Below are 576716 nucleotides of genomic sequence, written 5' to 3' on the forward strand. Positions count from 1 at the left end.
TCTGTCCCCGCTACAGTTTTAACTAAAAGAAAATGTGCTCCAATACAGCAGGTCTCATAATTTTATTTTGAACACTGCCAAAACTCTAACTTAAAACGTAACTAGAACTTAAAATTTGCTTGACACAAATTACACTATTATGGCTGCTGCTACTACTAATAGCCTTGAAGTGCACTTTATATTATATTCCTTGTGGTACAAAAATGTCTTTTTGTTACTTTTGTATCAAATAAATATTTGATTAAGGAATACATTAAAATGTCCTTTGTATTTTATATAAGCAAAAAAAATTATGTTTGTATCTCAGATGGGGGAAAAACGCCACTTATCAACTAATCGATGATCGATCGATAAGGTTATCAACTGTCAATTAATGAAATAATCGATAATTTGCATCCCTAATACAGTCCCCGTCTTACATCTCACCTCAGCATCTCCAGCAGCTGCTCTGGATGGAAGAAGGAGCTGGGGGCTAGACACCTCCTCCCTGGGCGCAGTGGGTGTCCTGGTCAGGTCTCTGGTGCTGGCAGAGACATCCGGCCTCTGCTGAGGTCGCGACCTGGAGCGCGTGGTGGCAGGAGAAGCCTGCAGGCCTGAGGCTGCAAAAGAAATACCAAGTTTGAATCCGCTTTAAACTCAGATGTCTGCAGGTGCTGGAAGTAAAAGCAGGATGCTACTCAGGAGATGATGTTAGCAGAAGGTGATCTGATGACAAATGATTATTCACAATGTGCAGACAGGTGCAGGTGAGGAAGCCTTCAGGTGGTTGACTAGAGGGAAAAAGGCTGGTGTTTGTCTACAAGTGAGAAATGAGGATTTGGCAGGTGAGTAGAAGCGCCCCAGTTAGTGATCAGTGAGTCGGCACAGAGAAACAATAAGATTTTATTTAACACAAACTTAATGTGTCTTCTATTTGTTTCCAAATACTTAAGTTTTTTTTTTTAAGCAAATGGAATAAAAAAAAGAGAGAGAACAATTAACATCAATAACAATGTTTCTTTCAGCAAAAATCTGTTATGAAGGAAAGTTTTATTCCAGTTACTTACACTCCCCCATGTCAACTACCGCCATCTCTGCATCAGAGAGATCTCCAGGTGATCCCAGAGCTGGTCCGGAGGAGGCTGCAAGTGGAATCAAACACTGTACTAACTCAACTTATGAAATGTAGTGAACTAAACATGATTTTCTTCCTACCAACTCACCTGGAAGTGCAGTTTTACCTGAAGACACCAGCTTCAACTGCATTTCCCCCACAGACAGAGAACGCCACCCAGATACAAAGGCTGCAGGTCTGAAACATAAGACACAAACTTCAACAGGCTTTCATGACGGACAACATCCCTGTCTACTATAGTTAGAAGTTTAGTAAATATAAACGTACCGAGCTGCAGCCCTTGAAGTCTTGCTCGAAGCAGAGACAGATGCAGTGCTGCTGCTGCTGGTGGCAGCAGCTGTGGTGGAGGTGGCAGCACTTGCCCTCTTCCTGTCTCTGCTCCGAACATAGTGGACGGCGTTCTCCATCTGCGTGCCTGCAGCTGGCGTCTTCCTCCGCAGGTAGTTGACAAATCTGTGCAGATGAGACCACATGTCAGGAGAATCAGTTGTAACAACACAGTTGTGCTACACAGAACATTATTACACCAAATAGAGCTCTGATACCGGATCTTTTTGGGGTCCTCCGACTCGTAAACGCTCTGCAGACTCTCAAGTTTGAAGTCCCCAAAGCCAACAAGGGCTTGTCCCTCCTGTCCAGGCTGGAGAGACCTCACGTACTCCTCCTCAACCGCACGGTGGAACCTGACTGCCTCCACAAAGTCAGGGTAGGTTGAGGAGTAACGCACGAGAGCATCCTGCAAAGAGACAAGGTTCTGCAGGTTTCTCTCGTTTCTTTACTCACTCTGGGGTAATTTCCACAGCTGTACTCGATGAAAGCTTAAAAGGTATTGTGACATGAAAAACAAATTTTTCTTGATTTTTTGTGTTTTGTTGGGTGTCTTGACATCAATTACACCCAAAAAACAACGAACTTTTAACATTCAGTGTATTGTGTGCTTTCTGGGATTTTCCGCATAACTATGCAAAAACGGCTCATCAGGTTTGGTGGCGGATCGTTACGTAACGATCCGCTAAATCACCGCCCCCTCCACCCAGCTCCCCGTCTCCTCTCCTCTCCAGCGCACCATAAAGGCTGATTTATGGTTCCGCGTTACACCGACGCAGAGCCTACGGCGTAGGGTTACGCGGCGACGCGCACCGTACGCTGAACCCTACGGCGTAGGCTCTGCGTCGATTTAACGCGGAACCATAAATCAGGCTTAACACGGAGCTGTTTAGAGCGTCTTTTGTTCTAATCACCGGAGGAAAACTGCTAAGAAGACCCGCGGCCACCGACTGGACTCAAGATAAGGGGACACTGCTGCTTGCATGCCTTTATTTTTATGATTGTTTGCTGTGGTTCGCCCTGCTGCTTTTCCGTGCATGCTTCGCCTGTCGCTCCTGGCTTAACCCTCCGACGCCGCTGTGAGCGTATGGCTTGGGTTGGAGGAGGTTTGGAGGAGGAGCGGAGCAATGATTGACAGGAAAGGTGGAAAAGGAAGCGTTTTTCACGGCGCAAAAAAACACTGTCATAAAAAGCCAGGAATGGAGTACTAGAGTGAAGTTTTTCTTGTTACACTCTTTTAGACACATTTGAGGGATGTTGGCCAAGACTTTTAATAGTGTTAAAAGCATGTTAAAAATGATGTCACAATACCTTTAACTAATCCATTTACATTTCAGTGAGGAGAAAAAAAGAGTTTTAACTGTTATGAGCATTTGTTGCTTTTATGTTTTTTTTTAATGGTTTCATTAACACGGTATTACAGTTTACTCACTGACAACATGAGAGTCGTCTTGAAAACTAAATGGGGCTGAGAAACGCTACCTTGTTGGCCATTAGCGGGGACTGAGATGCCGTCCTCTCACGCTCCTTCTGGTGGGAAGAGACCAGGTTGACGGCGTATCCCACGTCATTCTCCAAGAGCCAGTGGAATGTCTTGCCCTGGTACCGGCCGAACTGGAGCTCGGATCGGCTCAGTACCAGGCTGACGTTGGTGCCGTCACCACCCTCCCTGCCAACGTGGCTACGGGCATCAGCCTCCACCTCCTCCGGAGCCTTGGCCCTTGTGCCCATTTTGGGCCCCAAGGCTTGAGCCTCATTGGAGGCCTTAAGGCTGAGGGTCCCATCAGGGGCCCTCTGGAAGACCGGGTGTTCAGCCTGGACCAGGAAAGCAGAGTGAGTTGGACAACTTTAAATCACATGAGAATGAAGGAGAGAGAGAATGATAACTGCAATAAAACACAACTTACGATCATTGTTGCTTCCATTGTACAGTTTAGACTGGAAACGAGCAGACGACAGTGATGTCACAGTCAGGTATTGATCAGTGATCAGTACAGTGATCAGACAATAATGGCAGGATGAGCGTGTTATAATCATGTGGTGAAATTACCCAGAGCGCTTTACAGAGATCATTATTCATTCATACACATTCTCATTTATATTCACACATTCACACGGGGCAAGGTGGGTAAGGTGTCTTGCCCAAGGACACTACGACAGCAAACTGGGACGGAGCCGGATGCGAACCGCCGACCTTCTGATCATTGGACGACCCGCTCTATAGGGCTGGGCGATATATCGAGATTTTAATATATATCGATATATTTTCAAACGCGATATGGTACGAGACAATATTGTTTATATCGATTTAAAAAAAAAAAAGGTTTTTTTCTTTTCTGATTTTGATATAGCTTATTTTGTGACAAATTGACTTGAATGTTTTATTTGAGATTTGCACAAATGTTTTGTTATTTGCACAACTGTCAACCTCAGTGGAAAAGTCTGCCTGTTACTGTCTACATTGTATTAATTGCACAGTGTATTTTAATTTAATTGTTATGCAGGAAAGGGATATTTGTTTTATTTTATTCAAGAAGCATTTTTATTCTATATATGCAGGCAGTTTATTTTTATTTAATTTGTTTTATACATTTTGATATTGTGCAGACCTCTGTTAATAAAGGTACCTGTGTGACATTTGGCATGAGGCATTGTATTAAAACTGAGTGTTTTTTTAAGGGTTTGCCTCAGAAAAAATGAAGCTAACAGAGATGCTATGCTATAATGCTTTGGGGGAAACCCCAATTATGTCACAGAAAAAATATCGATATATATCGAGTATCGCCATTTAGCTAGAAAATATCGAGATATGACTTTTGGTTCATATCGCCCAGCCCTACCGCTCTACCACCTGAGCTAGTGCCGCATGTCATTTATACATGTCATTTAATTCTGTAACACATAAACATACAAGCTCCCATATATACTGTACCAGCTCAGTAAATTGTTTTAAAGGCCTGGAAAAGTAAGCATTATAAATCCAGGTCGTACTGCGGCAAAAAATTTTATTTAAAAAAAACTGGAAATCAGAAAAAACCCCGGCACCCAAACATGGGATCAATGAACTTGCATCATATAGCACTCCAGAAAAAATACTGTATTCTGTTAGAAAAAAAACTTTGACCTTATTTGGGGACCCTTTTTTGAATTTTTTGCCTTTATTAGACTAGCTGATGATTTGAATCATCTACTGCATTAATTAATGTGTTTTTTCAGGACTTGATTATTTACTTTATTATGCATTTGCTCCAGTATTGTTATGCATATGTGAAAAGAAGCTAAATTATTTCAATAAATATATCTATTAAAAAAATAAAATAAAACAATTAATCCAGGGTCTTATACTACCCTGTTAGGCTTGCAACTGGGGCTGGGGAGATAAAACCCTTGAAAAAGAACAGTTTTGAAATGTAAAATAAATACTGGAAATCTACTCCATATGCTCTGGAACTGTCCTATTATAGATGCTTTCTGGAAATACGTGATCAAAACAATTTCTGACATTTTAAAATCCCATATTCTTGATCCTAAAGTCTGGATACTGGGAGATATCAGTTCATTAAATATGACTTATCATAAAAAGTATTTCATTCTGCTTGCCGGCACCGCAGGACTTGATTATTTAATTTATTATTCATTTTTGTTCTAGAATTGATAGACATATGTTAAATAATTTTGAATGATGTAATCTATTGACCATATGAGGGAGGGAAGGGGAGAGGGGTGTGTTGTTGTATTTATTTATTTATTCTCTTTCTTTCTTATTAATATTTATTTTTGTTTAATTATTGTTATGAAAAGTTAAAAAAAGGGGGAAATATTGATATTTCTATTGTAAATCCTTTTTTTTTATTTCTTATTGCCCTCAATAAATATATCTATTAAAAAAAATAAAATAAAAAAATGAATCCAGGTCATTCCAGGGTCTTATACTACCCTTGCAACTGGGGCTGGGGAGATAAAACCGTTGAAAAAGAACTGTTTTGAACAGCTTCTTGTGTGTACTGGCACTCTTTCCTTCCTGCAGTGAGGAGACCAATCCTTTCAGACTGACATCACATCACCTCTACTCCATATGTTGTTCCGTACTGGTCTAATATTGTTACCGGACTGAACTGGATCCATATATGGAACCTTCCATACAAATATCCAATTACAAATAAAGTGAGAGAAGTGTCTTACAAACTAATTCATAGATATTACCCTGCCAAACATTATTTGTTAAAATTTAAGAAAGATTTGTGTGTGAATTTTTCAGTGAATCTGAACCTGAAACTGTAATACACTTATTTTGGCTCTGTAACTCTACTGCCATCTTCTGGAGAGAAGTAACCCGTTACATCACCTTGAAGATTGACTCTGATTTTTCTTTAGATTGGAACAATGTACTTTTTGGTGTCCACGATGTCAAAAGTAAGAAACAGAAAGAACTGTATGTCACAAACTTGATAATAATATTAGGGAAGTATCACATACATAAATGTAAATTTACTCACTCGAAACCATGCTTTATTGCATTCCAAAAGGAAACTGAACAGTACATACAAAGTATTTGTGACTCGAATAACAAGAAAGCTATGAAAACTTGTGATTTGTGCACCTTGTTTTCTGTATTTATTTAGCAGCCTACCCCCTGGCTGATGTTCTGATGTTCATATTTCATTGATAAGACTTGCTTTTGTATTGTTTGATTGTTTGTTCTGTTAATAAAGAACTGTTGGGGGGGAAAAAAAAAAAAAAAAGGAGACCAATCCAATATGGCGGCGACGCTGGATTACGTTCCAGCATGTCATGTCAAACGGGAAAGTACGAGCTAAAAGTTTAAATACCCAACTACTCTCTGTACATTGTAAAACAGTATACCGTTCACATCGCGTTAAAAGAGACCCCCACCCAAAAAACGAAACTAGTGTGTCGGGATAATATATCCAAGCGGGAGTATTATGTATGTTCTTTTTTTAAATAAATTGAAGCCGTTTAGCCGGTGTTCTGCCATTTCTTGCTCCCTGCCAGAAAATGCTACTTTGTGGTTCTGCGCATGCGCACAGTCGATTTTCAAAGTTTGATTGCGACGCCAAATTATTTCTTGCACGATTTGATCCTTCAAAATACACTACCCATGACATGAATTGCATTACACTTTGTGAAAATTATACGATAAAGAGAGAGAAAAAACTATTCTGTCGCTTTATTTGATATTCATTCGTCTATTCACCTTTATTTAACCAGGCAGGTCATTAAGAACATTAAGAACAAAAGCCGTTATTTACAATAACGGCTTGGCAAGAGACAAGGACCACTTGGGGGAAAAGGACGTGGTTTAGGGAGTAAAACACAGTAAAATTGTAGCTCTACAAAAGGTAGAAAAACATTTGGTAGCATTTTTTGGCAAAGCAGCAAAAAATGGCAGAACACCGGCCGAACTTGTTGGTAAAAAAACTACAAAAACGGTAATTTTACGATATAAAGTTTGAAAAACACCACGGTTAGTTAGGTAATGTTCCACCTGGTTTAACTAGTTTAAAGTGTAACATATTGGAAAAAGTACGACAATGTGGGGAATTATGTCTTTACTTACCGAAGGACGACGAGCTGTCGAGACTGAAAGCTACAAAAAGTTCAAGCAAACAATTTGGAACGAATTCGGGCTCTGATTGGTCGACAGTTTGATTCTCGAGTTTCTTCTTCTTCTTCTTCTCTAAATTTATTGGCGGATCGCAACCAACGTTACTAGATGCATACCGCCCCCCACTGTACCAGAGTGTGTTATGCTGCGTTCCATTTACCTCGGAAGTCGGAACTCGGAACTGGGAATGACGTCACAGCCGAATTATCAGTGTTCCAGTTACAAAGTAGGTAAACAAGTTTGTAGTTCGCATATACCACATGAAAAAATATAAATTACACTATAGCAGCATATATATGCCGAACAATACTTGTATACGACTGATTTAGTGTGACCAAAACTAGAATGAAGTGCTACGAATTTTTACAGAGCTCTCTTCTACTGTTTACAACCGGGGCAGCCATCTTGGAATGTGAACTCGGGGGTGGTGAAGACTCTCCCACTTTCCCAGTGGGAAATCCCACTTCGAGGGGCGTTCCAGTTGAAAATTCCGATTGGGAACTGGGAAATCCCCACTTCCGAGGACAAATGGAACATCAGGATTGGCAGTACATCACATTCTCGAATTTGAAACAAGCCTGTTGTCTGTTGTCCCGGGCGTGGGGGCAGAACTGAAAAAAAAAAAAAATATATATATATATATATATATATATATATATATATTATATATATATATTATTATATATTATTATTTTATTTTTTTTATTCTCATTAAATAGGCTGACCATATTTTGATTTTCAAAAAAGAGGACACTCAGCCCGGCCACGAGATAGCCTACTTAAATGATACTCGCAGTTTACTCAAAGATTCGTTATCATTTTAATATATTTAAAGTTAATATGTATGGATATAATATTCAGTTATATTACAAAATAATATCTCTCAAAGACGGAAATTCAGATAGGCTTCTCAGAAGTTACTCAACTTTTTTATTATGTCTAAAATAATTACAGTTACAGTCAGTACTCGAATTGTAAAAAAAAATCAGGGGGGATGGTGGATTTTATCATATGGGGACAGATTGTGCTGATTACAAATAATATAATATATTACAAATAATAGCAGTGACCAAAACACCTGCAGAAATACTGCAGGAATAGCAGCAGTTAAATGCAGCCTTCTGTAAGCTTTAAATATCCACTGGGCTTACATCAAATACATCAAAACACAACAATAAAAAACACTTTTCTGAACTTATCAATATGACTCTGTCCTTCACAGGATAAGTAAAATGGATCACTGCAAAAACCCAAAATCTTAACAAGAATATTGGTCTTATTTCTAGTTAAAATGTCTTATTTTAGTTGTGGAGGTATGGACATGTCATAAAAATCTCATTAGACTTTAAACAAGACTCATCACTGGAAAAAACATCAATTTTCACTTGTTTCAAGTAGGTTTTCACTTAAAATAAGTAGAAAAATCTGCCAGTGGAACAAGATTTTTTTGCTTGTAATAAGAAGATAAATCTTGTCCCACTGGCAGATTTTTCTACTTATTTCAAGTGAAAATTTACTTATTTTTCTGCTGTTATTTTTCTGGTGATAACTCTAAATGCTGAAATAGCAGTAAAACCACATTCATTTTTATTTCAAGGGGGATGATTTTGACCGTTTTTATTTCAGGAGGTAATGCTTTCTGGCACACTTTCGACTCCCGGGACCTCCGTAAACTGATTTATGGTTCCGCGTTAAACCAACGCAGAACCTACGCCGTATGGTACGCAGCGACCCGCACGTACGTTGCGCACCGCCGCGTACCTTACGGCGTGGGCTCTGCGTCGATTTAGCGCGCGCACACACATATACACACACACAAAAGGAAAACCGGACATTATCATCAATTTATAAAACCCGCCCGGACGCCCCGGACAGGACGTAAAAAGAGGACATGTCCGGGGAAAAGAGGACGTTTGGTCAGCCTACATTAAATTATGGAATCATTTTTCAAAATGTTTCAAAATATGCCTATTTGTGGAAAAAATATGTAGTATTTGAGTTACATATTGATTGATAGATTGAAGAATTTATTCGAAGAATTGCATAGGATCAGGTACAGTTTCATGACCGTACAGATTCGCTGATACAAAGTCAACTAAAAGGCATTATTCCAAGAAAGCATTACACTTGTTTACATTGGAGACCTTTTTTTTAACTCATATAACATTGAATGACATACAAGAAGCGGTACTTTGTAGGGAAGATTGTAAAAAAAAAAAATGAAAAGGGGGGAATTACCGGTACTCTTATTTTGCACCGAGAGAGACTAAAAAGGTGATGAGACAAATAGAATAAGCTAGGTAATACAAAACAAAAGCAGAAAACAAAACAAAAACAAGAAGCAATAATCAGAAGGAACAGCGGGATGTGCAGTAGAGGCTTTGATTATTCCCAGTTACGAGTAGCAGCCTCCTGTAGGTGGCTTTTTAGGGCAGACTTGAAGGAGATTAGGGATTTGCTCTCTTTTATGGCTGTCGGTAAGGAATTCCACATGTTGGTAGAATAGGATGCAAACGAATTTGAACCTTTCTTGGAGTTAACCCTGGGCTGAAAGTGATATGTGGAGCTGCCTCTAGTGTTATGGTGGTGAACATCTTTTACATTTTGAAATTATTTAGACAAGTACAAGGGTATTTTGGAGGAGTAGTGTATCTTGTACACCAAAATCAATGCAAGAAACTGTACTCTGTCGGCTACCAGGAGCCATCCCACGCTGAGCATATGGTTTGCTGTTAGGTGAGCCCGAGATAGAAGATTGAGCAGAAGCCTTATCAGTTTGTTTTGAGCTGTCTGGAGCTTGGTTTTCAGAGCCTTAGTGGCGTCACGGTACCAGACATGAACTCCACAATCAAAGTGAGGTTGAATGAGTGCTTCTTCTTAAAAAGCTTGTTATTTGTTTTCTTCCTAATTGTCCTTGTGGTCAAGAACCCCCAACACAAAAATGGTTTAGCCGCTGATCAAAATTTGATGTTATCATTTAATTCAACCATTAGAATGGTCAAAATGTCCGGTCAGCACAAGTCCGGTGCTCAGAAAAGAAGAGAAAAGAGAAGTAGAGAAGAAGAAAATAGAGGCCTCATAGATTCTCTACACAAATATTTTAAAAAGGGTGGTGACGGTGAAGCTGGAATTAATAAAGTCAGGGTAGAGGAAGGCAAGAAACAGTTACAACGTTTACCAACCTTGTAACTTAACCTAACTGGCTAGCTCTAATGTTAACGTCCATTAGCTTGTATAAAAACCTGAAGAGCAGAGGGAGAGGAGAGGAAGAGGGAGAAGGAGAGATCCGGGAAACAGAGAAGATGGACCTGCAGCAGCATTGAGGTACCTGGCCATTCCACGTGTTCCCTTGATCCAATCCCAACCTCCCTTTTTAAAACCATTTTTAATTCAGTATCTGAGGACATACTGGCTGTTGCAGCCATTATATACATTTGATCATTGATTGTTTGTTCTTTATTTGTTGTTGTCATTTATTGAACGCTTGTTGGTGTATGGGTGCAAGAGGTAATTTAGGTGAGCTCACGGACAGGTGAGATTGATTGCAGGTGATTGAGACCAGGATGAGCACACAGTTTGTGACCGCGTGTAGCCATGCACATGTTCTTTGGAGTTTACACTGGAATAAACGCTGTTAAAATGTGGGAGAAGTCGTGTATTTGAGTTCACGCGTCCAAACTTTTATGTCCCAGTAAAGCAATACCTGAGGGGACTTTTGAGTAGTAATAGTCATCACACAAAAAGTCACAAACTCGCTAAGAAGAAGCACATGAGATTTGTCAATGGGACAGTTGTAAATGGTGAAGTAGCGCTACTAAGGAGACTGCTGCAAATGGATCGAGTTGGATCTGATGCGTTGCTGCTTGACTGGAACCGAGCTGCACCGGGCGATCAGCTGACAAGTGGAGTTTGAAATGGATTCTTTCGTTACAATCCGTGAGTAAAAAAAAAAAAAGAAAAGGACAAACAGGTCAGTGGGACATCACTACAACAACCAGCGCGACTGTCAAGTTGTGAGTAGCCTACTACTGTTTACAAAGCTACCGACGCACAATGGATGATGAACTGCAAATTGAAAAAGCGCTTTCTAAACCTAATCCGGTGGACAATGAAGTCGATGGTAATAAAGGGCAGAGTGAGAACATCAAAGGGAACAGCTTAAACTTGACACAGAAATCGCAGCTTCCACTGCTAAACTAGCAGTGTTAATGAGCAACCGTGGACAAAGTACAGGAACAGGTGGGATGGAATCATATATGAGGAAAGGTGCAAGACCTAAGAAAAAATATACACCTTTAAATCCTGATGCCAAAGATTTTAATCCCTTACCAGAGGCTGCAAGAAAAAACAGTGACATGTCTTTAAAACAGAAAAATGTGCAAGTCCTTTCACAACCATGTCAACAAGTACCTAAAGCAGTAACCAACTGCTCCAAGTCTTTGAAATTCATCAGAATTTCAAGCACATGGAGCAGCAACACAACCGTTGGATTCAAGTATGTATATACCATCTTCTTATGTCCAGGACAGTAATTTCTATAGTCTATTACATAAACAAAACCAGATAACGGAGCTTCTGGTGCAACAGCAAAGTTCAAATTCAAAAATTTCCTGCCATTAAGAGAAATTCCAGTTTTTGATGGAGATTCTCTTTCCTACAGAGCATTCATCAGAGCTCTTCAGCATTGTGTGGGAGAAAAGACCAACAGCAAGGGAGATTGCCTGTACTTCCTTCAGCAGTACACGAGAGGGCAGCCACAACCTAATGCAGCTTGTCCCAGAAGTCAACTAAAATGCCCATTACCTTTTGTATCAGGCCTTTAGGGGGCTCCATACAGGCCAGTCTATGCCACAGAGCAGAAGCCACCAAATTGTTTACTACCAGTGACCTGCCTCTGTAGGACATGTGTGGTTTCTGCCATTTCCATTTGTTGAGTTTCCCTTCCATTTTCTCTATTACACCCTCCCAATTGTTCTGAACAATTCTTTCATTTCCGACATACACCCCAAGGTACTTAAGATCGTCAGTTCTCCACTCCAACCCCCCTGGTAACCTGGGCAGACCTCCCTCCCATTTCCCAACTGCCAGTGCCTCGCTCTTATCCCAGTTTACTTTTGCTGCTGACAGAACCCCAAAATCCTTAACCTTTTAACAAAAATAACCACATCATTTGCATAAGCCAATAAAATGTGCCTCTTATTAAAATATTTTAAAAGCAGGCCTTCACTGACATTACGGATTTTACACAGCATGGGTTCAATTGCCAGTGAATATAACATTCCTGAGAGCGAACAGCCCTGTCGCACCCCTCTACACACTTTGAAAGGGGCACTCAGACCCCCATTAATCTTCAGCACACTCTCAATGTACTGGTACAAAACTTTGATCATAGCTATAAGACCTGGGCTGAGGCCAAAACCCTCCATTGTTTTCCAAAAGTAAAGGTGCTCAACGCTGTCAAAAGCTTTTTCCTGTTCTAACGAAATTAGACCAGTTTTAAAGCCCAATGAACCAGAGATGTCCAAAATGTCACGAATTAAAGACACATTGTCCAAGATGGACCTACCAGGCACACAGTACGTCTGGTCCTGATGGATAACCAGGTCCATCACCTCCCTCAGTCTGTTGGCCAGCGCTTTGGACAGGATCTTGTAGTCCGTGCAGAGAAGAGACACTGGACGCTAGTTCTTGATCTGTTGAAGATCCCCCTTTTTTGGCAGCAGAGTTATCACTGCTCTCCTGCAGCTCAGCGGTAGGCACAAGTCTTTGAAACTCTCGTTAAAAACCGATAGGAGATCTTCACCTATGTCCTTCCAGAATTCTTTATAAAACTCTGCAGGAATGCCGTCGATGCCAGGAGCCTTTCCTCCCTCCATGCCCTGCAGTGCTGCGAAAAGCTCCTCCAGCACGAGAGGTTCCCCCAGCCCAGCATTCATGTCATCAGGGACTTTAGGCAACTCATTGCAGAAGGATCCAAACAGTTCGTTGTCTTTTCTGTACTCACTGCTATACAGCTCAGAGTAGAACACCACTGCCCGTCTCCTTATGGCATTGGCATCTCTGAGTTCCTCTCCTGCAGCAGAGCGCAGAGCATGATAGACCTGCTCTGTCCATTCTTCTTCTCAAGCCCCAAGAAGAACTTGGATGGTGCGTCCATCAGCTCCACACTCTTGAACCGTGATCTGACCAGCGCCCCCTGAGCCTTAGTGCCCAGTAGGTCCCTAAGAGCAAAAGTTTTAGACTTGAGATCCTCAATATGACCCTGATCTCCAGTGGAGTCTACTACACTCTGTAGCTCCACAACTTCAGTCTCTAGATCTTCCATTGATCTGGTAATGTCCCGTGTGACATTGAGAGTGTACTGCTGACAGAGCTGTTTTATCTCAGTCTTCCCACAATCCCACCACTGTTTCAAAGATTTAAATCTTCCTGCCTGCTCCTAAAAACTCACCCAAAAAACCTAAAAACATCCTTAAAATGTGCATCACATAACAAAGCAGTGTTAAAATGCCAATATGCACTCTTATGCTTTAAGTTAGTGATTCAAATGTCGCAAGTGACTAAAAAGTGATCAGTAAAACCAACAGGAACCATTTTACACTCTTTAAAGATGTTAAAATGGTGCTTTTTTTGATGATCATCAGCTGGTACAGCAGAGATCTCTTCTCCACCTCTCTCGCCCTGTTAATGTTTAACGTGCTGATTCTTAAATGAGTCATCATGAAGGAGATGGAGAATAAACAGAAACACAAAAGCAAACCTAACCTACATTTAGAGTGCAGCATCTTATTCATCATCCTCATCTTCATCGTTGTTTACATCTCTCCTTATCTTCTGAACAATCTTCTTCAGTCTGTACAATTCCTGGACGGTAAAACCTCCCCTCCCTTTACTGCTCATCTGTGACCAGGCAGATTTAAAAAACAATTCTCTGTCAGGGAAGTGATCCTCCACTTTTACCCCCTTCATGTTTTTTGTTTTCTGCAAGAACTGGTTGATCATTACAACACTGTAAGGCTTCTGAACCTGGCTGCCCATCAGCCTGGAGTCAGAACATTCACCTTCATTGACAGAGTCCTCCTCCATATCTGAACCAGACTCCTCAGACTGGACTCAGACTCTGTGGGTCTCTGTCTCGCTACGCCTTTCTTCGCCTGAGAACTTCCCCTGTTACGTCTGGTCTTCCTCTTCAGACGTGAAACTTTACTTCACATTTTAACTGCTCAAATTCAACCTGTTGTTTTCATCTGCTCCCAGTATTTGTGCTGAATATCTGGATTTGAGAGCCGTTTCTAACAGACTCATAATTGGGTTATTTTTGAGCTTGTACATAAACCTTTAACTTAGTTCAAAGAGAGCTTTTTTTTTTTAAATGCGTTGAACCTTTCGCCATATCAAAAATGTTCCTCACGTCTTCTTTTTATTGTACGAAGCAAACAGATGTTCCTGTAGTTCAATAAAAGTGATCCATTATAAACCCACTATCAAACAGAAAATTAGCTTAAGTATTCAACTTTTCCTTTAAAGACAATAAAACATCATAATACGCCTGGAAAATACACAAGAAAGTAAAATAATAGCACTGATGTTCAGTCTTGAAATGATGGTGTCCAATAAAGCAGAAATTATTCTCCCAGAATTACTAAAACAAAAGTAAAACAAGTGAGAAAGTAAAGCTGTGATGTTTAAACTTTGTTTTGAGAAAAGGGTCAGCATAATCAGCACACTTTGACCTTAGAAACGTCGTCATCACTTAACTTTGTACCAAAAGTGCTGCGGGAGTGGATGTGGAGATTTATCATTAACAGAAGGCAGATGTGCAAATAGTTTATTGGCAGATTGACAGAAGTATGTAAAGTATACACTCTGCGTCAGAAGAATAATTTGACAAGCAAAGTAGATATATTCAGAGTTACTCTCTAGAGCATGGTTTCCTTAAAACATGAACAATCGTAAAAGTAAGAAAAACAAGGGTTCCAAAAACCTCAACCACAAACACAAAGGTCTACATCTTAAATCCAGACGCACAGCACGACGCACTCACATGACACGCACGCTTCGGTAAACCAATGATCGTCGCTCCGAAAACGCAATCACACAAAACATACTTGGTTACACGATGGGTTTGATACGGAAGAGTATTAGGGCCATGCAGGAGAAAAAATATTTGAGAGAGGAAGGTTTTTTTTATTGTGTACTTCGAGAAAAAAGTCAAAATGTCGAGATTAATGTTGAAATACAATTTCAAGAATATAGTTGAAATTTCGAGAATAAAGTTGAAATACAATTTCGTGAATAAAGTGGAAATGTCTCCTCTGGCCCATCAAATCCAGTGACTGACAGCTATGCAGGCAGCAGCCTGCATATAACTAACTAAGGTAACTAACTAACTAACTAACTAACTAACTAACTAACTAACTTACTCCCTTGGAGTGTTACGTTAAGGGTACGTTTCTGAAGTTATGCAACTGCATGTGTGATATGTGTTTCAAATCATCAATCAAAACTTTATTCACGAAATTTTGACTTTTATCTCAACATTTTCGACTTTTTCCACGAAATTGTACTTCAACATTAATCTCGACATTTTCGACTTTTTTCTCGAAGTGCATGATGAAAAAAAAAAATCTTCCTCCTCTAAAATATTATTTTTATTTTTCTCCTGCCTGGCCCCAATACTTCCGTAGTTTGAGGAATGTGTGGTTAGAGACATCTCTGCTTTCATTAGAGCTAAATGATGGGTTCCACTTGGGGGCAGGGGGGTGAGAATGCAGGCCGGCGAGGTGGGCCATAACAGATGATGCAAAGCGGACATTTTCCACTGCGACTGTGCTAAGACCACGAGGACACGACTCGTCTGTGAAGCCTCTACCCGTCATGCAGGCGTCTCCTAAAAAGCTGTAGAAAACATCCCAGTCTGAACGGCCATCCGCTCGGACTGTTTGGTTTACATTCCACATGTCAACGTCTAAAATAACAGTACTCTGATACAGAAATAGATTGCATTGTTAGGCAAATTCCACTACAATTATTAATAAAAGTCTTAAATATCTTTCACGTCACTACTCCAAGCCTGTCGACCAGAACATCCGCAGAGCTTCAATCACATCACTACACGAGAGCGCCGGCTTGTCCAGACCTTTTCACCTCTTTAGGATATTCCAGAGCCTTCGGTTTCTCTAATCACGAGCTCACGAGCAGCTCCCTCTCCAGCGCTGAGGAAGCAGCTACGGCAGCCGAACAGAGATGGAGAGCTGAAATGCGGTTTTGTGCTGGCGCTACTACAAACCCAGCTCCTTTTGACAAGCACATTAAGCTCTATGACAGAGGTAAACAAGGCAAGAGGTTAATCGCCACTCGTCATAATTTAGAGGCGCTTATAATTGACAATTTTTATGAAAATAGAGAAGCAAAATTAAAGCCTTTTGTGAATGGTCTTTTATCTCTAATGGTCTAGAAATAAAACAGCCCTATTTAATTTGTTGACGTGATCGTAGTGTTGATCCCATTTCACATTCTAACGTAAATCCTGACACTGTAAAGGGTCACTCTAATTATTCTCTCTAGGTAAAGTTTAGAAGCTGAGTGAATGCTGTGGCGTGGCGCCCCTCAGTCCAGCGCGTCCACGGCCTCGCTCTGGCCGTCCTCGGCCATCTGCACCAGCTCGTTGACGGTGTGCAGCAGGCTGTAGCCATGCTTCCTCAGCAGCTGCTGGTTGAGCCGCTGGTCTCTGAAGCCCATCTCCAGCAGCATGGCCATCATGGAAGGGTCCTGCCTGGTGGCCGGGTCGATGCCTCTCTGGGAACATCAGCAAAACAGGAAAGAGATGACAGTGTGAGGAAGGAGAGCAATGGCGTCTACTTGTCATGTGGCATACCACGCCACGCCACACTGGCTTTTCTGTAGGAAGTGACTCCGATGCATGCGCGTGCATAGGGGCAAGCATTTTTTCCTCACAAAAAAATGCTTGCTCCCTTGGTCACAGTCTGAGACGAGTCTGCCTGTTTGCCTTCGGTCGGCGAGTCAAATCGACGCAGAGCCTACGGCGTAGGTTACGTAGCCTACGGCGTAGCTTACGTAGCCTACGGCGTAACCTTAGAGCCTTTACTCCGGCGCGATTCTTCGCGAACAATGGACAAAAAAGGGATTATGTACATTCACTGAGTGAATATCAATATTATGAAAGTAAAATATACATTTGTCGCTAGAAATGTAATCAAAACGCATTTTATGCAGGAACTAACTCAAAATATTGATTTATTCACTAAGAAATGTCCGCCATGTTTTTTTTTTAGATTCAGTCCGCAAATGACGACGAAAAGCATTCTGGGAAATTTTCGCGCAAAATTTAGGGGTAGTGAAGAAAACGAGGGCGAGGGGGAGAATTGGGACGCAGCTCAAGTGCCCTTCTGTTAAAGGCCTTCTTTTTTTTTTTCAAAGGCCTTTAAAAAAAAAAAGAAAAAGATTTTCATTTAAAGTGCCATTCATTCACCAATATCATCTAACAATTAATAATAATTGAGCTAAATAAAATTATATGATGAACATCCCCCTCCCTGCCCCCCCAGTGGAAATGCAGTGGATCCATCACCAGCTGGATAGCAAAGAGCACAGCAGGTAGCAAATGTACCAGTTATTTATGTTTTTTGATGATATGTAGCCTATGTTATGATTCAGATCTGTAAAGTTTTTCTGTCATTACTTTAGTTTTGATTAGTGGGTATGCCAGAGTTATTATAGTTTTGTATTTTTCCATTAGTTTCAGTATTAGTTTTAGTTTTTTATTAAAATACGAGGTATTTGTCGTGGGTAAGGTTTAAGAAGTTCAGAGCAGGTAATACAATACAACACACAACAGTGTTTTGTATTGTAATGTAACAAAGTAACAAATGTAACCAAGTAATTTTCGGAGAGTCTTAAAGTCATGTTCCATGTGTCCCTGTTTAAATTTCAGCACCTGCCCCTCCAAAAGGTCTCTGCACTCCCCTGCTCCGATGAGTGGAACTGGAGGAGTTACTGCCTTGTATAGCTCATGGAGGGGGGTGCGAGTCCTCCTACAGCTTTGCCACCACAGCCCCTCTGTCAAGTCGTGGACTCTGACCTCCCATGACACCCTACAGACGCGTCCGGCTCCGGGTGCAACAGGCTTGCCTTACGACAATTGACGGCAACAATAACGTTGGCTAGCGTCAGTGACTCGTGAGAGGAGAAAACACTATTTTGGCATGATTTCAAGGGAATGCAGGTATTTGACGGGTGAGTTTTAGTGACATGTTGGAGTATTGCCTTGGAATTTTGAGCTGGGAACTTGGAGTTTGTCACAATAAAATCCTGATTATGCCCTCTTAACTATCACCAACAAGGTGACTTCAGTGTTGGCACCCCCAACACGTGTAACCCTTGCAGGGCACTAATGGATCGGCAAGTCCTCTGAGGGCCTTCGCTCTGGTTCGGGGTCATTCTGACCCGGGTTGAACGCCTTACAAGGGTTAAAAGCATGTGCAGGGATCTACGGTTCGAACAGCGGACTGCTGTGCAGCGTACCTGTATGGAACAGTTTGGTCCAGTGAAAAGAGCCTTATAGGCAGATGCGGCCACAGAAAGGGCCCCCTTGACAAGTCCCTCGGTGATGCCTCCTTGGCCCCTGGCATGAGCACAGTGCTTCGGTTACACAACAACAATGCAAACAACGAGACATTATTTTCAGAAACAATCCATGTTATAGAGTAAAACATTGTCTAGAAGTGAAGCTTCAGCTTCAGCTTGTAAGTGAAACAACGTTTCACTGCTCGCTGTTTTGCACCTTGGTTGCAGCGCGTTGCCTGGTCTGGGATTGTACGTCTCAAAGGCACTGGATGCTGAGCCTGCTGATCTTGACAGACCAGATGAAACTGCAATGTGGATAATAGTAAAAAAAAGAATCACAACAAAACATGTAAGAAAGGAAAACAGCTGCTTGCTGAATTAACAAATCCTGAGAGCTTGCGTGTGTTCTTAGTTCCTCTTTCTGCAATGATAGTCGCCTGTGAGGCAGGGCTGACGGTAAACTGCTAACTTTTACACTGAAACCTGCTGCCTCGGAGCCTTCTGCACCGTACTGTGGTTGTGTGCTGTGCTAAGTAGCATCACTGAGTTAGTCGTGTGATGGTCCAGTAACACCCACCATTTAGGTGCACTCGTGGTTGCTGGGGCTCATACGCCTCACATGCCGGAGGACTGGCATCCTCCGCCAGATACAGTGCCTCAGACCTGAAACAAAGTTACATTTGAATCATTACAGGATGTTACAGTAGAAGAAGAGGCCTCCTGATGTGTGTGTCCTGACCTGGGGGAGTAGAGGGCTGGTGGGGGCTGCCGGGGCTGAGGGGGGGCAGGTGGGGACACCACTTCAGGGGTAAGTGTCACCGCGTCCAGTGTTTGGGAAGCACACAGCATCTGGTTGACACTGCTGTGGATGGGAGGGGCGGTTGGAGGCCCGGCGTCGCCTGACACCTCCTGAGCAGCGACCGGCTCCTCCTGCCTCTCGCTCAGTGTCGCCTCGCTGCACGGCTCGAAGTCGCAGCCGTCCTCCCCCTCATCGGCCGCGGCGGGGTCGGGCTGGGACATGGCAGAGCTGTACATGGACTCCCCCAGAGGCCGGGTGGTGTCAAAGCAGTCTGGGAGGACGATGATGTAATCGTCGCAGGAGGAGACCGAGGATGTCTGGCTGCTGACCTGAAACACGCCACAAGTCGGAGACGTTCACTAACTTCTTTATGCAACTGCATTTACACGTCAAAGCTGACTTTATGTGAATAGCAGAACAATCTCTTGTGATGTTCGGAAATAGTTTTCTCACAAAAAGACATTAAAAGTCTCGCTTTTACCGGCGACCTTGGACTGTGGAGACTCCAGGAGTCAGTGAGCATAATTACATTTCTCAGCTGAGCTGTTGAAGTTCGCCATCAGTTATTTGAGCCACATGAATCTTATTTTCTCTCCTTTCGTTAATGACGAGCTTTTACTCCTCCTGCAGAGGCCGTCCCTGACTTTTAATGGATTTAGATGATCAGTGTTGGCTTTTACGTCCAGAAATGGTCGTCATGTGACAACACTGAAGGTTAATGAGAAACAGCCAAACTCATGGATTCTGAATCCAGAGGTCTGTTGTGTCATGCGTCTAAATTTCTGGACTTTCACTACCCAGTTTTCACTATACATTATACATACATATATATATATATATATATATATATATGAATTGAAATGTAAACTGTCACCTCATCCCAGTCTTCTCTGGCTCCACCTTCCTCTTTCTCTTCATGGTTATCCCCAACAACCTCTTTGTCTTTAGGCTTGAGGTGAGAGCTGACAAGCAGGTTGTCATCGTCTGGTCCCAGCAAAACAACTATCAAGGGAGGAAATAAGAATTTAAAAAAAGGACAAAACGTGATACGGCAGATGAAGTGCTTGTTAAAGTTGAACAGGAAGTTCTCCACTTACTTTGCTCTGTTTCCTCCTCGGGTGGAACTGAACTCTCCGCTCTAACGGCTCTGCTCTCCTCCTTTTCTTCCAGCTCCTTGTGCGCCCTCACAGCCTCGACGGCTCTCTCAAAGCAGACGCTTAAACTCCGGGACACAACTGAAAATGTTTGAAAAATGATTGAAAAACATGCAGCCATCCATCCAGCATGAAGAGTGGTGGCGGCCCTGCGGGGTCTCACCCTGCGGCCGGGGGCTGCTGTAAGGGGCTTTGCTGTGAGGGGCTTTGCTGTGGGGGGCTCTGCGCAGCGGCCTGTGGTCGGGGGCCTCCTCCAAGGTGAGGGAGCGGATGACCGTCTCACAGAGGAACTGAGCCCCGCTGATCTCCTCCTCCCGCTCCTCTTCCTGCGCCGCAGGCTCCCACACCTCCTGCTGCCTCAGCTCCACTCCTGGGGACAACGCAGCACACCAAGTGGACGCTTGAAGGAAAAGCATCTTTCTTTTTCTTTTCTTTTTATCTTTTATTTGGAAAAGCCTTGATTTCACAGATGCAGATTTACATAGCGTCAAAATCACTTCAAGTAAGTTTAACATTGGCATTACATTTTGTGGTACTTCTGATGTCCAATTTGCCTCCTGGCTCTTCCCAGAATTTTCTTTGTAAAATATTTACATGGAACATGGAAAGCTTCTCATCTCAAATATTACATACAGAAAATTACACACAAAGCAGAATCCGTAAAGATGGTGCTGTAAAATATATCAATATATCATATTGCAAAACACATTTTGATCCTACTCCTTATTTTTGTCAAGTTAGCAAAAGTCAGACCTAATAGGTTTTATGTACTCAGTCCACTTAGACCACATCTGGTAAAATTTCTCCTTCTCGATTTTTAGAGAGAAATTTTTTCCATTACATATATTATTACTAACTATTCATCTATAGTGGGGATTCAGGTTTTAACCACCTCCTTGTAACAGCTTTTTTGCTCGCTAAAAGGATAATCTGTAGTAGTTTCTTATCTTTGTTATTCCACCCCTCAAATTGGATGTCACCCATATATAGTATCAAACCAGTAAGGAATTTTGACTCCAAATATATTATTAATGTGTTTGTGAATTTCCCCCCACTAGGGTACAATAACCTTGCAATCCCAAAATACAAGAAAAGCATCTTTCATGTTCCGCTAACTCGCAGCATCGTCATTAACTCCAAAGTCATCATGACATCAGTCAATAGGTTGCATAAAATTACAAGAGCCATCCTTTAAGATTTTGCTCAATCAATGAAAAAGAAAACCTTTTTTTTTTTTAAACCCACATTTGTATATGTCCATGTATCCTCCTGCACTTAATGTTAATGACTTCAGATCAAGAGCGACATTACTTTAACAGTCTCACCAAAAAGCTTTCTGACGCCTGCGGCCTCTGCGTCTTCTCTCATGCTTGCAGTGATGGACTTCTCCAGCGCCGCTGCATCATGGGGAAGGGGGGATATGCAGGGTGTTAAATCTAGAAACAAGAACAAGCAGACACAACGTTGGCTATGTAGTCAGACACATACAATGTACTTCATGCTCGATGCAGTCAAAAATCAAGTTTTTAAAGAAGGAAAACAAGATTTTGGACGCAGCAAAACGTAAATGTTTAACAGTTGAGGTTCGATAGATTTTAACCGTGACTCACCGACTGGAGTGTTGTTAGGAACCTTTTCCAGCTCTTGCACAATATTTATGTCCAACAACTCAAACGACAGAAGATCCTAAAAAACAGCAGATGAAGGAATGTGAAAGCCAATCCCCTGACCCACACCAGTACTTCAATACGCTTCATTCTAGCCCAACTTGTGGGAACTTTTTACATGATTAAATCATTTAAGACAGGCTAGAAAGAGAAATATAGGCCAAACAAGGTGTAGGGAGGATATTTTCCAACCCAACAGGACCACAGTTGAGACTGTTAGATGAAAAGTGTACATCTGACGGGTCAACTGCGACTCACTTCCTGTCTCCGTCATCTCAAGATCAAGTTTACCACACAGCCCAGAAGATTTCCTGGCGTTGAATGGAGGATTATCTTTTTTTTAATTGGGGTTGCGTTACATTCTTCAGTGTAGCCGGTGTCTGTATTTGATAAGTGTTTTCCACTTGTTCAAATTACCAGAAAACATAATTCGAAAATGTCCAACCCATGGATCATTCCAGGTTTCTTTTGAAGAGATCTTCAAAAGAAAAAAATAATTGATATAAAAAATGTGTTGTTAATCCCAGTCCATTTAATATTGCAGTTTATAAAAAATATAAGAACTTTTTCACAAAATTAATACGCACTGAAAAAAAACTAACAATTTCTCTGAAAAATTTGAACAATCCCGAAATTGTATAAAATATAAAAAACCTCATTAATGAACTCTTGAGTAAAAAAAAAAAAATCCTTCAAAACTATCCCATCTCAGTTACCTGATGGTGAGAGAAATTTTACTAAAACATTGGACATAACAAATGGCTTTTATGATTTTTTTGTTAATATTGGTCCTTCTTTAGCAAGAAATATCAAAAACATAGATTAATCTCCCCTTGTGAACATCAAGATCAGTATCCTAGTTTCAGGAGTTTTGACCCTCCCACTTCCAAAGAAGTTTTTGACATTATACAGGGTCTGAGAGATTCTGCCGCTGGACATGATGAAATAAAAGCCAGCCTTGTAAAAAAGGTAGCTTCGTGTATTGTTGAACCTCTCACCCATGTTTTAATCTTGTCCCTTAAAACAGGTGTTGTGCCAAGTGACCTGAAAGTAGCTAAAGTCATTCCATTATATAAATCAGGTGATCCCAACATATTCACAAATTATCGTCCTATATCTGTTTTACCTCTTTTTTCAAAGGTTTTAGAAAAATTTGTTTACTCAAGAATAGAAAAACACTTGGATATGAACAATATACTATATAGTCATCAATATGGCTTTCGAAAAAAAATGTCAACAGAAATGGCTCTCTTGCAGTTTGTTCATAACATTTCTACAGCATTAGACAATAAGAAGATGTCCCTTGGAATTTTTTTTAGACTTGTCGAAAGCTTTTGACACTGTCGATTATAATATTCTTGTCACTAAATTACAGAAATATGGGTTCCATGATATTGCTCTCAAATGGCTAACTGATTATTTGAAGGATAGGGAACAATATGTTTCTATAAAAATGTACAACTCAAGGAGAGCTAAGCTACATTGTGGCGTACTCCAAGGTTCCATTCTTGGGCCGCTCCTGTTTTTAATTTATATGAATGATTTGCCAATGGTCTGTCATAATGTACTGGCTCTTTTATTTGCTGATGACACATGCCTCGTTGCTTCACATGAAAATTTTACCACGCTGATCCTTGAAGTAAATGAAGAGCTATCATCAATTTGTAAATGGTTTCAGATGAATAAACTCTCTCTTAATACATCCAAATCTAATTTAATGATATTTTGTAATAAAAATAAAAGATACACTAAGGAAGAGGCCAAAATATTCATAGACAATGTTGAATTAACTCAAGTTTCTTCTATTAAATTCTTAGGTGTCATAGTTGATGAAAGATTAACACGGAAGTGCCATACTGAACTTGTCTGTAAAAAAACTATGAGATCAATCAATATTTTGAGTAGAATACGATCACTGGTGAATCAATCTTGTATTTTAACTTGTTATTATAGCTTAATTTATCCATATATTGTGTATTGTAATTCTGTATGGGCAGCTACATGTCCTACTTTTCTCGAAAAGATCCTTCTAGCCCAAAAGACATTTTTGAGAAAAAAACTACTCCAAAAAAACAGAATCTTCTATTCTTCTTTTTAGAAAATGTAATTTGTTATCCGTCTTCAATGTGAACATCTATCAAACCTGTGTGTTTATGTATAAGTATGTATATTCATCTCATGACCTGCCACTCAGCTTCCAGAATTTTTTTAAGTTTTCCTCAGACATTCATTCATATCAGACACGACACTCAAAGGACTTTCACCTTCCTTTATGCCGGACTTCACACAATCAACGCACTTTAAAATACAGAGGACCATCCCTATGGTACAATTTACCTACATCACTAAAATCAATATCTTCATTTGCTTTGTTCAAAAAACACCTTGAAAAAATAATTCTTTAGTTAAGTTCAGAAACGCTTCTGGAATTGTTAAATTATCCTACATCTTCATCATTTTTCCTATCTTTCAATAATTCAGTATTGTTTTTCTTTTTCATGCTAAATTGTCTTTCGGTTTTATATTATGCATTTCTATATTGTGTTTTAGCTTTGAAGTCAGCTGCTACTACTGCTGCTGTTGTTATATTTGTTTTATAAAGGGGAGGCATTTTCAAAGCCTTTTTGGCTTCCACCTCTCCTGCACAATGTTTAATTTGACCATTGTTTTTACTGTTTATACAGGTTCTGTTTTATGTGCAAATAAACTAAACTAAACTAAACTATGTGGCCATGTACAGAGAAATCCTGACAGAGTGCTCAGGACCTCAGACTGGGCCGAAGGTTTAGCTTCCAACAAGATAATGACCCTAAAAGCACACAGCTAAAACAACAAAGGTGTGGCTTGGGAACAAGTCTGGGACCATTCTTGACCGGCTCAGCCAGAGCCCTGACCTCAACCCAATTGAGCATCTCTGGAGAGATTTGAAAATGACTGTCCACCAACATTCACCATCCAACCTGACAGAACTGGAGAGGATCTGCAAGGAAGAATGGCAGAGGATCCCCAAATCCAGGAGTGAAACTCATGGCTGTACTCGGTCAGAAGGGTGCTTCTACTCAATACTGAGCAAAGGATCTGAATACTTATGACCATGTGATATTTCAGTTTTTCTTTTTCAATAAATTTGCAAAAAATGCTACATTTCTGTTTTTTCCTGTCAAGATGCGGTGCTGAGTGGACATTAATGAGATGTAATGTGAACTTTTTTGACTTTAGCAAATGGCTGCAATGAAACAAAAAGGGGTCCGAATACTTTCCGTACCCAATGTACTGCAGGTTCAACCTGCTACTCATCCAGGAGAAGCTTTTGTCATGTTCGTGGCCGATTCACCTCGTCTATGCAGGACCTCAGACTACAACTACCGGGTATTTTTGGTTAAAACACTACTTGTTGAATGTCGGGGCTTTGCGAGTGTGCACCTGTGCAGTCAGCAGGTCGACTGAAGGAAAGTAGTAGTCTTCGTGGTGGAGGTCTACAGGCAAGCCAGAACCACTGTTCATGGACCTTACCTGCCTCACGGGCCTCACCTCCTCTTTCTGAAGCACAAACAGGATTGGCAGCATTAGTATCATCACAGCATTTTTTAAAAACATTTATTTTGACATCTCTGACCCTGACATTTACACAAACTGGCATTTTGAGAAACATGAAAATACCAACTATTAAAACACAGCCAGTTCACAAACGTGAACCTTTTCTGATGTTATTCACCGTTAGTCCATATATTTTAGTATGACCTCAAATCTAAAACTCCTGTGTACATAACTGGCAGCCCCAAGTACAGGAAAGATAAGGTCAAAAAGCCATCAGTTTTCATGAGTCTTGAAACTCTTATCACAAACATAACAGTTGTGTTTCTGTTCGTAGAAAAGTAGAATGAAGTAGAAAAATGTGCAAAAATCAGCCCCCCCCCCCCCCCCCTCTCCCCCAGAATTGAGAAAATACAACCTCAGAAATCACCATATAACTTCATTCCACTGTACCATTCCTTATTTAACAACAAGAAGTCCAAAAAGATCAGCAGACCTCTGTAAGAGCAGCTTGTCTGGAGTTGTGTGTTAACACAATGTCAGGAGGGAAAGATATGAGCAACAGCCTTAAGAGGAGCAACTGTTGCTTCACATAAAACTGGAGAGGGTTGTAAATCCTTTCTAAATAATTTGTAGATCAACGTTCAACAAATTAGAAAGATTATTCACAAGTTCAAAGCTTTCAAGGCAGCTGCTAATCTTACCAGGAGTGGATGTCTCAGCAAACGTACCCACAAGGTCAAACCGTGCCATGACTGAGTGACTGAGCTGCATCATTGCTGGGTCCCTACTCGCTGCATGGGGGAGGGGTATCGGGGCTTGTTCTGGACCCAAAAAGAGCCGTGCATAAGTGATGTCCAAATCATCAAGGAACCGAATGAAAGAGATATAGAAGAAAAGGCCACAGTTCCTTCCTCAAGTTCAGGTTATTGCTACTTGATCTACAAGTTATTGAGTCAGGGGGGGGTTACTTAATGTTGGACATATTATACTTCTTTTTGACCTTATTTTTGTTAAATAATGGCACAGCAAAAAAAAAAAAATTTTTATGTCTACCTGAGGTTGTACTTGCAAAGATTCTGATCTTTGTTTGATTTTACACACAGAACCCCCCCCCCCCCCCACGATTCAAAGATAGGGAGCTAACTTTTGCGCATAAGTGTACACTGCAAAAACAGCCCTTCTACAAATAAGCCTTCTATTCATAAATCTAGTCAAAATTTGCTTATATTAAACAAAAATATCTTTCCCCATGGGCTACAAATTCTTAAAACTAGCAAAACAGTCTAAAATAGCCTCCAAATTCTCTTGAAAAAAAGTGTATTGTCTTATTTTTCTTCAGAAATGGGTTTTTGCAGTGTAGTTGTACATGAAAACTACTGTCCCCAGATCACCAGATGGTACACTTGCCAGTGGTTTGCTTTGGTGCCCGAGTGAATCGCGGCTGTCGCCGGGGTCGACCACGATGCTGCACCAGACCCGTGGGCCAAACTGGCACCCACGGTGCGCCAGCCGCCAGTGGGAGGTGTACATCCCTTCCATCACAGGAGCGACAAAGGCCACACTGACTACTCCCACTTGTCCAGGCAGCAGAAGGGGTACGGGCACCTCCCTCCTCTCCTCTGATGCCAAGCCGAGGTTTCCCCACATGAACACTAGCTGGGTGCACGCACACACATACACAAAACACAAAATAGGAATATACATGCGAAAAAAGGCACAAAGACGAGAGCGTGCAACCAGGGCCACACAAATTAAAACTTCCACAAGCGAGGGGCACACTCAGACAAGGACAAAGACTTCAGAAATCAAACCACAACACGGATTCAACTGAATTAAATCATACAACTCTCAGACAACAGAAAGGCTCTTGTAGTGTAAGGCTGGGTAAGAAATTTCTAGCTGGTGTTACTGGATAAGCAGAGGCAATGGGCTGAGTGGGGGCTCAAAGTGGGAAAGAAGCGGGTGGCAGAGAGAAAGTGGAGCCTGGCCTCTCGACGAGTGGGAGGGGTACCTTAGTCTCTGATGTCCAGCTGATAGTGCCCGAGTTCTTCATCTTCCAGTATTTGATGAACTTGGTACCAGGCTCCAGACGAGTGCCGTCAGGCAGATTTTCATCCAGAAACAAGGCAGCCATAGTGGGCACCAAGGACGTGTGCGAGACCCCGGGACCCCTAGTTTTGAGTGTACAGAGCATTGTTGAAAAAAAGCCCTGGTTTCTTATAATATGCATCTCTTTTGTTCTCTATGAATCAAAATAGCAGGACCCCAGATTTTTTCTTTTGCAGCTGAAAAGCATTTTTCTTAGAAAATCTATGAAGCAGCAGCAGCAGTTTTCACACTGAGGTAGTTCCAACACTTGCCACCTTCCCAGAGCAGCCAGCGATATACTCATACAGACTAGATTACAAAGATGGCATATTTTTGATTTCTTTTCTTGGAAAAAAACAAAAAAAAACAACACTTTTTGCATCCATGCTGAGTTAGAGGCACCCAGCACTGACGGACGCCCTTCCAAAGTGCCGCTTACTCTGGACTGGAGGCCTGGGGATCAGGGACCGGGGCTGGGATGGGACCTTGGACTGCAGCTGGACCTGAGGCTGTTTGGGCTGCAGGAGGGGGCAGTGCTGGGACCTGGGTGGATGCCGAGGTCATGCTTGTCAGATTGGCTCTGCCTGAGGTAGAGGGTCCACTCCACTGCAGCCCCCTCTTCTCCAGTCTCAGTTTCTTCTTGATTTCCTTCACTTCTGCTCTAAGCTGCCTTCTTTCAGCTTTGAGGCGCTGTCGCTCGGCCTTGCGCACGGTCCGGTCTCCTCGCCTTGGGAACCTGGTTTGAAATGTCATCAGGAACACCTATTTGTTGACTATCAAAAGTTTATTTTCCAAAATCCAAACACATCCCCACTCACAATTCATATTTACAGACATGTTTGTGTTCATTCATAAACATGTTTTCCTTTATTGATGTAGAAGAAGTGAGAGGAAAAAGGGCTAGCACTGTTCTTAGTTAAAATATTTAAGTATTCCAATAGTAAGTTTGAGTGATCCACGGCTTTGGAGGTTTACCTAAACTCTCCTGACATTCCATGCTCAGGAATGGAGAGGGGTGTCTTGGTTCTCACAAGGCTGTGACTTGGGTCATGGCTATGTCTGCACATCTCACACAGGATACAGGATGGGCAAACACTGGCAGAATTAAAAAAAACAAAACATCAATATAGTTGCTGATTAAGCTGTCGAAAGAGCATAACTCTGTAATAAAAAAGCTAAAGAGAAAAGGCCTTAAGGATAGTGTATGACATGTAGTAAGTTACAATGGTCTCTTATTAGAAAAATGTCATGCTTAATTAAATGTTGTGTATGAAAACAAATCTAGTCTAACATTAAATGCTAATGTTATGATGCAACTTTCAGGTGGATTGCATCGAAATGTATTTCATGCCTACCTGCATTTGTAGGCTCCTTCAGAGGTGAGTTTGTTGCAGCTGCTGCAGTTTGGGGTGTAGCCAAGCGATCCATTAGAGGTGGACGGGCCCGGTCTGGGTGCAATAAGACCTCCACTAGCCCCTCCACTAGCCTCACTGAGCCCATCAGAGCTTTTGTGGGTACAACACTGACCAGAGAAGTCATTGCACATCCTTTCCACCACCTCCTTTACAACTTCATCCTTAAACTATGACAAAAAAAAAAAGAGAAAAAAGTTGTAGTTACCTGGGAAGAGGTAAAGATGAACATTTTATATTTCCTTTTTCTTTTCCCGAGCAAGACCTTACCCTCTCCATGTACGATCTGAACCACATAGGAGGAGGTTCATCCTCAGGTTTGTTCCCCTTGCTGTCCTTTACTGTTACCTGTAAGAAAATGCACTGTGCTTACCGTACATCAACGTCAAGTGTCAGACAGTGAGAAAACTAAGATTGCTTTAAATGTTTTGGCACAGACGGACTTTTCTCCCTTTGTTAGCAGTCAATTTAAGGCCAAAAATGACGTTAAACTAATGTAAAAAAAAAACTTTGCACAAGTTAATACAGTAAAAACACAGAACATGTAAAAATAGAAGATTAAACATGTTTCCTCACGCTTTCTCGCTCTGGAGTGACCTGAGTGCCTTTGTCCACTGATTTGACTCTCGATGGATAAGGAGGAGCAGGTCGAAGGTCTCCTTTCAGCTCCTTCACCTCAGTCTTGAGTGGACCTCCACAGGCCTGCCCTTTCATCTTGTACACATTCATGTGCAACTGATTGCCCTGTTTCTCTGCACTCTGTGGAGAGAATTAACACCGGTACCTATGCAAATCAGCCGTGTATTTCAGTGTACACCTTTACTATTCCCCGAGGTGCAGGTTTAGGAATGTCGTTACACTGGAACAGTTGTTGGATATAACAACACTATGACAAAGAAAATTCCTCTGCCATAACTGTTTATAACTACAAAAGCTTGGGTAGTATATAACTAAAGTATAAATTAGTATTTACTCCCTTCATAAAGAATTACAATCTTGCAGGGCCACTGTACCTTGATGGCTTCTTCATATTCATCTGTAAAAGAAAAAAACAATAATAATAATAATAATAAAACATTACCTTTTTGTCATACATACAAGCGTATTATCTAAATCATATTCTGCTTTAAAAATATAAGAATTAAAAAAAAAAAATTTTCTCACCTTGACTGTTAATGCAAATCTAAAATACAAGATAAACAAAATAAGTAAATGTACTTATATTCAGCCAAACCATAATAGAAAAACATGCTTTAAACATTTAAACCAATTTAAAGAATATTATATATATATATATATATATATATATATATATATATATAAGTGGAGGAGTGATGTAACTTCCACATTTAACTTTAACTATTCAGTAACAGCAACTTAATGACATGAGACAAATATATGTTTTTCTCACTGGGTACTTTTCGTTGAGAGCTTTTTAGTGTGCTATTTGTGTTTTTACTCAGGGAAAAACTGAAACATTAACCAATACACACTTGTAAACATTGCCTTACCTCTTCATTATCCTCATCAAAGTATTTAACTTGAAAGTGATTGATCCCAAATGATGCTTTGATCTGAAATGCACAGAAGAGTTTACATCAAATATCACACCATACATGACATCAATATCTCAAAAGGCTGGACAGTGTGAGTGTGTGCACAAACGCTGCAATGTTGAACCAAATGGGATACATTTCCATTCCCGTGACTATTTTGTGACGCACAGACTGGCTAAACACACACACACACACACACACACACACACACACACACACACACACACACACACACACACACACACACAGATATATATATACAAATTAGGGCTGTACGATTTTAAATCGTAATCGCGATTATGTAATTAGAACGATGTTAAAACGTGAAAATCGTAAAATCGATTTTTCACTTTTTTTAAATTTTATTTTTAATTTATTTTATTATTTTTTTTTACCTTGTCTGCACACATATTAATGATTGATACCATATTACTGATTGATGGAAATACCTCTCAATACCTGCGACAGGTGCCCCATCGGAGAGGCTCTTTAGTGTACGAGGGGGTGTTGTAACATGCCACCGGGCATCCCTCAAGCCAGATGCCGTAGACCGGCTCGTGTTCCTTGCAAAAAACTTGCAAATGTGAATAGCAAATGTAATGAGTGACATTACACACCTCCACCTCCTTCATGGGTTGCATTATTATTTAGCATGCAAAGACCCAGTTTAGTTTAATTAGAAAATGTCTTGTTTTATTTAATTGGAAATATAACTTACTGTATGTTTGCAAGTTCTGATTTGCTGATTTTTTTTTTCAGAGATAAAACTTTATATTTTATTATATTTTTTAAAACTTTTTTTCAACTTATTTTAAAGAGTTTTGCACTTTATTCATTCATTTTTGGTTTAATAAGAGCAAAGTTTGCACTTAGAGCCCAATGGGGCAAATGTTCAATAAAAAAACAGCATATTTGAAATAGGAATGGGCAATATTTTACCGTTCACGATAAACCGTCAAAAAAATTCCCCACGGTAAGAATTTGTCATCTCGCGGTAAAAACGATAAATTCCCGTTGATGACGTTTTTGTGTAAAGCTGATTTATGGTTCTGCGTTAAATCCACGCACAATGTACGTGAAGGAAGGAAGGAAGGAAGAAAACAAGGAAAGAAGGAAGGAAGGGAAAAAAGAAGGAAGGAAGGAAGGAAGGAAGGAAGGAAGGAAGGAAGGAAGGAAGGAAGGAAGGAAGGAAGGAAGGAAAAGGGAGAAGGAAGGGAGAAAAGAGGAAGGGAAGAAGGAAGGAAGGGAAAAAGGAAGGAAATGAGCCTGAAAGAAAGAAAGAAAGAAAGAAAGAAAGAAAGAAAGAAAGAAAGAAAGAAAGAAAGATAAATTCCCGTTGATAACGTTTTTGTGTAACAAACATGGCGGATCTGAGAGCGAGATAGATTTATAGTTAAAAAGATGGAGTTGAATTGGTATTTTTTTTTAATCGTAATTTTTATCATTATCGGGATAAATGCCAGTAATTATCGTGATACATTTTTTAGTCCATACCGCCCATCCCTAATTTGAAATAATTTCTTTGCCTTTTGTCAATTCACAAAATAATCGTAATCGAAAATCGGATTTTGAGAGAAAAAAATCGAGATTTTATTTTTGGGCAAAATCGAACAGCCCTAATACAAATATACACACACATATGTTTATGTGTATATACATACACATACATTGTATATATGTGTATGCACATATAGGCATGGCACTAACAGTATGGGCTGTCCTTCAGGTGATCGCCTGTGTGCGGGTCTGAGCCGTGTCTGGGCCTGCTCCTCACCAAACTGCGCAGCGCTCAGCGCTGCTAGCGCCGCTAATACTTACCCAGGCTTCCACCGACTCCCACTCCAATTTGTCCAGATCCTGGGCCAGAAACCTCTTCACGTTCCCCCGGAAATTGACTTTAATGGTAACAGGGAGCCCCATGGCGGCCGTCTACGGGTGTATCGCAGGTGTCATCAGCTGCACAGAGCGTCGTCCTCAGCTCCGTCCGTCTTGTTTACATCGCCGACACAAACACGGTGACGTCGCGGCGCATGCGCGCTGACGGCGGCTGCCGGTGTTGTGCCGGATTCAGCACCCCTGCCGTGAAATGCACCCCCTCGTCGTACACACAATGACAAAAATTATATTCTCATTCCACACACTCACATGTACGACGGAGTATTAGGGCCAAACTAAGACAAAAAATAAAAAATAAAGTAATAATAATATGAGAATAAAGTCATAATATTACGAGAATAAAGTAGTAATATTACGAGAATAAAGTCGTAATATTAAATATATTATAAATATATAAATAGAACTTCACAAGATGCTCAATATTCCTCATTTTAACACAGGGAGAAGATGCTCTTCCTGTTAGAGTTCTCATAAATTATATTCTCATAATATTACAACTTTATTCTCATAATATTACAACTTTATTCTCATAATATCACGACTTTATTCTCGTAATATTACGACTTTATTCTCATAATATTACGACTTTATTCTCGTAATATTACGACTTTATTCTCGTAATATTATGACTTTATTCTCATAAATTACGACTTTATTCTCATAATATTACGACTTTATTCTCATAAATTACGACTTTATTCTCGTAATATTATGACTTTATTCTCGTAATTTCCCCTTTTTCTTGTCTTAGTTTGGCCCTAATACTCCGTCGTACACATGAACACATACTTAGGAGTTTATATTCAATGATAAGTAGACCAAGAAAAAAAACAACACACTGACACTTCAATATATATATATATATATACACACTCACACAAACACATACTTAGGAGTTTATATTATATATATTTACAAATATTATGGAAGACAACACAGTAAGCAGGCTATTAATTAATGACATCAATAACCATTTACCCGATTTTTCTTATCTGTGACTGTGATTGTGGGAAAGTATGACTATTGTGGAATCAATGAGCACATTTAAACATGAATCATTAACACAAAACTGGACGCTAAACAGTGTGTACGACGAGGGGGTGCTTTTCACGGCAGGGGTGCTGAATCCGGTGTCGTGCCAAAAAGTGATTGCCTGCCAGAATCTGATTTCTCCCCTGAAAATTGGTCTTTTTACCTGCCAAAAATTGATTGAAGGCCAAATACAGTTAATGTAAGGTTGTTTCTTCTACCTAAATATGATTTGATCTCATTCTTGAGCTTCATAATATAAACACTAGAGCTCACATGATTGCTTTTAACTCTTTTAAAGGACCATTACAACACAAAATAGGCATTTTCACTTGCCAAAAATTGATTGAGATAAGATAAGATAAACCATTAATAGTCCCACAGAGGGGAAATTTGCAGTTTACAGCAGCAAAGGGGATAGTGCAAAAACAAGAGGCATCAATAGAAAAGTAATAACACAGTAATAATAATAACACACTATAAACACTATAAACAGTAAACTGGTATACAATAATAATAATAATAATAATAATAATAATAATAATAATAATAATAATAATAATAATAAGAAGAAGAAGAAAGATGAATAATAAGAAATAATAGTATATAAAAAGATAACAAAAAGCTTTTAACTCTTTTAAAGGACCATTACAACACAAAATAGGCATTTTCACCTGCCAAAAATTGATTGAAGGCCAAATACAGTTAATGAAAAGTTGTTTCTGCCTAAATATGACTTGATCTCATTCTTGAGCTTCATAATGTGAAAATCTGGCTGCTGTGCGCGCTCCCGCGGCCAGAAATAAGAAGAAATCTGATTCTGGCAGGCAATCACTTTTTGGCACTACACCGGCGGCGCATGCGCATGCGCCCTGCCGGCGGCGGCGCGGCGCATGCGCCCTGCCGGCCTGCCGGCGCATGTCTCCGTCGTCATCTCCGAGCGGAGCAGAAGTGTGGCTGACAGGTGAGGAGCCGCACGGTCACAGCAACAGTTCATGCCGCTGGGACGATCGCTCTCTGCAAATCTCACCACAGAAGATGTCTTCACTGCTCAAGGTGGACAGAGAAATTAAGTCTAAGGTAAGATACGTCCTCCGGAGTCTCCGGAGGGAGGTTTTTACGTTGATGACGACCACATTAGCCGCATCTCGTAGATCTCGTAGCACGCTGTTAGCAGCTAACGGTGGCACACCGGCTTGTTTCCCGCTCGCTGCAAAAGCAGCTTGTCCGACCTGTCCACAGGTGCTGCAGGACACTGCAGGACACTGGCGTTAGTCGCCAAGGCGAGTGGGCTCCGTGTCCCGGTCCGTGCGCCACGTGGTGGGGTGCAGGTGAGCAGCTGGTGGGGCAGGAGGCCCCGCCGGGATAACTCACTCCTGCTGCCCTGCTGCACATGCTGGAACCCCCTAGTCGCGCTAATATGGACCATGTAGGAGTTTGGGAACAAAAGAGCTGAGAACGCTTTTTGTGGACGAAGGAAAAACTTGTGTTTATTTCACTCTCTCATTTCAACTGCCGTTGACGAACACTAACGGAACACTAACTGAAAAGTCATCACATCATCGTTAATAACCGCTCGATTCTTGTGAATTGTAACCCACTGAAACTACACATAGTCCATGGGCCAGAACAGATATCAGTACCACTCAAAGTGACCAAACTTACTTGTGATTTTTGAAAATATTTTATTTTATTTATTGGTTTAGTTGATAGGGACAATGCAGTTTAAACATAGTTTCAGTACAATGACAGGAACTGATGTTCTGCACATAGAGTTTATAGCTATTGCTAATTTGCAGCTCCTGTCCCTAGTTGGGCTTTTCTAACAATAAAATACAATACAACAATATCTAGGACTTATAATACAAAATATAAAATTACATCTATTTAAAAACAATCACAAAATAAACAGTCACATAATCCCACAATCTCCACACATCATACACATACTCCCTCACTCATTCACTCCCTCTCAACACGCATCACAACACACACAGTAACAACATTTCAAAAGTGGGTACAATCCTGTTGTGTTTACAGCCAGTTCTTAACCATGGATGCAAAGATTCTGCTATCTGATACCAATTTAATTTCATTCGGGAGTCCATTCCAGAGATGACCGCTCTTTACTGAGAAAGCTGATTGTCCGAATGTTGTTCTGCGGTAAGGTATTTGACAGTTACAGTTTGTAGAGCTCCTGGTGACCCTGCTGTTTTGTCTCTGAATAAACACTGAGAGTGGCTCTGGGGCCAAATTTTTAATACATTTGAAAAATAGTTTAAGAAAGCATAACATAATAAAACTGTCAAAGCTCAACAGATTATATTTCTTTAAAATGTTACAATGATGCCAGCGAATTTGCTTTTTATCCATAATCTTTAAGGCTTGATTGTATAAAGTACCAATTTTCTTTATTGCAGAAGGAACTGCTTGAGCCCAGACTGTAACACAATATGAAATGTGAGAAAAGATCATAGCGTGCATATACAGCAGGGCTGCCTGGTTTGGAATGTAGTGCCTAATTAATTTGAAACAATTGAGGTTGCTTTTTATTGTATTTGAAATCTTCATTATGTGTTTATCAAATTTGAGTCGAGGATCTAGTATTAATCCAAGATACTTAACTTCTGTTACTGATTTAATTTCTTCATTGTTTAAGTGGATTTTAAATCTTTCCTGCATGTTAATTTTCTTCAGTGAGAAACACATAGAAACTGTCTTTTGCTGTACATGATATTTTGGTTTGATAACCCTTCTTGAATGGCAGCTGTATCATAGTTATCAGCTCATGAAGTTCAGAAAATTACATTTTAGATGCTGGTGCATATCCTGGTTCAAACTAACGTACAGCATATCTGTCAATGTTTCACAATATTGTCTTTGGTATCATTTTAAGCATTCATTCAAGCTAAGATGTGAATCTTTCTGACCAACATCGAGGTCGCTGCAGCTCCTTAAACTATAAACAAAACACATTTTTACACAATTTTCGCCTAAATGATATAGTATATTTTATCCCAGTGTCATCTAGGAACAACGGAGACACAAAATACAAAAATTGGAATATTGAATGCTTTAAAGGTCCCCTTTAAAATGGTACCAAAGACAATATTGTGAAACATTAACAGATATCCTGTACATGAGTCTAAACCAGGATATGCAGCAGCATCTAAAATGTAATTTTCTGAAGGGGGTGGGTGACTTCATGAGCTGATAACTATGATACAGCTGCCACTCAGGAAGGGTTATCATACCAGAATATCATCTATAGACATGGATCTTTTCAAAAATAGTAAGCAAGTTTGTTCACCTTGAGTGGTACTGACGAGTGAAGTTTTGGGCTCTGGCCCATGGACTAACAGTGTCCTGCTAGTGAGTGGCCACTACAACCACAACAAACTCACACCCGCGACCCCGTCTCTGCTCCGGGACAGGGGGTGATGCTGTTTGCGGGCATCGGCCGATACGGGAAAATCTCCATTATACGGGAGGTTTGGGTCAAATCAGAGCAGGTTTGGGAGTTTTAGAAAGCCTTTAAATACTGCTAATGGAAATGGAGATGTTGGTTTACTGTGGTCAGCCTCCCAGTCCTGCTTGTTAGATGCACATCACTTGTGGACAGATGAGTATATTTGAAGGTACTTTTGTAAAATCCAGTAGATGAAAATATTTGCGTTTTTTTTTCTATGAACACAAAACCTTGTATGCAGGGTCAAAACAATTAGAGCTGAAATATGGCAGTCAGGGTGTACTAGTGTTTATTACTACATTTGCTCTTTAGTCACTTTACTTGCAGTCTGTTTACATTTCCCATGGATATTTCGGATAGTCATAACATTTGTGGCACGGTAACTTTATATATTTTCTATCTTGTTCTTACCTGCATGTTAAGCTGCTCACTTGTGCCTTAAATTGCCCCCCAGAGAGAAATAAAGGTTTTTGAATCCGAATTGCTTATTTTAAGCAAAGGAGATTTCCCTGAAGAGTATTATGGACTAATGAATTTAGGTCTGTAAACGTTTTTTCTAAATAGTGTGATTGTTGAAGGTAATGTTTTTGTTTACACCTCAGCTCGCTCATCTATTTACCGGTAGTCAAAAATCATAAAACAGGCTTTATTTTGATAATTAACTTTTCCATCATTTAATGAAATTTACCAAAACTTGTATTTTAAATGTCTTCATCATAAAAATTCATTTTTACCAAAGAGGAAGGTCAATACTTATTTTATTGTGTAGGAGTTGTTTTAAAAAGTCAGCTTAAACTGGGAATAAATAGTTCTCAAATCATCCAAATCTGATTTTTATATTTGACTCCTGTCTTAAATTTGTGTTTGCAGGTTGATGCTTTTAGGGAACGGATCACAGGAGAAGTAAGTACAGATTTCCTTCTCATTTATTGCAAACCATTTCACAAATGTTTATCAAGATGGCTTGGACTTCAATTAAAGTAAATTGTATTTATATAGCATCTATTACAACACAAGTTGTCTCTAGGTGGTTTGAAGGGACAGTGAAAATGACCCCTGAGCAATTATTACATAAACAATGGCAGGTAGAAACTCCCCTAGTGGGAGAAAAACCTTAAGCCAAACAGTGGCAAGAAAAACTCCCCTTTAGAAGGGGCCAGGATGTCAGCATGCATCTACCAGACAACCATACAGACAGGTGGAAGCAGCAGTAGGATGATGAGAGGGGGGGGACTGCAGGGCAGCATTCTGCTCCTGAAGCTCTGGCCTGCAAACATGTACAGAAGAGAAAATGAGGGGGCAGACCAGCACAACAAACTACAAGAACAATGGAACAATTATGCTGATGAGATACTTCTAATTAATAACTGAGGGTTGATCTGATAAAAGGAAAGAGAAGAAGAAGAGAGAAGGAGGGCGATGGGCACCGCTCAGTGGATCATGTTGGTCCCCCCTGCAGCGTAGCTCTATAGCAGCATATCTAGGATGAAGCTCTGTTTCAGACCAGCTGCTCTAGTCTGGTCCTGTAGCTGCAGCTATGACTACTGACCCTAATGCACTAGAGTTACACTAACTACAGGTTTACTAACACTAACTAGAGGTTTACTAACACTAACTAGAGGTTTACTAACACTAACTAGAGGTTTACTAACACTAACTAGAGGTTTACTGAACAATAAATAGAGACTTTACTAAACGGAAATGTTTTAAGTTTGGTTGTAAAGGTGGAGGTGGTGTCAGCCTCCTTAACCCAAACTGGGAGTTGGTTCCGTGGTAACGGTGCCTGAATTGCCTGTGGTAACTTGACTTCAATGTGCTTCTCTTCTAGGCTGAGGATCTAGTCGCAAATTTTTTCCCAAAGAAGTTACTGGAACTCGACCAGTTTCTCAAGGTCAGTTGCTTTATTGTTTAATTGCCAGTTTACACAATAATAAAGGCTAAAATTAAAAAACAAGACTTAAAAAAAAAAAAAAGCTTGAAGTTGATTGAATCGACTTACATTACATTGTTGTTAAAATGTTATCTGCTGGAAAGGATGAGGAAAATAACTAAATGAGGCTTCAAAACATCAAGAAACATATTTCATGATGAGCCAGTAGTTTCCAGATAGTTCTTTTTTAGTTTAGTTTAGTTTATTTCGGTCGTGACATCACAAAAAAAGAATAAAAATGACAACAAGGAAACAAATACACTGTTCAAAGAAAACATTACAAAAAAAGTTTCCAATATACAAATAACATCTAGACCGAAAAAGGTGTAGGCTGAAGCAAAGCTTATTCATTGCCTACCATCAAAAAGATTATTTAAAGTAATGAAATAAAAGCAAGAAGTAAGAGATAAGACTGCCAGTAGGGATGGGCGGTATGGACTAAAAAATGCATCACGATAATTTCTGGCCTTTATCCCGATAACAATAAAAATGACGATTAAAAAAAATACCAATTCAACTCCACCTTTGTAACTATAAATCTATCACCACATTCAGTCTTTGGAGCCCTCAAAACACTGCTCTAAAAGATACTACTAAACTACACCAATTAAATTGAATCAATAAAAACCAATTAAATGAGTTACACCTGTACTGCAAAACTGTAATGACTCAAGCTCCTCACTCTCAGATCCACCTCTTTCTTTCTTTCTGGCTCATTTCCTTCATTCCTTCCTTCCTTTTACGTTGTGCGTGGATTTAACACAGAACCATAAATCAGCTTTACGTCATCAACGTGAATTTATCGTTTTTACCACAAGATGACAAATTCTTACCGTGGGGAATTTTTTTGACGGTTTATCGTGAACGGTAAAATATCGCCCATTCCTAACTGCCAGTAAAACAAATTGCCTCCATGGGGATAACAAAGATTCCTCAAGAAATGACAAAAAAAACTATCACTATTCTGCAAAAAAAAAAAACACCTCCCTGCTTTCTTGTATAGTGGGGGTCTTCAACTCTGGTCCTCAAGGCCCCCTGTCTGAGACGTTTCCCTGCATCAACACACCTGATTCTAATTAATAGTCCTCATCAACTTGTCTTTACAAGTCTGTTGAGGACGCAGTCATTAGAATCCAGGTTTTCTGAATCAGGGGAACATGTGAAACATGCAGGGCAGTGGGCTCTGAGGACCCGGCTGGAAGACCACTGTCGTACAGTTACAAAAGATGGACCACCGTGTCCCATCTTGTGGTGGTCTCTTCTGGATAATGCACAAAATGACATGGATCTGTGGACTTTCCCTCTATTCTATTGGCTGTGAAGATTTGATAGAGGCGTCAATCATCCCAAATCCATGAAGCAGTTCCTGAGTTATGGCCTTGCAGAAACACCCAGAGCACCCAGAGCGTTCCATACGGGGGCGCGCGGTCGCAGGATGAAAAGATCAGAGCATCCATCCATCCATCCATCCATCCATCCATCCATCCATCCATCCATCCATCCATCCATCCATTTTCCACCGCTTATCCGGAACCGGGTCGCGGGGGCAGCAGTCTCAACAGAGATTCCCAGACTTCCTTCACCCCAGAAACTTCCTCCAGCTCTTCCGAGGGGAGTCAGAGGCGTTCCCAGACCAGCCGAGAGACATAGTCTCTCCAGCGTGTCCTGGGTCTGCCCCGGGGTCTCCTCCCGGAGGGACATGCCTGCCATGTCAGATGATACAAACAAACCCAAAAACAGTTGTGCTTAAAATGAATTACTACATTTAATAACGTATGAAATATAAAACCACCAAATCCACTAAAACTTCCAGTTTAGCAAGTCTGTTAAGAAAGGAATAAGGAACTAAGTCTTGGTGAGATTATTAAATGGTTGATGTTATCTAGGGTGTTTACGTTTTCACGACATCAATTCAAAAACGTCTGTCTCCTAAAAGTTACATATGTTGTCAGGAGATAAAACGCCTTAGTTTACTCTGGCCGGCTGATGCGCTTACTTAATGTACTCTTCTCCTGTAATTTCAAATGCGACCGTTATTTGATACCGTGTTTTGGAGTTTCTGAGTTGAATTTATGTTGGATTATCATTTTTAAGCAAGACATTTTAAAAATGGGTTAAATAAAAAAGTATGGCATTGATGGAGCTTTTATAAGTCTGTGTGGCGTTTACGTTGATCTAATGTATATCTGTGGTTGTATATCAGTCTAGTTGTTTTGCAGTACCTAAGTATAATCATCTTAAGTAAAATAACTGGTCATGTTGGCAGTCTAGTAGGGTTTCATGTTGTTTATTGCAGTATGAAACAAACGTTTGTTTTCCAGGATCCAAGCATAAACATAGTTGAGCTGAAGGAGATTCACTCTGAGATTAATCTGACAGTACCGGACCCCATCTTGCTTCCAAACCTGCACGATGGACTGGAAGCGGTAAGTTTCAGAGCTCAGTATCCATCATAGTTGCCCCGACAACGGGGAGTAGAACTGCATCTAATCATGTTTCCTGTTTCACAGCAAAATGCCAAAAAGAGAAAGCTGGAGGACGACAGCGGGGACGACATGGGTAAGTGCTGCACAACCGCGCGTCAGATTGGGGTGCGAGTCCGAAGCATAACTTTGATTGTTGTCTCTGCTTCCCCGTCTCCCAGTGACCGGCACCAAGGTCTTCGTCATGCCTGGCGGGATGATGAAGAGCAATGGAAACCTTGTTGAGCTTATTGAAAAGGTCAAGCCGGAGATCAGGACACTCATCGAGAAATCCAACACAGTAAGTCGTGTCTTCATGGCTTCACGTCTTCACGTCTTCACGTCTTTTGCTCCTGTTTGGCACCAGAAGTTTCCTTGAAACATCCCAAAAAATAAGGGAGATTATACAATGGGGCAAAAAAGTATTTACCGTATTTTTGCGACCATTAGGCGCATATAAACGTCTTTTTTTTTTTTTGTTTTTTTTTTTTTTTTTTTTAAATGTGCCGCGCGCCCAATGATGCAATGCGGCTATTGTATTATTTAAAGGCTGATTTATGGTTCCGCGTTACACCAACGCAGAGCCTACGGCGTAGGGCTGCGTCGACTTAACGCAGTTCCATAAGGCGGACGTAATTGAGGCCACCATGAGATGTTAAAGGGGGAAGGGGGGCGCGTGAATTGCCCGGCGGCGGCTCCGTGGCGGGGCTCCTTGGGCGGACGGGCAGACTCGGACTCGCTACCGAGAAGAAGACGCTGCTCCCGGGGGTGCTGCGCCGCAGACGCGGGCCCGAAGGATGGAGGAACCGCCGACCGATTAGCAGCCGACAGCCGCTCGGTCGGTCGGCGGGCTCCGTCGTTTACTGTTGAAGGATTGTAGATGCGTGGGCTTACGTGTCTGCTGGGTTGGACTGTTGTTCGGGCTTTTGCAAAAGCCGGCATCATTTCCGAGGGGCCGCACGGCAGGAAAATGACTCGGCTGCTCAGCGCGGCCAGAAAGCTGCGGGCTCGTGCCCGTCGCAGCTGATCAGTTGCTCCCGCTTTATTTAAAAAACATTTTTTTTGCTCTATTTGTGTGTTTTGTGCGTGCGCGCGCGTGTGTGTGTTGTTGTAAGGCGGCGCTCCGTGTGTGTGTGTAGACGGCGCCTTTTTGGTCGGTGCGCCGTGTGTGTGTGTTTTAAATCCAAAAATGACAAAAAACTGAGGTTGCGCCTTTCCACACGGTGCGCCGATGGTGGCGAAAATACGGTAGTCAGTCACCAATTGTGCAAGTTCTCCCACTTAAAAAGTAATTTTCATCATGGGTTACTTCAACTATGAGAGACAAAATGGGGGGAAAGAATCCAGGAAATCACATTGTAGGATTTTTACTGAATTAATTGGTAAATTCCTGGGTAAAATAAGTATTTGGTCACCTACAAACAAGCAAGATTTCTGGCTTTCACAGACCTGTAACTTCTTCTTTAAGAGGCTCCTCTGTCCTCCACTCGTTACCTGTATTAATGGCACCTGTTTTAACTGGTTATCAGTATAAAAGACACCTGTCCACAACCTCAAACAGTCTCACTCCAAACTCCACTATGGCCAAGACCAAAGAGCTGTCAAAGGATGTGAGAAACAAAATCTCAGACCTGCACCAGGCTGGGAAGACTGAATCTGCAATAGGTAAGCAGCTTGGTGTGAAGAAATCAACTGTGGGAGCAATTATTAGGAAATGGAAGACATACAAGACAATAATAATAAATGATAATAATGATAATCCCCCTCGTTCTGGGGCTCCACGCAAGATCTCACCCCGTGGGGTAAAAATGACCAAAAGAACGGTGAGTAAAGATCCCAGAACCACACGGGGGAACTAGTGAATGACCTGCAGAGAGCTGGGACCAAAGTAACAAAGGCTATCATCAGTAAAGGCTGAAATATGGTTCTGCGTCACACCAACGCAGAGCACACGCCGCAGCCGTGACGCCGTGCTGAACCCTTCGGACTTCTCCGTCACTCCATTTGGTCGCGGTGCAGTACCCCCCGCGGCCGCTAGTTAGCGATCTTTTTCTGAATGGTTTATCCTACTTTTTCCGGTCACAGTAAATCAAAGAGATAAGGACAACTATTGTGCAAAAAAACAAAACAAAAAAAATCACATATAAACGAAGAAAAGAGCCCTGGAAGTTCACTACTGCTTCAAACCGGAAACCGGAAATGCTTCGCTTTCAAATGAACCAATCACAGCCCTGCGTGTCTGCGTGTGGTCTGCGTCTCCTCGACGCGTAGTTACAATTTTCGGGAGGTGCGCGTCAGTGACGGCGCAGGTGACGGCGCAGGTGACGGCGCAGGTGACGGCGCAGGTGACGGCGCAGGTGACGGCGCAGGTGACAGCGTGTCGTCTGCATCGACCCAAACCACACGCCGTAGGCACGGCGCCATTTTGACGCAGAAGCATAATTCAGCCTTAACATGCTACGGGGGACTCAGATCCTGCAGTGCCAGACGTGTCCCCCTTGTGAAGACTTACAGAAAATGTTTGACCTCTGTCATTGCCAACAAAGGGTATATAAAAAAGTATTGAGCTGAACTTTTGTTGTTGACCAAATCCTTATTTTCCACTATAATTTGCAAATACATTCTTTTGAAATCAGACAGTGATTTTCTGGATTTTCTTTTTTCATTTTGTCTCTCATATTTGAGATATACCTGTGATGAAAATTACAGGTACTGTATATCTCATCTTTTTAAGTGGGAGAACTTGCACAACTGGTGTCTGACTAAATACTTTTGCCCACAGTATGTGAAGCATTGCTGAAGACCTGTTGATGAATGTAGTAAAACAGACAACGGAGCGCCGCTTCCTGGACGAATGCTGCAGCTTCCCCTGAGGACCCCTGGGTCCCAGCTTTAACTCTGTTGTCTCAGCACCTCCCGTTTGTTCCTGCAGGTTAAGATGTGGGTTCAGCTGCTCATCCCCCGGATAGAGGATGGCAACAACTTCGGAGTGTCAATCCAGGAGGAGACTGTAGCTGAGCTCAGAACAGTTGAAGGAGAGGCCGCTTCTTACCTCGACCAGATATCAAGGTTCGCACGACTTCCAAATCTACTGTTAGTAGTAACGTATTAAAGACGACGGCGCCTGATGCTGGTACGGCTTAACCTTTTTTATTTTCTTTTTTCTTTCTTTTAGATACTACATCACAAGGGCAAAGCTGGTGTCTAAAATAGCAAAGTATCCACACGTGGTAAGTAAAAGTCATAGTAGAAAAGTGAAGGGGGACATTAAACGCAGGACAAAGCACATCAAAGTGCACTCAGGGTTAAAACATATGATGAGATATAACAGCAGATGTCGCATAAGACACTTAATTTCCATATCTTTTTTTATTTAAACACAGCTGAACTGTTAGATTGTATAATGTTCAGTTAGTTGAAATTTGATTGTTTAGAAGAATATTTTATCCCACAAGTCTAACTTTAAGGTCAAGTTTAAAAACAAACTTAAAGCTTCCATTTGCAGGACAAATATAGGTGAGATTTAGGCCTGTAAGTGCTCCCACACACTGCATGTTTTCAATATTTGTTTATGATCATTTTATTATACTGAACGGATTTGTCTAATTTTGTGTGAAACGTAGAGGATGGTTTTTTGAGAAATACAACATAAGATGGAACAAAAAAAAAATAGAATAAAAAGTGTCACCACACTACTGGGTATTAAAAGCCATTCTAAATAAATAGGTTTTAAGCCTTGATTTAAAAAGGCCCAGGTTGTGTTGATAAATTCATTGTTTCATGTTGCATTGGAATTGTTGAGTCTCAGGATTTCTGTAAAATGATCTCAGGCAGTCTTTGATTGCGTAGCTTTGAGACGGCGGGCACACTAAGATGAAGGACGGCTGGTTTGAAGCTTCAGTTCGGATTCAGTTATGACGCCATCGTTCATCTGCAACAGGCCGGGGCTGCGCTGCGAAACTACATTGCTATGGTGGGGTTGTTTTGATCATTTTCAAAATGTGCTTAAACTTGTGCAAATGTGTGTTTTTCATCAATCCAGGAGGACTACCGGCGCACAGTCACAGAGATTGACGAGAAGGAGTACATTAGTCTGAAAATAATCGTTTCAGAGCTCAGAAACCAATACGTATGTCACTGTGTCGGCCTTCTATCAGCTTCCATTTACATTTATGCTCACTGAAAACGGTCTAAACCAATGACGTTCCTTCTTCCCTTCCAGGTAACGTTACATGATATGATCCTGAAGAATATCGAAAAGATCAAGAGGCCTCGGAGCAGTAATTCTGACGCGTTGTACTGATGTTCATCCAGCCATTTCAGCCTCTCCCCTCCCCATCAAGCTGCAGTAGCCTGGCCCTCCTCCGCAGGACTACATTTAGACATTCACCCTCAAAACAATCACCTAATTCCAAACAATCAACCCTGTGCTCGGTATAAATGCAAAGCTTCTTAGACGGACACGTGTTCATGTTTTTTGTTTTTGTTTTTCTTGTTTTAAACCCTCGAAGACCTAAATACTCTCCTGGAAAGTGGGAAGGTAGACCATAGACGTCATAAAGCGCTATGTATTTTATAACTTTAATTAAACCTTTTGTCCTCAGACTTCAGTGATATTTCTTTATTTGTAGTTCATAAGAAATACCCCAGTGCTTTTGTGGCGTTTTTTTAAATTTTTTTTAAAGTATGTTTTAAGCCTCTTCTGCATCTGGAGGATGAAGATTTTTAGGAACTGCAACACATTTTTGCTTTGAATGTTATACATTACAACATGTAGCTGTTACGAATATGAATACAGAACGTGTATGTGGTCCATGGGTTTCATGGCTTTCAGTGGAAGTTCACCAAAGCACCTCCTATGTTAAGGCATTGACTCAAATAAAAAACTTTTTTTGTTAATTTTATTTTTAAAGATGTTTGTTTCTTGAAGGGTTGACATGTTGCTGTTTATTGAACATCAGGTAAAGGCGAGGTCTTCATGCAGAGATGGAGAAGGTATGTTCTTCCTCTCAGGTGTGCAGCTTGCACCTTCCTTTCTGTGAATTTAAACACATTGCAGGTCTTACTTTGTTTTATGGGTTTCTGTCAGAGGCCATGATTTGGACGAGAGAGGCTGCGAGTTGCCAAGGCAACGTGAATGAATGAGATCCATCGGCCTTGTGTCCCAGGCAGCCAAAGGAGCTTAAGTTAGACCCCCGAATCATCAAAACACTGATTGTTAGACACATTATATCTACTATGGATGAGTAGCTGTTCTTAACAGTTAATAGACCTTATTTCCATGTTTTTGTTTCACAATACATCCATTTTTGCCAGTGTCACCAGATGGGCTCTTTCCAGTTGCAGCGTAGCTGAAGTCAGTCCAGATTCACCATCTGCAGGCTCCCTTCATGCATGAACATGCACGTTGAATAAAATGATTAATTCATTAAACATCAGAAACTGCACATCCCCCCCATTGTACTGCAGTTCAGTGTCACCACAAGGAGGCCTGGTAATACATCAGTGTCTGCAGGGATAAAGAACCTGTTTCAAGTACTGTCTTTAACCTGCAGTTTGGGTTTCGCTCACCAGATGAAGCTGTTTCGCCACAAACTCACTCATCGCTGTTTGAAAACATGCAACCTTTTTCTTTTTTGTTTTGTTTGGCAATCTCATAAACATAGACGTTTGGGCAGCGAGCGTGTTTTTCTTTTTTAAACCATCCTATTGTAGGGTTGTTGAGTTGAGGTGTTTGCAATCATTGTCCTGTTGCACGATTCACGTTTGACTCCAGACTAGTACTTTGTTATATAAAGGAGTTAATGGTCAACTCCATGACTCAATCATCAGCCCTCCAGCGCCTTGTTTTCCAGCTGGTTTCAGGCGTATATGTTATCTTGTTTTTGGTTTTCAAACATTGTACTATGCATTATGACAGCAAAGTCAAACTTTGGTCTTTTCTATCAATGGGACGCTGTCCCCAGAAGTGTCCTGATCTGTTTAAATGCAAACTATAACTGTGCTGAGACCTTTTATTTATGGAAAGAAGGGATGGACAACATTTCAAAACCAAGCCCTACTTCTGAATATTTTCCCCAAAACTCAAACTTGTGTATCTTGTGTTGCTGAGCATTGTTTCGGTCGGTCTAAAGTCATCAATATTGCATTTCCAGCTGTTTTTGGCCTCATTAATACGATCCACTAAAACACTACTGAATCATTTAGCATTACTGCCTCTGAATGATCATCTGCTGCCCTTCGTCTTCTGTTGACTTTGTTTGCGATAGTGTTTACAATTATTTGTCCAGCTTCTTCAAAGTCAAGATTTTTAGTTTTCTTTGCCTTGAAGAAAAGTCTCACAGGATGAGATCCGGAGAGAGAACTAGGAGATTTACACTCACGAAAACAAAAACACAGTTCAATGGACGCCCCCGCGGTGGTACCTTTTATCGCAAATTTAGAAATTTGTTTTTGTTTTGCGAAAAAGTGTCATGGAAATCAACCTGTTGCCTTTAGCGAGTTTGGTAATGGTCTTAAAACCAGCCCTGGATTAATGGGAAGAAATTATTACTGCGGGCAAAAGTGGCCCAAATCAGATTTTTTGGGGTCAAGTGACCAGCAAGCAGGAATAAATTCCTTTGTTTGTGGCGTGAGAGCAGGGCAGGGCGCCGCCTGTTGGGCGCTGCTGTGGAAGCTCACACTGGAGGGGTACTTAGGCTGTCCCACATCGCTCTGCTCAGGTTCAGAGGTGAACAGAGGACATCATAGCAGCGCCTGTTCCACCTCATGTGAATCCAGCCGCGAGTATCAAATGACAGTTTAAAAAAAAAAGTATTTACTGCATTTATTACAGTACATTTTGTACAAACAATAAAATGAACAAACTGACTCGTTCTTTCAACACCACATACAAATCAGAGGAATGTTGCAAAGTAGCCTACTCTTTTTGACCCGTGAACACAGTCATATGGGTGAAAAGTACAAGTCTAACCCACCTTTTATAAAAGTGCCATTCATTTCACAAATAATTCATCTGTCATTCCAACATGTTTTATTTTTCTTCTGCATGAATGGATTGAGTTTCCCCCAGGGAGAAATAAAAAAGGGAACCTCAGTAGACTCAACATGTGCTGACTTTTATGTTTTAAGTGCCACTACTTGTTTTTGTAACACTGGGCTGTTGATTGAAGTAATTAGCACAAATATTAATGCACTTTCTTAAAATTTGGAAAAATAGTAAAAGTTGTTTATGACTCCTTCAGTGGTTCAGTAGTGACACACACACACACACACACACACACACACACACACACACTCACACACACTCACACACACCATACAGCTTCCATGAACTGAGTTTCTTCATATGGATATATAGCTTCTTGAGATAAGCACAGGAAACAACTATTACAGATAAAAATGAGATAAGGTGTTCTACAAGAAGCACATGGTTAGTGTGAAGGAAATGTCAAAGGCACGATAGGCCGATCTAAAGCCTGTAGGAGTTCCCTCTGCCTGGATCGTGTCCAATATATGATCTGGAACCTCGCTTTGCTCCATACAATGGAGGTAAAGGAGTTTATATGTGTGTAGTTTCATTAGAAGAAATATTTGATTGTGTGGATATGAAGCGATGTCTGGCTCTCACTGTTTCCCATCCTTACGATCAGCACAAACCACTCAAAGTAACCTTAAAGACTTAAGACATTGTTGTAAAAGACAGTTTACCTCCACACCTTTAGGGGGAGCCTCTGAGCCCAAAATGGCAAAAGTTTTTTTGTTCCATTTTAATCCCAAAATTGGTTATTTATGTTGAAATCAAGACTTTGTTGGTGCCAAACCGGGGTGCAGTGAACTACTTCCTGGTTCACAGTTGCTCCTTCGGCCTTATAGCGATATTACCTGCCAGCAGTTTACATACTTAATACGACGAAAGCATAAAAAAAGACAGTTTAAAAAAAAAAGGATTTATTACAGTACATTTTTTTTCTTTTTTTTCAGCAAAAATAGCAATAAAATGAACAAACTGACCTGTGCCTTCAAGTCCACGTAGAAATCAGAGGAAAGTACAAAGTACAGGAGGGTCCCCCGTTATGATCCAGGTCCTGGTCATGGTTTCTTTCCTCCTAAAGGGGATTTTTTTCTTGCCACTGTTTGGCTTAGGCTTTTCTCCCACTAGGGGAGTTTCTACCTGCCATTTTTTATGTAATAATTGCTCGGGGGTTTATGTTCTGGGTCTCTGGAAAAATCCTAGAGACCACTTCTGTTGTAATAGACGCTATATGAATAAAATTAAATTGAATTGAATACAGTCATTTAGGTGAAAAGTACAACTCGAACCCACCTTTTAGAAAAGTGCCATTAATTTCACAAATAATTCTGCTGTCGTTCCATTTTCTTCTGCATGGATAGATTAAATTTCCTCCAGGGACAAATAAAGAAGGGAACCTCAGTAGACTCAACATGTGATGACTATGATTGCAATAACTTCTACAATTCCCTTTTAGGAGAAGAGATGAAACATTTAAATTTCTATTTTGAACAACTATACAATTTCCTTCTTGTTTAATCATTACTTTACTAGCTTTACCCGACCTACAAATTTATTTATCAGAAGATTATTGAATAATTTTATAATCTAATTATCAGATTTACAGAGCAAAGGTCTTTCTCCTTGTGTGATAATGACCTTTGGCATCCTGGTTGTCCCAGTACCACACTTCCAAAGCTGCTTTGATGTCATCTGCATGCTGTACCGGCTCTCAGGCTGCAGGAGCCCTCGTGCTCTTTGCATCACTTTCTGCCCCTTGAACCTGTCACTCCATTTAAAACCTGTGGCTGTGGTGAAAGACAGGATTACCGCAGTGTGTTGGGAGCGTGCTGTGGTTAATGTTTAAATGTTGTTCTTACGGGAGAATTAATCAGTGCCAGTGTGACAAATTCTCAGAAAACTGTTTCTAAAGCAAGCATAACTTTTTATGGAAGGAAAAGACATATCATCTTACTTGCTAACAAAGCTGAGTTACTGGAAATATATTTAATATACTTCTGATAAAATTAAAGGAAATGTGTACTTTTTAGAGGGAAAATAGGTTAAACTATATAATCAATACTTGAAGTTGAAAAGTAATAAACCACAATGGTTGATAAAGTTATAATCCTTCTAATGGCACAAATTATAACGGCAAACAAGTTTTTTTTCTAAGAATAGTTTGACATTTTCTATTTTAGTTCAACTGAGGTAAACGGAAAGCTTGTCACCACATTCACGTGCACTTGCACGTGCACTTTGTTATGAAGCACAAGCCAGGAAACTGTTAGCTTAGTTTGAACAACAAGGACAACCCTCTGTCTCTGTTTCAGCGTCGGTAAAGCATCTTTGTAGCGTTTGCTCCAAAATAAAATGATAAAATAGATACTTTCGGTTACTTCTGCTAACAGTTAGCTCAGCTTTTAAGAGCACCTGTTGCTCACAAACAAAACTGGATTCAGGCGCATAGAGCATCGATTTACCGTCAAGAGTTTATTTGTTTATACATAAGTGCACATTTTCAGCCTTTCATTTTCTTTACTTGCTTCATTTTTTATTTGGCCGAGCTGTCATGAGGAAAGACGACAGATACAATAGAATAGAATAGAATGCCTTTTATTGTCATTTACACATACAGTGAGCTATACATACATGGACTGAAACTGGAGCATCTCACTCTTTAGTGCAACATGTAATAGTAGAAAAAAAATATGTAACATGTGTGGCAATCTCACCATAGTGGCAATGGCTCCCCTCAACTGTGATAAATAAATCCTACAAAAAAATAGCACCAACAAGTGTGCTGGCTGGAGTGGTGCGGAGTGAAGGTGGCTCACCCTGAGCAGGCAGCCGAAGCCTGGCCCAAACCTGGCCCAAACCTGGCCCAGCCTGGCCCAGCGGTGGCCCCAGTTGCCCCCAGTTGCCCCAGGCCGAGGGCCGATTTGACTGGCCCCTTGGCTCACGGCTAGTTCGGCCGCTCTCTCCCTTTAACCCTTCGAGGCCACCCCAGAGCAGGTAGTGGCATTTTGTCAGTACAACTGACACCACAAGAATATTTAAAATAAGAGTTATTGTACTCTGTTATGTCTCATTTCATAGCTTCTGTGTCTAATTCACCAAAAATGTTAAGTACTAAGTAGATAAACTGATAACTACCAGCCTTTAATGGTATAACCTGCAGCTGTCACTCAAAAACATGTCCCCCATCTGTATAAATATGTGACTTTATATTATTCGACCTAAAGGAGATCCAGTAGCGATGGGTGATAAGAGGATGTTTGGACAGCTTTGGTGAGAATGAATCTGAGCCCCATGGTCTAACTGTGATTGGTATAGGTGACTATAGGGTGGTATGGGTGACTTCACAGAGGATTTGTCCAGTAATTATTCACTCTATGGTTGTCAATGCAATGCAACATTTAACGAGGGACACTTAGTTTTCACTTAAAGATTAAGGGAGGTGCTTGAGCTTAATGATTTCTAAACTTTTGAGTACATTCACAGGTTTTCTTTTTGTATAAAGTTGCTAATTCACTGCTTTTTTTAGACATAATAAAATGATTTATTTACGGTTATGTATTAAAGACGTCTTTGCTAGCGTTGAGTTTAGCCAAATCAATGCCATCCCCTCTGAATCCTGAATGACAGCCAATCAATTTATCTTTTTTTAGCCTTTTTTTAATCCCTCATTTTCAAGGAATCCTGGATGAGCACTGCTTTCTGCCCCTGTGATGTTGTCCTAAATCTTTGTCTTTGTTTATTTCGCTCAGTAAATTACTACTTGTGTTGCTCAAGTCAGCAAAGCTTTCAAGGGAGTGTTGTACAGCATCTTACATCTTAAGAGAAATGAGATAGACAATATTTTCATTGGCAAATGTCACAGGCAGCAGCGGAGTATCAGAGCGAGTTTCCTCCATGATGGTGTAAAGCTAAGGACTAAAAGATAAACAAAACAATGTTCCAAGATCATAATAATGAGAGGAAACAATCCTATGAAATATATACAAATTTAAACTTGTAATTAACTTATAATTTCAAGTGGGACCTAAATCACAAGTGTTTGCCATCTGTCTTTCTCTTGGAAATCCTGCCAAGAGCCCAAGGAACCAGAGCGGTTGGGATGAAGAGTGCAACAGCACTCTTGCTGAATGACAGGATATAAAAGATGATGTGGTTTTCAGAGGAAAATGACCATCCATCCAATAGCTGAAGCAGTAACAAAGAGATTGCAATGCACCCTATCTTGAAGCGGGCGCTGCTCTTCTCCTTGGTACCGTTGTGGACCGGTGAGTGCAGGCCCAGGCCCAGGCCGAACAGGCAGCCCATGTTCCGCAGGAGGCTGGCAAACGGCGTCGTGTCCAAGTGGACCCACTCTGGCCTGATACACCACCTCTGGGCTTTGTCCAGGGTCCACAGCAGGTCCACGCCCAGAGCTCTGAGCAGGACGAAGAAGCCCACAGCAAAGGAGGTCAGGAAGAGAGTGATGAAGAAGTATCTGCTCATGCTGGTAGTGTAAATCCATTTCTGCTTGGAGACGAGCTCAGCCACGAGTACGCCTAACACAAAACAGAGGACGGTTTGTGAGTCAATATGTTTATATGTTTGTATTTTCATTACATCTTCGGGGGGACATGGGGGACATGGACATGGATATGGTGTAATATTGTGAAATATGTTGAAATATGGTGGAATATGGTTGAATATGGTGAAATACGATGAAATATGGTGAGATAGGGTGAAATATGGTGGAATGTGGTGGAATATGATGAAATATGCTGGAATGTGATGAAATATGCTGGAATGTGATGAAATATGGTGGAATATGATTAAATATTATGAAATATGATGAAATGTGGTGGAATATGATGAAATATGGTGCAATATGGTGGAATATGATGAAATATGGTGGAATGTGTTGGAATACGGTGAAATATGGTGGAATGTGGTGGAATATGCTGAAATATGGTGGAATATGGTGGAATACGGTGAAATACGGTGAAATATGGTGAAATATTGTGAAATATTGTGAAATCCAATGAAATATGGTGGAATATGGTGGAATATGTCGGAATATGGTGGAATATGCTGAAATAGGGTGAGTCTGCTACGTCTGCTATGAACAAAGTTGTGGAAGAGGCACACATCCTTCGTTACTGGAGAACCTGTGAAAGTACTCCAACATCTGTGGTGCTGCGTGGCAAGCAGACTGCTTTATACCTGTATTATATATAGATTCAGCGTAAAGTCATACCCTATTTTAGTCCAAATAACACCATAATTCTACAAAAGATTGCATAATCTTCCGTTGAAATATGCTTTAAGCTAGTGATTAAGACTATAAACCTAAGGTCATCAACACCCCTGTTTGTCCTTTTAAAACCTCACCAACCTCCTCCCTCAAAACACACACTCTGGTTGCTGGAGATTTTACACCTCTCAGATGACGAGCACTTGAAGAGACAAGAAGGTTGGTCTGCAGGTCTCTCATCAGGCTGTGCCTCCCAAGATTTAAGGTCCTTATTTGTGAAGAAAGAAGACATTTGACAGAACCGACCTGTGATGACTCCTGCGATCACCTGGTGTGGGAAGTGGGCAGCCATGTAGACCCTGGACGTGCACACCACCAGCTCCACCAGGAGCATTACTGTCCACAGGTTTACCTGCAACACTCTGACAAAGGGAATAAACAATATAAGCTCACAACATTTCAAGAACGAATCAGTATTGAAATAAATCACCTTATTACAGCAGACTCACTTGTGTAGGAAAGGTGGGCATCGTTTTTCTGTCGCTATAGAAAGAAGCGAGGTAACCATCACGTACCAGACACCTGCTGCACCCATGGCATGACCGGAAGGGCTTCCTGGCAGGAATACACTTGGGTTTAATCTTTTCAGAATATAGTTAAAATTATTAACTGGTAATAAGTTAAATCCTGATGATCGCAAACCTCAGTTTTGTTTTTTTAGTGCAACTATTTAATCCATGCAGACGTGTTCTATTTATAGAAAAGAGGCTTACTGCTTTCCAAACAAACCACCCATGACCGGCTACTTACCACTAGCTACGTCAACGTTTAACGTGCACTCTGCGGCCTGAGGTGCAGCTGCCACACTTTCTCTGAGAACTGCATGCTCTGACTTTTGGGTGAACTTTCTGCAACATCCATCCCTGATAAGATTGGGAAATGTCTTGCAAGTTTTCCTCTTGTAAATAATCGTTCTCTCTGTAGAATCGTGGGCTCAGATTATTTGGAAAATGACCTAATGACCCGTCTTTGTTTGTTTGTCTTAGTTTGATTTGCTGCAGGATTCGTTCCTCTAAGATCATGGATGGTTAGGCTCCTGCACACCCCCTAATAACCCAGACCAGCAAACCTCTGCTTCTGTAGAGGTATTCTACTTTCTATTTCTATTATTATTTAAATGTAATCCACGAGCAGCATCTTGCTGCTACTTTTGCACCTACTGTTGAGAGCTGGTGAGGACCAGAGGATTGTTTACTATGTTCTCATAAGTCAAAGTTTCAAAGTGAAGAAGGGCTTTTTTTTCTCTTCATAACTGCAGACTTGATTCTCATGGAAAATGATGTCTACACAAAAAGAACATAAGTAATGTGGGCGTTAAAACACAGACGGGTGAAACCCTGAATAAGTCAACGATGAACGACTGCAGCCTTGTAGTCCCTGTGGACGGCAAGCTTGGTGCCAGTTCACGTTTTCTTGTGAAGGAGCTCGCTGCAGACGGGTAAAGGTAGTCAGTCCACCTGCACGGCTGCGGTTATTTAGCCGACTCCCTGTTAGCATAAGCTTGGCTGAGCGTCATAGATATTAAAATTCATAGATATTGTATATTTAAAAACATTAGAAATTTTGTTTCGAGTTAAGAATAATAGCCTTCCTGCATGTTCAGCATTTCTTTAAATTAAGAGAAACAAATTATAATTTAAGAAGGCTGTGGGTCTTTGAAAGATGTCGTGTGAGGACTAATGTTAAATATAGATGTGTTTCATTTTTGGGAGTCAAATTATGGAATTAACTTAGTGATGAAGTGAAACTGTGTAAATCTCTGTTGAATTTTAAAAAAATATTGAAAAGTAAAATAATTAAGGATTACAATGCTAAATGATTGGATTATAATTTGGTTAAGCAGAACAATTTAAAGGGAAATTTCTCTTTTTTGTTTCTTTTCATATTGCAGATAATCTGGGTTTTCTGTTGGAAAGTACAGGGTAGGCAAATATAAGCTTTGGCTTCAGCCTATTCCTTTTTCGGTTACAGAGTTTATTATTATTTTTTTTTGTGTGAAACTGATGAGTGTAAACTTGTATGAAAGTGTTTTGTCATTTACACACACACACACACACACACACACACACACACACACACACACACACAGTTTGAATTGCAAATAATGTAATGTAACCGAAATAAACAATTCATTCAATTCATTCATTCATCATCAAATCCTTACAGGCCACAGTGATCTGGTAGAACCTCTAGCAGCACAACAAAACACACAAACTTTCAAAATAAGAGTGTCAGGCCCTAGTTCACAACTCAAAAGTCGAGACAGCGGTAAGTAGAAAAAGTGATAATGATAAATGGCAAATATTTGCAACCGCAGCCATGAACGTAACTTTAGACATAAAGAAATACAGTGAGCTTTAAATGCAAACGATAAGCTTAATCTTACAGTTTTTCTATAAATTTTACATTTATTTTTTTAACATTGTAACATATTGTGTATGCACATTGCTGTGCGAGTGAACAACAGGGCCAGTGCAGTCATCTAAAGGCCCCACAAGTAGAACAAAGGTGCTGGAGTTTATACCTCACTCCTATTATTCATTCACAAAGAAGCCAAACATCACTTTTAATGCCTCTCATTGATGTACTTAAGTATTAACCAGACTAGTTCTCTGTGCCAGAAAAAACCCAAATCAATCATAGAATAGTTCTTTAGGAAGAGGCAGAAATCATGTGATCCACAGGTGCTTTCAGGGCCCCTACCTGGTCCGGTCTCACATGTGATGGGAAACTGCTGCAGTGACGGGGCTTTTCCTGCTCCGTAAAACTGGGTCTCATGAACCCACCAGTAGGGTCTCTCTCCAAACAGAACCCTGTCATGGAAAAACAATCAAACAAAAAAGAAAAAAAAGGTACTATTTTTGTGCCGCAAGTTTATAATTTCACAAGTTTTACCATTTGAGCACCAAGTTGAGCCAGTCTCCTATGACAGCCACCCAGATCAGCCTGAGCCCCGTGTCCCTCCGCAGGTGGAACCAGACCGGGAACAGCCAGAAGAAGGTGGTGTGCAGGTCGGCCACTGTGGATGCCACACTGAACAAGCCCTCATAGTTGCTGTATCTGGTCTGCAGGTAAACGGCCAGCTCAACCCCCCAGCTGTGAAGAAGATCCATGATATCCCAACTCAGACCTCAGTCTGAGGAGGACGCTCGAAATTCGGGGTGTTTCGTCTTTTCTTGTTGGATATGTATCTGCAAAACGTTTGCAGGCTGTCTCGTCTCTGTGCGATTCCTGTTGGACTTTACTCAAGGCCAGCTCATTTGTTTGCCTTTGGAACAGTTCAGACAGTTTCCTTAACCTTTACCCCCCCGAGGCCCCGTCTGCCTGAATCCATCAATAGATGCTGCTGCTCCTCAAATCACAAATATGTTGGTCAAATTCTGTTGACTGGGAATGGATGTGAAGTACAACCCCCGTTCAAAAAAAGAAGTTGAGAAACCGTAAACTGTATGGATTGATGATCTGCAAATCTCACCAATCCATACATAACTTTAATATATGAATAGGCTATATGTACTACTTGAAGGAAGTAAAATCAGCGGGGACCCTTGTTCTTTGATGGTGAAGTACTCCTGAGCTCTCAGAGTGATTCCCATCAGAATCGGGCTGATTTTTAATTCAGCCTTTCCCCCGGGTTAAAAGAACGCACATATCCAGTATTCATTTGTGGCTTAGTCCCAAGCCACAAAAAGATTTCTCCAGGTTCTTGGAATCTATCGATCCATTATCTGTATCCAGTTATTCTTATTCCTGGCGTCGGGGATCTGCTGGAGTCTCGGAGCAGAAGGCAGGGCCACATCTGGACAGGTCACCGGTCGTTTTTTATGGTAATATAAGTACCATAAAAAAAGAACTGAGGAACATTCATCAGAAATTGATTCACAATGACAGTTTTTTGCAGATTGATGAACCTCTGTCCAGCTTTCCTTCTGTAAATAATTTCATTCTGTTTTTATTAATACATATAGTACCCCTATTTCTTTTCTTTTTTTTTCTTCTTTTTTTCCCTTGTCTGCATATATATTTATGGTTAATACCAAGTTTGGTAAAACTTAAAGCATATATATGCATTTTAATCTTCTTTTCTTTTTTTTTTAGTACCCTTATTTCTCTTAAATCAAGGTTGCAGTTTTCATTTCCATTCCAAGCCCATGTTCTTAGGTCATAATTTACCCTGTTTATCTCATGCATATGTATATCTAATGTTTTATATCATCATGGATGCACAGGTTCTGCACCGAGGACGGCCGGAGCCAGCCTCCCCTCCATCACGGACGTATACACCTCCAGGTGCAGGAAGAGGAGCCCCTGCATCATGAGGGACCCCACTCACCCAGCACAAGGCAGGAGGTTGATGAGCATCAAGTGTAAAACATCCAGACGGAGAAACAGCTCCATTCGGGAAGCTGTAAGACTCTTGAATACAAATGTAGCTCAGATCACTACTGCCACTTTATTGACACTTTATTGACTTTTTATTGACACTTTATGGAATGCTATAACTTTATCAATGTTGGTCACCAAGCATTCTTTTTGCTGCTATTATAATTTATTATGTCTACACTCCATAACTTCCTGTAGACCTGAGGTCTGCTCAAACTGTCAGCTCCTTTAAATCAGGGCTAAAAACATTACTGTTTACTGACGCGTACTCTTAAATTAAATACCAGCTGTACTTTACTGCCCTTACTTTTTAACAACTTATGCTTTTTATTATTTTACCTCTTTTCTTATCATTTTATTTCATTTTATTTGTTATTTTAAGCGTACTCTTAAATTAAATACTTTTTACTGATTTTTGAAAACCGCGCAAAGTTATGGATAAGCCCTGAATGCAGGCATTGTGACGTAGAATTGTCAAATTGGTTTAATTCACCGTACGAATTGTTACAGATAACTTTTGTAATACTGTATTTGACCCGGTCTTTGTATGTTTTGACCGTATAGAAATGTAATTCTTGCCATTTTAAGAATGAGATGTACCTGCTGTACTCTACTGCCCTTACTTTTTAACAACTTGTGCCTTTTATTATTTTACCTCTTTTCTTATCATTTTATCTGTTTTTTACTGTTTTATTGTGTCTTGCCGCTTTTAATGTTGATGTAAAGCACTTTGAATTACCTTGTGTTGAATTGTGCTATACAAATAAACTTGCCTTGCCATATTGATACTCAGGTTGATGCTCTCTTTTACATTTTATTACTTCTACTTTACGTCTTATTTATACTATTTTATTACTTGTTACAGGTTTCCATGTCAAGGACCGTGTACGCAGTCTTGCTCCACCCCGTGCAAACGTGAGGCGAATGACAATAAAGTTTGCTTGAATCCTTTAGCTGCATCTTAAAAGTGCCGTTCAGAGCAGGTCCCCCGTCCCAACCGTCCCGCCAGACCCACATGTGGAAAAGGGCGGTAACATGTCCACGATCAGCAATCTGACAACCTCAGCTCCTGCTCTGCCCAAAACCAATCATTTAATCATTGATCTTCTTATGTAATCTGAAAATAGTTTACTCCTTCACTCTTGGGTGTTTAGAAAAAAAAATCGTCAAAAGAACAATTACATAACCAAGAGATTATTTGGATGTGGCAGCGTGAACAAGGGTAAATGACTCCTGTAGTTAGTTTTACACAGAAATATTGTGCAGCTCTCTGCAAACTATTTCTCCGAGGTCACAGTCGTGAAAGATAACCGGCAGTCAACTGACATCCGCTCGTCTGACATGTGTACAGTAACTCTGTCGTAGATACCGAGTGACGTTTTGTTTTCCCACTATCTTTGCAGCTTGTTTGTGTGACAAACCTCCCAGACCCCCGGTGTTTTATTACACATGCGTGAGGTCCAAAGATCAGTGTGAGCATGCGTTTGTGTAGTGGGGCCCTGGTATAAAACCAACCAACTCTGTCACTGATAGCAACACTACTTTTTTCTTCAACCTGAAGTCCTAGAGTCGTATACCTCTGCCGGCTGCGAGATGATGAACGCTTTAATGGACAATGTGCAGGGCTTTGGGGTGAGCAGCACCAAGTACCTGCAGACCAACTACAAAGATGCCCAGGGCCTCTTCCTCTGGGTGTCGTGGGCGGCAGACCTCAGGAACACCTTCTTCATCTTCTTCCCACTTTGGTTTCACCTCCGGGCCTCAGTGGGAATCAAGCTCATCTGGGTGGCAGTGATCGGAGACTGGCTGAACCTGGTGTTTAAATGGTGAGCGGAGTAGAGTATGAAAACAAGCAAAAATCACTTCAAATAGTGACAGTTTCAGACCGTAACTAAATGCATGTTTCTCTTGCGTTCTTCAGGATTCTCTTTGGGGAGAGGCCTTACTGGTGGGTCCACGAGACGGCTCACTACGCCGACGCCGTTCGCCCTCACATCGAACAGTATCCCATGACCTGTGAGACCGGACCAGGTGAGAGACGCCGCTGCACATGCACAGATACAGTAACCTGGTTACGGGTACAAATAATGCTGCTTCTGATCAATACACAACTCTTCTCCTAAATCAAATACCCCATGATGTAATTTAACAGAAAGCTTAACCGTAAGTGAAATATGGCCAAACATTAGAGCTTTTGGAGTTTTGTGGGCTCTATACTCGCTCCTGTTCAGGAGTTTCATCATGCAGGGTGCATCGTTCAGTATTTAAGAGTGTAGTAAAAGTACAGCAGAAGGAAGATTGAGGCCCAGAGTTTGGTCACTAATATGTAATCTGGATAATTTATCTTTTTTACAACTTAATTTTGCATCATTTTATTTTGTATATTGGTCATTCTGAGACAATGATCATTTTGATGGATTTATGTCTCAATTACTTTTAAAATCCCTTGAAATTAGAACAATATTAATTTCACATTATTATTCATTCTATATATGTTTGGGGTCATATTGTGACTCTTGTGTACCACAGCTACAGTAAATCCTCTCATATAGATAGTCAGCATCACTTCATTACATTTAACTGTTGTAGCCGGTCCGGATGGAATAAGTTTTAGTTATAATATCAGTTCAGATAATCACATTTCTGTCCGGTTTTAGGTAGGTTTTCTTCACTTTTGGTGAAATATAATTTGCTGCCAAATGAAAATCTTAAGACCCAAAATAGACGTTTGCTCATGAATAGTTTGAAATGTCACATCTAAATTCAAAAACTAAATGCAGCTGGTTAAGACACTGGTGAAGTCCTTAAAGTTTTATGTATTGTTCATTGATTTAACTTTTGATACATTCAGTCACTGAAGAACAACGGTTGATGATGACTGAAGAATGCTGTTGTATCTGGTCAGCAGAATGAGTTCAGATAAGCCTCAACTTGAGTGAATCAGGTTCTGACGTCTCCCCTCTGTCCTCCGCTACAGGCAGCCCTTCTGGCCACGCCATGGGAGCAGCGGGGGTCTACTACACCCTCGTCACGTCCATCCTCGCCATCGCCACCAGCAAGAAATCCTCAGGAAAAGACTGGTGAGTCAACGCCCCAGTTCAACAGTGTTTGAAGCCTTACATATTCGGCATTGCCCTCTTTCCCCTGCCGACGGGAGAGTTGTTTACCGCTTTCCTCCATCCAGAGCTTATCATCCAGGACACATTATCTTTTCTGAACCGTGGTTGATCATTGACTTCTGAGAACTGTTTTTGGTACATGGAGGGTGTTATGCATGGGTTTTGTTGATGTCCAGGCAGATAGAGTACTCAGGATAAGCAAAGGAAGAAGACAAAAAGGTGTATTAATGCTAGAATATGTTGAAAGGTTCAGGTGGATGACTGATATAGATTTGGGGAGCTGCACTGGGAGTTGAATCGTATGAATGTGTGCTTTGGCAGGTATCTGAAGGCTGCCCTGTGGACAGTGTTTTGTGGAGTCCAAGTCTGCGTCTGCCTGTCCAGGGTCTTCATTGCTGCTCACTTCCCACATCAGGTCATCACTGGTGTAATTACCGGTCAGTATGGGACACGTCTCATTTCAAATATCAGCAGGGAATGCAGCTTACAGCTGCCTGCGGTGGCTGGATGAGAAGCACACATGTTCATCTGAACTTTTGCGATTTCTCCAGGCGTCATCGTGGCCGAGGCCTTCAACCGAACCCAGTGGATCTACAACGCCAGCATGAAGAAGTATTTCTACACAACCCTGTTCTTGATCAGCTTTGCTGTGGGCTTGTACGTCCTGCTCAAAGCCCTGGGCGTGGACCTGCTGTGGACTCTGGAGAAGGCCCAGAAGTGGTGCGTCAGGCCCGAGTGGGTCCACTTGGACACCACACCTTTCGCGAGTCTACTGCGCAACATGGGCACCTTGTTCGGCCTGGGCCTGGGCCTGCACTCGCCGCTCTACACTGAGAGCAAAAGGAGCCGCAGCGCGGTGGTCAAGGCGGGCTGCGTCATCAGCTCGCTGGTCCTGCTGCACCTCTTTGACTCTTTCAAGCCTCCCACACACACCGCAGCCCTCTTCTACCTGCTGTCCTTTTGCAAGAGCGCCACCGTGCCTCTGGTCACCGTCAGCATCATCCCGTACTGCGTGAGCAGGGCTTTGAGTGGCCACAACAAAAAGGGACTTTGAGCAGCATCCTCGTGTTATAGAGACTAAACAAATGAAAGTGCAGAGACTCCTCCTCCTGCTACTATTAATAATGAAAACATTTCCTCCGGTGGTTATTGCATTCACATCACCGCATGATATCTTGCCCTAAGATCAACGGGAGTTTGCACATGTGCCGTGCAGACACTGAACTCTGAACACTGTGGGATGTGGGGAAAACACTGAGCGGCACATAGAAAGAACTGCTGTGAACTCAGTAAAGTCGTTTCAGAGAGGAGGGAGAAGAGGAACCGGCCTAATAATGAACGTTTGGGCTGCAGGTTTGATATGCTATTTCAAATGTCCTAATAATGTTTTTATAAGTGTTATAGAATGTATTTTTGAAAATGCTTGTGATATTTTTTAATAAAAATCTGGAAAATATATTAATGTGGTTCCTGTTTGAACAACATGCAATCGCACTTGAATGTACCGTTAATATTCAGCAAATATCTCTTCAGTCAGATCCAGTTAGCGCCTCTTTTTTTTAACTGATGTTTCAATTTAAATTGACAGGATTTTTTATAGTGTCATAATTTTCTTACATGTTAGCACTCAAGATCATTGAATAATCAAATATTTATGGGGTTGTGCTCAGTTATAGTGTAATCTAAACCGATGGATGTTGGGTATTGAGCTTCAAAAAGTAAAGGATTTCCTTAAAGGCACACTATGTAACACTACCACATTAGTTCAAGTGTGGGACAGTGAAGTGCATCGTAAACCCAAGGCACGACATCCAGCATACTTATCTGGCATCAATATATTACTGAAAAAAATGAACTTTTTTATTTTCTTAAGCAGCTGCAGCAGTGACAGTGTTGACCTTTGTTATGATCTGTGGTGGTAACCACGCTAACGGCTAACTGTCAACAGCTCAGCTATTTAGTATTTTCAAATAACTTGACATCCGAGCTCCAAATAAAGAGCTAAAAGAGCATAATTACTTTCATTTTTAAGAAATCAAAATCCAGTTACCGGCTTGATTTGGCCTCGTGTGTATGATGCAGTTGTGCTGCAACACTACTTCAGCAGTTACTGCGTTACATAACGGCTTTGTCCATGAATAATCGTTTGAATGCTCATCCACTGCCTTCGCCTTCTGACTATTCTTGGCTTAGCGGCAGTTGAAATTATTTGTCCACAACTAAAGATGTTTTCACCCATCTTCTTCAAAATCCAGATTAGATTTTTCTTTCATTTGAGGAAAGGTCTCAGGGGGCGAGTTTCGTGGAGCGTTAAAGCACTGATTCGCTTGTATTCAAAACACACAGTTCAGTAATTTAAGCATCTGTGCTGAAGCTTAACCCCAGAAGCTTACCCTCAAGCCTCACATCATCCCGCATCATCCCCAGTCTGCCCACCTCCTCACTGTTAGGTGCCCCAGAAAACACACTAACTCATTATGATTCTGGCGTTTGAGTGCTCGATAGCAGGAATCACCAGGAGGAGTTGGGGTGAAGGCGGGGGCAAACCTTGAGCCTCTTCAGGGAAGAGTCTGACAGTTGAACCTTTGATTCAAGGTTCTGGTCCTGGTTGCTGAATCCCGGACCAGTTCGTAACCCTACTAAAAGTACTTGGGGGTGCGAGTGGTTTCCCAACCAGATGCCACGTGTTCTAGGGACTTGAAGAAGCCTCGCTACCGACCTACCAACCATGCACCCCGTGAACTAGGCCGAGCTTCGCGATGCTGTTGGAACCTCTTGAAATGTCGCATTGCTTTCAGTAAGTCGGCTCCTTGTGTGACGGGTCGTGAACTCTGCTAAGCCTCTCCTTCCTCACTGATGTTGTTCCTAATCTTTATGGACAGAATTGCTAGGTTCAGTTCAATTTAAATGATCCTATCTCTAGCCCTTATCAACAGGCTGAGGAGACCAGTCATGTGGGAGGTGCTAAGACTCAAATCACTGTCCATCATCTCTGATCAGGCTGCAGCTGGATGCCTCCCAGGGGAGGTGTTCAGGACTCATCACATCAGAAGGAGACCGCAGAGGGAACCTTTGAGTTGTATCTGCCGGCTGGCTTGGTGTCTCCCCTGTAGAGCGAGAGGAGGCGGCGAGGGAGAGTATTTCTGGGGATCTCGTAACCTGGACCCAGATAAGTGGGAGACATCGATAGAGCCTTAGAATAATCCTAAAAGCCGTACAAATAAAGTGAATTAAAGAAAGACTGGAGGTCGTTCCATTTATGTTCAATTACTGATTTAATACATTTAAAAGTAAATCCCGTAGTTTTTCATTCTTGTCTCCGCTCTCATCCTGAACGGATTTCCAGCAGCCTTTTATAGCCCCACATATTCTGAATTATATTCAGCTGTGGACTTTGACGAGACAACTCTGGGACTTTTTTTTCACCCTAAACAAATTGAGTGTTATTGTAGCAGAATAATCACAGCATTTTTCAATCTGAGTGTTGTAAACGTCAGCTTTGGTTTCAATTTCAATCAATTTGGACGTCAAATTTATTTAGAATTTATATGCAAGCATTTCATTAAAAAAGGACACTTGTTTTAAATTCACTTCATCAGTTTGGACTATGTTTGTTCATTGCATAAAAGCCTTACAGTAAATGCATCTATTTAAATTACAGGCATTCATGTATGACCACAAAAATGCCACAAGGAGCAGGGGACACTCATGTAAATCACTGCATGCCCTATGATTTTCTTTCTCTTTCTTTTATTCTTATTGATCATTTAGAGATTGGTAATAGAGCTTTTTTCCGACCTGAGTGCTGTTCAGAGACTCATTATGAAGGAATCAACATGTGGAACTCATTGCTGCAAATGTCATCAACATTTCCTTGTATTTACTTTATTCTTGATGAAAGTTAAATTGGTTTTCTGTGTATTTTAAACAACTTTTGGAGACTGGATGTTTCCCTGCTGAGGTGTGCACATCCAATTAAACGAGCTGTGTTAACATTAAATGATTTTAATATCCTTATATATGAAAATCAATATGCATAATCATCATACGTATGCTATTGTGTGTATATCATCATACATGTATCTTTGATGTACCCCTATCATTTTCACGTCCATCTCAGGTTAGAGCCAAATTAAATGTATTTAACGTATTGCCCTAAATGTAGTTATGTCATCCCAACTTTTAGTTTTTTTCTGTGTTTTGAAAAGTAAAACATCTCTGAGAGGATCACATTATTTTATCTACCTTTACCACAAAGAAGATCCAGGTTGCTTATGTATTTGCTGGCTATTCTAAAACCTTAATGGAGCTGTGTCCCAGTGGACAAGGGAATGACATTTATATAACACGAGCAGGCACACACACAGACACACACACAGCCCCCTCCAGAAAACCCCATGTTCTCTTCTGCCTCTTGCATAACCCCCACAGATAAAGACACCTTTCTGGCCTGATGCGAATCATTAACTCAGCAGGGGAGCCATGGCCTTTAGCCCGACTCACGGTGATGACATAGATTCACACGTCATACGTTGGTCTGCCGGGCGTCAGGGCACCAAGCTGAACCCTCGATATTTGTATTTGGTTTTCTAGCAAAAGGCATGATATATACGCTGGTGCCAGGGCTGTTTTTTGACCCAAAAGTCTGACAACCTTTGCAATCCAAGTTTAGGCCTGACAGAGAGTTGGAGAACTGGCCCCGTGTGTTGCAGCTTTTTTCAGCTGTATGCAGCATGTATGTATTTTAAGGGGGATGAATTATGAGAGAAATGTGCTTAACCAAATGTGCTTCAGTGCCTGAAGCTGCAACCCTTTCACTTTTATTGTGGCCATCTCAGTCTGAAAGCTTCACTCACCCTGTGGTTCAAATTTATAGGGAACTGTGATGTCACAGACAAAGATTAGATTGTAATTCTCCGCCGCTCTGGTGTTTATCTCGTCCTTAGTGGGGAGCGCAAAACAGTCAGACCCATTTGAAAACCCAATCGAGGGGTAGGAGGAGTCAAGCTAAGACACTGACTCCGCCCCCCTTTAAATCAGCTAATTTGGTCGAAACTAATATATATATATATATATATATGTATATATATATATATATATATATATGTATATATATATATATATATGTATATATATAGAGTGGGGCAAAAAAAAGTTCTCCTACTCAAAAAGAAAATAGAGGCCTGTAATTTTCATCACAGGTATATCTCAACTATGAGGGACAAAATTAAAAAAAAATCCATAAAAAATTTAAAAAAAAAAATTACATTGTCGGATTTTTAAAGAATGTATTTGCAAATTATAGTGGAAAATAAGTATTTGGTCAATAACAAAAGTTAATCTCAATACTTTGTACACCCTTTGTTGGCAATGACAGAGGTCAAACGTTTTCTGTAAGTCTTCACAAGGTTTTCACATACTGTTGCTGGTATTTTGGTCCGTTCCTCCGTGCAGATCTCCTCTAGAGCAGTGATGTTTTGGGGCTGTCGCTGGGCAACACAGACTTTCAACTCCCTCCAAAGATTTTCTATGGGGTTGAGATCTGGAGACTGGCTAGGCCACGCCAGGACCTTAAAATGTTTCTTATGAAGCCACTCCTTGGTTGCCCGGGCAAGGTTTTTGGATCATTGTCCTGCTGAAAGACCCAGCCACGTTTCATCTTCAATGCCCTGCTGATGAAGGAGGTTTTCACTCATAATCTCACGATACATGGCCCCATTCATTCTTTCCCTTACACGGATCAGTCGTCCTGGTCCCTTTGCAGAAAAACATCCCCAAAGCATGATGTTTCCACCCCCGTGCTTCACAGTAGGGATGGTGTTCCTTGGATGCAACTCAGCTTTCTTTCTCCTCCAAACACGACAAGTTGTGTTTCTACCAAAAGTTATATTTTGGTTTCATCAGACCATATAACATTCTCCCAATCCTGTTCTGCATCATCCAAATGCTCTCCATCAAACTTCAGACGGGAGACCCTGGTGACGTAGTGTGTTACTGATGGAACCTTTGTTACTTTGGTCCCAGCTCTCTGCAGGTCATTCACTAGGTCCGCGTGTGGTTCTGGGATCTTTACTCACCGTTCTTGTGATCATTTTTACCCCACGGGGTGAGATCTTGTGTGGAGCCCCAGAACAAGGGTGATTATCAGTGTCTTGTATGTCTTCCATTTTCTAATAATTGCTCCCACAGTTGATTTCTTCACACCAAGCTGCTGACATATTTCAGATTCAGTCTTCCCAGCCTGGTGCAGGTCTAAGATCTTGTTTCTCACATCCTTTGACAGCTCTTTGGTCTTGGCCATAGTGGAGTTTGGAGTGAGACTGTTTGAGGTTGTGGACAGGTGTCTTTTATACTGATAACCAGTTAAAACAGGTGCCATTAATACAGGTAACGAGTGGAGGACAGAGGAGCCTCCTAAAGAAGTTGTTACAGGTCTGTGAAAGCCAGAAATTTTGCTGATTTGTAGGTGACCAAATACTTATTTTACACAGGAATTTACCAATTAATTCAGTAAAAATGAAGTGTACCTATGATGAAAATTACAGGCCTCTCTCATCTTTTTAAGTGAGAGAACTTGCAGAATTGGTTGCTGACTAAATACTTTTTTGCCCCACTGTATATATATATATATATATACATATATATATATATATATATATATATATATATATATATATATATATATATATATATATATATATATATATATATATATATATATGTATGTATATATATATATATATATATATATATATATATATATATATATATATATATATATATATATATATATATATATATATATGTATATATATATATATATATTACTATCAATTGGCTCATATTACTATTTCAATATATTAAAGTGAAAAAGTTTAAAAGTGTGAATTTGAGAAAATAACTTTCCCTTCTCATTTAAATTCTTGTGATGCACTTTAATGGTCTTTCAAAAAGGAATTTTGCTGTCTTGATTCATTTTTTGAAAAAAACTTTCTTTTTATATTCTTTTATTTGTAGTCAGACAAGCTTCTAGACTTTTTATTGACTTTTGACACAGCTTCTCAATTTATTTCTGTTGTATTTTAGTAATATAATATAATTTTTCTAGGTTTATATTTATTATACCGTATATATATATATATATATATATATGTCTATTATTAAGAAGAAAACATTTAAATGAAATGTTCATTTTTTAATTGGAAAAAAGCACTTCTGGTGGAGAAAACCAGTGTTACCGCGTGCAAACAGCAGGTGGCGGTGTTGCTCCACTTACTGACATTTATCCAAATGGTACTAGAAGAAGACTTAGGTGCGCTGAGTCAAATATCTTTACAGGACTAAGTTAGTTTTTTGTTTGTTTTTTTTGCGTCGGTTTGCTAGCCTGATTATTTGAGACGTTAACCAATTTGTATGTATCGTTAACCTCCTAACTATCGTATTTACGTGTTCTGTTAGAGACCAACTCAGTGTCCTGTTTCCATGGCAACAGATGTTGCACGATCTTAAACTCGTTAGATAAAGTTTGCATATTAAATACTCCTACGCGCAGTTATGATAATTACCCCCTTATTTCATGAAAATGTTGTTAACATTCCTGCGGTATTGGGGATGAGTTGCTCCTGATTTTGCAGACGCAGTCACCTATCTGTGTCTATGTTGTTTGTTTGTTCTCTCTTGGATGGAAAATCAGTTTCCCTTCAGGCATTAATAAAGTATTTTGAATTGAATTGAGTGTGTGTCTTTTTAATATAGTAAAATGTACCAACAGATGAGCCTGCAATGGTCACTGAAATTACTTGAAACTGACCAAAGTTATAATAAAGAATCATTTTCTGAAAATCAGACGTTGCATTTGATTTGTGGTTCAACACAATCATTTTCCACATGTGCAAATCATTTCTCAACTCGTTTACTTGTTTAGATCCATGACCAGAATTTCTTTTGGGGGCAATTTCAGGGACAGTTTTACTTTCAACGTGCATTTAAAAGATGGTTGCAAATATGATGCAAATATTTTGTGCTTATAGTTGCTGCAAAAATTGAAATATCCAAAAATATCACCACTTTTGTTGGTTTAATATTGATTTCATGCTGGATTTTCTTCTTTTCAGACAAATATGAGAAGCAGAAATGTGAGTCTGAACAGCTGTGATCCACCTACAGGAGCAGACGGCAGAGTCTGTGGAATGTCTCTCTCTCTTCTGAGACTGATTCACGAGCAGAGCACAGATCTGTGAGGAGTTTGAGGAAAACATTTGAACTCTGATGAGAGATGGAAGGTGCAGCTACAAAGCCACAACGAGGAAAACAGCTGCAGTGAGCAAACGAAAGACAAACAGACGGAGGCGGAAGGTTCCAGGACTAGAGAGGAAGGTGACGGGAAAATTGAAGGAAGAAAAACAAGCATCTTGTCTGGAAAAGTCAGAGTCAAACACCAAAACTAAAGGGTCGAAGAATAAGGAAAAAGTGTGGTCTGTAAAGTCTTTCTACACGGCCTCATTTTTGAATCATGTAGATGTAGAGGAGAGCGATGTACAGCTTTGTGGTGTGTGAGGGAAACAAGCTTGAGGCCTCGCCTGCAAACTTAGGTAAATTGTGAGGTTGTGAGTTGTGAGGTTCCTGGGAAACATTTCGATGGACGCACACAGCTGGAGATGCACATGAGAACCCACCCGGGATAAAACTGCATGCTTGCAGCGTGTGTGGCCAAGGGTTCAGCTTTACAGAGTAGGTGAGGGCTCATGAGGATCCACACCGGCGAGAAACCGCTGCAGCGGCCGTGGGGAAGGCCTCAGGCAGAGGGGAACCCTGAAAACACATGATGGTCCACACGGGAGCATCTGTGCACCGATGCCACATCTGTGGCAAGAACTTCTGCAAGAGCAGAGCGGTGAACATCCACGAGGTCCCACAGGTGAGAAACTGCACCTGTGCAACGTCTGTGGGAAGAGGCTGACGTGTCTCTGATGCCTGGATGACGTCCCGCCCTCATAAACTACCTGAAACTGTTCTGGTTTGTAATGTCAATGCTCCTGTAAAAAAATAAACACATTTTCCACATCCGAACTCTTTTAGCTCGTTTATGTGCTTTTATAACAGCATGAGGAGATTGATGACCAAGGGTGACTAATATCTGACACCATAAGATCCACAAACCCACCAGTGAAGAGTGCTTTCTGCCTGACAGGGATTTACTCGTTGAAGTGTTGTTTAAGTGCTGGAAGTCTTCACAGGAGTTTAAAATGGTGTATAACTGTTGCTGAAAACATTTAATTTGTGAGAAGTTATTCTGTCATGCAAATCATTTTGGATTGTTTGATGTATTTAAGTTTCATAACTGGAGTTCACTTTAAATCCCTCTAAATGGCAGAACTACTGCTCATGCTACCTGGTACCTGGGTTGGCTCTTTTTTGAATATAAGACTGTCAGACTTTAAATAATTTAAACTTAACCAGAATGACAGGGAGGTACATGGTTCAGGTTGGGTGACAGTCTGTTGGTGGAAGCGTTGTACTTGATCTGTCATAACACGCTGCAGAGCTCCACCTCTGAAGTGTTCATAACTTCAGGGTAAAAGTTTGACTGTAAAGCACTTTGGCCAACTTTCTTGTGTTTCAGTGTGCTATGTAAATACATGTGACCTCGACCGTTGACCGTGTTGTAACGGCCTCCTTCTACGAAACAGTTACACCAAGTTGATTGTTTTGTAGAAAAAACTAATAATAGTAATTTATGTTTTTTTTTAATGACATTATCTCATTTTTAAATAACGGTTTCAATTGCAGTGGTCCGTATTTACTTTGTAAGATGTACTCAGATTACTTGGTATTTGTGAACTAAATAAACTAAATCAAAAGTGTCGTGAAAACCAGGCTTAATTAAGTCAGTTTATTATGTAGACATTCACTGAACCAGATTCAGGAATGTGTTTAATATTAATCTGGAATCTTCTGTCACGTGTTTGAAGCTGATCAGACACTTAGGTAATAAATACATCTATATCCAGCACTTTAACAAACACCCACCTTCTGTTTGTGGCTGAAGAGATAAATCTGGTCAAGTAAAGTCGGCAAAAATAACGAAAATATCAATCATAACCAGCAGTTCATTATATGTTTAAATTGGCCAGTAACATCTTCTATAAAAAAGAAAAAGAAATCATGTACCGTAGGATTTCTTGCATTTATTAAAATAGCTTTGAACAACTAAACGTCTCAAAACATTTATACGTTAAAGTCTGTATACTGATGGCAGATTTAATTTAAAAAAAGAAAAGGAAAAATAAAAGAAAAAGGAAAAAAGCAGAAAAAGCAAAAAATAATAAAAAATATTAAAAAGAAACTGCTCAAAAATCTTTTAGGGGATCTACTCAGCCGCGGGATATCAGAGTACAGCTTATAAAGGGTAACAACCTGTAAAACTGCTACTTGTTAATTCAAAAGTTTTTTTGTGTGGGATGATGTTGCTCAAATAAAACTCACATTGTTCCTAATGATCTGAGTTGTTGAACGTCACCAGATGTGACTCCAAACCTTCCCAGTCTGGCTGTAGTTACTGATGAAGGTGTGTCCATCCCCGTCTGGCCCTCCTCCTCCTCCCAGCAGACGCCGGCGATGACGACGATGACGACGATGACGGCGATGACGGCGATGACGACGTCCAGCAGAGAAATCACAAACCACTCGCTGATGTTCAGTTTTAACACAATTTATTTTTCTGCTTAAATAATTACTCGGATCATCCAGTGTAGGCTATGTTGGTTCGTCATACATGTCGGTACCAGATTTGTCATCATCGGTTGATGTTAAGGGTGGATTTGTATGAAAAAAAAACAACAAAAAGAAGATTTACATCGATGTGTGATCAAGACCATGATTTCAACTGTTGGTACAAACATCTAGGTTTGGGTGATTTGGACTAAAAATTAGATTCTCTGTTCTCAGGTAAATAACAGTTAAACAAGATAAAAGTCATCAAACCATGAAATAAAAACAACCCCCCCGTCCCCGTTTTAAAACCACAGTAAACCTAAAAGCCTGCACTTCTAGTATGCGTGGTGGGCGTACAGAAAGACAAGCGTGTTATATACACACACACACTCACACACTCACACACACACACTCACCGGGCTGCTAGCTGTTTGTAAAATAGTCTGCAGGTTACATTTAGGGGCTGGGGGGAGGACGCCGGGAAAGACGGACCGTCCTCGTCTCGCCACTTGGATGAGGAGTGATTTTTCTTTTCAAAACTTAAAATCCAAGACAGTGATAGATGATGCACGTTTGGGTTATTATGAGCGCGCACGCTGAGAAGTACCGCCGAGCTCCCTCTAACTGTATTACAGTGCTCTGAATTAAGAGAAGGAAAGGAAAAGCCTCGGAAATAAAGTGACATCACATGCAGCAAAATAGCATTTCTCTGGAGTTCTGCAGATGCATCGGAGGAGAAGCTGTGTCTTCAGAGAAATGTTCGGTGCTTCAGAATCCCTTCGTGTCTCACACTCGCACAGCCGTTTGGTTCCTCGTTGCATCCTGTTGGAAGAGCTCGTCGGGGTCGCACGCTCAAAGCTGCTCGGCGTCGACCTCGCAGAACAGATGCACCGACCCAGCGAAGCTTCGGCAACTCAAATCAGTGCATAAACAATCTGTGAAGCGGATCTTTTTTTGTTTGTTTTGTTTTTGTTTTTACACAGTGTCTTTTATGTACAACAAAAATCACCCATTAACTGTTGTATCTGTTTGTTTTGTTTTGTTTTTATAGAAAAGAACCACATGGTGCACCCCAACCCTGCAGGTCCAGGAGGCAGCAGTCGACCGTACTGGTGTCTGAGAGAGTGGAGTCTGTTCTTTCAGCGGGTTTCCGCTTGGTTCTCGGACTCGGACGCGTCTCCATCGCCGGGGGAGAGTAAAAGAAAGCTCCAGCTCCATGCGCGTCCGTCCCTCCGTCCGTCCGCCCGCGTGAGTGAGATTGGTGACATGCTCATGCTGAAAACCATGCGTTGTTAAGTGAAAGATTCAGACACGTGGTGGTTGATTGACACGAGTCCCTCCCGTCCTCCCCGTCCTGTTGCACGGGCTGCGGTCCGTTTGCTTCCCCCCAGCATGTGTGTGTGAGGCTGCAGATGGACGTCCGTGGACCTGGAGAGGGAAGCACAGTGGAAATATCCGAGGGGTCAAAGGTCACACAATTTCCTCAAGCTTTATTGTTGTTATTATTACTGTATTTGTTATTACTATTTCTATTGATGCCTCTTGTTTTTTGCACTATCCCCCTTTGCTGCTGTGAACTGCAAATTTCCCCTCTATTAAAGGATTATCTTATCTTATCTTATCTTATCTTTAACCTTTAAAAAAAAGGACAATCTTTTATTTTAAATGTTTATTATATATTTGTTTGGGTTTTTTATATTTATTATACAGTATAAGACCTGGAAAAAGACATTGTGGCATAGAATTGTCAAATTGGTTTAATTCACCGTACGAATTGTTACAGATTACTTTTGTAATACTGTCTGACCCGGTCTTTGTATGTTTTGACCGTATAGAAACGTAATTCTTGCGGTTTTAAGAATGAGATGTACCTGCTGTACTCTACTGCCCTTACGTTTTAACAACTTTTGCTTTTTATTATTTTACCTCTTTTCTTATCATTTTATTTGTTATTTACTGTTTAATTGTGTCTTGCCGCTTTTAATGCTGATGTAAAGCACTTTGAATTACCTTGTGTTGAACTGTGCTACAAATAAACTTGCCTTGCCTTGCCTATATTTGTCTTTAACAGATTCTTATGAATACGTTGGGTCATTTTATTTTATTGCATAAAGCTATTTCTTTCTCCCCAGAGATGCATCTTCACGTCTCGTGGATTAGTTGGTATTTTTGCCGTCCAAAAGGACCGCCGGGCCGCGGCCGCGCCTCTTACCGGGTTTGATTGGCAGCTCGGCTGTTACGACTGGCTCTTCCCCTGCTTCTTGCTGGCGCCGTCTCCAGGCTGGTCGGGGGGGGGGGCAGTGTTCATGGTGTTCATGGTGGGACACAGAGGAAATGAGACGTTAGTTCAGGGTAAAAACGAGGCTCTGAGAGTTAATGAGGCACCGATGGGCTCGGCCACTGCGGCACGCAGCATGCTGGAAGAGAGGCGAGTTCGAGGAGAGGAAAGAGATGTTCAAATCACACATGCTTAGAAGAGGGGAAAATTACATGTAAAGGTTAATATTTGTTGTTTTCACGCTGAAAAACAAACTCCATAACCACTGCAAACTGAGAAATACATCTCCAGAAAACAGGAGCGTTCCTCACAATCACAGAGCACAACACTCCAAAAACAGCAGCTCGGCTGTTCAGACATAAACGAATGTCATGCTTCACTCGTGTTGCACAAACAAACACAAGTATTTCTTCTGAGATCAGAATAATACTTCTAATAATCTAGGTAATTTTATTCACTCGGTTTCAGGTTTCAATCGATTTTATTTTGATAATAATAATGATAATAATGCTAAAGTTTACAGATACTTTAAAAGTTCATCTGTCCGTCTTTTAACTGTGTATTATGTCCATTTTGGCTGCTGTTATTCTCATTTAAAAAAAAATTTGCAGTCAGAACTATGCGGCACGATTGCGTGCAGCAGCCGTCAGACAGTCGGAGGAAGCTGTTTTCCTGCTTGCTCCACTTCCTCCAGCAGCGTTGATGTTGCTGCACTGGTGTCCGATACTCTGCAGGACTGTCTGTCACTCATGAGAGCTGCACATGCGAGAGTTAAACTCCTGAGTGACCTGATTCTCACACAAGTAGAGCGTCATGCAGCTGGAGAAGACGCAGAGTCACTCAGCCAACCTCGGTTTTCCCTCTCTGGGAATCCTCTTTGTGGCCGTGTCGGGAGCGCTTCCCTCTCCTTTTGCTCTTCCCTCCTTTGGCTCCTGCTGCTGCTCCTGTTGAAGGAACAGAATCCCCTCCACCTGCCGCTGCTACACCACCACCACCACTAGCTCCTTCCTCGGCTACATTTTCGCCTTCACTCCTTTCTTGCGAGTTGAAAACTCGGCGCACCACCTTTCTGATGACCTGCAGGGCGCAGCAGCATGTTAGGAGGAGGAGGAGGTGGGGGGAGGAGGAAGAGGAGGCATTTTGAGAGGAGGATTAATGGAAAAGTGGGTGAATATAAAATGAGAGGTGATGAAGGAGGATGAGGGTGGTTACTTTTCTGGTGACCAGATTCCCGTCTTCGTCTGTAAACTGCTCCTCCGTCACAGACTCTCCAGGAATGTTTCTGGCCTCCTCTCCCTGAGGGAGGGAAAGGGATGGACATGTGGGATGGAGGGAAAAGGGAGGGGACAGAAAGGGATGGGAGATGTGGGATGGAGGGAAAAGGGATGTGGAGAGAAAGGGATGTGAGATTTGGGACGGAGGGAAGAGGGATGGAGATGTGGGATGGAGGGAAGAGGGAGGGGCAGCCGTGAGGTTTGAGTCATCTATACGGCTGATTATTGAGCAGATAAAGCTGATCCTTGCAGCGTCTGTACGATCATGTCATCACTTTTCATTCAAAAACAGGTTCAGGAAGAAGAGCTCAGACATGAGAAACAAACCTGCAGCTGCAGACAATCAAATTCCACCTTAAATGAGGCCTCACTTTTCTTCCTTCATGCACAGGAGGAAGTGATGAGGCGACACTTCAGACCACACGGATGTGTTATCAGCCCAAACATTTACACTCAACACACACAAGCAGATCATCTAGTTCTACGTAATCATTATAAACCCTCGCTGCCTGAGGTGAAGTCGTTTCCAGATACTTGTCTTGTCTTGAGCATCATTCTCTCGGTTTAAAGCATTTCCCTCCGGCTGCTCCGCTCATCCGTTAGTCCAGATATTTGGTCTCGCCTGCCTGACTTCTCTCTGGCTCGCGTCCACCAGGCCTTCTCTGCTTCGCTGGACAAGACGGCCTCGCAATTATGTTCACTGGCTGGACTCAGAGGTCAAACACACAGCAAACCAAACGGCAGAGGAAACCAAGCAGCAGACCACACCAGCAAGCAGCGAGTCCAGCTGGACCATCCCCCATCAGCCCTAGCGTTACGACCAGTGGCGACTGGTGCTAAAAAGCCCCTTTGGGGGGCGTAATGTACCTGGCCATACAACGGGGTGTAACGGTACACAGGAGTCACGGTTAGCTACAAGCTTGGTACAATGGGGAAAAAAGAAAGGTAGAAAATAATATTTGAGTCCTTAAATTTTGATAAATGTAACCATCCAACAATGGCTTATTGCTCATAAGTTTTAGTGAAGCAGTTCAGTTCTGCTGCAGGGGAAAAAAAGAACTGAACATAACGTAGGGGTTTAACATTTCAAGAAGTCCACTGATATTTTGTATTGTTTTTTTCTTCCTGGTTTGGGTTCAGTTTATTTTACACATTAGAGAAAAGAAAAACATTAACATTTCCATTGTTCTGTCTGGAATTTATATTATTTGAAAAGATAACGTTCCTTTCTTTCAGATATTTGATCAACAATTATTATTTCAAAAGCAAGTGTTATTTAACCTATTTAAAACACATAAAAATCTGGTTTGTGTAGTTCAATTGGATTTTCTAAAAAAGACGGGGAATGAATTGTCCAATCACATTAGATCAAAAACAACAACATATGAGTAAGTCACGATATTAATCGCGGATCCGTTGTTGATATCTGTGAGTTTCAGGGACGCACACGACTGCGTCCCTTTACCAATCTAATTCAAACCAATTAACAGAGATCCTCAGGTCACGTGCTTATCACATGTTGGAGAGCTTACATTGGATTCTGTTTGACCGGAAGTAAATAAAATAAAAACATTTTGGAACCATATTAATATTTAAACAACATTTAAATACTATTGACAGTCACCCACAGACGGAAATAACACCTTCTTTTAATAATTACTTGCATCTTACAGCATGTTTTTTATTTTTTATTATTATTTTTTTTAATCTCTTGATTACGCACTGGTTACGACTGCCTGCCTCATATTTAGGACGTCCCTCCTTAAGAGCTGACGAGCCGTAAGACTGTGATAAAAGAAGATCTGAGGATGTGGTGCAGCGTCCGCCTGATGTTAGCAGTAGATCCTCTGCCTTGCTCAGATCCCAGCAAGTTGGTATTTGCAGTTCTGAAGTGTATTTTTGTCACACTGAAAAACACTCTGATGCACACTGTTACTCTTTAACACACCCCAGCGAGCCACAGTCCCGCTGCATCCCCCACACAGCAGGCCTCACACACCTTGAGCACGACCCGTCGGCGGTACACCCTGGTGGTGACGGCGGTCTCCTCGTCGGAGCCGGACCCCTCAGATCCCTGAGTGATGCAGCCGGCAGCAGCGCAACATTAACCATCAGGTGAAGACTTTCTAATATCATCTCAATATTCCACTGTTTGTGAACCGTGCAGCTCCTGCTTCAGTCTGGGAAAGGCTTTACCGAACAAACCATCCTCAGTGTGTGTGCGGGGCAGAACTCTCACCTGGACTTTGTGCTGGGACCTGTCCCCTCCCTTCTCCGCTCGCCTGCCGGGTCCGGATGTGCTGCTGTCCTCCCGAGCTCCCTTCTTCTTGGCCTCTCTCTCCTTCCCTTCCTGGGCGGCCGCTGCGTGATCTCCGTTCTGAGCTGGAGGCTGCTCCAGCGAATCCGCTAGAGCTTCGGGGCTGAGAGGGAGAACCACACGGGTGTGAACTTGTGTCACATCTGGACACATCTGAGCGGGAGCAGAGATGGGAGTGAGTGGACCTCACCTGCCCTCCTCGCCCCCGGGGCCGACGCCAGCAGCCGCTGACTCCGCGGCGGCGCCGGATGTCTCGCTTCTCCAGCCTGCAACTGAAGACATGTGCTTTTCTGCTTGCCGTACTTGCTCAAGGATGTCGTTCACCCTCTCCTCCGTGATCTCCTCGTCCTCCATGCCTCCCTCCAGCTTTATGTCCTCCAGCAGACTCCGCAGCCTCTCTTGGGTCATCTCCTCTTCTTCCTCTCTTCCATTTCCAAGACCGGCGCGTGAGGCGGCGTCCTCTTCCGGGCCTCGTCCTTGACTCTTCGGAACAACGTGCTGCCCTGCGATCGCCTCGTCCTCCGTCCTCGTCTCTGAATGCTCCGCTGCCATTCTGTCATTATCCGGCCCCTCCACGGAAATCCCCCCTTCTCCTTCTGTCAGAGCTGCGTCTTCAGGGCCGGCGATGGGAGGGTGCAGGGCGTTGGGGCCGGGGCCCGGCACGACGGTGGGGGGGTCGCTGCTGGAGGTGCTGGTGGTCTGGGTGAGGGACAGGTCGCTGGGCCGGGTCAGGGTGGTCCTGCTAGGGGACTCTACGCTAGCGTCGCCTTCGCTAAAGAAATCATCGCAGCGCAGGGGGCTGGGGGGCACGTAGTTGAGGTCAGAGGGGGTCTGCAGTTCCAGATCTATATTGTCGTATCCTGGATGGATGGCACGAGGAAAGGATTAGAGGAGCGATGGAGGAGGGAGAGGTGGAAGAGAGAGGATGATGAAAGGTGGTGGAGGTGATGAAATGAGAAACATTTAGGGGGGAGCTTTCGTTCAAAAGTCACAGCTAGAACCCCAAGTCAGAAAAAAAGTGATGTTATGGAAAATTAAACTTATTTAAAAAAGAAAAAATAGATTCTTGCATTTACTTTGACATGTTTTTCTTTGCAGACAATATGAAGTCCAGATATTTCATTTTTTACTTGGTTGATTTTATCTTATTTGTTAAATTATACATCCTGCATTTTAGACCTGCAAAACATTTACAGCAATAGTTGGGATGCAATTTAGGGCCAATAATGATGTAAAATAAAATCAGAATAATATTAATACTAACAAGTGATTATAATTACTTAAATTTGCAATAAATGTGTGAGAAAATATTTCAAAACAATCTGTTTAAAAGCCCCTGGAAGTGTTATTCAGTAATAACTGGTACAACCACATGGACGAGCCCGTAAAATGGGGATTAAGCTCACAAATACAGCGTCAAACTGTGCAAAAGACAATCTTTATGTTGTCATTTACGTCTCTGGACTGACTCCAATATGCACGTTGCTCCGGACCGAAGACAAAAATGGAGCATTCAGAAGCTTAAATGTGGAAACATTTATATTTAACAACAAATGCAGCTTTCAAAAATACATTTTTGGGGTTTTGTAGGCCTTAAATGCAGAAATGCATGTATATTAATAATATTATATATATATGTATACATAAGATGAAGCAGGAAGGATTTGGGGGTTTAAACGGAAATTAAAGCCAAGGTAAATGCAGGAATAACTTTTTTTCCCTCCCCTGTTTACGTTCTACACAACCCCTCGACATCCTCTGATTTAGCGTAAAACCCAGATACTCTTTTCATTATGTTTGGTTTGAATCTTTCAGAGGTCTGGAAGATTGCCATGTTATTAAACTATTCTGCTGAACTGAATAGTTGTTTTTGTTGTTTTCACATCCAACAAAGCAACAGTCATTGAGTTGCTTTTATGGGCGCTTGATGGATTAAAGTGCCACTCTCCTTCCAGCTTTATTTGGTCTCAATTAACTTCTGAGGAACACAGACCTTTAGCTGCTGTGCTGCTGAAATCCCCGTATTTATCCACCAGCACTCTATCTTAGTGCCTCTTTGATAAAACGGATGGAGCGAGACCTAGGGATGGGCGGTATGGACTAAAAAAAGTATCACGATAATTTCTGGCATTTATCCCGATAATGATAAAAATGACGATTAAAAAAATACCAATTCAACTCCATCTTTGTAACTATAAATCTATCTCGCTCTCAGATCCGCCATGTTTATTAAACAAAAACCTCATCAACGGGAATGTACCCTTCTTTCTTTCTTTCTTTCTTTCTTTCTTTCTTTCTTTCTTTCTTTCTTTCTTTCTTTCTTTCTTTCTTTCTTTCTTTCTTTCTTTCTTTCTTTCTTTCTTTCTTTCTTTCTTTCTTTCTTTCTTTCTTTCTTTCTTTCTTTCTTTCTTTCTGGCTCATTTCCTTCCTTCTTTTTTCCCTTCCTTCCTTCCTTCCTTCCTTCCTTCCTTCCTTCCTTCCTTCCTTCCTTCCTTCCTTCCTTCCTTCCTTCCTTCCTTCCTTCGTTCCTCCTGCTCTCTCCTTCCTTCTTCCCTTCCTCTTTTCTCCCTTCCTTCCTTCTTTTCTCCATTCCTTCCTTTTCCCCTTTCTTTCTTTCCTTCCTTCCTTCCTTCCTTCCTTCCTTCCTTCCTTCCTTCCTTCCTTCCTTCCTTCCTTCCTTCCTTCCTTCCTTCCTTCCTTCCTTCCTTCCTTCCTTCCTTCCTTCCTTCCTTCCTTCCTTCCTTCCTTCCTTCCTTCCTTGTGCGTGGATTTAACGCAGAACCATAATTCAGGCTTTACACAAAAACATCATCGACGCAAATTTATCGTTTTTACGCGACATAACAAATTCTTATCGTGAGGAATTTTTTTGACAGTTTATCGTGAACGGTAAAATATCGCCCATTCCTAGCGAGAACACATCTGGAGGATCTCTGGTCTGATGCAGACTATTGAACTGGAGCAGTGCTTCATCTACGCCTGACCATGTTCTGCAGGTAGGAGCTAAGAAATGGCCCTCGTCACTTTCCCCCCGACATACTTTAGTCTTCCTCCTGATTTTATCGGGCCTCTCCTCCACAAAAATGCCCTGCTCTGCTTTGTCTGCTGATGTAAACTGCAAGACAGCTCCACATCTCTGCTGAGGCTGAGAAGTGCTGAACTACCCACTAGTGGGGGAACGTGCAAATGTCTCTCATCATGAAAGAGTGAGGACCGTCTTTGGTGTGGATTTGGGATTTGCAGTCCTGCGGCCCTTTTTTATCTGCACACATGTCACAGAAGGAAAAGGAAAAAGCTAAAAACTGCTAAAACTCTTCATACTGCTTGCTGGTAAGTGTAGCGGAGGATTCAGCAGCCCAAGAGTTTGATCTCCTCCTCAGGAGTTTTTAAAAGATCAAAGCTGAACGGGGAGGACACACTGGACTGGATGTAGCTTTACATGAATGAGTCCTGGGACACGTTAGCCTCGCTCTGTTCGCATGGTTTAAAGGTGGCTTCACATCTTTTTAAGTCTGGGGGTTCTTGTGACCTCTGAACCAGCCCTACAGTAGACACAACAACAGCACAAAGATGGAGACAAAGAAATCAAAGATAAACTCTGAAATATCAGCTAGAAACTGGACATAATCTGGGTTACGCTAAACAACTTGAACCCAAGTCAGCCGGATCAAAGCACTTAACTTCAGGCCCGTAAACATGCAGATCTGAGTAAAACTGAGAAGTAGGAGTTTGGTTTCGGCCGCTTACAACAAGCCAAAGCTTCAGCTTGCTGTGATCCTCGGCCGGATTCAAGCAAATGCCAGAGAGCGGCAGGGACACGGACACCTAAATATGAACCTCGGGGACGGAGCGATCACGCCTGAAGTGTGAGGGGACACCAGGGGGGAGAGGGGAGGAGGGAGGAGAGGGGGGAGCCCAAGGAGGAGGGGAGGAAACGGGAAGAGGTGGCGGAGGATGTGAAGGAGGAGAGGAGGCACATGTTGAAGAAGAGACGCACAAAGGATCAGGAGGAGGAGTGGGAGCGGACCAAGCAGGGGTGGGGGGGGCAGAGCCGGGAGGGAGGGAGGAGGCGCGAGGCGACAGCGGCAGACCGACGGCGGAGGAAGAGAAGCTGGGAGGGAAGAAGAAGGAGGAGCAGCTGAAAGCACTTCTAGGGGAGGGGGGGAGAGGAGGGGAGTACGGCAGGGTGAAGAAGTGAGGGAGGACGGGGGCCACAGGCATGAGGTAGACGGGGGGCGTGGAAGGGGGCGAGGGGAAGGGGAAGGCAGGCGACTGGCGGGAGAGAGGGGTGAGCTGGCTGGAGTAGGAGGGCGAGCAGGAGAGGAAAGCGCTGGATCGGAGGAAAGAAGGCTGAGGCGTTTGAGGATACGCGGGGAGCGTGGGACTGCTAAGCAGCTTAGCTACCATTGCTACCATCATTCGCACAAGAGACAAAACAGCAAACATCAACAGTTAGACAGGATTTAGATGAAAAAACAATGCAGACAATGAAATGAAAGTGTGACTTTTAAAAGCGTAATATTTCCAACGGTGCAGCGATGAAGTCAGTGAACTGCAGAACCAGATGTTTGCTCATCCTGGCTGATGAGCAACATTCCCCGTCAGCAGCTGGAGCATATTTCACACGGCAAACATAATTGCACAATTTGCATGAAGGCTGGGTCAAAGTTCCATGGCAGTACTAAAGACACAGTTCAAATTCTGCATTTGGGAGGTCAAAGGTGAAGGCAGACTAGGGGAACTAGGATTTTCTAAACGCTGCACTCACCTCCTTAGAAAACCTCCCAGCAGTTTGATGCCGACGTGAAATGATTTTTGTCGCCAGACTGATGAGGTTTTTCCTCCTTCAGTCCATGAAAAAGCCATCGGATGTTTCCCAGAGACGAGCTCATGGAAACAATCGCGTGCAGCGCTTGGAGGTGGGAAGGATGTACGGCTACCAAACCAAGCAGCTAGTCCTCAAAAAGGTCTCGTAAGAACGCCACGACATTGCTACATCTTCACTTCCTTGTTTGAGACATGTTTATGCTTCAGTCAAAATGACGATGGATGCAACTCTGGGGGCGTGCCTGTTCTGACGGGATGTGACGTTGGGTGGAGTTAAGGATGGGGAGGTTGAACAAGACTCCTCGAGAGTAGTATATGACCTCTAACAGGGTGGCAGAATTGAGCTGACGTGAAACAGAGAAGTGGGAGGTTTTCCCCAGCCAGGCCGGCGTTAGGGTGAGCACTCAAACAGAAAAAATATACATTATTCATACGTCCCCTTTTCAAAAAGGACCACATTTAGCACAATTTTATGACATCTACAGTAGAATTAAGTGAATTAAAATGAGGGCGCCTCGACTCGGCATCGATTCTCCAGAAGGTGCAGCGAAAAACTACTCCAGAGAGTCTGGTTTGTCTTTTCTAAGCTGATGTAGAAACATGGCAGTACTAAAGACTAGCTCTGAGCAGAGGTGGACAGAGTACTCGACCCCAGTACTTGAGTAAGAGTACAAATACTACTGGTCAAAATTTACTCCGTTACAAGTAAAAGTAGCTCAGTCAAAATATTACTCGAGTAAGAGTAGAAAAGTACTTGCTTTTAAAGGTACTTAAGTATCCAAAAGTAAATGCTTTTAAATGTACTTTAAGTAAGAGTAAGAGTAAGAGTAAATTTCTTATTTTCCACATCAGTAAATTACTATATTTTTTCTAAATTAATTTAAGGATCTTTTAACTCTTGTTTCTGAGAATTAACTCTTTGAAACCAGCTGCACTGATGTGCTGCTTTTAGAACCACAATGTTATATAAAACCTGCAGAAACACCAAAAACAAATCAAATGAATGGGATCATAAGAGGACAGCAGATGATGCAGAGTTTATTAACAATCATGAACTGAAACCAAATGAACCTGCACCATCCAACTAAGTCTGGATCCCCCTCAAAGACCACTGCTTTACAAAAAACTACATCTCTGCTTTCGATAACAATAATGTCTTGACTTGTTGCGGCTCTGTCTTGACAAACGCAGGCTACTTTGGCGGTATCGTATGAGGAGGCTTGACGTATTTCCGCTTTACGTACATCCCAGTGGAGAGCGTGCACTGTGATAGGTCTCCTCCTTTGACAAAAACAGCAATAGGATCCAATAGGATTTTAGGGAAGAAGAAAAAAGAGCAGACCTGAAAGTAACGAGTACTTTTCAGCCTTCCTAGAAATTTACTCGAGTAAAAGTAAAAATATTTGTCTTGGAAATGTATTCAAGTAAGAGTAATAAGTACCAAAGAAATCTAATACTCAAGTAAAGTACAAATCCTCTGGATATGTACTTAAGTACAGTACTCAAGTAAATTTACTCTGTTACTGTCCACCACTGGCTCTGAGGTATCAAAAACCTAAAAAAAACTCATGACTGTTGGGATGAAGGGCATGTTTCCATACAAATGAAAGCATAGTTATCACCATCATGTTGGGTTTTAGTCAGGAGATGTTCCTAAATACGCCACGCTGCACCTCTGAGGACTCACTGCTTGGTTTAGTGTGTAATAGCTCAACTCTCCGTCCTTTTATGCTATCCTGTGCTAGTTCCAGAGGAATTTTACAGGACTATAAGATCGTCCTGTAACAATGGTCGAGTTACATCCCTTAGCCAAGAGAGCTGACTCACGATACGACATATGGACAGCTCAAGGTTTGCCATTAGCGTCAGCATAAGCGTGCGCTTTAAGTCAGATGAAGGCTCATTTTAGCTGGAATGAGGGAAACTGGAGCAGAGTGTTGTTAGCGCCGGCTATGGCGGCTGACGCGACTGCAGATCTCTCCGCAGCCCCCCCCACCCAAGTGGCTTGAGACGGGTCAGGTGAAGCAGGCAAAGCTCTGGAGAGCAGCAAAGCAGTCCCATGCTGTCATTGTGATGATCTGCTACGTTGCATTTTTAGTGTCACTGTAATCAGCTGAGGAGGGAAGAGCAGAAGCTGCGATCTGGATCCAGAAGCCGAGCTGAGGGGTAGTGAAAGGTAGACGTTGACGGGAACTAGCGGGTTAGTGTGGCTCGGTGCTGGCAGGAGAATTTGCGGCAGATGTTAATCACTCTGAAGCAAGAAGAAGAGGAGGAGGAGGAGGAAGAGGAGGAGGAGGAGGGGAGTCTGCCGGTCTCAAAGCAGGAGAGGTTAGCCTGGAGGCTCAGAGGAACCCAGGAGATGACAGCTACATTGCAGCTAAAAGCAGTGACAGAAGCAGAGTTATACACTGTACACTTTGAAAAAAGGTGTCTTCGACTCATCCTTGAGTGTTGGCCGGGCCGAGCGGAGCAACACTCCCGGATGTGCTGAGGAGGCTCCACCCGTTTAAAAGAGTGTATTCAGATGTGTATTCAACAACATCATAGCAGGCAGACCTTCACACGAAGCCGCAGCCATGCACTTCTGTTGGTTCAATACCGGTTTCACTTGAAATCATCTCTGCACAAGGATTCAGCGCCACGCTGCAGAAACTCGCATCGCTGTGCACAGACGACTTCAAGAAAACCTCACGGGCACATTGGCAATGAGCTCCACTTCAGAAGTTTGCTCCACAATGTGCAGAAGCGACACTTTTCTGTCGGTTTCTGGTGGTTAAAACCAAACTGCAGGAACTGAAACGATGCTCCATGTGAGCGATGAGATAAACTAACTGGAGGGAAAGGCACATTGACATCAAAGTTCTGAAATGTTTCTCATTATAACCAGAGATTACAGCCACATTTCATTTTTCATTTAAGAGGAAAGAGAGGAGTATAGAGGGAGAGAGGAAAAAAGACTTGCCATACTGCTTAAAAGCAAACATGCCATTATTACAGACTGGTTATCGTGATGTTTATGGATTCTAATAGCACTTAACACCAATCTGAAGGACTGTTGAAGCAATTTACAAAGCAGTCTCCAGCCCCATCTGAAATATGAGCTTCGTTCATCCATTTCTCAGACGGGACTGGGACAGAAATCACTTCCTTCATCATGCTTTTGTACATTTTACAAAAACACATTCTATAAAAATCATGCGCCCTAAATGTGAAGATGTCCTCAACTTGATTAAAACCAAGGTTCAAAGAGAGATCTCTCTCCTGTGTCTTGGACGCCCCAGCACTTCTAAGCCGAAACAGCCTGACTGGCAGCTTGATGCTACGGCTACCTGACACGAGCTCCTGGGCGTGCTGGGGCGGCGGCTCACCCTGGGTAACCTCTAATCGCTCGCTCAAGCCTCACTGCCTCCGTGTTTGTCTACACAGTCAGGTCTGACTATCTGGCTGAGAGAGGAGGTGAAAAAAAGGGTGAAGGGATAGACTGAGAGATAGTTCAGCTAGGGTGGGCTACACTTTACCATCGGACTGATCCGGGAATACTGCGTTATCATCGGCAAAGCAGCGTGTGCCTGAAATGTTACCGTAGTCAAATATGGGCCCTTCCAGCAAAGTCACAATATCCAACCGATTGATCTTAGTCAGCACCGCCGTTAAAGCGTCCGCTGGGGGGGAGAAAGACAGAGAGGACACTTCACAAGTCATGTTCATTTTCCAGCCTCATCCAAACCTGGATACACACAAGTCTCGGTCGTTCGGACCGCAAGTGGACGGCTGTGGCTGCGAGACGCAGTCTTGCTCACACTTCAAGCGTCTCCGTGTGGGTTCTGAGTAGAGATGGGCGGTATGGACTAAAAAATGTATCACGATAATTTCTGGCATTTATCCCGATAAAAAAAATACCAATACAAAAATGTCATCAACAGGAATTTTTCTCTCTCTCTTTCTTTCTTTCTTTCTTTCTTTCTTTCTTTCTTTCTTTCTTTCTTTCTTTCTTTCTGGATAATTTCTTTGCTTTCTTTCTTTCTTTCTTTCTTTCTTTCTTTCTTTCTTTCTTTCTTTCTTTCTTTCTTTCTTTCTTTCAGGATAATTTCTTTGCTTTCTTTCTTTCTTTCTTTCTTTCTTTCTTTCTTTCTTTCTTTCTTTCTTTCTTTCTTTCTTTCTTTCTTTCTTTCTTTCTTTCTTTCAGGATAATTTCTTTGCTTTCTTTCTTTCTTCCTTTCTTTCAGGATACCTTCCTTCCGTCCGTCCGTCCGTCCGTCCGTCCGTCCGTCCTTCCTTCCTTCCTTCCTTCCTTCCTTCCTTCCTTCCTTCCTTCCTTCCTTCCTTCCTTCCTTCCTTCCTTCCTTCCTTCCTTCCTTCCTTCCTTCCTTCCTTCCTTCCTTCCTTCCTTCCTTCCTTCCTTCCTTCCTTCCTTCCTTCCTTCCTTTTACGTTGTGCGTTTACCGCGAGATGACAAATTCTTACCGTGGGGAATTTTTTTGACAGTTTATCGTGAACGGTAAAATATCACCCATTCCTAGTTCTGAGGGATGACGGGTCATCAGATGTCGATTTTATGCTCCATTTATGAATAAACACATAGCAGGGGAGTAATGGCTTTACATCCACTTCCTCAGGAGGACCACGACACCTTTTGGGTAAAAGCAAACGCTGTAAAACTACTGACAGCAGCACGAAAACTGAGCAGTGTCGTGCCGAAGAGCTATTGCTGAGTGTTCTACTCAATAAATCAAATAATAATACTAAAAAAAAATCAAAAAGGACAGTAAACGATTTGTGGCTTCAGGCAATCTGCAGAGAAATGGAAACAGGAAACAGTGGAACCTGGCCAGCTGTTGTGTTCTCGCACTTCTGTGCTCATTTTATCGCAGGTTGGTCAAAAAAAGGGGAACCAGTTCTGATGTTAACAAACCTAGTAATCAAATGTGGCGCTTCAATCGTAAAAACCGTGTCTGGACATTTGAAGATGACTAAAGAGGATACGTCACCTTTGGACACTTGATGGCCTCGTTCGTCCACTTCGAAGGAGGCGGACTAAGTGGAGGTCACGCTGTCACGCTTTCCTGTACAACACTGGCCATCGTTGCCCCGGCAACAATATTATAAAATTGTTTATCTGACTATTTTTCTGGCACCAAACAGCAATAATCAGTTTGGTACCTAAACATGTTTTTTGCTGCGTCTCAGGAGGATATTTTGAGATCACGTTGAAGCAAGAGGTTTGATCGAAGTAAATCCCAGCCGTTCAGAACAGGATTCAGAGAAGCAGCCGTGCTATTTGTTGCTTCTTGCCACCGACTATTGTCACTTTCCTCCATTGTTGCTGGTTGATTTTGGATTTTTAAGAGTCTTGCAAACGTACGATAACTGCATCCTGTTCTCGCTCACGTCTGCGGCTCTAAGCAGATTGTTGACGCAGGAAAAACAGAACACATCATCTGCAGAACCATTAAAACGTTGGAGCTGGACTAAGGTTAGCTCAGCTAGTGTTTGGCCATCTTAATGCCTCAGAGTGCAAACGACCCCCTATGGATGTCGTGTGAGTGACTCCCGGATTTAGAGCTGTCCACTTGTGATCCGATCACCAAAGACACGTGTTCCCAGGTACCAACACGGCCATGTAAGACACAAAAACACATCTCTCTCTCTCTCATACACACACACACATATATACATGCACACAGTACACAGGACTGGTGCACACCATCCCACAGCGAGTGCTTACTTGTGGCATTTTTACCATCCCTGTGCACCCATTTCTTTAGGAGCATGAAGCTCTGTGCTGTCAGGGAGTTGGGGTTTTCCACTCTGATGAAGTTGATCTCATCCACAGAGAAATCCATCTCCCTGGCCAGCTCTGCAACAGCAGCAAAACCACAAAAAACACGTATCAGAGAAGGATGTGAGACAGGTGACGCGTGCGCACGCTGAACAAATGATCTGCCGATTGCTCATGAATCAAGATGCGACTGACATTTATTTTTAAATCAGCGGATTAACAGCCCAAACAGCATGTAAAACTAATGATGGGTGGCGGTGCTGCTAATGTGCACGAGCCGTAAACTCCGAAACCACGGGAACATTATGTTCGCAGCAGCTCTGCAACAGGAACACGCATTAAATATGGATGACATTCCTACGCTGGACAGACAGACGGGCTCGCCACTACGAGTAAACGAGACACACACACACACACACACACGCACACGCACGTGCAGTGCCACACCCCGCTGCACACGTGCGGCCGGCGTGGAGCAGTGCTGCAGTGCAGGCGGTCAGACTTGAACTGAGCTGCAGAGGCCACGCCCTCGTCGCTGCTCCGTCTAATACATCATCTCACCGTTCCTCTCACATGGAAAGATACACATTTAACGGGCCTTTCATGATTTATATCAATAATCAATCTGTCTTGATGTCTGTTTTTTTCACATCCCAACTTCTGATACCTCTAATTATAAATAGTTTAAAACTTTAAATCAAAACTAAAATCCACAATGCTTTTAAGACTGTAAACCTTATTCTGAGGTGTTTATGGATTATGTATCTATTTATGACTTGAAGGATATGCACCCGTGATGCCACTGCAGTGCCGAGCAGAAATAAAGTACACCACATGGCCATTAGATGGCAACAAACGCACATGCAACAACTACTGAGCTCCTCATAACAGGAGCTGCTGCAGAGAAGCTGTAGACGGTTCTTCTTCTGTCGGATTTACTGGGATATTGGTGCATTTTGTACAAAGTGGGACACGTAGGTGTGTTCAGACTCACCGGTCCAGCTGAGGCCGAGATGGTCAGCTACTATTGCCATCCGAACGTCTGTTCTCTCACAGGGGCTCTGAGGGCCTGAGGAAGGAAGTAGGGAAGGGCAGGATGCAAACAGTTAATGTGAAATCGTGATAGTGATTCCCAGAGTCCATAAATGTGGATCTAACAGAAAGAAAGACATACCAAATGAGCCCCAAAAGGGATAACTAACATTTAATGATAGAAACAAGACTGAGATTATGAACCGAGAGCTTCTCTGTGTCAGACTGTTTGAATTGATGTGGTTTAATCCCAGGACCTCCTGATGAGTTAATTCATGTATGTAGCCTTAAATAAACTAAGCAGCTAAAGCTCACTGTTCCAGGATGCCCAGATTTTCTGGCCAGACTCTCCTCAGTATTAAGATACCAAATGCTTGTTGAACATTAAATGTGAAACAGGAATTAAGAGGTTCCCTGACCGAGGACAAGACGTTGTCACTGCGGAATCTGCAAAGTTTCATTTGTTTAAAAATGTTACACGTCTGATGATTTCTTGATCAGGAACCGGAGGAAGCTTCATTCAAACAATTCTCTTTTTCTTTCTTTTTTTGTAAGATCTCAAATAGTTTATTTTGTGTATCATTTGTCTAGTGAGAGAAGAAAAGATGACATGAGGCTCATGAGGGGTTATTTTGTCGGTTTTCAGGCTGATTCTACGTCTAAATCAGGTCGACCACATGTACAATTTTTGCCTCAATCATTCAGCAAATGTACATGTTCAAAAAAAGGCTATTTAGAAATGTTGAACACATTTCCTCATGGGGAAAAATATGTCCTGGATCTACAGGGCTTTGACTGATTTGTGAAAAGGTACTCTAAAACTTTCTGAATTGTTTTTATTTGCCCTAGTTTTTGAAATAAGAAACTACTAGTTGATGAGATTGAGATATCACTATCAAGGGATGTTTTTCTTTCCTTACCTCAGAGGTAAAAAAAGACACTTTTACAACTCTGTCCAAGATTTACTCTTCCTCAGTTAGCTTCTTTTTTTATTTTTCATTTCGTGAATATACTGTAGTATCAAAATATTCCTTCAAATGAAATCGAAACTGACATTTAGATCTTTGTAACACGGCTTGTTCAGGTGGTGCCTGATGCGCTTTATTGGGGTGTTGATGTCCCGTTGTTGGGTACAACAAGGTGAAATGGGAGTTGGAATTGCCTCCAGCCTCCCGTGTTGAAAATGGATAAATGGATCGCACTGGTCTGCATTTATCACAATGGCTTTCTCTGTAAACTGCGCTGAGATAAGATTTGTGGTAAACTGGAGTTATATAAAGAAATTTAACTCAATTAGGTTGGTGGAAATATGAGTCTAATTTAATCATCATAGGAGCAACTTTTATGGTTCCACCATTAAAATGCTATAATAGATTGTTTTGAGGGTTTGAGAGGCCAGGAAATAATAAAGAAAGAAAAATAATCACAAGTTCACACTGAAATAACTTAGCATCAATATTAGTAATTAAGGTTTTAGAGGGGAAGAGTGTTGCATCACACCACTAACGACAGGCACTCTATCATCAGGCAACATTCCCTCTCACAGAGGAAAACACTCCACAGCTCAGACCACAGCGACGGCAGGTGCAGTTAGCATTCATGTGAGCCTGCCTGTTGTTGTCACAGCAGATTCAAAGAGCAGAAGTATCACCGAATGATGTCTACAGACCAGGCAAGCAAGCCTAAGTAAACAAGGTGGGCGTCCCACCCCCAAACTCACTTCCATCGAGGTTTAAGTCACCGGCAGAGCGCGGGTGGATGCTGTGTCTCACGGTGAGGTGCAAGACGGACTAGACTCTGTGTGAAACGGAACTAAGGGTGTGCGGTAGCCAAGAGCAATGAAAAGGAATCCGTACTTACTTCTAAGTCAGCCTCGCCCAACACTGGCAGATTAACTCAGCTCTTATTAAAACTGCTATTTTTTCTTCCCTACACCTATCCTAATTTCCATTTCCTACCATGGTTTTGATGAGGTAAGTGGATGTAATCCTGTATGGAGCCAAATCAATGCCAAAAGTTTTGCTAATTTGAAAATAAAATTTGAACCTGAAAATTCTTTTTTACAGTTTCAATTTTATTTTTTTCAGTATCAGATCTTTTTTTCAGTTTCAAATCTTTTTATTTCAGTTTCAAATCTTTTTTTTTCAGTTTCACGTCTTTTTTTTCAAGTTTCACTTCTTTTTTTTCAGTTTCAAATTTTTTTTTCAGGTTCAGACTTTTGGCCCGGATCTGGCGTGGGGGGCGTGGCATCAACTGAGAGGGGCGTGGCATCAACTGAGAGGGGCGTGGCATCAACTGAGAGGGGCGTTGCATCATGAGTGACAGCAGAACAGAGAAGGCGGGGGACGTTACTCAGTCATGTTGCCTTCAGGAAACGGAGGTTGCAGAAGTTATCAGTAGAAGTATGATTCAACAATACACCATATTCACGTGATTGGCAGTGGAAAAAACTGATATTAGTGACACAATTCTGTTTAAAAAGCTGTTTTAGACCGTACTTGGCACCAATCGCAGTATAAAAGCAATAAACTATGCCAGACTGTACAGTTCAACAGCCACACTTTAAAGTTTGACATTTCCCACTTCCACATACTACCAAGTACGATCTAAAACAGCTTTTTAAACAGAAATGTGTCACTAATATCAGTTTTTTCCACTGCCAATCACGTGAATATGGTGTATATACAGTGTTGAATCATACTTCTACTGATAACTTCTGAAACCTACGTTTCCTGAAGGCAACATGACTGAGGAACGTCCCCCGCCTTCTCTGTTCTGCTGTCACTCATGATGCCACGCCCCTCTCAGTTGATGCCACGCCCCCCACGCCAGATCCGGGCCAAAAGTCTGAACCTGAAAAAAAAAGAAGTGAAACTTGAAAAAAAAGACGTGAAACTGAAAAAAAAAGATTTGAAACTGAAAAAAAGATTTGAAACTGAAAAAAAGATCTGATACTGAAAAAAATAAAATTGAAACTGTAAAAAAGAATTTTCAGGTTCAAATTTTATTTTCAAATTAGCAAAACTTTTGGCCTTGATTTGGCTCCATAATCCTGCCTCCTGCCTGAAATTACCGGGAACAGGATCTACTTATTCCAGGAGGTCTGTCTCAGATCCTCGTTGGGAGTCTTTACCTCTATCCCTCCACCAGACAGCACAGGACACGGATAACAAGAAAGACAGGAAGAAGAAACGACAGCTACACTCACATCACGTCACAGAGCACCCACAACAGCTGCATGCATCTCTGAGAGAAAGATACAGTACAAGTGTTTAGAAAGGGTTTACAAACTAGTCTGGTTCTCCGTCACAGGAGCCGTGAGCGGTTGATCAACCTGACTCCCTTCCTCCTTCTGCTCTCGCTCCTTCCCTCCAAGTGTCGGCCTACTCTTCCTCCTGCTCCTCCTCATCCTCTCTCTGCTGGCCTGCTCAACCTCAGCTCTCACGGCTCTAGAGGAGGGTGTGGATGTGCCGGTGCTGGTGGAGGTGGAGGTGCAGGTAGACGTGCGGGAAGGACGGGAACTCGTGGAGGCTCTAGACGGCTCTGACAGGGAAGTGTTCCTGGAAGTGCTGAGGCTGCAGCTCTCCTCGTCCTCAGTGGGCCCCGTTCCCCCCCCTAACTTTGCTTCAGCCTCCTTGGGTTTGATTGCGTCCAAAGCGCTGGCTACCTGGGTGCTAACTGACCTTTTAAAGTTCTTTGGGACCACTGGACTCGCCCTGATTTTTCTCCCCGAGTCTTTTTTCGTACGTGTTCTCAGGTCTTTCAGCGGACTGCTCCTACACGGCTGTTTGTCACAACTGGCTGTTTGGATGCGCCTATCACCAGCTGCAGGTTTGGTTCTCACCTGCTTCTGGTTCTGGGAACATGAAGGGTACTGAACGCCTTTGATTACTGGAATTCTAGATTTGGGAAATAAACCTGCAAAAGGGTCCAATCTCTCCCTGATTTTACGCTCTGTCTCCAATTTCCTGACTGGGTCTTTGTTGGTATTTTCTTGTGCCTTGTCTTTGATTATTAATTTCCTTTGACTGCATAGCTTGAGGCAGGGAACCCTCAGTGGTAACCTGGACTTAAATATATGGCCTTTGTCCTCTTTGGCGTCTGTCTTTGTTATTGCTACATCAGAAAAAGCCCTGTCCACTGGGTTGTTTCCCTCTAGCTGGCTGAAACATGCCTCTATCCTGGTGACTTGTGGTTGAGTGGGATGTGAAGTGGAAGATAAGGTGGGCTGAACCCTGCCAGCTTGAAAAATGTCAGAGTGAGAGTCTGTGCTACGGGTATTGCTACTCTGCAAATTGCTAATCTGCTGTGAAGGTGCTGAAGAATAATCTGTGCTTTGGTAATGTGTGCTTGGATCCTCCGAGGACCAACCCAACCGCCCCCCTTCTTTGCTGTAATTTGAATAATAATCCAACACAAATGACGGTTGAGAACTGAAAGGGTTATCTGTCACAACGGATGTACTCAATTTACATTGATCTGCATAGTTTTGGGTGGCACAGTTAAAATGATCTACTTCTGTTCCTGAGTTTTTGTCATTACAACAATCAAAGGTGCTTCTATAATTAGACGTCCTATTTGAAACATCGGAGGTTTTCTCGGATGACAGCTTGAATCCTGTTCTAAAAGTGGAGAATTTGGGCTCAGTGTTGGAGGCTGAGCTCCTGCACGTGCTGTAACTGCCAGCCATAGTTGATATTTCTACGGTGGTAGTCTGAACGGAGACCTGCGTGACTGATGAGGCATCTTGAGCCTTAAACTGATCTCTGTGTTGTGAGGAGGCATCTAATTCTGAGTCCCTGACTCTGTACCTGCCCGCCGAGTAGTTATGCTCACCAATCTGAAAAAACTGCAGCCTCTCCTCCACCATGTCTCTCTTGCTCATGTCAATCGCACCACTGCGTGTCATCTCAAACATCTTCCCTTCATGGAAGGGGAATGGGTTTTGCTCGCTCGTCGGCGTGCTATCGTCCGTCGGAGTTCGGGCCGGGGTGGTGTCTGTTGTTGTGGCCTGAGACTGGTCGTCGACCGCCAGTCCGAAAGGCTTAGGCTCACCATTGCTTTCCCGTGCCCCTCCCATGTCAACGATTTCTCCTTCGCCACCTTTAGAGGGCCAGGGATCAAAGTCCAGCCCTTTGGTGGCAACAGTCTTAAATGGCGAGTTAAACTCTTCATCTAACTTATAACTAAAGTAAGTGTCTGAAAAGCCCTCTTTATCTGATTGATTTTGTTCTTCAGTGTTGGATTTATCTTTACTAATCCCCTCAGGTGTTCCCCCGTTTGAGGGGGTATCACTTTTCAAAGTGTCCTTTTGAAGTTCCTCCGGAGTTTTCTCTTCTTCGATAACTTCCAGTTTTGTCTGGGGAAAGGTGCGGTCAGGTGACCTGAATGTGTCTGTTGACCAGACGTCTTTTCTGCTGTCTGGAAGACCAAACAGCCGCAGATCTGCCTGCTCACAAAGGCCGTCGTCCTCATCCTGAAGCTCATATCCATCCAGAGAGTCAATCTCTGTTGCGTCTGTGTCGTGAGAAAATTCCGCCGTTGTGGCAATCGAACAGTCTGTGATAGACTGGTCATTTCCATTTTGTTCACAATCGTAGTCGTCTCCTTTGTCATTAGAACCATTAGAACCATTGAAACCATTGGTAGAACCATTGGAGCCATTGGTCCCACCATTGAGCTCTTTGTTGTTTCCATTTTTGTCCTGCTTTTTGGATTTAGAAGTCTTTTCCTGGTCGCCCTTCTTCTCCTCCTCCCCAGGAGCTTTGAAAGAGAACTTTTTACAACGAATTGGTTGGAAGATTGACTCATCGTCCTCTTCTTCATCTTCACCATTTGACCGACTGTCATCACTCCCGGGAAGCACTGGGGAAGGGGGCTGTATGCGTATGATCGGCTCTACGAGCAGATGCCTGTCATGCTCCTCCTGCAGGTTCACCTCCATCATTTCAGTCTCGGCCTCTGAAGAGGCACAGGACCCCTTTCTCTCTGGGTCTGACATTTCTGAACCTGAGTCCAGGGGGGGAGGGGGAGGGAACTCGATATATGCTACACCCTTATCCTTTGAGACTTCTTGTTGCTCCAGTCCTGTTATCTCATCATGTATGCTGCTAACTACTGTTTCATGCTGGTGGAAATTAGCAATGAATTCCTGTTGATTATCAAAAATGTTGGTTTCTTCTTGATTTGCATTTACAAAGTCTTCTTGCATAACACTATGGCCAGTTTTGCTCTCCGGTGGGGCTTCTTTAAAGAAGAAAACCTTCCTGCCTTGTTCATCTTCCTCTAATTCCTCAGAGACCTCCATGATGGGGCTCGGTTTCCCTGATATGAACTCCATGAAGCCATCAGGAGTCCTGCATGTGAGGTCGTAGCTGACCTCCTCGGAGCTGGGGGTATCTGGTGTGATGGGGCTTTTAACTGAACTGTCAATGAAGGATACCTGCTCCAGTGTGTCATCGTCTGGGCTTATGGGGCTGAGTGCAGAGTTGGAGTTCTGTTTGACTGTGTAGAGCGCTCCCTTTGCTTCTCTTTCAGCCTGCCTACCCACCTGGACATAAACTGGTAATGTTTTGATACCCTTGAAGTTTTCTTTGGTTGTTACAGCGGCTGGAGGGGCTACGACTTTCTCCAGCACCTCTCTAGGGCTTGGAAGGTTGTTGGAGTTGGAATCTTTGGGCGCATTATCTAGAATTTCAAAGGTTAAATCTGTTTTGGCCGGGGCTATCTCAAGACTTTTCGTTTTGGAAAGTGTGGGTATCTGCGAGGGTTTAATAATTGTTTGTTTCTTTTTGAGATCATTGTCTAAAGAAGGGGACGTTCTAACAGGAATCTGAGATTCCGTCTTTTTTCTGAGGTTTTTGTTTAGCGGTTCTTCTGCATCTTTTTTAGGCAGCTCAGCCTTGATTTCTTTGGAAGGAGTAACACTTTTTGCGGTCTGTTGGTAAATTTTAGTTTCGGCAGCATGGACCGGAGGTGTCTGAACTTTCTGACCTTTATTGCTTTCCTTCATATCCTGAGTAACACTGGCGTGACTATCTTTACCTTTAGTTGCTGCTTTTTCCATCTTAACTTCAGCAAGTTGTTGAGAGGCCTCTATTAAATTTTTATTGGGGAGTTTGTCTACTTTGGGAGTTTTCGATGTAGATGTGACTGCGGACTTACTTGAATCTATGTTCTTTCTAACATCTTTTTTCTGACTTTCCTCTTCTAATGTTTCAGATGCTTTTGATCCATTCCCTCCAGTGAAAAACTGATAAACAGGAAGTTTGCTCTCCTGTAATTTCTTTATAGACGGTTTTGGTTGAACTGGAGGAGGAATTTTGGTTGGACTTGATTGATTCTGGCCTGATTTCTGAGCCGCAGATTCAAATTTCATCCTCACAGCGCTAACTTTCGACGTAGATTTTACGTGAGCAGGAGAAGAGGGTTCAGACTCACTCGTCTTAAGTTGCTGTTTGATTTTATCCTCACTATAAGAGAAAGAGCTTTTCTGAGGACTTCCTGGTAAGCTTGAGCTTCTCTTATCAGCTGCTGTAGAGCTACCAAACATTTTACCGACTGACGGCTCCCTGAGTTTACTTTTACTCAGCCCATCATCTGCAACCTTGGATTTCTGCTGTGTTTTCTCAGGACTGGTGCAGGCTGAGCCCGGCCAGGATCTGGGCTCCTTCAGCTCTCGCCGAACAGGCTTTTTCTCAGGGGACTGCAGCTCATCGTTCAGCTTCTCTGTTTTGTCACGGAAGAACTGCGACACCTCACTGAGTTTTTCTTCGGCTTCCTTCACAGTTTGATCGACCCTGTCCTCATAAAGAAGCTTGTCCCTGCTCCTGTCGTGTTTATCTTCTGTAAATCGCATCCAGACTGCATGTTTGGGGCTGCCCTGCTCTGTGGAGTAATGGAGCACTGTCACCTTGTCGAACTGGGACGGTTCTTCCCTGTATTGGAATTTACCTGATTTGGGAGACCCGTCTTTTGACGACTTTGAGAAAGACTCTCTTTTAGGGCTGCCTTGCTGCTGATGGGGGCTTTCAGTGCTACCAGTGTCCTCAGAAACTAGGTGGCGTTTTTTGCCGGCCATTGCTGCCGGATCCTCTGTGTCTGAATAAGACTGCGCCGACATATCGAGCTTCTCTGAGAGAAGCATTTTCTCCGCAAACCTATAGGACTCTCCCCTAACCTCCGAAAGCTCATCGTCGCAATACTCTATGGAGTGCTGGCTCAGTAGTTTTAGAGCTTTATAGGAATCATCTGCCATTAGTTGGGCAGAACTCGGGCGGCTGTCCTCTTCCTGCGATACCGGGGTGTTAACGCGAGAGGTTTCCAGGAAGGAGGGCAAGGATTCTTCGGCAGTAAGCTCCTCCTCTTCCTGTTGGGCCTCATCAAACTCAGTCAGTTCTTTGATGCCGCGGTCACCTTTGTAGACGTAAAGCTCGGGGTGCTTCTTGGTTTCTCTGAAAATAACCTCAGTGGGTTCGGCTGTGCTGTGGCCCTTTTCGATATGAACCTCGATTATCCTCTCGACTTTGGGTTTGGACTTAACTTCCCTGTCAAAGAATATAGGCGTCAGTTCGTCGCCTTTGACTGAATCCTGGCTAGCTTTGTGTTCAAAAAGGCCTGCCAGCTCTTTAGACGGGTCCCTCCCTGACTGGAAAGCTTTCATGATATCCCTAACTGACATACCCTCCTCAATCATCTCTGCACTGTCAGTCAGTTGGGGTTTGTGGTAAACCATTGTCGTAGTAGTGGTAACATGCGTTTCCTCTGTAAGACACATGCTTTTGTTCATCATGGCGTCATCTTCTGGGATCTTCATCTGCAAGGCTGCTGTCGAAGCCGTGTCCGGCTCTAAAGCAGCGAAGCCACACGAAGCCTCCTCCATGAGTCCAGGCTCGCAGAAATCATCAGGCTGCTCAAAACTCCTGATGTGGATCACCTCGGTCCTGGTTTCAGTGACACAAGGGGGGATGGGGGAATCTGTGAAGAGAGGCTTCGGCCCTGTGCTCTCGGCGCTTTGAGGAGCAGAGGGCGTCTTTTCACTCCGGGTCTCAAAGCCGCTGTCTGACAGGGGACTCTTGTCCTGCTCATGAGACAGGTCCTCGGGGGATTCCAGGATCGTGTCTGACCCCTGGTACGACTCAGCCAGCTTGCTGAGGTCCTTCTCCGAGGGAGACCTGACCATGCCTGACACCGGCGGCGGCATCTTGAGTTTATTCTCCTGGATAGAGATAGACGGTCTGAGGACTCGCTTCTGTTTCTCCTCACCTTCTCTTTTCACCTCATCCTCATACATCCTTTTCAGCTCTGCCATTTTGGAAAGAGAGCTAGCACCCATTTCGTTTGTTAATAAATCAACTACTTTAGCTAAATCTAGTTCTTTGCCTGTCATGGACTGGTGCTTGTGGAAAAGTGTGTTTTCATCAAAAAGAGGATAATAGTCTGGGAGGGTACTTCTTTGTGCCTCCTCAATCTCATCTTTGGAAAATTCCTCCCACTCATCCTCTGATGCTCTGTCCTTACCTTCACCTGCAGCATCTTTCTGTAAAATCTCACTGACTTTGACTAAATCTTCCTTCACCCTCTCCACTAGAGTATATGGCTCCTCATCTTCTAATTTACTCTCTTTTGGAGTACCAGTAAGTGATGTCTGGACAGTTTTAGCTGCTGTCTGAGTGTCCGTCTGTAAGATAGCCGACATCCTGATAAGATCTTCTTTCATTTCTGCTACGTCTTTGAGTATCTCCTGGTTGGACGTCGGAGCTGGGTGGACGATGGGCGGCGTGATAAATGGAGGAGATTTCAACTGAGACTTTAATTTCGTTGCTGTAACACAGTTAGACAAAGAAGAAGATGATGAGGATGAAGTATGACGGGAATCGGGAAGCGCCATTTTCAGAGACCCAGGGCCCGGTTTGACAGGGGTCTCTGGGATGACGTTGACTAGTGAATAAACAGGGACGGTCATTGTGTTAGATGTGACTGTTGAGCTCGGGGGGGCTCCCGCAGATCTCAGAGAGCCATAAGCAGAGCTGGCTGTTGCAGATCTATGGGAGGAAGCCAGCGATTTGAGTGTGCCGTAGCCTGAGACGGAGTACGAGTCCATAACTTCATTTATGGCTTCACTGACGACAGACGTCGCTGCCTGGGTAGTGGCTTGGATCCTCTCCTGAAGGCTGCTGCTCCTCTCTGAGATGAGACGTGAAGAAGGGGAGGATGGAGTGGAGGAAGAGGATGGATATCTAACAGGCGAGGCCGATCCGTTCATCATGGAAAACTCGGAGGGAGCAATAGTCGTCTGGCCGGTGGAGGAGAGAGACGACACTGACGTCCTGCCTCCTCGGGATGACAGCGTTGAGTCAACGGACGTTTTTAAGGAGGACAAACTGGAGATGCTCCTAACAGAAAGGGCAGCAGCAGTTGCATCGGTCACAGGGGCAGTTTTAAAAGGTAGATTGGAACTGTACATGCTGTACTGCGTTTTTGGCAAAGCAGTCGTAGAGGGAGCTGAAGACCTCTCGGATAAAGAACCACTGGTTGCTGAATGAAGAGGAGAAGTTCTCGACGCGTATACTGAAGCCAGGTTTTTGATTGAAGCCGGGTCTGTTGCAGGTTTATTTCCAGAGGACAGAAGGCTAGCAGACCCCTGAAGCGGGTACTGACCCTGCGCGACGACAGTTTTAATGGGTGAAGGCACAGTCCTGTAGGACCTGATGGGGGATGAGGAGGTTATGTCACTGATTGATTTAACTGGGGATGACAGGACGGGTGGAGCTCCCAGGTTGACTTTAATAGATGGGGGGGTTGCAGGTGATGCGGCTGAGAGGGGCCACGTAGACTTCAGTGGAGAAGCAGTGGGTGAGCCTGTCGGTGAATCGGCAGGGATGAGGGGACCCCCCACTCCGGCGGGCCTTGTTTGGCCAGGGACGGTAATAGGAGCAGTCGACCATGGTGGGTAAGGTCTGGTTGGAAAGACAGGTTTGTGAGGGTAACCAGCAGGCAGCGCTCTTGCTGCTGTGCTTCGCTCAACTGCTGCTTCTTCAGGGGAGTTTGAAGAAATAATGAAAGAAGGGATGGTAGAAAATAACCAAAAGAAAAGAATGTGGTATAAATGTAGAAAAGAGGAAAAGACCAGAGGAGGAAGAGTTGTCAGTGATGCAGTTGTAGTATTAAAGAGGGAAAAACAGCAGTTATGTGCTGAGTAATACATTTGAGCACTGACTGAAGATGGACTTGTAAAAAGGAACAGTGGTTTTACTGGGTCATTGAGGACTGGGAGATGACACACACAACTGCCAGCAGCAGAAGGGATGAACTGAACAAAGCACATACAGCAGCAAAGTAAAGTTACGATGACAATGGCGAAGACGGACAGCTGACAACAGAAAAATGGCAGACATATGCACCGGAATTAAGACAAAAGCAACTTCTTTCTTTGGACTTCGGATGTTTCTAAAACCAGCGTATGGATTCTGGCTCAAAAATTCAGTCCGCTTTTATCAGTGCCTTTTATCTGTTTGGTCCAAAAAATGACCGTTTCCTCAAAGACAATTTAGACACTATGATACAATAGAGCCAAGGGCTGCAGAAGTTTCCATTTTCCTTTGATTATAAAATCAAACAAAATATGACAAAATGCGCTTTCCAAGACTCGATTGGCCCATTTTGTCATGCAGCATCGAAGTGGTGACAAGCACAGTCTGTGACAAACTGAAAAGAAAAGCCACACAAGACCCCTGACATGCATTGTTGTCCCATACAACGGCGCTACACCATCACAAAGCCAAAACGAGCTTACATTTCCAAAGAAACAAATGAAATACAAATAAAATTTTACTTTGACTTCCCTCCAAAGTGCTTCACAACCTTATTTTGATCCGTCAAAGTAAAATTTTGCTGCATTTGGACTTGCAACAGTGGAAGTCAACCAAACACGCCCAGAAGAAGTACATCTCACAATGTGGGCAAGCATGGCACACAAACTGAAAAACCCATCGCTGACTCATGCAAAAATATGTACCATGTTCCAAACAAGCACATGGAAGTGTGTGTTTTGTGGAATGAAAAATATGCATTTGTCACATTAAGTAAGTCACATCTATCTATATATATCGATAACGCATCTTACAGGCTGATTAGAACTGTTAGCAAACTAGCTGATCCTCTAAATTTTATAGTCAAAGGGTTTGTTAGTGAAGATGTCAAACTCACTCAGTGCAGGCTCGGCCAGATAGCTGTAGCGCTTACGTAAGGCTAGGGATGCAAAGGTATGACGTCGTTCTGGCTTTTCAGTCTGCAACAATAGTAAACAATGGAGAAACCTATCAGTTCTAGGTCACCCTACATGACAAGGTGCTGCCGAATGAGCACCCCTTGGAGTTAAATTAGAGCAAACCTTCCAGTCTGCGTTAGTTTGTATTTACAGAGATAGCTAACTGCAAAATATGGCAACGTCTGTTAGGGCAGTGACGATGCTTTGACTAATGCAAAGTGTTAGTGTAGTAAACTAGTTAAATTAGCTTGAGTTAGTCATTAAAAAAGCTATAATATCTAAATTACGTGTGTAAATGTTGTCAGAGTGTTAAGAAGTGTTTGAACTCCAGAGCAGAGCTCTTTTTAAACATTGTGTAGTGTGAAGGGGATAAGGACTGGACAAAACACATGTAAATTACATAATTAGGATATATCATGCAAAACTGAGCTGCTAGAGGTGGCTTCGAACAAGGAAGGTTGGTACTGCTCTGAAAGAAGCGCATAAAACATAAGGCTGTAAAGAGCAAAGCAGGGCTGCTATACGTCTTGCGCAGAGGACAGCAAATGATGGGGAGGGTGCGGTTTACCTCGTCCTCGGCATCTGAGTCGGTTTCCTGGTTTCCAAGATGCATTGCAGAAAGGGGGGGGCGGAGTAACATAATGGAAAGCAGGGGGGGAAAAGAAACATCAGGGTGTGAAAAAGGAGTGATTGACAGAAGCTCCAACTCAAAAGCGAAGCCACTTTAGCAAATTAAAATACAAACAAAAAAACAAACAAAAGACAGACCAAACAAAAATGAAAAAGCGCCAACATTCAGAAGCAAAAACAAAAATCAAGTGAAGCCACAAAAAAAGCCAGCCTTGTAACCAAAAAACTCTAAAGCACATGAGCCCTCAGCCAGAAGCAGGTCATCCAAACCAAAAGGCAGTAAGGAGCAAAACGAGTCAGCCAATGACAAGAATCCACTGCAGAGATAACCAATATGTACTGGAAATAGAGAGAGAAGCTTTAAACAGATAAAAGACACAGTGGCGGCAGTTTGGCCAAAGTCTTTCATCGATCAGCGTCACTGGGGGGGCTGAGACTACCCTAACCATGACATGGTTATGAACGTGACAAACAGAGAATGGTGAGTTCACGCCACCTTACCTTTTTCACCGCAGGAAGTGTGATGTTCAGGTTGCACACGGCAGTTTGTGGGAGGCCTTTAATGCTCTTACACTCTTTGAGGAATGTCAGGCGGCCACAGGGCTCCTGACTGGGATCCCTCACCTGGAGAGACACAGATGCCCCTTTACATACTTGTCGTTGCAGAGGTGATGAATATATGGATTTTCCATCTTCAGAGTCCATTTATTTGGATCTTTCATTTTCATTTATTTCTTTTGTTGCATGAAGATAAATGTTTGTCATTAGTGTGTTATTAGTTTTTTCAACTGTAGCAAAAGAAAGTGGAATAAATACAGTTCACCAGGTTTATAACACATAAAAGGGATTTATGGATGCAGAGGCAGTAGTATCAAATCTAAATGAACAATAATATTTGTTTTTATTAAAACTACATTTCAAAGTGGAACTGATCCATAGCATGTCAGACTTTGTCTTGCAGAATACATCAAAGCTGGTATATTTATCTTCTTCCTGAAAAGGGTTTGATTACAGAAGTCATTTAGGAACAGATACTGTACATGATGAAAAAAAGGGCCTTTCCTAAATGTCTAAACAGTTAATCTAGAATCCTGCAGGATTTGGATTAGATTAGCAACATTTGAACATAAATACAGCAGCTAATGACTACTTAATACTGTATGAATATGTAGCAGTATAACAATATTCTTGATGTGCTTAATCCCCGCTGCTGTGTTGTTAGTTGTGGCTGCGGATTAGGCTCTGCATGCATGTAGTGCACGCGTTTCAATCCCATGCAGTATGTTGCTGGACAATTTCTATATTACCCAAATCACGGCTTCAGCTTAGCTCATCTAATCTCAACCTTTTGCTGTACTCAAATATGAAAACCTGATTCTGAATTGAGCGCCACATCCCAGGCCGAGCAGACGTCAGAGTACCTTGACACAGAAGGGCAAACGGTTTTCCTTGAAAGCGTAGAAGTTCAGAACTAACTGCTGACCAGATTTGGTCAGAGGAGTCAGGTTTCCATAGCAGTCCACATGGATGGGCCTGCCCTCCAGGACCTGAAGTAAGATAAAAACATGTTTAAAGCAGAAATATCACCAATGTACACAATTTCCATGTATCATTCATTAAACTGGTTACCCCTCAGCTCAAGAAGACAATACCACTGGCTCCAACTCATGTTCAAATGTATACACTTTAGTTATCCATCTTACTTAAAACAATATCTGATTCCATATACATCCTCATATTCTCTCAGAAACACTCAGCAACCCTTCTTTTTCGTTCCTTTAACCTTTAAAGAAATTGGCAGACATGCTTTTAAGTTCAAAGCCCCATCAGATTGGAACAACTTACCCATTAACATAAGAAAACTTAATTCATTACACCTCTTTAAAAACTCTCTATATTCCAACCTCAATAAACCATGTAGTTGTTTCTAGTGGTATTGCCTTCTCATTTTATTTTTTATTTTTTTATTTCATATATAATGTATATATATCTTCATATATTGTATCATAATGATGATGACAATGACTACCATTAATATTAATATTGTTGTTCTTGTTGCTATTACTGCATTATATGCAGTGTTTACCTGTGTTCTTCAGGTGTGGTAGGTCTTGGGGTCTGGTGTGTGGGCAGGTTTGTGTGTGAGAGCCTTATGTATTATGTATTATGTATGTTGTATGTAACTGTTTTGTATTGTGTTGTATGTTTTTTGTTGGACCCCCTCGAAAACGAGATGATTCATCTCAAGGGGCTATCCATTAATAAATTTACTTCAGTTACAAATATTTCACAATAAACCTGGAAAAACTGCCAAAATCTGTTTGTAACCCTCAAAATCATAAGAATGTGAATGTATCAACATCCTTGAAAGGATTTTCAAAAAAGTAAATAAACATATTAATATATAGTTCGAATATGTACTTTGTTATGTCTCATGTTAAGACGATTGTCTTATTCCTTTCTTTTTATTATATGATTCATATTCGAAATAAACACTAATACTACTACTACTATATAACTAGTAATTTATCAGAAACAGAAGGGTTGATTAATCCCATTAAAACAGATGTATAGAAAAGTAAAAAAGAAAGAGATGCTGTGCTGGATGAACCTCATAGAGTATAACTGCGCACCTCTATGTCTTTGCTCCTGGCCACCTCCTCAAAGTTCTCCTGCTGCTCCAGGGTTTTGTCCACCTTGTCATCCGTCATGCAGAAGCACCTCAGACTGGACTCGACCGGGTCGTTCATCTTGGCAAACACCACAAACTTGGCCATGTAGGGCACGCAGATCAGTTCCCTGTAGAGCTGTGTGGCTAAGCTCACCGTCTCCGGGATCTGGTGACAGTCTGCCAACCAGAATCTGCACAAGGGCCGAGTCAAGGGATCAGGACTTTAATGCACAGACCAGCCATGATTGTAGACACAAGAATAAAGTGTGGCACTGATGGAGTATACGCGTTGCCTCTCACCTGGCGGACACGTTTGTGGTGAAAGAGACGCAGTCATTGATGAATGTGAGTGGAGTTGTGCCGGTGATGTCCTCCCACTGAGCTGGTGATGTACCACCTGATAAGATTTCATGGTTATTGTACTTTATTGTGTAAAAACCTCCTAATGAAGACTGCGGTACAGCATGCCATCACACACCTGTAATGCTACAGAGGAGGCGGAGGCAAGGAGTACTGTCCCCTTTGTAGCCGTTGGTAAGCCCCTCCCCCGAGAGGGGCGGGACTGGGATTGTCATGGTGATGGGCTTGTGGAACTTCCTTCTCCTGGGCTCCACGGTAACGATTGGGCTGAAGGTTGCTCGGTTACCGAGGATTTTCTTTACAGTGTCATCGGGTATGGGTTGGGCCTGGAAGACGGCAGGCGACAGCGAATCGGGAATGATTAGCTTGTGTGCCTCCGACACAAACACGTAAAGCACATTTTTCATTCGTTGATAGTCCAAAGGAAACATACGGAAGAATATTAGGGCCAGGCAGGAGAAAAAATATTTGAGAGGGGAAGATTTTTTATTATTGTGCACTTTCACCTTTATTCACAAAATTTTGACTTTATTCTTGAAATTGTATTCCAACATTAATGTCGACATTTCGACTTTTTTCTCGAAATTGTACTTCAACATTATTCTCGACATTTCGACTTTTTTCTCAACATTTGGACTTTTTTCTCGAAATTGTATTTCAACTTTTTTCTCGACATTTTGACTTTTTTCTCGAAGTGCATAATGAAAAAAAAATCTTGCTCCTCTAAAACATTATTTGTATTTTTCTCCTGCCTGGCCCTAATACTGTTCTGTAGAAACATATGCCTCAAACCAAAGAGATCTATATACTCAACTTACTTGCAACCCAACCTTGATCTTCTTGGTCAACGCCCCCTCGGGGAAGGAAGCCTGGACCAATGGCACGCTGCGGCTGCGCAGAGTCCCACCCTCCGGGCCCATCTGATGGGTCTCCTGCCTGATACGAGACACTACTGCAAAGTACTGTGGGAAATCCTTTGTGATGATGCGGCAGATCCTCTTCCTTTCCAGCTCTGCGGGACTCTCCAACTCTATAGACGGCGAGGAAACATCAATCACATGTTAAATCCTTTCCAATCATCCATCTTCAGTTATCTGGGAGAGGCAACAGTCAGGGGCCTGTACGCTTTAAACGCTCAGCCTGTTAAAAATACAATGCCACAAGACACGCACATGGCGTTGAGTCACACTTTGTTTCCAGGATGGTGGTTTCATGTATGTAAGGACACACGCTCACGGGATTTTTCTCTCTTGCTGGGGCCCTTATGTAAAGGTCAATGGGGGGACAATTGGTGGCCCACTTTTACGTTACAGAACAGTATGTAAGTGTCTCATGTGAGTCTCGGCTGAATCACCTCCCCTCCAAGGCATTTGGCAAGCCAAACCACCTTAAACCACAAAACCACCTCAGCTGGCTCGTTTTTTAGGAAGAGGAGTAGTGACTCTACTATGACCAACTCTGGCATCCTTCAGAGCAAGTCAAGCCATCCTTTTGGAGAAGGCTCACTTCGGTAGCTTGTATTCACAAACTCATTATTTTTGCCTCTAGTTCAAGACTGTAGGGGGGTTCAAACAGGGACTAGTTGCATGCCTTTAGGTCCATCACAACACACTAGTACATTGTCTGCATCCTTGCAGATGTTGCCCCAATCTGCCCATCCTTCCATTTGACTCACACTTGTTATCAAGACTCCAATATACTTAAAGGGCCCGATTTACTAAGATCCTAAATAAAGAGTACTAAATTGCGTGTGCACTGAAAAAGTTTGCGCGTGCGGTTGTTGTGTGTTTTGCGGGTGATCAACTAAGATTGCGTGCGCAATTGATAACAGGTGCAAACAGCAGTATTTAAATGAGGTGTTGCGCGTCTTACGGTTTGCGGCGCAAACTTTGCGCCATGGAGAGTGGATGGAAAGCAGGATATAGTTGCAAGCGCAAAATGAAATTTGACGAGTTGGAGTTAGAGATATTAGTGGAAGAGGCAAATTGTTGTGCCGTATTCAGCACCCCTGCCGTAAAAAGCACCCCCTCGTATATTCAATGATAAGTAGACCAAGAAAAAAAACAACACACTGACACTTCAATATATTTATATATACACACTCACACAAACACATACTTAGGAGTTTATATTATATATATTTACAAATATTATGGAAGACAACACAGTAAGCAGGCTATTAATTAATGACATCAATTACCATTTACCCGATTTTTGTTATCTGTGACTGTGATTGTGGGAAAGTATGACTATTGTGGAATCCATGAGCGCATTTAAACATGAATCATTAACATAAAACTGGACGCTAAACAGAATTAAACATTTTTGTCAGACGAGGGGGTGCTTTTCACGGCAGGGGTGCTGAATACGGCACAACACTGGGGTATGACTGCAGAACAGGCGCACAATAAGAAACACTTTTTTCTCCATGAAAACACGTGATTTATTTATTATCACAAATAAAAAAATGAAGGTGCCTCCTGTGGCAACCTTTTGCTGAATAATACTCGAATTAACATTAAAATAAAATATTTCTCCTTTTGCATGTGGAGATTAGCACCTTCCTTTCGAACGTATTAAATACAGACGCAATCACAATCCCCGCAAAAACTTTCAGGCTTGGTAAATCTCATTGCGTGTGGTAAATGGACCAATTTGCATCTTCCCCTCCCAGTATTTAGCGATTTCTGGTGGGTACGCCCCATATTGATTATTCATCAGGGCAAAAGTACTAAATGAATTGCGTGTGCTATTTTGCGCATTTGAGAGGCGCAGTCCTCTTTGCACGCTGTTAGTAGATCAGCTGGCACTTTGGTTTGCGGGTGCTGTCAAGTTTGCACACGTTTTTACACACGCAAACCTTTAGTAAATCAGGCCCAAAGTGTCCGTCTTGAGGGACCGCCCCACTCCCAATCCGGAGAGGGGTTTTGACCTCCTTTCCTCAAGGCCATCCCAGCTGTTTCACTCTCCACTGTGATCTGCTCCAGTGATGACTATTAAACCAGTCCCGTACACGAGTTTGCATTTCTGTAAGTTAATCAGAATCTGCCAGGACTGCCTTTTTTTTTCTACAAATCTACAAATCTCACTTCCTACAAATCTGCCATCAACACAGCCAGGTCCACCTACTACTCCCATATCATTAACTCTGCTGACAGCAACACCCAGACTTTATTCTCAACTGTCAACAAACTCCTGAAACCAGCTGAAACTCCCTCTCATCTCATCTCCACCTCACAGTATCAAGAGTTTCTGGACTTTTTCAATTCAAAAATTGTCAACATCCACCAGCAACTGACTCTTCCTGCACCAACGCAACCCACCTTCTCCCAGTGGAACACCCTGGATCCTCCACCCTCCAACACCCTGTCCACATTTCAACTCCCATCTGTTGAAAGTATTAATAGATTAATCAAAGCATCCAAGAACTCTACCTGCCCTCTTGATCCTCTCCCCACTGCCTTAATTAAAGCCTGTCTGCCAACAGTCTCACCCATTATAACTGCCATAGTTCACTCCTCCCTTTCCACTGCTACGGTTCCACCATCATTGAAGACTGCTTCCATCACTCCCATTCCCCCCCCCGGTCTTACTGACTGTCTCAATACCATCAATATCTGGATGACAAACAACTTTCTCAAATGAAATGGAAATAAAAGCGTAGTCCTTCTCGTCGGCACAAGGTCCACACTCTCCAAAACTCACCCCTTCAATATCTCCATTGATGGTCACCCGGTCCACATCTCCTCCAAAGTCAAAAGCCTCGGCGTCATACTGGACAGTGTTCTCTCTTTTTCCCCCCACATCAGTAACATTACCCGTACTGCCTTCATGCACCTACGGAACATCGCCAGAATCTGCCCATCTCTCACCCAGCACAACACCCAGGTCTTGGTCCATGCACTTGTCACCTCACGCATCGATTACTGCAACTCCATCCTCACTGGTCTCCCCAACAAACTTCTCCACCGTCTCCAAATCATCCAGAACTCTGCTGCCAGAATCACCACTACAAAATGCACTGACCACATCACCCCCATCCTCATGCAGCTCCACTGGCTACCTGTCCATCACTGCATCCAATATAAAGTTCTTCTCCTCACATTTAAAAGCTCTCCATAACCTGGTCCCTCAATATCTTTATTCGTATTTTCTATGTTTTTTTTTTGTAAGGTGTCCTTGGGTGCTCAGAAAGGCGCCAACAAATAAAATCTATTATTATTATTATTATTATTTTTCACCACTTATGCATAAAACCATTATGGTGAAAACTTAGATCTACTGTCCAGGAGATTCAATCTAGAGCAGGGGTCGGCAACCCAAAATGTTGAAAGAACCAAAAACACCAAAAACAAATATGTCTGGAGCCGCAAAAAATGAAGTCTTTTATCAGCCTTAGAATGAAGGCAAATGGCAAAATGTCGAGAAATAAAGTCAAAATTTCGATAAAAAAGTCGAAATGTTGAAAAAAAGTCGAAATGTCGAGGAAATAGTCAAAATGTCGAGAAAAAAGTCGAAATTTCGATAAAAAAGTCGAAATGTCGAAATTTATGTTGAAGTAAAATTTCGAGAAAAAAGTCAAAATGTTGAGAAAAAGTTGAAATTTCGAGAAAAAAATCGAAATGTCGAGATTAAAAAGGAAAACGGAAAAAAGGAAAAAAAGATGAAAAAGGAAAAAAAAGAAGAAGAAAAAGGAAAAAATGAGGAAAAAAAAGAAAATGAAGAGAAAAAAAAGAAGAAAAAAAAGGAAAAGAAAGGTCAAACTTTTTTGAAAAAGCTCCAGGGAGCCACTAGGGCGGCGCTAAAGAGCCGCATGCGGCTCTAGAGCCGCGGGTTGATGACCCCTGATCTAGAGGAACACTGCAATCAGATCCTACAGAACTGGATCACGTCTCGCTAACCCAACAAGTCACTAGCTGCAGTGATATCGATGGAGTCCAACTACAGGATGAGAAACTCCCTGAAGGGTCAAAGAATTCATGGGACAGCATTCTGCAGCTAGAAGTGCTTGAACTTATCTTTGGTCACACTTGAATATTGCAACACAAAAAGTGGCATGTGCCTCACCTTCATCCATCCCGTTGAGGAGCTGATTGAGGTCTTCAGTCTTGCTGTCGTAAACATGCTCCTTCCAGGTTTCTCCGTTCTCACTGCGCAGCAGGATCAGCTCTCTCTCCTGGCCCCGCATTGAGCCAAAATGTGGGATCTCCACTATCACAGGCCTAGAAATATATATGTAAGGACATACAGTTAATGATTTATTATCTTTCACTGCAAAGGAGTTGTGAATGATTACCCCAAGATGAAAAAAACAACTTCTTTATCATTTTCTTGAGGAGCTGGTCTCAATAGATTAGAATTGTTTTCAAAGTGATTTGTGAATTAACTAATGCAGGATTAAATTTGAAATATAATGATGACAAATTCGTCAAACAACTTTTAAGTTAACCTGATAAATTAACAAGCTAGTGATTCATCTTTTTAGACACATTAATATAGACTGAGCTGAAGTATGATAAAGAAAAGACGCATCTTTCCACGACATACAGATATGACAACAGTGTTGCCAGATTAGATCTGCGGCAGCCGTGCCAAGGGGGAGGGGGGGGTGGGACATCCAGAGTGAATGTAGGGAATGAAATGCGATGAATGTTGGGGGGATAAAGCTGCACAGCCCTCTCTTAAACAAGGTGTGATGGCAACACAAGTAAAGAGTGCCGGAGGAGCACAATGTAGGCTTTACTCAAACTAAGTTCCTCAACTCTTAGATGGTTGGAAGTAAAGACTTTTTAACCTCGAGCCTTCAACCCTGAAGGCAGCTGGATTCATAAAGATCAGGGTCCAGCTTGCCAGTCTTCAACTGCGAGCTTGTGGAAGCATCTACAGCAGCCAATACAATCAGCATTTGGGTAGCTACGGGCAGGTTTTGGATCTGACATCGCCAACGTCTTAAGAAATTCCAGTTGATCCTTGCTTGTATCCCTTTACTGAAAAAAACCCTTAAACGTAACGTGAGGGATCCAGGACAGGTTTTAAGGGGCCCCAACCACTGCCATGTGCCTGCATTACCAGGAACTGGTAAAGCTCTACAAGTGTCAGCTCTCTGCGTTTAAGTCTTCTCTACTCATTCATCGTCATTAGCATCATATATGCAAATAGAGAAAATAGAAATGCAGCAACAATCTTATTGTTCTAGTTTTCTTCTCGTTTTAGTTGGTGCCCATTAGGTGTTTACGGTATGTCTTTGCCAAGACTGCAAGTCGGCCCTGATCCAGGTCCCAGTCCTCCAGGTTTTACCCCTGGAAAACCGCCGGGGGACATGGTTAGGGTGAGGGTTTGACTGAAACTCCTGACTTACAAAACGATGCTAATGGTGGTACATTGTCAATTTAACTGACTGAAACCAGCATGTGACAGAAAGTGATGGACAAATGGTTGTAATTTGGAAAAAGTTGACATTTGATTCAAAGAGCAGTCTCTAAGGATCAGTCAGATGGTTCTTTGCAAGGAAATATAAGGCCTTTCAGGTCGACTAATGTCTGTCCTCGGCCCTGAGCCATCAACCTCCGCTGGTTTGAAACCTGCTGCTACAGGAGCTGCGCAAAACCCTCCAATATCCTGCAAAAACATCTACTTGAACACAAGTAAGTATGCACCGTGGTGGTCTCAAACTATATTCATGATTAAAAAGCCTTTTGTTAAAAGTGTTTTTCCCCCAATTCGTTCCTTAATATGAATCCCTGAGTATTATTATACTATTATTCCTATTATTCTACTTTACAAGCTGTCAATGAAGCGGCAGCATGTCAATCATGTAGGACTACCTCCCACAAGAGAGACTTTATGTTTTTGTTGTGCTCGCTATCAGCCAGAAAGAAGCATCATAACTGGTTAAGACTTATTAAGTTTAAATATATTTTGTCCGGTTCAGACATCTCTTACAATATTCTTTATTCCATATACAGTTGAGTGCTTTCGCTGCTGTCGTCTTCTCCTTCAACAGTTAAGCTGGGGGAGAAAAAAAAGGGACCACTAATGACCAAGCAGGAATAGTCAGACACCATCCCGACATCTCCTGGTTTAAAGTCGTATCTTTAAACTGTACGTTTTGCTATATTTTACTTAAATGGCGACTGCTTTGGAAGGAAACATGACTTTGACCATTTCGCTCCTAAACTAGCAGAAACTTTGACAGCAAGTCAAACATCCTCGTCAGACTTTGGAGGTTCAGTAGATGTGTGTTCTTCTCAAAGTTAACAGAAGCAGCCGGTGTGGTGCAGCGTGCCTCTAATAATTTACATCTTCGCTGTAGAAACAGAGGAAAACACCAAACTACCATTAAGCAATTACGCAGAGTTTGACTTTATCTGAACTTTGTCATTGTTTTTATTAATAATAAGAGTTTGAGGTGGCTCGAGATGAATTTTTCTGTCGGTTTGCATCATCAATCCAAAGATATTAATGTGCATTTATTAACTTCGCAAGAAAAACCATGGGATGACACAGAACTGATCAGGAACATGAAGTGACAGCAGTCATGGGAAGCGGGATGATGCTCGGTTTGAGGAGGAAACGCTCATGCCCAACAAGCGCAGACCAGTCCGAACAGCCAACAAAAACCTCTACATTCAGCGAAGCCCTCTCAGAGGTTCTGAAATCAAAATATACAGTATGATGGAGTGGCTGGAAAGTAACTGCAATGGATATCAAGCTACATTGTGTAGTTTTAGGAAGAATTTGGACATTTTCAAAGCACCCTGTGATGTTATCGAGACTTTAACAAATCCTCTTTGCTGCTGCAGACCATGTTATCACATGATTTCTTCCCAAAACTACGTGACGACCACATTAATGCTGTAACCTGACAAATTAAAGTCAGCGGAGATGGTTAAAGGAATCCATCAGCATGAATCAGCCTCAGTCATGTTTCCTCGGGGGAGGTGGCACGTACAGGAGGAGGAAGTGAAGGGGAGGGGAGCTATGTTTGGTTCCTACCCAACAAATCTAGTTCCTCTGGGTCCCAGCTGTAGCACAGGACTAACCAGGCTCTCGCCTTCATTAAGGGCTGGCGGCATTCTGGGGAGATGTAGTTTACTGCGGCCGCAAGATAATAAAACACACATTTATACAAAACACACACTCTCAATGTTAGTAAAAACACACACCACTAAAGTCTATTTCTGCATCAGCATGAGATGACGTCCTCTTTCAATTACTCTGCCTTCACAGATGACTGCTGGACTTGAGCAGTCATACAACTCTCACACATAGATTTTAGGTCCAACAATGTGTACTGTACTAGATACTTGATTTATTTTGTCTCCCTGGACACAAAAAGTATCTGTCTTTTCCTGCTCTGCCCAGCTGGCCTCCGGCAGGAGGGTCCCCCCTTATGAGCCTGGTCCTGCTCAAGGTTTCTTCCCTCCTTGCCACTTAAGGTTTTTCTCCCACTAGGGGAGATTTTACCTGCCATTGTTTATGTTATGTTTATGTAATAATTGCTTGGGGGTCATGTTCTGGGTCTCTGGAAAGCACCTAGAGACAATTTCTGTCTCTAGGAGAAAAAATCCAACTATTTTTCAACTTTTTTATCCTTTAGTGTCTAGCATGAAGGGTTTCCTAAGTCTGGAGTTAAGAGTGTTTAATAAAAATAAATACATTTACTGTTCAGGATGTTTCGAACAAGCTCCAATAATACAGCTGATCTTTCATGGACGTCTGAATGTGTAAATTTAACTTTAACTGGATTAATTTGGTTTGGGGTGAAGCTGGAACGCAGTCCTGCAGATTTGTGAGGGGCTGCAAACCAGAGGATCGGATCAGATCTGTGCTCGGGGGATTCAAGGGCCAAGGCCCAATCCCAATTCAACTTCACTCGCCCTTCTTTTCTCCACTCGCCCTTCTTTTCTTCCCTAACCCCTAAAAAAGAAGGGGGAGATTTTAGGGCACTTGAAATCTAGGGGCACTTGGCCCAGGTGCCTGTCCCATTTCTCCTACTCCCCCTCGTTTTCATCCCTACCCTGATCCCTACCCTGATCAGGAAGCTGAGAGCCAAAAGCTGTTTTAATTTCAGCTGTAGCGCTGTTAATATGGCACTTTATTAAGTTTTAATATTTTTTCCAGGTATAAAGGTAACCTTTAAGATCCGCAACCGGGGCTCAGTTTATCCAAATAACGGCTGTTAAGAAATTTGACCCGATGTTTTCGGAGATGAGAAGAGCCCCGCCGGGTCAAGCTGCTCTGTCGTCCCGGGAGAGAAACCTGCAGCGCTGTTGAGAATTACGCAGGCTGAAATAAATCATTTAGGAAGATGTTGGTTTAATAGATGAAATCTAACAGTTGTAGCTACGCCTGTTAAGAAATTTGCTCCGAAATTTCGAGATTTCTGTCTGCCGGGTCCGCAGCTTGGGTCCGCGTTAAATCGACGCAGAGCCTACGGCGTACGGCGCGCGTCGCCGCGTACATCGACGCAGACCTTACGGCGTAGGTTACGTAACCTACGCCGAAGGCTCTGCGTTGGTGTAACGCGGAACCATAAATCCCTTTATTCTGGCGTGATCTTCGGCAACTTTATCTGAAAGTGTGTAAATTACCCAGATAACAGCTGGATTACTTGTGGTTTCTGAAAACTATTATATCAGAAACATCCGAAACAAATCTAACGAGTCACAGGATTATTTCTCTCTATTTCTCTGAGACGAGTCTGCCTGTTTGCCTTCGGTCGGCGAGTCAAATCGACGCAGAGCCTACGGCGTAGGTTACGTAGCCTACGGCGTAGCTTACGTAGCCTACGGCGTAACCTAACAGCCTTTACTCCGGCGCGATTCTTCGCGAACAACGGACAAAAAAGGGATTATGTACATTCACTGAGTGAATATTATGAAAGTAAAATATTGGTTTGTAACTAGAAATGTAATCAAAACGCATTTTTATGCAGAAACTAACTCAAAATATTGATTTTATTCACAAAAAAATAAGAAATGTCCGCCATGTTTTTTTTTTGGATTCAGTCCGCAAATGACGACGAAAAGCATTCTGGGAAATCTTCATACCCCCTCGCTCGCGAAGTCAGCATCTGAAATCCCTCGATGCGTAGGGGCTATTCTCAGCCCCTAGCCCTCGTTATGCCCCCTCCCCCTAGGTGAAAAGAGGAATTGGGACACCACTACCCTCACGGGAACGCGCAAAAGTTAGGGTTAGTGAAGAAAACAAGGGCGAGGGGTTCAATTGGGACGCAGCCCAAGTCAACAGTCTTTAACCGGGACTTACTGGAGGAACACTTGGTGGTGATTGGTGCGCTATGGTGACGGGGAGCTGACGTTTGTCACTTGTACCTGCCTTTCACCGGAGACAGGTGGGATTAATGAACACATATCTGCAGTATATCATAGCAGGACTGCGATTACTGAGCAGTTCTGCTATGAAGCTTGCCTGAGATTAGACCAACTCTGAACCCATAGTTATTTTTGCTTTAATCTGACTAAAATAGGGTCAAAATATTTAGGAATCCAATCCAGTCAAATACCCACCAAGAACATATAAAACATTCATAAATGATGCCACAATTAAATGGCTCAAGTGCTTGTTGTTGTGGTCCACAAACCCAGATTGTTATATGGGCCTGACAGAACCAGGGGCAACATCTCTCCGTGGGTGGTGTGCAACATGCCACACACGATGTGAAGGCAGTGTTTGCAGAGCTGTGGCTAGCTGTGCCACAAAGAGAGACCGTAGTATTTACAGGAAAGAGGGCTGTTTTCATGTGTGAACACTAGAAAGGTTCAGGAAAACATGCACAGCTCTTTGTCATATCTAAAGTTTTTGTTGATTTGGCATCAGAGCATATAAGCACATTATAATACCAGCTAAAACACGCACTTTGACATCCTGACGTTAAAGATTTAAATGAGCGAAAGCATTTTCACCCCTACTGACCATTCAGAGCCTTAGAGGTACACAAATAACGGAAAATCTCTAAAAATTAAATGTAAGCATGCATTTGCCTCAAACTACAATTTTCGACTAAAAGGGGAACACGCCATCAGTTAGACATCTACTGCAAATTAAATGTAGCTATTCCACCCCAACATGCACAAACACGCACTCAAACTCTCAAATATCAACGCGGGTGGCTGGAAATGGGGATGGCAGAAGCAGAAGGAAGGGGGTGTCACGTCACAGATATCTAGCGCTCCAAAGTAAACGCTTCAGGGAAAAGCAGAGGAGCGAGGGAAGGCTTACCCGAGGAACTGGGCTCCCGCCGGGCCGACCTCCACCAGTCTGCTGGCCAGGCCTTCGCCCTCCACCATCGGAGGGGGCGACGCCAGCTTGTGCCTTTTCACCAGGCGGCAGGTGATCCTGGTGGGCGCCGTGCACTTCCTGGGCGGGATGATGATGCGCATGCCGTTGTGACGACTTCCTCTCATGGAGCCGCCCCTGGCGTCCACCATGAAGCTGACCAGGAACCTGACGGAGTGGGGGGAAAAGGGAGAAAGAGGAGGAGGAGGAGACGAAGAGTGACAGGAGATACAATGAAGCATCGGTTAGAAAAACAGGCAAAAAAAAGACAGAAGAGAGGGAAGGATATGGAAGAGGAAGTGTTGGTTTAACAGCAGTTCTGATGGAGAGAGGTCTAGTTGAGGTGAGGTCGCGTCCCATGCCGTGATCTTCAAAACACTGACAGGTAAGTGTGAGAGAAGGAGAGGCCAGGTAAAGAAAGAGCAAAAACATGAGAGGCTTCTGTTTTGGCTGTGAGTTCAACCAGAACGCAACGCTGGCTAAAACAACAAATATGTCACTGGGTCATGTTGACTGTTATTTTTGCTCTGATGCCAACACAGGAGCCTCTGATGTATTCAGTGTTTTACCCACAGAGGAAGGGTGGACAGTTGTCTGTGACAGCTGTCAATCACAACTCACACAGTCACACCATGCGTTATGGTACCGGACGTGTTAGTTTGTGGGACAAATACAACCTGAATTGTTCTTGTCACAAAGAAAGAGATTCACTCGCAGACTAAACAAATTAGGTCACACATGTATTCCATCTAAACTAACATTTAACTGGTTGTTTAAAACAACCGCAGCTCTGGAAAAAGTTGGGACACTGTAAAATGTAAATTAAAAAAATAAGGAATATAATAATGATCCGCAAATCTCATAAATTCATATGTTATTCTAGGGCTGGGCGATATGGACCAAAAGTCATATCTCGATATTTTCTAGCTGAATGGCGATACTCGATATATATCTCGATATTTTTTCTGTGCCTTAATTGGGGTTTCCCCCAAAGCATTATAGCATAGCATCTTTGTTAGCTTCATTTTTTTCTGAGGCAAACCCTTAAAAAAACAGTCAGTTTTAATACAAAGCCTCGTGCCAAATGTCACACAGGTACCTTTATTAACAGAGGTCTGCACAATATCAAAATGTATAAAACAAATGAAATAAAAATAAACTGCCTGCATATATAGAATAAAAATGCTTCTTATATAAAATAAAACAAATATCCCTTTCCTGCATAACAATTAAATTAAAATACACTGTGGAATTAATACAATGTAGACAGTAACAGGCAGACTTTTCCACTGAGGTTGACAGTTGTGCAAATAACAAAACATTTGTGCAAATCTCCAATAAAACCTTCAAGTCAATTTGTCACAAAATAAGCTATATCAAAATCGTTAAAAAAAAAAAAATGTAAAAGGAAATTTTTATTTATTTTTTTTATTTTTTTTTAAATCGATATAAACGATATGGTCTCGTACCATATCGTGTTTGAAAATATATCGATATATATTAAAATCTCGATATATCGCCCAGCCCTATGTTATTCACAAGAGAACTGTCACGGTTTGGTTTCAGTTCCTATTTTATTTTGAAACCCCTGTCTTTGTGTTTCAGTTCTGTCTTGACTTCCCTTGTTCCCATCTGCCCGTATTGTCTGCACCTGTGTGTCGTCAAGCCTTCTGTGTATATCTGGTCTCGCTCCCTGCTGGTATGTACTGTTTCCACCCTCCTTGTGTCCTGTCAGGTTTTTTGGTTTTCTCTATTGATTAGCTCTTTTTTTGCTTTGTTTTGGCAAAATATAATCATCTTTTTTTGGAACTCCTGCCTCCTTGGGTCCTACATCCACAAGAACACAGAAACCATATTATATCACTCTTCTGCCGTGTAATTCAGAATGAACCGTTATTTTTCTATAGCCTCTTAACCCTGTTACAGGGTCCCGGGGGTTTGCCGGAGCCCATCCCAGCTCATTACAGGCGAGAGGCGGGGGGTCGCCGGTCTATCACAGGGCCACATTTACACGATTGCACTCACGCCTACGGGTAATTTAGAACCTGACGTGCATGTTTTTGGACTGTGGGAGGAAGCCGAAGTCCCCGGAGAAAACCCACGCTAGCACGGAGAACATGGAAACTCCACACAGAAGGACTTTCAGCGTTTAGTATGTTTTCTATGTTCTATTGTGAATAAGGTTGGGTTTATGAGATTTACAGATCATTACAGTCAACTTCTATTTACATTTTACAGTGTCCCAAATTTTTGAGTAATTGATGTTGAAGTTAATGACTGCTGAAGATGATGATCTTGCAACATGAAGTCATTCAGATCAGTTAGAGACTCGCTGAGATTTTTATGAAACAAAAACCAAAAAAACACAAAAGATGAGAATCCAAACCACGTGATGTTGAGTCTGAAACGACGCGGTTCATGGGTGAGAGGGGGGCAAACACAGATGTTATAAGTGAATTCAGAGAGGAAGGTGCGATGTCACCAGAAGAGAGGTAGTGGTAGGTGTGTAAAGAGGGGCCAATCACAGAGCCAATCACAGTCAATCACCTGCTGTCGTACTGCGGGAGCGGAGAGGAAAAACTGCAGGATGGACGACAAAGCAACGCAGGAAGGACATGTCAAAAACATTTGTCACTGGAGATACTACTCAGAAAACCATGACCAAAGAGTCATTTACAGGGGAGGAATGTAGGAAAATACACTCATTTGTTGACTGGATGAGAGTCAAAGGAGGAGATTCACCTCCTCTGGAGCCTCAAGAGGATGGTGAAAGACTGAGATTACATTACATTGATAAATGAGCCTTTGAGTTGACTTATGGGGGATTTTTCTGTGGACGATGCCAGACAAAAACGCTGTATCTGATAAAACAGATTTCCCATTACTGTATATCAAGCTTTTGTTTTCATTTATAGATTCTTTATTTTTGCAATTACCATATTTTCTGCACTATAAGGCGCTCTTAAAATCCTTAATCTTTCTCAAAAACCCGGCAGTGCGCCCTATAATCCAGGACGCCTCAAAACCTCACATTTTGTTGAGCTTGCTGACCTTGAACCAGTTTTATGTGGTACACTGCGCTGAAAAATCTCTCAAAATGTTTTAGTGCGACTTTGGTGAGGCAAGTTTATTTGTATAGCACAATTCAACAACGAGGTGATTCAAGGCCGAAGCCGAAGCCGCTCCGCTTGATTTATGGTCAGACAGTTCAGCTGACACATTAGAGTCGGTCCTTGGTTGGATACGGGTCGCAACGTCAGACAACGTTAGATAATGAATTATGTAGTGCCGGCAAGCAACCATCATCCAACATCTAGTCCATGTTACCTTACTATAATTAGACGTCAAGCCAACTTTAAGTTTTTAGCGTAAACCTGATTTCAAATCCGTATCATATAATCAAAAGTTGGAATATAACGTTGTTCCAACCTCACACTAACTTCAGGTGTCCGCTAACGATGAACCAATCAGAGAACAGGACGTAGTACGACGCTTACCTCCACTTTTTATTTGTGGAAGACGAATTATTTAAAATGTGAGTGTATTTTTCTGTTTTAGTTACAACTGAACAATACTATTTGTTCATATTGTGAACAAGTTGACTAACATTCGACTTACATGTTTCGCTTTGTGTTTTATCATGCGCCTTATTACCCTGTGCGCCTTATGTATGTTCATCAATATTGTGCCTTTATAATGCGGTGCGTCTAATGGTCCGTAAAATACGGTTGCCATGTCACAAGTGGTTCTGCTCCTGCAAAGTAATGATTCGTAACGGTTATAGATGTATCAATGCCACTTCTGACCACATCCAGGCAGAATACCACAGCAAAGTTCATGTTTTCAAGTCCTGAACAAGCACCAAATATCTAATGTACTGTTCAGGCTCATGCAGAACTAAGATTTGTTGCAGTTCCTCCACTGGCTGCTGAAGCCAACCTTGATTGACATACGGTGGGCGTGTTCTAGTCGTCTCCCTCAGCAACATGGCTGTGCCCCGTAGGCAGAAAAAGGGGCTTTAAAACCGCTCCTCAGACGCCAGTGGGTCACGTGACCTAATGCTTTGTCTATTGTTGTTTCCAATCTGTGGTTGTCTCATTAACACACCGTTGTTTCTGGCTCTTTTGTCAGCAGCAGATCTGTGTGGTCAGAGGTGGGGTTACTACATAAGGTGGCTTTAACTGCAGAAATGAAGAAAGTGTGATGATTGAGAACAATTTAGCTTTTAAATATAAAAGAATAATTAGACATGCAGAAGACTGGAAACAGGAGCCATTTTCTTTAAACAATAGAAAAAAGACAGAACCCCAGGGTAGTGGACAAAGACAGACAGACAGGCAGACAAGACAACAACTGCCACTTCTTCTTTTCTCCTAAAAGCTCAAAATCAGCAGGTTTTCCACCATCTTTTCATTCCATCCTTGTAATAAGGTGAGACAGCGGAGCGGATACTTCCCCCCGAGCCTGTCTCCCTGGCTTTATCATTCCTCCTTTCAGATGCACTTACCCCGAGTGGATGGGTGAGGAGACGAGGTTGACATTATCCAGTGCATCTGACGTCCAGCTGTATCTCCTCAGCGAGTCGTCTGCATCCTTAGCAACCGACAAATGCTGCAGAGGAGACGACAAGCTCACTGCAAGGCATGACTGTGTGTGTGTTACATTTACTGGTGTGCAAAACTGATGCAGAAATATTATCTTCATCATGCAGGGCTAAAAGTAAACTACAGTATAACGAAATATCAAACCAGTTGCTTCTATTACAAGTTCATCATTTCATGTAAACATAAGCTGCAAAAAGCACGAGCGGCTTAACCTGGATCTGGTGAGCTCTAGGATATTATGAAGTCCTTTATGTGAAATATATGAGTCTATATTGGGGCAAGGGGGAGAGAAGGATGATATTCTGAGAAAAAAAGGTCGCAAACAGAGTTAAATGTAAGTTATCGTTACATTTCCACCTTTTGGCGAGGAAGCGCATCACTTGCCTCAAAGTCATTACATTTTACACGCTGGATAAGTTGGATAAGTTGATTAAATTACACTTTGCGGCATTTCCTTTTACACAGATCCACACAATCAGTGGAGTTAACTGGACTTTGGCCCAGAAACATGATATCATTAACAGTGGGACTCTGACGACATGTTGCAGTGATTTGAACCTCTTTCAGTAAGATCTTCTCTAGTAAATTTGTAACCTTCATTTTCCAGATTCTCAATACATTTTGTGCAAATTTATGATTAATTCTGATCAGCGCTGCAGATCATTATCCGGATTAAATTTAGTCTTTAAACTCAGCTTTCTTTTCTCAGAATAGCATACCCTCACGTTTTTTTTTTTACAGTTTCTTTCTCTTCAAATGGACTGGACAGGCAGTCACAGTAAAATAGGGAAATTAGGCATGAATGTCCCAACATGCACTGCTGCAGAAGTGGACGTCTACCTTATTGTGTTGCTCTACAATGAAAGACTTTTCCTTGCAGAGCATCTGGAGCAGCGTGAGGAGAGAAAAGCAGCAGACAGATTCAGATTCACACGTCATACAACCGCGTCACCGTCTGCTGTTACACGACCGCAGGCAGGAAACACTCAACACGCTCGGCAGAGATGGGACAGGTTTAAAGGGACCCTATTGAGTTTTTCATCATGTCGTGCATCTGGCATCAAGTCAAATGCCATGAATTATTAGCCTTTTTAACTATAGACCGCACCATCTGATTAACTTAAGAGTTATTCTTTTTTTTTTTTTTTAAGATTTTTTTGGGCTCTAGTGGCCCTTTATTCAAGCTGCAGAGAGAGAGATCGGGGATGACATGCAGCAAAGGTGCGCAGGCCGGGATTCGAACCTACGATCGCTGCGGGAGGACTGTAGCCTCAGTATATGAGCCGCTGCTTAACCCACTGTGCCACCGAGCAGCCCTTAAAAGTTATTCTTTCAGACAGTTTCCACTTTCATTATCACTGAGTACATTCTTAGAGAAATGGGCCGTTGCAGCAACCTGGTACGGACCTCACCTCCTCTTCCAAGTCAACTGGAACAGGATTTGGAGGTCTTTGTGTCAGCGCCACATCAGGTGTAAGAGGATTGGTTAATAGGCTGCCTTTTGGCTCTGCACCAAGTCGGCTTGGCACGTTTGAAGACGGAATTGCGTGATGTGTGAGGTTAACGATCGGGAGATTAGCAACTCAGAGAAACAGAGTAATAAGCTGACAAAGGAGACACATGGAAAATCAAAAACATGTGCATCTCCACCCAGTGTACATACCATGTCCTTGGTGGGCGCCAGCATCTCCTCTATCATCATGCTGTCCCGCGTGAACGAGCTCCGGTTCAGCGTGTTGGACCTATCAGAACTGAAGGAACGCAGGCTTGGTGTGGTTGCCGTAGCAGTCACGGATTACCAAGACAACAGTGACAACGATGAAGGGGGGAGGTGAGGAGGAGGAGGAGGAGGAGGAGGAGGAGGAGTTGGTAAGGGTTGGAGGTTAAATGGAAAGTAAAGTGAACAGAAAAAAACAAAAAAACAAACAAACAAAAAAAACATTAAATGCATGCAGCTTCCAGGAACCTGACTGACTGTCACCAGTCACACAAAACCATCAAACAAGACAGGACCCTCTAAAGTAGAGAGATATGAGCCTAAAGACAGCAACTTCAGCCTCATCATCATCATCATCATCATCAGTAATACACAGCAATACACTCCACAATAATTCAAATAATACTACAGTGTTTGTACAGCAACTTCAGCCTCATCATCATCATCATCAGTACCTTCACGTCCGGGACGGACCATGGAAGCAGTTTAACGACCAGGATTTGGTATTCATAAGCTTTTTATCCTTGTAGGTCGTTCAATTCTTAAACTACAGATTCTTCAGCAGTTTCTGATAGAGGTTGCAAGTTGTGACTTTGTTTGTGTGGCCATTTTCCGACAGTGTTTTATGAGGCAAATAAGGCGCATTTCTGAGGAATGAAGCAATGAGTGTTTGCCTGCAACATCCCAACAGTGATTATCTTAATTAGTGATTCTCGAACAAACAGACATCAGACAGGAAGCCACCAGTGAAACAGAAAACATCCCAAAAAACAAAACCAAACAAACAAAACTGCCTGAGAGATGGAAATCTAAAGATGTTGAGTAAAGTTACAAAAGGAAGGACTGCAGCCTCTCTTGGCCTCCATGAAAAAACCTGATATGTATTTAACAAACTGGAGCCATGTTGTTTGAACTAGATACTCATATTGGGCCCCTTTTTTAATAGATCTATTAAACCTGATGTGCTTTCTGTAGCTGTTAAATGCAAAAAAGCTGCAACCGTATTGATCCAACAGACCGTCACTGTGTAAAGACGTTAAAAGCAACTCGATGATCTGAACAGCTCATGCTTAGTTTTTAAGCTAAGACTTAATGCACGGAGGGCAGAAGGTGTCCGTGTTTCCTACAGATTTGTCAGCTCAAGTCCCTGGAAGCTTGATGAAGTAAAAAATCTCCACGCTGAAACCAAAAGAATGCATTAAGCTTCAGATTTGTTGCAAACCCACAGACACCCAGGCATAGACAACAACCACAACACAAAGCAAGCAGGACAGGCTGTTCACTACAAGCAGCTGAGGGTCGTTCAACTGAAAGTACATCAGACAACACGTCACACAAGTGAACCCACAGAACACGACACAGTGTTAAAACACTCAATGACTGCTCCATCACCTTTACATTAGTATTCAAATGTGCTAAAAGGTCCAAATGTCAAAGTGACGATACTGACAGGGACTGGAGTCTGGGTGGGGGGGTGGAGTGGAGGGGTCGGGCGGGGGTGGGAGGGGTCGGGCCTTTTCATGCCTCGAGCCTTACCTGACTTTGGGACTAACATTGAGAACGGACACGAGGAGAGAACAAGACAGCATGAACATACAGATGAGTGGAACGAAGCAGAAAGGTGAGGAGCCAGTGCAGGGAAGCAGAATGATGCTGACTGACTGAATCCTGCAGCACGTGGAAAAGGGAGTACGCCCTTTTTACTCGCATAAAAACAGAATAAAAATAATCTGATCACTGTGCTTTTATTAATTTAACAGAAATAAAAGAAAAAAAACATGTGCAATACTAAGTACCCCCTACTGATTACATGAGATTGACCATCAATAAATTGATGAAATTGTTTGGCCTTAATGCCCAGTGCCCCCTCTCAGTCATTTATTCCCTCCTCTCCTCCTGAGGGCATCCGTCCAACAGCTAAAACTTGCTTGAATCTGGTCTCATAACAGGACGATGAGCAAAATAATCCCATCAAATTTATATCAGAAGGGCTGAAAAGTCAAATGATGAAGGTTTTCCAAACCTCCTCATAAAGCTGATAGGTGATTGATAGTTGCCGTGGAGCCACTGCATCATGGGGGTATTTAATGCTGCCCAGATGATTTTGTCTTTTTCGCCTCATTTTGGTGAAATGTATAACGGCACTTGAGACGGTATTTGATTAACACCAAGACCTGCTCCAATCAAATGATTTTTATAATGTTTTCACACAAACTGCTGTCCGCCTGAATCACTGCCAGCGACTCATTGCAGGATGAGTAAGTGGGAGAAGTTAGTTTGTGTCAGATTTCTGGCACAAACGCTAAATTTAACTCGCTGAATGATTGGCGCAAAGCAAGCATCTGGCTGCTAGTACAAGCATGTGGATTGTAAAAACTCATATTTGCATGAATTTCTTTTTGCTCACAGTTAAACACACAAACATACACACACACACTGCAGACAAAGTGAATGACTCAACGTCAGCGTTACAGAGGAGCCCGGTTTGTGAGACTGGTCCTCAGCGGGGCTGATTGAACCCCCGTGTCCTCTCTCGGTGCGGGTGTTGATGTAATCCAGCGCTGAAGGCCATGAAAGTGAACGTGTTTCTAATTTCCTGTGGCTCAGTGTCCGTCTGTGTCACTCCGAAGATATTCAATAACCCCTCCCTCTTCAACATGTTGCGCAAGTGTCAATATAACTGAAAGAGCGTAAAGATCAGCGGCCACGGGGAGTGAACTCCGACCGCCAGTCCACGAGGGGAAGTCGTGTGTGGCGGTGGAGAACCTGCAGCTGTGAGCTTAGAAGCTTCTTAATGATCATTTACAAGACGTTTACGTCTGAGTCATTTGACCTATTAGGAATCAAGTAAAATAATGTATTGTACCAGATTTAAACTACCCTGTGTTTGAAATTAATTGCAATAAACTAGCCACCAAAGACAACCACAAAGAATTTCATCTTTCTAGGAACGCTGTCATCTTTCCAGATTTGAAGAAGGCCGGCAGTGGACAACTTCATTTTTTGCACTGCATCATGATAGGTTTTCTACAACCCCTAGTCAGAAAAACCTGGGGTGGTCTGAATGTTGAAAATAAAACAAAATGCAATAAAAAATGCAGCATTTTTTTATTTTTTTATTCCAGGTAGCTAAAACCCTAAACATATTTAGTTGTTTTGTCTTGCCACCTTGTTCCCAGATTTCCAGCTTATTCTCTTACCCTTTATGCACTTAAATACTATTATTAAATACTAAATAATATTCTTGTCCTAAAATGATATAAGTTTTTGATTTTACCCAATTGAAATATTATCTTTCTTTTTCTTTTACCTCTGCAGTAGACTAAAACTTGTGAGTTGTGGGCTTAAAATGCAAAAATAGATGTATATTAAAGTCAAAAAAATATCTTTTGTCAAATTATCAGTTTGAATTTTGTTTTAGGGGAATGTTTACTTTGTTTTACATAGCAGTGTCTCGCTGCAGTAACCTTTCATGCCTCCTAGTTTTAGCTCCTGTCCCGGTTCATCACCACATCACCAACGATGTAACTGGCTCATAGAGCTACAGTGGACATCGTGGCAGAGGTGACAAAGATGCTCAAGAAAGTAAAAACGGAAGAGAAAACGGAAAAAAAAAACGTTGTCTTAGACAGCAATGCAAAAGCAACCGCTGCCTTTAGGGGGAAACAAAGCGCTTGGAAACGTTCCTCCGTGCTGCTTTCACAAAAAGAAAAAATGCTGAATCTTTTTATCAAGTTTTATACTTTGTAGGATCTTTTTATATCTCTACACCCTCTGCGCTTCCCAAAAAACGTGTGGACACCTTAAAGATGCTATCCCAGCGTACACCCCCACTAGACAATCTGCTCCATGTCCTATAAAGTCTGGTTCTTTTATGGCCCTTTTCCACTAGTACCGCCTCAGCTCGCTTCTACCCGCCACGCCCCCGTCTTTCGCTTTTCCACTACGGGCCAAGGCGGGCCGAGCCGTGCCAAGCAGATATTTTTTCTGTAACCATTCTGCCGAGGTTCTAACCGGGCTGAGCCGGGACTATTTCTGACGTCATCACCCTCCAGGCCTCTGATTGGTCGGGGGGCTGTCAGACGTTTGAATCAGGAAGCGGGAGTCAGCGCGAGAACGACTCGCGGCAATTTTATTATAAAGCGCAAACGTCTGTTTGGTGAACCAACTCTGAGGTGCAGATGTTCATAAACCTGGTGGCTGACGAGAGAATTAAAAAAGGGATGTAGACGGGCTGTTTTATTCTCAGCTGCTCGCGGCTCCAGCTGATTTCTGATCAGCGCCGACACGAACAAAGGGGTTGCGCAATCGAGTACGTCACAGCAGCTTCACCCCAACCTGCCCACTTCTCATCTGGGGGTGGAAAAACAAACGGGGACAAAACAGGTAGAGGCGTGACGAGCCGAGTTGGGCTGAGTAAGTGCTAGTGGAAAAGCGGCATTAGATTCTTCGTTGTTCTTCATCTGAGTGCTCCGTTCTGAGCTCCATTGTGGCATGATTCTCTGGCACGGTTGGAGGAGGTGTGCTTGGCCACTTGAAGGTTGCACGCATATGTGGAGGAGGGCATGTACAGTATGCAAACGCATGCACGATGTATAGAGAAGGCAGGTCCTCCAGGCAATCATTTAACAACAAAGTGGAGGTCTATAAGGGGGCTGAATCTGAACAAAAATCCTCAAAAAAGCCATGAGTCAGTCGTCTTTCTAACATATTTTCAGTGCCGTTCTCCAATGTTTCCATTCTTTGACACCATGTGCATTTTGAATAAACAAGAGAGCCCTTAATGTAGCGTGTTGGCTTGTATACAAGCTTTAATCATGCTCATGCGCAACCGCAGCTCAAGTAATGCAAGTGTGGGCCAGGCAGTAATCAGGAGGGAGGGTCGATCATGCCTGCGTGTTGCACGGTGCAACTTAGCTAGTGTGAGCGAACAGATACTGCATCTAGCATGCTAAATATCGGAGGCTGTCGGCAACTCCTCACGCGAGTTAGAGCCAGTGAGAAAACACTGCATGGTGGGAAGTCATAGTAAAGGTAAACCTGGGTGGCACGAGGAGATGCTGTACAACATTCAGCGAAGACGCAAAAACAAGGAGGTACCGGACAACGTAACATGGAAAGTTCTGACGTTCTGAAAGTCTCCGAATACAACATTATTAGGTTATTTTTCTTCCTTCAGTCCACACGTGGTTTTCTGTAATTTCCTGCGTCACTTCTTGTGCAACCTTCTTGTTGCAGTCATGTAGTGTGAACACCTCTAGGACTTCAGATTACAAGTCAGCAAGTTGTGTAGTTCAAACGGCTCAACAATCTGACGACTCGAATAGTCTGAAAACACTTTAAAGCTCTTGAACCTGAAACTAGCAGCTAGTTCTCGTTAACCCCGCAGTTTTACTGGCCTGGTGAATGACATGGGTTAGTATCTCATCATTCACAAATGTAACTTACTTTTTTATTTAATCAGACTGTTATGGCCGACTTCTTTTTTTTTTGTGCCTGAACATCCTTCAAACATTTCCTGTATTCAGACACAGTGCTAGTTGTGCTGGAGCAGGTTCCAGAGGAGCTTACCTCTGGGAGCGTGCACCCACGCTGAAGCCCATGTAGCCCTCCTGAGGGAGCGAGTCGTCCCCCAGCTCCCGCAGGTCCTGGGGGGCCAGATATTTGTCTGTGTCCCCCGTCATCGCGTCGTCACCTGGCGGTTGAGAAAACACGGGACTCAGTGAATTAAAGTGGAAATTCATGTGTTGCTCTCATCTGGCCAAAACTGAAAAGGACCAGGGAATCGCACGTCTCCCGCCTCACTTTAGCATCTATCCCACACGTGTCTGTTGTGGTCATTCATGTAGGACACTGGTTTCATTTAGACAGACAGATCAATACAGCCTCGGCCCGGGGGCTGTTTTCCAGCTCGGCTCTGGTCAAACAAACCCTCTAAAACAAAAGCCATGCTGTCACTAAAGCCCTGTTGGCCCCGATGACAAGAAATGCTAATGGCAACTGGTGAAGCTGGAAAACAATCAGCAATTCTCCTCTGTGCAACGGTGACAGCAGTAAGAGCCGTTTAGCACCTTAATCGAGCACGAGGCGGTGTTTTCAGTGAGTTACAGTGTTCTGAGCACAGAAGAGCTCCATGACATCTCAGTAGGTTTAGTAGTAGCAGGAAACCCGTTAGCAGCAGGTTATTTCCTGCAGAGTTACAGCAGATCCAAAGCTGCCGGTGAACCGGTGACCCGGAGCTGACAGAGCAAGGGCAGGACAGATAGTGCTGGCGGGGGGAGATGATGAGAAATGAATGAAAGGGAAGGCATTCCAGCCATCACAGAACAACAGAGCCTCGCCCCCCCCCACCTCTGTGTCCCTTCACCTCCTGCTGCCACCGCACCCCTCCCCCTCAAACTTTCTCCCCACTCAGACACTTTGCAGAACCCATCTGGCCACATTCCAGCCCGTTCTCCCCGACCTCCTCCCCAGGACGCGCGCCGCAAGAGCTCAACTCACCTCCCGCTTTAAAGCACTTCATTCTGGCTGCAAGTCCTGCTTGGAGGACTTCACCCCCGGACTAACTTTTCCTTCTTGACTCGTAACCTCTCCCCAGCTCTCAGTCGCTCTCTCTCTCTCTCGCTCTATCACTCGCTCTATCTCTCCTTCTCTGTCTGGCATTAACTGTCTCTTTCTGTCCCGGAGCCGGCGCTCACACAAACAGATCGCCTTTCTCCCGCCTACCGACTCTGCTCCAGGATTATCTGGAGAGTGAGCGGGTGTGTGTGTGAGTGTGAGAGAGTGAGAGAGAGAGTGTGTGTGTGTGTGTGTGTGTGTGTGTGTGTGTGAGAGACTCGACACAGACACCTAGAGCTCAGTGCAGGACAGAAATAGTAAGTGGGTGTGTGACTCAGAGTTGCCTAACACATAAACGCTTTGCTGCATTGATACCAGTCGTCCTGTATTTATCTTCTATTAACTGACTCTCACATCTGCAACGTCATATTTGTGATTTGTGTTCCCGCTACATTTGTATATCATGTATTTTTTTCTTTCATAATGGAGAATTTCACAAATCTAATGAATCCTTATGTGCATGAGAGCATCTGTTTGGGTGACCACCAACTCAAAAACGGATGGAGCCACCAGCAGCACCTACGGCCCGCTCTCTTGGCCACAACCACCAGCATCCCTGGTGTTTGGTTGCCCTGAGACCGGGGAGGTGGCAGCTGACCCCCGTAGGTCCCTGGGCTCCCCAGAGATCCTCATCTCACCGGGCCCTCACAGTCGACCCCTTCGTTGAGACCGTCAGCGATGCTCTACAGATCCACAGCTACAGCACCCATGACCAATTTTGCTCATATTCGCACACAACAAACGTTACAAACTTGATTTTTAGCATAAGGGGACTTCAGGTTTCTCCACTTAAATTTTACCGATTCTTCTGACTTCTACTCACTACAGTGGACCTGTATTTCTGTGTCTTCCTGTCCGTCCTCACATTCCTTCACCATGCTTGTCCTGTCATCACATATACCTCTCTACCTGAGCATCTTCCCCTCCACTTGAACATCTGTTGCTGTCCCAGAATGTGGAGTGAAGACTCCTTTATATTGGGGAATGAGACTATGCTGACGTTGTTGGCACCAACAGACGTACACAAAACCATAATGGCATAGATTTGCATTATTTGAACTACTTTCCATTAACTTTGACAACAACTGAACAAGTCGGGCAGGAAGCTGAAAGAACACCTTAACTTTTCTGTAACTTCCATCATCTTATGGGGAGCATAAGATAATGATAATGTAAAGTGGCGTTGCTGTTGAGCATCTGACCATCACTAACCAACGATTCATTTAGGTACTTTCATTGATTTGGAAAGCATTCCTGCCCCTGGTTGCATATTGTCACATCACCTTTTCTCCTCTGCGGTTGCCACACGGCACTCTGTTTCTATACCGATCGCTTCTCTTTAAATGGCAAAGAGCTATATTTAGAGTGGAAAAGCCAAAAGCAGACACAAGAATAAAGGACGGAGGGTGACAACAAACCAGAAAAATACTGTGATCAGACAACAGAGTGGAATGTCACTGGCACAAGTGGCAGGAAAACATTAAAAAGATGAATTAGAAGCCAAGATATGACTTTAATATCTCATTGTACTGTAAGTCCTTCAGCTATTGTACATTCAATTATAGATCTGGAGTGAGAGAGTTAATTGATTTGAAATTGGAGGGAACAGTCTGCAGGATCCTGCAGAGGCGCCGACGTCCGTCCTCAGTTATCTCCGGGACTGTGTGTGTTATTGGAGATGCTAATCGCCGCTGCTGCTGCTCCGCTCGCATGCCAGCGTATTTCCATGGGAATACAGTTACACTTGATGTATTTTTAGATCAGAAGTTAAAGATGGACAACAACTTGAGCACCCATTCGCGTGCAAAGGAAAACGTGCATCCAGCTACGCATGAAACATAGCAGCAACATTACACACAGGAGTTAAGCTGCGTCAGTTGGGCCGTTACACTTCACACTGGTTACTGGGAGTTAGTTGCGCCGAGATCACCTTTTTTGACTTACAGGTATAGCTGATGCAGATATTTCCAACATCCATTTCTGTTTAAACACAAACAAGCAGAATAATTTCTTTTAGTGTCGAGAAACCACAGCTTCACGTGTTCCTGCACAGTTTGTCCAGATTTGAAATATTCCTCTTTATTTTTCTACTACTGCAAGGAGAGAGGATTGTCCCAACGTGGCTTGAATATTCATGAGGGCTACGCAGCTCATGGGTCAAACCTACTCTTGATATCTGATCAGATATGTTGTTAGTGACAGCAGCAGAAACCTTGGCACGCCGGGTTATCTCACGTTATCTCCTGATTGCTACAGGAAAGTCTGAACTCCAATAAGGAAATGTTAACTTCTGAGGCCTACTGACATTTCAACGCAATAAAAACTGAAGACAGCGCAAAGCGTGTGTTGTCCTGAAAATGAAAGCCCACTATTCTTTAACATCCATACAGCAAAGCCTCTGCAGCGCGAGTGGAAATGAGACGTATTATTGATAAAAAAAATCTAAAGTAAAAATCTGTCCATGAACGATTTGGTAGACTTTGTGAAGAGATGGCGAGGATAAAGTAAACACACACACTCACATACACTCGGCAGCTGTTCCAGCATTGGATTTGGACCCACTGTTTCAAACTACAATGGCTTCGGCGCTGATGAGCCCCCGAAGACAAAGAGAATGTGCCGTCTACTCCACGGCATGAAAAGAGATCTGCTATTCGCTCCACAATGCCCTGTGCCGACAGTTGGCACGGCAACCAGGGGAAAGGCATACACCCCACTTTTTAATACTCGCAAGTACTGAAAGATTTTCAAATCCAGTGTGAGCAAGACAAAGGTGGGAGCAGCTGTGCTAGAGCACAAGTAGAAGAGAAAAGGAAAAGAAAGCAGCTGTTACATTAAACCTTTTTACAGCTTTCTTGCATATATGAGACAGAAAACCAAGTTATACCTCACTCATTTACTAAATAAGGTGCATAAAACAGAATAAAGAGGAGGAAAAAGAGCAAAAAGAGATTAGAAATTTAAAGAACAGAGGACTGGCATGCAGGAGGAACAGAAAAAAGAAGAAAATAATGTAGAGATAAAAAATACCTTCTTCCACATCAGAAAAATAGTCCTCTGTGATCATTTCAGGAACATTGGCTGTACGGACTGTGTTTGGATTGAAGAAAGAGTTAAGAGGGAAAAAAAACAAAAAGAAAAACAAAAATTATGGAGAAATCATATTAACAACTAGATGATATTACGCAAAGGAAAATGAAAGTGATGAGTGGACGTTTCTCATAGCTGGATATCTCGATTTGACACCTAAAACACACTCGTTAATGGAAACAATTATGTAATACATCGAAATCTAGAAAATCACTATAATAATGATGACAATAATTGCTAAAAAAAACCCATTAGACTTTTGTTTTCTGAAAACAAAAAAGCAGAACTTTCACGAGCCAAGAGACGAGCGCTGGGATATCACCCCATCCTCGGCCAGAAACCAAATATGAGTCAGGCTGATATTTTATAGCTCTTGGCTCTCTGCTCAGGATTTCTGAGGCTAGCTTGTGTGGACAGAACCGGGTTTAATGTCTGACTTAAACAACATTAAGAGGTAACATACAGCTGCTTGGTGAGGCCTTACCGTCGTCGTCAGACATGTCCAGGACCTCGTTCATGGTCTCGGGGACGTTCATCTTGTGCTTCTCCATCACAGTCTGTGGAACAGAGATATGCTCTTAACAATGTGCTGTTGTTGTCTTCCCTCTCATTTTATGGTCAAGAAGAGCCACGTCTTACTAAGATATAAACATATACATAGCATGCTATAGCCCCAAAATGTTAGTATGATAGTTTCATCACAGACTTGCAGATGTGAAGGTCTAAAATTACACTAAAATTACACAAATTTGTGTGCACAAGAGACACGACTCTAATCCAATAGAAAAAATACATGATTCTTTCCTGGAAATCGCTGCATGGACTTGGGAATATTTATAAAAACAGCTATTACTGAGCATATTTCATGAGTGTGCCTGTAAGTACGAGCTAAAACAAAGAGAAAAGCATGAATCAACCAGCTGTAGAAATATTGTTACTTTCTCTGGGAAAATTGTCCTGTGGCATGAGGAATTAAACTTTTAAATTATTAAAAAAAAATCATGGATAATGTGTCCTCCGGGCTAGAAAGAGGGGATTTAGGTTGTTACCAGCTTACAGCCCAAAAGCCAACTTCAGTAATGGTGCGGTGGGAGCATGAGCGCACACAGCATAGATAACTTGCACATATGTCAATATGCCATTAACGCTTAGCAACATAAGCTGTGTTTCCAATAACGGCGGCCTGGGATAAAACCTGGGAGGCTGGGAATGTAACAGGGCCATTCTCCTCGTCTATACTCTCAGTCGTTTCTCCATTTACAGGGACAGACCCAGTAGGATCTAGTGACTTCACAAAGTATCACCTGGTAGCAATAGCACAACACTTTTACTGTTTGATAACTGACAATAAACAAATGAAAAGACGATGGCAGAGATGGAAGATGCTTCCGTTTGCTGTTTGCATACAAAGGAATGGTACAATTGCACCCAACTGGGACATTATGTCCTACTCATAGCATATCCAGTCAGAACTGAAACACCTTCCCCATCCTGGCCTTAAAGAGTGACTGTCAGTGAGATGGTGTCCTAAATTAGTGTCTAGGGTGACTCCATTTTTACACCTCGCCTTGTTGCATGTGTCTGTAGAAGTGTCCTTTTCAGAATGCAGAACTTGGGGATGATATTTTTTGCAATTCTTTATGTTTTTAAGATTCTGTTTAGCTATGTATGTTTTTTTTTTTTTTTTATAGATAGTGGGCACGCTACTTCTACAGGAGGAACGTAACTTTCCACATCTTGTAGTGGAGAAGATTATAACTTTACCAAATGGCGAGGAGGCAGTGATGCACCAGTAGGGTTATATTTGCTTATAAAGTTATCATATTTTTATCATAATGTAATTATAATAATTAATTGGTTTATATTATTCTACTTGATTTCTGGAAGAAAAAAACAAAAACAATAGACCAATATTTTTAAAAACAGAATTTAAGCAACAAATACTGACCTTAGTGGTCAGAGTCTCCTCTGTGACCACCTTGAGCGTGTCAACCACAGAGATGTAGCCCAGCCTCCTGGCGATGGACAGCGCACTGTTCCCATTCTGGAGGAAAAAAAAGATGAAATAAAGGAGGTAAGTGACAGATATTCCTGGTTTAGAGACACAGGCCATGATAGCAGATTTCTCTCTGAGTTTACTGACAGCGGTGAGCTCGTTGGGTGATGCTCCATGCGCAAGCAGTAAGTTAATGATGTGCGTGTGTCCCTGCTGTGCAGCTTGGTGGAGAGGGGTGTAACCATTCTGCAGAGGACAGAGGAAATTAGAGACACACACAATACAAATTAGAAAATATACCTCCATGCTGTGATCGACACAGAGAGTGACACAATGTGAGCAGAGGAAGTGTGATATTAAGCTTCTGGTCTGTACTCAGCTCTTACCCGGGTCTTAGCGTTGACCTTCACCTGATTCTTCAGCAAGAAGTTGACCATCTTTACGTTGCCATAGTGACAGGCCACATGGAGAGGAGTGTATCCCAGCTGATGACATGGAAAAATGTTTTAGACAATCTTTTTTTTTTCAGATATTTTTAAGGAGTGAACACTTTGTTGTACTTAATTGTAAAATTAGGAAACAACAGTATACCGGTTCATTTTCTTCAGGGTTTTTACAGCAGGTCTGATATAAAGGCTACCATGATGCAGTGGAGCAGGATTGTAATGCAAGCAGAAGCCGTCAAACTTGTAAGCCTCTAAATAGGCGTACAAGGATACGTTTCACCTCAAATGACCCAACTCTGCATCAAACTGAGCATCTGACAATTCCGCTGGATCTGTTTTGCTTACTTGGCAGAAATGCATCTTTTCTGGATGAAACTTACAGATTTGACACAATTAAATTGAAGATAAATAATTGGATTATAGCTTTGTGAAGAGCACATTTGAAAGGGGAGCGCTGCACATGTTGAAGTGTTTACGTCTCTACATCAACAATGTTGGGTTGTGGTTGTCAAGTAACTTACATTTACTCCCTGGAGTCATTCAAACAGTGTGTGAGTCACACAACATTGTTTAATTTTGCTTAGAGCCAACACTGCAGAGGCAACGACTACTACACACCAGCGACGAGAGGCCGAGTTAAGGACGCTGTCAAGACCACCTCATTTTTCACAAACTTTAACCAGAGACAGCTGGGATTATTGTTTGTATCGCTGCCAAACCTTTTTTTATGCATGCCGACTCCCTCCCTCCCAATGACAATTGCAAACGTTGATAAGCAAGCATATCAGGAAGGTTGACTGAAATATTTAAATTCTGCGGTGAATGTTTGGTTTGTTTCCCATCGCAGCAGTCAGACTCTGTTTGCACTGTTAGTGTGCTTCATCTGAGCTGGTCTGAGAGCTGTTAATGAGTGACCTCGGTGGACATGTTCCCAGCACCTTTGACTTCATTTAGTCGTGGTTTTCAAACCTTATCTTACATATTAGGTGTTTGTTTATATCTTTCAGGTGTGGCTGGGATCGATCGCATATTATATGATCATTATATGATCGCTAAATAAAGTCAACACTTGAAGCTCTAGGACAAGAGGACTCTGTCTTTACCTTGGTCTCAGGGTCGATAACAGCCCCCTGGTTGACTAAAATCTCTGCAACGTTGACTTTGTCCTCTTGTGCGGCCAGATGGAGCGGAGTCAGCCCAGACTGATGATCCAGACACAGACAGAGACGGGTAAACCCACATTCAGCATTCAAAAGGACAGAAGTACAGCTACTTAAAGGCTGTGAAAAGCATCAAAAACCGAATGCCAGAAGTAGTAATCGTGGAAATGACGGTCTAAGGAAAAAACGTATTTCTTATTTCTGTTGAATACATGCCTACTGTTTGCAGATGCAGATGACGTTGAGTGCCATGTCTGCCAACACATCCAGTGTAGAAAAAAACAACCAAAGGCGGTTTTTAGTCGCACCTTATTGCCCATGTTAATTGGAGAGTCCCGCGCCAGCAGCAGCGTCACGATGTCCATGTTTCCTTCCTGAGCTGCAAGGTGGAGAGGAGTGATGCCCTGCCGCGTGACTGTGTTGGTGGAGGCGCCGTACTCCAGCAATGTGGTGGTTATCTCCATCTGATTCTTCTTGGCTGCAATGTGGAGTGGCGTGTAGCCGTTCTGGAAACAGAAGAGGAGGCGTGATGTTTCTCCCGCAACACACTCGTCCACTCAGAAGAAAAGTCATTGTTCTTGAATAATTTTTGGGGGTTTTATTTCAACAAAATTCAACATTTGCATTTCAAAGACAGTGTAAGAGGCCGTTTAAGAGAAAATAGTAATTTACTGGCTGTTTCTGACGTAGCTTGGTTGATACAGAAACAACCAATCAAATGTCTTCCTGCTTAAGTGAGGCACACGCTACGAAACATCTTCACCCCCACGGACGATTTCAGTGGCTAGCTCTCGCTGTCTGGCCGCCAGTTGATTGGCTGAAGCCTAAAAAAATGAAAATGTTTCCACTTTTGATGGAAGCAACATTACCACGACTACGAAAGCCTCGTTTAAGTTCGGGGCTAACGTCATCCCATTCATTGGCTCTGTGAAAATGTCCTACACCTCCACACCAGGCCCCGCTGAATTCTTTCAAAATCACATTTGAGACCTCAAAGGACTCGAAAAGGAAGAAAAAGACCCCCGCACCTTAATAAATGAAGACATCTTGTTTTGTTTTTGAATAAATGCAATTATAGCGCAAAATTCAGGCCAATGCTTCTCCATTATTCTAGGTCTTTGTGCCAAAGCAGTGCTACGCTAACACCCTGCAAGTTATGTCCTTGTGCACATTATGTATAATCGGATGGAACAATACTATCTATTGTCAAAGCACTACATTTTAAAAGGTGAAAATACACTTTTAGCAATTAAAGATCACCAAATAAGGATGTTAACAAGCTTCAAAATCGTGATTTTTGGCAGGAGGGGGCTCATTAGAAGCATTAACTAAAATCCATCGCCTGAAACGCTGTTGATTCAGTATCGTACTGTGGATGGAGTTAGTTTTAGATGATGGTGCCGGGGTGGAAGGGGCTTCCAACAGCGTTATCGGACTAAAACTAGGCCAGTATTGCTCCCACTTTTGGTGCACCGGGTGACATTCAATGAAAACAGGACAAACACGCCGTGAGCGGCTCTTACCTTGGCAGCAGAATGTGGTGAAGCTCTCTGGTTGAGCAGGAGCAGCGCCACCTTCTGATTATCATAGTGAGCTGCCACATGCAGTGGAGTTAGTCCACTCTGGACACACATACAGTAAACTGTTAGAAGGTGACACACACATGTAAAGGAGAGTGCAGTATGAGCAGCTGTGACATCCACAGGGATCCTCCCTTTTCCCACATTCAGCATTTTCTGCTCTTGTAACGTGCTTCACCTTCCCAGCTGCATCAGGTGGAGCTTTCTTCTGCAGCAGCAGGTTCGCCACCTCCAGCTTCCCGTACTTTGCTGCAACGTGTAAAGGAGTGAAGCCCTTCTGGAGAAACAAAACACAAGAGTGTAACACCAAGTTTGGGAGCTGTAGGATGATTGTTGCTCTTTCTGCTGGGTTGTATCTAACACACGGCCACCACACAAGGCCTCCTGAGTTATGTGCACCGTTACAGTATGTCATGACAACATGGAGGAATTATTACTGCACGCTTAAAACTTACAAAATATAACTGTTCAGGGTGGGGAAGCGGGACATGTGTTGCATCAGATTCTTTAGCAATGAGGGAAGGCAGATGCTTGAGCACTGTTTAGAGCAGGACTCTGACTGCCCTGTGTATTGCATGCGCTCGTCGATGCACGCAGAGGTGGACAGAGTACTCGACCCCAGTACTTGAGTAAGAGTACAAATACTACTGGTTAAAATGTACTCCGTTACAAGTAAAAGTAGCTCAGTCAAAATATTACTCGAGTAAGAGTAGAAAAGTACTTGCTTTTAAAGGTACTTAAGTATCCAAAAGTAAATGCTTTTAAATTTACTTTAAGTAAAAGTAAGGGTAAGAGTAAATTTCTTATTTTCCACATCAGTAAATTACTATATTTTTTCTAAATTAATTTAAGGATCTTTTAACTATTGTTTCTGAGAATTAACTCTTTGAAACCAGCTGCACTGATGTGCTGCTTTTAGAACCACAATGTTATATAAAACCTGCAGAAACACCAAAAACAAATCAAATGAATGGGAACATAAGAGGACAGCAGATGATGCAGAGTTTATTAACAATCATGAACTGAAACCAAATGAACCTGCACCATCCAACTAAGTCTGGATCCCCCTCAGAGACCACTGCTTTACAAAAAACTACATCTCTGCTTTCAATAACTCAATGTTGAAGTCACTTAACTTTACAGGAAGGACATGTACCAGTACAATATAGCAATATAGAGCATAACAAACTGTCTCCCCATGTCTGTCTTGTCTGTCTCTGTGCCTGTCTCCCAATATCCGTCTAAAAATAGGATTTTAGGGAAGAAGAAAAAAGAGCAGACCTGAAAGTAACGAGTACTTTTCAGCCTTCCTAGAAATTTACTCGAGTAAAAGTAAAAAATATTTGTCTTGGAAATGTATTCAAGTAAGAGTAATAAGTACCAAAGAAATCTAATACTCAAGTAAAGTACAAATCCTCTGGATATGTACTTAAGTACAGTACTCAAGTAAATTTACTCCGTTACTGTCCACCACTGCATGCACGCATGCAAACAGAGAGGAGTCTAATAGTTTTGAGATTTAAACTGGCCTCCTGGTTAAACAGTTGTGGGAGGGGATGGGAGTAAATTCAAGCCTCAAAAGCTGAACGTTGATGATTATTCCAATTATTCCTGCTTGTCTTTATTAAACTCCAGTGAATTCCTCAGATATGTAATACCTGATATCGTACAGTGTAGTTTCATGTCTTTCACTCAGTACGTTTCCATTCACAGTCAAGTCGAATTATAGCTCAACTGGGCCCCTAAATTGGATTACTGGCTTTGCCCCAGCGTATAAGCGCATGTGGCGACTAAAGGATGTCGTCCTCCACTACAGTAGGTGGTGATGTTCCCCCTTTAAGAATATTTGTATTTGTTTTTTTGTGCCATGCACAATAATAAATGACAAATGTATTTTTTGGCAGGCAGTGAGGACCTTTACAGCTCTGTAAATTCTGTACTTCCTTCGACTTTATTGGGTTTTTCTTGGTCCGTTCGAGCCCAACTGCACTGCAAAAACAGCCCGTCTAGAAATAAGCCCAATATTCCTAAATCTGGTCAAATTGTCTGATATTAAGCCAAAATATCTCTGATGGTGGGGTGAGAAAAAGACTATTGACTGGAGTCCATCAAACTAGTAAAATAGTCCAGCCACTTGGCAAAAAGTAGGACTCATTTTCCAGAAATAAGGTCTTTTTTAGCTTTCTTAGGAATTAGTTTTTGCTGTGTGAAAACATACTGTACTTGTAAAAGGAATTAAATCCCCTCCTGCATGATCTCAGTGGGGTTTCCTGACTCCGATGTCAGTAAAGGGAACATGTTTGTACTATTTACAGTACTTTAAAGTGCTGGTAGTGTTTTAAAACAGCATTCTGTAAGGAACTGACCATCATCTCACCCACAGAATGAAGGAAGGAAAAACAAAACAGGAGTGTGTCAAGGATTATTGATAGTTTCATGGAGTTTAGCAGGAAAAAAAGTCCAAATTAACTTGAATTTATATAATTTCACTTAGAAATTAAATGGTTGAACGAGCTAATCAATCAGAAATGTGCTCACTTTAGTAGAATGTTGCAGACACATTCAGAAAAATGTGACGCCAGCTGTTTAACTGCTGTCTAAGCACTTTCTTGCCTTACCCCGTCTCCACTAAACAGCTACATAAACAACTGAAATGAGCCACAAAACACAGCTGATACCCACACTTAACAAAGCCTAAGCACAATGGAAATCATTTGAAATGACCTTCATCAGATTCCTGCCTCCAACTCTTTCTAACTTTACTTTTACTGACTTGTTGATTACAAAATCCTTCTTTCTACTCTCTTTCACACAATTGTTACAAATTGTGCTGTTGGGACACCTTCATTTTGCTGTTAAGACGCCCAGAACGCCAAAGATCTTCGAGAGTCGATGTAAAAGAAAAACATCTGTGCTAACAATCGCCTGGGAGTCTTCTTAAATTAGTGAACTCTCTGATGACGAACAGCAGTTTCAGCTGGCATGCTACAGTAACGCTCCACAAAACCTGGATCCCAACAGCGTTCTGGACTCGTGTTTCGCCCGAGCGCTGTGACCCAATTCTTCCACTGGCAAACACTCAGCTGTAACTGGGAATTCCCACAATCTCCATCATCTCGAAGCTTCACACTGTACATTTAAAAATGTCCACATTCTTCCTACTAAAAGCAGAACAAAGGTGACCAAAAGCATAGTAACCAAACTGAATTTTCAGGTTTCAATACCGTTTTTAATACAGGTTTACTGATCTGTGTGCTTCACCATCCGTGGAAACACACCCTCATTGCTTTCGAGTGTGCGCTTGCTCCTTACCTTTGTAGTGATGTCCAGACTTGCTCCGTGCTCCAGCAGAGCGGCAGCCACGTCTCTGTGTCCCTCCCTGGCAGCCAGGTGCAGAGGTGTGTATCCAGAGTGCGTCGTGGCATCCGGGCACGCTCCGTTGGAGAGCAGCAGCTGCACGATGTCTTGCTTCCCGAGACGACTGGAAATGTGCAGCGGAGTTTGATCATCCTGACACCCAAAACCCCGGGAAGAGGCACGTTAGTGACACAAGGTCATGGTCAGAGAAGCTGTTAGTGGCTGTCTGAATGGACTCATCATTGAATCTCAAACCACTGAAACTGCTTTATGTTTTCTTTTACATCCACCAGTGTAGGGCTGGGCGATATGGACCAAAAGTCATATCTCGATATTTTCTAGCTGAATGGCGATACTCGATATATATCGATATTTTTTCTGTGCCATAATTGGGGTTTCCCCCAAAGCATTATAGCATAGCATCTCTGTTAGCTTCATTTTTTTCTGAGGCAAACCCTTAAAAAAAGTCAGTTTTAATACAAAGCCTCGTGCCAAAGGTCACACAGGTATGCACAATATCAAAATGTATAAAATAAATGAAATAAAAATAAACTACCTGCATATATAGAATAAAAATGCTTCTTGAATAAAATAAAACAAATATCCCTTTCCTGTATAACAATTAAATTAAAATACCCTGTGCAATTAATACAATGTAGACAGTATCAGGCAGACTTTTCCACTGAGGTTGACAGTTGTGCAAATCTCAAATAAAACATTCAAGTCAATTTGTCCCAAAATAAGCTATATCAAATTTGTAAAAAAAAAAAAAAAAAAAGTTTTTTTTTTTTAATAATCGATATAAATGATATTGTCTCGTACCATATCGCGTTTGAAAATATATCGATATATATTAAAATCTCGATATATCGCCCAGCCCTACACCAGTGACCAGGCACTCATTTGGAGTCTGGTTCCCCAGTTCAACAGACTCATGTCAGATGCTCAGCGCTAACACAGCTAAAGCACAGTGACCCTGTCAAACACATTTGAATGAAGGATTCACCTAAAACAAGGCACAAGTGTCTTTCTAGGGATATCAGAGGGACACATGACGAAGCACATTTGCATAATTGTGTCACGCGTGTTGAGAAAGGTGAACTGGTGTGGAGGTTTCAGAGCCTGCATGTGCTGCGTGTGCTAGCAGTGGAAAACCCCGAGAGCTTGCAGGGTATAATTTGGGGGAACTGATGTTCCTGCGGTCGTTAGAGCCGGTAGTAAAGTTCTATAAGTTACAATCGTGGGCTCCTCTGGACATTATTGCTTCTCAGAAACCAGTCGGCGTGCAGCCATCAGGCTAAGGGTACTTTACCTCCTTGTGTGGAGTTAGAGGCTAAATGGTGTATTTATGGATTTACCGAGGGCACGCGAAAGCGAAGCATCGTGGCTTGTTTTGAACGTCTTTAAGGAGGAATGTTCAGCTGCTTTATGTTATTTATGAATAACATGAGCCGACTGGGGTTTTTATAAGGGCAACTTTAGGAGGCGATAGAGATGGAGAGTGAAAAAAATAATATGCCAATTTTCTAAACTTTACACAATTTCCTGAGCTCTTAGTGTAAAAACGAATACATGCTTTTGTCAAATACCACTGAGGGAGTACAAAAGCTTAGTTTTTAATCAAGTCTCTTTAGCACCGTTCACAGGAGCTATTTTTAGGAGTTGGAGTCAGGCGCTCCGATCGGCTCCACCTCCATCTTTTTGGAGTGTGTCGCTTTTGAAATCTGTGTTACGACTTTACACTACACAGTTCTGAGGTCTGGTAAATACGGCGTTCAGAGAAGTTGTTGACCGGAAGCTGAAACTGGATCATTTTCCTGAGATGCAGATCTGTGATGTCACAGAACCCTGGACATTTGAACGAGTCACTTAAAGATCAAATATCTGACTTTCTGGTTGTCTTTTTTACTAATTTGGCCTTTTAAAAGGACATGAACTTACAAACTGAAATGATGAGCATAATGTGGGCTCTTCAGCAGGAGGACATATGAAAAAAGATACACATCCATCACATTTAATGACTCTAACATGCAACGTCTAAAATGAGGAATTGTGCAGTGAAATACAAACATGACAGTCCCAGTGTACCTTAGCCTTTGCATCGACTCGTGCTCCGTTTTGAACCAAATATCGGATCACATCCGACTGCCCGGCCCTGGCGGCCATGTGGAGCGCTGTTTCCCCCCTCTGAAATACACACACATGCAAAACAACGGTGGGTTGGTAGTAGATCTGAAGCTGGAGTGCTGCTCCAGGTCCCCGTCTGCCCCCGTTTCCTCGGGACGACACGCTCAAACAACAATCCCCTCTCTATTAAAATGCACACAGAGGAGGGGAGGTAGGAAAGGGAAAGAAAGAGGGGGACAGAAGGACCCCCTTTGCTTTCCACGCCCAACTCCCCATAATAACGTCCCATAATTTTCTGTTTCTACGGTAACCTGGCCACAGATTGAGAGTGGGCGACCAAACACTCGGGGCCGAGGAGTTGACTGAGCTCTGCTGTTTCCCTCCTTTTTTTTCTCCCCTCTTTTCCCGCGGCTGTCTGTTTATTAATCTCTTTCTTTCAGCCTCTCTCGGTTCTCTCTTCCGCTCTAATGTGGCTCCAGAGATAACAGTCGGAGTTTGGAGCTTCCCAACACAACGTGAGCCTCTCCCGGTGCAAACACATGGCATTAATAACCTCTTCTCCCGCTGAGATTTTCTCTGCTGTCGGCACTAATTGCAGCAGTTCTGGAGATTGTAGGAACAGCGGATGTTTCGGATCTGTGGGCCTCAGAGAGAGAGAAAAAAAAAAAAACGCTGTAAACACGAACATACACAGTTTTATTTTGTTGTTTATCCATCTGATGAATCTGCATCCAGCTATATTGTGCGTTTCTGAGCTCCTCTTTAGCTGCTAAATGGTCTCCAGCTACCCGTCTCTGGCTCGGTGCCGGAGAGCTTGTGCACTGCACAGGATTTTATTGTCCTCTAACAATGACCAGAAATGTCATAAAGCCTGATAAAATGCTGTAGTCATCTGTGTTATATGCTGTGACTTCAGCTTAATGAGCTAAATCTACTTCAGGCATCTAGAGGTAAAAAAAAAAAGAATCTAATAAAATCTAATTATCACCAGGATCTTTAGATCTGATGGATTCATGTCCATCCATATGTATCAGCAGCGTCTTCTTGCATTTAGGCTGTTCAATTTTACATTTGAATCTGTATTGAATCTGGTGTTTCCTAGTAGTTTTTGGGAAATATTATTATTATACATATATACACATTTGATCAAGAAGTGTTAATGATCTTGACACCTGAAACAAACACCCTAGAATAAACACTATGATCTGTTAGATAGATAGAAAAAACTAAAAAACTAAACTGAGGTAGAAAAGAAAAGAGGTCAAAGACAAAAACATCTCTCTTTTCTTCATGAACTTGTGAGTTACAATATGATACAAATAGCTTTGAAATACATTCATAGATGAATAAATAGCACAAATTGCATTGAACTTATGAAGAGGAAATGTAGGACACAAGCTGCAAGACGGCAAAAAAGCTCTCCCAGAGTTGTGAACTCGGATGCACGGTGTGTCACTCAACCTGCTAGCAAAAAGCTGGACCTGGTTTCGGATGTGTTGATGAGGGGGAGAAGAGGAGGGGAAGAAGTGGGTCCGTGACAGGATCAGAAATGAAGAAGATTCGGGGGAGTCCAGGCTCGTGGAGGAGCTGCAGCTCTACAGACACTGTTGTCAGGTGTACGTCTAAAAGTCTTCCAAGCCACGTCCCAGCATGCCTCTGTGTCTGTACGGTGGAGCTCGGGGAAGTGAAACACCGTCAGGCCGAGCTTTGCCTTCGTTGGAGTCTCAGGTTCTCTGCAATGGGGAGCGCTGATATGTCGCCACAGAGCGCCGTGCCAAAGCTGAACTCATGTCAGGCTCCAGGACGCCCGTCCTCGCGCTGAGGTCAGACTGAGCAGCGCTGCCATGTCTTGTTCAACTTGGAGCTAGAAATGGTTCTATAACAGAGCGCATTCAGCCAATGTCCCAAGATATAACAAAGACCTACAAATGGCCCCGTTTTCCAGAAGTGGAACAAAGCCGCCAGCAAGAGCTGCACCTTTGTTCTGAAGGCATCTGTTAACAGTCATGGACACTCGGACATCCATGATGTGTCCACACCAGAGGACAGAAAACACAGGAAGATCTGCCACCATCAGTAAATCTCCCGCCGACACTGAGACAGGACGGAGATAGGTAGCGCAGCAGGAAACAGTCCTACCCCTCCTACCAGCTGTAGTCTATCATGTAATGGAAAAACAACCATACTGCACATTACAGGAGGAAACCTCCGCGGTCAGACATCGAGGAGGGACAATCACATTCCATATTTTCCGCACTATAAGGCGCACTGTTACAACCAAAAACGTAATAACGGCCAATAACGTAATAACTGCCAATAATGTAATAATTTTGGCCATTTCAAATGTAATAAAGCCAATAGTGTAATAATGTGCCAATAATGTAATAAAACTTTTGAGTCAATAATGTAATAACTTTTTGCCGATAATGTAATAATTTTGTAATAATTTTGTAATACCAGGCCAATAACGTAATAACCAGCCAATAATGTAATGCCTTATTACATTATCGGCAAAAAGTTATTACGTTATTGGCTCAAATGTTTTATTACATTATTGGCACATTATTACACTATTGGCCTTATTACATTTGAAATGGCCAAAATTATTACGTTATTGGCAGTTATTACGTTATTGGCCATTATTACGTTTTTGGTTGTAACACGCACCTAAAAGCCTTTAATTTTCTCAAAAACCGGCAGTGCGCCTTATATATGATCATTACGGTAATTTCTGTTACTGTAGTCAGGGGGATTGTAGCTACTGTAGTTGGTGTTGCCAAAATAATGGCGCTAAAAACGTCATAATGGCGACTTTGACAAGACGGAGCAAAGCTGGTTTTAATTTTGTTAATAAAGTTTGACATACGGTATTTTTCTTCTTGTTTTTTTTTTTTTGCATTTGCTGTAGGATTTTGTAGAATTTCCTGTAGCGCAGCTCCATCAATGTGGTGCGCCTTATAGTGCAGAAAATACGGTACTTGCACGGGTCTTAGGTTGTTGAGCTGTCCTAATGTCCAACCAAACTGAACTACCGGATAACATCCTTAATCTACATTTCCAGGTACTTTAGAGGAACAACATTCAAAGTGCTAAATCAGAGAAAGTAAAACAAACGAGGGGCTCCCTGAACTCACCACATTGCTTGTGTTGGGTGACGCGCCGTGGTGGATGAGCTGGTGGACGATGTTCTCATGTCCCATAAATGCGGCGACGTGGATCGGTGTCAGACCAGACTGCAGGGGGAGACGCGCAGAGGAGGGGAGAGGAGAGGGAAGTGAAGGAATAAAACAAACCGCAAACTATTACAGACTTCTTTCTCCTATTTCTAGGAGACGGGGAAGAGAAAACACTAATCACAGGGATGGTGTTGGCCCTGAACGTGTCCACCAGCACCCGTCCTACCTCTGTGACTGCCTGTATGGACGCCCCGTGCTTCAGAAGCAACTCCATCACCTTAACTCGGTTTTTCTTGCAGGCAATGTGCAGGGGGGTGAAACCATTCTAAGAGACAAAAACACACACAAATAAACACTTTAAAAAGTATAAAAGTAGTCCAGAAGTCTTTGTGTGTCTTTGTAGGTCCTGCAGAGCTGGCAGAGGACAGGTCTGGAGCACCGAATGGAAAGTACATTACAAGGAGGAACTTTTTTCTTTTACCCTCCTCTCTCAGTCTCTCTCCCTCTCTGTCTCTATCTCTCTCCTTCTCAGAAACCCTGTGCATGTGCACCAGACATATGTGTGGCAGTAATCATGTCCACTCTAAGACACACCGAGGGAGATCATTTTCCCTCCAGCTTGCTTCGCTCCTGCCAACATGTACAGACTACCTCCCTCCCTCCTTGCGTCATCACTCGCTCTCTTGCTCTCCTGACTTTGAGGTTTCTGGCTCACTCTGATGACTTCATTTTCCTCTCTGCTGCCCCCCCCCCCCCCCCCCCCCCCCCCATCCCCATAAGCTGTAAAGTCCCACTGCACTAACCACACCCAGACTTCTTCCATTACAGAGCAGATGCTGGCCTCGCAGGGGCAGGGATGGTAAAATCCCGCTTTCACGTTTTCTTCATTAATTCCCATCATGTTTTTTTCTCCCATTCTCTGCCTTCCCTTCTTTCTTTAAGTCCTTTTTTTACTTTGTGATGTAAATGTTAGTGAATGAGGTACGACAGTAATTAAAGTTGTAACTGAAAATATGTTAACTTTGACATCTTCTATGTTAATTCATGCTCTTTCCTCATTAATTATTTTTCATTTGTTAATATACCTTACACCCATTTTTTTTTTTTTATTTCCAACAGTGTCCAACACAATTGACTGCTATTAAGGACAGAAAAACCACACAGCAGTGTAATTCCAGACTGTTGATGTCAACGGGTTTCTGTCATGATGGTTTGGATGTAAAACCAGTTCAAGTCTCTGAGGAGCAAAACAGTTTTTCTATTTTATCAACCAATATTTGAGAAAACTCATTGAAATGTTTGAAACAAGGTTCCTTAATTGAAAGACTAGAAGATATTTGGATGTTTATCTCTTTATAGTGCATTGCATCATTAAAACATTTAACAACACCAAAGAAATGTCAGGGTGTATAACCCAAACTCGACACCCACGAGATCCGATTCTTCTGCATCGAAACCCACCATTAAATGGTATCCGATATGAAAAGGAACTACATTTATACATTTTTACAAGACTAACATAAGAAAAAAGTGACCTTACGTTAACCTTTAAGGACAAGTCTGGGCTCAGTGGCATCTGGGATGGACGTCACGCCGGGAAAATATGTTTTGTGGTCAGACGAATCGGTATTCCAGATATGTTTGTGGGGAGAAACGGCAGCTTGTACTCTGGACCGAGGACAAGACGGACCACACAGGCCCTCGTCAGCTACCAGACTAAAAGCTCCGTGATGGCCCCTGGCAAACCTCAATCACGCTTCTGCGATCGCAGCATGGATGCAGGAAAGTACTGAGATTCTAGAGCACCAGACGCTGCAGTCGGGGACGCATTTGTCAACAAGACAGAGCAGAGCTGCAATTTACGCGCATAAAGAGAACACATGGCTGAGGAAGAGGAGAGTACAGACACTGGGCTAGACTGCAGTCCTGACGTGTCCCCAGAATATTTGGATAATTTTGACACTGAAATAGTGATGAATCCTTGCTGTTGGACAGCTTAAGACTTGTTTGCAGCAATAATGGAACAAGATAAGAACTGCAACTTTCAACCGCTGGGTGTGATTGGTGCCACGACGCCTTTTTAAGTGCCGTGAGAAGAAATGTGAATAATAAAACATGTGGAAGCTTTACTGTTCCAATTTTTTGTATGGTGTTGAGAATCTGATATGCAAAAATGGAAAGTAGTTCACCAAGTCCATTTGATCCCAGTTTTTTTCTGGCTTGGCGTTGTATTTGCTTATTTGTATTTTTTTCCCAATTTTTTGTACGGTTTTGAGGATCTGAAATGCAAAAGTTGATGTATAGTAAGAAATTAAATGAGGCTCACTAAAAAAATATGATGTATTAGGTTCAAAAGGAAAAAAAATGCAAAGTCCAGAAGAGTAAAGAGATTTATAGAAATAGATGTCAGAGGAGACTATCCTTGCTTGGCTAAACAGTGTTATGCCAACCACTGGGGTTGTATTTGCTCAGTTGTATTTTCTCCCTCGGTCCTCACCAGTGCTTTTGCGTTAGGGTTAGCCTTCTTGTCCACGATGACCTTTGCCACTTTGTAGTGTCCACAGTGGGCCGCCACGTGCAGCGCCGTCAGGTAATCGTTGGTCACGTCGTCCACGGGCACGTCGTGGTGCAGCAGCAGCTGGACGCAGTTGAGGTGGTCGCCCTGCGTCGCCATGTGAAGAGGAGACAGACCGTTCTGGAAGGAAGGAGGAAAAAGGCTTTAATCGTGCCTGGAACTTGCTAATGATATGAGGAAGTGAGCCAGGAAAAGGTGGCGAGGAATGGGAAGTTGCTGGTGCACCTTGGTCTTGGACAGTATGGGTGCTCCTCTGTCCAGGAGCAACTCCAACACCTGCTCGTGGCCGCTCCGGGCTCCGCAGTGAAGGGGCGTCAGACCATCCTGGGAAAACAAGCCGCTACCTTTGAACTCCACAACACAACCAACAATCTCTCTTGAAGTGACAGACGGGGCAAGACCAGACACCGCCAGCCCAGCTTCATGCACACACAGCTGGGAGGGGATTTGGATAATAAGTATGTGTCTAAGCAAAAAATCCCTCATTTAAAGCAGAAAAAGTCACCCAGAGAGTAAAATAAGTAACTAACTAAGCCCTTTGTTACTCCGAGAAGATGAAGTGCACAAGCTACAGTTTGTGTTTTAAGAGACACAAACTTATCACGTAACAACTTATTTCATAAAATTGACTTTATATAAATCTGGTTGTATTTTTATTCAAATACAGGCATGAATAAAACCTACTACCCCCTCTCTTTCGATCCTATGTTTTATGATCAGAGCAGGGCCATAGTATTAAGTAGGCAAATACAACCTGAGATAAACAGAAAAGATACAACCTTTACTTTCACTGTTCTGTTATTTAGTTGAACAAAAATGAACTCAAAAATAAAATATATGGGCAACACTAAGAACCCCCTATAATTCAATAGCTTGCAGATCCCCATTTAGCATCAATAACTTCAAGTAGTCGTCTTCTGTATCCCATTGTTAGTCTTTGGCTCGTTCCTCTTTACCACGTCGCCTCAGTTCATTGACGTTTTTGGAGATTCACTGACGCGCCGCCCTCTGACGGTCCAGCCACAGCATTTAAACCAGGCTGAGGTCTGAATTTTGATTAGGCCATTCCAAAACACTGATTGCAGATTTGCTGCTTCGTGCAATTGCCCTTTTGTACGACCCCATTTCAGCCAAACTATGGCTGTCAGATCCTCTCCTGTTCACCTCGAGAGTACTTCCCTTGACAGACGAGTTCACGGTTCACTGCATGGTGCTTAGGTCCTACAGCTGCAATGCTGAAAGGATGCATTTGATTTTTGTCAAACATGGCCTGAGGGACTAATGCCAAGCAATATTATCCCAAAGGTCTGGAGGTTTGTTCAGACTCAGCTGTGTAAACCTCATTTTCTTTCTAGAAAGAAGGGGCTTATTTCTGGAAAACCACCTTGGTTCAGTCTTCCTCTAATCAGATTCTCGTGGTCTTATAGCTCTAAGCTTTCGTTGCATTTTTGTCATCTGATCTAGGGGTAATTTACTAGGACGTCTGTTTGTTGATATTGGCAACGTTCTTGAATACTTCACACTTGTGAATAATCATTTCATCACAGTGCAACATTGAAGTCAAAGCTGTTTGGAAGTGGTGTTATAACCCCTCTGACACTGATGAGCAACAACAGGTGCTTCTCTAGGATCAGTGATTTCCCTCCTGGGCTCCTCCAAACCACTAAAAAGCTAAAAACAATCCACTTTTGCAGAAGTCTATACCTGCAGATAGTCATTCATCAAGGCCTGATAATAATTCACCTAACTGCCATTTACCTTCTTAAATCCTGAAAGGGGTACTTAGTATTGCCCACGCTATTTTTTTGTTTTATTTTTCTCGACTTAGAAAAACCCCCACATTTCTAATCCGTTTTAACACAGAGGGCTGCGTGTACCTTTGTTCGTGCATCTATCTTGCCCCCTCTCTCCAGCAGCAGCCGCACCATGTTGCTGTTCCCACGTTTGGATGCTACGTGCAGGGGCGTTATGTCATTCTGCAGGAAAAGAAAAGCAACCCTGTCACTCAGTCGCACAGGAAACACAGGAAAACTGCAGCAACCAGTACAAATTAAAATAAAATAAAATAACTTACTGGGAACAAAACCCCTGCCTAATTCTGTTTGAGGTGCATCTATGTAGCCGGGGCTACAAGACAACAGCATTTTTATTGCAAACAACTCTGAATGTGCAGGAGCTGTCTTGAACTGAGATAAAAATAGGCTTCATTTAAAAGTGGCGATTAAAAATGGCTAAACACCCCCCTCTAGAGGAAAATAACATCCATACCCAGCATTTTCAGTTGCTTAACGTTCTGGTGAAAAGACTCCTTATCCCCTGACACATGTCCCTCCAGAAGCATCGTAGAAACACAGTTCTACAGGATTCTGGTGCTATTCTACTTTTATGATCACCAAACCTACAAAAACACTAAAAGCAAGAATGTGCTGAGCCTTTTTCACGTTCTCAAATCACAACTTTTAGCAGGAACTGTATTCTCAAGACCCAGAAACTGAATGGAGATCATTTCTGTGTAACTGATTCTGAACACGGTACAACGAGTACGTTTGTAGTAATAAAAAACATGTCATGTTTGTCACTGTGCTGCTCACTGTTTCTAAGAGTTTCTTGTAAATAAATGTCTATCAAACCTCCGTCACACATGGATCAGCTAACTGCTTGTTTTGGTTCTTTGATAATGAGAAAAATACACAAAATAACCAGCCTTATTGCTCTATTGATGATCAATACGCGGTACACGCAGCGGAACGAGTAGTGAATGGAAAACAGCGAATGCTGAACCTTTGCCCAGAGAAAAGTCCCACAAACATTCAACCTCCCCCCTGTAAATCCAGCATCCTTTCTCAGAGCACGGGATCAAACAGCACACAGGGATTTATATATTTCCTACTGGAGCAGCTGCAAACCCCCCCCCAACCCTCCCACACCCAGATTCCCCACCGTGTCCCACCCTCCAGCGTGAGAGTCCTCCACTGAACATTTGCTGCAGCGTGAACATGAGCCAGTTGCCGTGTTTGAAGCCGGGTACCTACCCTCGCCTTGAAGTCCACAGCTGCCCCTCTGTTGAGCAGCAGCGTTGCTACGTTGATGTTGCCATAGTGAGCAGCGATGTGGAGAGGAGTGAACCCACTCTGAGAGGGACAACACACATACACACACACACACACAAAAGAAACAGAGTTAGTAAGAAAGGGGAAAAAAGAAATAGCAGTTCTCTCATGATGAGCCATGAGCAAAGCATGATGGGACGTCATATGGAGCGTCGGCTGGCCTAAGAGAGCATAGCAGACATGAAGAAGTGAAACGTGCAACTCAAGGTTGAAAAAATAATGGAGGAGAGTTACTTCTTTAACCTAATAACCCTCCATGGCCTCTTCACTAGATGCAGATGTGAAGTCTCTTCCATCTCTATAAAGCTCAGCTCGATCTGCGTTTGGTGAAACAACCGATACGTTAATCACTGCCACTGCTGTTTTACTGTACCCACCATCACAGAGCAGCCCAGTTCAACCTCACTGTAAAAGCTCAGCTCAGTTCAGTTTATCAGACAGACCAGGAGACAAACATCAACGTGCACTAGGGCTGCACGATTCTGGACAAAATGAGAATCACGATTTTTTTGCTTAGAATTGAGATCACGATTCTCTCAAGATTTTTTTCCAATATAAAATTTATTGCACTTATTACTTTAACTTTGCAACAGCTGAACAAAAATATAATAACAATAAACATCTCTTGTCTTCTTTACACAAACCTTTGAATAATTTAAACAATAATAACAATTTTGAACAATATTTGTTCCTCCCTGAGTTGAACACCCTTTCAGAAAGGGGACTTGTAACAGATCCTGTAGTTCTGAGGCAACAAATTATTCCTCTGGCTGCTTTTTGCTGTAACAGCTGACATTGAACATAAAAACAATAAACATCTCTCTTGTCTTTAAATAATTTTAACAATAACAATTTTGACAATATTTATGTGCAATATGTGTCAGGTGATGAGAAAGGTAGATGTTTCTCCGAATGTATTCCACAATCATTAACAAAATATAACAAACATGACAACATGATAGTTGACCATGACAGGACTACAACAACCTAGAACATAGGCCTAGTCCTTTTTTTATGCAGCCATCTTCAAAAAAAAAAAAAAAAAAAAAAAAAAAATTTTTTTTTTTTTTTTTAAATCGTCGTCATTTGGAAATGAGATCGCGTTCAAGCATGAATCGAGATCGCGATTTTTTAACGATTAATCGTGCAGCCCTAACGTGCACATGGATTTAAAGAGTAATACAGGCACTGGCCTGCGTTAGTGAACCCTGCGGGCGTAATGTCTGTGGCCACAGAGTGAAAACCTTCAGTAATAATGGAGACATCATTCACGTCTGGACTGGACTGATGCCTGATCTTAGCAAACTTAAGCACCTCTAGGGTTTTGTGATTTCATGCAAACGTGGTTGGAACTATGAATACTGAATGATATCATTATTATTATGTTTAATTTTCTACTTTATGTGACATGCTTTCATCTGAAAGGGCCTAGAGAATGCACACATGCAGGTGAACATGCATCTTTTTTAAATTGAAGGACAATCTAGACATGAAAGAGTTGCATTCTTATAACAACCAGCCTAAAAAACATCAATATTGAATTTGGCCTGATCATTTACTGGTACAAGGCAGAAACAGTGGAAGTAACACCAGCAATGACTCAGTTGACAGGATCACAGAACACAAAAGAGCCACTGTGGGTACAGAAATAACTATAAAGACAGCTCATAGCACATCCTGCAACAGCAGAGCTACCATTTATCATTTTCAATGTTAGGCTTAAATGTATCATTTTCAATGTTAGGCTTAAATGAAACATTTGTGACATTTATTCAGTCAACGTGTCGTAGGGACCCCTCTATTACTGGGGTCGCCTTTTTATGAAGTCACTGGGAAAACTTTCTGCAAGCCATTTCTTTAGAAAAAGCAGCATGATGTCAGCTTTTGGGTGAGGATGAAGATGAGAAAGGCTACACTGCTATCCGATTAGCAAGGGTCCCGGATCAGACCTATAAGGGCGTAACTGTAACAGGCCGACCTCCTGCTGGGTCCTCTCTGCTGTCATGTCCCACTTACAGCGACAGACCAGGTAGGACCTACTGAGTTAGCAAAGTACCAACCCCACACCACCAGGGGGCGGTAGCGCTAGTTGCTGACTGCCAATAAATAAAAAAGGAAGAAGAAGAAAAGAGAAAACTAAGATCTATATATATATATATATATATATATATATATATAAAGGCTAGATGACTCAAGGCGGAGTCTCCAGCGTCGTTCACCATCTTAGTTCGGGACACTCTTTGGCGCGCTATCGTTGTTGCTGTTGGAGGGTGAGGGGTTTGTACAGACATACAGACGAGATATTCATAACTTGCTGAAATCTTGACGGATTTACAAACAGTTTGGTTTATTATAAACGTCATTAACGTGGGTATGATTCGGGATGCTTGGACATGTTGAAATTGTATCCTTTCTTTTCGAAATGTAATAATACATGTAATAATATGTTGTAATTATATATATATATATATACACATATATATATGCGTTATAATGTAATATATATACACATGTAATAATGTAATAATATATATATATATATATATATATATATACACATGTTATAATGTCATAATGTATGTACATGTTATAATGTAATAATATAAATGTTATAATGTCGTAATAATATATATACATGTTACAATGTAATAATATAAATACATGTTATAATGTCATAATATATATATATATATATATATACGTTATAATGTAATAATATAAATACATCATAATGTAATAATATATAAACATGTTATGTCACAATATAAATACATGTTATAATGTAATAATATATACATGTTATAAGGTAATTATATATATGTTATAATGTAAATATAAATATTACTAAGAATACTATAAAAATATTGATTTAATATAAATACCATATCATAGCTATCTGTTTCTTGTTATTTTCATATAAAAGTACGTTTGTCAATGTTTATAATTATTCACAAGTATGCAGTGTCATAACTACATCTCTGACGTTCATAACAAACCAACCTGTTTGAAAATCTGTTGAAAATTGAGCTTTAAGTTAAGGTTGTTTAAGCAGTACATGTACCATTAAACACAATGTTATGCGTGAGCGAGCTCTCCTGTGGCAAGATGGCCGCCGTGTGACGACGTCGCTCCGCATTGGCCAGCAGAGTCATCTAGCCTTTATATATATCTATGACTAAGATGAGGAGCTCAACATTGAAGGAGCAGACATGGTTTCTGCTTGCTGTCCCGCAAACACTGAAGTGGTACCAGGAAATGAGCAGGGATGACTAGGACGACATCTTCTGCCCACAGCATATCCAGTCAGTACTACATCAACACCCCTTCCCCCCCGAGTAACTAACCCACGGCAGGTGCGCGTTTCAGCCCTTTGGAAGATCCCCAACAGTCTCAGTGTGAGAGCAGTGTTGGAGACAACGATTTAATCTCTGTAAATCCAACCAGACCCCCTGGTAATAAAAAGAGGCCTTTATATAATGCTAATCTGATTGGAGGTCTGTGATGTCACAGTTCCCTGCAAATCTGAACAGCTTAGTTTTATACCGAGGCGGCGACAGAATAAAATCATGTTGAGACGGCTCATGTGATGACGTAAAGAAACAACGCTGTTCTGTGCACAGAAGCATTTATTATAAATGAGAAACAATAAAACTAGAGGACGAGGTCTGAGTGATCCCATACTGGGGATCGATGCAGCACCCTCGTCTTTTCTGGTCAGTCACGGTAAGCAGTAGCAGCTAGAACAACCCGCGCTGGAGTCGAGGTAATCCCAGTGGAGGCCTTTTGAAAAATGACATATTTTCCACACCAAACTGAGAAAATGAAGGAGGCATGTACTGCACCTCACGTACTGGGCCTGTGACTCACACAACTCATCCTTCTTCTTTACCAGGGAAAATCAAATTCAAGATACTGCAGACACGAGACGACATCAAAGGGCGATGCGGGCTTGAACACAGTGAGCACGGGTGGAGCGCAAAAGCATTCATGCCAGCATTGAGCGGTCATGCCAGCGCACAGAAAGCTTTGCAGTGACGACCATGAGTGAGCGATGACCAAAAAAAGCAGAGGAGGAGGAGAAAGTAGGAGAAAAGAAGAAGGTGTACCTCTGTTGTCCTATTCACCATCATCTAGAAGGGAAAGGGGGGAGGGAGAGGGTACGGAGGGGTGAAACAGAGGAACGAATCGAGGGAGGAGAGGTCATAGAGGAGGAGAGAATGGGGTGGTTAGTGCACCACAACAAGTACAACAGCAACACTGACATGGCTGCACCAAGCGGTCGGATGGATACGTCACAATGTGGTTGGAGTAAATGAGAGGACCTACGAGGGGACGAAGATCTGCAGCTCTGCCTTGTCATGTCACGTCTGCTCCTTGTCATCAAAATATAACTGCTTTTCAGGCAGTTTAGCTCACATTATCTTAAGTGCTTAAGCAGGAGTTCAGTGTCTCTGGCAAATCCAAAGCTAATGCACTCAAATAAGTGAGAAGCAGGGACGACGCAGCTTTCTGTACACTGCTGCTACAAACAGATTTTCATCAAAATATAACCGCTTTGTCCCAACTAACAGCAAAGCCCTCTAAATATTATTTTCGCACCATGATCTTTTTCTTAAATTAGCCAAGACTTCCAGGTTTTCTTCCACTAGAGGACATCATCAGGACTTATTGTATGGCTGCAGGTGTGTTTCTTTGAAAATGAAGGAAACAGACAAGACTTTTCCCTTGTTAGATGTATGATCAGTTTTATCATTCTCACTCTTCACTAAGTGTCTTTGAGATGTTAATGTCACAATCAAACCGAGAGTGTGATACAGGGGGAGACTTGAAAATTGGACATGTGATCAACGTCCCTGGAGGAAAATAAGTATCTAAAGATAATATCAACCCAAAAAAAACAAGTTTGACATTTTGGAAAATGCTCTTTCTTCCTGTGAGGAAAATGAGAAGATGGCTCTAATATGTTTCTCACGGCAGCAGTCTGCTCATCGCTGCACGGAGAACTAAAAGCCTCACCCAGGATGTGATTTCAACAGACTAACAATGAGACCTGTGCTGATCACTTGTTATGTGTCTCTCACTGGCTTTCTTGAGTTTTAAAAGGTTAAGGAAAGATGTTGAGTACCAGATTTACATGTCACTCTAAAGGATGCCCATGTGTTTCCTTGCTACGAGCTCCTCCTCAATCCTCCCTGTTTAATGTCTCCTCGATGCACATTTAAGGGGAAATGGAAAAGGATGGTGGTGGGAGACGGGTCACAGGAGGAGAGAGAACACAAGGAAGCATAGGTTTGCTAAACAAAAACCAGCCCACCAAAAGAAAACATCAACCGTCGGGACTTCAGGTCGGGATCAGAGGCTGCATTCCCACTCGAGGCTCCTCGAGGCGCTAAGAGCGTACCTTGGACTCCACGTCTGCGTTGTGGTCGTTCTGGAGCAGGAGCGCGGCGGCCTTGGTGTCGTCTTTGCGCGCAGCGATGTGCAGCGCCGGGAGGCGGACCTTCCCCTTGGTGTCGTTCTCCAGTAGGAGGGAGACCACCTGGTCGTGGCCCTGCTGCAGCGCCACCGCCAGCGGAGTGAAGCCATCCTGCAGAAAGACAGCTCTGCTGTAACATCACAGGCACTGGAAGCAATGATGTCGACGTGGAAGAACCAAATCTGGATATTTTGGATGAGCTGTTTTTATCATTACTAATTATTTCTTTTGAATGAATGAATGAATGAATGAATGAATGAATGAATGAATGAAGTTTATTCAGTCATTGCAACACAAAACAACACCAAAAAAAACATTGTACACAGCATTAACTTTTCATACAAAACCAAAAAAATGTGTTGAACAATAACTGAAAAGGTATAGGCAGAAGCAAAATGCTTATAAAAGCCTATCCTAGTGTACCAACTTTCTATTTTTGGCTACCAACCTCCAGAAAACCAAAAAGAGAATAGAAAAGCAAAGAAACAACAAAAGGCAAAGAAACAATAGAAAAGCAAAGAAACATTATCAGATGGTCAATTGCACTTATAAGCTTCAAAAATAGCTTTACAAACCATTTTCTTAAATACAACAAAAGAATTACATGTTTTTAAATTTATGTTAGCATCATTCCAGAATTTAACTCCAACGATGGAGACACATCTCCTTTTCATACCTTTTTTAGCCATTTGTACTGTGAAATTACAGACACCTCTAAGCCTCTTTTGAAAATGAAATATCTGTGAAATGTCTGCTATTGACGTATAACACTGAAGCTTGTCTATGCTGGTTAAGAATGCTATTTACCAGGTTTTTCCTTAGCTTAATGTGCAAGATAAAATAAATAGCATGTTTTGTTGAACTTGAACCAGAAAGTGATGAAAGTTGGACTTGATGGCTGCCTTAGATGAAAAACTCGGGATCCCGAATTCCAGGACGATAACGAACCAACCGCTAACTGTGGTTTAATGACTGAATCTGATCAGGTAATTTATCTGTCATCCCTGTTGTCCCTACATGTTTAAGGCTAGCGTGGCTAAAAAGTGCAAAGAAGCTTGTGTAAAGTACCGACACAAGATGTCACCTGAGGATAAGCATAAACCCACTATAATAGTGGCTTCTGGTGCTTTTACAGTCTAATCAGAGGAACTCAAACTGCTTTTGAGCTCCTAACTGCTGCCTTACGTACCCATGGCCTTCAATTACGACCTGACTGAGACAGCAGTCTGCCTGCTAATCAGGCAAAACCTCTTTGGTTTGCAAAAGCAGTGTATCTTTGAGCTATGTTTGTATTCCTTCCTCACCCAACGTGCTGCATAGACATACACAACCAAACAAAGGCAGACGCCATGTACCATCACGAGTTAATGTCGTCACCGACTCCCTTATAGATGGTCTTTATGATAAAATTAGCAAATCGCATGAGCGACTGTGATTATGACTAAAATATTAGATTCAAACTGTTTTCTTTAAACCCAACATCAGGCTGCAGTAGTTTTAACATTTTTGTTCTGTTTTTGAAGGTTTTTAGTTGGACTTTGACTGGGCTGCTCATGTGAAGACTGTGTTTTTGACGGCTCTGGGAAACAGACCCGGATGTTTATGAGACACATCGTACCACATTGTACCGCAGCATTAGGAAGCATGCAGAGGTCTCTGCAGAGGTCATTATGACAAAGTAATTTGATAAATATCTGCATTTCAGGCAGTTTAGCTCACATTATCTTAAGTGCTTGAGCAGGAATTCAATGTCTCTGGCAAATCCAAAGCTAATGCACTCAAATAAGTGAGAGGCAGGGACGACGCAGCTTTCTGTAAACTGCTGCTACCAACATACAGATTCACACCCGGCGGTGAGGTGAGGAGAACACCAGCAGAGGCATCCTGCTGCTTACAAGCACCTGGATCTATGAATCGATAGAGAAAAGCAATTAATTCTTCTCAAAAGTAGAACAGGGCCCAGATGCACGTGTGTGCACAGGCATGTGTTTACACAGGCAGCGTCTGTCTGGATAAACCCCACACATAAAAGCACAACTTTTCCTTCGAGATCCTAGAGACCACAGAGCTCCACAGGCGGGACCATCTCCACAAACAAACACACATTCATAATCTGATTTACACACACAAACAGGAACACCCAAGGGCACACAAACTTATTCAAATGCATTAATTTAGCCTTTTTCTAAGACTTTCAGAGGTGGTGAGCCTTCGCAAAGTTTCCTCCGTCTCATTATGGATCATAAAAATACACAAAGCCAGTTTAATGTCCTAAAAATACCCCGATAACAGAGAGCAGCTGCAAAAAGCTGCAAAAAGGCAGCAGACGGGATGTTTTCATCCTAAACTTCAAACTTGAGAACTTCCAGTGACACGGCACGATTTTACTTGACTGAAATAGCACCAAACTGTTTCTGGAACATAAGCGGGATGCAAACTCGTATAGATGCTCCAACTAAGAGGAAAATATCAATTTAAATTCAGTAATGCCTGCAATCAACGGATGAGATGACGATGAAACGTTAAAACAACAACGATATATTCTGTGATGGTTTCTGGCTTGTGCGCTGCTGAAATAGTGATGCCTGAATTATTAAACATCGGGAGGTGCTTCCAACGTGGATACATATTACCCCACATGAATAATTCACCCCGTCTCCGGCTGGAGGAGACTACGGGAAGGGTGAGAGGAGGGAAACGGTGAGATGCGGTGGAAAACGAGGTAAAGAAGAAAGACTTGGGGGGGGAAAAAAGGGGGACTGACAGAGGACGTGGAGGAGGAAGTGGGGGGAGGAGTTATCAGTGGAAAAACCAAGCACAAAGCTCTGTAAACAACAAAAGAAAAGAGTTGGATGCTGCTACACGAACAAGGAAAGTGCATCCTCCTCTCAGCGTATTTAAACAAGAATTTCTGCTTATAAGACTTGTTATTCTAGCGTTTCAACAATAAACAAATGGTAACAAATCTAAAGGCTAAATGCATCATTTTAACAAGCTTTATTTGTAGTATTGCTCTCTGTTGTTTCATCACAGATACTCACCACAGCACCAAATGTGTATTAATATAATATATTTCAGGATAATTGTGTGTCAGAGACAAAACTGCGGACTGCATCTACAACTCAGCTTCTTCCAGCTCCGAGGCTTTGACGATGATCCTGAAGCGTAACTGAGGTAGCTGGAATCCATCGTTTCAGCAGAAGACACATTATTATCAACTACAAGACATGGTGAGAGCAGCAGAACGTTGCGGAGCGCTTAATCAAGCTTAAGCGTTTAGGTTTTTAGCCCTCTGTGGACCAGAGATGAGCTCGTTGAGGCCAGCGCCTGTTAATTACTAATACATGACGAGGAGGGAAGTCACGAGACCTTGAACGGTCTTCTACATGAAATATGCTACGCATCATCGCGCCTTCTCTTGCAGAGACTACGTTTGAAAATAGTCAGCTGCTTGTTATTTTGCTTAAATGTAACCGGACAACATGAGAGCAGATTACTGAACTATGTTTTCACATATTTGCATGTTATGATTTTATGTTTTGCTTTAAATACACTAAATGACAATAAAAAGACTAGGATCGATACGATGGAAAAATCCTGGAGCTCATCTCTAATATATACATATATATATATACACATACATACATACATACATACTGTACATACACACATTAGGGATGGGCGGTACGGACTAAAAAAATGTATCACGATAATTTCTGGCATTTATCCCGATAACGATAAAAATGACGATAAAAAAAATACCAATTCAACTCCACCTTTTGTAACTATAAATCTATCACCACATTCAGTCTTTGGAGCCCCCAAATCACTGCCCTAAAAGAATACTAAATGCTACTAAACTACACCAATTAAATTGATAAATTCTTTCTTTCTTTCTTTCTTTCTTTCTTTCTTTCTTTCTTTCTTTCTTTCTTTCTTTCTTTCTTTCTTTCTTTCTTTCTTTCTTTCTTTCTTTCTTTCTTTCTTTCTTTCTGGCTCATATTTTCCTTCCTTCCTTCCTTCCTTCCTTCCTTCCTTCCTTCCTTCCTTCCTTCCTTCCTTCCTTCCTTCCTTCCTTCCTTCCTTCCTTCCTTCCTTCCTTCCTTCCTTCCTTCCTTCCTTCCTTCCTTCCTTTCCTTCCTTCACACGTACGTTGTGCGTGGATTTAACACAGAACCATAAATCAGCTTCACACAAAAACGTCATCAACGGGAATTTATCGTTTTTACCGCGAGATGACAAATTCTTACCGTGGGGAATTTTTTGGACGGTATATCATGAACGGTAAAATATCGCCCATTCCTAACATACATACATACATACATACATACATACATACATACATACATACATACATACATACATACATACATACATACATACATACATACATACATACATACATACATACATACATACATACATACATACATACATACATACATACATACATACATACATACATACATACATACATACATACATACATACATACATACATACATACATACATACATACATACATACATACACACACATGTACATATGTACACACACACACACACACACACACACACACACACACACAGATATATATATATATATATGTATATATATATATATATATATATATATATATATATATATTTATTTATTTTTAATTTTACACCTTTCAAACAGGGACTGTGTTTACGAGGTCTCCTAAATGAACTGCCGGAGAGCCACCTATTCGCGATTTGCGACAAAGGAGCGTCAGGTCGTGAGGCTGCAGCGTGATTACAGGGAGGCTAAGTGAGGGCTGAGGCGAGGGTGGCGATTAGAAGCTGTTATGGGTTGGAGGAGTGTGTGTGCAAACAGGCATCACTGCAGCTGTAAATGAGGTGTTGAGTGTCTCCTCGTGCTTGTGCATGTGTCGCTTTTTTCTTTTTTACCTCGGTGGCGATGCTCTGACTGGAGCCGTTGTCGAGTAAGAACTGCACCACATCCATGTGATTCTCCTGCGCCGCCATATACAGTGGAGTGAAGCCATTCTGCAAAGAGAAGCAAGCGGTCACGTGGTCAGCTGGAAATCAGCATATAATCCTCTGCTCACACCTGAGAGACAGTCTCCACCTAAACAGCTCCTCTCTGATGACCATGAAGCATTTTAGATGGTATATTTGTCATTGTTGTTGCATCTTTCTAATGTTCTTTTGGGGACAGATCAGGATGATAGAAGGGACAGTCCTCTACGCATATCCTCTTCATCCTCTGCCATGTCTTTGGTGTTCATGCAGAATGTGTTTTTTTTTTCTTTTTGTGTTGAGAAACAGAAAAGATGTGTTCTTGAAGGCAGCATATGTTGCTCTAAAATATCAATGTATATTTTCTGCATTAATGCTGCCATGACAGAAGTGTAAATGAGCTTTGCCGAGGGGGCAGGGCGCAGATACAACCAGACCCAGACTGAATTATCCGTTTCATCTTTGGTCTGGAGGCCATTCCTTCCACAAAACACATCTGTAATACTACAGTAAATTAAGTGACCAGAATTCACATTTCCACTATGCAATCATACATGCAAGATGCCTCAGAGTCCAGAGAGGTCAGATAAGCCTTTTAGATAACATCTTAGGTGCCTTTTGTGAATGTAGCTCCATATTTCTGTGCATGCCCAGAGAAAGAGATTAATCAGGTGTTAATGAACGACAGTTTTTGGGTGTTTCTGTATAACGAACCACCCCTGGCCCTAACTACTGGAACTCCTTTACGCTTGTGAAAACATTCTAAGATATTACTTTATGCACAGTAACATAAGAAAACTATGAATCCCTGCAAATCGCTTTTTAAAAACTTCAGTGACTTTCATGTGTATTTATTGCTTTGTATCAAAACTGCTTTTGCTCCCAATGGTCTGAGAAATCATTTATTAACATGACCTGTTGAAATAGACTCATTATGTTATTATAAACCTCCTCATCGGCACTTATTTGCTGCAGAATACATTTTTTGTATGAATGTGTTGCAGATCTGATATGAAAAGAGGTGAAGTTGAAACCATCGCTTCATACATCTGCAAAGTTTTCCATTTAGTACCATATATTTTCTTTTTTTGTATAATCATGCATATATATATATATATATATATATATATATATATATATATATATATATATATATATATATATATATATATATATGTATATATATATATATATATATATATATATATATATATATATCTCAACAGTAAAATGAAACTACAACAAATTCAGTGCTCCCTGCCAATAAGTACACCCCGGCCCACAAGCTGAATGTTTCTGAACTCGAGTCGTATCGACTTCCTGCTGTAGTGGGGTCAGGTGATATATTGATCAATCCAGTCAACGTCTCTGCTTGCATTGGGTCATTGCGGGCAGAGTCGAGAATCAATAACTGCATCATGGCAAGAACAGATTTACAGGAATGTTGCATTATTGCAACACAGGACCTTCAAATGTCAATCAAAGTGTTATTTTAAAACGTTTTCTGACTGAATTTTAACGTAATTTACTTGATTGTCACACATCACTGTTAGATTAAGCTGCATTTGAACTTTGATCATCCTCCCTTTGTAAGGAGCAATAAAAGCAGGACTGTTCTCAGAACAGTGGCAGCTACATCGCTCCTGTCAGGTTGTATACCGTCACCTGCACACAGACCTCACACCTTATAACAGTTAGATAAAAGCTGACCTGCAGCTGAACTTGAAAATAAGTGTGTGTGTGTGTGTGTGTGTGTGTGTGTGTGTGTGTGTGTGTGTGTGTGTGTGTGTTTGAGTGATGACACAAGAACAAGACAAGGCATCTCCATGGAAACAGAGACCCAATACTAATTTCAGTATGCAAGAAGCCCTTCTCTTTCACCGTCATTTTTACTTATCCTCGTTGAAAGGGATATAAATACATCACACACTTCATTAAAGGTCCCATATCATGTTTCCTGACTTTCAAAGGTTCAAAATAGTCTTCAAATGTAATATACCCTGTTTTCAGTTTTCTACATTTAATTTTAAGAGGTGCACAACTGATAGAGTGTATCGGTAAAATAAACCTTTTTTCTCACACCAGGAACAACTTTCTCACTAACTTTCTACAAAAACATAATTTACATCTGCAGATTGGACCTCTAAACTCCCGGCACACATCGGCCCAGTCCGAGCATCCATGCCCACCGGGGCCAGCCCGCCCCGCTGACACGGGACTCAGTTCAAAAAACAGAAACATCCTCCACATGTCACAGTCACTTACAGGCGACTGGAAGTAACATGTCAGACTGATTCAGGGCGGTAACCAGGGGAGGCCATGGAGGGTGCTCACGGAAAGAACACATCTAAAGGCTGCACAACCTGGAGTTGCACTCGGAGGTAAACAACTCTATTCTCGTGCTTGACGGATATGAATAGGAATCAGAACCGTACAAGATGGGGGCAACTACATGCTGGAAATACTACAGACTGCATGGAGGGTGGTGTTTCCCGTCTGTCGAGACCAAAAACAAAAAAAAAACTCCAGATCTGTATTGAAAAATAGTTAATAAAATTAAAAAATCTTTGCAAATCTAGAATTTTCTTGAATACAGTACAACTGAGAGTCAAAGGTTTTATCCCCCAGGGAACCTTGGAGACTTCACCACTGTCTTCAACAACTATGTTGCACCATTTGCAAAGTAAAAGGAGGCACAATCTTGTAAAAAATATGGTCAGTGGTCCAAGAATTTGAAGAAAACTCCTGAGAAATGTCAAGAACAATCCTTGGATGCCTGGAAAGATGCTCATTCATGTCGATGGCTTGTTGTTTAATGGAAAACTGTTGTGAGTGCTCTTCATCGCAGTGGCCTCAGGGCTCCTAGTCCAAGAACAACTCAGGAATGACTTCACTACTGACATAGATCAATCTGTGAATAAATTAGTCACATAAACGGTATCCAAAGATCGAATTTCTGTTTATAAATGATTATGCTTTGATCAAATACGTCTGTTGCCATAAACACACCAGAGCGCTGCTGGAGTGCATTGCTGGCCCTCCTGGAGGAGAACAAGATTGGAAAACTGTGGAAGAGCAACGCTACAAGGCCACAAAGACCTCTTCCCATCTCAGCCACCTAATATCTGCAAGAAAACGACTTGCTCTCCCTTTCAGTTGTATGTACTATTCTCAATAAAGAGCCTCAGATCAGTAGAGGCGTTTGCATCAGCACTTATCCATCTTGTATGCTTCATCACGAGTGTGTAGAGGACTGTCCTATACCATTTTGTGAATGCTGCTCTCTAAAATATGCTTCAAATATAAAATCGAATGTGGCAGGAGAAAAAACTATCTACTAAAGATTCAACCTCATCAATTCTTCTCCTTCTGCCGAGCCTTTGACAGTGACATTCTTATGGTTGCCGTGGTGACAGATTCCCTGTGTGTGCTGACTGCTGGCTGTGGGCTCGGCCGTGCTGCAGAGCTGCTGACGCAGCACGCCGAGAGACAGAGACAAGGAGAGAGAGAGAGAGAGAGACCTGCATGGCTGCACACACTCACACACGGGTTCACACATGTCCTGCATGCGTGTGTGTTGTACCTGAGACTGTGCGTTGACGTTTGCACTGTTTGTGACGAGCTCCTTCACGACATCCGACTGCCCGGCGAGGGAAGCGATGTGGAGGGCGGTGTTTCCTTTCTGTCATCACACGACCAGATAAAGGAGGTTAGAAATGCTTAGAGAAGTGTGAGGGCAGGACAGTATTCCTGACGTGGGACTGCGGCTCATCTTCATCAGTCAAACAGGGCGAGTGTGTATTTGGAACTGGTGGAACTGCTCATTTCAGTATTATTTTTCTGAAATACACTGGCAGCAGTTGTGTCTGCCTCACTCCTCCGCACCACATTGGCCTACTCTCAGCATCACTGCTCCAAAAAAACTAAATATATACTTCCTACTAGTGTTGTCCCGATCGATCGGCATTTTCAAAACATCGGTATCGGCCAAAAAAGTATCGGGACATACCTAGTTATTAATGTTTTTAATATATACTGTATTAAATCATTTTATATATATAGTTTTATATATCGTTGCATTTAACGTCACTTCCGGCCGGCGGCTGGCGTCACTTCTGGCCGGAAGTAAGCAAAACTAACATGGTTTACATGTTTGAATTGTGAAATTTTATATACAGGACTGTCTCAGAAAATTTGAATATTGTGATAAAGTTCTTTATTTTCTGTAATGCAATTAAAAAAACAAAAATGTCATACATTCTGGATTCATTACAAATCAAGTGAAATATTGCAAGCCTTTTATTATTTTAATATTGCTGATTATGGCTTACAGTTTAAGATTAAGATTCCCAGAATATTCTAATTTTTTGAGATAGGATATTTGAGTTTTCTTAAGCTGTAAGCCATGATCAGCAATATTAAAATAATAAAAGGCTTGCAATATTTCAGTTGATTTGTAATGAATCCAGAGTGTATGACATTTTTGTTTTTGTAATTGCATTACAGAAAATCACAATATTCTAATTTTCTGAGACAGTCCTGTATGTTCATGTTCATTAAGCTGCTGCTATTCATTTTCCATTCAGAATGTTGCACTAAGGTTAAGCCAAAAAGTATTTTAATTTTCTTGTGTTTGTGAGTTTGACTGGATGTCATTCAACTACCTGAAGTTAAATTTATTTTTGTTATTACACTATTCTGCACTTTTTGTTTTAGTTTACAATTTCATGTTTTTACATTTTGTGGCACCAGTGCTGATAAGCTTTGTTGAAATATATGTCCATGTTGTTCTCCAATGGACAATAAAAGAAACTTGGGATAATTTGAGTTTTAATCCTCTTTTTTTTTTTTTTAATTCATTGCCAAAATGTATCTGATCGGGAATAAGTATCGGTAATGTATCAGGAGCAAAAAAAAGTGATCGGATCGGGAAAAATCGGGATCGGCAGATACTCAAACTCAAGTGATCGGGATCGGATTGGGAGCTAAAAAATCCTGATCGGGACAACCCTACTTCCTACTTCCTGTTACCTGCTTTAAGGCTCCAACTCTTGCAGCAGGTCTTTTCTTTAGCATTTATAAACCTTTTTCTTACTGTTGCATCATGTCATAACCGGTCAAAGGTGATCAAAGAGGGTCAGACTATAAAACCCTACGACGATACATCTAGCTGAATTTCTTCTTAAAGACATAGTCAAATAAAATAAAGATTTGAAACGAGAGCATCATACAAAACATGTTCAAAATACAGAACTTGAGTGTGTTTGTCTCCATATATATATATGAAAAAAAGAAAAAGCAAGACTAAACAGAGGATGGAGACAGAAGCACTAAAGAAAGTGACAGAGAGGAGCAGCAGGAGTGTGTGTGAGGCTGTATTAGCAGTGAGCCACTATGGGATGCACCTGCTGTGTGTATACCAGGGACAGAAAGCGGCAGCTGTTGCCATGTTGTCATTCATACTGCTACTAAAACCTCCACACACGCCCTCCTCCCTGGACCTGCGGCCAACTCCACCACATAGCAGAGACAGATCACATTTTTACGTAAACACGTGCGTGAATCAAGTGCATGCATGCTGCTATCCTGGACATAAATCAGAGGAGCTGCTCGGACGTCCACAGCAATCCCAAAACAGTAGTTGGAGGATAGCTGGAGATTTGAAAAGAGAAAGAAAAGAAAAAAGAAAGGAGTCTGGAAGAACATTTAAGGTTTCAGTATCAGTTTCACACTCTTCCCCTCTAGGAAACCTTTTCATCTACCTGAGGCTCTGATTTGAACATCAAATTAAAGATGAACCCACAGGACCATATAAATATCTGACAAAAATGAGGTCAAATGCAGGTTAAATCAGATTTTATGTCTCCTCAAAACATGACTCCTTTTTTTGTCCTGTAACTACAGTATAAGAACAATTATATATTTAACTATATGAAACGTCATCTTTCTCGTCCGATGCCCGTGTAATCATACCTTCAAACCAAAAACACAGGGTAGACACTTGAGAGGAGCAGCTGCACTGATTGACCTGGTGGATTTAACTGCTACTCTATTATTATAATAGCTGCAGAGGAAGTGGACAGAGGCGCAACGTTAGAATCCAAAACTTGAGGTGCTGCAGTAGCAGACAAATGAAAAATAATAATCCAGAAAGAAGGCAGAATGGAAGAATTTGGAGACTTTGGAGTCAAATGCCAACAGCATCCGGTGGCAGGGTACAGAGCAAAGAAAAGTGGGAAAAATATTGCCGTTGATATTATAGAGAGGTAATCACAAATGAGAGTCGAGCTATCGGAAAATGAAACCAGGTGCGGAACAAAAACTGCAACTTTTCAAAATAAAACAGGAAATAAAACTAACCAAGGTAAAAAAAAAAAATAATCGCTCCTCAGAACCTCGTAAGAGGTGCTCTCATTCAATAATGTCATTACTTAGTTGTGGTAATCTGGTGCGTTAAAGGAGCTTGATGCAGGATTTATGAAAAAAATGCGTATACGTTTTAAGTTTTCTAGTAATAATGTCAGATGAAGCGTTCCAAACCAAAAAGAATGAGCCCTCTAGCGTATCTCTCCGTTGCCTTGAACAGGCTGTGTGCTGCAAAATGCGCTGCAATTCCGGGCCCGAATTTCCCGCGCTGTCCTGCGGATGTGACGTCACATGACGCTGCATGCGCGTTCTCCCGTGCCGGCTTCGCTGTTGGCTGCAGTAACCCCGACGGTCGTCGTGGTGCTAATGAGTCTCATTTCTTATTCTTGCCTCAAGCTCCTTTAAGTACTACTGTGCATCTTTCCTTCATCCTCCTTGTCTGATCTCTGGTGATGGTTTCACCTCTGCTGGGGGAGCTGGATGCCCTCCTTCCTGGAGTGCCACGCTGAGTTTTTTGCTCTCGTATTAGCTGTTGTTTCTTTCGGCTTCCGTATGGTTCAAGTGAACAATTCAGATTTTTTTTTTTGCCCCAATTTGATTACACATGACCGATGTAGAGTAAAAGAGCACATGGGTTGGATCAGATCATCTCTCAGATCAGATCATTCATACAAGGAAACAAATCATCAACTATCCGAGTGCACTCATGACATTTTCTGTGTTAACGGGACTCATGTGTCCTTGAAAATGTGACAGTGGTGAATCATGCAACCGCAGTGAAGTGCCGTCGACCCATTTCTTCTCAACCTGAAATCACGACTAATCATTTGCTGACTTCCAAGACTGGATCAGAAAGCAGTGGCTTGAAAATACAGCTTATTTTTTTCTCCTTCCTTCTCTGTCTTCCTTTTTATGCATCAGCATCCAGTCTCATCTACTTCTGATTAACATCCTCTGATGTTAATCAGTGTTATATGCAGATATCGGATATGGGTTGATGTTTAAAGATCAAAAGAACTTGGGATGCAGGCAACACATCAGAAGTGGCCGTCAAAACCTGCACTGCAATGCAGTTTAAAATACAAAGTATCTTTCATATAAGGGAGTTTATTCTCTGCATGCATTTATTTAAAATACAACATTTTTTAAACCATTCTCTGGACCTGCTTCATCTTCACTGGGAGAGGAGCTGGACTCTCTGACAGCATGCGTCATATTTGGGATAAACAGGGGCTGATTTTTAACAAAAACCCAAACTATCATTTTTCTATGGCTGATTTCCATCTGGACATGAGACTTCAGCATATTTGAACCCAGACGTCCCCCCTACACTTGTGGGGCAGTCACTTCCCTGACACTGTCCAAGATTTACACTTGTTTAGATAATCTCTTGCACTTATTCTGTCATCACTTTCGTGGCTCTCCTAGTCACATCTGGCATGTAAGCTGCAGTTCTGTGATCTGCGATCAAGTGGACATTGTTTACGTGTGATAGGATGTTACAAGAGACGGCTGGAACGAAAGGACGATCTCTACCCTCGCTGGCGTTTACACTTCATATTAGAGAAGATCTCCGTCTTTGCCACCATACATGTACATCACATGATCATCCGTGCTCATTGGGCACAGACTCATGACTGGAAACAGAAAGTAGGTTGTCAAGAACAAGCGTGAACCCTCTCACTTCGGTAGCATGACGATTACTGATGAAGAAGTGATGACGGCCAGCTATTGGCTGAGCCGACTGTCAATCAAACTTATTAGAGATACATTTATTGCTTGATATAAGCTCTCCTGGCGTGGTTCACCCCCCCTCAGAGTTGTCATGGGTTTAAATATGTTTATATCTGCTCTTAAGTTGGACATTTTAACATGGAGGTGGAGGTTAACTGGCTTTTGCAGCCGGCGTCTAGCGGTCAGTCCAGGAATTGCAACGAGTGTCGGTTCCACATGGGCGTAAATGTGGAACTGAGATGGTCGGTGCTTGGTCAAGGGACAGTTCTGCACGGGTCCTGAAAATGGTCCACATTATGTGCAGCTTTCTATCTGTCTTCTGCGTCGAGCATAAATGGGTCCAGAATACTCCTCAAACCCTCTCCACCATGCGCTGGCCAGCCAAAGAAACAGCTTCAGTAACTTCAGTGACTTATTCCACCACAGAGCGTCACAGGAAATCCTCCTCACTTCATATACAATAACCAGCTAGATGTTATATTTTACATCTTGAGCGCTATGACGAAAGAATTTCCAACAAGGGATAAAGACAGTATATTCAATTCAATTCAATTCAATTCAATTCAATTCAATTCAATTCAATTCAATTCAATCCTGCTCAAATCAGGGGATTCTGGAGTGGACTCCAGCTGCCATCAGGTGGAAGGCGGGTTATATCCTGGCTGGGTCAGCAGCCCTTCACACGGCTTACACGGAGACACACAAACACTCAGATTTAGAATCAGAAACATCTAAACTGTGCAGAGAAAACCAGAGCTGCCAGACAACGCCCCTGCAGGAGAGAGTCTCCAAACAAGACATGGAAATGCCAAATTCTCTACACTGGCACTAAAATGGCTTGAAAATCTGCAAAAGTGCACATTTGTCAGTGATTTTCGGTTAGAAGGTCATAAAATGAGGTCAAGATTGACCTGATGTGAGCTACTGGACGACCCAGCCTCCATGTAGCAGATTATAATCAGGACCAACAAGGAAATGTAACAGCAGGATATCAGGATTTCATTATTTGGCCTCGTGATGGATACGTTTCCCGTGAGGTACTACATCACCGCTGGTTCCTGGGAGGCATTTTACTGCCTCGCGATTTACACGCACTTCCTCGGCAAGGTTATGTAGTGAAATACTGATGTCTACACGACAGGACAGACTTTTACAGGATCAGCCTCATCCTCTCCACCAGCACGCAGCCGTTCATCTCAACTGCTGTTTAAGCAATGTGACTTTGGGACGGTGCTGACTCAGCAGCCCGCGTGTGTGAATTCATGCGCGCGGCGCATGCATATGTGTGTGTTTATGACTGTGGGGGCGGTACACACCTTTGTAGATGCATCCACGTTGGCGCCCTGCTTGATGAGCTCCGCCACCACTTCCACATGGCCCTCCTTAGACGCCAGATGGAGAGCATTCAGGCCATTCTGGAGGAAGGACAAGAGCAGGAAGGAAGGAGTGAAGGAAAGAATGCAATGCAAAATGATTTGAAATAATTTAATTATGCAGAGCGATTTAGAGTCAATTTTATTTTCTTTCTTTTCTTTTGTATTACTGATAAACTGGGTTATCTTTTGGAAGGTACAGGAAAGGCAAAAATAAGCTTCGGCTTCAGCCTATTCCTTTTTCGGTTACACAGAGTTTGTGTGTTATTGTTTATTGTGTGAAACTGATTAGTCTAAATATGTATGATAACGTTTTGTCAGTTACATGCACACAAGTTAAGTTGCATATAATGTAATGTAACCGAAATAAAATATTCAATCATTCAAGAAACCAGGAAAAGGGTTGATGGCACGTCCTGCGTCATATTTGGGATAAACAGGGGCTGATTTCTACTTTAACAAAAACCCAAACTATCATTTTTCTATGGCTGATTTCCATCTGGACATGAGACTTTAGCAGATTTGAACCCAGACATCCCCCCTACACATGTGGGGGAGTCACTTCCCTGACACTGTCCAAGATTTACACTTGTTTAGATAATCTCTTGCATTTATTCTGTCATCACTTTCGTGGCTCTCCTAGTCACATCTGGCATGTAAGCTGCAGTTCTGTGACCTGCGATCAAGTGGACATTGTTTTTAGCCTTAATCCTTGAACTTTTATCTTTTTATAAATTTTATATATTTTATATTGTATGTCAGGGTGCATTGGTCTCCCAGTTTTTATCTTTTTGGTCTCCCAGTTTTTATTTGTTTATTAGGGCCCGAGCACCTTCAGAGCGAAGGCCCTATTGTATTTGCAGGAATTTTTATTATTATTAGGGCCCGAGCACTTGCAGTGCGAAGGCCCTATTGTATTTGCAGGAATTTTTATTATTATTATTATTTTTCTTCTGACAAAGTGATGGCCTTTTTGCCCCCCTTAACATGCCCAAAAAGTCACCAAATTTTGCACCCAAGTCAGGCCTGGCGAAAAATTTTATATTTAATGGTTTGCATTAATGGGCGTGGCAAAATGGCTCAACAGCGCCCCCTTGAAAACTTTGTGCCTCAAGCCCCACGATACGGTTTGACGTACATGCACGAAAATCGGTACACACCTGTATCATGGGACAACTTAAAGAAAAGTCTCTTGGCGTCATGCCCGAAACCGAACAGGAAGTCGGCCATTTTGAATTAATCGTGTCACTTTGGCGCAATTTATGCCATTCCTTCGAGAGTTAATTCAGCCCGAACCGTATCGTGAACCCAGATGTGTTATACATCAAAATGTGCGTCTCCATCCTGCGACTACACGCATTACTTTTCTCTTTCAAAAGTGTTACCGTGGCGACGCTAGACGCCAACAAGCGCACCCCCCCTTCATCTGATTGGTCCATATTTGATAGTTCCCCAAAAGGCACCAAATTTGGCATGCAAGCCAGGCCTGGCGATAAATTTGATATTTCATGGTTTGCATTAATGGGCGTGGCAAAATGGCTCAACAGCGCCCCCCGGAAAACTTTGTGCCTCAAGCCCCACAATACGGTTTGACGTACATGCACGAAAATCGCTACACACCTGTATCATGGCACAACTTAAAGAAAAGTCTCTTGGAGCCATGGCCGAAACCGAACAGGATGTCGGCCATTTTGAATAAATTGTGTCATTTTGGCGAAATTTATGGCATTCCTTTGGCAGTTAATTCAGCCCGAACCGTAACGTGCACCCAGGTGTGTTATACATCAAAATGTGCGTCTCCATCCTGCAACACCACGCATTACTTTTCTCTTTCAAAAGCGTTACCGTGGCGACGCTAGACGCCAACAAGTGCACCCCCCCTTCATCTGATTGGTCCATATTTGATAGTTCTCCAAAAGTCACCAAATTTTGCATGCAAGCCAGACTTGGCGATAAATTTGATATTTCATGGTTTGCATTAATGGGCGTGGCCTAACGGCTCAACAGCGCCCCCTAGAATACTTTTCTCTGCCATAACTTTTGAATGGTTTGACATAGGAAGTTGTGGGTGGTGTCATGGGACTCTGTAATGAGTCCTTAAGCTTCGTTGGCCTGAATTAGCCCCGCTCCTTCTTCTGATTGGTTGTCCCTTTTTTCTGCTATAACTTTTTAATTGTTTGACATAGGAAGTCGTGGGTGGTGTCATGGGACTCTGTAATGAGTTCTTAAGCTTCGTTGGCCTTAATTAGCCCCGCCCCTTCTTCTGATTGGTTGTCCCGATTTTCTGCTATAACTTTGGAATGGTTTGACATAGAGAGTCCCGCTTCCTGATTCAAACGTCTGCTGGCCCCGCCCCCCGACCAATCAGTGGCGAGTAGGGTGATGACGGCCCCGCCCCCCGACCAATCAGCTGTTGTAATGTGGTTACGTCAGAAATAGTCCCGTGCTCAGCCCGGTTAGAACCTCGGTAGAATGGTTACAGAAAAAGTAATAATATAAAATATAGTGTTTTACTAATATTTATACCTTACAAATATTTTAAAAATTAGGAATAAATGGTTCCAGATATTTTATCGCTATTTTGGTCTCTCATAACCTAGTAAGTCACAGCAGTATCTAAGCTGACATGTAGCTCAGCCAGATCATTGTGGTCTTTGATTCCTGAGGTTGAGAGTTCGAGCCTGGCTGAATTCTGAATTTTTTGTGAGCAATTTTGGTCACCAAAGTCACCAGATTTTGCATTCAAGCCAGGCCTGGTGATACATTTGATATTTCATGGTTTGCATTAATGGGCGTTGCCTAACGGCTCAACAGCGCCCCCTAGAATACTTTTCTCTGCCATAACTTTTGAATGGTTTGACATAAAGAGTCGTGGGTGGTGTCATGGGACTCGGTATTGAGTCCTTGACCTTCATTGGCCTGAATTAGCCCCGCCCCTTCTTCTGATTGGTTGTCCCGATTTTCTGCCATAACTTTTGAATGCTTTGACATACAGAGTCGTGGGTGGTGTCATCAGACTCTGTATGGAGTCCCTGACCTTCATTGGCCTGAATTAGCCCTGCCCCTTCTTCTGATTGGTGGTTCCTTTTTTCTGCTATAACTTTTGAATGGTTTGACATAGAGAGTCGTGGGTGGTGTCATTTCTGATATGCTTATGGGGGGCGGTGGACGTGAGTGCGAGGGCCCGTTCATCGCTGCTTGCAGCTTTAATTATTATTATTATTATTTTCCTGACAAAGTGAAGGCCTTTTTGCCCCCCTTAACATGCCCAAAAAGTCACCAAATTTTGCACCCTAGTCAGGCCTGGCGAAAAATTTGATATTTCATGGTTTGCATTAATGGGCGTGGCAAAATGGCTCAACAGCGCCCCCTTGAAAACTTTGTGCCTCAAGCCCCGCGATACGGTTTGACGTACATGCACGAAAATCGGTACACACCTGTATCATGGGACAACTTAAACAAAAGTCTCTTGGGGTCTTGCCCGAAACCGAACAGGATGTCGGCCATTTTGAATTAGTCGTGTCATTTTGGCGAAATTTATGCCATTCCTTCGAAAGTTAATTCAGCCCGAACCGTAACGTGCCCCCAGGTGTGTTATACATCAAAATGTGCGTCTCCATACTGCGACAACACGCATTACTTTTCTCTTTCAAAAGCGTTACCGTGGCGACGCTAGACGCCAAAAAGCGCGCCCACCCTTCATCTGATTGGTTCGACAGAAAAAACTTTGTGCCTCAAGCCCCATAATACGGTTTGACGTACATGAACGAAAATCGGTACACACCTGTATCATGTCGCAACTAAAAGAAAAGTCTCTTGGCGCCATGGCCGAAACCGAACAGGAAGTCGGCCATTTTGAACATTCTGAATTAATTGCGTAATTTTGGAGCAATATATGCCATTCCTTCGAGAGTTAATTCAGCCCGAACCGTATCGTGAACCCAGATGTGTTATACATCCAAATGTGCGTCTCCATCCTGCGACTACACGCATTACTTTTCTCTTTCGAAAGTGTTACCGTGGCGACGCTAGACGCCAACAAGTGCACCCCCCCTTCATCTGATTGGTCCATATTTGATAGTTCCCCAAAAGGCACCAAATTTGGCACGCAAGCCAGGCCTGGCGATAAATTTGATATTTCATGGTTTGCATTAATGGGCGTGGCAAAATGGCTCAACAGCGCCCCCCGGAAAACTTTGTGCCTCAAGCCCCACAATATGGTTTGACGTACATGCACGAAAATCGGTACACACCTGTATCATGGCACAACTTAAAGAAAAGTCTCTTGGAGCCATGGCCGAAACCGAACAGGATGTCGGCCATTTTGAATAAATTGTGTCATTTTGGCGAAATTTATGCCATTCCTTCGAGAATTAATTCAGCCCGAACCGTAACGTGAACACAGATGTGTTATACATCAAAATATGTGTCTCCATCCTGCGACTACACGCATTACTTTTCTCTTTCGAAAGTGTTACCGTGGCGACGCTAGACGCCAACAAGTGCACCCCCCCTTCATCTGATTGGTCCATATTTGATAGTTCTCCAAAAGTCACCAAATTTTGCATGCAAGACAGACTTGGCGATAAATTTGATATTTCATGGTTTGCATTAATGGGCGTGGCCTAACGGCTCAACAGCGCCCCCTAGAATACTTTTCTCTGCCCTAACTTTTGAATGGTTTGACATAGGAAGTCGTGGGTGGTGTCAGGGGACTCTGCAATGAGTCCTTGAGCTTCTTTGGCCTGAATTAGCCCCGCCCCTTCTTCTGATTGGTTGTCCCTTTTTTATAATAAAATCGCCACGAGCCGCCAGTCGCTCTCGCGCTGACTCCCGCTTCCTGATTCAAACGTCTGCCGGCCCCGCCCCCCGACCAATCGGTGGCGAATAGGGTGATGACGGCCCCGCCTCCCGACCAATCAGTGGCGCGGAGGGTGATGACGGCCCCGCCCCCCGACCAAATCGGTGGCGAGTAGGGTGATGACGGCCCCGCCCCCCGACCAATCAGTGGCGAGTAGGGTGATGACGGCCCCGCCCCCCGACCAATCAGCTCCCTGTAATGTGGTGACGTCAGAAATATTCCCAGCTCAGCCCGGTTACAACCTTGGCAGAATGGTTACAGAAAAAGTAATAATTAAAATAGTTGGGTTTTACTAATATTTATAACTTACAAATATTTAAAAAAATTAGAAAAAACAGCTCCAGACTCACATTACTAAATATCGATATGTTGGTCTCTCCTAAGTCAGTAGGTCAAATAGAAATGAGAAGCTGAGTCTTAGCTCAGCCAGAGCGTTCCCGTCTTTGGAGTCAGAGATCAGAGTTCGATTCCCGCAGTATCCAGACATTTTTGTCAACAATTTTTTTTTTTCTACATCAATATGTGCGTCCCTGTCCTGCAACGACGCACATTACTTTTCTCATTTAAAAGCGTTACCGCGGCAACGCTAGACACCAAAAAGTGCGCCCACCATTCATCTGATTGGTTCAGAGGGAATAAACTTTGAGCCTCAAGCCCCATAATACGGTTTGACGTACATGAACGAAAATCGGTACACACCTGTATCATGTCGCAACTTAAAGAAAAGTCTCTTGGCGCCATGGCCGAAATTGAAGGAAGTCGGCCATTTTGAATTAATTGTGTAATTATGGCGCAATTAATGCCATTCCTTCTGCAATTAATACGGCCCGAACCGTAACGTGCATCCAGGTGACTTATACCTCAAAATGTGCGTCTCCATCTTGCGACTACGCGCATTACTTTTCTCTTTCAAAAGTGTTACCGTGGCGATGCTAGACGCCAAAAAGCGTGCCCCCTTAATCTGATTGGTCCATATTTGATAGTTCTCCAAAAGTCACCAAATTTTGCATGCAAGCCAGGCCTGGTGATAAATTTGATATTTCATGGTTTGCATTAATGGGCGTGGCAAAATGGCTCAACAGCGCCCCCTTGAAAACTTTGTGCCTCAAGCCCCACAATGCGGTTTGTCGTACATGCACGAAAATCGGTACACACCTGTATCATGGCGCAACTTAAAGAAAAGTCTCTGGGCGTCATGTCGAGAAACCGAACAGGAAGTCGGCCATTTTGAATTAATCGTGTCATTTTGACGAAATGTATGCCTTCCTTCGGCAGTTAATACGGCCCGAACCGTAACCTGCACCCAGGTGTGTTATACATCAAAATGTGCGTCTCCATCCTCTGACACCACGCATTACTTTTCTCTTTCAAAAGCGTTACCGTGGCGACGCTAGACGCCAAAAAGCGCGCCCACCCTTCATCTGATTGGTTCAAACAGAAAAATCTTTGAGCCTCAAGCCCCATAATACGGTTTGATGTACATGAACGAAAATCGGTACACACCTGTATCATGTCGCAACTTAAAGAAAAGTCTCTTGGCGCCATGGCCGAAACCGAACAGGAAGTCGGCCATTTTGAACATTCTGAATTAATCGCGTAATTTTGGAGCAATATGAGCCATTCCCTCGAGAATTAATACAGCCCGAACCGTAATGTGCACCCAGGTGTGTTATACATCAAAATGTGCGTCTCCATCCTGCGACTACGTGCATTACTTTTCTCTTTCAAAAGTGTTACCGTGGCGACACTAGACGCCAAAAAGCGCGCCCCCCTTCATCTGATTGGTCCATATTTGATAGTTCCCCAAAAGTCACCATATTTTGCATGCAAGGCAGGCCTGGCGATAAATTTGATATTTCATGGTTTGTATGAATGGGCGTGGCAAAATGGATCAACAGCGCCCCCCGGAAAACTTTGTGCCTCAAGCCCCACAATACGGTTTGACGTACATGTACGAAAATCGGTACACATCTGTAACATGGCGCAACTTAAAGAAAAGTCTCTTGGCGCCATGGCCAAAACCGAACAGGAAGTCGGCCATTTTGAATTAATTGTGTAATTTTGGCGCAATTTATGCCATTCCTTCGGCAATTAATACGGTCCGAAACCGTAACGTGCACCCAGGTGTGTTATACATCAAAATGCGCGTCTCCATCCTGCGACTACGCGCATTACTTTTCTCTTTCAAAAGTGTTACCGTGGCGACGCTAGACGCCAAAAAGCGTGCCCCCCTTCATCTGATTGGTCCATATTTGATAGTTCTCCAAAAGTCCCCAAATTTTACATGCAAGCCAGGCCTGGCGATAAATTTGATATTTCATGGTTTGCATTAATGGGCGTGTCCTAACGGCTCAACAGCGCCACCTAGAATACTTTTCTCTGCCATAACTTTTGAAAGGTTTGACATAGAGAGTTATGGGTGGTGTCATGGGACTCGGTATTGAGTCCTTGACCATAATTGGGGAAAATTAGCCCCGCCCCTTCTTCTGATTGGTTGTCCCGATTTCTGCTATAACTTTTGAATGGTTTGACATAGAGAGTTGTGGCTGGTGTCATCGGACTCTGTATTGAGTCCTTGAGCTTCATTGGCCTTAATTAGCCCCGCCCCTTCTTCTGATTGGTTGTCCCTTTTTTCTGCTATATCTTTTGAATGGTTTGACATAGGAAGTCGTGGGTGGTGTCATTTCTGATATGCTTATGGGGGCGGTGGCCGTGAGTGCGAGGGCCCGTTCATCGCTGCTTGCAGCTTTAATTATGCTTATTTTTCAATCAAAATGTCAAAGCACCTTGTATTTCATGTACCTGGACGAAAGGTGCTATATAAATAAAATTTGATTGATTGATTGATTGATACGTGTGACATGATGTTACAGGAGACGGCTGGAACGAAAGGACGATCTCTACCCTCGCTGGCGTTTACACTTCATATTAGAGAAAATCTCCGTCTTTGCCACCATACATGTACATCACATGATCATCCGTGCTCATTGGGCACAGACTCATGACTGGAAACAGAAAGTAGGTTGTCAAGAACAAGCATGAACCCTCTCACTTCGGTAGCATGACGATTACTGATGAAGAAGTGATGACTGCCAGCTATTGGCTGAGCCGACTGTCAATCAAACCTATTAGAGATACATTTATTGCTTGATATAAGCTCTCCTGGCGTGGTTCACCCCCCCTCAGAGTTGTCATGGGTTTAAATATGTTTATATCTGCTCTTAAGTTGGACATTTTAACATGGAAGTGGAGGTTAACTAGCTTTTGCAGCCGGCGTCTAGAGGTCAGTCCAGGAACTGCAACGAGTGTCGGTTCCACATGGGCGTAAATGTGGAACTGAGATGGTCGGTGCTTGGTCAAGGGACGGATCTGCACGGGTCGTGAGAATGGTCCACATTATGTGCATAGACAACGCAGGAGACGGACAAAGGGGTCGGATCAGCTTTCTATCTGTCTTCTGCGTCGAGCATAAATGGGCCTTTAGCCGAAAAGAACAATAAACGAGATTTTAGTTGGACGATTTGAGCTAGTTTGGGATAAACTGTAGAGTGTTTTTGACGTGATAAAGGAAAATGATTACCCAGTGGAAAAACAGTTTTAATCATTTCTGAATATGACGTATAGACTGTGCAAAAGTAGACGCACAAAAAACGATCCTTTCATTTCTGTTACTTGCTGACAAAGAAAAAATACTGAATATTTCCAAATTTTTTCTTTCACAGCAATAACTTAAAGTATCTTAGTAGACAAACTAGTCACAAAAGGCCACTGGTGGATGCAGCTAAAGCGATTTTACATGAACAGCACCAGGGGTGGGCAAGGTAAGTCTGCAGAAGTGTGTCATTCCTCGCCACAACAGCCGTCATTTTGCAGTGTGTTCACACTTGTCCTCTTAGCTTACCGAGGCAGGAAGGAATTATTATGAATGCTAAAGATTTTAGTAGAAGTCTTTGCTATTTTGAAATGTTTTTGCTTGAAGTTCGGAGCGTGGATCCATTTTCAGAGATATGGACAAAATGCTAATGTCAAAGTGCTAGTGTGCTCAAAGCGGGGATGTTGTTGGATCACTTTTGGATTGAAATGCACAATGAGCTTTACCTGATTACAGATATTTATGTCCACTCCGTTCTTCAGGTAGTCCAAAGCTTTCTCCAGATTTCCGGCTCGAGCTGCTCGCAGGTAAGAGGCGTTCACATCCGTCTGAAGGAGAACAGACACATGAGGAGGATAGTTAATCGTTTCAGTTTCACTTAGGGCTGGGCGATATGGACCAAAAGTCATATCTCGATATTTTCTAGCTAAATGGCGATACTCGATATATATCTCGATATTTTTTCTGTGCCATAATTGGGGTTTCCCCCAAAGAATTATAGCATCAGTTTTAATACAAAGCCTTGTGCCAAATGTCACACAGGTTCCTTTATTAACAGAGGTCTGCACAATATCAAAATGTATAAAACAAATGAAATAAAAATAAACTTCCTGCATATATAGAATAAAAATGCTTCTTGAATAAAATAAAACAAATATCCCTTTCCTGCATAACAATTAAATTAAAATACACTGTGCAATTAATACAATGTAGACAGTAACAGGCAGACTTTTCCACTGAGGTTGACAGTTGTGCAAATAACAAAACATTTGTGCAAATCTCAAATAAAACATTCAAGTCCATTTGTCACAAAATAAGCTATATCAAAATCATTAAAAAAAATGTAAAAAAAAAAAAAAATTTTTTTTTTTTTTTTTTAAATCGATATAAACGATATTGTCTCGTACCATATCGCGTTTGAAAATATATCGATATATATTAAAATCTCGATATATCGCCCAGCCCTAGTTTCACTCATCAAACATGAACATAGAAAACACAAAAATAGTATATTGTTAAACGGAAAGCAAGGCACAATTAAAGCTGCAAGCAGCGATGAACGGGCCCTCGCACTCACGGCCACCGCCCCCATAAGCATATCAGAAATGACACCACCCACGACTTCCTATGTCAAACCATTCAAAAGTTATAGCAGAAAAAAGGGACAACCAATCAGAAGAAGGGGCGGGGCTAATTAAGGCCAACGAAGCTTAAGGACTCATTACTGAGTCCCATGACACCACCCACAACTTCCTATGTCAAACCATTCAAAAGTTATGGCAGAGAAAAGTATTCTAGGGGGCGCTGTTGAGCCGTTAGGCCACGCCCATTAATGCAAACCATGAAATATCAAATGTATCGCCAAGTCTGACTTGCATGCAAAATTTTATGACTTTTGGAGAACTATCAAATATGGACCAATCAGATGAAGGGGACGAGCGCTTTTTCACGTCTAGCGTCGCCACGGTAACACTTTTGAAAGAGAAAAGTAATGTGAGTCGTCGCAGGAAAGAGACGCACATCTTGATGTAAAAAAAACACAAAATTTGCTTACAAAATTTTCAGCATCCTGCCAGGCTCGAACTCCCAACCACCTGCACCAAAGACCGCAATGATCTGGTTGAGCTATATCTCAGCTGATACCTCTCTTTGACTTACTGGGTTAGGACAGACCAAGATAGCGATATTATGTCTGGAATCTTTTTTTCCTAATTTTTTAAATATTTGTAAGGTATAAATATTAGTAAAACACTACTATTTTATTATTACTTTTTCTGTAACCATTCAACCGAGGTTCTAACCGGGCTGAGCACGGGACTGTTTCTAACGTCACCACATTACAACAGCTGATTGGTTCTGGGGGCGGGGCCGTCATCACCCTACTCGCCACTGATTGGTCGGGGGGCGGGGCCGTCATCACCCTACTCGCCACTGATTGGTCGGGGGGCGGGGCCGGCAGACGTTTGAATCAGGAAGCGGGAGTCAAACCATTAAAAAGTTATAGCAGAAAAAAGGGACAACCAATCAGAAGAAGGGGCGGGGCTAATTCAGGCCAACGAAGCTTAAGGACTCATTACTGAGTCCCATGACACCACCCACAACTTCCTATGTCAAACCATTCAAAAGTTATGGCAGATAAAAGTATTCTAGGGGGCGCTGTTGAGCCGTTAGGCCACGCCCATTAATGCAAACCATGAAATATCAAATGTATCGCCAAGTCTGACTTGCATGCAAAATTTGATTACTTTTGGAGAACTATCGAATATGGACCAATCAGATGAAGGGGGGGCGCGCCTTTTGGCGTCTAGCGTCGCCACGGTAACACTTTTGAAAGAGAAAAGTAATGCGTGTAGTCCCAGGATGGAGACGCACATTTTGATGTATAACACACCTGGGTGCACATTACGGTTCGGGCCGTATTAATTGCCGAAGGAATGGCATAAATTGCGCCAAAATTACACAATTAATTCAAAATGGCCGACTTCCTGTTCGGTTTCGGTCATGGCTCCAAGAGACTTTTCTTGAAGTTGTGCCATGATACAGGTGTGTAGCGATTTTCGTGCATGTACGTCAAACCGTATCGTGGGGCTTGAGGCACAAAGTTTTCCGGGGGGCGCTGTTGAGCCATTTTGCCACGCCCATTAATGTAAACCATAAAATATCAAATTTACCGCCAGGCCTGGCTTGCATGCCAAATTTGGTGCCTTTTGGGGAACTATCAAATATGGACCAATCAGATGAAGCGGGGGTGCGCTTGTGGGCGTCTAGCGTCGCCACGGTAACACTTTTGAAAGAGAAAAGTAATGCGTGTAGTCGCAGGATGGAGACGCACATTTTGATGTATAACACATCTGGGTGCACGATACGGTTCGGGCCGTATTAATTCTCGAAGGAATGGCATATATTGCTCCAAAATTACGCGATTAATTCAGAATGTTCAAAATGGCCGACTTCCTGTTCGGTTTCGGCCATGGCGCCAAGAGACTTTTCTTTAAGTTGCGACATGATACAGGTGTGTACCGATTTTTGTTCATGTACTTCAAAGCGTATTATGGGGCTTGAGGCGCAAAGTTTTTTCAGTCTGAACCAATCAGATGAAGGGTGGGCGCGCTTTTTGTCGTCTAGCGTCGCCACGGTAACGCTTTTGAAAGAGAAAAGTAATGCGTGGTGTCGGAGGATGGAGACGCACATTTTGATGTATAACACACTTGGGGGCACGTTACGGTTCGGGCCGTATTAACTGCCAAAGGAAGGGCATAAATTGCGCCAAAATTACACAATTAATTCAAAATGGCCGACTTCCTGTTCGGTTTCGGGCATGGCTCCAAGAGACTTTTCTTGAAGTTGTGCCATGATACAGGTGTGTAGCGATTTTCGTGCATGTACGTCAAACCGTATCGTGGGGCTTGAGGCACAAAGTTTTCAAGGGGGCGCTGTTGAGCCATTTTGCCACGCCCATTAATGCAAACCATTAAATATCAAATTTTTCGCCAGGCCTGCCTTGCATGCAAAATTTGGTGACTTTTTGGGCACGTTTAGGGGGGCAAAAAGGCCCTCCTTTCGTCAGAAAAATAATAATAATAATAATTAAAGCTGCAAGCAGCGATGAACGGGCCCTCGCACTCACGTCCACCGCCCCCCATAAGCATATCAGAAATGACACCACCCACGACTCTCTATGTCAACCCATTCAAAAGTTATAGCAGAAAAAAGGAACAACCAATCAGAGGAAGGGGCGGGGCTAATTAAGGCCAACGAAGCTTAAGGACTCATTACAGAGTCCCATGACACCACCCACAACTTCCTATGTCAAACCATTCAAAAGTTATGGCAGATAAAAGTATTCTAGGGGGCGCTGTTGAGCCGTTAGGCCACGCCCATTAATGCAAACCATGAAATATCAAATTTATCGCCAAGTCTGTCTTGCATGCAAAATTTGGTGACTTTTGGAGAACTATCAAATATGGACCAATCAGATTTCAAAATGGCCGACTTCCTGTTCGGTTTCGGCCATGGCTCCAAGAGACTTTTCTTTAAGTTGTGCCATGATACAGGTGTGTAGCGATTTTCGTGCATGTACGTCAAACCGTATTGTGGGGCTTGAGGCACAAAGTTTTCCGGGGGGCGCTGTTGAGCCATTTTGCCACGCCCATTAATGCAAACCATGAAATATCAAATTTATCGCCAGGCCTGGCTTGCATGCCAAATTTGGTGCCTTTTGGGGAACTATCAAATATGGACCAATCAGATGAAGGGGGGGTGCGCTTGTTGGCGTCTAGCGTCGCCACGGTAACACTTTTGAAAGAGAAAAGTAATGCGTGTAGTCGCAGGATGGAGACGCACATTTTGATGTATAACACATCTGGGTTCAAGATACGGTTCGGGCCGTATTAATTCTCGAAGGAATGGCATATATTGCTCCAAAATTACGCGATTAATTCAGAATGTTCAAAATGGCCGACTTCCTGTTCTGTTTCGGCCATGGCGCCAAGAGACTTTTCTTTAAGTAGTGACAGGATACAGGTGTGTAGCGATTTTCGTTCATGTACGTCAAACCGTATTGTGGGGCTTGAGGCGCAAAGTTTTTTCTGTCTGAACCAATCAGATGAAGGGTGGGCGCGCTTTTCGGCGTCTAGCGTCGCCACGGTAACGCTTTTGAAAGAGAAAAGTAATGCGTGGTGTCGGAGGATGGAGACGCACATTTTGATGTATAACACACCTGGGTGCACGTTACGGTTCGGGCCGTATTAACTGCCGAAGGAAGGCATACATTTTGCCAAAGTGACACTATTAATTCAAAATGGCCGACTTCCTGTTCGGTTTCTCGACTTGACGCCCAGAGACTTTTCTTTAAGTTGGGCCATGATACAGGTGTGTACCGATTTTCGTGCATGTACGTCAAAACGTATCGTGGGGCTTGAGGCACAAAGTTTTCAAGGGGGCGCTGTTGAGCCATTTTGCCACGCCCATTAATGCAAAACATTAAATATAAAATTTTTCGCCAGGCCGGACTTGCATGCAAAATTTGGTGACTTTTTGGGCACGTTTAGGGGGGCAAAAAGGCCCTCCTTTCGTCAGAAAAATAATAATAATAATAATAATAACGCGAAGAATTCCTACAGATACAATAGGGCCTTCGCACTGAAGGTGCTCGGGCCCTAATTAAAGCTGCAAGCAGCGATGAACGGGCCCTCGCACTCACGGCCACCGCCCCCCATAAGTATCAGAAATGACACCACCCACGACTTCCTATGTCAAACCATTGAAAAGTTATAGCAGAAAAAAGGGACAACCAATCAGAAGAACGGGCGGGGCTAATTCAGGCCAATGAAGGTCAAGGACTCCATACAGAGTCTGATGACACCACCCACGACTCTCCATGTCAAACCATTCAAAAGTTATAGCAGGAAATAGGGACAACCAATCAAAAGAAGGGGCGGGGCTAATTTTCACCAATTATGGTCAAGGACTCAATACCGAGTCCCATGACACCACCCATGACTCTTTATGTCAAACCATTCAAAAGTTATGGCAGAGAAAAGTTTTCCGGGGGGTGCTGTTGAGCCATTTTGCCACGCCCATTAATGCAAACCATGAAATATCAAATTTATCACCAGGCCTGGCTTGCATGCAAAATTTGGTGACTTTTGGAGAACTATCAAATATGGACCAATCAGATTAAGGGGGCACGCTTTTTGGCGTCTAGCATCGCCACGGTAACACTTTTGAAAGAGAAAAGTAATGCGCGTAGTCGCAAGATGGAGACGCACATTTTGAGGTATAAGTCACCTAGATGCACGTTACGGTTCGGGCCGTATTAATTGCCGAAGGAATGGCATTAATTGCGCCAAAATTACACAATTAATTCAAAATGGCCGACTTCCTGTTCAATTTCGGCCATGGCGCCAAGAGACTTTTCTTTAAGTTGCGACATGATACAGGTGTGTACCGATTTTCGTTCATGTACGTCAAACCGTATTATGGGGCTTGAGGCTCAAAGTTTTTTCCCTCTGAACCAATCAGATGAAGGGTGGGCGCACTTTTTGGTGTCTAGCGTTGCCGCGGTAACGCTTTTAAATGAGAAAAGTAATGTGCGTCATTGCAGGACAGGGACGCACATATTGATGTAGAAAAAAAAAAAATTGCTGACAAAAAAGTCTGGATACTGCGGGAATCGAACTCTGATCTCTGACTCCAAAGACAGGAACGCTCTGGCTGAGCTAAGACTCAGCTTCTCAATTCTATTTGACCCACTGACTTAGCAGAGACCAACATATCGATATTTAGTAATGTAACTCTGGAGCTGTTTTTTCTAATTTTTTTAAATATTTGTAAGTTATAAATATTAGTAAAACCCTACTATTTTAATTATTACTTTTTCTGTAACCATTCTGCCAAGGTTGTAACCGGGCTGAGCTGGGAATATTTCTGACGTCACCACATTACAGGGAGCTGATTGGTCGGGGGGCGGGGCCGTCATCACCCTACTCGCCACTGATTGGTCGGGGGGCGGGGCCGTCATCACCCTACTCGCCACCGATTGGTCGGGGGGCGGGGCCGTCATCACCCTACTCGCCACCGATTGGTCGGGGGGCGGGGCCGTCATCACCCTATTCGCCACCGATTGGTCGGGGGGCGGGGCCGGCAGACGTTTGAATCAGGAAGCGGGAGTCAGCGCTAGAGCGACTGGCGGCTCGTGGCGATTTTATTATAAAAAAGGGACAACCAATCAGAAGAAGGGGCGGGGCTAATTCAGGCCAAAGAAGCTCAAGGACTCATTGCAGAGTCCCTTGACACCACCTACGACTTCCTATGTCAAACCATTCAAAGTTTATAGCAGAAAAAAGGGACAACCAATCAGAAGAAGGGGCGGGGCTAATTCAGGCCAATGAAGGTCAAGGACTCCATACAGAATCTGATGACACCACCCACGACTCTCTATGTCAAACCATTCAAAAGTTATGGCAGAGAAAAGTATTCAAGGTGGCGCTGTTGAGCCGTTAGGCCACGCCCATTAATGCAAACCATGAAATATAAAATTTATCACCAGGCCTGGCTTGCATGCAAAATTTGGTGACTTTTGGAGAACTATCAAATATGGACCAATCACATGAAGGGGGGGCGCGCCTTTTGGCGTCTAGCGTCGCCACGGTAACACTTTTGAAAGAGAAAAGTAATGCGTGGTGTCGCAGGATGTAGACGCACATTTTGATGTATAACACACCTGGGTGCACGATACGGTTCGGGCTGAATTAACTCTCGAAGGAATGGCATAAATTTCGCCAAAATGACACAATTTATTCAAAATGGCCGACATCCTGTTCGGTTTTGGACATGGCTCCAAGAGACTTTTCTTTAAGTTGTGCCATGATACAGGTGTGTAGCGATTTTCGTGCATGTACGTCAAACCGTATTGTGGGGCTTGAGGCACAAAGTTTTCCGGGGGGCGCTGTTGAGCCATTTTGCCACGCCCATTAATGCAAACCATGAAATATCAAATTTATCACCAGGCCTGGCTTGCATGCCAAATTTGGTGCCTTTTGGGGAACTATCAAATATGGACCAATCAGATGAAGGGGGGGTGCGCTTGTTGGCGTCTAGCGTCGCCACGGTAACACTTTCGAAAGAGAAAAGTAATGCGTGTAGTCGCAGGATGGAGACGCACATTTTGATGTATAACACATCTGGGTTCACGATACGGTTCGGGCTGAATTAACTCTCGAAGAATGGCATATATTGCTCCAAAATTACGCAATTAATTCAGAATGTTCAAAATGGCCGACTTCCTGTTCGATTTCGGCCATGGCGCCAAGAGACTTTTCTTTTAGTTGCGACATGATACAGGAGTGTACCAATTTTCGTTCATGTACGTCAAACCGTATTATGGGGCTTGAGGCGCAAAGTTTTTTCTGTCTGAACCAACCAGATGAAGGGTGGGCGCGCTTTTTGGCGTCTAGCGTCGCCACGGTAACGCTTTTGAAAGAGAAAAGTAATGCGTGTGGTCGCAGGAGGGAGACGCACATTTTGATGTATAATACACCTGGGTGCACGTTACGGTTCGGGCTGAATTAACTGCCGAAGGAATGGCATAAATTGCGCCAAAGTGACACGATTAATTCAAAATGGCCGACTTCCTGTTCGGTTTCGGGCATGACGGCAAGAGACTTTTCTTTAAGTTGTCCCATGATACAGGTGTGTACCGATTTTCGTGCATGTACGTCAAACCGTATCGTGGGGCTTGAGGCACAAAGTTTTCAAGGGGGCGCTGTTGAGCCATTTTGCCACGCCCATTAATGCAAACCATTAAATATCAAATTTTTCGCCAGGCCTGACTTGGGTGCAAAATTTGGTGACTTTTTGGGCATGTTAAGGGGGGCAAAAAGGCCATCACTTTGTCAGAAGAAAAATAATAATAATATTAATAATAATAAAAATTCCTGCAAATACAATAGGGCCTTCGCACTGCAAGTGCTCGGGCCCTAATAACTAGAAAATTTCTGGAAATTTTGATATGGGCATGCCCTACCGCCCATTCGAGCCCTCTCGCTGCTCTGGTTTGGGGCTGCAGTGTTTGTGTTCGGGGCGGTTTTATGTCAGTTTGAGGTGTTTACGGTTGTATTTCATTCATTCCTGTGCTCCCAATAGCTATTAATGGGGCGCGCTTTTTGCCGTCTAGCGTCCCCACGGTAACGCTTTTGACTGAGAAAAGCAATGCCCATCGAGGCACGATGGAGACGCATCCAACGATGTATGCCATGCATGGGTGCACGTTCCGGTTCAGGCTACGTTAACGGATAGGTTTTTTTTCCACCATGGTTTAAAAAAACCCATCCGAATGAATGGGGCCATTTGGCATGGATTTTACATTAAACTTTCCTTAAATCACAGCTTCATGAAATTTTAATACGTTGAAGGTCACAGCGTGCCGAGTCAGGGAACATTTGTATGATGTCTCTACGATAATCTGTTGCCTAGCAACAAGCGTCCAAAGTCAAACGGAAATTTAAAAAAAAATGAAAGGTCAATATCACAAAAACTTAAAAAAATGGCATAATGAGGTTCTAGGCTCCGTTAGTGCCAATCGGGCCGAGTGTTTGAAAGTTTGAACTATGTCTCTACGATAAAGTCCGGCCGAGCAATAAGCGTCTGAATTTTCGCCTTTTTTTTGGCTTTTTGGCATCTAGCGTTGCCACGGTAGCACTTTTGACTGAAAAAAGTAATGCCCATCGAGGCACGATGGAGACGCATCCAACGATATATGCCATGCATGGGTGCACGTTGCGGTCCGAGCAGTATTAACAGATTGTTTATTCACATGCTCTCCCATACAAATGCATAGGTTTTTGTTGCCATGGTAACAAGCCCCATAGGATAGAATGGGACAATTTGGCTTTAATATCTCAAAAGCTGTAAACGAGAGCGTAATGACACCTCAGTATGTTGTAGTCCACATCAACCTGAGTCTTTTAACGTTGGAACAAAGTCTCTGCGATACTGCGTTGCCGCGCAACAAGCATCCGAAGTTCCGTTAGCATCAAAATGAACAATGTGGAATATCTCAAAAACCGTAATAGCAAGCATGACGAGACTAAAATATGTTGCAGTACAAAGCGTCCCGGGTTTGTCAATGTTGTAATGATGTCTGTACGATAAACCGTTGCCTAGCAACAAGCGTCCAAAATAAAATAGATTTTTTTTTTAAATTGAAAGTTAAATATCGCAAAAACCGTGATAAGTAGCATGATGAAGTTTTATGGTCCTTTAGTGACTATCGGGCCAAGTGTTTGAAAGTTTGAACGATGTCTCCACGATAAAGTTCGGCCGAGCAATAAGCGTGGGAATTTTCGCCTTTTTTTTTGCTTTTTGGCAACTAGCGTTGCCACGGTAACCCCTATTACGGAGAAAAGTAATGCCCATCAAATCACGATGGAGACGCATCCAACGATGTATGCCAAGCATGGGTGCACGTTGCGGTTCGGGCCGTATTAACGGACGAAAAAAAGTGCGGAATAAGAATAATAATAACTAGAAAATTTCATGAAATTTTGATATGGGCATGCCCTACCGCCCATTCGACCCCTCTCGCTGCTTTGGTTTGGGGCTGTAGCGGTTGTGTTTGGGGTGGTTCTATGTCAGTTTGAGGTGTTTTTACGCTTGTATTTCATTCATTCCTGTGCTCCCAATAGTTATTAATGGGGCGCGCTTTTTGGCATCTAGCGTTGCCACGGTAACGCTTTTGACTGAGAATAGTAATGCCTATTGAGGCAAGATGGAGACGCATCTAACGATGTATGCCATGCATGGGTGCATGTTCCGGTTCAGGCTACGTTAACGGATAGGTTTTTTTTTCACCATGGTAAAAAACCCCATCCGAATGAATGGGGCCATTTGGCCTGGATTTTGACATAAAATTTCCTTAAATCCCAGCTTCATGAAATTTGAGTATGTTGAAGTCCACAGCGTGCCGAGTCGGGAAACATTTGTACGATGTCTCTACGATAACCTGTTGCCTAGCAACAAGCGTCCAAATTCAAACGTAAAAAAAAAAAAAAATGAAACGTCACTATCACAAAAACTGTAATAACTGGAAGAATGAGGTTGTACTGTCCTTTAGTGCCAATCGGGCCGAGTGTTTGAAAGTTTGAACGATGTCTCTACGATAAAGTTCGGCCGAGCAATAAGCGTCCGAATTTTTGCCTTTTTTTTTGCTTTTTGGCGTCTAGCGTAGCCACGGTAACACTTTTTACTGAGAAAAGTAATGCCCATCGAGGCACGATGGAGACGCATCCAACGATGTATGCCATGTATGGGTGCATGTTCCGGTTCAGGCTACGTTAACGGATAGGTTTTTTTTTCACCATGGTAAAAAACTCCATCCGAATGAATGGGGCCATGTGGCCTGGATTTTGACAAAAGATTTCCTTAAATCCCAGCTTCATGAAATTTGAGTATGTTGAAGTCCACAGCGTGCCGAGTCGGGAAACATTTGTACGATGTCTCTACGATAACCTGTTGCCTAGCAACAAGCGTCCATAGTCAAACGGAAAAAAAATAAAAAATGAAAGGTCAATATCACAAAAACTGTAATAACTGGAAGAATGAGGTTGTACGTACCGTTAGGGACAATCGGGCCGAGTGTTTGAAAGTTTGAACGATGTCTCTACGACAAAGTTCGGCCGAGCAATAAGCGTCCAAATTTTTGCCTTTTTTTTTGCTTTTTGGCAACTAGCGTTGCCACGGTAACCCCTATTACTGAGAAAAGTAATGCCCATCGAGGCATGATGGAGACGCATCCAACGATGTATGGCATGCATGGGTGCACGTTGCGGTTCGGGCCGCATTAACGGACGAAAAAAAGTGCGGAATAAGAATAATAAGAAAAGGGAAACCTTTTCTGTATACCAATATATCGCCTTCATTTTCATGTTTTTCCTCATTTTTTCGGGCGTGTTTTAGTTTTTGGGGAATTTTTTTTTCCACATCCGACCGGGGTCATGCTGTACACCCGCTGGTGTGACGTGGGACTTTTGCGACTTTAGCTTGTTAGCAAAATGCTAGCAACATTGCCCTTTGGGCCATTCTGGACGATTGCAATATGGTCATGCCATTACTTGGCATGCCCATAATAATAATAAAAATAAGAAAAGGGAAACCTTTTCTGGGTACTAATTTACGCCTTCATTTTCATGTTTTTCCTCATTTTTTCGGCCGTCTTTTACTTTTTGGGGATTTTTTTTTTCCACATCAGTGCGGGGTCATGCTGTACACCCGCTGGTGCGCAGTGGGACTTTTGCGACTTTAGCATGCTAGCAGCATTGCCCTTTGGGCCATTCTGGACGATTGCAATATGGTCATGCCACTACTTGGCATGCCCATAATAATAACGCGAAGAATTCCTACAGATACAATAGGGCCTTCGCACTGAAGGTGCTCGGGCCCTAATTAGACACGAATGCTAATCTAACGAGTCAAAATTCATTCCAATACAGCTGGTGATCCTGTTGTGTTCATGAAAAATTATAAAACGCGAATTCTTCTAAAAAGGGCATCCAATTATGATCCAATTCGAGGCTATTTATCGCTTTAGAAACATGAAAAAATAAGGGAGCATTCGTCAGAATTTGTGTCAAAGCATCCTCATGAACTCCTGCAATGAGAGATAAGTTGAATAAACGCTCAAGGCTAATATATTATAAGCTTAAAAATAATGTATTCAGTTAGTTTGATAAGCCCTTCTAAGCTTGCAGAAGCAGAGTACAAGCCGACGTATGAAGACAGTCAATGGTGAAGGACAGAGGAAACTGTCCTCCACACGCCTGCTGGGTTAAAGCGACTACGGACGTGGCTGGTGAGCGCATGATGCTGTTGATGCAAGAACTAAAGAACTACTTCAAAGCACCCATCACTGTGTTTTATAATCTAAACTGTACAAGCCCAGTGTGATAATGACTATAATTACAGAAAACAAGAGGATATTATTTAGGAGGAGATAAAGAAAACTTAAAACCATATTATTGTCAAATGAAGAACTGGACATGGACTGAACTGGGGGAAAATCCATAAATGTTGTTTATGAACAGTGAAGTGCCTCATTAGTGCAAACATAAGGGTACTGGCCACATCCTCCAGTCAGCATCCAGTTAACCTGTCACTGCCGCGGACAGGGAACTCAACATGCTGTGTGTGCACATGTCAGAAGTGTGTGGGGGTTTCAGGGTGTGGCTGTAAGCTTCTGTAAGCACAGAGGTTGTGTAGGAAAAAGTGCACTGGCAATGGAAATGGGTCTACAAGGAGAAACACAAACTGAGAATGACATTGGAGGAGAGAGGTTGAAAAATACGATGGAGGCAGACGAGAGAGGCCGACAGCGTGGCTCTGATTTCATGCCGCACCCATGTAGTCAGTTAAACGGTACACAGGATAGTCCTCTATATACTCGCTCTATGTACGCAAGTGTCCTTATTAACCTACAATATTCTCTGCAAAGCATGTTTGAAGGGCTAGGGTTACGCCACAAGCGTAACTGAGACTGATGGGGGCCTTAGAAGTCCCTGAATGCAAACTGATTATCTGCACGTGTGACCATTTCTATAAAAACAGGGAGTTTCGCAGTTTGGTGGTCTGGATCCATTCATGTGTGTGTCAACACAATGTCAATGAGGCAAGACATCAGCAATGAGCTTAGAAAACTGTCAACAATCAGGGAATAGGGCTGTTCGATTAATCAATTTTAAATCGTAATCGCGATTATGTAATTAGAACAATGTTAAAACGTGAAACTCGTAAAATCGATTTTTCACTTTTTTTTTTTTTTTTTTTTTTTAACCTTGTCTGCACACATATTAATGATTGATACCATATTAATGATTGATGGAAATACCTCTCAATACCTGCGACAAGTGCCCCATCGGAGAGGCTCTTTAGTGTAGGAGGGGGCGTTGTAACATGCCACCGGGCATCCCTCAAGCCAGATGCGGTAGACCGGCTCATGTTCCTTGCAAAAAACTTGCAAATGTGAATAGCAAATGTAATGACTGACATTACACACCTCTACCTCCTTCATGGGTTGCATTATTATTTAGCATGCAAAGACCCAGTTTAGTTTAATTAGAAAATGTCTTGTTTTATTTAATTGGAAATATAACTTACTGTATGTTTGCAAGTGCTGATTTGCTGATTTTTTTTTCCAGAGATAAAACTTTATATTTTATTATATTTTTTAAAACTTTTTTTCAACTTATTTTACAGAGTTTTGCACTTTATTCATTCATTTTTGGTTTAATAAGAGCAAAGTTTGCACTTAAAGCCCAATGGGGCAAATGTTCAATAAAAAAACAGCATATTTGAAATCATTTCTTTGCCTTTTGTCAATTCACAAAATAATCGTAATCGTAATTGAAAATCGGATTTTGAGAGAAAAAAAATCGAGATTTTATTTTTGGGCAAAATCGAACAGCCCTATCAGGGAAGGTTTAGAGAACATTTTAAAGAATATTTCAAAACAATTTAAAGTCCATCCATCGACAGTGGGAAAGAGTATTCAAAAGATTTCACAGCTGCCCCAGATGTGGACGATCCAGCAACATAACCTTAAGATTGTACACTTAAAGCAGCACAATGTAACTTTCAGCTTTTGTTGAGTTTGGCAGCTCCATTGGACAAAAGCGGTAGTGCTTTACCAGAAAGAACACTACATTTCCCTGTCGCGTGTATTTGTTTTGGTAGTGAATGAAATAAGACGGGACGGACTTTCAAAACTACTTTTCTGTTTTCAGCGGCCGTTTGCAGGATGGATAGCAAAGAGGTATCTATTTTTGGCTAAACAATATAATATGATGATGTTGAAAATCACTAAGTTCAACTTGGTTTTATTAGTGAGACTGTTTCAGCGAGATAATGCGCCCCAAATTACTACTGCAACTTTTTCCTGTCACATTTTTTTAGAGGGACTTTGTCATAAATTAGTAGTCCAACATACTTACTGACAAAATTGATAAATCTGATAACATTTTTATTTTCTTCGTTTTTTTTCACTGCTTCGGCCATGATACCAGCTTCTGCTGAGCTCTGCGCTCCACGCCCCGCCCAGCTTCCGTCTCGACTACGAATCGGGAAGGAGGGGGAAGTGACTTATGCCGTAAAGCAGTCAGCCGTAAAAATGTGTAGTTTTTTAGTGTGGCAGGGTTCCTACCCTGCACCTCAAAGTTACATAGTGCCAGTGAAGGCGATACAGACCCCTCAGACCATGACAGAGGTGTCATTAAACCTGTTGTAAGTTGATGTACCATCACAATGACTCTGGAAATATTATATTAATGTGGAAAAGTTACATAGTGTTGCTTTAAAGTACAAAAGATACTGTTTAAAAAAAAAAAAAAAAACAGGAGCTATATCACTGTACAAACTTCACTTAGCAAATCATATTAAAGTCCATGACTATTTAAAAAAGACTGAAGTGTGGCTTGGTGGGAAGGATTTAAATGAAAAAGAAAACAGACTCTTCTCTCTAAATAAAATACAGCAAACGGTGACATTAAAGGAGGAGTAGGGACTGGATTAGGTACAGCAAGCCCACAGACCAATATCTAAATCTTACCGCTAAAGGTGTGACTCACCCACACAGAGATTTAAGAAAGTCTGGGCAGAAGCTGAACTGTGCCAGATTGGACATAAAACTTTTACCCAGCCTACTGCAAAGTAAGAGTTGCAGGAGAACGGCGTGAATGAGATTTAGACTGGAGCAACCGGAAACCTGAGACTATTGAGCCAACATACAGATACCCGACTCTGGCAGGAGAACGAATAAAAGAAAAAAATCCTTCTCTGTTTAATGTCGGAGATGCTTTGTAGCCCCGCCAGCAGAGCCCCGTACAGGATTAGCCAGGTCAAGAAAAGGGATGGACTTATCATGTGGCATCTTTACTTTACAGTAGGTGTCATTTCTCAGTCAAACAGAACTCTGAATAAATTAACCTGAATTTTAACAGCATATTTGGACACGGAAGAGTCCAGTTGTATCACCAGACTAGGAAGTTTGTGTTCTCAGACGGTGAAACTGCTGATTCATGGTCCAACTCCACCAAGCAAATGTGTTTTCTCATGGATGATTGAGGGAATTTCTAACATACATATAATCTGTTGGCGTAAAAAGATAATTACAAGAACGAATCACTGATTTCTTCATTGATGGCTAGAAAACTAGTTGCCTCAGAAAATATTTCAGCCAGAGCAAAGAGAGCGAACGAACACAGTAAAGTTCCTAAACCAAGAGCTGAATCTGTACATGATTTAAATTTGTTGCATTGCCACTGTGAGAACATCAAACACGCAAAACACTGGCATGTCTATACAAACAATCAAACAGATAATTGGGGGTATTATGAGCCTTTCGGTCATTTATGGACCTGTCATGTCTTACAGACAGTCTCGATGTGCTCACTGCACCGTGGCCTTTGTTTTTACAGCTAGAAAAGCTGGTTGCTGAGCTCACTTCCCACTGGATGCCTCTTATCTGTGTTCATCTGTGCATGTGCATGGTGTCAGCTTCCACGCTGCAGAACAAAGACAAGCGGGTTTACCGGACCTCAGCCTGGGAGCATGAGATGAGACGAACACACGCAGGTTCACTGAATGAATGCTACAGAAAGAGAGTTAGAGCCCTCAGAGATACCACGGCCTTTGTTAGAGGTCATATCCATGTAGGATAACTGCATCGGATTTTCGTGTCTGATATCACAACGGACAAATATCCCAGACCACTGATGTCTTAAACCATGAACAATTAATATAAAACACTGTCAAACAGCATGATTTCAACCACCACTACTGTACATAACAGAGTAAACACAAGGGTTATGGATATAAATTGGTATCTTGTCATGAAATGAAAGGATAGTCACTTCCCTCTGGGGTAAGTAATGCAAAGGCAGTTTCAGGAAACAAGGTCAAGTTTTGAGTTAGCTAAAATTTAAAAGCTTTTACTTGTTTTATACACAAATGCTTTCCAGAGCCAACATGCAGGACATCACATAATAGCGTTTGCTGATGACACTGTTTTGTTGCCTCGAGTAAGCCCTGAACATGGTACTGTGGTCACACAATTTACAAAATGGTACAAGTCTTCTTTATTAAGCAATAATGTGGCAAACACTAATTAAAGGGGACCTATTATGAAAAACACGTTTTCTCTTGCTTTAACATATATAAAGTGGTCTATACCCCAGCCTGCCAACTCAGAGAAGGAGGAAAGCAACCAAATTCTGCAGTGTCTGTACAGCCGCCCGGATCAGCCATCCAGTGTGATGTGGCTTCTACGAGCCGTTCAGATTCTGCTCCCTTTCGTTACGTAACCAAAATGCGATTTACACAAGTTGGCCTCCGATGCGTGAAACCACACCCACAACTAACTCCGCCCACCGGAGCTTCCGCCATTTTTTCGTAGCGGTGTATCGCGTCATTCAGGCAGCCAATCAGCACAGAGTCTCATTATCATAGCCCCGCCCACTCAGAATCCTGCATAGAGAATGAGGTTAGACACTGGGAAGATAAAGACATGGCTCAGAGGCTGAATTTCTAATTTATTTAGCAAAAAAAATCAAAAGCTTGTTTTTAAGACATTCAAGGCCTGTTTAAAATAGGTATTAGATGCCATTATAGGTCCCCTTTAAGTTGTTAGCCAGATCAAATATCTGGGGATATAATTCACAGAAAACTGATTTTGGAGCCACAGGTTGATGAAATATATAAAGAAAAAAGTCTACAAGGGTTTGTATTTTTATCACAAGCTCTGGAATTTTAGTGTGGACAACACTTTTATGAACATGTTTTATTCCTTTTTTATTGAATGTGTTGGTATGGACTAGTCACCTTAAAGAACAAAAAACAGCACTGAGGTCAGAGGTTAGAGTATGTGGCAAATCTGCAGGAACCTGAAGAAAGACCATGTGATTCTGTCTTTCTGGCCGCAGATATAAAGTGCTGAGGTTCCTGTACCAACAGATGGAAGAACCCATTTGTCCCTGTTGCTAGGCATGGGACGATATGAAAATTTCATATCACGATATTAGTGGACAAAAATATCACGATTACGATATTATCACGATATTAGCGTGTCGCTTATAAAATTCTTAAAATGCAAGGAAAAACACTAACCGTGGATCCACTGGTTCCTTCAGAACATTTATTCTCAAATCATTCTCAACACAGTGACACTTGAGGTAGAGAACAAATAGTGTACTGTAAATGTTATGCATTACAAAGTGTAAACTATAGTACCGGTACCGGTACTTATTTGAACTTTCTTTTTTTGTAAGAAAATATTTCCCTGAGAGTCGAAAGAAATAAGTGACAAATAGAAATAAAGTGACAAAGTAGAGCCAAATGCACACTGATTGTATTACTCTCTGAAACTTTAACAGTGGCTGGCTGCCTGCTACTTAGTACGGCTCTCTGGAAAAATAATAAAATAAAGGCACTGCTATGTAGTATACCAAACAAAGCTGCATGGCCAACACAAAGATTGAGTGAAAATAAAGTGCCACAGTAGTCAAATGCACACGGATTGTACTACTCTCTGAAAAAATATTAAATAAATAATAATAAATAATATTAATAAAATACATGAAAAAAAATAACACTGGCTTCTACCTGTCTGGTAGCCTTGTGTGACAAAAAAAAAAAAATTTGCGATAATTACAGTACCCCTCGATAACGTTATCACGGCCGTTTTTTATCGCGATATACGATAATATCGTATATCGCCCCATGCCTAGTTGCTATCAGGCTTCTAAACAACTAACTTTTGTCTGTGTGCCCCCCCCCCCCCCCCCCCCCACCCTCCTAAAGAAATTGCCCTTCGGGGATGATAAAGATATCAATTCATTCATTTTGGAAAATTGGCTAGATTAGCTACTGAGGTAGCACAACACTACTTTTGTCATTTTTAGTGGTTTAGTCGCTTTTACGATGCTGTCCAGGATTACCAATGTTTGGTCTCTTCCATCATTATTTTTTTTTAGCCTGTGAGTCTCCTCTGTTGTGATGTCTGGTGTACCTGTCTGAGATAGTTTTAAGGTTGTTAACATGTGATATTGTGCCGTAAACAAGAGATGGCCGGGCTGCAGGAACAACGTTTCTGTGATAGCAGGAACGGAGGACTGTGACAGCGAGACAATGCTTCCTAAACATAACCAATTGAAGCTGATATTTCAGCATTGAAGAAAAGTCCTGTGCACTCCTTTAAGCAGAAATTTACTTCGACTGGAGAACTTTGATAGGAAATAGGAAACATGGCTAAATGACCAAAACACTCCTGATGTTCCTAAACCCTCTAAAGCTTCCTCATCCTTGGAAAAATAAATTGTATTGACTGCAGGGGATGTCACATGACTATTACCGCAACAGTCTAAACCTAATTAGAATAAAAAATATTATCAATTTCCCTTTGTCTTTTACAACACCGACATAAACTTGCACTGACACAGAAAAACACAAAATATTGAATAAATACAGTCCTGTTATGTGACCTGTAAAACCCTGGTCCCCCCATGGAAATGTCTCAGCGATGGCAGATGAAGAGATAAACTATAAACTACTACATCACATGACTTAGTGTAGCGATCATAATGCATAATTACATTACGGGAAAGACCACCTCAGTAAAAACACATGACTGAAATATTTGCAATAAATGGAGATGTTTACTGCTAGTAAGTACACAGTGACAATTTGCACTCAAAGGTCAATTTCCTTCACTTGAGTAATCTTAGTGTTTCTCTCTGACCCGGCATTGAACCCAGTAACTGACCGTGGAGTCAGCTGATCCTTGTCATTGTACTGTAAATAAGACGATATGTGCACGACACACATGTTTCTGTCTTAAAAGAAAACATTCAGAAATATCAGACTGCTGCACCGAAGCAGAGTAGCTCAAGGAGCCTTTTGTGAAAAACTGCGAGGCACATTGCCAAACCTTTCTAAATTAAATGCAGTTCAGTAGCAAATAAATCAGATTAATATATGAATTCCCGCTTGACCCATCACCGTCTGGAAAGGTACTCCGAACAAAGAGTACAGCATGGCGTTTCATATTTTGTAACCTAGACACTGACAGATAAACACAACTCATGACAATCGAAATAAATAATTTAAGAAATAGCTACATGCTGCAATAAATTTAGGATTTTAACAGAGTTGCTGTTTATCGTTAATGTGCAAACAGGATTCTCAGTCACGGAGGTAACTGAGCTGCAAAATTAGAATAGAAATGTCTTCCTATTCAAGTGAATGTCCATGTTTGCAATGTCAAGAACTCCCAGCTTGCTCCAGCTCCACTACTGTGTCACGGTGGTGGGTTTGAGCCAAGAATGCAGCCGTCACCAATTTGTTTTGTCCAGATTGGAGCTGAAATAAGTATGAGATACTATGGTAAACAGAATGTCTCAGTACTACTAAATGTGTCAGCTTAGAATCCTGAACAATCCACAAAACTGCAATACTGTAGCGTTGAGAGCTCATTTCATCGCTGTTGATTCAATTCACCTGATTTTTATAGCGCGAGTCAACAAAAAAAAAGATCTTAAGGCACTTTACAAAGAAAGCAAGTAAGAAAAAGTCCAGTTCACGTGTGCTGGTGGGCGGTAAAGCGGTACGCAGTTGTCGCCAGAAACGACCAGAACAAAAGTCCACAATTAGTTTGTGTGGTTTTCGACAACCGCAGGGACGAGAGACTACGAAGGCTAGTCGATGTCTGCTAAAAGTAATCAAATATAACTTCAAATTAAGCTGAAAATGATGTTTTGACATGGAAACGATTACAGAACGGAAAAAGAAAAGCAAAAATCAGAAATCAGAATTGGCTAATTAAATTACTATTGGTCCTTTTCCTAGTGAAACAGGCAGAATAACGTCTGAAGAAGACCCTAGAACTCAGACAACTGACTTCAAAGCGTAAAGAAATGAAAATGTCCTTGCCTCCATTCCAGGGTCAAAAATTAGGGATAACCACGTTGTGCTGTGTGCATGATTTGATAAACCTCCAGCAGGAATGCAGCATGATAGGATGCAACGGTCAAATGGTTGAATGGAAAATAATCCGAAGATGGAGGCAAAACGTTAAAAATAAAAAATGTTCCAACAAATAAGGAAATCGTAAAAAAGCCTTGTTACGTATTACGTCTCTTTCAAAGGTTATGAAGAGCTGTCATGTGAGAAATGCCAGTGGGGGGGAAAAATCCCGAGGACAACTGGATGGCCATGTGCCATGATACTGTGTAAATCGCAGGCGATGCCCAGGCAGCCTGTAAACATCACACATGATCCCGTACCCAAGTTTATGAGGTCCGACACGCAGATTCTTGCAGTCAGTCCGCAGGCCCCTGGAGGTGACATCAGAGCGCAGACGTGCACTGCAGTGGCCAAGTGACATTCCTCTGTGACTTTATTTATCCGTTAGAGATATCCAAAGAATGCTCTTTTATGCAGAGCATGCCCCTTCACTCTCATACATCCCCCACACGTCCCGACATGGGAGCTGAAACACGATGAGGCTGAGGGACGTCATGCCTACAGCTGTGTTTTGTTCATGGAGAATATATTTACCAGATATATTTTTAAATCTGTACTGTCTTTGTGACCCAAGAACTCAGACAGATGTACTGAAACACCGAAACTTGGATTTCTTAGCAGATTTTGCCCCCCAAAAAGCTGTTAATCCACCTTTAACTCTCTGGTCCTTTAGGGAACTTTAACTAAATGCAGAAAGGATATACTGCATATCACACATCAGCAGGTCTGGGGGAGCTTTTCTTGTTACAGTGGCTCTCTTTCTTCATCATTAACTGAGAGGAAAATAATGATTAAAAATCAGTGTTTACATAGATCGCTTTCTCTTTTTCAGGTACATTATTTTCACTAATTTCTGCTCTTTATTTTGTCTCCGCCACAAACCTACAGAGCATGCACCACTGGCCAAGGTCAGGTGCTTCCAGGCACATCAGTCTGCAGCATGAAACTGTACCTGAGTATAAACATGCACGTATAAACTCTGGAGCATCAGTAGCTTGATGTATAAATGTGCAATCAAAATGACACAGCTTAGACTGCAGAGACAAGAAAAAGAGTATTCACGTATACATCTGTGTGCACACACGCACTGCAGCAGAGTGTTGCAGCAGAATTGTGACTGCGACCTGTCCCATCAAGAAACCCCCAATCCATTATTGTTCCTCATCATCCTGCAGAGTCCTGCTACAACATCACTGTTGTACCCCTCGTGTTAGAAATTTTTACAAAAGCAGAAACATGCCAGCTTACAGTCAGTGACTACAGTAAAGTACAGGAAGGACTTACTTCTGCCAAAAAATCTGCTGCCTCCTCCACTGCCATGTTTCTCAGCCTGCAGCTGAAAGTGTGAAACCTGAGCAGTCAACTGCTGTGGCAACTAGCCCTAGCCTGGAAGCTAGGGAGAGGGATGGGGGCAGGAGAGGGAGGGAGAGAGGGAGAGAGAGGGAGAGAGAGGGATAGAGAGAGGGGGGGGCAGTCTGTGTGCGGGGAAGAGAGAAACAGAGGCCTTATGTCACGTCTAAAAATACCTGGCTGGTGGTGAGAAAGTCCAGAACATGGAGATGGAGGAGGAGGAGGAGGAGGAGGAGGAAGGGGGGAGTTAGAAGGTTAATCTCAAACCAACTCTCACTGGAGATGCACGGGATCAAAGGACGAAGCGCTGCTCCGAGTGTGTGCGCGGAAATCTCACTGGAATAATAACATGCCTTTAAGTCACTAAAAACTTTTACCTCATTACAGCAGAGAAGGAAACGCTGGACCGTTTAATCCCTTTCACTCAAATGTTAGTGAGTCCTTACTTTTTAGATTCAAGTAAAAAACTGAACAACTTGTTTTAAACTTGTTTTAAGCAGAATTCTCTGCAGTAACGACACTAAAGGAGATATGATGCTCGTCTTCCAGAAGTTCAGATGACTTCAGATCTTAATGAAACTTTTGTGACATGAGTTGGTCAAAGTACTACAGAGGTACGACAGAAAGGGTCCTCTTTAGGGCTGCTCGATTTTGCCCAAAAATAAAATCTCGATTTTTTTTCTCTCAAAATCCGATTTTCGATTACGATTACGATTATTTTGTGAATTGACAAAAGGCAAAGAAATTATTTTAAATATGCTGTTTTTTTATTGAACATTTGCCCCATTGGGCTTTAAGTGCAAACTTTGCTCTTATTAAACCAAAAATGAATGAATAAAGTGCAAAACTCTGTAAAATAAGTTTAAAAAAAGTTATATATATATATATAAGTTATATTTCCAATTAAATAAAACAAGACATTTTCTAATTAAACTAAACTGGGTCTTTGCATGCTAAATAATAATGCAACCCATGAAGGAGGTAGAGGTGTGTAATGTCAGTCATTACATTTGCTATTCACATTTGCAAGTTTTTTGCAAGGAACACGAGCCGGTCTACGGCATCTGGCTTGAGGGATACCCGGTGGCATGTTACGACGCCCCCTCCTACACTAAAGAGCCTCTCCGATGGGGCACTTGTCGCAGGTATTGAGAGGTATTTCCATCAATCATTAATATGGTATCAATCATTAATATGGTATCAATCATTAATATGTGTGCAGACAAGGTTAAAAAAAAAAATAAATAAAAAAAAAAAAAAGTGAAATTTTTTTTTTTACGATTTTCACGTTTTAACATCGTTCTAATTACATAATCGCGATTACGATTTAAAATTGATTAATCGAACAGCAATAGTCCTCTTCATCATATCTTCACAGCTCTGTTTGTATCAGGTGGTTCATCTAAACCCCACCCCTTTTCTGCAGTGCCTCTTTAAAGTAGTCATACAGCTTTACGATACCTGCTGAAAGATGCTGTTCGGTGTGTGTAACTACTGTAACTGAAGCGGTACAGCAGCGTACATGTAATTCAGTTTCCTGGTCGAAAAATCAATCAGAGGGACTAAAAGATCCAGTAGAAGACATGTCCCAACCTGATGATCAACTACGACTGCTCCAGTTCAGGGAAAAGATCCTTGCGGTTATCCCATCCTGGGATTCATCCTGGACAAGCTGCCAGTTCTTCACAGCAGCACAAATGAGACAAACAATCATAACTAGGGTTGTCCCGATCAGGATTTTTTAGCTCCCGATCCGATCCCGATCACTTGAGTTTGAGTATCTGCCGATCCCGATTTTTCCCGATCCGATCACTTTTTTTGGCTCCCTATACATTTCCGATACTTTTTCACGATCAGATACATATTGGCAATGAATTAAAAAAAAAAAAGAAAAAAAAAGAGGACTAAAACTCAAATTATCCCAAGTTTCTTTTATTGTCCATTGGAGAATAACATCAAATCAAATCAAATCAAACTTTATTTATATAGCACTTTTCCTACAAATAATGAAACACAAAGTGCTTAACAGAAAAAAAAACAAAAAAAAAACAAGAAAAAACAAATAAACATAAAACTTATTAGTGCCCCCCCCCTCCCCGCAGACAAAAGCACACTACAATTCACCTAAATTCCTAAATTACACACACAGACACGCACACAGACACATGGTGTAGACATGGCTAGGCACAGAGGATCCAGGTGACGAAACGGTAACATGGACATATATTTCAACAAAGGTTATCAGTACTGGTGCCACAAAATGTAAAAACATGAAATTGTAAACTAAAACAAAAAGTGCAGAATAGTGCAATAACAAAAATAAATAAATTTAACTTCAAAAGAGGTAGTTGAATGACATCCAGTCAAACTCACAAACACAAGAAAATGAAAATACTTAATAAGGTATATAAGGTAAAAGGTTAAGCCAATACTTGGCTTAACCTTAGTGCAACATTCTGAATGGCATGAAATGAATAGCAACAGCTTAATGCAACATGAACATATATAAAATCTTACAATTCAAACATGTAAACCATGTTAGTTTCGCTTACTTCGTCACTTCCGGCCGACGTTAAATGCAACGATATATAAAACGATTTAATAAATATTAAAAAAGGTATGTCCCGATACTTTTTTGGCCGCTACCGATGTTTTGAAAATGCCGTGATCGGGCCCGATCGATCAGGCGGCCGATCGATCGGGACAACACTAATAACAACAAACACCAAAGTTCATATAATGCTGAAATAATGACGGTTCGTACGGGAGTTTTTGCTTCCGTTAGTGACATTCAGACCCTTTTCTAAAAGAAATCAGGAAGCTGTTTAAAATGTAAAATATAAACATAATGCAATTAAATTATTATATCATAAACTTGTATTTTATTTACATTAAAACACAGAAAACATGTTGTCTCTAATAAGGTTAACTGGTAACAAGAATAATGTTTCACAGCCTAAAAGTAAGACTTTAAATATAATTTACTTTCAATAAATTTACTTTCAATACTTTCAATGGTCAAAATATTATGAGAATCTGAAGGAATCCCTGTGCACACGGGGGAGGCTGAAAGTAGAGCATTAAGATTCTTTTAGTTTCTTTGTTTTTGTTAGCTTGTTCAAAAGGTTGGAAGAGTCGTTCCAGACAAGCACGAAGCCCTTCTCCAGACTCAGCCATGTTTATGTGTTTACTAGCTTAGTGCCGAATCCAGAGATTTTATTCCAGACAAATGAGGGCATGTGAACGTGAACTAGGAACTATGTCCTTTAAATCAAGGTAAACACTTAAGACAGGGCTTTCTGGCAGGAAACACGAGTAAGTCGCAAGCAAAAAGAGCGGTAAATCAGTCTGAAGCAACTTATTTACGTGATCCGTCTCTAAACTGCGTCCTCTCCAAAGGAAACTCCCATGTCAGCACGTGCACGAGCGAGGCCAGGTGCAAAGATCCGCCATGTGTGCTCCAGAACAGTAAACACAGACGGTAAGTTTATGACTCCAAAAACAAAAGCTAACAGTTCTGTATATTTGTCTTTCGTGAAGATAAACAGTAGACTGTTACGTAAAGTCGTGTGTCGGGCTGCTGACATCAACCTGAGCTGGACACGTCTGACTCATTTATTCGGGCCTTTCCAGGAGCAGAGGTTATTCCACAGTTGCATAAAAACAAACAAAGAGGATGATGTTAGCAGATACTAACATTCAGAGATTTGATGTACCAACTCCAAGTGCTGAGACAAGCAGAAACACAGACGGAGAATAAAAAAACAACACAACACCACTGACCGCACAGCTGGAAAACACTGTGTTGCAACAGCTGGACTTGCACTGATATATAAGAACAAATGCAGGTACTACAACACATGTGGATGTGAGACCTTTCTATGCTGGTGAGCTCATACTGTAGATGACTTATAGATGACACAATGATGGTAAGCTGCAGAAACCTGACGAGGTTTCCATCATTCACTTATCCCTGTCTTTTGATTTTCACATCAGAGTCACTGTTGTTTTCCTCTCTGCTGCAGCTCAGGGTTTTGTTTGTGATGCTGCTGCCAGCAGCGACACATCAGTCCCCGCGGCCAGCAGACTGCAGTGACGTGTACAGGGCCGGCTCAGGCCAGGACGGCGTGTACACCATCTACCCAGCAGGCCCCACCTCCCCTGTGCAGGTCTACTGTGACATGAGCAGAGACGACGTTGACGGTTCTGCTGAAAAGTGGACGGTGAGCAGGACGGGACGAACGATGATCAGTTCAGACCAAAGATGACTCCTATTGTAAAAATCAACTCCACCTTTTTAACTATGAATCTATCTCGCTCTCAGATCCGCCATGTTTGTCATCAACGGGAATGTTTCTTTCTTTCTTTCTTTCTTTCTTTCTTTCTTTCTTTCTTTCTTTCTTTCTTTCTTTCTTTCTTTCTTTCTTTCTTTCTTTCTTCCTTCCTTCCTTCTTTTTCCCTTCCTTCCTCCTTTCCTCCTGCTCTTTCCTTCCTTCTTCCCTTCCTCTTTTCTCCCTTCCTTCCTCCTTTCCTTGTTTTCTCCCTTCCTTCTCCCCTTTCCTTCCTTCCTTCCTTCCTTCCTTCCTTCCTTCCTTCCTTCCTTCCTTCCTTCCTTCCTTCCTTCCTTCCTTCCTTCCTTCCTTCCTTCCTTCCTTCCTTCCTTCCTTCCTTCCTTCCTTCCTTCCTTCCTTCCTTTCTTCCTTCTTTTTTCCCCTTCCTTCCTTCTTTCCTCCTGCTCTTTCCTTCCTTCTTCCCTTCCTCTTTTCTCCCTTCCTTCCTCCTTTCCTTGTTTCCTTCCTTCCTTCCTTCCTTCCTTCCTTCCTTCCTTCCTTCCTTCCTTCCTTCCTTCCTTCCTTCCTTCCTTCCTTCCTTCCTTCCTTCCTTCCTTCCTTCCTTCCTTCCTTCCTTCCTTCCTTCCTTCCTTCCTTCCTTCCTTCCTTCCAAAAATCAGCTTTACACAAAAACATCATCAACGGGAATTTATCGTTTTTACAGCGACATGACAAATTCTTATTGTGAGGAATTTTTTGACGGTATATTGTGAACGGTAAAATATCGCCCATTCCTATCAATGACTATGATAACATACTAAAACACTGAAAATGCCATGGTCTACTGCCATAATAAAGCAAAGACGGATATCAAAATGCTTTCAGTTTTCATGCCCGATACTCCAAAAACATCAACTACTGAATTAAGTTTGTCATTTGTTGCTTCTTTCTTCAAAAACCAGGTCATTCAGAGAAGACAAGATGGTACTGTAAACTTCTTCATGAAGTGGGATCACTACAAAGCTGGGTTTGGGAGCGCTGCTGGAGAGTACTGGCTCGGTATGGATGGAGGCGCAACACGCAGAAACACACGGGCACACACACACACAAAACAATTTCCTTCGATTGTTGCCCATCTGTGACATGCCTTATGGCACTTTTCCACTAGCACCTACTCGGCTCTACTCATCTCAACTCGGCCAAGTTTCTTTTCCATAACAATTCAGCACCTGGAGCAGAAGTAGGAGGGTTGGAGCGAAGGTTCTGTGACGTATTTGATTGTGTGATCTAAACAAAGAAGACAACAACACCAAAAATGTAGAACCTGGAGGAGATGATAGACGTGCTGCTGGGTCTGTGACTTGTGTTCGATATCAAGTTAAAAAATGAGAGTGAAAGAAGCTTTTTAGTTTGTCTCAGCGCTGCTGAAAAGTCAGCTGGGAGCCGCGAGCAGCTATGAAGTGACAGAGCTCCTGGTAGATCTGGTCGTTCCTTATCGCCCGTCTAGATCCATTTTTAATTCTCTCTTCAGCCACCAGGTTTATGAACATCTGCACCTCAGAGTTGGATCATGAAACAGACTTTTGCTGCCATTGCTGGTCGAACAAAATGAACAAGAAGCCGCCGTCAGAGTCGCTCTTTCGCTGATGTCACATCCTGACTCAGACGTCTGACTCCAACCCTCTGACCAATCGGTGGCCTGTAGTGTGATAATGTCAGATACAGCCTGACTCAGCCGCTTAGAACCTCGGTAGAGTAGTTACAGAAAAACTAGTACTAGTGGAAAAGTGCCATTAGTGAAAGTAACACTCATACACTCCAACATTTCCCTCTCCCACCATGACTTCCCAGCTCCGTTTATACCAGCTGGTTTTAGATTTCGTTTCTAGTGAACACACTCAGCGCTCTTGGACATTCATCTTACACGATGACATCGAGCCCCTGCTTATCTTTCAGGGCTGGAGACGATGCACCTGCTGACTCAGGCCAAGACCTACGAGCTGAGGGTGGACATGGAAGACTTTGAGGGTCAGAAGGTCTTTGCCCACTACTCTTCCTTCTCTGTAGGTCCGGAGTCAGAGGGATACAAACTTAACCTGGGGGCTTTTGTCAAAGGGGCAGCAGGTGGGGCATTTTTCATTTTCTTTTATCTTTACAGGCTGACATTTTGGACAGAGTCAAACTCAATGCTCCTTCAGATTTACTCATTTGTATCTTGAAAATCTAACTGACAGCAACGCCGATGCAAAGACTTGCGCTGATGACGTTTTCTGGGTTTTTCCCGTCAGGAGATTCTCTAAGTGGTCACAATGGAAAAAAATTCACCACCACGGATAAAGATCAAGATGATCATGGGTCTAACTGCGCCCGGCTGAGCTACGGAGGATTCTGGTACTATTCGTGTTTCGGCGCCAACCCTAATGGCATTTACACCTGGGGACCTTCACCTCAGGCGGCTGGCGTGCAGTGGAGGACTTTTAAAGGACTTGAATACTCCCTAAAAACTTTGGTAATGAAGATTAGACCAGTTTCTGCATAAGAAAAACCCAAAAACCGTACTTTGGTAGTTGAGACTGGGAGGTGCATGACAAACCCTCTGGAGTCAAGTCTTCTATATTTAGTAATTTAGGTAACGTGGATAAATATTTAAAAGCACCCTCATTCCTGCAGGCTTGCTAGCACTCACTGTTTGACCCATGTTATGCTCCTTCCTTAGGGGGTGGAGCAAATTAATAGTAGTCCATGAACAACTAAGATCCTGAACTACTGACAGCTTCACGTATAACAGCTCAGAGTCGGGATGTTCACAAGATGCAGTTGATGCTAATGGAAAAATGCAGAATAACAGAAGAAATAAGACTTAAAGTACATATACTCATTTCATTCAATCATTTTATTCTGATCTGGGTTTGTGATGTCACAGCACCCTACAAATCTGAATGACACATTTTCAGGCCAGCTGATGGGATTTTTGAGTTTAAAGTCACTTCAGAAACATAAATATATCCTCTCAAGCATAGAAACAGTAATCTTTGCATCGTCATTTCCCTTTAAACTACAACCGTATGGTGAAAATCATTGAGGATTTAGAACACTGACGTCTAAATGTCTTGATTTAGTTTGTTAAAACAGACACATTTCGCCAGGGGTGTCAGGAAAACCTCACTGAGACTGACCCACAAAGCAGGAATCATTTAGCAGCTTCAACTGGAAATGCTGCTGATGAAGATGGCACAGATGAGAAGATGCTCAAACGGCTCAAAAAAGTCCTAACTGGACTTTCCACGCAGGGAGAAATGATATCTGCACCAAAAAAAATGACAAGCTTCCAACATCTGCTCATTCATTTCACTGAAATCTTCAACAGTATCAGATGCAGATATTATGCTCAGCAGGTGGGGAGAAGTTTTACTTTAAAAAGTAGTTATACACTTTATTATCATTTAGAATTATTGTCCCAAAGATGAAGTACCGCTACTCTGGTTTTTAGCGCCAGCTCATAATTATACCATTTTAAGTACTACAACTAATCCTAATGCTTTAACATCATCCTGACTCTTTTTTTTTTCTCTTTTGTGTGCCGCTTTTTTGATTGGGGTTGCTAAACATGATGCTACGCTATTTTTGTCGTCTATTTTCTTTTGTTTTCTCTTTTCTTGCTGAAAACTCACGTCATGCCTGCTGGGTAGCCTGTTAAGGTGATCGGACTATTCCATTCACTAAAACTTTTTTTTCCCCTCCCTCTTTCATGGGCCCCCGGCGGTGTCTGGGGAAGCTGCACCGGTTGCACTGCCGATATTTACGCCTGTGCCTTGTATGCTACAATATAATGTATACATTTCACATTAAAATCCTTTTAACATGTAAATTGTGACTTTTCTTTGATCCATATTATGCTGCATTTAACACTTTTGAAAAAAAGAAAAAACACCAAACATTATAAATAAAATATTTAAAATCTTGTTACATAGTTAATTTAGTGTTTTTCTACTCTAAATAAACATATTCACTTATATTATATTATATGGATATGTTTAGTTTAGGGATGCCCCGATACAATTTTTTTCACACCGAGTACGAGTATTTCAATTTGTGTACTCGCCGATACCGAGTACCGATCCAATACTTTTACCACAAAAATAACTAGTCTAAAAATGCAATGAAAAATGCAATGAATTGGAAGACAGGTTTTATTTGCAACAGAAATTCAATTTTAAACAAAACTCAGCCGGCGGGGCTTTCCTCCGCGCATTAGTCTCATCGCAGGTACATCAATTGCTTCACCTGAAGCCGTCCGTGTGAAACAATCAAATAGAATTTAAAAAACAGGCTAAATGACAGTACACACTCTTGTACAGTAGGTGGCGGTATGCACCTTAAAGTTGGTTGCGATCCACCAATAAAACGGGATGTCAGCAGTGTGGACACACCTCAAAACAACGGACGACGACAGAAGCAAGGCAGACTGCGAGCTCGCGGTCTGCCCTGCCTCTGTCGTCGTCCGCCACTCCAAAACATGTCCACACTGCTGACATCTCGCCCGCACCAACCGTCGCCATACCGTCCGAAACGGCGGCGCCAGTCTCACCCACGGGCACCACTTTCCTCCCACCACCACGCTAAGCTTAGCCGACAAGCCGCTAACCGGAATGTAACAATGGGATTGTTTATGTTGTTTCACACGGACGGCTTCAGGTGAAGCACCGCACATGCGCAGCCGATGCACCCACGATGAGACCATGTTGTCACTAACCAGTAACTACAACAACAATGAAGTATCGGTGCGTGGTATCGGAGAATTTTTGCGAGTACGAGTATATGAGAGCAGTATCGGCCCCGATACCGATACCAGTATCGGGGCATCCCTAGTTTAGTTATATAATTATAACTAAACAACTTTAATAAAACGATTCAACATAGCATTTTTTCTGGAAAATACACAAGTTTGCAGATTAATAATCATTATTACGGACTTATCCACTCATCGGTTGTATCAGTGGAGGAGGGGATTTGAATAGACATCTCTGCATCACGCGCACACACACACGCGTTCGCACACACACTTTAATAATATGCAGTTTGCTTTATGGTGTCTGTGAAGGAAAGGAGACAGAAGGCAAAAAGGAGAGAGATGGGGGTTGCCATGGCAACCAGGGGCTCTAAATTTCATGGGTTCATCTCATGCTGCTGAAACTATAACTGCTGCCCCTAACATAAATAATGCTGGGTGTGATGGGACCAGCAGTACCTCCGGGTCTCTGTCCATCCTGCTTCAATGTGTGTGTGTGTGTGTGTGTGTGTGTGTGTGTGTGTGTGTGTGTGTGTGTGTGTGTGTGTGTGTGTGTGTGTGTGTGTGTGTGTGTGTGTGTGTGTGTGTGTGTGTGTGTGTGTGTGTGTGTGTGTGTGTGTGCGTGCGTGTGTGACAGCGCCTCCCATGGCAGGATCTGTAATATCAAGACCTCATGAATATTCACACAATTCCAGCCCAGTCTATCTTTTAGAGCTACCGGTTCTGCCTGGAGGCAGGTATTCCCTCTTCCGATTGGTTGTGTGCAGGGAGGTCCTGATATTTATTAAACTGTCCTAATTCACGTGAGAACCAAGTGGACAGATGATGAAGTGAAGGGTGTCAAACCGCACATGTTACATTTCATAACAAGTTGCAAAGTACCAAGTAAAAAGAACCGGTAGCTCTAAAAGATAAAAGACTGGGCTGGAATCAAATGCTACATTCATAATAGAATCGTAGCATTAAAAAGGAGGATGAATAAATAGAACTATAAAATCCTCAAATTGACTCAAGTGCAATTTTATCATTGATGTGAAATTTTATTTTCATTCTCTGCTTTTGCAAGGTGATCAGTTCTGTCAAATGTATATCTTCTGTTCATACATTCATATTTTTCCCGCTCTCCAGTGGTTTATTTACAGCACCTGGTCTAATTCTGTTCAGAAAATGGCACATAGGATGAATTCAGACTATGCTCTTAGTCTTAAACCAAAAAATCGTACGTGAAGGAACTGTTACAGTTTTCACCATCAAGTTTTCAAAATTACTTTGCTGTTGGCTAGATGTTTGTGAATGTGGTTCTGAAACTTTTATCAGCAAATCCTGTGCAATGGGAATCATAGGTTTAATTTGAGTAAATATGACACAACACTTTTTTTTTCCAGCCAACCAGTATAAACATACTGTTTAGTTTCATATACAGTGTTTTAACTTTATTTATTTATTTGTACTCATTTTAACAAGCACAATGTTCAAAAAACATCATGGTTGAGTTTACATTTGTTGCCAGCAATTAGAAAAAATAAACAAATGAAGAAAGTCAGTGTGCTGTTTTTTCCCCTCTCTTTCCACATGAATACCATTTGCAAACTTCATAAATGCTGTAGAATAAGAATTAAATAGTACCATATTGTTTAACTATGTCTCTTTTAAGTCCCTGAGCATCTCAGTTTTCCTGTCTTGTAATAACATGAATATGTGATTTATTTCAGATGTTACTGTATTAGTGAGTGTGATGAATACACACTGTGCTTATTACGCAGATATTACTAACAAAGCAGGTTGCAAATACTGACACTGTAGTTATCTGGTCTTCATAAGCACATATACTGGAAACTATTGTGTGTATCTCTGGGGGAAGTAACTGAGTGAGAGGTTATAGCCCTCATAAGTCACATAAACCAGACAATGTCCCTATAAGTCACAAAAAAAATCAGATTTAACCAAAACAGCTCTAGTTAAAGTCTCAATAGATGAATGTTTTTCTGGAAGCACGGATAGAAACTCATTTGATTCTCAGGCCCCTAGGCACGTACCCATTTGTCTATTTTTGTCATATGTTTTTATATTTTGTGAAAACATATATATAAATATATATATATATATATATATTTTGTGTGTGTGTGTGTGTGTGTGTGTGAGTGTCTGTGTGTGTGTGTGTGTGTGTGTGTGTGTGTGTGTGTGTGTGTGTGTGTGTGTGTGTGTGTGTGTGTGTGTGTGTGTGTTGTTGTCTACTTTATTATTGTGGAAAAATACCTCATTACTGACTGCTCATGACTCCTCTCTTCTCATTAAAAATAAAAGAGATAACTTATTTATTGTCTTGGACTGAAATAAATGTTGAATCCTTTACAACAACAAAAGAGAGAAACAAAAAAATCTGGATGTCAGAAATGACAAACATGTGAGCTATGTTTCATTTGGCACCACAGTGATGCTAGTTAAGCGAATCGAATGTGTAAAGAGTTAAACTGTGACATGTTTGGATTTTAAATTAATTAAATTTTTCCATTTAAGGCATGAAAAGTCAGAAGAGATGACATCTACAAGTCAGAGAGCGCCCTTACAGTGAGCGGTCTGGAAATAAAGTTCTACATGACCAATAATCGCATCAAGGAAAATATGGGTTCTGTTTTAAAAGGGACATGTGAGAAGAAAAAAAAAGAATCACAAAAGTTGAAGTTGAGACGCCATCTCCGACCCATGAAACCACTTATGAAAAAGAGAAGTGTAAAATAGTTTAAAAGAGAGCCTTCGTGCTTTACTCTTGTGGCATTTGTAGCAAACATTTCATTAATCCACCAGGAAATTGTGTAAATTGTGAAAAATTAGCATATGAAAGTATAAATTATATAACTTTAAATCACTGAATTAAGTCAGTTAGATATCAGTTAGATATTCGGTAGTTAAAAGTGCTTAGGTAACATATTTGCAGGTGTGACAGCTAAAGTAATCAGACTGCTTCTAAAACTGAGTTGTTCTGATGATCCCACACACCTGAGTGAAGCCCACGTATTTACACACACACACACACACACACACACACACACACACACACACACACACACACACACACACACACACACACACACACACACACACACACACACGCACACACACACACACACACACACACACAGCTCTCAAGCTTGCCAACTCATTAACATTCAAGTCCTCTATCGGCCCCCAGTGGTCGCTCAGTAGTACTGCAACAACTGCAGTGGGAGACACCATCATGCAGGCAGCAATAATGTAATCCTTCCATGTAAACTATTAAAACTCTCCCTGTTTCTCATGAGGAAATAGAAGTAGTAAAATCTAATTTGAGTAAGTTTTCGACCAAAAATGCTGTTTTATAAAGTGCTGCCTACATGAGAACAACTGTGTTCCTTATAAAAACAACCATGTAATTGTAGAAATTATGACACCGATACAAAACGGGTAGCGTGTGTGTGTGTGTGTGTGTGTGTGTGTGTGAGAGAGAGAGAGTTGTGGTGCTCCAGCCTGACTGCTGAGTGCTGTGATCTGATTGGCTGCTCGGCTACTGCAGTCTCAGTGTTCTCCCAGCACTTCAGACGCAGATGCAGGAGGATAAAAACAGCGTGTACAACTCTTCATGGCTCCAGTTCCTGCACCCCCCCCCCTTCACATTTCATCCAGTGTTCAAGCCCCCACATCTGTGGCCTGTTATGCATTTTCCCAGCGTTGACTCATAAATCAAGTGGCGGTATTTTTGGTATCGTTTGAAGATGTTCTAACTCCAGGTATCAGCACATCAGGAAGCTAGTTCCTCATTAAACCTTCTCAACTGGCTGGTAGATCTGCTTTACTTCTCTCTTTCACTGGGGTTACAGAAGATGATGTTCGTCCGCTGCTGCAGCATCACGGGCACGTGCGGCTGTGAAACTAGCAGACACAGAAGCGATCTAAAGAGGAAACAGGTAGAATAAAGCCGAATCTCCAGACTTCTGTATTAGAAACACACTGGGGCCCATGCGTAGCCGCAAGGAGCTACAGTACTGTCAGAGATCAACACAGGGAGCTTTAGAGAGGAGGAGGGTACCGGCTACTGTAAGAGTTGCTCCCCGCTCATCATCTCTGACAGAGACGGAGCTGGGGTCATGAATAAATGAACATCTGTGCGCGGCCAGAAGCATGCAGGGCACGCACGGCATCAGCGGGGCGAGAGTGGGGTAAACAACAAGACCGCCCATGGATGCAGCACCTGTAGCATCTCCTTCTCCTCACACAGAGTGCTCAACTTCATCTTACTGATTGCCAAACATACATTAAATGAATGCTTCATATTTTTCCTCTAAGGCTGGGGTCATATCATTCATCTGCTGTCGCGTCGTTTTCCTTAAAACAAAATGTGTGAAGTGTTGAATCATGTTTGTAAAGGATTGCTAAAATGTCACTCTGCAACATTCTGTCGTCGGCTCTGAACTCTTAGAGCCGTTTCAAAACACAGCATTCACGTTTGTTTATGGCAACTCTCATTAGTAATAGTGGATACACTTAAGAATAAGCTTTGATACAAATCTGTGAAGCATCTGTTAAGGGCCAAATGTTAATGGATGAAAATATGTGTTTGGCTCTAATCTGAATTAATGATAAAACATTGTTGACGAGTATAAGATTTACAATTGTATGAGCCTTTTTATTCAAATGTCACTGTTTGAATTAGCCTTCTGTTGTTAAATACAATGGGTGGAAATATATTTCAGATATTTTTTTATATTTTTGTATATAACCTTTAATCTCTATCGAAAGAAAAAGTACAAACAGACAAGGAGCAATGAAAACGACAGTGAAGCAGAGCGTCGTTCCATGAGCGATGCTCCTCAGCTCGCAGCATCTGATGCTAATTAAAGAAATGTCTGGAAAATCAATAGAGCACTTAGCTGTATGAACAACATCAGCATCACAGCGTCTCTGCTGTCCCTCAGGCCTCGTGGCCACAGCACCCACAGACGCTGAGCTGTGGGTGCTAATCTAACTACCGCTTTTTAGGGGGGGGGGGGTAAACACATACCAACAGCTGATCCAGGTTCTGTGCAAAAATAGAGCAAAATCTTGTCCTACAGGCATCTAAAGTAACACAAATCAAATGCAACAGCCACAAATGAAAGCATGCCAATTAAAAACAAGGATGTAAAATTGGTTATTTATGGGTTAATTCATTTCTAACAATCAGCCTTTGGCCTTAACCAAAGAGGCTGGTCGCAGTTATATTAGACGTGACTCAAAATAAGAGCAGGATGAGAGGGATGGACTTGAGTTAATTCAGCTCATTGTTTAGAGGCTTAAGATTGAAGTTCATAACTCTGATGAAGACGTGGGACAGGGACAGCTGAGCTCCGCGTCACTCCTTTTATTCAAGTCTCGTTCTCGTGCTTTTGTAAAGCTTCTGTTGAGTTTGGCTTTATGACTTTTTTATTTTGAAGGTTTGTGTGTGATGTCTGGTTTCCTTTCTGCTGTTGCTGTTTCCTGCAGTGCCGGTAATCCTGCAACCATCGCCTCCCCTGCATCCTCACCACTGATCTGAAACATAGCTCCAAAGGTCTTCACTACGTCTATGTGATACAGTATTTATGGTTCCAGCCATCTTTTCATGCTCCTCACGATGAATCACAGAGCAGTGATTTCCCCCTACGATGGACGGATGTGGGCGGCAGCCCCATCACACCTACTGCTCCACCGCTGCTGCCACAGATCTGCAGTCGTTTTCCCATGAAATAAAAAGAGGGACCCACTCTCCACCAAGTTAGCCCTCGCTTTTGTCATTTTCTCATCCAACTGTCCCTGTCAAGAAATGTATCTAATGAAAAACGAGCTTAGTGGAGAGGATTTTGCAAAGCTCCCTGCCGTTCTGAAACGCCCACCGGTTCCTGCGCGCCTTTATGTTTGCTCAAGAGATCTAGAGGCGGGTGGAGGTGGCGGATGCGCTTGTTTGCCGTCTAGCTCAATATTTAACTATAAAAATGCCCAGTTGGGGATTGGTTTTCTGTTTTGAAACAAAAATAAGTTTAAAAAATGGCCTGTTTTGCTAATTAAAACACGCTGTACACTGAACATGTGTTGTTGTAACTAGGTTACGTCACAGGATCGAGACCACTGTCGCTGTAACTGACTATACTAAACAAAGCAGCTGTTTTTCAGGGATCTGGTCCCGAGAAAAACAGCTAGTATGAACTAACTTTCTCCTCCTTCACCGGCAGACGGACCTGTTTGACAAACTGGAGTAGCTTTTATTCGCGGAGGAGTATTTCACAACGAGGCAACGTGAACTTAAAACCTCACAGCAATAGAATGCGCAAATAATTAACATCTTACAACCAACAGTGCAATTAACTTTGTGATATTTATTTTGTGGTTCCCAATTTTTTCCATACAAACGTACTAAATATACAGAAATGCATGTAAAACCTGGCGTGACCCTGAATTCTATTAGCTTTCAAGGTCACTCAGCACAAATGTGGGATTGTTTTTCCACCGAGTTCAGTTTGGCCAGTGTGTGTCTGCGGCGAGACGGGCTTCCTCTCTCGCTCAAACACACAAGAACATAAAAGATATCCCGGAGAAGTGCGTGAGCGTACAAGCCTCCATCCGGCAGTAATACCGCCGCCTGCGTTTCTCCTGCTCATGTGTCGTGCCAGTGATCTTTTCAATCCTGACTCTGCTCAAAACACCCGCCTATGCACTGCTTTCCTGGCACTTCCACTGATCCAGGTTTCCAAGTGCACCTACCCCATGCCAACAGTCTGGGAAACGGCCAAAACAGCCATTGTTTTAATTCACATTGATGAATTTGGCTTTTCCGGCTTCTTCTAAAAGGGAGGGTTTCAGCCGGGTGCCGGTCCGCCGCAGGGCCACCCCTAGACGACCACACCCCTACGGTCAATGTCAAAAGTTCCTGGAGAGTTCCAGGTACCAAAGTCTACGTGCATCTCAACTGGGTGTCCTCGATAAAATGTACGTGGCAAGAACATGTTACCCGTATGTGCCTGGATGCTGACTGGTGTCAAATTGTCAAATTGGTTTAATTCACTGTACAAATTGTTACAGATTACTTTTGTAATACTGTATTTGACCTGGTCTTTGTACGTTTTGACCATATAGAAATGTAAATCTTGCCATTGTAAGAATGAGATGTGTACCTGCGGTACTCTACTGCCCTTACTTTTTAACAACTTGTGCTTTCTATTATTTTACCTCTTTTCTTATCATTTACATACTTATCATTTACATTATACAGATAAACTTGCCTTGCCCTGCCTTGGTGACGTTTCACAAGCACACCAGTACCAGTACATGTATTATCGGTGCACAGCATCCAGGTGTTGACCAGTAACAAAAATGTGCAGAACGGCCCTGAGGAACCCGTTCTCAGTCCCGCGGTGACAGACTAACAATCCACACCAGACAGTTTGCTTCCAGCAGACTCAGTTTTGGTAAGTTGAGAAGAAAAAGAAGCTATTTGCAGTTTCAGTGTTTTTTTTTTCTTGATCTGCAAGAAGCAGGTCATATTTCAGTTTGGAGCCTGAGAGCCAGCTATTGACATATTTGAAATCAGCTGCAGTTTGCTGCCTTGTGGCGTCTGCGGTGAACGCTAATCTGTGCATGGAAAACAACAACTGCGGCGTGTTGAGGGAAATGATAAGGCAGGTTGAGCTAAATGGGGAGATGCATGTGTGCTGAATAAATGAATGAACTGTCCCAGTTCTGCGAGTGGATCTTCCACTGCAGAGGAGCGACGCGAGAAAAGAGCTGCAGGGAGGCGGAGGAAAGGAGGATAAAAGGCCTAACTAACAGCATCCTCATCCTTCCTGTCATTCTCTCAGTCTTTCTGCGAACTCTCCAGATCACTTCCTCCAGTCAGCTCTCCCACTCCAGCATCAGCCCTTCTTCATCTGCCTCCTTCTCTCTCAGCATGGCTTCCACAACTCGCCTCCGTCTTAATTTAATTGCATCCCTTTTTTCTCCCCCATCTCTGTTGAGGGTGGTGTTGAGGATGTGTTACCTCTCCCCCGCATCCCCAGCTAACCCCTCCTCGTCTTCCCTGTCCACCAATCACAACACTTGGCATGCTCTGCACCAATCGCCCGACCCAGCAACCCCCTCTGTAGTCCTGTTACAGGGAACATTATATCCCATTATATATAAGACACGTTACCTTTATGATTGCCTTTCTATTCAAGACCTCATTTCAAAAGCACGGTTCAAGTTCAGTCTCCTCTCCTCCCTTATTCCACCGCTGTACTCTCCCGACTCCAGATGCCTTCATTCTCTGCCCCGTGATGGAGTCTTTCTATAATTCATAACGCTCTCTATTCAGTTAGCTCGCTTGATTCTCTGCCAAGAGAGAACCGAGGTGTAGCATTGATTTCAGATCTGTTTGACTGTAGGCAAAATTACAAAAACCCACTTGCATGAAACTTGGTGGGGAGGGAGCGCGTGGACGAAGGCCGAAGGGATTACAGTTTGGCAGCGAAGCCTTTAAAAAGTACATGTCCTGAGTTATCTTCACTGAATGCCGTCAGATGTCGATGCCATCTGGTGCTCCAGCTTGCAGACGCTTACATATGTTAGCCTTTTCCTTTACAAAACAAATGACTCTGCGTTATTCTGCAGCCAACAATTGTGACACCTCCTCGTGACGAGCACAAAAAGAAAAGGAAAAGAGTTACGATGCTATTTTAGTCTGAGTTATTTCAGCAAGAGCGAGCAGATGATGTTTTGTGTTGGCAAAACAAAGACTGTGATGATAAATGTCAGAAGCAGAGTCAGCGGCTCGCAGCAGATCCATTTTAAATGACTGCTAAAGCTGCCACAGTCACTTCCAGTTAACAATGAGTCACGTGCCCGTAATCATGATCAGATCTGCAGCTCTGCAGAGCATGTTTAAGGTGTTTCAGCTTTACCAACAGCAGTTTTAGGATTAAGTTCACTCTTATCATCACTAGCTGATCAACCAATATTCAAGAACCTCCTGCCAGGAACCAGACAGCCGTCGTGGAAAGTCGATGACGCAGTTTCGCATCCAGGCAGGGAGTGTAAATAAACATATGAACCAATAATGGCACAGTGATTAATACATCAACTTTGGGACAGTTATTCTTTGGTCTTTCTTGGTTTATGGGATGGTCAGGGCTGGGGGTCCAGCATCCATAGCCTCTTCTTCCTCAACCATGCCTTTGTAACGAGTGCTGATGAAGTCGTGGACATTCTTGAAGGCAGTGTTAATGTCCTGTAAGGGCACCAGTATGACCCCAGGCTGTCGTGGGGACTGGCTTTTGGAAATGTTACTGACAACATTTTGGATAATAACTGATTTTTTTGTGTTACCACAACTTACTTTTCTACTGTGTGACTGTCCATCCCAGATGGTCCAGATACATCTGTACCACCTCTGGACGAGGTGAATGACCGTGTCTTTACCAGTTTACTTACTTAAAGGAGCTTGAGGCCGGATTGTGGCAGGATTTATGAAAAAAATCCGTATACATTTTAAGTTTTCTAGTAATAATGTCAGATGAAGCGTTCCAAACCCAAAAGAATGAGCCCTCTAGTGTATCTCTCCTTTGCCTTGAACAGGCTGTGTGCAGCAAAATGTGCTGCAATTCGGTCCCGAATTTCCCGCGCTGTCCTGCGGATGTGACGTCACATGACGCTGCATGCACGTTCTCCCCGTTCTCCCGTGCCGGCTTCACTGTTGGCTGCAGTACCCCCAACGGCCGTCGTGGTGAAGGGTGGCGCTAGAGAGTCTCATTTCTTTAAAGGAGCCTCAAGCTCCTTTAAAATTATTCCAGTTTCCTTGAACAGTTTAATGATATTATGCACTTTAGAGGGAGATATACTGTATGCAAACCCTGCCAACCAGGACATTTTTTTACATTTTAAATGGTATTTGCTGTAAATTAGATTCTCTGTTAACCTTTGCTTCTCAAACACCTTTCATCATCACTCTATTAAATTAAATCATTATTTCTTCATTAATTAAAAGACTGGAATTTCGGTCATACCAACTGTTGTTTTTATTTTATTTTATTATTTATAGTATTGATATTTTTTTTTATTTTATTATTACTATAGTATTGGGGAGCTTAAATGTAAAACGTATATCTCTAGTATAAAATTATACATATATATATGCAGGGATGAAACATTAAATAAATTGTGGCTTTATGTTGTTGGATGAAATCAAAGTCAAAGTAAAATTCTGGGTTGCACGTAAACTTCAGAATAAGACATTATTACCTCCACATCAGAATCGTTCTCCTAAAACTACACAAAAATGAATGCCACAAACTGATCTTTGTATCTTTTAAATGAAAATGGTGTACTTTTTGTTTTGTTTTGTTAAAAAATTTGATACAACATTTTGATAATCAAATTTTCTCCTCCTTTTCAATTGGGAAAAATATGAAAATATCTTCTGTTTTTCTAATCAAAAACAACCTGAACAATGAAAAAAAAGACAACAATGTTATTTATCCAAACAGTAAATGATGGAAGTCCTAACTATTTTTTATGATTTAACAAAATCATTTTCTATTAAATTTTTGTTTAACTGTCATCAGTGTACTGCTCAAATATCCTTTTAAAAGGCATGCCCCCCCCAAACATTACATGGTTATTGTTCTTAATTTATTATCACAAAAATGCAGCGAATCCAAAGATACACAGGCTTTAAGTGAAATGAAGCACCAGATATTTGCAATGAAGAGGCGGAAGCAGAAGAATATTTGGCTTCTTTGTTTCTGCTCCACTTCTGAAAGCTTTTAAACCAACACATACAATATATTAGAAGCATTTGTGGGCTGAAAAGCTAGGGCTACAACAAAGAGACACATAAGGATAGAATATTTCAACAAGGAAGGGGACGGGTGGAGGACAAAGAGATATGGACACACTGCTTGTAGAGCAGGGACAATAATAAAGCCTCTGAAATGAGTCTTGGCTCGAATAAGCGTTGAGGGATTAATGTGGTACAATATCTGGTCACAGGGGACCTCTTTAAGGGTGTGTGTGTGTGTGTGTGTGTGTGTGTGTGTGTGTGTGTGTGTGTGTGTGTGTGTGTGTGTGTTCTCGTCTTGGTACCTTGTTAGGACCTTTTTCTAGCGTAATCACTGACCTTGTTGGGACCAAAACTCCTTAAAGGGACCAAAGTCTGGTCCTAAAGACATAAATAAATCATTTCTAACCTGATAGTTCGGTTCAAGACTGGACATGAACTGGTTCTGGTTGAGGTTAGGTTTCTGTCGGGCTGTTCACAGCAAGTGTACGTCAATGCCGTGTCCTAACAAGGATAGCTAAGCCAGCTTGGGTGGGTTTGTTCCCGGTTTGCTCTCACCCCCCCAGTCCCAGGAGCAGAAGTACGACAGAACAATGCAGCCTTCTGCCAGCTGACAGACATGCTGGGAGGGAGGGAGCCATCGATGGAGACCCATGAAGGGAAGGAGAGTAAATGATGTGGGTGTATGGGGGCTGGGGGAGGGGGCGACTGGGGGAGACGAGAGGCGGCAGAAGAAGAAAAAAGCCAGAACTGAGTTCTTCCCCAAAATAAACCTCAGAGGAGGCAGCGTTTCCATCTGAGCCCCTTTCTGATTCTCATCTCGTTTCATTTCACCCTTCAGCCTCGTCAGGCATCGGTACGTCACACACTCGTGTCAGAGCAGAACTATCTAGCCTCCTCATCTTTATGTCCTCCTACATGTTTTCATGCTGAGTTTGAAGCATCTTGACAGTGAGAGAGAGGAAAAAGTATTACTCAGTTAACTTAAGAAGGTCAATCACCAGTAATAGACTCCACTGTCCACTGTTTTTTCTTTCCCCAAGTCTGACGACTCATTGAGTCACCCCGCCCCCCATGCAGGAGTTGGATATCCGACTCCTCATTTGTCACCTATTGCACCATGAATCTCAACGGCAGTTGTACCGTTGCAAACACAGACAGTGGTGAGATGTCGCTTCAACATTTTTATCTCCTGTCGTAACAACCGGGGCCGGTTCAACGGATGACTTACGAGGAGATTTGGCTTCAAAGATGAATCTGTATAAACTATCAATGACCAAACAGACAAAAGGGGAAATAATTTGAGGATAAAATTCCCAGTCAAATACTATTTTACCATCAGTTTGGCACGAGCTTGTGGGAGTTTTGTTCCCTACATGAGATGCTGTGAGCTCTTAGGCTAGAAACAACCCCAATTCAGATACCGTCATGCTAAGTATCCTGTGATACTCTACAGATACTCTCCCAGCCAATTATCTGCTTCAAGGTTGTTGAGTGTAATTTGCACCCACATTTCTGTTTGCATGGTACCTCTTATCTGCAGGAAACATGTCAAATAATACACCAAGTGGATGAGTAAGGGCTCACTTCATTCCATCAAACCAGCTGCTATAAAAAAAGCTTTGACTTCATGGATCCAAAGGGAGGTCTGGGGATGTACCCCTTGTGTGTGTCAAATTGTGAAAATATGGCGTGTCCAAGCCGTTTTTCCTAGCTGAGTGGGACAGCTTGAATCTTCCTCCAGACCTCAAGAGAAACTACCAGCTGAAGTCTTAACAGACAGTTAAGAGGCATAAACAACATGATTTTAATAATCCTAGGTAGTTAAATTTGAAGCCAGTCCGTCTAGGAGCGGATGTCCAAGTTCAGCCCAACTGTATATGACAGACTTACTATGGCAATGGTCTAATGGTCAAACAACTGAGGTGATAAACTTTGGTATGTATTTGTAAAACAAGCTGCAGGCGGAGAAATGGCACCAATAACCCCCAATAAATCAAAGTCTGCTTGATTTCACACACCCTATTTTCGCTATTATCACATAAAACTCATTCCAAATGTTAATATCATCATCTTCCACTGTGCTAAACTCAGTGGAAGACTCCGTCTGTCCATCAGCAAGGTGTCAGGACGAAAAAAGCAGCAGAGCAGTTAATCACTCACTTGCATAAAAACAGATGCCTCGTATATGCATGCAAGTCAATAAGCAGATTGATGCTGCACCAGCCAGTCAGTCTTCCAGGAAGCCGACCGGCTGGAAAAACATGACCAACCACAGCAAAAGGAGACAGAACCTGCTCAAGTGATACAAGTTAAAAGCATTAAGCGGCTTCAGGTTCAATACTGCATGTCTGCTCGGAACATGCGGCTATTAGCGTTAATGGCACCTGCCCTCGGTGGCGCGGTGAGAGCATGCTCCTGGATGCTATATCATGTACGCAGCACTAGCTGATGCTGCAAAAGCTTTGAATGCTTAGTACGGTATCTGTTTAATGGATATTATCTGAGGCGGACAGAGGAAGCCAGGCCACGTGGTGTAAGAGAAGCAGGGAAAGTGAGGAGAGATGAAGGGAAAAAGACAATAATTAAGGTGATGTGATCCGGGTCAGAAGAGGATATTTTTTTACTCCCCGGTGCCAAGAACTGATTCTGGGCAGACAGCGATATAGATTTACCTTGAGTGAGCCAAAGATAGCTGATATCCCCTTTTACAATGTTACACTACAAACACCGGGAAACTGCTGACGTCGCCTAACACATCCTTCCAGCAACACGTCTCCCTCACCTGTTGCTTCAGATATGTAACCATCAATCTGTGATCACACAGGGTCAAGTCACATTCCGACCTCCATTTCTGCTCACAGCACTCAGATTGCAGCTGATCGCTCTATTAACTGGTTCATTGGTATGTTCTGGCGTTATCTATTAAGATCATTTCTGTTTCCTTTGATACGCTTTTAAATCTACATTAGTGTTAGTATTAAGAACCAAGGAGAAGGCTGCTGATCTAATTTCGAACAATCGTAAAAGGACTAATGGCATTGTAATCTAATCCACTACTAAATGAGAAGACTTTTCAAGTGAAACATGATGGTGTTTGCTCGTTAACATAGTGTTTCTCAGGAGTAAAGTAATAAAGAATGTCACTACAGCAGTGCTGAGCCTAAGAAAGAAAGAATCTGTGGTTTCAAAAGCCTGTGAAATAACCCACATGGTCCGAGCTCAGAGTCAGATCCATGAACTCTTGTCAAAGTCAAAACACACTAAAGTGGTTGGTCATTTCTGCAACTTCATATAGAGTGACTGGTATGATGTTATTACCCTTTTAACCTGATCATCACATTCCCTTTCCAAACCAAACAGAAAGTGACTCCATTACTAATAAATATGTTGGGGTTTACGGTAATTTTATTGATTTATTCCATGTAGCAATACCACTTCTGGCCACATGGGGGCATACAGACCGCCCGTGTTGACATAGGAGGCGTTGATTGTACTGTGCTAATGGGTGGGGATGGTCCAGCACATCTTGTAATACCATTCTCTTCCATTGGGGGTGCAATTCATTGTTTTTCACACCACGGGCTAAACTTTCTTATGAGATGCTGCTCACATCTGGCCAGATGTGATATCGCTCCATCGAGCGGCTTTTAGCAAAACTGTCCAAATGTTCTCCACTTATTAAAAGTCAAATGCTGAAAATCATGTACTGTAGAGGATGTAAGACAAACTGGTATTAAGTAAGCGTCTTTAGCGTGAGATATGTTTTACTTTGGTTTTAGAGCCTCCGTATCTGAGGATGGGAAACACCCACAGTTTGAGATGTGAGACACAGTAGAGACTACATCCTTGGATTTTTATTCTCAATAGCTTCAAGTGACATGTTCTTCCCATGCTTGTGTGGGTTTGCTCTGGGTTCACACTGCAAAAACATGACTATTTGCTGAACTATTAAGTAAATATCGACCATAGGAGGGAGGCTGAGTGTGCATGGTTGTGCATTTCATGTGTGGCCATGTGACGTAATGGAAATCTGCCCAGGGTGTGCCCCAGCTCTCTCCCCGTAGCAGCCGGGATAAGAGCCGTCAGACCTCCATGATCCTGAATAGCATGAAGTGGGTATAGAAGATGGATGGATGGATGGATGGATGGATAGATGGATGATTGATGGAGCACCGGCTTAAATTTCCTGAAATTTTCATAAGAGCTTACTGGCAGCCATCCTGTCTTGTGACTGGACCCTGTTTTACAGATTGTTGCTTAGTAAGTTTATCCGTTCTTCCTGTGTTTTTCATTATCATTATTTTTTTTGTCCCACAAATCATCAAACCATTGAGACATAACTGGCCGGTTTAAAGTGACAAATTAGGGGCAGCATGAGGAAATATCCAAACTCGAGAAACAAAGCATCTTCCAGTAAAAACAATACAATCAAATAAAAAAAAGAACTCCCAACAACGTGGTGTGGCGAGCAAAAGTCTCCCCTGCATCCATTTCAACGTGGGCACTAATGAGGTCAGTGTACTGAGTCTTGGTGACAGGTGGCTAGCCCGGGACTAACGACGGCCTCGGGCTGGTCGTTGTGTGACGAGCCCGCATCTCTGCACACTGACACAACTGTGCCCGTGCTAAATGGCCGCGCACGCCCAGGTCGGCGGAGTTGTTCAAACACTGAACCCTCCGCCAGCCTCCACTTCAGCTGGAGAGCTTTTATTCTGCCAAATGAAGCTGACCCTCCACAAGCTTGTTATTGATTCCCAATCAGACCTATTGATGATTTCATAGGTGCTTTTGTGTCAAAGATCAAGTCTAAACTTTGCCCTTGCACAAAGGCATCCATGCCAACATACACACAAACGCACACACGGCACCCCCAACCAACCGCAGGGTGTGACTGCTGACGCGTTTGGCTCACAGACACATTTCTCCCTCGAATTCACACGTTTTGCATCAACATTTAGCCCGGGAGGGAGGAGACGTGAGTCGTGAGGAGACAGAAAGTGGACATGAGGGGGGAAAAACTGTTTAAGCAAGTTTGAGCAGCTTCTCATCAGAGACGGACAAATTAGGGGATTTCTCACAGAGCAGACAAGACGGGAGCGTGCACACTGAGGAGGGTATTTCTGAAAAATACATCTTCATAAAATCTATTATTAATGGAGTGAGTTCCTCACGTCCGTCAGGAATGTTTTATAACTCAGCCATGCGCGTCTCATCTCACGCAGACGCGCCTGCGCTGCAGAAAACACCCGTCTGTCCTCTATGGCAGCTTCCCGTCGTCTTCACCTCCCTGCACTTGCTCTCCCCTCATCCATCTTTTTCTTTCTTCTACCCCGACCCCCCTCAGTATTCCCACTGGGACCCCCCCTCTCATCCCGCTGGGTGGTGTGTGTGTGTGCATGCATCAGTGTGTGTGCTGCATCATGACAAAAGAGAAGCTCCCGGATCCCACTGGACCGGCACGTCTCAAGCATTCCTCTTTGCTCCCATCCCTCCCATCTCTCCCATCCCTCGAGTGCTTTCTCCCCTTCCTCTCCTTCCAAACTCATCTACCTTTTTCTTGGCTTCACGCAATTTCCTCCTCGCCTTCTTCTTCGCCTCCTTCTCGTCCTCTACAGCGTTGAGGTTCTCATCTGCCTTCTTCTTCAGCTGGGAGGCGGCGTGCGCCATGCTGCTCCGGCCCAATTAATCCACACAGGTGGGCAGTGGGAAAGGAGGGATGGAGACAAAGTCTTCTTTTGGCTTTCTTTTTCTTCCCGGCTCCTTTTTTGTTTTTGTTTTTTTGTCCTCCTCTTCTCGGCTGCGCTTTCGTCAGACGAGGAGCCCTCACAGGTGTGTGAGAGGAGAGGGACTTTTCTTCCTTGCCTTTTCAAAATGTGCCCCTCTCTTTTGTTCCTTTTCTGTCCTCAGCAGTTATCCACACCGGGCAGACGCTACGATCCAGTTTGGGGCAGGACTGAGACACGACATGCTCCTCTGTTGCACCTCCTTAAAACCTTCTGCTGTTCCCTCAGCTGCTCCCAGAAGTGCAAAATAAGTCAATAAAATACAAAGAAAAGAAGACGGTTTGTACATTTATGAACTAGACATAGTCTGAACTGTAGCCGCGCTGCAGAATTATGTATAAAAATGGCTCAATTACTGGTACATTCATGAAGCGCCAGGATTATAGGTCCAGGGGGGGCTGGAGCTCCAGCCCCAAGCCCAGCAAAGAGCCCTGCTGTCTGGGTGAATGTGCTGGTCCTGCTGTCTGCTTGAGCGCTTCCTCCCGTCTGCTGGCTGCACCTGAGCACCGAGGCATCCTCCGTGCACGCACACGCTCTCTTGCTCCGCGACGTCTCGCCAGGACGCATGAACAGCAGGGAAATGACAGTGGAAAGAAGGTTGAGATAGGAGGAGGGGGAGGAAGAGGATGGAGGGGAGAGAAAGGCGGGGGCAGAGAGGTAGAGAGCAGCTGGGACAGCAGAAAAGAGAAGGAAGAGTGCAGGGATGGATGGATGGATACCTCTGCTTACGACCAGCTGGCTACGGCTGGGAGATAAAGACAGAAAAGGGAAGGTGGGACTCCACGCAGGGCGGGTACAGGACAAACACCCAACGGGGGTCCGGGATATCACAGCACACATGGTGGGTGCAGCCATCACGCTCCTGTTATGGAACTTGATGGCTCAGGCTAATCCCAGAGACGCCCCACTGGTATTCTCCATCGACACAGCCAGAACCAACAATTTACCTTCAAAATCAGAGTTTTGAGATAAGAAGAAATATGCTAGGGACGTTTTTAGACTCCTTGGCACAATGCCCTGAGGTCTCACCCTAAATGCCTCAGTCAAAGGGAAAGTGCGATGCCTTTACACCCCGTTCATAGCAGCCACTTCCTGGGGGATGGACTCAGCCATGTGAATTTACTTTGGATAGTAACATGTTGGTGATTTCTTGTCCCTACAATCAGTAAAATCCCCTGAAGTAACTTCCGATCCCCAGTTGCGTCTTGCTACAAATACTAATACCTCGACGGCGCTATGTCACACACCAACGACGGTTAAACTAGCTCACAGAGCTGCATGGACACGAAGGCAGAGACAACTAAGACCTAAGAAAGTAGTGACAGAGGGAAAAAGAGAGCTAATATAGGACAGTGTCACAAAAGTGCCTTTACCTCCAAGGAGGACACATTGAGCTACGAAAACTGGAAAAGTTAGTTTTTGCTCTTTTAATGCTCCTGCATTCGGAATTGGACCAGTTCTCAAGTGTTTCTCTTTTTCTCTGCCTCTAATAATTAATTGTTTTTAAAACGATGAACAGAGAAACATCACAAACCTTTTCACTTCTGTATTGACTCTTGTCGCGTTGTTTCTGAACCCATGTGAGAACATGGCGAAATACTGATGAAACAAACTCAAGGTGCAAAAAAAAACCCAAAACACAGAGGTTCCAATGTCCCGAAGAGAACATAGATTAATTTCACTGAGTTTTAGAAATAAATGAGGGAGGTACATGGAGGCTGGCGTGCACTGCTGGATCAAACATCAATGTAAAATGTATAATATCCTGATGGAGGGAGATAGAATGTACGAGGGAGCTGATACCTTCAGGGCAATTATCTACTTTCCAGGAAGATTAAAGAATCAGCATGAAATTAATGAGAAGCAAACGATTTCACTTTGTTTCCTGAGGTCATTTTCTTTCCCTCGCGGAGCAATGCGACGAGACCGAAGCGTAACACCCCACAACGACACGCGATCCTTGATGAAAACCATGTAAATGACACAGTATGTGCATAAAATACAACCGTTAATGCTTGCTGCTGCTTTTATTTTGATTTGTGTGTGTTTGAGTGCTCGTAGCTCATGTTGGCACACGGCAGCCACTGAATATTAAAAACATTGGCTAAGGCATTGGGCCGCGGGTTGTGATAAGACCATGTGACAGCTGAGGAGGCTTCTGATTGGCTGTGAGGAAACAGCACTCCGCTGTCCTATATAAAAAGGTCCAATCTGACAATAACAGAAAGGAGAAGAGACTGGGGGACGTCTCAACACAACAACGGACATCTTCACACATTAACGTTGTGTAATTCCTTACCTGCCAACCCATTTGGGCCTACGAGCTCGCCGGCACTGACATGTGATGCATGGTCTTAGTTATTAAAGAGCAACTGGGAAACCTAATTTAACTGTGAAGCACAATGATGTTGGATTGTTGGAGCTACTTTTATCATAGAGTTTGTTTTTTTTTAGCAGCCTTGTGCATTTTTTGACATCTCCTGCATCTCTTTGATGTTTCTGCAGCTGTTTTAAATCTCTGTAGTCACCTTTCATCTTCCTCGTATGTCTCTTATTGTTTTATACATGTGTTATTTCCGTTCACCTTCTCAACACCTTTTATCTGCGTGGAGTTTTTTTTGCCTCTTTAAAGTGTTTTTTTCATCTCTTTGTAGCCATTTTTAATTACCTCTCATCCCTGATTTGTCACTTTTTGGTTTGTTCTTACGTTATAATTTCTGATCTTTGTCTGAACTCTTCGTCTTTTTGGAGTCTGTTTGTCCGATTCTTTAAGCCACTTTGTCTTCAGTCCATGGACAGGGATATTTTTACCCTCTTGAACCTCTATCCTCCTTATTCCGGATAAGTGATCCACCCATTGTTTCATCTAACATAAGCATCTCTCTCCACTCTGTGACTATCACTTCCACGACTGCTAATCTCCTTGTAATAACAATTGATTGATGAAACCAATATTCTCAGTCAGTTTCCCCAGGAGAAGCACTTACTGCAGCTTTTTTCTGCAGGGTAGTGAACCTCATTACTGTTTCAGAGCAGTTCATGCTAGCATTTCAGCAACGCTGATCCAAACATGGCGGTCATCATCCCAGCATGTCTCCCCTTCCTCTCTGACATATGCATGAAATTCTAGTCGGGGTCTCAGGATCTGAACTTGGGATCCACGCCTGGCCTCGGTTTTCCAGCTTTTCACTCACAGCACATGAACGTCTGCACAAATGTCCCCACAAAGCTGTACATCATACTGGAAAGCTAATGAATGACTGTAAATCATGTCTTATGACCTGCAAAGCTTCCACATTATAAATGCATTGGGATCCCGTTGCCAGTTGGGAATCCTCTCATTATTGCTCGGTTAACATCTGTAAACCCAGTCGCACTTCTCTGCCTTTAATATAACTCTCTTTCAGATTGAGAGGTATTTAAACTTTCTTATGAACACATCTGAGGGAAAAAGATTCATTAAGAAGAAAATTCCACCCAAACTCGTGCCTGAGGCTAATCACGAGCCAAACCCTGCTTACTACGGCATAATAAGTCATCTGTCAGCCAGTGGCTTCAGCAAGGATTTATTGAACTAATCCTTCATTATCTTCATCTTTGTGAGGCGCTTATGAATTAGACACACTGCCCCTTACAGGTCTCTAGTCTGTCCTGTAACTGGGATTATAACATCAGGTGATGTCTTTCATCGTGGATTAGGTTTTCCTTTGTTTTTCATAACTATCCTAACAAAAGAAGAGGAGGTTTCAAGGTTTAAGAGTTTGGTCTGCAGTCTCTGGTGGCGTCTCTACGGGGACATTTCCCCCGTTTCTCAGTTTTTTTGGTCCACCACATCTCGCTGAGCAGAAACCGCAGGCTCGGGAAAATGTCAGGTGAGTTGTGGGTCAGCAGCAGAGACGCCGGCCACTGGCCTTATTATTGTTTTGCGTCTGCACTTTCATAATCCTTTTTGGTGCATTTCTTTCGTAGTGGTTTTTCCCTCCCTAAGCTGCTGATGCTGACTGGTGCCTGCAGCAAACTGCTCAGTGCACAAACCAATGAAGCTGCAGTTAATCCCGTCAAGGCTGGGTGAGTGCCACCAGTGTCCACAGGGAAGGAACAACACTGTCCCCTGGAAGGATGAGAGCACAGCACGGACCTCCGGGGTCCTCTGAAAATGTGTCCTCATTTGATATATGTAAACATTAAGATAATGGTAAAAACTGGCAGGTTTAGACAAAAGTTACAGTGTGGAAGTTATCTTTACAGATATTGAGATATTAAATAATGAGAAGAAAATACTTAACTATTTTATACATTGCTTTTCAACCAATTAACTGACGCAGCTGAGAGCACAGAAAGAGAAAATAAATAATTAATTACCAAAAACATTTGAGTATATTGAAATTTTCAAGATGTTGAAAATTTGGGGAGAAAACAAACAAGAAAAAAAATCAGTTGGCAATTGGTCCTAAATTCTTCCAGCTGCATGAAAGCAACTCAAAAACATTGTGTGACTTTAAAAACACTACTGACTTTCCACTTTGACTAATTACAATAAAAAGCCAACACAATGCACGAGAATGAATCTAGAGTTCATTAACGTGTGATCCGAGCTGATCAAAATGTCAAACACTTGATTTCTTCTGCTCACACTCCAGACAGCACCTCAAGAAGAATTAAAAATACAATTATTTATATATCAAATTCAAAATAAATAAATGTATAAAAAAAGAAAGATCCCACTGTTCCACAAAGAAAAGTAACCTCATTTCCAGATCTGGCGTACACAGAATCCTGTCGTCAAGATATTTTCCTGCGGTGTTTGGTTCCATCTGGTGGCTACACAAGAGTTCAATGTTTTTCATCCCAACGCGTGAGATGTTCACTTTTTTCTACATGCAGTTGCAAGGGCGCCCATTTCAGATGCTCAGATGCCCCTACAGTTTCCAAACATCACGGAGGTTAATGGAGGAATTGCAACACGAATCAAAGTGATTTGCAGTTAGTTTGAGGGGAGGGCATGAGGAAGAGTCCTGCTCCAAACTGCTGGGACATGGGTGTGGGTGTGGATGTCTTGTGTGCATTACTGTGTAATTGCAATACACACTTTTAATACACACTGCTCAAATTAAAAAATAATGGCACACTTTGACATCACACCAGTTCTCAAAGGGGGAAAACAATTGTACTGTATATATACCGGTACTGATATGTGGTAGGAAGTAGACCTTTGTTGAAAAAAATGGATTTTCCAATTCTAAATCGATTCTCATATTAATTCCTAAAAATCGATTTGTATGTCTAAAGATCGATCGAATTCATCATTACATTACCACTTTTGGTATTTTTTTGTTTATGCCCAAAAAAGGAATGTTTTGTACGACACCAGAATAACTAGTGCCATGTTTTTGCCTTTAAATATGTTTAAAGCTATGAAAACATTAAAGTTTTCAGTTATAATTGCATAAATTGTCTATATTTCATTACTTTATACTGTATACTGTCTTGGGGTTAAATTTGCATAAAATGCTTAAAACCAAATTCTCAAAAATTAAAAACCAAAATAGACCAAAAATGGAAAAAATGTAAACGGAATGTGGGAAAAACTAAAACCAATTTCATACGTCCTCTGTTTGCTGCCCTGGACCTGTTTGATAATTCTGACCCACTGTCATGGTTTCCCAGTGTAGTTTTTTAGTTTTACTCACTCCCCTGTTTTTCCAGACCCTGCCACCCTAATCAGCCAGAGATCCACTCATTCCCTTCACCTGTGCTTCCCCACCCAGCTCCACACCTGGTTTCCCTCATCAGCAGTTCCCCTCATATACCGGCCCATTTCCACCTTCTAGTTTGCCAGATTGTCGTGTGCTTTTGCCTCGCTTTCCAGCCTTCCTGATTTCTGTCCTGTTCCTGCCTGCCTGCCTGTAACCCTGCATGATTCTTGGTTTTATGGATTGTTGCCTGCCTGTTTTGGTTTTGTTTGCCTGATCTGCCTGACTACCCGGTTTGACCCCTGCCTGCCTTTTGACAAAGATTAAAGCCTCTTGGACTCTGATCCTGCCTGGTGTTGTGCATTTGGGTTCTCTGTCCTGTCTGAGCCGTGACAGTACTGTACAGTACAGGCAGGATCAGAGTCCAAGAGGCTTTAATCTTTGTCAAAAGGCAGGCAGGGGTCAAACCGGGTAGTCAGGCAGATCAGGCAAACAAAACCAAAACCGGCAGGCAAAAATCCATAAAACCAAGAATCATGCAGGGTTACAGGCAGGCAGGCAGGCAGGAACAGGACAGAAATCAGGAAGGCTGGAAAGCGAGGCAAAAGCACACGACAATCTGGCAAACTAGAAGGTGGAAATGGGCCGGTATATGAGGGGAACTGCTGATGAGGGAAACCAGGTGTGGAGCTGGGTGGGGAAGCACAGGTGAAGGGAATGAGTGGATCTCTGGCTGATTAGGGTGGCAGGGTCTGGAAAAACAGGGGAGTGAGTAAAACTAAAAAACTACACTGGGAAACCATGACACCCACACGATGTTTCTGAAAGCAGTTATATCAGCATTCTGGGAGGTGATTAATCCTTACAGCATCATTAGCTGCCAATACTTGCTGTTGAATCTCAATATAATACCAGTATTAATATGTCATATAATTCATGCAACAGCTCAAAAAATAGTTTTAATAACACTAACCCAAATCAATATCGGAATCGGATCGAATCGAATCAAATCCTGATAATCGATTCTGAATCTTAAGAATCGGAATCGAATCGATTCCTGACATTTGAATCGATTCCCAGCCCTATTAGGAAGTAAAAAGAAGAAGCCTGAAGAAGGCTGAATTCAAAGCCCACTTCTAATGAGATGATGGATAGTGTCCTGGAATATCTACTCCCAGAGCTGGACCATCAGTCACAGTCTGAGATGCGACCTGGTGGCGTCAGATGGACCGTATACAGTAGCAGCACATAGTCCCAGAGGTGTTTCATTGCATTCAGGTCAGACACAGCAAACCCTCTGCTATGGTACGTCCTGATGTAGCATCCTGGAGCAGTCACACTACCTGTGCAGGTATCAGCTCATGCTACCAGTAGTGAGACTGACTCTAGCAAAAGGCAAAACAAGCAAAAGCAGTCAGAAAAGATGTGGAGGCCTCCACCTGCAAAACCGCTTCTTTTGTGAGTGTCTTCTCGTTGTTGGCCCTCCAGTGCAATTGTTGTTAATTTCATGAACACGAAAGCAGCTGAAACGGATTAACAACCCCCTTCTGCTGCTTAAATCACCAAATCGATATCCCAGCAGTTTCATTGACTATACTCTGGTGAATAAGTATCCCTTTAACTTTGAGCAGCGCAGTATAAAGGACTGGAAGAGATGCAGTTCCTATGGTGACCACTGGGGGGCAGTCTCTCACAGATAAACGCATGGATTGGGAACCCAGTGCAAGTCCCCGGTGTTGTTTTTACACATTTCAAAATATAAAAGCTTATTTTGAGGAAGGTTTATACCGATATGGGGGAAATACTCCCCCTTATTCTATTACCTATATTTATATTTATCTCATGTTACACACTGCGGTTACCATCTTTTGCACCGATCCGATTGAAACACCTCTAAACAGGTGCACTGTACATGTGCAATATCTGCAGATGATGGAGAACTGATGCCTGATGCAGTTAGCACTAAAGAAAGAGAAGCAGTTCATACTTCAGTTCGAGCAAACATACCAACCCCATCTCACATCCACTTGCTTACAAGTGAGCAAAATAGTGCTTAAATTCTGCTTTGATCCTTAAAGTTAAACTTTCTGTTTCAGGGGGGGGAGCCAGTTGGGTGAGGATTACAACAGCAGCACACTGGCAGCACATCATGTGATGCTCTATTCAAGCCCACCTCGTGGAATTAGATTTTCAGGGAATCCCAGGATGACTCTGAGTGGTGCCATTAACCCACTTTAGAGTCAAATTAAATTGCAAACATCTCTATCTTGTTTATTAAATTCAAATCTCTGTATAATGGATTTCTCAGTCATTTATCCCGGGTTATGCTCCACCAATACCTTCACTAGGAAAGCACATCAAATTAGACACAATTAAGACCATCTCAGCATCCTGCCTCATTGTGAGGACCCACATACGTTTTTGTCTCCATTCTTTAGTGTACATCTCCAACCTAAATATTTAATTCAGGCTTGCAGGAATGATGAGCAAACAACAGCAAAGTCGGCAGACTATAGAACTCACATATATGTGCTGACAAGGGGAAAAGTTTTACTTCACCAGAGCTGGATAGCTGCAGCGGGACAAAAGCTTGCTGAGTAGGAACAAAATAAAAGCAGCTCACCGCAGAGGCCGATTTTTCTTACTAAAATTAAGAGAATAAAAGTTCTTTCAAGTGGGTTCCCCAGACTGTTGGGGCTCATGTGGAGCTCCGTCGGCTGATCTGACCTGATTATTATTGTGTCTGGAGACGCCTCTGCTCTTTCTGTCTCGAAAACCTGTAATTCTCCAAACTCTGACATTTTCAAATACAAATGAGGGCTGGAATGAGCTATGAGCTGAAACATGCTCATCAAGTCTCATATGGGTCGATACCGTTGGAGAGAGAATACAAATGAGCTGAGATATTACGTGCAGGACCTCAAATGCACCAGGAAGTCAGATTCTCAGAGTATGGTGTGTGTGACGTCAAATCCAACATCAACAACACCGAGCACATGGTCATTTATATCAACTCAGACGTCACAGGAACATAAACAAAGATCCTGGCAGATGTCTGGCTGCACCGACCTGTTACAGAGTTTTATAACTGACTAATAAACTCGTATTGTTTAATTTCTGCTTTTCAAATCCAGAAAACAGCTGTCACTGCTGTAGCATAATACAAAAGAGCTTGCTAGCAGCATACTACATCTTCAGAGCTGCATACTACATACTGACAAACGATACTGCAGCATACTAAAGCGTAGTACGCATCAAACTGAATATGCAGTTTTGAAATCAGCCTGCATCTTGGTAAAAACCAACCAATGTGACTTCCCAGCTTACTGGTACACAGAGGGAGACGACCCCCAAAAGCATTGTGGGTGCTGGCTTTTGAAACGCAGAAACAGGAACAAGCCGCCCTTTTGCCATCAAACACGTTCACAGCGCGGTAAAACCCTTCCCATCTTTACTTTCTGACACAAAGGGAACGATGCAAGACTTTTCACGAGGTCGCTGCTTGTTTTAACTTTAGAAAAAGTGTCCATTGATATGCAAGTACGTATAAATGAGTGTGGCAGGGTGGAGGATTGGGTGTGGGCTGCGGGGGAGCAGCCACTCAGGGGATTGGGCACACCTGTGACCAATCAATCTCTCCACCCTGCGTGGCTACTTGAATAGCGGCTGCACACCAGCAAAGGTCTCTGCTGGGAGGAAGGAGAGTTGCTGAAGGTGCTGAGTCCTGGTTCACGTCTGTGTGATTCGGAATAAAACATTTCCTCCTCGAAACCCTGTGTCCTCTGTCCTGTCGGTCGACCCCAAGTAGCACGTGCTTGCTACAATAAGTATATACTAGGGTTGCTCCCGATCCGATCCCGATCACTTGAGTTTGAGTATCTGCCGATCCCGATTTTTCCCGATCCGATCACTTTTTTTGGCTCCAGATACAATTCCGATACTTTTTCCCGATCAGATACATTTTGGCAATGAATTAAGTAAAAAAAAAAGAAAAAAAAGAGGACTAAAACTACTAAAAAGTTTATTTTATTGTCCATTCTCTCCAACATGGACATATATTTCTTTTCACTGACTGCATCATTGGATCAAAACAAAGTTTATCAGCACTGGTGCCACAAAATGGAGAAACATGAAATTGTAAAACTAAAACAAAAGTGAAGAATAGTACAATAACAAAAATAAATATTCACTTCAAAAGGAGGTAGTTTACCTACTAGGTTCAAAAGTTGAATGACATACAGCCAAACTCACAATCAATAATTAAAATACATTTTGGCTTAACCTTAGTGCAGAATTCTCAACAGCATGAAATGAATAGCAGCAGCTTTTCATCGCGGCTGTTAGTTTTGGCCGTCTGTCACTGTGTTGTAATGATGTCACGCAGAGCGTAGGAACCAAGTGTGGTTGTTCAGAGACGGACCCTTTAGACCGTAACGCCGGTGCCGCAAAATAGCAGTCCGTCATCCCTGTATTGTGTTGTCACCGAGTCAATAAAGTGGACCAAAAGATGATTAACGAGTAACGGATAATCATTTACATAACACTAGAGTCACCTTTCTCCGACAACTTTTCTTCGCGCATCCCAGACACAGCTCTGTGTACAGCTGGAGTTCGCTACTGTTAGTTTACTGTTAGTTATTTGAAACATGTCTGAATATTTGTCAAATTCTGAGGTTGTGGACGACAACTTTGAATATGATGGACGTCCTTACCGTTTTTTAGTCTAAGTTACCGTTTTAAGTCTAGCTGTACCTGTCCGGGATGCGCGCACAGAGATGACGTCATGCAGGTCAGAGGTCTTGTTTACAAACTGATTTCCTTGTTGTTAGTGAGTTATTATGTTTTTAACTGAATAGAAACCTGGGGACTAAGATGTAGCAAGAGTGGGCAAAAGAAATGAACGAGTTTCGCTGCAATAATGTGTTATTTAGACGTTGCATCGTCTGTGTCCCGCTGTGCCCCCATTCGCTACCATTATATGGATAAGCGGCTCGCACAAAACTCCTAATATCTTCCGAAGGACTCCAAATGACACCAAACTTTTCTGGGTGAGTATACGACCATAAAAAATGCCAGAAATAAGGTCCAGGTTGTAAAAAACGAAACTTTCCCTTTCAACTTTGGCCAAAAACACGGCGTAGTTTAATTTGCAAAACACAAAAAACTTCCACAGGGAATCCACAGAGAGATGTACAAAAAACTCATTAGACTACTCACAGGGAACTCCAAAATCATAAGGCACAGAGCAACAAGCAAACAAAGAAGACAAACTCGCATCGAGCCCCTCGGCAGCCCCGCTCTGAGCTGCAGCTATGGCTCAGAGCTCGTCCTCGTGCGCAAAGCTCTTCTGGTCGCGCCGACTCCGTGCTCCCAGCGCGACCGGGTTGCGGAGGAAAGCCCAGCCGGCTGAGCCCTAACAGTATGTCCCGATACTTTTTTGGCCGATACCGATGTTTTGAAAATGACGTGATCGGGCCCGATTGATCGGGTGGCCGATCGATCGGAACAACACTAGTATATACTGTACGTCACATAAAAAAGGGGAACCTCTGTACCACGTTTGCTGACCAGAACAGAAAGATCCAGTTTTGCAGGACACAATGTGAGATAAGGAGAAGTCTTTCCAGGGCGTCTCTGCTGTCTTGTCAGAAAAGTGCTCTCATTGTTCCGACAGAACGCGGCCTCTGACTCCTCTCTTCTATCTTACTGTCTCTGTCACGCTCACACTTTGTTTCTCCTACTCTCACTCTCTCCACGCTCGCAAAGCCCGGTCCAGATATCTTCAAATGGGCCTGAACCTAAAGACTACAGAAACACGACACCACGCTCAGCCAGGTCCCAGGGACTTCTGGATGGGGCTGAAACTGCCCCGGGATGCAGGATCACATTCAGAGGCGGGGGGGTCTGGGCGTGGCTGGCCCTTGCGCTCCATTGAGGCAAGATAAATGTTCGTTAACAGGGTTGAACTCGTTTGAGGAGCCTGTAATGGCAGCCAGCGACATCCAGCCCGGCCCAGTCCTCCATTAGCGATGCCCACAGCGCCGTCTCAAATAACAAGCCAAATAATCACATTTGGACCAAAATCTCTTGTCCAGATGCTCACGAGGGATGTCTCGTAGGAGGAGACGTCGTGCAGAACCACCAGCTCAACATCAGTGGGTGTCAAACCCGGGTTGTTGAGCACGCAAACATTATCCACAAATACTTAATGTTTAGGTGCAAATTGCTGCTTGGATGCAAAATCCATATAATTATTTTTATGGCACTGCACTTTTTATTTCTATTTTTATCTTTATTTTTTAATTTCTTTTATCTTTTTATCATTATATGAGTGTTTTGGCTTTTGGGGTGTTTGATTTGTAAATGACAGTTCTGTGTGTGTGAGATGGAGATGTCAATTTCCCCGAGGGAACCTCCCAAAGGGATTAATAAAGTCATCTGAATCTGAATCTGAATCTGAAAATCCAAATGAGCCAGACAAATCAATCTTAACAAAACCTGCCGTTTGCCCGAGGAAGTGCTGGAATGTGAAGTTTCCCCAAATCACCTCCAGGTGCTGGCTCGGAAAGTGAGTCCAAGTGACCATCCCCATATGTTGGTGATAATAATATGTTCTTGTCGTGGAGTTTCTTGCAGTAACAGATCCCTCTGGGTTTGCCTGCAAGGGTCCGAGGATGGAGCCTAGAAACAGGTAGCATGTGCTAGTGCTAATAGGTGAACGGCCCGCCGCTCGTCGGCCCGTCACCTTGGCAGCAGAAGCAACAGCTGCTCCTCCAGCCGAGTCGCCCCATTAGGGGCGGCCTGCTCCGTTTCAGACCGACTAACTTTGCCCAGACTACCTCCAGGACCCGCCGCTGATCAAGATCCGTCAGTGAGCAGAGTGTAGGCCAGCGGTGGGTCCCTACTGGGGCATTTAGTCAACCCCTCGAACCATCCTGCAATCTGTATTCTCTTATTTGCCGGTCTGTCCTGCTGAGCCGTGGTCCCGAGCTCTGTAATCCTGCTGCGCTTGCTTTGTCACTCCAGTTGTTGATTTATTTTCATTTTTCAGTAGTGCAGCATCTTTTGTTTTCACAAAAGGCCATTTTTGTGTCAGTTTGGTCCACCACTCCATCAAATCCTAACGAAGTGTTAGCTGCTCAAATCTATAACAGTCTTTCTTCCTTGGAAGTTAATGGACAATAACCTTGTTGCTCTGTAAATACCAGAGGTGGGTAGAGTAGCCAAAAATTGTACTCAAGTAAAAGTACTGTTACTTCAGAATAATATGACTCAAGTAGAAGTAAAAAGTAGTCATCCAAATAATTACTTGAGTAAAAGTAAAGAAGTACTTGGTGAAAAAACTACTCAAGTACTGAGTAACTGTTGAGTAACGTCTGATTTATTTTTTTAACACAACCATTCAAACAGACAAAAGTACAAAATAATAATCTTCAGGCAAATTAAATCAAATAAAATAAATTAATATTAATAAAAAATAAAAACTAGCTTAAATTAAAATAAGCTTAAAGTAAATTCAAGTACTTTAATAAATAATAAAATAAATTAAATAAAAGAATAAAAAAATAAATGAAGCACAAGTAGCACAAAATTTCAAGCCTTTGTACTTTTTCTTTTTTAACCAGGCAGAACTAGAACAAGCCCATTAACTCATATAAACTCTGTGTGTGTTTGAGTCTGTGTAAATGTGACAAAACATGCAAAAACAAACATTTTTCCCAAAGAATCACCCAGTGATGTCATGAGATTGACGCGTACGTGGATAAAAGGGATAAAAGAAAAGTAACGAGCTCAACGTAGCCTAATGTAGCGGAGTAAGAGGAACAGTTTCTTCTTCACAAATCTACTCAAGTAAAAGTAAAAAGTATAGTGATTCAAAACTACTCCTAAAAGTGCAAAATATCCCAAAACTTACTCAAGTAAATGTAACGGAGTAAATGTAACTCGTTACTACCCGCCTCTGGTAAATACTGACTAAGTAAGCAACAGATTGCTTCGCTGGGTGTCTCTGCTGCCCCCACGTGGTCAAAAGAGGTACAACAGGTGACAACTGTCAACATCAGACAACTCCCTCTGAGATTCCCTTAATTGTTTCTCATCGGTCAGCACTGATAAAAGAGTGACTACTCAGAGTCGGGGCGCTTGTGAGGATTAGTGTGTCGTCACCATGGAGACTGATAAGGCTGCCGGCCACGCTACATTTGATTCTGGGATAAATGCACTCCAAGGATGGAGGAATACGCCACATCATGGCATGTCAGGACACTTGAGCACGGCGCGGCTGACGCGTCGCACTCACCCCGATCTCTGGGGAGGCTTCAGCTGGCAGGCCCAGAACAAAGGGCCACCGAAGAATCGTGAGACCCCCGACGGAGGGACAGATGTTTGCAGATGTTCAGAGAGAGAAGGGGACACCAATCAGCCCATGGGGATCTCAAATGCACAGAAACTCTAAGAGCAGTTTACATCTTATTGTTCGGGGGGAAATGTATGATACTGTGTCTGTCTGTCTGTCTGGGGACGGCCTCAGTCTCCTGCTGGCACTCTGCCAGCTGTTTCCTAGGCAACCAGATACACGAGCCACAAATAGCACTCTGAGCAGAGTATCCCTTCGCCGCGCCGTGACCACATCACTCCCTCGATTTTAAGATCCCTCCACAGCAACAGATAGATTTGCAGAGATGGTCAAGTATCACTCTGATTCACCTTTCACATCGGTCATGTTCCTCATTTATAGATTAATTACATAGAGTAAAAACAGCTAAATGATTGCTTTAAAATGCTTAAATATCAAACAGCAGGCTACTGTTAAAGGTTTGTTTATAACCAGAGCTGCTCCGTGTTTTGTGTTCAGCAGGTGGTTCCAGGTCCAAATCCTGCCCGGGGTCTTTCAGCGCGGTGTGTGCGTTGTGTTTCTCCGTCTCTCCCTGGTGGGTTGAACTACAGCTTTGGTCTAAACTACAGCTGTGACAGATCACATATCTCACATATTGTGCTTTTTGAGACACAAATCAGTGAAGCTAAAGAAAACAGGCAACAGGGTGAATATCTCACAGCAGCACAATGATTTAAAAGTGTAGCCGATGCATCAGGGACGATTAAATTTGGACACTTTCACAGTCTGAACACCGGTGGTTGTCTTTCACCACCGCCGTCGTTAATAACTGTAATGACCTGTAAAGGTCTAACAGCATTTTTAAAGACATTTTTATCGTGCCGTTAACTGTAACAAGTCTTTCTTATACAGGCTGTAACTCAATCTTTAGCTGTTTGTTTTATCCTTTTTCTCAATTGAAACTGCAGAATGAAACCATTTTTGGAGCGTAGTTTCCTTTTTTTTTGATAGATTAAGACAAACATATTTGAATGAATAAAACATTACTTGAGCTCAGCATCTGCTGGATCTTTTTATGGATCTGGGTAGAAAAAAAAATCCTCATTCACTGAATTTCATGTTTTACAACCACAGCCGTTCTCGTTAAGAAAGAAAGTTTGGGTTCATAATAAGAGAGAAAGTGAGATGGTTTTCTGTTTTTTTATTCCTCAACAGCATTTAGAATTACATGATATTTTAGACTCAACAACACTGTAAACTACCCGCTGGTGGACACGGCTAACCATCAAAAAATTCCTTACGGATCATCTCACCTAACACTGGTTTTAAAAATTAAATTAAATTCTTAGCCCTCCCTCACATTGTAAAGGTTAATTTGGCTTGACCTTCCCATCAAAGACACTGGTAATCCTCATCCATGCACTCACACACACACACACACACACACACACACACACACACACACACACACACACACACACACACCCCTTCTCCCTCCCTGAAGATTGCACGCGGGGCCTACTTGAACGCAGCGGGACGCAGGCGCTTCAGGACGGGTATCCTGACCTCACTCTGCTGGGCATGCTCAGTAGATCTGAGCAAGCGACCCTGCTGGTGACACCTTGGCAGGCTGTCATGGCAACACGGGCATGTGGCTACTGGCAGGGGACGGAGGAAGGAGGAGTAGGAGGAGGTGAAGGGGGACGAATAGGGAAGAGAAGAGTAGGTGTGGAAGAAGAAAGGAAGCACTGGAGATGAGAAAGAGGCCAGAAGAGAAAGGAGAGAGCGGTTGAGGGGAACCAGAACGTGAAGAGGACATTATCTTCTCAGCTGGGCGACGGGGTCGACGGTTCTCAGCCAACATGTCGGATTCTTTGTTTCCCCATTTGGTGTTGTTACCGAAGATGGGCTGAATAATGGTTTAGCCCACACTTGACACTTGTAACTCTCTCTCTCTCTCTCTCTCTCTCGCTGAATATATATATATATATATATATATATATATATATATATATATATATATATATATATATATATATATATATATATATATATATATATATATATATATATATACATACATACTGTATATATATATATAAAGTGTGTTGATGTCATGTATCAAGCACATAAATACAACACGTCCAGCCCTCTGCAGGGACAACGCAGGCACTTGCTTGACGCTGAAGAAGAGTGACATCTTCAAACACAGGAGCCGTCTCCTGACAGCCGAAGCAACTTGTTGACGAAAAACGCTTCATTAGAAAGGAAGAAAAAAAAAAGATGGTGCAATATGTTGACGATCACACATACGTAGATGGTTTGTTAGCTAATCGTGGCTACATTTAATTGTAATAGAAGCGTACATGTCACGGTCCGGTTATTTAGTTCCTGTTTTATTTTGAAACCCATGTCTTTGTGTTTCAGTTCTGTCTAGACTTCCCTGGTTCCCATCTACCCTGATTGTCCGCACCTGTGTCTCATCAACCCATTTGTGTATATCATGTCTTGTCTTTCCTTTGCTCCCTGCTGGTCCGTACTGTTTCCTCCTGTCATGCTTTCGGATTGTTCAGTAATGTTTAAGCTCTTATTTTGCAATCCTGCTAAGCAGCGCCTTTCTTTGATTTAAGTTCAATAAATCATTATTTTCTGGCACTCCTGCCTCCTGGTCTCCTGCATCTGGGTCCTATCAACCACGCACGTGACAGTAGATTTAAAGGTCTTAAAAATATTGAGTCTGCAGGGTGTACCCTGGTGGTGTTCATTCCAGCATGCAGATGGCTACAGGTCTTTTAACTGGAGAGGGATGCAGCAATTACCCCGCTAGTTGGTGGAGATACTCGCCTCAGGGTAATTCATCACTACACCGGTAGTGTTGATCACGTCCGATCACGTCATTTTCAAAACATCAGTATCGGCCAAAAAAGTATTGGGACATACTGTTAGGGCTTGGCCGGGTGGTCTTTCCTCCGCGACCCGCTTGCGCTGTGAGCGCGGAGTCAGCGCAGCGTGGCCGGAAGAGCTTCGCGCACAAGGACGAGCCGGACGCATCCCGCTCTGAGCCACAGCTGCAGCTCAGAGCGGCTGCCACCAGCTCGAAGGGAGTTCGTCTTGTTTGTTTGCTTGTTGCTTATGATTTTGGAGCTCCCTGTGAGTAGGCTAAGGAGTTTTTTGTACATCTCTCTGTGGATTCCCTGTGGAAGTTTTTTGTGTTTTTAAAGTACGCCGTTTTTGGCCAGAGTTTAACCCTGTCTGGTGTCGTGCGCTTGGGTTCAGAAAAGAAATCCATAACACATACATACATTTAACAATACAGACAGTTGATGTGTGTTTATTACCGGTATAAGATATTGCTTTTGGGCGGCGCCGGCGCCGGGAGGAGACGTTTGTGCTGGAGGGGGAAAGAAGTGTGGCTAACAGAAGCTAACAACAGGTAGCAGATAAACAGTCTGAAAGTTTTAAAAACAAAGAAAAGCTGTCGGAGAAAAGTGACTGTAGTGTTATGTAAATGATTATCCGTTACTCGTTAATCATCTTTTGGTCCACTTTATTGACTTGGTGACAACACAATACAGGGATGACGGACTGCTATTTTGCGGGACCAGCGTTACGGTATAAAGGGTCCGTCTCTGAACAACCACACTTGGTTCCTACACTCTGCGTGACATCATTACAACACAGTGACAGACAGGGCCAAAACTAACAGCCGCGATGAAAAGCTGCTGCTATTCATGTCATGCTGTTGAGAATTCTGCACTAAGATTAAGCCAAAATGTATTTTAATTATTGATTGTGAGTTTGGCTGGATGTCATTCAACTTTTGAACCTAGTAGGTAAACTACCTCCTTTTGAAGTGAAATGTATTTATTTTTGTTATTGCACTATTCTTCACTTTTTGTTTTAGTTTACAATTGGATTGGAATGGACAATAAAAGAAACTCGGGACAATTTGAGTTTTAGTCCTCTTTTTTTTTTTTTTTTTACTTAATTCATTACCAAAATGTATCTGATCGGGAAAAAGTATCGGAATTGTATCTGGAGCCAAAAAAAGTGATCGGATCAGGAAAAATCGGTATCGGCAGATACTCAAACTCAAATGATCGGGATCGGATCGGGAGCTAAAAAATCCTGATCGGGACAACCCTACTCCCCAGGGTAACTTCATCGTTCCCCTGCCCTGTTTAGCTGGAGTTCTTCTTGAAACACACCTTTACCGTAGGTGAGCTTCTGCTGTGAAGCTATGAAAAACCCCGGAGGTCACCTTTTAGCCACCAGAGGGTTAGTCAGCGCAGTAATAAGCACCCATGTGTGTGGTGGGGGGTGTAACGAGAGCATTTATTTTATTATGCATGGGTTTCCTTTTTATGCTTTTACAGTGAATACTAGTGCGTGCACGCCTGGATGACGGCGACAGAGCCACTGAAACAAGAGAGCGCTGGTGTCTTTGATGGCGATCAGGCGGAGCTCTGCCTCTTCAGACGACTTCTTGTTCTCCACAAACAGATGAAGTCTGCGTGTGTTTGCTCGCCGCGCTCCTGGTTGTGGCGGCACAACGCGGCATGATTGATGTGAGCAGATTCTCTGTAAGCACAGGCGGCCGTCACTGGAGGGTTCACACAGACACGCACACGGCGACAGCAATGACGTGCATCTCTGTGTGTGAGGAACAATCTGGGTATTTCCAGCTGGCGATCAGCCAGCACTCCGAGCGTTATCATCCTGAAACCCCGTCGCCTTCTGTGTCTCCTCCTCTTCTTCTCAAAATGACAGCAGTTCCTCCTCTTCCTTTCTTATTTTTTTCATTTTATCCATCACTTATCTGTCTTTGTCCTTAGAAAGAGCTATTTTTAATCTTAAATATTCAAATGTGTACATTCCACTTGTTATTGTGCGTTTATTTGCTTTTATCAGTTAAATAAGGAAACATGATTTAGGAAGTCTTGCCCATAAAAACTAATAATCTGAATGTTGGCTACAGAAGAAGCCTCTGAAAATGCAGTCGGTCCCTAAAGGCTGAAGCTTCATTTCCGACAACCACAACATCTCATGCTCGCCCACTTCGTCACGTTTAACAATATTCTACTAGTTTTATCTTTCCTCATTCTGTAAAATCCTCAAGTCCACAAATAGAGACTGTAAAGGTATAAACAGAGTCTCCTGGTGACCGGTGGGAAAGCGATGCAGGAGTGGGTTACTTGGGTGTTTGATGTCGGCTGAAAAGTTCCAGAATAACACGAGCGTGTCACTTGTTCGAGCCGATCCAGGTCTGAGAAGTTCTCCCTCGCTGAGTAGTGTGAAGTCACGGACACACACCAGAGTAGGATGCTCCAGCTCCTCCATCTTCATCTCACTCAACATCCAATCATGCTGCGTTTGCTGCTCCTCAGACACCGGTGGTGCAAAGCGAGAAGCCGCTTGTTCAGGGTTTACCAGCAGCACTGGGGGGGGGGGGCATCGTACGGTCCAGGTTGACCTCTTTACCCCTATGTATGCTACACATTTATACCATTTGGTTCAACTGTCAAATGCACAAATCTTTTTTTCTGTGTTGGGGAAATGTCAAAGTCTGTGTAAGTGGCGTCTTGTTTGAAAGAGGCAGGACAACCTTTCCACTCGCTAGTGCTTTGAGGGGGGTCTAGGTGTAAAAACACCAGGGCAGAGGTCACATATGAAGCCTCACAGTAGCTTCTGCATCAACCTGACGGACCATGAGGAAGGCAGCACTTATCAGTCTACATGTACGGGCTATTTATGTTCCTCAATGCTGTGAAATGTAGTGAAATCTGAGAGGGAGACACCAGGAGGAGGGTGTGGATTAGCACACGGTGAAGGAGAGTGGACATGGGATGAAGAAGAAAAGATGGAATAGCACATATTAATGATAGACAAAACTAATTAGTAAACAAACACGTTTTTTCTTTTAGAAAGAGAAGGGTCATTTGTGGGAAGGAGGAGAAAAAAAAGTTGCTAAATAAATATAGAGATGCATCGCCAGGAATGGTTGCATCATCCTTTTCACATTCCCGTTGCCATGGCTACAGTCACATCAGCCTTGCTTTTTGTCCCTGAGCTCCAGAGCCATTTGAATGTGTTAAACTTGCTCCGTCTGCCTCTTCCTGTCACATGAGTTGAAGTAAAGGTCGTCTCCTCTCTGGCGGCACTGGCTTGTATTTTCACAGTAAAGCTTGCTGAAGAATCCTTTACAGGTTTGGTTACACCGGGTTTTGTTTGGAAGTCCTTAATTATAACTATTACTATTATTATATTTAAACCCCATACATTTTATAAGCCAGGCTATAGAAGAAATGCTTTGTTTTTACAGGCACACAGGTCAAATACTACAATCTGAGATGGTACAGTATGCATATGTATATATGTATATATATATATATATATATATATATATATATATATATATATATATATATATATATATATACGGTATACTATGCTATGCTATACCATGCTATGCTATTCTGTGCTATACTATACATTTTATATCATACTCAGTATGCTTGCGACATCAATCATCAATCAAATATCATTCTTCGCATGTCTTTTATGAGAGGAAAAATGAACAAAATCTAAAATAAACAAAAACTAAAAGCAAAAGCTCCCTGTGCAGTAAAAGAACCTCTTATAAAGAGTTATTGTAGCTTTTCAATGGAACAAACGTGTTCTCCAGCTGACAGTGATTACCCTGAAATTCATCATGAAGAAGTCCCACTAATGGATCTTAGATCAAAAGTTTCAGTATGAGGTATTAGCTATTTATAATTTAGTTTTAAAAGACAACACAGGTTAATCATTTATCGAGCGTAGATGGACCTAATTTGTTTACAGATATCATATTTATAAACCTAATGTGCTACACAGCACCTTTAATATATAATTAACTGCTGAACAATAGCTTAAAGACATTTTATTCAAAACCCCTTCATACCAATGTTTCTTGAAAAAGAAATCTTTGTGTCCACTGTCAATGAGGCAGTAACAATCTGCAGTGGAGGAAGGCCTGCTCAAAAAACCTGCACGATAATGTGCAAAAGATATTCTTTAATTCACCCAGTATCCACACTGAAAAGTTGTGGATACATAAATAAATCACAATCACAAACCACAATTATTGCAATAACTGCAAATAAATGTAAATGTTAATAAATGTGTAAGCTTGTTTGAGCCTGGTAGGTTTGGGGCTGGACACGAGCTGAAGACAAGACATGAGCTGAACTACTGTAGTGACTTGCTGGTGCAGATATCCAACAATGATCTATAGCTGACACTCTGCAAGCTTTTCTGCAAACCATGGCTCCTTCTGAGATTGCTGCTGCTTAGTCAGTCCCTCCAACATTAAGCTAATTCACCTGCTTTATGGTCTTAGTGCACATTTTACACTTCTAAAGGCTCTGACATACAGTAATAGTACAGAAAACCTCCAATCAGCAATAACTGCAGGGACGTATAACCTTTCTAACCGCTAATATAGGTTCCACACTAAAGAATAAAAGTGTAGCCGTGTGTTTGTTTCAAATACACTCAAATGACTCATGGGAATAGTTGAGAAAATTACTTCCAGCTCAATATCTTACAGCACAAACATAATCCAGCAGAAATTGCCGGTGCCATTTCGCTGAGGAATCATGTACAGTAGTTTAACTATACATAAATCCTTAAGTTTTAGCATTGCATCATTTTATTTAAGTGTTGTTGTATTAATTCAAAATAAAATGATATCCTCAAACTGTCGAGGTGTGAGCCAGAATGCTGTAAACTGGTGAAAAGAAAAGTTTTTATGTGAAATTTGGTGGAAAATTGCAAATTTTGCAAGGAAAAAAATAAAATAAACCATGAACCATTCTAGCAGCGGGACAAAAAGCTTCTTCATGTGCTGAAAACATAAGCTCAACATAAACTGACTCTAACGACGGAGTCGGACCGCTGCAAAGTCAAAAGTCAGCTAAGGGAATGCAAAGAGCAAGCAACTTCCAACAGCTTCTCCCTCCTTGTTTTAGGGGTCGCCTAATAAGCAGATAATCATCTTGTACATATTGATCTGGCACAGGTTTTTACGTAAAACGCCGTCCCTGACAAACCCTTCCCATTCATCCCAGGTTGGGACCGGCATCGACCTTCCAGTTGGAGGGAAACCAACTCCATCCACTGGTCCATGGCTGCCATTACTGGGAATACTTTGAGGAAAATCCTCACAGAAAAGTGTTGCTTTCCATAAGTACAACTGCTCTGTGACGTGCCATTAAAAAGCTTAAAGGATATCTGAGGAAAGAAACCCCCACACCTGATTGAACTGTGGCTTTTTTCCCTATTAAAGCAGCCATTATAGCGCTTACAGCACTTAAGCCACTAACGACTCCTGGAGGAATGGTCTGACCACTTGAGAGTACAGTACACATTAGGGTTTCACCACAGAGCTAAAACGTAGGTGGGAGCAAGTATAAAACAAACAATCCAACTGACGCAACCTCCTTGTCACGAACCACCAGTGAGGAAAGTTGAGCGTGAGGATCCATAAGATCAGATGTGCAGGACAGAGTTGGCCGACTGCTCATATGGCCGGACTTGTTTGAAATTATTTTTTTTTTGAAGGGAATATGGCTATAAAATACTTATGATTTCGTAAATGTAAAATCTCAATCCAAAAATCAAAAATCCATCTCTTGGTGCGTCTCGCTCTATTCGCTGTGCACCTGTGCATCAATGATCCAAGATGGCGGCCGCGCTCCAGAGTTTACGCTAAAAGGTAGAGGCCTGATGGATGACGTGTCATTCAAGTGTAATATATCATTTGTAAGCGCGCGACATGTAAAATGTAATCAAAGTTTACGTAAATTCCCAAAAGCCACGAGAAGTCAACAAAATTGCTGCGACTGGCAGGATATGAGATGACGGCGGGTGAAGCAGTTTCTCATGGTCAAAGAAAGGTGTGGATAGACTGAAAATGACAACGAAAGGGTAAAGTCTGAATTATGCTTCTGCATCAAAATGGCGCCGTGCCTACGGCGTGTGGTTTGGATTGACGCAGAGGACACGCCGTCACCTGCGCCGTCAATGACGTGCACCTCCCGAAAATTGTAACTACGCGTCGAGGAGACGCAGACCACACGCAGACCGAGAGGGCTGTGATTTGTTCGTTTGAAAGCGAAGCATTTCCGGTTTCCGGTTTGAAGCAGTAGTGAACTTCCAGGGCTCTTTTCTTTGTTTATATGTGATTTTTTTTGTTTTGGTTTTTTGCTTGTTGTCCTTATTTCTTTGATTTACTGTGACCGGAAAAAGTCGGATAAACCATTCAGAAAAAGATTGCTAACTAGCGGCCGCGGGGGGTACCGCACCGCGACCAAATGGAGTGACGGAGAAGTCCGAAGGGTTCAGCACGGCGTCACGGCTGCGGCGTGTGCTCTGCGTTGGTGTGACGCAGAAGCATATTTCAGCCTTAAGGAAATAAAATATACTGCTTTTGGTGGGAATAGTTTGGGGATTTGCTGACGTACTGTGTGATGAACACGCAATCTGATGTGCTGGCTATGAAATGTGAATTTTGGCTTTCGGTTTGTTTTGAGATTGGCATGAAGTGGTCGGCCCAGCAAAGATTATGTTCGGTATCATCTGAAAATGTAGTTTTTTAGTTTCATATGATACCCACTACGTTGGGCTGGAGAAAATTGATCTTGCGTTTTGTTGCGGGTGTTGCTCGTGCTGGGGGCGCCATCATTTGTTGCATATGTATTTTGAAGTTGTTATAAATCAAATACTTTGTTGACAAAACATTCTTGGAGTTTTGTCATATTGGCTTTGGGGCTTCGTGTTTGAGAAACAAGTGCTGTCAGAAAATACCCTGACAGCACTTGAGTAACGTTTTCACACATGAACTGGTGCATACAGCTGCTGGACCCGGTACCGGGTCCGTCGGCGGGAAGGGGTTAAGGCCTGCTGGACCTGCTGGACCATCTGGACCGCCAGCCTTAGATGTTTCTCTGCTCTAAAACAACCTGATTCAAATGAATGGCTCACAATCAACTTGTCATCAAGATCACAGATCTGTCGACGATGTATTCATTTGAGCCTGAGGTTGTAGGGAAACACCTACAACCTGCAGGGCAGTGGGTCCTGAGGACCTTCACTGACGTAACTATGGTAACCAATCATTTCAACCAGTGTAAGCAGAAGACCTCATCTGGACACGTTGAAGCCTAAACCAACGGGCGGTAGCAGACGACCACACCGGGTGCCAAGCTTGGCAGAGACTACGGTTCACTGGAGCTCACCGACAATGGACACTAGTTGGTGGTTGGTGGTGGAGGTATAATGGTGTGGGTGATGTTACGTTATTAGACTTTAGGACCTTTAGTGCCACATGGACGTTGTTTAACATCCATAGCATTCCCTCTATGACTGCAGCATTCCTACTTTCTACAGCCACTTCCAGCTGACATAACGCATCAATACTGTCAGATTATCTGAAACTGGTTTACTGCACATCTGTTTATGTGCACAACAATAATCTTAATCCAATCAAGATCACATCAGAGTGTATAGTTTGTGGACGTCTCTCGTGTCACCACACCTTATGTCCGCTGTTTAAAATAACCACAAACAAGTTAACTGGCGTAATGCCAAATACAAAGACAGTTTACCAGAATCTTTTTGTAAATGCATATAGTTTGACTCTAGCACGGTCCTGGTGTTAAGGCGTTTACATGTCTTAATAATGTGACGATGACCAGCATACTTCAGTTCACATGTCTTAGGTAACTTACATTAACGTTTCTCAATCAGAGCACTGCCTTCATCTGATTAGGACTGAGGTACTGTGGTCCATGGAGATCACTACTCAGACAACCTCCAGTATCTCCGGATCCTGACCCAATAAAGCCACTCTGAGATGGTGTGGAACCGGAGATTACACATCACGGTATTTGTGTGATGCCATCAGGTCAATGTGACCCAAGATCTCAGAGGAAAAGGTTGAGGACCTTGAGGAGTGTATGGCATCAATAATGAGGCCTTTATAAAGAAAAACTTGGTCCAGGCTGTACAGTATCTAATGAAGTAGCCCATTAGTGTATAGCAGAATCAATAAAACAACCCCTAATTATGTGTCTCTTTATATTTGTGTACACTCTGTCAGACTATGCAAATATATCCGGTAATAATTTCTGCATAGTTTAATAGAGCAAACTGTTAAAAGACCTTCAGATGCATCGATATCAGTGAATTCATCATTCCAAATGGATTTTGTAAAGATATAATTTCTTGATGAAAATTAGGCGTTGATTAAAATATCTTGGGGGGGAAAACAGCTCTGTGATCTTGGGTCCCGGTCAACGGCTGATTGAGGCAGACGCAGCAACGTCTAGCCATAACTGAACTATCAAGTCCAGGCCAATAAACACAACCAGTGCGCTTTTCTCTGTCTCTCTTTCAACTTATCAGTTCTTAATACGTCCTCTTTGTCTCCATGTGTTTGTACGTTGTTTGTTTTGAGCGAGAGTTCGGCAGAAACAGAGCCGTGCACTGAAGCCATGCCGTGCTTGCAGAGCCGGCCTCCGTCCTGTTCCCGTGAAGCACCAGAAAGGGAGCCAAGCGCAGCATTCTGCTGCACGGCTGCCTCAGCAAAAGCACAATATATTGGCTCCAAAGGACCGCGCTGGCAGGAACCCTCACCCCAAAGAATATCATCGGCTTCATTATACTGTAGGCTGCCTTTCTGGCTAGAGTATCCACACAATAAAGAGGGGAGGGGAAATCACTGCATGATGAATCGTGTGTCAGGGCATGGTGTATTACTGCTGAGTACACAGTAGTACACGGTTTCTGCTGCATACTTACTTTATTCTATTGGTTTCTACATGCAAACGTCTGTTTTCCTTTCTGCATGGAAACCAACTAGTTGCTGGAACTTAATAATGCAGATTTTTTGAGTTGCATTTCTCTTAGGTAAATGAGGAGATAAAAAGTAAGCTAAAATAATAGTAATACTAAAGCCAGCTTTTTTTTATCCATTGTGCAAAAGACACTTTCAAGGATAGCAAAACCAAACTTATACTATCAATATATTTCACATTTCTGTCAATACATCCCCCCGTATATCATCAAACATAAAAAAATGCGTTAGTTCCCCAGTACTTGCAGGCATGTTGCACTACTTCATTGATTTCCATATTAAAAAAGTCATAAAATTGTGCACCTAAGACACCAGTTTCTCCAGTCTCTGTTTTAAAGGGAACACTATTAAAACTCATCTTTCAACATGACACAGAAAGTTCATCTGGTGGCGGCAGTGTCCCGCCCCCCCGGCGCCGTATGGTTTCTCTTTTTTTTCACTTCAATGGTGCACATGATGCCAGCACGGTGTGACTTCAGTATAACGTTGCCGACGGTCTAAGGAAGCCAGCAGAATTTTAGAATGGGCATCTCATCGGTTAATGTTTCACTGAGACACTTCCTGCTCGAGAAAAAGAGCCTGCAACATAGCGCACATTCTACGATCAGGCCAAACTCTATCGGTCTCACGTAAGAGCGTTTGAGGTCTCATCAGATATCTGTGGCAATGTGGGTCTCAACGGAGATGGTGAACTGCACACGAGGGCAGCCAGCAAAATGCCATGCACCAGGCATTCCAACTGGGATTATACCCTGATATAATGTAACCTGTCTGACCCCACCCAGCCCCACCCTCAGTGGGAGGTGGAATCACAGTCCACAGTGGAAATATGCCAATGTTGCCTGGAGCTTCACTGCCCTGTGTATGGCGTTTAACTGCAGGCTCACTGAAAGACTCTTATTTCGTTCACATGCATGCATTTCTGCTGCCGGGGCGAGCAGCATCCTCGGCCAGACCATTAGGATGCGATCCCATGCTTATCATTCTCACAATCTCACAATTCTCACAGTCAATCACATTATCTGAACATACAACTAAAGGCAGGAGCTCAATGATCCGTTAGAGGAACCTGCTGATGCATCAGATCACACCGATCTGCTGGTCTAGGACTAACACTGGACCATCAGCTGGTTCAGGTACCAAGAGGATTCTTCTGGATCTCTGCCCTGAACTGGACCAGCTGCTCCGGTTCAGATCAACATTGATGCTTTCAGCTGGAGCTGCTGACAGGTCGGACATCTCTGTCACCATGACGACCGTATGGGACGACTACTCAAGATAAAAGCCATAACTGTGTCTGGACAGAAAAAACATTAAAATACATTTTGCAGCTTTTAAAATAAAACTAAGATGTCACGGAAAGGTTGGTTGGTACGAACTGATGTGATTCAGCAATGATGAATAAAGTTTTTATTGAATGTTTAGGCAACTTTCAGAGTCTGATATCGAGTCGGCTGCAGCTGCTGCAGGACTCCAGAAAGTGTTTCTCCGGTGATGGAGGCAGGGACACAGACCAGTCTCTCCTCCTGCGGATGCAACACTCCGAGTTACAGGAACTTTGCTCTTTATTTCTCACGTTTGCACCTCGATAATCCCGTTGGCACAAGTTGTCTCTTATTTCTGCAGCGGAGGAATCAGATCGTGATGCTTCATGTTTTAAATATAAATGTATATTGTTCACAAGTTCTGGTGTCGGTTCTTAAAATACAAACAAGAAAAGCAGAGTGTAATGATGCACTAACGCTGCCCATAAACATTCACAAACCCGTACGATCATAATATAACCAAAACTCTTCACGGAACGCAACACAAAGCAAAGAACAGCATTACCCATAATGCAATGCAGAAGAAATGCCCCAAATAAATTATTTTTTCCAGGCCTCAACTTTTGACAAAACTATCTCCAGCTCACAGCCAATGTTTTTTTTATTTGTTTTACCTGTTTTTGCAAATTTCTTGTTAAGATGAGCGGTTTTTAATGGATAATTATCTTCATTATCATATTCAAACATATGTATTTGAGGGAGGAGACAGGGCGGAGTGCTTTGCACTCAAATCCACGCTGATTGGTATGTACAGAGCAACCTGCGTGGATTTGGGCGTACGCACAGTTTTGTACATCTGAATTTTTTTTTGCGTACGTGTAAATTCCACGCACGGTTTCACATTGAAATCCACGCACTCTTAGTACATGAGGCCCCTGGAGTTTTGCAGGATGACTGTTGCCATCAAGCTCTTCTGAGACAGAACAATACAAGCAAGCAGCGAATCAGATTAACAATTATCAGAGTTGATCAGATTCAGTCATACGATAGCCCTTCCCTAATATATGTATGTCCAAGAACCTCCTCTTTTAAAACATGAGTAAAGCACGATGTACAGAAATAAAGAACTGAATAAAGAAATAAAGAACAAAAACTGTAAATTCATGAGGCGCTTAATTGGGGTGAGGTTTTTTTCCAGACTTTATCTTAGAAAAAAGTCTTTTACCTATTTTTGAATCTGCAGAAGCCGCCCACCCCGCTGGTCATCAACCAGTACAAGTTCAACTTTAAGGCAAACTACATGTGACTTTCGGAGTCTGCTGATCGTCGGGCTGTTCAGATTACACAACTCACTGCTTTGTGAAGTGACAAAGAAACTCAAATCTTCCATTATTGTACTCTAAGAAATTAAACAGTAAAAGCCATTTACACTGTACAAAAGCACAATTTCAAATTCTGATTAAAGTTTAATTCCAGATGACAACTTTGCTCTCTTTCTCATCATTCAGGATAAATGATTGCCGATGCTCTGGCGCTACCGTAGCATGCTTATTGGAAGCATCGACAGTATTGACATTCGAGAGGGTGTGGGCTGAAAATGACTGAACGTGGGCAGTCCTGTTACATAAACAAAAGTCCACTTCTCTGACTAAAGCTGCAGAAACACTGGTGAAGCATGTATGCATGTGCTGCTCACCTCCCCAGCAGGTAGGCTGCACGACACAAGCCTGATTCCCACCATGGTTTATACAACAGGTCCATGCGCACCGTCACAAGACCAGGTGGGGGCAAATAAGTTCAAATTCATTCTGCAGCTCATTCGGCATCTGATAATAAACCTGCGTGGCTCTCGAGTTTCACTACTAACCTGGAACGTTCATCAACTTTATTCTCGTTATATTATGACGTTACTTTCAAATTCTGCTTATAGCCAGAGAGACCAGAATGCATGAGGCACAAACGTTTGCACACTGTTAAGTTATGTCTTGGGAGACATGGACCCTGTCCCCCGGTCACCTCCTTCAGTTACACAACTCAACCAGACGGGCTTAGGGTTGCACGATAAAAATGTACAACCGAGGCCAAGCCTGTGTACACGTGTAAACACGTGCAGACCAAGCACGGAGTACGGGAACCCACATCATATTCCCCCCTAATCCTTATCCAGGTGGATCCAGTAGCTGAGCACAACCACCAACCAGCCTTCTTTATAAATGTTAGATCTTCCACAGCTCCAAACTGCTTTCCTTCTTCCTACTTCTCCCCGTGGGTCTGTGGTTGTCATTGTTACGTCCATTAACACACCTGCTCAGATCCCCTGTGTCACACTCCTCCCCTATATTTTTGCGATAATCGCACAACAAATACTTTCACATGGAATGACATTAGTTTACTATAATTATGTTATTATGTCATCATTATTTGTATTAGCAGTTGTTTTGTTGGACTGAATCTGAGTTACAGTTATCTGCTGTGACAGAAATCACATGAACCACCGCACTGGTGACATGTTGTTGCAAATACAGCAAAGTACCGATCTCTCTTCCTGCATTTGTTCACGGATCACATGACCTTTCCCGTTCAGCACACCTACACCTGAGCACCAACTCTCTCCCTTGAGATGCGTGTTGGATCTTCCCAGACTCGTCATCCGTGTCCTGCGTGTTGTACCCCACACTTCGGTCCGTCACCACTGACGTCCCTCGCAACAGGTGGAAGAGCGAAGGAAAAACACTCTTCTCCTTTTACGCTGCCCTCCCGCTCTCACTGTTTATCCCATCTTTTCATTTCCTTTAATAGACTTTCTCCTCCTTTTTCCTCCTCTTCACTCTCTGCCTACCCATCTCTTCCTCTGCCCTCTGGATTCTTACCTAAAATAGAGCCGTCCAGCTCCTGTTGAGCAGCATGACTTTGCTCTGCACTCCTCTTTTTCATCTGCTTTGGCCGCCGTCTCTCCTCTCTCCTCCCCTCATCCCTTCATCCCCTACTGTCTCCTCTCCTCTTCACCAGAGTGACACAACAGTCATCTCTCATCAGTTGATTCGCGGTATCACAACAGAACGAGGAGTTGTTATATTCCTTTGTTGTTTTTTTCAGCTCCAGCCTTTGACCCTCTTTCCCCCCCCCCCCTGATTGCCTCCCTTCCTTCTGAAAGTATCGTTCCTGATGTCTTTGTTTCCCTTTTGCTTTTGTTTACCTTCACTATCTATTGCTCCACACCGGGTTTGGACCCCTTCTTCTTCCACTTTCTGCTGACTTGCATTCTTCAAATACAAAAAGGACCATAAATCTCAGTGCGAGCGCACAAGTCCGGCACGTCTGCACATAGAGTGAAACAATCTTGCCCCTTGAAAAGGACGTGGGAGATCCTTTACCCTGGGAGGGCAAAAGACACCTGTAACCCACCTTAAACAGGGAAGACTAAAGTATATGTTTGTGGGAGGACGATAATGAATCGCTGAGGCAACATAACATACAATGATGGTTCTTAGCCAGCACTCCTTCCACAACCACAGGCTGCAGACACTCGCACGTACCGTACAGGTAAACACACAGCAGTAGATATCGAGTATAGAGGCTGCATTCACACCGCGCTCATAACGTGCTCTACATTTGTAAACTACAGCGGTCATAACCGATGTATGACTCACACATTCATATTGATCATTTAAAGTGACAGATCTGCTCAAGAAGCATCAGAATCAAAGAGAAGTCAATTATTATCATAGTTTTCTCTGGACCTAATGACTTAGAAGAAAAAAAAGCTTCTTCATTGAAGCCTGGAGAATATTCCCTGCCTTGTTTTGGTGGCATAAACAAAGCCTGCGCACGAACACTCGGCCAGACGGCCTGCTAACGTGGACCTATAAATCCAAGCATCTCTGCCAAGCACGGGAGGAACCATTTTAATCACTGAATGAGCAGTGAGGAGGCATTTCCACCATCATCATCAAACGGGATCAATACCATGTTGGCTGATTCATGTTGAGATGATGCAAGTGGACGTCCTGGACCCATCACGGATCAGGACAAAACCAGGTCCTCGCCTATCTGCCAGGGCTGCTTCGATTAACTCGAATTTCACTTTTTTTTCACTGCACTACAGCACCGATAGGCCAAACGCCGGCACTTTCTCTTCCTACTTTATCAGTTTTCATTGATTATTCTGCAGAAACTGAACAGTGAATAAATGCTTCTCAAAACTTGGACATTTAAACGAGACATCTGAGTGTGCCGTCGTGCCTCAGCCTCTCGTTGCTCTGATCCAGCAGGCCCTTCCCCGTGCCTGGGTGGGGTGTGAGGGTGGTTACTGGGGGACAGGCTCCCCTCACTGAACCACTGGATTATTTCCTGTGACTGAGACGCAGGACTTTTCTTTTCTGGTTCCTATCGCACGTCTTTCGTTTCTGTAGCCTTTTCCTTGCCCTGATATTGTTTACCCTTTGTCATATCTCTCCCTAAACTGTACCATCCTCTCCTCTTTCATTCATCTCCCCTCACCCTCTTCTCTGAGTATATTAAGACAAAAACAGGATCTTTGGTGTTTAAAGGATCTCATGTTCTGATATCCTTTAAAGGAACACGATTACATGAAAAACACATGACGAAGACTGTGTGTCACCTTTTTTTATACCATATCAGGCACTTTGCTTTGCACACTAAGAACATACAATAAAACAATAAAATGCCCAGAATCAATAAACATTTTCCATGAAATGATATCAGAACCAATTAGTCCTTTTTGCTGAATCGTGCTCTGAAATCCAGATTCACTCAAAACAGCTTCCAAACATCAACAAAATCCTCAAATACACATTTTCCAAAGAGAGAATCATAAACAAATCAAAAGGATCAGCAAATCTACCATTTTAGAAATCGGTATTTAACTTTTGTGTGGAGAGAAAATCAAAATAAACCCGAGCTCAGCCACATCCTTCATGTCTTGTCTGATTTACCAAGAATGAATTTGGCGTTTCAGCCCAAGCTGACGCACCATGTTGTTTACAAACCCAAGTGAAGCCCAGGGCTTCTTTTACCTTCTTTCCTTTCTTCTTGCGATGAGCTGACTTCCCACCAGATTTCTCTTTAGCCTCCTCACTCATGGCAGCAGCTCGGAGAACGGAGCCTCCCCAACAGCTGTGTACAAGTCCAAAAAGGTGCTTTTTAATCCAGCATGGATGAGCGGGAAGAGTGGAGTGGCGGCCACTCTGAGAGCGCACAGCGACCAACTCACTCAGCTAATCACACCCACTTCCACAGACATATACACACACACACGCGCGCGCGCGCAAACACTCCCTCTGTGTCCGTGAGGAGAGAAGCCAACGAGGAAGCCCTGCCTGAGCGACGGAGAGACGCACATTCTGGCTCTTTCTCTTTGTCTCAGTGCCTCGCTCCCTCTTCCAAGCGCACTTCACGGCTACCTGCCCGTGACTGTGGGAGCCTCCCACACGCTCCACAAGTGAGATGGGAGCAGCAACAAGCCCCGGACCAGGGACAGGAGCTGGGGAGCCGCGGTTCCTGCAGGGCTCATCTCTGTGCAGCAGCAAAACAGCTATTCAACAGGTCCCAAGTATAGAAGTAAAAAAGGAACTCCTCATTTTTCCTGATTGACAGGTTAATGTTATAAACAAGGAAATTAAAATACGCTTTATTTGAACCTAAAATTTGAAAAGCAATCATTTTCAATTAATCTCAATGTCAAATCAAAATGTGATTGGCTCTTTGAGTCGTTTTAACCTATCAAACCTATAATCGCAGGATATTACTTTTGTAAGCTAACTAAGCAGAAAGAATAGTCCCAACCTGAGTAACAGTTTATATGAAATTTAAAAAATACTTTTTCTGTCTGATAGCTTGCATTGTTTGATGTCTTAACTAACTACCAACCAAAGAACATATTTCAATCCTGAAAGGAAATGAGCAGTGGTGGACAGTAACGGATTAAATGTACTTGAGTACTGTACTTAAGTACATATCCAGAGGATTTGTACTTTACTTGAGTATTAGATTTCTTTGGTACTTATTACTCTTACTTGAATACATTTCCAAGACAAATATTTTTACTTTTACTCGAGTAAATTTCTAGGAAGGTTGAAAAGTACTCGTTACTTTCAGGTCTGCTCTTTTTTCTTCTTCCCTAAAATCCTATTGGACACAAGCTGTTTTTGTCAAAGGAGGAGACCTATCACAGTGCACGCTCTCCACTGGGATGTACGTAAAGCGGAAATACGTCAAGCCTCCTCAAAACGATACCGCCAAAGTAGCCTGTGTTTGTCAAGACAGAGCCGCAACAAGTCAAGACATAACCTTTAGAAAAAATATAGTAATTTACTGATGTGGAAAATAAGAAATTTACTCTTACTCTTACTCTTACTTAAAGTAAATTTAAAAGCATTTACTTTTGGATACTTAAGTACCTTTAAAAGCAAGTACTTCTCTACTCTTACTCGAGTGATATCTTGACTGAGCTACTTTTACTTTTAACGGAGTAAATTTTGACCAGTATTTGTACTCTTACTCAAGTATTGGGGTCGAGTACTCTGTCCACCTCTGGAAATGAGTGACCAACGAAGAGAAGAAACAAAAGCAAATCTTAATGTAGCAAAAAAAACACCTAGAAAAGGACACTGAAGCACTAAAGACTGCAAATGTTCCTCTGTGCTGCTTTGAATGAGCCACTCAGAGTTTCAGGACACTGTGACATCACAAACTGAGATCTTTACGATAATGATCAAAACTCCCCGTTTTTTTTCCCAACCCCTCAGCTTAAAATCCTGCTGGATTTGCTGTAAACTGGAAATGGATAGCTGCTAATCCGTCACACAGTCCATGGCGGTGGAGGGGCGAGGTTAAGAGGCTGACCCCGCCCCCAAAAACCACCTGCTGCTTAAAAGCTGTAAATACAAGGTTGGAAAGAGAGATTTTGTACTGTATGCAAGACCTTAAGAAGCCTTTTATTTGAAAATCACTCATCATATGTCTTGAAAACTGGTTATCAATCAATCAATCAATCAAATTTTATTTATATAGCACCTTTCGTCCAGGTACATGAAATACAAGGTGCTTTGAAATTTTGATTGAAAAATAAGCATAATAAACAAATAAAAACTGGGAGACCAAAAAGAGAAAAACTGGGAGACCAATGCACCCTGACATACAATATAAAATATATAAAATTTATAAAAAGATAAAGGTTCAAGGATTAAGGCTAAAAAAAAAATCAGTCCACAACAATAAAAATAATAAAAACATTATAAGAGATAGATAAATAAATAAAACAGATACCTTTAAAAAAAAATTTTAAACGGAATAAAACTAAAACTATAAAATGTGATGCTACATAAAAGCCAGACCAAAGAGATGAGTTTTTAGTCTACGTTTAAAAATGTCCACATTTCCAGCTCCTCTCAGATCCTCCGGCAGGTTAAGGTGTATTTCAACCGATTAGTTATAACATGTGGTACTAAACAGCTGCTAAATACTGAGTCACTTTTTCAGACCCTTATTTTGAGACAGTGCAGCTTATTTTACTATTGCGACTGGAAAATGTGCCCCCACTCGTTTTAATTCCTTGTCTTTTCCATCCCAGCTGTACTGTTCATGATCCTGCTTGTCCCAGTCACAAGAGAAAGTGCAGAACAAAACTGTCCTCAGGTGTGAGGCCAACATCAACCATCAGCATCCACTCTTTAGTCCTTATCAACTATGAACAAGCTGCTGCGAGTACTTTGACTTTCTTCCAAAAGTCCAGAAGTGTTTGTTTTAGTTTTATTGCTGATTTAACGGTAGATTATCCATGGCTCAGAGAGTAACGGTGCATGGTTGATTTTGCGGTTTGTCTCCATGCAGGCCTCCAGTAATGAATGACAGTTTTATGCATCTGGCCCCAGGTGTTTCCCAAAGATTGTTTATCTAAGGCTTCACTCACTCCACACCCACAGCGTGATTGGGCGGTCCAGACTCCTGTCAACACCAACAGAATGCTCAACATTACATTCTTAAACAGGAATAGTAAGTATTAAACCATTTGAAGACACAGGGATGCAGAGCAGCTAGTAATCGTGTAAAGGTAACACAAGAGGAAGGTTAAATGAGGAAAACAATAACAAGTGATGGATTGCTAGTGATCAGCAGAACAAAATATCTCCCCAGTCCCCCCACTCGTCCCCATTCGCCTCACCCTTATCAATAATGAATAAAGACAGGAAAAGCCCCCCGATGGTGGATCACTGAATTATTGCTCTCCGTGTGCCTGAGTGTGTGCGTGTTGTGAGTGGATTATGCCAGTGTGAGTCGCTTTACCCAGTACAATTATAACTGTACCATCCACGGAGAAGCAGAGGCATTCAAGGACTGTCTCCTTTGCTGTTCATTATAGCTTTTTCTCTACGACTCATTCACACACTTGCTGCAAATCCCTTGCAACAAACAAAATGTGCAGGGATGCAATTCATCTCAAAGTCTTGGGTGTAATTGTGTTTTATTTCACTTGGGTCTGGTAGATCCAAGGTTAATCATGACTTTGTGTCACTCTTTGTTGAGACGTACACGCTTTAAAGTTGCATCCTACCACTTTGACTGAAAGGAAACACAGCCTGCCATCTGGTGGCCACAACAAGCAATAACAATAATAATTAAGTGCATAACTTCTTAAAAAGGCATTAAACTAAAAATGAAATCGGTGAACTGAACAAAGATATCAAAAACAGTAGTCACCGGTCACCTATTGTCCGTGTGTACTATTATATATGAAAATAAATGTACTGAAAACAGAAGGAAGACCAGACAAAGATGACTTTCCTTGTCAGAATGTGTTCCCCCGTAACCTGCAACCACTACTCAGATGAAGATTAAAGCATTTTGTGCATATTGCAGATACTCTGGCCCAGACGGCGGTCTGCTTATTGAATTGCGTGACTAGTGGAAGATTTACTTTCCTGTAAATTTGTCACCTCCTGGAAATGAATCTTAAGTAATGGTCTCACCCTGCAGGGATAAGTGGAAGCATAAAATCGAAACCATAAAACTGTTCCACTTTTCCAAGTAATGAAGCCCTATTGAGCCTCAAATCATGCCAAACAGGCTGCTTTTTTATGTATGACCTGTATTGCAGAAGTTAGAAATCCTGCCGCCACGTTAAACAGATTATCCCCTATTGAGAAGAAGAATACCACCTCACGTCGACTGGCTTTCATGCAATACTTTACAATGGAGACGTTAAAACCAAAATGCATCATGTGACAATTGTTATTTACAACTTTCGGCCCCTACACCTGGAGGCCCAAACTTAACCGTTATACTTCAAAGCTCTGTATGTTCCCAAACCCTTAAAAGGGTAAGTGAAGCCTCAAGGCCAACCTTCAACCCAGAAGCTCCAGAGGAGTTGGTGTCTTGGTCATAAGGATATAAATGTGATGATAAAGAAAAAGAAAAACACAATAATGCCTCCTCACGCAGCTGCATGTAGCCAGACGTAAGAGGATGCCTTCTGGCTCATATTTGATGTCAGCCAGCCATTAGAGACATGCTGGAAAAGGGAGCGGTTTTATTGCCGTGCAGTAAGTGCTCTGTAACCAGGCACGATCAGACAAAGAGAGCCGGTGGTTACAGGAGATAGAGGGTGGTTTGCACCAGCGGGTGGCTAATGGCACCAAAATCTTCCTCTCAGTCGTAAGATAAACAGAACATGCAAACATACATTTAAATGCTTTTATGATAATTTGCATCAGGAGACAGTGACAGATCGTCCTTTTCTTCCAGATATGGTTCCTGTAATTCTGCAGCGCTGAGGGAGACAGATGGGACGGGTCAAGGAGGAGGGACGGTGAAGATGAAGGCTTCCCGTCTGTATTAAGCGGCATGTTTATTCCATGAGATTTGCATGGTACATTCCTCAGCGCAGCGACGACTTTGGTGTGCCAGTTTGAACCAGACGCATCTGAACTGTCCTTGTGTGCCGACTGGCTGGTTTTTGTGCCGACGCTGGCGAGACCTTTGACCTGAGACATGTTTGCTGGAAGTCCCATTTGTAAGCGAATTTGCACGTTGACGACAGTACCAATTAGGGATGGGCGGTATGGACTAAAAAATGTATCACGATAATTTCTGGCATTTATCCCGATAACGATTTAAAAATACCAATTCAACTCCACCTTTTCAACTATAAATCTATCTCGCTCTCAGATCCGCCATGTTTGTTACACAAATCGTCATCAACGGGAATTTATCCTTTTTCCTTTCTTTCTTTCTTTCTTTCTTTCTTTCTTTCTTTCTTTCTTTCTTTCTTTCTTTCTTTCTTTCTTTCTTTCTTTCTTTCTTTCTTTCTTTCTTTCTTTCTTTCTTTCTTTCTTTCTTTCTTTCTTTCTTTCTTTCTTTCAGGCTCATTTCCTTCCTTCCTTCCTTCCTTCCTACCTTCTTTCCTCCTGCTCTCTCCTTCCTTCTTCCCTTCCTCTTTTCTCCCTTCCTTCCTCCTTTCCTTGTTTTCTCCCTTCTCCCCTTTTCTTCCTTCCTTCCTTCCTTCCTTCCTTCCTTCCTTCCTTCCTTCCTTCCTTCCTTCCTTCCTTCCTTCCTTCCTTCCTTCCTTCCTTCCTTCCTTCCTTCCTTCCTTCCTTCTTTTCTCCCTTCCTTCCTTCCTTCCTTCCTTCCTTCCTTCCTTCCTTCCTCCTGCTCTCTCCTTCCTTCTTTTCTTCCTCTTTTCTCCCTTCCTTCCTTCCTTCCTTCCTTCCTTCCTTCCTTCCTTCCTTCCTTCCTTCCTTCCTCCTCCCTCCCTCCCTCCCTCCCTCCCTCCCTCCCTCCCTCCCTCCCTCCCTTCCTTCCTTCCTTCCTTCCTTCCTTCCTTCCTTCCTTCCTTCCTTCCTTCCTTCCTTCCTTCCTTCCTTCCTTCCTTCCTTCCTTCCTTCCTTCCTTCCTTCCCGTACGTTGTGGATTTAACGCAGAACCATAAATCATTTTTACACAAAAACTTTATCAAAGGGAATTTATCGTTTTTACCGCGAGATGACAAATTCTTATCGTGAGGAATTTTTTGGACGGTATATCGTGAACGGTAAAATATCGCCCATTCCTACAACCAATACTCCGTAATGGCAAAACAACATGCTTTCAGAGCCTTCAAAGAGCCATTTCCTCCTCAGTAGAAACATTCTCCAGATGTGTCAAACTTAAAGCTTTCACAGTTCTGTACAATTCCACATGTGACTTAATAAAGGTGCTCAGTGTTCCAGCTGGTCATGACACCCTTGCCTCTGACGTAACCAGTTCTCGCATGTTGAAAACTAAAGAACTAAATTAGTCACTTGCTCTGAACCAGCATGTGAATCGCCTGGATGGATATGGCCCAAAGGATTGCTCTGCAAATGCAACCAATGGACTTGCATCAACTTGTCTTAGTGGGTCTTACATCATACACCTCAGTGAGACTTTCCTCGGATAGTCGGAGGCACGGGAAATGCATATGGGTTTGATTCTCACCCGGCGTTACGTCTGTTTCTCTGATAAATTAGATAAGAGCAGTCAGAGGCTGTCATCATTTCAATTATTTCTTAACCCAGATGAAATCACACATCTTCACCTGATACTACGTGATACCTAGAAAAGTTTTCTGACCTCCACATCAGTTTTCTACGACGGAGTATTAGGGCCAAACTAAGACAAAAAAAATTGGAAATTACGAGAATAAAGTCATAATATAATGAGAATAAAGTCGTAAAATTACGAGAATAAAGTCGTAATGTTGTGAGAATAAAGTCGTAATAGAATAAAGTCATAATATTATGAGAATAAAGTCGTAATATTACGAGAATAAAGTCGAAAAATTACGAGAATAAAGTCGTAATATTACGAGAATAAAGTCGTAAAATTACGAGAATAAAGTCGTAACATTACGAGAATAAAGTCGTAATATTATAAGAATAAAGTCGTAATATTATGAGAATAAAGTCGTAATATTACGAGAATAAAGTCGTAAAATTCCGAGAATAAAGTCGTAAAAATTTCGAGAATAAAGTTTTGACATTACGAGAATAAAGTCGTAATGAATAAAGTGGTAATTTATGAGAATAAAGTCATAATATTATGAAAATAAAGTGGTAATTTATGAGAACTCTAACAGGAAGAGCATCTTCTCCCTGTGTTAAAATGAAGAATATTGAGCATCTTGTGAAGTTATATTTATATATTTATAATATATTACAACTTTATTCTCGTAATATTACGACTTTATTCTCGTAATATTATGACTTTATTCTCATAATTTTACGACTTTATTCTCATTACATTATGTCTTTATTCTCGTAATTTCCTTTTTTTGTTTTTTTGTTTGGCCCTAATACTCCGTCGTAGTTTTCAAACGTTATAATTCAAAAATGACAAAACAAGTTCTCTGGTTTTCTCAGACAACAATAAATATGAATGTGTCATAGGTTTCATCAAAGAAACACTATCGAGACATGCGAGATGTCAAAAAGTCAAAGCTGTCATAAGTTTAAGTCTCAGAGATATTCAGATAATTCCCAGCCTGAGTAGATTGACGTATGTACGTTCCACATCACCTGTCGGCCTGCATCTGCCTCAGAACTTGACTCAGTATTTCCCGTTAAGACATTTTGGGTAAACCTGCAGCCCTGCAAGTGTAAACATGTCCAGGATAGAGCTTATTTCTTTTTATTCCAAGAGGAAACGATCACCTCCACAACAACACACACTAGGGTTTTGCGTTGGAACTAAATAAGGTGGTTTTGACGTTTGCAGGTTTGTATTTGGACGTGAATGTTTGTCGAGCAGACCTATGAAAACAACAATCACACAACAGGAAATCTTTCTGCTGTTTTCATTAGTCTTCCGTGCCTCAGGTGGTCTGACACGGAGGAATGTCAGTCCAACCGTAACCCCCTGATAAAGATAAGGGTTTCATATCAAGAGTAGGAAAGAACTCCTCGTCCAAATGTCCTCCCTTTCTTTCTATTAACTTCTTTTCTCCTGAGCTGTTTCTGACTGATGATCTTTTTTATCTTTCTTATTTCATTCTGTCCCTCTCACCTTTCATCTCTTATCTCTGCTGCCTCCTTTCTCCTCCATCTGCAGATAATAGTAGCGTCACACTACAGTTCGTGCAGCACAGACCTCCAATGTTCACATAAAGAGCAAAATAAAAAAAACATGATCAAAACGATCAACTATACAGTCTGTGTAGGAATGATGTGTGAAGAGATTCTTGGTAATGACCAGGCAGCAGGAAATGAGTCTGAGTTCATACTTGGTTGCCAGGGTAGCACCGTGGTGATAAATCAATCCCCATAGTAACAACAGTAATGTGGCAAGGAGTTCTCCATGACAACTGGATAAACTATATTGGGTGAGCCAGTGAGAGCTTTGGAAAGGACGCTTGGCCTCCCCGACATCTTTATAATCAATAGAGCGCCTAGTTTATTTTTGTCTGTGCTTGGATCTGCCGATACACACACGCAGAGTTTGGTGCCATTTTAACGATGAGTCATCAGTCCTGAAAACCCACGGTACGCTGTGATTCAAAGGTCATCAACAGTCCAGGGAGGTTGGGTTCAACTCTCGATGGGGGTGCGTCCTGTGTCGCCGCTCCTTCCATCAAACTGCTTCTGGAAGTCAGCCAAATTTACAACCAACACATTGACTCAAGGGAACAGACATAAATCACTATTTTTTTAAGGGTGTCTGAAGTGACGGCCAACTGAAAAGCTCAGACTAGGGCTGTTCGATTTTGCCCAAAAATAAAATTGCGATTTTTTTCTCTCAAAATCCGATTTTCGATTACAATTACGATTATTTGGTGAATTGACAAAAGGCAAAGAAATGATTTCAAATATGCTGTTTTTTTATTGAACATTTGCCCCATTGGGCTTTAAGTGCAAACTTTGCTCTTATTAAACCAAAAATGAATGAATAAAGTGCAAAACTCTGTAAAATAAGTTGAAAAAAGTTTTAAAAAATATAATAAAATATAAAGTTTTATCTCTGGAAAAAAAAATCAGCACTTGCAAACATACAGTAAGTTATATTTCCAATTAAATAAAACAAGAAATTTTCTAATTAAACTAAACTGGGTCTTTGCATGCTAAATAATAATGCAACCCATGAAGGAGGTAGAGGTGTGTAATGGGGCACTTGTCGCAGGTATTGAGAGGTATTTCCATCAATCATTAATATGGTATCAATCATTAATATGTGTGCAGACAAGGTAAAAAAAAAATAAAAATTAAAAAAAAAAAGTGAAAAATCGATTTTACGATTTTCATGTTTTAACATCGTTCTAATTACATAATCGCGATTACGATTTAAAATCGATTAATCGAACAGCCCTAGCTCAGACACAACACAACCCTGTGACTTTGCAGTTACCCAGGTCTGAAATAAGTCATCCAGAGAGCCCGAGTACTGTGACATCACAGACTCCGAGTAGAGTCGTATAATCCAGCTCCCTCATCTTTATTACCACTAATATTCTTCCTCAGAAGAGGGCAGCACCAATCAGTAAAACGGAAACATCAAAAAAAGAGCCGCACTTCAAGTAAGTGGGCTGGGGCGGAGTCACGTTGAAACAACTGCTATAAAGAAGAGTTTAAAGACATGGCTAAGAGAAGGCTGTTACAGTGTGTCACTGTGGGTAATGTGTTGACTTATGGAAATAGGGAATACTATCATTCCCTCAGTAATGCAGACATGCATGGATGAACTGTTGGATAAAATATTAATAATCGCCTGGTTACCAATAGGACACAAAATAGTCTGTGTTAAATAGAGTTCTCAGTTGATGGCTGCAGACGGTTGCTGAAAATACCAAGATGAAATATTGAAATATTGATACTTGAGCGTACAAATGGTCCATTTATGGTTGTACGATGATGGTGGGCAAACTAACTGTCTGATATGTTATGTTATGAATCTTTATTTCGGCTTGTACAGAACAAGATGAAAAGGAAGAAAAAAAACAACATTTCTTTTGCCGAAAAGGTGTAGGCTGAAGCCGTAGCTTATAGTGCCTACCCTTTTTTCTTATGATCAGCAAAAATATGAGACATTAGCTTTTACTCAGTGGAAACAAACAATACATAAAGAAGAAAAAAATAAGTAAGACAAAATATAAAATTGACGTTTCACATCCTAGAATGTTTTTGATAGTATACTTTATAATTATAGTGTTTTATATTTATTTGCAGTATTTTCTTTAAACAATTTCTTAAACTTGACGATAGAGCGACACATTTTTAGGTTGTTATTACAACTATTCCAAATTTCTCTAGCCTTAACTGATGTACATCTCATCTCAGTTCCAAATTCTTCCCTGAACAATAAAGGTTTGTATCATCAGCAAACAAGACATAATTTATTATTTTAGACACTTTACAAATATCATTTATATATAATATGAACAATTTAGGACCTAGCACTGAACCTTGTGGGACACCGAAGGTGACTCTTTCTAGTTCTGATTTATCATTATTTAACTCAACATATTGAAATCTGTCAGCAAGATAACTCTTTATCCATGAATTGGCAATCCCTCTAACACTATATCTCTCTAGTTTATTTAATAAAAGTTTATGATCTATGGTCTCAAATGCTTTCTTCAGGTCAATAAACACCCCCATATTGTGTGTGATCGTTATTTTATATAATCTTTTCTAAATCATTCCTATAGCATAGTTATTATCATTATCATAATTACTGAGTCCGTCATTGGTCTGACATGAAAATGGGAGATTTTGTAATGCAGAAGATGAATGATGAACTCAGTCGTGGGTAGATTATGAAGAAAAACAGCAGTTTTCATATATCTGTTTTAATTACAGCAGATTTGATTTTAATTCCCGTGTTTTTTCTCTTGCAAATTTCCAGTGCTCGTTTTGCGCTTCCATGTGTTTTTTCGCGTCTTGGACTAGCAGCGGATGTCATCCCTATATATATATATATATATATATATATATATATATATATATATATATATATATATATATATATATATATACATATATAAAATAAATATATGTGACATATTTAAAAATATATCATATATATTTTATATAAAAAATGCACATATATATACTTTAGGTTCTTACCAGCATGGTATTAACCATTAATATATGTGCAGACAAGGTTAAAATAAAAAATAAAAAAATGCGCGGCTGGTGGCAAAGATTTATTTGACTTGTAATGCAGAAGATGAATGATGAACTCAGTCGTGGGTAGATTATGAAGAAAAACAGCAGTTTTCATATATCTGTTTTAATTACAGCAGATTTGATTTTAATTCCCGTGTTTTTTCTCTTGCAAATTTCCAGTGCTCGTTTTGCGCTTCCATGTGTTTTTTCGCGTCTTGGACTAGCAGCGGATGTCATCCCTATATATATATATATATATATATATATATATATATATATATATATATATATATATATATATACATATATAAAATAAATATATGTGACATATTTAAAAATATATCATATATATTTTATATAAAAAATGCACATATATATACTTTAGGTTCTTACCAGCATGGTATTAACCATTAATATATGTGCAGACAAGGTTAAAATAAAAAATAAAAAAATGCGCGGCTGGTGGCAAAGATTTATTTGACTTTCTGAAGGTCTGGCACGAAGGTCTGGCACCACGGATTTTACTTGTCTCTCAACTTTAATTTCTACCTTAACATTTCCAAAATTCCTCCTATGATGGCGTTAACACTGATTTTTACATGTCAAGATAATAGTCGTGCTTTTTTGTGCAGCTTGTGTCTCTTCTTCACTGACAATCACAGATGTCTCCTTCTTAACACCCAAAAGCAAAAGAAAAGTCAGATGAAAAGGTTCAACACTTGAAAAGCCAAAGAGGCTCATTTACACAGAAGACACACACACACACACACACACACACACACACACACACACACACACACACACACACACACACACACACACACACACACACACACACACACACACACACACAGACTTTCCAACCTCCCTGGATTTACAGTCATCCTTTGTTTCGGGACAGACACACTCTCACAATACCAATGGCAGCGAGAAGGACACGGTTCCACGCCTAAAATGGTCTCAGTGCCAGGACCAGTGAGCTTCATGGCGACAACAACGCAGCAGGAAAGTTGCACGGTCACACCGGTTTCGCTGCATCCAGCTCAGTTTTAAAACACACTTTAAGTCATCCTGCCTGAAAGGTGCAGCATCTGAGGGGGCTGGAGTTTTGAGGTCTCCACTAGTTTATCATTCATCAGACTTTTCTGCTCAATCTCACAATTACGCTGAGAGATTATCAGCTCAGAGGAAGAGTTTAACTGCATTTGCTCAAAGGTTGTACTTTTCATGGTGGAGTCCAGACCTGCTTTCAGTCTGACTGTTTAAGTCTCTTCATCTGCTCTTCTGCTTCCACACAATATTGTAATAAACCTAAAAAAAACAACTTAAACCACTCGGGAGGGTCCTCACACATGACGTCAGAGAAAACTGATTATTGCATGAGGGGAACCAAATCAGAGATGTTCACGGGAGCTTTAAAGTAAACCAGACTCCTCTTCTCAGAGGACGCTGCAGGTAATCTGCATGACCACTTCATAGAAATCACTATTGGTTTTAAAGAGATTTTAAATGCTCTACCCAATAAAACACAATTACAGGTTAAATTATTTATCAGATTATACATAAAACATGTTCGGTTTAAAAAAAAAAAAAAATTAACTGTAAAGAAAAAAAGCTGAATTCGTTGTCCTTGTTCTGATTTAACTGTAAAGATTATTTCTCAATTATTTTCATCAATAGATTGATCAATAAAATACATCTCAGTTCCAATTTTTAAAATAATTCAAAATTAAGTGCTCAAACATTTTATTTTTGACATTCAAACTTATAGATCTGCTAACTTTTAAGCCCTGCAGAAAGATCCTCATCCATATAAGGCATCATTTTTGCATATCTGCCCACAATCAGTCTGGAATCGGAGAGATTTTGAGGCTGAAACCATCACTGACTGGCGTTGTTGAGGCCGTAGGCTCTGAACGTCCACATGAATGTGTGAATGCAGCACAAGCAAGTACAGCAGTCTATATTCTACACAACCCTGGTGTCAGTCGGTGCTGCGACCCAGCATGCAGCGTGTCTGTCGCTCCGTCTGTCACTGTCAGTCAGCGCTTACACACTGGTACTTATTCATGCATTCATTCATCCTTTCTTTCAATTTGCAGATGTTCACACTGATCTTTTGTCCGGCCCTGCGCTGCTGACCCACGAACCCACGAATCTGGATCAGATTTCATTTTCATCTGGAAATAAATTAGATCTGAATCAAATGTTGCAGGTGAAAAGTGCAGCCATTATAGTCATTTAACAGAATTATATGACGGTTAAAAAGCTTATTACCTGGTCTAGTAAAACTCACTGACATCAATGTTGGAGCTGGTTGTGAAACGAACCAGTTGTTTTGTGTTATTGTCCCAGTACGCTGGTTTAAAACAAGAACCCTCTTCAGTATGGACATGTTTCAGAGCTAAACTTGGGATGTGAACAAAAACAAATGGACCATGCAGGTGAATCATTATACTGATTTAATATGCACTTTTATACGCTCATAAAGGGCCTAGCAACTGTATTGACCCCCTTTTTAGACAGACAGACAGACAGACAGACAGATAGTACAGATAGATTTGTACCCGCTAGCATGCACTTGTCGTGCCCATTATGGCCACCTTGCATGTGCTGTGTTCCTCGAAAACACTGTTTGAGCATTTCCTCATAATCTTGAGAAATGAGATTTAAGGTCTCCCTTCATTATCCCGTTCAGCATCGGAAACGCTGGACTGTCCGTCAGTGAGAGGACTAAAAATAACGCTGTCCCAGAATTTCTTGAGGCTTCTTCATTCAAGATGACACACAATTTTGTCAAGTCTTATCTTGACCAAAATAAAGCAAAGCTGTTTACCAAAACCTTTTGTTTCCCAGCTTGTGAAGAATGAATAAAAGAGAAATAAAAACCATTTGAAAGGGTAAACCTTTGTAATGTGGGGTTCAATGTGGGCCCTGCTCAAGGACACTTCAGCAAGCAACAATTGATCTGCGAATCTTCCACTTTTCCATTGCCCCCCCAGTGATAAATGAACCGTATTATGTAGCAAAGTTCCTGTCGTCTGACCACGCAAACCACTTTACTTGACAGTACCCACTCACACGGCGCTATCTCGGTCCATAGAGCTGCTTTCTATTGAGTCGATGCCTTGCCCAAGGACACTTCCACATGTGGATTGCAAGACCAGGAATCGAACCACCAACATTCAGATTGGCAGATGACCAGTGCAGCCGCCGTCCTAAAACCTGAACAGTGTTGGAAAACAAGACCCTAAAACTGTCCACAGAGAGTTTTAGCCACTGTACGGTGGGGCCTATCAGCTCACACGCACCCTGGCCGACCTCACAGGGGTTCACATACTTGCCTCTTTCCTTCTATCTGCCCCCTTATCAATAGCCGCCATTCAGTTTTCCCACTTTTCACAGGCTCTGTCTGTCTGCCGGTGTCATGGCCTGCTGTGTGTCTGGCTCAGCTAGTCACGGACTGCAGCGCACGTGCGCACACACACACACACACACGCATGTAAATGCCAGCTCAAAGTACATACTGTAGGATTAATATCCAGTTACACATTCACACTTAAATGCATGTAAAAGCTAACACAGCTAAGTCAACACAAAACCTCAGATACAAGCTCTTGTTTGTGTTTGACTTAGCGCACAAATGTTTCCAAACTCATGTCTGATGCGATACCAGATCTCCTTCTCTACATATGCGCAGTAATCCGATGACCTGGCATGACCTCACCACAACTGAGGTCATGTTTGCTCATTTTTACCATAATACACAGCTCTGAAGTGCAGCCACAGCGGGTGAATCAGTAACCCCCCTCTACTCCTCCATTCGTCTCACTGCATCACTCCCAGCTACAAACCGAGTCAGCTGAACAGGACGTCTCTTTGTAAATCAGCAGGACAACCAGAGAGTACATGGAGAATTAATTAATGGGAAAGCTAGACTGATTAAGATGACAAAGCTAACCTTTAGCAGCCTAATTATAATATATATATATATATATATATATATATATATATATATATATATATATATATATATATATATATATATATATATATATATATATATATATAGGGCTGGGCGATATGGACCAAAAGTCATATCTCGATATTTTCTAGCTGAATGGCGATACTCGATATATATCTCGATATTTTTTCTGTGCCATAATTGGGGTTTCCCCCAAAGCATTATAGCATAGCATCTCTGTTAGCTTCATTTTTTTCTGAGCCAAACCCTTAAAAAAACAGTCAGTTTTAATACAAAGCCTCGTGCCAAATGTCACACAGGTACCTTTATTAACAGAGGTCTGCACAATATCAAAATGTATAAAACAAATGAAATAAAAATAAACCGCCTGCATATATAGAATAAAAATGTTTCTTGAATAAAATAAAACAAATATCCCTTTCCTGCATAACAATTAAATTAAAATACACTGTGCAATTAATACAGTGTAGACAGTAACAGGCAGACTTTTCCACTGAGGTTGACAGTTGTGCAAATAACAAAACATTTGTGCAAATCTCAAATAAAACATTCAAGTCAATTTGTCACAAAATAAGCTATATCAAAATCATTAAAAAAAATGTAAAAAAAAAAAATATATATATATATATATATATTTTTTAAACGATATAAACGATATTGTCTTGTACCATATCGCGTTTGAAAATATATCGATATATATTAAAATCTCGATATATCGCCCAGCCCTATATATATATATATATATATATATATATATATATATATATATATATATATATATATATCAAATATGATTGAGAGTTGGTACAAATGCAATGAAACTGCAAGCTGGTCCTTTATGTCTTCTTCAACTTTTAATGTTAACTTTTCATGTGCTGAAGAGAGTAGCCGACCCCACTACAACACTTTCACTTTGATTGAGCAGTTTCAGTCTGAAAATGTCTCATCCAGTAAACCCGTCTTATCTGCAGGATGTTGACACATCACAGACTCAGATCAGAGATGTAGTATTGCGCCTCCTTTATCTCATCCTTGGCTCCGTCTCATGTTTGCTGCCCCTCCGAAGTCGGTTAACACATCCTTTTAAACCAACACAAGGGAACGTATTGTGTAAAAACCTGAAGCCTGGAGCTCTGAATATTCGTCATTTTGCTGAGTAACTGACATGTTTGTGTTTTCTTGTCAATTTTCTCTGTGTTGTTGCAAACAGTGAGTCAGTAGAAGTTACTCCCAGTCTGATACGACCTTTGCTGGAGTCTGTATCAAGTCTTACAAAAGCTGACTGTAAATCCAACCGATTCAACATCAATGTATTATTCCAAAAGCAGGAAAGTTTCAGCCAACTTCAATTAACTGCAATTAATCGTTGAGATAGTATAATAGAGAATGTGCCTCCTCTGCATGCAGCTTCTTCAGCGTGAATTGGCTTTTGTTAATAGATCTTAATTGATCCCCACACTGCATTGCACCATCTAACACCTTTACCAGCTGGCATCCCATGCATCCACATGACTTCACATTACAGAGCACACACACACACACGCACGCACGCACGCACGCACGCACGCACGCACGCACGCACGCACGCACGCACGCACGCACGCACGCACGCACGCACGCAGGCACGCACGCACGCACGCACGCACGCACGCACGCACGCACGCCAGGTGTGACCACTGTTGGATCCATTTGCTTTTGAGTACAACATATATTGGGCGGAGTTTCTCATTGTTTGCTCCATAACAATAAAGCTCTTGCAAAGTCTTGGCAACAGGCCTTTATTACCACCGATACCTAGGCAGCCAATGGGCTTCCATGCTCTACTGCTATCTGTGGTTTACCATTAATGGATGGCTGACAGGCACTGGGAGACCGACAGGCGCACAAACAGATATGTCGATAGGCGGTAGTATCAATAAAATAAATCTCCAGCATTTGTCAATTGTAATATGTGCAAATTATGAGATTCAAAAGGGCCTCTTCAGTATATCAGTGTCATAATGCCACCAAAAATGTGAAAAAAAAGAAACATAAACACAGTAGTAGGTTTGATTTTTTTATCCAGTCCAGTCCAGCACTGTAATTTACGAATCATTCTCTTCACCATCTTTCATAAGGAATTATCTACGTCCCACCTTTCATACCTTACTTGCTATATTGTTGTGGTTGGATTTTTTGCACCAACTTTCCGAAGTGCACATGCAATTCCCTGCATGACAAAACAATCCAGTCTATCAAGTTACCGTCTACCAGCTGCCAGAGTTGTGCATAAGTTGAGCACTATTTATGACTTTAGTGTAAACTTTGAGCTTGACTTTTTAAATGGGCCGGCTTCAAAGTAAAGGGAAGGGAAGGCATCTTTTTTAACTGCCCATTGAAGTAACCGTTAACCGAAACTTAATGCATTTCAATCTGAAACAAGCAAACAAACAAAAAAAAGAAGGAAGGCAGAAGATGTCACAGGATACAGCTTAAGAGTCCAAGTCGAAGTCTGTCGGACTGGAACTCAGCCACCTGAGCAATCAGACACGGATGTGATTTCAACAGACAGGTTGTTAAATGTCAGAAACCGTCTCTCAATGCTGATAACGTGGTGAGACGGGTAGTCAGGAGTCAGCTACCTACTGTAGAACTCAAACCCCTGGCAGGGTCAAGGTTGAGACCGGGGGTTTCAGACAGTCTGAGAGAGCAGAGGACTTAAAGAGATGGATTTCATGCTCTTGATTACAGATATTGCTTCGGCTTCAAAAAAAAAAATTCATCAAACAACTATCACTCAAACAACTGTGACAAACTTCTTTCTTCAAGCCACTATTAGGTTTAAATGAATGCCAGTTTTAACAATCCCCTTTTACTACTTGCTGAAAGTCGGACAAAATAGATGTGTTCAAATATCAATGCCAGTATTAGAAATGCTCACAATCCTGCAGAAAATAACGGTATCGGGAAGTATTCACTCTGTAGACCAAGTTATACCATGTTTATAAACAGAACTACAATTCACCTCTGATTTCTAAAAGCCAGTGCAAGAATTTAAGAAATACTGCCTTGTAACTTCCTGTTTTGAATGGCCAGGTGGAGAAGCAGTGAGACCCGAACGGGTGCACAGACCTAGCAATCTAGCGTTAGCGTTTAGACTGGAAAGTCCCCCCAGGAAAAATAGTTTCCAGGGAAAAACAACATGAGCAACTTCGTTGGAGCATTTAAGGAGCCATCGGATGAAAAAGCACAAGTTTATCAAATGAAGGGAATGATAGACGAGCTGTTGCAACAAACTCAAGCAAGTCGAGCAATGACGGACAACTAGAATTCATTTTCCTGGGTGGTCGGCTCCTTGGGATCGTTGGAAATACGGGATTTCACCACGTTTTCACGTCTCGAGCTGCAGTACAGTCGGAAATCTCTTAATATGCTCTCATCCCTTGTGATACTGAATTATAATGTTTCACATCAGCTGGAGGTGAAGACGACCAGCTTTACGACAGACATCTGGGCCTCCGATGAGCTCAAATGTCCATATATTAAAGCTTTTTTTATTTTCCATATTTATGGCAGCATTTTGTCTCATTCCTTAATTTTGTTATAATTTTGTAATAGATTAGTTTTTATGTTAATTTAAATAAAATTTAATTTGTGTTTACAAACCAAAAATTGAAAAATAACACCAGAATAGCATCAATACTCAGTATCGGAACTGACAAAATATTGAATGAAAAAATTGGTATGAGAGCATTTCTACTCCAAAACCCCTGAAAGAGGAGCACAGCCGCTTACAGAGGATCATTAAAGTGAGGTTACTGCTTTCAATTACTATTTTAATGCAATATATAAAACTTTAGCCTCTTTCATGCATTATTCTGCCCGACCTTCCAATATCTCATAGACAAAGAGAACGGCCATAAAATAAAGGGGTTATAGACCACCTTCCTCTCACTTTTATTCAAAGAATAAAAAAAGATATGAACACTTGTTGCATATTTTTCTGTCACTAAGTTTGAGAGATGTAACATATTCTTTAAACTCAAAACACAGACCCTGTAAAAATAGGATTAATGAGAACTTTTCTGCACTAGTGTAACCTGCAACCGACTAGATCTTCTGCCATCGAAGACGTAGCAGGGTCTAACCACAGGTCAAGATCTGCCTTCCCAACTACACAACTGACAGTGTTTGTAAAGATATTTGTTCTCAAACATCGCAACACACAATTAACGATAAAAGCTAGTTACCAATGTTATTATGTCACATGGCAGTGCATGACTTGCATCCCAGATGGTTTTGCAACTCACTCTACTACTGATGTGATAGATGCTTAATCAGGTGGTTCCAGTAAACCATTTCAGTGACACTTACAGGTCTTAACATCAGGCAAATATGACCTCAGATAGACAAAGCAACATGTTAACAAATATAAACAAAAACAAAGCTAAAATGGCGAAACAAGTGTTTGTAAATGGGACATTGCTCCAGACGTCTCCTAGTTTATTCAGATGCAGCTTTCTTCTGCTCAACACTCCCCCCAACTCTCCCAGACTGACAGAGGAAACATCCACTTATCTGATATCATTGCTTATATATATCCTCAGTGGCATTGTGTTTACACACATGAATGCTCCAGATCAACTTGACAAAGCTTTTATAAGTGCTTACTTGCAGATGATCAGTTCATCAAGTTCATTTCAGAATCAATGAGTTAGTTTTTCCACACAGATAATACATTTGAAATGAAATGTGATGCTGTTCATCTGAGATTTTTTTCCTCACAAATTTAGACCATAAGAGTAATTTCATTTTTACTTTTTTTCATGCCCTTATTAGCCACATACATCTTGAGCGGTGGAAGTGAAATTGAAGTTGAAATGTCAGAGTGACTTCAGGGAGTCATCCTGCACACACAAGTAGATTTTAAATAAGCCATAAACCCAGGAATGTCGTGTAACACGTGCCTAGAGTCATGAGTCCACTTTCTAAAAGAAGATAATAAACTTGGAAGAACAAGTTAGGGACGTCGTAAGGGAACTAACTAACTAACTACCTTTTGTTTGAGAGCAATAATCCACACAACACTGTGTGACCAGGACTAAAACCTGGAGATTTGTCCCTGCATGAACGAGGTTAAAACATAAGTCCCGTTTAAGAGCGGAGCAACGTGAAGTCCGCTTACCTGCTCGTCTTCGCGGTCACCTGTGGCGGAAGAAGCCATGTTGGAAAGGTGTGCAGTTCGGCTGCTCTCAGGTAAGTTTGCTCACAGAAGATGCAGCGAGGAAACGCCGTTCTTGAACGTCGTTAGAGGAGTAAACATTTGAGTAGAGCACAGATTCACCCTGGGACTGGGGGATTTCCCCGGGACGGCTCGGGCACGCTGAGTTCTCACCCCGAGGGAGCTCCAGGTGCCGCGGAGGAGTGGCCGCTGCAGCGGGGGAGCGAGTCCGGGAGCAGCGCTGCAGCATATCGACGCTAGGGGGCAGTGTTTCCCGCTGCGGGGCAGCTGGGAGCTCTTTAGATTCCATAATTAAAAAAATTGTCGAAGTAGGACTCTAACTAGGGTTGCCACCTTTCAGAAATAGAAATAAGGGACGTCCTGATTTCAGCAGCGCAGGAGCAAAAAAAAAAGCCCCAAAACTTCTAAACTGAATAAAAATGTGTTTATTTTATATGAAAAAACAAAATGCTTTGATTTAAAGTTTAAAGTGCTTTAATAGCATTGAACTTGCATGACTGTACAGACAGACAACCATACTAGCATCTGAAATATCCTCCTATGCTACTGTATGTATGTCCACATCAGCCCAGATGTATAATATAGCCTACAGGTGAAGAATATGGTGTAAAAGTTAATTTATTTCAATAATTCAACTAGAATATGGTGTACAGGTTAATTTATTTCAATAATTCAACTAGAATATGGTGTAAAAGTGAATTTATTTCAATAATTCAACTAGAATATGGTGTAAAAGTGAATTTATTTCAATAATTCAACTAGAATATGGTGTAAAAGTTAACTTATTTCAATAATTCAACTAGAATATGGTGTAAAGGTTAATTTATTTCAATAATTCAACTAGAATATGGTGTAAAAGTTAATGAAAATACGGTACAAATCGTGTCCCGTATTAGTTCAAAACGGGACGCAACATTTTTTTCTCAAATAAAGGACAATGCCGTATTTTACGGGACGGGTGGCAACCCTAACTCTAACCCTAACCCTAACTCTACCATAACCTTATTTTTGAAAAATCACAGTATTATCTATATGGATGAAAACAGTAAAATAATTAATAAGTGCAACAATAACAAAAGGCATGCAATTTGGGTGCTACATATCATGTAGGCTATGTGCAGCCATATGGGTATGGGTATCCTAGCTATCTTTGTGCTATAGGGATATTCTGAACACCAATCTTAAATCCAGTTGAGTCATTACACAGCATTTATTTATAATAACTTTAAAAATCATATTTCATAGCAACTTTGAGGACATTCCCAGACTTTATCTTCAAAAAAAGCACAATTTTGCTAGGGTTGCCACCCGTCCCGTAAAATACGGAATTGTCCTTTATTTGAGAAAAAAATGTTGCGTCCCTTATTGAACTAATACGGGACACGATTTGTACCGTATTTTCATGAACTTTTACACCATATTCTAGTTGAATTATTGAAATAAATGAACCTTAACACCATATTCTAGTTGAATTATTGAAATAAATTAACTTTTACACCATATTCTAGTTGAATTATTGAAATAAATTAACTTTTACACCATATTCTAGTTGAATTATTGAAATAAGTTAACTTTTACACCATATTCTAGTTGAATTATTGAAATAAATTAACTTTTACACCATATTCTAGTTGAATTATTGAAATAAATTAACTTTTACACCATATTCTAGTTGAATTATTGAAATAAATTAACTTTTACACCATATTCTAGTTGAATTATTGAAATAAATTAACTTTTACACCATATTCTTCACCTGTAGGCTATATTACATCTGGGCTGATATGGACATACGTAGCATAGGAGGATATTTCAGTTGCTAGTATGGTTGTCTGTCTGTACAGTCATGCAAGTTCAATGCTATTAAAGCACTTTAAACTTTAAATCAAAGCATTTAGTTTTTTCATATAAAATAAACACATTTTTTTTTTATTCAGTTTAGAAGTTTTGGGGCTTTTTTTTGGCTCCTGCGCTGCTGAAATCAGGGCGTCCCTTATTTCTATTTCTGAAAGGTGGCAACCCTACTTGTGTCCATTTAATATATTGGGCTAAAAGTGTATTTATATTTATCTGGTCTCCAAATGCTTGGTAAACATGTTTCTCCTTTTAATTCTGAATCCATACATACCTCATATGTTACAATTGGATAATCTAATCAAAAGTTGTAGCATTTTACATATTTTACGGCGCCCCCTAGAGGCCATTTTTTATCTATGTGTTTGACACTCGGAGTCAAATTGTTCTATAGACCCTAAACTTCAACTTGGAAGTGAAAACCAAACTTTAACACCAATTTGAAATGACTGAGCCTTAAACGACCCCACTATAATGAAATAAAGTCATTGTTACAAATTAAATTGTTTTTTTGAAACATCAGAGATGGCAGACTACGCTTCCACTGTGGTCCAAAATAAGAACTAGGGCAGTTTAGAAACGTAAAAAAGAAATGAAAAGCATTCAGATCATAGTCTCTTATTATAGCCTCTCTATGATTCAGTTATTATTCTCTGAGTTGTTGAGTCAATAGCCTTTTGGATATTATGCTGAGATTTGTGGTAGCAGAGCAAATATACGTTATTAAAAGTCACATATCTCATACCTGTTTAATATTGTACTTACTTAAAATAAATACATTTGAGTTGTTTGTTATTAACCCTTGGTTAAACCGTAGTTAGTCTAAAGGTTTAAAACAATTACTGGGTTGATCTACAATCTGCTCTCTTTAGGATAAGTCAATCAATCAATCAAACTTTATTTATAAAGCACTCTCCATACATATATGTAGCACAAAGTGCTTTACATGTAAAATTGTACAATTAAAAAAGTTAAAACAGGGCCCAGACCCAGGGGCGTCAATTGGGTATGGCAAGGTATGGCAGCCGCCACACCTTGGCTTCAAGGGAAAATGTAAATGTTTTTGTATTGATTATTCTATTATTTAATACATATGAAAATTACTACAAATGCAAATCACAAGTTACTACACTGCAAAAAACTCTAAATCTTAACAAGAATATTTGTCTTATTTCTAGTTAAAATGTCTAATTTTTAGTCAAAAAAATCTCATTACATTTAAGACAAGACTCAAAAACTCAAAAAACAACAATTTTCACCTGTTTCAAGTAGATTTTCACTTAAAATAAGTAGAACATTTTTTTTTCTTGTAATGAGAAGATAAATCTTGTCCCACTGGCAGATTTTTCTACTTATTTCAATTGAAAATTTACTTGAAACAGGTGAAAATGGTCAAATAAGTTATTTTTCTGGCGATGACTCTTGTTTTAAGTGTAATGAGACTAAAAATGACTAAAAATGAGACATTTTAACTAGAAATAAGACAAATATTCCTGGTAAGATTTTGAGTTTTTGCAGTGTGAGCGAGACTGCATTTGAAAAAGTTCCAATTTTCTTGACCACACAGATAAACTACATAGCAGACTTCTGTGATGAGTATTTGCTGGACGTGTTGATTGATACTCTAGTTAAGTTCTGTGACTCGTAACCTTGCCATACCTTAGCTTCCACTGAATTGACGCCACTGCCCAGACCCACCCCCACCCCTCACACAAACCCCACTAATTAAAATGTAGGTTTAAAAAGAAAAAGTGTATTTATAAACTCTGTAGCAAATACTGAGGATCCCAAAACTATATTTGCATGTTTCCACAGGGAATCATATTCATAATCTTTCCAATCAAATACATTTTTCAAGCAGATTTTATGTACTTAATACCTCACTGTTATTTTAGACTTCAGAATAAAATCACATGCATCACTGATGAGTTAAAATATGTATTTTGACACATAAAAGGGCTCAGCATTACATCTGATTTGCAATAATATATGTGGCCCTGTAAAGGATGAGGACTTGTCCAGAGTGTAGCCCCGCCTTCCGCCGGTAATGAGCTGGGATAGTCTCCAGCAGCCTGACCCTATAGGATTAAGTGGTAGAAAATGGATAAATACTGACTGTGTGTGTGTGTGTGTGTGTGTGTGTGTGTGTGTGTGTGTGTGTGTGTGTGTGTGTGTGTGTGTGTGTGTGTGTGTGTGTGTGTGTGTGTGTGTAATTTATAGTATAGAATTTAGTATAACTCGTGTTCCTTCCTGGAATTAACTGGATTTGATCCTGATCCAAGTCACAATTATAGATAAACACAATGTTCATAAGCTAATAACATACAAGTTAGACTTTCTTGGGTGAATGCACCCATTAAATGTTCATGGTGCTGGTGGAAGAAAAAGTAACTGAATCCAGAGACTGTTGCAAGAACGTGTTATTAGTATAAGACATTTCACACTCAAAAGCAACTCAAAGTGCTTTACGAAGACATTGAGATGAGAGGAAGGTGAAAAAAGAGCATAATCCCATATGATGTGAACAAAATAAAACGGAGCTCAGAGCAGATGAGTAAAAACAAAGAAACAAAGGTACAGGGATACAGCAGTTTTCTGTTGTAATTTAAAGTGTCTAGAATAGGAACACATATAAGATCAATAGGAAGTTTATTCCATCATAGTAGCTAAATGCATTTTCACCCTGTTTGGTTGTAACTCGCGGTTTTACCAGCAGCCCTTCCTGGTCTTTATTCTACAAGAAGATTGGATATTTATTTTTGCCCCATATTATATTTTTGATGTGTAAACTAACAGGTTGCCAGGTAACTGGTAGCCAGTGTAAAGATCTCCGAACAGGAGTAATGTGTTCAGTTTCCTTGGTTCTTGTTAGAACTGGGTTCTGGATGAGCTGTAGTTGTGTACTGTAATAGTTAGGGTTTCATTGGAAAGATTTGACAGAAGAACTTTAAAAAGTCTGCTGGAGATGAAGGCATGAATGAGCTTCTCTAGATCTGCTCTGGACATCATATCTCTGAGTCTTATTTGTACTGCAACAAACGTTTCTACATCTGGCATTAATGAAATGACTGGGAGATGTGGCTCTGATCTCATAAAATCATCAAAATCACACATCTTAAGTTCACATGAAACCTCTGCTGATCCCCGAGGCAGGATGAAGAGTGAGTAAAGTAGCCTTGAAGTGCTAAGCCATGCATCAGTCCTCAGTTAGACAAACTGCCTCGAGGAGGAGACAGTTTTGTTTTGTGGCAGCGAGAAGTGGCTGTCTAGTCAAGATGACTCCAAAGGCACAATGTAGAATCCTTAATGAGGAAAACAGGAGCCAACAAGTAACAGCTGAAGGACCGGAGCTGGTAAACATCTTTAGACCATATATAAGACATGGAAGAGGCATGACGCCCAGGGCAGAACACCACAGAGGAGGCTCTCCGCAAAAACATTACTTCACTCGTGAAGTGCGCCAAAGAGCACCATGGCAATCCACAAAGGTACTGGGGAAATGTGGACCGGTGAAATAAAACAAAGCAGCCCTTTCCATTGTGAATAAAGTCATGTCAGCTCTTCTCCTGCACATGGGTCCTCCCCGGAACCACACACTGACACCCCACCCGATCCTGTTTGGACTGTGGGAGGAGGGAGGAACACCCACACATGGGAGACGCATGGAAACAGCATGCAAACCCAGAAAGGCTCCAGCCAAGATTCAGACTGTGGCACCTCATTGCTGGGCAGTGATTGGTGCTAAACACCAATAGTAGAAAAAATAATAATAAATCAAAAGCAGTTGGTCTGAAAAATAGTTTAGGACCTGAAGTTTGCAGGGCAAATATGTCACTTTATGTTAAGTGGAATATAGCTGTAGTTAATTACATCATAAGTGACAGAACCGTGGTTATAATGGGAGCTCCTCGTGATGCTTCTTTTGTTGTACTTTATGGCGCTTTTCCACTAGTATCTACTCAGCCCGACACGTCCCGCCTCATCCCGGCTCCACCCATTTTGTCCCCGTTTGTTTTTCCACAGCCAGGTGAGAAGTGGGCAGGTTGGGGTGAAGCTGCTGTGACGTACTCGATTGCGCAACCGCTTTGTTCATGTCAGCGTTGATCAGAAATCAGCTGGAGCCGCGAGCGGCTGAGAAAAAACAGCCCGTCTACATCCCTTTTTTAATTCTCTCGTCAGCCACCAGGTTTATGAACATCTGCACCTCAGAGTTGGATCACCAAACAGACGTTTGTGCTGTATAATAAAATTGCTGCAAGCCGCGAGTCGTTCTCGCGCTGACTCCCGCTTCCTGATTCAAATGTCTGACGGCCCCGCCCCCCGACCAATCAGTGGCGTGGAGGGTGGTGACGTCAGATATAGTGCCTGCTCAGCCCGGTTAGAACCTCGACAGAATGGTTACAGAAAAAGTATCTGCTTGGCACGGCTCCACCCACCTTGGCCCGTAGTGGAAAAGCGCAAAACGGGGGCGTGGCGGGTAGAAGCGAGCTGAGGTGGTACTAGTGGAAAAGGGCCATAGGTCAACGTTTTGACATCGTTTAAGTGAGGATGTGTGTGGGAATGTAATCAACTGAGCCGCAGCATTGCTAGCACCCTTTTATGTCCAAATGATTTCTGGACCATCAGAACGTGGGAGCACGCCCGCCGATAGGGGGGGACAAACGGGTCTGTTGTCCCGGGCCCAGGGTAGGGGGGGGGGCCCAGAACTGAAAAAAAAAATATATATATATATATTTTTTTTTATTTTTTTTAATTCTCATTAAATTATGGAATCATTTTTCAAAATGTTTCAAAATATGCCTATTTGTGGAAAAAATATGTAGTATTTGAGTTAAATAATAGCTTGTTATTTGTTTTCTTCCTAATTGTCCTTGTGGTCAAGAACCCCCAACACAAAAATGGTTTGCTGATCAAAATTTGATGTTATCATTTGATTCAATCATTAGAATGGTCAAAATGTCTGGTCAGCACAAGTCCGGTGCTCAGAAAAGAAGAGAAAAGAGAAGAAGAGAAGTAGAAAATAGAGGCCTCATAGATTCTCTACACAAATATTTTAAAAAGGGGGTGACGGTGAAGCTGGAATTAATAAAGTCAGCGTAGAGCAAGGTAAGAAACAGCGCAGCCAACGTTTACCAACCTTGTAACTTAACCTAACTGGCTAGCTCTAATGTTAATGTCCATCAGCTTGTATAAAAACCTGAAGAGCAGAGGGAGAGGAGAGGAAGAGGGATAAGGAGAGATCCGGGCGCAGGGGGGCCCATCTTAGATTATTTTGTCCGGGGCCCAGGCAAGACTGTCAGCTGGCCTGCGTGGGAGTGTTTTAGTCCTGGGCTGTCTGCTACCAAGATGTCAGCATCGGACCCTCTGGGGTCCTACTGGTTGTGGTCTTTGTGAAATCCATCACAGTTGGGGAGTTGTCAGGCAGGCTGACATCTCCTACTTTTTGTTGTGTTCTTCTGTCCCACTGGAACCCAGAAACTGTCCAAAAAGGTCTGAAACTCAGAGGGCGATTCTACAAGAAGTATTGAAACTATTGAAAAGTTGTGCACAAGGGTAATAACTCAATACTGTGTGACTCATTTAAACTTTGAATGTGGTGTCTTAAGCTGAAGGGATGCTGAACGTGGTCGTGTTGAAAAAGCATAAAGCTATTGGGTCCCGGGGACTTGGGATAGTTGCTGCTTGTGTCTCTGCCTGTTCTCGTGTCTTGTTTGTTTTTTCTCTTGCAGATTTCCAGGGCTCGTGTGCTTGTTGTGCGTTTCCATGTGTTTTTCGCATCTTGGACTAGCAGCGGATGTCACCCCTCACCCCCCACCCCAAAAAAAATAAAAAAATAAAAAACGGGTAGGTATATATATATATATATATATATATATATATATATATATATATATATATATATATATATATATATATATATATAAATAAAATAAATATATGTGACATATTTAAAAATATGTCATATATATTTTATATCAAAAATGCATATATATATATATATATATATATATATATATATATATATATATATATGCTTTAGGTGTCTTACCAACATGGTATCAACCATTAATATATATGCAGACAAAAAAAAAGAAAAAAAAAGAAAAAGCATAAAGTTTTAAAAGGATTTCTTTATTCTTTTTAATTAGTAAACATAATATAAACACATCCCCAGTTATCTTTTCCTGCTTCATCCAACACAGGTGCACCACCGGAGTCCATTCCAGCTCTTCTTGTGAAAAAGGCAGATGAAACCGAATATCGGGGGTAAAACAATAGAAATGAAAAGATAAAGACACAAGCAAACATGACTTTTTATTGCTCAGAACTGTGGTTGACAACGATGACAAAAATAAATACATTTATGAAAGAATAATTGTGGAAAGTAATCTGCTAAAATATGAAATCTTTCAGTTTAAAGTCCGTGCTGAAGCCAAATATATATCTTAATGCATGATGTACGGGTAACCCTGACATTCCTGTTTGGTGGGTGCAGCCATGGTCGTACTTAAACACATGAGGGCAGTGTTGGCTTCCAATAGGAGAAGTGTTTCAACTCAAACTTTTGGAAGAAGATTGTTTAACCATTTACAAGAGGGAGGTTTTATGTGCGCCTGTTCACCTGAACAATCAAACGTAATCAAAGAGCTTGAAACTAAACTTTTTAAAATAAAAAAAACAACATCATTTTGGAGTGTAAAAAATACTACCGTAGTCTAAATATGTGACCTTTGTTTCACCATATTTGTCAAAATTACAATTGTAAAAAATCAAAGTGGTATTTTCTTCTTGTCATGTTTGCACGTGAAGCAAATCATGTCTTATTTTCAACCTTTCAACCTTAATTTACCATCATGAACTTTCGAAACAAACTCCAGATTTTGGGACGATTGGCTAAACAGATCTTAACTGCCTCTTCAATACTTGGTCATTGTGAACCGAAGTGCATATATCAACTAAAAAAAATGAAATAAGATCTTGCCAAGATGTTTTAAAAAGTAAAAATGAGGAAAATTGAAGTAGATGAGTTGGTGGTGTTTCTTTTGTTTTCCATTTATTGCATGCTGGCATAAAGTTTGTCAATCTGTGGTCTGAAGAGAGCTTTTAGTTCGGCTCTCTTGGCTTTCAGTGTTGGGGTCAACAGGCCGTTCTCGATGGAGAACAGGTCTGGGTGGAGATGCACATCCTTCACCTGCAACAGAGAACAGCAGATGAAAGTCCAACAGTTTTAAAAACCTTATAGCCTATCCAAATGTTCAGTCCGGTTTAGTCTGGAAGTTACAGCCTTCAGTGAAGTAATGGTGTGGGTGAGGATAAGAGACACATATCTGGGGGTTGAGTAAATGAGCATCAGAAATCCGCATGGTCTTCACATTAAAAGCACTTCTGGACAAAAGGAGCCTGTTTAAAACATTTTAGCTCAGAGCTAAGTTTGACATGTGAAGCAGAACTCATATTTTTAAAGGAATAAAAAGCAAAAATTTGGCTGTTTAAATAGTTTCATTTAAACTGGAAGACAGTAGTACAGAAACAAACTAATTATATTCAAAAGTTAATATCCCCTCTTTGAATCTGTTTGGAAATAGTTTTTTTATAAGCCTTCCAGAGCGATGTGCAGCAACAAATGCTTCCTGTAGACCACTGCTTATGTCTTTCCCTCTTGGCATTGTGTTAATAGACGTATGAATGCCTCTTGCAACTCAAATGCCCCAGAGAGCCAACAGCCAAAACATCTGCTTTAGTATCTTTTTGATAATCACTTCATCACGGACTGATGGTCACCAGCACATGCCGAAACTCACCCTCTTCAAACTTATTTAAGCGGTAAAGGGGTACTTAGTATTTTCATATGATTTTTATAACAGAAAGGTGAAAAAAGTGCAAGTTGTTATTTTGACCTATTTTCTACCTAGTATTAAGACATACTAAAATATGATGGTTTTTGTTATGTTTGTTCATTAAAAAAGAATAAATAAATTAACAGGATTTCAAAAGGAGGTATTCATTTTTGCACGTCAATAGCTGACACTAATGATCCAGGAAGAGTCTTTACCTGCTCAAAGGACTTGAGACCTGCTTCTTTTCCAAGTTTGGTCATGTCTGAAATGACGGCTTTCTTAATTTCCTGGAAAGAAAAAAAGCAATAATCAGTCCAGTTGCAGGTCTTTGTGGTTCGTAATTCAGCGCTGCTCTTCTTTCGTTAAATGGGATTTCCAGACTTGTGCCTTATGGGTTTTACAGCAAGAATGTAAGAGTACTCCAACTGGCTGCTTGCAGTGTTAATGATCATGTTTCCTGCAGATTTTAGACGTTTATCCAGAGTTTGTTGGTTTAAGAACAGAAAGGCCGTCCTACACACAACAAGAGGTAGAAACATTACTGGGTTTTTGCAGAGTTCTTCGATGGAGCCTTGGATTCTCAGATTTTTGGCAAAATCTGGAAGGACCTCAGCGTCAGGGACAACGACGGCCACCAGGCAGGACTACAGACAGAGGAAAGTATTAATCTCCAAAGCCAGAGTGGGCTGTAAATGCACCAACAGCCAAAATGTTGAGTTCACCTGCAGACTGTCTCCGTGCACAAACACTTGGGCCACCGGTTCACTGCGCACATACACGTTCTCAATCTTCTCTGGTGCTACGTACTCCCCTTGAGCCAGTTTGAAGATGTTCTTCTTGCGATCCACAATCCTCAGAACTCCGCTCTGTCGAACAAAACAGGGCATATCTGAGAAATAACGCATGAAGCACGGTGTGCGCAGTCTCAGGCCATGCCCCCGTGAAATAATGTGTTATCCTGTTTTCATATCCTTCTACTTGGATGAACGCTAAATTTAATTTGCTTTATATGAAATATAAACAATCGTAATTATATTTCAACATCAAGACACTACGTGTCTACAAAACTTTAATCATTTTTATGGTTAAATGTCAATCCGATTCTTAAAGTTTTGTCTGGATTTTGGCCATAAAATGAGTTTTATTTCATGTTAAAGCACAAACATTCTATTATACATTTAAAATAAAACAACTACTGTCTCCAGATCCATGTTTAGCAGAAAGATATAAAAAGGGGAATTTAGGGGTCAAACAAGTGAAAATGGCTTGTTTTTTTCAAAACTTTAATTCCATCTGATGTCTTCTTTCGTTAAAGACGCCACAGCAGACTGATTTAAGAGCCAGGGGCCTCATCTATAAAGCTTGCTTGCGCAGAAAAAGCGGCTGAAAGTTGCGGAAGCCGCCTTCTACGCAAAGCCTCGGATCTAAAAAGAAAAAACTAACCGAAAAATCTGCTTATCTTTACGGCAACCCTGACCCTCCCGTAAGAATTTACTTAAGACACGGGGAACTGGCGAGGCAGGCGGTGAGGTGGTGAAATGAAGCCAGATTCATGTCATACTCTTAATAATGTCATCACATATCACAACATAATAAAATAGTGCTGATAATGGAGCAGGCGGCGGTGGGGGGATGGCTGCCGCTCCGAGCCCACTACTCCACGCCGAAGAGGAAAAAAGAAAGTGTTCTGATTAAAATAAGGAAAGTTGGACTATATAACAATTGCGTTCATAAGGATAAAGTTTTTAAAAAAAATTAAAATGAAAGAAATAGTCTCTTCTCCCCGTGTGTGTCTGCCTGTCATGCACGGGTACGTGCGCTCATGTTGTTTACTTTTAATAACTGAGCCAAGCCGGAATTATGGTTCTGCGTCACACCAACGCAGAGCCTACGCCGTAGGGTCCGGCGTAGGTGCGCGTCGCCGCGTACCCTACGCCGTAGGCTCTGCGTTGGTATAACGCGGAACCATAAAACAGCCTAGAGCAGCTCTGAGGGGAGACGGGAGGGAGGAGGGGGAGCGGGGGCTGCCGGGCCGCCGTCCCGAGTGTCTTGATGATTTGCTGAGCCTACCGTTAGTTTTTAAACTGTAAAAAGTGGGGGGGACAAATACATAATTTTGAAAAGTGGGGGGGACATGTCCCCCCTGCCCCCAGTGGAAATTGCGTTGTGCGATCGTGGCACTAACGGGCAGCAACGACATGCTGCCACTCACTCGCTTTATTCTATACTATTTATATACTTTTCCTACTTTTACTGTGACCACCAAATAATCTCGTTTCACTGTCCTCTCTCCACATCATCCACAACTTCTAGATCTCAGATCTCAGCGAAATTCAGTGGCACGGTGGCTCGACACGTTCATTCATTTTGACGCATTCATCCGGATTCATCCCTAACAGGTTGCAGGAAGCCACTGCGCATGCTCAGTAGGCTCATCCATATGGATTTATGGGCGTGTGGAGGGTGGGATATGGGGCGGAGTCAGCTGCGCAGCTTTCCAGGTGGACTGTGATTCATAAAGGGAACATTGCGTGGAAGTCTGCGTGCACGCGGTTTTATAGATCCAGATTTTTTTTTGCGCCCGCCATTTTCGGCTTTTGGGCGTACGTGCACTTTTAGTATGAATCTTACGCACTCCATTTTAAATGAGGCCCCAGGACCGTTGCAGGAGCTTGCAGGTGTATGTATGCAGACTGTGGTAAATATCATGTTAGTCATGTGACTGACTTCATTGAGCAAGGAAACAAACACAATCTGGATTTGGAGTTTTACCGGAAGCCACTTTCCAATATCTCCAGTGTGGAGCCAGCCATCTTCATCCAGGGCCTCCGCGGTCTTCTCCGGGTCTTTCAAGTAGCCCTTGAACACATTTTTACCCTTGATACATACCTGGAGAGGGGCGATAAATCACACATGAACAGTCTATTCAGTAGATTTGACTTAGCAGTGAATCATGGCATATTCCTTTAAATAATATACCCCACATTGTAGGTCAAGGTTTGAATACTGGTGAATTTGCTTGGATTGATTACTTTGAAACTATATTTGAAAACAATATTCTGAGTGGGCAAATCTTACAATAACCAATAACCTTTTACATGTCTTTTTGATTTAGAGTCGTAACAGATTAAGTGTATCTTTAGATGCGGAGCCTGGCAAGAAGCTGTCTGCTGGTTCATTTACATTTAAATATCCACCTGCTATACTCTCTCAGACTTACCTCCCCTTCACCATTTGAGGCAAAGTAGCTCATTTCTTCAACATCTACCAACTTCATAAAGTTACAAGACAGAGGCGCACCAACATGACCTGTAGTGAAAGATGATATGATGTTTGAAGGATTGGTTACAGCATTGGATTTAACCTGAAACATGGGCCTCGTTTCTCAGAGAAGGGAATTAACGAGGTTGAAACAGAACTGACCAGAAGTTGCGTCTCCCGGCATGGTGAAGGTGCAGGCGGCGGCACACTCCGTCTGACCGTATCCCTCAAAGATCTGAGCGAACCAGTCAGAGGGAGAGAAACATGATCAGGTCGTCATGACAACACGACTCAGCATCACTCAGCAAACATGTTTCCTGTCATATTCACTATTTGGGGGATTTATTACCATGCAGCCCAGAGCAGCCCTGAGCAGGTTGAGAACAGGTTGGGATATGGGAGCTGCTCCCGTCACCATGATGCGCACGCGCCCCCCGAAGGACTCCTGAGTCACCATAAACCACCATTAGAATAGAATAGAAAGCCTTTATTGTTAAGCAGCATCTCCATAAAAGTGCACACATGTAAAAGGCTTTGTAAAAACAAAATCAGCGAAACAGACAATATAAATATATATACCGTATTTTCTGGACTATAAGCCGCTACTTTTTTCATAGGTTTTCAACCATGCGGCTTATACAAAGGTGCAGCTATTCTGTGGATTTTTCTTCTACCGCTAGGGGGATTGCTAACTGGAATTAGAATCAAAACTAAGACAAAATAAATGCAAAGAAGAATACGCTACTTCTTCTTTAGCAGATAGAAGTAGAAGCAGATTTCAAACAGATAAATAGATAAATAAATACTGGTTATTTTCTCTTGGTTCTGTCCCGTTTTAATCAGCAAAGTTGCTGCCGTGTTAAAAGACACTGTTAGGAAAGGATCTATTTAGGTACAAACATGTACATCATTTACAGTTCAAAATCCTTCTGTACATGTAGTAAATATCTAATCTAACAACATAAATATCTGCTTGCATATCTTTTTTTTTTTTTTTTAAATAGAGCGGATGCGGCTTATATACAGGTGCGGCTTATAGTCCGGAAAATACGGTATACTATGAAAATGAATGAAAATGAATGAATGAAAGAATATTGCACATGAATGAATGAAAGAATATTGCACATGAATGGATGAAAGAATATTGCACAGTATGAGGCAGTTTATGAGTTCAGAATGTTCACAGCTTTGGGAAAGAAGCTGTCCCTGAGTCTGTTAGTTCTACTTTCAGTGGACGCAAACTCTCAGATTATCTGCATAAATTCAAATGATAGCAGCAGCGACCTGGATTTTTTTGAAGACGAGTTTGTCCCATATGCTGTTTGTCCGGACGATTCCCTCCCTCACTTCTGCGAATTTCCTCTCGATAGCAAAGTTCAGCAGCCATTTCTTGAAGGGAGACTTGGCTCCGCTCTGAACCTGGTGGCAAAACAGACAAACTGTTGCTCTGGAAACACTGGGAGGTTTTGTACGGTGCTTTTTAAGCAGACGTCAGTGCATGGAGATGAGATGGTCCAACACAAACCACTAACTCGGTCATAGACGCGGTTAAGCAGTCGAGGAACTGCTGGGAAAATGGTGGGCTTCAGCGTTTTCATGTCATCCGGCAGCAGCCTGATGTCACCCTGGAAGAATCCTACCCTGGCTCCAGTGCCGTAGACCACCGTCTTCAACAACAACAAAATAAAAGCTAAAAATGGTTTCAAAGGGCTCATGAACAATAATCCGAGTCTGGATCATACCTGCACGACTCTCTCAAACATGTGCGCCAAGGGCAGGAAGGAGATGCTGACATCGCCAGCGAACGGAGTAACTGCAGTCTGGAGACACGCAGAAGCTCTGTTAATAAATGCTTGCATCACCCAAACACAAATAAATAAAATGAGGCTCCGTATATGAAAAGATAATTTAAATCAACTGTACCCCAAATGTTTTGAGGACACCTGCAGCGTCAGAGACAACATTCTCATGCGTCAACATTGCTCCCTTGGGGTTTCCTTTAAAGAGATACAAAAACAATTTGGATGTTTTAAAAAAAGCAAACAGTTAAATCCAGGTGCATTAAGGTAAATAAGCCATATGTGCTTCACTGAGCTGCACATATATAACTTTAACCTTTTCAAGCACGGCTACTTATAAAAACAATGCAACATTTCTCTGAATGCAGTCACTTCAATCGAAGGACATGCTAAGTGGTCTGCATGTTTCCATGTTTGAATGTATTAATTCATATGTAAATATTGCCTTTTTTTTCTTCAAATTATACATTCGTATTTGTATTTTTGTATTTGTATTTGTATATTTACATGTGTATTTAATTGAACAGTATTTTGTTTTAAAAAGGGGCTACGTAAATAAAACTGTCATTGATCTTCATACCTTTAATAATAATAATAATAATAATAATAATAATAATAATAATAATAATAATAATAATAATAACCACAATCATATTCTGTAACAATGCACCTTTCAATAACCATGTCTACCTCATACTGCTGCAACTTTCAGTTTTTTTTAAATTGTATATATGTTAATAAGAACTGTCATTTGTCTATTTACTGTACAGTGAGCGAAAATAACAGAGTCAAATTCCCTGTCTTGTTTGACCTGACTTGGGTGTCCACATCTGGAGACATCGTGCAATCCACATTAAGCTGTATTTTTACCCTCAAGTGTATGTATTTTTCTCTCTACAGAATCAGAAAGTTCACATTTTGTTGAAATCAATGCTCTGAATGCATGTGAGATGACTCCCTGATGTCCACTGAAGTGGCCTGTGTGCAAGTAAACCACTACAGCTCATGCATAGACTAGAAAGCAACTTTAGAATACCTTTCCCTGTAGTGACCACCTCACATGAAAAGATCAAGAGATCTTTGATTAATAATTCATTTTTGGTTTTCTGCATCATGTTTGAGAACCTTTTTTTGGAAGAATACTGCCCAAAGAGGACTGGTCTTGAAAAGCTTGTCTTAAATACAGACTCAGAAGTTGTCATCTATATAATTGTAGCGGCTGCAGAGATGCACACGAATGACCGCAGGGTGAGAACATCTGGACAGATGCTATATGAGCCACAATAACCATTTTAGTCTGCAGCTTCTTCAAATGAGCTTTAAAAAAAACATTGAAAAAAAAAAAAGTTGGTAGTCTCGTCAATGAAGTTTTAACATCTAATTGTGCTGTCGGGTCAGTATCAAAACAGTTGTCTCAATCGCTATGGAAACAACTGTTTGAAACATCTTAATGGTGATGAATCCAGCTGTTGTCAATTACACTCAAACACTAATTTAGACTTCATTTGGGCAACTAAGCCAAGATCGTGAACACTGGGGCATCAGAAGGATGCTCCTATTTCACATAAATGAAAAAGTGAATCTCAAGCTGCAACAGACATTCAGTGACACCAAGCCACTCTATCATGTTATTTTAAAAAGCCTGCTCCTTCTTAGATATTTAGTAATTTAATACACCACACTCTGCAGCTTATTGTGTTATAGTAAACATTTACTAAAACTATCCTCTCATTTTGTGTCTTCCTGGGGTGAAACTCGGAGCCCCCCGACTGCTTGGCCTGTTTGTGATTGTTTCCATGGTTGTACTTTACAGAAATTAAGGGGGTCATCACCTGTAGTTCCACTGGTGAAGCAAACAATACTCAGGTCCTCCGGCTTGGGCGGCTGTCGGAACATGAAATCAACACTTCAGCATTATATGCAGCTGATTTCACAATAAAATAAAAAAAGAAAGAGATATTTAAACTGAAACTTACAATTGGCTTTTGGAGATTATTTTTCCCCAGTGCCTGGAGTGCACAAAACAAAACATGTTTTCATTTGTGTTGAGTTTGCGTCACCAGTATCAGTTACAGGTCCGAGATCTTTAACAGATATTCTTAAATGAACAGGAAAAAAAAGGACTTGAGCAGCCACTTAGCGTTTGGCTTGAGTTACCTCCATATCCTGCAAGGACATGATGTCCACCCCACACTTTGCTCCCCGTTCCACCAGCTCGGGGCTGAATGAGTCCATCAGGATGATTGTTTTAAGAGTTGGAGTCTGGCCTTTCTCGCTGTTCTGCAGCAATGTTTCTGCTTTGGTCTGATTGTCACAGAGCACGGTGGAGATCTCAGCTATAAAGATAGATAGAGAATAAACTATGTTTACATCCCAAGACAAGCAATGGGATGTATTACAGCAGGTTTTCTGTGATAGCAGTACTCTTTGTGTTCAATTAAATCATTAAGATGTGATCAGATTATCAAAATTAAAACGCAGGACAGACTGAAAGAGCAGGCATGGTAAAAGATTAAAGCACACTCGAAACAGATCCCTGTGGGAACCGTGGAGTTACTGGACTTCTACAAGGCTTTAATTAACTTCAGAGTGCAGGAGAAGCTCTCATTACCTTGGTCGATGATAAACATAAGAGCCTCAGGACCCAGCGTGTCGTACAGGGGGACTGCTACCATGGAGTAGGTGTAGCAAGCCATTTCACCAATAATCCACTGAGAGTGGCCCGTAAACACAGCGAGACAGTGAGGTTATGACATGTTCCTTAGACCAAACGTTCTCTTTGAAACACCAAGACTTTGCTAACCTCGGGTCTGTTCTGTGCAAAAATGCCAATGAACGTGTCGGACTTGGGCTTCAAGCCTCTGTGGAGGAGTGCTGACCCCAGGTGTTCTGCTCTGTCAGACACCTTCAGAGGAAGCAGAGTTGACGTCAACTTACACATCTGTTCCTATTAGGGTTGCCACCTTTCAGAAATAGAAATAAGGGACGCCCCGATTTCAGCAGCGCAGGAGCCAAAAAAAAAAGCCCCAAAACTTCTAAACTGAATAAAAATGTGCTTATTTTATATCAAAAACAAAATGCTTTGGTTTAAAGTTTAAAGTGCTTTAATAGCATTGAACTTGCATGACTGTACAGACAGACAACCATACTAGTAACTGAAATATCCTCCTATGCTACGTATGTCCACATCAGCCCAGATGTAATATAGCCTACAGGTGAAGAATATGGTGTAAAAGTTAATTTATTTCAATAATTCAACTAGAATATGGTGTAAAAGTTAATTTATTTCAATAATTCAACTAGAATATGGTGTAAAAGTTAATTTATTTCAATAATTCAACTAGAATATGGTGTAAAAGTTAACTTATTTCAATAATTCAACTAGAATATTGTGTAAAAGTTAATTTATTTCAATAATTCAACTAGAATATGGTGTAAAGGTTAATTTATTTCAATAATTCAACTAGAATATGGTGTAAAAGTTAATTTATTTCAATAATTCAACTAGAATATGGTGTAAAAGTTAATTTATTTCAATAATTCAACTAGAATATGGTGTAAAAGTTAATGAAAATACGGTACAAATCGTGTCCCGTATTAGTTCAATACGGGACGCAACATTTTTTTTCTCAAATAAAGGACAATTCCGTATTTTACGGGACGGGTGGCAACCCTAGTTCCTATACACCATGTTTCAGGAAAAAAAAGTTTTTACCTGTTTGTACTTCAACCATTGGTATGGCTTTCCTGGTTTCCTATACCCCAGGCATGGTCCGTTACCTGCAAATGAGAAACGGGCCCAATATAAAGGCTGGTCCCAAACAGTTTCAAGCTATAAAACTCAGCAGCATTATTATTTGCTGTCTTTAATGACATTGAAAGTCTTAAAGAACAGTTTCAAATTAATTAACATTCACAAAATGAGAAAGAAGCCCTGCAAGTTGACTTTTACTGTAATTCTCAATCAAAGATTAGTTCATGCCAAGCACAAAGTTGTTTTTTTTTTCAGCACAATATTTTTGACAATGACTTTACTTTTGATGTAGTGACTATCAGATCTATGGGGATTCTAACTCTTCCTCTCAACACATCTTCAGCAAAGTCCTAGATTTTCAGGGAAGATTATTAACATATCAATGGAAGTGTACTTTCATGTCCCAAGTCTGCCATTTCTAAAAGTCCTAAGGTAGTATACTGTATCAATAAATATGTTAAAAGCAGCTTTAAGAGACTACTGTTGTCAATATCTATCTATAAACTGGGATCTAGATATAAATACTGCAAAGTCTATAAGAGGAACATTTATACTGACAAGCAAAATGTGCACTTTTCCAGCTCAGTGGGTCCCCCTATAGGTGTGGAGGTTGAGTCACAATTACTTGAAGATATATCTTACACTCGTTTGGCTTCTTTCTGCGTCAGCCTTTTTTTCCCTCTTCCATCGGTGAAATGTTAAAATGTAATCAAGTTATGAAACTCCAGCTTAAAAGTACCAGTGCAGGTTTAGAGCTTCATTCAGAAGCAGCTGAGAACACGTAAGTCTTGAACCTGGACTTAAATAAATTGAGTGTTTCAGCTGATCTGAGGCTTTCTGGGAGTTTGTTCTAGACATGTGGAGCATAGAAGCTGGATGCAGCTTCTCCATGTCTGGTTGGTTCTGACTCTGGGGACTGATAAAGAACAGATACAGATCCTGGAAACACACCTGACATTAAGGACAAGTTCGAAATCTATAACAGGTCTGACTTCAAAAACTTTGAGACCTTTTTGAAAATAAACCTTTCGGAAGGACCTGTTAATGGGATGAGTCTGTGTCATGGTGTTTAAACATCCTGAACCTGCTGTTCATGTACCAACTGCTTGTCTGATAATTTGGATTTTGTCTGTGAAGAATTTGGAAAAGTGATTGCTGGTCATGTTGGCAGAGCCGGATTAAATAAATGGACTACACTAGGCAGACTGTGATTTTTGGGCCCCCCTCCATCGATGTTATTTATGAATTGAAATCTTAAACTTACAAAAGTTACTAATAAAAGTTAAGTTGTGCGAAATGGCCGGGGGGGGGGGGGGCGACATTTTTGGGTTTTTCGGGTCGGATCGGGTGTCTATATGCGCAATTTTAACTCTCCAATTAGCAAAATACTGGATACCTTCCCCTGCCTCATCATCATCTCTTGCCTCGACGCGGGGCCCCGCGGCTGCTTGAGACCCGGTCTGATCGGGGATTTTTGTAACAAATTTATCAAACGAGCCTTTCAGAGAGGCATTAAACTCTTCCATTTTCTTTAGTTTTTTTCTTTTTTCAAACCCCTGATGGAAATTTCCTGAATCTGTCTCGTTCTCTCGACATTGTGTGACAGTTTGTTCCAACTCCACCCGTCTGGATCAGAGCAGCTTGTGTCTGCGCTTGGTCTGACGCAGTTGTATTGAACAACAGACACGCGTCATCATATCACATATTTATTGATATGCACAGACTACTACACATTTAGGTCTGTAATGGAACGTGACTGTTGATATTTATAAGGGAAAAAATGAAAAAAAAAAAACAAAAAAAAAATTTGGAACAAAAAAAAAAAAAAACGGCCCATAGCGCGAGGCCCCATGCGGTCGCACGGTTCGCACATCCCTTGCGGCGGCCCTGTGCGTATGTATGCGTATATATATGTATGTATACTAAATATAGTAATAATGCACATATATATATATGCCTCAGGTTTTTACCGGCATGGTATCAACCATTGTATGTGTCTGTATTTGTGCAGACAAAAAAAAAAAAAAAAAAAACATTTTGTCCCTCTGTCTGGGCCCCTCCCCTGTCAATCGGGCCCTAGGCACATGCCTAGTTTGCCTTTGCGTTAATCCGGCTCTGCATGTTGGAATGAAGCTCAGGTGCCACGGATACAGGTGGGTTAGTTAGCCTGTCAACTGTAGCAAATAAGGCTCGAGAATGATGACTTTTTTTGGTGATGATGTCAGAGAAGTAGGAAATCCTTGCATTCCTCAGTTGTCAATTATACGAGTGAAGTTTCTTGTAGTAGGGGAAACCACAAGAGCTAAAAAGGTTTGTGATGAAGGAAAGTATATGACCTTTGATAAACGAACCCACCTGAAACCTTCAAACCCAGCTGAAAAACTTCGTACAGGGTCTTGGCATCATCGTAGAAATACGACGTCAGGTTGTCGTTGTCCTCCATCAGAGCATTCTTTCTTGCGCCACCCTGAAGACATCAAACAGATGCAACCAAGAATGAACAGCAAACCTCCGAGCACGAACACTGCTGCAGAATAAGGGTGTGCTGTCACTTGGCATGTGGGCATTCATTTCCCCCTGCAGCTCTAACCTTGATGCCCAGCGTCTGACAGTTGAGGTCAACGGGGCTGAGGAGGGGACTGGGCCGTGAGTTGAGGTAGAGCAGGGTTGCAACTCCAACGGCGATCAGCGAGATGGCGATTGAGGTCGGGAGAGGGGAAAACAGCAACTGGAAGATGCAGTCCATGGTGCAGAGCTGTCTGGGGATGCGGATCTATCAAATTAACATGTATATGTGTTTTAAATCCTTGTTGTGCAACTGATACTTCAATTAGCACCGCTGTCATATTAGCCTGAGTTCAAAGTCAACAGGAATTGTGCAACAGTGTCTCCTAATCGCTCTCAGATAGCCTCCAATCTGTGAAAGCTCAGAAACATTGCAGCTCGCACATACAACATGTGACGGGAGGTTTGAACAGTGTTTACATACCAGCAATGAAGGAAGGAAGGTCAACAGAAGATGTGCAAGAAAAACATGTCTGAATTGAGCGTTTCCCTTTAATTTGCATAATGATCTCCTGACCTTTGTGACCAACTGTGTCATTTGTGTACTACACTGAGGTTAGCCTATTACTACAGTACATAGACATTTTCCAAGAGCACATTTTACAGGGTGTGTAAGTCCATCAGCAGATAATAGTACAGATAATATTGCACTTGTTGAGAAAACTATGGATTACATTATAAACTGAATACACTTTAAAGTAACGGCAAGCAACTTCCTAACCGTCCTTCAGGACAATTTAATTAGAAGATGATAGTTTACCAAATTCAGGATTTGATTTGTTCTGTTTTTGCCAGCTTTTATGAAACACATGACACATGTTCTGACATAATTTCTTGCTTAGAAAGCATTTAATATGACTTTTGTTATCACAACTGCTGATCTTACCTGCCAGTTTTTAAAATGTATTAATTTCAGCCTAATCTAAACACAGATGCCATGTTATACAACTATGCACACTCACACCTATGAGCAATTTCAAATCATCAGTTAACCTAGCATGCATGTTTTTGGACTGTGGAAGGAAGCTGGAGTAACCGGAGGGAACCCACGCAAGCACGGGGAGAACATGCAAACTCCGCACAGAAAGAGTCGAACCGGGGACCTTCTTGCTGTGTGGCAACAGTGCTAACCACCAAGCCACCGCTTTGCCCATTTGTCAGATCAGATAAAAAGAAAACAAGCGAAAATGGATCTTTTGAAGACACCAACATTTGTCTAAAGAACACTAGAGAAAAATGCCACACTGGTTTACTTACCTGCCGTCGGTCTTCTTGGTGACTGAGCACAGTAGATCCTCTTCCTCTGCTCTGAAGGGTGACACTTGGTCAATGAGCGCTCATAAAGAAAGCAGACCGACTTCAAACCTTTGAACTTTGGCCACAATCCTTTCTACTGATAAAAATAAAAATAAAAAAACCCATTAATCAAAACCTCTCCAGGTTTTATGTCGTAATCTTACGGCATATTCAAGTACCGTACATCTAACAATGAATGATACTTGCCTGCTTTAATCATCAAACCGTAATGGTTTTGATTTCAGTTCAAAAAGATAAACTTAACACTTTATCTGTGGCAGTGAAAGACAAAAACCATTGATGTTGCACTTGTTGAAAGGTCACTGTCCTTATCTGCAGTTTATCACGATCAAAGTCCCAATGCTAAAAAAAAGGAAGATAAAAGAGGCAACACAAGTTTTTACCTTTATTTCACACATAAGAACTGAAATGATCAGTGTTGTGACACAAAACACATCCTGTTATTGTCTGAAGTGTGTCACTTCAAGGATTTCTTGCGAAACAAATTAGTAGATTCCACTTTTCAAACATGAAGCCTGTCCGCAGCTGAAAACTTGAAGACATTAAATCACAACTCTCATTTGATTAAATTGTAAAGATGCAATCTAGAGTTTACTATACAACAGTCACTATGTAATAATGCGAGGTTTCCAAAATGATGATCAAATGGATAAAACCGCAGAGAATTGAAGCACAAAGTTCAGCCAGAATCCACCACTCAGGACGAACGAAGGAGCTGACTTCACTAAGGTGAGATGGAGGGAAAGGTTCATTCAGAGGAGCTTGGGGACTGGCAGGGGTAGTTTGGGATCAGGGTAAGTAAAACAGGTCCCTTGAGAAAGTACAGCTGAAGCCAGCAACACCACTAATGTACAGCTGCAGTGTACCTGCACTCATTAACACCTTAAACACGGGTGTGACGAGCTCGCTGCACCAGTCAAGGCTCAACCTGCCTCCTCTGCAGATGACCATTATTCACTTGGGTTTTTTGCTATATTGGCTTTTTTTTCTAATTAAATGACCTCACATTGTGAAAACAAGCATGTCTCTCATCATGTTACTTGTCAGTTTGATGAGAGACTGTTCTGACATTTAATTTATAATCCTAAGGATATTCAGAAGAATTCATGAAATGTTCATCCCTGTGAAGGGACTCACAGAGAACCTTACTATGAGTAGAGATAATCGCCTTCCTCTCTTTTGATTGCTTTCCCCAAATGGAAGTTGATTTCTGATAAAAAATAAAATACATTACAATGAACCTTGAACACAAGGTTTATAGATGTAAGCAATAACAACATATATAAATGCAGCACCTTTGGAATTAACAGTTAAGATCTTATCAGAGACGTAGCTCACCTCAGTCAGTCTTAATAATCTCAGAAGATATCAAATGTGATCACAAGGATAAGTGTGATATAGTTCATGGGATTTTGGATTTACTCTGGATTTTTGTAGAGTGACAAATTTGCTTTCTTTGTTATAAATAGTCATCAAAGGTTGTTAAATGAGGAGAATTTGGAGGAAAAGTAAGTAAAGCCCTGTTAAACTTTAACTATTTACTTTTTTATGGTATACATCTCCTAATAACATCCATCCATCCATTATCTATACCCGCTTTATCCTTTGTAGGGTCATGGGGGTCTGCTTGAGCCTATCCCAGATAATTTTCAGGCGAGAGGGAGCGGTTCACCCTGCAAAGGTCGCAAGTCCATTGCAGGGCCACATATACACAAACAACCAGACACACTCACACTCACACCTACGGGCAATTTAGAATCACCAATTAAACTACTATGCATGTTTTTGGACTGTGGGAGGAAGCCGGCGTAACAGGGGGGAACCCACGCAAGCATGGGGAGAACATGCAAACCCCACACATATCTAATTTTCCTTCCAAATAATTAAATATTTTCAAATTATGCTAGTATTTAATGTGAAAAATGTCAAATCTGGAGTTAAGAGGTGTCAGGTTTGTCATTCAAGTAGCTGCACATATTGTAATTTCCACAGTGATATCAGTTTAGTAAGCCAGGTGTAGTCCCTTGGACTTTTTTAATTTATATTTCAGTCCTTGCATGGAAATAATGAATCACTGTTGTAATCATCATCATCATCATCATCATCATCATCATCATCATCATCATCATCATCATCATCATCATCATCATCATCATCATCATCATCATCATCATCATCATCATCAACATCATCATCATCATCATCTAGGTGGTTTTGGTTTTGATCAAAACTAAGACAGTCCAAGGCAGCTTGGAGGCTGCTTTGTACTTTGGACTATCAACAGGCATCCAGTAAAACGTGGCATCCTAAGGGGGATACATTTAAATATTTGAAGCATGTGGTTACATGTTTTACCATGTCAGTGTTAGTTACCCGCTGCAGGTGAAGTAGGAGAAAGATGATTTTTTTTCTTCACAGAGAAAGATGATTTCTACTGTTCCCATCTCAAACAGAAAAAACAAAAACAAAAGAAAACAAACAGCTTCTTGAAGAAGGAATTGTCATTAGTACTTTAGAGGAGTCAGTGTGCTCTAAACGTTATCTTCCACCTGCCAGAAGTTCAATGTGAAATCACACCAAACGTCTCTGGGAGGTTGGCTTGTTTGATGCTCAAAAACAACACTGTCAGCTGTGGAAACCAGTCAGTGAGCAACGGGCAACCATTCCTGTGATTGCTCCTCAGAGATCAGAGTCTTATTTCTGAAATGTTACCACTGGTGTAAACACCCCGACTAAAGCATCGTCATCATCGTCCTGCAAGGATCTAGGGGTAGTCTCCGCTTTTAGTTTCCTAACTAAAAATGTTATTTTAAATATCCTGTAAGTATTATTAAAACTGATCTTTATAAAAGTTGTAGTTTTGTTTTTCTGGGATAAATTTCTCCTGAAATGAACCTCACATAACAGGAGCCATTAAACGTCCACGGTGCAGGACGTATTGACAACCACCAATCAAGTGCTGGATAAATAAAATGTAAATGAAACTGGAAACTGTATATGAAGGAAAAAAAAGGTTTAAGCATCCAGACATTAAAGGGCCTACCTGTGCATATAGTGGTTTTTAATAAAAAACACTATACAAATATAATTTCAACAATGAATCACAATGAAAAGCATAGACCTGCACCTCCCATTCAGCCATGTAGATTTACATTTTCTCCTCCCTAACTTCACTATGGAGTATTTAAGCCCTGGAACATCAAACAACTAATAAGATGAGAGTGATGTCAGGGATGATGTATTGGTCCAGCATGAGCTGCAAATTAATGCTTCAACTCTCATTTGTGTTCACAGCTGCAGGTGTCAGTAATAAGAGCAGCCATGGGTCTGAAGCTCACAAGCTGCTCATTGCCTTCCAGGCTCCCTGGGACATGTCCTACCCCTTCAGTGCCCGGCGGCTGGGCTCGGCCATACAGATAGCTGTGGATAAGGTGAACAGCAGTCCCTCCCTGCTGGGGAGCTACAGTCTGGATGTTGTGTACACGGACACCGCCTGTGATGCCAAAGAGTCTCTGGCGGCGTTCATCCACCAGGTGTGGAGACAAAATGTGACGGCTGTTTTTGGTCCTGCGTGTCCTGAAGAAGCCGAGGTATGATCCACCTATCCATCCATCTGTTATCCATACCCACCTACTCCAACTCAGGGTCGCCTGGGCGGAGGTAGGATTATGGTGTTAACAGAACGCAGTATTGAATTCAGGAATAACTTAGATGCTATAATTATGCATCAAAGTAATTCAACTTTTTAATAAAATTAACACTTATGTCAAATTTGTTGCTTCATTGCGGCATTTTTGAAGATAAAGAAACTTTTCTGTCAAATTCTCTGTTAAAGTAGGACAATTTAAAGAAAATTAGTGAGCTATATGACTGAAAATATGAGTTTTTTTAACCACATATCATCAGTTAATTACTTTAAATAAAATGGTTTTGTGAACAACAATTTGATTTGATTTTTAATTAATTTATTAATATAGAAATATAATTTGGTATTAGATTTAATATAATAGAATATAGCACCAAAGTGGTTTGGTGTTAATGTGACATAGTGACAATATGTGAGGAGTCTGCATCAATCAAAATCATGTTTTCATCATGTCCCTTATCCTAAAAAAAAAAAATAATTATATTAATGACCAGCATGTGTCTGCAACCAAAGAAATTACAGAATTAAAAATGCATCAGTCACAGATTTAATATTGAGAGTGAAAGAGTGATGTCCAGAATAACGGACAACAATAGTTTCCCTCAGAAGACAAACTCTGAGGTGAAAGCAGGATGGTTTTTTTTAGTTTTTTTTTAACCCTGTTACTTTTACTTTTGACGCTAAAAAGCTTGAATACTACAGTATGCTTCAGATAAGAGGTGAACCATTTAGAAAAACAAGTCCAGCTTCTATCCGTCTAAACCACATAGCATGAATCCTTAATCGCTAAGATTGCTACTTGATACAAGTGGTGTAAAATCAAATATAGCTATAGAAAATAAAAATAGTGCACAGCTGCAAGTAAAAACAAATTTAAAAAACGTATGCCATTGTAGTTTTATGAAATTGTAAGAGAGCTGCAAAATTATTCATGGTGACAACAGTTACATAGACTTCAAATATCCCATAATAATCCGGTAAATTTCTGCTTTTAAACTTTACTTTGATCCACTTAACACGGCTGCTTTAGCTCACATTTCTAAATGTTCCCAGGTAACTGGCCTAATTGCATCCACTTGGCACATCCCGATGTTTGCCTATGTGGGACAGTCCTCCAAAATGGACAACAGGGACATCTACGATTCCTACATCAAAATCATGCCCCCTCTGAAAAGAAGCGCTGAAGTCCTGGTGAAGACCTTGGAATTCTTCGGGTGGAGCCACGTGGCGATGATCGGAGGGGGACTGGACACTAACACTTGGGACAAGGTTGATGCTTTGTGGAAAACGGTTGAGACTGCGCTGAGAGAGAAATTCAAGCTGATGGCAGAGGTGAAGTTCGACACCAGCAATCCTCAGCTAGTCCAGCAAAATGTCAAGCACATCTCCACAGTCGCCAGAGGTAACAGAATTGTTTCTGGTCTGTCTGAATGAACCACGCTTTTGTTTCTCATCTGTGACTGATGTTCAACCTGCAGTAATTGTGGTCCTGACGAACAAAGAGGACTGCTTGGGTCTGCTGTTGGAGGCCGAGCGCCAGGGTCTGATGAACGGCAACTACGTCTTTCTCCTGGTACAGCATTTTGAGGTCAGTGAAGGCGTGGTGAGTAGTACATATACTTCAGCATTTACACAGGTATGTAGGTGGATAGCAGGCTGGTATCGCAAAAGAGAGGGCTCAGACTGATGATCATGAGAGTCGGGGGGAATATCTGTGCTCTGCGTCATACTGTGAGTTCACAGTGTCAATGAAGTTTGAACGGCTCCCTGAATTACACACTTTTCGATGAAGGCAGCACCAACAAAGTGACAGAATTATGTTATACTGGAGTCTATGATTTGGTAGCGATTTAAGTCAGAAAAATATTTCACGCCAAAAATCGCTTAAAGAACTTAAAGCGCAAGAGATGTTTTATTAAACCTTCATTAGCCCTTCAGTAGCTAATCATTTACGATGCATCAAAGTGAAGACTTGTGAAGATGGCTTCCTATCCCAGAATGCTTTTAGAGAGGACAAGAAGAAGTAATGATGTCCACTCTGTGTCCTAAATCAACTTGCCAAGTAAGCTACCAAGTCCAAATCAAAACTTGATTTTGAGAAACACTTTAAGACTTTCAAGCATTTGGCAAAGGCCTTAAAGGTATTCTCCTTGATCCTCCCTGAGCTAGCAAGCATTTTGAAAATGGCACCTCTAAGCCCCCCCCATTCGGTCCGAATGATACGGATTGGTCCAGGTCCAGGAAGGGAAAGAACCAATCAGATGCCTTCATTTTAAACCACGTCCCCCCGCCCTGTCCCATGCGCGCACTCGCTTCCAGCCGCCCCGTGTCCACATCGCACGGGTCTTCCTGGGCTCACAGTGTCCCAGTGTAACCCCCTCCCTCCCTCCCTTCTGCCACGGACCCCAGTATATTATAGATATTATGTAGTTATTTCCAGAGCAGCTCGGTCTCCGCTGTGTGTGACCGGGGAGCGGGAGCCGTTAGTCCGCTGCTGCTGCTGCAGAGGCTGCTCCTCTCTGCCCAGCAGCTCCTGCAGCAGCAGCAGCAGCAGCAGCCCGCGGGGACATGTGAACAGCCGCAGCCGTGAAAAGCCGCAGCCGCTCCGGCTCGGAAGCTGTATGGGGTCCGTGGGGATGTAGGTCGTCTCACGGTGAGAGCGGAGAGCGCCGGTGAACGGCACGGCAGCGCGCTGCTTGTTGCCGCAGCTACGTCGTAGCCTACGGCGTAGACGCCGTACCCTACGGCGTAGCCGTGGCTTTAGAGCCTGCAGCACCGCAGCGCGCTGCTGTGCCGTTCATCGACGCTCTCCGGGATGGAGACGCCGGTGGGCACGTTTGGGTGGGCACAGCCCCCCCTAAAACCGGCCTCGCTTACAGGTGAATGAGACATGGGGTAATTTTGCTGTAAATGTGCTGTCCAAAATGTTTAATAATCCTATGCGCGATCGTGTTTGTGGGGGCGAGGCTTTGGACGGAGCGCTCGTGGGTGGGGGCGGGGGGGGCGGGGCTTAGAGGAAGCGCCACTTTCAAATCTTGCTAGCTCTAGGAAGACTGCATAGAATAACTTTAAGCCAGAGCTTCAGGCAGCATCCCTATTGAAGCAGCTTATATCACCGGTGATAAGATGGAACTGGAAACTGACTCCCGCTCAATAAAGTAAAATGGGATACCTGCCAGATTGGCAGCTGGTAACCAAACTAATAGATGATAAAGCTTTCTCTCAGACTCAGTTCACCAGTTAGGCCCAGTTAGGCCCAGCACAGCGAGTGTCTATTATAAGTATTAGCTTGGGTGTTAGCCTCACCACGCTAGTGCTCATTTAGGACAACAGTGCATCAGGTGGGCTGGATGTAACCTCCAAGTATGGGTTATACAGTACCCTGCTGATTGTTCAACACTCTTAATTTGGTCCTGTTTACTGCATCAGGCAGTCTTCCAATAGTCCTGAGAAATATGAAGAAGTTCCTGCAGTCTGACAGAAACTTGTGTGCCTCTTAAGTTTCACTGCAGTCTGGCTCAGGAGGGACTCAATAATGCTGGACTATTTTTAGGAGACAATTTAATTAAAAAAAGAAAAAGAGTAATTTTCCCCTTCAGAGGGATGGCAACTAAACTTGGATGCAGATGCAAGCACATGTGCCATGATCATGTTTCTCAGCCTGATTTACAGCAATAGTTTGTGTTGTTTTAGTAACAACTAGAAAAAACAAAGTTCAGACAAAACCAGTTTCACATTTCTAGCAGCCACCCACTAATATGGCAGCTGGCATTACACTGTTGTTGATTATATCAAGAGTTTCCAGCAAGGTCTTTAAGCTAGTGCCAAGTACATGAATTGTCTGAGAATATCATAAAAGCTGGCTCTCTATGACTGCAACTGAACACAACTTCCGTCCCCCTTTCAGACCTGGTGCAATCATATTTTCAAAACAGATTACTTTTTTAGTAAAACATCGATGACCATAAGACAAAAGAACAGATTACCATTAAAGTTGTAGGTGTAACCTGTCTCTGTCTGCTTAAATTGTCAAGAAATTATGTTCTCCATGAAACTAAGTTAGAGAAGCTTTAAGGTTTTCAGAAACCACAAAGGAAACGATTGGAAAGTGCAAGCTCCCTCGTGTATAATCCAGATCTTGTTTTCCTAAACAGGATAACTTGTGGAAACGTACCTTGAACAATAAGACTGACCAAGCTGCCATGAGAGCGTTTGACATGACCTTCATCATTGGCCAGAAATCCTACGAAGGATACGAGTACTATGACTTCTTCAAGCGAGTTCTAAAAAGGCTAAAAACACATCCTTTTCAGACCAACCTTACATCTGAAAGCGAGGTGAATGAAAATTAATGACAAAAAAGAAACTCAAATGTTATAAAGGCATTAATGGAAAATTGGTTAAATATTTAAATTTTGTTTCGTTTCACATCGATTCTCCTGTCCCTGCAAATGCCAGGTGAGCCCCTATTCGGCCTACCTGCATGATGCGGTGCTTCTTTACGCGATGGGACTGAAGGAAGTTCTGAAAGGTGGCAAAGATCCTCACGATGGCCAGCAGCTTCTTCAGAGCCTGAAAAACAAGACCAACATTCGATTTCATGGTAAAGTGCTTTAATATTAATTTCAAATCAATTCAATTTTATTTATATAGCGTCTATTACAACGGAAGTTGTGTCTAGGCTCTTTCCAGAGACATTATTACATAAATATAACATAAACAATGGCAGGTAAAAACTCCCCTAGTGGGAGAAAAACCTTAAGCCAAACAGTGGCAAGAAAAGTGTCCCCTTTAGGAGGGAAGAAACCTGGACCTGGATCACAAGGGGGGACCCTCCTGCTGGGGGCCAGCCATGATAATACTCCTATCCTGGAGTTCTGTTGTGCACAGCAGTCACAAACTCAACACGACACATTGCTTTTCTTGTTTTGGTATTAAAAATGTTTACAATGATGGGAGTAAATATGATTTAAATAGAATTTAAGAGCCATATGAAGAACCTGACAAACACCATAATTCTTCAGGTCAGGACCATGATAAGCTTGAAGGTAGAGGATCTACTATGCATCCTCTGTTATCAGCATTAAACATGCAAATCTGGGAGCAAACTCTTGATAGATACAAGGTCACATCAAGGAAAAGAAATGGAATTGGATAATAATTAAAATTGGACATTTCTTGTCTTTTTTAACTGTTTGTAATCAGCGTAATATAAGTGGAGTACTAAATCAAATGCACTATAGCTTCAACACACACATTTAATTAGATTCAAGATTTAAGATTCCAGATTAAAGATTCTTTGCTTGATTGAGCCAGCGTCCCGGCACAACAGAATACACCTTTCAGCACAGCCCATCCAAAGAGAACAAGAAATCTGAATTAAACTAACTAAACAACGTAAGACATGGGTAGACAAGTGCCTGAGACTGCAGCCATGGGTCAATGCCGCCCTTTCATTAGGTAAGAAAGAGATAACACTAGGAAAGATGAGGGAAACAAACGAACAAAAAAATACCTCAACACAAAAAACAACATACAAACAACATCATACCGAGAAATTCCAGAGACTAGCATATGTGCATATGTGCATCTAACCTAGGTTGCCGTAGTGGGGAGATAATTGGAAGGAAGTCAGAGGAGGTGGTGATTTACACGGGGTGTGTTTATAGTTTTGTGTGCATGTGTGTGTGTGTGCATTTTTGTGTGAGTAAGTAAGTCTGTGAACTCTGCCCCAGATTCATTTACTCTGCCATAGTTCTTGATAGCGATGAAGTGTTATCAGCTGGCCTTGGTATTGATTAGATTAGATTAGATTCAACTTTATTGTCATTACACATGTAAAATACAGAGTAATGAAATGCAGTTTGGCATTTAATCAGAAGTGCCAAAGTAGCAAGTGCAGTATGTACAGAATAAACGGTAATTACAGTCAAGAGTAGATATGTACTCTATTGATATACAGGTGGCTAATATAAGATGTCGTATGAGCAATATGTAGACTTTATAGATTTAGTATAAACTATATATACAGATAAACTAAATGTTTGTGTACATACAGATTTGTATAGATGTGCAATGATCAAGTGAGTGATAAATAAATAGTCCTTGTAAATGGAGTTATCCATGAGGAAGAAGTAGTGTGGTGGTGGGGGTTAAGGGGGACAAGAGGTTCAGCGAGGGACAGAGTTCAGTAGAGAGACAGCTGAGGGAAAGAAGCTGTTCCTGAACATGCTGGTTTTGGACTGAAGGTTCCAGTAATGCCTTCCAGTGGGTAGAAGCTGGAACAGACTGTGAGTACGGTGAGAGGAGTCCCTGAGAATGCTATGTGCCCGTCATAGACACTGGACATCCTCAATGGCGGGGATTATAGTCCTTGTATTGCATTGGGCCAGACTGTGATGCAGTTGGTAAGGATGCTGTCAATCGCACAACAGGAAAAAATTACCCAGGATGTAGGGAGATAGATGGATTTTCTTCATTTGGTTCAAAAAGAAGAGACACTGATGGGCCTTCTTAATAAATCTAGAGGTGTTGATAGTCCAGGACAGGTTGTCTGAGATGTGGATCCCAAGAAACTTGAAGCTGGAGACATGTTCAACAGCTGCCCATTGATATGGATGCAGTCATACGTCTCTCTCCTCTCCTTTCTGAAGTTAGCGATATATTAAGGAGCTATTGTCAGCGCACCATGTAACTAAGTGCTCCACCTCTGCCCTGTAGTTTGGGTCATCATTATCTCTGATGAGTCCAATCACTATGGTGTTGTCTGCAAACCTTATGATGGAGTTGGATCCATCTATAGGCCTGCAGTCATGGGTGAAGAGGGAGTAGAGGAATGGGCTTAGGACACAGCCATGTGGTGCACCAGTATGATGGTGGTGGAGGAGTTCTGATCTGACCCAACATGCTGATGTCTGTTGGTCTATGATCCTGTTGCAGAGAGAGGTGTTAATTCCAAGGTCACCAAGTTTAGTGATTAGCTTGGAGGGAATAACTGTGTTGAATGCTGAGCTGAAGTAAACAAACAGCATTCTAGCATAAGTGTTCTTGTTCTCCAGGTGGGAGAGTACACAATAAAGCGCTGTTGATATAGCATCCTCTGTGCTTCTGTTGCTCTGGTATGCAAATTGGTGTGAGTCCAGTTTTGGGGGCAGGCGCGCCTTGAGATGTGTCAGGACCAGCCGCTCAAAGCACTTCATAACAATGGATGTCAGTGCTACAGGGCAGCAGTCATTCAATCAGGTCGGAGAGGAGTGTTTCGGCAACGGTACTATGGAGGTGGTCTTGAAGCACGCTGGGACTACTGCTTGGGCAAGGGACAGGTTGAAAATGCCTTTAAAGATCCCTGCAAGCTGCTCAGAACCAGCTCTGAGCACTCGTCCAGGGATGCCAATCAGGGCCAACAACCTTACGTGCATCAATCTGGTTCAATGTGTTATGTACATCTGAAGGGGAAAGTGTGAGAATCAAGTGGTTCTCAGTGAGTTCAGCTTTGGTAGCCTTTTCCTTATTGTCCTTGCCAAATGGGCGTATTAAGTCATTCAGTGCATTGAGGGAGGTGCAGTAGGTGTGGAATTGCTGGGCTTAGTCAGAGATGGCCCAAATGCCCTGCCACATGTGTCTGAGCTCAGATTCGTGTTCCCTCAACCTTCAGCTTATAGTTGTGCTTGGCCTTGTTGATGCCCCTCTTCAGGTCAGCCCTGGACGTACTCTAAGCTGGTGCATCACCTGATCTGAAGGTATTGTTACGTGCCTTTAGCAGAAGTCGCACCTCCTTATTGAGACATGGCTTCTGATTCGGGTACGTGGTGGTCTGTTTCTCTGCAGTAACACTGTTAATTGTGGTGTTGATGTGTTCCAGTACCGACTGAGTGTTTGAGTCAATGTTTGTGTGATGACCTACAGATAGCCTGAGAGGCAAACGCACGGTGTCTTTAAACTTTTCCTGGAGTGTAGAGTCTACCCCCGCTGGCCACACGATGATGTCTTCACAGATGGCTTCATGTGGCTTATGAATGGTGTGTACTTGGGGGTGAGGAACAAAGAAAGGTGCCCGGGGTGGGGGAGGGTTGTCGCTGTAGGCTCCCACAATGTTATGGCCCTTTTCGACTAGTACCTACTCAGCGCGCCCTGACTCGAGACGCCTCGTCACGCTTCGTACCGCCTCCACCCGCTTTGTCCTCCTCGTTTGTTTTTCGACACCCACGTGAGAAGTGGGCGGGTTGGAGCGAAGCTGCTGTGACGTATTTGATTGTGTGATCTAAACAGAGAAGACAACAACACTAAAGATGTAGAACCTGGAGGAGATGATATATGTACTGCTGGGTCTGTGGCTTGTGTTCGATATCAAGTTAAAAAATGAGAGTGAAAGAAGCTTCAAGCGGCGACGTTTTTTTTTCTTTATTCTGTTCGTCGGCGCTGATGAGAAATAAAGCCTGAATTATGGTTCCGCGTTAAATCGACGGCGTAGCCTATGCCGTACCCTACGCCGTACCCTACGCCGTAGGCTCTGCGTTGGTGTAACGCAGAACCATGAATCAGCCTTCAGCTGAGAGCCGCGAGCGGCTGAGAAGTGACCGAGCACCTGGTAGATCTGGTCGTTCCTTATCGCCCGTCTACATCCCTTTTTAATTCTCTCCTCAGCCACCAGGTTTATGAACATCTGCACCTCAGAGTTGGATCACGAAACAGAATTTTGCGCTGCCATTGCCTGTCAGATAAAATGAGGAAGCCGCGGGCTGCTCTCGCACTGACTCCCTGCTTCCTGATTCAAACGTCTGACGGCCCCGCCCCCAGACCAATCAGTGGCGTGTATTGTGATGACGTCAGATACAGGGCCGACTCAGCACGCTTAGAACCTCGGCAGAATAGGTACAGAAAAAGTATCTACTCGGCATGCCTCTACCCGTCTTGGCCCGTAGTGGAGAAGCGCAAGACGGGGGCATGGCGAGTAGAAGCACGCAGAGTAGGTACTAGTCGAAAAGGGCCATTAGTGTAGACATGGACCAGAGTTTTGTCCCCTCTTGTGTGGCAGGAGAATGATAACATTTGGGAGGCACTAAATGCAGCCTCTGTGCAGTTTGTTGTTTGCTAATGGCTGCATGCAGTTCCTTCATTGCAAGCTTAGCATTAGCGGCTGGAGGAATATATGTTATGATGGTAGTTCTGATTCAGCTCGAGAGGTGTCATGGGGGGTAAAGAGAAGGGGTAGTGAGGGCAGAGCATCTTTTGAGCATAACATCCAGGAGAGATTGAGATAGCCAGCCTTCCAAGGCCGGCAACATGGGAGCCAATTCAGATAGCAACATTTGTTTTGGGTCAGGCCGACTCCAGTAATTTTCCTTCTGCCTTAAAGTCGATCTCCAAAAAGTCGAATTTGAGGTCAATTTCTGCCAAGCCGAGCTTGCAACTTCTCCAAGGTCTTTTCCATCCCGCCAATGAGCTCAAAAACCACAGCAAGCCCACGATTGTCTTCAATAATCAAATCCAGTTTACAATTTTGCTCACATAACTTCTGAGTGTTGCTAGCCCGACATCCATCACACAGGCCAAGCAGCCTTGAAATGGCCAGAATAGCTGCCCACCATCAACAGTTCAGAATGGTATTGTAAACACATAATTATCTTTGCATGTTCTTGTGGGCTTATAAAATGAGGTGGCGGGACAGATTTGGTCCACAGGCCTTGAGTCTGACATGTCTGCTCTAAAGACATTTTCATGGATGGACTTAATGGAAGGACGGTTGATCATTTTCAGGAGCCTCTGGACTAGTTCACTTTGATGAAGAAGGGGAGAGAAATCTGGATTACTCCATTTATGACCTTCAGCGTATAGGAGACAACATCAAGTTTGTACCCATCCTCAATTATGAAAGTCAAACCAAAAATGTCAGGTAAGCAATAACATTTTATTTATTTATTTTAGTGTTCTCGTGTAATATTTAAAAATTAGCTTCCGGTCATAGAATAACAGATGCTCTCCTAAAAATGTGCACTTTCAGACCAACATCTAAGTTTACCTCTGTTGTTTGGCCAAAAGGAGCCCCCCCCTCTGATATGCCAGATTGTGGCTTCAACAGTGAACTCTGTGAATGGCTGACTAACGGTAAAACAGGACTTTACCAGGGAATCCCTACATCTCACTTTTAACTACTAGCCTTGATCATTTACTGTTCCCACACAGATGTTGTGCTGTTGGCCGTGCTCGTGACCTTCCCCGTCATCGGAGTGGTGGCGGTTTTGGGTATCGGGCTCTTAATGAAGCAGAAGCTCAAACTCCAGACGAGACTGGATGACTCCTGCTGGTGGATGATCAACTTCAGCAACATTGTCATCATCAGGGAGCCCTCTGTACGAGTATTTGAAATATGTTAAGGGATCAAAAGTGCAGGAGCACTCCTGATTAGCATAAATGCAGCACTTTGTTTCTCCTTCAGGGACACCATGGTTTGTCTCAAAGCTTAGCAGGTAGCCAGAGTGGGAGTGGCAGCTGCCACACCAGTCTTTCCACCAATAGCTTGGATCTGAGAGACAAGATGGGCAAAGAGCACATCTTCACCACCATAGGTCTCTACCAGGTAAAGGTATTCTTCTGGGTTCATGGTCGACCCATTTAGCTTTTGCATAACATATTTAAGCAAAAAGTAGAGAAAAGTATTTTAGATTGAAAAGAACTTCACTACGGTAGGAAGATATGAAGTTGTGCTTCTGCTGTTGTTTCTGATGCTAAATGTTAGCACCATGTTGTTTTACGCCAAACTTCATTACAGGGGAATCAAGTGGCCATCAAGTACATCAAGAACCACATAAGCTGCAACCTCCAGAAACCTTCGATCATTGCAGAGTTCAATGTGGTAAACTTCTTTGTCCTCTTATACGTCAAACACGCTTTTTCATTTTACTTATTGTGGGGGTTGGATTTAATTGCGAATACTTTTTGAGTAATGTAACTCCCGTAAGCTACGTTTTATGCAATGGATTGAAATAGGTTTTCACCATGTTTCAAGGTTCAGCTTAAAAATGTTTCAGATATTTTTGTATCCAATAAGAAATCTTAGTAAGAAATTGCATCAAAAGCTGCAACAAGTGCCTTACAATCTTAAACTGTTTAAGAAAGATGAAAGAGATGAAACATGAGAACCTGGTGCAGTTCTTCGGTGTGTGCGTTGAGCCGCCACACGTCTGTTTGGTCATCCAGTACTGCAAAAAAGGCAGTCTGAAGGTGAGTTGAATGGATTTACAGCACTTTGTTACATGAAGTTACCTTGTTGGTGGCATTTTATCATTCTGTTATTGTCCTGCAGGATGTTCTGAAAGCTTCTGATATTGATTTAGATGGGATGTTCAAGCTCTCGTTTGCATACGACATCGTCAATGTGAGTGTGTGTTACTTGGGCGAATCTTTAAGACAACCTGCTCAGAAATGTAAAGTTTTGCCAATTATCTCAATAGGTGAAGGAGGGGGGGCAGACAAAAAGCATTCATTTAATTTTGATAAGATGCATTACATAATTTTTATAATGTAAATAATGACGCTATAGAAACAAAACTAAAATGTCATTTCACATATGAAAAAAAAAATCCTCTTTTAACTTTTCATGATTTTACTGCATTTAATGTGTTTGTGATTCAGGGAATGGAGTTCATTCACAAGAGCAAGCTGAAATTTCATGGAAACCTGAAGCCGAGCAAATGTTTGGTGGATAGTCGACTTCAGGTCAAACTCTCTGGCTTTGGACTGTTGGAGTTTAAATATGGAGCCAACAACGAGATCAACCCAGAGGAAAAACCAGGTTACGATGGTGAGCGGTCAGAAATCAGTTTTCACTACTGATCAAACGTCTCCTGTTTTATTTATTTTTTCTTATACCAAAAGTATATTTTTAATATAAAGAGAATTAAGGCTGACGGCGACACACATATGCTGATTTGACTTTGTCGCAGAGATGTATTGGACTGCGCCTGAGTTTCTGAGACAGACCGATTGGTCATTTAAAGGATCGCCCAAAGGTGACGTCTACAGCTTTGCAATCATAATGTGGGAACTCATGTACAACTCTAAGGCTGGTCCATATCAAGACGTCAATCTGGACCCCAAAGGTTCGAATATAACATTCATCTTCTTTACCCGCCTATTTATTTCCATGGCATTAGCTGTTGGAGCTGTTACAGGAAACTCCAAAACTCAGAGTCAAAGATCATGTCAAGTCTATCCAGTCCAACAGAGTGGACAGACAGAGGGACGGACACAGCAGTGCCTCTAACACGACAGAAAATAAGCAAAGTATAATCTAAAAATGGTCTCCTTGGACGTTCCCTCCAGAGGTCATCATGCAGCTGAGGACACATATCCAAGGAGAACCTCTTCGACCAGCACTGTCTGAGCAGGTGTGTGATGAGAAAGTCAATGCGTTGCTGAAGGCCTGCTGGAGTGAAAACCCTGACCACCGACCACCATTTGCATCGATACGAAGGTGTATGAAGGAATTCAGTCCAGACAGGTCAGTGCATGCCATCCATCGTTGCCTCTACACATTGTACCTCTTTAAATATTGTCCAATATACTTCAATATACAATTTTTTTAAATGAAAAATACACATTAAAAATATGTTATTGTATAAACAGTGGATGCGCGACTTTAAAGGTATAAATCATCCACTCTTTGGCAAGTGGCCTTACTTCCCAATGTTACTCAAATCTGTTTTTAAAATATCCCACTTAAGAACAAATTCAAAAATTAAGGTCTTAATGGATTTCTGAATTGTAGCCATACAAATATCCTGGATAATATGGTGGACAAGTTGGAGAAGTACGCAAACCACCTGGAGGAGGTGGTGGAGGAGCGGACCACCCAGCTCACGGTGGAGAAAGCCCGAGCAGACAAGCTTCTCTCCAGCATGCTACCAAGGTACCGTGTAAACATACTTCATTTAAAAAAAAGAAGAAAAAGTGATGTTTACATTTACACTTTGACTTTTGCAAAGTGAATTTCTGCTCGTGCAATGGTAGCATTAATGCAGAAAAGTACATCCAGATTTTGGAACATTCTCCATGGATGTCCACCAGACTTTACAAATGCAAGAAGAGAAGGACCCAAACTGCACAGACACAATACTGGTCTGCACTACGTGTACTCACAATGAACTCACAATGAGTGACTGAAAACACATCAATGATAAAGTGAACGTAAAGTAAAAAAACCTCATCTTTTTTTGGTGCATTTTTATATCATCCCATCTTTTGCTTATTTCGGGTAGTATATTCTCCCTGATGGACTCCTTTGTTTCATTGGTTTGTTGTAGGTACATTGCAGATCAGCTGATGGCAGGGAAGTCAGTGGAGCCTCAGAGCTATGAAATGGTGACCATCTTTTTCTCAGACATTGTGGGTTTCACCGCCATGTGCTCCGTTAGCTCTGCGATGGAGGTGGTAACGTTCCTCAATGACCTCTACAGCTTGTTTGATGACATCATAAAGTTGTATGACGTCTATAAGGTAAGGAGGAGTGAATTTTGCCTTTTTTATTGCAGATAATGTTTTAGTATTAGGACTGTATGTTTTGATTAAAATCTTTTTTTTAATTTAAGATTTTAGCGTACACGTATGCTTTCTCCAAATACTCCTGTCACCACCCAAAATATTATAAATTAGGGGGATCGATTATTGTAATATGTTTGTTTAGTGTGTAAATTGATTTATTTTTGTGTGATGGTTTGGTAACTAGGGTGGGGTTGTTATAGAATTCAAAATGTTGTTGATGTCTATTGATTTTATTTCTTAATAGTAAAAAAACTACATCAGATTAGCTCAGTTTACTGGAAAAAAAGAGGAGAAAACTTTGTTAAAATGCAACAGAAGATTGCGTGAATGCGTGTTAGGCAGTTATTAAAGCCATGGTATGTAGCAAACTTACTTCTGTCCACATGGGGGCAGCATATCACAATAAATTTGATATGTCCGCAAATGGGACAAGACACAATGAAATGCACCTCTTGTGATATAAGGTGGTTTACGAGACAAGCTGATCGTTCTCACTCATTAACGTATTATTGTTTGATAGGGGCTAGGTTTTGTCATAATGTTGTTCATTATTCCCTTTTGACACTCAACAAAATCATAGAGGCTCAAGTATGTGTAAATGTTCTTTACATCATGTCAATAGACATTTTCATTATGATTTATTAATTTATATATATATATATATATATATATATATATATATATATATATATATATATATATATATATATATATATATATATATATATATATATATATACAGTATATATATATATTACTGAACTGGATTGCTATGATTGGTTGTATTTACGGTCTATGATTGTGGGCTGGCTCTGATCCTCTCATGACATTTGATTTTAGCATAATAATCGCAATTTGTAATAACAATTCCACCACAGTCCAGTTCAGTTTGTTAGGCAATCACAGCTTGGGAAAATAAATACTGAGAGAGTTGTGACTGATAACCACCAGGAATAAAACAAAAACATATGTCTCCACGCCTCTTTTGAGAATTTTCCACAAGATTAAAAACAGGTGTGGAGCAAACAAACCAAACCAAACCAAAACGAGGAATAATTCACAATGTGGAAAAACAGTTTGACAAATAAGGAGGAGCAAATGGAAAACTGAAAACATGGATTCCCAACATAAAACAAATCTGCAACAATTAATAGAATATTTCTCAAAACTGCCATCTTTGTGTCTCTGAGGTGGAAACCATCGGCGATGCATACATGGTGGCCAGTGGACTGCCCATCAGTAACGGAGACCAGCACGCTTTGGAGATAAGCATGATGGCGCTACATTTCCTGAGGGGCATTAAGGTCTTCCAAATCCCTCACATGCCAACAAAGAGCCTTGGACTTCGCATCGGTGTACACTCTGGTACTACACTGCTGCAATAGACACAACTAAACTAAGCTTTGACTTTTTGTTTGGTCTTTTTTTAGTGTTCTTAAGTATCATTTTGGCTGGACATATTTTTGTGTACCATTTGATATTTGTATCTTAAATATCCAGATGGAATCAGAAATCCTGAGCTTGGCAGGTTTGTTCAAACATTTCAGTTAGTGTGGCCTTTGTTTCAAATGTTGTAATTTAATTAACTGGGTAAAAGTGACAACACAATGAAGGATGTCTGGTTCTGGTCTTAACGTCTTATCTCCAGTGCTTCAGTTAGTTCAAGTCATTCCCAATAAAATACTTTTTTATATAATATAATAGTGGCACTAGTGTTGGTTCCTCTAGGTCCGGTGGTTGCTGGAGTGGTGGGCACCACCATGCCTCGCTACTGCCTCTTTGGTGACACGGTGAACACGGCTTCTCGTATGGAAAGTAACAGTTTACGTGAGTGAACTCTGATCAACTGCTCTCCATCATTAGCATCAGCTGACAACTTCCAATCCTACCTGGACCATACACCTGCATTTGGCACATTATAGACACGTAATGTTTACTCGCGAGAATGTTCATGCATCATGCAAAACACACACGCAGGATTAAAATCAGATCTGGCTTCAGGAAAAACGTGATGAGCTCAGTTATGCTGAAACTGCTTTTCCCTGAATCAAAAGAGCACACTGGCATGACTCAAGTCTTTGGATGCCTCCCGGAGGCCTGATGTGGACAAGACTGAGGTGCACCCAGGACAAGTTGGAGAGATTGTGTCTCTGCTCGTTAAGTGTCCTCTGGGAGGGTTGGAGGATAAACTGGGGAAATGAGGTCTCCATGACTCTGCTCAGACTGTTGGCACGGTGACCCAGATTTGGATAAGCAGGAGGAAATGGATTCCACAATAGATGAACCTTCAGATATTTTTATTTTTCTCTTTTTTCTTAACAGTGATGGCAGCAACACGCTGAAAAAAACGTAGGCCAGCAGTCTTTGGGGTCAGTCATCTGTACCCCTTGTTCTCCACGGTACAAAAAAATAGTACAAATTATTATGTAAGAGACAATAACTGCTGTTAAGTGGTGCAATTCTTGCCCCCAATTATTACTTTATTGAAAAAGATGTTTGAGCAAAACTGTTGCAACTGTGGAGAAAGTCTCTACTGTTTTCTTCTTTAAATAACACATAATGGAGAGCGAGTTTGGGAGACAGCTGTGGGCTGCAGGGGTGTCGGACTGGAAGTGCCCTACTTTGGTCCACATCATCAATCTTACCTGTCTAACTCAACCTGCAGGTCCATGTGTTTAGTTTGGAGTGAAATATTGGGACAGATATTGGCTGGATACTCTAAATATAAACTTTATCATCTACAGATATTTTGTGATGGATAAGTTGAAAGCTGAAGTATTTGGAATCTTCTGTCCGTCCATCCATCCATCCATCCATTTTCTTACGCTTATCCGAGGTCGGGTTACGGGGTGAGTAGCCTAAGCATGGAAGCCCAGACTTTCCTCTCCTCAGCTACTTTGTCCAGCTCATTCGGGGGGATCCCAAGGCGCTATCATGCCAGTCGAGAAACATAGTCCCTCCAGCGTGTCCTGGGTCTTCCCTGGAGTCTCCTCCCTGTGGGACAAGCAAAGAATAATAATAATAATAATACATTTTATTTGTAGAGCACTTTTCATGTATAATCTCATAGTGCATTACATAAACAAGGGAAAGTCAGGGCACATAAAAGACGAGAAGTAAAAAAAGCATAAAAATAGTAAAAAACATCTAAGAAAGACCAGGGAAAGCCTTCCTGAACAGGAAAGTTTTAAGCCCCTTTTTGAAGGTGTCCACAGACTGGGGTTGACGGAGGTGTTCAGGGAGGGAGTTCCAGATGTGGGGGGCAGCGGAGCAGAAAGCTCGGTCTCCCATGGAGTGGAGTCGTGTGCAGGGCTGATAGAGGAGGTTGGTCTTTTGTGAGCGGAGGTTCCGGGTGGATGAGTGAGGGGTCAGGAGGTCTTTGAGGTATTGAGGGGCAGTGCTGTAGATGCAGAGGTGGGTGATGAGGGCGATCTTGAATTGGATTCTTGCGGTTATGGGAAGCCAGTGGAGTTTCTGGAGAATAGGGGTGATATGGTCGTATTTAGGTTCTCATCAGAGTTCGGGCGGCACAGTTCTGAATGAGTTGGAGTTTCCGAAGGTGTTTGTTGGGGATACCGATGAGCAGGCTGTTGCAGTAGTCAAGCCTGGAGGAGATAAGAGCGTGGACGAGTTTTTCTGCATCAGGGAAAGTGAGGAAGGGGCGGAGTTTGGATAGGTTCTTTATGTGGAAGAAGCAGGTTTTGTACAGATGCTGGTGAGTTGTGGGTCCAGCTTCACACCGAGGTTTGTAACAGAGGTGGAGAGGGGGATGTCTTGACCGGAGAAGGAGATGGTGGTTATGGGTGATGACTGGACCTGGTGAGGGGTGCCAATTTGTATGGCTTCGGTTTTGGAACTGTTGAGTTGGAGGAAGTTGTGACTCATCCACGCCCAGGCAGTTAGAGAGGGCTTGAGTAGGTGAAGATGAGGGGACTGGGGTGGAACGAAGGTTGGGGTCAGTCCGGAGGTACAGCTGAGTGTCATCGGCATAGCAGTGAAACGAGACTCCGTGCCGGCTGATGACACGACCCAGGGGCAGCATGTACAAGATAAAAAGGAGAGGTCCTAGGACAGATCCTTGGGGGACACCACACGTAACAGGGGCTGTTTGGGACTTGGAAAATGCCAAGCTGACATACTCTGTCCTGTTACCAAGGTAGGAGGTGAACCAGTCCAGTGTGGAGTGATGGAGACCAACGTCGGTGTGCAGACGGTTTAGGAGGATGTGGTGGTCAACAGTATCGAAGGCTGCTGAAAGGTCGAGGAGGATGAGCAGGGAGGGGGATCCAGAGTCGGCGGAGATGAGAAGGTCATTGGTTACCCTCAATAATGCTGTTTCTGTACTATGGGCAGTACGGAAACCAGATTGGAAAGTTTCAAATAGTGAATGGTGTTGAAGATGTTCCTGTAATTGTGTGGCAACAGCTTTTTCAAGCACCTTGGACAGAAATGGAAGATGGGAAATGGGCCGGTAGTTGGAAAGACATTCGAGGGTGGGTTTTTTCAGAAGGGGCTTGATAATGGCAGTCTTGAGTGACGGCGGGACATGACTGGAGTTTAACGAGTGGTTTATTATTTGTGTGATGAGAGGGCTTATAACAGACAGGTTGGATTTGGTGAGTGCTGTAGGAATGGGATCCAAAGTGGAAGTGGAGGGTTTCATTGTTTTGATGAGACTCTCAATTTCGGGCTGTGTGACAGGAACAAAGGTGCTGAAGGGTGCAGGTAGAGGGCAGGCAGGTGGCAGAAATGGTGCTGAGGAGCCTGCGAGCTGGGACCGGATGGAGTTGATCTTGTCCTTGAAAAATGAAAGAAATCTGTTGCAGTGTTCGGCTGTGGACTCTGTCTGGGTTTGGTTTTTGGAGTTTAGGAGAAGATTTATGGTGGAAAAAAGTTGTTTTGAATTTCCTGGACTGCTGTTGATGATGTTTGAATAATAGGTGGACCGGGCTTCTTTAAGGGCTGCTGCGTAGGCCTTCTGATGGTCTTTGTAGGAAGGAAGACCTAACCAGGGTGGGGCCCCGGTCACCTGCAACCAGGGAAGGGAAAATCCTTTGTTTTAATCTTCATAGGGTTTTATTTGAGCCATGCTACGTCTGAGTCCTCACCTAGAACCTGTTGGTCTGACCCTACCAGGGGCATAAAGCCCTGGACATCTGAGCTCGTAGGATCCTTGGAACACACAAACCCCCCTCCACCACGATAAGGTGGAGGCTCAAGGAGGAGTTGGAATCCTCAAGTTTATAGAAGTGCATAAAGTTAATAAATAAATAGAATTAAGCATTTCTTCATGTGCTGTACAGCCCTGAAGATCCATATATCCCAGCCCACGGCAGAAATCCTTGTCCAGGCCGGATCTTTTGAGATGGAAGAAAGAGGGGAGATTGAAATGAAGGTGACCTGTCAGTTTTTTCTTTCTGTTAGTTTCAATCATTTTGTTTTTCACAATAAAATAATGAGCTTATGTTTTTGATAAGTTTTAAGCAGTTTGTCCTCTGACAGGGTAAAGGGATCCAGAAGACCTACTGGCTGCTGAAGAAAAACGGATTTAATCCACCTGTCAACGCTCACGGCTCCTCACAAGATGAAGGTCTCAAAGTACAGAAAGAGGTACAACTGAAAGAAAAAGGAAAACATTCATATCACAGTTCTTATTTTGTGAAATGAAACTATTATTTTTGCTAAATGGAGACAGTTCTAGATTACTGTGTAAAATGTATAAAAATCAAATGTGAATAAAAAGAAAACTGCAATGTTTGAAATCATGTATACTGTAATTACAATTTATAAAATGCTGAAACTGAGAACTATCAGTAGTCAGTTCAATTATATTTATATAGCATCTATTACAACACAAGTTATCGTGCTTTCCAGAGACCTAGAACATGACCCCCGAGCAATTATTACATAAACATAAACAATGTCAGGTAAAGACTCCCCTCGCGGGAGAAAAACATTAAGTCAAAGAGTGTCAAGGAAAACCTCCCCTTTAGGAGGGAAGAAACCTTTGAGCAGGACCTGGATCATAAGGGGGCACCCTCCTGCCAGAGGCCAGCTAGGTAAAGCAGGAATAGAGAGAACAGACAGACAGAAGGAATAGATACAGATATATTATCAATGGTACAAAAGACAAGATATATTGGTATCAATTATCCGCGAGCAGGAGAACTAAGAGTTTTATGCACACATTACTGATACCTGGTTAGTTCGTGGACTACAGGGATGACTATATAAGCAGATGTACGGAGTAGACACTGAGGTGGTCTGTCACGTCTCGGGATAAGGTGTGGACCCAAACGCAGGAGAGCAGGAGGCGGGAGGCAGGAGTTGGCAAAAAATAGGATTTATTTAACAAAAGGGGAAAAACAAAGCGCTGCATGGCAGGATCAAAACAAACTAAAGGGGTCAAAAAACTTGGAGGAGGAAGAACGTGGCAGGAAACATGAGGAACAAAACAGTACGGTCCGACAGGGAACAAGGGAATGACAAGACCAGATATACACAGGGGATAACGAGACATGACGAGACACAGGTGCAGACAATCAGGGCAGATGGGACACAGGCGGGGCAAAACAGAAACGGAAAGCTGGGGGGAATGTCAAACCTTGACATGGTCAGAACAGAACAGGGGACTGCAGGTCAGGATGCAGCATTGCAAACAAAAGAGAGAAAGAGGGGGCAGACCAGCACAACAATATACAACAACAATGGAGCGCAATTATGCTCATGAGATACTTCTAATTGTGGATTTAGCTGAAGAAAGAAAAGAGAGAGAAAAAGGATGATGGGCACCGCTCAGTGGATCATGTTGGTCCCCCCTGCAGCGTAGCTCTATAGCAGCATATCTAGGATGAAGCTCTGTTTCAGACCAGCTGCTCTAGTCTGGTCCTGTAGCTGCAACTATGACTACTGACCCTAACGCACGAGTTACACTAACTAGAGGTTTACTGACACTAACTAGAGGTTTACTAACACTAATTAGAGGTTTACTAACACTAACTAGAGGTTTACTAAACACTAACTAGAGGTTTACTAAACACTAACTAGAGGTTTACTCACACTAACTAGAGGTTTACTAACACTAACTAGAGGTTTACTCACACTAACTAGAGGTTTACTAACACTAACTAGAGGTTTACTAACACTAACTAGAGGTTTACTCACACTAACTAAAGGTTTACTGACACTAACTAGAGGTTTACTCACACTAACTAGAGGTTTACTAACACTAACTAGAGGTTTACTAACACTAACTAGAGCAGTGGTTCCCAAACTTTTTTCCTTGGAGCCCCCCCTACTTGTGTCTAAGAACAGCCGGGCCCCCCGACCCGTACATACTAGCACCAAAATAGTCTTTAATTGAAAAAATTAACATTAATTATGTTTTTTTTGATACATTTCTCTTTTCTCGTTTACTCTGTATACATATAACTTCATGTCACCAATGTATAAAATACGCACAAAAGGACATAAAAGGACATAAAAATATCTCTTTTAATATGAGAACAAAATTTTTTACATTTTTCCTTTAACAACCTGTCGGAGTAGATTAAATGTTGAGTAATGATATAATAATAAGGAATTAAATCATTTCCTGTGTTTGTCACCAGTGTATAAAAAACACAAAAAATATTCAAGACATTCATACATTATTCCTAACAATGTCTTATGAATGACTCATTCGCAAATATAATTTTTACAACTGCATAATTTCAAAGCAGACAAAGTTTCGCGCCCCCCCAGAGATCTCTGGCGCCCCCCCAGGGGGGGCCCGGACCCCAGGTTGGGAACCACTGAACTAGAGGTTTACTAACACTAACTAGAGATTTACTGAACAACAACTATAGGCTTTACTAAACAGAAACGTTTTAAGTTTGGTTTTAAAGGTGGAGGTGGTGTCCTCCAAATCTACATTTGGATCCTCTAGGAACTACGAGTAAACCTGCACTCTGACAGCAGAGGGCTCTATTAGGAACATAAGGCGCCATCAGGTCTCATAGATAATGAGGAACTTGGCCATTTAGGACTTTTATATGCAATTGGATTGTAAATTTTACGGGAAGCCAATGCGGGAGGTTAACACAGGAGACAGGACATGCTCTCTTTTGTTGATTCCTGTCAGGACACACGCTGCTGCTGGAGTCTTTCAGACAATTAGATGAGCAACCTGCAAATAATACAGTAGACAGATAGATTTCAGTCTTGTGTCTCTGCTTTTGTCATGTCACTGTGACAAGTTTGCAAAAAATGGTTCAGATTTTGGAAAAATAAAGATGAATATGTCCACTTTTACTGAGCTCAGATCCTTTTCTGAAACTTGTCTTTAAATGTTTGCATGATGGAGTTTCAAGTTGCATTTATTTTGCCTCCTTTTTTACTTGCCTCATTTTTTCCTGTTAACTTACTGCATTTGAGTATCCAGTGTCTGATCTCTCTTTTCCTGCTCTGCCCAACTGGCCTTCGGCAGGAGGGCCCCTCCTATAATCCAGGTCCTGATCCCGGTTTCTTCCCTCCTAAAGGGGAGTTTTTACCTGCCATTGTTTATCAATAATTGCTCGGGGTCATGTTCTGGGTCTCTGGGAAGATCCTACAGACAACTTGTGTTGTAATAGAGGCTATGTAAATAAAACTGAATTGAATTGAATTGAGTGATGAACTCTGTTCACTGACATTGCTTTTTAGAGCTGTTGCTCTATGATAAACAGCCCTAATGTGCCCTTATACCTATTTTAATAATGATTTTAATGATGTTACATAAACTAGATGAAGCTTTAATTGCTAAACTAAGTCGCGGTCTCTTACAGTGAAACTCTCCTCCACATCTGCTGTTTATATATCCAATCATATAATCCTGACTGTTTTTACAAATGTAGCTGTGTTATTAGTTTACAATTAGTTGTAATTAGTTGTATTTTCATGTCCAAGCACCATCACAGCACTTAATGTTGTACAAAATGTGTTGCAATGTTGCGTTCATTGTGTTTCTTATCTGTTTTTGTGATATCCCCACAAAAGAAAACATGTCTGAAACTCCCCCCCACGTCAACGATGACAACTGTGAATATTTAGAAGAAAATCCTGTGCTGTGGAAAGAAGCATGAACATGGAGGAAATTACATCATCGGTTTTCTCACGGATGCATTTAAAAAGTTTATCGAGCTGTCATGAGAAGAGTCGGAGAAATAAAACAAAACCTCAACCTTTGATTTCATCACATTGTGTTTGGATCTTTTGTTAAATGGAAATAAAAAGACCCTTTCAATTGTTTATTATTCATGTTTTTTTTGTATAATTGCAATCAGCTCTTCCACACTTATGACAATGAGATTTAGTGCTAATATGAAAATACAGATCGCTTTTTTCTTTTCTTTTCTTTTTTACCAGCTATGATTTGACTCAAGGGTTTCCTCGTGCAACAACCCACAAAGGTATAATTAATCAGCTAATTAATCAGCAATCAAGTAATTAATGTCATCCAGCTTTCTTTCATCAGATTCTTTGGAGAATTCTTTGGAGAATCTGATGTGTTCAAAGGACCAACACTGAATAAATGAGAGATGAAAAACGTTATTACTGATGTGACGATATGGCAAAAGCAAACAAAAAAACTTTATAAGTCAAGAAAAACAAGCATTTTATAAGCCAGCAAACCCAGACAGTAGAGTTTAAATGTTTCCAACAGAAAAAAAAGACCATATCAACCATTATATCTGATTCAGAAATGGCAGGCATGTCTAATCACTTTTTATTTATCTGCACACTCGCTTGTCACTCCGTCAACAGTTATTCTGAGGTTATACACTCCCATCGCTCTTGTAACTCAGTTGCTGTAAAACTGAAAGTAGAGCATGTGTATCTCCAGTTAAAAAGATACTTGGAGCGTGTAATCCTCCACAAAGGACAATGCAACAGCTTGCAGACAGAGAGAGAGCCCGCGTCGGGGAAACGAAGAGGTGCTCTTTAAGGAAAAGCTGGATGGGACTCTGGACGATCTGCCAGACAGACAAAAGGCCGTAAAAGCACACCGAGGTGGAACGGTGCTGAACATTTCTGTGTCACAGTAAGAATATAAGGTCAAGAACATGATTCAAATCAATTTGTAGGCGAGTGACTGGGTTTCTAATTGGTGGTACAGTTTATGGGTTTGGATATCAGGGTTTTTAAGGTCTTTGGTCTCAGTTTTGTTACTCTATCTGTTTTGAGAGGCCTCCATTATGTGCTTAGTAAGTATTTGCTTTATTTCCTCTTTTATAAAGAAACTTTCTGTTCTGTTCTGTCCCCCCCTATCAGATCTGACCTGGTCTTAAACTTTTTCTTGGAGTTTTTCTTGGATCATTTTATTCAGTTCAATTCAATACAACCTGATTTGCCCTGAAGGCAGTTGCACATGCTACACTCGACAACTGCACAATAACAACACCGTCAGAGAGAACCCGCAGCCGTTCCTCCTATGGCTCCCCAAGATGCACAAGTACAAGTGCGAGGTGTATAATAGCAGTGAAACGTAATATAACTGATGAAAATATAAAAATCAGGGATCAGTCCCACATCAACTGATCTAGCTTTAAGTCTTATAGGACTCTCATATTATTGTGCAGAAATTGGAGAATTGTTTATTTTTGTATCATGTTTTGTTTCTTCTTTAAATCCTGTAAAGCTCTACTTCCTTACTGGCAAGACGCCACCTTCTTCTCCACTGGAAGTCGACTAAGGCTCCTTCTAGTACCCAGTGGCTCAACGACACCATGTTTTTTCTGAAGCTGGAAAAGATTAAATATTCACTGAAGGGTAGTTGCAACAAATTTTATAATAAGTGGCTTCCCTTTCTTACATTCTTCCACTCTCTCCAGTCCCTGCCTCCTGATTGACGGATCCCCCCCCCTCCCTCTCTTCTCTTATTCCTCTCTTTCTTCCTCCTTTCCTTTTTATTTATCTTTTTATTTACTTTTCTTTTTTTTTTTTTTTTTTTTTTTGTTTTTGTTTTTTTTTGCTTTGGGTTTTTTTTTTTTTTTTTTTTTCTTTTTTTTCTCCCCCTTTTTATTCATCTATTTTTTAATTCATACTGTTTAGCTTTAATACTTAAATATTACTTATATATAAGAATATAATAATTTTCGTGTATTTGTCATTGTTTTGTGTGGATTTTTTGTTCTGTTCTTAATCAAAAAAAAAAAAAGAAAAAAGGAGGTAGACTGTATATCTTTTTTTGTTTATTCCTGTTCAACTGTGCCTTACCTCCTAATAAAAATATCAAAACAAAAAAAAAAAAAATCCTGTAAAGCTCATTGTGTTTCACCTGTTGTAAGAAAAGAGCCTTATGAATAAAGTTGCTCAGTTACAGTTCTGTGAACCTCAGTGGCGCTGATTTCTCCCTCCAACCCTTTCCAACAATCTGTCACAGACTAACGCTGCACATGTTCAGTGAGCCCTGTGGGGTCTCAGATCCAGTTCTTCCCTCTGAACATTGTGCAGTCGGGACTTGTGATTCATCTTCTAAATAGGTTTACAACACTTTCCAGACTGATGCGCAACTTTTCCAAGCGCAGTGTTTATGTCTTTCCCTTCCGGCATTGCGTTAACACACACCTACCTGTAAACACTTAAAACCAGCACACACCAACATTTCTACTTTTACAGATGTCTGCACATCTGCTGATGGTCGCCTCGACGAGGACCGGTGATGATCCGCACCAGGCCGCAGCAAACCCGACCAACTATGATCAAATGCTTTTTATCACGATCCTGTTTTCACACGCGTGCTTTGTATAGGTGTCATTAACATTCGTACGGGCCTTTGATAACGTTTTTGAACCAAATCGGCCGGCATTTTGTGAGTTTAGAGTTCAGATCACTAAACCATTCACTTTAACTTAAAATAATATAAAGTTGAGCATTTTCCACATAAATGTATTTGTTTTTCTATATTGCAGCTGTAACAGTTTGTAACGATGAAGTTGAAGACATGTTAAAAGTGAAGCTTAGTAAAAAATCTCCCAAGAACCTGAAAATGCTTTTTCTCAAACATATTCTTTATTGAAGTAAGAAGTAAAATAATGTATGGATCATTACATGAGGTTATAAAAACATTAATAAATGCGGTGCTTTATTGCTGCTAAATACAAGGTACGATGAGAAGATCAGTCATTTGATTGAGGGGGGAGGATGTGTTGATACGCTCCCTGAGTCTTGGTTGACGCTCCCCTCTGAGTTTGTTTGTGTGTGTTTATCTGATGACATGATTTCTTTACTACTTCCTTGATCCGTCTATTAAATCCCGGAACATGTTCCCCAGGACCAGCAGCAGCATAAAAAGTGAGGTGCCTAGGGTTAAAAAAGAAACAGGAAGAAAGAAACTGGATAACAATGACCAAGGTGCCACTTTGGACACATTCAGCAGCAGTTACAGTGTATCTGTGTAATATAGATGAATGTTTAGTTTCAGCACTTCTGACTTCCAATCACTGGTATGGCTTTACCTGTTACGTGTCCATTATTAGACGATGCTTTACCTGTAAGGAGATGGTGAATATCATACTGAGGAAGCCAACAGCAGAATACTGTCCACTGATCTGACAACCAAATATCATTTGCATGCTGCACTTTACCTTGGATCCGAAACTCCGCCGTGAGGACCCCCTCGTTCCCATCTTCCTCCTCCGACAGACTCCTCAAGGAGCAGGGGCTCTTCAGATGAAAGAAATAACACAACTGAACTCCTCTCTTTTGACGGAGCTAAGTCACTGAGTTGAATTTTACCAGATGGATGTATTTAAATAAATAAACTAAAAGCAAACCAGTGAGACAGGTGTGTGTGATTACAGATGTATGATGATGAGCAGCAGAACAACGAGGAGGCAGACTTTATTTAGAGATTTCAGTTTTAAGCCTGGGCCTCATTTCCCTAACTTTTAGGGTTTAAAGGACAAATAGAAACAATAAATCTGGAATGACTTCAGTGAGGACGCTTTAACCTGCAACTGCAAACCAGCTTGAGTGTAATCTGGCAAACAAATGTTGCGCTTGACTCAGCCAACACTTCTGATGCTGCAAGAAAACTCTGCTGGGTTCCCATGCCCTTGCTTGGTCCAGATGTAATGCACTGCTTTTATTGATCAATCCTGAGTTGATTTTATTCTTCTTTCTGTCCAAATCAAATTTTTGTGATTTTTATTGCGTTCTTTTCTCGTCTTTCTTTCATGTCAGAGTCTTTGTAAAGCACTTTGAGTTAACTGAGCGAGACAAATAAAATGGCCTTCCCTTGTTATTCATAGCATTGACAGGACATCTGAAGTGTGTCAACTGTTTGTTAAACTCACAAAAAGTGCCTCTGTAACAACCCGACATATGTAAGTTGTTCTTGTCACTGGTTTGCTTTAAGTTACGCTTCTTTTGAAATACTTTCATCCCCTGATTTTTTCCCATTTCTTCATCCAGTGCTCCTTCCTAAGTAACAGTCCTGGGGCCTCATTTATAAAGCTTGCTTGCGCACAAAACAGGGCTTGAAAGATGCGCACGCCACCTTCTACGCATGGGATTTAAAAAAAAAAACTAACCGAAAAATGTGTGTATCTCTACGCCAACCCTGACCCTTGCGCACGAACATTTTGAAGATATGGGGAACTGGCGAGGTGGTGAAACGAAGCCAGATTCATGTCATACTTTTAATGTCATCACATATCAGACTGATAGATCCATGTACACCCAAGCCGGTGTTCTGCCGAGGTGTCCTACCTCGGCAGAAAATACTACCGTACGATCCCCGTTTCTTTTATCTCAGTTTCTTTTTTTTCAAAGGCTTTTTCATGCAAATAGACAATTTAACAGCAGGAAGTCAGAATGTGCTTCCACATAGATCTATGTGCACGATGCTTTGGCGGAAGAAAAAAACCTGTCAGATCACGCTTCCGCATAGATAAATGTTGATGTCTATGTGGAAGCGTGATCTGACAGGGTATTTTCATCTGTCAAATCATCCTACCTGCACGGCGTGTCTGTGGTGCGTGCAGGACACGCCGTGCCGGTGTCGTGCCAAAAAGTGATTGCCTGCCAGAATCCGATTTCTCCCCTGAAAATGGGTCTTTTCACCTGCCAAAAATTGATTGAAGGCCAAATACAGTTAATGAAACGTTGTTTCTACCTAAATATGATTTGATCTCATTCTTGAGCTTCATAATCTGAAAATCTGACGTTTCAGCGCTATCGCTCAACGGGCTGCTGTGTGCGCTCCCGAAGCCAGAAATCAGATTCTGGCAGGCAACTCACTCGCTTTATTTTTGTTAGTGATGCCATTACTGTGACCACCAAATAATGTCGTTTTCCTGGCCTCCACCTCATCCACAACATCTCGATCTCAGTCTCCGCGAAATTTTGCTTTCTGGTCTTCCCTGCCATGATTTTTGAGTGTAAAACACCGTTGATCGGCAGGTTAGTTTACTGTATATGCAAATACAGTCGCCAGGTGCTTTGCATTGACCATTTATGGTAAAAAGTGGGCGTGTAGAGGGCGGGATATGAGGCGAATTCACCTGCGCAACCTTCCAGCTGGAATGTTATTTATAAAGCGAACATTGCATGCAATTGTGCGTGCACACGGTTTTATAAATCCAGATTTTTTTTTGTGCACGCATTTTCGGCTTTTGGGCGCATGTGCACTTTTAGTATGGATCTTATGCACTCTTTTATAAATGAGGCCCCTGAGCCGGCAGCTTCTTTTCACCAGACAGGGTGGGGCTTCTCTGGCCGGACGTAGCGCGTGGAAGGATCACGTTATTCCAGCCAGATCCTCCCCCCATCTGGCGCCCCGGCTGGCTAGAGGGGCATGTATAGCCCAGGACTGTGTGCATGTTTTTGTGAGGGTAGCTCACATTAACTACCAAGGGAACACGGGGAGAACATGCAAACTCCACACAGAAAGGGGAGAATTGAACCCAAGACCTTCCAGCTGTGAGGCAGCTGCACTACCAGCTGCGCCACCGTGCCCCTCAATGTTTAAAAAAGCAGTTTTTTTGGTTTAATTTAGCATTCCTCTACTTTCCCAGTCTTTTCTTGCCCGTCTCCCAGCTTTTCTGGGACGTGTTGCAGGCATTGATTTCAATTATGAGGGAATATTTGCAAAAAGGGCAATAAAGTTTATCAGTTTGAACATCAGATATATTGTCTTTGTAGTGTATTCACTACATTTTTTGTTTTTATTAACGTATTACATGACATGCCAACTTCATTGGCTGCAGAGTTTGTAGTTCGGTTTTCTTTCTTCAATTTTTACTTTCTTTTTTTCTGTTTTTAACACCCAGTTTGTTTTCCTGGACACCCACAGAGTGGGTGGGCCCACTCTGCCCAGAAAATTCCGCTATGCCAAACACGAATCTGACTGAATGCACGTCTGAATGCTTTCCGCCCATGCAGCTCAACACATCTCCCACTCCTTCGCGGAGGCTGCTCTGCCGAAAGAATGTAACACTGAATCACATGTTCATTGATTATTTTGTCAGTCGTGTACCATTTACAATGCAACTAGATGGCATTGAGAATAAAATATGAGTCTAAAAATCACGATGTGTGGCCCACAGTGAAGTGAGTGAAAAGCAGGTGTACACAGCGGAGAGAGCTGTCTATGTTTAGCTCAGCCTAAAGGCTTTCTTTGGCAGCTTTTGACAGTGTTTGAGTCAGATTGTTGGGATTTGTACATGTTCACAATTTATAATCAAGCAGGCGCTTAAGTGTAAAATAGTCAAAGACGTTAAAATAAGAAAAAATAAGAAAAATCTTTGAAAAGTTTCAGTTACAATGTCAGACATGTGGCCCTTTGTCTCCTTTAAGTTTGTGAACATTGTCCGAGACTTTCCCGGCCCTGCTGCACTCACTGGTTGGCAGGACAGCCTCTCCCCGTCGCAGACCTGGACCTCGCAGTGGAGCCAGACCGTGGACACCTTCTCCAGCCGCTGGAAGCGGAAGGAGTTGAACTTGAATGTGGAGCGACTGTCTTTGGCGTTCTCGAAAATGGTCACAGTGTTGTCGGCAGTGCAGCTGTGGGAAAACAGCATTTAAACAAAAATTACAGAGCGAAACAGGAAGCAGGAATTGAATGCAATAATTAGTAGGAGGAGTTTTTTGGGTATAAAAACAAATCTAATTCACTTGAAGGAATATTTGACTGCATTCAGGAAAGGTGGTCTCCCATCCCCACTGGCGGCAAAAACCCCTCATAGTAACTGCTCTCCTCTTATAACTACTGTGTTTGGTTTTATTCTACACATAAAAAACATCATAGCAGACGTGACCAAGAGACTGAAAACAGTATATGAAAGAAAAAGGAGTATATGTTGGGCAGTGGCGACCCAACCTCCATGCCCACAGGGGGATCCGCTGAGCTGAACATTGCAGAAGCATCATTTTAGTACAAACCATGTTTATATTGATGCTCAGCAGGTTTAATACCTGTTGATAATGAGGCTCCACCTCTTCCTGTCTGTGGAGTAAGGCGTTGGAGTGGCCCAGCAGTTGTTGATCACGACTTTGAATCTAAAAGGTCAAAGGAAATAAAAACCTTCTGAAAACAGGGAACAATACTGTTCAACCCCCCCCCCAACCCACCCACCCCAAAAAAAAGACTGAGATATACCTGTTACTGAGACCCTTCGCCTCTATGCCGATAAAGACTTCAGAACCGATCTCAGACGTGTCGATCACATAAGGACTGTCTTTAGCATAGAGGAACTTTGAATTCTGCAAAAGATATGCAGCCTTTTACCTTTAACCCCTCTGTAATCTGCAGGTAACGACTGTAACAAGTAGTGCTCATGCCGCAAGTTACTGTAAGTTACTGTAAGGCACTTAAGACTCTAGTACAAGTCACTTCCACTGGAGAAAGTAAATGTGTGAGCGGCGACTCACCGTGAACACGTTCATAGACAACTGTGATCTAAAAGTGCCTAAACTGCCATTGTTGACAAAAACTGTAGCCACTCTGGAAGAAGCAGAGGGTTTAGTAAAAACGCTGCAAGTCATTTGGTCAGGATGCACAAATCATCCACACAATAGTCGTGGTGGGCTTGGGCCCCGAACCGGTGCTTACCTCTGGCTGAAGACGGCATTGTTGACCAGGTAGGCGGCTCGGTACATGCAGCTGAAGGTGTAGTTGACTGGCTGGTTTCTGACCGTCAGCGACGTGTCGTTGGACACGATGGAGTTGTAGAAGATATACTTGGGGTCTTTGCCGGGCATGTACTGCAGAAATGACAGTCAGGAGTAGAGGGAATTAAGTGGATTTCTCACGCCCTGCTCTTAGAAACAGCAGTTGTTTGTTACATCTTTAGAGGCACAGAATCTACAAAATACCCTGCTTTGCTTGTGCCTGCCTCACCTCGGACTGCGTGCCGCAGTAGGAGTGGTTCTTGGGAGTTAAGTCCGGGATGATGAAGCGGTAGTACCCAGGGCTGTGTATCCCAGTGTAGCAGACGCCCCCCAGGGACAGATGCTCTATCTCCCAGCCGTAGGGGCATTCTGGGACGTTGGCAATTATGGCGTTTGGGAAACACGACACCATCACGTAGTCTGGAATAAGACGCAAGTATAGGACGGTAAAGTAAAAAACAAAACAAAAACAAACAAACCACAAATCTACTGCACATCGGAATAGTCTTATTATATGTTAATTGTTACATTTAAAAGAATAAAAAAAATTCTGATTACTGATTTCTTAAAATATCTTGCAGGATGAGCGGTGTTTAGTAATGAGATGTTACCTGCTTTTTGGGGAGTGCACGTCAGTGCAACTGGCAACAGCATTAAAACCGCTCCCAATGAAGCCATGGTGTGATGCTGCAGGGACGTTTACAATTTAGAAATGAAAAAAACGCTCATGATAAGATGCAAAGAAGTAATAATAGAATAATAAGACGTACCTGACAGGGGTAACACCTTCCACTTGCCGAACATTAGAGGATCCTCATGGCTCTTTAGCAAATAAGACCTGGGCAACTCAACGGAGGACTTTATACCGTCACAGGTAAGAGTAAATCACTCCCCCCCCCCCCCCCCCCCCCCCCCCCATTGTCTCATCTCCTCCTTTTCCCTGGGCAGGTTGGGTTTAGGAGCTGTATTGTGTGGGTCTCACAAAAGCTTTCTGTGCGGTTCAGACATTTACTTTTAAATGAAGTGTCCCACAGACTGAGCACTCAACCTGCTTGCGTCACAAGAATAGTCAAGAAAAACTAAACATTTGAGTTTTTGAGGAGAAAAATGTAAATCTGTCTAGAGTTGATCATCATCACCAACGCAGCAGAGGAAGACAACTTTAAGCCAACAACTTTAAAGTTCAGATTTACACAATGAAAAGGACAACTTTCTCAACAAAGCTGGGAAGAAGAAAAAGAAACAATCTGTCTGCGTAGAATATATCTCAACATTGATGGGTATTAACCCTTGAGGTTACAAGTGGCTGCTTTGATAATAATAAGGGAATATTAAATGAACAATTTTACCATTATCGTCACAGATACTGTAATCCCTTGACTCCATCAAATAAACTCCATATTGATAGTTCTTGTTTTATAGAAGTGATTGGTTTAAAACTTCTATTTTTCATTTGATTAGGCTGGAAAGTAGCAACTTTTCTATTGTCTTACCATCTCCACCTGTCACGGTGTGTGGTTGTTGAGGACCCAAATGCAGGAGAGCAGGAGCCAGGAGTTGCAAAAAACTGTGTTTATTAATCAAAAACAAGAACCAAAAATGCTGCAGAGCAGGATTAACAAAAACACTAGACCAAAAACCAAAAACCTGACAGGACACATGGAGGAAGGAAACAGTACGGACCGACATGGAGCAGGGAAAGACAAGACCAGGGGTGCGTCCGAAATTGAATACTTCCAACCTAATGAGTATGCAAAATGGGTATGCAAGATTTTTTAGTGCGTCCGAAACATTAGAACGTACTCAATAGTATGCTCTATCCATACTCATTCCGGATAAATGTATTAGTGTGGATTGATGGACACTAGCTAAGCAGAAACTTCCCACAATGCAATGCAGCGGTGTTTGGTTCCTAAGTGATACGTATATGTCATAAGTATAATATTAAGTATAATAATTGTATTATATAATAGCCTATTAATATTATAATATTTGTATATAGTAATATTATATAATGTCATCTTGTTTCGGCTAGGATAAACGGGAAATAGCGGAGCGGTGCGCTGCTACTGCTGCTACTGCTGCTACTGCTGCTACTGCTGCTACTGCTGCTACTGCTGCTACTGCTGCTACTGCTGCTACTGCTGCTACTGCTGCTACTGCTGCTGTGATACTTCACTTCCTGCTGTTGGGAGGAAGTGACGTGTGCGCTCTTAATAGTACGTCCGAATTAATGCACACTACTGATATTTACTCAAGTGCCAAATTTAAGTATACTTTTATACTTTAGTATGGCATTTCAGACGCACCGCAGATATACCCAGGGGATAACGACACACAGGTGCGGACAATCAGGGTAGATGGAACACAGGAGGAGCAGAACTGAAAACACAAACTGGGGGAAATGTCAAACCCTGACACCACCTTTGGGATATTTGCTGACATGCTTTACTTGGTTGGAGTTGTGTAAATACAGCAATGCTAGCATCGCAGGTAGATCTGTTGGACGTCTAAGTAGAAATGGAAAGTCACTAATACTCTCGAGTGGAGCTGGTAGGTCTACTTTGCTAATTAAGATTTTTTTGCTATTATATATCACTTTTGTCTCATCTGTCTCTACTATAAATCTAAAATGTAGGTTTTTATTTGCTATTTTGTGTAGCAATTTAGATGACCGCCCGGATTTCTCTAAGAGAAAGATGTGTCCAGGCTTACTTAAATCAGAGAAGTTATTTCTCTCACAGCATCAAATACCTCCTCGACTTAATGAGCTCTGTGAAACGAGAGCGCGGCGGTTCGGTGCTAATGGCCTTCAGAGAATGATTCAAATCACCACGCAACTAAAGGGGCAGACTGGAGACAATTAGCATCTAAATGGAGCAGAGGAAGAATTGTAGGGTTTAGACAGAGGAAGATACCGATCTAAAAATGGTCAGGGGACAGCTTGCGTTACAGCATCTGCTGATGCTAACAATTGTGAGTCGCGGGATTCCTCCGTGTTGTGTAACTGCCGCCTGGGATCCTCAAAAGGTGCTCAGAGAGACACAGAGTCAGTGTTCATGGATCCGTGATGTCTGCTCGGTGTTTCAAAGGGATGCGGCACCAAAGTCCTTTCACCATGAAACTCTAAACATGAGAGTTTCGTGGTTCTATTGAGGAGCCGTGGCAGGATTTTGCTGATTTAGTTACAAGAGTTTGATTGTGAAACATCTCAAGGAAGTAAAGTTACCTTTGATGCTACTTATATGGTACATTCTTCATTTGTAAGAAATATTTATTGTTATTGTAAAATCTTTGCTAAAGCTATCCTCAACATCATGACTTGGATCTCATTATTTTTACAAAAGCTCAATCAAACAAACAAAAGCTTACGCTAAAACCATATTTAATTATTTATTCACTTATTCAGACTTGCATTTTGTCTGTGTTTCAGGGCCAAATGAGACCTTAATTATACTTGATTATGTCAGTGTGTGTACATTTATGTGAACGTACCATTTTATTAGACGACGAAGGCCCTTAACAAGAGATACATTCAGATTTAGTGCTGTCACCAGTGAAGAATACGGAAGATGGACTTTTGTTTAAAAGGCCGCTAGAAGCTTGTTTGAAAGATGAGTCGATCTCTACTGACCAGTATGACAGGTGGGGCATTCAGAACGGAATCAGTCTCATACAAGAAAATGATAACAATTATACATGGCTTAATGGATTTGACATGAATTTTTATGCACCTCAGTAGCAAAAATTATATCAGTAACAAATGTATGTATAAGTAGATGTTTCATTCCTTCTTTCAGGTTTCTTTCTTTCTTTTGAGTGACAGCGGCATTACGGTCTTTGAATTGACTTGAAACAGCTTCTGTCACATTTGCAACTGTGAACTTGATTTCGGAACTGTGAATGAAGACTTGAGGAAGTTTTTACTTATCTTAAAAGAAACCAAAGAGAGTTATTTTAAAGATAATCCCACTTGTGATGTTATGTGTAATAACCAAATGCTGCAACAGGAAGAGTGGAAAGATCTGGGGATCAAGCTTAGCTGAGTAGCCAGCAGCACCTACTTTCTTCCCCGACCAAAGGCTGCGGCCAGAACCCGAGCGAGAGCAGGCTTTTTTTCTTGTTTCAAATGTTGCTTAGCCTTGGCAAGGCACTGAGGGTTAGGCAAGCCCTCTGAGGAACTGGGCCTTCGCCATGGCTTGGGTCATGTTGACCCGAGCACCGCAATGTCACAGGATTCTTTTTTAAAGGGGACCTAATGAAAAACACATTTTTTCTTGCTTTAACATATATAAAGTGGTCTCCCCTCAGCCTCCCAACTCAGAGAAGGAGGAAAGCAACCAAATTCTGCAGTGTCTGTACAGCCTCCCGGATGAACCTACCAGTGTGATGTGACGTCTACTAGCCGTTCAGATTCTGCTCCTGTCGTGACGTCACGACAGGAGCGATGCGTGAAACCACGGCCACAACTAACTCCGACGGCCGGAGCTTCTGCCATTTTTCCGTAGCGGTGTATCGCGTCATTCAGGCAGCCAATCAGCACAGAGCCTCATTATCATAGCCCCGCCCACTCAGAATCCAGAATAGAGAAGGAGGTTAGAAACTAGGAAGATAAAGACATGGCTTAGAGACTGAATTTCTAATTTATTTAGCAAAAACAATCAAAAGCTTGTTTTTAAGACATTAAAGGCCTGTTTAAAATAGGTATTAGATGCCATAATAAGTCCCCTTTAAAGGAGCATGAGGCAAGAATAAGAAATGAGACTCATTAGCGCCACGACGACCGTCGGGGTTACTGCAGCCAACAGCGAAGCCGGCACGGGAGCGCGTGTGTAATCTCATGTGATTTTCAAATCAAGCTCTAAATATGACTTACAATGTTATCTTACCTGGTCAGTAGGAAATGAGCCATGTCAGCATCTGTTTTCAGTCCCAATTCAAGTTGAAGCTGCCTCCATGACTCAAACGCGTATCCAATGTTTACTCGTGCACCGCCGAGAACGCGCATGCAGCGTCATTTGACGTCACATCTGCAGGACAGCGCTGGAAATTCCGGCCTCGAATTGCAGCACACAGCCTGTTCAAGGCAACGGAGAGATACGCTAGAGCAGTGATTCTTAACCATAGGGCCGCGGCCCACACTTGGGCCGCGAGCGCCATCTAGTGGGCCGCCAAAAAAAATTCAGTTTTGTACGTGTGGGCCGCGAGGGCCGCGGGACTGCATAGCAACTCCCAACCAAATGAGGAGAAGACACTCAGCTAGCTGTACGTGTAATAGTAAGAGAAATGGTGTGTCTTTACAGAGAAAATCCTTCATTTTGCACAGAGTAGGTTTAGATCCGCCAGGATTAGGGATCGATTAATTGGGTCTGCGCCCAGAGCGAGCGAGCACGGCGTGCTCATTTATCCCGACGTGTCCCCGCGGCCGGGGAGGTCGGCTGAGGCTGCCGCTCGGGCGGTGGGCTCCGTCGTTACTGCTGAAGGATGGTAGATGTAGATGCGTGGGCTGTCGTGTCTGCTGGACTGGACTGTTCGGGCTTTCGAAAAAGCATCGGAAAGTAACTGCTGCAGCGCGACCAGAGAGCTGCGGTGCAGGCTGTGCCCGTCGCAGCTGATCAGGCTCGGATGAAACCCGACACACTGAGTCCTGACAACTGATTAATGTAAATAACTTAAAGTAAAATCAAACTAAGTTTTGTCCTCGCTGTATTTTTAAATATGCAACCCGGAATGGACAAATTCATCCTGTTCAGTCTTCCCACTGGGACAAAACCAGTGTCTCATACGTTCAGAGACCGTGGCGTCCAAAGTGCGAAAGTGAAACGCCACTGAAACAAAACACAAAGTTTTTCATCAAACATATCCACTCGAGTCTGAACTGAAGTCACAGAAAAATAAACTGACCATCTAAAAACTTCCTGCCCATGTCTGGGTCCAGATACAGCTGTGAAGCAGCTTTCTCCACAGTGAACATAATTAAAACTAAATATCGTTTCAGGCTCATCAATGAGCACCTTTACATGCATATGAGAACCTGACACCATCCAGCCCAGATTTAAAGTCCTGACAGGAGAAGTTAGAGCTCAGTTCTCTCACTGAACGACAGAAAGTGGGGGCATAAGATTATAAGAGGGGAAGAAAGAAAAACTGCAAAACTGTTAAATTGTTAAGATGTGTTTATATTAATTTAGTATAAAAATGTGTTGAGACAATTAACAAAGAAAAGGGGAAATTCAAACTGCTGGTAGAGAAATAAAATAAGATAGCATTTGAAAAATAAAATAAAATCTACTTTATTTTTAAGAGAAAAAAATATGTTTAATTCAAGTTAAACATGTTAATTGGCAAATATGTACTTTTTTTAATATAACAGTCAGATGCAGATGTTGATACAACTATGAGGCTACTTGAATATATACACACACACACACACACACACATATATATATATATATATATATATATATATATATATATATATATATATATATATATATATATATATATATATATATATATATATATATATATATATATATATATATATATATATTATGATGTTCTGGACCTTCGCTTGAGTAAATTTTCTCTAAATGGACCTCTTAAAGTTTTAGTTGAATACCCCTGCTATACAGTGTTTATATTTAATGGGCCCCGGGCCACTCTGTACTGAAAAAATTGGGCCCCAAGGTCAGAAAGGTTAAGAACCCCTGCGCTAGAGGGCTCATTCTTTTTGGTTTGGAACGCTTCATCTGACATTATTACTAGAAAACTTAAAACGTATACGCATTTTTTTCATAAATCCTGCCTCATGCTCCTTTAAATGTTTTTTTTCTTTCTTTTTTAAAGATCCAACAACAAACATGATGGTGCAGTTGCAGGGAAGGTGTTGCTGAATTATTGTGTTTGCAAAGTGATCAAAAAATATTTACTGGGCAATTATGACGAATACTATGTACAAAAATATACAACACAAACTCGGCTGCTCCCTCCCTTGCAACTCCCCGTCTCCAGGTTCAATGTCTCTCTGACTATCACTGACCCTCCCTCCTCTCTTGAGGAGGCTCTTTTAAAGAAGTTAGCCCCTCCCACAGGGCTAATTGTTGTTCCAGGATCCAGAAACTATTGTAGTGTTCCTCTTTAAACACACGTTTCCTTTTTATAAATAACGGTAAAAAAAAAACTGCAAAACATTCTATGCAGAAAATTAGAAGCAGTTAAATGTATTTAACAAAAATTAATCAACGTTGTTTATATTGGATGCCGTCACTTCCTATTTGGACTGTACACAAACGGCGATCAGTTTATTGACTATGCTTGAATGGTGGAATGCGGAAACCATGCTATGCCGGTGAGTACAAAAAAAGAAAAAAAAAGTGTACACCCTTAGCACGATGGAATTGTGAAAAGATGTTCTAAAAAGTGTGTTGCAGAATGGACAAGCGTGAGCGAATAATTGAGAAAAATGAAAGTGTGTTGGCCGGGTCGGTGATGATCTGTATATGTGTGTGCAGCATCGGGAAGGGGGTCAGGAGAGTTGCTCCCACAACCAGTGACGGGCTGCTCCATCACACACACAACATCTGAATTGACACACATCCTCCACACAGATGCCACGGACACACAAATTACAAGGGAGTGCTTCTCTCCTTTTCTGTTGGAATATATCCGTCTATGCTTGCACCTCTGTCCTTTAACATGCAACACAATTCACCCTCATTCATTTACATACACCACAACACGCACCACACAGTAATCCCCACACTGCACCCATCAATGTCCTTTCATGTTCCTCACCAGTGAATGTAGTCCTCTCTGACTGAATCAGGATTTCATCATGTTGATCAAATATGTTGCATCAGACTTTCAATGACGGCTGGTGACTGATAGATTTGCTCTCCTTCACACCTATACGCAAAAACATGTAAAGATTAAAAATCTCTTGCAAAATGCATATATATAATGTGCATACATATGAAATGCATATATAGCTGATTTCAAATGGTTTTGCCAAAATATGGTAATTACCATTAAGACAGGTGAGGTGTGATCGTTAGTGCTAAGCCATGTCACCAGTCCACTTACTGTGTGTGCGTGTGTGCGTGTGTGTGTGTGAGTGTGTGCACATGTGTATGAGCGTGAGTGAGTGTGTGTGTATGCGTGGGGGGTGGGGGGGGGGGGTCGTATGGGATGTTTTAAATTGTGTTTTCTGATTGTCATTTTATTCTGCATGTAAAGCACCATGTGTTGCAATTTTCAAATGTATGATATGGTGCTATATAAATAATAAAGTTTAAGTTTAAGTTTAAGTAAAAAAACGGATAAGAGTCACTGTAAGGGGACCTACTGTAGCTTGAGTTAAACTAAACTAAAGTAGCTAGACTGCAGTGACCAAGCAACAACCCTCTAACCTCTGTATTGAGGCCAACCCAAAACTAATAAAAATTGCAACTCCTTGACTGGCCGCTGGAGGCTGTCTCCAAAAGGCAGGTCAATAGTGACTGATATTACATAACTTTACAGCACAAATAAACACAGTTAGAGCCTGGTTAAATAATAATAATGAAAAAAATATATATATTTGCTCTCCATTGTTTGATTTCACATCCTTGTGAACTTTCAGGACAGTCAGACTTTTTTTTTTGCTCCATGTGTGAATTGAAGGTGAATTTACGTAAAACAACACATTTCTTTGTAATGTGAGGCGGTGGCAACATCTGACACAGTCCACTGTAAACTTTTACCTGCATCTCTGCAAGTCCTTCATTGCAGATCAGCTGAAGGAGCTAAATGTCATTGATTTATATCTACAGTCTAAGATAGTGACTAATATAAGGTGGGCATGTCTCTTCCAGTTTTAGGGCTGTTTGTTCTGCCTGTTTCCCAATTTTTGGATTACCAGGAGTTCAGGCTGCCAAGGTCCATGATGGCCCAGTTTTACACTGCCATCATCGAATCCATTCTCACCCACTCCATCATCACCTGGTTCCCCGCTACAGCAGCAAGGGACCTCCACAAGCTGCAGCGAGTGATACGCTCTGCAGAGAGAGTGATTGGCTGCCCCTTGCCCTCCCTGAAGTCTCTGTAGGGCCTTGAAGAGGGCTAGGAAGATCATGGCCGATCCCTCTCACCCTGGCCATGGCCTCTTCACCGTCCGTTCTTCCCCTCAGCCGCCAGGCTCTGAGTAGGCACACTGTTACCAACGTGACAATTTCCTATGTGTGTTACACAAATGGCAAATAAACGCAATCTGAATCTGAATCTGAAGTTGGATGGATCTATCTATCTATGCTACTGTATTTCTTCTTCTTTGATGAATCAGGTTAAAGATAAGATAAAGGGAGATGTTGATGTTATAGGCTTATGTAATTCCCAACACAGCTCGTAATATTGTTATAAAATATTATTCTTTGAAACCTTTAGAAAAACGAAGCAAGTCCGAACTGTTTTCAGTCAATCAAATCGGAGTCTGTTGAATTCAGGAAAAAAATAAAAATCTATTCTTCAAATTTCAGTTCAGTTCAGTTCAACTTTATTGTACCCGAAGGTAAATTGGCCTTGTAATGAGGTAGTCTAGCAAGTCCAGCAACAAGAAACCATCAGTACATACATACAACATACAACATGAACATAAACCATAATCAAAACATACAAATTTAATAAACATTTAAAAGTTACAATCAAAAATCCCTAAATACATGAATTTACAGCTTTGGTGAACTGAGCTACATACAGCAGTGCTTTTATCAAAATGTACAAAGTGAAATCTTAAAAGAAAACCTCTTTGAATTATGGGAGAATGTATCAGGAATAGTTTTCTTTTTACATGCATCATAATAAATAGCTTAACCACTGAGGCAGGTTTTGTAGTTTGAGCACTTGGCAGGTCCAACTTGGCAGGTCCAGCTGACTTGTACTGGCTCGTATATAAAATCCCTCCTGAAAGAGAAGTGAACTGGGGTCAAGCATTGGATGTAAAGTCACCTTGTTTCTTTTTTCAAAACGAACAAATATTTTCCACATTTAAGTGTATTTAAAGGCCACATATTATTATAAAAAAAAAATTTTTTCAGGGCTTTATATGATTTATTGGGGTGTTTTGAGCCAGTAACAACTCAAAACAACCCTGCCCGTTTGTTGGTGGCAGCCAAATCTGAAAGTGTCTCACCTATTGAGAAATTCAGATATCAAGGATGCTGTGACATCACATGCCTATATAAGATGGATAGGAATTATCTCAGCTCTCCATCTTTATCACCACTAAAATTCACATAATACTTCATTTGATGCACTTAAGAAGTGGGTAGCACAAAGGTTGTGATTTGAAAAGAAGCAGAGCCACTGCAAGAGGGGAGTGGCTGAAGTTGAGCTGCTGACTCCACCCCATAAAAACCAGTACAGTATTTAGAGTATTTAGGAACAATTGTGTACAAACCAACACAATATTGCCCCTTAGAAAATGTGATACAAACCTAAACTTTGAGACAAAGAAATTAAATTTGAGGCAATGAAAAAAAGGGGGTACAATCAAAAAGTAAAAATGGGGAACCTTAAAATGTCATTATAAACGAGCTCCATCTTCCCATCGATGCTCTTTCGGCTGTTGTTCAGTACTTACTCTCTGTGGTGTGGTCCAGAGCTTTGGCGACACAGCAGGCCCGGATCACACGGACAGATCCGGGGGATGCTGTGCGACAGGCCCCCGTCAACCGCGTGGCAGCTTTCACCACGAGTCAGTCGTCTTTTGCACACCTGCTCACCGTGATGCCAGGCACAACACAAGGACGCCCCACAGTCTCTCTCATCCTTGCACCTCGCTCCTGAGGGAAGGACAGGTGACATTTATTCTTCAGCAAACTGGATCCAAATTAAACCTTCATTTAAACTGAGACCCCGTGGATTTTGTACCCTCGTGTCCAGAAAGCATGCGGCGCTGGCACTTCCCAAACATGCAGATGAGTCCGTGGACACATTCTGCATCCCTCTGACAGAAGTGGCCCTCCCCACGGAGAGGCACGCAAAGACCAAAGTGCTGATCGCAGAAGTAGCCCCATCCACAAGCCCTGTCATAATAGCACATCGCCTGAGGAACGGGAAGAGCAAGTTCAAACTTTTACCAAATTGCCATTTTCTTTACAGATTGTAACAAATTCAGGCATAATGGTCACAGTTGAAACCCTCTAACTTATTTCACGTGTTTCGATAAGTGATGGAAGTACCTTTGCTCCTTCGCTGGGAGGGCTGTGAGGCATGTTGAGCATCCAGGCCCAAATGCGAGCTTCGGTCCAGGGAAAACACAAAAACAAGCATGTCAGCTTCCCCAACATCTCAAAACTGAACAAAAACAAAAGTGTAGAACACACAAAAGCCTGAGTGAGAAATAAAATCACGCCAAAAACTTTAAATTCACAGTAAAAGTGCCAAGATGGAAAGGATCCATGTAGTGAAACGGGTTGGCTCCTCGTCCATTGTGACTTTTATAGGTCAGCAGGACCTGAGTTCCCCCAACCAGGTTGTTTGTCCAAGCAACAGGGTAGGAGGAGACAATTAGTTGTTAATGGGCCAACTAAACTGTCCCAAGTTACCCCCCATAGTGGGGTATAATAGGTTAGATGGGGCAGGGGCGGTCGAATGAACAGAATGACAACGGTTTCGGACAATAGGACAAGCACCGTATCTGTTTGCTTATCTCTGTGTGTGACCATGACAAATGCACGAACTGTTTAGGGCCCTGCTCACTCGGCTCCCAAACACTCCTGCCCACAACCTTAACTGTTGTGCCGGCCCTTAACCTATCTTACCTCAGACCCCAGGCTGAGAGGAATGTTGCAATAGTGCACCCTGCAGACGACCCCATGATCTCATTAAATGTAATTACCATCAGCCATTAGTTCTCATGGGAAGGACTGCAGGAACAAAAGGTGCTGCAGACCAAAACAAAGATTCATCTTTGCCATTTTCCAAGTATTTATTCAAGGCCACAAATTGTATTCCACTGAAATAAGAGCTCTCACCGATTATCGCAGGGCAAAACGGAGCCACTGCTCTCTTTCCTCTGCTTCACGCTCAGTTAAAGGCATCTATCAAAGGCAGCATTTATCACTAAAATGATGCAAAAGTGTTTCCAAAATGGTCATCGACCATTTCTGGAGCCCCCCTTATATCCGTGAGGGCAGGAGTCAGAGAAAGTGTGCTGTGTTCACCTTTTAAAGCTTGTTGCGTCCTGAAAAGATGCTGAGAAAGGTGGAGAGAGGCCCATTGGTATTTAGTACTTTATTTAGCACTCTGTTTTCCCAGCTGAGATTTGGAAAATCGTCCTCATGGCAACACAACATGACTCACCACGGAATTTATGTTCAAACTTGTGTTCGTGTTTCTGTCTTTGCTGGTTGTTTCAGTCAGAACAAAACCAAGGAATATGTTTTGGTAATGCGGTACTGATTCATACAGTTAAATAAATGCCGCAACTAAACACATGTGAGCGTCCTGTGTTCCCTCAACAATTGCTGGACGTTCTGCAAATGAATCCGATGCATAAATCACACACGGCTCACACTTTAATACTTTGTCTCCACTGGTGTGTGTTTACTTAGAGTGATTGCACTTTTTCCTCTTAGCACACACAGCTTGGGACAATATGGTCGGGGCAATTTCTGGTTTGTTTTTGTTGACACCTGTGAGGGAAACCAGAACTTTCTGGCTTAATGTTGGAGACTTGGTTAAACAAAAGCCAACAGCCGAAGTCCAAACATTTGATTACTTTTTTTTTTTTGTAATGATTTTAAGCATTTTTATTCATCATTTTTTTTCGATGACTGCACGCGAGACCATCCATGTGTGACTAGTTTTAAACAGATACGTGTCCGTTTGTAATGCACCGGTTCTGTCAGACCCACTGGGACCCAGCTGTGTCTTTTGGTTGGCTAGATAAAGAGATCATTCTGATTGTTTGCTTGAAGTGGAGAAGCATAAAACGGTCTTATTAATGTTTGATCAACGGTGATATTAAAATCCTGCACACTTATATAAAACTGCAGGTTTTTAAAATATAAATATAGAAATAACACCAACACAAATGTCGCAAGTGCCTCATCTTTAAAGTAATCTTCCGGAAGGTACTGAACGTACCGCGGACACATAATCAGTAGCCTAAGTGGAGAAAAGGATGAGGGGAAAACTAAGGCCACGTTTACACGTAGCCGGGTATTTACAAAAACGGATATTTTCCCCTCTCCGTTTTCAAAAATATCCTTGTTTACACGGGCCCGCATGAAAACGCTGTTAACGTCATGCCAGCCAATCAGAATCCTGGAAAAAACATCAACAAATGACACGTGTAACTTCCAGTTAAGGCTGATTTATGGTTCCGCGTTACACCAACGCAGAGCCTACGGCGTATGTACGCAGCGACGCACACCATACGGCGCGCATCGCCGCGTACCTTACGCCGTAGGCTCTGCGTCGATTTAACCATAATTCAGGCTTTACTTCCAAGACGGAACGAGAGTCTGACAGAATTTAAAACAGGTGAAATAAAAGAAAATATTGACGGTGGCCAAACAAATTGTAAACACAGGTCGCACTCATGACGCTGCTGGTGACGTTTCTGTCGCATAATGTGACGTAAATCTCCGTTTTCCTCCGTTTTCCTCTGTTTAGACGCAAACGTGAAAACTGAGTTTTTGAAAATCTCCACTTTGGCCGGAGTTTTCAGAAATGATCGTTTTTGGGGGCTTTGAGCTGCGTTTTCGTGTAAACGAACGGCCAAAACGCATGAAAACGCCTCAGTTTTTGCCCCGTGTAAACGGGGCCTAACAGGCTGCCAAGAGGCCGGCAGTGCCACAGGAATTTCTGCCCGGTTCTGGTCACAACTTACAGCTCCCATATCCGCCATAGTTCTTCTGGGCTGTTGGGCTGTATGTCTGTCCGTCAGTCAGGATTTGACCTATAAATCGATATTCAAAATGTCAGGGCGCGCTAGAGGTTGTGAAGAAGAAAGGTAAGCAGTAAATATTAACCCTGCAAAAATCACATGAATCTAATTCTTATTTCTCCCCAAATGTTTGTCCATGAGCTGAGTTGGGAGAACATCGGCGTTGAGGTGCTGCACCTTTTACCCAGATGCTGGATGGTAATGTGAGGAGACACATGTGGGTTTATATGAATCCATATCCTGTCTACAAAACCAGAGAGCAACATCTGTACCGTCAGTGATTATCTCTTAACCTAACATTCCTCGGACCTCTTGACTCTTTTTTGGTTATGTCACTCATTTACATATGCTTAGCAGCACATCTATTATAGAAATACTGCAGTGTTTGCAACCATCTCAGCTCCCGGTGTTCCTAATTGAAACAAGCCAACGCAGACTAATCACATAATTGGGGGTCAGTTAATACAGACAATGGAACAGTTAGTGTATGCAAATATTTCCCATGATTATGCAATCATGTAAATGGATTAATTACACCATTTCACATGTATAGACTACTTAGTGCTACTATAACAGATGAAGTACTATCCCAAGAGTAAGATACAAGAAAGATATGCCAGGCTTGATATGCCATCTTCTTCCTTCTTCCTTCTTTGCTATTTTTCTCAACTGCAACTATCTGGTTTGCGTTTTGCAGCATAAGAATCGCAACGTCTCCCTGATATCATCATGTTCTTACAAATGTATATTGTTTTTATCTGGTCTTTACGGCAGACGCCAACTTTACCACCTTTGTTTATTTTCTTGACCTGTTATCAACAGCAGATAAGTTTCTCCAAACAAACCTTGACGTGCTCCCCCAGAGTTAATGACTGCTAATGACGTTCATTATGAAAGTGCCACAACATTGTAATGCACCTTGACCCCCTACAGGCATCTGTGAATGCTTGAGGGTGTGAGGAGTCCATCCCTGATCACCAGGAAAGCATGTTCAGCACAAGAATGCATGTAGACTTTCCAGTGAGGGACGGGGCATTTAAGTAAATAAAGTACTTCAGGTTTTAATGTGGAGAGTCAGCATCACTCCGGAGTTTACTACGTTCTCAAAGTATACAGTAATAACAACTTTAGAGTTATTCAGTTGTCCATGAATTACACTGCCTGTCAATAATGGGAAACAATGTGGTCGGGAAAAAATCTTGAGGATCAGCGATCACTTAAACGTCTGATGAGATCAAATCATGCAATCAATTTGAAGAGAACTCAAAGGATTGGGAATAAGGACCTGGGTAGGCTTAAGAAAACTGCGTATCAGTGAGGCCCCGTTTACACGAGGCAAAAACGGAGGCGTTTTCATGCGTTTTGGCCGTTCGTTTACATGAAAACGGAGGTCAAAGTCACCAAAAACGATCATTTCTGAAAACTCCGGCCAAAGTGGAGATTTTCAAAAACTCCGTTTTCACGTTTGCGTCTAAACAGAGAAAACGGAGGAAAACAGAGATTTACGTCACATTATGCGACAGAAACGTCACCAGCAGCGTCATGAGTGCGACCTGTGTTTACAATTTGTTTGGCCACTGTCAATATTTTCTTTTATTTACCTGTTTTAAATTCTCTCAGACTCTCGTTCCGTCTTGGAAGTAAAGCCTGAATTATGGTCCCGCGTTAAGTCGACGCAGAGCCTACGGCGTAGGGTACACGGCGATGCGCGCCGTACGGTGTGCGTCGCCGCGTACCCTACGCCGTAGGATCTGCGTCGGTGTAACGCGGAACCATAAATCAGCCTTAACTGGAAGTTACACGTGTCATTTGTTGATGTTTTTTCCAGGATTCTGATTGGCTGGCATGACGTTAACAGCGTTTTCATACGGGTCCGTGTAAACGAGGATATTTTTGAAAACGTAGAGGGGAAAATATCCGTTTTTGTAAATACCCGGCTACGTGTAAACGTGGCCTGAGGCTAACCGGAGAAAAAGGCTTTGAATTCCTAGAGAGCATGAAGATTAGACTCTGGAGCAATGTGGTCTGATGAGTCCAGATTTAGCCAGGGTTCCAGAGTGATGGGCGCATCAGGGTAAGAAGAGAGGCAGATGGAGTGATGCACCTGTGATCCACTGAGCGGTGCCCATCATCCCTCCTTCTCTCCTCTTCTTCTCTTCCTTTCTTCAGATCAAGCCTCAGTTGAATTGAATTGAATTTAATTGAATTGAATTGAATTGTACATGTTTGCAGGCCAGAGCTTCAGGAGCTGCATGCTTCCCTGCAGTCCCCCCCTCTGACCATCCCAGTGTCCACCCTCACCTGTCTTTATATTGTGGATGTCTTTGTCATACACACTCTGTCGCAAACTAACCATGTATCAGTAACGTGTGCATGTTCACAGATAATTCATATCTTGTCTTTTGTACATTTGACAATATATCTATCCAATCTCTCTTTTCCTGCTCTACCCGGCTGGTCTTCAATAGGAGGATTCCCCTTATGATCCAGGTCCTTCTCCAGGTTTCTTCCCTCCTAAAGGGGAGTTTTTTCTGCCACTATTTGGTTTAAGGTTTTTCTCCCACTAGCGGAGTTTGTACCTATGAGGTCAGCTGACTACCTGAATATACTTAATTTTTTTTTTTTTTTTAATGATTTTTTTATTGGAAATAGTTTCACATTGTACAACAGTAGTAAAGCAAAATAACTGGGAATACTTCCATCCTTCCATTTTTCCCATCTTTTAATATCCCTCCCACATTCCCATCCCCAACCCAGCACTCACAACAGACCCAGAGACAAGAAAAACAACCAAGTACAGTATAAAATTTTTTTTTTTTTAATGCTAGCAGTCTGACTGCAAGCCTACAAATGAGCAAAGGCCTTGCTGGGGAATACCAGAGATTTTGTCAGACTTCATACACTTCATGGGTTAGCCCAGTGTATAGCACAGCAGTTCCTGGGGGGAAAATCCAGGACGATGCTTCCCAAGAAAATTCCTTCCCTTCCCTAATGGACATATTAAGACTTGGGGGAAAAAAACAGTAAGACTAACCCTTAACAAGTTCAACACATATTTTTTTTATTTCATGGTTAAGAAATACAGTGAATACATGAGATAGCAGCTACATTTTTGACAAATGGTCAACTCAATTAGTGAGTCATGTCAGTCCATGTTTTCTCCCCCTACTTGATTTAGGAGTGGAGACCACAGTTCACGGAACATTTGTTCTCGTCTGAATATACTTAATGAGCAAGTTATTTCATCAATAAATGTTTTCTCCCCTGATGCATATTCCAAGATCACGACACCGGGATCCATCAGGCTCAAATTGTGAAAGAGTGGTTCAGGGATCGAGAGACACCAGTCCAGACCTCAACCCTGCTGAGAATCTTTGGGGTGTGCTGGAGAAGACTTTTTGCAGCGGTCCGACTCTTTCATTATCAATACACGGTCTTACCGAAGAGTGAATGCATCTCCAGATGGAAACAAATCCTGTGGCTTTGCAGAAGCTTATTGGAACGCTGCCACCGTGAACGTATAATAAAAGCTAAAGACGGCCCAATGAAATAGCATAGTGTAACTATTTCATTTATTTATTAGTACAGGTAGTGTATATTAGTTAAACATATGTTTGTGCTTGAATAAATGGCTGTGTGATATCAAGGGGGGGTTTGCAGTGACAAACCCAGGCTTCATGTGGTTAAACATCTGTAACCTCATCTAAAGGCTCATAACTAAATTGTTAAAATCCAAAGAGTTTTCTGCTGTTTTCCTGGTTGAACACCAGATAATTCCTGGAGAATGTACAAATAATAAGGTTTTGCATCATTTCTCTGAAGAAATTAATTACACATTCACTTTTCCCTGGATGTACTCTTGTGCAACAAAAAACAAATCATTAGGAGCTGTTTTTGGACTGTTGAGCTAAGACTATGAAACAGAACACCTGGAGAGTTCAGCAGGTCGAGTGTGCATCCCACGTACAGAGTCCTGCGTCCCTGCAGCACCATTCCCAGGTCGCTTCCCATCACTGGCCATTTGCTGCATTTCACTCCTGACCTCCCTCTTCCACCTTCCTGTCACTCGCCCACTGCATGTGTTTATAATAGAAACAAAACATGAAAAACAGAAAAAAGTAAAAGATAGAAGCAGGAACTCTGGTCAGTACAAACACTTCCTGGCCCCAAAGACGAAGAGGATTTTCCATTGCATTCACATATGAGCTTACTTTGGTGATCTTCAGGACTTCTTACTTGGTGGCTGGCCATTAATGTGTCCTCAAGAAGTCCAGCATGGATGTTAAAGACATTTGCATTTCTGTACGCAGTCCTTACACGATGCTTTGCTCTGGACCAACGGAGGGTTGTGTGCCTGCTCTGTCCTCTGTACAGTCATGGCTGCACACCAACCAAGTCTGCAGATAAGAGCTATCTAAATTTTATCACTAAATCTGCCTATTACCACCTGAAAAACATTGCTAGAATTAAGGGGTTTCTGTCTAAACAAGACATGGAAAAACTTATACATGCATTAATTTTCAGTAGGTTGGATTATTGCAATGGCATCTTTATAGGCCTTAACAAGAAATCAATCAGGCAGCTGCAGCTGATCCAGAACGCTGCTGCCAGAGTCCTTACAAACACTGGGAAACTGGACCACATTACACCGGTCATGAAATCACTACACTGGCTTCCAGTGAGTCAAAGGATAGAGTTAAAAATCTTACTGCTGGTCTACAAAGACCTGAATGGTCTTGGACCAAAATACATGGTTGATCTGTTAGTTCCTATGAAGCTCCCAGACCCCTGAGGTTCATCTGGATCTGGTTTGTTGTGGTTCCCAAGAACCAGAACCAAGCAAGGTGAGGCAGCGTTCAGTTATTCTGCTCCTCACCGGTGGAACAAACTTCCTGTAGACCTGAGGTCTGCTCCAACTGTAGATCCTTTAAATCAGGGTTAAAAACATTACTGTTTACTGACGGGTACGTACACTTAAATTAAATTAAATCATTACCTGCTGAACTCTACTGCCCTTATTTTTTAACAACTTGTGCTTTTTATTATTTTACCTATTTTCTCATATTTAATTTAATTTTATTTGTTATTTACTGTTTAATTGTGCACAGCACTTTGAATTACCTTGTATTGAATTGTGCTTTACAAATAAACTTGCCTTGCCTTGCCTTGCCTTGTGTAAGAGAAAGGGAAAAGGGACTCAACATGCTTTAAGAACAGCTCAACAAAGAGTCGCCCTAATCTGAAGAAGTTTGAGGAACTGCTAACCAATCACCTTCAGAGTGGAACCAAGTCAACGTGATGGACGGATACACAGTTTTTCTAACTCCTGGGTTTATTTGGGGCTTCACCTAAGCTGTTAACAGCGAAGGTTTCCTGGAGACCACGGAGGAGACTGACCCTGTCTGGGCAGCTGCTGCTGTCCTTTAGCAGATGTTCTGCTGAAAAGATCCTCTCTCACGCCATCCTGGCGCGGATCACAAGCTGTACTGAATCCCATTTTGGCGGAACGACAGCTTTTTATTTGGAAGACTTGCACCCAGCTGCTGCAGAATTGTTCACAAGATTCCTCTAAATCAGATCTGACCGGGTTTGAGGCCAAATAAAACAAGTAGTTAACAAGTAACAACAGCAGCAAGAACAGGTAACTTAGAGGGCAACATCCTTACAATATGGCACTCACAAACCTACACAGTGGAACGTATCTCCACATCCTGGATCGTTGAAACTGTCTGTCTGTCTTTAGTCTGGCAAGTAATAGAGAGTCTTTAAGGAATCAATGTTGTTTTGGTTCTGCAGAATGGCTGATGGAAAATGAAGGGATTATCAAAGCTATCAAAGTTATGGTGAGTTGAATTTTTTTTTGCAATTCTTGAATTCTTGGCAAGGAGGATTGTCAGATTTAATCATCGCAAGCGGAACATTACAATAAAGTTCAAGCAGAAGTTGTGCATTTTGTTGGCGTCACCACTGAGTATCAAAGAACATTTAACAATATGAGTTAGCTTGCACCTTGATTTAAACACTTGCTACATTTTAAAGTAGACATATTATAGAAATAATAATCATCTTTTTTTCTTTAAAAAAAAGAAAAGAAAGCAAAGGCTGACAGTTTATCGAGGTCCCCATTAAATGTCTGGATCTTGTGTCGGTCAGAAGTACTGAAGGTATTGTATTTATTATGGGCATGCCAAGTAGTGGCATGACCATATTGCAATCGTCCAGATTGGCCTAAAGGGCAATGTTGCTAGCATTTTGCTAACGAGCTAAAGTCGCAAAATTCCCACTGCGCACCAGCGGGTGTACAGCATGACCCCACTCTGATGTGGAAAAAAAAAATCCCCAAAAAATAAAACACGCCCGAAAAAACGAGAAAAAACATGAAAATGAAGGCGATATATTGGTATACAGAAAAGATTTCCCTTTTCTTCTTATTATTCTGCACTCTTTTTTCGTCCATTAATGCAGCCCGAACCGCAACGTGCACCCATGCATGGCATACATCGTTAGATGCGTCTCCATCGTGCCTCGATGGGTATTACTTTTTCTCAGTCAAAAGCGTTACCGTGGCAACACTAGATGCCAAGAAGCGGAAAAAAAGGTGAAAATTCGGATGCTTATTGCTCGGCCGAACTTTATCGTAGCGACATCATTCAAATGTTTCCCGACTCGGTTTGCTTCGGAGCAAAAGATCTTTCAGTTTTTGAGATATTAAACGCTCAATTAAAAAAAAAAGTCTATTTGACTTTGGACGCTTGTTGCTAGGGAACAGGTTATCATAGGGACATGATTCAAATGTTTCAAAACTCACCTTGCTGCAGACTACAACATATTCAAATTTCATGAGGCTGTGATTTACACACATTTTAAGTCAAAATGCCTGCCAAATGGCCCCATACCCAAAGGTTTATGAACAACCTTTAACGGTTTACTAACAACCCTAAACTACTTCTTGGCCATTATTAATCACCCTAAACCACACGGCCCCAAAGCAGAGGGTGTGGTTTATTAACAACCCTAAACCACACCCCCTGTGGGGAGCACAGGAATGAATGCAGTACAACCATAAACACCTCAAACTGACATAGAACCACCCCGAACACAACCACTACAGCCCCAAACCAAAGCAGCAAGTGGGGACGAATGGGCAGTAGGGCATGCCCATATCAAAATTTCCTGAAATGTTCTAGTTATTTTTACAGGCAGATTTATTTCAGGGGGTGGAGTCAGCCAGTCCTGCTCCTCCTCCACAAGGGGTATCTCCATGGAAACTGGTGTTACAGCTTCAGCTTACCAACTTTGGAGGTACATCAGATACACCTTAATGGGAGGATGGGGAACCTGGATTAATCTCCTCTGATGTTTTAGTAGATCCTGTGCTTGTGAACTGTTCACAGATGAGGCTATTTTGATTGTTCCCCTTCAAGAGAACTGAGTGGTGAAACAAAAATAAATGGGAAATACAGTATATATAAGAAGGTAGGAGGGAATTAAATGTTCTTGTTAACCAGGTAAATGTCATTTATATTTCTTGCTGATCTATATTAACAGTATTCCTTAAAAAGTGAGCTAAGTCTGCTGAAGTAAATGACTTACATGTCCAGTTTCAGGCTCTGTGGAAATCAGGCTTTGCTCTTATGGAGCTCCTCCAAAACCCCTGATGGTGTTTTCTTTGTGTTTTAAAAGACCTTTTGTTTGCTTGGTTTTACGGCAGAGCCCTGACTACGAGGTGACGTCCAATGAATCTTCTGAATTCGAGAGTCATGAAACATAAAATCTTGTCAGGTTTTAAGGAGGTCACAGGCCCCCATCGCTGACTCATAACCCACATAACTCCACATCTGACAGTAATCCTTTAAAAAGGATATTTTTGACAAGAACCTGTGAGAAAATTTAGTATAACAAGCCGTTACTAAATACGGACAAAACAAATACAATGATCTCACCATTAATAATAATCCTAGGCTGTGTTTTATGTTGATGTCAGATGTTTCGGCTGCATTTGTTCCCTATAACGTGCTTTCACTTGGAACGAGACAGAACAGTGTGACTCCCTGTATAATGAGAAACAGCCCAGTTTTATCTTTGTGCCAGTTTTTTTTTGTAAGGTTAAAAAAATAAAACAGGGCAAGAGGAGAATCAGGAGCAAGAAATACTGGTTCCCAATAATTACATCCATCATTGCTATTGTTTATGATCCGCGCAGATAGATACCCAATAAGAACAGATCCCAAATTTAGGAGAATATGATGGATTCTCTTTTGTCTTGCTCAACATTAGCCTTTACTGGAACCATTGAGCCATATTATTAGTTGTCCTGACCGTTGTGTCATCTTTTGGCAGTGCCGTGTTTTAATTAATACCATATTTGTCGAGTGAGATGGATGTCATGAAGCTACAAATCAGTTCGTTGGGCTTTAAATGGGGGAGAAACACGTCTCATCCAAAAGAATTCCTCTTGTGTGATGGCGGAGGTAATGTGTCCCTCCAAATTGGCCAAGATTGTGTTGGCTTGTTGGAAAAGTTCACATAATTTTCTTTAATGATTGTAAAAAAAAGTATTATGTATTTTTCAGTGCCAACTTGGGCTTCTGAAATGTTCACGGTGGTTTGTTTCTGATGCAGCCCAACTTTTACCAACTAAGGTCGAGCAACTGGATGAATGCCGTTGGTGCAAAGTACTCTGCAAAATCTAAGGCCAAATTTACACAATATACGCTTGTTTGTACTTAAAATGAACCAAATTTGCTGCCAATGCAGTGTGTGAATTTGACATATTAGGATGTTATGGAGTCTGCCGTCCTCGTTCTTCTACTCTTCTGTGGAAAAACGGAATTTTTCCACAGGATTTCTCTGGATTCAACTCTGATTTTCTGGGGAAAGTAGCAATGGGACACAAAAGTAACTCATTTTGTCAACTAATGACAGCGCTAATCAGAGAAATGAAGCATGTGACGTAGGTGCACATATGTGTGTGTGTTCAGTATACACACTATAACAGACCTTCAGCTAAGCCGGTGGATGTTGTAATAAATAACGGAAATGAATTTATAGGAGAAAATTCGACAACAAACCTAACACTGAAACTTGAAAGCAGATGTTCTCTCAGAGCAAATGTACCGTGTTACTGGACCAATAAAAACTGTCAACCCTCCCATTCTCAAGGTCCTTTGTAGAAAAACAAGGGAAAACAAACATTGTGTAATTTTACGAGAAATCTGTAGACAAGATGCCCTTTCGGCATCCATCCGCCAGTAAAAACTCAGTGTGTGTTGGATCACGTCTGCTCAGACCCAGATGATTGTCTCCGTTCGTTCAGCATCTGTTTCCAGTGGATCCATTTATCATTTTGCGAGACACATAAAATACTTTTTTTTTTAGCCCTCTTTAAGGTAATTCTATTTCAGACATCATCCAGAGTTACCTAATGACTAGATGAACGAGTCACGTGAGGGGAAACGCAATCTGATCAAACACAGAAACAATATCAGTGATTCTTACTTTTGACTTATTTCATTACAAAGTGTATCATTCTTATCGAGTCAACACGTTCTGTCTTATTCATAACTACAGTATATACTTCCATTTATGCATTTAAAGACCTGCAACACCTTCCAATGAAATGAGAAGAATTTACAGCTAAAGGTTTAAAAAGTGTTATTTCCTGCAAGTGATATTAATAGGTGATTGTAAAGATGGTACCTGCCAGTACCAAGGAGGACAAATGGCAGATGGTCTACAACAGCGGTCGGCAACCCAAAATGTTGAAAGAGCCGTAGCCTATTGGACCAAAAACACAAAAAATAAATATGTCTGGAGCCGCAAAAAATGAAAAGTCTTGTATCAGCCTTAGAATGAAGGCAAATGGCGAAAGGCGAAATCAAAATGTTGAGAAAAAAGTCGAAATGTTGAGGAAATAGTCAGAATTTCGTGAAAATACTCGAATTGTCGAGAAAAAAGTCGAAATGTCGAGAGAAAAGTCAAAATTTCGAGAGAAAAGTCGAAATGTCGAGATTAATGTTGAAGTACAATCTTGAGAAAAAAGTCGAAATGTTGAGAAAAAAGTCAAAATTTTGAGAAAAAAGTCGAAATGTCGAGATTAAAAAGGAAAGGAAAAAGGAAGAAAAAAAGGAAGAAAAAAAGGAGAAAGAAAAGAGAAAAAAAAAGGAAAAAAATGAAGAAAAAACAGAGAAAAAAGAGAAAAAAAGAAAAAGAAAAAAAGAAGAAAGGGAAAAAAAAATTTAAAAAAGAAGAAAAAAAGGAAAAAAAAAGTCAAACATTTTTGAAAAATTATCCAGGGAGCCACTAGGGCGGCGCTAAAGAGCCGCATGCGGCTCTGGAGCCGCGAGTTGCCGACCCCTGGTCTACAAGATGTCAGTGTGTAAAGGGCAGAGACACAAGGCCAAGCTGAACACCCGATATTTCTGATTCTTCCAGTAGCACTGCATCAGGAATCGTCATTCGTTAGTTGTTGACAGTATACAAGTACGCAGGCATTAAAGTATGAAAAAGAATATTAAGGATTTCATTTCTTTGTACTTAGTGTGAAGAGCTTAACAGGATAGACCTACGGATATGTCATCACCCAAATCCACTGGCAGATCCATAATCACAACCGAATCAGCATCACGTTTAATGCGAATCAATACCGTGAAAAACACTACAACAGAATGAAATAATCTGACTAATACTCATGGTCCATGGAGCCAAAGCCGGTTGTGTTTCATTCCTCTGAGCCATTGAGCTCCTTTGTTGCCAAAAAGAAAGATTAGAATGAGAGAATGAGTCACAGTGGAGCACTGGGCGACAGACTGCACGATTACAGCAAATGCACAGTCAGTCACTGCTTCACATGCCTGCGGCCGAAAACACTCACAATGCCAGCGAGAATGAAGCTGTGGTTGAAAATGTTCCCTAGTTTGTTTTTTATTTGATGAATAAAGCTCATTCTTTCATGCATGAAGTGTATACAAGTGGAAGCTTCTGCACAGAGGCTACTAATCGTGGATGGCATGCATACGTCTTTTAACTCTTGGGAATTGTTCATCTATTCCTCTACCTGAGCAAGAGCATTTCAAGTCAGATGTCTACATGTCACATCTCAATGATGTGTTGAATTTCAGTATAAATACATTAGAGAGCTTATCGTACAAGCTGAAGCGTGGGGTTTCTGGTCCATTCTGGACTGCTTTGTAAATGTAGAGGGAGAAAGGATGTGGGAGACAGAACAGAGAGCATAAAAAACCAGAGGTGGGTAGAGTAGCCAAAAATTGTACTCAAGTAAAAGTACTGTTACTTCAGAATAATATGACTCAAGTAGAAGTAAAAAGTAGTCATCCAAATAATGACTTGAGTAAAAGTAAAAAAGTACTTGCACTGTAAACGATTGTCATGTAAATTAACAGTAAAATACTGGCAGCAGGGTTGCCAGTATTTTACTGTTAATTTTACAGTTCTCCTACTGTTATTTAGTTTACAGTATATTACTGTAATAATACCATGTACTGATTTACAGTACATTACTGTTTTTTCTTGATTTTACAGTAGACTACTGGCAGCAGGGTTGCCAGTATATTACCGTTTTTCTACAGTTTGCTTACTGTAAACCTAATTTACAGTTTATTACTGTTATAATACTATCTAGTAAAACACAGTATATTACTGTATTTTATTAGATTTACAGTAAACTAGTGGCAAGGTAGCCACAATATTGTTTTTTATATTAACAACCGAATTTTACCATAATCCCAAATAAAGTACCATCCAGTCATTTTTGTAAAGAGCATATTACTAGCAATTAGCAAATAAGCAAATTTAACGTGGTATTCTATACAATATACTGAATGATTCAGTTAACTTAAATGCAGCAATAAAAATCTATGGAAAAGAAGAGACTTAGAAAATATTAGATCAATTATATAAGTCAACATTTATTTGTAAAGAGGCAGTATGAACTTAAACAAACATTACAGTTGGAAATTTCAAATGTGCATAACAGAATAAGGCAGCCCATTCTTTCATCAACTGTGAACACAATGAACACTAATCAACTTTTTAATAAACTTCGAGGAATTATGCATCTTGCCATTGCAAGTAGTGCTGCCTTTTTAATACAAAATACATAAACAATAATTTTTCTGCAGTGCTCTACAGCATAAATAGCCACATCTTTTAATGTAGCAAATTCAGTAGAAAGGAGAAAGACAAAAGACAAAAAATGGGCAATGACCGTTGCTACACTGATGTGAAGTTCCTGGGTAGAGAGATCTCACTGACCTACATGAAATCCCACTCAAAGTCTATGAGGTTCTTCAGAAGAGAGGACACACGGGGGTTGACTGTGACTCTTCTGAACGACACTCCCTGTCTTCTTGGAGACAATCTTGCCCCGGCTGGCCTTGGTCCCTTTTTCTGAGTTGATCCCAATGAAGCGCCTGAAAAACACAGTAGGCTGAGATTAGAGGTTGGAAAAAATAGTCTGCTGCTATATAAAATAGGGCTAGGTGATATGGACAAAATCAAATATCAAAATATTTTTTTTACCATTAGGGTGAGGAAAAACAATCAAGAAGCCTATAGCAAATCAAAACTCTAAACAAACAGTGACAGGAACTACAGCCAATCAGATTACTTCAAACAAAGTGACAAGAACCATAATGGCTCATATCGCATGGAGATTTAAATTGTGGTAAAGTATATCCAAAAATGATAAATACATGTACGTTGAATAGATTTCTAATAGATATACAGAAAAAGTTAAACATTAGCTCTAAATGAAGATTATAAACCACATAATCTAAATATTCAATAAATTGACGTACTTTAGAAGACACTTCATGTCATACTCTATATTCAGTCTATGTCACAGGGTTTTCAGACAGTGTATCCAATAGCATAATAGAAAATTCTGTGACCTCATGGATTGAATGAGTATGACATGAAGTGTCTTCCTTTAAGTACCTTGGATTATTGTATATTTAAATTATGTGGTTTATAAAGTTAATTTAGAGCTGATGTTTAACTTTTTCTGAATAACAATTAAAAATCTATATTTACGTAAATATATATTTTTAACATTTTTTGGATATACTTAACCACAATTCAAATCTCTATGCAATATGAGACATTATGGTTCTTGTCACTTTGTTTGAAATGATCTAATTGGCTGTCGTTACTCTCACTGTTTGTTAAGAGTTTTGATTTGCTGTAAGCTTCTCGATTGTTTTTTTCACCCTATTGGTGGAGCACGATCTTGTCTAATCACCATCAGATATGTTATTAGGTATATTACATAATAGTGCCTGTGTTCCACTATTATTGATCTTGAAGATCTAAATAAGAGAAATGCATATAGAATCAGAGTGTGCAACACTTTTTTTTTGTCTCAACACATGCAATATCATGATATCGAAAATCCCAGACAAAATCTTGTCTCAAAACATGATATCAATATAAAATCAATATATTGCCCAACCCTAATATCAAGTGGTCATTAAGTTAAGGGTTTAAGATGCACATGAATGAATGTGAGAAAGAGATAAAATAGGACAATAGACCTTTTTCCGAGCAGCCATTTTGATATGAAATAGCAGGGGAACACAGGTGTTACTACTATATTGTGGTTCCATTCCATTTTTAGTGTAGCAGAATCTTTCCAGTGAGTTAACATTAACAATACCAGGACCCTGGCAGTGTAATGGAATGGAACCTTCATTAGGGTCATTAGTAACACTTGGGTTTAGCCTACAATTTCATGTCAAAATTAGTGCTTTGAAAAAGGTCTGTTGGACAACACAAGTCTTACCTTTGAATGAATTCAAGTGTACAGGCAGCCTCCTCTTGGTACTGTAGATTGCAGATGTAGTACACTGAAAACAGAGTAGCATGACATGACCCTCAAGGCTGATCATCCAGCGTCCAGCAGTCACACGCTCTGTTCCACCTGAAACGTGAAATTAGAGTAATTTCAGAAAGCATCTTGACATGTATAAATATCTCTATTTGGAAGAACAGTCATGCTTTGCTGGGATATAGATAACTTTAAAAGCTCATCTGATATGAAAAATACAGTATGTCAATTCACTGAACACATACCGAGCAGTATTAGACGAGGAGTCGAGGGTAGGGTGAGGGTCTTCTCTACATCAGCCACTGTTGCAGACATCTGTAGGGCACAGACAATATAAGTGTACGGAGCATATTAGTTCCATGAGATGAATTTTAAAATGGCAACAACTCAATGCAATAAAAATGAAGAAAGAAGAGAAACAAACTTACGTCTCCAAGAAGCTTGTGAAAGAGAAATTGTCGGTCATAACATACTTTCAATATTTCTTAAACTTATGATTAAACTTGCTCTGCTAAAGTTAGTCTTTTGACGTTAGCTGTTAATGTTACCACTAAAGATATCCATGCAACTCAAACTCAACTCAACTTCCTTTTATTGCCACACGGCTAGGCCGGTGGAATTAGTTTCACAGTGCAGACGGTAGCTGCAACAAAACACCACAGCAGTACAAAAAGACAAAACGTTTTCCAGAGGAAAAAGTCACAGTAATAACATGTGAATAACATGCCAATTCATGTGAAAATACACAGAAATAGAGGACAAACTCCAAAATCCCCAAAATAGAGGCACAATAATGCTTCTAGCTGCAAACCAACCAAACAAAAAACTAAACAAAAACACAATATGACTAACTTACCTACAATAATTATATTGTATGCTAAACAACACTGCTATACTGTCCCTCAAGCTTAGGTCTACTGATCAAACACGGTTTAAAGATATTGAAATAATTGTACAAGAGTAATCACCAGACAGATAAAAGATATTTCAACTTACCATGTGATTTGCTCATAAAGTGCAGGATTCAGATGGATAATCCTCAAAAAGAAAGTCCAGAGATGGCTTCAACTGGTCTGCATGTCTCCTCTAGAAATGCAGTAGCGTTCTGTTGATTCAAACATCACTCCCAGAATGCAACGCTATTTACGGTATATTACAGTATTTTATGGGAAACGGCAAACTGCCCGTCGATATTGCCCAGAATGCATTGTTTTCTACAGTATATTACCGTTTTAATGAGAAACAGTATGCTACTGTCAGAATTTGACTGTTTTTTTACAGCATTTTGTTACAGTGTGGTGAAAAAACTACTCAAGTACTGAGTAACTCTTGGGTAACGTCTTATTTTTTTAACACAACCATTCAAACAGACAAAAGTACAAAATAATCATATTCAGGATAATTAAATCAAGAAATAAAAGAAATAAAAATAAAATATATATATTTTTAAATTAATAAAAAATAAAAAATAGCTTAGATTAAAATAAGCTTAAAGTAAATTCAAGTACTTTAATAAATAATAAAATAACAGAATAAAAAAATAAATTAAGCACAAGTAGCACAAAATTTCCAGCCTTTGTACATTTTTCCCAAAGAATCCCCCAGTGATGTCATGAGATTGACGCGTACGCGGATAAAAGAAAAGTAACAAGCTCAACGTAGCCTAATGTAGTGGAGTAAGAGTAACAGTTTCTTCTTCACAAATCTACTCAAGTAAAAGTACAAAGTACAGTGATTCAAAACTACTCCTAAGAGTACAAAATTTCCCAAAACGTACTCAAGTAAAAGTAACGGAGTAAATGTAACTCGTTACTACCCACCTCTGTGAAAAACCGAGAAAGGAAAGGCAGAAATATATTGTATGTAAGTATTCATTGAAGTTATCAATTAGCTGATTAATACATGGACAGTTGATGTACTACATAAACTATATAAACAGGTTTAGGTGGCAAACACTGGGTTGGTCAGAGGGTGGGACTGCAGGTCAGCATGCCGCTCTGGAAGCTCTCCCAGCAAACGTATATACAGCAGAGAAACAGAGGGGGCAGACCAGCACAAGAAACTACAAGTACAATGGAGCACTGTTATGCTTACGAGGCGCTCATATACCCTGGAGCCCCCGGTACAGGGGGCAAATGCCATATAAGAACATAAGCCTGAGACCAGGTGGAGCGTAAAGGGTTTGGGTGGATTTGAAGGAAGAAAAGAGAAGATGAGGAAAGAATGGGAGAGGAGAAGGGTGAGGGGCATCCTTGTCGGTGTCCCCCTCTGAAACAAAGCTCTGTTTAAGACGAGGCACAGCAAGTTTACCTGTATAGCACATTTCAGGTACAAGACAATTTAAAGTGCTTTACATAAAAAAAACCTTTTTAAAAATGTCTAAAAAAGGTCAAAGAGTTTAAAAACAGAATTAAAGACAGACAGACATAAATTAAAAAGAATAAAACAAATGAGATTAAAAAAAATAAGGCATTGTGGAAGATTTCTGAAGTGCAGCAGTAAATAAAAATGTTTTCAACCTTGACTTAAAACATTTGAGAGTTTCAGCAGCCCTGATGCATTCTGGGAAGTTCATCATGGACCAGGAGATCAGAGATGTGTTTTGGTCTGAGACCATTCAGAGATTTATAAACCAGCAGCAGGATTTAACATCTGTTCTGCCAGAGTAGAGATCTAAGACCTGGAGTTATATGGTCCAGTTTCCTGGTCTCAGTGAGGACTCTGGTCTCCTGGTCTTAGGCAAGGCAAGTTTATTTGTAAAGCACAATTCAACACAAGGTAATTCAAAGTGCTTTACATTGACATTAAAAGCAGCAAGACATAATTAGACAGTAAATAACAAATAAGATTGAATAAAATTATGAATAAGATGATAAGAAAAGAAGTAAAATAATAAAAAGCACAAGTTGTTAAAAATAAGGGCAGTAAAGTCCAGCAGGTAAGTATTTAATTTAAGAGTACGCTTCAGTAAACAGTAATGTTTTTAGGCCTGATTTGAAGGAGCTGACAGTTGGAGCAGACCTCAGGTCTACAGGAAGTTTGTTCCACCGGTGAGGAGCAGAATAACTGAACGCTGCCTCACCTTGCTTGGTTCTGGTTCTTGGGAACCACAACAAACCAGATCCAGATGAACCTCAGGGGTCTGGGAGCTTCATAGGAACTAACAGATCCAGCGTGCATTTTGGTCCAAGACCATTCAGTGCTTTGTAGACCAGCAGTAAGGTTTTAAACTCTATCCTTTGACTCACTGGAAGCCAGCGTAGTGATTTCATGACCGGTGTAATGTGGTCCAGTTTCCTGGTGTTTGTAAGGACTCTGGCGGCAGCGTTCTGGATCAGCTGCAGCTGCCTGATTGATTTCTTGTTAAGGCCTGTAAAGATGCCATTGCAATAATCCAACCTACTGAAAATGAATGCATGAATAAGTTTTTCCATGTCTTGTTTAGACAGAAACCCCTTAATTCTAGCAATGTTTTCAGGTAGTAATAGGCAGATTTAGTTATAAACTTTAGATGGCTATTTAAGTTCAGGTCTGAGTCAATAATTACACCAAGATTTCTGGCTTGATTCGTAGCTGTCAATGACATGGAGCCAAGGTGAGCGCTGATCTTTTCCCTTTTATTTTTAGGGCCAAAAATGATCACCTCTGTCTTTTCTGCATTTAGCTGGATAAAATTCTGGCACATCCACTCATTGATTTGGTGAATACAGTTACTCAATGAGAGTAGGGGTCTTAGTGAGGACTCTGGTCTCCTGGTCTTAGGGAGGACTCGGCAGCAGGTTCTGGACTAACTGCAGCTGGTTGATGGAGGTTCTAGAGAGACCTGTGAGACAGCGTTACAGTAGTCCAGTCTACTGAAGATAAAAGCTGGACAAGTTCTGCTGAGACCAGCGGGTCTAATCTTGTCCTGTAGCTGCAGCTATGACTAGTGGCCCTAGGACACTAGAGTTTAAACTAACTAGAGGCTTTACTAAACAGAAATGTTTTAAGTTTGGTTTTAAAGGTGGTGGTGGTGTCAGCCTCCTTAACCCGGATTGGAAGTTGGTTCCAATGAGTGGTGCCTGATAGCAGAAGACCCATCCTCCAAATCTGCATTTAGATACTTTAGGAACTACGAGTAAACCTGCCCTCTGAAAGTGGAGAGCTATATTAAGGAGGTAACATCAGCTTGTCTGGATAATGTGGAGTTAGGCCGTTTAGGACTTTATACACAAGTAGCATAATTTTGAATTGGATTGTAAATATTATGAAGCCAATGGAGCGAAGCTAACACTGGAGAGACGTGGTCTCTCTTGCTGATTCCTGTCAGCACTCGCGCTGCTGCATTTTGGACATTTGGACCAATTACTTGGACATCCTGCTAATAACACATCGCAGTAATCTAGGCTAGAAGATACAAATGCGTCGATATGTTATTTTTTTAATTCATATGTTGCTTAAAAGATCAATCCTGTCAAAATGGCCAGTATTTCTCATTATTGTACTAGAGGCCAGTACGGAATTGGGTAATCCGTTCCTGGGGTGTTTAAAGGCAAATGGTTTGTGGACATCCAGTGCTCAATGTCCTGAAGACATGCCCGAAGTCTGGCTAATGGTTCTTTTTCATAAATACAGCTGCCTATCATCAGCATAGCAATGACAATTGATGCCATGATTCTGGATAATCTTTCCCAAGAGCTGTATGTATAGAGTGAACAGGACTGGCCCAAGAACTGAACCCTGTGGGACACCGTATCAGAACCTTTTTTCTGTCCGAAAGAGACGTCAATACCATGAACAAGCTTTAATGACAAAAAAACTCATCTTACCAAAGGACATTTGAAGATTGGCTACTGTCATGAATTCTGCTTATTTTCTCACTGTACAATGCTGAACTTCAAATTGTCTGGAAATTATTTTAGGCACTTACCAAGTGATGTTTTATCATTACTGTTGGTGTGAACTACTCAAAGATGCTTAAAGTTTCACAGAACCATTGCGGGGCCACTTCAACTCCCTGACAGCTACTCCGTCGTGGAGAATAGAGGTGGACAGGAAAAGAGGTGTGGAGTTTTACACAGCCTTGTGGGGTTTATTTAGAACAGAATAGAAACACTTCAAAAAGACGTAGACAGAGTCCCAGAACACTCAATACCTGACAGAGCTGGATATTTTTAGACTGACCATTTGTTTTATCTTGGATCCCAAAAGAACTTAAATACTGTCCCTTTATGCTATTTGTCATCTTCTGAGTCAACACGTAACGTTGCTATCACGAGCCAACCTTCGATCCTTGGCACCTAGCCTCTCCGAGAGCATCATACATCACGAAATCAGATCTCCACATGGCACAGGTCGCATAGCTGTGTGCTTCAAACCATTTCTTCCATACCAACAAGTTAAACATCTGGAGCTGTCAGCGACTTCACAGCAGGGTCACGGCCAGCGGGGGAGTAAAGCACAGAGTCAGGTTAATGGGAGGAAAGGCAATCCATGGAGCAGCGAGAACATGCCTGAAATAGGAAGGACAATGAAGAAGAGGAAGCAAAAAGAAAGTAGAAACACTGTTTTTGCCCATGGTCAGCTGCTTTAAGGGTCTGGACTGGGAACCTACATGTGTACATCTTTTGAAATTAGTGTGACAACAGTGTTACAGCTTTGCGCAGCCCCGCCCCTTCCTATACGCAGAGTACGCACATTGCGTAAGGCCCCCGACGGCCAGGGGCCCCCAATTGCCTGAGTGAATTTGCGGAGTTTAGGCAAAGAACGTACTATAGGATCCTCCCACTATCTGAGTACTACAGACAGACCCCTCGCCACAGCTGCTGCTACGGTATTTGCGCAGTGGTGCGTTGTGAATCCAAAAACGTAACTTGACGTTCAATCTCATGCGTGCACGGTGCAGCAGCCAGCAGCTGTTTGTTTACGTTTACGAGCCGGCGACCGAGCCGGCGCTAAAAAGAAAACCTAGTTCAGAGTTACAGTAGTAACAGTAACACCAACACTGCAGACTGCAAAATGAAAAGGATATATCCTTCAGGGTGCAAAAAAAAGAAAAAGAAGCAACGGAATGATGAGCTGCGTCAACAACAGTCAGGTAACCAGCCAACGTGACTTCCATGCAACTTGCAGTGTTGCAGACTAGTAACGTCAATGTCGTGTTTTTGTTTTTAAAGAGGAATTCCACCATTTTTTTACATTTTATTTTATTTTTATTTTTAACTGTTTTTAAGGTGAGAGAAACCCTGCAAAAACACTGGCCAAAATCAGTCCAAATCGGCCCAAATCGTGCCCAAATTGGCCCAAATCGCCGCGGCCGCCGGCGATTCCTGCTTAGGGCCCCCTGGGAGCCAGGATCGGCACTGGCTTTGCGGTAACCCACTTCAGAGGTTCAACAAATATATAAGTGCAGATGGGCGGAGACGGATCTGGGCCTCTGATGTCACCCATTCCTGAATATATGAAAAACTATTAAATGACAGGTGACTTCAGACAAAGCTTGCATTCTTTCAAAATATTTGGGTTGATAGTCACTTCAGAAATAGGTTATTTAAACACAAAGCAATAGTATTTTTCATGAGACGTCCTCTTTAATATTTCTTCAAACAACCTATAAGGGAAGGAAAGTGTTATTCCTTAAGGTATCGCTCTTGTTTTGGTTCAGTATGCTTCCACATGGGGGAGACATGCTCCTTCCAACAACTCTCTCTTTTTTATTTTGGATGGAGAGAAAAAAAATGCAATACATAAATATTTCCTCTTTAGAGAAGAGTTACAGAAATCTAGAGCATTTTTGTCAGAAAGAAAGGGGGTGGGTTGGGGGTGGGGGTGGAGAGAAAGCAGTGAAGAATTTCTTCAGGGAGCACAAAATAAAGAGATAGGAGCAACGAGGAGACACCTTACTCTTCAGCACCTCAGCCGTTTGTCATCTCTGTTCCTGCAATGGATTCATGACTTCAGGAATTACTTTGAGGGCCCACCACAGCAGCAGAGCAGAGAAGGGAGGCAGGCGGAGGAGGGAGAACCAAGTAAACCTCTGCTTCAGGAGGAAAAGGCAGTTGTGTGCGTGAGCAGAGGCAACGAGACGGCAGCGAAAGGTGGGGGAAAGGAGGAGTGAAGTTTCCCATTCTTCCAAGCAAAGTAAGAGGGGAAACGGGAAAAGTAGACGAAGAGAGAGAAGCAGGGGAAGGAGGGAGAAGAGCCGTCTGGACATGGGGCTTTGTGCTGTTCTCCTCATCTGTCTCTCACAGGCTGAGCTGGGGACAGTTTGGGCTCAGGAAAATCAAGGTAAGCCGTTTGGTTTGATGACAACACCAAATTCACACAGTTTTTCTACATTTTCAAGATCTACCGCACCACCTTCACCACCTGTCTGGAAAACAGAAATCATTTTGAAGATTAAAAGAAGGATTTGACCTGAATGTTATTTTTTTACAACATGTAGGAAGAGGCATACCTAAAGCTTTTATGTTCCAATTTTTGTCTTACGATTGCAAATTTGAGCATCTTACTCTGAATGTTTGAAGTTAACGGGGCATCTGACATGATTTTCTCTCAGTTGGAATAAGCACGTGACAGTATGTATACACTTCTGGATTTTATTTTATTTAAGGTTATTTTTAGTTTATATATATATATGTGTATATTAGTTTTATTTTATTTTTTTCATCATATTTTTATTTAATTTTATTAATATTATTATTTATTTATTTATTATTTCATTTTTATTTTTTTTAAAGTGATGTAAATAATGTCTGGTACTCAGGGAAATCCTAGCATCCAAGCATTACATGTTTGAGGTCAACCAGTAATTCCACTAATCTTGCAGTTCAGCACTGCAGGTGTTTTTAAAAAAGAAGAAAGCTGATCTGAGACATCTTATATTTGGGAAGTTTCAGGCACCTCGTTCAAAAATGCATATGATCACCTTTTCTACATGTCTCTGTCCTCTTCTGTCATCCTGCCTCTGCCTGTATCTGTGGTACCCATGTACGTATTTCTGTTCTCCTTAGAGACGCAGTATTTTTAGCCGGCCCCCGTTCTTCCGTTCCTGCTTCTCCTGACTATCAGTGGTGCTCCAGTTTCTCTGGCCTCTCCTGTGGTCCCAGTTCCTCTGATCAGGGGCCTAGCTCTGCAGAAGACGCCCGAGCAGATGGCTCCTGACATAAGACCACTTGAACTCTAGCATCATTTCTCCACTCATCTTGTTGTCAGCTTCACTTTGCACTAATTTTGGACAATTTTCACTCAGATTTGATAATTGCATATTAGTTGTGAACAAAAAAAGAAAATAGAATAGCTTTGGACTACACAATTAGTGCTCAAGGTTTGGTAATTAAATGCCTACACTCGCAGTCATTGGATTCAAGGGACGGACCCTTTCCTGCCTCTCCACTGCAGAGTGTGCCAAATCTCTTTTACAGAGCGCTTCATATTCCAGCAGGGTTATATAAACTTGGTTGCAAGGCTGTCCCCATTTTCTCAGAAGGTCAGGGCCATCAAGACCGTTTGCACATCTGCAGTTGATCAGCAGTACAAATTTAAGTGTCGGAGTTCACCGAATTGGAGCTCTACACAACATTTCTGTGCACATTTATTCCACCTGCTGGAGTGCGGACCACTGATCGCACAGCGGGCACTTGATTCCCAACTCCTGAAGCAACTTTGGACAAGAGGAAATCTCCTTCATCTACACTGACAAAACACAACACATTACAATGTGTCGCCTTGCCAGGAGGAATTTGCTGCTGCATAGGCTGCTCCACTTGCGTTTTAACAATTGAACATAGCAGAGGTCTGCTGCTTTAAATTATAGTTGTTTCTCCGTCAGCATTCATTTTGCCAAGCCACTGCAGCTCAAATATGTTCTCTGTCCCTTCCGCATTAGTTGAGCAGGGCATAACTTTGAGTATTGTCTTTTCTAACAATAGCAACTATATCTCATAGGCTTCATAAGAAGAACTGGACAACCCCCCTGTCAAAACCCTGTTGCACATAGGTGGAACGAACAGGCCTGGGCTGGAACACGCCTACTTTATGTAGTTGTTTTAGCGTGGTTAACTAAGCTTATGCTAACTTGTGAAGCTAAAAAATATTACTTTACATTAATTATTATCACATCTATCCAAACATCATCAGTTCAAGTGTTGCTCCCCAAAAAAATATCTGAAACAAGAGCTGACAGTAGGACTAGCATGGGTCTGCTGGGCCATGGTCACTTGGCCTGGCATCACCGGGCCTTAACCCATTGTCGTCGGCCAAGCCTACCAGCATTGCAGCCTGATATGCTGCAGGTGCATTTCAGAAATGACCACCGCATTTATCTGGCACTCGGTTAACAGAAGCTGTTCAGCTCATCCATCCATCCATCCATTATCTTCCAGTTGTCTGAGACAGGGCTGCAGGGGCAGCAGCCTGAGCCATGAGGCTCAGACGTCCCTCTTCCCAGTCACATCCACTAACTCCTCCAGGGTGGGTACTGAGGGGTTCCCAGGCCAGCTGAGAGATATTATCTCTCAGCTGTCTTAGCCGGGACACCCTCCCAGTTGGACACGCCCAAAACCCCTCCCTAGGGAGGTGTGCGGGAGGCATCCTCACCAGATGGCCGAACCACCTCAACTGGTTCCACTCATGGATGTATTATAGAACTGGATGGGACACTAAAAATGGCCGCCCATTCATTTCAATGCATTCTGCTCAGCCAGCGCATACGCTGAAAAAATCTCTGACTTCCTGGTTTACTTCCGCATTATGCGGCCCAAAGAGCATGCGCAGTTGAGTCACCTCCAATGATGCTCTGGGGCCTCCCATTATGCCCCGGGGCAATGCCGCGAATATTAATATAATATGTATTAATATAATATACAAATTAATGTATATTATTACATGTATAGTATTACATATATTATTAATGTATTAATATAATATAATTACATAATATATATTATTATAAACATCCGTGGAATGCACGGACACGGCTGTGACGTCAGCCGTGACGTCACGCCCAGAAAGAGACTTTTCTTTGACTTTTCTGGCCGTTATAAAACATTTTTGACGGATATAAAGTCCATGACTTAAAAATATAGAATACAAAGATTCGTAATTGCCCGGGATTACAGCTGGAGGTTCCTGTGAACAGTTTTAAAGGCTTCTCTTTTACTATTGCGGTCTATGGGAAAAAAGCTTTCTGGGCCGCATGGGATTTTTGATTGCAGTACCGCGGCTGGCCACTGGAAAAAATCGGCGCGCCTTCTGAGTGCCAGACCCGGGGGCTGGTTCCACTGGATGTGGAGGAGCAGCCATTCTAGGCAGAATCCAGCCACCCCACGGAGGAAGCTCATTTCAGCTGCTTGTATCCACATGCATTCTTTCGGTCCCAACCCACGACAAGACCCCAACACACTTAAACTCCTGCTCCTGAGGCAGCACCTTGTCCTCCGGGTCCCTTGAGCCGGGGGGAGCACTCAGCCTGGTTCCGACTCCATTTGGAGCGGCTGATTGTCATCTCTGCTGCTTCCCTGTTGGCTGTGAACCGCTCCGGCAAGAACTGAAGATCCCGGCCCGCTGAAGCAAACAGGAGCACAGAGATGTAATCCTGAGGTCACCAAACCAGACCCCCCCCAGACGTCAACACAGTGCTAAGCAATAAGTAGTGAAAGTTATGAGAGCTAGCTGATGGTTCTGGCCGCTATTTAATAATACCACCCCCCTAATTATTTATACATTTGTTGCTTCATAGAATTTTACCTGATGTGTTACAATAAACATTCTACTCATATCTGGGTCTGTGATGTCACAGGATTCTGCTGATTTAAATGGCCCACTGCATGCCGTATTTCACGTCTGAGCTGGCCATGAAGAGGTGACAGGATGATGTTATGTGGAGGTTTTGTTTTGGTGTCCACTTCACACTTCCAAATTTTTATTTTATTTTATATTTTTTCCTAGTATGCCCCTTTTAAGATTTTCCTTTTGTTATATTAAATTTCTTTCTGTTTTTTCTTTTCTTTTCTTTGCATTGGTTTGGATGCTGTGCTGCTGATGGAATTTCTGCAGGTACTTCTTTCATGTTTTTTGAAACATCTGTTATGATGACTAACCGTGGCGAAAGAGTAGCGGGAAATGCTGACTAAGTATCGCAGCAATTGTACCCGTGCCTCTTGTACAGTGATTAAAGCAGATTGAGCTCTTAAAGCACCTGCGAGGGTACAACAGATGACTTTATGCATGCAAACATGCAACAATGTCAACTTTTTACCCTCCTTTTTTTTAAACCAATAATTTATATTCTACACAAACATTTTTCAATGGGGATTGATTATTATTTACGTCTGAAGTATGTTGCCATTCCCAGCAAGTTCTTTCTCACGGCTCTGGTGTTGTGTTTAGTTCCTGGTACTTGGAAATGAGACGTGAGTTGTAGCAAAGAAAACTCAAATAAAATGGATTATATCTAACACAATATTCATCTTAATCTGACAGGATACACTGATCGAGGGACTATAAGGTTAAGAAGGAAAACACAATGACACAAAAACATTTGTTTTAATATTTTGAATGTTGTCTTAGCTGCACTTTTTTAAAGGCTGATTTAACTGCACCTACTTTGTCTACTATGTTACCGTGGCTTGAAAGTAATCCTCTGTTGAAAACTCTGCTAAAGGTAATGTGATGTCATTTCTGGGTTATGGCTATAAAATATCATTGATGTGAAATTTTAGCCAAATAAATATGAGTGCTTAATCTTGCTTTTGAGATATTTCAGTCAATAATAACATTCGCTCAGTAAGGCTCATGTTAGGCACTCCCGAACATTTCTTACTACAACAATCTTTGAGTTTCAGAACTATAAATATTACAATTATTGCAAAAACAGATGGTGAACTCTGAGTGGCCAAACCCATCTTCATCTGCACAGAGAAATATCAGCACCGAATACGAGACAAATCCATCGATGACAGTTCATAATTCTAATGAAACGCTGACCCTGAGTGACCTGTACATATTTATCTGAAAGCTTTTTTCTTCTTCTTCCTTTTTAGAGTAATTTCCTTATCATACCAGCTGCTAGTGTTTGTGACTGTGTGTTATGGTAACTGCTGTTCTGTGGGGTAAGATGCCAAATGGCCTCCTCCTACAGCGTAAGCTCCAAGCTTGATTTAATACTGATCCCCCCCCCACCTCCTTTAAAAATCCAAAATCACTCCTTTAAACGGCACTGACACAACAAGTAGTGACCTCACATTGGGAAGCCTGCAGTTGCTTCAGCTGTTTCTGATTCTTGAAGGCAACACTCGTTTCTAGCAGCATACAAAACAGGACTGCTACCGGGTCAAAGACCTGCTTCTATCTTGTGATTCAATCATCCTGCTACTGCTACGTTATAATGGTTAACCCTCTTAAATGTGTCCATTTCTGCACCGAAGATCCCAGAGATACTGGCTCTTTGTCCTCCTTTGATGCACAGATCCTTTTCATTTTTCCTCCACAGCCATGAATGCCTCCGTGTCCTCGCTAAATCCTGCGTTCTGACTTCAAAGTGTTGCACAGAGATTATTTTCGGGGTGAAATGTGTTTTTCTTTTATTAATGGAGCGTGTCGAGGTCGAATATTTACCTTTTGTCTCGGTTTAGGAGCGTGGTTATGGATTTTGTTTAGCCCCTCTAACCTTCAAATGCTACTCTTAAAAAAATGTGTCCCACTGCGTTTCCTGTCATGTCAATTGTGCATAAGCCCTGAAAGACCGCAGAGCTACTGTGTGTTTCGGGAAAAGAAAGAGATAGATTAACAGATGGGACAGACAGAAACATAATTGGATTAGTATTGTTTTGAATTGAATTCTGCTTAACCAGACCTGGACTGGACTTTACATTAGTTTCTGTATGAAGTTCCCTGAGATCATCTTTACATTAGTTAGTGCAACAGGAATATGCTGAATTGAAAACTAAGCTGAATCAATCAGGGAACAGGCTGAATGAAACCCAATTTGTGCATCCACAGTACGCTGTATGTGGCCCAACATGCCGTGTCCTCGTTTGAAGTGATTCCCAACACCCACCAGATGTGTGAGGTGGATGCTGCAATGCAGACACCTGCGTGGAGGCCGCTGCAGTGGACACCGCAGCCACGCAGGAGACCCGAAATAGCTAACGAGTATTTGTAATCACACAACCTAAGCCTCCGGGATAGGAGCTTTTATTCCCACTCAGTTCAACACTCCTGGCTTAGTAAGAGGTGTAGGATTAAAGAACAGGAAATCTGGCACCGAGCAGATACAGAAATATAAAGCAACACCGTCCTGGCAGCCAATAGGAATACTCTAATTTTAGCCAAATGTCATAATGGTTTTTCAGCCGTTAAATCAGCAGAAACGGCAGAATGCGTGTGTCGAATGAAGGCCCTTGTCGTTCATCGGCCGATCGTCACATCTGTCACTTGAGTTTTTGGAGCGTGTTTCAAATACAGCAGGATGTGTTTCTGCACCAGTTTGCACATTCCCTGCGCAGGGCCCACGTACACATGTGCCTGCCAGACCTGCAGCTATTAAAGTCTTCTCCGCTCAAGTCAAAGCTATTTTTAGATGCGTTTTTTGGTTGGTCCAGGCTCAGATGTAAACGGTTATCCGCGGTTGGGGATGTTTCAATAACCAACGGGTCAATATTTATAAAAATTATAAAAATATGACAGTGCAGGGGAAGAAGTGAAAGAGTTTGAACGCTGCAAGCATTTTTATTCTGAAGCACAGTCTCTTTAAAGAAAGTGTCACTTTCTGAGGTGAAAGTAAACGTGTTCACACATGCAGGCGCGTTAGTGTCGTGTAATTTCCTCGTCTTGTCCCCTCCGTTGTCTGATGCCTCTTCAGCTTTTCAGTGATGATGATGAGTGTCAATCTGACCCAATTAGGTTCTCTGAAGCTGGAAAAAAGCCTTCACTGCACGGTGATCGTACACGATTCCTCATTAGCGTGATCTCCCTTGAGTGTGCGATAACCTCTATGTTTTATTCTCTTGTCCTATTTTGGGTTTAAAAAAGCTCATATGATACTAGTTAAATGATTAGTAATTAAGAAAGGAAGCTGTGGCTATTTTGGGGGGGCTTTACCATATAAAGTGATTGGACTTTCATATACCGTATTTTCTGGTCTATAAGCCGCTACTTTTTTCATAGGTTTTGAACCATGCGGCTTATACAAAGGTGCGGCTATTCTGTGGATTTTTCTTCCACCGCTCGGGCGCTCTAACCGGAATTAGAATAAAAACTAAGACAAAATAAATGCAAAGAAGAATACGCTACTTCTTCTTTACCAGATAGAAGTAGAAGCAGATTTCAAACAGATAAATAGATAAATAAATACTGGTTATTTTCTCTTGGTTCTGTCCTGTTTTAATCAGCAAAGTTGCTGCCGTGTTAAAAGACACTGTTAGGAAAGGATCTATTTAGGTACAAACATGTACATCATTTACAGTTCAAAATGGTTCTGTACATGTAGTAAATATCTAATCTAACAACATAAATATTTGCGGCTTGCATATGTTTTTTTTTAAATAGAGCGGATGCGGCTTGTATATCTTTTTTTAATTTGTTTTTTTAAAAATAGAGCGGATGCGGCTTATATACAGGTGTGGCTTATAGTCCAGAAAATACGGTAAGTCAACACATGAACATAAAACTGATCACAGAAAATCATAAGTTGTCAAGACTTTATTGAACACATCCATTAAATATTCACTAAAGGGAATGTAAGTGAGCCACGCCCCCTTTGATATCAATGCAGGTGCTTTGTGAATCTCTGGTTCACGGTTGTATATCATTCAGGATTCATTTATGATTGTTCGTCTGCAGAAATGTTTCAGCTCAGACTCACTTTGCATGATGTCTGTTGTGAACGGGCCTCTGGAGGTCACGACACAGCATGTCTGCGGCGCTTAAAGGTATTGTGACATCATTTTTAACATGCTTTTAACACTATTAAAAGTCTTGGCCAACATCCCTCAAATGTGTCTAAAAGAGTGTAACAAGAAAAACTTCACTCTAGTACTCCATTCCTGGCTTTTTATGACAGTGTTTTTTGCGCCGTGAAAAACGCTTCCTTTTTCCCCTTTCCTGTCAATCATTGCTCCGCTCCTCCTCCAAAACTCCTCCTCCAACCATACGCTCACAGCGGCGTCGGAGAGTTAAGCCGGGAGCGACAGGCGAAGCATGCACGGAAAAGCAGCAAGGCGAACCACAGCAAACAATCATAAAAATAAAGGCATGCAAGCAGCAGTGTCCCCTTATCTTAAGTCCAGTCAGTGGCCGCGGGTCTTCTTAGCAGTTTTCCTCCGGTGATTAGAACAAAAGAGGCTCTAAACAGCTCCGTGTTAAGCCTGATTTATGGTTCCGCGTTAAATCGACGCAGAGCCTACGCCGTAGGGTTCAGCGTACGGTGCGCGTCGCCGCGTAACCCTACGCCGTAGGCTCTGCGTCGGTGTAACGCAGAACCATAAATCAGCCTTTATGGTGCGCTGGAGAGGGGAGGAGGCAGGGAGCTGGGTGGAGGGGGCGGTGATTTAGCGGGCCTTGACGTCACGGCCCGCCACCAAACCTGATGAGCCGTTTTTGCATAGTTATGCGGAAAATCCCAGAAAGCACACAATACACTGAATGTTAAAAGTTTGTTGTTTTTTGGGTGTAATTGATGTCAAGACACCCAACAAAACACAAAAAATCAAGAAAAATGTGTTTTTCATGTCACAATACCTTTAAGGACGGAGGTGTGCCTGGGCCGCTCCAAAAAGCACCATTACATGGTGGATTTACTCTGATTGTCCTGCTGCAGCACTCAACGTCTAATGTTGTCATACAAAGCTTCAGCTGGCAGCAAGCCACCCCTCGAACATCTGGGTAAACAAGCGAATTCACATTTTCCCATCGATGATGAAATTCAGGCCCCGAAGAAGCGGAATGATCTCAAATCACGGTGTTTCATCCGCCACATTTCCCTGTTAAAAGAAGTCGGACTATTTTCGTGTCATACCTAGTGCTAAAACAATTCAACTTTTGTTCCATCAGTCCACAAAATATTTTCCCACTCCACTTGTGGACTGCCAAGCTACACTTTGGCTAACTTCACTCATACAGCAGTGTGTTTTGCTACTGCCTGAGAGGAGATGTTTGCCAGCTCAAGTGATGTCTTCGCGTCTTCGGCTGTTTCTTGCTGGTTCTTCTTCACCTGTTGTGCCTTTGGAGTCATTTCGGTCGGACACACTTTTGTAGGAGCCACAGTACGAAACCGTCTCACTGCAGGCTGATGGATAACTAAATACTTTCAGTTAATTTCACGGAGTTCACATACAGTAGTTTTTCTTGCCACTCTGTAATGTTTATAACTGTTAAACAAGTTTTTATTGTGAATAAAAAAGAGAGAGTGAAAGAGAGAGAACGTGCCTTGGTCCTAGCAGCCAGATTGAACCAAGTCTCTCCAACTTCTTTTCTGCAAGTGCTGTGTCTTTTGAGAACAGTGTTACAGCTTTGAACTACCAACTTAGATGTACACAAACCTAAAAGGCTCGCAGAATGAGACATTTTCAGGCCTAAGTAGGGTTGCCACCCGTCCCGTAAAATACGGAATTGTCCTTTATTTGAGAAAAAAATGTTGCGTCCCGTATTGAACTAATACGGGACACGATTTGTACCGTATTTTCATTAACTTTTACACCATATTCTAGTTGAATTATTGAAATAAATTAACTTTTACACCATATTCTAGTTGAATTATTGAAATAAATTAACTTTTACACCATATTCTAGTTGAATTATTGAAATAAATTAACTTTTACACCATATTCTAGTTGAATTATTGAAATAAGTTAACTTTTACACCATATTCTAGTTGAATTATTGAAATAAGTTAACTTTTACACCATATTCTAGTTGAATTATTGAAATAAGTTAACTTTTACACCATATTCTAGTTGAATTATTGAAATAAATTAACTTTTACACCATATTCTAGTTGAATTATTGAAATACATTAACTTTTACACCATATTCTAGTTGAATTATTGAAATAAATTAACTTTTACACCATATTCTTCACCTGTAGCTATATTACATCTGGGCTGATGTGGACATACGTAGCATAGGAGGATATTTCAGTTACTAGTATGGTTGTCTGTCTGTACAGTCCTGCAAGTTCAATGCTATTAAAGCACTTTAAACTTTAAATCAAAGCATTTTGTTTTTGCATATAAAATAAACACATTTTTATTCAGTTTAGACGTTTTGGGGCTTTTTTTTTGGCTCCTGCGCTGCTGAAATCGGGGCGTCCCTTATTTCTATTTCTGAAAGGTGGCAACCCTAGGCCTAAGGCCGTCTCAGAGGGACAAGTCTGTGTTGTTTGGGAGTTTTTGATTTGAAAGTTGTTTCAGTCACCCAAATATTTGGTCTCCACCACAGAGGAAAAAGGTTTTCTTCAACTACAATGCTTCCTTGCGGCTGTTTATTTAACCAATTCTTTTTTCAGTCACTGTACTTGCATGTGTGTGTTGTCTGGACGGCTCACTGTGCACTTGTGTCCCAGATGGTCCCCCTCACGCCAGGTAAGCTCCGAGTATGAGAGCTGAGGCAAAAAAAAAAACATAATTTAAAAGCACTTTTAGGCTATAAAAAGGTTTCCTGCAGAAGCTGAAAAACTATGAAAAGGTCCTTGTGGTGCAGCAGCTTCTGATGGTCCAACCCCGTGGGCTGCAGTCTTCCAAACCCCCTCTAAAGTTTTTATTCAAGGTTAAGGCAGGATTAATGCAGATGTGATGCATGCCTGCCAGTCAACAAGACCACCAGCTACTGATCAGCAATGCGGTCTGCCTACATCTACAAAACAATCCATAAATGGTCATTAAGTAGCTAATTACATGTTCTCTGGAATAACCCGCTTTCAAATATGCAGCAAAGTTGCACCACGAAGAAAGAAATGAAGAAAAAAACCTTTGAAGACAAGACCATGATCAAAGCCTTCACATCCCTGTTAAGGTCTTCCATGAAATTCTGTAATCTGTGAACAAAGATTTGCGTATTTTCGCTTTTCACCACAAAAACATTAGGGAGGTCTGCTCAAGATCTGGCTCGCCGTCAAGGCTGCAGTTCCTTGGAGTCTGGGATTTGTGCACCACTGTTAAGTTCTTACACACCAAACTGGAAAAGCATTTTTCTGGCTCTCGCCTGGTTTACACAGGCACGCTCTTGTTGAGACTAGAACGGCCAAGCCACTGCTAGAAAGTTGAGAGCGTGATATTGCTTAAAATATCATTGAACGCTGCAACGCTCGGATTGTATTGGAACAAACCGGCCCAGGGCAAACCCAATAAAGCCATTCCAGGCAGAACTTTATAGAAAGAAAAAGGTATGTGGAAATGATCCAAGGTCCAGAGTTTACTGCAATACAAGCTTTGATCATCGGTTGTAAAGGAGCGAGAGAAAAAAAGAGAGCCTGATTTTAAATATGTGTTCTTATTTAATATCTTGATGAATAATTGTGTCATTTCAAAAACAAAGAGAGAACAGAAAACAGAAGAAAAAAGAAAACAGAAGAGAAAAGAAAACAGAAGAAAAAAAAGCTGCTGAAAACTTTCGGTTGCGCAATCAGCCAGTTCTGCTGATCTTGCAAGTGCTGACCAGAAGCGTGGACAGTGACTCATGGATGGGTTGAAACGAAGTGTAAACTTCCGTCTCAGATCTGTTGAGCAGATGTCAGGACAAAGCCTGCTGTTGTAGGTGGGCAGCAGATACAGAGATGCACACACAGGAGGGATGCTTTCAGCAACGCAGGTCCGCCACTGGCACAACATGAATGTTGGATCTGGCTTAGCGGATCATTTAGAAGAAGCCAAAACACACATGCCACATCATTAGTTTTAAAAGCGGAGATTTAAACGGGATTATGACGGCCTCTGTTTGACAGATGTAAAGAGAAAGAGGAAAAGTTGGTCAGCTTTGTTTCCTGGTACTTTCTCCAAAATGTGTCTTTAATTTTCTGCGTCCACGTACACCTGTAAATTATCTAAATTATGGTAACTAATTAAGAGCAGCCACAAGTCAGGCTGGTAAAATAAATAAATCTTTAGTTGCTTAACTCATAGTGTGATGGCAAGTGATAACAGGTGCACCCTGCAGACCCGCCAGTCCTCCCGGATGCTTCTGCACGCTGACGTTATAATGCCTGTCTTGCTCTAGATGCTCAGAGTGGGATGGCGCTGCGGACAGACGCCCAGCTGTCCCAGTTTCACAGAGCCAGGAGAGACCAGCAGGCCCAGCACAAAGAAGTTCGCAACCCACAGGTTAAAAGTGGAGGAGTTGACGTCAGCCCCCTGCCTGACAACTTGACCCGAATCGTGGTGAGATGCTAACAAGCCACCGGTCGCTTTAAGCCCTTTTCCATCCTGCCTCGTAACCAGTACTCGAGTTGTAAATAAAAAAAAAGGGGGGATGGTGGATTTTATCATATGGGGACAGATAATTTGTGCTGATTACAAATAATATAATATATTACAAATAATAGCACTTACCAAAACAGCTGCAGAAATACTGCAGGAATGAAATAGCAGCAGTTAAATGCAGCCTTCTGTAAGCTTTAAATATCCACTGGGCTCAAATACATCAAAACACAAAAATAAAAAACAGTTTTCTGAACTTACCAATATGATTCTGTCCTTCACAGGATAAGTAAAATGGATCACTGCAAAAACTCTCAATCTTAACAAGAATATTTGTCTTATTTCTAGTTAAAATGTCTCATTTTAGTAAAAAAAATCTCATTACACTTAAAACAAGACTCATCACTGGAAAAAACAACAATTTTCACCTCTTTCAAGTAGATTTTCACTTAAAATAAGTAGAAAAATCTGCATGTGGAACAAGATTTTATTTCTTGTAATGAGAAGATAAATCTTGTCCCATTGGCAGATTTTTCTACTTATTTCAAGTGAAAATTTACTTGAAACAGGTGAAAATTGTCAAATAAGTTATTTTTCTGGTGATGACTCTTAATGTTGAAATAGCAGTAAAACCACATTCATTGATGAAATGACATAAGGGATGGAAAGGGGGGATGGCAGTTTTACAGGGGGGATGATTTTGACCGTTTTTATTTCAGGGGGGATGCCATCCCCCCTCATCCCCCCTCAACTCGAGTACTGCTCGTAACTCAGGTTGACAACACACTTCTGTTGTAGTCGGTAGAATCCCACAGTACGTGTATCTCTCACGTGCCAAGTACTGCCCCTCCCAAACTACCTCAGTGAAGTTTCCAAGTGCGTTAATGCTAAATATTGACATGACACCGCCAACGGCCGGCCTGGTCAGGGAGAACATCCTCACCTTTGGGCTATAAACAATTAGCAGCAGCCTTGAAGTTCTGCACATACCGACGCTCCCTCTCGCTGCTTTGAAGTCCATGGCTCAATTTACAAACGCACTGGCACGATTTATTTGTGGTTAACGTCTGATTGTCTTTAAATTGTTTAACTTGGCCGCAAATTTTCTGGGTAGCCTGCCGAGAGCTCTCACGACATCCCGCAGGAATTTTAGCCGGTTCGTCCTGAGAACCGGTGGAGTTGAGTCAGTTTTGTGTGGATTTATGCACTTGCGTGCTTTTCAGCACCACCCACAGATTTTCTGTTGGGATAAGTTCAGGCCTTCGTGATGACTACCCCGATATCTTTATTTTGCTGTCCTTAATCCACTTTGCAACTGATTTACATGATACTACGACCTCCAAAGCTCACAGTTCACTATCCCCCGGACAGTTTTAGACAAAACAGTTTTGTAAGTGAGGGTCTTAAATTAATTCTACTGTCTCCGTTACCTGATCGATCTGAGCCGACAGAGGGTCACACGCTACAGCAGGGATATTCAATTGGCGGCACATGCGGCCCGCCAGGAGCTTTTATGTGGCCCCTGGTCATATTTCAAAAAAGGGGGTGTTTGTTGAATTTTTTTTTTTTTTTTTTTTTTTAATAATATTTTTATAACTGGCTACTATGGACTAAAATGGTTGTGCTCAATGCTTAATATAATATTCAAATAAGGAAATCTTGGTGGAAAGTGGTGCTTTGTCATTATGGTGTGTTTCATTAAAAGTAGGTCAATATCAATTTCATTAAGTTTGCACAATGCATGGTTTCAAAATGAACTTGCATTCAAAATAATATTTCTTTATCTGAATATTATATTTAACATTCACAATTACTAAATCTGGAGACAATTAATACATAATTCATATGTAAACTAGATATATTCAAATGTATAATACAAATGTATTATATTTACATAAGTCTTCGTCTTTGAGTGCAAAATACATTTTGAAAACCCCCACATTTTCAAATTGTGCGGCCCTCTCCATACAGTCCTTTTGCAGATGTGGCCCCCGGCCGAATCTAGTTGAATACCCCTGCGCTACAGGATCCGAGAACGACCCCTCACCTGAGCCCTCTCTAAAACCACACTTCGTCAACGAGACAGGCAGTGCTCGCTGCTTGTGCACTGATTGGTTCAGAGCCAGAGAGCATGGGTGAAGCACTGCACTCCCCCCGCACAGCGATGAGCAGACTTCATCTGCTAAGGAGACAGCTGGAAGTGAAAATAAAAATGTCATGAAAAAGTAGCAGCCTGCTTGTCCCACCCCCCCCCCCCCCCCCCTGCTTTGCGTTCTGACTTCCCCGTTGGGATTCCCTTCATCACAGTGACCTCACCCGATGTCTTTCCCCATCATCGGCTGTCGCTCCGACGGAGATTCTCCCCAACACAGCCAGATATTTGCTTTAATATCTGTCTGTGATTTCACATTAAATCCCTTGTAACGGGGATCACTGAGACACAAACTCTAATGGTAACATGTCCTATTGCTGTTAAACAGCAAACGTAATCAGATTACATGTGTAATGCATTACTCCCAACACTCCTTGTGTCTCATCATGTCCCAGACACATCTTTCACTGGAGTCGGCTGCAGTAATATTAAGCCCAAATCGATTGTGCTGCACACACACAACTCCCCTATGTTTGAAATGAAAAACAGACGGAGTCCTCACCTTGCCAACTTACAGTGTTTGCTTAAGCTCGACTGTGCACAAATATGCACGCTCATGAATGACTCACTTGGACAAGATTAAAGGTGGCTTGGCCTTAGTGCTGCCGATAGTTTTGTCAGGGAGGTCTGATCCTAATGTCTGTGACTCTCCACCTTTTATCCAATCAGAGGCTCCCATGAATCAGTCAGCTGTTGGGCAACAGTGCAGGACTGCTCTCCTCACTTCCAGAATAGAGGCTGGTGTCAGGCAGTGGAGATGAGAGGAGAAGTGGGTCATTAGCTGTATGTGGAGCAGCCTGAGAGGCTGCGAGAGCTCTGCTTTTAACTGCTCCACTTTCTGAGCCCGCACGAAACCCCAGAACCATAGCTCTCTGTCACCTTGAAGGGTATCTTACATTAATAATGCCATCAACAACGGGGATCTGGATGAAGATGCAAACTGTGTTGTCAAGGCTTCACGTTTAATGTGCAAACAGCGCCCTCAAGTGGACGTGCTGTTTATGGCCCAAACTGGGGGTGAGACGGACTCCCATCATTATTGGCTCTAGACAGTTTAACCCCTATGATGTATGACTTCATCAACCGTCCATCAACCAGGCAGAATCATTTATCCTACTCACATAAACCAATTTGACAATTTTCACATAAAAAATCACCAAAACGTATAGACATTTCTGGCAGCACTGCTGGGGGATACTTTGGTTTGGTTTAAAAGAGGAACCCGTTCACCAGTTGATCAAACTTGATTCAGACTAGACTAGACTTTAAAAAAATCAAGTTATTATAAATTCAATGCAAATTATTTAATGAAAACATTTATTGCATAAAAAAACAGAAATATTAAAATATAAAAAAAAATCAAAAAAAATCAATAGAATTAGTAAAGAAGAAAATCTTCATAATTATTAATTTATTGATTATGGTTAATTATTTTAAAATAAGGCTTACACAAATGTTTTAATTGGCAGTGAATCTGGAAAACATTATGCCAAGAAATAGTTTTGTGCAAAACTATAAAACAAATTCAGCAAAACATGATTTACAATTATTCAAAGACAAATAATCATGTTTTTTACATCTCATGCAGAGACCAAAATACAAATGTATTCATTTCAACTTAACCAACAAGAAAATGAGTTACATTTTTAAATGAATTCACTTTTGTTAAACAAAAAAATAAGCATTTAATCAAGCGGTATTTTGTAAATGCTTTAAAATAATAATGAAAAGTCTGATTTCCATCAAATACTTTAGAAAATGCTTCAAATTTAATTCTCAGTACAAATTACTTTCTTCAAATACTGTATTTAGAGCGCTGAACCAACAAAGCACTTTTTGTAAGAGTGTTGTCTCTCTCCCAGGAGGACTCTCAGAGGTACTACAGATGGAGCAGTTTTGGTCCAACAGACATAGAGACGGAGAGCTTGTGGGTGGATCTGAACACTCGACACAAGAACCAAGTCAGAATCCACGAAATCCTGTCCAACACACATCAAAAGGCAGCGGTGAGATGAGAGGATCCACGTACCTAAATCTGTCATTTACACCCAACCGTGTCTGACACTGATCCTTTCCACAGAGGGTGGCACTTTCTTTTGATTTCCCTTTCTATGGACACAAGTTGAGACAGATAATTGTGGCAACAGGAGGTAAGTCTCTGTTTCCATCACTTGAAATGGTAGCCCAGTCCTCTTCTCTCTCAGGGCTTTAACTGCTACGGAAGAATATTAGGGCCACTTAAAAAAAATAAAAAAAATTCTGAGAAAAAAGTCAGAATTCTGACTTTAATCTCAGAATTCTGAGAAAAAAGTCAGAATTCTAGGCCACTAAAAAAAAAATAATAATAATTCTGAGAAAAAAGTCAGAATTCTGAGAAAAAAGTCAGAATTCTGACTTTAATCTCAGAATTCTGAGAAAAAAGTCAGAATTCTGACTTTAATCGATAATGACTTTAAGACGATAAAGCGGGTATAGATAATGGATGGATTCTGACTTTTTTCTCAGAATTCTGAGATTAAAGTCAGAATTCTGACTTTTTTCTCAGAATTCTGACTTTTTTCTCAGAATTATTATTATTTTTTTTTTAGTGGCTTAGAATTCTGACTTTTTTCTCAGAATTCTGAGATTAAAGTCAGAATTCTGAGAAAAAAGTCAGAATTCTGACTTTAATCTCAGAATCTCAGAAAAAAGTCAGAAAAGTCAGAATTCTGACTTTTTTCTCAGAATTCTGAGATTAAAGTCAGAATTCTGACTTTTTCCTCAGAATTCTGAGATTAAAGTCAGAATTCTGACTTTTTTCTCAGAATTCTGACTTTAATTTTTCTCAGAATTCTTTTTATTTTTTTTAAGTGGCCCTAATACTCTTCCGTAGCTCTGCAGGACACCATTCAGGCCGCTGAGATTTATTGCTAAAGTGTCCTGTCATGTCGACAGGGTTCATCTTCATGGGCGAGTTCACTCATCGAATGCTGACTGCAACACAGTACATCGCTCCCCTCATGGCCAACTTCAACCCCAGCTTCTCCAAGAACTCCACAGTGGGGTACATGGACAACGGTATGTAGCAGTTCCTCGGTTATGAAGTGTGTGATGTCTGGGAGCTCCTGGGTCTCTCTCACTGCCAGCCTCGGTATCCTGCTCTGCTCAGGTAATCTATTTGTGGTGCAGTGGGACAAAGTGCGGCTCAAGGACCGAGAGGACGAAGGACCTTTCACTTTTCAAGCGGTCCTCCACGTTAATGGGAACATTGTCTTCAACTACATGGATGTAAGTTCTGGATTCACGTTCTCGGCCTGCATGTTGAAGTCGGCCTCCGCTTGTTATTCACTTTGCGTTTCACAACACGAACTTGGCTGTTGTTTTTAAGATCCCTGTATCGGTGGAGAGAATGAATTCCACTGAGCATCCGGTCAAAGTGGGACTGTCAGACGCGTTTATGGCAACCCTTCAATCAGGTCAGTTCTTGGAAAGAAAAACACAAGTTTTTGTTTTTTTATAACTTGACTTTTGGAGGCTTTTCATTTCCACACTGATCAAAAATGTCAAATAAGTATACATCCTTAACTTTTAGCGCATAAACTGCAGTTATTTTTGTGGGTCGTTATTGTTGTGAGCAGGAAGTTTCAGGAGGATCTGAAGGAACCTGTGGCCACCTGTAGAGAGCACTAAACGAGGTTTATCTTCCCAATTACCAACAAAAATCACTCAATATAAGGCTGCTTTCAACAACCGCGTACTTTGTACTGCACCTAAAAATCAGTATACAGTAAATGCTGCATACTGGTCCTGCTGCTGCTGTTAGTATGTAGGATGTCACCATGGAAACAGCATTACTGAGGCAGAAAGTCACATGACCGTTCTGCCGTTCCCCTAAGTTAAAAAAAATCGGCCCTGGGTTATTTTAAGTCTATTTTAAGATGAATGACTGTAAACCTCCAGTAGGAACTGAAGCAATTTTAATCGAAGCAGTTTTGTGTTTGAACAGAATAAATGTTTGAAACAAAATGGCCTGTAATGTTTAACCAGAGTCTGAATAAATTGGTATATTAAGCCTCTAAGAAGACTCAAATATGTCAGTACACTCAAGAAACAGTGTGGATAAGGTCCCTACCAATAAACCAAGGTGATTTAAACTTTGTATGTACAAAAAGTGTATGAAGAGAACAGTTTGTAGAGGAATTGCTGGTATTGTTATGCCTGAACAAGAGGACTACTGACGACTACTGTCGTTTGCACAGATTGCACAGATGTGACAAGAAAGCAGTGAATGGACAGACTTGTGCAAAGCTCGTCTTGTTCTTTAGCTTGTAGAACAAAAATAGACTAGACTTGGCATAAACAAAACTAACTGAAATTTACTCATCTCTTTTCTTTTTGTTGCTGCTTCAAGATGTAGTCCAGCACACCATCTATGAGTATCATCGCGTTGAGATCAACACCACAAAGATCGTCAGCGGATCTGCGTTTGAGTTTGTGCCTCTGCCCAGTAAGTGTTGACAGAAGCTGACCTTCATGACACGCTGCTGTTTAAGCTCTTTAACTGTGTATTTGATTCCTCCAGCTTGTCTTCAGCACTCGACCTGTGATGTTTGCCTGACCTCCAACCTGACGGCCGGCTGCGGCTGGTGCAACACGCTCCAACGGTGAGATGAAACCCAGCTTCACTGCGCTCTAGAGCTGTGGATATTCTATCTACTCTCATTCTTTGTTCTCACCGGCTTTCAGGTGTTCAGACGGCATCGACCGGCACAGACAAGAGTGGTTAGATTACAACTGCCCCGAGGAGGTGAGAGACACAACCAATTCATGCAACGGGGAGGTGAGCAGTGATCTCATTGTTTCTTTCATTTCTGTGTGCATTCACACAGGCCAAAGGCTCATGTGAGGACTACTCCCCAGAGCCACCCGAGGGATCCACAGGCTCCTTCAACCACTCATCCCCGGGTCCCACGCCTTCTTCAGCAGAATTTGAGCAGCCTGTCACAAACGGTGCGTTATTGCTGGGGAAACCAGACAGTATGATTATTTCGGCCATTAAAACACTGAGCTGGAGTCTTGTGAATATCGATAACACCTCCATCAATCACTGTATCTTAAAGGTATTGTGACATGAAAAACACATTTTTCTTGATTTTTTGTGTTTTGTTGGGTGTCTTGACATCAATTACACCCAAAAAAAACGAACTTTTAACATTCAGTGTACATGTATTGTGTGCTTTCTGGGATTTTCCGCATAACTATGCAAAAACGGCGCACCTGGTTTGGTGGCGGGGCGTGACGTCAGGGCCCGCTAAATCACCGCCCCCTCCACCCAGCTCCCTGTCTCCTCTCCTCTCCAGTGCACCATAAAGGCTGATTTATGGTTCCGCGTTACACCGACGCAGAGCCTACGGCGTAGAGTTACGCGGCGACGCGCACTGTACGCTGAACCCTACGGCGTAGGCTCTGCGTCGATTTAACGCGGAACCATAAATCAGGCTTAACACGGAGCTGTTTAGAGCCCCCTCTGTTCTCATCACCGGAGGACAACTGCTAAAAAGACCCGCGGCTACTGACTGGACTTAAGATAAGGGGACACTTTATTTACATGCCTTTATTTTTGTGATTGTTTGCGGTGGACTGCTTTGCCGTGCTGCTTTTCCGTGCATGCTTCGCCTGTCGCTCCCGGCTTAACTCTCCGACGCCGCTGTTAGCGTATTGCTTGCGGGGAGCTACGGTCCTCTGGTCACGGACATCCCCGGGCTGTAGTCGCCCGGTCTGGGCTGTGTGTGTGGGTGTTTGTGGTTCGGTGTGCGCGCGTGTGTGTGGAGACGGCAGAAGCGTGTAGCAGTTGGGTTGGAGGAGGTTGGGAGGAGGAGCGGGGCAATGATTGACAGGAAAGGGGGAAAAGGACGTGTTTTTCACGGCGCAAAAAAACACCGTCATAAAAAGCAAGGCATGGAGTACTAGAGTGAAGTTTGTCTTGTTACACTCTTTTAGACACATTTGAGGGATGTTGGCCAAGACTTTTAATAGTGTTAAAAGCATGTTAAAAATTATGTCACAATACCTTTAAAGCGTTCACTCATTTCAATACACAGACCTGTTTCTTTGAAAACATTAAATTTTTTTTGCTTTTGTTTTCCTGTCATTCAAATTCAGTGCTGGGTCCCCCGGGCAACACGGGGATAACCGAGAATGCAGCCATCATCGCAGGTGTAGTTGCTGCTTTAGTTCTGCTCGTAGCTTTGACCTTACTGGCTGTTTACTACATCAACACACACCCCACAGTGGCTCCACCCTTCTACCTCATGCAGGTGAGGAAAATCAACCTGGTTGCAGCCCCAGTTGACGTATAAACTATGAAGATCACTCATGAGCACATTCTTCCTGTTGTTTTGTTTGTTTTTCTCAGCGTCGCACGAATAACTACTGGCCCTCCGTGAAGTTCCGCAACCAGGACTGTCACGCCAATTACGCTGAAGTCGAGCTCGGGGGCCATGAAAAGGAAGGCTTCATTGAAGCTGAGCATTGCTGCTAAAGACCTTGCACTTACAGACTTTGGAGGAAGACAGCGCACCATCTTGGGAACGTAAAAGTAGCGAGATGAATATGGACAATCAGGCAGACGAGTGACCACAAGATGTCCTTACTCCCACCTTTGTGGCTGGACAGAGTTTACTGTAAACGCCCTTGTAGCTCTTGCCAGCTTTCTCTTTGTTGTCTGCCATCAAACAGCCATATTATCCGAGGGTTGGAGGGCCTGAGAGGAGGGGGCCTGTACAGAAAAGATGAGATGCAAATGAGTAACTGTTCAAGACCTATCAATGCAAGGGGCTGTCAGGGAACGGATTGAACAAGCCTTCATACTGCAAACCAATGTACAGCTCAACTTACCTACATATTTCTGTTATCATCCATTTTATGGAGTTAGTTTTGTCTCATGAAACTTCTACACAAGCATTGACTGGTTCATAAAATGTTATACATATGTGGACTTCTCTGAAACAGATATCTAGTTATATAATTGATAGTGAATATAATGATCACCTTGGACGTCTCTGGAGGAATTTTAGAGTAATCAAACTTTGAAACATTTCTTTGAACCTTTCTGTTAAAAATATCTTCTAATAAAAGCTGGAGATCAGTGTGAATTTTCGTATCTTGTTTGCTTCGCTGCTGACAACCCACGAAACATCATTTTCGGTTTGGTTTTACACAATATCTTTAATATTTAGACCAGTGAAAGGTCAGTAAAATGTATAAGACCAAACTCCTACATTCTGTACTGAAAACCACACACAGGAACACACACACACACACACACACACACACACACACACACACACACACACACACACACACACACACACACACACACACACAGGTGAAATGCTCTCACATACAACTGAAAATGTCAGTTGAAACAGAAGCTGGTTGGTTAGCAAGATTTTATAACGGCAGTAAATTTGTTTCCTTGACACCGTGATGTCATGTGAGCAGCAAGCGTACGCGAAGTGACAGCCGACCTTTACAATATACTGGCTCAGCAGAGCCTTTTGCACCCTCTCAAAGGCTGCAAAGGGACCCCGTGTCTGCGAGTACAAATACGCTGGATATCGCCTTGGGTCACTTTTCCCCTCCTGGCAGCGTGATAAGAGCCCCTTTACCAACGACAGCAGAGATGCCCAGATAGTAGCGGTGGTCTACAGCTACAATGTGTAGTAGAGGTGGTCTACAGCTGCAATGTGTAGTAGCGGTGGTCTATAGCTACAATGTGTAGTAGCGGTGGTCTATAGCTACAATGTGTAGTAGCGGTGGTCTATAGCTACAATGTGTAGTAGCGGTGGTCTATAGCTGCAATGTGTAGTAGCGGTATTTTATAGCTACAATGTGTAGTAGCGGTGGTCTATAGCTACAATGTGTAGTAGTGGTGGTCTATAGCTACAATGTGTAGTAGCGGTGGTCTATAGCTGCAATGTGTAGTAGCGGTAGTCTATAGCTACAATGTGTAGTAGCGGTGGTCTATAGCTACAATGTGTAGTAGTGGTGGTCTATAGCTACAATGTGTAGTAGTGGTGGTGGTCTATAGCTACAATGTGTAGTAGTGGTGGTGGTCTATAGCTACAATGTGTAGTAGTGGTGGTGGTCTATAGCTACAATGTGTAGTAGTAGTGGTGGTCTATAGCTACAATGTGTAGTAGCGGTGGTCTATAGCTACAATGTGTAGTAGTGGTGGTGGTCTATAGCTACAATGTGTAGTAGTGGTGGTGGTCTATAGCTACAATGTGTAGTAGTAGTGGTGGTCTATAGCTACAATGTGTAGTAGCGGTGGTCTATAGCTACAATGTGTAGTAGTGGTGGTGGTCTATAGCTACAATGTGTAGTAGTGGTGGTCTATAGCTACAATGTGTAGTAGTGGTGGTCTACAGCTACACTGACTGCGTTTACATGCACTCAATAACCCTTTTAAAACCCGAATATTGGCAATAACCCGAATTTGCACGGCCATGTAAACACCAATAACCCCTTTGAATAACCGGAATTTGCTCATATTCCGGTTTTTAAAAACCCGAATATGACCCCTGGGTTACTCCTTTTAAAACCCGAATATTCGGTCATGTAAACGCCAAACGGAATATCCCGATCAAACGGAAGATGAATTTGTTTTCTGCGCATGCTCTGTTCGCAAGGAATCCTGGTCTTTTGAGTCCAGGAAGTTCTTATAAACACGGTGAAACGCAAGACCACGCCACACTTTTGGAGTGAGGAGGAGACTAATCACTTCATAAATGTAATGAAGGATATGAACATTTTGGCATTTGTAGATGGTAGAAAGTACAGGGATAGCGAGATTTAAAAGAAGGTGAGCGAAAAGTTGCGCGAAGCAGCATTTGTTTTGAATTTGGATACAGGAAGAAGAAGCGGAAATGACGGGAATTGCGTCATGACGTCCTCCGTGCGTCGCTGGTTTGATCCAGATATCCCGAATGATTAATTACCATGTAAACAGGGATAACCCTGTTTGCTCACGCATGTAAACGGAATATTCCGAATGTTTCAGTAACTGGAATATTAGCAATAACCCGAATTTTGACTGCATGTAATCGTAGTCACTGTGTAGTAGCGGTGGTCTATAGCTACAATGTGTAGTAGCTGTGGTCTATAGCTACAATGTGTAGTAGCGGTGGTCTATAGCTACAATGTGTAGTAGCTGTGGTCTATAGCTACAGTGTGTAGTAGCGGTGGTATATAGCTACAATATGTACTAGCGGTGGTATATAGCTACAATATGTACTAGCGGTGGTATATAGCTACAAAGGCAATGTGCAAGAGGTGGAAGGTTTCATTAGAGCCCTACAACGTGTTAAGTCTCTGCAAAGACATGAGTCGCATGATTTCATGCAGGAGAGATTTTACAGGTGGTACTTGGTGATTATACATAAGCTCTTGCTCACTTGTCTGGATATGATCCTAACAATAGAGAAGTCAGCAATCAACTACAATCATTTTACTCCTGCTTTCGTTACTTGCTGCTCGAACATGAAGCTACGCAGGAATACCCTGATCACCAATAATTTTGTGTCCCCCACAACCTTGACTGCTCATCCAGGTCGGCCCAAATATGCCATATCTGCTGAATAGATGTATGACTGTTATTGGGTGACATGGCAGAGAATTGCTTTGCGCTTTGGAATCAGTCGAAGGACTGAAACACACAGACTCTTGAGGTTGAGCTTTTAAGATTTCCAGTCCTGTCTAATCAAGACCTGAACAGGACTGTGACTGATGCACTTCAGAATACTCCATACAGGTGAAACGTACATATTAGGAAGTCTGAGTGCACGTGGCCGAAGGCTAAAGGAGGTCACACAGAGCCTGTGTCAGGTCGATCTCATTGGCCCAGCATAATGTTCATGGCCCCAACCACTTCTGGTAAGTTGACAACACACGTATGTGTATAAATACTGTATTTATATACAGTAATAAATGTGTGTGTGTCAGGTGGGGTGGGGTGGGGGGTGTACATTGAGAGAGGTAGAGCTATAAACACTGTTGTCCATACATTTTGAATGATTTTTGTTTTCATTCCTCTTTTAATTTACAATCATTTTATGAGAAAACTTTATTTTTTTAAAGTTCCGACTGAATGGGCGCCGGTGTAAATAGCCTGTGTGGGAGATCATCACTGGTGGGGTTATTTTGAAAATGTTGACTAATAAAAGTTCTTATTCCTATCTCCCAACAGGCATTTTGATGGCAACCACAAGCTTGTCAGATGGAGGTTAGTCTTCCTTCCATGGCTTTCTGGGGACTTTTATATATATATTTACAATGCCTGTCTAATAACAGAGCCTCAAGTGTCTTGTCATTGGTTTGGAAGGAGTACATAGCTTTGGGCTGCCATTAAGAGCTAGGTGTGACCATTGCATGGGAAATATGCCTGCTTTATTTTGGAAAAACGATTTGGACAAAAACACACTCTAACTGATGTTTGATGCTGCTTTATTCTCCTTTTTTTGGTTCTTCTAACATCTTTCACAAATCTTCTGACATATTTTGCACTTTCAAACAACCAGGTCTCAGGAGCTGCTAAAATACTGCTCCTCTGCTCCGAGCACTGCAGTCCCCAAAAGAAAATGTTTTTTAAGTGTTCAACAAAATCACATGATCATCATGTAGCTCACCCATCCGTCCACTAGGTGTCACTACAGTTCAAACAACTTTAACTTTAACCACAGTTAAAAAAAAATACAAATGCACTACTTTATTCATAAAATAAACCATATGTTAGAGGTTTAGAAAAACTACATGCAAATTATTTAATCTCAGTTACTGAGTTCATTAATCAGTTTTCAGCCCTTCACAAAATCTGAAAAACGAGAACTCATTGTGGAAAGTTTCATTTGGTTTATGTTTAAAGCAACAAATAAACATCTGGTAGTCAGTTTCAATGCATGAAATGTTGTTGTCTATATTGTGATTAATCTGACTATAAACAGTTTACCCTGAATACCTGTTGACTGGTCCTTGAGGCCTGTAGATGACCTGAACCAGGACACGCTCCTGCACCAGCAGATCCCTGGCTCTTATTGCTGCATTGACCTCAGACTTCCTGCATTGGCTCGGTAATCAAGCAAGGGTTCTGTGACTTCATCTCCTCAAGGTTTGTACTTTCAGAGACCTAGCATCATGAGGAGCAGATAATGTCTCGTAATTTAGGCCACAAAGTTGTACAACTTAATCTAAGAAAACTGATATTACATTTGAATTAAACTGAACACAGAAAAGGTCTCTACAGATATGATGTCACCTAACATTTCAAAGCAAAGTGGGTGTTTTTCCCCACTCCGCAATTCTTAATGTGATGATTAAGAAGAATACACTTTGCTTTGTACATTGATTTATTGAAATGAAGAGTTATTAAAGAGTTGATGAGTTATTAAAATGGGAAAAAAGTGTAAAAGAGCAGCAACACTGGGCAGACTGGACTAAAAGAGGAAACTAAAATCCCACATGTAAAACAGCCAGTCCTGTAAAATAAAATATAAGGAAACAATAAAGAAATCAAACGTATTTATCGTGCACATTTTGAAAACACTTCAGTAATCTTATCTGATGGGCATATAAAACAATGTCTTTGTGCCCCCATCCATGTGTGACAGCACTGTTGAGTTACTGTAGATAACATGACATTTAATTATTCTCACAGGACTCAACACACTGCACACACCCCCTCTTCTTTTTTTTCCCTATCCTTTTCTGATTATAAACACCTGGCGGTCTTATGTCTCTTTTCTTTCGAGCACAACGCATTATACATTTATTCACACACAATAGAACACATCACACACTCTCCAAACTGCACTCATCACTGTCTTGTCTCCCCTTTCTTACTTTTTCACACTCCACTTTTGGTGATCTTAGTCCTCTTCTGCAGAATTTTTTCTTGCTCTTTCCTTTTTTCTCTTCTTTCTCATTCATTTTCGTGAGGGACTAATAAAATAAAGTAGACTGCCAAGAAGCCTGAAGGAGACACACTCACGCACACACCCATGGACACATACACACACACAAAAAAACAACAACCTTTGTTTGGAGATTAAAATGCATATGGTTTAGGTTTTTACCAAACTTGGTATTAACCATTAATATATATGCAGACAAGGGGAAAAAAAAAATAACATGGGGCGACCCGCAGTAAACTACGGCCTGACCCAACCCTCTGAAATTGTTGTGCCGCTTTGCTGTCGATATGACGGTGTTTTCAGAATTCAAAAGTGTTAAACGACTTCTTTCAATGTAAATGGATAAAAGTCATTGTGAATTACAATGATAAGCTGGATTGGTATTTATTTATTCTTTATTCATATATCCTGTCCACACAATCGTTTCATATTCGTAAAAGAGAAACGGAAACCCCACCGTTTCTACACTATAAGCTGAAGTCGATGTGTTTCTTGAAAATAAAATGCACCAAATGACATAACACATAGCACTTTACACTCAGAAAGTTTCAACCCAAGATGATGTGGTATTTTAAAACAAGACTCAATAGAAATCATGTATAAATGATATACCACAGCTACTTTGACAACTATAAAATAAAAAGGTTTTAGTTTCTACAGACTCATTTCACTTAGAACTAATAGTATCCCATCAGGGAATGTTACGCACCAAGATTAGGCCCAATCTGATGTAGTATTACAATAGAAATCATGTATAACGTATTCTGTGCGTCCCTGGACGACCGCCAGCAGCAGTAAACAAAGTGGATATGTCTTTTCACACTCCGTGCAGGTCGAGTTTTTATGTAAACAAAGTCACATATGTGACCTGTTGCCTACCGTTGTGCTTGTGCTATAAATACCATATGGTAGCCGACAACCAGTCTCACAAGATCTTCTCGTGCCAAAGAAAGGGCAGAGTGACCGTGACTGGCAATCATCCAGGGACTCACAGAACCATAGTTACCTACGTAAGTTACGTAGGTAACTATTAGGGTTGGCACCTTTCAGAAATAGAAATAAGGGACAACCGATTTCAGCAGCGCAGGAACCAAAAGAAAGCCCCAAAACTTCTAAACTGCATAAAAAAGTGTTTATTTTATATGAAAAAACAAAATGCTTTGATTTAAAGTTTAAAGTGCTTTAATAGCATTGAACTTGCATGACTGTACAGACAGACAACCATACTAGTAACTGAAATATCCTCCTATTCTATGTATGTCCACATCAGCCCAGATGTATAATATAGATACAGGTGAAGAATATGGTGTAAAAGTTAATTTATTTCAATAATTCAACTAGAAAATAGTGTAAAAGTTAATTTATTTCAATAATTCAACTAGAATATGGTGTAAAAGTTAATTTATTTCAATAATTCAACCAGAATATGGTGTAAAAGTTAACTTATTTCAATAATTCAACTAGAATATGGTGTAAAAGTTAATTTATTTCAATAATTCAACTAGAATATGGTGTAAAGGTTAATTTATTTCAATAATTCAACTAGAATATGGTGTAAAAGTTAATTTATTTCAATAATTCAACTAGAATATGGTGTAAAAGTTAATTTATTTCAATAATTCAACTAGAATATGGTGTAAAAGTTAATTTATTTCAATAATTCAACTAGAATATGGTGTAAAAGTTAATGAAAATACGGTACAAATCGCGTCCCGTATTAGTTCAATACGGGACGCAACATTTTTTTCTCAAATAAAGGACAATTCCGTATTTTACGGGACGGGTGGCAACCCTATCTGGGAATGCAACTCACAAAGTTTCAGCTCAACTGCTTCCTTGGACGTCATTTTACGTGCAGCTGAGCGGTACCTTGGCCTGAGTCTATATGCCTGTTTAATGCCTGTTTGTTGCTCTGACTGAGACCTGTTTTTCCTGGATATGTCTTCTGCCCTGCCCTCATTGAAACCTGCCTGGAAGGCCTCACTGGATCAGGACAGACCTGGACCGGTTCTCAGAACAACCCTCTGCCTGACTGGTACCGGTCAGTCTGTTCACCAACCTGCTTGATCCTTTTCTGATCTGGGCTCATTCCTGAAATACAAGGTCTCATCTGGACTACAACCCCCAATCCTGAACTGTCGTCATCTCACCTCTTCTGAACTCATATTCATTCTTGTGTTGATACAAGTTTTGAAACGACTTCTCCAGTTTGGTCAACTGTTAATTGAGTCTACTCAGTTCAAAGCCTGAAACTAAACTTTGTGCTGCTACTGTCCCTCAGACCAGGCTCTTCTAGCCACTGCTAGGATTGCTTGATGTCAGCCACATTGATCTGTCGAGGGTTCATGCCATGCATTGGCTTCTGTTTCCATGACGGTTCCTCCTCCACTCTTCTTCCTTGTCATCTCTGCTGTATATCCTAGTGAAGTGGATCAGCGAGTCAACTCACTCACTTTTGGCATGCAGTTTGATCTAATCCAATGAAGAGTAAGTGGCTGATCATTATTCCACTTTGAAACTGATATCCATGTCCACTCTTTGTGATTATCTACCTGGGAGGGTTCAAGACAAGGTGAGTTTATTAGTATAGCACAGTGCAACAACAAGGCGATTCAACCTGCTTTACAGAGACGTTAAAACATCACATAGTAGGAATAAAAAGCATGATTTCAAACAAAAAGAAAGAAAGAAAAAAGAACAATGGATAAAAACTGCAGTTAAGATATGATCATGTTTTGAAACTCAAGCTTAAAAGTAATAGTGCAGATTTGGAGCTTCATTCAAATGCAGCTGAGAATATGTATGTTGTATATGTATGTATATTATATATGTTATAATATTTTATAAAATGATGTTATATTAGGATATCACTATATTATTATGTTATATTTATATTATATCGTGCTACACCACTCTATATGATAATTATTTATTTGTTTACTTACACACACACACACACACACACACACACACACACACACACACACACACACACACACACACACACAAACACACACAAACTGATGTCGTCTTTTGTCGAGGTTTGCACTGTATGTTAATAAAAAAAATGCAGCTGAGAACAGATTTGTCTTCAAACTTGATTGGAATAAGTGTTTCAGCTCCAGGGCTTTTATACTGTCCTACTCAGATGCAAGTTGTTAATGTTTAACTGTAATGTTAGGACTTCTAATAATGTATCATGCATCTTTGTATCAACACACCTGAACATAAAAAAAAAAATACTTACTTATTATATTTTTTATATTTTCATTTGTCATTTGTTATTTTATTGCTCAGTCGCGCTGTTTTTACCAGGTTAAATTCCTGTGTACATTGTACATTTGGCAAAATAAAATGATTTCTGATTCAAATGAATGTTTGCCATCAGCTCATCATCTACTGTAGGTCTGCGGCTGCGCAACTTTGTTACAGACAGACATTTGTATCACGCTGCACTGAAGCGGAGACGCATCTAAAACATGCAGGACAGCGGTCCTTGAGGAGCAAGATTGGGAAACACTGGGCTAAGCAACAAAACCCTGAATCGCATTAGGATACAGATGAGATATTTGGACCTATTTTCAGACACTATGCTGGTTCTGTGGGTCGTATCACTGCGCTGCTTGAGACGCGGGGCTTTTCATGCTAGAGACGCAACTGTCATTCATACACTGAAATGGGAAATCACTTTAACAGATTTAAAAACATAGTAATAAGTTTAAGCTTCTTCTTACTTGTAATTACACAAGGAAAAAAAGAACAAAACAACCTGAAAAGAGGGGGCACCCGGATTTGAACCGGGGACCTCTTGATCTGCAGTCAAATGCTCTACCACTGAGCTATACCCCCGTACGCTGACAACACGGACGGACTCCATTATTTTAATCTTTGATACAGATTCAGGATGGTATATGTCTGAGGAATCATATCTACACATATACGTCATATCACATTGACGTATATATGTATACAAAGGGTATTTATACAGTCTATAAATGAAGCATCATAGTAATATTATGCTCTACAGAAAGTTACGCCTTTCTCAATGCGCTGCTGCCTTCACCTCGGACAAAAATACGTAATTTAATTTATCATTCTTATATGGGTTATTTTGTCCTTATAGAAGTGCACAGTAACCGTTTTCATCATACATTTCATCATACATTTCATACATCATCATATATTTTAGAAAAATGGGAATAATCTCATAGACTCTTAAAGAAATCTTGGTTTGATTTTGTTTTTTTTTCACCCGAAAATCACGACAAATTTACAAATAGTTATTATTGTTAAAAAATCTCTGCTAGTGTGAAAATAATTATTTTTGTGTTTATGACATCACCATACTTAAAAAAATATGTATTGCTGGAAATTCAACAACCAAATAGCTAGAATCTCTAATTTCCGTTGGTCATGAAGGCACCATGAAGACGAGACTCCACCTCAGTTCGAGGTCTCGTTCATAAATGAAGTGAGATGCCTGCAGGCGCGGGGAGGACGCTTCATCTATTGGCAACTGATCATAGCATGTATTTTACCTCTACACACTTTTTCCTGGATAAGTGAAGTTTTTTTTGTGTTTGTTTCTTCTGTGCAGTAAAGGTTCACGGGGCCATCATGAATCCACCCTGTGGGAGATGCAACAAACCAGTTTATCCAACAGAAAAAATAAACTGTCTTGACAAGGTAAGGCATTAAAAGTGTAAGCCATTTAATAAACTAACAAATATTTAAAATTGTACGATAAAATGCAGAAAATAAGGATTTTGATGTACAGTTTTGATGATCTTCTGAATTTTAATTGTTGTAAAATTATCACAAGACACTTTGCATTACACAATTACTGTTTGAAGAATTGTTTTGTTTTTTGTTGTGTTTAATCTAAAAGTCAAGCATAGCTGTACACTAAATGTGGTGAAATCTCCTTTGCAATGCTTTCTATACCATAAAGAATTATATGATTAAGATCTAACATCCAAAAGTTGACGGGCCATTTCGTTCAGACTCTATCTGACAAAAATATAACTAAAAAGAGTGACAAAACACTATTACTGCAGCAGTTTAAGTTAATTCAATTAACTGAAAAACACAGTCAAGGTAGAATAACTGGGAAACACACTTTTAAAGGCAAGCACAATTCAAACAGAGCTTCTAAAGATGTACAAATGTATGTGATGTTGTAATTTGTATGCTCAGGGTGCACAGATATTATTTTTTTTAGATAAACTCAATCAATTACACGCTGATGTGAAAGCACAATAACTAAAATACAGTGTCTTGGTTTAAATACACATTCACATTTACAATATTAATTCCAATATGCACATTTTGCACCAATAGCAGAGCTATGGTCTCATCAGAAAACATGTACGTAATATCTAACATTTTTCTTTCTAGTATTGGCACAAAGGTTGTTTCAGCTGTGAAGTATGCAAGATGGCTCTGAGCATGACGAACTACAAAGGCTTTGAGAAGAAACCTTACTGCAGTATGTGAGTGTTTATGGCACGCATCGCTCCACTAAGATCACTAATGGATCCACTAAGATCACTTGACAACATCTGACTTTTGAGTTATTCTGTCATCATTAAACGGGACACATTATGAAAAATAATTCTAAGTTTCTGACTAACTCCCTAAAATCAGCTGCTATGAACAAAGAGGTCAATATATTGTTGAAAAGTACTTTTCAGTATTTTGATAAAGGTGTGTAATTTCACTGTTTCCTCAGGACATTTTGTAAACTTGTGAAAAAATCCTCATATGTAGGATATAATATAATATAAAAAGCAGGAGTGACTACCGTGCTCTAAAGAGGGGCTGCAGTGCGTGAAAGCGATGGAAAAAGGGAAGTATAAACAGACAGATCTCAGTCATGTGACGTCAGATTCTTTTTTAGTGTCGAACTTAAATTAGAGTCCAAGAAAATACTTGCCAATTTGAGACATTGAGGACTTTTTCTTGAATTTTGTCCAGGTTAAAAAGAATTTGAATTTTTGTTTTATAAACAGAGACTTACACAAGGAATCGCAACGTGAGGAAGTTGATCAGTTTGTCCACTTACATCTGCTAAATCTGTGAAAAGGGAAACTTAAAATGCAGAGATGGATGAGAGATAAAACAACTACAAAGCCACCTCTGGTCTCTCACTGGTTCTCTCCTTACAGTTTTAAAAACATTGATAAATAACACAAGAAACGTTTTTCATATTGCATCATACAAAGAAAACCAGTAAAAGCATTTTAACCAGAAAGTTCAACTGTCCAATCTTGAAAAGTAAAATTATTACATTTTAGATGTTTTTCTTTCCTCTGAATCACCTTTCCTGAGTTGCATGTCAAAGGAATTGTTTAGTTATTTGGCTTTACCTTCATTATTGGGTCGATAATTGTTCATGAGATGGACCCTTACTAATGAACATAATGTAGAATATTGATCTTTTTGACAGCAAAGAGTAAAAATTTAGAAGCTTCATACAAAGAGGATTTATGTAAGAACTGTCGTGTTGCATCTCAGAGGTTTGCAAGTAAGGTCGTATTTAGGCCTGATGGATTGGAATTGCAACGTTCATCTAATCCAAGTTTGGTGAATGCCTTTTGTGAAATGAACCAAACCCCTTGAATAACATAATCCCCTCCTCGCCTGTGGTGCACCCAGAAGTACTGAAGGAGACGACAAGACAGACAACAAAGAAGACACCTTGCTTGTCGTCTGTTAGAAAGTTTATTGCTCGTGTGTTTACCAGCAATTGTGATATTTTCTCAACTGACCCGACTTCTATCAGAACTTTTAGCTCGTCCTCACTCCAGGTCTGACAGCTAAACATTTCCACCCAGAAATCATCCTACACGTGCGAAACCTACATTTTTAGGTTTACCAGAGTCCCCGTCTTTTTTTCCCCCCTTGCCTGCATATGTATTAATGGTCAATACCAAGTTTGTTAAAACCTAAAGCATATATATGCATTTTAATCTTCAAAGAAAGGTTTTTTTTTGTGTGAATGTGTGCATCGGTGTGTGTGTGTCTCTTTGCAGTCTACTATGTTTTATTGTTCTCTCAAGTAAAGAAAAACAATTGATAACATTTTTCCGAAGGACTAAGATCACTGAAAGTGGAGCGTGAAAAAGTGGGAAAGAAAAGACAAGACAGTGATGGGTGAAGTTTGGAGAGTGTGTGATGATCTGTAGTGTGTGTGAATAAATGTATAATGCGTTGTGTTTGAGAAAAAGGAGACATAAGTGGGAGAGGATAGAGAAGGGGGGGGGGGTTTCCGTTTATTATTGAATACATTTGGTGTGTGACATGTGTAGTGCGTGTGCAGTGTGGGGATGCATGTAGGCCTGTGGGAGGGGGAGAGCAGTGTTGATGAATATAAATGACATATACATATTATCTTTGACTGATCTTACATATTTAAGTGTACCAATATGAAGTAATGTAATACGTGCAGTTAATTAGTAAATATACATATTATGGGGAGGAAAAGAGGATGGCAAAATTCTATACATTCTATATGTATATATATATATATATATATATATATATATATATATATATATATATATATATATATATATATATATATATGCCCCCATCTTGACCCAAGTCAGAGTTTGACTGCACACTCAACCCTCCACACTCCAACTGGACTTTCCGAGCAAACAAACTCTGGTCCGTTTAAAGTGGACTAAACAGGGCTGTAAATGTCACAGAAATAGAAAACTTAGAAGTAAAAAAAAAAGATGAATACTCTAATAATTCATCTTAAAATATAAAATCTCAGACATCAAAACAAACCATTATTAGTCTGTGATCTTGCGCTTCTTTTTTACTTCTAGGCATTACCCTAAAACGTCCTTCACCATCGTGACTGACACCCCTGAGAATCTGCGTCTCAAGCAGCAGACCATGCTCAACAGCCAGGTGAGATCAGGGCTCCTCCGCCGCCATCCCTGCTCGGTCTCGCTTTTCTCTCGCTAGCAGAGCTGCTTTTGCTAATCTCATTTTCACATCGTTGTGTTGATGTATCTGTCGCTCTGTATCCATCCTTTTCGCTTAGCTCTGTGTCACAGCAGGGGATGAGGATGTGCCTCTCAACCCCCGGACAATTGGATTCCTTCAATCAAGGCAAACGAGCCCTTTGAGAAACTACTAATCTAAGAGCGTGTTAGTGTGGCTTGACTCCCTTCCTGACCGCCTCTCTTCTTTATCTCTAATCCAGTCACACTGTTCCTGCCAGCAGGTTTAGCTGATCAGGAATCAGGAAATCATGAAGCCTCCTTGACACGCAAAGTTAACCAGATCCTTCAACGGTTAAACTTGAACTTGGTGGTTCTGTCACTGTCGGCAGGTCAAAATCTTTTAGGGTAAAAGATGAAAGGAGTCACATTCATTTAAGACGGGATTTTTGCAAGACTGAAGATTATTTTTCTTAAGAGTGATTTCTTATTGACACGTAGGGCTGGGCGATATGGACCAAAAGTCATATCTCGATATTTTCTAGCTAAATGGCGATACTCGTTATATATCGATATTTTTTCTGTGACATAATTGGGGTTTCCCCCAAAGCATTATAGCATAGCATCTCTGTTAGCTTCATTTTTTTCTGAGGCAAACCCTTAAAAAAACAGTCAGTTTTAATACAAAGCCTCGTGCCAAATGTCACACAGGTTCCTTTATTAACAGAGGTCTGCACAATATCAAAATGTATAAAACAAATGAAATAAAAATAAACTGCCTGCATATATAGAATAAAAATGCTTCTTGAATAAAATAAAACAAATATCCCATTCCCGCATAACAATTAAATTAAAATACACTGTGCAATTAATACAATGTAGACAGTAACAGGCAGACTTTTCCACTGAGGTTGACAGTTGTGCAAATAACAAAAAATTTGCAAATCTCAAATAAAACATTCAATTGAATTTGTCACAAAATAAGCTATATCAAAATCATTAAAAAAAAAAAAAAAAAAAATGTAATAATCGATATAAACGATATTGTCTCGTACCATATCGCGTTTGAAAATATATCGATATATATTAAAATCTCGATATATCGCCCAGCCCTATTGACACGTCATCCATCCACCCATGACACATCCGCCTATCGATCCATCCATGTATCCATGCATCATCCAACCACTTTCCCATCAACCACCCATCCATTCATCCACTAATCAAACCATGCATCATCCATCCATCCATCATCCACCTTCAAAATGCAACCATTTGAAGATGAGCATCAACAAAAACAAATTTTTTCAAGACTTGATAAGGTAGAAAGTCTAATTTTATAGTTTACAAAAACAAACTTGATATTGACTCACAATATGGATTGACAGAGCAAAAATAATCAAATTGTCCCATATCATCATAGTTGACTTTTATAACGTCAATAACATAATCATTTTCACCAGCCATAACCACACAAAACAAGTCAGCAGTGGCTCCATCTTTGGTTAAGACTCTTTCCAAACTGCTACACGGCCGTAATAACACCACCATTATGAAATTTACACCAAGGACCGTTTCCTCCTCTGTCCAACTGTCTCTCTGCTTTCGTCGGACCCATGTCTTTGTTTATAACCATAAAAGTCTCGGCCGTGGAGTTCTCTCGCCGGGGCAGCATATTCCTCATAGCAGGAATCTGACTCACTTGTGCATCTGTGTTTGTATATGAGTGTGTGTGTGTGTGTGTGTGCAGTGTGTGTGCAGTGTGTGTGTGTACAGGGAGCTCAGATTTACTGTCCAACAAACATTGTGGCTTTGTTCAAGGTTGCAAGTGTTTCCCCAAGGTTTAAACTTACAAGGACTGAAACATCATAGCGTGACTGAATTTACGAGCGTTTAGGAGTCACTTCAAATAGAAAAGAAGAAACATATACTTCTTTTGCTTCTTTTTCTTTTAATACTTCTCTCTGTTCCATCAAACGGGTCAGAAACAACGGGTTTTCAATTATTTTAATTGATTTCATGAAAGTTTAAGAGGTTACTGTGTCATCCTTTCCAGCCATTGGGTTCATTTATGTCACATGTTTGAAGGGAAACATTTTAAAATATTTTTGCTTTTGTAAAATGTGTTAAATACAGGTGAATTGTTCGTTGTGGCCTCAATATTGCATCAACAGAAGGTTTTTAAGGAGCTGCATGCTTCAACAGTCTGTCTCAACGTAATTCTTGTCCCACCTGCTGTGAAGGCATCTCTTTGGTGCTGCGTGACCCACTTTCAGCTGGTTTTTAGCCGTCAGATGGCACCAGATTTGACTCTACAGTACCTGGGTGTGCAGAGAGGTTCATGACCGACTCAGGGACTCGGAAATGTCCCGCTCCTGTGGCAGTTGGTACGAGGTGCTTGGGCTGCTGTTAAAATCAAAAAGTGCCACCCTCGTGTCATCTTTTATGAGTCGTGTTATTTGTTTAAACAAAACATTTTAGACTTAGGCCGTTGACTATTTCTCTTTAGAGAGGAGAGACTGTCTCTTGGCAATCCTTCCAAGCGAGCCAGACTTGCTCAGTTGTTTTCCAACTGCCGTTTTGTTCTTCAACATTTAACGTGCTAGCTAGGAATGGGTGATATTTTACCGTTCACGATAAACCGTCAAAAATATTCCCCACGGTAAGAATTTGTCGTCTCGCAGTAAAAATGATAAATTGAGGAAATGAGCCAGAAAGAAAGAAAGAAAGAAAGAAAGAAAGAAAGAAAGAAAGAAAGAAAGAAAGAAAGAAAGAAAGAAAGGAAGGAAGGAAGGAAGGAAGGAAGGAAGGAAGGAAGGAAGGAAGGAAGGAAGGAAGGAAGGAAGGAAGGAAGGAAGGAAGGAAGGAAGGAAGGAAGGAAGGAAGGAAAGAAAGAAATAGGCCTGAAAGAAAGAAAGAAGGAAAGAAATTATCCTGAAAGAAGGAAAGAAAGAAAGAAAGAAAGAAAGAAAGAAAGAAAGAAATGAGCCTGAAAGAAAGAAAGAAATGAGCCTGAAAGAAAGAAAGAAAGAAAGAAAGAAAGAAAGAAAGAAATGAGCCTGAAAGAAAGAAAGAAAGAAGGAAAGAAATGAGCCTGAAAGAAAGAAAGAAGGAAAGAAAGAAAGAAAGAAAGAAAGAAAGAAAGAAAGAAAGAAAGAAAGAAAGAAAGAAAGAAAGAAAGAAAGAAAGAAAGAAAGAAAGAAAGAAAGAAAGAAAGAAAGAAAGAAAGAAAGAAAGAAAGAAAGAAAGAAAGAAAAAGTATTTTTTTTATCGTCATTTTTATCGTTATCGGGATAAATGCCAGAAATTATCGTGATACATTTTTTAGTCCATACCGCCCATCCCTAGTGCCAGCTGAAGCTCGGAAATGTCATTTCTTTGAGCATCGGACAGTCTGACTTTGGGAGAATCTCGCTGGGCCGTCTACTCCTGGGAAAATGGGCAGCCAGTATCCATCAGGGTTTTCTCTCAGTACAACGGTGTCCTTCAGTTTGTCAGGAACTGACCTTCTAAACCAGGGGTCGGCAACCCGCGGCTCTAGAGCTGCATGCGGCTCTTTAGCGGCTCCTGGAGCTTTTTCAAAAATGTTTGACCTTTTTTTTCCTTTTTTTCCTTCTTTCCTTTCTTTTTTAATCTCAACATTTCGACTTTTTTCTCGACATTTCGACTTTTTTCTCTCGACATTTCGACTTTTTTCTCTCGACATTTCGACTTTTTTTCTCGACATTTCGACTTTTTTTCTCGACATTTCGACTTTTTTCAGGAAATTTTGAATTTTTTCTTGACATTTCGACTTTTTTCTCATCATTGACATTTCGACTTTTTTCTCGACATTTCGACTTTTTTCTCATTATTTCGACTTTTTTCTCGACATTTCTACTTTTATCTCATCATTTCGACTTTTTTCTCGACATTTCGAATTTTTTCTCGAGATTGTACTTCAACATTAATCTCGACATTTTGACTTTTTTCTTGACATTTTGACTTTTTTCTCGAAATTTTGACTTGTGCATAATTAAAAATAAAAATCTTCCCCCAGTTATAACTAATATAGAAACATACATCATGTGTTGCCTTCATTCTAAGTTATACAAGACTTTTCATTTTTTGCGGCTCCAGACATATTTGTTTTTTGTGTTTTTGGTCCAATATGGCTCTTTCAACATTTTGGGTTGCCGACCAACTTCTAAACCAACTTCCAAGTCAGAGTTACTGGGTTTGTATGCAGAGTTGCCAGCAAGGATGAGACATCTGATAAGGTCCCCTTTATATATTTCACAGTGCCATTGTTGACACGATGTTCTGCCTGGTTGTGAACGACGCTGGGGATGATAGAGATTGTGGAGTGTAAGGTGATTGTGGTTGAATGGAGACAGACATAACGTGAGGATAGGATGGATTTACTCATCTAAATATCTGTAAAGAACCATCTTAAAGATTTAAATCAAAGAAAGTACTGTTCAGTCTAAAAATAACCCTGGTGTTTGCAGGCCCTTTACAAGGAGAACTTTGAGAAAAGCAAGGGCAAAGGCTTCAGCGTGGTGGCCGACACCCCGGAGATGCAGAGACTGAAGAAGACGCAAGACCAGATCAGCAACGTGAGTCCTCATTCCACGAAGGCATGACATGGTCCGACAAGCCTCTCAAACACACACGGACAGCCTTTTCAGTCGCCTAGAAAAAACAAAAACATGAAAAACCCCATGGTGGTGAAATAACGGGCATTATTTCAGATTTGGATAGTAGAAGTATAGACCCACTAAAAAACAAAAACGCCCCTGAGGGGTGGCAGGGAGAACCAAGATCTCTGGACGGCAGCGAAGGATGTCGGAGTGCGATCCTGCAGAGACGCACAGGCGCATTTTTGACATTTCTCCTCATCCACCAAGAAGCAGATGCCCTATATGGTCAAAGTCTCTCAGCAGTGGACACAAACTGAACTGCTGTCCACGCACACACACACACACACACAAGCACGCACGCACGCACGCACGCACGCACACACGCACGCACGCACGCACGCACGCACGCACACTGAAACACAAACTAACTCTTTTTCCCTCTTGAGAGCTGTAGTTGCAGAAAGGAATGATGGTTATTAAGTCACATGTCAAAGGCCAAAATCTTTTTTTCCACGTTTTTTTGTCCTTTATTCTCTCACTTCCTACTTTTTAACATTTCCTTGCTGTTCAGTCTCTCCTCCCCAGTTTTTCCCACGTATCACGGTTCACTCCTCTTGTGGTTTGTTGAGGACATAGAGGCCTGAACCGGCCCCTTCGATCTATTCGGAGAACAACATGCAGAACAACATGTTTGGCATGCTGGCCAAATATTTATACTCAGGAACAAGAAGGACACGGCATCCTTCAGGCGATCTTCTTTAACAAAAAAAAACAAACAGTTACAGGTCTTAGTTTAACACCAGAGATATTTTGAAGAAAATATTATGAATAATTTATTACGGGAAGATTAAGGTTGGGCAGTATACTGGTAATTTGAGATTGATTGACATATATATCTTATTATATGTAAATATATTGTGATATGATGATGTTGAGCTATTTGATCTCCTCTCATCTACGTCCACAGAGTTTTCTCTGCCCTAAACTTGCCCCCACATACCTCTCCGTCTCATATGATGGTCTTTTAGAGCCATCGGAGGAAATAAAGTTATGAGGTGTGGGGTGAAAGTCCAACAAAAATGTCCTGCCTTCCTAAAGTCAGAGTTTCTAGAGTAAAAATTATAAAATAATAATAATATGCACAATTCTGTCGCAGCAGAGACACGTCTGTGTTTTTAATACGGGCTTATTACAGTTTATTGTAATAATTTTAAGGTTACCCTTTTTATTAAGAATATACCTGTGTATATTGTTTAATGGTGTCCATCCTAACAATACTGGGATCTATAATTTCACTATGTATTCTGCATTTATTGGGGGGAAAACAAGTATTTGTTGAAGGGTTTGGTTTTAGTCGAATTCCCAGATTCTGACCTCAATTATTTGTTTATTTTTTTCCGCTCAAAATACTTGTTTTTCTGTCTATTTGGGTTTACAGTTCAGTGACCTTGTCTGGATTTAAACCAGCTGGGTTGTACCTCAGTCCCATAAGAGCCTGAAACAGCATCTTCTGTTCAAAACCTTCGCTGGAAAAGCTCAGAGGAGTTCGTTTTTTGGGGTTGTTTTTATTAACTTACATTTTACTCATTTTATTTTAGTTCTAAAATGTATCTTCTGGACATGGAAATCAAGCTAACCAATATGGATTATTTATGACCTTTTTTTTCCTTTTTTATTTAGATGTAGGATTTTTATGCAAGGGGTGTTGAATTTATATTCCACAATGTTGGTTTCAGCTCTAAAAATGTTGAAACATCATTAACATAAAGTATTTTTTTTATAGATTTTGTGAAGCATTTTTCTGTAACCACAACTGTTTCTGCATTAACAGTCACTGTGTACAACATTTGTGTGAGTTTTAATCACTAACAAGCATTTTTAGTATAATCTCAGAGCCACTGGCTGACAAGTAAGGATCGGCAGGTTTTTTGTTTTGGGGGGGGGATAACTGCTCCTGAAAAGACACATCTTTTTCTCTTTTTCTAGTATTGAAAACTTTTGTTTGCTTAAACTATCAGGCAGAGTGGTTCTTTAACTGTGTTGCGTGTGTCTGAGATACTCCCCGTCATCCTCAGCACCTCCTAAAATGGAGATCCGCTTCACACGAGGGGGAGAAGTTGAGGTCGGACGGCTGAATGTGAGAGTTGAGTGTCCTTGTATGGCTTTAGCATGTGTGTTTGTGTGTTCAGATAAAGTACCATGAAGAATTTGAAAAGAGCAAGGTTCGAGAAGGCGCACCTCCTCCTGAAAACAGGAAAGGTGAGGAATATCATCACACGCCGACCTCCTCCTCCAATTAACTACTTGACTCTGAAGCTGTGTTCTTTTGCTGTGTGTGTGTGCGTGTGTGTGCGTGTGTGTGAAGACGATGAAGAGCAAAACTTGAACCCTCAGAGAATCAGTCAACCTGCCGGTCAGATGCGACCTGCAGCTGGAGCACCACCTAGTGGAGGGGTGAGGCTATTACACAAAGATATCATTAGTTCCTCAGCAACACATATGGGCCTGATTTACTAAAGGTTTGCGTGTGTAAAAATGTGTGCAAACTTGACAGCACCCGCAAACCAATGTGCCAGCTGATCTACTAACAGCGTGCAAAGAGGACTGCGCCTCTCAAATGCGCAAAATAGCACACGCAATTCATTTAGTACTTTTGCCCTGATGAATAATCAATATGGGGTGTACCCGCCAGAAAGCACTAAATACTGGGAGGGGAAGATGCAAATTGGTCCATTTACCACGCGCAATGAGATTTACCAAGCCTGAAAGTAATTGCGGGGATTGTGATTGCGTCTGTATTTAATATGTTCGAAAGGAAGGTGCTAATCTCCACATGCAAAAGGAGAAATATTTTATTTGAATGTTAAATCGAGTATTATTCAGCAAAAGGTTGCCACAGGAGGCACATTCATTTTTTTATTTGTGATAATAAATAAATCACGTGTTTTCATGGAGAAAAAAGTGTTTCTTATTGTGCGCCTGTTCTGCAGTTGTCATACCCCGGTGTTGTGCCGTATTCAGCACCCCTGCCGTGAAAAGCACCCCCTCGTCTGACAAAAATGATATTCTCATTCCGTGTCATGTTCTGTTTAGCGTCCAGTTTTGTGTTAATGATTCATGTTTAAATGCGCTCATGGATTACACAATAGTCATACTTTCCCACAATCAGATAACAAAAATCGGGTAAATGGTTATTGATGTCATTAATTAATAGCCTGCTTACTGTGTTGTCTTCCATAATATTTGTAAATATATATAATATAAACTCCTAAGTATGTGTTTATGTGAGTGTGTATATATAAATATATTGAAGTGCCAGTGTGTTGTTTTTTTTCTTGGTCTACTTATCATTGAATATACGAGGGGGTGCTTTTCACGGCAGGGGTGCTGAATACGGCACAACAATTTGCCTCTTCCACTAATATCTCTAACTCCAACTCGTCAAATTTCATTTTGCGCTTGCGACTATCCTGCTTTCCATCCAGACTCTCCATGGCGCAGAGTTTGCGCTCGCAAAAAAAAAAACGCAACACCTCATTTAAATACTGCAGTTTGCACCTGTTATCAATTGCGCACGCAATCTTAGTTGATCACCCGCAAAACACACAACAACAGCACGCGCAAACTTTTTCAGTGCACACGCAATTTAGTACTCTTTATTTAGGATCTTAGTAAATCGGGCCCATATTGTACTGAGGATGGTGATACACTTCGCTCAGTTTTTCACACTTAGCTTTTCAGTTCCCTGTCTTTATATGCATATGCTGGTTGATGGCACCGTCAGTAGGGAAATTTCATGCAAATGAAGCTACTGTATTGACTCTGCATACTCTACACGGTGGGTCAGTGGACCTACATGAGCGCTCTTCTGTGTGCATATGTGTCTTTCTACTCATTCAGGGACGCTACCAGGCCTTGTACAGCTACGTGGCAGCAGAAGCGGACGAGGTTTCTCTCCAGGAAGGCGATCTGATCTTAGACGTGGAGCCAATAGATGAGGGGTGGATGTTTGGATGCAACCAGCGCACGGGGCAGCGGGGGATGCTCCCGGTGAACTATGTCAGGCCTGTGTGAGACAGAAAAACAAAAACCTGCCAAACAGACAGTATGAGGTCCACTTCCTGCCAGCTGGACCACAATGAAGCTTATACATCATATTTGCAAATTAAAACCCAATGTGGAGGGAAAAAAAGGTTGTCGTTGCTTCTTTTTTTCAGAAATTGAATGTAATTCGTGGAGGAACCTTTAAAGTTTTAAACATAAACACATACAGTATATGTACACACATGGTGAGGGGTGTAGAGGATACTTGCTACCGTTAACATGTCTGACACTTGAACAAGCTTATGATAAGAGACAGGCTGTATTTTACATCACTGACTGTCTGTGTGTAGAAGAAGAGCCAGGCATTTGTCTTCATGAGCTGCAAGATTAATTCATTTAACAAATTAATCTTTTCCAATCTGATACTAACCTACTTATTAGGACTCACTGTGCCACTCGCCAGCCTCATGCAGCTCAGTCTTCACTCAAGGCTCTCCTGACAGCTTTTACGGGTTACACGTTTTTTTCAGGGTCATTTTGGTCTTCACCCTCATCGAGATGTCCTTGAACTTCATGGTAGCGCCAGTCAAACAACTCCTAATATCAAATTCCAGACCCAAGTAATGGATCAAAACTTTTTCTTGTTTTAGTCTCCAGACTCCACAGAGCTGATGTGCAGTACTGGAACCTGAGACTATGTTTAGTTTTCCCCTTTAGGAAGTGAAGAAATGTCTCATTTTGAAGTAAAAAAAAAACACAAATAAATCAATAGTATCTTTATTAAGTGCACGTTAAACCATTAAACTGTTATCTATAGTGTCTAAAACAAAGACTTTATTTACAAATGTTTAAAGTTAAAACAAAGAAATTGTAGCACCGTCCAGTTTAGTTAGTAAAAACATAATCGAGACAAAAATGCACATTTCATAAGAAACTGGCTCAGAATCTCATAAGTAAAATGGACAGTCCTTCAGGCTGTAAGATCAGTAAGACCTGGCTTCGTGGTGGAGAAGAAGGCCGCTCTTTTTTTAATTTTGCTGTGCAGCTTCGAGGGGAGCCAGACGAGCTGGCGCCTGAACAGCTCCGGGTTTCTTCCGATAAAATCCTCGCACAATCTGGAAAAAGAGGAAGAACACACCTTGTTTTAGGTGCACACACTGCATCATTTCCATGTATTAATGAGTAACTCGTCGGATGAAACGGGTTATTTGCTCAGCAGCATGACATCTTTTGCATAGAAGCCTGTAAAGTTCATTTCCAACATTTCAGGCTCGAAAATGTATAAAAGATTACTAATTCTTTGATTTACAGCCTGCATCTTCCAATATTCCCATAAAATAAAAGAGAAACAGACCAGAAATGTTTGAAAATGTAACAATGTAAATGGTAAAGTTTATTAAAGCTGAAAGCCGTCAGCCAGGGGAAACCCAAATCATTGATATCCAACTGACTTGGTACAATATGAGGATTAAAAGTCTGCATTTTTTAAAAGGAAAGGACATGTTCAACTGTCACATAGCCGTAAACCCTCCATATTTGTATCATCTAATGACTTGTGTTTATTTAGGACGAGTACATGCTGGACTTCTTGAGCTGCAGGTTTTTCACTGTGTGATAGTTGCAGATGATGACCCGCTGCACAGCAGACCAGCAACGCAACCAGAACACCCCTAAAACCTCTCTGACCGTCATGCCAGACAACAGTCTCACTTTTATATTTGTAGGAGCACTTACAGAAAGTCCTAGTCTTGGCTTTATTAAAACAAAACTGTAATGTGACAATTTCAGACAAACATGTGAAATTGGAGACAATACAAACAATGTGCTCATGAGTTAGGACATGTTAGCAGGTGCCTCCATCTTTGCTCCTCTGGGACTGAAGTCTGGAGCAGCTGACCCTCTGAAATGGCTGAATTTCAGATTTTACAAACCTATTTCACACATGCAAAATGAATGAGGAAGGGATAGCAAATATGTGCTTTGGATGCAGAGCCGTCTGGGAGATTTGCGAGGCCCTGTGCGAAATGGCCAGGGGGGGCCCTCGCGCGTGAGCGTAGCGAGCGTGCGTAACATTTTTGGGTTTTTTGGGTTGGATCGGGTGTCTATATGCGCAATTTTAACTCTCCAATTAGCAAAATACTGGATACCTTCCCCTGCCTCATCATCATTTGACTTGCCTCGACGGGGGGCCCCACGGCTGCTTGAGACCCGGTCGGATTGGTGATTTTTCTAACAAATTTATCAAACGAGCCTTTCAGAGAGGCATTAAACTCTTCCATTTTCAGACATTGTGTGACAGTTTGTTCCAACTCCACCCGTCTGGATCAGAGCAGCTTGTGTCTGCGCTTGGTCTGATCAGTTGTATTGAACAACAGACACGCGCATCATTGCACATATATTTTATTGATATGCACAGACTAGTACACATTTAGGTCTCTAATGGAATGTGACTGTTGATATTTATAAGGGAAAAAACGAGAAAAAAAACGAAAAAAAAAAAAAAAAAAAAAAAAAAAACGGCCCATAGCGCGAGGCCCCTTGGGGCGCGAGGCCCCGTGCGGTCGCACGGTTCGCACACCCCTTGCGGTGGCTCTGTTTGGATGATACCGTGAAACTTTCCTTACAGAAAGCACTACAGTCTAGAGTAAGTACGTACAAATAGCTGCAGGTGTTTAAAACGTCTCGTCAGTTGAAACTGTTTAATCATGTTGTAAAGAGCTGGGAACAATGTCACAATGTTCAGTGACAGATACAACCTCATGTTGTGCATTTTGTCCTCCAGACCTTTTTGTTCAGCTCAAACTCAGAACTTGTGGCGTTCAGATGTGTAAAGTTGGTGGTACCTGAAGAGCGAGTACGGCTGCGTCGGAAAGATGAGCACGTCCTTGCAGTGATGTTGCGATGGAGCCCTCAGAACAGCCATCTGAAACCAGGAAAGGTTGTAAATAATTCAGAGGTTTAATTTTTTGTAGAAAGTACAAATACAAACTTGGAGTATAAACCCTGTTTAATCCCTCCCTGCATGCCACTTAAAGAGGTTTATATTTGAGATTAAAATATGGTGCATATTGGACACATCATTGTAAAGTTACACAGAAACCAAACATACACTTGTTTTCACTTGTGAAATCGTTACCATGCACCACAGGTGGACTTCATACTCTGAGTCCTTAAGCCACTTAAGCTGAAGAATTATGTAACAGATTTAAGTCACTGAGCTGTCATTGGTTCACTCAAATGACCTGAGATGTAACGAGGTTTTAAAGGTATATTTAAAGAGGATAAACTGTCATGTGCTGGTCTCTCGCTCACGCCTGCAAGGACGACATTTTACCTACATGCTTGCTGTGTAAACAAGAACAACAATGAGAAGGGGGAACTGAGCAGTTCTCGTGACTTACAGAGTCCACGCGGATGCAGAGGTTGCTGCTTCCTCCGAACACCACGACGTCGCTGTCACTGCCCGGGCACGCTGTGTGACACACCCTGAGGACAGGAGGACAAACATACATCACATGTCTTCTTTTTCCACCCGGAGTTCAACTTCTGGCAGGGACACATGAGTTTTGTTTATCAGAAGCACGGATTCTTCAAGTAAACTGGACGTTTCCACTTATAAACTAGCTGATGAATTACATCTGAATTTTACTTAAAAGATGCAGAATTTCAGCACAAAAGAGAAACCATTAACCTGGGTTTGTCCTTGTGGGAGTGCGCCACCCTGGCCCACTCTCTGCTGAGCGTGTTAAACTGCCAGCCGTCATCTAAAAGAAAGTGCAAAAACATAAATAAACGCATGCAGATAACACATTTTTGTCTTCATAGTTTAAATTACCGTATTTTCTGGACTATAAGCCGCACCTGTATATAAGCCGCATCAGCTCTATTTAGAAAAAAAGATATGCAAGCCGCAGATATTTATGTTGTTAGATTAGATATTTACTACATGTACAGAAGGATTTTGAGCTGTAAATGATGTACATGTTTGTACCTAAATAGATCCTTTCCTAACAGTGTCTTTTAACACGGCAGCAACTTTGCTGATTAAAACGGGACAGAACCAAGAGAAAATAACCTGTATTTATTCATCTATTTATCTGTTTGAAATCTGCTTCTACTTCTATCTGCTAAAGAAGAAGTAGCGTATTCTTCTTTGCATTTATTTTGTCTTAGTTTTTATTCTAATTCCGGTTAGCACTCCCCCTAGCGGTGGAAGAAAAATCCACAGAATAGCCGCACCTTTGTATAAGCCGCATGGTTCAAAACCTATGAAAAAAGTAGCGGCTTATAGTCCAGAAAATACGGTAGATAGTTTGCGTTTGTTTGGAAATTTTACAATGAGTATGAAGCATATTATACATTGGAATAAGTATTGGAGATCAATACTTGACACGGGGCCGGGACCTACCGAGAGTGTTTCCGTCTGAGCCGAGACCACCGTAGATGAAGAGCGTGTGGTCCGATGTCGGCGTCATGGTGTGCATGGAGCGGCCCAGAGGTGCACAAGAGGAGGAGATGTCACTGAGGAAAACAGGATGCATCACTGCCAGCTACGTCTCCACGGACACGTTCAACATTTACAGCACAGAATAAATAATTATTACATGTGTAAAAGAAAAAAGAAATTACAGTTGAGCCCAGGTCCATGTTTCCAAGTCCAAGCAGAAAACATCTAACTCTGCTGTCTCCTGCAGAGAAAATAAACACAGGGAACATTCAGAGAGCAAGTGTCTATAGCCTGACTTTAATATCCATCCAAACAGAGCAGACGTTAGCCGTTAGTGACTTTTGATGCATCATATAACATCTTAAACTTAAAATACCGTTAAATGAAACACATTCTTACCCTTTTCTGAATAATTTCTAAATTTTGCAGATGATCTAATATTGGGGAGGTGATGACAGAACAAATACAAAGTGGTTTGTGATTAATATGTGGCTCCAGTTAGTCTCCGAGAGTTAGAGGTCAGGGGTCAGAGGTCAGGGCTCTGTGCAGACCAGCTGCTGTCTTCCACAAGTTCATAGAAAAACCATTTTTCACTGGATGTGGCTTTGTACGTCGGGGCACAATAGGAAAGGGATGTTGAAACAGGAAAGAGTCTTAACTAAACTGTTAGAGTGAAGTAGGAAGCACAGGTCTTTCTAAAACATCAGGCACGCTGAAGCATGAGGGTTCCAGTAAACTCACCACTCCACCGGTGACGTAGCCTTTGTTCCCCAGCAGGGCGCTGGCATGGCAGCCTCTCGGGGCAGGAGCAGAACCCTGGACAGGAACACAGCATTAAAAACCCTTAAACTCCATATTAAGATGAGCTATGGTGTAAAAAAAACATCAGCTGTCTCTTAAAATAAAAACTCACATTAAAATCCTAAACTCTTGTTGCATTCCTCCAACCAGTGCAGGGTGTTTAGTACTCCTGAAAGTGGCCAGAGCCATCAGGGAATAGTGTTTCTATTGATATGTGTAGATTAGGGATGGGTGATATTTTACCGTTCACGATAAACCGTCAATAAAATTCCCCACGGTAAGAATTTGCCATCTCACGGTAAAAACGATAAATTGAGGAAATGAGAGAGAAAGAAAGAAAGAAAGAAAGAAAGAAAGAAAGAAAGAAAGAAAGAAAGAAAGAAAGAAAGAAAGAAAGAAAGAAAGAAAGAAAGAAAGAAAGAAAGAAAGAAACGACTATCGTTATTGGGATAAATGCCAGAAAGAAAGAAAGAAAGAAAGAAAGAAAGAAAGAAAGAAAGAAAGAAAGAAAGAAAGAAAGAAAGAAAGAAAGAAAGAAAGAAAGAAAGAAAGAAACGACTATCGTTATTGGGATAAATGCCAGAAAGAAAGAAAGAAAGAAAGAAAGAAAGAAAGAAAGAAAGAAAGAAAGAAAGAAAGAAAGAAAGAAAGAAAGAAAGAAAGAACTATCATTATTGAGATAAATGCCAGAAAGAAAGAAGGAAAGAAAGAAAGAAACGACTATCGTTATTTGGCTAAATGCCAGAAAGAAAGAAAGAAAGAAAGAAAGAAAGAAACGACTATCGTTATTGGGATAAATGCCAGAAAGAAAGAAAGAAAGAAAGAAAGAAAGAAAGAAAGAAAGAAAGAAAGAAAGAAAGAAAGAAAGAAAGAAAGAAAGAAAGAAAGAAAGAAAGAAAGAAAGAAAGGACTATCATTATTGGGATAAATGCCAGAAAGAAAGAAGGAAAGAAAGAAAGAAACGACTATCGTTATTTGGATAAATGCCAGAAAGAAAGAAAGAAAGAAAGAAAGAAAGAAAGAAAGAAAGAAAGAAAGAAAGAAAGAAAGAAAGAAAGAAAGAAAGAAAGAAAGAAAGAAAGAAAGAAAGAAAGAAAGAAAGAAAGAAAACGACTATCGTTATTGGGATAAATGCCAGAAAGAAAGAAAGAAAGAAAACGACTATCGTTATTGGGATAAATGCCAGAAAGAAAGAAAGAAAGAAAGAAGGAAAGAAAGAAAGAAAGAAAGAAAGAAAGAAAGAAAGAAAGAAAGAAAGAAAGAAAGAAAGAAAGAAAGAAAGAAAGAAAGAAAGAAAGAAAGAAAGAAAGAAAGAAAGAAAGAAAGAAAGAAAGAAACGACTATCGTTATTGGGATAAATGCCAGAAAGAAAGAAAGAAAGAAGGAAAGAAAGAAAGATTCCCGTTGATGACACTTTTTGTATTGGTATTTTTTTTATCGTTGTTGGTATAAATGCCAGAAATTATCGTGATACATTTTTTTGTCCATACCGCCCATCCCTAGTGTAGATATATATCTGAATCAAGGCAACTAATTTGTTTTTCCTTGGTCTTGAGAATGTTTCGCCTTTGATCCAGAAAGCATCATCAGTTCAGATCGACTAGTGGGGAGCTCAGTTACATGTGAGTCACTGACCCTCCCGTCACTTCTGCACCAGGTTTGAAGCGTGAATGGTTGTGAAACTGCCAAGGAAGGAGGTCCAAAGCTACATTCACCAAGCACGCAGAGTTACAGATTTCATGGCTGACTTGACCAAAAGGCCCAGTTTGGATATTAGCAGCTTTGAAGTGCCATCCTGATGCGCCTGTGCTCTGTTCTCCCCCAATACTTGGTCCTCGGCCTCTTATTCCTGCTCCTGTAGGCATCAGCAGCCTTTTCTTTCTCAGCTTGGGCACTGCTCGCTACAAATGCAGCCTCAGAACATGACTGCAGGGTGGCAGAGTTTAACTCCATCTAGGGCTGGGCGATTTTGGACAAAAATAAAATCCCGATTTTTTTCTCTAAAAACACGATTTTCGATTTCGATTTTTTTGGTCAATCTACAAAAGACAATGGAATAAATTGTTTAAAATATTTTATCTTTATTTTTAAAGAGAAATAGCAAACAAATTTCTCTATTGGGAATGAAGTGCAATTGAAAGATACTGTAAATCCTCCTTGAGTTTAGTAAAGTGACAACATTTACAATTTTCTTGACCAAACAAAGATGACTAGACGAGCTCTGTCTGTAATGCAGCCAGCTGCAAAAAAGGAAAATCGATTTTCCGATTTTCCTTTTTTAACATCGATTTTGATTAATAAATCCGATTTAGATTTAAAATCGATTAATCGCACAGCCCTAACTCCATCCCGTACCAACAGAAAAGCAAAAACCCAGACCAGATCCTGCTGGTGCTCCACTCACTTGAGTCGCTGGCGTGCTCCACGTGGCCGAGTGCGTGTCAAAGACATTCACCTCGTTGTTCCATCCCCAGCACCGAAATAAAGTGTCTCCAATTGTTGTCTAAAAAAAAAAAAGAAAACATCAAAACGTCAAAGAAATAAACAGTGAATGAAAGTCAACAGAGCAAATGCTGCTGAGCTCACCCATGACATCTCTTCTACCACGAAGCTTGAAGACGACGTGCTCTGCACCTCTCCCATGGTCTTACAGCCATACCCACCAAAGTAGATTAATCTGCAAGAGTGGAAAAGTTATTTTTAAAAACAAGTTCACGAATGGCAACAAAACAAACAGGAGGTGCCGCCGACTGGAGCTAATTTTCATCCGTTTGCACAAGCAGATCCAGCTATTTTCCGTGTGCAACTGGCGTGTGGAGCATTGCCAGTTCCCACCGACCTGTCTCTGTGCACCCAGCAGGAGTGTTTGTTGAGCGGGGACGGCGTCTTTCCTTTGGTGTCCGTCACCCTCTTCCAGGACAGGCACGGCTGGGAGACGTCAACGCTGAACATCTACAAACACAAGGTTGTATCTTAGGAGAAGCTTTAACGGGCTTTTTTCTCTCATTCTAACGTTCATGTCAGCTATCAGTCCTGAGGATCAAACTGGTTAATCTCCAGTATCCACAGAGTCTGGTATGAGCCTGGAAAAGCTGCTTGTAATAACAGACAAGACAAACGTCAGTTGGAAATGCTCTCTTTATACCCAGCATTAAAAACTCCTTCTACACATGCAAAACTCCTTTTATAACAGCGACTCGCTTCTGCACACCTGAATCTGGCAACGTTACTCTGTTCCCATCTCACCAGAAAACTAAAACACATTAGCAGCTGCAGGTTCTGAACTGATACATGCTGACATTAGTGGTTGCTTGCAGGAAGAGGACACTGCCCAACACCATCAGCTTGTCCCAGTTTGCTCCTCCACCATGACACTCAATCAGAGGTGAGGCCGTTTCCCTGAGAGAGAAATATCTGTCCATCTCTGAGCCCGTTGCTTCTGTTTAGAAGACCGAGCCTCAGGAAGGAAGGGCATTCCCTCTGCCGCATGATTAACAATGTTTAGGAGAAATGTTTTCGTCCACTTGCCGTCAGCCCAAGTCAGAGACAAATGTGTAAATCTGAACACAACACCTTTTTTTCTCCAGGAGGGACTCGTAGAGCCTCGCTTTGTTACAAATTGTTTTACAAGATATCGAGCAAGAATGCTCAACTGTGGACTGCAGGTTGCAGTTTTACAGCTATAAATACACACACAGACACAGAAAGGGGACAAAGATCAAACGGCAGGAACATATTTGCTGCTAAATTCAACTCAAAGCTAGTTTTTGTGCCTAAGACATTTATCGTGTCGTTACTTTGCAGAGCACTGCAAGGCACCAAGGTCCAACTTCCAGTTGGTTTTTTGACCAGGATTTGTCCCGGTTTCTAGGAGAACTTTGAACCTTTGTAATGCTGCCAACATTAGATGGATCCAGTGTTGGACTGATGCAGAGGAAACCGTTCATGCGTGCGATTCTTCCGAGCCGCACATCTATAACTCCTCATCATGATGTCTCGGTTTCTATGAGGTTTCCAGCTGATTCAGAAATATTTCAGAATGATTTCTGATTGGAACTAGCCCTGTGATGGCTCCATTCATTGGCTACTTGTTAAAGCGACCAAAGAATTTTAAATCTCTCTCTCACATAAAGCCTGTTAGAGTCATGCACCACTGTATCTTAAAGATCCCGTACTGCTGGCTTTCCAAAAGCAGCACGGGAGGCAAAGCCTTCATCTATAAGGAAGGCAGATTTTCATATTTCAGACCGGAATCGTCTCTCTTCAGTTTGTCGTCCTTGATCAGGTATACGTCCAGGGGCGAAAATCCCGGGGGGGACAGGGGGGACAAGTCCCCCCCATTAGTAAAGCTGTCCCCCCCTAGAATAATTTGAGACAGAATTAATAATTTTGGAACAATGCAGTAGTATTTAGTAGTGATGCACCAAAATGAAAATTTGTGGCCGAAACCGAAATCGAAAATAATAATAAACAGTAAAATCTCATTACACTTAAAACAAGAGTCATCACCAGAAAAATAACTTGTTATTTGAAAATTTTCACCTGTTTCAAGTAAATTTTCACTTGAAATAAGTAGAAAAATCTGCCAGTGTGACAAGATTTATCTTCTAAGCAAAACAATCTTGTTCCACTGGCAGATTTTTCTACTTATTTTAAGTGAAAATCTACTTGAAACAGGTGGAAATTGTTGTTTTTTCCAGTGATGAGTCTTGTTTTAAGTGTAATGAAATTTTTTTTAACTAAAAATGAGACATTTTAACTAGAAATAAGACAAATATTCTTGTTAAGATTTTGGGTTTTTGCAGTGTATTATGTCAGATGTGCTGTATTATTGCCACCTTCCACCTAATACCATTGTTTTGTATTACTCTAAGAAAGGTCTTCTGCCTGTTTGCGAGATAGAGTTGAAAATGTCAAAATGCTGTATTAAAGGAAGGCTAAAACTTTTATTCCTTGTCCCCCCCTGGATTTATTCTCTAAAATGTTACTGTTTATTGTCCCCCCCAACTATGAAATGGGATTTTCGCCCCTGTATACGTCTACATGGTAGAGCGTCAGGAGCTGGAACAGTGAGGGTCCAACCCGTCCTCGCCCACCTGGTTTGAGTATCCTCCTGCAGCATCACATCCTCCAAAGATGTAGAGAGTGTTGTTCAGATTAGACGCACAGGCGTCTGACAGGTCTGGAGGAACGTCTCCAGAGATCTCCTTCCACTCCCTGTTTCACAGAAAGCACACGAGTGGAAAACAGAAACAGTAATGTTTATGAAAATGTGTGTAGTTTAAGTTAATCAAGTATGGCTTGTCTTCAGTTTACATTACAAAGACCAGCAACAACAAAACAGTGGTGTCTTATCTCAATTTTTTGGACATATTCATACACATGCGCTCTAGGTCTGTGTTTTTGTTTCTAAGATAAAGCAACACGGTGTTCGTCTGCACTGATAAGCAGCCTCTTATCTTACCACGTCCCGCTGTCTAAGTCGCAGAGCCATATCTCATCACTGGGCAAGAGGACGTCCTGTCCAGCAACTACCTACCGGGAAGCAGCAGATAAAACATGATCAAATACAGCCCAGTTCTACTTTTATCTCCTATACACACAAATAAAAAAACGGAAAAGAACGATTTCAGCTCAAAGCTGGAAGATGAAAACATGCAAGCCTTCCCATTCTTGGGCGCGTTTGGACAGTTTATACTCCTGCATGAACCGTGGGAAGACTTTGAACTGACAGCAATGAGATAAAGTTTGAGTTGTCTTTTCTTGTTGAAACCGCTCAGGGCATCAATGAACTGCTGCAGAGGTGGAGGTGCACACAACATCTTGTTGTCCCAATTTATAATGAAACATCCACTTCATGCAGTGGGCAGATGTTTTGATGAAAATGTTCAGAGATCACCAAGTAAATGTTGTATGAGATCATGACCTATATATTTTTATATATATATATATATATATATATATATATATAAATAATATACTCTTTTAAATTGGGTACAGAGGACAATCTTCAGAGACTTAGTCCAGCTTAAATAATTCTAAAATGATTATTAAACACAAAACCAATTAAAAGTTTGACACATGATGATTATCTTGATTGTTATTGTCTTTGTTGCACTGCTCCACCTCTTCCTTCCAGTGAATACTATGACTGGCATCAAAACTATGAAGATTTTTTCCTGATAAAGTTCCACCCTGTGTTGAAGAACTGGTTTCATTTCGTTAAAAGCCAAAAACATTATGTATTTGTGTCTTAAACGGCAATAAAAAACACACTATTTGCAGTACTCGAGTTGAGGGGGGATGAGGATGGATGGCATCCCCCCTGAAATAAAAACGGTCAAAATCATCCCCCCACACTTAAAACAAGAATCATCCCTGGAAAAAAAAAACAATTTTCACCTGTTTCAAGTAAATTTTCACTTGAAATAAGTAGAAAAATCTGCCAGTGGAACAAGATTTATCTTCTCATTACAATCTTGTTCCACTGGCAGATTTTTCTACTTAATTCAAGTGAAAATCTACTTGAAACAGGTGAAAATTGTTTTTTTTTCTCCCAGGGATGAGTCTTGTTTTAAGTGAAATAAGATTTTTTTTACTAAAACGAGACATTCTAACTAGAAATAGGACAAATATTCTTATTTTGAGTTTTTGCAGAGATCCATTTTACTTATCCTGTGAAGGACAGAGTCATATTGATAAGTTCAGAAAACTGTTTTCTATTGTTGTGTTTTGACTTAACTGCTGCTGTCATTCCTGCAGTATTTCTGCAGGTGTTTTGGTCACTGCTATTATTTGTAATATATTATATTATTTGTAATCAGCACAAATAATCTGTCCCCATATGATAAAATCCACCATCCCCCCTGATTTCTTTTTTACAACTCGAGTACTGACTATTTGGCTTCAAGCCATGCGCAGGTAAACCAACAGGCGCTTCTCACCTGGTAGCCCCCCCACACGTACAGCGTGTTGTCCCTGATGAAGGCGGAGTGGCTGCTCCTCTCCAGCCGGCTCCCCGGAGCGGCTCCTGGCGCAGCGACTCCAGGCGCAGCTTCCATCCTGGACCTGGACCAGGACTCCGGCCGCCCGCCTACCGCGCCTCCCCTCCCTTCTCCTCTCCTCAACTTCCCTCCCCGCGCAGCTCAGACGGGAAACGCCAGCTGAAATCCTGCACCGGAGGAGGGAAAACCCGCGCAGCAGCCGTCTGCAGAAAAACCCAAACAGCTGATCTGGCTGAGAGCAAAGCCGACTGTGTTGCAGACTTGTGAAACGTGTTTTTCAGGCTTGTTGTCCCAGTCGGATCGCTCCTCCCATCACTGAGGTCGAGTAATGGAAGTTTTCCTCCGGCGGTAACCATGGAGACCAGAGGGGAGGCGCGCACCTTTACAACCCGCTGATCACATTGATCTGGTCGAGAAGACAAGAATATATGTCTTTATGGGGTATTTCCATATTAAAATATAATTATAATCTGACCAGGATGCACAGACATATTTTGGTCGGACGTTTTGTGACTCGTAAAACACAGCTGACACCAGATTAAAGGATTAATCACTCCAGTTGTTTGGAACCAAATTGTCTGTAAGGCTGATTAGTTGCACCTGCGGCTTTTCAGGTTTGGTTTAAATGAAAAACAATCCTTCAACATTCTTCACATTTTTGCCGCACTGGAAAAACGACATAATTCTCATCCTCCTATACTCCAGTAAAAACGAAAGTAAACACTAGGTTGCAATAGGAAGTTAAACATCTTGTTCATTGTCTACAATATTTCCCAAAAACAATACCTAAATCTGACTAAGTGGGGCATAAATTGCAATATATCCCTCTGAAATGTAGAATATGTAAATGGTAAATGGTAAATAATATTCCTGCAGGTGAAAATTGTTCCATTTCCTGCAGCACTTTCTGACATTCCTGTAAAATACTTTGTTTTACATTATGCCACTGCCAAGTAGCATGTACTCACTGCCAGCAGCAGGGCTGGGACTTGACCTCATTTCAATATCACGATTAATCGAACATTTTACCTCGGTTACGATTAATCAACGATTTTTTTTTTAAACCAAAAAACTCACCATATTCACACAAAAAAAAAAAACCCACACACACATGTATATATATGAGCTAACTTAAGGTTATTTACTGAATGCCAACTATTGCAATTAAAGCACTTGCAACTTGAGAATTAAAGTCCATAGAGATGGGTCACATTTCAATTTGGTCTTAATAAAATACATTAAAAAAAAACAAGACAACTTCCATTACCAACTAATAAATTGGTTTAAATCTTGTAATATTGAATGGTAGCAAGTATTTCAAATCTTTCTTTGTCTCTCTAAACAAAATATCTGAAATAAAGCCAATGAAAAATAAATAACTTTATAAACAGCAGAAAATAAATAACTTATGTCTTGTCTCAAAACACAAAATATTGTATACCTCTTGCAAACAAAATTAGATTTCTGAAATAATGGACATTAGCATGATTACGTCTGTTGTAGGTTCTAAATGTCGGTTTCAATTAATTATGGGTTAATTGCCCAGCCCCATCCAGCAGTACCTTTAACTTTAATCTGGCATTGCAACCGATGATCTCTTAGACATAATCATTTCTCAAAGAGGGCAATAGGAACAGATTCTGCACCCTTAGGACCCGTAAATAAGACAACAAAATCAGACTCACTGACTTTTATTTCAGTACGGCAATTTACACGTCATACGTGATGAGACAGAATAAATACAACCAGGAATAACAGTACTGCAGTATTCAGAGTTCTTTTTGCATATGATATGTTCTGCATATATCAAGCTGGACTCGATAAGTAAACATCTACCCATTTTTTTTTTTCTTGGCAGTTTTAGCAAAGAATTAAAGATTCAACACTCTGCTCACTACACATTAAATTCAAAAGATTAAAAAAAAAGCAAAACAAAAAAAAACAAAACAACAAACATATGGTAAATGTGGAAAACAATATACCAGAAGCACACATGGTTTGCCAGATTGGGGGTCATTCATGTGCTCTCTGATATCAACTTTCCAACTGAAATATTCACTTAACAGTCACAGCAAAGTGCAATTATGCAAAATGTACTTTCTTTTTCTCCAGGAAAAAATTAAAGCCAATAATTTACTACCCAAATTTTAATGCCAAACAGCAATCATATTTTTTTTTAACATATATTCATCTCTTTATTTTAGTACTTTATGAATCTCTGAACATGTTTGATCAGGAGAAAAAAAGCGACAATTTCACAATTACACTCAATTAAGGATCAAATGAATCAGTTACCTTCAGTTTATGATTGTAGTTATTAAAATAAACAGTTATGTAATGCTTCATCGTTCTCTAATCACGAGAAGAAGAATGTAAAGCTTAAATGAAAAAAAGGCACCATCAAAATCTGTTACATATTAGATATTAGATAATTTCAAGTGCTCTTTTCATTTTTTTGTTGTTGCATGTTCAAGCCTCACAGCTGAATAACAAGACAACCACATCATGTAGCGCGGCTCTGGTAAACACCAAGCTTAAGAATGTTGTATTTGACACAAAGTAAAAAAACAACAATGTAAAAAAGGTGCTGGATACAATTCACGGCTGCAGCCGTCACCTCCGTCCCGCTTTTGCTTCATTGACGTGGCTAAATCAGAATTGAGAGGTGAGAAAGTCCCCGGTCAGTGACATTTGGCTGCGTTGTGTCGGTGTGTTTTCCTCTGAAATAGTGCAGGAGTCCGGCTGCTGCAGCACCGAGGCTCTTAACCTCTTCCCTTCATCGTGTTTTAAAGCCAGTTAGGGTAGGCTGATCGCACTCATAATTGCACTTGAGGTCATTTTAAGTAAAAGCAAGAACTGACTTGCTTTTTAAAATTTCCAAGCTCTTTTAAAGTGGCGGCCTTCGTGACGGGCAGGAGCGCTCAGTCCTGCACATCCCTCTCCAGGTATTTCTTCATTCTCTGGCAGCGAGGACAGGAGCTGCTGCCGGACTTGCAGGCCAGGTGGAAAACGGCTTTACAATCTTTACACCTGGTTTAGAGACGACAGTAACATTTAAGAAGATTTGGATGCAAGCACCCTGCCAGATCACTATAAACTAAATAGGTATGTATTAGTAAAAGTAAAAATGCAATGGCAAATTTGAACTGAACTGACAATATCTATGTAAATACTTTTATTTGGATCTGTATTATCCTTTTGAATGTGAACAAAGACAAAACGGGAGATGCTGTCTGAGATGTAGAAGCTGCATTTGCAAACAAATTAGCAAGTTTTCTAAAATGCAGCAAAACGTTAAATATAGTTTAAATATTGAACAGCAACAAGTGTTTTCACTGGTTAACTTCCTCAACGGCTTCCTTGAATCTTTTCACAATATTTTGCACTGTAGATGTTAAAATGCAGAAGCTCCTTTCTTTCTTTTTTTTTTTTAAACTGAGCAATGGTTTTTCATTTTTCCGTCAAAAGGCAAAAACTTTAGCAGATGCTCCTTTAATACCGAGTCCTGACACAGATTAATTTACCAATGAGGAAAGCTTCCATAAAGTACGACATGGACGCTCTATAAACATGTTTTTGTCTCTTTCCTTGTCTTATTGAGTGCTTTGCCGTCATCAAATTCTATATTTGTTTAAAACTTCTAATTACAGTTGAAACAGTGCGGCAAACTGAATTGCGAAAATTACTTTCAAGAAAACGTTTTAGAAAACGGGTTTATGTTGGGTTACGTTGACCATCTGGCCGACACATCTAGCTTCTATTTGGAGTCAAAAAACTTTTCCCCCTTTTATAAATTGTTGGCTCTGTGGTTCACTCTTAACTTCAGAATAAAAGCTGCAGACGTAAATAAGCATTCTTCAGACAAACAAATGCGCTGCGGAGAGGGGATGGGGTGATGACAGGAAGAGGGGTGAAAGGCAGCAAGCAGAGAGACGGCTCAGGATAACATACCTGGCGGTGCTGTCGAACTGGAAGGGGAAGAGGATGTCTTCGGAGTGACATATCTGGCAAATGAAGCCCCGCTGAGTGCACAGGTCACAGTCGTGTACGTGGTTAGAGGCATGTTGCACCAGGTTCGTCAAGAACATTGTGTACTCGCCCTCTGCTATCTAAAAGAAAAAAAAAATAAATATTTAGACGTTTTGTTGGGGTAGTTGAGTGGTGCGACCTAAATATGTCAGAAGATACCTGTCGGAGGTCCATGACGCTGTACAGGTGACTCGACTCCAACAGGTATGTTCGCTGCCCCATTCTGGGGACACAAGAAGAAAAAAATGATAATGAGACCAGACTTCTCAATTCAAGTGATATTGTTTAAAGCAACCTGGGGTCCGCAACCACCCCTGGGGGGGCGCCAGAGATCTCTGGGGGTGCGCGAAACTCTGTCTGCTTTGAGGATATGTAGTTGTAAAAATTATATTTGCACATGTTAAATAAATAAAAAATCATAATCATAATAACACAACTAATGGAATTCTGTAATCCAAGTCTGTATAAACCCACTTAGAAATATATTTTGGTCATTTTAAAATACTAAGTTATTTAGCAGGATAAAAACTTAAAAACGTATTATTATATAATTATTCAACATCTAATCCTACTACTACTCCGGCAGGTTGTTAAAGGAAAAATGTAAAAAAAATCTGCTCTCATATTAAGAGACATTTTTCAGAAATATTTTTATGTCCTTGCAATTATTTTTTGTGCGTATTTCATACATTTGTGACACAAAATGAAGTGATAAAAACAAAGTCATATGTATACAGGGTAAACCAAAGAGAAATGTATAAAAAAAAACCAATTCATTTTCATTTTTTCAATTAAAGATTTGTAACGAATCACTTTACTCTTTTGGTGCTAGTACGTACGGGTTGGGGGGCCTGGCTGGTCTTAGATACAAGTATGGGGGAAACAAGGAAAAAAGGTTGGGAACCACTGGTTTAAAGCTTTTAGGATATACAATGCAATTAAATGCCTGTCTAAAGGAAAAAAAAAAAAAAAAAAAACTGTAAAACCCACCTGGCTTTGAGGTGTTTACAGGCGCCGCTGCGGCAGGTGAGCAGATAGTCCCCCAGCAGACGCAGCCTCTGCCGCAGGCTGTGGGCCTGCGCCATGGACTCGGCGTGCTTCACCAGCTCAGGGTTCAGCTGCTCCAGGTTCAGCAGCGGCTCCACCTTTACCTGAGCCAGCAACCGCAGGGCTCTCTTTGACACCTAGACGGACACACACAAGTAGGCACGCTACTGAGAGCCGGGTTGTGGTTTCACACTGAGCAGCTCAAAGCCAGCCAGCCGTTACATCTCAGTATAGAGGAGCTTCAGATCAGTACATTGTTGGTCTTTCAGTTTGACATGGATCAGAGGAGCAGAGGTTTCACTTATTTCTAGCTTCAGTTTTTGTTTCACTTTAAAGCGTTGGTGAATCAATTTATCTGATTTAAGAGTAGTCATCTTCTGTCTGGGAAAAATGAATACAAATTAATATTGTGAGTCCCTAGAGTTCATATTAAAAAGGAGCATGAGCCAGGATTGAGGCAGGATTTATGAAAAAAATTCGTATACATTAAGTTTTCTAGTAATAATGTCAAACCAAAACGAATGAGCCCTCTAGCGTATCTCTCCGTTGCCTTGAACAGGCTGTGTGCTGCAAAATGTGCTGCAATTGTGGGGCCGAATTTCCCGCGCTGTCCTGCGGATGTGACGTCACATGACGCTGCATGTGCGTTCTCCCCGTTCTCCCGTACCGGCTTCGCTGTTGGCTGCAGTACCCCCAACGGCCGTTGTGGCGAAGGGTGGCGCTAATTAAAATATTTCTTAAAAGGAGCCTCATGCTCCTTTAACAGTTATGAGTAAAAAAAGCTCCAAAAAAACAATGCGACATGCTGCAAAGTTCTTCTGACATCATGCTGATACTGATTCACCAAATCATCCCTGCATGTAGCCAGAAAGTGATCCGAGCATGTTGCGCTTACCTCCCGCTGTGTCAGGTCCCAGTTGTGCACCACTCGTGAGGGAATGATGGTGATGTCCCCGTTGTGGCAGGAGTCACAGTAGTGCTGGCCCGAGAACTCGCACAACCTGGCTCTGCCCAGGGACGGGCCGATCTGCTGAGGACAGTCTGGAAACAACACAGGTAACATCTCTCAGTCTGACTCGCATCCACTCAAAGCCAGGAAGTGATCCTGGGAAGCCAAGGAAATCAATTCAGCCTCACTAACACCTCAGACAAGCCCACAACTTATACAGCACCTTTAAAAAAAAACACAGCTGCTGAGACACTTTATAAATCAGTAGTTATTAATACTTTCAGACTGCAGGAAGCGTTTATCAGTTCTCAGAAATACTACACGAAGTTCTCCTTTTATGTCCTCTTGCAGGAACTGCAGCCAACTGTAGTTCATATCAGTACTTTTATAGTCTCTTACTTCCTACTGACTTAACCTCTGTACATTTTGAATCGGTGGACAATTTTTTCTTTGGTTTTTCTGTTTTAAAATCAGAATCTGAAGAAACAGAATAAGAAGGGTTAAAAAAAAAAGAAGCATAAATCTACTTAATGTAAAACAGCAGTGAGAGAGCTGCCTCTTCTTGTTAAAAGATGCTCAGTCATGACGGCACTGAGCCTGAAAAGCCGTTCATGGGACGCAGTAATATGCATTATGTGAGAACAAAATGTTTTTCCTCTCAGCCCTGGTCTGGGGCTTCTCACAACTTGTTCTTGACACATCGTCAGGGCAGAGGTTATTTCTCACGTGGTGTGCAAAAACTGTTGTGATTGGGTGTGGTTAATGCAGAGAAGCAGATGTCCTCCCCACTTTTTACTGGTGTGGCTGTTTGCACCGCAACTCTTTTTCCATCTCTCCAGCAATCACGAATAGTGACAATAAATATTCCTCCTCCATAAACTCATAGGGCCCGATTTACTAAAGGTTTGCGTGTGTAAAAACGTGTGCAAACTTGACAGCACCCGCAAACCAAAGTGCCAGCTGATCTACTAACAGCGTGCAAAGACGACTGCGTCTCTCAAATGCGCAAAATAGCACACGCAATCCATTTAGTACTTTTGCCCTGATGAATAATCAATATGGGGCGTACCCACCAGAAATCGCTAAATACTGGGAGGGAAAGATGCAAATTGGTCCATTTACCACACGCAATGAGATTTACCAAGCCTGAAAGTTATTGCGGGGATTGTGATTGCGTCTGTATTTAATACGTTCGAAAGGAAGGTGCTAATCTCCCCATGCAAAAGGAGAAATATTTTATTTGAATGTTAAATCGAGTATTATTCAGCAAAAGGTTGCCACAGGAGGCACATTCATTTTACTATTTGTGATAATAAATAAATCACGTGTTTTCATGGAGAAAAAAGTGTTTCTCATTGTGCGCCTATACTTGTTCTGCAGTCATACCCCGGTGTTGTGCCGTGAAAAGCACCCTCTCGTCTGACAAAAATGATATAATAATAAAAAAAAAAAAAAAAAAAAAATCGGGTAAATGGTTATTGATGTCATTAATTAATAGCCTGCTTACTGTGTTGTCGTCCATAATATTTGTAAATATATATAATATAAACTCCTAAGTATGTGTTTGTGTGAGTGTGTATATATAAATATATTGAAGTGTCAGTGTGTTGTTTTTTTTCTTGGTCTACTTATCATTGAATATACGAGGGGGTGCTTTTCACGGCAGGGGTGCTGAATACGGCACAACAATTTGCCTCTTCCACTAATATCTCTATAACTCCAACTCGTCAAATTTCATTTTGCGCTTGCGACTATATCCTGCTTTCCATCCAGACTCTCCATGGCGCAAAGTTTGCGCCGCAAACCGTAAGACGCGCAACACCTCATTTAAATACTGAGGTTTGCACCTGTTGTCAATTGCGCACGCAATCTTAGTTGATCACCCGCAAAACACACAACAACAGCACGTGCAAACTTTTTCAGTGCACACGCAATTTAGTACTCTTTATTTAGGATCTTAGTAAATTGGGCCCATAATCTCTAATTTCTGTTACTGTCACAGTGCGGCCGCTGTATTGTTGTTTTGGTTGCGGTAGACGTGTGCAGTAGGGCTGCAACCAACCACAGTTCTGATAGTCGTTTAGTCATCGACTTTGAAGCGATTAGTCGACTAATCGGATTATGAATCTCATATTTATTATTATTTGATCTTTGTGACCTCTCAGCTTTAACATTTTGCATGAGGTTGTTTAAATGATGTACTCATTAAAAATAAAAGACAAGATAGAAGGACACTTCATCCACATACATCTTTTAATGAACCGGTTGCTGCCATATTGTTTACCTGGTGCTGTACTCTATCACGCATGTGCAACGCTTAGCAGAGAAGGGAGGAAGATGCCTCACTCTGTTGAACGATAGGCAACAATTACATTTGTTGGCAACTATTTTTATAATCGACTTTTGTCAACAACGTCGACTAATTGTTGTATCCCTACTGTGCAGGGTTGCCAATTCTGCTTATAAGCAACTTTGGGATCCTTTTTGTGTGAATTTATTTTAAAATACCTGAAGTTGTGTGTTGCAGCTTTCTTTGGAGCTTGATGGTGATTATACATTTTAATACACCTTACTATATCTACTGTGCACACACTATACACACTTGTTTAATATGTATGATCAGCAAATAGTGTTAAAGTATGCAATAAATTATTATAGTCATTATTATTATCATCATTATCATCACTCACTACTGTCAGCCCCTCCCTCATCTGTCAGCCTGACAGATCTTGACTTTTGCAGTGTTTTCATCTGCAAAGATTAATACTCTTTTTACACTCGAGCAGGCAACCCTGTACGTGAGGTGCACACAGGTACTACACGTACCAGAGTTTGTTTTTCTCTGGGTGACAGGAATAATGAACCTCCATCCTTTGCAGCAGTTATTTTCTTCCTTTCTAATTAAAAGGGACTTGTGCTGATTGAATTCTCATTGGCGCACTCCAACCTCCGGAGAGAGTGCAGCAAATACCATATCTGGGAGGATTTTAATGCTGAAATCATGGCAAACTTTTTGAGATGGGGGAAACACTCCAGCAAGGTGAGCCTCTGTGGTGACGCCACCACGTCTCTAAGTCGCAGACTCCCATGGAGCACAACTAAACTAGCAACTGCTCCACTTGGTCCATTTTGATCATGTACCGCCTCCTGTTGTAGCGTTACATCAATCAGTCAAAAAAAGAGCGGATTACTAATTTTCCATTTCTCCTTTCCCAGTTTATTTTTGTTTTTCCCCTGTCTGTTTTGGTTTTAAAACAAACAAAAAAAAAATGTTGATTTTCAATTTTATTGATTTCATTCTAAAATGAAAAAACAACCAACACAAATTCTTATAAGGCCGCGTTCAGACTGCAGGCAAATCTGATATATATCTGATTCCTTCTCATATCCGATTTTCAGGGCTGACTGTCCACACTGTTTTTAGCAAGTGTCCAAATCGGATCTGGCTCTGTTCAGACTGGGCCACATCACTGACTGATCTGACGGGTTGCCGTAGCAACGACGTCGGAGCGGAGGCGTCACCCAGCGCGTGTATTGTGTGAAGTCATGTAATTGCGACATCAAAAACAATAACAATATGGAGCCAGCTCACATGCTGTTCCCTACCTGTAAAGCTGGGCATACACTGTACAATATTTTAAATCGTTTGAGACTGCCCCATCTCACTCTAATCCTCCCGTCGGACCTCTGTTACTGGAACTCGAGGCTGGTTTTGGGGCAGGGGTGGGCTGTGCCCACCCAAACGTGCGTCCTGCCCACCCGATCAAAGGTTATGGGGATCCTTTATTTTTTTATAATTTAATTTTTTTATATATATATATATATATATATAAAAAAATATATATATCTGTACCGTTTCTGATTGGGTGGGCACTGCGCATCATTTTTAAACATAACAATGAACGCATACCGCAAAAGTTGTGTCTCGGCGGAGGGACCCGACGTCCCAGCAAAATGAGAAACAGAGAAAAGTGTTCAGAACAAAACCATCAGCAAACTAACAAACCAACAAACAAAGCTCAGAGTTAACAAAACGAACCAGCAATGAACAACAAATGAGCTGACGGGCTGCAGGTTCAGGCTCACAGCGCGACTGAGGAAGATATGAAGGCTGATTTATGGTTCCGCGTTACACCAACGCAGACCTACGGCGTAGGGTACGCGGCGACGCGCACCGTACGTGGAAATGCAGTCTTTTTTCTGCTATTAAAACATGTTGTAATGCGAATTTGCAACACTTAAACTACAAATAATAGTTTTTGACGTGACATCAGAGATTGTACATGCTCTCTGTGAAAGGATGAGTAGCTCCACAACTGGAAATGGGCGTCTGGGACAGTCATATCCGATCTGAGTGTTTGGAGCTGTTCAGACTGACACGCATCTGCCCAAATGCGATATGGATCGGATATGAAACTACCTCCCGGAGGTGGTTTCCATCTGGTTTGCAAAAATCGGATCTCATGCGGTTTGGGACTGTTCAGACTTCAAAAGAGTCATCCAGTTTCAATCTGGATTTGCCTGCAGTCTGAACGCGGCCTAAGAGGTCGCTGCTTTAACACCAGCCTCTCGACGCTTAAATGAAATACACAGGATTGGAGGATTGGCTGTGTTTGAGCCGCTGTGTTAAACAGGACTGCCTCATCTTCACCAATTAGCCTGTTTGTCATGATTCAATGTTTCTATGTGTGGTGAAAGAGCATTTATTAGATCCGTTTTAAAGTAATACAAAAGCAGCAAACTGAACCTTGATGCAGGTTTTGGTTACTGTTATTTTAACTACAGTTAGGGCTCCAGTTTGTTTCAATCACTTACAGAAGGGTATTATAATGGACAGGACAAATGAATACAGCTAATAGAGCTTACAATAGGTGCACGCAAAACACATACACATGCAAACTATAACTTAAGACAGACCTTCAGCATCTCAATATTACCTGCACATTTGAAGCTCTGAGCGTCCAGCCCCTTTTCTGATGGAACCGTACAGAGATGAACCAGAAGTGCTCCATCTTCTTTCAGTCTGTGTTGCACTAGTCTGTGCAAATTTCCAGTCAATCCAGTACTCAGATATGTAGCAGCAGACTCTTCACAGAGTCCATCCTCCCCGCTCTCCAAATACGAGTCCAGAGCTCCACGGATCAAACTCCTCCAAGAGCGAGCCTCCTCCGGGCTCTCTGCCTTGAGCCTCAGCGTCTGTTTCACAGTCAGGACTTTGAAGAAGGCGGGTCCGCCCAGAGAAACATCAGGAACCACGTCACGTATTTGCTCAATAAGGTACGTTAGCCGCAATGACTTCTTTCTGTCTTGCACTTGAAAGCCCTTCAAGGCCTCCAGTGAGAGGGAGAAGATCAGAGGCGCCCATGTCCGGGCCTCCGGATCTGTGGAGAAGTATAAAACAGCCTCTTTGAGGGCATCCGTTTCTAAATCAGCAGTCCGAGTCCAGTCAAATTCCTGTGAAGGAGTAGTTGCCTCCTGCCCTCCGCTTATTCCCATGTCAGAGGACAATACGCATCGCTCAGGGCTGGAGGGGCCCGAGGATGGGGATGAAAGTGTGCGCTCATCTACTCCATTCTCACTGCAGGGCTGCAGCACCTCCCACTGCTCATCGGCACGTGATGTTGGCCGGCATTTGTTGACGGCTTCTACAATCCGGTCCACCCAGTCCTCCGCTTCATCGTGATTGGCTGCTCGGAGGTACAGTCTCTTCCCGGGGAAAGTCAGCTCGAAGCGGCCCTCCGGTGAGGTGATGCGAGCATCTTCGCATCTCAGAAGGGAGCAGTTGTCATAACACGTCCGCTCCTCCGCGTTGAGGTACAGGCGGAACTCGAAGGGCGAGAGCTCGCAGTAATAATCCCGCCACATTCCCATCGTACTTCGCCGCTCCAGGTGGCCGAGTTTCAGCAAGCCTCGAAAGGGGTTGGACAACCCTGACGCAACGATAGAGACACATGACAAGAAGTGCAAGAAAAGAAAAATCATAAATTATCACACATAAACTTTGAGCATTTCCTTATTAAAGAGACTTTTAATTGTTATGAAACAGACATGTTTCCATTCTGTGAAAGGAATCAATTTATGGAACAATCTGAACAAAGAAAACAAAGAATCCAAATCAAACATTACATTCAAAAGAACAATTAAAGCCTGTATGTTAAGGAAATATAACGAAAAATGTTGAGTTTGATTGACATACCCGTAGGCGGTGGTAATTTTATTTAATGTTATTTTAATTTTATTTTAGTTGTTTTTATTCACTTAGTTGTTTTTTTTTAAATTATTTTTAATTTATGTTATTTGTGAAAGGGGCAGATCAGATAAGATTCTTCTTCTTTCTGCTCCCTTTTCATTCATAAGTTAGGAACATTTGTATTTGTGTTTGTATTAAATTGTTTTGTTTTTTGAATGAAATAAAGAATAAAATTAAATGAAACATGTAATAATGAAGCCTTTCCCATTACTAACAAGATCTATTTCAATTACATTTATCATTTCTTTCTAAATAATTTAAAACATTACAGTACTGTTCTCTCTTTTGCTAAAAAAAAAAAAAAAAAAAACATTTTTAGGGAACCAGGAAGCCACAGAAGAGGATTTAGAAGTCTGCAACCTAAAGTCAGTGGTTATGTAGTGAAATTAGACAATAGCTGCTCCTGACGTACTGCCTCCTAACATCATGAATAAAAAACAAAAAACAAAAGCATTCCTATCAATTAACTCAAAGGCTTTTAGTTTTCATTACATCAGCTGTTATCTCACATGTGTCATACTTCCTTTAAGTTCTGCAGCTGAATAAGTGTCTGACTCACTCAGGTGACGTTGTGCAAGAAAAGCTTTTATCACAACCTGGCCACACCTCATGAATTACTTAAGAACTGGCGCTTTCTTATTTTAGACTTGGAGGAAATCACCTGCTTGAATAGTTTGACACGTAACTGGGGCGTAATCCCAGTTTCCAAACAGACAGGATTTCTTCTTCCTTGTATGGATGATGCTTAAAGTAATATTTACATGTTTATACTATTCTAGCTATCTATATGTGAATGAGTTGATGAATCATTCACCCACATGGCTGTAATAATTTATAATTCTCTTTCATATAGGTTCCCTGATGCATGATAAAAATAATTGAAATACAATACTATTGTTTGAGAGGGTGAAACATAACAACCTGGAAATTTTCTCTTTGTGTGAAAAAGTGATCAAAAGTGTTATTCTGTCACTTCTGCTAGTAGGATGAGAATGGAGGCAGCCATAAACCCTCAGCTATCTTTTTCTTTATCTTCTCAGTAGGGATGGGTGATATTTTACCGTTCACGATAAACCGTCAGAAAAATTCCTCACGATAAGAATTTGTATCTCGCGGTAAAAACGATAAATTCCCGTTGATGTTTTTGTGTAAAGCTGATTTATGGTTCTGCGTTAAATCCATGTACAACGTACGTGAAGGAAGGAAGGAAGGAAGGAAGGAAGGAAGGAAGGAAGGAAGGACAAAGAAAGAAAAAAAGAGGGAAGAAGAAAAAAAGAGGGAAGAAGAAAGAAAGAAAGAGGAAAGAAAGAAAGAGGGAGGGAAGAAAGAAAGAAAGAAAGAAAGAAAGAGGAAAGAAAAAAAGAGGGAAGAAAAAAAGAGGGAGGGAAGAAAGAAAGAAAGAAAGAGGAAAGAAAAAAAGGAGGGAGGGAAGAAAGAAAGAAAGAAGAAAAAAAGAGGGAGGGAAGAAAGAAAGAAAGAAAGAGGAAAGAAAAAAAGGAGGGAGGGAAGAAAGAAAAAAAGAAAGAAAAAAAAGAAAGAGGGAAGAAGAAAGAAAGAGGGAAGAAGAAGGAAAGAAAGAAAGAGGGAGGAAAGAAAGAAAGAGGGAGGAAAGAAAGAAAGAGGGAGGGAAGAAAGAAAGAAAGAAAGAAAGAAAGAAAGAAAGAAAGAAAGAAAGAAAGAAAGAAAGAAAGAAAGAAAGAAAGAAAGAAAGAAAGAAAGAAAGAAAGAAAGAAAGAAAGAAAGAAAGAAAGAAAGAAAGAAAGAAAGAAAGAAAGAAAGAAAGAAAGAAAGAAAGAAAGATTCCCGTTGATGACGTTTTTGTGTAACAAACATGGCGGATCTGAGAGCGAGATAGATTTATAGTTACAAAGGTGGAGTTCAATTGGTATTTTTTTTATCGTCATTTTTATCGTTATCGGGATAAATGCCAGAAATTATCGTGATAAACATTTTAGTCCATACCGCCCATCCCTACTTCTCAGACATACAGATCGACTACCTGTTAGGTTTACACTGAAAGGGTGGAGACCGTGGACACACCTATTTGCCTTCGATGGACGACACTGGGAGGTGACTGAGACGCTTTGGGTTCAGCTGCTGGAGCAGAGGGAGGCACGTCGTCAGTGTCTGGCACCTCTTCCAGGTGAGGTTTGTAAATGTCATCGTCAGAAATCCAAGAGTGTGAGTGCTGAAGACAGAAAGAGAAAGAAAGAGCTTTCACTGATGTTCAAACAAACACTGGGTGTCAACTATGTTTCTTTGGGGCTACATTAACGAACCATCATTGATGATACCCTTCTTTGTTAAAGGTTAACACATATTTGTGCATCTTCACCAACATTAACTAAATACCCAAGGTGTGATAATACCGTACAAGTAGGGCTGGGGATCGATTCAAATATCAAGAATCGATTCGATTCCGATTCAGAATCGATTATCACGATCCGATTCGATATTGATTTGGGTTACTGTTAATAAAACTGTTTTTTCAGCTGTTGCATGAATTATATGACTGTGTAGTTATGCAACATATTAATACTAGTATTATATTGAGATTCAACAGCAAGTATTGGCAGCTAATGATGCTGTAAGGACCAATCAGCTCCCAGAATGCTGATAGAACTGCTTTCAGAAACATTGTGTGGGGGTGCTTTCACACCTGTACCGTTTCAAGCAGTTGTTCCGATACAGGGAACGTTTCCCCCTAAAGATCGGAACGTTTGGTATATGTGAACACAGCAATCGCGCTCTGAAACGGTACAAAACAAGCGATCCGAGATCGCCTAGGAGAGGTGGTCTCGGCCCGATTCTAATCGAGACCTGAAACGGTTCATTTTTTTTATTTGGAGTGAGAACATGATCCACACAGCAACCGAGACAACTCCATTCATTGTGTGTGTGCTGCCGCGGCGCAAGGAGAGGAGTCGGTCCTCCACCAACTCCTCTCCTATTGGACGTGCGAGATGTCTTCCCAGCACGGCACAAATTAAACTTTGTTTGAAATTAAACAATGTTCAATTCGGGCAGGGTTTGCGCAGCCCAAACCCGGCTGCAGCAGGCGGCCTCTCGTCCGCTGCCGGGCTCCGCTCTGCGCCGAGCGCACATAAATGAATGGGTAAAGCCTGATTTATGGTTCCGCGTTAAATCGACGCAGAACCTACTCCGTACTCTATGCCGTAGGCTCTGCATTGGTGTGACGCGGAACCATAAATCAGCCAAAGCCGCGGCTGCAGTCTGCCCTGCGCTGAACGGGGCGTGTTGTTTTTCCCTGGGTGCGGAAGAGGAAACTCCTTCCGCGTTCATTTGACCAATCAGAGAGCAGCTGGTTCGCGCATGGAATTTGTTACCAGCTTTGAACCGGTACAGACGTTTGCCTTGTGAACACAAACCCCACGAACGAGAAACGGAACAACTGTATCGGTTCAGCCCCTGAATCGGAACAAAACAAACGGGCCACAGGTCTGAAAGCACCCTGGGTCAGAATTATCAAACAGATCCAGGGAGGAAACAGAGGACGAAAGAAAAATCGCTTTTATTTTTTCCCCATTTATGAGAATTTGGTTTTTAACATTTATGCAAATGTAACCCCAAGACAGTATAATAAAGCAAAGAAATATAGACAATGTATGCAATTATAACTGAAAACTTTAATGTTTTCATACCTTTAAACATATTTAAAAGGCAAAAACATGGCACCAGCTATTCTCGTGTCCAACAAAATATTCCTTTTTTGGGCATAAACAAAAAAGTACCAAAAGTTGTAATGTAATGATGATTTTTTTTATTTTTTTTTCTTCTTTTTTTTTTTAAATCGATCTTTAGACATATGAATCGATTTTTAGGAATTAATATGAGAATAGATTTAAAATCGGAGAATCTATTTTTTCAACACAGGCCTACGTACAAGTCCTGTATTTGGGTAAATATTACATCATATGCCACACGTTAACACAAAATAGAGGTTTCTGATGTTGACGACAGGTATTTGACAGTACAGTATTATACTGTATTTTAACCACGGCATCCAGCCACCGGAGCAGTTAAATCTCTGATCCGCTTGACACTTCAAGTCATCAGGATGTCTGAAGCACCGGGGAGCATCTTTATAACATAGTAAGACTAGTGGGACAACTCAATCCTAAAATGGCTTCAAATAGGACAACAATGAGTGCCAGAAGCAACAATTTTCCAGGAATTACTGAGAAGCTTGTGATTATTTTCCATCATGACAAATTAGTTTCCAGGATTTAGTGTCAAACATCCCATTTGTCATTTCCTCAGTGGGAAAATCCAAAAAGCATTTCAGTCACGAGCACCTTTCTGTATGCTCCTCGTCTTTGAAGCCCCCGTTACCTGTCTAGAACTTCAGTCTCAAATGCAGAACCAAATCTTTGAGTAACCGACCAAAGAGCAGAAAGGCATAACACACATCATGTGATTTCAAAGATGGAGCATTGAGTCTTGCCTCATTTCCATTACATTTTCAACTGAAAACTATTTGCTTTGAAAAACAAAATACTTACCGACAATGAATCTGAGGACAATTTCCTGCTGAGGACGCTGCTAGAGCGCTGCGGGCCTTTATGCACTTGGAAGTTCGAGTCTTTGGAGTCCTCCTTCTGCTTCATTTCCTGGACAGGCTTGCTGCGCTGCTCAACACCAGCCACACGTACTTCCTCCTTAAGCTCACCCATTGCAGCTGGGTCCGAGGGCGATTCAGAAGAAGCGTTATTGCAGATTTTAAGGGGAGACTGGTCATCTGGTCGCTCGTCACGTGACGGCAGCGCGACGGATGTCTGCGATGGCTCTGATTCTGAATTTGGGAGTTGGTCAGCAGGGTCTAGGGCTGACACAATAGGGTCTTGGGAGGACATAATAGGGTCTTGGGGGGATATAGCAGGACCCAGGGTCTCGCTGTCTGAGCCGCTGAGTGTGACAGTCTCTGGAAACTGGTCAGCTCCTGTGCTGGAGACAAACGAATCTTCACGCATGGAGTCCTGACTGCAGTGTCCACTCTCCCTGAAATCAGCCCCCCCACTGCAGACACAGGAAAGTCAGGAGAGATATTTAATTTTGAGTTTACAGCAAAAGTAACAGGATTATCATGAAATCCATTTTTTTAATGACTAAAATCATCACCGCTGATGATTGCAGAAATACTTACAATACACTGTTTGCATGTTAAGACAGTCATTGTAGATGCTTCTTACTTGTAATTTCCACAAAGAAATTCACAACAAACAATATCATTCACCAAACATCCTCCACTAAAGCCATTGTGGTTTTTTTACAGTGTTACCAAAAGTGCTCCAGACTATCTTTAAAACTATCTTTATCTCTTTCACAACACTCAAACACTCCAGCACGGTTCATGAATGTCAGCGCGGTAGGTTTTGAGTAATATTTTGAAAAACAAACTGTAAAAATCATAAGCCTTTGTCTTGATTCTCAAAATGGAAAGAGAACTCATGCCAGAGCAGCCAAAGTACGTTTGCAGCTCCATCTCAGTCATCTCTTGTGACAACTGTGTATCGCTTAACGTTATAAATCTTCAACTTAAAGGAGCCGTCTGTAAGAAATGGCCAAAACTGGTACTGCAGTCACTTTCAAAATATTGTTGAGCGGCGTGTACCCTCCCCCTCCTCCCCCCGACCAGAGGTTGCCAGGTAGGCTGCAGAATGCAGCAGGAACGTAGGCTGCCATGGCTGCAATAATTAGAGCCGAGCTGGCAACCCGGATGCCGAAACAATACTGACTTCGTGATTGGGAGATAGGTGGAGGGTGGAGCTTCAGAAACAATACTGACTTGGTGATTGGGAGATAGGTGGAGGGTGGAGCTTCAGGCCAAAACAAAAAATGACAACATAAACATCAGTTGAGGGCTGCAACTCCTCTTTTTAAACTGGAATATCCTGGCTTGAGTGCTGTTGTCAGTGACATAAGTATTTGAAATGAACATGATTTTTAAATGTCTGTTGACATATCGGGGTCATTTTATGATTCGTTTTATTATTGCTCTTACATACAGCTCCTTTAAGCTTTACCTCAATAGGATGATGTATTAACTAAACTAATGTGTTTATGGAGAAAGAAAGAAAAAAAAAAACATCACCAAGTGACTCAAATTTGGTCATTGTAATTTCTGGTTTTAGCACTTGACTTTGTTTAATAAAAAATAAGAAAGGCATAGAAAACGTATACATACTCCTTCTGTGGCCTCTTGCTGGTGATGCTGACATTAATGGGTGCATCCAGGTCCCCTGAAGACCAGTGGTCTCCCGCGGGGCTGCGGTGGTCCTGCCCCTGCAGGAGGCTGTCAGAGCCGTAGCTGGACGAGAGCTGGGAGGAGCCTGTGGTGTCCAGGCTTAAATTAGAGGAGTGAAATGCAGTCCTGTCTCCTTGCAACACACCTGTCCCCCTTGCCACGAACGCTGGGCAGACTCTCTGCACGTCCAAGGCATCCGACGAGCTTGAAGACTGAGACACCGTATCCCAGGATTCCTTGCGAGCGGGCTTGGAGTTGGGATGTCCTTCTCCGTTCAGGGGCAGGTCGCGTGGGTCCACCTGGAACAGCGGACACAGTCCAGCCAGAGCCAGGGGGGTGGTGGTCCATTCGTTGAGGACGGCTGACTTGTAAGACAGGCTGAATGTGAGCGAGGCCAGACCCTGGAGGTAGCTGAGCAGAACTTCTCGCTCCTCTGTGTTCAGGAGCAAGGCACTGGGTTGATAATGGCCCCGCAGCTTGGAGTCTTCCCGAAACAGCGATAGGAGGTAGCACTCCAGAAGGCCGTGGTTGAGGGCGAGCCGCAGCCATGCCCGACAGCGACCCACGTCCGTGCCCACAAAGCTGATCTTCTCCAGCTCCGTCACCACATCACTGCAGATGTAACAGATGGTTGGTACATTTTTAAATACTAAATTTCCCTGAACACACATAGATTCAATTCAATTCAATTCATACTTTATTAAAGACACATCTTGAGAAGAGGTCCATAGTACCATAAAAAAATTATACATATAACATACACGATATTAGGGCTGGGCGATATATTGAGATTTTAATATATATCGATATATTTTCAAACGCGATATGGTACGAGACAATATCGTTTATATCGATTTAAAAAAAAAATAATAATAATTTTTTTACTTTTTTTTTTTTTTAATTATTTTGATATAGCATATTTTGTGACAAATTGACTTGAATGTTTTATTTGAGATTTGCACAAATGTTTTGTTATTTGCACAACTGTCAACCTCAGTGGAAAAGTCTGCCTGTTACTGTCTACATTGTATTAATTGCACAGTGTATTTTAATTTAATTGTTATGCAGGAAAGGGATATTTGTTTTATTGTATTCAAGAAGCATTTTTATTCTATATATGCAGGCAGTTTATTCTTATTTCATTTGTTTTATACATTTTGATATTGTGCAGATCTCTGTTAATAAAGGAACCTGTGTGACATTTGGCACGAGGCTTTGTATTAAAACTGACTGTTTTTTTAAGGGTTTGCCTCAGAAAAAATGAAGCTAACAGAGATGCTATGCTGTAATGCTTTGGGGGAAACCCCAATTATGGCACAGAAAAAATATCGATATATATCGAGTATCGCCATTTAGCTAGAAAATATCGAGATATGACTTTTGGTCCATATCGCCCAGCCCTACACGATATAAAAGACAACAACCTATGATATAAAAGATATAAAAACCACAATACAGAAGACTAAAAAACAACAGTGACACAAAAAGAAAACAGTTATTGCGCAAGTGTAGAGACATGAACGCCAGTGGTTCCACAACGTGGATGTGAACTTGACTGAGCTGAGTGCAGGATTTGTTAAGCAGGTGGTAATGCTATTAAAGAGTTAGATACTCTACATATACATTTGTACATCAACTTCCGTAGCACAGTAGCACAGGTTGGTACTCCAACACTAGCAAACAGATGACTAGCACTACAGCTCCTTGGGACTTTAAGAAGCAGCCTCATGCAGTCATTATAAGCCACAGTGAGCCTCTGCATGCTGCTTTTCTTGTACCGACACCACAAGTGGCCAGTGTAAAGGGATGTCCACATCAGATTGACCACAAACATGAAGATTTGCTGTTGAAATGATAAATGAGTATTTATGCTTGCATGTTCTACTACTACTACTACTACTACTGTCATTTAGCAGACGCTTTTATCCAAAGCGACTTACATCTGAGAGAACAACACAAGCACAAAATCACATAGGAGGTACAGCTGGATCAGTGCTGGTCAGACTGCTGAGAGTCCAGTTGGACACAGATGCTGCCATGCCAGTGCTAGAATATACATGTTTTTTTTAATAAGAAAGCTGCGTCTAAGACGACACCATCTTGACGTAAGTGCATGCATCTTACTAGATGCCGAAGTGCTCCTTAGCTGAGTCTTTAGGTTGCTCTTAAAAGTAGGTCCAGACCCTGTAGATCGGACAGAGTTTGGTAGGTCGTTCCACCATCGGGGAACAACGGAGGAGAAGAGACTAGCTACTGATTTCACACCACGTGGTGGTGGAAGAACCAGGCGTCTTTCACTGGCTGAGCGGAGCTGTGGAGAGGGAGTGTAGCTCTGAATCAAGTAGTGAAAGTATTGAGGAGCCGTTTGCGTAATTGTTTGGTAGCCAGAAGCAGAGCTTGATGCGTGCTGCTACTGGAAGCCAGTGCAGAGAGATTAGCAGCGGAGTGAGAATGAGAATGAGCTCTCTTGGGTTGATTGAAAACCAGACGTGCCGCTGCATTCTGGATCATCTGTAGAGGTTTAACTGAGCACGCAGGAAGGCCGACCAACAAGGAATTACAGTAGTCAATACGTACAATCATGTTCTGATGATAAACTAAACATTTCCACTGTTGTGGTGTATCATTACAAGCTTGTATTTACCGGTGGGTGACAGTCTTGAGGAGGCTCCAGAAAAAAGGCTGCGGGAGGGGTCCCCCCTTTCTGTTGCGGCCCCCGGCCTCAGACCGGACGTACTTGCTCTTGATCCCGTGGATGAAGATGGCCTCAAGGGCACAGCAGAGGAGGTTAGCATCCCCATCTTCACTGGTCACCACGGCGTCTGATGTTACATATCTCTTCTGAAGGGCTTTAAGTGATTGTACCAACTTCTCTTTGATCTATGCAGCAATGTGGTTCATGAAAAAAAAAAAAAGAAAAAAGAAACACCAGCTCATTTATTTTTAGGATTAAAATGCGTTCGCATGTGAAGGTAGTCGGAAAAAGGAATTCCGCGAACAAAAGATATAAACAGACTACCGGTATACATGTTTTATCTATTTATATATTTTCTGTATTACAAACGACAGTATTAAGATAAATAGATAAGGGAAGGTCAAAGGCTACATTGTCATGAATCATAGCCTGCAGATGAGCCTCTATCACATGTCACCCACTGTCATATGATATGGAAAGAAAGAGGTCATGAAAAAATATCAAACAAAGCTACAAGAAAAATATTTTTAGCAACACAAGTTCCGGGAGAATTCTTGACAGCGAGCACTGCAAAAAATTATCTGGCTTTGCTTGAGATGGCAAAAGATTATGCATAAACTAATGAACGTTTAAAGAACTAGTTCCTTATCTGTCGTCCAGGTTTCCGAGAACATACTAATGTCAGCAGTGTACGTGGTACACACCCTGTGTAATATGAATTAACGCTTTAAGCTATGATCTTCCAGACAGAAACCTTTCACCCCCAATTAATTTTAGTACAAAATCCACTTAAATGTGAAAATATCTAAAACCCCTTCTTAAAAAGGGTATTAAAACAGCCAGGAGCAAAAATGTATTTAAAGGCCAGATATGCTACTAAATCCAAGACCGTCAATGAATTTTATCAAAGAGGTAGAAAAACAACAATGGCCCGGTTTCCCAGATCAGTTAAGTAGTTCTTAACAGTTAAGTAGTTCTTTCACAGGCTCCTTAAGATGGTTTGAAAGAAGTCTTTCGCTGTTAAGAACTACTTAACTGATCTGGGAAACCGGGCCAATGTATATCATACCTATGATGCAAAATGAGTCAAATTAAATTAGACCGGTGAAAAAAGATGAAACATCATCTACATGGTGAATGTGGATTACACATATCTGGCCATGTAGGTGATGTTTCAGTTTATTTTAACCTAAATCAAAATGCTCACAACTTCACTTTAAGACTCTCCTAACCCTGCTAACTTGTGGTAGTAAAAACAGAACAAATGTGAGAGTGTCGAGTAGCACTTAAATTTAAGTGGCGCCCCTTACGAAGTCAGTAAGACGCACAATTATCAGCTGAGCAAGATCTACACTTATCTTTCATGTGTTGTGCTGTTGTTTCCAACTAGATTTGATCCTCACACTCTCTTTTTAAAAGCGTCACATTAACTTGTTTTGCAAAAAAAACAACTGAATAACAGGAGCACATGACCCAGGAGATCACTTTGTGCAGCTACAGTCAACAGTGGTGCAACAATGAACACAGAGAGGAACATTACAACAGAGAAAGCTGAACACGCTCTACTATAATGTCACAATCTTTTCAGCAGCAATGAAATCTATACAATGTTTAGAAAAGCCAGGGATTTTACCTGTCTGACATCTTTGGCCTCCGTTGCTGTGTCTGGCATCTGCGTGGCAAGCATGGCACCTCTTAGGAACATTTACTCCCACATGGCACACTACAACACACACAAAGAAAACTAAGATTTAAAAAAAAAAAAATAGTGCCAATCCAAAAGTAACTGTACTTTTATGCAGTGAATTCTGTCCCACTAATGAAAAAGGACATTTGCCTTTTCAAATGAATACAGAAACAGCTAAGCAGACAGGATTCTTCCATTTCCACTAAATGCTGCAGCACATCACAAGACTACAGTTGGATATTTCTGCAACTTCATGCTTTCTGTGAGGAACCCCTCTGTAACTGGGTCATGTGAGACACTGATTGAGGAGGAAGTGGGCAGGGAAGTAGCAGCAAATGCTTTGAAAGCACTTCCCTAATCACATTTATCTTTTTTTTTAATAAAAAAAAAAAAGCAACATAGGTTCCGGGACGATCACACCGAGATAAGACTCATTTCAAAACCACTAGTGCTAAAGTATGGTTAAGTAACAGCACACGTGTTGCTTTGCATCGTTTTATTTTGATTGCTGTTGAAGTAAAAACACTTCTGGTCTCTGCCATTTCACTGTTAGCTCCTTGTTTAACTGTAAATGTACGCAAGCTCAACAGGAAAAAAAGCAGAAAATTGAAAAAAAAAGTGTGTGCAATCCGTGACTTGCTTAAACAATGTGTTAAAAGAAAAAAAAGAGTTAAAAAAAAACACGACATGTCTGCACTATTTTTGAACATAGTTAGCTTCCTTACCGAAAGAGTGGCCCACCTGTCATAAAGGTCCAAAAACACGGTTATGTTTTCTGTTTATTCCGTAAACGTGCCAAGTACACGTTAGTCCGTGCAGTCGCTTTCCATGTCTTTGATTACACGGACCAAAGCAGCAGTAAAGAAGAGAAACAGCACAAACGCCTCGCTGTCTGTCTGTGCAGCTGAAGTGTCGGGCCGCGGTGCATCATGGGAAGTAGACAGGACTGGCGACGCATTCACGTCCTACCTCGAAAATAGTAAAGATCCAAATATTTGGGGAACAAGGATTTTTTTACATAGTAAACGTGCTTGTCATATGCAAGGTTTCTGTGATCGCTTAAATATTTTTCTCCTTTGTTTGTTACTTAATATAGTGACCTGTACATCTTTTCAAATAGCAACACACGGAAATAAACCGTTGTTATTGCTTTTATTTGTATTTCCGCCAGGTTAAGATCAAACAATATAATCTAAAACTCACATATCCAGATATCCCAACAATAAGTAGGTATTGTTTTGTTGAACCATCCTGAGCTATCGCCTATAAGCCTACAAGGAGCAACGGTACCACGAGGATAGTTGAGTAAGTGGTAGTTTACGAGTAACATTTAAAGGCAACACAGCTATTGAGTGTTGTTGTTGCTGCATTTGATGACACGTGAGGACTTGATGTTCCCTGCTTAGATAAAACATCTCAACTATTCTAATTACACACTAACACTTGTAAATGACCTCAACCACCCCAAAATTGCATTTAATCTTGTATCTATTCGTGGCTTTGTATAGCAATGGGGTAGTGTAATCAAAATGTGTGAAAACAGTTGAACAGAGGACTTCCCTTAAAGGTATAGTCTGTAATCGTATTCAAAAACATTTATTGTTATACTGGGTGAAATGGTCCTTCCATCCTGATAGTAGCCAGTGAATAATGTGTTCAGAAAAAGGAAATAAAAAAAATCAGACCTCTCTGACAGCTTTAATCCTGTAAAAACTCTGACCAATCTGTTTTTTGCGCACCGAGTGGCACGGATTGGTCAGAGGACCAGAGGATTGGCAGGGGGGAAAGAACCAATCAGATGCCTTCATTTTAAGTCCCGCCCACGCCCCCCTCTGTCCCATGCGTGCACTCGTCACGTCGAAAATCTTGCCAGAAAACTTCACACACTCGAGTCACGTTTGCTGAAGAATGGCGCAGAAAACGAGAAAACGCAGCCAAAAATACCACCTCCAGCGTTACTTGTAACGGCTCTCCCTGCTAAAAAGGCTAAAAAAAGAAAGCCAAAGTGCAATTCTGCTGCGCAGGTTGTCCGCTACTGGGGGTCTGCCATGGACCCCCAGTATGGGGGTCCGTGGGGATGGAGGCGTCTCCATCCCGGCGAGGGCGGACAGCGCCAGTGGGGGTGGCGGTGCGCTGCGGTGCTGTGCAGGCTCTGGAGCCACGGCTACGCCGTACCGTACGGCGTAGCCGTGGCTACGGCGTAGGGTACGCGGCGACGCGCACCATTCTGCGTTGGTGTAACGGGGAACCATAAATCAGCTTTCAGCGTGTGCTCTGTGTGCTGGTCTGAACACTTCTCTGTTGTGCTCATTTTGCTGGGACGTCGGGTCCCTCCACCGAGACACAACTTTTGCGGTATGTGTTCATTGTTGTGTCTAAAAATGATGCGCAGTGCCCACCCAATCAGAAACGGTACAGATATTCTGTGATATTTTTTTATTTTTATAAAAAAATAAAATTATAAAAAAATAAAGGATCCCCATAACTTTGATTGGGTGGGCAGGACGCACGTTTGGGTGGGCACAGCCCCCCCCCTAAAACTGGCCTCGCTTACAGGTGAATGACGCATGGGGTAGTTTGTTGAAAATGTGCTGTCCAAAATATCCTGGAAAACTCGACTCCTGCAAATGCGCGTCCCCCAAAGTTTGTGGGGGCGTGGCTTTGGACGGAGCGCTGACGGGAGGGGGAGGAGGGGATGGGACTTAGAGGAGGTGCTACTTTCAAATCTTGCTAGCTCTCCAACATTACTGACTATACCTTTAAGGGGCCCCCACAATGTTATCATCGTCATCATCATCATCATCATCATCATCATCATCATCATCATCATCATCATCATCATCATCATTTATGTATCATTAGTGGGGAGCTCTTTTAAATTGGTGACTGGCATTGTCATGCTGTCATCACTTTTCCTAACAAGAGCTTAGCACTGTTTACTTCTGAGAATAACTCTAGCTGTAAATTGTGACCAAACAGAGCATTTTCATTCATATTTTAAAGAGAATATGATTTAAAGTTATGTTAATTTTACTAACAGACCACCAAGGCTGGTTGTGGGTTAACCTTGGAGGGTTCAAGGACAAAGCTTAGCAAAGAGCATTACGTTTGTGTCAACTGAGGCACAGCTAAATGTAGTGGTCATTTCAGATTTTTCCACTGAAGCAACACTTGAAATGCAAGTTTCCATTGATAATGTTCATCATCTGCTCCTTCTGAATAGATTGTCATGACGTAGCCAGGAGCTATGGTGGATCAGTTCAGCTCAACTGATGTCTGCTGAGACCTGCAGCTAATCCTACCACGACACCATAAGGCATGCCCAAGAGCAGTGGGTCAAACAACCCAACCGCCAACCTTCTAACTGAGGTTGACGCTCACGCAGAGCAAAGATTTGTGGCAGTTCCTCAACCGGCCGCTAGAGGCTTGCTGCAAAAGCAAGTCAATGTCCACGTCAAAATGTCCAACTTTAGAGCAGAAATAAACATATTTACTGCCTGATGACTTACTGATGGTGCGGAGGTCTGGTTGTACAGATGATGAGGGAAGGCCACGGTGTTCTCCTCAGCATCCTCAGTGGTGTTAGTGGAGTTATTCACCTGCATCACACACAAACACACCTCACATGTTCAGTATAGACACTCCATCACACCCACACTCTTCAACACAGCCACACACCAGTGCTCTCGCCATCATCTCCAGGAGATCCAGGGAGTTCTCGCTGTAGTCTCTGAATTTATGATCGATCCATCTGCAGCTCAGAGAGGAGCCTGAACTGTACAGACACAGAAGCAGGAGAGCACAGAAAACCCTGGTGAGCATCTTGACACACGTAGCTACAGATTACCTGTGTGGAAGGTAAACTCGGCTGTATTCTGGTGTTTGCTGTACCAGACCTGCTCCATTTAAAGAACATAATTCACATTTCATTTTCGTAAGTGGTTACCTGGAAACACCCATCGTGAAATGCAAAGGTTTTCTGTATACGCAGGTGGAATACCACTTCGATCTTCATAATATCCACAGTAATAACATTCATATTATTAATAATAATACGTTCAACAATACAAACCACATTTTATACCACTTGTATATAAATAATTACGTTAAAATATGATAAGAAAGCATGTATTGTCCTTCTATCGTCTAAAAACCACACTGCGAAATTACAGCGCCTTTGTAACACGGTGTAATGAGTTAAAACCACTCTCTCTGCGCGTTCACGTATTTATCCATCCAAGTATTCAGATTTATGTTTAGGTTTTCTATTTAGCCTTCTATTTATATCTATGTAATAACGTTTGGAGAAAGAGAAATGTTTAAGCTACTTGAGGATTGTAGGAGCTGAGAAAATACTAAATGAAAACGTGTTTTTATCTGCCCTTTAAAAGGAGTCTTTTACAGAATACCTGGTTCCCACGTTGTGATGAGGTGATGAGAGACCGTCAATGAAAGTCAGAGCTTGGAGACTCTTTCAGTTTTGTCTTTGCAGGAACTTTCCCTGACGGACTCATGAGGTGTAATTTTGATTTCATTCATCATTTTCACGTCAAGAGTGAAGATCAACGAGAGTAAACTGCAGGAACAAGTTAAATACTATCATACAGTGAAAAAGTAACCAATGGACCTTCATCTTGTTTTTTTTTCTATTTTTTCAATTTAACAAAGTCCAAATATTTTCTCAGCGATGATATCAGACAAATACTGAAAACATTTGTCTTTTCTCCAAACGTTATTACCTACAGAAATGTAATTTTACAGGACCTAAATATAGATGAATTTGAGCACGTGGACAGTGTTTTTATCACACCCTTTATTGGAAAAGCACTCTAATCTTGCTGTGTGGTTTTCGACAATAAAATGATAAACGCTTTCTGATTGTGGCAAGTTAGGTTGGCATGTTTAATAATGGTAATAACATGTCGTTTTATGATCAAAATATGTATGATGTCAGACACACATCCTCAGTTGTGAGATTCATCAGGTGTTTCAAGCCTTTCATCACATGAAAGCCTGCGCTCAGCCCCACAGACTGATCAGTGGGTGTGAGTCACTGATATCGTGGACCAGCTCATATCTTTCCTTCTCATCCAGTCACTGACTGTAGCCTTCAGCAGTCCTCACATGTCCTTGGGGGTTGTGGTGCAGGGCTTGGACATCCATCTCCTCTTTAGGAGCGTGCCAGCGAAATCCTCATTGGTCATTGCTGGTTTCCTCCCATGGTACTGTCAGGTACTGTCAGATCTAAAGTAGACGGGATGAATAAGTACCATACTAAAGAGGGAGGAAAGATCATTCTGGTCTCATTGAAATCATTTCTTCTTTTTTAATACCTTAAATAATTTGTAGTAATGGTGATAATATACGTTATTCCAATAAAAAAATGAAATCTCTATTCCAATAAACATATTATTCCAATATATAAACAGGCAAATAATGAAAATAACTTGTTTACAGGGAATACTTAAGACTTAAGATGGTCAGGGTTCAAGTCCAGGCCTCTAACTCTCTGATGCGCATCGTCCTCAAATTTTCATGAAAATTAATAACTAATTAGGCTAATGATAGAAAGGACATGGAAATATATTGAGAAAAAGATTACAACATTCCAAATAAAACAAATAAATAATAACAACCAGAGTCTAAAATCCAGCGCAGGCTGATCACTTTTCTAGGATAAAATAGAATAAAATATGAATTAGTGAAATGGTGTTTCGTCCTGTTGTCCAGGTGATTTCCACTCAGTTTTATCAGGTATAAACGTGTGTGAACATGAATGTTTACAAATGTTGAGGCTTGTAGAATTATGAAAAGAAATGTGCTCAAACGTCCAGTAAAAAAGAAATTGTGGCTCGAGGCTCACCTGATGTCACGTCCAGCCCTGGTTTTCCTGGTGAAATGAAGTGAAATGTCGCTGCAGGTTCGCGGGAACGCGCGTCAGAGCGCAGGCCGCAGACGCGCGCTTTCTTTTTCTCTTTCAGCTTCCTTTTTACGGCGCAGCAGGTAAATGGTTAAAGTCCACAGGACGAGACGGGTGAGAGTATTTAGTTAATCATTTATCAAAATATATGTATATGCATGAAACAACTTACACATACAGGTTAAAGTATCCGACATTCTGAAAAAAACATGATTAAAATAAATATAATAAACCCGGCCATGTCTGTGGGATTGAACGAGCCCTCTTCGTTAACGTAATGTGTTTTTTTAAACATTTATTCAAATGAAAAAGTCTTAATCCGTATCTTAAAAATTGGGACTTCACACCTGTACAGTGTTGCAGCCGGCGCGTTATTTCCCAAAGGTAAGCGTCAGGAAAATGAAACAAGAATGCTCCTTTAAATGACTGCTCCACCTGAACACCTTCAGACATCCGAGTTTGCTTCATACAAAGGAGATTTGTACCTGTGTCAAGATGCTCACCAGGGTTTTCTGTGCTTTCCTGCTTCTGTGTCTGTACAGTTCAGGCTCCTCTCTGAGCTGCAGATGGATCGATCATAAATTCAGAGACTACAGTGAGAACTCCCTGGATCTCCTGGAGATGATGGTGAGAGCACTGGTTCCCACGATGTTCCTAAATGTATTGAATGTTATTTTCTGATACATGTGTTTGCATATGGCAGGCTAACCATGACAGCACTGAGGATGCAGGGGAGAACACCGTGGCCTTCCCTCATCACCTGTACAGCCCAGGCCTCCAGAGCATCAGTCAGTCATCTAAATGTTTCTTTGTTTGTTTGTTTGTTTGTTTGTTTGTTTGTTTGTTTGTTTGTTTGTTTGTTTGTTTGTTTGTTTGTTTCTTTCTTTGTTTCTTTCTTTCTTTCTTTCTTTCTTTCTTTCTTTCTTTCTTTCTTTCTTTCTTTCTTTCTTTCTTTCTTTCTTTCTTTCTTTCTTTCTTTCTTTCTTTCTATAAATAATAATAAATAAGAAAAAAAGAGCATGAATGTCCCTTCATGTGTTTTCTGCTTTTCTTCACAGGCTGAGGATAAAGTGGCGTTCACAGTTCAGGTCCTGAGGGAGGTGTGTGCCCTGTTTGAGGAGGATGACAGCTCTTCATCATGGCAGGAGAGAACGCTGGAGAACTTTCTCAACGTTGTGAACAGACAGGCAGATCAGCTTCACTCCTGCGTAAGTGGGATTTATCATTTATGGATCTGTGGTTCCTTAACATGTAAAGACATGCAACATCCACTGCTAACAGGGCAGATAGCAAGTTTTCAGATGAACAAACAATGTGTTTTGAATAATATAAAGATGCATTTTTGGTTCTGTCATTTAGATTGGAAGTCACAAGAAGAGAAACAGGAGGCTGCACATGTTTTTCAAGAGACTCTCCCACAATGTCCTTGGACAAATGGTAAGTCTGCCTCCTCCTCCTAAAGAACCTATTGATCCCTTGTGCTTCCTTTCTTTAATCAGGATATTTTTCTTTCTATAGGGCCACAGTGCTCGAGCGTGGGAGCTGATCAGGCAGGAAGTCAAAGCTCATCTCCTAGGCCGCAGACCAGCTGGTTGCATCTGTGCTCACCTCCAACTGATGTCTCTCATCTGTCACATGAAGAATGTCTTAGTTCATTTATTAATTAAAATCATATTATTTATTTATTTATTTATTTATTTATTTATTTATTTATTTATTTATTTATTTATTTATTTATTTACTTATTTATTTACTTATTTATCTATTTATATGTTTTAAATCATGTCATTTACAGTATGTATGTTTCTTTTTTTTAAATTAGAATGATACAGAGCAAGTTAAGCAATTGTGCAAGAGAAGAGTTTTTTTGTTTCTTCCTTTATGAAAAATAAAAAATTCTAACTCCAGAAAATGGAAATTGGTTTATTGTTACGTCAATAAAACATATACAGATCTATTTTTACGTCACCAAATAATGTGGAAAAAAGTTGTATCTCTCTCTACAACACAATTTACATGAAAACTCCCTGAAGCAGCAACAATATAATCTGAAATGCCAACGTTCTTGTCTAAATTGTGCAACCGTTTCTCACACGTGTAATTAAAAAGCATCAAAATAAAGCATGAACAACAGCTAATATTAAGCGATTCTTAGAATAAGCAAGCTTATAGCACTTTTGAAAGAAAACATGCATAGTTCCAGAAGAAAGCGCTTCAGGATGTAAGACAGACAGTATCTACAGTGTCAAAAGCAGCACTGAGGTCCAGTAGAACCAGTTCGAACACAAATCCATTATCTTTTATTTCAGAAATCTTCAAAATGTCTTAGATACATATTTATTTTTAATATTACTTGAAAATATAATCAGTTTTGATATTTTTTCATATTGAGTCAATTCAATTTAATTCAAGCTTGATACATGATAATATTAATAATAATGATAATATGCTAAACACTACAGAAAAGTAAATACTCTTCTAAAAGAATCCAAATAAATGGAATAGACAAAATAACACAATTCTAACAAGCTGAAGGAGGATGCAGAGAAGTGGGGATGGAGAGAAGCAGTTTGGCTGCAGTGGAGGATGTTGGTGTTTCATCAATACTTACATTCATCATCCAGTTGGAGCAGCATGACCAAGCCCTACACCACACCATCAACAAGATGTGAGGGACTGCTGAGTGCTGCATTTATGACTCAGGGACTGGATGAGCAGCAAAGATGCTCCTGGACTGGAGACATTAGGGACACACCCAGGTGTGATCAGCTGTGGGTCTGCATCAGCAGAGGGTGGGCTGTGAGGAAAGCCTGAAACACCTGATGATGCTGAGAAACACGACTGAAGATGTGTCTCTGACATCTGCTGGTGGTCCACATCAGTCCACAACAGTCCACATCAGTCCACATCAGCAGTACTCGAGTTGTAAAAATAAATCAGGGGGGGGGGGGGGGGTGGATTTTATCATATGGGGACAGATAATTTGTGCTGATTACAAATAATATAATATATTACAAATAATAGCACTGACCAAGACACCTGCAGAAATACTGCAGGAATGACATAGCAGCAGTTAAATGCAGCCTTCTGTAAGATTTAAATATCCACTTGGCTTACATCAAATACATCAAAACACAACAATAAAAAACTGTTTTCTGAACTTATCAATATGCCTCTGTCCTTCACAGGATAAGTAAAATGGATCACTGCAAAAACTCAAAATCTTAACAAGAATATTTGTCTTATTTCTAGTTAAAATGTCTAATTTTAGTAAAAAAAATCTCATTACACTTAAAGCAGCACAATGTAACTTTCAGCTTTTGTTGAGTTTGGCGTCTCCTTTGGACAAAAGCGGTAGTGCTTTACCAGTATTGTGGAAGGGTTCCTACCATGCACCTCCAAGTTACATAGTGCCAGTGAAGGCGATACAGACCCCTCAGACCATGACAGAGGTTCATTAAACCTGTTGGAAGTTGATGTACCATCACAATGACTCTGGAAATATTATATTAAGGTGGAAAAGTTACGTAGTGTCGCTTTAAAACAAGACTCATCACTGGAAAAAAACAACAATTTTCACCTGTTTCAAGTAGATTTTCACTTGAAATAAGTAGAAAAATCTGCATGTGGAACAAGATTTTATTTCTTGTAATGAGGAGATAAATCTTGTCCCATTGGCAGATTTTTCCTACTTATTTCAAGTGAAAATTGACTTGAAACAGATGACAATTGTCAAATAAGTTATTTTTTCTGGTGCTATTTTTCTGGTGATGACTCTAAATGTTGAAATAGCAGTAAAACCACATTCATTGATGAAATGACATAAGGGATGGAAAGAGGGGATGGCAGTTTTACAGGGGGGATGATTTGGGACCGTTTTTATTTCAGGGGGGATGCCATCCCCCCTCATCCCCCCTCCTCAACTCGAGTACTGCACATCAGTCCCCATCAGTCTTGTGCTGCAGAGGATCTTCAAAGTAAATGGATTTATATCCATATTTTCCATTACATCTAAATAAAGTCTGACAGGAGGTGTTTCTCTCAAATGTGAAGACTGTTTGTGTTGAGATCAATCAAACAATATGAACTTGTGGAGCTTCTGCTTTCTTGTCTGTAAAAATATATCTTGATGATGTACAACACCTGCACACTAAGGAGCCTCGTGACTTTCTTGAGTGTAACAACATCAGAGGTATTTTTAGTTTGTTGTTAAAAATCACTTCAACACTCTCCAAATACAATTTACAGAAACACTCCTTCTCTTGAAAACATCTCAAAGATTCTTATGTAGTAAAGTAAACCAGAACCAAGCAAGGTGAGGCAGCGTTCAGTTATTCTGCTCCTCACCGGTGGAACAAACTTCCTGTAGACCTGAGGTCTGCTCCAACTGTCAGCTCCTTTAAATCAGACCTAAAAACATTACTGTTTACTCAAGTGTACCTAAATTAAACTTACTTGCTGTTTTTCTACTTCCCTTATTTTTAACAGCTTGTGCTTTTTATTATTTTACTTATTTTCTTAACATCTTTCTTCTTAGTTTGTTCAATCTTATTTGTTATTTACTGTCTAATTATGTCTTGCCTCTTTTAATGTCAATGTAAAGCACTTATGAATTACCTTTTGTTGAATTGTGCTATATATAATACATTTGCCTTGCCTTGCCTTGATAATATACGTTATTCAAATAAATGACATCTCTACATTCCAATAAACATATTATTCCAATATATAAACAGGCAAATAATGAGAATAACTTGTGTAGAGGGAATTAATACTTAAGACTTAAGATGGTCAGGGTTTAAGTCCAGGCCTCTAACTCTCTGTTGCGCATCGTCCTCCAATTTTCATGAAAATCAATAACTAATTAGGCTAATGATAGAAAGGACATGGAAATATATTGAGAAAAAGATTACAACATTCCAAATAAAACAAATAAATAATAACAACCAGAGTCTAAAATCCAGCTCAGGCTGATCACTTTTCTAGGATAAAATAGAATAAAATATGAATTAGTAAAATGGTGTTTCGTCCTGTTGTCCAGTTGATTTCCACTCAGTTTTATCAGGTATAAACGTGTGTGAACATGAATGTTTACAAATGTTGAGGCTTGTAAAATTATGAAAAAGAAATGTGCTCAAACGTCCACTAAAAAGAAAATTGTGGCTCGAGGCTCACCTGATGTCACGTCCAGCCCTGGTTTTCCTGGTGAAATGAAGTGAAATGTCGCTGCAGGTTCGCGGGGAACGCGCGTCAGAGCGCAGGCCGCAGACGCGCGCTTTCTTTTTCCCTTTCTGCTTCACTTTTTTACGGCGCAGCAGGTAAATGGTTAAAGTCCACAGGAAGAGATGGGTGAGTATTTAGTTAATCATTTATCAAAATATTTGTATATGCATGAAACAACTTAAGTATCCGACATTCTGAAAAACATAATTAAAATAAATATAATAAACCCGACCATGTCTGTGGAATTGAACGAGCCCTCTTCGTTAACGTAATGTGTTTTTTTTTTAAACATTTATTCAAATGAAAAGGATGTTGTGGTTGTGTCTTAATCCGTATCCTAAAAATTGGGACTTCACACCTGTACAGTGTTGCAGCCGGCGCGTTATTTCCCAAAGGTAAGCGTCAGGAAAATGAAACAAGAATGCTCCTTTAAATGACTGCTCCACCTGAACACCTTCAGACATCCGAGTTTGCTTCATACAAAGGAGATTTGTACACCTGTGTCAAGATGCTCGCCAGGGTTTTCTGTGCTCTCCTGCTTCTGTGTCTGTACCAGTTTCAGGGCTCCTCTCTGAGCTGCAGATGGATCGATCATAAATTCAGAGACTACAGTGAGAACTCCCTGGATCTCCTGGAGATGATGGTGAGAGCACTGGTGTGTGGCTGTGTTGAAGAGTGTGGGTGTGATGGAGTGTCTATACTGAACATGTGAGGTGTGTTTGTGTGTGATGCAGGTGAATAACTCCACTAACACCACTGAGGATGCTGAGGAGAACACCGTGGCCTTCCCTCATCATCTGTACAACCAGACCTCCGCAGCATCAGTAAGTCATCCTCACCTGTTGTTTACTGTACATGCAACATAAGACATAAGGATCTGAGAGCAGAGATCAGCACGGATGTATTCCTGTATTCATCTGATTCTCCCTCTTCCAGGCTGAGGATAAAGTGGCGTTCGCAGTTCAGGTCCTGAGGGAGGTGTGTGCTCTGTTTGAGGAGGATGACAGCTCTTCATCATGGCAGGAGAGAACGCTGGAGAACTTTCTCAACGTTGTGAACAGACAGGCAGATCAGCTTCACTCCTGCGTAAGTTACCTTTCAAGAGTTCATAGGCTACATTTAATAAAACCCTCTGAGTCTGAACGCAAATGTAAACAAGTCAAACAGATAAATGAAAAGACTTTTCTTGCTGTAATTCATGTAGATAAGGAGCCCCGCCCACAAGAAGAACACAAAGCTGCACATGTACTTCAAGAGACTGACGAATCACATCTTAAAGAAGATGGTGAGTATTTAGGAATCAGATTTATTCTGATGTGGTAAATGCAGTATTTCTAGACGTTTTAACACCTCATGCATGTAGTAATAATGATTGTAATATTTGTTTTGTCCAGGGCCACAGTGCTGGAGCCTGGGAGCTGATCAGACAGGAAATCAAAGCTCATCTACTGAGAGCAGACCAGCTGGTCTCAACTTTACTCCCCTCCAGCTAATTTGCTCTACGCCTGTCACATGAAGAATGATTCAGTCTAAACTCTTATTTTACTTGTTTCATTTTATTTATTTGTGTATTTATTTGTGTATTTATTTATTTATTTATTTGCTTTTGCTTTATTCATGTATTTATTTATTTATTTAAAGAGCCTCTAATTTGCTTTGCTGTTGAACACATTCTTAAATAAAATAATTTAATCAAAATGAATATATTTTTACACCGTCATTAATTAAATAAAACATTACATTCAAATTAAATGTGTGTTTTTTCCATACAAACTAAGAGTGAGCGGGATTTTTCTCATCTTTGCGAACAAGCCAAATGGAACATTTTTATTCTTTTTTTTTCTTTTTGTCTGCACACATATTAATGGTTAATACCACGCTGGTAAGAACCTAAATCATATATATGTGCATTTTTGATATAAAATACATATGATAGCCTATCATTAAAAAAAATATATATATATATTTTTTAATATGTCAGATAGGCTATATTTTGCCACCAGCAACCCCACAGAGGGCGAGAAGAGGGCGGGAGGAAATTCAATTCAATTCAATTTTAGCATCTAATACAACACATGTTGTCTCTATGCTTTCCAGAGACCCAGAACATGAACATAAACCCCCGAGCAATTATTACATAAACAATGGCAGCCGGTAAAAGTCCCCTAGTGGGAGCAAAGCCTTAAGCCAAACAGTGGCAAGGAAAAACTCCCCTTTAGGAGGGAAGAAACCTTGAGCAGGACCTGGATCATAAGGGGGGGACCCTCCTGCCGAAGGCCAGACTGAGGGGGGTCGGGGACGTCAACAGCACACAGCAGGCATGTGGAAGCAGCAGCGGGATGACCAGAGGGGGGGGGACCCACGGCCACCGCCAGGGAGGCCCGCCCCCTGCCAGCGGCGGCCGAGTGGACCCGCGGGCGGGGCCCCCACGACCACGGGAAGAGGCAGCCTGCAGGGAACGCACGGCGGTGACAGGTGTTGTGCCAAAAAGTGATTGCCTGCCAGAATCTGATTTCTGGCCGCGGGAGCGCGCACAGCAGCCCGTTGAACGTAGCGCTAAAACGTCCGATTTTCAGATTATGAAGCTCAAGAAAGCAATCGGGTCATATTTAGGCAGAAACAACCTTTCATTAACTGTATTTGGTCTTCAATCAATTTTTGGCAGGTGAAAATGCCTATTTTGTGTTGTAATGGTCCTTTAAAAGAGTTAAAAGCAATCATTTCAGCTCTAGTGTTTATATTATGAAGCTCAAGAATGAGATCTAATCATATTTAGGTAGAAAACAACTTTTCATTAACTGTATTTGGCCTTCAATCAATTTTTGGCAGGTAAAAAGACCCATTTTCATGAGAAATCAGATTCTGGCAGGCAATCACTTTTTGGCACGACACTGGGACCAAAGGATATTCTATATTTCTATTCTATCCGACTCTATTTCTATATAATAATAATAATAATAATATAATTAATAATAATAATAATAATAATGATAATAATAATAATAATAATAATAATAATAATAATAATAATAATAATAATAATAATAATAATAATAATAAATTATTAAATGTTATTGTCCTGCCGAGGCCTAAAATGTGTGCGTCCTCCATCGCAGGACCCTTACATACCGCATTCTCACCGACAGGGACACTCATTCACTTCCCGCTTCCCCCTCCCCGGGGGGGTCCAGCACCGCCATGCACCCCAGGCTGCACGGCGAGCCCCGCTGGACCCGGGCACCGCGACCAGGAAGGAACATTTTTCTAAACACGTTTCTACAATTAAATCTCTTAAATGTGGGTCAGTAGTCTTTTCTGTTAAAGGTATAGTTCACTTTGAATGTTTTATTCATTTTTCAGCACCTGGTAATTGCATTGATAACTTACTATCAAAAACAAACTGAAAAAATATTTTGCCAGTGTTGGAACCTTTCTGCTCAACGAAAGAAAGACAGCAGAATTAGATTTATGTTTGTTTATTCTTTACTGCATGATAATCTTTGAGATGTTTATAAATCTTTAAGAGAAGAGTGTTTCTGTAAATTGTATTTGTGTTGAAGTAATTTTTAACAACAAACTAAAAATACCTCTGAAATTGTTACACTCAAGAAAGTCACGAGGCTCCTTAGTGTGCAGGTGTTGTACATCATCAAGATATATTGTGGACTGTTGTGGACTGATGTGGACTGTTGTGGACTGTTGTGGACTGATGTGGACTGTTGTGGGCTGATGTGGACTGATGTGGACTGATGTGGACTGTTGTGGACTGATGTGGACTGTTGTGGACTGATGTGGACTGATGTGGACTGATTTGGACTGATTTGGACTGTTGTGGACTGATTTGGACTGATTTGGACTGATTTGGACTGTTGTGGACTGATGTGGACTGTTGTGGACTGTGGACTGTTGTGGACTGATGTGGACTGTTGTGGACTGATGTGGACTGATGTGGACTGATTTGGACTGATGTGGACTGTTGTGGACTGTTGTGGACTGTGGACTGATGTGGACTGTTGTGGACTGATGTGGACTGATTTGGACTGATGTGGACTGTTGTGGACTGTTGTGGACTGATGTGGACTGTTGTGGACTGATTTGGACTGATTTGGACTGTTGTGGACTGATGTGGACTGATGTGGACTGATGTGGACTGATGTGGACTGATAAGGACTGATGTGGACTGATGTGGACTGTTGTGGACTGTTGTGGACTGATGTGGACTGATGTGGACTGATGTGGACTGATGTGGACTGATGTGGACCACCAGCAGATGTCAGAGACACATCCTCAGTCGTGTTTCTCAGCATCATCAGGTGTTTCAGGCTTTTCCTCACAGCCCACCCTCTGCTGATGCAGACCCACAGTTGATCACACCTGGGTGTGTCCCTAATGTCTCCAGTCCAGCAGCATCTTTGCTGCTCATCCAGTCCCTGAGTCATAACTGCAGCACTCAGCAGTCCCTCACATCTTGTTGATGGTGTGGTGTAGGGCTTGGTCATGCTGCTCCAACTGGATGATGAATGTAAGTATTGATGAAACACCAACATCCTCCACTGCAGCCAAACTGCTTCTCTCCATCCCCACTTCTCTGCATCCTCCTTCAGCTTGTTAGAATTGTGTTATTTTGTCTATTCCATTTATTTGGATTCTTTTAGAAGAGTATTTACTTTTCTGTAGTGTTTAGCATATTATTATTATTATCATGTATCAAGCTTGAATTAAATTGAATTGACTCAATATGAAAAAATATCAAAACTGATGATATTTTCAAGTAATATTAAAAATAAATATGTATCTAAGACATTTTGAAGATTTCTGAAATAAAAGATAATGGATTTGTGTTCGAACTGGTTCTACTGGACCTCAGTGCTGCTTTTGACACTGTAGATACTGTCTGTCTTACATCCTGAAGCGATTTCTTCTGGAACTGCATGTTTTCTTTAAAAAGTGCTATAAGCTTGCTTATTCCAAGAATCGCTTAATATTAGCTGTTGTTCATACTTTATTTCGATGCTTTTTAATTACACATGTGAGAAACGGTTGCACAATTTAGACAAGAACGTTGGCTTTTCAGATGATATTGTTGCTGCTTCAGGGAGTTTTCATGTAAATTGTGTTGTAGAGAGAGATGCAACTTTTTTCCACATTATTTGGTGACGTAAAAATAGATCTGTATATGTTTTATTGATGTAACAATAAACAAATTTCAATTTTCTGGAGTTAACATTTTTTATTTTTCATAAAGGAAGAAACAAAAAGACTCTTCTCTTGCACAATTGCTTAACTTGCTCTGTATCATAAAAAGAAACAGACATACTGCAAATGACATGATTTAAACATATAAATAGATAAATAAGTAAATACATAAATAAATAAATAAATAAATAAATAAATAAATAAATAAATACATACATAAATAAATAAATAAATATGATTTTAATTAATAAATGAACTAAGACATTCTTCATGTGACAGATGAGAGACATCAGTTGGAGGTGAGCACAGATGCAACCAGCTGGTCTGCGGCCAGGAGATGAGCTTTGACTTCCTGCCTGATCAGCTCCCACGCTCGAGCACTGTGGCCCTATAGAAAGAAAAATATCCTGATTAAAGAAAGGAAGCACAAGGGATCAATAGGTTCTTTAGGAGGAGGAGGCAGACTTACCATTTGTCCAAGGACATTGTGTGAGAGTCTCTTGAAAAACATGTGCAGCCTCCTGTTTCTCTTCTTGTGACTTCCAATCTAAATTACAGAACCAAAAATGCATCTTTATATTATTCAAAACACATTGTTTGTTCATCTGAAAACTTGCTATCTGCCCTGTTAGCAGTGGATGTTGCATGTCTTTACATGTTAAGGAACCACAGATCTATAAATGATAAATCCCACTTACACAGGAGTGAAGCTCATCTGCCTGTCTGTTCACAACGTTGAGAAAGTTCTCCAGCGTTCTCTCCTGCCATGATGAAGAGCTGTCATCCTCCTCAAACAGGGCACACACCTCCCTCAGGACCTGAACTGTGAACGCCACTTTATCCTCAGCCTGTGAAGAAAAGCAGAAAACACATGAAGGGACATTCATGCTCTTTTTTTCTTATCTATTAGTTTTTTGCAGTCTTGACATGAAAAAAGGAAGAAAGCAAGAAAGCAAGAAAGAAAGAAAGAAAGAAAGAAAGCAAGAAAGCAAGACAGCAAGAAAGAAAGAAAGAAAAAAAGAAAAAAGAAAGAAAGAAAGAAAGAATTTAGATGACTGACTGATGCTCTGGAGGCCTGGTTGTACAGATGATGAGGGAAGGCCACGGTGTTCTCCCCTGCATCCTCAGTGGTGTCATGGTCAGCCTGCCATAAGCAAACACATGTATCAGAAAATAACATTCAATACATTTAGGAACATCGTGGGAACCAGTGCTCTCACCATCATCTCCAGGAGATCCAGGGAGTTCTCACTGTAGTCTCTGAATTTATGATCGATCCATCTGCAGCTCAGAGAGGAGCCTGAACTGTACAGACACAGAAGCAGGAGAGCACAGAAAACCCTGGTGAGCATCTTGACACAGGTAAATCTCCTTTGTATGAAGCAAACTCGGATGTCTGAAGGTGTTCAGGTGGAGCAGTCATTTAAAGGAGCATTCTTGTTTCATTTTCCTGACGCTTTGGGAAATAACGCGCGCGGCTGCAACACTGTACAGGTGTGAAGTCCCAATTTTTCAGATACGGATTAAGACACAATCACATCTTTTTCATTTGAATAAATGTTTTTAAAAAACCACATTACGTTAACGAAGAGGGCTCGTTCAATCCCACAGACATGGTCGGGTTTATTTTAATTATGTTTTCAGAATGTCGGATACTTTAACCTGTATGTGTAAATTGTTTCATGCATATACATATATTTTGATAAATAATTAACTAAATACTCTTACCCGTCTCGTCCTGTGGACTTTAACCATTTACCTGCTGCGCCGTAAAAAGGAAGCAGAAAGAGAAAAAGAAAGCGCGCGTCTGCGGCCTGCGCTCTGACGCGCGTTCCCTCGAACCTGCAGCGACATTTCACTTCATTTCACCAGGAAAACCAGGGCTGGACGTGACATCAGCTGAGCCTCGAGGCACAATTTCTTTTTTACTGGACGTTTGAGCACATTTCTTTTCATAATTTTACAAGCCCTAACATTTGTAAACATTCATGTTCACACACGTTTATACCTGATAAAACTGAGTGGAAATCACCCGGACAACAGGACGAAACACCTTTTTACTAATTCATATTTTATTCTATTTTATCCTAGAAAAGTGATCAGCCTGAGCTGGATTTTAGACTCTGCTTGTTATTATTTATTTGTTTTATTTGGAATGTTGTAATCTTTTTCTCAATATTTCCATGTCCTTTCTATCATTAGCCTACTATTATTAGTTATCAATTTTCATTCAAATTGGAGGACGATGCGCAACAGAGAGTTAGAGGCCTGGACTTGAAACCTGACCATCTTAAGTCTTAAGTATTAATTCCCTGTACACAAGTTATTTTCATTATTTATCTGTTTGTTTCTTGGAATAATACGTGAACAGAAGTTACTGTATCTTCGAGCTTCGGCAGCATCAACAGGACACTCAAGGCTGAAAGTGTGCCATGGCAGATGGGGTTCAAAAACATTTTGAAGGACAAAAACAGTCAGAACAGGATACTTTTCTGTTGGGCTTTAAACAGAGAAAACGTGTTTTAATCAATGAACAAAGAGCAAGAGAATGTGTGCAGAGAGTAACATGATGAACCTCAAAGAGCCACCGAGAGGAACAGGTGATGGTACTTGTAATGTTTGACTCAATAAGATAAATATTAACACTGATGATAAATTCAAGTAATGTTAAAAAGAAATATTTTAGACATTTTGAAGATTAATGAAATTAAATGTATCTGTATAATAGTTGTATATTGTTATTTTATCGGGAAAAATAAAATGTAAATGATGTTTAAGAGGATGATTTTCCTGATTGTATTAAAATAACAATTAATTCCACCTGAGTTCAGTTTATGTCAAGAATAATACACAACAAAGACTTTTCTGGTAGCTATGAGGGATATCATTTTATTATTAAATTAATATTCCGTTTTGTTTAATAAGAGTAGAAAATAATATGCTAATCATATAAATAAACAGAAACCAAGTGAAAGATCGTATTATAAACAAGAATATGAGTTAATAGACCAAAAGCTGACATAAACAAATAAACAATTACATGAAGAAATCCTTCATGTGATAGACGTAGAGCAGGTTTTAGCTGGAAGGGAATAAAGTTGAGACCAGCTGCTCTGGTGCCAGTGGATGAGCTTTCATTTCCTGTCTGAGTTAAAACGGGCTGTGGCCCTCAAAGATTAACTAAATAAATAAATAAATACATGTATATCATCATCATTACTACAACTTATATAAGGTGTTAAAATGTCTGAAAGGAATTATCTCAATGAGAAATAGATCGAGATAATTTCGGTCCAATTGAAATAATTAATTTCAGACATTTTAAGACCTTAAATAAGTTGCAGTAATGGTGATAATATACATTATTCCAATAAATACATTTAAACTATATATTAATTCAACTAAACATATTATTCAAAAAAAGTGATAATGAATTAAAATAACTTGTAGGGACTTCAGAGCGGATGGTCAGGGTTCCAGTCTGCCTCATTTATAAAAGAGTGCGTATGGATTCATACTAAAAGTGTACGTGCGCTCAAAAGCCGAAAATGGCGTGCGCACAAAAAAATCCTGATTTATAAACCGTGTGCACACACATCTGCCCGCAATGTTCGCTTTATAAATCACAGTCCAGCTGGAAGGTTGCGCACGTGAATTTGCCTCATATCCCGCCCTCTACACGCCCACTTCATACCATAAATGGGCAATGCAAAGTACTTGATGACTGTATTTGCATTTAAATGAGCCTGCTGAGCATGCGCAGCGGCTGCCTGCAGCCTGTTTCTGCTGTGCGTCGGGATGAATGAGACATATGTCGAGCCGGTGTTCTGCCGAGTTGTCCTACCTCAGCAGAAAATACTACCGTACCATCCCCGTTTCTTTTATCTCAGTTTCTTTTTTTTCAAAGGCTTTTTCCTGCAAATAGACGATTTAACAGCAGGAAGTCAGAATGTGCTTCCACATAGATCTATGTGTACGATGAAGAAAAAAAAAATCAGATTACGCTTCCACATAGATATTGGCAGGTAGGATGATTTGACAGATGAAAATACCCCGTCAGATCACGCTTGAGATCACGCTCATGAGAGAAGTATGTCATTTCATCTTACAGGTAGGACGATTCGCGGAGGTAGGACAACTCGGCAGAACACCGGCTTGGGTGTACATGGATCTATAAGTCTGATATGTGATGACATTAAGAGTATGACATGAATATGGCTTCATTTCACCACCTCACCGCCTTGGTCGCCAGTTCCCCATATCTTCAAAATGTTCGTGCGCTAGGGTCAGGGTTGGCGTAAAGATACGCACATTTTTCCGTTAGTTTTTTTTTTTTTAAATCCCAACCTTTGCGTAGAAGGTGGCGTGTGCATCTTTCAAGCCCTGTTTTGTGCACACGCAAGCTTGATAAATGAGGCCCCTGGTCACACACAAAATTACTACCACCCGTGACATTCCCATCTCACAAAGAGCCTATCGTACCTCTCCTGCCATGAAAACGGAAATTCACCGTCAGGTGGAAGAGCTTAAAGCTCACGATCTGATTGAGGACAGCGCAAGCCCCTGGGCTAGTCCGGTAGTTATGGTGAAGAAGAAAGATGGTACGTACATTCGTCGATTCAAGAAAGCTGAACTCAGTTACCATCACTGATGCGCATCCTCTCCCTAGAGTCAATGATAGTTTGGATGCAATGTCTGGCTCTCAGTTTTTCTCTACCATGGACATGTCAAGTGGATACTGGCAGGTATCAACTAGATCCTGCAGACCGACCCAAAACAGCATTTACAACAGGTGATGGTCTGTACCAATTCAAAGTGATGCCCATGGGTCTGAAAAACTCCCCAACTTTTCAGAGACTAATGGAGCTCGTCCTGAGAGGTCTCCATTGGACAACGTGTGTCATTTATCTTGATGTCATAATCTGTATGGGTAGCAACTTTGATGATCACCTTAAAAATCTGACAGACATTTTCACACGGCTCAGATAAGCAGGTTTGAAGCTGAACCCAAAGAAATGTGAGTTTTGCAAATCTGCAGTCAAGTATATGGGCCATATTGTTTCACGTGATGGACTGGCACTGGACCCAGTCAACTGCCAACGCATATGTGAGTGGCCTCTGAGTCCACCCTCTGAGGTTCGAGCATTTCTGGGATTGTGCTCTTATTACAGACGTTTTGTGCACAAGTATGCCTCCATTACTCATCCTCTTCACAGACTCACTCAAAACCAGGTGTCATTTGAATGGACAGAAGAGTGCTCCATTGCATTTCAGCCATTAAAGGATGCACTCATCTCCCCCCCTATAATGGCTTTTCCCAACTTTCATCATCCATTTATCCTGAGTACGGATGCATCTAACTATGCAGTTGGCGCAGTTCTCTCTCAGGTTCAAAAGGGACAAGAAAGAGTTATAGCGTATGCAAGTCATGTTCTGACCCGCTCAGAGAAAAAGTGGGTACATATAAAGAACTTTGGGCCATTGTCTCGTCAGTCAGGCATTTCAGACACTATTTGAGTTGTAATCCATTCACAATCATCACTTATCACCGCCCACTTCTCAGTCTTAGGAAACTGGATGTCACACATGACCCTACAGGACGACAAGGTCGTTGGGCTTTGGAGTTCAGTGGACAATAATACACACACACAAATGCGGACGCTATGTCACAGATTCCTCCTCACAGGGGGACCCAGAGGTCCTAAAAGACAACACTTTCTCTACGGGACGACCGTGCTTCTCCTGTTGGACTGGAAACACCTTCACTTCCAGCGCTGCAGGACATGCCAACACAGCCGCCATCTGTGGTAAGCACAACAGCTCAGGTTTGTGTATCGCAAGACTCTCCCCAGGTATACAGCGTTATCTGGTTCACTTCCCTTACATCACAGACTACCTGAGACTGGACAGGTTGTTGCCTCTGTCTGTCCCTCTGTTCCCCTGCTAAGGAGACCATCAGGTCGGGTCTCTCGTGTCCTGCCACAACACAACCAACAATCTGTTGCTGCTCCAGCAGTATCTGGTGAGACGCATGGCTCCTCTACAACTCGTTTGGGACGGGTTGTTCGCAGACCACAGTGGCTTTTGCTGTGGCTTTTCTCCTACTCACGACCCGAAAATGGATCAATTTAATCAAGGCTTAACTCTACACCAGCCTTACACTAGCATAAAAGAACAGACATTTTAACAGAACCAAAAAAAGGACAGAACAGGAGGAGCATTCCCCATTCAGATGTATGATTTGTGTATAGCCATATAGAACATTTGGACCATTGCCTGCTCACGCTTGTGATGCTCCAGAGTGGTAGTACACCATGTACCGTCCTTTATTGGTGAAACTCTTGGCGTGCAGCTATCCACCTGCAGGCTTTCATTAGCCATTTGCTGCTCCCCGTTTGACAAAAACTGAACATTGAAACTGGTGGGATTATTGCCTTTTAGCCATGTCCCACAAACAACCCCACCACCTTTACCATCAAAAAGAAAAACATCTGCAATGGGATCAGTAAACAGTCCCATATTGGGCTATGGCACTTCTCCCAGGTGCTTTGGCCATGTGAAGTTCATGCCAACCACCAACATTCTGCAAGTCAAAGCAACATCCATGCTTAGACTGCACAGCTATTCTGCCACCCTCAGGATATGGCATGAAATGCCAGACTTTCAGGACAGCCTTGTGTGGGGAGGAAGTGGAACCTACAATTCTAATTTGCATTGTTAAATACCTCAGCATTTTGTCACTGCTAGTTTCAGCTAGTCTGTTAACCAAAGACTGGTCACAGGTGTGATGACCAAGAGTGCCAACTAGCTGGAAGGCGACTCCTTTCCAGACCCACTTGTTAGGGCCAGCTTAGGTGGAATTGCCTTACAACGCAGCTTTACCCAGTAGGTCCCAATACAGTCCAGTGACTTCTAGACAGGCCTTGCCCAGTTCCTCCCTGGTCCCCCATTTCTGTACCTTTATTATAAATAAGCATTTCCCAAAGCCATGTACTAGTCAAAATCTTTATTGACCAAAGCTGATTCAGCATCTTTTACGCAAAACTAGCAGGACACATTTCTGCCAGCCTTGAGACACCTTAGCATTTCCTGCAGAAGTCTAGGAGGCTGCTTGGAAGACCTTTTTCTGCTGCACAGAACCATGGTCGTCAGAAGCATGCTCTGTCAAGTAGTGGATGGCCTGAGAGTAGTCTTTTCCCTTCTCATGGTGCTGGCTGAAGGTAGTGTGGGTGCCAGGAGGGTACAGGCCATACAGGAGTTTGTCGTCAAAGTATGGATAGGGGTAAGCCGAGAAACCACCCACACCAAACTGGGGAACCACCACACTTGTGAATCCCTGCTGCCCTTGCCCCAGTTGGTCAGCCGGATAGCCAAATTCTTCCGTCTGCCGCTGGAAGTTGCCAAGTTCAGCTTCCTTCATAATACTGGAAGCTTCCCCTGCCTGGAAGCTCGGTTCAGGTGGTGGTAGAGGGGCTGAGAGGAGAACGTCACTGGCACCCATGGTCTGGGCATCATCTGCTGCTTCAGTCAAGGTTTGGGGAGGAACGGCCCACGGGGTTTCTGTGGAGAAACAAGTCAGGATACACTACCCAACCACAAGACTAGTACTATGCATCTACAGACTTATTTGGTAGAAGAGACTGACCTCCAGCTGGTCCTGAGCCAACAGCTTCTGCTTGAAAGGGCAAAGCCGAACCAGAGACAATATAGCCAGGCTGAAGGGGCACAACTGACCCAGGATTGACAGCGCCAGTCTGAAGGGGCATAGCTAACCCAGGACTGACAGCACCAGTCTGAAGGGGCATAGCATAGCCAGTACTGACAGCTCCTGTCTGAGGGGGCATAGACCCAGAACCAACATAGTATCCCACAGCAGGTGCAGCTGAGCCCAGACTACTTACTACTGGAGTTGTGTAGCCAACAAGCTGAGGGGGATTAGGATCTTGGACAAGTACTGGGGCAGAGACCAGTCTAGGAGCACTGTGCAGTACTGGTGCTGAATGACCTGTGGATGCTCCCTGGTAGGAGGCAAAATTACCACCAACACTGCCCCCACCGCTACCACTCTGTTGGTGAGATTTTGATCCTGAGGACAGAAAAAAGATGATTTAAGCTGCGTGTGATACAACTTCACGTGTCTTCAGCAGATCATGGCCTACCTTTCAAATGCATCCCACATGACTCCACAATCAACAATGCACAGAGGGAAACCCTGAAATGATTAAAAACAAGAACACAACCACGTCAGAAAATTCTAGAACTTGCTGGAAACAGTTGCTTCAAACCAAGACTGGACCAAACCTCAGAAAGATGCCTGAAATCTTCATAGTGAAAGTCAGACATAAAGCAGGCAGCATGGCTGACAGTTTTTAAATGTTGCCAGAGACCAGTTCTGACCAATCGCCGCTTAACGGGCTAATGACACACAGCTGCTGTTGTCTGACTCCCAGGAACCGTTCTCACCTCAGTTGATGCTCCAACTGACTAAGTTAACATGGACCACAATACTCCAATCTTAATCAGATCGAGAAAAGACTCGGATTAAGAAACTTTCATGTAAATAGCAGCTTTAAACTAATTACATTTCTTGGCGGTAAGGTATTGCCTCCACCCTCTGGAACTCTCTCTCCCTTGAAATCCGCCACTCCCCCACTCTCCACAGTTTCAAAGCACACCTCAAAACACACCTCTTCTCCTTAGCCTTCCCTGAATAGGCTGTTTTTGTTTTGTTTGTTTGTCCCCCTTTGATAAGCGACCTTAGAGTTTCAGAGAAAAATAATACAAAACCAAATAATTTGATAATAAATACAAAGCTGCCTTCCTTGGCTAAAAAAACACTTTTTTATATTTTTTACATACATATTCTTCACGTCGCTACGTTTCTTGCGTAATGACGTCAGGTTACGTACAGGTATTGCTCCCGTCCATGATGGTGCCTCTCGTACGTCACTGGTCGAGCACAGCGGAACTGTTTCTACAACAATGCTCCTCACGGGAGTCTAAAGAAAGCCTGGAAGATGGCTGCTCAGGTGAGTTTTTCACGAGGATACTAAACCTACACACTGCTGATGGAAAATGCTCAGCACTGAGGTGGTGCATTGATGACCAGAGACTTTTTCACACGTCAAATGAGTCGGCAGAGACCTGTCGTGTGTGGTAGGAGCACTTGTCACTCACGAGTTGCGAAGCCGCCCGGAAGACGATGGAGATCCCTCAGTCTGGCCTTCGGCAGGAGGGTCCCCCCCTTATGAGCCTGGTCCTGCTCAAGGTTTCTTCCCTCCTAAAGGGGAGTTTTTCCTTGCCACTGTTTGGCTTGAGGCTTTTCTCCCACTAGGTGACTTTTTACCTGCCATTGTTTATGTAATAATTGCTCGGGGGTTTATGTTCATGTTCTGGGTATCTGGAAAGCGTCTAGAGACAACATCTGTTGTATTAGACGCTATACAAATAAAATTGAATTGAATTGAATTTGCTCCCGCCCTCTTCTCACCCTCTGTAGGGTTGCTGGTGGCCTGGGTTCCGGGTCCTTCCTTGTCGGCCTCTGGTCTCGCGGGTGGCGGGGTTGTGCCCCTCCTCCCCCACTATAGATACACTTCAGGTGGAGCATTGATAGGACTATTACACACACACACACACACACACACACACACACACACACACACACACACACACACACACACACACACACACACACACACACACACACACACACACACACACACACACACACACACACACACACACAGAGACATATACAAATATAGACATATACACTGGCCCGTTCACCTGCATGCTGGCTCTGTAGTTTTGGGGGTTAGTTAGTCGCGGTAGCTTAGGACATGGGACGGTTGCTGCTCGTGTTTCTGCCTGTTTCATGTCTGTTTTCTTTTTTTCTCTCTTGCAGATTTCCAGTGCTCGATGTGAGCCTCCATGTGTGTTCTCGCGTCCTGGATTAGTATGTATGTGTATATTATATGTGTATATATATATTAATAAAACAAATATATCTGACATATTAAAAAAAATATATCACATGTATTTTATATCAAAAATGCACATATATATGCTTTAGGTTCTTACCAGCATGGTATTAACCATTAATATGTGTGCAGACAAAAAAAAAAGAAGAAGAAGAAGAAGAAGAAAAATGTTCCTTTGGCTTGTTCGCAAAGATGAGAAAAATCCCGCTCACTTTTAATTTGTCATGAAAAAACACACATTTAATTTGAATGTAATGTTTTATTTAATTAATGACGGTGTAAAAATATATTCATTTTGATTTGATAATTTTATTTAAGAATGTGTTCAACAGCAAAGCAAATTAGAGGCTCTTTAAATAAATAAATAAACACATGAATAAACAAACAAATACATAAATAAATACACAAAAAAATACACAAATAAATAAAATGAAACAAGTAAAATAAGAGTTTAGACTGAATCATTCTTCATGTGACAGGCGTAGAGCAAATTAGCTGGAGGGGAGTAAAGTTGAGACCAGCTGGTCTGCTCTCAGTAGATGAGCTTTGATTTCCTGTCTGATCAGCTCCCAGGCTCCAGCACTGTGGCCCTGGACAAAACAAATATTACAATCATTATTACTACATGCATGAGGTGTTAAAACGTCTAGAAATACTGCATTTACCACATCAGAATGAATCTGATTGATAAATACTCACCATCTTCTTTAAGATGTGATTTGTCAGTCTCTTGAAGTACATGTGCAGCTTTGTGTTCTTCTTGTGGGCGGGGCTCCTTATCTACATGAATTACAGCAAGAAAAGTCTTTTAATTTATCCGTTTGACTTGTTTACATTTGAGTCAAGACTCAGAAGGTTTTATTAAATGTAATGAAACTCTTGAAAGGTAACTTACGCAGGAGTGAAGCTGATCTGCCTGTCTGTTCACAACGTTGAGAAAGTTCTCCAGCGTTCTCTCCTGCCATGATGAAGAGCTGTCATCCTCCTCAAACAGGGCACACACCTCCCTCAGGACCTGAACTGTGAACGCCACTTTATCCTCAGCCTGGAAGAGGGAGAATCAGATGAATACAGGAATACATCCGTGCTGATCTCTGCTCTCAGATCCTTGATGTCTTTTGTTGCATGTACAGTAAACAACAGGTGAGGATGACTTACTGATGCTGCGGAGGTCTGGTTGTACAGATGATGAGGGAAGGCCACGGTGTTCTCCTCAGCATCCTCAGTGGTGTTAGTGGAGTTATTCACCTGCATCACACACAAACACACCTCACATGTTCAGTATAGACACTCCATCACACCCACACTCTTCAACACAGACACACACCAGTGCTCTCACCATCATCTCCAGGAGATCCAGGGAGTTCTCACTGTAGTCTCTGAATTTATGATCGATCCATCTGCAGCTCAGAGAGGAGCCTGAACTGTACAGACACAGAAGCAGGAGAGCACAGAAAACCCTGGTGAGCATCTTGACACAGGTACAAATCTCCTTTGTATGAAGCAAACTCGGATGTCTGAAGGTGTTCAGGTGGAGCAGTCATTTAAAGGAGCATTCTTGTTTCATTTTCCTGACGCTTACCTTTGGGAAATAACGCGCCGGCTGCAACACTGTACAGGTGTGAAGTCCCAATTTTTAAGATACAGATTAAGACACAACCACAACATCTTTTTCATTTGAATAAATGTTTAAAAGAACACATTAAGTTAACGAAGAGGGCTCGTTCAATCCCACAGACATGTTCGGGTTTATTATATTTATTTTAATCATGTTTTTTCAGAATGTCGGATACTTTAACCTGTATGTGTAAGTTGTTTCATGCATATACATATATTTTGATAAATGATTAACTAAATACTGTCACCCGTTTCGTCCTGTGGACTTTAATCATTTACCTGCTGTGCCGTAAAAAGGAAGCTGAAAGAGAAAAAGAAAGCGCGCGTCTGCGGCCTGCGCTCTGACGCGCGTTCCCTCGAACCTGCAGCGACATTTCACTTCATTTCACCAGGAAAACCAGGGCTGGACGTGACATCAGGTGAGCCTCGAGGCACAATTTCTTTTTTAGTGGACGTTTGAGCACATTTCTTTTCATAATTTTACAAGCCCCAACATTTGTAAACATTTATGTTCACACACGTTTCTACCTGATAAAACTGAGTGGAAATCACCTGGACAACAGGACGAAACACCATTTTACTAATTCATATTTTATTCTATTTTATCCTAGAAAAGTGATCAGCCTGAGCTGGATTTTAGAATCTGGTTGTTATTATTTATTTGTTTTATTTGGAATGTTGTAATCTTTTTCTCAATATATTTCCATGTCCTTTCGATCATTAGCCTACTATTATTAGTTATCAATTGTCATTAAATTTGGAGGACGTTGCGCAACACAGAGTTAGAGGCCGACTTGAAACCTGACCATCTTAAGTCAGTATTAATTCCCTGTACACAAGTTATTTTCATTATTTATCTGTTTGTTTCTTGGAATAATACGTGAACAGAAGTTACTGTATCTTCGAGCTTCGACAGCATCAACAGGACACTCAAGGCTGAAAGTGTGCCATGGCAGATGGGGTTCAAAAACATTTTGAAGGACAAAAACAGTCAGAACAGAATACTTTTCTGTTGGGCTTTAAACAGAGAAAAAGTGTTTTAATCAATGAACAAAGAGCAAGAGAATGTGTGCAGAAAGTAACATGATGAACCTCAAAGAGCCACCGAGAGGAACAGGTGATGGTACTTGTAATGTTTGACTCAATAAGACAAATAACACTGATGATAAATTCAAGTAATGTTAAAAAGAAATATTTTAGACATTTTGAAGATTAATGAAATAAAATGTATCTGTATAATAGTTGTATATTGTTATTTTATCAGGAATAATAAAATGTAAATGATGTTTAAGAGGATGGTTTTCCTGATTGTATTAAAATAACAATTAATTCCACCCTAGTTCAGTTTATGTCAGGAATAATACACAACAAAGACTTTTCTGGTAGCTATGAGGGATATCATTTTATTATTAAATTAATATTCCGTTTTGTTTAATAAGAGTAGAAAATAATATGCTAGTCATATAAATAAACAGAAACCAAGTGAAAGATTGTATTATAAACAAGAATATGAGTTAATAGACCAAAAGCTGACATAAACAAATAAACAATTACATGAAGAAATCCTTCATGTGATAGACGTAGAGCAGGTTTTAGCTGGAAGGGAATAAAGTTGAGACCAGCTGCTCTGGTGCCAGTGGATGAGCTTTCATTTCCTGTCTGAGTTAAAACAGGCTGTGGCCCTCAAATATTAACTAAATAAATAAATACATGTATATCATCATCATTACTACAACTTATATTAGGTGTTAAAATGTCTGAAAGGAATTATCTCAATGAGAAATAGATCGAGATAATTTCGGTCCCATTGAAATCATTAATTTCAGACATTTTAAGACCGTAAATAAGTTGCAGTAATGGTGATAATATACATTATTCCAATAAATAAATTTAAACTATATATTAATCCAACTAAACATGTTATTCAAAAAAAGTGATAATGAATTAAAAAAACTTGTAGGGACTTCAGAGCGGATGGTCAGGGTTCCAGTCCGCCTCATTTATAAAAGAGTGCGTAGGATTCATACTAAAAGTGTACATGCGCTTAAAAGCCGAAAATGGCGTGCGCACAAAAAAATCCTGATTTATAAACCGTGTGCACGCACATCTGCCCGCAATGTTCGCTTTATAAATCACAGTCCAGCTGGAAGGTTGCGCACGTGAATTCACCTCATATCCCGCCCTCTACGCCCACTTCATACCATAAATGGGCAATGCAAAGTACTTGATGACTGTATTTGCGTTTAAATGAGCCTGATGATGAGCATGCGCAGCGGCTGCCTGCAGCCTGTTTCTGCTGTGCGCCGGGATGAAGGAGACATGTCGAGCCGGTGTTCTGCCTCGGCAGAAACAACTACCGTACGATCCCCGTTTCTTTTATCTCAGTTTCTTTTTTTTCAAAGGCTTTTTCCTGCCAGTCAGCTGAGGTGGCTTGGGCATCTGTACCGGATGCCTCCTGGACGCCTCCCTAGGGAGGTGTTCCAGGCATGTCCCACCGGGAGGAGACCCCGGGGAAGACCCAGGACACGCTGGAGAGACTATGTCTCTCGGCTGGCCTGGGAACGCCTCGGACTCCCCCCGGAAGAGCTGGAGGAGGTGTCTGGGGTGAGGGAAGTCTGGGCATCCCTGCTGAGGCTGCTGCCCCCGCGACCCGGTAACGGATAAAGCGGGAGAAGATGAGTGAGTGAGTGAGCTTTTTCCTGCAAATAGACGATTTAACAGCAGGAAGTCAGAATGTGCTTCCACATAGATCTATGTGTACGACGCTTCGGCGGAAGAAAAAAAAAAAAGTAAAATCAGGTTTCCACATAGATATTGGCAGGTAGGAGGATTTGACAGATGAAAATACCCCGTCAGATCACGCTCGAGATCACGCTCATGAGAGAAGTATGTCATTTCATCCTACGGGTAGGACGATTCGCGGAGGTAGGACAACTCGGCAGAACACCGGCTTGGGTGTACATGGATCTATAAGTCTGATATGTGATGACATTAAGAGTATGACATGAATCTGGCTTCATTTCACCACCTCACCGCCTGAGTCGCCAGTTCCCCATATCTTCAAAATGTTCGTGTGCTAGGGTCAAGGTTGGCGTAAAGATACGCACATTTTTCCATTTGTTTTTTTAAATCCCAACCTTTGTGTAGAAGGTGGCGTGCGCATCTTTTAAGCCCTGTTTTGTGCGCACACAAGCTTTATACATGAGGCCCCATTGTCACACACAAAATTACTACCACCCGTGACATTCCCATCTCACAAAGAGCCTATCGTACCTCTCCTGCCATGAAAACAGAAATTCACCGTCAGGTGGAAAAGCTTAAAGCTCACGATCAGATTGAGGACAGCGCAAGCCCCTGGACTAGTCCGGTAGTTATGGTGAAGAAGAAAGATGGTACGTACAGATTTTGTGTCGATTTCAGAAAGCGGAACTCAGTTACCATCACTGATGCGCATCCTCTCCCTAGAGTCGATGATAGTTTGGATGCACTGTCTGGCTCTCAGTTTTTCTCTACCATGGACATGTCAAGTGGATACTGGCAGGTTGAACTAGATCCTGCAGACCGACCCAAAACAGCATTTACAACAGGTGATGGTCTCTACCAATTCAAAGTGATGCCCATGGGTCTGAAAAACTCCCCAACTTTTCAGAGACTAATGGAGCTCGTCCTGAGAGGTCTCCATTGGACAACGTGTGTCATTTATCTCGATGAAATAATCTGTATGGGTAGCAACTTTGATGATCACCTTCAAAATCTGACAGACATTTTCACACGGTTCAGACAAGCAGGTTTGAAGCTGAACCCAAAGAAATGTGAGTTTTGCAAATCTGCAGTCAAGTATATGGGCCATATTGTTTCACGTGATGGACAGGACTGGCACTGGACCCAGTCAACTGCCAACGCATAATGCCCAGCATTTCTGGGATTGTGCTCTTATTACAGACGTTTTGTGCACAAGTATGCCTCCATTGCTCATCCTCTTCACAGATTCACTCAAAAACAGGTGTCATTCGAATGGACAGAAGAGTGCTCCGTTGTATTTCAGACATTAAAGGATGCACTCATCTCCCCCCCTATAATGGCTTTTCCCAACTTTGCTCAGCCATTTTTCCTGAGTACGGATGCATCTAACTATGCAGTTGGCGCAGTTCTCTCTCAGGTTCAAAAGGGACAAAAAAGGGTTATAGTGTATGCAAGTCATGTTCTGACCCGCTCAGAGAAAAAGTGGGTACATATGACAAAGAACAGACACTATTTGAGTTGTAATCCATTCACAATCATCACTGACCACTGCCCACTTCTCAGTCTAAGGAAACTGGATGTCACACATGACCCTACAGGATGACGAGGTCGTTGGGCTTTGGAGTTCAGTGGACAATAATACACAAGGATGGAAAGAAACACACAAATGCGGACGCTATGTCACGGATCCCTCCTCACAGGGGGACCCAGCGGTCCTAAAAGACACACCTTCTCTACGGGAAGACTGTGCTTCTCCTGTTGGACTGGAAACGCCTTCTTCACTTCCAGCGCTGCAGGACATGCCAACACAGCCGCCATCTATGGTAAGCACAACAACTCAGGTTTGTGTATCGCAAGACTCTCCCCAGGTATACGGCGTTATCTGGTTCACTTCCCTTACATAACAGACTACCTGAGACTGGACAGGTTGTTGCCCCTGCCTGTCCCTCTGTTCCCCTGCTAAGGAGACCATCAGGTCGGGTCTCTCGTGTCCTGCCACAACACAACCAACAATCTGTTGCTGCTCCAGCAGTATCTGGTGAGACGCGTGGCTCCTCTACAACTCGTTTGGGACGGTTGTTCGCAGACCACAGTGGCTTTTCTCCTACTCATGACCCAAAAAAGGATCAATTTAATCAAGTAAGGCTTAACTCTACACCAGCCTTACACTAACATAAAAGGACAGACAATTTAACAGAACAAAAAAAAGGACAGAACAGGAGGAGCATTCCCCGTTCAGATGTATGATTTGTGTATAGCCATATAGAACATTTGGACCATTGCCTGCTCACGCTTGTGATGCTCCAGAGTGGTAGTGCACCATGTACCGTCCTTTATTGGTGAAACTCTTGGCGTGCAGCTATCCAACTGCAGGCTTTCATTAGCCATCTGCTGCTCCCCGTTTGACAAAAACTGAACATTGAAACTGGGGGGATTATTGCCTTTTAGCCATGTCCCACAAACAACCCCACCACCTTTACCATCAAAAAGAAAAACATCTGCAATGGGATCAGTAAACAGTCCCATATTGGGCTATGGCACTTTTCCCCAGGTGCTTTGGCCATGTGAAGTTCATGCCAACCACCAACCTTCTGCAAGTCAAAGCAACATCCATGCTCTGACTGCACACCTATTCTGCCACCCTCAGGATATGGCATGCAATGCCAGACTTTCAGGACAGCATTGTGTGGGGAGGAAGTGTAACCTACAATTCTAATTTGCATTGTTAATTACCTCAGCATTTTGTCACTGCTAGTTTCAGCTAGTCTGTTGACCAAAGACTGGTCACAGGTGTGATGATCAAGAGTGCCAACTTGTAGCTAGGAGTCCTCTCCAGACCCACTTGTTATAGGGCCAGCTTAGGTGGAATTGGCCTACGACGCAGCTTTACCCAGTAGGTCCCAATACAGTCCAGTGACTTGTAGACAGACCTTGCCCAGTTCCTCCTTGGTCCCCCATTTCTGTACCTTTATTATAAATAAGCATTTCCCAAAGCGATGTACTAGTCAAAATCTTTATTGACCAAAGCTGATTCAGCATCTTTTATGCAAAACTAGCAGAGGACACATTTCTGCCAGCCTTGAGACACCTTAACATTTCCTGCAGAAGTCTAAGAGGCTGCTTGGAAGACCTTTTTCTGCTGCACAGAACCATTGTCGTCAGAAGCATGCTCTGTCAAGTAGTGGATGGCCTGAGAGTAGTCTTTTCCCTTCTCATGGTGCTGGCTGAAGGTAGTCTGGGTGCCAGGAGGGTACAGGCCATACAGGAGTTTGTCGTCAAAGTATGGATAGGGGTAAGCCGAGAAACCACCCACACCAAACTGGGGAACCACCACACTTGTGAATCCCTGCTGCCCTTGCCCCAGTTGGTCAGCCGGATAGCCAAATTCTTCCGTCTGCCGCTGGAAGTTGCCAAGTTCAGCTTCCTTCATAATACTGGAAGCTTCCCCTGCCTGGAAGCTAGGTTGAGGTGGTGGTAGAGGGGCTGAGAGGAGAACGTCACTGGCACCCATGGTCTGGGCATCATCTGCTGCTTCGGTCAAGGTTTGGGGAGGAACGGCCCACTGGGTTTCTGTGGAGAAACAAGTCAGGATACACTACCCAACCACAAGACTAGTACCATGCATCTACAGACTTATTTGGTAGAAGAGACTGACCTCCAGCTGGTCCTGAGCCAACAGCTCCTGCTTGAAAGGGCAAAGCCGAACCAGAGTCAACATAGCCAGGCTGAAGGTGCACAACTGACCCAGGATTGACAGCGCCAGTCTGAAGGGGCACAGCTAACCCAGGACTGACAGCGCCAGTCTGAAAGGGCATAGCATAGCCAGTACTGACAGCTCCTGTCTGAGGGGGCATAGCAGACCCAGAACTAACATAGTATCCCACAGCAGGTGCAGCTGAGCCCAGGCTGCTCACTACAGGACTTGTGTAGCCAACAAGCTGAGGGGGATTAGGATCTTGGACAAGTACTGGGGCAGAGACCAGTCTAGGAGCACTGTGCAGTACTGGTGCTGAATGACCTGTGGATGCTCCCTGGTAAGAGGCAAAATTACCACCAACACTGCCCCCACTCTGTTGGTGAGATTTTGATCCTGAGGACAGAAAAAAGATGATTTAAGCTGCGTGTGATACAACTTCACGTGTCTTCAGCAGATCATAGCCTACCTTTCAAATGCATCCCACATGACTCCACAATCAACAATGCACAGAGGGAAACCCTGAAATGATTAAAAACAAGAACACAACCACATCAGAAAATTCTAGAACTTGCTGGAAACAGTTGCTTCAAACCAAGACTGGACCAAACCTCAGAAAGATGCCTGAAATCTTCATAGTGAAAGTCAGACATAAAGCAGGCAGCATGGCTGACAGTTTTTAAATGTTGCCAGAGACCAGTTCTGACCAATAGCCGCTTAACGGGCTAATGACACACAGCTGCTGTTGTCTGACTCCCAGGAACCGTTCACACCTCAGTTGATGCTCCAACTGACTAAGTTAACATGGACCACAATACTCCAATCATAATCAGATCGAGGAAAGACTCGGATTAAGAAACTTTCATGTAAATAGCAGCTTTAAACTAATTACGTTTCTTGGCTGTAAGGTATTGCCCCCACCCTCTGGAACTGTCTCCCCCTGGAAATCCGCCACTCCCCCACTCTCCACAGTTTCAAAGCACACCTCAAAACACATCTCTTCTACTTGGCCTTCCCTGAATAGGCTAAGGTCCCCTCCCTGTTTTTGTTTGTTTGTCCCCCTTTGTTAAGCGACCTTGGGTATCATGAAAGGCGCTATATAGGTACAAGTTATTATTATTATTATTATTATTATTATTATTATTATTATTATTATTATTATTATTTTTTTTTTTTAAATATTTTTTTTATCCCCAATTTTTTACCCATTTCATCACCCAGTGCTCATACCTAGACAATCCTTGGCATTGTTCCCCTCTGCCAACCCAAGGAGGGCCCTACACTGAGCTCAGGTCTCCTTCTTATCCTGAGGAGTGACGGACCGCTTCTTTTCACCAGACAGGATGAGGATTCTCCGGCCGAACGTAGCGCGTGGAAGGATCACGTTATTCCGGCCGGATCCTCCCCACCCCATCTGGCGCCCCGGTTGGCCAGAGGGGGCATGTATAGCCCAGGACTGTTGCATGTTTTTGTGAGGGTAGCTCACATTGCTACCCAAGGGAACACGGGGAGAACATGCAAACTCCACACAGAAAGATCCTTTCGCCAACCCCACCCAGGGCGTGGGCACTGAAGTCATGGGAGAACTAACACGCACTTCAGCGCCCACAGCGTCCCCGGCGGGAATCGAACCCAGGACCTTCTTGCTGTGAGACGGCCGCACTACCTGCTGCGCCACCGTGCCCCCTTTATTATTATTATTAACATTCTCTTATGTTAGATCACTTATTTATGGATCTACATCACCATGGTCAGCTTTGTGAACTCTTTTAGAAAGAAAGCCTGTAACTTTAGAGATGTGTTGTGCTAGCATAAAAGGACAGACATTTTAATGTAGGACAAACAAAAAAGGACAGAGAACAGGAAGAGCATTCCCCGTTCAGATGTATGATTTGTGTATAGGCATATAGAACATTTGAACCATTACCTGCTCACGCTTGTGATGCTCCAGTGTGGTAATACACCATATACCGTCCTTTAATGGTGAAAGACAAACATTTTCAATTGGATCAGTCCCATATTGGGCTATGGCACTTTCCCCAGGAGTCTTGGCCATGTGAAGTTCATTCCAACCAGCAATCTTCTGCAAGTCATTCAAGTCCAAGCCTAAGCAACATCCATGCTTAGACTGCACAGATATGCTGCCACCCTCAGGATATGGCATGCAACGTCAGACTTTCAGGACACACATTGGTGTGTGGGGAGGAAGTGTAACGGACAATTCTAGTTTGCATTGGTAATTTTAGTTTACCTCAGCATTTTGTCACTGCTAGTTTCAGCTAGTCTGTTAACCAAAGACTGGTCACAGGTGTGATGACCAACATATCTGTATAACAAGTCTGCAAATACCCAATTACAACAATCATCAATCAAATTACTGTAAGAGATTGGAGTGTTAAGTGGAAACTTCCTTGTTTTGCTTCAAATGTACTTTCTCTTATTCTCACAGGTGTTTATTATTATTATTATTGTTGTTGTTGTTGTTGTTGTTGTTGTTGTTGTTATTATTATTAATGTTGTTGTTATTATTGCACATTGAGTAAGTTAGTAATATCCTATTATATTTTCTGTTGAGCTGTTTAATTTATTTATTTTGTTTGCGTTTTGAGGTGAGAACTTTTGATTCTGTGAAAATGTCAGTTTTATTCCTCTTCAAAATTTAAAGAAAAAAATATTAAGTTAGTTGTTTCATTTATTGATATAAAGAGGATTGTTCTTATCCTTGCATTATTATTTTTTTATATAACTTATCTTGCTGGAGTGGTTCAACTTAAAATGTTTAATTCTAATATGATTAATATTAATATGATACATGGTTCTTTTGAATACAGCCTGTTTTGCTCATGATGTGTAATACAAACACACGTGTGTGTGTGTGTGTGTGTGTGTGTGTGTGTGTGTGTGTGTGTGTGTGTGTGTGTGTGTGTGTGCGTGCGTGTTTGTATGCGTGTATGCATATATATATATATATATATATATGGAGAGAGAGAGAAAGCTCCATTTTCTGAACAGAAGTTTATAAACGCATGCACGGGTTCAAATTTTGTCAAATCATCAAGAGAAATTAGCTTTTTTTTATTTAGAATGTTTTAAGCCAGAGTTTTAGAGAAAATTAATAGAAAACCGAATAATTTGATAATAAATACAAAGCTGCCTTCCTTGACTAAAAAAACGCTTTTTTATATTTTGTACATCTCTATGTCGCTACGTTTCTTGCGTAATGACGTTAGGTCACGTACAGGCATAGACATGTACACGTAGACGCCCCATCGAGCGCTGAGCCGTACGTCAACGTCGCCGCCATATTGGATGTGGCAAGACTGCGCTGTAAACTAATACAAGTAAATTGACTTATTTTCATGAAGCGCCTTTCTACAAAGAAAGAAAAGTTTTACGTCTCATTTATTCATTCACACACGCACTAATATACCTGGGAAACAGTTAGGCACCAAATATAATATATTTAATTTTCTCAGACGGCAAAAATAAGAACTTTATTGATCCCACATAGGAGTAATTCATGTTATATCAGCTATAGAGAACAAGGTAGTGCCGAAAAACAATATATATCCCCCCTCACAACAGACACATATTTTTTCATCAACAAAACAAATTAAAAAAATTTCAAATAACAAAATAACATATTTGAACCATTTTTTAGACATAAAAATAACAATAACAATAAAATGTAATGTAATGTATAAAAATGTAAAATATTCTTTGTTGATGATAAAATATGTTTCTCTATTTTTATTATTTTTGTGAGGGGGGATATATATTGTTTTTTGGCACTACCTTGTTCTCTATAGCTGATATCGGAATTACTCCTATGTGGGATCAAGTTCTTATTTTTGCCGTCTGAGAAAATTAAATATATGTGGTGCCAAACTGTTTCCTACGGAAGAGTATTAGGGCCATGCAAGAGAAAAAAAATTTGAGAGTGGAAACTTTTTTCCTCAGCATTTCAACTTGCCTGGCCCAATACTCTTCCGTAGTTCCTTCTTCGAAATAGACACAGTTGTTTGCACAATCACTTTAAAGTCCTTATACTGATAATTCCATGCTGATGTGCCAAAAGGTGAAGTATTTCCTTATTTGTGAAACCGATACCAAAATATAACTTCACAAGATGCTCAATATTCCTCATTTTAACACAGGGAGAAGACTGCTCAGAGTTCTCATAAATTACGACTTTATTCTCGTAATATTACGACTTTATTCTCGTAATATTACAACTTTATTCTCGTAATTTTACGACTTTATTCTCGTAATATTACGGCTTTATTCTCGGAATTTTACAACTTTATTCTTGTAATATTACGACTTTATTCTCGTAATATTACGACTTTATTCTCGTAATTTTACGACTTTATTCTCGTAATTTCCATTTTTTTTTTGTCTTAGTTTGGCCCTAATACTCCGTCGTAGTTTCCCAAGTATATTAGTGCGTGTGTGCATGAATAAATGAGACGTAAAACATACATTTCTTTGTAGAAAGGCCCTTTATGAAAATAAGTCAATTTACTTGTATTAGTTAACAGCGCAGTCTTGCCACATCCAATATGGCGGCGACGTTGACGTATCGCAGCAGCTCCATGGGGCGTCTACGTGTACATGTCTACGTTGCTCCCGCCCATGATGGCGCCTCTTGTACGTCACTGGTCGAGCAGTTGCCCTGTCAGCGGAACTGTTTCTACAACAATCCTCCTCACGGGAGTCTAAAGAAAGCCTGGAAGATGGCTGCTCGGGTGAGTTTTTCACAGGGATACTAAACCTACACACTGCTGATGGAAAATGCTCAGCACTGAGGTGGTGCATTGATGACCAGATACTTTTTCACACGTCAAATGAGACCTGAGACCTGTCGTGTGTGGTAGGAGCACTTGTCACTCACGAGTTGCGAAGCCGCCCGGAAGACGATGGAGATCTCATGACCAGCCTCACTAGCTGTCCACTTAATCATTCTCTCAAATGTTTTGGTCCGGTTTAGCTGACCAGTCTCACTAGCTGTTCACTTAATCACCCTAGCCGTGGCCTCCGTATCACTGCGATGTTTTGCTGAGGACTGTGAATGTAGTAGTTAAAGACGTGTGTTTTGAAAATGGGAGGAGGAAGTGTCGAGACTAAATCAACAAAATTGAAAGAGAAGAGTCATAAAACCTAGCAGAAATGTTGAAGCTTGCTCATGCCACGAACCGGCAGCAGTGTAAATAAACCTTACTTGTTTGAGCTGCCAGTCCAAAACATCTAACATCAAAACATCAAACCTTCGTGAAAAACTTTGTGTTTTCATTAAGGTTTGTGCTCTCGGTGGTTTTTGAGATTTCTTCTTGTCTTGTTTATTTCGTCATAAAGTCATTGAAAAGTATTTGACAAAAAGATGACATTGATATTTGATATTACCATTTAGAGCTGCAGCTGTCGAATATTTTAGTAATCGAGTATTCTACTGAAAATTCCATCGATTAATTGAGTAATCGGATAAAACCTATTTTTGTTTAGTTAAAGAGCAATCATAAACATACATAATATGTTAGATGTTAATTGACATTACTAAGACTAAATTATATAATACAGTAGGTTCATGGCTGTGCATTTAAAAACCCTGAACTTACATCAGTTAACCAAGTTCACTGCCTTCACTCAAAAAACTAAGGATCTTACCAAGAAATGTTCTTATTTCTAACCTAAAAATGCCATTACACCTGATAACACATCACTTAAAAGATTAGGTGTTTTTTTAAACGTAGTCCGGGCGAAATACCTGCTTTGAGCTGGCAAAATTAAACGATTCCTCGAGGCAGAGAAAATTCCTCGATCATTTTTTGTAATCGAATTACTCAAATTATTCGAGGAATCGTTTCAGCCCTATTACCATTTCAAAGGAGTTTATTGCTTTATGACAATGGATATGAATCAAATAATCTGTCAATCAAATTAACATTTATGATCAGAATGACAGAAACATATTTATTATCTGAGGCACCTGGTCCATCCGGATCATACAGCAATGTGAGCCTGTGGTAATGACAGTTGGTGGGTTTGAATTGTTATGTCTTGTCAGGTCAATAATGTACTGCATTTCATGTCTAGTAAGGTTTTAGAGAAGGCTTTTTTTTTTAAATCAACATTGAAGAATTTGAGGTTTCAGGCGAGATTTAAAAAAAAAAAAAAGAAATTGCTTCCACTTGTTTATATAAATGATGCACTACTGTGCAACAGTCTTAGTCACCCCTAGTCTTGTTGTTTTGTCATCACTGTAATGAACCAGATAGACCAGGTGCCAAAACCAAAGCCAATGGAGTCTCACTGTAATTATTACTGCAAACAAATATATTGAAACTGGATTTTGGCAGCACAAACTCAGTTTTTATTCTTGTGGGTGAACCAGTGCTCCTATCTGATAAGCTGTAATTTAATTAAATGTAATTATTAATGAATGTATTAATGTAATGAAGCACTTTCCAGACAGATTTGGTTGAATGTGAAAACAGATCCCTGCTTGTCCTCTCTCTTGATTCTCAGGGAAGCGTTGCATCTTGTGATGAACACCCCCCATGAATAGTTCTATACTTATCTTTATTCTCTTTGTTTGTGTATTCATTTATTTTGTAGCATCCCTAGGATAGTCTCTTTTGCTTGAGTGCTGGGTTCTCAGCGACAGCTTTCTATTGCATGAAAACAAGCCCAGACCTTTTGCCTTCTTAATTCATAACATGAACAAATAGCAAAGCAATAGTTTACACTTTGGCTGCTGGATTATGCTGTTTTACTCTTGGTAAAGATAGGAGTTGTTTGTATACGTATTGTATTGTATTTATATATAGTTTGTATTAGGGCTGTTCGATTTTGCCCAAAAATAAAATCTCGATTTTTTTTCTCTCAAAATCCGATTTTCGATTACGATTACGATTATTTTGTGAATTGACAAAAGGCAAAATGATTTCAAATATGCTGTTTTTTTATTGAACATTTGCCCCATTGGGCTTTAAGTGCAAACTTTGCTCTTATTAAACCAAAAATGAATGAATAAAGTGCAAAACTCTGTAAAATAAGTTGAAAAAAAGTTTAAAAAAATATAATAAAATATAAAGTTTTATCTCTGAAAAAAAAAATCAGCAAATCAGCACTTGCAAACATACAGTAAGTTATATTTCCAATTAAATAAAACAAGACATTTTCTAATTAAACTAAACTGGGTCTTTGCATGCTAAATAATAATGCAACCCATGAAGGAGGTAGAGGTGGGTAATGTCAGTCATTACATTTGCAAGTTTTTTGCAAGGAACACGAGCCGGTCTACCGCATCTGGTTTGAGGGATGCCCGGTGGCATGTTACAACGCCCCCTCCTACACTAAAGAGCCTCTCCGATGGGGCACTTGTCGCAGGTATTGAGAGGTATTTCCATCAATCATTAATATGGTATCAATCATTAATATGTGTGCAGACAAGGTTAAAAAAAATAAATAAATAAAAAAAAAAAAAGTGAAAAATCGATTTTACGATTTTCATGTTTTAACATCGTTCTAATTACATAATCGCGATTACGATTTAAAATCGATTAATCGAACAGCCCTAGTGCGGTACTTTCGGAGTATGCAGTGCTGGAATCCCTTATACAGGCTGTTCGATCCCCACGTGTCCGATGTCAGAGCTTGGTCCACATTGCTGGCAGTAAGTTGGGGTTGTTTCCAGTGACAGTTGGACTCCACAAGGCTGCCCGTTACCGATTCTGTTCATTATTTAGAGTGTGAAAATGCACCGTGCCATGATAGTGAACTTTTGATTATGCATGAGTAAAAACTGCTTCTGCACTGCTGTGATTGTATTTTTTTTTCTATGTTGTCTTTTCAGATTTTGAAAGCAGTTAAATGTCCCACAGAAGCACTGTCATTGACCAACTGTGCTGTAGTCAGTGACAAGGAGCAACACGAACCGTGAGTGGGATTTCCTCTAACGAGAGTTTGCATAGCCTCAGCAACGACTTCATGGTCACTGTCGCATGAAATGAATGACTGATACGAATATATTGGGTATAGTATGATAACAGTTAGCTATGCACCTGGAAGCAGAAAAGCATTTGAGGAGACGGGTCAAGCTATCAGGCCAAAATCAAGACTATTGCCCAACCAGCAGTGACACACTGGGATAAACATACATACCCCTCAGTGTATGTATAATGCTGCTCTCACTACCTTTTTGTTTACACCACTGAACACTGAATATTGTCTAATGCAGGGGTCGGCAACCCAAAATGTTAAAAGAGCCATATTGGACCAAAAACACAAAAAACAAATATTCCTGGAGCCGCAAAAAATGAAAAGTCTTGTATCAGCCTTAGAATGAAGACAACACATGCTGCATGTTTCTATATTAGTTACAACTGGGGGAAGATTTTTTTTTCATTATGCACTTATGCAAAAGTCAAAATTTCTAGATAAAAGTCTAAATGTCGAGAAAAAAGTCAAAATGGGGATGAAAAAGTCAAAATTTTGAGAAAAAAGTCGAAATGTCAAGGAAAAAGTCAAAATTTCAAGAAAAAAGTCAAAATTTCAAGAAAAAAGTCAAAATTTTGAGAAAAAAGTCTAAATTTCGAGAAAAAAATCAAAATGGCGAGATTAAAAAGGAAAGGAAAAAGGAAGAAAAAAAAGGAAAAAAAGAAGAAAAAATAAAAAAGGAAAAAAAGAAGAAAAAAGAAGAAAAAAAGTAGAAAAAAAGAGGAAAAAAAATAAAAAAAGAAGAAGAAAAAAAGGTCAAACATTTCTAAAGAAGCTCCAGGGAGCCACTAGGGCGGCGCTAAAGAGCCGCATGCGGCTCTGGAGCCGCGGGTTGCCGACCCCTGGTCTAATGGGTAAATTTCTAAAATGATCTATTAATTTTACGTGTTGTAGGGCTGGTCAAAGGCAGCTATTATATATTAACTATAACTGTGGACATTATTATTATTCGTTTTAGTCGTTAGGTTGTGCAATAGTCTTAATTTTGGCCCGATCCTGCTCCTTCCTGTTTATTGACCAATGGTAGAGTAGATGGACCAAGAAGGGCCACCCCCCTCATAATGAGGTAGAAATGCATAAGTTAAAGTAAAAAGAGAACAAGGAATGCATGTATAAGTAAAAGAAAAAAACAATATACAGGACTGTCTCAGAAAATTAGAATATTGTGATAAAGTTCTTTATTTTCTGTAATGCAATTTAAAAAAAAAAAAAAAAAAAAAAAAAAAAAATGTCATACATCCTGGATTCATTACAAATCAACTGAAATATTGCAAGCCTTTTATTATTTTAATATTGCTGATTATGGCTTACAGTTTAAGATTAAGATTCCCAGAATATTATAATTTTTTGAGATAGGATATTAGAGTTTTCTTAAGCTGTAGACCATGATCAGCAATATTAAAATAATAAAAGGCTTGCAATATTTCAGTTGATTTGTAATGAATCCAGAATGTATGACATTTTTGCATTACAGAAAATAAAGGACTTTATCACAATATTCTAATTTTCTGAGACAGTCCTGTACATATTTCTGCTTTTATTTTTTAATCATGTCAGTTTTGGTCCTCTGTACTCAAGGTCACATGCACTCAAAACTCTTCGATCGTTTTGTCTTCTTGTTACCTGCGACTTCACGCAGCCATTTATAGGATACGCGTGTAGTTGTCTGTTCTTGTAGATGAGAGAACTAATCTCATGTGATTTTTTTTTTTCTTAATTAATGTGATAATCAGACACTATTTTATTTTCAGTGAAAATTAGAATTAATTTCATTTCATGTGCGTAATTGATGTTGCTTCGTGACCGATCACTCATAGGTGTGTGTTGACATCTTCATGGACAAATAGACAAAACTGTTGTGTAACAAAAGGGAGTGCTTGTTTAGTTGTTAAAGGATTAATGATACTTTTCTGATGACGGTTGTTGATAACGTGCGTCCCAGCCGTCACCAGGGGTGGCGCTATAGAGTAACACAGAAGGAAGGAGTCGGAACACAGGCCTTTGCAACCAGCAGACGTTACAAATATGTGCAAAATAACCGCAAACTACGTCTCTCATACAAATAAATCAGAATGTATTAACAGTGTCAGTGATAAGAATCAACAGCACCCGGAATAAGTTCTGCTTTCTAAACTACAGAGAAGCAAAAGCCAACTAAATGGTAAAAATGGCAGACGAGGGCACGTGGTGTTCAAGACTCGTGTGATTCAAAAGAGCAGAGGAAGTGACACCCAGCAAGTACAATGGCCTGAAAAGAATGCACTTGTGTGGGGGTTAGTAGGAAAGGATGAGAGAAAGAAGATAAGAGATTAAAAACCGAAATGACTAGAATAACTTCTCACTGCCAGAAAACTAAACTGCTCTGATGTTTCCCCTTAAAGAGACGCACCAATGTGAAGCCAACTTCACATACGCGCTCTGGTCATTCAACCAGGAAATGAGGAATAGCTTTGTTTTCTGCTGTGGAAGAACGCATCAACGAGATCTAGCAACATCAGAAAAACAAAAAATGAACAAACACTTCAGCAGCTCTAGCAAATAAACGCAGGTGTGGCGGGATCGACGGCCCGGCTTATGGAACGCCGCTCATTCAAAATTGAATAAATACTGAAAATAATCAATATTTCATTAGTATTTTACAGTTTGGCGTGAGTTGGCGTAACCGTCTTCACCGTTAGTACATGAGGTCCCAGGTCCTGTTGACCAGTCCCGTCCAAGTTCATCAGGCATCCTATAGAGGGTATGCATTGACGTCACATGAGTGGCAAAATTGGCTGCAACTAGTCGGGAAAACTGTGGAGAAGACGGGATAACAGCCGATTATCGGCTTAAATTAAAGTCAGTTGGACTTGACAGTGACCTGTACAGTTACCTGAAGAACCAGTGGTCCATGGATATTAATATTTGGCCACGAATCGAGTTTCCTGATGTTTATATGTACTTATTTTCTACGCCGGGGAAATACACGAAGCAAAGCTTGAAGGCATACAAAAGTCTTGACGCTTGGTCCTACTTCAAGGCAGGATTTGTTGGCGAAATTAAAGTGATGAGGACACCGAACTTTATGATTTGACTGTTTAACGTTAGCTACCCAAAAATCCAACATTACCTGATACAAAATGGGAACCGCAAATCCACGTTTCGGTGCCTGGAATCCAGTTGTTTCTGCGAATTGCAGCGATCCATTTGTCTCTCTTAAGCTTATTTTTCGTCAGTCTGTAAAATGATAACTCCGATTTCTTGCTAAATCTATGAGTGCAGTCGATCGCACAACTGCTCTTTCCCATTTTAGATGTTTTCCAGTTGCTCAAACTGAAAGTTTACGCTGCTACTCAGTCTTTCTGACACTCAGTCTTTCTGACACTCAGTCTTTCTGCCACTCAGTGGGCGTAACCCGCTGTGAAGTCGCATCTGTGACGTCATGCGCATCCCTCTATTGTTGACAAACTTGAACCCGGTGCTGGATTGGTGTTGCAGTCAGGGGAGAACTGCTTAGTGTTTCTAGATCCACAGTAGGCGTCTTCCAACATTAACGCAGGAGGTCGTGTAGTCTGAATCTTTCTGGATGAGCCTGGTGCACAAAAGACGGATGTCACAGCACAGATCTAGTTTTCCCTTGAAATCCACATATTAAATCGGCCAATCTTAGCTTATATAATTAATGTGCAATAGTTTGCATGATTGCTCTTTGCCATGGTGATATGTTTCCTCATGTTCACCATTGTCCTTGTGCAGAAACCTTGAAAAGCCTGTGGGTGATATTAAAACACCCAACAGATGTCATTTTTTAAGATACAAATGTTGTTTTTAAGGTTTTTTGCAAATCTGAGAGATAAATAGAGCTTTGTCACCCTTTAAAGCAGTGGTTCCCAACCTTTTTTCCTTGGAGCCCCCCTACTTGTGTCTAAGACCAGCCGGGCCCCCCGACCCGTACATACTAGCACCAAAAGAGTAAAGTGATTCGTTACAAATCTTTAATTGGAAAAAATGAACATTAATTATGTTTTTGTGATACATTTCTCTTTGGTTTACCCTGTATACATATGACTTTGTCTTTCTCACCTTCATTTTGTGTTACCAATGTATAAAATACGCACAGAAAATAATTGCAAGGACATAAAATAATTTCTGAAAAATGTCTCTTAATATGAGAGCAAACATTTTTCCTTTAACAACCTGTGGAGTAGTAGTATGATTAAATGTTGAATAATGATATAATAATAAGTTATTACGTTTTTATCCTGCTAAATAACTTAGAAATATATTTGGTCATTTTAAAATACTACGTGGGTTTATACAGACTTGGATTACAGTATTCCATTAGGTGTATTATTATGATCTTTTATTTATTTAACATGCACAAATATAATTTTTACAACTGCATATCATGGCTGAAAGGTTACTAAGCACTTTGTTACCAAGCAGTCTCTGCAACAAAGGCAACTGACCTTTGTAGAAAAGTAGTGTTTGAAGTTTACACCTTAATATTTCAATATTTCTAAAGAAAAATTGTTTGAAATTAAGCATGCTTGTTCTAGTTATGAAGAGGGGTATATGAGGCATTGGGTGAAATTATGGGAGAATTCATTTTTATAGTTTCTGCAAAACAGAACCTGAAGTAAAAAAGAATAATTTTACAGTAAGAGTTTGTAAATATTACGGTGGAAGTATGGGTGTAATCAAGGTAATGAAAAAAATATATAAAAAAAAAACATCTGCATTATCTCAAACTCAGTATTTTCATATCTGTCTGTTTCTAAGCCGCTTTCATTCATTTGCCGTAAAGATTGAAATAGGAGCGCACATGAAATTTAGGAGCAGCTGATTAGACCGTAAATACGAATGACGGCTGGCTGGACCGGAGTCGAGCACTTTACCAAAATCTTTTTTACATTTGTATGTTACTTGTTCAGTCATGTCACACACGCACGTCCACAATACGCACTGCACTGTATACTTTTTATCAAGTTCCTGTTTTCAGTGGGATGAAATGTTTTATCTTGGTGCAGCCATGTGACTGTATACAACGAGGGTCGGGAGTTTGTTTTCACCTTGAAGACGCATCCTGAGGTGAACGTCGGGTGCATCGCTTTCAGCCTGCCACAGGTGAGCTGATTACTTTCAAAGCTCGTTGAAAATCGGACATCTTTTTTTATTTCTTTGATAATGCCCTTGTTGAATAGTTTGCATCCACAGATGTTATCTAAACACTCATGCTGGCTATTTTCTCACTTGTAACGCTGTGAACGTTGTTATTGTCTGTGAGCTGTTCCCGTACACTTCTTTGTGTCAATCTCTGTCACTGCTTTCTCTTTTTTTTTGTCTCTTCCTGCTCTCCTCTATCTAAAAAGCTGGCAGCTACAACCAAACACAGGTACTACTGTAACCTCCTCAAGACAGTCTTATTTTACTGCGAGGATCGAATGACTTTCAGTCAGTGATTAGTGATTGACATATTTGATGAATAAGCCATCGTTAAAAAAAAGAGCCTTTGCTCTGTATAAAACGGTGATCCTCAAAGTTTTGTAAACTTGATTATGAGGGATGAATAAGACCTGTACCCGAGGAGCTTTTGCAGTGTGAAAAGTGAATTTATTTTAGATTTGTGGATGTCCTCTGTCTAGTGACGTAGTAGAAAATACAGTTTTAATGGCTAAGTGAGAACCCCATTGTTTCCAACATAGCAATGTGAAGCTTTGCAAAGATGTTAAGATATGGTACTAAATGGTGCTGGTTCTTTTCTCCACAGAGAAAATGGGGAGGCCTTGTGCTTGGTTACGACTTTAAAGGTGAGCTTAAAGAATATACTGATATTTCTGTAGAGAGTTGCACTTGTTGGCCACCAGGAGGCAGTACAACATCAAAACAAAACCAGAGAACTGGCCCCTGAGACCCCAAAGGAGAGAAGGAACAATTGATCAGCTGAAATTAATTGTATCATCTGAGTAATGAAGGAGGCTGGGAAACAAAAACATTTTTTTTTATTATTATTGCTCGTATTATTAGCAGCAGAAGTAGGAATAGTAGAGTAGATCATGCAATGTAACATAATAACCTCATTCCGATTAATGTATTTGTGATACGTGGAGTTTGTTTGATTAATTCACAAAACAAAACGTTTGTGCTTGGTGAGTGACAGCGTTGAGTTGGGTGTGCACAGCAGTGGGAGGGAAAAATCAGGAGAAAAGGACCAGTTTGTTTCAAGCTGCATGAAAAAGAGTTAAAAAAAAAAAGAAGTAAAAATCAACAATGAAAAGTACTTTGTTGGCAGTGATGTGCAAATAATGCCTCAACTAGTTAATTTGAGAGTTTAAACTGGTGCCACAAAACTAGTCCAAATGAGCCGAGTCCAAATCCAGCAGTAAAAAACTAAAATGACACATTAGATCATGATATTGGTTCAACTGATGATTGAATCTTTTTTAACAGCTCATAGCTGCACTGTAGCTTCATGTATCTCTTGAATGTATCTATTTTTAATATTACAACATTTATTCCAGATAAATAAGAACTTGTAATGTTATTCTACCATCCTGTGAAAGACCAAATGTTTACTAAAATACTTTTTTGAAGGCACGGTATCAAGCATATACATGCTTTCTGACTTGTGTGCAATGTTATGATGATGAATTATCATCTCACCCATGATCCCTATGCTTGACCGCTGTAAGAGGGGAATTTCCTTATAAGGTCAAGGTCTCTGTTTCTGCTGGAATTGAACCAATCAGAAAACACTTGAAGATATTGAGCTAAAGGCAACAGGATCACTGAGCTCAAGTAAGTAATTTTGACGTGCTGGATTCAGGATTACAATAGAAACACCAAAGATGAAAATGAGACGGCTTAAAGGGGACCTATTATGAAAAACACGTTTTCTCTTGCTTTAACATATATAAAGTGGTCTCCCCTCAGCCTGCCAACTCAGAGAAGGAGGAAAGCAACCAAATTCTGCAGTGTCTGTACAGCCGCCTGGATGAGCCGTCCATCTACGAACCGTTCAGATTCTGATGATTTTCGTTATGTAACCAAAATGCAAACCACGCCCACAGGGCCCACAGGGGGGATGGTGGATTTTATCATGTGGGGACAGATAATTTGTTTTTTTTGCTTGTAATGAGAAGATAAATCTTGTCCCACTGGCAGATTTTTTCTACTTATTTCAAGTGAAAATTTACTTGCAACAGGTGAAAATTGTCAAATAAGTTATTTTTCTGGTGATGACTCTAAATGTTGAAATAGCAGTAAAACCACATTCATTGATGAAATGACATAATGAATGGAAAGGGGGGGGGGGGTGGCAGTTTTACAGGGGGGATGATTTGGACCGTTTTTATTTCAGGGGAATGCCATCCCCCCTCAACTCGAGTACTGGTTATCATAGAGATAACTTCTCATTTCAACTAACTGGATCAGCCGTTCCTCATCCATGACTGTTTCCTTCAGCGCTTTCAACCGGCTTTCAACGCGAGCGACGGGAAGAAAATAGAAGCAGGGCGTCCGTATAATGTTCAGCTCAAAACAGCGCATCGCACTGCGGCGCCCGCGGCCAGTTAGGACAGACCAATAGAAAATAAAGCAATGGAATTGATTTTGTCGCTGCCGCTCGCTCGCATCGCATATAGTTAGGACACGGTTTAATAGTGTACGCAGCCGGCTGATCTTCTGCCCAAAGCGATGCTTTGTGCCCTCCCCTGCTACACGTCTTTCAGGCAGCCAATCAGCACAGTGCCTCATTATCATAGCCTCCCCGCCCACTCAGAATCCAGCATAGATAAGGAGGTTAGAGACTGGGGTGATAAAGACATGGCTCAGAGGCTGATTTTCTAATTTATTTAGAAAAAAACAATCAAAAGCTTGTTTTTAAGACATTCAAGGCCTGTTTAAAATAGATATTACATGCCATAATAGGTCCTCTTTAAGATCAGCGCAATATAGTCACTTTGATAAGCAACTGGACCCAAATCAATGAAGGTTCGGTTGTTCTCACCACGATTCTTACATTGACTTCAAGACATTTCAGCGAATCAAACTGACACCAATGGTTGCATGCTGACATTGTGACGGGTGGATGGAATATGACCTACGTCGTAGCGTCGGTGGGTGGTGCCACTGCACATCTGCCTCAAAGGTGAAGCAGCATCCAGAGAACGAGAGCCTGGTTTTTGACAAGTAGTCTTCTCATGAATCATAGGAAGGACCTCGGATGTTACTCACAGTTTGAGAAAGAAAATCTGTATTTGATTGAAGTTGGTCCAAATGCAACAAATGATACAACAAATGTTTAAGTTTATGGTGGATCAAATGTCCACGTAATAACACAAGCCTGCAGACAATAACCTTCCAGACAATAGCCTTCTGCATTTTCATGTTTTCTGTGTGTTTCTGGTCTGTTGTGCTCATCGAGCTGCACTTTGGTTTTATAATGTCGGGCCGAGCGCTGCCAGCCGAGCAGGTGACGGTCAGAGAAGATCAGTTTGTCTAGAACAGGGGTCGGCAACCCGCGGCTCTAGAGCCGCATGCGGCTCCTTAGCGCTGCCCTAGTGGCTCCTGGAGCTTTTTCAAAAAAGTTTGACCTTTTTTTTCCTTTTTTTCGTCTTTTTTTCTTTTTTTTTTCCTTTTTTTCTTCACTTTTTTTCCTTTTTTCTTCTTTTTTTCTCGAAATGTTGACTTTTTTTCTTGACATTCTGATTTTTTTCTCGATATTTCAACTTTTTTCTTGAAATTTTGACTTTTTTCTCGACATTTCGACTTTTCTCTCGAGATTGTACTTCAACATTAATCTCGACATTTTTAACTTTTTTGTCGAAATTTCGACTTTTTTTGACATTTCACATTTTTTCCTCACATTTCAACTTTTTTCTCAACATTTCGACTTTTTTCACAAAATTTTGACTTTTTTCTCGACATTTACGCCTTTTTTCTCGACATTTCCGCCTTTTTTCTCGACAATTCAACCTTTTTCTCAAAATTTTGACTTTTTTTCATGAAATTTTGACTTTTTTTTCTACATTTCCGCCTTTTTTCTCGAAATTTTGACTTTTTTCCCGACATTTCGACTTTTTTCTCGAAATTTTGACTTTTTTCTCGACATTTCAACCTTTTTCTCAAAGTGCATAATGAAAAAAAATCTCCCCCCAGTTCTAACTAATATAGAAACATGCAGCATGTGTTGCCTTCATTCTAAGGCTGATACAAGACTTTTAATTTTTTGCGGCTCCAGACATATTTGTTTTTTGTGTTTTTGGTCCAATATGGCTCTTTCATTATGTTGGGTTGCCGACCCCTGGTCTAGAAGGATCTTTATTAAACGGCTGAATGAAGGTTCACAGAAAACTCAAATGTCAACCGGTGTTAGTTATGAGGTTAGAAATACACAAAGACCTGCAGGCTTTAGATGCATCAACGAAAACAGTTGCTTTTACTGACATGCCGGCCACCCCACCTTGTGTTTCGTCCCACCAACAGTGACAACTTACAAGTTTGACAAGTCCAGAGACTGTATAAGCAACATGACGGTGGAAATCGACTTTCTGCAGAAGAAGTATGTTGACAGCAACGCCTACGACTCGGACAAGATGGCCAGCGAGTTCCTCCAGGAATTCAACAACCAGGCCTTCACTGTGGGCCAGCAGGTGCTCTGGGCTTTAATGAGATAATAACATGTGACTAAATACTCAGATAGTGTCAGTTTGATTATTCTACTTTTGCAGAAACGCAGGTTTCTAGTTGAATTAAAGTAATCCTCATTTCTTTTTGTTTATTTTTTTACTTTAAGCTGGTGTTTAGTTTCTCTGACAAGCTGTTCAACCTGGTGATAAAAGATATCGAGGCCATGGATGCCCGGATTCTGAAGGGAGGCAACGTCTCTGAAGCGTCCAAGATGAAGGTGTCTGCAGATGGTTTTGTTATCTTTCTTCATTGTCCGTGGAAGTTGCAGTAATAACGAAACACTCCCGGTGTTGTTGAGGTGCCTGGTGTTGTTGGTTAACAGGAGGTCCCACCGGTAACGCCCTGTGTTTATATAGATATGCAGTTGCTGTCGTTGCAGAGAAAACAAGCCTGATGACTGGACCAGTTCCCAGACTTATTATCCTTTTTGTTGCTTTTCCCCCTCCGATCAAGGTTGGTTTGTTGCTGCCAAACAGTCAAGTGATTTTTGAGAAGTCTGAAGTCTCGGCCATCGTACTGATCGGTGAGTGTTTTGCCTGGTTTTTAACCACTTTTTTTTTTTTAGCTACTGCACAACAAGAATCCTCCATATCATTGAGGTCAAAATATTGATTTCTTTAATCAAATACCTTTAACTTAAAAAAACCAAAGCTTACTGACTACTTATTTATGCAGAAAGTAATGTGATTTTACATAACACAACTTCTAAGGTGGTTCTCGGTTTTGCCACAAGGGGGCGCCCCAAACACGCTAAATGAATAAAAATGAGACTTGCTTTTTTTTCACATATTATTGGAAACTGTTCAGAGTTCATATTCAGCGGGGCCACCTGACTTGCAGTTTGGATTTACACCCTTAATGTAATATTTCATGATAACTATAAATAAAGTTAAAATAAAAATCCTACCTCCTATGGGAGAAAAATAAAAAGCTTCTCTTTCCTCTTCCTCTTCCTCCTCGCACAAGGTTTATAAAGTCAATTGAGGAGTCTGGTTACTACCTCAGTATTCATCAGTGATGATTACAAGGGGGGGAAAGAAAGTGCGAGAGTGCGCTGCTGCATGTGTGAGTGCATAGTCATGTTTTCAACCTGTCAGTCACACTTTCACTGTCTGTTTTTGTTTCACCCTGAAGGGAAATCTAAAACCCGAGATGCTCGGCAGTCCATCATCAGCCCAGACTGGAACTTTGAGAAGATGGGTATCGGCGGCCTTGACAGAGAGTTTTCTGACATCTTCCGCAGAGCCTTCGCCTCCCGAGTCTTCCCTCCAGACATAGTTGAACAGATGGGTGAGCCCCGACATCTCCTCGCCTGCCATCACTCATTCACCCGAGGGCGTCTGCACCCCCACAGCCCCATATTAGAACAGCATGTAATATGCAGTAACACTGTCCATTGCTGTCCGTAGTTTCTGCTGGCGCATAATGGCGCTTTTACTCTATTTGCCCGACTCGACTCACCACGACTTGCCCTCGTTTCTTTTCAATACCCAGATCAGAAGTAGGCGGGGTTGGAGCGAAGCTGCTGTGACGTTTGTAGCCTTGAGCAGACATGGACTGAGAAAGCTCCTGGTATATTCTTTCATTCCTCGTGGCCCCATCTACATGTAGCTCTCTCTGGATATTTTCCTCAGCCACCAGTAGGGCTGGGCGATATGGACCAAAAGTCATATCTCGATATTTTCTAGCTGAATGGTGATACTCGATATATATCGATATTTTTTCTGTGCCATAATTGGGGTTTCCCCCCAAAGCATTATAGCATAGCATCTCTGTTAGCTTCATTGTTTTCTGAGGCAAACCCTTAAAAAAAACAATCAGTTTTAATACAAAGCCTCGTGCCAAATGTCACACAGGTTCCTTTATTAACAGAGGTCTGCACAATATCAAAATGTATAAAACAAATGAAATAAAAATAAACTGCCTGCATATATAGAATAAAAATGCTTCTTGAATAAAATAAAACAAATATCCCTTTCCTGCATAACAATTAAATTAAAATACACTGTACAATTAATACAATGTAGACAGTAACAGGCAGACTTTTCCACTGAGGTTGACAGTTGTGAAAATAACAAAACATTTGTGCAAATCTCAAATAAAACATTCAAGTCAATTTGTCACAAAATAAGCTATATCAAAATCATAAAAAAAAAAAAAAAAAATTTAAATCGATATAAACGATATTGACTCGTACCATATCGCGCTTGAAAATATATCGATATATATTAAAATCTCGATATATCGCCCAGCCCTAGCCACCAGGTTTAAGAAGGTCTCCACCTCGGAATTTGACCACGGAACAGATTTCTGTGCTGCCATTGTTCTTCTAGAAAAATTAACAAGAAAAGGCGAGTCGCTCTTGAAACGATGTCACATCCTGACTCAGACATCTGATTGGCCAACCGCCTGACCAATCGGTGGCCTGTAGTGTGATGACGTCAGATGCAGCCCGACTGAGCCGCTTAGAACCTCGGCAGAGAAGTTACAGAAAAAGTATCTACTCGGCACGTTAGACCCCTAGTGGAAAAGCGCAAAACCGAGTCGAGTCGGGCTGAGTAGGTTCTAGTGCAGGGATATTCAATTGGCGGCCCGCGGGCCACATGCGGCCCGCCAGGAGCTTTTATGTGGCCCCTGGTCATATTTAAAAAAAGGGGGTGTTTGTTGAATTTTTTTTTTTTGTTTTTTTTTTATAATATTTTTATAACTGGCTACTATGGACTAGAATGGTTGTGCTCAATGGTTAATATAATATTCAAATAAGGAAATCTTGGTGGAAAGTGGTGCTTTATCATTATGGTGTGTTTTATTAAAAGTAGGTCAATATCAATTTCATTAAGTTTGCACAATGCATGGTTTTAAATTGAACTTGCATTTAAAATAATATTTCTTTATCTGAATATTATATTTAACATTCACAATTACTAAATCTGGAGACAATTAATACATAATTCATATGTAAACTAGATATATTCAAATGTATAATACAAATGTATTATATTTACATAAATCTTCGTCTTTGAGTGCAAAATACATTTTGAAAACCCCCACATTTTCAAATTGTGCGGCCCTCTCCATACAGTCCTTTTGCAGATGTGGCCCCTGGCCGAATACAGTTGAATACCCCTGTTCTAGTGGAAAAGGGCGACAAGATGAACCACCTTGGGCCCCTGGGCAAGGCCCTTAACCCTAATTGCTCCCTGTGTGTTTGTTCTCTCACATGTAAGGCACTTTGGATAAAAGCTAAATGACAGTAGTAGTAGTGGTGGTAGTAGTAGTAGGGTTACGTTTTGGCTAATGTTTTATCCTTGGGCTCACAGAATGGCAAACAGAAGAACTCCCACGTGGAATGTAATATTGTCTGAAACAGCAAAAGCCACAAAGAGCAGACAGACAGAGCACTGTCCTTCAGACTCGTGACTAAAATCCCAGTTATTCCCTGACAGAAACCTCTGTGCACACTCATTAATAAATCTGTGACAGCTGTCAGATTACATGATGATTCACTTGCCAGAGGACATCAGCTCGTTCTAATGAAAGCCATGAGGTGGTTTTCTCTGTGACTCATGCGCAACAGCCTTCCTCCCCACACGCAGTCACATCTGCTCACAGGTTTGTCGTAATCTTTGCTCTTACATCTGGAAGGCTTGTGAAAATCCCCTGTGAAGGCTCCCAAAACTGCGCAGTTTACTTAAAGCTGATACCCACGGAGGCTGGCGGGTGTGTGGGTGCGTGACCTTTAGCTGGGTGTCTGTGCAGGACCTGGCCTTTGGCTGCAGCCAGCTGGCTGCTGTAATGAGATGGCGTGTCCTGATAGAGCATCCAGCTAAAGGTAAAGTTTTAATTGGTGCTCACGGGGAGCCGGGACGGCAGGTGCTGACGGAGGAGCAGTGTGTGTTTGCACGCCACACTACGTGTCTGTGTGTGTGTGTGCGTGTGTGTCAAAGCAAAAGTTTGAAAGTTTCTCCTTGTCTCCGCTTGGCTTCAGGAGAGGTGAAACAGACAGACAGAAGCTTCTGTGCTTTGTCTGGCCAGAAGCAGCACAAGCACATCACTTTTCCTCACCTTGCTGGAGGAGCCGGCTCCCACCTGTCAGCCCGCCTGCTCTTCCCTCAGCGGGCCCAAATGGCAGCTCAGATGCTTATCTGCGGCCTCTCAATTAGTCTGGGCTAAATGTCATCAGGCAGGTGCAAAATACCAGTAAGAGATCCCCCCCCGTCAGCAAGAAAGAGTGGAAAATGCTCCGTCTCTACATTTCAACTTTATTCTGAAGGAAAATAACAAGTTTGGTTGTCTGAAATGTTGAGAATCAGTCGTCTGTGCGGTTGTCTGAGCGATGTGGCCCTGGGGTTTGTGTTGTTGCTCACCGACACAGAAGCATGAGAACCGTTTCTCTGTGTAGTTTTGTTTCTTCAGCTTTCAAAGTAAATTCTTGACTTTACCCTATATGTGGAATAGGGATGGGCGGTATGGACTAAAAAATGTATCACGATAATTTTGGCATTTATCCAGATAACGATAAAAATGACGATAAAAAAAATACCAATTCAACTCCACCTTTTTAACTATAAATCTATCTCGCTCTCAGATCCACCATGTTTGTTACACAAAAACATTTATTCTTTCTTTCTTTCTTTCTTTCTTTCTTTCTTTCTTTCTTTCTTTCTTTCTTTCTTTCTTTCTTTCTTTCTTTCTTTCTTTCTGGCTCATTTCCTTCCTTCTTCCCTTCCTCTTTCTTTCCTTCCTTCCTTCCTTCCTTCCTTCCTTCCTTCCTTCCTTCCTTCCTTCCTTCCTTCCTTCCTTCCTTCCTTCCTTCCTTCCTTCCTTCCTTCCTTCCTTCCTTCCTTCATGTACGTTGTGCGTAGATTTAACGCAGAACCATAAATCAGCTTTACACAAAAACGTCATCAACGGGAATTTATCGTTTTTACCGCGAGATGACAAATTCTTACCTTGGGGAATTTTTTTGACGGTTTATCGTGAACGGTAAAATATCGCCCATTCCTAATGTGGAAATAAAAAAGTAATCAAGTTATTAGGAATTAAAATGAGGTAAATACAACCTAAAAATGAAAGTTTTGTCTGAACCATCTACAAGACTTCTGGACCAATGTCTGTGATATTTAACACTTGTGCAGGTCTGTCTGTTGGCAGACCGACATCTTAGTGCATTGAGGAGTGCCAAAGAGGAAAAACATCAGCACTGATCTCAGACGAGCAACTGTTGCTTCCCATCAGTCTGGGGTTTCAGGAGAAAGCCTCTTCTATTTGTAAATAACCTGGTAGTGCAGGTTTCACCTGAACAACTACAGGTTTTCTGAAACAAATTTCCTTTGAATAGATGTGACCAAAGTGGAAATGCTGGTGAAAAGTGAACGCAGCACGTCAGCACAATCGCCTCCTCCCAACTGTGAAGAACGGTGGTGGAGAAGTGATGACGTGGGTTTGTTTTCCCGCCGGAGGTCGGCTTCTTTCAGCCGTTTGAGCTCCTCCGTACAGACGAGTGCTCTCGAGTCAAACGTGAGGCTAGGGCTGGGCGATACGGACCAAAAGTCATATCTCGATATTTTCTAGCTGAATGGCGATACTCGATATATATCGATATTTTTTCTGTGCCATAATTGGGGTTTCTCCAAAAGCATTATAGCATAGCATCTCTGTTAGCTTCATTTTTTTCTGAGGCAAACCCTCAGTTTTAATACAATGCCTCATGCCAAATGTCACACAGGTACCTTTATTAACAGAGGTCTGCACAATATCAGAATGTATAAAACAAATGAAATAAAAATAAACTGCCTGCATATTTAGAATAAAAATGCTTCTTGAATAAAATAAAACAAATATCCCTTTCCTGCATAATAATTAAATTAAATTAATACAATGTAGACAGTAACAGGCAGACCTTTCCACTGAGGTTGACAGTTGTGCAAATAACAAAACATTTGTGCAAATCTCAAATAAAACATTCAAGTTAATTTGTCACAAAATAAGCTATATCAAAATCATAAAAAAAAAATACATTTTTATTTTATTTTAATAATCGATATAAACGATATTGTCTCGTACCATATCAAGTTTGAAAATATATCGATATATATTAAAATCTTGATATATCGCCCAGCCCTACGTGAGGCCATGTGTGCACGAGCCGTGCAGCAGGACAAGCACACCAGCAAATCTACGGCATAAAAGTTGTTGTTCATTTCAACACCTGATGAGAAACCTTAGAATAAAAAAAGGCTATCCTTTTGTTTTTCCGCTTTGTCGTACACATTTCACCCAGTATGCTTCGGTAAGATGGAGCTTGCACGAGTCTGATTTCGGGTCTGACTTACAAACACATGAAGTGTGTGATTAGTGGACATTTTCTTTATGCAATTCTTCAGCTTTGAAATAAGAGCCGTCTCCATCGAGTTGAAGATCAGTTAATCACTCCCCGCTTGTGCGTCTGCTTCTAGGCTGCAAGCACGTGAAAGGAATCCTGCTGTTCGGACCCCCGGGCTGTGGTAAAACCCTGATGGCACGACAGATTGGCAAGATGCTGAAGGCCCGGGAGCCAAAGATCGTCAATGGGCCCGAGATCCTCAACAAATACGTCGGAGAGTCTGAGGCAAACATCAGGAAGCTGTTTGCTGATGCAGAAGATGAACAGAAGAGGGTAAGAGGACATAAACATCCCCTTGGTGTCGCGATCATGTGAACGGCTGTCGTGTCTTTGGAACAGTGAAAACACCAAACCTGAGCAAAGATTAAAAAACACCAGCGGTGTTGATGGAGGAGGTCGTTTTTAGGGGTGGGTATTGGGAAGGACCTCACGATACGATACGCATCACGATACTTGAGCCACGATACGATACACATTGCGATATCCCGATTATTATATTCTACATAGTTCACCGAAAAATTTAAAAATGCATTACACATCTTAAAATCCAAGTTGTATATATGTACATCAGATGATAGTGATGGATCTTAAAATCCGAGTTGCACGTTCATAGTGACAATTCATGGGACAAACTGAGTCAAAACAATGTTTTATTATAACTATACAAGCTAAAGTTACAACATATTTGTATATGTTTTTCATATTATTTACATCATATGAAATTAACATTAAATTTAGTATAAGGTTGCTTTAATTATGTGGCAAATGATAATAAACACAAGAAAGATGGGTACTAAAACCAATGACAAGCACAGTGATCAGTCAGTATAGATATAAATCCATGAATAAATAAACCTCTGTCCATTATTTTTAATTTTTTAAGGACAGGCAATTGTGTTATATAAAAAATAAATAATAAAATGAAATAAAACGTGAAATAAAACCGGAGCTCAGTGCAGGGCCCTCCCAGGGTTGGTAGAGAGTGGCAATGCCCAGGACTGTCACTTAGGTAGGAGCACTGGGTGATATAATGGGAAAAAGATCGGGGATAAGAAAAAAAATAAAATAAAAAATAAAAAAAATAAATAAATCGATATTCAAATTTTGAATATCGATATTGAATCGGCTGGAAAAGTATCGCGATATATTGCCATATCGATATTTTTGCCCACCCCTAGTCGTTTTATTTCAGCCTCCGGTTCTACGATCCGTCCTGGTGGGAACGTCTGCTCTCCCAGGTCCTTCGCTATTGTCCTGTCATGCTTGTAAAGCGCAGCTCCAAAAATTTCATGCTCCAAAAACAAAACATTGATTTCTTCAGCAGTGGAGAGATCTGCCCTTTACCCCGTGTGTAAAAGGGGGAGGGCGGGCATAGAGACCCAGTAGTGATGGTTGGTTTGAGTGGAGCATCGAGCTTCACTCTGCACCACTTAATGAGGGGCTGGGTTTCCTTTGACCTCCTATTAGTCCCTCTTATACACACATACGCACACACACACACACTCCATCTAGCGTGTAATATACTCAGCCCCACACCTGCCTTAAATGCTACGTCAAACTTGACGGGTCTGCAGATGGATGGATAACCCCCCACCCTGCTGCTCCCTGGCATTTTCCATCCACCTCAACAGCCAAATCATATTTCTGTGTCAGGATGAGAGAAAGGTATCGGTGTAATAATGCTGTCATTACAGGTGTCAGAGAGAAAACGGCTGAAGAAGTAAATTAGACCCTCCAGGAATCCGCGATTCCGTGATCGCGGAATTTTTCGCGGATTTCACGGCTGTCCGTGGATTTACAGACCTTCCGTGGATTTCAATGTCTGGTGCAGAAAAATCACTTTTACTGGGGTTAATATTGCATATGTCCGCGCTGAATATGCGAATTATGCGGGGCTCGCTTGATTTCACCGCATCATCGCCGACATTTTCGCATAAAGTTTGGAAAAACTTCCTGCATATTTCGCAACTTTCCGCCCTATTCCGCAACTTACAGCATATTCCGCAATTTCACCGCATAAAAGCACATAAAAAAACCCGCACATTTAATCGCATAATCAATTATTTTAGCCCGCAAAATCAAGGATTTTAGCCCGCGGAATCAAGGATTTTAGCCCGCAAAATCAAGGATTTTAGCCCGCAAAATCAAGGATTTTAGCCGCAAAATCAAGGATTTTAGCCCGCGGAATCAAGGATTTTAGCCCGCAAAATCAAGGATTTTAGCCCGCAAAATCAAGGATTTTAGCCCGCGGAATCAAGGATTTTAGTCCGCGGAATCAAGGATTTTAGTCCGCGGAATCAAGGATTTTAGTCCGCGGAATCAAGGATTTTAGCCCGCAGAATCAAGGATTTTAGCCCGCAAAATCAAGGATTTTAGCCCGCAAAATCAAGGATTTTAGCCCGCAAAATCAAGGATTTTAGCCCGCGGAATCAAGGATTTTAGCCCGCAAAATCAAGGATTTTAGCCCGCAAAATCAAGGATTTTAGCCCGCAAAATCAAGGATTTTAGCCCGCGGAATCAAGGATTTTAGTCCGCGGAATCAAGGATTTTAGCCCGCGGAATCAAGGATTTTAGTCCGCGGAATCAAGGATTTTAGTCCGCGGAATCAAGGATTTTTGCCCGCGTTTTTCTGGAGGGTCTAGTAAATGGTGTGATCATTAGTATTGAACTGATTTGTGGACTTTGGAGGATACATTTAGCTCTGCTGTCTGAGAAAATGTAGATAGATATCTAGATATTTAAAATCATTGGAGCTCATTCTGAAAAGGTCACGAGAGGGAGACACTGACGTGATGTCTGCTATAGGGCTGTTCGATTTTGCCCAAAAATAAAATCTCGATTTTTTTTCTCTCAAAATCCGATTTTCGATTACGATTACGATTATTTTGTGAATTGACAAAAGACAAAGAAATGATTTCAAATATGCTGTTTTTTTTATTGAACATTTGCCCCAAAATGAATGAATAAAGTGCAAAACTTTGTAAAATAAGTTGAAAAAAAGTTTTAAAAAATATAATAAAATATAAAGTTTTATCTCTGAAAAAAAATCAGCAAATCAGCACTTGCAAACATACAGTAAGTTATATTTCCAATTTAAAAAAACAAAAAAAAACAAAACAACAACATTTTTTAAAAAAAAGGTGAAAAATCGATTTTACGAGTTTCACGTTTTAACATCGTTCTAATTACATAATCGCGATTACGATTTAAAATCGATTAATCGAACAGCCCTAGTCAGGAGGAGACTTTAATGAGCAGCCTAGCTGAAAGCCGGAGACGACTCCTCATCTGTGGCCTTGTGCACGTCAGCTGTTGTTGAAGTTGAGCTGTAAGGACAATTTTGAGTAATTAACCAAAAACCACACCCAACAACTTAATGATGAACTTCAGAGACTGAACTTGATGAATTCAATCAGTACTTAACTTTAATCAGGCCTTTTTTTTCTGAGCGTACTTCTACTTGAATAAGGATTGCACACTTGTGCATTCTGTGCCGGTGAGTAACTCATCTCCTTCGGTTTACTCCCACAAACGGGCTCACCGCTCAGATTGGTCTGTTTTATTCACGATGGAGAGATTTACGAGCTGTTTGAAAGTCTGCACCTCAGGTTTCACGTTGACTTTTGGCAGAGCTTGTTTTGGTCTGACTGGCTGCTGCTCACACTCGTTTCCTAGGGTCATATATTACCTCTTAAAATAGGGTCATTATTCACGTAATGGGCCGTTCCGTTGTATTAGATAAGATGTGTTTCTAGTGACTGAGACCACAGGATGTCAAGGGAGGTAACAGATTAAGTGAGACGTAGACTAATTCTCTCCTCCACTTTCTAGTGCTTCCAGAGGAAACTCTGGAAACACTACTTGCCCCCCACAAGAGGCTACGTCTGTTTATTTTTTATGTGATTTATGATTATGACAAGATCTTGAGCCATAAATATATATAATAGTACCAGTTTTCATCCAAATGCATGACATGTTTCTTTAAAGACTTTCCAAAAAACCTCTGCAAATCAAAACATGCATCCACATGCTTGTTTTCCCTGTGTGTTGTGATGAATAAGAGTGGCTTCATTGATAAAAGCGGTAGGTGGCGGCAGTTCTCCAGAGCTTCAGCGAGATGAATAAAAGAGCTCCAGCCGAAGCTCAAATGAAGAGGAGAAATGGACTTGGAGAGAAGTGACAGGGAGCACCGCAGACGAGGGAAAGGGAGGTTTTCAAACAACAAATCTGGCAGCTAAATGCTCTTGTAGCAGTTCTGGAGGGAGCCATGTATGTGCGCAGAAGTCATTATTAAATCCTTTTAGACGGTATTTAAGCACCAGTTTAAATGGGCCTAAAACACATAACATGATGCAATTACGGTTGCAACTGTAGCAAAAGGTTTAAGTAATGACCCTGATGTGAGATGTTTCATATTTAGTTGTTTTTTTTAAGTAAATAACTTCTGCTCCACCATTAACTGCAAAATCATGACATGTGAGTGGAAAAACAGCAGTGGGTTGACTTGTCGTTGGAGCACGAGGAAGACCTCCCAGCTCGACGGAGCAGATGGTTTAAGATAACAGCAGACAGCGTGTTTGCGGTTCTCACATTAATCTTCCTCGTCTTCTGTCTGTGGTGAACAGCTTGGTGCCAACAGCGGCCTTCACATCATCATATTTGATGAGATCGACGCAATCTGCAAGCAGCGCGGCAGCATGGCCGGCAGCACGGGGGTCCACGACACCGTGGTCAACCAGCTGCTGTCCAAGATAGACGGCGTGGAGCAGCTCAACAACATCCTCGTCATAGGTGCAGACACGCTCACGTCCCGACGCCAACACGCTCGCTGGTAGTCTGTCCAGCGCTTTGTTCTAACACCTGCGCGCTCTCTCTGATCCGTCATCCGTCTTCTTCCCCTGTTTTCTCTCCCCTCCCCGCTGTCTCTCCGTCCCCCTCAGGTATGACCAACAGGCCTGACCTGATCGATGAAGCCTTGCTGCGACCGGGGAGGCTGGAGGTGAAGATGGAGATCGGTAAGAAGTGAAGAACACCCGGATTAGGTTTCACCCAGGTGTTTACTTCAGTGGGCTGGAAAGGGACATCAGTGGTAACATGGAAGGCTTTAAATCATTACCTCCAATAATCCCATCCAAAGTAATGTAAGCAGAAGTCAGGCTGTGCTCTTCTTCTACAGTTAACGTTGAATGTGTGCGTGAAGTTCAGCTCAAAGCGATAGTAGCAGCTTTGAGCTGCTGTTGTAACTAGGGGTGGGTATTGGGAAGGACCTCACGATACGATACGCATCACGATACTTGAGCCACGATAAGATACACATTGCGATATCCCGATTATTATATTCTACATAGTTCACCGAAAAATTTAAAAATGCATTACACATCTTAAAATCCAAGTTGTATATATGTACATCAGATGATAGTGATGGATCTTAAAATCCGAGTTGCACGTTCATCAGATTATAGTGACAATTCATGGGACAAACTGAGTCAAAACAATGTTTTATTATAACTATACAAGCTAAAGTTACAACATATTTGTATATGTTTTTCATATTATTTACATCATATGAAATTAACATTAAATTTAGTATGAGGTTGCTTTAATTATGTGGCAAATGATAATAAACACAAGAAAGATGGGTACTAAAACCAAGGACAGGCACAGTGATCAGTCAGTATAGATATAAATCCATAAATAAATAAACCTCTGTCCATTATTTTTCATTTTTTAAGGACAGGCAATTGTGTTATATAAAAAATAAATTATAAAATGAAATAAAACCTGAGCTCAGTGCAGGGCCCTCCCAGGGTTGGTAGAGGGAGCAATGCCCAGGACTGTCACTTAGGTAGGAGCAGTGGGTGATATAATGGGGGGAAAAAAAATCGATATTCAAATTTTGAATTTTGAATTTTGAATTGGTTGTCCTTTGTCCGTACTGTTACCCTGGCAGCCTACGTGCATAGATTGTCTTGTTGCGTTGTAAATGAAATCCCATTTGAGCAACCGGACACGTCTTCACATGCTGGGAATCAGGGTTGGAAAAATCCCGTTTTGTGGCTTTGGGCTGTTCAGACCTTCAAATCTAGAAGTCAGGTGGATAAAAATCAGACGTAGGCTGGCGGTCCGAGCATAGCCTAAGCAGTTCCCTTAAAGCTGCCCCTTTGTACTGTCTAATCAAATCACACCTGTCCCCGACTGGATGACGGCTGTGATTGGCTTTCATGTGCAAAGTGGTAGAAATCTGTTTGACTGTGACGATGTGTCCTGTTAAACTCAGGTTCTCAGGCTGGTCGTACGTGTAACTCATTAGCATGGACCGCACTGAACAAACCATAGACTGATGGAACAAAATCTGCATCTTTTTAGGTTTGATATTTACTAAACAGTATTTGATTAGGACTTTTGCACTTTTATAAGTTGACCCTGCAGGTATGAGACGTCTCCATACCAGAATATTAGATTCAGACTAGGAATGGGTGATATTTTACCGTTCACGATAAACCGTCAAAAAAATTCCCCACGGTAAGAATTTGTCATCTCGCGGTAAAAACGATAAATTCGGTAAATTCGTTGATGACGTTTTTGTGTAAAGCGGAAGGAAGGAAGGAAGGAAGGAAGGAAGGAAGGAAGGAAGGAAGGAAGGAAGGAAGGAAGGAAGGAAGGAAGGAAGGAAGGAATGAAGGAATGAAGGAATGAAGGAATGAAGGAATGAAGGAATGAAGGAATGAAGGAATGAAGGAATGAATGAATGAATGAATGAATGAATGAATGAATGAATTTCTTTCAAAGAAAGAAAGAAATGAGCCAGAAAGAAAGAAGGATAAATTCCTGTTTTTGTGTAACAAACATGGTGGATCTGAGAGCGAGATAGGTTTATAGTTGAAAAGGTGGAGTTGAATTGGCATTTTTTTTATCGTCGTTTTTATTGTTATCGGGATAAATGCCAGAAATTATCGTGATACATTTTTTAGTCCATACCGCCCATCCCTAATTCAGACCTTCAAAGCCAGCAGCTGTCGTAGGATAACTCACCGGCCACAAGCTGCCAACGTTTCCCCGAGTTACCAGTGACTCTCCCCCTCTCCTCTGTCAGGCTTACCGGACGAAAAGGGCCGTATTCAGATCCTCAACATCCACACAGCCAAGATGCGTCAGTACGACCTGATGGCCACCGATATAGACATCACAGAACTGGCTGTGGAGACCAAGAACTACAGCGGCGCTGAGCTGGAGGGCCTGGTCAGGGCCGCACAGTCCACCGCCATGAACAGACACATCAAGGTCAGCATTTCTAATCTCTGAGGTTCTGGAGCGCGGTCAGAAACATGACCGTAACCAGTGGTGGACAGTAACGGAGTAAATTTACTTGAGTACTGTACTTAAGTACATATCCAGAGGATTTGTACTTTACTTGAGTATTAGATTTCTTTGGTACTTATTACTCTTACTTGAATACATTTCCAAGACAAATATTTTTACTTTTACTCAAGTAAATTTCTAGGAAGGCTGAAAAGTACTCGTTACTTTCAGGTCTGCTCTTTTTTCTTCTTCCCTAAAATCCTATTGGACACAAGCTGTTTTTGTCAAAGGAGGAGACCTATCACAGTGCACGCTCTCCACTGGGATGTACGTAAAGCGGAAATACGTCAAGCCTCCTCAAAACGATACCGCCAAAGTAGCCTGCGTTTGTCAAGACAGAGCCGCAACAAGTCAAGACATAGACGCAACAATGGCTACGCCTGCGTCAGGAGAAGAAAGACAAAATCAAAAATACAATAGGATGGTGCAGGTTCATTTGGTTTCAGTTCATGATTGTTAATAAACTCTGCATCATCTGCTGTCCTCTTATGATCCCATTCATTTGATTTGTTTTTGGTGTTTCTGCAGGTTTTATATAACATTGTGGTTCTAAAAGCAGCACATCAGTGCAGCTGGTTTCAAAGAGTTAATTCTCAGAAACAAGAGTTAAAAGATCCTTAAATTAATTTAGAAAAAATATAGTAATTTACTGATGTAGAATATAAGAAATTTACTCTTACTCTTACTTTTACTTAAAGTAAATTTAAAAGCATTTACTTTTGGATACTTAAGTACCTTTAAAAGCAAGTACTTTTCTACTCTTACTCGAGTAATATTTTGACTGAGCTACTTTTACTTGTAACGGAGTAAATTTTGACCAGTAGTATTTGTACTCTTACTCAAGTACTGGAGTCGAGTACTCTGTCCACCTCTGACCGTAACCTTCCCTTGTTCTGCCCAACCGAAAGTGCCAGAGCGCATTGGGGCCCACACCTGTGGGCCGGCGCGCACAGCGCTCTGGTGCCAGTCTGAGCAGCCACCCAGGTGAGCAGGGTGGCCTGTGCGTGCGCGCCTACGGCTCAAGTGTTTTATCAGGTGCACTGGCTCATATCTACACCGCTCAGTAGGACGCACGGATGAGGTGAAGTTCTCATCTGTTAAGTGTTCTGCACACACACACGCACACAGAACAGCAAATATTAGCGGGTGATGAAAGGTGACAGACAAGGGCCGTACACATGTCTGATGGCTGTGACGTTTTTTCTTCCCCTCCCCTAAGCAACGCCCCCCTCCCTCTCTCTCTCTCTCTCTCTCTCTCTCTCCCCCTTTCTGTCTGACCTTTCTGATCTGAGGGGGAACTTTTTTAACATAGTGCCGTATTTTATGAAAAGGGTTTGTCTAGCAGGGGCGCGGAGTTCATCCAGAGAGGAAGGTAACTCAATACTATATAAAACCAAGATGCAGGACAAAATTGATGGAACGTTGTGTTTCTGTGAAAGGAATCAATTTATGGAACAATCTGAACAAAGAAAACAAAGAATCCAAATCAAACATTACATTCAAAAGAACAATTAAAGCCTGTATGTTAAGGAAATATAACGAAAAATGTTGAGTTTGATTGACATACCCGTAGGCGGTGGTAATTTTATTTAATGTTATTTTAATTTTATTTTAGTTGTTTTTATTCACTTAGTTGTTTTTTTTTTTTTTTTAATTATTATTAATTTATGTTATTTGTGAAAGGGGCAGATCAGATAAGATTCTTCTTCTTTCTGCTCCCTTTTCATTCATAAGTTAGGAACATTTGTATTTGTATTAAATTGTTTTGTTTTTTGAATGAAATAAAGAATAAAATGAAAATGAATACTGACTGTTGTTTGTATGTTAATGTATTTTTGGATGCTGTTGTAGGCCAGCAGCACCGTGGAGGTGGACATTCAGACGGCAGAGAACCTGCAGGTCTGCAGGCTGGACTTCATGGCCTCGCTGAACAACGACATCAAGCCGGTACGTTGCTCTGCAGCCTCATTTGTTTCGGTCAAATTCATTTCAAAAACCTTTTTTATTACATAATATGTCCTCTTGAACAGATGGTGTCAAAGTAACGAACGCGGTCAGGGAGCATTCTTTACTGAGAATCTAATGAAAAGGTGGGACTTCATCTAAAACTGTCCACAAATCAATTGCTCAAAGGGAATGAAGGGACACAGGAAAGAATCTGGGTGACTCTCCAACCAGAAGAAACACAAAATACACACGTCACCATGTGGGTACCAGTCCTACTGTGAAACATGGGGGTGGCGGCATCATGACCTGGGGGTACTGGTCATTGGCAGAGCTGAAACTGGGGTCATTGAGCATGACGAGGATTCAATTCAATTCAGTTTTTTTTTTTTTTAATTCTCTTTTTATTTAGAACAGCAGTATTCCATCTTACACATTTATGCATTCAATCTTTAAACTTAAATGATTCTGTCCCTACTGTCCTCCAGGCATTTTTTTATGAACAGTAATTGGAAACACTAACAGAAAAATAAAAAAAATAAAAATAAAAAATAAAGAAAATAAAAATAAAAACCAGGTTTACAGTCATTACATCACATAAAAAAAATAGTTCACATGAAATCGGATGTGATTGGTTTCACATACTCGGTCCATTTGGACCAGATCTTATAAAAGTTTTCTTTCTCAACCTTGAGGGAGGAAGAGATCTTCTCCATAACATAGATCTCGTAGATGATCCCAATCCAGTCGTCGATAGTGGGGGGTTCTACTTTTAACAATTCAATTCAGTTTTATTATACACATTGAGCATGATGAGGATTCAATTTCAATTCAGTTTTATTTATATAGCGTCTATTACACCCGAAGTTGTCTCGGGGATCTTTCCAGAGACCAGAACACGACCCCCGAGCAATTATTACATAAACATAACATAAACAATGGCAGGTAAAAACTCCCCTTTAGGAGGGAATGGTCCTATTCAGACACCAACTAAAGCAGCATGACCACCAGAAATGGTCCAGTCGTATTCAGACCTCGGTCTGATTGAGTATCTGTTTTCCGTGCACAAGCAGAATCCATCCACCTGGAAGGTGCTGAAGCAGTTCTGCTTAGATTAATTGGTAAATCTGTAAATTTGGGGGGGTCAATTGGTAGATATCCCTATCTATTTGACCTCACCCTGATACAAAACGTTTTCCTCCTTCTCCAGGCATTCGGAACCAACCAGGAGGACTACGCCAGCTACATCATGAACGGCATCATCCGGTGGGGTGATTCGGTGTCAGCCGTCCTGGGGGATGGAGAGCTGCGTGTACAGCAGACGCAGAAAAGCGACCGGACACCACTGGTCTCTGTGCTTCTGGAAGGTGGGTCACGCACCAGCCCCATACGGTCCCAGCACACAGACAAGATAAACCCTCTAAAGTCCAGAAATTAAGAAAGTAACCTTTGTGGAGGGCACCGTCTGTCGCTGAGCAATAGGAACAATAGTTTAGTGATTGTTTTTCACCCTCAGGCCCACCTGGCAGTGGGAAGACGGCCCTCGCAGCTAAGATTTCTGAAGACTCCCAGTTTCCCTTCATCAAGATCTGCTCCCCCGACAAGATGATCGGCCACTCCGAGATCGCCAAGTGCCAAGCCATCAAGAAGGTAACACCTGCAGTCTGATAAGTCATGACACTCAAATGGCGCTTTTCCACTAGTACCTACCCAGCTCTACTCATCTCAGCTCAACTCGGCCTGGTTTCTTTTCCATAACCAGAGAACCTCAGGGCCGCAGAGAACGTTGATATTTTTAAAAGGAGGCTCAAGACACACCTTTATAGTTTGGCTTTTATCTGATGTCATTTACCTAGTCTTTTCATCTATTTATTGTGTTTTATTTATTTAGCTCTTTTATTATCTTTAAACCTTTAATCCATTTTTAATGACTTATTTTATTTTATGTTATTTATTATTCATCTTAAGTTTTGTATAGATTTCTCTAAACATTTTATACTTTTAGGCATTCTTTACTTTCTTTTCATCTTTTAGATTTTAGCTCCAGTGTTTCCTCAGGGGGGTCGTCCAAACTGGGAGGTGTGTATGCGTGGGGGGTGGGGGGTGGGGGTGGGGTCGTATGGGATGTTTTAAATTGTGTTTTCTGATTGTCATTTTATTCTGCATGTAAAGCACCATGTGTTGCAATTCTTAAATGTATGATATGGTGCTATATAAATAAATAAAGTTTAAGTTTATAACAATCCAGCACCTGGAGCAGAAGTAGGAGGGTTGGAGTGAAGCTGCTGTGACTTATTTGATTGTGTGATCTAAACGAAGAAGACAACAACACTAAAGATGTAGAACCTGAATGAGATGATAAATGTGCTGCTGGGTCTGTGCCTTGTGTTTGATACCAAGTTCAAAAATGAGAGTGAAAGAAGCTTCAAGCGGTGACGCTTTTTAATTTTTTTTAGTTTGTCTCAGCGCTGCTGAAAAGTCAGCTGGAGCCGTGAGCAGCTATGAAGTGACAGAGCCCCTGGTAGATCTGGTCGTTCCTTATCGTTCGTCTACATCGCTTTTTAATTCTCTCCTCAGCCACCAGGTTTATGAACATCTGCACCTCAGAGTTGGATCATGAAACAGACTTCTGCTGCCATTACCTGTTGAATAAAATGAACAAGAAGCCGCCGCCAGAGTCGCTCTTTCACTGATTTCCGTCTCCTGACTCAAACGTCTGACTCCAACCCTCCGACCAATCGGTGGCCTGTAGTGTGATGATGTCAGATACAGCCGACTCAGCCGCTTAGAACCTCGGCAGAGTAGTTACAGAAAAAGTATCTACTCAGCACGTTTAGACCCCTAGTGGAAAAGCGCAAAACCGAGGTGAGTCGAGTCGGGCTGAGTAGGTACTAGTGGAAAAATGCCAAAACACAGAACAGCTCAGTACGGCACGTTTTATTTCCTTCTGGCCCAACTGCTGTACCTGAAGCGGTGGCTGGAGTTGATCTCGGTTGCAAAAGTAAAATTTAATGTCAATATCTTACCTAACCTACATGTATCTTTCAATCTAAACATCGCTGACAGCAAAACTACTTGAACTAAAGTATTCTTTTATCCTTTTATGTGCATTTTGTTTTCTTTTGCAGATATTTGAAGATGCGTACAAGTCCCAGCTGAGCTGCGTGGTTGTGGATGACATTGAACGCTTGTTGGGTAAGACTCATTGCCTCGCCACTCAACCCAGCGGATAAAAGTGGCATCTTTTATTGAGCTGTGCATGAATTTGTGATTCAAGCGCGTAAAGAAAAATGACTTTGCGTCGACAGACTTTGTTCCGATTGGTCCTCGCTTCTCCAACCTGGTGCTGCAGGCGTTGTTGGTGCTGCTGAAGAAACCGCCTCCAAAGGTAATGAATGCTCTGCCCCGGTGGCTATTTCCAGCTCCCGGTGGTGGGTGCTGGTCCACCGGCGGCCGAGAGGGGACAGCAGGTCTTATGGATGCCAATGCAAAGGTTTGCGAGGAATTGTTCGAGGTCCTTGGCTGCAGCGGGCATGTGTGGACGGCTGTGTGTGAGCGTATGGTTATTAGCAAGCATTATGGTCCAGCCCGTTGTGCTCGGAGTGAATGGTGGCGGTAGAGACCCATTTCTCATACTTTCTTTGCTTGTAGCTTGTGTGTGTCTGTTGTTGGTGGATTTGTGAAGGAGGCTATAGCACTATATGGCTGCATGTGCATGAGAAGTGGCGCAGGGCCTGGTGCTGAATGCCTGGCCGCAGAGCTCCTCCGGGGTTGTAAAGCGCTGGGCCCAGCAGGGTGCCTGGGGCCAGGGGAGGCCAGGGGGACACGGAGGAGAAAGGGCTCTGTGAGAGAGCCAGGACCTGGCAGCACTGCCGCCTGTGTGGCACCTCATCTGCATGCAGCATCACAACCCCCCACGCCACGGGGGTTCAGCCAGCAGCCGTAATCCCCCTGTCTACTCACCACTCCTCTGCCTCTCGGCCTTCGTCGTCTTCTCCTGGTTGTCCTCCAACTCCCCGGCTTAGTGGAACCGCAATTCTTTTACTTCTCTTCTTTCTTCTCTGCCCATGTTTGTCCTCTCTGCTGTTGTCTTCTGTTGTTTTTTCTTCTATTATGCTCTTGTTTTTTTCCTCTCTACTTCTTTTTTATCCTTATGTTCTGGTCCGTTTTCTTTTGTTCGGGCCTAAAACCCGTTGTACAATGTTGGTCTTCATAAGGGAGAGACCAGAATCCAACAATTATGGTCAACATTTTGAAATTCTCTACCAAAGCAACCCAGTGATGCGGAAATCAGGAGATAATGCTGGACAGGATGCCACCGCACAAGGCTTTCCTGTCTTTATTCACGAGCAAGCGGGACGGGGCTCGTAGGAAGTGGACTGGAATCAAAAGTATTCAGACGGGTTCATTTTATATCGCACATCTCCGCTGACATGTTTTGCACCGAGACTCAGATGTGGGGGAAAGTGCAGGGACATTTCTGCAGCGACAGCAGTGCCCAAACTACGGCGAGTTTCCTTTGGGACCCCAGTGGATCTTCTTGGTCTCTGAACCGAAGAAGATGATGGGGGGGCTCCTCTTACTGCCAAAGAAGCTACAAGCAATACCAACGGATGTTTCAGAGCCAGTATCTCTCATTGCCAGTCTCAATAACTGTTTTGATTTGTTTGAAAAAATTAAATCCGTCTTAAAATACAAATTGTGAAAATCTGGAGGCTGTGACAACCTTCATACTAGGGCTGTACGATTAATCGATTTTAAATCGTAATCGCGATTATGTAACTAGAACGATGTTAAAACGTGAAAATCGTAAAATCGATTTTTCATTTTTTTTTTTTTTTTAACCTTGTCTGCTGATTTGCTGATTTTTTTTTTTCAGAGATAAAACTTTATATTTTATTATATTTTTTAAAACTTTTTTTCAACTTATTTTACAGAGTTTTGCACTTTATTCATTCATTTTTGGTTTAATAAGAGCAAAGTTTGCACTTAAAGCCCAATGGGGCAAATGTTCAATAAAAAAACAGCATATTTGAAATCATTTCTTTGCCTTTTGTCCATTCACAAAATAATCGTAATCGAAAATCGGATTTTGAGAGAAAAAAATCGAGATTTTATTTTTGGGCAAAATCGAACAGCCCTACTTCATACACAATGATGACGCCTGCTTCTCCTTCAGGGTCGTAAACTCCTGATCATCGGCACCACCAGCTGTAAAGACGTCCTTCAGGAAATGGGGATGTTGGATGCTTTCAGCACCACCATCCACATTCCCAACATCTCGAGGGGAGAGCAGCTCGTCGAGGCCCTGGAGGTAACGTGACCCACCCCCACTCAGCGTCCACCTGCACATACTCTCAAACACAAAGTACAGCCCTGAATCAGTCAGAGGTTGGGGTGAGATAAAACAATACACAGATTCTTACGCTTCTTTGATTTGCTTAGAGAGGATGCATCAATATGCATCAATTATCAATTACCGTATTTTCTGGACTATAAGCCGCTACTTTTTTCATAGGTTTTGAACCATGCGGCTTATACAAAGGTGCGGCTATTCTGTGGATTTTTCTTCCACCGCTAGGGGGAGCGCTAACCGGAATTAGAATCAAAACTAAGACAAAATAAATGCAAAGAAGAATACGCTACTTCTTCTTTAGCAGATAGAAGTAGGTAGAAGCAGATTTCAAACAGATAAATAGATAAATAAATATCAGTTATTTTCTCTTGGTTCTGTCCCGTTTTAATTAGCAAAGTTGCTGCCGTGTTAAAAGACACTGTTAGGAAAGGATCTATTTAGGTACAAACATGTACATCATTTACAGTTCAAAATCGTTCTGTACATGTAGTAAATATCTAATCTAACAACATAAATATCTGCGGCTTGCATATCTTTTTTTTTTTTAAATAGAGCGCATGCGGCTTGTATGCAGGTGCGGCTTGTATATCTTTTTATTTTATTTTATTAAAAATAGAGCGGATGCGGCTTATATGCAGATGCGGCTTATATTCCAGAAAATATGGTATTTAGTTTCATACCGATAGTTGAACTGGCTATCAGTCCTTTAGTTGAGGTCTGCAGCCCACCTCAGAAACGTTGGGTTTGGCTAATGTTTCCCACAACTCTAGTACCTTTTAAAAATTAACTTTGGTTTACGATAAGCTAAAACCACTTGAAGCCTTGCTGCTTGACACCAAAAACAGGTTCTTCTGCAGAGACACACATTTGTTGCCTCCTTCCATTAAAGAAAGAAAAAAAAACCATAATGACCACCGGAAATAACTTGAAACTGGTAAGTAATGAGGTTTCAGCTATGTTCGGCTGCGATGAAGAGCTTTGCAGCCTGCACACAGATTTGGCCAGGTGTTTTATGCCGGACTCTGATGGAGCTGTGCGTGCCCGAGCAGAACGAGCCGGAACTGAACCAGGGACCACTGACTCCTAAAATCAGACCCAATCAAAGGGCCCCCTTCTGGAGCCTGGCAAAAATAAGGGGCTTGCTGGCGCACCCCTGGTGGCCAGGTCTAAACGTTCATTGCTTTTGTCAGTTTCAAGTTGTTTCAGGGACCAGCGTGGATTTTTCTTTAATAGAGAACCAATGTGTGGAATTAAATGAAAGTGTGTTTTATAAATGTTATTTTTAATTGTTTTTTTTTAATTTATTTTATCCTTTTTTTTATTTTCGTAATGTTTATGGTCTGTTACCATTCCAACCTGGCTTTGAGTTGTAATTTATTGTATTAATCCTTTTTTAATGTTTTTCAACTCAAAATATGTAAAATCATCAAAGCAGTTAGCTATGTTCTCCGTTTTTTTTTTTATTGATCTTTTTAGAAAAAAAACATACAATGACAACATGGACACAAATAATCAAAAATACGAATTATGCATTATACATTGTCCCTTTTTTTTTTTTTTTTTTTTTTTTTTTTTTTTTAAAACAGAACTAAGAACAGAGTCTCTGTAGAGTTAAATAAAAAATAAACAGATGAGCAACAAATGGACAATGGAGGAGAGTAATGGATGAGCAAATGCGGCATACAAAAACAAATGCAGTGGTAAATGCAAATGCCCATCACTAATATCCCATTAAATGGAAATAATAAATAAAACATAAAATGCAGCATAAATAACAATAATCAAAACAAATAAATAAATGAAAGAAATGAAAAGAAAATTAAGGTAAGGGGGAGGGATCAGTCGGTGGGTAGAGTCTTCAACGAGTTAAAATAATCTACGAAAGATTGCCATTTACGAACTATGTTCTCCGTTTTGACTGGATATTGTCCTGGTGGTCGTCTTCCTCTCCGCAGCTGCTGGGCTCCTTCCAGGAGAAGGAACGAGCCGCCATCGCCCAAGCCGTCAAGGACAAGACCCTGTGGATCGGCATTAAGAAGCTGCTCATGCTGATTGAAATGGCGGCCCAGGTGAGATGGAGCTGATGCTCTTTTGTTTTCTGCTGCCGACATCATCGTGTTTTAATCAGCCGTCATTAAATCGACTACAGATGTGAATCAGAGTATAGTTACGGGGATCATCATTGCTTCTTCTCGCCCAACGAGGACAATATTTGTGTTTTTTTTTTTTTTTAAATGGGATGTTGAGGAATCAGTTGGGATTAAACTGTACCGGAGTTAACGACCACCTTCCCTCTTAGCTAATGACATCATCAGCTATAGCGGCACTTTTATTTCCATTTGAAGCAAGTAATAATAATAATAATAATAATAATGGCTTGGTTTTATATAGCGCCCTTCAAGGCACCCAGAGCGCTTTACAGAGACCATTATTCATTCATACACATTCTCACCGGTGGTGGTAAGCTACGTTTTTGTAGCCACAGTAAATGTAAACGTGTGCATACAACGTGGTAAATGTTGGTTAAAGAATGTTCAGGTACTTTTTTAATGCAACTTTCTCTTTATTGGTGATTTCAAGTTTTTTCCAACAATAAAGGAAGTAAAGAAAATAAAAATAAAAATAAAATAAGAGAACAAACACGTTGACTTAGGGCATACATTAATGAAAATAAAGAAAACCCCAAAAAACTGTAAAAAGGATTTTAGATTCACACAGTCAATGAGTTACATTCCACAGAATATAAAGTCCACCTTTCCCAGTATTTTATATACTGCTCAGGCTGTAATCTTAATGAGAACATCAGTTTTTCCATGCAACATATATCCATATATATATGTTCAGGTACATTTTGAGAGCAAGAAAGCATGGCTCTCTCGTGTCTCTTTTTTTTTTTTTTTTTTTTTTCTTCGTCAAAACACCAATTTCTCACTGCTGGTGTGGTCTGAGCTGGAGCAGCTTGTCCCACGTCTTCCTCAACATCTGGCTGACATTCTCTGCAGTCAACAGAACCAGCATGTCAGGCACAAAAATCTGTCATCCAGCAGCTGGAGTGAAAAACTGCGTGGCTTCGCCGATGATTTGTCGAGCGCGGCGCTCCAGCACACCTCCAGCTCCGAGCCGTCCTCCACGCGCCTCCGTTGTTATGAAACCTCGCTGTGCAGAACTTTCCAAGTTCCATCCACGTGTTCTGAATCAGAGGGACGCTACCCAGAAGCCTGGTCTCGCTCTCCTCCTGGATCGGTGTCCTCGGCTCTAACGTAGCAGAGGTGCACGTTACAGCCGTCCAAGTGTGGAAACAAAAAAACCAAAGTATAGACAAGTCATTGAAGACCCTTGGCATTCTCACAACACATTAGCTGTTTTTAGGTACAAAAATACAGTAGGAATACTCTGCTCCTTAAGGTTGTCAACATTCTAGGGATTTAGTGGTTTGGCTCAGACGTATTTGTCAGTGCGCACGTCTGTGACTCATTGTTGGAGATGCTGTGGTTATTCCTGTTTGCGCTCCACCAAAAATGATTTAGTTTCAAAGAAAACAGGAGGCGCTGGAGGGATCGACTCTCTGTGAGACCTTTCGGAGCCCAGGGGAGGAACCCTCAATCATTCGCTGCGTTTTTGGGGAGATCAGCAATCAGGACAGTTTCAGTTTTTATCCCCTCTTGGATTCTGCCAGAAAATACGATCGTTTCCATGTAAGAAAATCAGTATTGAACATATTCTACGTCGTTAACCCTTTAAAGACCCTTTAAAGTTGCAGCCCAGGATTCAGCAATGATTTTAAACTGTAGTTTTGTGTAAGTCTTTATTACTCTGACATAGGGCTGTTCGATTTTGCCCAAAAATAAAATCTCGATTTTTTTTTTCTCTCAAAATCCGATTTTCGATTACGATTACGATTATTTTGTGAATTGACAAAAGGCAAAGAAATGATTTCAAATATGCTGTTTTTTTATTGAACATTTGCCCCATTGGGCTTTAAGTGCAAACTTTGCTCTTATTAAACCAAAAATGAATGAATAAAGTGCAAAACTCTGTAAAATAAGTTGAAAAAAAGTTTTAAAAAATATAATAAAATATAAGATAAGTTTTATCTCTGAAAAAAAAAAATCAGCAAATCAGCACTTGCAAACATACAGTAAGTTATATTTCCAATTAAATAAAACAAGACATTTTCTAATTAAACTAAACTGGGTCTTTGCATGCTAAATAATAATGCAACCCATGAAGGAGGTAGAGGTGTGTAATGTCAGTCATTACATTTGCTATTCACATTTGCAAGTTTTTTGCAAGGAACACGAGTCGGTCTACCGCATCTGGCTTGAGGGATGCCCGGTGGCATGTTACAACGCCCCCTCCTACACTAAAGAGCCTCTCCGATGGGGCACTTGTCGCAGGTATTGAGAGGTATTTCCATCAATCATTAATATGGTATCAATCATTAATATGTGTGCAGACAAGGTAAAAAAAAAATAAATAAAAAAAATAAATTAAAAAAAGGGTGAAAAATCGATTTTACGATTTTCACGTTTTAACATCGTTCTAATTACATAATCGCGATTACGATTTAAAATCGATTAATCGAACAGCCCTACTCTGACATTGTTGTGTGGTAATTTTAGTCCACTTATCTTTCCAGCATCACTCCAGGTCGTTGAGGTTTGTTGGCTTTCATTCATGAGCAGAATTCCTGAGGGGGTACCACAGCATTTTAGACATATTGTGACCTGGAATATGACTCTTGATTATTTTACTTTACAGTCTGTTTGTACAGATTTGTTGGCGTGCGAGGGATGATTGTGTTTTGATTTCAGACAGAACATCACATTTGACTGTAAAAGGTTTTAGTGTGCAGAGAAGTTCATGGTCTGCTTCTGGAGGCCGGCCTCTCCTCCCGGTGACGGAGGCCTCTCCTCTCCTCCCGGTGACGGAGGCCGGTCTCTCCTCCCGGTGACGGAGGCCGGTCTCTCCTCCCGGTGACGGAGGCCGGCCTCTCCTCCCGGTGACGGAGGCCGGCCTCTCCTCCCGGCGACGGAGGCCGGCCTCTCCTCCCGGCGACGGAGGCCGGCCTCTCCTCCCGGCGACGGAGGCCGGCCTCTCCTCCCGGTGACGGGGGCCGGTCTCTCCTCCCGGTGACGGGGGCCGGTCTCTCATCCCGGTGACGGGGGCCGGTCTCTCCTCCCGGTGACGGGGGCCGGCCTCTCCTCCCGGCGACGGAGGCCCGTCTCTCCTCCCGGTGACGGAGGCCGGCCTCTCCTCCCGGTGACGGAGGCCGGCCTCTCCTCCCGGTGACGGAGGCCGGCCTCTCCTCCTGCGGCTGCAACATTTTTTGCGACTTATTTCTTTATTTTTCATGTTGGCACAGATTGTCTTTATTTGCCGTTCAAAACACACTTGCTTTTGCAAGTTCCTGGTTTGGATGAGCGGTTTTTCATGGATATTTTTCCCCTTCATCATATTCAAATTGATCTACTTGAGGGACAAGTGAGGGAGGAGACAGGGAGGAGCGTAGTCCTCCCGCGTCCACGTTCAGTTTCACGTTGGTTGTGATGTTCAAAGAAACGTGCGTGGATTTGGGCTTACGCAGAGTTTTGAACTTCTGAATGATTTTGTGCGTACGCAAGAATTCCACGCACTGATTCATGATGAAATCCTCTAGGTGCAGTCCTCGTACATGAGGCCCCAGGTCATCTGATCTGTGTTTTTATCCATCCGGTACTCAAGTCAGCAAGTTCAGGTGATGAAATCCACTGAAAAGATCAATCGGTGTTTTATCTGAGTCCAAACGAGTTCTATCGTCCAACAAAAGCAGACTGCAGGGAAAGAAGCAGTGGACCAAACTTGTCTGAAGGCAAGGCAAGATAATTCAAAGTGCTTTACATCAATATTAAAAGCAGCAAGACACAATTAAACAGTAAATAACAAATAAACTGAAATAAAATGATAACAAAATAATAAAAAGCACAAGTTGTTAAAAGGTAAGGGCAGTAGAGTACAGCAGGTAAGTATTTAATTAAACAGTGATGTTTTTAGGCCTGATTTAAAGGATCTACAGTTGGAGCAGACCTCAGGTCTACAGGAAGTTTGTTCCACCGGTGAGGAGCAGAATAACTGAACGCTGCCTCACCTTGCTTGGTTCTGGTTCTTGGGAACCACAACAAACCAGATACAGATGAACCTCAGGGGTCTGGGAGCTTCATAGGAACTAACAGATCCAGCATGTATTTTGGTCCAAGACCATTCAGGTCTTTGTAGACCAGCAGTAAGATTTTAAACTCTATCCAGTACTGGAGTTGAGGGGGGATGAGGGGGGATGGCATCCCCCTTGAAATAAAAACGGCCAAAATCATCCCCCCTGTAAAACTGCCATCCCTCCTTTCCATCCCTTATGTCATTTCATCAATGAATGTGGTTTTACTGCTATTTCAACATTTAGAGTCATCACCAGAAAAATAACTTATTTGACCATTTTTACCTGTTTCAAGTAAATTTTCACTTTAAATAAGTAGGAAAATCTGCCAGTGGAACAAGGTTTTATCTTCTTATTACAAGCAAAAAAAAAACTTGTTCCACTGGTAGATTTTTCTACTTATTTCAAGTGAAAATCTACTTGAAACAGGTGAAAATTGTTGTTTTTTCCAGTGATGAGTCTTGTTTTAAGTGTAATGAGATTTTTTTTTTACTAAAAATGAGACATTTTAACTAGAAATAAGACAAATATTCTTGTTAAGATTTTGAGTTTTTGCAGTGATCCATTTTACTTATCCTGTGAAGGACAGAGTCATATTGATAAGTTCAGAAAACTGTTTTTTATTGTTGTTTTGATGTATTTGATGTAAGCCCAGTGGATATTTAAAGCTTACAGAAGGCTGCATTTAACTGCTGCTATGTCATTCCTGCAGTATTTCTGCAGGTTTTTTGGTCAGTGCTATTATTTGTAATATATTATATAAATTGTAATCAGTACAAATTATCTGTCCCCATATGATAAAATCCACCATCCCCCTGAATTCTTTTTACAACTCGAGTACTGACTCTATCCTCTGACTCACTGGAAGCCAGTGTAGTGATTTCATGACGGGTGTAATGTGGTCCAGTTTCCTGGTGTTTGTCTGGACTCAGTCCAGCGCCAGTACACGAGCACGTGGGTCCAGATGTGGCAGCACTGTCTCTGTTAGCTGGTTCAGCGTGGTGTTAGTTGGTGTTTACATTCAGCTGTGGGATTAGGTTCCTCTGTGGTCAGATCTGAAAGGACGGTCGGCTGTAAATCTGCGTGGGAAATATAACAAGGCTGAAATCAATCCTCTGATTATTGATTCCAGTAAAGTGGAAAGACTTTGTCAGTAAATGTGTTGTTTTATAGGAGGTTTTCCATAGCTGACTGACTTGAGTTAAGGTCTTGTTTTTATTGTGAATCTCACAGCTACGGGGCGATGCACGACAACATTCCTCCTAAATGAAGCTTCCCCCTGACACAATGTTTGTCAGGTTTTACGGGCAGATCTGTTGGAGCTTGACTCAGGTGTGGACATTCAAACCTGACAGTTGGAGCAAAAATGTGTGGGGGGGAAAAAATGGAAAAGCTCCAGATCAATGCTCGCAAGAGGATTTGTCACTCTGAAGCGGTGGATGTATGGAATAAATTAGATATAGATTTGAAATTATGTAGAACTTTAACTTTATTTTAAAAAACATTGAAAAGAAGGATGATTTCCTTATATTAAATTAATGAGTGGCTTGATGTTGATTTGGGTATTTATTTAATTGGTGATTTGCTTTGATTTTTTAAGGATGAAGGTAACATGTAGACTGCACCTTTATTTTAAAAATCTTTTTTATTTTTTGAGGAATGTTTATTATCCCTACGGAGGCAATTTGTTTTACGGGCAGTCTTTCTCTTACTTTTTGCTTTTATTTTATTAATTTAATTAATCTTTTTGAGGGTAGGCAAATAATAAGCTTTGCTTCAGCCTACCCCGTATTCGGTCTAGATGTTATTTGTTTATTTGTATACTGGAAACTTTTTTGTTATGTTTTCTTTGAACAATTGAGCGTTTTCTTGTTTTCAGTTTTATTCTTGGTTTTTTATTTATTTATTTTTTGTGTCATGACCGAAAATAAACTAAACTAAACTATGGAAGCCTTCAACACCTACAATAAATCAATATATCTGTCCAAATGACTTCACCGTGTATTTGCTACCTGAGCAAACGGGGTGGCTTTCTGGTACGTGAGCAGGAACTAACCTGAGCTGGGTTAGCGGCTGGTGTTGGTGTCCTCCCGTCGGCGCGTCTGTCCCGATGACAACGGGAACGGCCTGTTTGCCGAGGCGGGATGCTGTGTAATTGTGGTGGTATGCACGGATGCAGCCCCCCCCCCCCCCCCCCCCTCCCCACCCTGCGCCTGGAGAAGTATGAGCTCGTGTTTGCCGAGACATGCTGCAGACAGCTGCGCAGCCTCGCTCATGTTCACACTCCACACGGTTCCCCTCATCGTTTCCCCTCCCGTTCCAGTGTCGCGCTGCTCTGGCGTCTCTCAGAGCGGCTACAGGCGGCTCCACCTGCACTCCCGAGGAACATAAGGATTGCTGTTCAGTTAGCTTCCTCCGTCTGCGGTTCTGTTTGTGCATGTGAACTACATGACTTGCCACTAGGAATGGGCGATATTTTACCGTTCACGATAAACCGTCCAAAAAATTCGCCACGATAAGAATTTGTATCTCACGGTAAAAACGATAAATTCCTGTTGATGATGTTTTTGTGTAAAACTGATTTATGGTTCTGTGTTAAATCCACGCACGAAGGAAGGAAGGAAGGAAGGAAGGAAGGAAGGAAGGAAGGAAGGAAGGAAGGAAGGAAGGAAGGAAGGAAGGAAGGAAGGAAGGAAGGAAGGAAGGAAGGAAGGAAGGAAGGAAGGAAGGAAGGAAGGAAGGAAGGAAGGAAGGAAGGAAGGAAGGAAGGAAGGAAGGAAGGAAGGAAGGAAGGAAGGAAGGAAGGAAGGAAGGAAGGAAGGAAGGAAGGAAGGAAGGAAGGAAGGAAGGAAGGAAGGAAGGAAGGAAGGAAGGAAGGAAGGAAGGAAGGAAGGAAGGAAGGAAGGAAGGAAGGAAGGAAGGAAGGAAGGAAGGAAGGAAGGAAGGAAGGAAGGAAGGAAGGAAGGAAGGAAGGAAGGAAGGAAGGAAGGAAGGAAGGAAGGAAGGAAGGAAGGAAGGAAGGAAGGAAGGAAGGAAGGAAGGAAGGAAGGAAGGAAGGAAGGAAGGAAGGAAGGAAGGAAGGAAGGAAGGAAGGAAGGAAGGAAGGAAGGAAGGAAGGAAGGAAGGAAGGAAGGAAGGAAGGAAGGAAGGAAGGAAGGAAATGAGCCTGAAAGAAAGAAATGAGCCAGAAAGAAGGATAAATTCCCGTTGATGACGTTTTTGTGTAACAAACATGGCGGATCTGAGAGCGAGATAGATTTATAGTTAAAAAGGTGGAGTTGAATTGGTATTTTTTTTATCGTTATTTTTATCGTTATCGGGATAAATGCCAGAAATGATCGTGATACATTTTTTAGTCCATACCGCCCATCCCTACTTGCCACTATCGGCAAGACCTTTGTTTTTTGCTGCATTTGTGTACTAAAATATCCTGTCTGTCTGTCATTAGATGGATCAAGACTACAGGGTTAGCAAGTTCCTGAGTCTACTGGAGGATGAAGGAGGGTAAGTGTTTAACACTCGCATCTTCTCCTGCCGGTAATGGGAAAGCGAGTCCCTTGTATACGTTTTAATGCCCGTCTTGTCTTTTTTCCCCGCAGACTTGGCTCTAATAAGTTTGCAGCGATCTAAACTAAGTGGAGCCACATAGTGAAGACCATGGTAAGACTATATAGTCTACAGTAATGGCACTTTTCCACTAGCACCTACTCATCTCATCTCATCTCAGCTCGACTCGACCTGGTCTCTTTTCCATAACAATTCAGCACCTGGAGCAGAAGTAGGAGGTTGGAGCGAAGCTGCTGTGACATATTTTATTGTTTGATCTAAACGAAGAAGACAACAACACTAAAGATGTAGAACCTGGAGGAGATGATAGATGTGCTGCTGGGTCTGTGGCTTGTGTTCCATATCAAGATAAAACATGAGAGTGAGAGAAGCTTCAAGCGGCGACGCTTTTTTTTTTTTGTTTGTTTTTCTCGGCGCTGCTGAAAAGTCAGCTGGTAAACGCGAGCAGCTATGAAGTGACAGACTCCTGGTAGATCTGGTCGTTCCTTATCGCCCGTCTAGATCCATTTTTAATTCTCTCCTCAGCCACCAGGTTTATGAACATCTGCACCTCAGAGTTGGATCACCAAACTACGACGGAGTATTAGGGCCAAACTAAGAAAAAAAATAAGGAAATTACGAAAATAAAATCATAATAATATGAGAATAAAGTCGTAAAATTACGAGAATAAAGTCGTAATATTTTGAGAATAAAGTCGTAATATAACGAGAATAAAGTCGTAATATTTTGAGAATAAAGTCGTAATATTTTGAGAATAAAGTCGTAATATTACGAGAATAAAGTCGTAATATTTTGAGAATAAAGTCGTAATATTTTGAGAATAAAGTCGTAATATTACGAGAATAAAGTCGTAATATTAAATATATTATAAATATATAAGTATAACTTCACAAGATACTCAATATTCAACATTTTAACACACTCTTGCTGTTAGAGTTCTCATAAATTAACACTTTTTTCTTGTAATATTACGACTTTATTCTCATAAATTACCACTTTATTCTTGTAATATTACGACTTTATTCTCATAAATTACGACTTTATTCTCGTAATGTTACGGCTTTATTCTCGTAATATTACGACTTTATTCTCATAAAATTACGACTTTATTCTATTACGACTTTATTCTCATTATATTATGACTTTATTCTCATAATATTACGACTTTATTCTATTACGACTTTATTCTCATTATATAATGACTTTATTCTCGTAATTTCCATTTTTTTTGTCTTAGTTTGGCTCTAATACTCCGTCGTACAAAACTGCCATTGCTGGTCAAATAAAATGAACAAGAAGCCGTCAGAGTCTCTCTTTCGCTGATTTCCGCCTCCTGACTCAGACGTCTGACTCCCAACCCCCCGACCAATCGGTGGCCTGTAGTGTGATGATGTCAGATACAGCCGACTCAGCCGCTTAGAACCTCGACAGAGTAGTTACAGAAATGTATCTACTCGGCACGTTAGGCCCCTAGTGGGAAAGTGCCAAACCACGTGGAGGAGAGCCGGGCCGGGTTGAGTAGGTGCTAGTGGAAAAGTGCCATTAGCTTCCCAGACCACCATCACACTGTTCTTGAGCAACTGGCGAAAGGCAGTTGGATGTAGTAACACCATCTCGTCATTACCGGCGTATACGAGCATGAACGTCTGCAGCCACGTTCACACATGGGCACACAAAGCAGCTGAGCGTTTCACAGATTGGATTTTTATATACGTGACTGGACTGTAAACCTTTCCTGCCGCTGCAGCGTTAGTTAGGTGTTAGAAGTTAGGTGGGAGGAGAGGTGATTAGATCCTGCATTCATCCATCTTTGGTGTGGTATTGAAATCATTGTCTGAGTATTTTTGATCTTGAGCTTATTTTCAAGCACTATTTTTGGGTTAAGAAATGTTTAATGTTGATGGTATGGCCTCATGATGGTAGCATATTTACACCTTTTTTTTGCTTTTGACGATGAATATACAGCTGTATTTATTTTTTGGTGCAAATATGTTGAAAGATGTTGTTTGCACGTCAGCCATCAGTGCTCTTCGTGCGCGTTATGTTCTCATTAGTGATGCATTTAAATGTTAATGTTCACGCTGCAACCAAGTTTCTATCCAAACAATCTGCAGTTATTCTTCAATTCTCCAACTTACAGAGCTGAAGCAAGTGTTGGTCCTTGTTAAACTTTGTGGTTCATTTGCAAACTAAGACTTCAAGTTTTCCATTTTTGTCTCTTTTTTTATTTTTTTATCCACCATTGCCTTTACCTTATAAATGTAGGAAGGTGCTTGAGCTTTGTCAGAGGAGAACTTCTCAAACTAGCATCCGAACTTGTTCATCAAGGCCATGAAGTTTCAGAAAGTTAGGGGGTTACTTGCTGAGTGTCGAGTGCTGGCTGTGCAGGGAAATGAAAAAAACAAGTTTCCAGCTTGCTGCCGGAGCCTGGTCTCTCGTCGCAGCCTCAGTGTTTTTATGGTATAGTTAGTGCATAGCAGATCTAAAAATAGCTGGACTAGACAGGTGCTCTCGTGTGGCGACATGTCTCTTCCGCTTGTCTCATTTCACTTTTATTCGTCTCTCTTCACTCAGTTGCTCAGGAGCAGAAGTGTGAACGAGGCTGGCGGGAGGAAACAAACGAGAGGAAGTTTCAATCTCTGTCTGCATCCTTCCCTCCCACCCCGAAGCCCCGAGTGCCGTTACCAGCTCTCCGCTGATCAATCATGAAAGTCAGGACAGAAGCTGCATGCACAAACACTAACACTGTTGGTTTATACAGCTACTTGTATGAACAGATGTGTAGTCTGATTATTCCATGATACGACATTATGTAAATGTTCTGCACTTGCCTTTTTATTTCATGAATAAATAAATTAATTGTATTGTAATAAAAAAAAAGACCTCTGTAGCGTGTAAACATGTGAACCACCCTCGTACCACCAGGCTGCTCCCTCAGTACATCCTTTGGACTTTGAGGGTGGAGCTCTGGAGCATCTCACAGACGCCTAGACACATGGAAAGAGCGTGAAGAGCAAATACAAGCTGGAGATGCAGCAGTGGCTGAGAATTCAACTGAGTCTGATCACCTGCCAATCAGCTGCATCCCTAGTTCCAGTCCATCTGTCCACGCCTGCGTCCATCTGACCATTATCTCCACCTGCGCCCATCCCAGCTGTACTTGGACATGTTTTTGAGGGTTCCCGAGCAGCTGGAGCCGAGTTCCACCCTCACTGACACGCAGCTCCACGTTGGCAGGTTTGTATGGCGGTAGAATCGTTGCCATGCCAACAGCGTCATGTGTCACTGGTGTTCATGTTTCATGACTAAAAGGGAAGCTAATGCCGTGTTGGGTACTGTATACAAGAGTTTGGGCTATAAAATAAAAATGTTTTCAGATACCTGTCAATTTCAAATATTGTTTGTGTTTTTTTCTCCCTTTTATAGTCTTCTATATTATTCTATTAAAGATGTTTTTAAAAAAAAGACCAGGGGCCGGATTCACCTATATATTCTTAAGAACAATCTTAAGAAATGTCTTAAGATCTAAAATTAAGAAGTTCATAAGAAAGTTCTTAAGTGCAATTCCTCATTATTTTCTTAAGAACCGTCTTAAGAAATGTCATTTCTTACGAATTTCTTATTTTTCTACTTAAGAACTTCTTAAAATACGCGCCAACAAACAACATTTATACAGGTAGTTTAACCGTCAGACACTCACTAAACATGGAGAAGGAGAAAAAGAGATGTAGGAACTTTTCAAGGTTATGGTGGATGAGATTAATGTGAGAAAAAAAATACTATTGGGGAAAATGAATAATAATTAACTACCACGCTAACTAACATGCTAACAAACAGTTAACAGGCTCTTTGTGTAATTAATTACAAAGTATATCCTCAAACTATGACCTAATAGTCTAAACTTGTCTAAAATGTGTTGAAAAAGGTGATATTAGAGGCTTATTATTATTACCTTTTCACAGAAGACATTTTAAGACAGGTCAAGGTTGTCTTAAAGTTAAGAAAAAAGTCAAGAACAAATTTGAGAACTTTTATTTCAAGAATACCATTTATTCTTAAGTTTTTTCTTAAGAAGAAAGTTGAGAAAATACTTAAGAACTTTTTAGGAGAATATAACTTCTTTTCTTTTTTCTTCTTAAGACTGAACTTAAGAAAAAAAATACACTTAAGAAGATTTTTTTTCTTAAGAATGTTTTGTGAATCCGGCCCCAGAACTCTGCTGAAGTAGTTTATCGTCTGTTCTTGTCATGTTTGTAACTTCTTAAAATCACGTGAAGTTTCTTATGATTATGATCGGGGGCTGTATAATCACCTTTCAATTCAGAATAGCTGTAAGTTTAAGCATTCGTGGTTAACCTCCGGAGCCGCTGAAATCAGACCTCTCACATGCCAGACGGAGCTGATCAATAACATCTGAAGATCAGGTGATCACCTCCCAGCTTCCATCAGCTCGCTGCTGAGGCTGCTGGGAGCAACCCATCAGTTGACGGTGTGGTGATGGAGTTCAGCAGTGTATACAGGTGGGAGGTGTCTACGGTCCTCCTTTCTCTAGATGTGTGTCTCATATCACTAGAACTAAGATTATGGGCCACATAACTCCAGTTCTGAGGTCTTTACAGCGGCTCCCTCGACCTCAGAGGACAGACTTTTTTTTATTTTTATTATTTATAATTTTTATCTTTCAAAATGAAGACAAAAAAAAAGGTTAACAACACCACATTTCACATAGAAAAAAGAAAAACATTACAATGACAAAAAAAAAAGACAAGGGAGCGGGGGAAGGGTTGGTACAGATAAACTTTAGAGATGGTGGTGCCTCTAGCGTCAGTTCAGGTCCAGCTCTAAAAGAAAAATAAGTACAGAGGACAGACTTGAAAATAATCACTGAATGGTTCAGGACCAAAATACATCAGAGACGTGTTGTTGCCATAGCAACCATCCAGACCTCTCAGGTCTTCTGGTTCAGGTCTGCTCTGTGTCCCCAGAATCAGAACCAAACATGGAGAAGCAGCATTCAGCTTCTATGTTCCACAGATCTGGAAAAAACTTCCAGGAAACAAGTTTTTTCTTTTTTTTCCAGTTTTCAGCAGGAACGCTGAAACCCTCAGTTCCTTTAAATCAAGATTAAATCTCATTTGTTTATAGCTACTTTTGACTGAATTATTGAAAACATCTGAATTAAAATTTACACAATGTTAATTTAAGTAATAAACTGTTAAGTCTTGCATTTCTTTATTCTGCCTTTGTACTGTAACGCATCTTTTTTCTCATTTTTCCATCATGTAAACTAAAGCATCTTCAGTATACTTGTTGCTGCAATGTGCTACACAAATACACTTGTCTTGTCTGTGTGTGTGTGTGTGTGTATATATATATATATATATATATATATATATATATATATATATATATATATATATATATATATATATATAGATGGATAGATAATCAATAGACTGTTAGATAGATCTAGCTATATAGAGAGAGGTGGAAATGTAGAATTGTGTAGATGTAGATACTGATATAGATATAGACATAAATACATATGGATGTAGATAGATATGTGTGTGTGTGTATATATACTGTATATGTTTATGTATTTATTTATAGAGAGAGAGGGAGAGACGCTGTGGAAAGGAGAATCCTGGGACGTGGGGGGTGATACTGTAAACTACTTTTATACTGGGAACAGTAGCACAATCTGCTTCCCTGTGTGCTTTAATCCTTCCCTTTGCATGCTAATTGTACTCATCGTTGCCCCTCCCCCCCGCCGATCTTTTTTCAATTAAGCAAATGCTGTTTTGCATGCAGTCCAGCCTACTTTTCTACGTGTATTTTATTGACCAGTTGATTTGCTTTCAGAAGTGTGGGATTCCCTCGTTGCCCGTCACATTATGAGCATAACACGATTCAAGCTGCGCACTCTGAACAGCACATTAATCTGGATCTGAGCTGCTGACAGTCATGTCTACACGGTCTGCCAGCACACACAGATCTGAAGATGAGCAGTTTTCTTCCCCTCTGGTGCCGATACAATGTAATGTTGGTAAGTAGGACTGTTGACCGCAGCAGCACGAGTAGCCTCTGTAGCCTGAATGTCCCTGTAACTGTAATTAGCATAGTTTAATCTTATTAAAGGTAGGGTAAGCGAGTACATTCAGTAGAACCGACCGCTAGATGCCCATCTTGTGAATAGCTTGTCTTCACACACAGCCCTAACCCTAACCCTGGAGTCGGGGAAGCCTGCACCCCAAACCATGGCGAGCATCGCTCCTGCCAATCACCATGAGGAGGAGGGTTCACCAATGTGCCCATGGGATTGGTCATGATGGCATGTCTTTTCATAGCAGTTGGTTTTCTGTGTTTTTGTTGTTTTTCTTTCCCAAATCAGCAGATGTGGTGCCACCCAGACCTGCTTACCCTGCCTTTAGGGTTTGCTGGCGTAGATGACTAGGTAGCTGATGAGGAGCAAATTCAGCGACAGATTTGTTCTCCCCCGTCAGAGCACAGAGAGATTTGGACAGTCATTTATTCCAGCTGCACTCCGACTCTACAACCAGGCCCTGCAGGCACGGGGAGACCTGGAGCTGGAGTTGATAGGCTAACTGACTTGGGGCCCGATTTACTAAAGGTTTGCGTGTGTTAAAACGTGTGCAAACTTGACATCACCCGCAAACCAAAGTGCCAGCTGATCTACTAACAGCGTGCAAAGAGGACTGCGTCTCTCAAATGCGCAAAATAGCACACGCTGTTCATTTAGTACTTTTGCCCTGATGAATAATCAATATGGGGCGTACCCGCCAGAAAGCGCTAAATACTGGGAGGGGAAAATGCAAATATGTCCATTTACCACGCGCAATGAGATTTACCAAGCCTGAAAGTTTTTGCGTGGATTGTGATTGCGTCTGTATTTAATACGTTCGAAAGGAAGGTGCTAATCTCCAAATGCAAAAGGAGAAATATTTTATTTGAATGTTAAATCGAGTATTATTCAGCAAAAAGTTGCCACAGGAGGCACATTCATTTTCTTATTTGTGATAATAAATAAATCACGTGTTTTCATGGAGAAAAAAGTGTTTCTCATTGTGCACCTATACTTGTTCTGCAGTCTTCATACCCCGGTGTTGTGCCGTATTCAGCACCCCTGCCGTGAAAAGCACCCCCTTGTCTGACAAAAATGATATTCTCATTCCGTGTTCTGTTCATGTTCTGTTGTCCATGTTCTGTTTAGCGTCCAGTTTTGTGTTAATGATTCATGTTTAAATGCGCTCATGGATTCCACAATAGTCATACTTTCCCACAATCACAGTCACAGATAACAAAAATCGGGTAAATGGTTATTGATGTCATTAATTAATAGCCTGCTTACTGTGTTGTCTTCCATAATATTTGTAAATATATATAATATAAACTCCTAAGTATGTGTTTGTGTGAGTGTGTATGAGGGGGTGCTTTTCACGGCAGGGGTGCTGAATACGGCACAACAATTTGCCTCTTCCACTAATATCTCTAACTCCAACTCGTCAAATTTCATTTTGCGCTTGCGACTATATCCTGCTTTCCATCCAGACTCTCCATGGCGCAAAGTTTGCGCCGCAAACCGTAAGACGCGCAACACCTCATTTAAATACTGCTGTTTGCACCTGTTATCAATTGCGCACGCAATCTTAGTTGATCACCCGCAAAACACACAACAACAGCACGTGCAAACTTTTTCAGTGCACACGCAATTTAGTACTCTTTATTTAGGATCTTAGTAAATCGGGCCCTTGGACTTTTACCTGCACATGTTGCACTTTGGCAAACAACTACCAGCACTTGGTGTTTGTTGGACCAGCAGGGTGTTTATATTGTTGCATTGTCGGCTCTGTTTTTCTGTTTGTCTTCCTCTTTTTGAATGTCATGAGCTGTTTGGCAACTGATTTTCCCCAGAAGGGACAATAAAGGCAGCAACCAAGAAACGGGACACAAGTTTTGTTCTTCAAATATATAATCTTAGTTCAGTCATACAGATATATACATTGTATAATAAATAATATTTATAAAAACATAACATTTACGATTATAAAATAAAAAGGGAATTATTCGCTTTAAAACATTTGTACAAAACTTTGGATATAGCAGGAAAAGCGAGGGGTGTTTGGGGGGTGTTGGGCACGGAGAGGCCCCCCAGGTAGGGGGGTGGGGGGGTTGAACAGGAGATGACAGGCAAGCTAAGCTATGTCACACAGAGAGGACAGCCTACACTACAGGGTAGCTCATGTTTCTGTTGTTGAATATAATTAATAGGAAGCCGGCGGGACTGTCGGGACATGTTGAGTGGAAACATCTCGGCTTGTTCCGTAACTCTGAGGAGCCACCTTGCTTTCCTATCCCTCCATCCATCTGTCCGCCCGTCCTTCTGTGCGTCATCCCCGGCTGTCCAGCACACACACAAACGTCCACATCTTGCATACGAAACCCCCAGAAGTCCTCAGCTTTGTCCCAACGCGTCATGGACCTGGAAGTGTTTCCCCTCGGCCCACCCAGGACACCTCCCTCCCTCCTGCTCACAGTGACACGCTCCAGAGAGACTAACCCGTGAAGATCTGGACTAAACTGCCGTGTTTTCCCCCAGGATTTCCAAAACAGTGAGGCGGGCATGCTTTGGGGGTGTACTGACAGGAATACCGGTCCGTAAATCAGGCTTCAGTTGAGGGAAAACATGAAGGAATGAAGGAGGGACGTCACAGCCAATCAGAACATCTCCAGCCTGTTGTTTCCACGTGTCATCACATGTCCCCCTTTTTTTTTCTTTTAGCGGAGTTAAAAGATGTATTTTTAGACACAAGTCTTCAAAAACGAACCTGATGAACGCGTGTAGCACTTTGCTGGGAAGATCAAGATTCATATTAAACATGCTAAAGCTTGACTGAAGTATGATCTGGTCGTAGAGCTGAACTTTCCTGCAAGTGGCTTTCACATCGTTGCTTTGCAAAAATCGTGAGCAATTTTACATGTCGATGGAGCCCAGGAGAAAGAAGGAGATGAAGAGGAATTTGCTCACAAAAACAGCGCAGAGACTTTCACCGCCTGGAGTTAACTGAATAGTGCATACATATACATGTGTCGAGCTGTTAACTAGTGAAGGAGCATGCCCCCTCCTGCATACCTGCAGTCCCAGCCCAGTGGTAATAATTCAGATATGTGGGGCTATAAAAATCACTGTGGAGCATTTATCTTCCAGGCTTCCACGTGATTGGTGCAGCCAGCAGCGAGGAGCCACGCCGAGGATTGGATCAGCTCAGTAGTTCACCAGAGACAGGACTCTGGCATCGCCAGCGCCGGCCCGATGTTTGAAGTTCAGTTCAGTAGTTACAAAGTGATGGTTTCCTGGGGCTGTTGGCGCATTCAGTATCACCTAAGAGGTTGGTTTAGTTCAAACAAAACAAAACAAAGCCAGAGTGGCTGAAGAAACGAGCCGTTAGTTAGAACATACTTTTTTTTTTTTTATCTAGTAGCAACGAGTCTCTTTTACTGCATTAATCTCACAGGAAAAAGTGTTACTATGCATGCCACAAACATCATGTTGGCATGGAGGGGGGAAATAAATAAAGACATGAGGAAAGGGGGGGCGTGGGGAGGAGCTGGGAGATAGTGGTACGCCTTGAGCTTTTCCCGACGAGAGTGGACTCGGGTCAGATCTGGGGTGGTGGGTGTGTGGCAGGCGGATTGTAGTGCAGGTTTGTACAGTTTAGGTGTTGGAGTCTGTGTGTGTGTGTGTGTGTGTGTGTGGCTACATTTACATGCAGTCAATAACCCTTTTCTAACCGGAATATTAGCAATAACCTGGTTGCGCACGGCCATGTAAACACCAATAACCCCTTTGAATAACCGGAATTTGCTCATATTCCGGTTTTTAAAAACCCGAATATGACCCCTGGGTTACTCCTTTTCTAACCCGAATATTTGGTCATGTATATGTTACGGTTAATGTAGAAAAACAGCTATTTTGCAAAATAGCCGGCTAATGTGCAAAATAACCGGCAGGGCGGCTAATGTAGAAAAACAGCAGTAGCCGGTTAATGCTGTGGATGTGTCAGACCCAACACTTTTTCGGGGAGTGTAACGTTAGGCTTCTTCAATAGCCATAAATAGCCTTGTCAACAACAAGCATGTGCAGCATATGGGCTTCTTCCATTGGCCCAAATTCAGAGCGCACTCCATTGCGCTTTGCCACCTCGGTGGCGCTCTGTTCTGGGGTGCCAATGACGTGATCTGTAGTTTGCATTATTCGTTTTGGAATACTCAATTGAGGAATATACTGCATGGGATTTGGACTCAGAATAATTGCTATAATTGCCACGGCATGCCACGGTCAGCTCGAGACAATTGTCTCGAGCTGATCGAGCTGACAATTGTCTCGAGCTGACCGGAGCATCGAGACTGGAGAGATGATTAAAAATGTGATGTCCGCGCACCATGAGCTTAAAAATGTATGTACTTTGCAAAATAGCTGTTTTTCTACATTAGCCGCCCTGACGTTTATTTTGCATATTAGCCGGCTATTTTACACATTCACCGTTTGGTCGGCTATTTTATATATTCCCCGCCCTGCCGGTTATTTTGCAAAATAGCCGTTTTTCTACATTAACTGTAACATATACGCCTAACGGGATATCCCCATCAAAAAGAACAGGAATTTGTTTTCTGCGCATGTTCTTTTCGTAAGGAATCTTGGTCTTTTGAGTCCAGGAAGCGACATATGGAAATTCTCACGCCAGTCGGCGTCGGTGAACTCCGTCATTGCTACCCGTTCCCACCAGTCCTGACTGCACCTTTACCTAAAGTGTCCGAGGTGCTTAGGTGGAAACGGGTAGCATTTGCATTTGCCATTTCTTCACGTTCTCGCCTTCCATTAATGAAGCAGTACCAGCACCAAAGCGCAAAAGAAGGCAACTTCTACTGGGCTGTTCATTATCCGCCGCGCTGCTGTTATTGTTGTCGTTTTGGATTTGGATACAGGAAGAAGAAGCGGAAATGACGGGAATTGCGTCATGACAACTCCGTGCGTCGCTGGTTTGATCCAGATATCCCAAATGATTACAATCACCATTTATACAGGGGGAACCCTGTTTGCTCACGCATGTAAACAGATTATTCCCAATGTTTCAGTAACCGGAATATTGACCTTAACCCGACATTTGACTGCATGTAAACGTAGTTAATGTATACGTGTTGGTCAGTGGGTTATCGGGGGAGGGTGCAGAGTGTGTGCAAATATGGGGAAGAAGGGGCATCGTGCAGGAGTTTGGGACGTGGGGTGGAAGGTCCAGCAGTCAGTTCCAGGACTCTTATTTGCACGTGTGCACGTCGTAGACGCGCACACACTCCTGACAGCTGACGTAGCAGCACCAGTGGAAGATGCAGTGGCACTTCTCCTTGCGCTTCTCAGTCCGGGTGTTGTGGCCGCGGCCGCAGCACAGCAGGTCGCAGCCCTCGATGCCGTGCGACGACACGTTGCAGACGCGGTCGCGCGTCCCGAACGAGCCCGTCTCCGGGTTGGGCTCGCAGAAGTTGGGCGAGCCCTCGTAGTAGACCAGGTCGCGCTCGGTGGGGTGCTTGAAGAAGGCGTACTTGACCCGCAGGGTCTCCACCCAGCCCCGCGACTCGCGGTGCTTCTCCACCACCATCTCCGAGGCGCTGTCGTACTTGTCCTTCAGGTAGTCCCCCAGCATGCGGAAGTCGGGCTGCGCCCACCAGCACGTCTTCACCTCGCAGCTCCCCGAGAGGCCGTGGCATTTGCAGCGTAGGTGCATGTGGTCCAGGATGGTCTGAGAGATAACACAAGACATCAGACTCAGTCAGACCACAATCAAAGCGTATATGTGCTCAAATACTTCCTCACTATCCTCAAATATAAGCTAACGCTCCAGGGTTTGGGATGAAACGAAGTTTAGCAACAGAGAGTCCAAATAGCGGGGCAGCACGGTGGCTTGGTAGTTAGCATTGTTGCCTCACAGCAAGAAGGTTCCCGGTTCGACTCCCCGGCCCAGCGGGGGTCTTTCTGTGTGGAGTTTGCATGTTCTCCCCATGCTTGCGTGGGTTCCCTCCGGGTACTCCGGCTTCCTCCCACAGTCCAAAAACATTTATACTCAGGGCTGCACATAATTATTTTGGTCTGGTGCTCAGAGGAGCCCCTGGATATGTGACTTGGGCCTCCAAAAACGCGGTGACCCGTCTCGCCGGATCGATAAAAGAGGGATGCAGGAATAAGTTATAGGCAAAACGATATTTATTCACTTATAAAGATGAATGGCTCAATATGGTCCTTTACAAAGTTAATTTATTTCAATAATTCAACTAGAATATGGTGTAAAAGTTAATCTATTTCAATAATTCAACTAGAATATGGTGTAAAAGTTAATTTATTTCAATAATTCAACTAGAATATGGTGTAAAAGTTAATCTATTTCAATAATTCAACTTAAAAGGTGAAACTAATATATTACCTAGTCTTATTACATGCAAAGCAAGATATGTTAAACCTTTATTTGTTATAATTTTGATGATGGGATTGTTTATTGATTTCATAAAATATTCTCTAATTTATTTTTTATTTGGGGTTTTCATAAACTGTGAGCCATAATCAGAGAGCGTCTTGCTGGCGCAGGTAACTGCTGCACGCAGTGACGGACACCGGCTGATTTATGGTTCCGCGTTGCACCAACGCAGAGCTTACGGGGTAGGATACGCGGGAGCGCGAACGTACGGTGCGCGTCGCCGCGTAACATCATGCAGCCACTTCTCTTTGTAGTTGGTGGTGGTGGAACGCCAAAATAATTACTTAATGGCGCTTGCTTCTTGGACATTTTGACGAGACGTGTCAGGGTTTGTTCAGTAAAGCTGCTCCTTACCTCTCTCCCTGCGCAACCCACCGCAGCAACGGACGCGCTGTGATTGGCCAGCCCAGTACCAACTTTGAGTGGCAGTTCTGGGGAAAAGCTCTCCCAATAGATTTTTTAACATTAGTATTCTGGTCTGGCCACAACCAATAATATGAGCCCCAGCTGTTGGTACGCAAAAGCGCTTTGCAGCACAAGATTGACAGCGCACTGGGGATTTTGACGGCGCATGCGCTCTGGCGGCCCACTTATGTGCAGCCCTGTTTATACTAGGTTAATTGATGATTCTAAATTGCCCGTACGTGTGAATGTGTCTGGTTGTGTGTGTATACGTTAGGGATGGGCGGTATTGACTAAAAAATGTATCACGATAATTTCTGGCATTTATCCCAATAACGATAAAAATGACGATAAAAAAATACCAGTTTAACTCCACCTTTTTAACTATAAATCTATCACCACATTCAGTCTTTGGAGCCCCCAAAACACTGCTCTAAAAGTATACTAAATACTACTAAACTACACCAACGTATCAACGGGAATTTATCCTTCCTTCTTTCTTTCTTTCTTTCTTTCTTTCTTTCTTTCTTTCTTTCTTTCTTTCTTTCTTTCTTTCTTTCTTTCTTTCTTTCTTTCTTTCTTTCTTTCTTTCTTTCTTTCTTTCTTTCTTTCTTTCTGGCTCATTTCTTTCTTTCTTTCTTTCTGGCTCATTTCTTTCTTTCTTTCTTTCTTTCTTTCTTTCTTTCTTTCTTTCTTTCTTTCTTTCTTTCTTTCTTTCTTTCTTTCCTTCCTTCCTTCTGGCTCATTTCTTTCTTTCTTTTTTCTTTCTTACAGGTTCATTTCTTTCTTTCTTTCTTTCTTTCTTTCTTTCTTTCTTTCATTCTGGCTCATTTCTTCCTTCCTTCCGTCATCAATGGGAATTTATCGTTTTTACCGTGAGATGACAAATTCTTACAGTGGGGAATTTTTTTGACGGTTTATCGTGAACGGTAAAATATCGCCCATTCCTAGTATACGTGGCCCTGTGATGGACTGGTGACCTGTCCAGGGTGAACCCCTCCCTCTCGCCTGTAAATTAGCTGGAATAAGCTGCAGCAGACACCGTGACCCTGCAAAGGATATAGCGGGTATAGATAATGGATGGATGGATGGATGGATGGATGGATGGATGGATGGATGGAGTCCAAATAGCATCCAAATGTGAACCCAGAGCCCATCCTCCAACTACAGGGGCCTTGAGATACATGAAAGGCTAGTCGTGGAGCCGCTGCTTGGCTTGTCCCCTCTGGGCCTCTGTAGTAAAACAGTAGAACGTATTCAACCCATATTATTCTCGTTTGCAGCGGATGAGCTACGAGAGTACCTTTGCATGCTCTTATGTTGATAATCGAAACAACAAAACAATATTTAAGACCTACGAGTCTGCTCTGACTGTTCAAATGATTCTTTGTAGGAGGCGGTCCAAACTTACGACGGAGTATTAGGGCCAAACAAAAAAACAAAAAAAGGAAATTACGAGAATAAAGTCATAATGTAACGATAATAAAGTCGTAAAATTACGAGAATAAAGTCATAATATTACGAGAATAAAGTCGTAATATATTATAAATATATAAATATAACTTCACAAGATGCTCAATATTCCTCATTTTAACACAGGGAGAAGAAGCTCTTCCTGTTAGAGTTCTCATAAATTATATTCTCATAATTTTACGACTTTATTCTCGTAATATTACGACTTTATTCTCATAATATTACGACTTTATTCTATTACGACTTTATTCTCGCAACATTACGACTTTATTCTCGTAATTTTACGACTTTATTCTCATTATATTATGACTTTATTCTCGTAATTTCCAATGTTTTTTGTCTTAGTTTGGCCCTAATACTCCGTCGTACAAACTAACTGCCAAACACTCTGCAAATGTGTTTCATGGTGAAGTAAAGCAAGACTATAAACAATTCTTCTTCCCAACCCATCACACACTGGCGCTCGGCCAAGAAACCCCTCTGCGTCACTAATACACACGCTTTTTGCCTTTTATCACCTTGTTCCAATACACAAAGAGTGAAAAGAAACCTTACACTGCAAGGTTGTGTTCTTAGACAGCAATGTCCATTACAGGCATCCAAAGATGATTTTCAGGCCTGTCCCAAGCACACAGAGATTTCTTCGGATTCTCCAAATCTTTTGATTACATTACTGCTACTATTACATTACATTAATACTGTTGATGAAAAGATACTCTAAATGATATTTCCTGAGACTGTAGATGCAGCTTCTGACAGACCAGTAAATTAGAAAGACTCGTTAAGATGCTCTTTTTAATACCCAGTCATGTGACTGACCTGTTGCCAGGTAACCGAATTAGTTGAATGTGGCTCCTCTTTCTTTGTTGCTTTTCGTACCTCTTACTTTTCCAGCATTGTTTTGGCCACATCCCAACTTTTTTCAGAAACGTCGTTTTCATCAAATTAAAAATGAGCTAATTTTCTTTCACGAAATAACTTATTTTGTGAGATCTGCGAATCATTGCATTGGGTTTCATGTGTAATCCTGGCCGCATCGCAGCCGCCTGGGAACTGGGGCTTGTAAGTGTTTCCCTGTGAATTCCAGGACCATCAAGGCAGATCTTTGGGTCGACTAATGCTTTACAACGTGTTTGGACTGTAATTTGTGGGTTGTAACTCAGTCGGAGCTTTCAGAGCCATCACTGAATAAGATCTGGGGAAGTTTTACGGTTAAAAAAATAAAATAAATTAAAAAAAGACACAGTGAAACGGACTAACAAAACCACTAAAGACCTTCGGAGCCGGCCAAGAAAAACAATAGAGCGCAGGCTTGCGAGCTCTCCGAGTGTCATGCGGCCGTGACGCACAGATGCTGCGAGCTGAACCTCTGGAGGCCCCGGCTCGCCACCTGACTGCTCCCTCAGGTCACGTTTCACCTTTAGCGTTTTCATTTTGTCCTGCTGCGGCTCAACAGCTATATTTAGCAGCCCAATTTTCCCAGCTGGGGCAGAAAGCAGGTGGCTCTGCACTTGTGGGCGAAGCGGGGGAAGAGAAGGGGTGGATGAGTGACATCACAATGTGAGCTTGTCATGCCAACACGACGTCCCCGGGCCTCCGGGCTGAATAATGGAGCGTGAGAGGGCCAGGTGGAGAGGACTGCTGACAGTACCGCCGTTCAGGTCGCTCCTGTGCTGCTGTCTCGGCCCGCTCCTGTGGGCTCACATCAAAGGCCCGGCTTGTTGCAGTGTGGTCCTTTCATTTGCCCCTCAGCGAGCAGACCAGGACCTCTCTTTCTTTTCTTTTTTTCTTTTCTCTCTCTCCCAGCAGCGACAGCAGCCGGTGATGTTTTAAGTCTCGTGCTGATTTCCCTCTTTTCCTCCTCAGCTCACTTGGGTTATTTGACTGTCGGGGGAATTTTTTCCTTTGGGATGCAGAGCATGAAAGGCAAGGTGTGGTGTGGGGTGTTGTTTAGATGAGCAATTAAGCAGTCATTCAAAGTCAAGAGCTCATTTTCAGGTGGAAACTCAGAAATGTGCGGACAAGTCGAATACCAAATATATGCCCATCCCACAGACATTTAGTCATCCCAAACTGTAATATTTCCAGGATGAATATGCTGATATTTTGCAACAGTCAGCTCATCGTTAATCGTTCGTGGCATTTATTTTTTATGAGAAAAAAAGAGAAGTACTGCATATCGTCATTTTGGATGGATTTAAAAAAAAGATAAAAAATAAAACTGAAAAGGTTATTTTATGCTTTAAATGAAAAGAATGATTTGGAGACTGATCAGGATCATTGACGACATGTCAGCGGGGCGGAGCCCCGATGTTGACGGGTTCAACGGGTTCGGACCGTGGCCTAATAAAGCTTTTAAGAACAACTTTTCTCCGACTTGTTTTACTGCGTTCTAACATATTTCAAGCCTGTCCACTTCAGCCTTACTGCTGCACCTCAAATCGGGTTTTTACTTTTCATTTTCTTACCTGTAAACTTTGAGTTTCAGACATATCTTTCCAAAAAGAAAAGAAATAATTTGATCCGACTAGAAACAGGATGAGACGCACGTTTTTTCTTCAGGGCCAGTTGTAAAGATTTTCAAAACATTGTATTATTTCTAAACCAGGACTTCCTACGCGCTGCGAGTAAACGGACTGCGTTTACGTCTCATCCGTATGCACATGTGCAGCCTTCTCTCGGCCCACAAGGGCCTTTCTGTCCAACCTGTCGAGGGGTTTTGCTTCCGCGATGTAGGATTCCACAACTTCTGGGAGGTTGGTGTTTAAGCTGATGTCAGATCATACGTTAAGACGCTTGAACATTAATGATTCAGTGCAAAGTTCAGTTGTGAACATGTTTAGGACACTGGTGGCGTTTTACTGAAAGCAGAGATAACAGTATGTGCACTCACGCCAAGGAAACACCCTCTTAAGTCTCAGGTTATAACAGCCAGACAATTAAAAAGAAAAGTGAGTACTGGAGGAAAATTGAAGTACGGTAATGCAAAAATGCAGAATCAGCAGGGGAAAACGGAGTAGAAGTGATGGCATCAGCGTGGAAAAACTGAGGCTAGCCTTTTGTTATGATGTTGCTTAATTAAGCTCCTCCCACAGCATTTCAATCAGGTCGAGATCTGGACTGTGATTCTAGTTCGCCCATCCGTTGTGATCACTGTCCAGTTGCGTGACCGATGTTCAGCCTAGCTTTCCCTGCCGGAGCTCGATGACTAAAGGGTGCTCAGGTCCCGCAGCAGCTAAATCAGCCCAAGTTAGGACTCGTCCATATTCTCATTTTTGGGTTTCAGCAAACTAGAGGACGTATTTTAGGGTCAAACAAGTCTTCCGGTTTGCTCAGGTGCAACTTTCCCCACCTCTAAGCTGTGCTGCCATGGATGCAGTAGAAACAAAAGGCTGTCTTATGACGAGCTAGCCGAGCAAGATATACTTGTCCAGTCCTTTATCTAACGGTGGTGTTTGAAGCATTAGCATCATTTTTGTCAGTATGCTCTTCATGACTGCAGCTAGGGTTGCCACCCGTCCCGTAAAATACGGAATTGTCCTTTATTTAAAAAAAAAATTGTTGCGTCCTGTATTGAACTAATACGGGACGCGATTTGTACCGTATTTTCATTAACTTTTACACCATATTCTAGTTGAATTATTGAAATAAGTTAACTTTTACACCCTATTCTAGTTGAATTATTGAAATAAATTAACTTTTACACCATATTCTAGTTGAATTATTGAAATAAATTAACTTTTACACCATATTCTAGTTGAATTATTGAAATAAGTTAACTTTTACACCATATTCTAGTTGAATTATTGAAATAAGTTAACTTTTACACCATATTCTAGTTGAATTATTGAAATAAGTTAACTTTTACACCATATTCTAGTTGAATTATTGAAATAAATTAACTTTTACACCATATTCTAGTTGAATTATTGAAATAAATTAACTTTTACACCATATTCTAGTTGAATTATTGAAATAAGTTAACTTTTACACCATATTCTAGTTGAATTATTGAAATAAGTTAACTTTTACACCATATTCTAGTTGAATTATTGAAATAAATTAACTTTTACACCATATTCTTCACCTGTAGGCTATATTACATCTGGGCTGATATGGACATACGTAGCATAGGAGGCTATTTCAGTTGCTAGTATGGCTGGCTGTCTGTACAGTCATGCAAGTTCAATGCTATTAAAGCACTTTAAACTTTAAATCAAAGCATTTTGTTTTTTCATATAAAATAAACACATTTTTATTCAGTTTAGAAGTTTAGGGGCTTTTTTTTGGCTCCTGCGCTGCTGAAATCAGGGCGTCCCTTATTTCTATTTCTGAAAGGTGGCAACCCTAACTGCAGCAGCAGTTTGCAGAACCTGCTCACCGTGCGTCCAGCCTCGTTGTTGTGCCGGTTCATCGCTGAGCGAGCGTCTGGGCGGTTCTCTCTGGCGTCGGCGAACTCCCTGGACACCAGGACCCCGAACTCTGCGTCCTCGCTGCAGCCCCCCCACTTCCAGCCCTCGCCCGGAGGCCCTTTGTGGTGGGAGTCGCAGCCGCACATGGTGGACGTGCCTTCGGCGCAGGAACGCGTCACCGCGAACGCCACGCCGGCAGAGGCGATGGCGTGGACGAACGCCGACTCTCTGGTTGCTGAAAGAGGCAGACAGAAGGACGGGGAGAGGAAAGGGGAGTGTGTTAAACAGGGAAGAGGTGATCTTTGCTGCTGCCACCTTCCACACAGACGTACCTCCAGGAATAACCTGTTAACGCACCAGTTCAGTTCCCAGAGCACAGTAGCAACACCACAACATACTTCCCAACTTTAGTTTACAGTATTAACCACATGATCAGCGTCAGCCACGACGAGGAATCGCCACGGTGACATCAGCCTATTGAGGCGGTGTCAGGTGGGCCGAGCGCTCAGTGGGATCTCAGTGACCTCCTGTCATCCCTGAGGTGTGCTGCTTTGCATCTGGATAGTGTTTCAGGAATGTTGTGCCCCCCCGACACACACACACACACACACACACACACACACACACACACACACACACACACACACACACACACACATCCCTGTCCAGTGCCCGAGGCCCTCTGGTGAAACCTAGCAATGTGTCGGCCCGTTCCTTTCTTCCACTCGGGGATGGAGTTACTCCTCGTTTTAAGGCAACAGCTTATTATGTAACCAGACACCATTGTTTCACAATCACAGCACACTTACTGTGGCTCATAGACACACACACACACACACACACACACACACACACACACACACACACACACACACACACACACACACACACACACACACACACACACACACACACACACACACACACTAGGGCTGTTCGATTAATTGATTTTAAATCGTAATCGTGATTATGTAATTAGAACGATGTTAAAACGTGAAAATCGTAAAATCGATTTTTCACTTAGACCGGCTCGTGTTCCTTGCAAAAAACTTGCAAATGTGAATAGCAAATGTAATGACTGACATTACACACCTCTACCTCCTTCATGGGTTGCATTATTATTTAGCATGCAAAGACCCAGTTTAGTTTAATTAGAAAATGTCTTGTTTTATTTAATTGGAAATATAACTTACTGTATGTTTGCAAGTGCTGATTTGCTGATTTTTTTTTCAGAGATAAAACTTTATATTTTATTATATTTTTTAAAACTTTTTTTCAACTTATTTTACAGAGTTTTGCACTTTATTCATTCATTTTTGGTTTAATAAGAGCAAAGTTTGCACTTAAAGCCCAATGGGGCAAATGTTCAATAAAAAAACAGCATATTTGAAATCATTTCTTTGCCTTTTGTCAATTCACAAAATAATCGTAATCGTAATCGAAAATCGGATTTTGAGAGAAAAAAATCGAGATTTTATTTTTGGGCAAAATTGAACAGCCCTAACACACACACACACACACACACACTAGTTTGGGGGTGCATCTATCCTAGAGCAGACTTCTCCACAGCTTCGAGAGGCCTGAATGGTTCATGTGCACCACTGTGTGACTGGGCTTTAAAAGTTTGTGTGAACATGACCTGAGATCTAATCCTCGCCTTCACTGGCTACCGAGGCCGTGAATTCCTCCGTGATCCCACTGCCAGAAGCCCATCGGACCACGTTACGGGCCGCAGACAGATTTCACTCATGTTCAGTTGGAGGTTGGACATGTTTTCACATCCTCGGTGGCTCTGCAAGCACTATTTATGCTCTACATGTAATGTTTTACACTTCTTCAGCTACAGTTTAGAAAAAAACAATAACAAATGAATGAAAATAAGGTAATCCCCCTTCTGTAGAACCAGAGCCCACAGGTGGAGCTGAGGAGGGGGAGGGTTTCACCAGTCAGCCACCTTGGCAGCCAGCAGATCTCAGGAGGCATGTGAGAGGCGAGTGCCTCCTTAAACAGACCTGCAGGCGAGATGAAGTCATTGGATCAAAGCAAGTGGATGAGTGGGCGCGAGCGTGAGAGGCTGCTCACGTCGACGGGCTGAGCCCGCTCCCAGAGATCACCACATGTGTGGAATAAAGCTTTGTGTGTGTGGCCCCGTGCAGGGTGCACCTCTGCTGTTCACCTGGAGGGAGACCTCTAGGGTTGTCACCCGTCCCGTAAAATACGGAATTGTCCTTTATTTGAGAAAAAAATGTTGCGTCCCGTATTGAACTAATACGGGACACGATTTGTCCCGTATTTTCCTTAACTTTTACACCATATTCTAGTTGAATTATTGAAATACATTTACTTTTACACCATATTCTAGTTGAATTATTGAAATAAATTAACTTTTACACCATATTCTAGTTGAATTATTGAAATAAATTAACTTTTACACCATATTCTAGTTGAATTATTGAAATAAATTAACTTTTACACCATATTCTAGTTGAATTATTGAAATAAATTAACTTTTACACCATATTCTTCACCTGTAGGCTATATTACATCTGGGCTGATGTGGACATACGTAGCATAGGAGGATATTTCAGCTGCTATATGGTTGGCTGTCTGTACAGTCATGCAAGTTCAATGCTATTAAAGCACTTTAAACTTTAAATCAAAGCATTTTGTTTTTTTCATATAAAATAAAGACATTTTTATTCAGTTTAGAAGTTTTGGGGCTTTTCTTTTGGCTCCTGCGCTGCTGAAATCAGGGCGTCCCTTATTTCTATTTCTGAAAGGTGGCAACCCTAGAGACCTCGGTGACCCCGGGTACCAAGACGTGGGTGGATGGAGGACGGACATGTACCGGTACCTCACTTCACCATACATTTTATTTACCCTCATCTCGGACCGTGCTGTCAGAACATCTTAATCAGATGTAAAAAAAAACCCATTTGAGCTGCAGGTTAAATTCAAGATGCTGCGGTTTAGATGCCATCATGTTAAAGTGCAGCTAAGTAAATGTGCTTTTTCAACGGGATCTTTGGCACATTTCATTTGGAGCCTTTGTTGGCAAAATGTAACAGTGAGGTGTAAATTAGTTACTTTCACGTGTGTTTCACGCAGTCTGAGCAACAACATGGTGCACCAGTTCATGTCTGAAACCTTCGCCAGTTTTGATCCTCCTGCGCGTGAAAAACGTTTTTTCGGTCCTTGCGTGACTGGAGCGTCACCGGGCCGAGTAGGGTTGCCACCTTTCAGAAATAGAAATAAGGGACGCCCTGATTTCAGCAGCGCAGGAGCCAAAAAAAAAGCCCCAAAACTTCTAAACTGAATAAAAATGTGTTTATTTTATATGAAAAAACTAAATGCTTTGATTTAAAGTTTAAAGTGCTTTAATAGCATTGAACTTGCATGACTGTACAGACAGACAACCATATAGCAACTGAAATATCCTCCTATGCTACGTATGTCCACATCAGCCCAGATGTATAATATAACCTACAGGTGAAGAATATGGTGTAAAAGTTAATTTATTTCAATAATTCAACTAGAATATGGTGTAAAAGTTAATTTATTTCAATAATTCAACTAGAATATGGTGTAAAGGTTCATTTATTTCAATAATTCAACTAGAATATGGTGTAAAAGTTAATGAAAATACGGTACAAATCGCGTCCCGTATTAGCTCAATACGGGACGCAACATTTTTTTCTCAAATAAAGGACAATTCCGTATTTTACGGGACGGGTGGCAACCCTAGGGCCGAGGTCGGGCATTCCCTCTCACCCTGGCCGTCCCAGTCGGGCCCTCCGGACCAGGCTCCTGTGAGCGCTGGGCCCCTGGAACTCCGGCTGTTAGCCAGAGCTAATGCTGCCCCTGCTACCTGCTGGGCCCATCAATCCGCCTTTGTTTCCCTTGTGTCACACTGTATTATCCGCACAAAGAGCCCAGCGACTCGCGCCCCCACAGCCCCGCTCTGCCCGGAGCTGGCATTCCCTAACCCCCCCCCGTTTCTCTCCGCCAACACCCAGAGCTGAAATCCCATACACCACTACCCACCCGCACCTCGATCCCCCGCTTCCTCCGGGCTTCCACCAACGGCGCCGCCGCAGCTAGCCGACGTGCGGCTTAAGGTGGCGAAGGCTTGCGGTTGGTATCATTCCTTTCCCTAATTGGAGCCTTTCTATTTATCACCCCTAAAGTGACACAGTATCCTTCCTTGTGTCCGCCGTGCCTCCCTCTGCCTCCCCGTGCGAGAGCGCTCACTAGACCTAGGTTGGGAGAGATCCCCTTTCAGCCTGTTTTCATGACAGAGTCAAAAGGGCGTGTGAATGGGGTGTCCGTGGGAGCTGGACTGTGTGAGGCTCAGACTGGTCTTCATGCACAGTAGGGGTTGAGCAGAGCCCCCCAGCCCTTTTCTATTGCCTGTAATCTCATTTGGCCTCCCTTCTCCTTTTTTATTTGACTGAGGAGCTTGGACTGCTCACACTGCCCATTTCTGCCCAGATTCCTTCCCCTCTGACACACAGGCCAATTCCTTTCCAATCAGCAGCCTCGTCACAACACAGGAACCTCTGCCTTTATCACGGGGGACTGCGAGGCCTTAACTAGGACACCTGCGTCTGTTGTTTCCCACTGTCACATCCTGACGCAGTTAGGTGACACCTGGACGGAAACGCCTGATGGATGTCTGCAGCCTGTCAGCTGAGCTCGGCAGGTTTTATTGATAGAGTTGCTGCAGCGACCTGAGGGGTACACCTAGGGTTGCCACCTTTCAGAAATAGAAATAAGGGACGCCCCGATTTCAGCAGCGCAGGAGCCAAAAAAAAAGCCCCAAAACTTCTAAACTGAATAAAAATGTGTTTATTTTATATGAAAAAACTAAATGCTTTGATTTAAAGTTTAAAGTGCTTTAATAGCATTGAACTTGCATGACTGTACAGACAGACAACCATACTACTGAAATATCCTCCTTTGCTCTGTATGTCCACATCAGCCAAGATGTAATATAGCCTACAGGTGAAAAATATGGTGTAAAAGTTAATTTATTTCAATAATTCAACTAGAATATGGTGTAAAAGTTAACTTATGTCAATAATTCAACTAGAATATGGTGTAAAAGTTAATTTATTTCAATAATTCAACTAGAATATGGTGTAAAAGTTAACTTATTTCAATAATTCAACTAGAATATGGTGTAAAAGTTAATTTATTTCAATAATTCAACTAGAATATGGTGTAAAAGTTAACGTATTTCAATAATTCAACTAGAATATGGTGTAAAAGTTAATTTATTTCAATAATTCAACTAGAATATGGTGTAAAAGTTAATTTATTTCAATAATTCAACTAGAATATGGTGTAAAAGTTAACTTATTTCAATAATTCAACTAGAATATGGTGTAAAAGTTAATTTATTTCAATAATTCAACTAGAATATGGTGTAAAAGTTAACTTATTTCAATAATTCAACTAGAATATGGTGTAAAAGTTAATTTATTTCAATAATTCAACTAGAATATGGTGTAAAAGTTAATTTATTTCAATAATTCAACTAGAATATGGTGTAAAATTTAATGAAAATACGGTACAAATCGTGTCCCGTATTAGTTCAATACGGGACGCAACATTTTGTTCTCAAATAAAGGACAATTCCGTATTTTACGGGACGGATGGCAACCCTAGGTACACCAGGTAGCTAGTTCAACATACCCAGGAGAGAGGGCTCCACAGACACTAAAGGTGCAGTCAGATGCGCTTAAGACCATGATGATCATCATTGAAGCCTTTTTGTTTCAGACTCACATAAAAAAAACACAAATGAGTTAGAAGATTTTAAGAGGAACATGGATGCGGGAATGAAGAAAGAGAGGAATAGCTCCTGAAACACCCGCTACCTTGTAGTAACAGAGGGTCCAAGGAGGAACGGTGGCAGTGTAATCAGGACAGCTTTTCTCTGCTGATATGACGTATCTGTTGAGTGTGAAGAGCTAATGGCAACATACATTTAAGGATTTTAATCTCTCAGTTTTTAATATCTCCAGATTTGACTGATTAAAACGTGAACCCAAGCTTCGCCTTTAGTTGAATACGCTCCGTAAACTGTTGTTTTTTTCTATTATTTCAAAGGCATTTAGAGAGTATAGTAAAATCTCATGCCAATTATGAAATTACAATTATAAAATGCAACGACAAAGCAAAACTCTGGTTTTCTGTTGTCTTGTCAGTTTTACACTTAAAGGTGGAAACAAGTCAAGAAGCACAAAACCCCCCTAAATCAAGCCAAGGTAAATTGTTTCTGCTTAGTCTTCATCGCTCATTTAGTAAATGGAAGATGAAAAGTGAATTTGAAGTGTGTCTATTATCAGACGCACATTGATTTAATAATGTAATTTGGAAGATAACCTCCTGCAGACCAGGTTAGCTTTGCAGCCAAGTTATAAGAGTTGTTTGTAGACTCAACAGAGCTCGCTAATCGCTCGTTGCAGGGCACAACTCATGTCTTTGTAAACAAGGACTGGAAAACACAAATTGGTGTCGACGAATGCAATAATGGAGCTATAGATGGGTGAAAGTGGAATAATGTGGCCGTGCTTGTACATGCAGTCTTTTCTCTTTGCAGCCAGGAAGGGTGTCTATTATTGTAATTGCCCCAGATCATCATCAAATCCTCAGAGAGCAGGCTGTGTGAAGCCTCGGGGAGGAAACTATTAAACACTGCTCTTTGTAACAGCTTGCAATATCCTTAGCTACACAACCTACTTTGTACAGAGTGACGTTGCCTAATGGTGGTTATTTAGATCTCTTTAAGTCATCAGCAGGTCTTAAGACGGATATAACATGCACACAGTTCTATAAGAGGAGGAAAAATGTTAGAATTATGTCAGGCTGAAAAGCTATACCTTTATCCAGCACGGGGCCGAAGATGGCCAGGTTGTCCTTGATGGTGGTGCAGTTCCATCTGCGGCCCCTGAACTGGTGCTGGCATTCCTGGATCCCCAGTTTTACCCCCTCAGCCACGCTGGGCATGATCTCAATGTAGTTGCGACAGAAGCGCAGCTGCTTGGGCACCAGGCCGGGGATGGAACCGCACAGGATGGGCTGGGACCCCAGAGACGAGTACTGCTGCCCCAGGGCCAGGGACCTGCGTCACACAAAACACAGAGGCACTGAAATGTGCAGATCTGCAGAACAAAGTCATTCATGTGTCGGTTAACGAGGCACTGCTGCAAACTTGGGTCTTTACAGGTGTAAAATAAAATATGTCCCACAATCATTTCATCAATGTTTATATATTCAGATATTTGTGGCTGAGAAAAATCAAATGAGCCGTAGTTTTTAACCAGCAGGAGGTTTTCACTTTCTGTACTGCGACGGAGTATTAGGGCCAAACTAAGACAAAATTTTTTGGGAAATTACGAGAATAAAGTCATAATATAATGAGAATAAAGTCGTAAATTTACCAGAATAAAGTCGTAATGTTGCAAGAATAAAGTCGTAATATTAAGAGAATAAAGTCGTAACATTACGAGAATAAAGTCGTAATATTATCGAGAATAAAGTCGTAACATTACGAGAATAAAGTCGTAATATTACGAGAATAAAGTCGTAACATTACGAGAATAAAGTCGTAATATTATCGAGAATAAAGTCGTAATTTATGAGAATAAAGTCGTAATATTATGAAAATAAAGTGGTAATTTATGAGAATAAAGTCGTAATATTATGAAAATAAAGTGGTAATTTATGAGAACTCTAACAGGAAGAGCAGTCTTCTCCCTGTGTTAAAATTAGGAATATTGAGCAGCATCTTGTTATATATATATAATATATTTAATATTACGACTTTATTCTCGTAATATTAAAGGGAACCCTGCATATTAAGACATGTAGGTCTTAAAAGATAAATGTTGGTATCAATTATAACAATGTGATATAAAAAACCTTGTTGATGTCTTCGTTTTTATAAAATTTGAAAATATAATTTAACATGTAGGTCGCCATTGTTTTTTACATTCTGGGTAGTACGTCACACGGTGGCACCTGCTAACCCCCGTCCACTGTTCTGACACCCAGAAACAGATGAAAACACAGCTAAACAGGTGACGGCGCACCAGAAACACAGATCAAAACACAGCTGAACATTAAGGTGACGGCGCACCTACAAAAAAGTAAAATAAAATTAAAAAAAAGTGCAGCCCCATACAGCATGAACTATAAAAACACCATAAAACTCAGATAGACTAACAGACCACACGTTTCAACTAGCAGATAACCGATGCTACAATAAAAACCCCAGCCAGATCTGGCGTCATTAAATTAAATAAAGATGTTCTTGCCTATTTGAAGCGAAGTCTGCGCCTCCCGTTTCGTCAAAGTCCCGGGCCAGTCCCCTCAGCGTCGGGTCTGTCATCACCCAGCACCGAGGCCGGTTTTAGGGGGGAGAGGGGGGGGCTATGCCCACTCAAACGTGCATATTGCCCACCGGCGTCTCCATCCCGGCAGCGGCAGCGAGAGCGGAGAGCGGAGAGCGGAGAGCGGCGAGCGGGTGGCGGAGCGCTGCGGGCTGTAGAGCCCCGGCTACGCAGGCTACGGCGTAGCCTACGCAGGCTACGGCGTAGCCACGCCGTCTACGCCGTAGGCCACGCCGTCTACGCCGTAGGCCACGCCGTCTACGCAGGAGCCTAATGCACTGGTAAGATGCGCACAACATTGATCATTTTTGCAGATCTCCCGTGCATCACAGAACTTTGATCCAGTTTGCCTGAACCGAGACGTCTTATGGGCTCCCTCGTCAGCCTCCACGGCCGGGAGATGCTGCTCAACTATGTTTTAGATACCTGTCCCAGTTAAACTAATGGGACTTATCTTCCCAGAGCCACCGTCGTACGTCATCGCCCCCAGAATACATTGCGCAGGTAAAACATGGCGCCTCCCGCAGGTCAAAATATGTAATAAACATTGTAGATTTTTAAAGCAATTAGATTATTTTATGTGTTTCTAACAACATATTTTAGTATAAGAGAACAATTGTGGCTAATTAGGGACTACATGTCTTAATATGCAGGGTTCCCTTTAAGACTTTATTCTCAAAATATCACGACTTTATTCTCAAAATAATACGACTTTATTCTCGTAATATTATGACTTTATTCTCGTAATTTTACGACTTTATTCTCATTATATTATGACTTTATTCTCGTAATTTTACGACTTTATTCTCGTAATATTATGACTTTAGTCTCGTAATTTTTTTTGTCTTAGTTTGGCCCTAATACTCCGTCGTACTGTACCGCTAATATAGAAAAGAAGAAAAATGGACTGACCAGTCTATCAATATAGAAGGAGGATTTGTTCATCCTTTCTGATCAGACGTCAGAGACCAAGTCAAGGGGGTCACGGAGGTATGTTTACACCAGGTCTGAACAAGGCGTCGCGGGACTGCACCCCTCAGTGGAAGTGCACTAATTGGTTTTAGTTTACACAATTACTGAGTCTCAAAAACAGCTTTTCCAGGAGTTTGATTTGTGTCAACACCTTTTCATCTCTGTTCTTTTCATCATTTTTTTGTTTAGATCCATCTTCTGTGTTAAAATTGTGAATGTCAGTTAATTCAGCTCCGCGAAAACCATTGCACCAGTTGGACCAGTTTTTAATCCAATAAGAGGCTCATCATTTTAAATTTGGATTTCTGCAAACCATAATTCTGTATTTAAAATCACTTCCAATTTCAATAAGCATTCGCATCAATGCAAGTCTTTGTGCAAATGCACAGTGCATGTGGAGGTCTTAAATGTGTTTCAGATCTGACAACTCGTCTTTTTATAGTTTATAGTTTTACAGCTGGAGGATTAGACTTCAACAACATAACGACGCATCCAGAATCCCCAAACGGATGTTTGACTTTAAGAACTTTATCAGCAGTAGTTTTGACCACTGTGGGCCTCTTAGTCTTCAATCAGCAAAAAAGATTCTATTGTTGCACTTTCATGCCATATGATAGTTTAGATTAGTTAGTTTTGAGGCGTTCACTTATCCTCTTCAGGTGCTGGAGCCAAGTCCGTCCCAGAGACCAACGGCACAAACAACCGTGCACGCTCATCTCCCCAGACAACAGAGAGTCAACCCTAGATGCATATTTTGGAGCTGGAGGACTTGGAAAAAAACACTCATGCAGCAACATGTAGACGTTGCGAGCGCTACACAGAAGAGCCAGCCAGGATTCGAGCCGGGAACCGTTTAGCTGGAACGTAACAGTAACCACCACACCGTGACAATCCTCCCCTTCGAGGTGTTCAGATGCTCGCAGGCTGCCTGGAACCCTGGTCACCAACTACTTTCACTCGTAATATTCGATGCATTTATGGCCCCACTCACAGTGTGTAACACACACACACACAGACACACACACACACAAAAGTACTAGAAGAAAACACTGCGCTGTGTTTCATTCTTCATTCAACATCCTTCCAAGTTATGGCACCATGTTTATCACAACTATCACTTTAATAAAAGATTTTGTTAAAGAAGAACGTTTCATTGCATCTACAAACTGTATCTCACATGTTAAGTTCAAGTTGATTCTGAACTGACTGTAACTGTGGATGGAAAGTATGCATGAATGGTTGTCGGTCTCTCTCTGTTTACCCTGCAGTGAGGCGCTGAAGGTGCATCACAGCTCTCACCTGAGCTCACCAGGGAACCGGCGCCCGGCCCCCCCTTGGACAGATTAAAGTATGTGCAGATAGACACCCAGCCAGAGAGTCCAGCTCAGCTTGAACCTACAGTAGCATGATGACCTGCTGGAGCAGCCAAGGGTTGTAAAAAGCCGCCTCCTCTAGTTGTACGATGAGAGCACAAAAAGATCAGATAAATCTCATTGACTGATCTGTTTAGAGGGAACATTATTATGAGATGAAAAAAATCCCTTTTTCCGTGCTTGCGGGCATACACTCAGATAAACCTGGTAGCTAATAAAGCCATGCCTGTGCTGTAGTCAACCACCTGAGGTGCCTACAGACTGAAAGCTCTGACTAATCCTGCCACGTTGCTTCGGTCTGAACGGGAGTCTTTCATGGCAGCGTAGCCTACCGTCACATCGCGGACCCAGATCAGAGTAGACTTGTTCCGCTTCCCTCCTTCTATCTCAACCCAATGGAAGTGTTGCACAAAGCCACAACACCAACTTCTGAAAAGGCCAATCTCATAGAAGATGGGTGTGGATTGTGACGACTGAAAGGGTTAATTGTACCCCTTCCCTTGTGTGATATTTTGACCTAAACATTAAAAAAAGACACAAAGTGACTCCTTTAATGAAGTTTATATAATCTATTTCTTTTCTTTTGAAGGGGCAGAGCAACATTCCCACTTCAGGGCAGGGAAGTAAATGGTTTTTCAGTGTTCCCACTTGTTAGCATGCAGATGTGCTGATTGTCTAGATAGCACACAAGGCCCTGTCTGCTTCGTGCACATGCAGCTGGATGGAAACACCAGCTCGTACAGGTCCAGAACTAATTAGTGGGTTTTCTCTGGAGCTGATCACGTATGCGTCTGATATTGGCTATGCCGGACAACAAAGCTACGTCTGACGCTCTGCGCCTCACCAGAAGGGCTGTGCAGATGTGGCAGAGATTAAATCACCGCACGAGACAGCCAGGATCACGGTGTGATGCCAGAAACCATTGTAGTTTTATGCAGGTGATTTATTTTAATTGCTTTCTCTTTCTCTTGAAATAAAAGAGACAGAAAACGTGTTGGCCATGCCCGTGTTTTAACACGCTTCCAATGACGACAAGCTCCAACAAAAATGCCGAGCTCCTTCCAGAAACTCGTGCGTTTAATTTCAATCATGTCAGAGTTAAGACTTTGCGTCATGAGGAGAGATGTCCATGTGCCTGCACGAGCACATTGTGGGTGGAAACTCTTGATTTGACTGGCTCTTGGGTACGGCATGCAAGACGTCCGGCGGCCGCGCGGCGTCAGCCGTGTTCAGCAGGCACCCGGCACTTGTCGGAGTCTGGGTGGACCGTGCAGAGCTGCAGGCCATGAACGGGTAACGTGGGAACAACTGATCAGATCAGAGCACCACTCTGGATGACCTCAGGACCCCCGCAGGGTGCAACCCAATCATAGCGGGCCCTGACTGACAGATGAGCGCGACGCAGTGCTCCACCTCAGCATGAAAGTCGCGCTATTGAAGTCACAGCAACGCCCCCCCCTCCCACCCCTCCACCCCTCCACCCCAGTCCCCTTTTATATAGGTCCACAGCTACGTATAGTTTCCACCACAACCCCGCCCCCAACCTGATCCGAGGTGAGCTTTGTTCCACCGGGCTCCCTGGTATGCCGGCGTGCCAGTGGAGCTCAGGCTCTGACACACGAGCTAGCGTTGTTTTGCTTTTTCAGCTGGTCTGATGGAATATGATGATCCTATAATCAGCGCCACTTGTCTTTTTGGCATGAGCTTCCCCGACTGACACCGATACTCAACAAAGCATCCTTACGTTTCAGAAGGAAACCCTGCCTCACACTTACTGACGCGCAGTAAACTATTTAAAAATGTAATCTAAATTTCATTTCATTTTTTGAAACGTTATTTGATAGCCCTCATCAACCTCCATCCAGCGCTTTTTCTTGGGTTCACCCAAGCAGAGGCGGCTCATCAGCTCATCTGCCAGCTCCAGTACGTTCAGCTCGCAGTGTTGCTGACTTGAGGTCCTTAATTACACTGTCTGCTAGCTTCGTTACTGCCCATTAATCTCACGGTTATGCGATGGCCCAGAGTGGATGATGCCCTGCAAAGAGCCAACAAGGTGTCAAATGTACCCAACAACATGACACAGTTAAATCAAAGGAACGTCTTGCTTACTCCAGTGAGATATCTACACGGCCAACTTGTGTCCCAGTTTGGGTCCCGTTCAGCTGAGCTTCAGCGCTGGCGTGGCCGCGGAGCTCAGGATTTTTGATGGAAGCGATTAGCCAACCACACGAGACTTTGTGGTGGCCGTTGCATGTTTAAACGACAGGCTGCGGATCTGCCAGCCTATTTGTCTTTGTTGGCAAGGGATATGCCTCACTTGATCCATAAGGGCAGGTGAGATGAAAGGAATATCTTTTTGGCTAGGTGCTAATGAGAGTCTTAACCCTGTGGCTTTATGAGGTGCATTGTGCAAACAGACACACACGCAGACTCCTGCATGTCGACCACGTGTGCCATGCTGATCCCGCCTGCCTTTCCCCCACTTCTCGTAAGCCACGAGCAACGTGTCTCAACTGCATGAAGGAGAAGCAGGCGCAGAGACCTCCAGAGAGGCAGAATGCCGGGGGAATCCGCTGCAGGGTATGAGACGAGCAGCAGAGTAGCAGCAAACTGCTGGGCTTGGCAGGTAGCGTGCCCAGGCACGTCCGGATGGGGCCTCCACTGGCCGCGGGGGTTTACAGCTTGGTTGGGGGTTTTCTCAGCACCTACAATAAGTTGGTGTGAAAATATGATGGGCCCACTGCAAACCGCAGAAATCAAGCAGAGGAAACAAAGGGATTCCACCACACACCTTGCTGAAGAGTGGCGTATCACGCAATGGAGACACTGTCAACAAAAACATTTGACTCTCTTCTTCGCATGCAGTGAGATTACTGCTGCTTGGGCTGAAGAATGAGGTGTGAGGGCTTACGGCTCTGACTCGGTCTGGTCTGATTGTGTGTCTGGGGAAGCTCCACTGAATTAAATTCAATTCAATTCAATTCAATTTTATTTATATAGCGTCTAATACAACAAAAGTTGTCTCTAGACGCTTTCCAGAGACCCAGAACATGACCCCCGAGCAATTGACTGAAACTGAAAGGGTCAGTCGAGGAAATATGTCACAGTGCCTGTTTGTTGGAGGTGTGCATGACAGGAGTCAGTGCGTAGCATCAGAACATGCTACGAGCCGGTGCCGAGCATGTTCTGATGCCCCACCAGAATAGGGTTGCCACCTTTCAGAAATAGAAATAAGGGACGCCCTGATTTCAGCAGCGCAGGAGCCAAAAGAAAAAAAAACCCAAACTTCTAAACTGAATAAAAATTTGTTTATTTTCATATAAAATTTTTATATAAAAAAACAAAATGCTTTGACTTCAAGTTTAAAGTGCTTTAATAGCATTGAACTTGCATGACTGTACAGACAGCCAACCATACTAGCAACTGAAATAGCCTCCTATGCTATGTATGTCAACATCAGCCAAGATGTAATATAGCCTACAGGGGAAGAATATGGTGTAAAAGTTAATTTATTTCAATAATCCAACTAGAATATGGTGTAAAAGTTAATTTATTTCAATAATTCAACTAGAATATGGTGTAAAAGTTAATTTATTTCAATAATTCAACTAGAATATGGTGTAAAAGTTAATGAAAATACGGTACAAATCGCATCCCGTATTAGTTCAATACGGGACGCAACATTTTTTTCTCAAATAAAGGACAATTCCATATTTTACGGGACAGGTGGCAACCCTACACCAGAAGCACTAGGGGATCATGTGAGCTTGTTAAGTCAAAAATAATACTGTGTTTCCTTTTTACCTCAAAGCTGATGGAAGTTTCAGCTGAAACGCTCCCTGAGGTCATGACTCATAGCGGTTTGGTAAAGGTCTTCTGCCCTGACTTCAGAGACCAACATGGCCTCTGCTCACATCAACAAACGGTCAGTTTTGCTCCTTATGAGAATCTGCCTTTATTCATATTTAGTCAGACATGCACATATATCCCTTTGCTCTTCGGCAGCGGACATGTAGCCCCACTGTTAGGATGTGTTTGATGACACGTAGCAACACCGATGCCGAGGCCAGCGCTTAGGCAAGTTCATGTCATACGAATGTACTTCACAACCAAACGCTGTCAACTCAGGTATGACGACATTCCCAGGTCCTACTAATGAGGTCTTACATCTGGTCTCAATGCTTTAGCCTGGTGGTCTACATTAGTTCATGATATAGCAAGTCAGGTGTTAAAGGGTGTGCAGTTTTTCTTTTTTTTAAAAGTGGGATTGTGTTAAGTATGTGTGCATGAGCAGACTCTTACCTGCAGGAAACAGGAAATGGTAATCTCAGTTTGGAGGATCAGAAAGCAAAGAGCAACATTTTAACGATCCAAAAAACAGAGACTTAGGAGATTTAACAGAAGTTACAACAAATATTGTGTATTTTTGTGCCTCATGGATCCAGCATCAGGTAGTTACACAGACTGGGTCTGTGCATAATACCCCGTCTTGAAATATTGACCATGTACTTACCATGGCCGTGAGATGTACTGAGATAAAAAAAAAATTGAAAATGATGAAGTGAATTAAGGAGTCAATTTAACTGTTTTTGAGGTTGGAGTTGTTCTAGATGGTGAAAAGCTCTTTTTTAAATGTCACCCATCATAACACTTTTTTGATTGAAACAGAATTTGACCGAGTGGACGTGAGGTCGGACACTGACATCCCTTTAATGTGAAGACTGTTTCTGCTATTTGCACTGGACTTTTGGCATTAATGCTGATGTCATCTGGCAGATGGACAAAAAAAAGATCAGATCTTTAATACTTGACAATGTATTTTGCATATGTCACTACATTTATACAGCCTCCTCTACAAGTTACTTTACAGCTCATGATTGTGAGATGCTTAGTGTTTGACATCATGATCATTTTATTGTATTGCTGCTGAACATTGTCCTTTTGTTTGACCGAAAACATACTGAAACCAGTTGTGCTGTCAAATGAGAAACAAAAGGCCTTTTGAAAAGAAAAGAAAATCAATTCAATGGTAAAACAACTTTGTGAAGTCCATTTAAATGCTTCCAGTGCTTGGATCATCATCATCATCATCATCATCATCATCATCATCATCATCATCATCATCATCATCATCATCATCATCATCATCATCATCATCATCATCATCATCATCATCATCATCATCATCATCATCATCAACCTAACAATTGCATTGTGATATTAGATAGTTGATCACTATAGAGACTTTATACTACTTTTATGATACTTTAATGAATGGTATTCTCACAGGTGTCCGAGTTTTATTCATTTTGCCTCCCAGGGTGGGTATATTTAGTATCAGAAATTGAAAAACTGGCACCAAAATATCAACATTTAGGTATTATGTTTAAGTGTATACAATACGTTGGCATATATTGCCAAAAATATCAAAATGATTCATTGTTTTTCTTTCCATGGTCAAAATGTGTTTGTTTTTTTTCATCAAAGTGCAGCAACAACATGTCGTCTCTAAGTGCTATCTTTATTTATTTATTTCCATGTGAACATGAACTTCTGCTGATCGTCACATCTGGTTACGTTTGAAAGATATTGGTAACTTGTGAAGCTAGAAAAGGATTTGGAGAAACTGAAAAATGACTTCAAAACATTGGTAGGTGCTTGTTTTTGTCTTTCAACCATACTATATGCAGCTTTTTAGAAACAAAACTAACTTATTATCTGAGAGCTTCCTGTTTCCTGTGTGATGTTTTAATTGGTCACATTTGGAAAAACTGGTATGATAGCTGTAAAACGTTTCTTCATGCAGGAAGAGCTCTGTTAGCCTCAACATGCAGTTCTTGTTAGCATCTTCTTGGCTGTGATAGTAGAAATATCGCCACTGACCCATGTTTAAGATCTTCCTGAAGTCAGCATACATTATACATACAACATATAATATTTTTATTTATTGTATTAGATGGAAGCTACAATTGTTCACCATGTTTATACAATGTTTTAAGGTTGTAGTTTAGTCAGCAGCTGTGTAATTACTAGTTAGAAGTGCCTATAACAATAAAACTAAAAGCAACAAAGCCGAAAATGCAAGAATAAAGCACATTTCACATTGCTCTCTTTTCAGATTCTTCTATGGTTCCTGATTTCTTTTGTTTTGCCCAAATGCAAAATCTGCCTGTGAGAAGTAAGTTCCCTCTGTGATTGAATCACTTGTGGATTCAGTGAGTTGAATTGGTTTTTGTATGCTGTTATTGGGACTCCAGATTGCTGGGAAGAATTTGACCTTCTTTATAATGTTGTTTCAGCGCAAAAAGTTTGGTAGGAATTCATTTAATCACTGTTTTATTTTGAGGTTCTGCCACCACATTTCAGAGAAAGTGAGGTCCTGGACTACGACTGGACCAATGTAACATCTGGGCTATATATTTCTAAATCTGACACCGATCACCTCACTTTCTCTGGGCACTGTGCAAAGATAATGATGAACTTACACTACAACTCTATAGTGTTGTGGAGACATGCATGGACCATATACTAGCATATACTATATCCCACTTTATACCTTGGTTTGGTTGCTCACAACCTAACCACCTTGTGGATGGCAGTTTCTCAAATTAAACCATTTCTTATGACAGTTTTGTGGTTAATCCGTGTTTCAAAAGTGTTATAAAAAAAAGAAAGACAGATGAGAGAGAATTATAAGATAGAAAGATGAGTGGATATATGCAGTGGATATATGCAGTGGATCTATGCAGTGTTCTGAGCTGATGCAGTGCTGATGCTGACACACTCATGCGGTCCTGCTGATGTGACATGAGATGAAATAAAGCATGACCCAATTATTGGCTGAATTTTCTCTGTCGGACAAATATATCATAGTCAGCTCATGGTTGACTGTCTTGCTCCTGTGGCTCCACAAGAAGCCCAAATCATCACCGTTCCCCCACCACATAGTTAGTGTTTGTACTGAGATGCAGTGTTTGATCCCACTGACGTCCAAAAGACCTTGTGGGTTGTTCAGAAGCAACAACCTAAGACGTGATGCTTTCAGAGATAAGAGAAGAGATTTTCTTCCGGGCAACCATTCAAAACCAGAAGTAATTATTCAGTCTTTTTCCTTCTTAATTGTACTTTCTGGAATTTTAAATGTTAAAGTACGAACGTAGGCCTGTAACGTCTGGTAACTCTGAGCTCTGCTTGGTCTGACCTTGCTGGGACTTTTCCTCCAAAGAATATTGGCAGCTGTCTTACAAGTTTTCCACTTGTGAATAATCTTTGTCACTGTTGAATGATGGACTTTCGATTGCCTGGACATGACCTTGTAGCATTACCAGATTGATGAGCAGCAAAAACTGCTCATCTAAGATCTTTGCTGATGACTTTCCTCCTTGGCACTGTGCACACCCCGTCATGCTCCAGATCAGCAAACTGCCAAATGACCTGCTTTTATATCATACTTTATCATATCATACTTTATATCATACTTGCTGATGATCATCCTCACAAGTCCATTTGATTGTAGGCACATGTCTACTACTTAACCTCCCCATCCCTATAAAAACAGTAATGCTATACTCAGTTTTGTGTTTTGGTTTCGTTTTTCTTTATAAAATAATAACAATCCAAGTCCTGAATTGAAGCTTAAGTGGAACTAAGAAAAGGGTTCAGTTCCTCGATCGACCGCTGGATGCAAAAAAGAGTCCCAAAGTTAAAATGACTAACTTTGCTGCAGACATGAACATATTTACAGCTAGATTTCACAAACATGAGAATTGCACTGGGGTGAATGTTCTTGTGCCACATAAGAAATTGATTCGATTGGTGGCCGGCTTAGCCAATGGCAAGCTTGAGTCTTCACTTTTTCTTCTTAGCCCTGTGTTGACTTCTGAGCTGTAGACAAATACTTTTGAAGTGCATAGTCATTGATATTAGCCTACAAAGAAATGCATTTTGCACAAACAGCATCTTGACTGGCTGTGAGCTGCTCTGCCGTGGCTTGGCCGGAGCAACAGCGGATCATTTCCAGACGCTTCCAGGTAGAAGTCTGCCAGGACCTGCAGAATTCTGCTCGTCTTCATTTCAGCTCAGGTAGCTTGATTTGATTAGGACGAATATAAAGTCATATTAAGTAGTATTGTAAGTTATCATAAGCTAGGCCTGCCAAGCTAATATAGCTAACTAGCGGTATGCTAACTGAAATAAGGTGGCTGGTAAAGTTCCAGCTGGCTTCAGGGCCTGCTCGCTCTGGACATTATGGTGCTGTGCAGTACAAGGAAGGAGGTTCCAAAAGCACCTTCAGAAAACTGATGGGAATAAGGAGCCGCAGCTTCCGGGAGAGTTGCGCCGCAGAGGCGGGCCGGAGGGCCGGAGGAACCGCCGTCGCGTCGAGTACCGATGAGGACTGAAGCCTGAATTATGGTTCTGCGTTAAATCGACGCAGAGCCTCGCCGTAGGGTACGGGCCCTGCGTTGGTGTAACGCGGAACCATAAATCAGCCTTGAGTGGCAGCCAACGCGTGTCCATGCGCACCATTCTTTGATTCCACCCCTTCTAAGGGGGTTTTGGCATTTAAAAGTTCAAAAGTCTCATCCTTTATCAGCTGGGGTTGCTTAATATTGTCCCTGCATACTACAGGCTGGGGGTGGACCTGTCAGCGGGGCCAATGGGGGACAGCAGCAGTGATGAGCAAAGGGAGAAATTAAAATGGGGTAATGGAATAAAACGCTAAAGGGGTCAGAATAATATCACCATTATTTAGAGTTGTAAGCAAATTCTTGGATTCTTCATTTCTTTGCAATCCTTTTGAAAATAATTTTGTACTTTGAATTTTGTACTTTGTACTTTGTACTTTGTACTTTTTACTTTTGTACTTAGGTAAATTTTACACCATGTACTTTTGGTACTTTATTATATTTAAGTTGTTGTACTTTTATACTTTTACTTAAGTAATGTTCTTAATGGGTACTTTTTACTTTTACTTAAGTAATTTTCAAGCAGAAAATTTGTACTTTTATTTAAGTACAATATTTTTGTACTTTTTCCACCTCTGGTGATGTCACTTGGGGTTGTCCAGTTCTTCTTACATAGTCTATGTCTAATCACTCATGTCTTGCTATTTATCCATCACTGAGTTTACCTCTGCTCAAGACATGGTGAGGGTCCAGTGGCATTTTTATCGTTGTGATGCATTGACTCACAATAGTTATGAATTTTGGAACTGAGAGTCTTATTCACGTCTTATTCGCTATCTGTTCAACAGGGAAAGTATGAATTAATGTATGTTAATATACTCCTGCCTTATGGAGGCGCACCGTAGGGGTTGTATTTTAAGATTCATTAGTCATTTCAACAGTGTTATATTAAAAGTAAAAACATAAACAATACAACTGCCATAACAAGCTATTCTGGAATGAAAAGGCCCAGAAACTACAAGGATGTGATTATTGCTGAACACTCCTCTCAAACGCCAACCCACTCGTTCAGCCACACAGCATCTTCTCTAGATCTGACTCTCGCTGAAATCTGTATCATGGGTTTTCCGAGGGTACAGGCTGCTGAAGACACAACGTTGAGCGATGACCTGCACTTGGGTGGCTTGGTTTCCTCCACTTAGGCCACTTTCAAGCTCGGTACTACGACTTGAATGAATCCTTTCTTTTTTCATTTCAAAAGAACTTCATGCAAATAAGTCAGTTCATGAATCTGAATGACGTTTAAAACGTTTAAAGACATGCTAAGTAGATCTAGATGCTAGATGCTTGTAGGCATTTTAGATTTGAGCCCTCCTGTCCTGTAAAGAGGAAGACGCCGCTAGCCTGGCCAGCTTTGGTTTCAAGAAATTGCTCTCTTGTGGAATCGATCTGGTACCCCTCCCATTCACATCCAATTCCTCTGGTACAGAATGTACCAAACCAACCGGAGCGGGGAGGGGGCGGGCTTTATGTCCAAACGGCCAAGATGACTGCAGAATTGCTTATAACGCCTTGAGTCAACAGGTGTTTTCTACAAAACTGGCAACAATCATTCACCATCAATGACTATGCACTTTCTACTCTTGGATGTTCTGTTGTGAGGAAAAGAAGAGTTCACCGATCTACGAGGCTTCCAGAACATCCAGGAGACAATTAGAGGACATCTTACAGTGAAAGGGCTTTTATACTTGTTTGAAGAAAAAAACAAGATTTTGTTTCGGCTGCAAATGAAGCTGATTCTGATCAGGAGAGGATTACGAGCAGTCAGCAGGAAGACGATAGATCCCGATGGAGTGGATGTGCGTTTCACACTAGAATCTGAGTCTTATGCCACGGACTGAAGTTGCCATTTATGGCGCTTTTCCACTAGTACCTACTCAGCCCGACTCGACTCGCCTCGCCCCGGTTTTGCGTTTCTCCACTAGGGGTCGAGGTGGGTGGAGGCGTGCAGAGTAGATACTTTTTCTGTATCTATTCTGTTGAGGTTCTAAGCGGCTGAGCCGGCCTGCATCCGACGTCGTCACACTGCACGACACCGATTGGTTGGGGGGCGGGGCCGTCAACGTCTGAGTCAGGAGGCGGAAATCAGCAAAAGAGCGACTCGCGGCTTCTTTTTCATTTTATTCAACAGGCAATGGCAGCAAAAGTCTGTTTGGTGATCCAACTCTGAGGTGCAGATGTTCCTAAACCTGGTGGCTGAGGAGAGAATTAAAAAGGGATCTAGACGGGCGATAAGGAACGACCAGATCTACCAGGAGCTCTGTCACTTCATAGCTGCTCGCGGCTCCAGCTGACTTTTCAGCAGCGCAGAGACAAACAAAATTTAAAAAAAAAGGCGTTGCCGCTTGAAGCTTCTTTCATTCTCATTTTTTAATTTGATATTGAACACAAGCCACAGACCCAGCAGCACATACATCATCTCCTCCAGGTTCTACATCTTTAGTGTTGTTGTCTTCTTCATTTAGATCACACAATCAAATACGTCACAACAGCTTCGCTCCAACCCTCCTACTTCTGATCTAGGTATCGAAAAGAAACGAGGGCGAGGCGAGTCGAGTCAGGCTGAGTAGGTACTAGTGTAAAAGTGCCATTATTTGCATATTTGGTGACTGTTTGTCAGCGGTCACCTGACAAGCTACAAGCATTCAGGGAACAAGATGGTTTCCATAAGTGTCTGCTCACCCCCCGTGCTGCCCCATCACATGATGTGTGCTGGTTCTCGGGTTGAACTGCTTTCATGCCACCGTGCTGTCGTGCTGTCGTGCCGTTGTGCTGTCTGTGTCCTCTTTGCTCAAAGTTTGCAGCCGCGAAACGCAAAACCGCTCACTTTTACTGCGTCATGAGACACGACTGTGGGGGATTTCTTTCCTTTGAAATTGTGAATTATTTTCCGTCTTTAAATCTGCAGCTCACAGAGCTTTGAAAGGCTTCAGCCTTGACAGTGGCATCAGGTTTGATCAAATGTTGTGGCTTTCATTGTATTTGCTCACAGCAACCATGATGACGGCTGCCACTTGCTCGGAGCCATGTCTGAATAAGTTAACTTAATGCGGTGAAGATATAATAATAATAGTGCTGGCTTATGCTGAGTTTGTGCCTGAAGCTCTTAAGACTTTAGTGAGTTCCTCTGCGAGATCCTGCTTCCTGAAAGACCTCTGCAGTAGCAGACTGCAAAGACGGTGTTTGCGTTAAACTCTAATTAACCTCCGATTTACCTCTATATGTTGACGCCTCGGCTCGGTTTGGCAGATTCGCCTGCAGCGTGTCATGCTGCAAAAATGAGGCTCTTGCAGAGAAGTAGGAGACTATGTGCCATCAGGATCTCAGGAATTAATCCCACAGCGAAATCCATAGAGGAATAAAGACACTTGAAAGAGAGTAAGCGCGGAAAGTTGTCGGCTTTGCCTGAGGATGGGACTTTTCCTCGTGGAGGCTGGAATGTGTCTGTGTTTTGTTGTTTTCACTTTACCTTGACGCACTTTTTGATTTGTAGTCCAACAGCTTGTGGCTGATCAGATAAAAAAAATATGACAGGACCCCAGAAAAATGTTCCAACCTGTTCTTCCTCTGTTCCCACTTCGCCTTGTACTCTTCCCTGCACCGTCTGCAGACTTCCGCAGAGCGAGTGGAGTTGGGACAAGAAGCCCCTACAGTCACAAGTTTTACAGAGAGTTTAAACTTGTGAACCTGCCTGTGAGGAAGAGAGGAGGAGAGCGGCGGGAATTCTGCGCCGAGCCGCCCCCGAAGAAAACAAGGTACTGACAAAGCCACATCAGAATGTGAACTCAGCGTCTTCACCTGTCTGCAGGTGGACACAATGGAGTCTGTGCTGTTGTCTGGGGAGGACGCAGCTTGTGTGAGCGAGAGTCCTTCGGGGCTCTGTGCACGAACCGCAGCTCAGACATCGCATTGTTTCACAGCTCTGCTCATAAGAAGCAGCTTGTTGGCACGGCTGCCTGAATTGCCAGCAGCACTGCATCCTATACAAATCGTAACTCATAATGGATTGTTTGGAATCCTCTGGTGCATGTCTGGCATCTCTTGCTGGAAAATTCTGACACCACATCATGTCAGTAAGAGTGATTAAAAAATGAATTGCTGTTGACTTTCTTGCGGTCGGTTGAATTAAAAAAGGGATGCAGACCTACATTCCTGGCAGTGAGCTCAGTGAACACGGCACGCCAGCCCTCACCTACACCGGAGTGGGACTGGCTCTGATGGTCGGACCTTCCAGGACACCGTTTCTGTGGGACTAATGTTTGTTGCTGATTGTGTTTCTACCTCTGCCGTTTGTTAGTTAGTTTGTTAGTTTGTTCGGGCTTCATTGGCATGAACTGGTACCCGAGGTGAGACATGTCCCAACTAGGAATGGGTGATATTTTACCGTTCACGATAAACCGTCAAAAAAATTCCCCACGGTAAGAATTTGTCATCTTGCGGTAAAAACGATACATTCCTGTTGATGACGTTTTTGTGTAAAGCTGATTTATGGTTCTACGTTAAATCGACGCACAACGTACGTGAAGGAAGGAAGGAAGGAAGGAAGGAAGGAAGGAAGGAAGGAAGGAAGGAAGGAAGGAAGGAAGGAAGGAAGGAAGGAAGGAAGGAAGGAAGGAAGGAAGGAAGGAAGGAAGGAAGGAAGGAAGGAAGGAGGACATGAGCCTGAAAGAAAGAAAGAAAGAAAGAAAGAAAGAAAGAAAGAAAGAAAGAAAGAAAGAAAGAAAGAAAGAAAGAAAGAAAGAAAGAAAGAAAGAAAGAAAGAAAGAAAGAAAGAAAGAAAGAAAGTGTAACAAACATGGCAGATCTGAGAGCGAG

At 41.6% G+C, this 576716-nt stretch overlaps 17 protein-coding genes, 1 non-coding gene and 2 pseudogenes across 65 annotated transcripts in view; 8 read left to right on the forward strand and 12 right to left on the reverse strand.

Annotated features, from left to right (window-relative positions):
* Positions 1 to 14879: 14879 nt before the first annotated feature.
* LOC133419695 (next to BRCA1 gene 1 protein-like) lies at positions 14880 to 32889 on the reverse strand. Of its 2 annotated transcripts, XM_061709062.1 has the most exons (22): positions 32685 to 32889; positions 30822 to 30884; positions 30475 to 30493; positions 30324 to 30346; positions 29887 to 30069; positions 29581 to 29658; positions 29254 to 29480; positions 28874 to 28993; positions 28338 to 28634; positions 27822 to 27981; positions 27218 to 27466; positions 25697 to 25813; positions 22217 to 22292; positions 21932 to 22042; positions 20770 to 20976; positions 20550 to 20687; positions 20327 to 20454; positions 19393 to 19781; positions 19231 to 19316; positions 18871 to 18958; positions 18612 to 18711; positions 14880 to 16865 (listed from the first exon to the last, which is right to left on the reverse strand). In XM_061709062.1, exons 1-22 carry the CDS (start codon positions 32784 to 32786, stop codon positions 16677 to 16679), a joined length of 3150 nt encoding a protein of 1049 aa, XP_061565046.1. In that variant the 5' UTR covers positions 32787 to 32889; the 3' UTR covers positions 14880 to 16676. The 2 variants fall into 2 exon arrangements, with proteins under 2 accessions (XP_061565046.1, XP_061565047.1); XM_061709063.1 differs by lacking the exon at positions 27218 to 27466.
* A 1837-nt stretch (positions 32890 to 34726) lies between these two features.
* On the forward strand, positions 34727 to 46551 carry psme3 (proteasome activator subunit 3). The gene is made up of 10 exons (XM_061707706.1): positions 34727 to 34871; positions 38131 to 38163; positions 39089 to 39151; positions 41512 to 41616; positions 41701 to 41749; positions 41835 to 41953; positions 44585 to 44721; positions 44828 to 44882; positions 45695 to 45781; positions 45875 to 46551. Exons 1-10 carry the CDS (start codon positions 34830 to 34832, stop codon positions 45953 to 45955), a joined length of 771 nt encoding a protein of 256 aa, XP_061563690.1. The 5' UTR covers positions 34727 to 34829; the 3' UTR covers positions 45956 to 46551.
* Positions 46552 to 51280: 4729 nt separating this feature from the next.
* Positions 51281 to 57103, reverse strand: g6pc1a.1 (glucose-6-phosphatase catalytic subunit 1a, tandem duplicate 1). The gene is made up of 5 exons (XM_061707756.1): positions 56868 to 57103; positions 56676 to 56785; positions 54422 to 54527; positions 54219 to 54334; positions 51281 to 53220 (listed from the first exon to the last, which is right to left on the reverse strand). The coding sequence occupies exons 1-5, from the start codon at positions 57083 to 57085 to the stop codon at positions 52715 to 52717; spliced, it is 1056 nt and encodes a 351-aa protein (XP_061563740.1). The 5' UTR covers positions 57086 to 57103; the 3' UTR covers positions 51281 to 52714.
* Positions 57104 to 59882: 2779 nt separating this feature from the next.
* Positions 59883 to 62930, forward strand: g6pc1a.2 (glucose-6-phosphatase catalytic subunit 1a, tandem duplicate 2). The gene is made up of 5 exons (XM_061708304.1): positions 59883 to 60181; positions 60277 to 60386; positions 61333 to 61435; positions 61796 to 61911; positions 62026 to 62930. Exons 1-5 carry the CDS (start codon positions 59949 to 59951, stop codon positions 62526 to 62528), a joined length of 1065 nt encoding a protein of 354 aa, XP_061564288.1. The 5' UTR covers positions 59883 to 59948; the 3' UTR covers positions 62529 to 62930.
* Positions 62931 to 72169: 9239 nt separating this feature from the next.
* LOC133419626 (ankyrin-3-like) lies at positions 72170 to 281435 on the reverse strand. 42 transcript variants are annotated; one of them, XR_009770549.1, is made up of 51 exons: positions 228488 to 229248; positions 181389 to 181490; positions 172373 to 172471; positions 166540 to 166638; positions 162885 to 162983; positions 157879 to 158064; positions 156584 to 156607; positions 152400 to 152498; positions 151245 to 151343; positions 149593 to 149691; positions 149290 to 149487; positions 147019 to 147117; positions 146751 to 146849; positions 143578 to 143676; positions 141445 to 141642; positions 138311 to 138409; positions 138076 to 138174; positions 136861 to 137058; positions 136496 to 136594; positions 135333 to 135431; positions 135094 to 135192; positions 134899 to 134994; positions 133435 to 133507; positions 132891 to 132950; positions 131805 to 131840; positions 128814 to 128937; positions 123189 to 123291; positions 122366 to 122410; positions 121429 to 121532; positions 119469 to 119501; positions 116865 to 117089; positions 110691 to 110845; positions 106442 to 106653; positions 105742 to 105949; positions 105564 to 105660; positions 105226 to 105454; positions 104014 to 104139; positions 103094 to 103216; positions 102531 to 102557; positions 101902 to 101983; positions 94531 to 100728; positions 89657 to 89731; positions 88609 to 88740; positions 86402 to 86545; positions 78247 to 78916; positions 77979 to 78159; positions 77739 to 77813; positions 75678 to 75761; positions 75265 to 75542; positions 74400 to 74468; positions 72170 to 73615 (listed from the first exon to the last, which is right to left on the reverse strand). XR_009770549.1 is itself a non-coding variant. In XM_061708909.1 (51 exons), the coding sequence occupies exons 1-50, from the start codon at positions 281231 to 281233 to the stop codon at positions 74424 to 74426; spliced, it is 12321 nt and encodes a 4106-aa protein (XP_061564893.1). In that variant the 5' UTR covers positions 281234 to 281435; the 3' UTR covers positions 72170 to 73615; positions 74400 to 74423. The 42 variants fall into 42 exon arrangements, 41 of the variants coding, with proteins under 41 accessions (XP_061564893.1, XP_061564885.1, XP_061564879.1 ...); XM_061708909.1 differs by lacking the exon at positions 228488 to 229248 and adding an exon at positions 281195 to 281435 and having other exon boundaries at positions 75315 to 75542; XM_061708901.1 differs by lacking the exon at positions 228488 to 229248 and adding an exon at positions 260949 to 261089 and having other exon boundaries at positions 75315 to 75542.
* LOC133418970 (microfibril-associated glycoprotein 4-like) lies at positions 206949 to 211161 on the forward strand. Its single transcript, XM_061707942.1, has 5 exons — positions 206949 to 207005; positions 207102 to 207299; positions 208310 to 208406; positions 209304 to 209471; positions 209636 to 211161. The coding sequence occupies exons 1-5, from the start codon at positions 207000 to 207002 to the stop codon at positions 209884 to 209886; spliced, it is 720 nt and encodes a 239-aa protein (XP_061563926.1). The 5' UTR covers positions 206949 to 206999; the 3' UTR covers positions 209887 to 211161.
* Positions 281436 to 289407: 7972 nt separating the features above from the next.
* Positions 289408 to 303729, reverse strand: acsl5 (acyl-CoA synthetase long chain family member 5). 2 transcript variants are annotated; one of them, XM_061709377.1, is made up of 21 exons: positions 303580 to 303729; positions 302348 to 302516; positions 302113 to 302224; positions 299719 to 299783; positions 298807 to 298908; positions 298615 to 298714; positions 298161 to 298339; positions 297980 to 298012; positions 297836 to 297887; positions 296128 to 296201; positions 295947 to 296024; positions 295737 to 295871; positions 295489 to 295623; positions 294554 to 294649; positions 294367 to 294439; positions 294164 to 294252; positions 293716 to 293832; positions 291666 to 291809; positions 291486 to 291587; positions 291159 to 291230; positions 289408 to 290297 (listed from the first exon to the last, which is right to left on the reverse strand). In XM_061709377.1, the coding sequence occupies exons 2-21, from the start codon at positions 302501 to 302503 to the stop codon at positions 290160 to 290162; spliced, it is 2052 nt and encodes a 683-aa protein (XP_061565361.1). In that variant the 5' UTR covers positions 302504 to 302516; positions 303580 to 303729; the 3' UTR covers positions 289408 to 290159. The 2 variants fall into 2 exon arrangements, with proteins under 2 accessions (XP_061565361.1, XP_061565359.1); XM_061709375.1 differs by having other exon boundaries at positions 302348 to 302530; positions 303580 to 303727.
* Positions 303730 to 306890: 3161 nt separating this feature from the next.
* Positions 306891 to 331120, forward strand: gucy2g (guanylate cyclase 2g). The gene is made up of 22 exons (XM_061708106.1): positions 306891 to 307229; positions 308339 to 308687; positions 308764 to 308873; positions 311440 to 311622; positions 311744 to 311888; positions 317042 to 317177; positions 317286 to 317389; positions 317468 to 317634; positions 317721 to 317861; positions 318054 to 318137; positions 318401 to 318505; positions 318588 to 318659; positions 318917 to 319085; positions 319228 to 319383; positions 319607 to 319784; positions 320052 to 320192; positions 320587 to 320779; positions 322015 to 322189; positions 322553 to 322651; positions 326128 to 326219; positions 326327 to 326434; positions 331115 to 331120. Exons 1-22 carry the CDS (start codon positions 306891 to 306893, stop codon positions 331118 to 331120), a joined length of 3252 nt encoding a protein of 1083 aa, XP_061564090.1.
* A 1785-nt stretch (positions 331121 to 332905) lies between these two features.
* On the reverse strand, positions 332906 to 338778 carry tectb (tectorin beta). The gene is made up of 11 exons (XM_061708555.1): positions 338728 to 338778; positions 338569 to 338644; positions 338187 to 338377; positions 337899 to 338050; positions 337718 to 337790; positions 337446 to 337549; positions 337262 to 337345; positions 336688 to 336850; positions 333430 to 333508; positions 333301 to 333333; positions 332906 to 333145 (listed from the first exon to the last, which is right to left on the reverse strand). The coding sequence occupies exons 2-11, from the start codon at positions 338633 to 338635 to the stop codon at positions 333072 to 333074; spliced, it is 1020 nt and encodes a 339-aa protein (XP_061564539.1). The 5' UTR covers positions 338636 to 338644; positions 338728 to 338778; the 3' UTR covers positions 332906 to 333071.
* Positions 338779 to 348571: 9793 nt separating this feature from the next.
* Positions 348572 to 349284, reverse strand: LOC133419316 (dickkopf-related protein 3-like; annotated as a pseudogene).
* A 23304-nt stretch (positions 349285 to 372588) lies between these two features.
* LOC133418991 (plexin domain-containing protein 1-like) lies at positions 372589 to 394409 on the forward strand. Of its 2 annotated transcripts, none has more exons than XM_061707966.1 (13): positions 372589 to 373002; positions 384925 to 385085; positions 389139 to 389282; positions 389357 to 389426; positions 390211 to 390333; positions 390425 to 390543; positions 390644 to 390731; positions 391667 to 391762; positions 391838 to 391919; positions 392002 to 392062; positions 392145 to 392265; positions 393418 to 393572; positions 393671 to 394409. In XM_061707966.1, exons 1-13 carry the CDS (start codon positions 372927 to 372929, stop codon positions 393794 to 393796), a joined length of 1422 nt encoding a protein of 473 aa, XP_061563950.1. In that variant the 5' UTR covers positions 372589 to 372926; the 3' UTR covers positions 393797 to 394409. The 2 variants fall into 2 exon arrangements, with proteins under 2 accessions (XP_061563950.1, XP_061563951.1); XM_061707967.1 differs by having other exon boundaries at positions 389142 to 389282.
* Positions 394410 to 403001: 8592 nt separating this feature from the next.
* Positions 403002 to 403073, reverse strand: trnac-gca (transfer RNA cysteine (anticodon GCA)). The gene has a single exon. It is a non-coding gene; the product is annotated as a tRNA-Cys (tRNA).
* A 622-nt stretch (positions 403074 to 403695) lies between these two features.
* On the forward strand, positions 403696 to 415990 carry LOC133419449 (LIM and SH3 domain protein 1-like). The gene is made up of 7 exons (XM_061708638.1): positions 403696 to 403910; positions 404622 to 404716; positions 407063 to 407147; positions 411673 to 411780; positions 413994 to 414063; positions 414170 to 414258; positions 415705 to 415990. Exons 1-7 carry the CDS (start codon positions 403842 to 403844, stop codon positions 415876 to 415878), a joined length of 690 nt encoding a protein of 229 aa, XP_061564622.1. The 5' UTR covers positions 403696 to 403841; the 3' UTR covers positions 415879 to 415990.
* A 619-nt stretch (positions 415991 to 416609) lies between these two features.
* Positions 416610 to 428362, reverse strand: LOC133418767 (kelch domain-containing protein 1-like). The gene is made up of 13 exons (XM_061707599.1): positions 428041 to 428362; positions 426561 to 426631; positions 426193 to 426313; positions 423936 to 424048; positions 423683 to 423773; positions 423501 to 423599; positions 421037 to 421111; positions 420478 to 420536; positions 420257 to 420369; positions 419540 to 419612; positions 419250 to 419334; positions 418692 to 418771; positions 416610 to 416963 (listed from the first exon to the last, which is right to left on the reverse strand). Exons 1-13 carry the CDS (start codon positions 428155 to 428157, stop codon positions 416819 to 416821), a joined length of 1242 nt encoding a protein of 413 aa, XP_061563583.1. The 5' UTR covers positions 428158 to 428362; the 3' UTR covers positions 416610 to 416818.
* A 1413-nt stretch (positions 428363 to 429775) lies between these two features.
* On the reverse strand, positions 429776 to 451940 carry plekhm1 (pleckstrin homology domain containing, family M (with RUN domain) member 1). 2 transcript variants are annotated; one of them, XM_061707990.1, is made up of 12 exons: positions 451764 to 451940; positions 450969 to 451058; positions 449285 to 449520; positions 446581 to 447252; positions 444899 to 445412; positions 442416 to 442563; positions 439063 to 440055; positions 434072 to 434217; positions 433120 to 433313; positions 432289 to 432352; positions 432052 to 432209; positions 429776 to 431130 (listed from the first exon to the last, which is right to left on the reverse strand). In XM_061707990.1, exons 2-12 carry the CDS (start codon positions 451038 to 451040, stop codon positions 431022 to 431024), a joined length of 3306 nt encoding a protein of 1101 aa, XP_061563974.1. In that variant the 5' UTR covers positions 451041 to 451058; positions 451764 to 451940; the 3' UTR covers positions 429776 to 431021. The 2 variants fall into 2 exon arrangements, with proteins under 2 accessions (XP_061563974.1, XP_061563973.1); XM_061707989.1 differs by having other exon boundaries at positions 451748 to 451940.
* Positions 451941 to 457437: 5497 nt separating this feature from the next.
* LOC133419091 (uncharacterized) lies at positions 457438 to 463658 on the forward strand (annotated as a pseudogene).
* A 3992-nt stretch (positions 463659 to 467650) lies between these two features.
* LOC133419232 (interferon a3-like) lies at positions 467651 to 468713 on the reverse strand. The gene is made up of 5 exons (XM_061708276.1): positions 468582 to 468713; positions 468422 to 468505; positions 468060 to 468209; positions 467831 to 467908; positions 467651 to 467749 (listed from the first exon to the last, which is right to left on the reverse strand). Exons 1-5 carry the CDS (start codon positions 468711 to 468713, stop codon positions 467651 to 467653), a joined length of 543 nt encoding a protein of 180 aa, XP_061564260.1.
* A 9119-nt stretch (positions 468714 to 477832) lies between these two features.
* On the reverse strand, positions 477833 to 478812 carry LOC133419213 (interferon a3-like). The gene is made up of 5 exons (XM_061708251.1): positions 478681 to 478812; positions 478500 to 478589; positions 478237 to 478386; positions 478041 to 478121; positions 477833 to 477931 (listed from the first exon to the last, which is right to left on the reverse strand). Exons 1-5 carry the CDS (start codon positions 478810 to 478812, stop codon positions 477833 to 477835), a joined length of 552 nt encoding a protein of 183 aa, XP_061564235.1.
* An 11246-nt stretch (positions 478813 to 490058) lies between these two features.
* LOC133418802 (vesicle-fusing ATPase-like) lies at positions 490059 to 537258 on the forward strand. Of its 3 annotated transcripts, none has more exons than XM_061707647.1 (22): positions 490059 to 490142; positions 493250 to 493332; positions 498396 to 498498; positions 499142 to 499181; positions 502858 to 503024; positions 503168 to 503278; positions 503515 to 503584; positions 504196 to 504351; positions 509520 to 509719; positions 514072 to 514237; positions 514387 to 514461; positions 516540 to 516727; positions 518657 to 518752; positions 519960 to 520116; positions 520266 to 520399; positions 521878 to 521944; positions 522058 to 522137; positions 523929 to 524063; positions 526061 to 526174; positions 533744 to 533799; positions 533895 to 533955; positions 536438 to 537258. In XM_061707647.1, exons 1-21 carry the CDS (start codon positions 490131 to 490133, stop codon positions 533923 to 533925), a joined length of 2241 nt encoding a protein of 746 aa, XP_061563631.1. In that variant the 5' UTR covers positions 490059 to 490130; the 3' UTR covers positions 533926 to 533955; positions 536438 to 537258. The 3 variants fall into 3 exon arrangements, with proteins under 3 accessions (XP_061563631.1, XP_061563632.1, XP_061563633.1); XM_061707648.1 differs by having other exon boundaries at positions 498402 to 498498; XM_061707649.1 differs by lacking the exons at positions 490059 to 490142; positions 493250 to 493332 and adding an exon at positions 498744 to 498766 and having other exon boundaries at positions 498402 to 498498.
* A 7592-nt stretch (positions 537259 to 544850) lies between these two features.
* The window catches only part of wnt3 (wingless-type MMTV integration site family, member 3), a 36257-nt gene continuing 4391 nt past the window's right edge, over positions 544851 to 576716 (reverse strand). Inside the window, exons 2-4 of the mRNA XM_061707640.1 lie at positions 559580 to 559821; positions 552662 to 552927; positions 544851 to 545676 (exon numbers count right to left, since the gene is read on the reverse strand). Coding sequence (XP_061563624.1) covers positions 545197 to 545676; positions 552662 to 552927; positions 559580 to 559821 — 988 coding nt within the window. The 3' untranslated portion in view covers positions 544851 to 545196. The remainder of the gene's footprint in view (positions 545677 to 552661; positions 552928 to 559579; positions 559822 to 576716) is intronic.

Source organism: Cololabis saira, chromosome 19, assembly GCF_033807715.1.
Source record: "Cololabis saira isolate AMF1-May2022 chromosome 19, fColSai1.1, whole genome shotgun sequence".
NCBI lineage: Eukaryota > Metazoa > Chordata > Actinopteri > Beloniformes > Belonidae > Cololabis > Cololabis saira.

What these genes read in the sequence shown, in the direction of transcription:
- gucy2g (XM_061708106.1), top strand. Translation starts at nt 306,891, where the DNA reads ATGAGCTGCAAATTAATGCTTCAACTCTCATTTGTGTTCACAGCTGCA. An exon ending in TCATCATCAGGGAGCCCTCT is followed by an intron (nt 317,635 to 317,720) that starts GTACGAGTATTT and finishes TTTCTCCTTCAG; the next exon opens with GGACACCATGGTTTGTCTCA. An exon ending in GGAAAAACCAGGTTACGATG is followed by an intron (nt 319,086 to 319,227) that starts GTGAGCGGTCAG and finishes ACTTTGTCGCAG; the next exon opens with AGATGTATTGGACTGCGCCT.
- plekhm1 (XM_061707990.1), bottom strand. Translation starts at nt 451,040, where the DNA reads ATGTTCCTAAGAGGTGCCATGCTTGCCACGCAGATGCCAGACACAGCA. An exon ending in TCAGAGCTTCAAATGTGCAG is followed by an intron (nt 434,218 to 439,062) that starts GTAATATTGAGA and finishes TGTTGTTTCCAG; the next exon opens with ACTGTCCTCAGCAGATCGGC. An exon ending in GGGACCTGACACAGCGGGAG is followed by an intron (nt 433,314 to 434,071) that starts GTAAGCGCAACA and finishes GTGTCCGTCTAG; the next exon opens with GTGTCAAAGAGAGCCCTGCG.
- LOC133419695 (XM_061709062.1), bottom strand. Translation starts at nt 32,786, where the DNA reads ATGGGGCTCCCTGTTACCATTAAAGTCAATTTCCGGGGGAACGTGAAG. An exon ending in CAGCAGCCCCCGGCCGCAGG is followed by an intron (nt 20,688 to 20,769) that starts GTGAGACCCCGC and finishes AAACATTTTCAG; the next exon opens with TTGTGTCCCGGAGTTTAAGC. An exon ending in CCAGCCCTCTACTCCCCCAG is followed by an intron (nt 19,317 to 19,392) that starts GTCAGGACACAC and finishes ACTTTGTTTCAG; the next exon opens with GTCTGAGGCACTGTATCTGG.
- LOC133419232 (XM_061708276.1), bottom strand. Translation starts at nt 468,713, where the DNA reads ATGCTCACCAGGGTTTTCTGTGCTCTCCTGCTTCTGTGTCTGTACAGT. An exon ending in TGGATCTCCTGGAGATGATG is followed by an intron (nt 468,506 to 468,581) that starts GTGAGAGCACTG and finishes TGCTTATGGCAG; the next exon opens with GCTGACCATGACACCACTGA. An exon ending in ACCAGGCCTCCAGAGCATCA is followed by an intron (nt 468,210 to 468,421) that starts GTCAGTCATCTA and finishes TTTTCTTCACAG; the next exon opens with GCTGAGGATAAAGTGGCGTT.
- LOC133418991 (XM_061707966.1), top strand. Translation starts at nt 372,927, where the DNA reads ATGGGGCTTTGTGCTGTTCTCCTCATCTGTCTCTCACAGGCTGAGCTG. An exon ending in GATAATTGTGGCAACAGGAG is followed by an intron (nt 389,427 to 390,210) that starts GTAAGTCTCTGT and finishes TCATGTCGACAG; the next exon opens with GGTTCATCTTCATGGGCGAG. An exon ending in TGAGTTTGTGCCTCTGCCCA is followed by an intron (nt 391,763 to 391,837) that starts GTAAGTGTTGAC and finishes TGATTCCTCCAG; the next exon opens with CTTGTCTTCAGCACTCGACC.
- LOC133419449 (XM_061708638.1), top strand. Translation starts at nt 403,842, where the DNA reads ATGAATCCACCCTGTGGGAGATGCAACAAACCAGTTTATCCAACAGAA. An exon ending in AGACCATGCTCAACAGCCAG is followed by an intron (nt 407,148 to 411,672) that starts GTGAGATCAGGG and finishes TGGTGTTTGCAG; the next exon opens with GCCCTTTACAAGGAGAACTT. An exon ending in CGCAAGACCAGATCAGCAAC is followed by an intron (nt 411,781 to 413,993) that starts GTGAGTCCTCAT and finishes TTGTGTGTTCAG; the next exon opens with ATAAAGTACCATGAAGAATT.
- acsl5 (XM_061709377.1), bottom strand. Translation starts at nt 302,503, where the DNA reads ATGGACTGCATCTTCCAGTTGCTGTTTTCCCCTCTCCCGACCTCAATC. An exon ending in TATGTTTATCATCGACCAAG is followed by an intron (nt 298,340 to 298,614) that starts GTAATGAGAGCT and finishes CTATCTTTATAG; the next exon opens with CTGAGATCTCCACCGTGCTC. An exon ending in CCTCAAATGGTGAAGGGGAG is followed by an intron (nt 293,833 to 294,163) that starts GTAAGTCTGAGA and finishes GCCCCTCTCCAG; the next exon opens with GTATGTATCAAGGGTAAAAA.
- g6pc1a.1 (XM_061707756.1), bottom strand. Translation starts at nt 57,085, where the DNA reads ATGGATCTTCTTCACAGCTGGGGGGTTGAGCTGGCCGTTTACCTGCAG. An exon ending in CACATGTGAGACCGGACCAG is followed by an intron (nt 54,528 to 56,675) that starts GTAGGGGCCCTG and finishes TATTCCTGCCAG; the next exon opens with GAAGCCCTTCCGGTCATGCC. An exon ending in GATCGCAGGAGTCATCACAG is followed by an intron (nt 53,221 to 54,218) that starts GTCGGTTCTGTC and finishes GTTTTGTGTTAG; the next exon opens with GCGTACTCGTGGCTGAGCTC.
- g6pc1a.2 (XM_061708304.1), top strand. Translation starts at nt 59,949, where the DNA reads ATGATGAACGCTTTAATGGACAATGTGCAGGGCTTTGGGGTGAGCAGC. An exon ending in AAATCCTCAGGAAAAGACTG is followed by an intron (nt 61,436 to 61,795) that starts GTGAGTCAACGC and finishes GTGCTTTGGCAG; the next exon opens with GTATCTGAAGGCTGCCCTGT. An exon ending in CATCACTGGTGTAATTACCG is followed by an intron (nt 61,912 to 62,025) that starts GTCAGTATGGGA and finishes CGATTTCTCCAG; the next exon opens with GCGTCATCGTGGCCGAGGCC.
- psme3 (XM_061707706.1), top strand. Translation starts at nt 34,830, where the DNA reads ATGTCTTCACTGCTCAAGGTGGACAGAGAAATTAAGTCTAAG. An exon ending in TGCACGATGGACTGGAAGCG is followed by an intron (nt 41,617 to 41,700) that starts GTAAGTTTCAGA and finishes CCTGTTTCACAG; the next exon opens with CAAAATGCCAAAAAGAGAAA. An exon ending in TAGCAAAGTATCCACACGTG is followed by an intron (nt 44,883 to 45,694) that starts GTAAGTAAAAGT and finishes TCATCAATCCAG; the next exon opens with GAGGACTACCGGCGCACAGT.
- LOC133418970 (XM_061707942.1), top strand. An exon ending in GTTCTGCTGAAAAGTGGACG is followed by an intron (nt 207,300 to 208,309) that starts GTGAGCAGGACG and finishes TTCAAAAACCAG; the next exon opens with GTCATTCAGAGAAGACAAGA. An exon ending in TTTTGTCAAAGGGGCAGCAG is followed by an intron (nt 209,472 to 209,635) that starts GTGGGGCATTTT and finishes TTTTCCCGTCAG; the next exon opens with GAGATTCTCTAAGTGGTCAC.
- LOC133418767 (XM_061707599.1), bottom strand. Translation starts at nt 428,157, where the DNA reads ATGGAAGCTGCGCCTGGAGTCGCTGCGCCAGGAGCCGCTCCGGGGAGC. An exon ending in GACTTAGACAGCGGGACGTG is followed by an intron (nt 426,314 to 426,560) that starts GTAAGATAAGAG and finishes TCTGTGAAACAG; the next exon opens with GGAGTGGAAGGAGATCTCTG. An exon ending in GCTACGTCACCGGTGGAGTG is followed by an intron (nt 420,537 to 421,036) that starts GTGAGTTTACTG and finishes TTTTCTCTGCAG; the next exon opens with GAGACAGCAGAGTTAGATGT.
- LOC133419213 (XM_061708251.1), bottom strand. Translation starts at nt 478,812, where the DNA reads ATGCTCACCAGGGTTTTCTGTGCTCTCCTGCTTCTGTGTCTGTACAGT. An exon ending in TGGATCTCCTGGAGATGATG is followed by an intron (nt 478,590 to 478,680) that starts GTGAGAGCACTG and finishes TGTGTGATGCAG; the next exon opens with GTGAATAACTCCACTAACAC. An exon ending in CAGATCAGCTTCACTCCTGC is followed by an intron (nt 478,122 to 478,236) that starts GTAAGTTACCTT and finishes TAATTCATGTAG; the next exon opens with ATAAGGAGCCCCGCCCACAA.
- LOC133419626 (XM_061708894.1), bottom strand. Translation starts at nt 228,604, where the DNA reads ATGGCGCACGCCGCCTCCCAGCTGAAGAAGAAGGCAGATGAGAACCTC. An exon ending in AGGAGACTCTGACCACTAAG is followed by an intron (nt 133,508 to 134,898) that starts GTCAGTATTTGT and finishes TCTGTTCCACAG; the next exon opens with ACTGTGATGGAGAAGCACAA. An exon ending in TCTCGGCCTCAGCTGGACCG is followed by an intron (nt 88,741 to 89,656) that starts GTGAGTCTGAAC and finishes CTGCTGTTGCAG; the next exon opens with AGCTGGCCAGGGAGATGGAT.
- tectb (XM_061708555.1), bottom strand. Translation starts at nt 338,635, where the DNA reads ATGGCTTCATTGGGAGCGGTTTTAATGCTGTTGCCAGTTGCACTGACG. An exon ending in GTGCACTCCCCAAAAAGCAG is followed by an intron (nt 338,378 to 338,568) that starts GTAACATCTCAT and finishes GTCTTATTCCAG; the next exon opens with ACTACGTGATGGTGTCGTGT. An exon ending in TGTCTATGAACGTGTTCACG is followed by an intron (nt 337,550 to 337,717) that starts GTGAGTCGCCGC and finishes TATCTTTTGCAG; the next exon opens with AATTCAAAGTTCCTCTATGC.
- LOC133418802 (XM_061707647.1), top strand. An exon ending in CTCGGCCATCGTACTGATCG is followed by an intron (nt 503,585 to 504,195) that starts GTGAGTGTTTTG and finishes TTCACCCTGAAG; the next exon opens with GGAAATCTAAAACCCGAGAT. An exon ending in TGACATTGAACGCTTGTTGG is followed by an intron (nt 521,945 to 522,057) that starts GTAAGACTCATT and finishes TTGCGTCGACAG; the next exon opens with ACTTTGTTCCGATTGGTCCT.